The following is a 576,716-nucleotide window of genomic DNA, read 5'->3' on the forward strand; positions in this document are numbered from 1 at the left end:
GCTGTGTTGCTGAGCAAGTTTCCAGGGAGCTTAGACTCAGACAGACTAAGCAGAAAGGCCAGACTGTCCACGTCACTATATCAGGCCATGAAAGCTCTGTGGACAGCTGATGGTGGAGACAGTGCAGGATGCAAGAAAGCTGTTTCCTTCTGTGTTGCCGTCCACGGGGCAGTTAGTGACGAAGGCAAGGGCACTCAGAGAACAGATGTCTTAGGCCTGGGAGTAAGGTCCTCGACGGTGCTCCCTTCTAAGGTGACCCTCAAAGGAGGACCCCAGATGGCCAGAGCAAGTGGTGGGGAGCACTCAGAGGGCTCAGGGGAAAGCATCCATCCATATTTCAATCTCTGATCAATTGGAATCATTCTGGTGCACACAAACTATCAGCCAGACTTGTGTATGCAGATACTCCAGTGAGCAATTTCAATCACTTTCCCTCTCCCTCTCTCATTCCCTCCCTCCCTCCCTCCCTCGTTTCTCTCCCCCCTTTCTCTTTCCTCTGCCTTTCTCTCTCCCTCCTTGTAATATGAAGATGAAAGAAAGGGGAGGGCTCGTTCTGATAATTTGCGATCCCTCGTAAAGGATGAGGACATGCCAGGATTTGCAGACGAACAAAAGGGAAAGTTAGAAGAAGCCGAAAATTACTGCCTGCCTATTAAAAATCAGCCAGGCTGAAGTAGCCCCGACTAGCAGCTAGGGCCGTAGCTCCAGGGAAGTAGTACTTAAGGGGATTTGCAATTAAGAGAAGCTTGGAGCCTTGCCACAAATTGCTCTCCTTGCCTCTTTTATAAAAGAATCACCAAGCAGGGACTTAAATGGAAGATGCCAGCCATGCGAGGTGACAGGTGTCATTTTGGCAGGAGACACCAGGAAGACCAACTTACTTACCTGTCGCATCCACGCCGCAGCCACATTCTCAGCACTCCATCTCAGCTGCCACTGTCTTGGTGGCTGGCCAGGGACACTGTCCAAATTCCTGAGAGTCAGGCTCAGACTCCAGGGCCGCCCTCTCCCCCCACAGCCCACACTAGATAAACCTGGGCATATGCCGACAGGAGCCCCAGTCTCAGTGGGCATGTCCGCTCCAGGACTCCTGCTGACTACAGCTGTCTGGCGGGTGGAGGAGGCTGCCACCACCCATGCCAGCATTTCCAGAGACTTGGCAGCCCCGTCTGCCAGAAGCCAAATAAACCTTTGACGAAGGTTCGTTTCTGCATTCTAGAGCATTGACACACAGACCTGGGAAGGATAGTGTTTAGCTAAGGACTGAGGCAGTCAGGAGAAAGCGGTTGCTTCTGACAGTGGTTTTGTGAATCGGGATTAGCTAAGCACTCAGCTGCCACCCGAAAGGTTGGTGATTCACACCCACCTGGTGGCCTCACCGGACAAAGACCTGACCGTCCACGTGCAAGAGGTCACCGCCTTGAGAACTCAGTGAAGTGCCGTTCTACCTCGTCCCCTGGGCTCCCGGCACCCACAGCACCTGCTCTGCTAGGGAGCCCCAGGCTCCCTGGAATCTGGGGAAAGAATCACTGGGGAAAGCTTTCCCAAACAAAAGATTCTTATACTCCACCCTGGAAACTTTGATACCAAGAAGCCTGAGTGGAGTTTGTGGAGTGTTTTCTTTCAACCCTTCCAAAAGATGGGGATGTGGGCGGGCAGGCTGGAGAGTCAATGGAGGGACTTGGAGGCAATCTCTCCCCAGGAACTCCCTCATGGCTGCCTCTGCTGTCTTCACCAGCATTGCCCTGGCTGTGACACACTTCCCTCAGGCTCATGACAAAGTGATGGCCCGGTCCTGCACTTCCCCGCAACCATGTCACTGAGATCTGCAGGCCTTTCACTGGCTGACTATTAGAAGGAGATCACCTGGCCTTTCCTCCTCATCCATTCTACTCTAGAAGCTCTTCTGACAAACATCTCCACTGTCCGTGGATGGCGGCTGTGCGGGAGGTACTTCAAACCTGTCTGACCAGCGGGGATGGTGAGGATTCTACCACAGAGCCACCATGGCCCCTGCTGTGGCTTTAATAGCCCCATGGCTGGTGGCATAGTTGACCCAACGGTCAGCAGTTTGAAACCACTAGCCACTCGGCAAAAGAAAGACAGGCTTTCTATTCCCCAGGGTTACAGTTGCAGAAACCCATGGGGCAGCTCTACCTGCCCTGCCCTGTAGGCTCACTATGAATTGTCATTGGCAATGACTCGAAGGAAGTGATCTTGTTTTGTTTTTGCCAGGATACCACATGTGGTAGGATAGGTAGGTTTATCATGCCAACCTGGCCAATAGGAACATGTGGGATTAATCAGGTCTCAGTTTGATTAGTGGGCAAAGAGATAAATGGCTCTGTAAGGCCTGTCTCCCTCTCTCTTGTTCTCTGGTGATCTGAGTATGCTGCTGCTTTAGCTAGTTCTCTGCTTCAACCTGTGAGCGGCGTTACCTGTGGACCAGGCTAACCCATGAATCACGTCACTAGAGCTTGAGGGTTCCTTTGAGACCTGCTTTGCCACGCTGCTGGTGCATACATCACTTGAGCTTGAAGCAAGTGGATCCTGTCACCTTCCACTGCTTGAGTTCCATGTCCCATCTGGGCCTCTTTCGCTAAGCTCCCAAGCTACTGACTATTGGTGACCCACCCTGCTGCTTGCTGCCTGTGGGCAGACTCTGCCTGCCTTGCCCAAAGGAAGACTCTGCTGTCTTATTTCCTTGACCTTGGATCTGGCAGCCCACATAAGTTCAAAGACTTCCACTATGTTAACTGCTCAACAGAAGTGAGTTAAATTGGACCCTCTGTACTGCTGTGTGGACTAATTAGCTGTTATAGTCCTTCTTGCTATAGATTCTTCTTTCAATGTCTCAGTGAGAGGTTAATAGAGGTTCTAATTATATATATATATATATAATGATAAGGGTCCTGGTTTTGTTTCTCTAGAGAACCCTGATTGCCACAATTGGTACCACGAATGGTTCTGGAGAAACAAGATCATAAATATGGGCTTCTCAAATTGGTTCTTCAGCCTGATTCGGCCTGACAGCACTGAGAATGCTGCCTCTACCCTTAAAGGCATGAATACGTCTGGCACAATTACTAGAGACGGTGGTGTTCACCCATGGTGTGAAATAGGAAAGCTAATATCTCCAGTATCACCACCAATAGATGAAGTGGTGAGAGGAGAGGCTCTGGGAGATTGTGTGTTTGATATTTTCCAGCAGTTTTGTCAGGATGAGAAGTAGAGGGAAGCTGGTTTGTCCTCCTTACAATAGAAAATATGATCAAGGAAAGGGATAATCTCCTAACCTCAGAAGCACGTCTCAAGTGCCGAATAACAGACCTAAAAGCGTCTGCATGTGCTACAAAGGAAAGTCTTCTCTAGCAGTAGAGCAGACATTGCTGAAAGCCAACTCCAGGGTTTCATCATACAAGTAGCTGAATTACAGCATTAGCTGAATTGAAGGTTTAGAACAGGGTTTGATATTAAAATATGGACATTAATTGTAAAGAAATGGGACCCTGAAAGATGGGATGGGAACTTCTGTGTTGATGATCCAGAAGAGGAGGATATTGAGCCCCCAGAGTTCATTGAGTCACCCCAGTCAATAAATCCACCTCTCCCACCTGAGGGGATTACTCCATTGTCAGTAAATCAACTCACACTTGAGCAGATTAACTGAGATGCTAGGTGGGGCTGCATCTGGGGCATTGCCTGGGGAAATATGCCTTACGAGATAGTGCTGAGAGCATCTAGGAAACACCCCCACCACGCATTATTTCCTCTAGATCTATAACTAGAATTAAGTCTTAGAAAGTTCCTAAAGATAAGGTTCAGATGATGACTCAGGAAGAAGTGTGCTACACTCATAGAGATCTGCTTGAGTTTTCTAATACGTATAAGCAGAAGCCTGGGGAATATCCCTGGGAATGGTTACTAAGGGTGAAGGATACCTGTGCAAGGAATGTAACATTAGACCAGGCTGAGTTCCTTAATATGAGCCCCCTAAGCACAGATTCTTCTTTCAATGTCTCAGCAAGAGAGGTTAATAGAGGCTCTAATTGCTTATTTGATTGGCTCACTGAAGTATGGGCTGCCAGGTGGCCTCGATTAGACCAACTTGAGGTGCCTGACCTACCTTGGTACCCTGTAAAAGGCATCCAAAAGCTTAGGGAAATTGGTATGTTGGAATGGATCTATCAGAATAATCCCATAGACCCAAAAAAGTTGTGCTCTAAGGACATACCTTTCACCACAACTATAAGGAACAAGCTTGTGAAGGGGCCCCAGCATCTCTGAAGACTCCTGCGATTGTTAATTAATGTACACCAGGATTAACATTGGGACCTGCCCTAACTGAACTCTGCTGTTTGCCTATAATGGGGCTCATTGGGCCCCATGGTGGAAGCAGGTGTCAGCACTGAATCAATAGAGACTCGGCTGGCATGATTATAGCAATGGACAACAAGGTTTCCCTAGCAATCAAAACAACCATTAGTGTGGACTTATGGCATTGGCTACTTAGCCACTGTGTCCCTAGGAGTGAAATCTATGGGAAACCTACTACATAGTTGTGTTTTCTATACAGGCAGAAGAATGCTAGATCAGGTGAACAGCAGAATAGAGTCAACCAATTCCCAGACCTGAGCCAGTTTACAGACCCACAACCCCTTGAATGAGGGGGAGGCCAGGTCCCTTTGAAGGAGGACCCGGCTACATCGCTGAAGGTATATTCTGCTAGTCTTTCTTCTAGCCTTCCCCAAAGGAACCTGCGACCTTTCACAAGAGTGACTGTTCACTGGGCGAAAGGAAATGATCAAACTTTTAGAGAATTACTGGACACTGGCTCTGAACTGACACTAATTCCAGGAGACCAAAATGTTTTGAAGGGCATATGGAGGTCAAGTTATCAATGGAGTTTTAGCTTAGTTACACTTCTCCACGTGTCCAGTGGGCCCCCAAACCCATCCTGTCCTTAGTTCCAGGTTCCAGAATGCATCATTGGAATACACACACTTGGTAACCCCTACATTGGATCCCTGAAATGTGGAATAAGGGCTCTTACGATAGGAAAGGCCAGGTGGACACCACTGGAACTGCCATTGCCTGGAAAAATAAACCCAAAGCAGTACTGCACTCCTGGAGGGATTGCAGAGATCAGTGGCGCCATCAGAGACTTGAAAGATGCAGGGATGGTGATTCCTACCATATCCCCGTTTAACTCACCTATTTGACCCCGATAAAAACCCAGGTGGAGCTTGGAGAATGACAGTGGATTATTGTAAATTTAACCAGGTGGTGACTCCAATTGCAGCTGCCGTTCCAGATGTGATTTCGTTGCTTGAGCAAATTAATACTTCTCCTGGTACTTGGTGTGCAGCTATTGATCTGGCCAATGCCTTCTTCTCCATACCAGTCTCAAAGGACCACCAGAAGCAGTTTGCCTTCACCTGGCAGGGGCAACAATATACTTTCACAACTCTCCTCCAGGAGTACATCAACTCTTCCGCCTTGTGCCATAATTTAGTCAAGGGACCTTGACTGCCTGTCTCTTCTGCAAAATGTCACACTGGTCCATTATATTGATGAAAATATGCTGATTGGACCTGCTGAGGAGGATGGATCAAAGACTCCAGATTCATTGGCACAACATCTATATGCAAGAGCTTGGGAAATCAACCCAACAATGATTCAGGTACCCTCCACCTCGGTACAATGTCTAGAGGTCCAGTGGTGTGAGGCATGTTGAAACATTCCTACTAAAGTGAAGGATAAGCTATTGCATCTGGCCCCAAAAACAACTAAACAGGAAGCACATCACCTAGTGGGCCTCTTTGGATTTGGGAGGCAAAATATCCCTTATTTGAGTGTTCTACTTGGACCTATTTATCATGTGACAAGAAAGGCCTCCAATGCTGAGTGGGGCCCAGAACAAGAAAAGGCTCTGCAACAGGTCCAGGTGCCGTGCACGCTGCTTTGCACTGGGACCATAACTCCAGCTGACCCAGTGGTGTTAGAGGGGTCAGTCGTAGATAGAGATGCAGTGTGGAGTCTTTGGCAGGCTCTTATTGGTGAATCACAGTGTAGACCCTTGGGATTTGGACTAAAGTCCTGCCATTCCATGCAGACAACTACTCCCCTTTTGAAAAGCAGCTGTTGGCTTGTTACAGGACCTTAGTGAAGACTGAACGCCTCACCATGGGCCACCAAGTCACCATGAGGTCTGAGCTGCCCATCATGAACTGGGTATTGTCTGACCCACAGAGTCGTAAAGTTGGATGTGCGCAGCAACACTCCATTGTTAATGGAAGTGGTATATACGAGATGGGGCCAGAGCAGGACCTGAAGGGACAAGTAAGCTGCATGAAGTAGTCGCCCAAATGCCCACAGTCTCCACTCCTGTCCCAGTACCTTCCTTCTCCCAGTCAGCATCGATGGCCTCCTGGGAGCTCCTTATGAGAAGTTGATTGAAGAACAGAAAATTCTTACTTGGTTTGCGGATGGCTCTGCATGACATGTGGGCGCCACTTGTAAGTGGACAGCAGCAGCACTACAGCCCCTTTCTGGGATCGCCCTAAAGGACAGTGGTGAAGGGGAATCTTCCCAATGGGCAGAACTTCGAGCAGTGCACCTGGCCATTCAGTTTGTCTGGAAGGAAAAATGGCCAAATGTGAGATTGTGAGAATCAAGGGCTATGGCTAAAGGCTTGGCTGGATGGTCAGGGAATTGGAAGGACCATGATTGGAAAATTGGTGACAAGGAGGTGTGGGGAAGAGGTATGTGGATGGAGCTCTCTGAATGGGCCAAGAAAGTAAAGGTAATTGTGTCTCACGTGAAAGCTCACCAAAGGATTACCTCTGAAGAGGAGGACTTTAATAATCAATGGGATAAGATGACACGCGCTGTGGAGACTGATCTTCCTCTTTCCTCCGCCACCCCTGTTATCGCCCAATGGGCACATGAACAAAGTGGACATGGTGGCAGGGATGGGGGTTATGCATGGGCACAGCAACATGGACTTCCACTCACCAAGGCTGAATGGGCACTGCCACTGCTGAGTGCCCATTTGCCAGCACCAAACGCCAACACTGAGTCCCAGATATGGGACCATTCCTCGGGGAGATCAACCAGCAACCTGGTGGCAGGTTGATTACATAGGACCACTCCAATCATGGAGGGGCCCCCGTTTATTCTTACTGGAATAGACACCTACTCTGGATATGGATTTGCCTTCCCTGCACGCAACGCTTCTGCCAAAACTACCATTTGTGGACTTACAGAATGCTTCATCCACAGGCATGGCATCACACATAGCATTGCTTCAGATCAAGGCACTCACTTCACAGCAAATGCAGTGCGGCAATGGGCCCATTCCCATGGAAGCCACTGGTTGTACCATGTTCCTCACCATCCTGAAGCTGCTGGCTTGATAGAACAATGGAATGGGCCCCTAAAGACACAATTATGGAGCCAACTATGTGGCAACATCTTGCGGGGCTGGGGCAATGTTCTCCAGGAAGCTGTATATGCTCTCAACCAGCGGCCAATATGTGGCGCTATGTCTCCAATAGCCAGAATTCATGGGTCCAGGAATCCAGGGGTGGAAGCTGGAGTGGTGCCACTCACTATTACTCCTAGTGATCCCCTTGCAGCAGTTTTGCTTCCTGTCCCAGCAACCCTGTGTTCCTCAGGCCTGAAGCTAATAGTCCTGAAGGAAGGAACTCTCCCACCCGGAAACACAGCACGGATTCCACTGAACTGGCAGCTGAGAATGCCCCTGGCCATTTTGGGGTCCTCATGCCTTTGGATCAAAGGTCAGGAAGGGTGTCTCTGTACTGAATGGTGTTATTGATCCTGATAATCAAGGAGAAATTGGACTGGTGTTATATAATGGAGTTAAAGAAGAATATGTCTGGATATCAGGATATCCCATAGGCCGTCTCTTAGTACTAACATGCCCTGTGATTAAAGTAAATGGTAAACTACAGCAACCCAATCCTGACAGGATGTATAATGACCCAGACCCCTCAGGAATGAAGGTCTGGGTCACCCCACCAGGCAAAGAACCACAGCCAGCTGAGGTGCTTGCTGAGGTCAAAGGTAATACAGAATTAGTAGAAGAAGGTAGTTCTACCTATCAGATATGACCATGTGATCAATTGCAAAGGCGAGGTTTGTGATTGTCCCTATTTCTTCTTTATATGTGCTTATTGAATATCTTTCCTTTGTTCATGTACCATATACCAGGTACAACTAGATTCAGTGTGCTTTCATTTATATGTATGATAGATGCATGAGGTTAGGTGTAAGAGCGATTTCATTAATGTCTGGAAATTATATATGGCTAAAGAATTGTGTACAGGTGCCAAGCTGGCAAGGGGTTTACTGTGATAGGTAGGCTTTCTTTCTTTCTCGCTCTTTCTTTGATAGGTAGGTTTCTTATGCCAACCTGGCCAATAGGAACATGTGGGATTAATCGGGTCTTAGTCTGATTGGAGGGCAAAGAGTTAAGTGGCTCTGCAAGGCCTATGTCCTTGCTCTCTGGTGAGCTGAGCATGCGGCTGCTTTAGCTAGTTCACTGCCTCAACCTGTGAGCTCCATTACCCGTGGGCCAGGTCAATCTGTGGTTCGTGTTGCTAGAGCTTGAGGCTCCTTTGAGACCTGCTTTGCCACACGACTAGTGGGTCCTGTCTCCTTGCATTGCTTGAGTTCGATATCCCATCTGGGCCTGCTTCACTAAGCTCCCAAGCTACTGACTATTGGTGACTCACCCTGCTGCTTATTGCCTGTGGGCAGACTCTGCTTGCCTTGCCCAAGGGAAGACTTTGCTCTCTGCTTCCTTGACCTTGGACCCAGCAGCGCATATAAGTTGAAGGACTTCCAGTATATTATCTGTTCCATGGAAGTGAGTTGAACTGAGCCCTCTGTACTGGTGTTTGTATATATACATACATAAGTGTCCTGGTTTTGTTTCTCTAGAGAACACTGCCTAATACACAGGGTTAAAATGGAGATACCTGACACCTTCAGTCACCTTTTATCTCTGTTCCACCATGCCATCCACCTGAGGCTGGTTTTCCAGGGGAGTGTGTGTGTGTGTGTGTGTGTGTGTGTGTGTGTGTGTGTGACAGAGAGAGAGAGACAGGGTGAGAGCGAGCAGAAGCAGGGTTACCATAAGGGATGGAGCAAAGCACCGGCACATGCTTCATCCCTACGGGCACCCATGCTTTCCTGCCATCTTTCATGGGCATTTTGTCAGCCCCAGCCTAACTGGGAGTCGCGGTCTCCCTCTGGAGCACATCCATTTACCTCCCTGCCACCGATTTTTAATATCTCATAATAACCACAACATTACAATACGAAGCAGCTTCCACATACATCATGCTATTTCATCTTTGCGGGAAATCTGTGAGGCAGGCAGCTTGTACGTTTCCATTTCATAGATGAGGAAACAGGCTCAGAAAGCACAGTGACTTGCCCAAGGACATGTGACCGGCAAGCCTGAGGGGCAGGGGGCTCAGAGTGTAGTCTCTGGTGGGAGACCCTGTGTCCTTCCACTGAACCCCAGCAGCCTCAATGATGCTGGGGAGCAGCTCTCTACAAGTGGTCGGGCCCGCAGTGTAGCGGTGGGTGACACACTCATTGAGTAACCACACTATGTGAGACCTCACCTCCTCTTTCGTAGAACCACCCAGCCTTTGCCTTGTTGATGGGAGAATAGACTCATCAGGATTATTGTAACCCTTCTAAAGAGTCCCAACTCACCCCTCTTGTGGCCCGAGACCATGGAACGGATGGGGCAGACTCCGACAAACAGACGCTTCTCAGGCACAGCTAGGAAGAGGGAAGTTCAGGGTGAGGTAGGCTGCTGTGTCCTGCTCCATTCTATGGCGACTGTTGCTTCCCTTGAGCCCAGTTGAGGGGACAAGTGCCCACACACATTGGCACCAGCGCTCTCCCTCCACCACACCAGAGCCTGCACAGAAGCACAGACTCAGCTCCGCCCCCGGCCAGGCTCCACGAGACCCAGGTGGCAGACTGTGTCCTGGGGACAAGATCGTCCTTCTGACTGGTACTGCAGGCTGCTTCAGAGAGAGTACAACCTGCCCTCTCAGGAATTAGGGGTTCAAGATCCCAACCCACCTCTGTGACTAGTCTGGTCTGTCACCTCAGAGTAGTTGTGTAAACAAGCGCTCTGGTTTCCTCGCGTTGTGGACAAACTGAACAGCCTTTCAGGCCCAGCACCATCAGCCTGTGATGTCTTCATGGCCTCTTTCTGAAAAAAAAAAATTTTTTTAAAGACCACCATTAGCATTGATTGGACCAGCTCCGTGTGCCAAGTGCAATGTGTATATCATCTCATTTAATGTCCACATGACAAGATGCTTTTACTTGCCCTAATTAGTAGAAAGAGAAGATGCTCAGAAAGGTTAAGTAATTTTCTCAAGGTCATACTACTGTCAGGCAGCCGAGTGGGAACTCCAGAGCTGCTTAACCACCTAGCTAGACGTTTGTCCCATCAGCCTCTTCTCCCAGAGATTGTAGTGGCTGTGTTTTGCTTTTACTAACCAGCATTCATTTAGCCTTCTCTGGGGGGAAGATCTCCCACTTCCCTGTTGGGTTTCCTGGGTAATTCTCCTGTGGTTGACGTGGGCTTCGTGGTGTGTGTGTGTGTGTGTGTGTGTGTGTGTGTGTGTGTTGAGACTCAGATCTGTCTCATCATTTTATGGGAGCTGATTGTTAATGTCTTTCTCCCTTGGTGGGTTTTGAACTACCAACCTTATAGTTTGTAGCCGGTTACTTAACTGGGTGCTCCACCAGGGCCCCAGGCATGGGCTCCAGGATGCTCACATGACCCGATAAGATTTAGTGAGACACATAGAGATTGTTTCCAGACCTGTGGTGGACTCTCTTCTCTCTGTCACAGTAGATTTGATCCTGGTCAGAGGTGGTCCTGCAGTTGAGGCTGCTCACCTTGCCAACAGCTCTGCCTGAAAACAAGGCTGACATAGAAGACAGTGGGTGCACAGAAAGAAACGCCACCCAAGCTGCGGAGCCCAGGCCTTCTTGAAGTACTGCCTCTACCATCTGGAACGTTCAGTTACATGTACCAATCAAACCCCCTCTTGGTTTAGCTTATTTGAGTCGTGTGGTGTGTTACTTGTGATACAAAAAAGTCCTATTAGACACATGTTGTGTTAGTCTGAGCATTTTAGAGAAACAAATCCTTAGAAACTCATATTTATAAGAGAGAGTTTTAGATAAAGGGTAAGTGTACATCAAGAAAACATCCCTACCCAGTGCTGCCCAAGCCCACAAGTCTAACATTAGCCCATATGTCCAACACCAATCCACAAAGTCCTCCTCCATCTCACAAAACAGACGCAATGATGCCGACTACAGGAGGAAAGCCGAGTCAGTGAATGTGTAAGCATCTCAGCTCTGGCAGGGGTCTCCACACAGGTGCTCCAGCACCCAGGGCTGCATCAGGGTAGGTCCATGCGGCTTCTCCTCAGGGATGTCTTGCAGGAAGTGAGCCTTGCCCGCTGAAGCAGGGAACTGGCTAAGGCAGCTGCACCCTGGTCCAACCATCACAAAGCAAGAGACCCGAGAACTAGAAAGGCAAAGCTCATAGAGCCATTTATCCCTCTGCCCTTCAATTAACCCCACGTGTTTATCGGCCAGGTTGGAGCAATAAACTACCGCACACGTGAAAGCATCCGCGGAGCCTCTAATTAGCATGTGGCTTCAGCAGACCTCTGTCTGGGTTTGGAAGACTGTCAGATCAAAGCGCTAAAGACCATGGCTGAGAAGAACAGGGAGGGATTGTCTCCCAGCAGAGAACAGGCTCCCAGTGGTGGAGATGCCTTGTACAGCTCTAAGGGAGAGCCTGTTGGGTGCCTCTCCTTGTTTCTCTCTGTGGCTGGCAATGCGGGGTGGGCCTCACATTCCAGTCTCTGTCTTCATGTTCACACTGCCACCGTTCCTCGGTGTCCTTTTCTGTCCTTCCTCGATGATTCAGGCGCCACTCATTGGACGAGGAGCAACTCTATTCCAATACAACTTCCTGTCCTTCCATGACATCTTCAAAGACACTCCTCCCCCAAAAAATGTCACACTCAAGGCACCAAGAATTTGATACATCTTTTCTTGATCTTACATCAACTTGAGTTTTATTAAAGTGTAGGGGGAGAGTCGAACCTGTCCATCAGAGTAGAGCCTGAAGACGCCTCCTTGGGGGTAGGACCTTCTTATCAGAAGAAACTGGGAACGTCCCTCTCTCTTTCTGCCACATTGCCTTCTTGCTCGGGGGACTCTGCCCCAAGGGGTGGCCTCGTGGACAGCTGACTCTGAGAGATGTCCCTGCCCTGCCATGTTTCCACCGACCTTGGCGTCATGAGATGCTGCATCCTTTGATCTTCCTGCATCCCTTCTGCATCAGCAGCCTGCAGCAATGTGAGTCTGCAGAGGGCCCTGGCTTGCATCAAACTTGCAGATTTGAGTTGCACTGGGCTGAGCTGCCTTCTTTTGATAGAAGGTTACTTGTTGGTATGACGCTCTTTCTTATACACATAGACGTCTCACTGGGTTTGTTTCTGTAGACAATCTGGCCTAACACAGGGTCTCTCCCACCAAGCTACTGTTCCAAAAAGCCATGGACTGTGAGACACAAGCTAAATGAAGAAATTATTTATTAATAAATGTAAATTATAAACAAGTCCAACCATCTACAAAATAAATGATACAAAATAAAGCACTACATTGATGGTCATCAGTCGGTCTGCATCTGTATTGTGTGTATGCATGTGCTTATAAAGCTGATCAGGCACTCAAGATGACGGCTGCTGGTGGCACAAGTCAGCACCATTCCTTGGGGCTGGGCTGCCACCGGAGGAAAGCTTTTAACAGACAGGTTGTGGTCTGGGTCTGTCTCTGAAAGCAAAATGTGCCTTCAGCTCCAGTTCCTGATACGTGGCCTCTCCGTGACCCAGCACACCCTCTGTTTTAAGGGTACAGTGGTCCCAAAGAGCTGAGCCTTGTTGGCTTGAAGGGTATGTGTGGGAGTGGGGGTTGGGGGGTAACCTGGTGCTTTTCTTCCATTCTTTGAATATTACTTTTGTGCATCCCTCAGAAATCGTTGCTTTTCATGACAAAGCCAATGAACTTCACGATGTGACCTTTGAGGTCATTGCTGTTTTGGGGGATTCCCATCTTGCCTGGATCAATATACCCCACAGAAGAACAGACGGTGGGCTGGCCCAAAGAAATATCCCACTCCTGGTGGGTTTTAAAAGCAGATTTCCTGGGATAGTGGCCTGCTCTGAAAAAGTCCTAGCTGGAGGGTCTCTTCATCATTGACCCCAAATGGAATCATCAAGCACTTGAGTATCAGTGACCTCCCAGTGGCCAGGACATGGAAGAGATCTTCCGCCTGGTGAAGGCCTGGGGACGTTTGTAGAGGGCCCTGGAGAAGTCTGCTTGACAAACTGGATACCTGACTCCTGACAATTGAGCCAAGCCCAACTGCTCCCAAATGATACTTTGCTGAAGGTCAACCAGCAGGCCCTCCACTGCACACCTGTGGTGTCATCCTCCAGAGAAGAACCACAGGTGAGAGCCTCCGCTAGCATTTCACAGATGATTGTTCACAGAAGGTGAAAAAAGAAAGAGATGGAGAGATTCAGAGAGTACACTAAACATTTTGTTTTCGTAACCTTGGCTAAAGCTTGTCGGACTTGGCTAGTTGTTAACTGATTGTAACATCTGGACCGCTTGCTGGGGTACCTGTCTCTCCTTCTGGGACCGTGTCTTCAGTGGGAAAGGAAACGCCCTTCTTTCTTACTCGAAACTTTGTGCAGATGCTCACAGTGGTACAAGAAGCTTCTCCTCGAGGGGCACACATTGTCTTCTGGAATTGCTTGGTAGCAAACTCAATAGTCTCTTGAGACAGCAAAGATCATTGTTGGTGGTGGTTGAGCATCAGTGATCTGTTTAACTCCCGTCGTGTGTGTGTGTGTGTGTGTGTGTGAATCGTGATTTGAAGAAAACCCTTCTGGTGGCAAAGGGACTTGACCAGTTCTGCAGGATTCCCATCCCTAGATCGAGTTTGCATGATTATTTGACTTATGTTTTCAGGAGGTGACTATCCGCTGATATTTCTAGATATCGATTGGGAGGTTATTGACTGAGTCCACAGATTGCATTTTGAAATCATTGTAATTATTTTCTCTCCTGAAGTGCTCAATGTAGAAGATATAATAAAAATAAACATATTTTGAAATAAAATGAATCCATTGCCATTGTTGAACCCTGACTCGTGTGGCTCTATGTGTGTGTGTGGGGGCGCGCAATTGTGCTCCATGGGGTCTTGGGTGGCTGCTTTTTTAGAACTAGATTGCCAGACCTTTCTTCTGAGGTGTGTCTGGGTGGCTTTGTTTTCCAGTCTTGTGATTAGAAGCATGCAGTCTTAAACACTGATACACACACACACACACACACACACACGTATGCGCACTCACTGCCCAGTCTATTCCAACTCGCACAGACACGACAGAGTTTCCCAGGCTGTAAATCTGTATGAGAATAGAAAGTTTCATCTTTTTCCTACAAAGTACCTTGTGGGTTTGAATTGCTGACTTGTAGTTTGAGCAGCCGAACATATCCTCCACTATCCCCCCAGCGCTCTTTATGCACTCACTCTTGCACACACTCTATCTATCTATCTATCTATCTATCCATCCATCCATCCATCCATCCATCCATCTATCTATCCATCCAATACTCAACACCTCGATATTTCCTTAATGGGGCCAAACCTGGGCCCTCTTTGCCACTTGCTCTTCATCAGCTAGCAGTGTTCTTTTCTGCCAGAGACCCTCCCTCCCTAGTGCCCACAGCCCCCTGAACTCTCACTTAGCCTGCCAGGTACAGAAACCACCTCCTCTGGGAACCTGCCCCCAGGATCCCAGACAACGTGAGTCACTTCCCCCTCGTGCGTTCCCACTGCGCTGTGTACACACCTCAGTTAGGACTGCTATTCCATCGAGTGGTCATTATTCATTTGTGGGGGAGACCAGCCCTCGTGGGGTCATAGGCGTGACTGTTCGGTAAAGATCTATAAAGATTATAGTAAAGTCACAGAAGATAGGAGGGAAAGGAGGGAGAGTAACATGACGGAGCCAGGCACATTTCATGGTAGCATGCTCACCTCAGCCCTTCTTGGTGGTCCACGTGGAGGTGCAGGAGGAAAGGGCAGGGGTCTGGCCATAGGGTCTGCTTGCTCTGGATGGCTGAAGCCTTCAAGGAGATAGCTTAACAATCATTTACCGTTAGTTTCAAGCAGTGCCTTGGTCTGACAGATATTTGGGGGAGAAAAGCTGGGGAAAGTCTTTCTATATCCCACATTCCTTTATGGTTTTCACAGCCCCTACACAGGCTGTGGGTCCCTCAAGAGAGGAACCTGCTCCTTCCCATTGTTCCCCTACCTGCCCTATGCCAACACGGGCAGGGGAGAGTGGGGCGACTGTGTGGTGGGATGAAAGTTGGCCAGGAAGCGATGGGCTGAGGCAGTGAATCCCCTAGATTCCAGGGCAGCCAGCAGGGCAGAGGGCGGTGCTGAGAGAGAGCCCACCGAGCTGCCCCCTTGGGCTGTGCCCACTTGGCCCTCTCAGTGGGGGGGGGGGTCAAAGGCACCAGTCGCTGTGTGCCACACCGCCAGACTGGGAGCCCTGCTGATGGGACAAACACCAGCCTCACGGTCACCATTGATGTGGCCGTGGATGAGAGAAGCAGGCATTTCCAGCCCAGCGCAGGGGCTCTGGGGTTGACACGCAGTATAGATTTGCTGACCCGAGAGGAGTCAAGGACAGGGTAGACAGGTCATCCCTCCCTTTCCGGCGGCGGGGAGTGCAGGGGACACCCAGGGGCCGGCGCGAATGACATACACGCGGGCTTAATTTCTCATTTGCAATCAAGGCCATGTCCCCCGCGCCACCCCCACTCCCCCATCACTAGTCCCAGCAACTCGGAGCCTTTCTCGGGCGCTTTTCACAGGCCACATTGCCGAGAGAAGGGGAAATTATCTGAGATAATAGTGCTGATTATGGGACGGCAAGGCTGGGAAGAGCTGCGGGCGCCGCCGACAGCTGAGCAGTAATCGGAGAGCGGGGCTGCGCCCGGCCGGGTGCCAGGGGGCCCGGGTTGTGGGGGTCTGAGCCCAACACCCCACCCCGCCCCTGCTCTGCCTGGACTGCACATGGTGGGGGGGGGACGTTTCCCCTTTGACCTGAGTGATTGCCCAGCTCCGGAGGCAGCCCTAGTCCCTACTCTTCTTTGTTTGGAAGAACACGGGAAAACAAAAACAGTTCCACCGTGCAGAGAATCCCAAGGGGTGTGTGTGCGCGCGCTTGTGTTTGGGCGGATGCGTCATCGAGCTGATTCACAGGGACCCTATAGGACACGGTAGAACTGCAGCAGGAGTAGAAAGCCTCGCCTTTTGGCTGCGGAGCTAATGATGGTTTCCAACTGGTGACCAGGCCGTTGGCAGCCCCATGGCAGAACCACTGCGCACACCAGGGCGTTTGTGTTCAGGGGTGGGGCATGGAATAGCCGGAGAATGTGAGGTGACAGGCCGGGGTAAGGCAATGGCATCTTGGGATCCCACCTACTCCCTCCTAAGCAGCAGCACCGAGAGAGCGCCGGGTGCAGGCCTCCTGCACCTGGATGGGAGCAGGTTAAAAGGCTTTCTGCGCTCCAGGCATCTGGAACCGGACCGGGATCTGAGTGATTTCCAATCTCTGCTAAAAGGGATTCAAAGGAAAATTAACTCTGGTTGCAATTTGAGGGACCTAAAAAAAGACTGATCACAGAGGGGCGTTGTTAAAACATGAAATTGTTACAACAGGAGGTTACAAACCCTCTTTTCTTTAACACTTTACAGAATAACAGCACTGTGTTATTCTGGGAAGATGTGAGGGGTCCTCCTAAGAGGGAGCCCCAGCAACCTGCTGCCCCCTGAGCCGCCCAATTTGACTTAATCAGACCATCTATGTATCCAGGCCTTCCTCTGGGCCTGGCACTTGACCACGGACACGTTTGAAGCAGTCACGTTCCATATGCGGTTTCATTTCATCTTTGCTTCAAGCCGGAGGGCTGCAGAGGGGGGAACCAAACCTAGCGCTGGCCAGTTGCTTCTGACTCAGTGTAACCCTATGGGGGTTTCTGGGCTGTAATGTTTGTGGCAGCACTTTGCCAGGCCTTTCTTCTGCGGTGGCACAGGGTGGCTTTGAACCACTAGACCTGGTGGTGTAGTGGTTACAAGGTCAGCAGTTCAAAGCCATCAGCTACTCTATGGGAGCAAGACGAGGCTTTTTACTCCCCTAAAGATTACAGTGTTGGAAACCCACAGAGGCAGTTCGACCCTGTCCTATAGGGTCGCTATGAGTCAGAATCAGCTTGATGGCAGTGAGTTTGACTTTTGAACTTTAGTTGATAAGTCCAGTGTAAACTACTCAGGTGCCTTCATCCTGATGCCAGTACAAGGGAGTCTGTTGACTTTGCTCAGGTCCCCAACTCACAGCACGCGGGGCTGCAGTCTGAACCCACATCTGGCTGCTTTCAAAGGACACATGCTCTCTTGCCAGAGTGAGGCAGCAGAGAGGTAAAGACGTGCGGTCTGCTAGGTCATTCCTATCCAGCCAGGGATGAGACTGCCTGCTCCTCACACCTTGCCCTCGACAGAACAGCATCCTGGTGAAGGAGGAGTCTGGGATGCATCCTCCACAACTTCCTTTCCAGGTGGCCGCAGAGCCCTCAGCTGGGACTGTGGACATAACAGAGTGGACTCTCGGCTCCCAGTGGTCAGGATGCTGGGCCCTGGGACTTCAGAGACTGTGGTATTGGCAGGAGCCACCTGTGATCAAGTATTCCTTTTTTCTGGCTTGGAAACTTGCCTCCACATGGCCAAGGGCTTCCTGATAGTGCAGCAGTGCAGGCCAGTCCATCCCGGGAGCGGATGGAGTGGCTGTCGGACCCCAAAGGCCAAGGAGGTTGGAAGTACAGAGCTCTACTCCTGGCCCTGGGAGCGGTCTCAGGGGCGGCCAGGACCCAGCACACAGCCCGGGCACTGAACCTGCACATCCGAGAGGCAGACAGAGCAAGAAGCTCACTTCCCAGAGCCCTCCCCTCCTCCCAACCCCCACCACCCCCACAGGAACAGAGACTGAAATTCTCAGGCCATGGGCCCAGAAACACAGCTGCAGATGAGCAAGGAAACCAGGGCCACTGACCCAGCCTTTCAGGGGGAAATCTTACCCCTACCACCTGCTGGTTTCTTGCCCTTCCCCACACGTAACCCTTTCTCCCCAGTGCCCTCCGATAGATGACAATGGGACCAGTACCTACCTCCAACAGCAGCTGTTACTGTGGTTGAGTCAGTTCTGACCCATAGTAACCCCACGTGCAACAGAACCAAGGACTGCCCGGCCCTGCCCCAGCCTCCAATGATCCCCATACTGGAGCCCCTGAGGCAGCCACCTCGCTGATCCTTCTCATCTAAGGTCTTTCCAGAGGAGTTAGGAAGAGGACATGGAATGAGGCCCTCTGACGTGCTCGGGGGAACCGCCTGCCACGTAAGAAACATCATGTAAGTGTGGCGTGGGAGAAAGACCAGGCTTTCCACTCCCATAAAGAGTTGTCATCTTGAAAACCCACAGGGCAGTTCTACCCTGTCCTATAGGGCCCCTGTGAGCGGAGACCAACTCGGTGGCAATCCGTTTGCAGTTTGAAAGTGTGCCATAGTGGGTTATGCGTTGGACTGCTGACCACAAGGATGGCAGTTCAAAGTCCCTGGCCACTCTAGGGGAGAAAAAATGAAACTTTCTACTCCCATAAAGTTTGTTTTAGCCTTGGAGTCCTACAAGGACGAGTCGACTCGGATCTAGAGGGTCGCTGTGAGTCGGAATTGACTTGCTGGCACTGAGTTGGGTTTGGAGGGGTTAACTGTGATCTGTTGTTGTTGTTATTATTAGTGCTCCCACTCCACTTGCAAAAACAACTACGTGGGAAGGAAAAAGGCAGGGCCAGGAGAAACAACGAAACCGTGTCTTCTCCTTTGTAATGGGAGCCCTTTGCCACCAGCCTGGCCCAGAAGCCTGCCCAGGCTCTTCTGGAGTGCTGAACCTGACCCGCCTTAAGAAAGCGCCCTGCACAGGCTGCAGGGGGCGAGTGGGGGGACTGGGTCACCCCCATGCTGGTTTGCCTGATGTTCACTTGAAGTCTCCTCTCCCAGGAGCTTCCTGGTTTGTGGGCCAAGCAGGATGGTGGGTTGCCTTATGTCAACATTCACCTCTGCGGAGGTAACACTGGGGCCCAGAGTCGATCACATCTGTGGGTGCTTAGCATATTTGGGGGGCAGGAAAAGTGGCCTTCTTGCCTGCCTCCAGCCTTTCTCCTTCCTCTTTCCCTCCCTCCCTCCTGCCTTCCCTCTCCTCAGTGGCACATCCCCCAGTGAGCACGGTAAGCACTCATCTGTAGTGAACAGTTTCACCTGCACGGTTGAGAACATGGGCAGCAAACGCTCCACAACTGATTAGCCAGGAGACACAAGCAAGCCCACACCTGCTTCGCTTCCTAGACCCTCCCTCCTGGTCAGGGATCACAGATCTGAAGAGATGCTTTGCTTCTGTCGGAGAGGGCTGGGAGCTTGGAAGAGAGACCTATTTGAGCCATGCCCAGAGACAGAATAAGCCTGTACACCCTTCTGTCTGTCCTTCTTTCTGCCCATATTGTAATTATCAACTTCTCTTGAACGCTCCTCTTTTTTTTTTTTTTAACGCTCTTCTTTTCCACCCCCGGGTAACAAGCCCACCTAGCACACACATCTGTGGAGGAATACACCTGTGTCTGCCCTCAGGGATGGGGAAACACCTGTCTCACTACCAGGCTCCAGGGGCCTGGAAGGGCAAACGTCCCCACCCCACAAAAGTCCCCACTCCCTCTGGGTGTCTCTGGAGACAAAATATTATTGGTCCCCTGAAGGCCTCTGGCAGAAAAATGGGGGGTACTGCGTCCTCCCCTTCCTTCCAATGTGGGTTTAAAGAGCTGTTCGTTTCATGCGACCTTTCCTGGCAAATTGAACAGACTGCTCCTGGCCTTCGAGAAGTCTCTGTGTGTTTATTTAAGCCTGAGCATGGAGGCTGGAGAGCAGGCGTGGGGTCTGGTGTGGGAAGGACAGACCCAAACGGACATGTGTGTGCGTGTGTGCACAGCACAGGGCTGATTGACACGAACTGGGAACAAAGCTCCTGGATTCAATCAGTCTCCCCGCACCCTGGCAAACAGTTCTGAAAGGCAATTAAGTGAGAGTGGAAGTGGTACCACAGCCGGGAGGGGAGAAGGGTGGAAGGGCAGGGTGCTCAGAGCCAGCCCCTAACAGATGAGGCCTGAGGCCTTGGTGAGAACCTTTCTCTATCACTTGTGATGGGGATGGGGATTGGGGGGGGGGCGCATCACACCTGGGGCTCACAGCACCTTGTTGTACCCGTGCAGGTGCCAGAGCTGGGTCTGCAAAGCTGGGGTGTGGGGTGTGGGGGCTCTCTTCCTTTGTGGTCAGTGCCCGCCCAGAGGGGCTGGCCTCCAGCAGGACCCGGGGCCTTGTCTCCCATCGTGGAGCAAGGAAGGTTTCCTGAAGGATGTTCCCGGGATCGGAAGCAGTGCCTTCAGATGCTTGTGCACAGACCTCCTTGTTGGGCTTCTAGCACCTTTTGTGAGTTACAGCGAGTGCCAGGGACCCGCTCTGGGCTGTCGAGCACATGGTGCCTCCTGGGCACCGGGTCTCTGCTGCCCTCATTCTAGAAAGGAAGCCGGCACCGGCTGCCTTCCAGGGAGTCAGTATTGCCACCCAAACTCCAAATGGACCATTCCTCAGCAAGGGTGGGGGCGGGGCTGACTCAGCGCTGGCCCATCCTCGCAGGCAGGAGAGTCAAGTCTTAAGAGTGGGAAGCCATTGGACTTGAAGGACGCTATAAATCCAAGGGCCCAGCTCTGTCCGATCAGCAGATATGCCACACCTTGTGTGTCTTTCTCCATTAAAATGTGAGCTTCACAAGAGCAGGGATAGGACCCCTCTCCGATGCTGTCGAGCAGTGCTGCGTACACAGGAGTTGTCGGGTGCCTTCTCGTCCTCTTCGACAGCGACGTCCTGTGACAGAGCAGAACTGTCCCCATAGGGCATTTCAGGCTGTATTCTTTACGGTGGAACCCTGGGAACGTAGGCCTGAAGTGTTGGGCTGCTAACCTCCAGGCCAGCGGTTGGAAACCACTCGCAGCTCCAAGAGAGTGCAATGAGACTTTCTACTCCTGTAAAGAGTTAGTCTCCCCAGCCAGGGGTGGGGTGGGGTGGTGGGGTACCTGGTCGCGGCCTCAGCTGAGTTAGCCGTGACGGTGTCATTTACCCTTGTGGGAGCGCAGAAGAGGTCCAGGGGTTGGTTAAGGTGTGTGCATGCCTGTCCCTCCCTTCTCCATCCCCCTCTCAAAAAAAAAAAAAAAAAAGAAGAGTTACAGTCTCTAAGCCCACAGGGCCATTCTACCCCACCCTATAGCGTCGCTATGAAACAACATGGACCTGATGGCAGGGAGCTTGTTTAATTTTTATGGAAGCAGACTGCTAGGTCTTTTCTCTTGTGACACCATGTGCTTTTAAACCCCCCACCTTTTGATCAGCAGCCTAGTGCTTAGTGGTTCCGCCACCTTACTAAATACCCAGTGAAAATTGTTGAAAGCATGAGATTATGAATAAAGAGGCAGGATGCCCAATCGAGCCCCAGTTGACACATCATGGTGTTACAGATTGATTTGTGTGTCTCCTCAGCCTATGAAGGAGGGGAAGGAGGGGGAGGAGGAGAAGAGGGAGGAGGAGGAGGTAGAGGAGGAGGAAGAATAAGAAGAAATGTATGTTGAATCCTGAACCCTGAAGATACTTCAACAACGGTTGCTGCAGTCCATTGACAGGGCGCTGCTAGAGATTCAAGCTGGATGCAGAAGAGGGCTGGAATGAGGGATTTCATTGCTCATGTCAGATGGCTCTTGGCAGAGAATATCAGAAAGATGCTTACTTGTGTTTTATTCACTCTTTAAAGGCATTCGACTTTGTGGATCATAACAAACTATGGGTAGCCTCGAGAAGAATGGGGATTTCAGAATGCTTCATTGCACTTGCATAGAACCTGTACATAGACCAAGAGGCAGTCTTTGATCAGAACAAGGGAATGCCACGTGGCTTAAAATCAGGTGTGCATTAGAGTTGTACAGGCTGGGGAGAAGGCTTCCTGACCACCTCGAACATGCAGATAGCACCGTTGCGTTTGCTGAAAGAGAAGGAGGACTTGAAGCTCTTGCTGTTGAAGCTGAAGGACCGTGGCCTTCAGGATAGACTGCAACTTAAAGAAAGCGCAATTCTCACAACCGGACCAAGAGGCACCATCGTGATAAACAGAGGAAAGATCATGCAGGGCTTCATCTTGCTTGGATCGATAATCCATGTTTATGGAAGCCACTGTTAAGAAATGTAATGACACGTCACATCGGGAGAATCCGTGGTACAAGACCTCCGTCATGTGTTAAAGAGCAAGTAGGCACCCTGAGAACTAAGGTGCACTTGCCTCAGGCCATGGGATTTTCCTTGGCACGCAAAAGTTGGAAATCGAGGAAGGAAGACCACAGGAGAGTCTATGCATTTGAATCCTGGTGCAGGTGAAGCATTTCGGATGTGCACGACCTGCCAGAAGAACCAGCCAGCCTGTCTGGGCAGAAGGACAGCTAGAATGCTCCTTCGAAGGGAGGGCGGCAAGACGTTCTTTCACGTACTTTGGACATGCTATCAAGGGAGACCAGTCCTGGAAAAGGACATCGCGCTTGGTAAAGTACAGGGGCAGCAAAAAGGAGATAACAGCAGTGGCTGCAACGGTGCCTCCCACGGAATAATGCTTGTCAGGCTGGCACAGAGCCCAGCGGTCTTTTGTTCTGCTGTACCAGGGTCGCCATGAGTGGGAACCGGCTCCACGGGACCCAGCGACACCCCCTAGTACCCATTGACCTGACTTTGTGTGGAATCGGGATCTTGGGAGGTATTTTCCATTGAATTCATGGGAAGTCATTATAGAGTAGAGAGGATCTTACCTGATCTGAGCGGTGTCCTTGAAGCAAAGGGCAGAAGAGACAGACCACTGGATAGCCGCTGGAAGATGGAGTCATCAGGCAAGACTGGTGGGGCTGCCTGAAGCCGAGAGAGAAGGAAGTCAGTGCCCCTGGAGACGCTGGAGGAGCCTGGCTTGGAGGGCGGAGGGGTTTGGGCTTGCATGTCTGCTCTTACGTGAACAAGCCATGCCGTCTGTGGATTCCGTCGCTCACCGTAAGGATCATCGCCTAACCTGCCATTTCTGGGAAGGCGTGGTTCCCAAGCACCGTGACTTCCTGGATGCTTTTCTGCTCATTTGCCTCACCTCCTTCCTCATCCCCGTCAGCGGCAGTCCTGATACAGCCCCTCTCTGCCGGCGGCCCCTCTCTGCCGGCGACGTGACTGATTCCGCATGAGGATGGAGGAAAACGTCTCACCAGCTAACCTCTAAGTTGTTGGTTTTAACAGAAATTGCCTGCACTGTATATCTGTCTCACATGGAAGGGGAGGGAGCCTCTACATGACTTTAGCTATAGATCTCACAATTATTCTCTCTCTCTCTAATTTGGATGTTAATGTATTAGCTACAGCTTTGCTTCTAGGCTAGAAATTGTTTTTTCCTCCCCCGCCCCTCCCTGCCCTGAAATTGTACATCCAGACAGAGTAGTGTTCATTAAAGTAAGATTAGGAGAGGATAATATGTGAGAGGTATGTAATCTTTTGCAAATGGTTAGTAAATTGGAACTACCCCAATTACAATCTTGTTCATCACACAGGGCTGAATTACTCTGCCAGGGACTGGAGTCTCAGCCGCAACTCGGCTCCGCTCACATTTCATAAATATTGTATACACATGATATTCTCAGCCATCTGCTGTGCTGGTCGCCAAGCACATCTCTGACTTTCTGGTTGACTGCAGAGAGAGGCGAGAGCCGGGCGGCCATCCTGCCTGCCGGCCCCAGAACTGGAGCCGAGCTAGGCCGGCCCTCCACAAGGGTTTTGCGGACACCATGGGCCTAGGGCTTAGTGCCTCTAGTTTGTGCCAGTCCTGGTGGCACCCTTCTTGGCAGTATCCCCACCCCCTATGCCTCCAAGAGTCCCTTGAGTCTCATCAGAGTCCCACCAAGCAGTGACCTGGGAGGAGTGCCGTGGGACTGTGCTGGGCGGGAGACATTGCTTCTGGAATGGCAAAGTGATGGGGTGACTCAGGACTGCACCTCTGAGTCCAAGAGCTTAGAGTAGTGCACCCCACGTTCTCAGAGATGCTGGCCCATCACTTCCAGGCACTTCTCTCTGTCTGGCCAGAGCTATGCTTCCTTTCCTTAAAACCCATTTCTTTCAAAGAGACAGTGAAATACAGCGATTCAGAGGGAGGATTTTGGCATCAGAGTGCCTGGGTTTAAACCCTGCCCTGCTGTGTACCAGTTGTGTGATCATGTAATCTAATCAGGCTGTGCCTAGGTTTTCCCATCTATACAATAGGTATACTACTACTACTACTACTACTACTACTACTACTACTACTACTACTACTACTACTACTACTACAGGAACCCTGGCGGCATAGTGAGTTAGACATTGTGCTGCAAACTGCAGGGTAAGCAGTTCAAAACCACTGGCTACTCCATGGGAGAAAGCTGAGGCTCTCTACTTCCATAAAGAGTTACAGTCTCAGAAACCAACAGGGGAAGTTCTACCCAGTGCTAAAGGGTCAGAATGGCCTTGATGGCAGTGAAAGAGGCTGTTACTAATAATACCCATCCCTAGAGTGATGCCCTGAAAGCATTGTGTGGATTAGTCATTGTCCTGTTAGCCATAAGGTTGGTGGTTCAAACCTACCAGCCACTCCAGCAAGAGTAGAGGGGTTGGGGTGTAGGGAATGAGACTCTGCTCCTGTAAAAATTCCGTCTTAGGAACCCTGTAGAAGTTCACTATGAGTAGGCATCAACGTGATGGCAATGGGTTTGGGTTTTTAGTTTGTCCCATAAGGGTAATGAATGAACCAGATAACAGTTCCCCACAGACAAGTAAAACCATTCCACTGTCTTGCTCTATACCTGCCTTTATAAAAAGATCACTGAGGTTAAGGGTTCTACAGCAAAGTGTGGTGAAGAAAGCAGATGGTGCCCGGCTATCAAGTGGAATAGCATCTGGGGTCTTAAAGACTTGTATCAAACAAGCAGCCATCAAAGTGAGTCAAAAATCCACATGGAAGAAGCCTACCAGCCTGTGTGATCCAAAGATGACAATAACAAAATCCAAATATGATGGAGGGGAAAGTATTGGAGCTTAAATTGTGAACACCCAATTTGTAGAAAGTTATGGAGGAAGTGGGAGCCCAAATCCATCTTCAGGGTATCTAGTCAAATTCAGCCTCTGGTATACTCCTTTGGCCACAGTCCAGTGATACGAATAACTTTGCTATCAGACAGAGATTATAGTAAATGTGACTATAGGGGATGGAACTAGGGTACAATAAGATTCCTAGATGATTGATCTTCCTCTCTATCCAACTTGAGTTTGCGCTTGGTTTAAATATTTCTCACTTATTCTATAACAGAAAAATTCTCTCTGGCCTATTTAATATTGCTGATAATCTTTTCTTTCTTACGCTTTATATTTATCCTTATTATTGTTATTTTCTTATTTTGTTTTGTTCTATTTTAGGCATCCCAGTTTATGAAGCACAGAAGGAGTGTATGTACAGAGATAATACTGATTCAATGATGGGGGGAAGGTGTGGGGAATTGGGGAGCAAAGAATGAATGCAGGACGGGGAGGGAACACTAGAACTGATTGTGAGGATGCATATACAACTTTGTTAAAAGCGACTTCGTCATGGTTTTAAATGTAAGATCTGTGAAGTTTCTATCAATAAGACTATGACAACAACCAACAACAGAAACCACTGTCATTGAGTCCATTCCAACTCGTCTCTCTCTCACGGCCATCGGGTCAATGCCATTCATAGTGACCCCATTGGACCCACTAGAACTACCCCTGTGGGTGTCCAACACTAACTCTTCCCCCGTCCCCTTTTTTATCAACAGTTTTATTGGCACATAATTTACATATTATACAACTGAATAGTTCAACCATTCAATCATATCCAGGGGAATTGTACAATCAACATTACATCTATCTTAGAGCCCCTCCCCCTTGGCTAATTTGCCTTTAAAATGAGTTGTGTAATCACGATCAATTCTAGTGCTTCCTCTCCACTTCACCCTCTTCATTATTTACTCCCCCATCCCTTTCCCCTCCCTATCACCCACTCCCTAACCCCGCACTCCCTATAACACCGTGTATCAGCTATCTCAGCTATCGTCATTACACACCCACGCCTCCTGTGATTCACAGCTGGGAAACCCAACAGAAGACAAAGAAAAACAAATCACACTAAGGTGGTAAGGAGAAGATCACCTTAGTGTAAAGAGAAAAATACAAATAACACACAGGAGGGAGAAGACCCCCATTAACATTCAAGAAGCCAGGGGGGCAGTTTCTGTCTGGAACATCTAAGAGATACTTGCCCCCAGAACAAATGCAGGTCATTTCTATAGGGAGGTCAAGTGACCAAGTATCAAGTTAGATCCAGCATAATCAAGATTACAATGGTCTCTGCCTGATAGTACAACTGTTCAGGACTGTTGCCTTTGTTCTGACTAGAGGCAGCAGCTTGGTCTGACTAGATACTCTGCACACGGGTTTGGGGCTCCCCCATCCTCCATAGATTTCTACAAATTTTGTGTTCATAAATTTTTACCTCTGATACTTTTCACCAAATTCGAATTTTGTCATTGTAATTTTGAGATCACACAACCTGGCGTGCTTCTTCTGTGTGGATTTGGTTGACTCCTCGCTTGTTTCACTACAAGCCTTTGAGACCCCGCAACTGTTCCGTTTGATAGCCAGGCACCATCTACTTTCTTTGCCACACTGTGCTGTAGCACCCTTTTCTTCCGTGGTCATTTCATGAAGGTGAGTATCAAGCCGGGTCATGATATAGGAACTAATTGTTCTTACATTGGAGCTAGGATTCAGTGTGAGCCCCAAACTCATGCTTTCTTTTTTTAATTGGCTGGAACTTGGGAATTAGTACATATGTCATATCGCTCCATTGGTCAGTCAATGGTGAGTCTTTATGGGAGTAGAAAGTGTCATCTTTCTCCTGTGGAGCATCTGGTGGTTTCAAACTGCTGACCTTTTGCTTGGCAGCCTAACATGTAACCCTCTACACCACCAGGGCTCTTTAGCACTCAGTAAGTGCTCCGTAAAAGTTAGGTACAGTGTTATCACAAAGGCATTGTGGGTCTATTCCTGTGGACCTCAGCATCCTTCACCAAAGGTGCGCTAGATGCAAGCTGGAAGAGGGTTGATGTTCCATGCAAATGCTCAGCAGGAAGAACTCGGGCAAAGAAAGGGTTGCCTCCGCTCTGAGTCTTCAACCATGTACTCGGCTTCCTGTTTGAGAGAGCCTTAAATCCCCTCCTCACCTTCTTGGAAGCAGGTAGAGGAGGAAGCTTCAAATGGTTGATGCAAAAACTCCATTATCTTTTAGCGCCATTTCCCTGTGAACGTTCTGAAACCCTGCCGTATTATTGTGCCCATTGTACAGATGAGGAAGGGGAGGCTCAAGCCTCATGGAAGGCAGTTTTCGTCATGCTGCCTTGTGGCAAACCTCGGTTTGCCATTGCTTTAGGATAAAATCTGAAACCCTTAGTGTGACGGATGTTGTGTTGTTGAGTTGGTGCTGCCCCATAGCGACCCCGTGTGATAGTACCGTGCTGCCCTGGGGGGTTTCCACCCTGCAATGCTCATGGGAGCTGATCTCCGGGACATTTTTCTGCTGCAGTCACTTGGCACCTGTAGTTAGCAGCTTATCACTTGATTGTCATGTCTCCGGGGAGAGGGCCCACAAATTCCCCATAATTCCTTGTTCAACCCTAGCAGTCTCATATCACGTGGACCTCTTCTTTATCCTCTGAAACACCAGGGCCTTCACACGTGCTGGTCCTTCCTTCTGGGTTTGACCTGTCCCGCCTTTGATACCTAATGGATTTCTCATCCTTCCTCCGGTCACAGTGTGCACTTTCCAAGGGAGCTCAGCCTTGAATTCCATCCCACCCCACCCCGCTGCTCCAGACTCCAAACCCAAAGCCCACTGCAATCGAGTCGATTCAGACTCATGGCGACCCTATTGGACGGGACAGCACTGTCGCTGTGGGTTTCCCAGAGTGACTATTTGCGGGTTTGGAACTGCTGACCGTGCAGTTAGCACCCCATGCATAACTCCAGTACCACGAGGACTCGCCCAGCCCCAGACTCGGTCAGGACTTAGTACACGCTCACATAGCAGCCTGGAGGAGCCTTCATAGTAGCCTTACCACTGTAGTCACGTCCCTGACTGTGGTTGCTGATTGCCTTACCAGGGGGCGGGCTCTGGGAGAGGCTGGACGGTGGAGTGGAAGCAGAGCCAGCCCAAAGCTCAGGTCTCTCTCGTGCTACTTTTACCCTGTGGCTCAGCAGGGGACTCTGCTCCACCTTGTCACTCAGGGATCCCGGGCCGGGACAGCTTCATGCTCTGGAGCACACGGCCTCCCTGATGGCTGCTGCAGGGGACTCGAGGAGCCGGAGAATCATATGTGGGCTGGGAGAGTGTCGCCTCAGTTTCACTGAGCCACACATCCCTCTGCTCAGTGTCATTGGCCAGACCAGTCACACACTTGGCCAAATACAAGGAGTCTGGGAAATGGGACACTTGGTCTGCTCCAGGGACCCGGCCCAACGTGTTCCCTTAGGGATTCTCTATCCCCAGCATCTTGTTTAGCACAGAGTGAAGACTGGGTTCTTTGAGTTCATTCTGACTCATGGTGACCCCACGTGTATCAGAGTAGACCTGCCTCCCGGGGGTTCTCAGCGGCTGGGTTTTGGGAAGTTGATCACCAGACTTTTCTTCCGACTTCCTTTTGGGTGAACTTGACCTACTGAGTTCCTTTTGGGTAAACTTGACTTAGTTAACAGCCAAGAGCTTTAATATCGGCATCACCCAGGAACCCCACAGTACTTAGTAGGAAGATCAAAATGATTCTGTGGTGAGTGGGCCTGTCAGGGTAAAATTGGTCAAGATCACACAGTGACTACACAGGGTGGACCTGGCCTTTGACCACCCTCCTTCCAATTTCACAAGCTTCGGCCCTCACACAGCACCCTGCTGTCCCCCCAGGTTGTGATATACTCTTTCCCGAGGATGTGGAGAACAGAACATCATGCATGTAGACACTTAATAGATTTATTTTTCCAGATGAAGGTCACGAAAGTTGCATGTCCTCCAATCAGCCTTGCAATCAGTCATTCAGCTGCTCACACAAGACAAGTGGCAATTCAATGAGAGCTCACTTAAGTGCCTACAGTGTGCCAGGGTGCCCAAAAGCCTGGTGAGGGGAGCACTCTGGTTCCTGATTTACACAGGTCAGTGATGCTCAGAAGCAAAGTCGACACAGGAAATAAGCCTCCGGTGATTTATCTCTATACATAATAGAGGGATGGGACCAAACAGAGTGCACTGGAGAGATGACTATAGGAGATCAAAATGGTAAACCTGACTTGACCAGTTCAAACCTTGTCAGGTGACCACCCCCTCATATACATTGGGTGCGATTTGGTTTTCAACATTTCCTGTGTGGTTTTTTCCCCCTTCATTTCTTCTTCTTATTGGGCTTTAGCTCTGATCTATTTTGTCATTGGGGGGGGTAACCCTTTTGAATTTTCGTTATGCATTTTTCTGTTTTCCGGCATGTGAAATCCGGGATTGATGAACCTATAGAGATCAGCAAGCAGAACAAGGGCTCCTGGGGGTCCAGTGGGGGAGGGGAGGGGTGAAAAGGACATGCTATCAAGGGGGTCAAGGAGAAAGAGAATGCTTTGAAACTGATTGTGGTAGCGTTGTAGCATGCTGCTTCATGTGATGGAATGATATGATATCTGTACTAGCTCCCAAGAAAAAGACTGCATTTCTTAGGATGATGAAGAAGACGTAAAGCCTAGATGTGCATACAGGTTTTCTGCCCGTGAGTCCAGTACCTTCCTCCCAGTAGCAGCCGGTTCTCCCACGTCAGTGTGCCCCAGGTTCAAGTCAGGGGTTGACTCAGTCCCTGACTCGCGGCGATCCCGTGAACAATAGAACGCAGTGCTGCTCCGTTCCGTGATCCATTGTTGACATAAACTCACAGCGACCATAGGCCAGGGTGCAATTGCCCGTGAGTTTGCAAGACTAACTCTTTAAGGGACTAGGAAGCCTGGTCTTTCTCCCATGGCGTGGCTGGCGGTTTCCATGGAGCCTTAGCGTTTTCATTGACTGCTTTTCTGAACTGAACCGCTAGCCCTTTGGCCCTCGTTGTCTTAGTCTGGAAGCTTAAACCTGTGCAGCATCATAGATTCTATTGATGGCTGCGTGCTGGCTACATAGGAGGTGTGCTGGCCACCAGTCGAACCCAGCTTTCCCACCTGGGAAGTGAAGGCTGTATTCCTGGACCCCCACTGCCTCACGTCACCTAGCATCAAGCCGAACCAAACCATGTCACTGCCGTCTAGTCGGCTGACTCGCAGCAACTCTGGAGGGCAGAGGAGGTCTGCTCCACGGGGTTGGTCCCGGCAGGGCAGACAGCCTCATCCATCTTCCCTGGGAGTGGCTGCTGGGTCTGAACTGGGAGCGGGCCACCTCGTGGGTGGTGAGGAGCACTCCAGGTTAACTTGACTTAGGTGTCTCACGGGGGCGGGTGGCGGGGGGGGGGGGGCGGGAAACAGGAGCAGCAGCATCTGGGCAGCTGAGACTCCCAGATTGCCTGCAATGGAAGTCTGCAAACTGAGGTGGGTGGGCTGCAGGGGGTGGGCTGCAGGGGCCCTGAGCCATCTGCAGACAGATCTGACATTCCACGAACTAAACCAGAGCTACGATAGATGCCACTGAAGTCTTTTCCTCTCTGGGAAGTGCTACAGACCCCAAACGGTATTGCAATAAACCCCCAGGCCATCGGGAAGGTACTGAGTGACGGGGTGTGTTCAGCTTATGGGGGGTGGGGCTGTGGGGACTCCAGATGCCTGGAGGCTTGACCCTAATGCACGCACAGCTTAATGGTGGAGACAAAACACACACTTGACACAATGAGATTAGAACAAAAATTATCAGGATACAACCCAGGGCTCATTGACATGAGGCTGTTACGGGATTTGCAACAGACTCGCAGAGGGGGTCCCCCTCTCCCAGGAGACGCTGGGATTCCTGGAGTCTTTACAATAACCAGTAACTAGTCTACTTGTTGGAGTCCCTGAGGCGGGTAGACAAAAGGTGGTTGGTTTGAATCCACCCAGAAATGCTTTGGAAGATGACCTGGAGGTCTGCTTCCAAAAGCAAATCTCCATTTGCTCTGCTCAGACGCACGGGGATTACCAGGTAACTGGGGGTGGGGTGTGTGTTTACATTTTTTGTTGTTGTTTGTCTTTTAAATGTGTTTTTTGGGTTAACATTTGTGCAGTCCTTATTCATTTAGGTCCTAAATTTTCGGAGGAGGCTGGGTGGCATCGTGGATTACATGCTGGGTTGCTAACCACCAGGTCAACAGTTCATACCCATCAGGCCCTCTGCAGCAGAAAGACTGGGCTTTCTACTGCCATGATGATTTACAGTCTCGGAAACCCACAGGGGTAGGTCTACCCTGTCCTAGAAGCTCATCTGAGTCAAACACGGAGGCTGTGTTCTTGAGGAGATGGACGGGAGCTGGTGCAAGCACTGACTTAACACAGCACATCCACCCTAGGCTAGGTGGTGTGCGTGTTGGCAGAAGAGTAGGTGAGGTATGAAAACCCCCAAATGCACTGCCGTTGAGTGGATTCTGACTCATGGCAACTCCAGAGGACGAGTAGAGCAGTAGGGTTTCTGTGCCAGAGTCTGATGGACATGCTAATGGTGATGGAATGCATAGAAGTATTTCAAATAACTGGCATTTTCGTGTTTCAGGTTGGTTGTGGGGAGTGGCCAGAACCCCGTGCACATTAGCAGAATTATTCAGGATCTGGGACTCTTGGAGCTTCCACTGCCTCATGGTGACTGACTAGTCCAGGCGTCCTCAAACTATGGCCCGTGGGCCACACACGGCCTGCCGAGGACATTGATCCAGCCCGCTGTGTGTTTTGGCCCCATTTGTTTTTGTACTTCAAAATAAGATATGTGCAGTGTGCATAGGAATTTTCTCATAGTTTTTTTTTAAACTATAGTCCATCCCTCCAACGGGTCTGAGGGACAGTGAACTGGCCCCCTGTTTAAAAAGTTTGAGGCCCCCTGGACTAGTCCATCCAACATCTTTATGTGAGCCAGAAACAAGGCACCTTTTCCTCTGCACGGGTGTCAGGCCTCAAAGCCTGGGTTGTGGAGGGTAGGCTGGGTTCCTGCCCCCACTTGCTCCTTGATTTGACACCCTTGTCAGGTGGGTTACATGTCCTTCCTCCTAGAACACATGGAGTAGAGGGGTTTGCACTGGGCTGCTAACTGCAAAGTCAGCAGTTCCAACAACCGACGGCTTCGTAATTATTGGCAGCTTCAGAAACCCGCATGGCAGTTCTACTCTGCTTCAAAGGGCCGCTAAGAGTCAACATTGACTCCATGAGCTTGGTGTTGAGGTTTTGCACACATGTAAGGAGCGCTGGTGAGGAGGTTGGGTTGTTAACCGCAAGGCCGGAGGTTTGAATCCACCAGTTGCTCCAAGGGAGAAAGATGAGGCAGCTTGCTCTAGTTGAAATTTACTTGTGAAGACCCTATAAAGGGTCACTCTGAGTTGAACGAGTCCTGGTGGCACAGTGGTGATGCGTGGGGCTGCCAACCACAAGGTGGGCATTGAGAAACCACCGTCCATTCTCAGGGAGAGACCAGGCTTTCTACTCTCATGAAGAATTACAGTCTTGGTGGGCCGAAGCATTAGAACTGATTGTGCATACACAACTGAGTTAGTTTATTGTGCCAACCTGGCTGATAAACACATGCGGGTTAATTGAAGGGTGGAGGGATAAATGGCTCAGTGAGCTCGCCTTTCTACTTCTCGGGTCTCTTGCTTTCTGATGGGCAGACCAGGGTGCAGCTGCCTAAGCCAGTTCCCTGCTTTAGCTGGCAAGGCTCACTTCCTGTAAGACATCCCATGGACTTACCCCGATGCAGCCCTGGGTGCTGGGGCACCCCTGTGGAGACCCCTGCCAGCGCTGAGATGCTTACATGTTCACTGATTTGGCTTTCCTCCTGCAGTCAGCATCATTGCGTCTGTTTTGTGAGATGGAAGAGGACTTTGTGGATTGGTGTTGGACATATGGGTTAATGTTGGACTTGTGGGTTTGGGCAGCACTGGGTTTTGATGTTTTCTTGATGTGCACTTAACCTTTCTATAAAACTCTGTCTTATACATGATTTTCTGTGGATTTGTTTCTCTAAACTACCCAGACTAACACAACAACTCATTTTTTTAAAACAATTTATTGGGGTTCATACAATTCTTATCACAGTTCATACATATACATACATCAATTGTATAAAGCACATCTGTACAGTCTTTGCCCTAATCATTTTTTTCTCCTCTTTTCTTTTTTTACATTTTATTAGGGACTCATACAACTCTTACCACAATCCATACATATACATACATCAATTGTATAAAGCACATCCATACATTCCCTGCCCCAATCATTCTCAAGGCATTTGCTCTCCACTTAAGCCCCTTGCATCAGGTCCTCTTTTTTTTTCCCCCCTCCCTCCCCATTCCCCCCTCCCTCATATGCCCTTGGTAATTTATACATCGTTATTTTGTCATATCTTGCCCTATCCGGAGTCTCCCTTCCCCCCTTCTCTGCTGTCCCTCTCCCAGGGAAGAGGTCACATGTGGATCCTTGTAATCAGTTCCCCTTTTCCAACCCACTCACCCTCCACTCTCCCAGCATCGTCCCTCACACCCTTGGTCCTGAAGGTATCATCCACCCTGGATTCCCTGTACCTCCAGCCCTCATATGTACCAGTGTACAGCCTCTGTCCTATCCAGCCCTGCAAGGTAGAATTCGGATCATGGTAGTTGGGGGGAGGAAGCATCCAGGATCACAGCAACTCATTTTAAAGGCGATTTAACCATGAAGGGGGAAAATGTTCTAAAATTTATTGTGGTAGTAATTGTACAACCCTTCTTGCTATGATTGAACGATTGAACTATTGAATTGAATGAAATGTGGATTAGGTACCAATAAAATGTGTGTGTGAATGTGTGTGTAAATGTGTGTGCGTGTGTATACATATATTCTTGAAAACTCACAGGAGCAGCCCTACCCTGCCTTATCCTATAGGGTCACTATGAGTTGGCATAACTCAATGGCAATGAGTTTGGTTTGGAGTTTTATGAGTTGAAAGTGCCTCTGGTGGTGTAGTGGGCTATGCATTGGGCTGCTAATCACAATGTCAGCAGTTCAAAACCACTAGCCACTCAGCTGGAGAAAGATGAGGCTTTTTACTCTTTAAGGATTTATATTCTTAGAAATACACAGGAGCAGTTTGACTCTATCCTATATAGAGTCACTGTGGTAGTTACATAATCTGTTGTCAATTTGAGACTATTAAGAGTGAAGGGGTGGAGTTGAGCCTATCATTCAGGTTGCAGCTTGATGACCTCATTTAGAGGCGCTAAGGAGATAAATAGCTCACTGGAGGCAGGACACATGCTCACTCCTTGCAGGGCATTCCTGTTGACAAGGCACATGGAGCTATGCTGATGGAACCAGAGCCTTGGAGCTGGAAGGACCGTGTGGAGACCCTCACCAGTGCTGAGATGCTTCCACCGCCAGTGGATCCACAAGACTTTCCACCCATTGGCCTGTGATCTTCCTGTACTCAGCGTCATTGCATATATTGTGTGAGTCTGAAGATGAATTTGCAGACTGACACTGGACATATGGGCTAATATCAGACTTATGAGCTTGGTCTGCACTGGCCGAAGGTATTTTCTCAACATACAATTGCTCTTGTGTATAAAGCTCTTTTTTATACACTTATGTGTCTGTGAATTTGTTTCTCTAGTCTACCCAGACTGACACAGGCCCTTTCAGTTGGAATCAACCCATGGCAGTGGTTTTTTTTTTTGTTTGTACACACACACACACACACACACACACACACACACACACACACACACCCCTTCACCCTTTCCTTGCCCCAGTGAGTTCACTTCCATGACAGAGATTAGACACTTCTATGATTTCAGGCCTCTTCACGTCCTCCTTCCCAGTTGAGTTTCTCATTCAATCTCTTCCGAGAGAGCCAGCTGGCTGGCACACATCATGAGTCAATTCTCCACTCACAGCAAGGTGATGTAGCAGAGTAGAATTGACCCGTGGGGTTTTCCGGAGTGTCATCTCTCTGGGAGGAGTTTGCCAGGCCTTTCTTCTGCTGGGATGCTGCATAAGTTCATACTTTATGGTCGTTCTACTGGGGCTCCTTTCGCAGCTGTGAATAAACTGGAAACAAGAAATGAAAAGCAAACGAGCCCTTAGCATGGAGCTGACTCTGACCACTGTGACCCTGCGGGATGGAGTGGAGCTGTCACACAGGTTTCTGCGTGGGAATCCACTCCTGGCAGTGGGTTTGAGTTTGTTCGTTTTCAAATCTTTATGGGAGCAGATGGCCACATCTTCCTCTTGTGAAGCATCTGGTGGGTTGCAGACCCCCGACCTTGGGCTTCATCATCAAGCATTTAAACACAGCACCACCAGGACTCCTTCCAGACAACTCCCTGCGTGGGGTCGATCCAACTCAGACCTATCCTACAGGCTAGATGAGAACTTCCCCTGGGGGGTTCTCAGACTGTAATTTTCTTTACAGGAATAGAAAGCCTTATCTGGGTCCTCCGGAGCAGCTGGTGGCTTCGAACTGCTGACCTTGCAATTAGCAGCCCAACCCACCCACCTCTGCGCCTCCCCACACCCCCGTCCCCCAGGGCTCCTTAGAAGAGAACAAATCCCACAAGGTCAGGGAAAAGTGGAGCAGACCAGTTGTTGCTCTGGGTTGCGAGTGAGCCCCAAGTCAAGGGCAGACAAGACCCCAGAGTCTGGCCATCCTCCATACCCCCACCATCAGACTGAGAACAGGGAATACAAAATCTTTATTACAAAAAAAAAAAAAAACCAAACAAAAAACAAACGCCGCAGCCCGGACAGAGTGCGCACCCGTGAGTGGGGTGAGTGGAGCGCGCCACACTGAAATCAATACTGCCCAGGACAAGCATTATCCCATGTGGTAACACCTCAAGCCTCTGCCTAGAAAATTTGATTGGATCTTCAGAAAAACCTATTAGTGTGTTGTCAGGACCTTCTGGTGATAACTGACCAGCCCTCTCCAATCGATGCCCCTCACTCGTGCAGCTCCTGATTTTTTAACAGCATAATTGTTTTTTTAATAACGGGCTGGCTCACCCACTCCAGCCAGGCGGAGTCCAAGTCAGACGCCTAACTTAAAATATAGAGACACGGGGCTCCAGCCACTTCTTCCTAACTGCACAATTACTTCACGGGGCACCAGGGATGGAAGAGCAGGGACCGCAGGGGGCGGGCATGGGATGGGGAGGGCACCCCCCTCACCCCGCTCTTTTTCTTGTCTCCACCCCTTCCAGCCGATCAAAGTTGTTGCAGCAAGTCACAGAAGGAATGACTGGACGGACGCCATTCTTCACACAAAAGAGCCTTTATTATTCTAACGGAAAAGGACACACACTGGACAATCCCCTGAAAGCAAGGACAGGGTAAAGCCACAGTGGATTCGTCATCGATTGTTACAGCTTTGTAATTTTCCATGCAAGAGCAGGCAGAGGCATTTTGTGGGTTTTGGTTTTTGTCTGTCTGTTTGTTTTAACGCGATCTCCCCAACAGTGGTATTTCTGCTCAGCATTAGGCCGCTGGATCTGAGATGCCCGGAGCACTTTACAAACAAATAACATGAAACAATTTGGGGATAGAGGGCAGGACCCAGGGAGGAAGTGATTTGCCCAAGGTCACAGACTGTATCAGAAGCACAGCTGGAAACAGTGCTCATGAATAACAGGCTCCTGGAGTTTAGGTTCATCACCACCGGCCCAGCCCTCTCCCACCCAAACCCAAACAAAACCCAGAAGCCGGAGACCAGCAGCAGGGCAGGGAAGTCACCTGCCCTCCAGAGCCCAGGGTGTCCACCCTGACAATTTGCTGTACAGACTGGAGACTGGCGTGCAGGTCAGATGTCTCTACAAAGTGCTGTGGCGGAGACCAGGGAAGCCAATTGCTAATGGAAGTGGAAAGAATTCTGAGTATACTGCGTCCTCAGATTCTCAGAAAGTGCCAGCCTTCTGCGGGGTGGGTTCACATCGCCCTGGACTCTGCCCACCTGGCAGGCCGGGCCTTTTCCAAGCCCGGCTCCTTCCAGAACCTCTTCTAGGTGTTGAGGGTTTGGGGTGCAGGGTTCAGAGGAGGAGAGGGGAGAGAGGAAGAGAGGAGAGGAAAGATCTGCACTGTTTGAAGATCTTTTTCAGGCCGAGGGGAAGGACCTCCTCTGATGGAGGCCCGGGCTCCCACTCGAAGTGCCCTGGTGGCGCAGAGGTAAAGTGCTGAGCATTTGGAACCCACCAGCTGCTCCGTGGGAGAAAGGGGAGACCGATGGCTTCTGTAAAGACTCAGTCTGGGACACCCCCCACCCCTCGGAGCAGTTCCACTGCCCTCTAGGACCATCACGAGTCACACAGAGGGGTTTGGTCTTGGCTCTCCCTTACTGGAGTCCCTGGTGAGGCAAACTTCATGCACTTGGCTGCTAACTGAGAGGTGGTTCAAGTCCACCCAGTGGTACCTTTCAAGAGAGGCCAGGCAGGCTACTTCCTCGACAGCAGTCACTGCAAAGCCCAGTGGAACACTCTTCTGCTCTGACTCTCATGGGTTGCCATGTGCAGGGGGCTCGACAGTGACTGGTACTGGGGTCCCGTACTAACTACATCAAGGAGATGCCAAACCCCCGAGAAGTAGACTTGACAGACCATCATCGGTGTCATTTACGGATGGTTATGTCGTTAGAGATCAGTTAAAACACTAAAATTTGGGGGGTTAACAATTTTCATCTCTGCATCTTTGAGCGCCACTGTTTGTCTTTCTAGGTCTCACGTCTGTGCACAGGGCGCCGCACTGTTGTTGGAAGTGTCGGAGATGATGCTGGCAGGGGCCACATCAACAAATAAAAATAAATGAACCAAGCAGACCATGTTAGAGAAGCTAGAACATCTACTGCTTAGAAGGGAAACAGGGAGAGAGGCTTCCTTACCATGCACGCTATTTCCAGGAATGAGACGGACACATGGCAAAGGCAATCCGACCATACATGAAAAACAAAAGCCCAACTCTTTTCTTATGACTCCGTAATTTATCGAGCACAGGGCCAGCTGCCCTGTACTGACCACACTAGGCTTCTGAGATGGGGAGATACGAGTGGGGAGTCTCGGCTCTCCAGGAATTTAACTCTTTGATGGAGGGAGACAGACAGGGAAAGCCTAGGGCCACTCTGATCTGTGACACGGACACCAGCAGAGGTGAGCCCTGGGGTGGAGAGGTTCTCCAGCAGGCAAGACACTCCCTCAATTGTCAAAGGCACAGAGGTGTGGAAGGTGGTGCGGGGTGGCTCTGCGGTCCTGGTGCTGGGAAGCACCTGGATTCCATTTTGCAGTCAACATTCAACCAGGAGCGGTGTCGAAGCCGGGGAAGACACAATGGCTCTTCAGTTTAGGCATGCAGGAGAGAGAATGAGGACTCCCTGGGGACAGGTGGCTATCATCCTTTTTGTAGTGACTATGATCCAGTAGGTCAGCAGTTCGAAACCAACGGCCACTCCACGCTCCTTGAGAGAAAGGGGCTTTGGCTACTCTTGTGAACAGCTCGAGGTTCAGAAACCCACAGGGGCAGATCTAACCTGTCCGACAGGGCGGCTAGGAGTCGGTCGGGGTGGACTCAGTGGCATTGACTGCGAACTTGGTAATCCTCTGAGCAAAGGCAAAGTGCCTGGGGCAGACATGAAGATGGGGCCAGGGTTTGCGGGGCATTCAGGGACCCATGATCAGAATGGTTAACAAATTAGAAGTGGGTGATGAGGGAGAGGGCAGAATCGAGAATGACACCAGTGTTCTAGTTGGAAGGCGGTTTGGCCATGCCAGAACAGGGGATGCTATAAGGAGCAAGCAGGTCAGAAGGAAGCTTTGCATTCCACAGTACCTTAGTAGGGGTCTAGATAGGAGGTTCCATTAAATTCCCTGAAAAGTTGCCAGGAAAGCCCAGTAAAATCCTGGAAGCGGTGGGCACACGGGGAGTCATGGGTGGATGATAATACTCGAGTGGGAACCTTTTCATGCTGGCTCAAAACAAGGGACGTCCAACACTGAGCTGAAATGAGTGTTTGACAGCGGACGTTCGGTTGGGGCTTTTCAAACGCATCCTCTAGCACGACATAGTCGAGATTAAAAAGGCACGCTGGCTTAATACACGTGACTAAGGAAATGGCTGGGCCCATCGAGGAGCTAGAGTCCCAAACCGCGGCCCGGCACGCACTCGGTATGCATGGGAAGTAAGCAGCCCCAAAGCTTAGCAACTGCATCTCTTTCTCCACCTTCCATATTGGCGAAGGGAAGACAAACGAGGGCACTGGGGCTTGGGGACAGCCTGAGTGAACCACACATGTCCATAAATAAGCCAGGAGCCCCTCCAAACATGCGGCTCCTTCACTCACACAAAAGCCAAGCCTGGCAGCCCTCTTGCTGAGCCGTGTTCACAGCTGGATGCTGACTGCATTGTGAGGCCTCCATCAAACTTTCAGTGGTGAAACTCAGGGCGCGGAAAGGCAGCTCAGTCCAAATGGTCCCTTTGCATTTTCTATCTTTTGTGGCTGCCTCGCTGTGCTCTATGGGTTGTGTTGTCAACCAGCTCCTGGCTTGCCTTTGAGAATTCCAGATTATTGAAAATGAGTACAGCTTCAGACTGGCAGGATGATTGTTAAAAACAGCCCTGGCATTAATCATAGCTTAAGAGCTTTTGGAAAATGATTCTAATTCAGAAGGGGTGGCTTACAAAGAGGCTTGTCGAAAGTGAAGTAGACATCACATTCTGAAAGGCACAAAGCCATTGTGGTACGCACACCTGGCTTTAGAAATCCAGCTGGCAGAGGTGTGTGTGTGGGGGGGGTGTTTATGTTGGGGCGGGGGGGGGCACAGCTTTCCCTGCCTGCTCTCCTAGGCTGAGACCACCGCTGGTTTTCCGTAGGGTGCCTCCCCCACTTTCTCCCTTCGCCTGATCTGGGGACCTGGGGTATGAAAATGCTTCAGGGAGCAGCACGTCTTCCTGGCAATCCCGGAAATCAGGACGAGGTAGCCGGGAGCCTTGTTTTCTGTCAACAGTTGGAATGCCTGAACCCGGTACTAAAATCAGCTGTGTGCACAGAGGCAGCTGCATGGGCAAACACATGGTCAGCATTTGCTAGGAGCCAGGCAGGGCAATGAGCTAATGCTTCTGCCTTTTGCCTGCCTGGCACAACAAGGAGAATGATCTTTGCCATCAGCATTCTCCCCATCATGGACTCATTGCACGATTTAGCATGATTAATGGTTTCCATTTAGGAGAAGCTGAGGAGGAAAACTGTGGGGGGTGGCGGCGACTTGGGGGGGGTATGTGTGCGCCGCTTGCAACAGGAGTGGAAGGAAGCAAGCATGCTGGCTGGGCCCGCTGGCCGGTGCCCTCTACCTCGGTCTCCCAGCGCAACTCGGGACACACAGTGGGGTGGGCGAGAAATAGCGCGTGGCTTTGGACCTGCGTTGGCACAAAGTCTGGGCGCTGCCCCCTCGGGACAGGCTGTGTACTGCGTCACTCTTGCAGCTGGCCACGTGTTTTCACCCCGAGAACCCATTCCCTCTTGACCTGCCAAAGGGGTTTCCCTTCTTGGAGGGTGGTAACTAAGGGCCGGGCCTGAGAGTCCGGACCAGGTGACGAGACTCTGGCTAGCTGAAGCTAGGGAGCGGGGTTAACTACGCCCCTCACTGCCAGTGCCAGCATGGGGTCGCCGCACCGGGAAGGAACCCACCCTTCTGCCAGGATGGCCCTTGGTGGCCTTCAAACAGAGCCGCCTCTGTCTCTGGTGCACCCAGGCCGATGAGCACTCATCCGCTGGCTGTTCCCGGAGCGCGTAGCATCCTTTACTGGCTGCGTTTCCCATCTCACAGCTGCTGGGGGTATGTGGTGAGACAAAGGCGCCAGAGCCAGAAGCTTGTGGGTGCTGATAGAAATCAACCGGGAAAACAGACTATTCAAAATGGCCAGCAGATATATATATGGGGGGGGGGGGAGGGTGTGTGTGTGTGTGTCTATTTTTAGCATCAGCCATTGTAACCAAAGGCAGAAAAGGAGAAAATCGGCGATCGTCGCTGCATCGAACGCGGCTCAGGGTCCTTCTGGATGCCTTGGTGTCTGCAAAGAAATCTATTACTTTCAATCAACTGTCTTAAGCATCTCCTGGGCTACATTGCCGGCCGTGTTAACAATCAAGCCATCAAGAACCGCCGATTGCTGCAGACTTTCCCCAGCAGCTGGGCTTTGGCAGGGAAGTAGAAGAGAGCCGAGGAGGACATTTCAGTCGACTGTGACGGCCTTTCCCCTTCCTTGTCCAAATGGTAAAAGATTCATGCTCCTAATTGCAACACGGTGCTGCCCGCATCACTTTATTCTGCGTGAGGTTAGAGAAAATAGGCCTAGAGATAGGAAGAGAGAAGAGGGGGGTGGGGGGGGGAAGAGAGAGAGAGGGAGAGTAATTTCGTCACTAGCTAACAGAGACTGATCAATGCATTAGACGGCCTTCCATAGCAGTACTTTTAAACCATGGCCGCAGCGTCCAGCCAAACAGCTTTGGTGGATCAGCTAGCTAGACTCCAGACTGCCAGCATCCGTTGTTGCAAGTTTAAATAATGAAATATACAACTACAGAGAAAACAAACAAAAAAAAGTAATAAAGGCACACATTTCAATATTCAGCAACCATTAAGGGATTTAAATATTTGCTCGCTATTAAAGGCTTGCATTAGGCTCTTCCAACATCAGCTCTGGAAGACTGAAATATCAATTACGGATCAATTTTCCCCCTAAGTAAACACTAATGCAGGATAAACAGTATTAGAAGAAGCAATGGTAACATTGCTGACTTCAGGATGGACTTCCTGCTGGTAACAGCAAGTTTAAGCCTGGTGATTAATTAACTTGAGAAGATAGCACTTAAAACAGATTTAAGGGGATCACGTCTGAGATATGGAAGTTTAGAGGGCAGCTTAAGTTGTGGGCTTGCCCCCGAGTGGCCCGTGGCTCACATCTCCAAGAATTCGGAAGGAGCGAAATAGGGGTGTGTGTGTGTGTGTGTGTGTGTGTGTGTGTGTGTGTGAACACTCAGACTTGAAGTCAGGTTCCTTGCTGGAAATGATGCCTCACGTGTCTCGGTTAGGCCTGCGTTGCAGTCCCGGCACTGAACACGTGGGGCATAGACTGTTACGTCCTCTTGGGGTTGAAAACGGAAACAATGTAGCAAACCAATGTAGCCCTGGGTGCAGGAAAGCCTAGACTGCAGGCAGGCAGAGAAGGTGCTTGTTCTCAGTCTTTGGGACGCCTATGGGACCTTACACCTAATACCATCTTCCTGCAAAGTGTAATGCTGGGTGTGTGGGTTGGTGGTTTCAGGTGACACCGAATGTGGTGGTGTTACTCGATCTACTTTTCAGCGTCTTGAGATGAACTGGGGTGAGGCCACGGGTACGGCGGGAGGTTTCCATTCTGAAGACTTGTGGGTGCTCAGTGCTTAGCCATTGTGAGGTCCTGCCTGACCACGCTCCAAAATGTCATTCCCCAGAGGGCAGAGGGGAATGCTCTTGAGAAGAAATGTGACCATTAGTGATGACCAGGGCAACTGACCAGCTCAAGTTGAAGGCCGATCTGAAAGCTACCAGTACTGAGGATGGCCTTCTACATGTCAAGGTCTGGGACATGGGAGGGGGGGTGGCTCGGCCAGCAGCCAGCGGCTTGGCTGTTCTGCCTGCCAGCTACTTCCTGTCAAGGGCCAAGAAGAATACACAACACTGGCTTCCAGACTGTGATCTGGGGTCCCCAGCCATTTGCGTGACTGCCAAGAGCAACACCGTCTCTCCCCACCCCTCCCACGTCCTTCCCCTGAGGAGTGGGTCAGGATAGCCACTTCAGCAGTCCCTACTTCATCATGGCAATTCGCCCAGACGTGCCTGTGAACACCAGTCTCTCTCTGGTGCTGAGCAACTTATGCCGGCTCCTGGTGATGAGGGAGCGTGTGGAAAGGCACGGAGGTGTTGGTCTGAGGGGGGGGATTAGAAAAGGAAACAAAAGGTCTTCATTGCCCAGGGTCTGTGACCCCGTCCAAGGGCAAGTGCACGGTGCCTTTAAGGTATGGGGCTGACAGAATCCAGGAGGAGACCCTTCTCTGTGCAGTTCAGTCCTCAGCAAAGAAAGATATTTCAAGCAGAGGACACGGGAAGACCACACCAGTGAACACCCTTGTCACCCCAGGGTTCCCATCGAAGCATTTGGAGACCAGGCAAGCCATGTGTGCTACCTCTCGTCTCCCCGGCACCAATTAGAACCGGGCACCTTATCAAGCTCCAATGGCAGTGCTTCAGGTGCCTTCTCATTTGCATACCCCCCAGAAGTCCAGAGAGCACCTGTGCAGCCCCCTCCCCGACTTCTGCCTCCGTCCAGGGTCCCCCCTCTGTAGGTTAAAGCGGAAAGTGGGCTCCCAAGGTACAGTCGAGGAAAGCAGGGGTGGGGACACTACCATGGTGTGTGTCACATGACCCCCGGGATAGGGATGGACAAGGAGGAGAAAGGGGCCACACGCCATGCGAAGGCACGGTTCACAGGGGCCTGGTGTGTAGCAGAATATATACTTACTGCGACATCTGTCACTTAGCACTGTCTCATAAGGGCATGTATTAACTGATGCCCAATCCCCCCCCCCCCGCACCCTGTTAGCCTCCCGAGTGAGTCCACCTTAACGACCCCATGTCCCGCACAGTGCTAGGCATAGGCGGGTGCACCATGACAGCTGATCGGACACACCAAGCTTTAGAGTCGGACTGCGAGGCCGGGAGGAAGTGGCTGATGTGGCATTCAGAGCTGATGGCTTTACCCGAGCTTACCTCGTCCCTCACTGCCCAGCTCACCCTATTCTCTGACCAAGGGACGGCAGTGGGGCCCAATCTCAGAGGGGTGTGTGGGGGTGAAGGGACACGTGGTGGGGAGGCCGGTCTGATAGGATCTGAGTTTGTATGAGGTCAGTCGCCACGAAGTATAAACACATTGTTCTCTTCCGCCTGCAAAGGCAAGAGGGGGACACAGCAGACTGGATCCTGCCATCCACCCGGGTGTCAGCGTCTCCGCAGCCTAAACAGTGAGCAAAAGCAGCCCCCTGCCGCCTGCCCAGCCGTCCTCCGTGGAAAACGCTGTCGTGTTGTGAAGAGAGACCGAACTTTAAATGGAGAAGGCAGAATGGATTGAGACACAAAATCCCAAAGTAAGAGACAGGAAACACAAGGGAGTTGGTGAGTGGGTGGGGAGTGAAAGAGGGGGAGCGGAGGGCAGGAGATCGATCCCGGAGACGGGCGTTGCGGCATCGCGCACACCTGCAGATTGCTGGGGAGGAGCCCGGCCCCAGCCCAGCACATGGCCCACCTGGCTGCTGAAAGGGGAGGAGAGAAGGTGGGCAGGAAGGAAGACCAGAGGAGAGAAGGCATCCATTGGCTGGCATCTACAGCCAGCAGTCTTAGGGAGGAAGCTGAGACCTCCGGCCCGCCCTCTTCTCTCGCGCTGACGTGTCCACAAGAAGTCCAGAATGAGAGTAAAGGATCACTTTGTAACATTAATTTTTTTATTAAGAAGACAGATATTTTATAGTACTTCTTTTTTTTCTTTTTTTTTGTAAAAATGGTATACATGAACCAATACAAAATGCGAATGGGAACACATGGGTATGAAGTTTCTCACACTGTAACATTGTGTACGCCTTAGAAACAGAACTGGCCTATAGGGAGAGAAATCGGAAGGCGACGACATCGGTGTGACTAAAGAACAAGCTTATTTGGCATCAATTATACATCCTTCATTATTGTATCGGCCTCTAAACACACACACGAAAACCAAGTTTGCTCTTTCTGCACTCTAAGAAAAGCGACCCACCTGTACAAAGGAATACTCAACAATACGGTTCCAACAGTGCACTGGATACTTAGGAAAAAAAAAATACATAAACCAATATACAACTAAAATCCATTAATTTCCGGTCTTTGTTTTATCATTATAATTATTATTATTATCATTATTATTATTTCCAATGTGTGGGGCCTACACTTTGCAATCTACCTGAGACGGAAAACACCAATCAAAGCACATGGACCTGAGACATGTCAACATTTGAAGCCATAGAGTTACATCAGGAACACTGCACTACTGTACACTTTTAAAAACAGAAAGCGTGGGAAGCGTCCAAGATGAGATGCCAATTTGGTGAGCGATGGTAGGTTTTGTTGCTTAGTGTTTTCTCTCTCCTAAAAATAACAACTTGGCAAAGAGAAAAAAAAAAACAAAACCCGAAAAGAACAAAGACAAGAAAAGCCATTCAACGACATGCTAAATGGGTCTCACCCATCGGTGTGGTCAGACTATGGTGCTACGGGCTCGAAATAGAGCTGCACATTATAAAAGTCCATTGAAAAAGGGGTGTGGGTGTGGCTTTTTGTCTTGGGTAAGTGCCTAGGGGCAGGAGAGGGGCCAACAGAAACACTGCTCGAGAATGGATTTTGTTTCACATACTGGTCCGTTCCCAAAAGGCCCCCATTTGATATTGCCATGGTTCTACCAAAGATTAAAATTAAAGACAAGGAAAGTAAACACGCTTTCAAATAACAAAGAGTTGACACTTTCCCCCCCCTTAAATAAATCAGCATAAGTTTTCCACAGAATGTAACAATAGTAAAAATGCACCTTGCAAAATCCAAAATTACTCACTGAAAATGTTATATAATATATATTTATATATATATAGAGATCTATCTTTTTTTATTTTTTATTTTGATGCCTTCTTTCCATAGGGACTGTTAGCTGGAGTCTGGAGCCTTACCACCCATGTGGTAAGAGTTTCAGTTTTCTGTCTGTTTGATTTTTCGTTTGTGTTTGGTCCTTCAGGACTGCTTCTCGATTTCCTAGACGGTCCAATGAAAATCCCCACGTTTTGATAAAAAAGGTACCTGGCAACCGGGCTCCTCTACCTTTCCCCCAGGCTCCCCCTCTAAGATACGTTCAAGGTAACTTATTTTTAGTAGCTAAGCGCTATGGGTGCCATCATGTGAGGATCGGTAATTTTTTGGCAGATGGTTCTTAAGGCTGAGGAAAGAGGCCAAGGCTAGTGTATGAAAGGTAAAAAGATAAAAACACTCACATCCGAGTTTTGATTAAGAAACTGAAAATCAATCCCTACATGCTGTTTTCCCCACCTCAAGCTCCAAGCTCCCGAGAACCGAGGTGGACGACAGACCAGTGTGAGAACAATACTGGCCCTTCTTCTGTACCTCCTGCCTTTCTCAAACCAAATCTGAAGGAATGAAAGTTTCACAGAGATTCAAGTTGGAAATCCCAGCATGACAAATATCTGTAATATACAGTACATGCCACATCCTACTGTCTTCGTAACTAAGGAACAACGAAACGAAACAAAAACAGAACCCCCGGGCCGGTCCCTCTCCGTCACTCGCACACCACGCGGACTTGCTTTCCCTACAAATCAGTGAGAAGTAAGGCCGATTGGGAAAGGCGGATGGAATCATCGAGAACAGAAATAACCAGAGCAGAACTATCTCTTCCCCACCCCTCCTCCCCCTTCCCGTGGCAACTCAAATTTGTCCACGTCTAGAAAAGAAACAGGCCGCACCTGCCGGGTCTGTTCAGGGCATTGAAAAAGGAGGAGCCCTTTACGCCCCAAGCCTTTCTGGGTAGTGTGGGGTATCTCTACTGAGCCGTCTACAGACACGGAATTAAAGACAGATTCAACCTCACTGTGACACACCTGACTTGCAGATAACCCTGTACAGTAATGTAGTTCCACAGCAAACAGAACATTTTCTGAATCACAGTCTAATTTTCTAGTCTTCACTGCTCTAAGTATTGGAAACATGGGCAGCAGCAAAGAGTTGTCATTGTTTGTTCACCCAAATCTTTACAACAACAGAGAAGAAAGCGGCATGGATACACTAAATTCTGAACTATGAAATCTAAACTGTGCTGGTTCTCCTTTTCCCAAACTGAATTTTGAACAGAGAGCAGTTACTGGAAGAATCAACAACAGAACGTCAAAATGGAACAACGGGGGGAAAAAAAAAGGAAAAGAAAGTGGGGTCAGGGGAGAAGGTTCTAAGGAATTCCAGCAGGTAAATTCCAATATGGGAGATTTTAGAAACAATTCCAAAAACAAACCCAAACCCCAAAAAAACCCCACTTTTTTTTGTTGTTTTCTTTTTTAGAAAAATAAATGTGCACAAAGGGAAAGAAAAAGGAATGCAACGAACAACAAAAAACAAGGCACAGAATTTTCTGCAATCTATCTAAAAAAAAAACCAAACAAACAACCCAAGAAACAAAAACTCAAGTATCCAAGTTTGACTTGGTAAGAAAAAATGTAGCTAAAAAACAAACAAACAAAAAGCCCCCAAACCAACCAACCAACCAACAAAAAAGAGGTGTCAAACAGCAGAGTGTACTTTTCAGAGAACATTGTTTTTCTTCTTGTAACACAGCAAATCCCGAGTCTTCCCAGTCTCGCACCTCTCCACCCATTCATAAAAAAACACACGAGTTTCTCGCCAGTTCCAACAGCACTGTCTCTTTATCACCTAAATAGGGCCGGCTGGACACCTCATGGGAACAAAAAGGCTGATCTAGATGAAGTACTCTTTCTTTTCTTCCGAGTTGTTCTGTCCTCCTTCTGCATTGATTATAGCTGTGTCTGCGTCTGCTGCGTCATCGGCTCCTTTGGCTTCATGAGTGAAGTATGTACCTGAAAGATGAAGGGTACAGCACCGTGACTCTGACGGCCGCTGGGCACAGTGGTACAGAGAGGGCAACTCGCTTTATGGCCATCAGCAGCCGAAGTGGTGTGCAGGCAGCAGAGGGGAAAAAAACAATTGGAAGAAGAGAGGGAGGGTAGGGGAGACAAATGGGGATCCGGGGGTTCCAAAGGCACCACTCCAACGGCACCGCTGCGATGTAATTCGGCAGATGAGGCCTTGGAGCAGGGATGATGGCCGGAGGAGGTCGGCGGAAGAAGACATGAGTGGGCGTTCAAGAGGCAGGAGGCTGGAGAGCTGCTGACTAACCATGCACACCCAGCACCCAGGGCCAGCTAGGAGCACGCACGGGGCGAAGGACCAAAAGCAAGGAAGAGCAATTAGCCAATAAGGGAATGGGGGACCCCGTGATGTTTCTACCGCCACCTCCCAGTGGCCTGCTTGACCCAGAGGCTCCTGTCCTTGTGGTGAGGAAGGCCTTGACTGGGCACAGGCCCGGCCACTTTCCTACAACCTTCCCTCCCTTTCAGGGTGGACTTCCAGACTGAGGCTGGGGTGTCCAGATTGCTGAGAAGGCGGTGAGGCGAGGGGTGTCTGCCTCAATGGATGGGTAAAGGTTCCCTCTGGCAATGTCGTGCTGGCCTGGACCCAGATTCAAGGATTTGCTGACGGGCATAGGCACGTACGTGGTCATGAGGAGAAACAGCGCTGCAGTGCTGGCTACCTCTCGTCTCCGGGCCCCCGCAGTGTAACCCGATGGACCCCCTCTCTTCCCAGCACTGACTGTGCGCTTAAGAGAGTCTTAAGTGAAAAGTCTGAACCAGAAGGCTGATCGATTTGCTATCTTTTCAGGTTTTCAAAGTGACAGGGCTGAGGAGGCCGGCCGGCAGGAGCTTGGCTCCTCAATCCCTCTTTCCCCGGGAGCCCTGCACACGACCTCCCTGCAGATCCCCTGTAGCTGCTGCCCTGGCTTCCGCCCTGACCTCTGGCCTCACCTTTCTGGCTCTTTCAAGTGTCACCCAGGAAGGATGGGTGTCTCAGTCCAAATGGACTGCCACCTGAGCAGGGGCAGAGGGAAAAATGCTGATAGCTCCCGGACTGGGCCTCCTGGAGCCAGCTGCCGAGAAGCCTGGGCCTCCTGTGCGCTCAAGAAAGCTCCCTCCAGCCCAAGGGCTGACACCGACCGGGATCCCAGTGCCTACAAGGAGTACTATGCAGAGGTGCCCCAAGCCCAGCGCTTGAGGAAAATCGTGGAGGAAGACAAGGGCGGACAAAGGAGAGGAAGAATAAATTACCAAAAGGGGGAGAGGATGGGAGCAGCATGGGGCAGAGAGGAGGAGGGCAGGGAGATGATTGCCCACCCAGACGGCACGGCTGGTAAGAGTGATGATTAATGGCAATTTAAATCAATTGCACTGATCATTTTAAAAATACATATTTATGTGGCTTTTAAGCCCCAAGATTTTCTTTAACCTGGGCACATCAAACTAAGGAGGCACTCCGGATGCTGGGGCCAGGTGCCATGGTATCTGGGGCTGGGGGCCTAGGGCCCCCCCCTCTTTCCTCTTTCCCACTATGATTTTTTTTTGAGGTTTCTCACGCCAACATACGCATCAGTCCCTATTGGATCATTGTTCGACCCTGTCCCCAATTTCGGACTATAGAATAAGAAATCTACAAAGCTGTACATTTAAAGAAAATCCAAATCAAGGAATGCTACTCATCAACTCTTGGTGCTCATCAGCAGCTGCTAAGGGGGTGGGGTGGGGGATGGGGAGTGTGGAGAGAGAGTGTCCCCCCACCCCCTTCCTCTCTCTCAACTACAGTAATCAAACCAGCTGGGCAGCCACATTACCCCAACAGCCCCTTCAAGGACACTGTGCCACGCCCTCCAGGGCAGGGGCTGTGGCGACACGGAGCACCAGGCTTACCTTTATGTCTGGCAAAATAGCGGCCCAGGATGATGAGTAAGCACAGCATGGCAAACACCACCACCGCCACGACGCCGCCAATCACCGCGTGGTCCACTGCCCGGATGGAGCCTTCCTCGCCTGCGCGGGAGTCTGTTGGAATCAGAAGAGGACTCGGGATGTAGTGCTTCATTGCAAGACACCAGAAGGTCTGGTGACAGTGCCTCTGGGGTAGGGAGTGGGGGGAGGGCGGTCAGAGGGTCGCCTACTTTGTTAATGGAGGAGTTGGAGAGAATAATCGGGATGGATCAAGTTGCACGGAGGGAGGGAAAAGACCGACCTGTCCACTGTGGAATTGGTCTGCTCTCCCCACAAGACAACTTCATTCCCAGGGGCCCGTGGAACAAGCTCCGGGATGCGGGGTGGGGGGGGGAGGGGGAGGGAAGGGGAGAAACTGCCTATCTTGTCTTGACCTTGCCCAAGCACGGGCTCTGTCAGACCCCAATGAAGGAGGTAGACCTCGCAACCGAAGGGCTCTCCCGAAAGCACCTGGCTATAGGTGTCCTGAGCCTTAATCCCTTCCATGCATCGGAATCCCTCAGGGGCCCATCCTCCCTGCCCTATCAGGTCACTCTTAGTCAGCATCGACTTGATGGCAGTGGGTTGGGTTTTGGATACACAGAGAATTTGAAGAGGTCCCAAAGTCACAGCTGTCCAGAGATAAAACAAGGGTTATGACAGGAAAGGCAAGTGACAGTCGCTACATTTAGGATGCGTGAGGGCATGGGCCTCCATCCAAAACCTCAGAAGCTTATTTCAGAAAGGACAGCCAGGACGGACGGTGTCTTGCCACAGGCGGCTTTCATTTTATTTATCTAACACCTCCCGGGGCAATTAATTTTCTCTCATAAGCATCACTCCCTCTGGATGTCTTCTTCCGCCTGCGGGATGACATGTCTGGCTCGGGAACAACTCCGGAATGAACCCCGGATGAGCTATGGCGATGTAGAATGGATGTATGGCAGTGTAAACAATTTTAATTTAGGGATGTGGCTGCATCACCCCCTTGCTGAAATCCTAATGGCACCCCGAGATTTATCATGTCGTAAAACACAATTATTCTCCCGTTGATTAATACATTAACATTTTGGAGTGGAAGCTAAACCATTGTCTTTTTTTTTATTGAGTCAAGCACGACACCTCCATTAAAATGATTTACTAGCTGTACCTTACAATTTAAGCACGGCAGCAACAGAAACGGTAAAAATCTTTTAACTTTACATGATTTGTGAAGTCATATGTGAAGGATTTACCATTTAAATCTTTCAGTACAAGAAGCACATGGTCTATAAATCTGTCCCCCTTGCAGTGGCTGGACGCCTAAGAGAAATGCTTTCCACCAGGAAGACGGAGAGTGCAGATTCAAGTCAATTTTTAAGAAAGATTTATCTCTGTCTCCCTCCGAAGAACAGAGCAAATCTCTGAAGCCTCCACCTCTAATAATATTTGAAGTTTATCGATCAAGTGTACAGATCCGTGACAGCTAAAGGTAATGGTGCTCTTTTGAGCCGAAGCCTGATACAACGCTTTCAGCGGGAGCGCCTGATTTACACTTTTCTATCGATATTTCCAATTCGGCTCTGAGATTAAGCACTGAAGGATGTGGGGAAAGACCTCGTGACTGAAGGTTCCATGCAAAGTGCTTTAATTAAAAGGCTAAATTTTTTTTTAAAAAAAAAGAGGGATGGAGGGAGGGAAAATATTTAGTATTTCATTCAGTCATCTTTGATAGGGCTACCAAACCCCAACTCAAACCCAATCTAAACAGAAACGCCACATCCGCAGCCGGCTGGCCGCCCAGGACAACAGGATGATGGGAGTTTAATTGGAGGATGGAGATGGGCCGGAGGCAGCGCGCACGGCAGCCAATTAGCCTGCTGCATGATGAGCCAGCCCCTCCAGCAACATGTGTAATGAGCTCCACGTGAGACGTGGTGGCGAAGAAGCGCCCTCCTCGGCCCAAAGGGCTGCCGATGCTACAGCCTTCGCGGTCAACAAGGCGCAACTCGGCCAGGGACATGGTTTCAAGACAACAGCGCTTGCTGACGGGGAGCCTCCCTGTGCACAGGTGCTGCTGCAGAACCGGAGGTTCTTGTAGGTTCTGTCCCCAAAGGCAAGGGCACGGATCCCAACCTGCTCTCGGGGCGCAGACCAAATAAGGGGTCTTGTGAAAGGGAAGAGCTCTCCAGGTGCCTTGAGCCCCAGGCCTACTGCCCATTATGCTGTCTCTCAAGGAGCCTCCTGCTAGAGCCCAGTGAGGAACGGGTCAGGGGCAAGGCGGGATACAGGGCAGACAAGGCCTGTCCCAGGAAGACAGCGCAGAGAGAAGCTTCCTGTTGCCAGACTCTGCCCCTTCATGCCGGGGTGCAGGAGCAGTTAGAAGCCCCTCAAGAGCACGCCCGCGCAAGGGAAAAGTTCTGTGCGCCAAACAAACAAAAACACCCACCAACAGCAACACAGGCCCCACGGTCCTCACTGGGTGTGCATGTGTGGGATCCAGCTCTTGGGTCAAAACGAGTCACCTGGCCTTTGCTTCCCTCGAGTGACGAGTGAAATAGGTGCAGATCCACCCCCACCCCCCCTGCCCTGCTGCATTCGGGCTAAATGAAATGTCTGGGTTTTCGTTACCTCCCCTGTCCTCAAGGGCACACAGGCTTCAGAGATACTTATTTATAAGGGCAATCTCTCCAGCTATCTTCCAATACTCAATTTGATCAGGTTTACTACCACCAGTTCATCACCGAGACGGTTCCCCAGCCTTCAATGGCTGCGGACGGGCACAGGGAACAGAGCCAGTTATGAGCTCCTGGCTGCCTCGCCCCAGCCCACTCCCACCTCCTGGCTTTACTGCGGGGCGTTGTCAGAGCTAGGCCAGACACATGGCCTTTTACGCTCTGGTCCCACGGGTGGACTAGCCCTAGGGTCGGGGGCATGGGTGAAAGTGGGTGACTCCACAGGGCAAGACTGGCTAACAGCCCGCAACATCGCCGCACGGCCCTGCGCTGAGGGAGGGCAGAAACCAGAAACAGACGACAGAGGAGCGTGGCTTCAACAAGGTGCATTGGCCACTTGGCTGATTCCACGCATCCGGCAGGATCTGACTCATTTCTTGAGGAACTAACCGTCCTACCTGAAAAACGTGAGAGGGTGAGAGGCAGCTGGTGCTCTCAAGGCCCGACCCTCCCCTCCTTCCCCACCCCCTTTTTGACACCTTAATTAATACTGGATTCAGACTGAGAGGGAAACCAGAGCTGAATTCCACAGTGGTTGCAGCTCCGACTTGAAGGATAACATGTGTACAATGCACTTCTAAACATGCGCTGTCTTCAGGCCAATGGGTGGCTCTTGGGTGCAGAAGGTCAAGTTTGCTTGGTCCCTGAGAAGACGCTTGTGCCTTCCGCTAACCTTTGTCCGGTCCTGCTCCAGTGAGCGCCATGCTTCTGCTGGCCGGGTAGGTTCTCAGAGCACAAAGGTTCTCCCAGTCAAGAACGAGGCAAGTTGGGTACCCCAGTGCAACTGGAGTTCGGAGCCTCAGCAAGTGATCTCACATGTGAACGACCGCAGGGAACCCGCCGGCTGGTCACCTGAGGAGTCTGGTGTTTAGGTGCAAGGTGCAGGTGCCGGGAGGCACACATCACAACTCAGGACCATGCTACCAAGCATCCTGTGGGCACTTCAGCTCTGTCTGTGGCTCTGAGGGGGGAACCGAAGTTTCTTTAAGGGCAGATGCATCGTGGGCTGTTTGGTATTTGGGAGTTGGCTTTCCTTTTCGCAAAAAGCTGGTGCCATTTGGCTCCAGGTGAGAGTTTACAGGCTGCTCGCAGAATGTTCAGTTGCCTACTACTGCCTGGCAACAGCTTCAAGCAGCCTCGGCTCCAAAGAATGTCTTAGAAATGTCAAGGGCAAAGTTCCCCAGTCACTGTTCCTCCTGGCCATAAGCATGCGGAATTCTCAAGGCAGTAGTCCCCCAGGGCCTGAGAGAAAGGCTATGGCTGGTGGAGGCCGGGTCCGCTTCTGCCTCCCTCTAGGACACCCCTCTACGCATGCTCCCGCCCCGTCCTTAAAGCAGGCTGTGCAATAGGACCTGGTTTCTATGGCAGCTTTACCTGCTGGCCTGGGGTGTGCAACACACACTGCCACGAGGAGGGCCTCACCATGGCTCTGTGATCAGCCCAGAGGGCTCTGCTGCCAAAGGCAGGGATCCACCGATATCCAGGGAATGGCCCATGCATCCCACATGAGCAAGCGCCTAGCAAATCGGGGCTTTGGCAGAGGACGTCGCTGAATGGAAACCCCACTGTACTTGCTGCCTGCCCATTTTGAAACTTGGGGCGGCAGAGAGTCTGGGGTCAGGCTTTCCCCGCATCTGGGAGGCAGTCGCCGTGAGAGGGGTAGCACCAGGTACGGCCTGTGCGCCCAGGTGCCTTTTCTGGAACAGCTGCAAAAAGCCCCCAGCTCAGCCTTGACAGCACGTGGCGCCAAACCTGGGCAGATACAGCCTCTAAACGCGCGTGTTTACACTTTCCATACGTTACAGGCTCCCTTAGGTCTCAACTGAATAATTAATATGGCAAACGTGGGGGTGGGGAGTTCCAGGGCAACGTTGCTGTGGCCTCCGCTCTGGCTCACAGCAATCTCGTGTACAACAAAACGAAGCACTGCCCGGCCTGCACCATTGCCACACCTACTGCTGCTTCAGTCTATCGATACAGCCACTGGGTCGAGCCATCCTGTTGGGGGCTTCCTCGTTTTTGCTGCCCCTCTACTTTAGCAAGCATGATGCCCTTCTCCAGGGACTGCTCCCTCCGGACAGATTTGTTTGTCATTCTGGCCGTCTGTGGGATTTCCGATAATCTTTGCAACATCATCATTCAGGTTTATCGGTTCTCCGGCTGGTCTTCCTTGTCCGCTGGATGGACAGCGGGCTTGCAAACACCACGGCTTGGGTCAGGCACACCGTAGCCTTCCCGTAGTGGCAACCTTGCTTTTTAAACCTTGCAAGCGTTCGTTCTTTGGCAGCAGACTTGTCCGATGAATACGTCGTTTGATTGCTCATCTGATGCTTCTGCGAACCTCGACGGTGGATCTTAGTACAATGGAAGCCTGGACAACTTCAGTCTTTTCTCCGTGTACCATGCTGCTGTTTACTTATTCGTCCAGGCATGAAAAGTTCATGATGAGAGGCGATACATACTGGTCTTCATCAGTAAATGCTCCCTTGTTCCCTCTGCTTTCAGCAAGCCAAGTTGGGTCCTCTGCCTATCACGGACCGCCCGCGAGTCTCCCTCTAACCTGGATACCACGCTCTGCGTCGGACAGCCCAGCTTCTCAGATCATCTGCTCAGTGTACAGATGAAAGGTGGTGAAGGGATACAAACCAGGGGCACAACTTTCCTGATTTTAAAGCATGCACGATCCCCTGGCTCTGTTCGAATGCCGCCCTGTGTCTGCTTATCGGGAAAGTCACACGCTCAATTGTCTCCCGGAGACAAAGTTGGACTTGTTGAACTTTTGCAACCTTTTGGCCACACGGTTTAGTGTGAGCCTCTTTCCTGGACTGAGCTCTTAGGACAGGTGTTTATAATGGAGAAGCTGCCATCAGCTTCCTAGGGCCATAGGGATGAGGCTGTCTGGGAGCAGGCTTGATGACTAGGACGTCAGTTGCTACTTCTTGCACTGAAGACATGAAGTCAGCCAGGGGATTTTCAAAATCACAGGCAAAAAGGGAAAACCTGAACTCAAAAAAAAAAAAATCAGGAAAACTGGCACCATCTGACAAATGTAGCTAGGCATTCTCATCACCCATTGTGGCTCCCATCCATGGCGACAAAAGTAAGTGCGCATTTTAAACAGCACAACTTTATTACTGAAGGGGAACCGACTGAATGGCACGCGCTGACAAAATGCCACATTATTTGCTAATCCTAATATGTTATTCTTCTTTAAGATTTGCTTTTCTCAGCACCAATTCAATTATAGATGCTACAAATCCTTCTGACATTTAATTCCCTCTTGTCAGAGAGTAGTAAATGTATACAGTACATGCACGGCGTTCCCATTAAGATGTTAATATATATTGGAGCACACTGGCCTCTATACAACATCACCTTTCTTTTCTCTCTTGGGGCGGGGGGTGGGGGGCAGAAATGGAGGGCAAGAAAATCGGACCCCCTCCCCGCCCCCCCCCCCCCCCGGTAGCTGGCTCTGCCCTTCAGCTACATTTCATTCTAGCAACGTCACTGTGGCTACACTAACGATTCAAAGGGCTATGTTAAGCTACTTCAAAGGAAAACAGTGGTGCTCATCATCGCCGGGGCACCCAGAGCTCGATAAGCGGTCGGGCAAATTAGAAGTACTGTGCACAGATTCTGGTCTCCGTCTGTCGGGCCTCCGGTCTCCTCCAGACTGCACCTGCCCGCAGCCCTCCAAACGGACTCAGAGGAAAGCAAGGCGAGTTCAGGCTCTCATCTCCTGCCCCGCCCAGTGGAAAGGGCTAGAAGCTGGCCTCAACACCTCTGTGCGCCTTCAGGAACGTCCATCAGTCCCTGAGTCCAGCATAGACATAAGCAGGGCTGCTCAGAAGGATCAATGCACGGTGGAATTTGAAAGGGCCTCTCTGGCTCAGGACTCAGTACACCAGAGGTGCTCCAGAGACGTTTGCCAAATTGAAATTCACACAGTGAAAGGCTGGTGGCACTGTGGGTTAGGCATTGGAGCCTTTAATCTAAAGGCTGGTGGCTCAAACCCACCAGGCGCTTGTATGGGGAACAGATGAGGTAGTCTGCTTCCTTAAAGCTCTCCAGCCTCGGAAGCCCTAGTAGGGCGAGATGAGCTGTAACCAACACACTGGCAGGTGTTGGCTTTTAGTCTTGTCACTGGTCCAGCCTTTTGGGGGCGTGGGGTTGTACTGCACCCTCGACCCTGTTCACAGGCGGTAGGATGACCAATGGACGTGAGCTGAGTGGAAGTCATCAAGCCCTTCCGTTGACCTAGAATCCACACACAGTAGGATTAAAGGCCCTAAGGCCTTTCCTGTGGCCCTGCTGTGGCTCATGGGAGTGATGCCGCTGAAGGGCAGCCTCGTCCAAGTTATCATTCAGGTGTATAATTTGCATCACTTTATAAACAGGACCTGAGAACAGGTACTTTCGTTCTGTTTTAACGTAGAATTTGTCCCGTTCTGCCCCACTTCTCAAGTTACTAGATTTCCTTGATTAACCCAACAGGGGAAATGGCTTTGGGGCAACAGGAAGCAAAGCCTGCCGGCATATTTCCCATCGAGGGCACGTTTCTGAATCACACTAATCATGTGATAACCAGAACGGAAGGGGAGGCTGAGGACGACACCAGAGTTTTCCTTGGAGGACAGGGTTAAAGAGTATTTCCAAACAAACATTTCCCACTAGAACCTCTCTCTGGAGAAAGATGCTTCAGTGGACCTCAGGCATTTGGGGGCGGGGGCGGGTGAGGAGGATGGATTAATGAACATGGTGAAGTCACCCCAAAGCAGTGTCCAACCTGCAGACCTGGCCTCGTCACTTTGCTGGACTGTTGTCTACCTCCCTTTTTGGTTTGGAGAAGTTACTCTTTGATGGTCTCCTTCCTCCCCTGGGGGTGTGTGTGGGGGGGGTGCTCACATGTTGGATTATGTGAAGGATTAGCAGCACAAGGCCACATTGCCGGGACTCACCAAGCAGCTGGTGGTAGGCCCCCGCCAGTGCGGTCTGTTACCACATAGACACCAAGGTTTTCAACGAGGCTAAATCTACAAGTGTTAACCCTTGGCAGGCCATCCCTTTCCTGGGGCTCTGAGGACCATCTCAGAGGGAAACTGATCCCGTAATCTAGGACAGTCAAGGGGGGTGGGAGGGATAAAGCCATTGGGGGTTAGGTCTTTTCCTGGAAAGTCAAACTCACTGGCATCGAGTCGATACCAACCCACCTTGGCCTTGTAGGGCGGGGTCGAACTGCCCCTGTGGATTTCAGAGGCTGTGACCTGTTATGGGGGCTGAAAGCCTCATCTTTCTCCCTCAGGGCAGCGGGTGGTTTGGAACTGCGGATGTTGCAGTTAACAGTCCAATGGCTGCCCACTGTGCCACCAGGGCTTCTGAAGGGCTTGGTTTAACGCTGGAGAAAGCCCTTCCATGTCCCCAGCACGTGGCTCTACGTCTGACTGACTCCACAGAGAGGGTTTCCGTTGCTACCTGGCCAGAAAGCAGCCCGAGATGATGGGTTTGAAAAGGGACAAGAGGAAAAGGGGTTTCCAAGGAAGAAGCTCCTGGAACAAGGAGATTCATGATCTCACTGGTGACAGATGACTACGCTAAACCCAAGCTCCCTGTTTCCTTTACCACCAGGGAGACCCGTGCCCTCTCATTCCGATTCCTGCCTCTTCGGTCACTTCATCTCATGAGCCCATGGCCTCGCTTGTAACTTCCGTCACACCCACACGATGGGGTTCTCTCGACAGCCCCATGGCTGGCCCTTTCTTGTCACTTGGGTCTTTCTCTCTGAGTGGCCCCTCCCCGAGCTTTTCTAAGGAAACTTTCTGGCCTCCTGCCAGTCCCTGTCACTCACCTTCCCCTTGGCTAGTTTTCCTTTTTCACCATAGTTATCACTGTGTGAAATGATCTCGTGTTTGCTCTTGTCATGCTAGTGGGGTGGTGGGTGGGTGTCCTGACGCCTGGGATCCACAGCTGGCTCTGTTCCTGCTGCAGCCCAAGAGTCTAAGCCCTGAGTGGCGCGCGGAGAGCAGCAGCAGTGCAGAAACCTTTGTTGGGTGATTACAGATCAAACCCAAAGCCAAACTCACGGTCAATTCCAACTCAGAGCGACCCGTAGGATAGGGTGGATCTGCCCCCATGGGTTTCCTGGACTAGCTATGGGAGTAGACAGCCTTGTCTTCGGCCAGCTGAGATAATTCACATGCACGTATAAGCTTTCTCACCTTCAAAGCCCTCCGCAAACACAAGCTAAACAATACTCTCCTTTAGATGTCGAGCCCAACATGTGAGCTACTTTTTCCCTCTTACAAAAAAAGTCATGATTGTTATCCTTCTACCATGGAAATGAAACTGGTTTACCAGCTCTAGGCCACACGATCTGGGAAGGCCAGACGGTAAAGTGCAGTGTATTGCACACACATCAAGCCAGTCTAGCCAGGGGTGTCGGGCTCTCAGCCCGGAACTAGCAACGCGGATCCCAAAGCTGCTACGACCTACGTAGTCGGTGTTTGGAGCTCATGCTTCTTCTGGGAGACTGGTTGGTTTCCCCAAATCCCTTCTCAACAGGCCGTTTTCAGAGTCTGCCCGCCACCGAGGGCTTCTGCCAATGGTGCAGGGGCTGCTTTAGTCTAGAGCATGTTCTGGTTTGCAGCCCGAGTGGTAAAAGCATGTCTGAAATGGGTCGTTGGTGGACGGGAGGGGCTGACTGTGCTGGGGAGGCTCCTCCTGGGCGGGGCTGGTGGTGGTCATTGTGTATTTACCACCGCGATGCACACCACAGGTCCCAAGGGCAAGTAGGGCGGTGGCTAGGGAAATTAAGTAACAGCAAGTTTTGAAACAAGAGGGGAGGCTAGACAGGCTTGACTCGATCAGATTGCACATGGGTGGCAAGAAGCACCGGCAGCTGAGTCACCGAGAAAACAATTCAAAACTCTCGAGGATTCCTCATCAATAAAGTGAACGCCCCCAAGGTCAACGAGAGGGTTCAGAGGAGAACTGGGTCAGCTTCCCAGGTGAAATCACTGAACTACACACGCAGGGTCCCCCAGGCAGATTAAAGCGGGGGATCAGCTGGGTGGCTCCCATGGCCGGGTGAGGACGGGGTGCCACCTGTCGCCCAGGGAGCACTGGAGAATGGGGGCAGAGGAGGGAGGAGGTGGGTGGAGAACAAATCACCCTCACCGTGAGGGGGCTGCGGTAGAAAGCATTTATCCCTACTGTGGGGTGGGGTGTGGCGCCTGCCCAGATGCGGCAGGGTCTGGGCGGAGATATTATTCATTACCTCGGTTTAGCATTAACTGTGCAGCACCTAGCCTAATTTATTGATGGACCGTTTAAGGCGGGTGTTAACCTGTTTGTCTTGTATTATAATTGAATTCGGTCTCTAGGCTACAGAAATTTGAGGAGTTCATCCTTTCTCAATCAATATGCTCCCCTTCAGTGACCCATTTCAAGACAGCTTCATAAAAAATAATGTATTTTGTTTTAATAAATTTAAGCACTATGACAGCTGCTCAATTTTTATTGGTTGTTTCTCTCTCTCTCTCTCCCCCCACCCCCTCCCTTCCCTTCAGATGTCTCTTTGCGGCAGAGTGAAGCCAAGCTCACAATCAATAGTAATTGATTAATCAGCATCCCCTTTGAACAAAGGTGCTAATCAGTTTTTGATTAGTTCATCAAACCAGATGCAAAGGCACCCCAGTCCCAGCCCGACAGGTCATCAGTGTTCTACATGACGTACGGCTCCCGGAGCAGAACACGACTGCGCTGCTCCCGGAGGGAGTGGGGCCGAGGGTGGACACCCTAATTATTAATTTAAGTGAAGTTTGAGGAACACAAACAGGTTGGTGGTTCATTGCTCCTCACGTGGAGGGAGCTGGTGGAATTGCAGCCAAGACACCTCTGAGATGCTCAGGGTCGAGACCCGGGTCATCTGTCCCTCACTGACGGTCCTGGGGGAAGGAGTGGATGGCCGATGAAGTCCTACTTCCCTCAAGGAGAGAGAACGGTTCTTTGCCTCGCTGGGTGATGCTTGTCTGGCTCACAGGCCGAGAGGGACTAGGCCAGGGAAACCTGGTCCTTGGATAAGATCAATGTGCTAGAGTTGCTTTATTTGGGGTCAGAATCAGAACTGAGCTCATCTACAGCCAGAAGCCCAGAGATTGCTCATTGCCAATGTTATCATTTCAGTAGGGAAGGAGGCTTTTATTTTAAAAGAAAACCTAGGCCCTCCCCCCTCTTTTCTTCCCTTTTTGGGGCAACTTTTCTAAATCCGATGCAAACAACATGGAGGTAAAATGGGCTCTCGTTCCCTTGATAGGCTGGCTTTCTTTCAAGCTACTTTCTATTGGAAGTCACTTATTACTGGACAGCCGTGGGACCCCCACCCTGGGTCACTAGGGGCCGGCTTTGCCGGCAGTGGCCTTGGAGCGGTTTCCCATTTCTTTCTCCTTCCCATTTATTAGAGGGAGGGGGGCGGCGTTGGACCACTCATGACTCGTCTACGGGAACGCGTCTTCATCCCCATGATGGCTTACGGAGTGCTTGCTAAGTACAGGCATATGGCAGTGAACAAAGCCGCGCTCTCAACGCCGGAAAGACTGGGGAGTCGGGCGTCTTAATCTTACCCTGGGTAGGACCTAGTGTTAAGGACCAGCCCTAGCAACCAAAGACTTCAGGAAGGGTCCCCTAGAGAACCCTGCTTTCCCACTGGCTAGTCTGAGTGCCTGCGATGCTCTGCCTTAGCGTCTCCGCCACAGCCACCAGGAAGGGCCCTCCTTGCTGATGCATGAGCAAGTGGCCGACGGGACATGCGTGACACTGAAGCTGGTTGGTCGTGCAGTCCCACACGTCATGGGAGCTCAAATAATTGTTTGGCTCGGGCCTCTTTAAGTCTCCTCCCTCCCTCCTTTTTAGGATATGCTTCTTATTCTGGATTAGTAACACCTAAATCCTGGAATCAAGCATGAAACCTACTTTTGCAAGAACTCAGTGTGCTGTGAAAAAGGTCTGAGGTGGATAATTAGTTTACATCACGGTGTGTGACAAAACAACTGCCCCGCCACCCCCCTCCTGCCAGGCCCTCCCCACCCTCGACTTCTAAAAGAACCATTACATGGCTTTTCTGTCTTAGTCCCAGGAGTAGGTGGTCAATATTTGAATTTTAAAAAAAAGATCTCGTCACATAATCCAACATCCTGAAGCTGCTCTGTGATGCACCAACGGTGCTGGTGAATCCTGACAGACTTCGGGCACAGGACTTATTTTAAGCCATGGGGCTCAACGTGACTTTGCTACACCGCCGGGGGTCACGTGCCCCCACTGCATCGACAGTGTCAACCCCAATCTGGGATTCAAATGCCAAATACAATTGGGGAGAAAGATGGGCAGGTGGGGAGGAAGAAAGAGCATTGTTTTTGTTTTTTTAAAGCCGTGTTCTTTCATTTCAAAATCCGTATTAGCTAGGTGATTGCTCAGCAAACCAAATGGGCATGAGTAGAAGCGGGCAGGGCACCCACAGGTTGGACATCGCCGCGCCTTACCTAATGACTAGCCCTTACCTGAGCGGTCCTCACTGTCCAGCTCTTCTGCGGAATTGGGCAACTGAGTAAGGCCTTACAAGTAAAAACAAATGGTTTTTTTTCTTTCCGTTCCTCAAGGGACATAAACAAAACACTTAAGAACTGAGGATGAGTATTTCTTAAAAATGAAACAAAAACATGAGCCAAATCTCTTGCTATCTCTCTCTCTCTCTCTTGGATAGCTTGAATGTCTTCATCCACAAGTACATTCCTCCAATCAGCTGATTTTACTACAGATATACAATCGAGGCAGAAAGATTCCTCAGTCTCCATTGTTCAAAGTACATGAAACATGAAGGTGAATGCTTAAAAGTCACTCATTCATAACAGCATGCAAAAAGCAAAAAATAAATGACTAAATAAAGCCCGATTGTTAGTTGTCGGTGTTCTGAGATATCTCTGTAATGCAAATGTATTTAGATGTTACATACCGACGTATGTAGGTTTTTATTTCACATTTTACTATAAATTGAAATCCTTTGCCAATACTGACAAATACAGCTCATTATCAATTTACGCTGATCTTGGATCGCATATTTCAAAATAGTGCAGCGTCTGTTAGCTGCATATTTCAGGTTACGCCTTCATCAGAAAATCTGATTCGCAAAGAGATTTCATTGAAAGAGAGAATGTCATAAATCAATGGTATCCCTGGAAAATAGAGTTAAAATACAAATACAACCCTCAAAGCTGAAAAAGCAGTTAGGTCAGGAGATAATCAAGGGTGGGGGGCATGCAATGCCTGCACCCCCATTCCCACCAGCGCTGGCCAGTGGGACTCAACGAACTTCAATTTGAATGACGAGGTGACCAGGGACTTACGAGGAGCGACGGCTTCCCTGTCCTCCTGCTTTATATGCAGGGTGCGCCTTTCCAGAGCGACGCTGACTTCACCACACGAAACGGGAGATCGCCCAGGAGGCCCCAAGTCAACTTGACCTTGACTTTCCAGCTCAAGTCCTACCCGAGTGCCCCAGGTCCTGGGGAGTTGGCCAGACCTGGACCTAATACTTCTCTCGTGGGATGTGCCTCTCTCATACCTATTGAACGGCAAGATCTCTGAACGGGTTAGGGAAGGGGCTTGGGGGAGGCCTGTCATATTTATTTTTACATCTTCCCCTTCTCCCGTGGTCAAGCACAAAGCAAGTCCTCCGTAAAGAGTGGCTGCCGAGTTAGTGATTTGGGACGAATGCTCAGTGAAGGACCAACCAGAGCGTACATCTACCAAAGGCTCTGCACGCAAATTATATCAGGCTGAGCCCTCTATGAAAAAAAATAAAGTCACCACAACTTCAGATTGATCATACGTAAATAGGGACTAAACATTTGGGTTTTGTCAGGTGCTTTGTAAAGAACCAACTCAGTATCGATGACAGGTTGCTTCCAGAAGCCGCGGCGCTGCAGTGGGCTTCGGGGTGCCTGCTAACTGCACGGCCAGCAGTTTGACACTCCACGGGGGAGAGGTGAGGCTTTGCGCTCCTCGACAGTCTCCCCTGTCCTATAGGGTTGCTGTGCGGCAGCGGCGACTCGAGGGTTGTGAGGTGAACGCAGGTTGCTACAGTGAAAGAAGGAGTTGGACGTTCTCCAGCGTACCCTCAGGGGCCAATACCCGAGGGCAGGGCCCATTAGAAATGGGGGATTTCATGCCCCCACGTGTTCTCAAAACAGGGTGTAACGCAATGAATTGTGGAGGCAACTGAGTAAGGGTGAGGCCCATTTGCCCCGAGGTCTGATTGGTTGAAAGTGTCCTTCTTTCCAATTGGCCTTCCTCATTGTGAAAAGACTGATGAATACAATTATTTGAATAAATTGTTATAAATGGGTTACATGAAGCCCTTCTCTGTAGTTAATTGTGAATTTGCAGTTCTCAGAGGGCTAATCCCTCACGTCTGTGAGTCCCAGTGAATATCAAAGCACTCTAGATCCCTGCTTGGCACCCACTGAACCGTAGGAAACGGGGGTGTTTCAGGTAGGCAGGTGGAAGGCTGAAGGGCTGTTTCCTTGGGGGAAGGCATTTAAGAAAGCTAAGGGAAAAAATACAGAAAAATATGTCTATGAAATATCATCGATATGCAAAGGTTCCCGTGAAAAAGCAGCAGACAGGTGACGTACACCTGCTTAAAGGAAAAGCTGTCAAAACCGACCAAATCACCCGCATCCACTGCGTGGATTACGAGCATTCTAAAGTGGGAAGCCATGGAGGTGGGCGGGGTTACACTTGTGTTCACACTCCTGCGGTCCTTTCTGAGTCGACCGTGTCCGCTGCCGTAGTACATAAACAACATTGGGGAGAGTTTCCTGGAGGCCCTGGGTGCGCAAGCGAGGGCAAGCGAAATGTACCTCCGAAAACGGCTTTGGCTTAAGCTATTATTATTATTTTTAATTGCATGTCAAAAATTACACTGCTAATTGTTTTCTGAACGAGATAGGCAGAGATGCATTTTATGATACCGTGAGCATTCTTCAAAGGGGAATTTCAGAATTTAGCAGCACGAGGGAAAGTTTCTTGGTTTTTCCTTGTAAACTTACAGGTCGCCCACAAAAGTCTTTTCTCATCACCTCTAATAAAAATGGACCTGTTGAAATTTCTTCAGACTTCGCCACACAAATGAAAGTTTGCTTTTCACCCGCATGGGGCTTTAAAAACAATTAACAAAACCCTGACGGGCAGACATGGTAATGTAATAGCTGCCCTGTAACTGTCCCTCCTGCAGAGACATGTGGCTCACGGCTCCGTGAGGTTACCATGTGCTGTAACACATGCTCAGCTTTCCCAGGCAGCCAATCTGGCTTCTAGAAGCCAGTGCAGCATCTTTAAAGGGAGGCAAAGAACAATTCCAAAGGTTAGAAGCCATGAGAAATCCTAGAGGTAGGTAAGAAAATTTAAGGACAAGCCAAATCTAAATGCTGATGGATTCAGTTAATCAAGGTACCACTTTGAAAGAAAATTTTTTGGGGAAAAAACAAAAACATCATCAACTAAAACCTCTAAGAAAAAGCAAAACAAAACTTTAGCCCACTGGTCCTAATCCCATTCCCAGTACGGCAAAAAAAAAAAAAAAAAAGAAAGTAGGTGGTAGTCTCTCTCTTACCTACACAGCACTCATCTGATCACTTGGCCGTGTTATGGAAACTGTTACTTCCATCACCAGCCATAAGAGTTCAGACGCCCCGGGAGTTTTAATCTAAAAGCTCAGTCATCCTGTTCTTCCTGCTTTGTCAGCTTTTGTGGAGAGTTTTCCCCTTCTTCCCATTAGCAGCAGTCCGTTCACACTGTTATACAGTAGCACATGGTTTCCAGACTGCATATCAAGGCTGAAACACAATCTTCGGGTCCTGCAGCCATTCACAAACCGCTTTAGCTTTGCTCTCGTGTAGAACACACAATGTCTGCAGGGTCCCTAGACCGCATGACAGCCTCTGAATGCCATTGTTATGGACGTATACAGAGCGGATGGGCAGAAAGGGACACACACAGAACGTGGACATAGCGGTTGTAATAATGCGCACTGCTGGCTAGTTTTTTGATTAAATGGGCCTCACAATGACCCCCCCCACACCCCAATTGAATACAAAGCCAAGGAGATTGTGGGTCCTCATAGTATGGCTTGCACTCTCTATAAACCAGAGCAGGGGAAGGCAGTCACTTAAAGGCAGTGGTCTACGGAAGGCAGGACCAGGCCTCTAGCGCAGGCCAGACACTGGAAGTGGGGAAGGAAAAAAAAAAAAGGTCTTCCTTAGAGGGGCTCCCAGCTTTGGTCCCACCACTGGCCTACTGAGTCAAAACGAGCTAGGGAAGGGGTTCGGGCTCTACAATTTCATGAGCTAGCCAGCCTCTAATGGATCCAGAGGGAGAAAAAGAAAGAGAGCAAGTAGATTTGAAAATAATAAAAAAGCAGCGGGGTGGGAGGGAGGGAGAGGGGGAGAAAAAAAGGGAGGGGGAGAGAGAGGGAGAGAGAGAGAGAGAGAGAGAGAGAGAGAGAGAGAGAGAGAGAGAGAGAGAGAGAGAGAGAGAGAGAGACCTCAAACCCCGAGGAAGCCAGCTGACCACAGTGCAGCAAAAGCACAAGCACTAGTCCAGAACATGGGCACATGCTGCCATCCAGACCCTCATGTGGGGGAGGAGGGTGAGAGGAGGGAGGGGCACACAGGTCAGAAAAGCAGAGAGAACAAGGCACGAGACACTTACAGGGAAGCGCCCACATTTCAACAAACAGAAACCATCACACGCACCCACACATCACTGATCGTAGGAAGGCCGCCACCATTCGTGCTGTAGGTCACTCATGCATCTCTGCTGCCAATGGCGGGTGTGGGACCAGGAGTTGGCAGAGTGTTTGGTGCCCCGCCCCGCCCCCTGCATTGCTTCAACATGCACGCACAGCACAGGGTTCTTCCTGTACAGGCTTCCGAGGATGAGCTCCCGAAACACGTATGCTCAAGAGCCTGATTCAGAGGAGGTCACTCTCAGAAGCCCGTTCCAACCCTCGCCGTTTTCTGTACTTGTCATCCGTTCCTTTAAAAAATAGACACATAGGGTGGCTCATGGTTGTGGTGGTTGTTTGGAGACAATCCATTTGATTTTGGGTCATGCCCATGCACTTCACTCATCCCGTGCATGCTTATTCCAATCAGGTCTTGGTCAGAACATACGGTCAACATACACAAACAACTGTGTACCTCATACATACTCTAGCAACACAAGCTTGAATAAAATATTTCAATGCGTCTTCAAAGGGAAAGTTTGTTTTGAATCATCAAATGCTTTTTCTTTTCTCTTCCCTTTTAAAGAAAAGGGAAGCATGGAAGGAAATTTGGTAGGAAAGAACAGTTTTTAGGCCAGAGGGAGGGTCGTGCGACCGGCAGGCCTAATCAGTCTTGTCATTTAGGTTGCCAAGTTATCAACTCACTCAACATTTTTTCTTTTGAGGTTCAGACCACCGTGACAGACACCTCAAAATGGTTCTGGAAGGAATTCATGCCAGGTGGGTGCAGCATAGGGAGAGTTAAGTTTTTCTTTCTCTTAGCCATTTGAATAAAATGAGTTGGACGGCTTCCTCTCTTTCAAACTCTGGTCCCCTGTTTTGTCATTCCCACCATATTCTACTACCTTTTCTATCCTGACAATTGATCTGGGACACCCTGCTCCCCCCCCGCCCCGATCTCTGCCAAGTCAAATTCTACGCATTACTTTGGTGTTCATTAAAGCTCTTTGCTGTAGGCTAGAGAACGGCTGTTTAAAATAGCGGGAGGATGTTAGGGAGATTTCAGGCAAGAGAATGTACTTATAAACACATAGGCAGGGATCAACCCGGGTCATCTATTCTGCCTGCCTATGCGGCGAAGCAGTCAGTTCAAACGAGGATGCGTGTCTATGTGGATGAGGGGCTTCAAAAATTTCAGGGAAATTTCCCCTAACTTTTCAATTCCATTTCCCCCCAAAAAACATTTTGGAGCTCCTTCAGATATACTGGCGTGTGTACACCAGTGCATGCTATCCGACTGCCTTTCACATAGATGCCTAACAGTAAAAGCCTACTGAGGCACCGCTGGCTACAACATTGTTCCCAAACTCACAAGGCAATGGTTGCTTTTCTCACCACAGGCCATTCTTGTTTCCTGGCTCCGGAATGCTCCAAAGTCCCATCCCAAGTGTTTATTATATCACAAAGAGATGAGCTTCGTTTCCTCAGAGAGAACAGCGTAAAACCAAAAACAAAACCTAGAGCTACTCTCACCTGCATCACCAGGTTAGGAAGGGCTCCTAAGCGAACTTCTGTTTCTAAAGACAGGATAACTTTCCTACGTGGATAACACCTCACCCAACTCGGAAGACCCACATCCATCTGAGTCACATACGTGCATGGCGCTCACTGAAGGGACCTGCAAAACAGGACTCTGGAGTCTTAGGAGCTGAGTGAGCAGTTATTTCTTCAGGGATCGCAAGCAGGCAGGAGATCTTACGGCAGCCATGTGCCTGTAAGTTAATTCCAGGGCACCCAGAACTTAAAGTATCTTCCGAAACAGAAGTGGACAAGACCTCTTAGACTACATTCAAATAACCTTAAAGCTCTGAGAATAATCAATGGAAGTCAGGAAGTGCTCAATTAATGACGAAATCTACAAATAACTAAGCTTAATGGAGTGTACTGCCCAAGATGGAGCAAGCCCCGTGGAGCATTCCCTTAGAAAGCAGGAGTTTTATACCTAATTGATTTCACACGATTGCCGAGGTACCTGGCCCGATAGCTTGTTTTATATACTTTTCCCTTTGTGCCAATGGCAGCAAGGGGGGAGGAGGTGGGAGTGGGATAGGGAGGGGAATCCTGCTCTGGTATCTAAGTTTGTTTGGGGTTTCCTAAATTCTTCACGGGAAAACCCAAAGATGGGGAAGTCCTGCTAAGCATCAAGGCCTGGTCTTCAAGGACAGCTTACACCTGCAGCCAGATTTTGCTTAGAGATTTCCAGGGGCTAAGTCCTAATGTGCTGGTCTATTTAGTGAAGGCAGGGGGTGCTACGGGGAGAATCTCCTCTGACAGTGGAATTAACACTACAGGGTGGGTGATCACCTCGTGTCACTGAAATGATGGATTCTATAACCTCCCCGCACAACATGTAGATGTGATTTAAGTAGGCCCTTTACAGAATAATTCCCTGGGACTCAATTATGAAAATTAAGCTCGTTTTTATTTTTTAAAGCGAATCTATCTTTTGCTAAGTACCGTATCGCTGGGGTTAGACTCCAGCGAAGTAGTGCAATAACAGACAGATGAAACATGGTCCTAATGTTCTGATTGGAGAGGCGGAGAAGAGTTGATGGGCTTCTCCCAGTCCAGAAAGTCAATGGGAGACTGGGAGGTGGCAAGGGTCCTTCCCAATGCTCATGAATGAGCTCTGTTCGCTGGGTTTTTATCACCTTTTGGTGAGAGCCTTTAACGGACGTTTTCCTATTTTGTCTACATGCCGCCCACATGCACATGGCTTTCTGAAGTTAATGCCGCTAAGATGCATACGGCATCTTTCTTGGTTTGGATCTGTTCTCTGCCAAGTCTTAGCAGATAGGAACAGGGACATCTAGAGATTAAAATGGCAATCAATGGGCTGTCGGGGGAAACACAATTAGGAACGAAGTACAAGGCTTGACTTCACGAAGCAGGAGCGATGAGCTTCACGGCTACCCCCTGGTGAACTCATTCCAGGTGCCTTCCTCCCTGGGCCACCCTCATCTCCTTTACCAAGCCACACACAGGACGACCCTTCCACGGCAGACGTGGGGAGCGAGCCTCCAAAGGAAGGCATGTAATTCTGATCTCTGGTGTGGGGACACGCAGCTGTTTGGGGAGGCTGGGGTTCAACAGTGGGTGGAGTTATGGACATGAGGAGGCCCCAGGAACTCCTGTCCTTCCAGCCAATGGGGAGAAGACCTGGCTCTCAGGTGGAAGTCACTGGCTCCAGAACTCACAACAGAAATGACAAGACTTGACATCCTTTCAAGCCTGAAAAATTGTATTTCTGAGATCAGTCTGCTCGAAACACGGTTTCCCTTGAAGACGACATTTCTCTTTTCCCCAGGCTTGCCTTGCTGCTCAGCCGCGCTGAGAAAGTAGATAAACAGGAATGTGATACCAACCGTGAACTGCTGGCTCTGTCGTCGCCGTTGTGTCTACAGACGGGAACAGAGGATTGGAGGAAGGGAAGAAACAGGAGGAACGGCATGCAAAAAAAGGGAAAATGGAAAAAAAATGGAACAGATAATATATGAGCAAGCTTTCAAAGAACACCGCGTGACAAGCAATAATAAATGAAAAGCAAAAAGCATTTGAAGTGAGTTGCACTGTTTTAAAGACATGCCTTGAGCTCCAAGCTGCGAGCCAATGAGGAAAACAGTAAATTCTGTGGTTCTGGGAGAGACGGGGCACTGGCCAGGACACATATATTTGCTAGTCAATAGTTGGGGGCGGAGGTGGGGGGCATGCAAAGTGATGAGAATCCCCAGTGCAAACTCAGTGACTGGTCGACAGCTCTTAAAGGCACCCAGGCTCAGGCCAGCGACAGAAAAAAAGCTCAGCTGGAAGGCTGCTTAAACAATGGATTCACACATTCAAACATTGCCTTCATTCGAACCCAACCAACCCGCCTGGGTACTGGCCCGTCGGGCACCACTGGGCCCGTCAGCCTCGCATGCTTCTGCTCAGATGTCCGCAGTGTACACGAGGGTTTGGGTTTTCTTCCACTCCGTGTGCCGCTTCAGCAGCGTTGGGCTGGGAAGTTCAGTGAACTGGGAGTCCGCGGGAAGGAATACGTTGAAAGGATGGATGCTGCAGATTAGTTTACACACACACACACACACACACACACACACACACACACACACACACCACCCCAAACCCACCCATTCTTCACTCTACAGCTTACTGTGTTCCAGTCTGAGAGCAGAAGTCTTCTCTGAAAGCAGGCCGGTCTGCAGAATGACACTGAAGAGCCATGTGGCATTTCCGAAAATGTCACTCTCCCTTGCCTGCCAATTCAGCACCACGGTCACTGCGCAGGGCTGCCGGGAGCCCTGCCTTCTAGGCTGCAGCAGGGCAGCGCGGAGCTTGTTTTTCACTTTGTTCTTTCCACTCACTAGAGGCACTTGCTGCGGAAGAATTGTGGTTTATACCCTTTCTTCTTCTATTTCTGATCCGTCAAGCTTTCTCTTTCGTCTGCCAGGCTTCTAGACCCGGCCTGCGGTCGTGTCTCTTCACAGGAAATGCCTCACGGGGCTCAGGCAAGCCACTCAAGGTCTTCTGCCTTTCTCTCTTTTTTGGCTAGAGGGGAAATGGGATCGTTATCTAGCAAAACGCACAATGACATTCTTTTTCCAGTCATTTCATACCACTTCTGCCGGCCAACTGCCTTCCCATAGCAACCCAGCCGACACGGCTTTCTTTTCTGGCTCTAGTGTGCTTCCTGGCCGCTTCAGACCAGAGAGAAAGTACGACTGAGCCCGAAGTGAATCATCTCTGGTCATGAGCTGGTGTCCGAAGTGGGATTCTGGGCTACCAACACAAGCAGTAACCTGCCTCCTCGTTTCCAAATCACACAGCTATCAAGCCGGTCGTTCATTGTATACGTCCTGGAGACCCCAGGAGATTCTTTCGTACTTGACACAGGCAATGTTTAAATGTGCTGAACACTAAGTATACGTTTGTTTAGGAGAAAAAAAATTCATATGAGCCCAGTGCTTCTGATTTATACGCGTGACACGTGAATTCACACTGGTGTTCCTCCTCCATTGGCATGCTTTCCCTAAGAGCCTAGACCATTTAAAACCCGGGCCCTTCTGAGGGGCCAGAACTAACCACAGGTCTGAGGGGCTACTGCAGCTGAGTAGAACTTAGAGCTGAGTTTGTTTGTTGTTTTGTTTTTTGGGTGGGGGTGCAGGGGAACTAAAGAAAACTCTGATAGGGAAAGAAAAACCCCGTAACACACTTTGCATAAGAACACCATACTTACAAGTCGAGTCTGCGTGCATAAACAGCAGGGAAAACAATACAGAAAAATTGTACCGTGGAAACACACTCCACCCCAGACTCGTGTGACATCAGCGGCACGTCCCCTTGGTCGAAATATCCAAGTTCAGCGTGAGTTTGAGGTGCTCTGAGTTCGGGGGCAAGGTCAAATGCTCCTTGGACTAGAGCACTTACACACATGTTCACACATTTTATGGTGAGACGGAGGCTTTCGAAAACTTGAAGAAAAAAAAAGCAGCAGACGTGCTGGCCATTAGCGCTGTAGGGGCTTCTTTAATAAGGCTGGGTTTTTCACCAGGTAAATAATTCAAAAATGAAAGGAAGGAAGGTGGAATAAAACCTAAGGATTACCATCCTCAAAAACAAGCAAACAAAAATATCTCGGAGCACTAAGCCCGATTTGACGGGCTTCCTGTGATTAAATAGTCTGTCCGCCAAGTGACCAAGTGAAGCTAGGAGTCAGCTCTGAAGGGGCACCAGGACCCCAGAGCAGGAAATCGCACAGTGCAGCTGGCTTTGCCGCCGGCACAGGGAATCCATCAACCGAAGCCAAAGGGGGAGGCAAAGAGGGGCTTGGAGACAAGGAGACGGTCTGACACAGTTCAAAGCAAACGCGTGACCAAGGGAAAAACGGCAGTCACAGGATCAGCACCTGGGACAGAGCCTGCCGCAGGGACACAGGTTGGCTGTGTGTTTGGAACCAGAGTGAGGCTGGATCCGAGGAACGTGGCTCTGGTTCTCTAAGAGCAACTGGTCTGCTATCTGAACAGAGGTTATTTTGAGGAAAAGACTTAACAGAAAACCTCTTTAGAAGTGACTTTGCGTTCTCCACAGGAGAACACTAGGCAGACCAATTCTCCTTCCTAATTGCATTCTGGCTTCACACAGAAACCAGTGACTGAAGTGAGTGCGGCTCTGTGAAGCAGGCTTTATCGGTGTCTTAATCATGAGACTAGATACATGCACAAGCCCACCGCTGTGAATCAACACGTGGAGTGGTCCCGGCATTGTTTGACGATGAGCTATGAGGCTATGCAAAAAGGCCAATGCAAACCTCCAGTGTGCTTAGCACGCTGCACTGAGCTTGAAAACTGAGGCTCTAATTGCTCCAATACAGGGTTTTGTGTCTTGGTTTGGTTCCTCCCCCCCCGGCCCCCTGTCTTTTCAGGCTCATTTTGTTGTTGCTGCTTAAAAAAAAAAAAATCCTTCAGTTCTGCCCAGAGAGGGAAAAAAAAATAGGTCACAAGGAGTTGAGTTGGACTTCACGGTGGTGGTAGGTTATGAAATGAAAACGGTCTCGCTGAGCTATTGTCTCTATTTCAATTTTAATTACAATGGGGACAAATTTATGGGGCGTTTATTTTATATGGTCAACAGAAAACAATCCCGTTCTTGCAGACCCAGTAAGTGTGCCCAGTGTTAGCAGTCCCCCTCTCGCTGGTTTATGAGCACAATCAAGCTAGGTAACCAAGGAAAAGCTCTGCTGTTTGAAAGATGCACATCTCACTCCATGTATCGACGTCTCCTCTTCATCTCCCTGGCCGTCCTAGCCGTTTATGAGGTCCTGGCATGAGTGAATTAAGCCTCGTATCCACTTCGCGCCATAGTGCAAGATCTTTTCAAAATGAAAAAAAAGCTCTGGCGATGGGAGACCCTAGCCATTTAACCAAGTCGCCAAAAAAAAGAAAGAAAAGAAAGGGGGGGAGGGGATGCTTACTGCATGTGAGGCGGCAGGGCAATATTTAGTTGAAACAGTCATGTGGAAGCTCCACTGTGGCACATTCTAATCCTTTCACATGGCTCCTCTCCAACTTAGAATTGTTCATCGAGTGTGACAGACTGGGGGTTTCAAACTAATCCATAAATTAGTCCACGGTCTCAAACACAACGGGTGCCATAAATGAAAATGAAAATCCTGGAACAAAATTAAATTCACAACCTTAAATACTTTTTTTTCTTCCCCAATTGATCTGTGGTGCTCCTGGCTTTTCGTAACGCACAGATTCATTAGGCGGCTGCATTTAGGGGTGTGTGAGAGTAGGGTGTACATTAAAAAATGCAGAGCATAATAGCCCACAGAACCCAATCTGCTCGAAAGCAGAGCTTAATTGTCAAGAATTTAAATTCTCCCGTCTTGATTGTCACTAGCTTAAATGAAAGCATAGTAAGCAGTTCAGACATATTTTAATACACTTTTCTCCAGTTTATTTTCTTAACTAAAGTCAATAAGGAGCCAATGGGTTTTCTTAATTGAATTCTCCTTCAGCCTGTGCTATAGAGCTGTTTTAAATCTAGACACCAGGGCAGGCATGGAATCCCCCCGACAATTTTATTTTCCTAATTGTGCCGAGCTGGCCGATATATATTAAATATCGGTCTTCTTTCCCCCTCCCCCATTCTTTCTTGCCATCCCTTTTTGACTTGGAATCTACTAAAAGCCAAGAGGAAGGCCAGAAAACGAGTCCTGAAGATGTACTTTCTGCTGGTTTCCTGGTTCATTCCCTTCCTGTTCACGTTGGGCTTTAATTAAGCTTCCCTGTCTTACGATGGGAGCATGGGAGCGGCAGGGCGGGACACAGCAGACAACTTGCCCCAGAACAGCAGGACGGGAGTTGATTCCACCCCCACCCCCCACACCCCTTTCCTTTAGAAAGCAATTTTGGAAATTGCTCACTAGTGCTGCGTGCTCCTGAGATCCCTTCCATTTGCAAACCAGATGTTCTGCCAAATAATCAGAATCGGATGGTAGTTTCATTAAAAAAGCAAAACCACCCTTATATCATGCTGTTTGTGAGGGCTAGTAGGGTGGGGGAAGGGGCGGAGAAGGCGAGGCTGTGGCCAGGAGGGTGGGGTGGTGGTGAGGGAGAGGCCCAGCAGGCTCAGTGCAGCCACGGGGCGTGAGATACTGGAAGAGGCAGGGCTCTTGTGCCAAGTCCTTCAGGTCCCTACACCAGCAATGACAATCGCTTCACGTCTCAATTTCCAGTCCCGGGGAAACTCGTTTTCCTACTAGTACTGATGTGCATTATTTACAGATTGTTACTAGGGAAACTCGTCAAGTCCTTATCACCAGGATTATTTTAAGACAAGGCACATAAAAAAGATGGAGATTATGAGAGAAGCATTAGAAAGAAAAGAAAAAAAAATCTCACTTGCTTTGCCCTCTCATTCTGGTCAGTCGCTGCAGCACTCTGCCTCCTCCTGCCTCCCCCCGACACCAATATGGATGTAAAGTGGCTGGTTTCGATGGTATTCCTAACAGATGTACAGGCCCAGGCAACATAAAAATGTAGACAGGCACACACAGACAGCGCGAAAAATTGGGTATGGGCATGTACACTGTGGGGCAAAAACTTTATAAAAAGGAAACCAACAAATCTGACAGTGAGTCGATTCTGATTCCTAAGGGCCCGACTAGAGTTTCTCAGGCTGCCATCTCGAAATGGGATTGAAGACGGAAAACCCACAGAATGGCCGGTTGCCTTGAACTGCCGGCCTTTCTCGTGAGCAGCCCCGCGAGTACCCAGGCTCGTGGGTCATGGCTCAAACCACAGTCACTGCCCGAGTCCATTCTGACTCAGGGCAACGCTCTCTCTGATGTGCCCTAGCAATGCTCTCGTCACCAGGCACACTGGCACAGACCAGTCCGCGTCTGTTAGGTGGTGAACACATGATGAAGGACAGAAACAGTGGAATGAAACAGAGGCCAACATCGGCTTCACGTCTGCCCAGGACAAAGAAACGCACAGAGATAGAAGACGGATGCTCGGAATAAAGTTGGGCCTTCGTGCTACCAAAAGGGCACCGGACCCTCTCCTCCACCTTCCACAGGCCCTGCCCCAATCGCAGGGGATTGCCTACTGGACCCCAGAGGACAACTTACTTCCCCACCCAGCTTGGAAGGGGTTCAAGGACTGCTTGTCTCTACCGAGTGCTACACATGGGTTGAATTCACGCCTGCACGCAGACACGGTTTTACCACCTCCTTGCATCGTGCAAGAATCCGCAGCACCAAGTCGGCCTCGTTAAGCCATGGCCCTGGGAACAGAGCAAAGCTCGCCAGCACAGCCTGTAGTCTCTACTCAGCACAAGTGCACTTCCGTTCATCTCAGACATGGGACAAGAAGAGCTCTGGGGCTGAGTTTCCCAACCTTGGCATATTCCGCAAACATTATTAACGGATAAGGGCTGTACGAGGCGTGTGTGTATGCCCTAAACCACATTACACGCACGCGCGTGCACACACACCCCTTATGAAATTTAGACTGTGCAAGCTAAATGCTAACATGAGGCTAGGGGTGGGACTCACTTCCTCCCAGGTAGACCGGGCTCGGAGAGCGCAGGCATCAGGAAGCAGCAGCTGGCTGTTTTCCAAGAAACAACACACGTTTTTTTAAATTTGAAATGCACTTCAGAAAAAGAGAAAAACTCATTTAGAAATGACCCACTTCATTCTTTTAAATGCACTTCAGAATTTCGCCCTATAGCTGTTCGTTTCTCATTCGAAGGTGGGTGTATTTTTTAATTTACGGCCATCATGTATGCAGGGTGATTTGCACAGTGAACTCCTCCCGGGGGGAGTGCTGCTGCGAAGGCACTTGACACCGAGCACCCAGTGCCTTCTGTGGGTCTCTCCTTGCACCTAACTCCACCGAAGCCCCTGCGCCTGCTGAGTCGATTCCAACTCGGCGCAGTGACCCCGTTGGACAGAGCAGATGACTGACTCCCTGGGGTTTCCAGGGCTGCAGCTTCATGGAGGCAGGATGTGGACTCTTTCTCCTCTGGAGCGGCAGGTGGGCTCAAACCACTGGCCTTCTGGTTTGCAGCCAAGTGCATGTGAACTACTGCACTGCCAGGGCTTGCCGGTCACAGCCTGGTAGAGGCAGTGTGGTATCTGTATTGACCAGGGAGGGAAACACCACGTATTTCTGGAGAGGATTAGAGGGCAAAAGTTTGCTCCAATTGGCAGACAGGCACCAGAGTTATTGCCAATCACAGAAATAGGCCGGTTTATAAACGTGTCCTGTAAAGGCTGTAAATAGCCTCAGGAGCCCTCCTCAGGGTGAGTCTGAGCTGGAATGGACTCAACAGCCATGGGTTTGGTTTAGCAATCTTCAAAGTCCTAATTTCAAAAGGGGTTATATCCGAAACGTGCCCACACCACAAGACCCTGGGACCGCTGGGTGCGGAGAGGCCTCTACAGGAGGCACCTTAGCCCGGCAGGGGCTGGCTGGCCTTGCACTGTCCCAGAGGGCTCCAGGGCCACTTTGCGGTGTACACTTTGCTCTTCCGAGTTCCAGCATACATCTTCATGAGTGAAACCACATGGACAAATGAGTCTGATTCAGAAACAAGCAACAAAATGACAACAAAGCAGAAGGGGTGGGGACTTGTCAGAAGCAATAGCTGAAACAAATACTATATGGGCAAGACACCTGCACAGTGAAGTTCTACGTGGCTCTCATCCCTATTCTGTTCTCTAAGGCGATTCATGGCAAGGGCCTCGGTGGCGTAGTGGGCTACATGTTGGGGTGCTAACTGCCAAGGTCGGCAGTTCGAAACCATCAGTTGCTCCATGGGAGAAAGATGAGGCTGTCTACTCCCATAAAGAGTGACAGTGTCGGGAACCCACAGGGAAAATTCTACTCTGTCCTGTGGGGTCACTGAGAGTCAGAATCGATGCGATAGCAGTGAGTGTATTTATGTTAAGGAGGTCACTCACACTGGTCACGTGATAAATTCTCATCAAGTATTCCTTTCAGTCGGCTGAGAGCCTGCACCAATTCATCCCTCGATAAAGCGACCCTGAGATGCATGCACATCAAGAGACAGGCCCGGCAGGGCACTTGGGCGGCCTCGCCCCTCCATGGCGCCTGTCATCCTGAGGGACAAAGTGGAGTCAGACTGGGCTTCCTGCTCCTCTCTTCCACGGTTCTACAGAAGGAAACTTTAGCTTGTCCTGAAGTGGGGTGACTCCGAACCGAATGACAGCCTGTCTCCCTGACAAGGGACACAATTGGAGGATCTTAGTTATGGAAGGTAAGAAGGAACATTTGAATACTTCCTTTCAGGGAAATCAGAAATCAACTCTACCCTTTTCCAGTGGAAACGTATTTTTTTCTATCACACTGGCAGTTTTCTTGGAATGCACCTCTGACCTGGGGAACGGGCTTCCACAACAGGCATTTGACGGGGAGAAAAGCAATAGGGTGACGATGGCCTTTTATGTATTTATTTTAGGCTTTCTGTGATTGTCATTGGACTGGGCTTTTGAAGCTTTTAAGGCTAATGGTGCTGTAATGTACAAACCATGCAGAGAGAGGAGGGATGGAGATTAGCTACCCATTTGTCAAGACCGGGCTGGGAAGACATGTTGTTTCGTGGGGCTGGGGGACACCAATCTGAATTGACGGGGGACCCTGGACCGTCAGACATGGGGAGCAGAATCATTTGGTTCGATCACCTTTTATTTCATGTGTCAGGACAAAGACGTGAGTGTTAAATTCCACATGTGTATTTGCTGGCCAAGAGAAATGCCTACGTACACGTCTGCTTGGGACAGCAATGGATTCTACAGGGGGTTTGGGTGGCCAGTTTCACTTAACGGCCCAGGGGTGTGCCAGGGACACTCTGGGCACTCATGAACACAAACATGTCTTGCATGGAGTCAAATGCGTAACATCGAGAGGCTAGAGTGAACCTCTGAGATTTAGAGAGAGAGAGAGAGAGAGAGAGAGAGAGAGAGAGAGAGAGAGAGAGAGGCGCAAGCTCCTACTGCAGGCAGTAGCTCTGTGGTGGAAAGAAACACAGCACTCTTGTTTTCCTAATTTCCTCCTTGGTGGCGCCGCTGCGGTCAGAGCTGTGTTAACAGTGAGGTGTGCCTGTTTGCGGACGGACGGACGGACGGAAGGTCAGCTTTAGTCTGGAGTGAAGCGTTAAGCGCCGGGGACTGAAGGGGCTGAGACTGAGTGTGAGGGGGAGGAGTTCAGGGAGTGTTCTCAGAAGGAAGGAAGGAAGGAAGTCTAGCTAGTGAGAGGCCAGCCGCCAATGTCAAGTGCTCTTCTGTAGTATAGAGAATGGGGTGTTTGGGCGCTGAGAGAAGGAGGCCTCCTTGGCCTTTAACCGTCGACCTGCAGTCTTATGAAACGAGAGGCCACCAAGGCTGGCACAGACCCTTCTGCAAAGACCGAACCGACAGCCAGGGGTTCCCTTGAAGGGTTCATGGAACGGGGAATAAGGCGAGGTGAATTCGCGCAGACGTTAAAAGGGCTCGTCCCGGGGAACTTTATGAAAACGTGGTCACAGTTTCCAATGTGGAGAAGCGGTAAAGAACAGCGAGGAGTCAAACAGACAAAATGGAACGAGCCTTTGCGCATTTAGTACGAAGAGTGGGTCTCTGAGGAAACTGGGGTGAGAAGGCTCACCTTTGCTGAGGGGATTAAGGACGCGGGAAGAGGGACGCACCTCGGAGCTCAAGCAGCGGATGGCTGGCACGAACGAAGAACAGGGACAGAAACACACACGGCAAGACTTGAGGAAACAGCTTGGGCAGAGGTGGGGTTGAGGGTGAGGCACAAAACCCACCTGACGGACCTTCAGAAGATCTTAAGCGAAGCGCAGGCACGGGGGGGGGGGGGGGGAGGGAGGGCTCTGCAAAACCCTCCCAGGGGTTTAAGGAAAGGCTCCTGGGGCTCCAGTGCAGTGGTGGGGAACTGAGGCCAACGGCGGCTCAACAGTATCCTCTCACACGGCGTGAAAGCAGGGAGGCCTCCTGTCGCAGGCTTTCGATGGCTGTCACCTCCATCTCGCCGGCTCCCGTGAGAGCGGGAAATGACTTACTGCTTTGAAGCGGCATTTGTAAGAAGGCCAGCCATCAGACTGAGGACAAGGGCCCTGGTTCCAGGAGACCTTGCAGTCTCATCAGGAAGAAGTGGAAATCTTACCTTTTCAAGAGACTCCTCCCCTGCCCCCTTTCCCTCGTGCAGTAGCACCGCCTGCGCGTAGGTGCCTGCGGATGAGGGTGGGGAAGGTCTGGAGTCTGGTACATGTGGTACTCAGTCTTGGGCGCTCCTATTTGGGCAGGGAGGGGAAACGCCGTGGCTCGCAAAGCATCAGGCACGGAGAGAGCTGCTGGGTGCCAGGGAAGGGACGGACGGCACGTCACCTCCCACGGTGACGTTTGGAAATAAGAGAGATCAAGATTTCAATAACGCCATGAGGTTACAACTACTCAGGCCGCAGCTCCCATCCCTGACATGCTTCCCCGTGTGCAGGGGAGGGAGCCCGGGTGCTCACCTTGGAAGAGAGAGCAACTCTGTGACTAGCCAGGCTGCACGGAGCAGGAGGGACAAGGATAGGTCATGTCATACGGCAACCAAGTGAGCATGATACAAGGTGTGCAAGGTTCTTTACAGAGATCAAGATGAAGCTAAGCGCGGAGCAGGCCCAAAGCCAGGACAGTCACTTACCATTTTATCAATTGTGGCGGAGTCTCAGCTCCTGGCCTGTTCTCTAGCAGCCACACCGAGATTTCCCCTAGCCTCTGACCTTGGGTCGCGATGCTCAAGAAAGAAACAATCTTGCGAGAAGACTACAAAAGACCTATGAAAACACTTGCGTGTTCCAAGATTTTCTAGCACCCTTAAGATCCAACTCAAGAACAGAACATAGCTAACGCCTTCCAAGTTCCAAAATTAAGGGACTGTGAAATGCCGAGGCCCGTGAGGGAGACGGTAGCCTTCTTTTGACACATACCAGAGAGACAATACACATTCAGGACATTTTGAATGGTAATGAAGGTACCATACCTGTGATGATGGTAAGGATGGTGGTGGTGGTGGTGGTGGTGGTGGTGGTGGTGGTGGTGGTGGGAGGAGGGATAGTTGTGGGGGGATCTGGATAAAAAAAAAAAAAGGAAAATCAAACCCACAATGCTGAACACAACAATGGTCAGTAATGACAAAACAAGGGCATGAAGACACTGGGATGCTTGTGGAGCGGCATCCCCCTTTGAAACCCAACGCTTTGTTTCTGGGTTGGCTTGCCTCCGTCTACTTTCCTCCTGCCAAGATTTGGGGCTTGTGGATTTTACCCCAATGCCTAAGTGGGAAGAGCTAAGGAAAGAAGAAGACGGGTTTTTGATTAATGAAGTGAACTAGAGACGACGAGGTGTGAAGACAAGGGGGTTTGGGTGGGGAGGTGGGGACATCCAATGTATGCCACCCCACCCGTCACCCCCTGGATTTCAAAGGGGATGTAGAGCTGCTTTGCACCTAGAGGGGGCAATGGCGGTCCTGAGGCTTTCTCCTGGTGCTGGGGAGGAAGGCCGGGGGTCGGGGCTGCGCTATTTAGAGGGCTCAGCTCCGCCAAGGCTGCGGCGCACTCCTGCTCACTTGCTCTCTGTGACTGTTAACTTCATTATTCTCCATCAATACATCTCAGCAGGAAGTAAAACTTCTTCTACACTGGTAATAAATACAAAGAAGGCAGAATGTCACCACTAAATATCAAGTCCCAGGCATGTGAGATTTTACTGAGATTTTGTTTTTTAAGTCAATAAATTTTACAACTTCTAAATATTAATGCGATGCTGCCGTTGCCCGTCTGAGAAGCGTGACCTAAGCGGGAGGCGGCGATGAAGCGCAGAGCGCGTTGCTCGCCTTGTAGACCGGAGAAGGAAATGTCAGCCGGGCCTGACCCTGCAAGCCGGGCGGTCGAGGAGGAGCCTGCAGACCCGGGGTTTGAGAGGGGCACACCCGCCGATCATCTAGAAATGACTCGAGGCATGAGGAAGGGCAAATATGAAAGGGGTTGGGGGATATCCCAAGCCTAAATGATCAAACTGAATGTGTTAGATTATCAGCGAGACTTTGAACTAAGCAATCATTCTGCTATAATAGAGGATAAGACAACTTGAAGGCTTTTGATTTTAAATTTTATCTAAAGCACGTCAACTTTGTCTCCCTGACACATCTGGTGTCCCTTTTATCTCCAAGTTGAGCTCTCAGACGGTCTAATTAATACATCAGAACTTTAATTACATATTGCACCTTCATTGGGTTTGGTACAACTTCCTGAGAGTTTGGGACAAACATGACCCTGGTGCTTGGCTGGCAAGGTCAGCTGAAAAGGGTCTCTACAACAGACCAGTAATCCAAGGTTTTCAATTTCCTCAAAAAGTGGCTTCTTTCATCCAAGCCCTGGTACAAATGTGATAGGGGGCGGTTCACTGACAAGTGTCTCTGCTTTATTGGGGAGAAGGAAGCTTTGTTCGTCTACATTGGGGACAAAGTAGTTTAAATTGTTTAAAGTAGCCTCACAGGATCCCTTTTATTTAAAAACAATCTCACAATCCTGCAAGAAGTAGAAATGATTCAAAGCCGAATGAATGGGATGAGAACTATTTGTATTTCAGGTGTGTCTTAAGCCTGTCTCCTTGGACAGGCTGCATGGGGGTCTGAGGTGGGCAAGTATTCTGTGAGCCGGCCACTCACTTGGATGCGAACCGCACTGTAGGCATCGGGGCAGGTAGAGACGAACCAGGTGAACCAAGTGCTAGAGGTAGCCTGCTCATTCTCAGATACCGCATCTAGAGAGGACCCTGTTGCCCAGCCTGGGGACCATGAATGTGGTTCTTCTGTGATAGTTTAATGATGACATTTATCAACAAAAACACTGGTCTACCTGTAAGACTTTGGACCAGAATGCTATTTCCGTCCCCCAAGCTTTTAAAGTACTGACACAAAATGGGCAATGTTTACGAGACGGTAAGTAGATCTGAAGTGGAGTTGAGAATCGGGTTAAGAACCTCAGTGTGGACCACGCTAACAAGGGCGTGGACTTCAGAGAAAGAGACCCATTCTGCCTGGGGATGGAGGAGAAGCAGAGGAATTGTAAAGACAGGTCTTTGCCTCACTGTGTGCTTAGGAGTCAGAAAGCATCATGGCCCTGCTCACATCTTTGGTTGCTTTGGGAGTGCGGGCACATTCCGTCATCTGTGAGACGGGATGGCAATGCTTAATTCCTGCTGTCACTGTGGACACCAGATGAGACTGGACCTGCGAAAGACTCACCAAGAGGCTTGGAACAAAGTGGCGCTCAGTAAATGGTAGCAAGTATCTAGTTATTATCTAGAATTATGCAAATATATCCGTCCATCCAATCCGTAAGATGTTGCCCATCTTGAGTGGGAGCGGCAGGCACCATCCACCTGGGATGGTTTCTCTCCATCACTCAGTTTTCTTTGGCTGAAGAACCCATGTCAATTCAATATAATGAACTGATGGAAACCTGTCAGTGCTCTGGAACATCTGGGGTTTGTAAGGAAAAAGCTGGACTGGAAGGTTTGCAAACCTGGGCCCCTGCAGTGCAGGGGATGCCCAGTAGGCAGGAACCATACCCAAAGTGAAGCAAGCACAGGTAGATGGAAGAGAGAGGTACTGAGCTCCCATCTCCCTCATGGCAGCAGATGGTAACTAGTTGAGGGACCAAGAAGGCTTGGACTGCACAGTGCCAACCACAGACGGGCACGTGGCACCTCTCTCACGTCCTGAGGGAAGCTGTGCCCCTTGAAGTCATTCCCTTTGCTGTGATTTCCCTGGCAACTGCGGAGAATTAATGCGATTACCTGCAGACCACGGACCACATGAGCAGTGTGTGAAGACAACACCTTAGAAGTCGACCAATAAGGTGATTAGACATGAGCCTTTCATTTGGCATTAGGCTAGGAAAAGACCCAGGGTGTGGACTGAGGATTATATTTTAATATCCATGTAGACATGGGCAAAGCATGTTCCTATTTTATTAGAAAGACTGCCAACCCCTGTTTTCTCTGGAAGGAAAGGGGTCTTGGTTCTAAGACACTGTGGTGCACATATCCCAGATAGAATTGTGTACCTGTGCAGGTGTGTCTGTATATACTAATTATGCTGTTACCAGGGAAAAAGAGCCCCTCTTACACACATCCACACAGGCACGCAGGCATACACTCCAATTCACATATTTACAGGACAGTGATGTCTCGACGTCATTCTGTGTCATGTATGTTTACGACCGTGGTTCTGGTTTAAGCAACCCTCGGGAAGCGTTAGCTGGGCAGGAGAGACTCACTAGGCCGTCCTGCATCTCGAGAGGCAATGAAAGCAGTCCTCGGTCGAATGGGGACTATTCACCAGACACAAAGGTGGCCAGCTAGAAACAGGGAAGAAGCTTAAAATGCCACACACACTGTCAATACTCGATAAATACTTGCTGGTGAGAGAGTGGGACTCAGGGTCATATACTTCAATAATGCTGTAAGAAGATAACTTAATTAAAAAAACAGAAAGGAAACAAGGGAACCAAACACCCAAACCTGCTCCTGCCAGTCCTTTCTGGTTCCTGGCAGCCCCCCCTTGTTAGAGTAGAACTTCCCCAGAGGGGTTTCCTGGCTATCAAAAAATAAAGTTAAAATCTTTTTTAAAATTTTTTAAAAAGGAGAAAGTAAGCAAGCATTTAGTGCAAGCAGCCGCTCCAGGTGCTTTCTGTAACTGCCAGGGATTTTATGTGTCTCCATTTTTTCCAACTATTTACACTAGGAATTCTGTTTTTACATTTCCCCCCAACTATGTACTGGCTTAAAACTTCTTCTGGAATTTAAAAGCTTCCTGCTGAAATGGGGAGGGTTCAGTTCATCAGAGCAAGCAAGAAAAAGGCGATCCCAGATTTCATAGGAAAATCCGTCTGGGAAGAAAGCTTCTGAGCGGAAAAAGCCATTCATGGCGAAGGATGCATTTTTTCCAATCATGACTTGGAACATCGCTCCTTGGCGTGTGCCTCACACAGCTTTGCTGCTCAGCAGGGCCAGGGACTGTGACCTGGTGGGAAGCCCCCCGAGAGCGGAAGGCGTGGAGAAGACTCACAGCTCTCCCAGGCCAAGACGCCGGGGTCCGCCTCTGGCCGGCTTTCTTTTAATTCTTGAAGGAAATAACAAAGCCCAATGCTACCACGTCGATTTGGACTGGCAGCAAGCTTGTCTGGCAGAGTAGAACTGCCCCATGGGGGTTTCCCAAGGCTGTAAATCTTTACGGAAGCAGGCTGTCACATCTTTCACCCGAAATGGGATCGGATGGGTGGTGGGTTCGAACCACCGGCCACTTGGTTCCTAACTGGGCGCTTAACCACTGGGTCACCAGGGCTCCTTTCTCGGGAAGCTTCGGAGGGCTCACGAGCAGCCGGAGCGCAGGCGGGAGCCTAGCAGGAGGCAGCTTCTTCTTGGCACGTACCGTATACATACAGCATATAATCCGAGTGCGCTGACCCCACCATGTTCGACGCTTCGCAGCGGTACGTGCCGTTGTCTGTTTTGTTTAGGTTATTGATGGACAGGTTGGGCCCGGACAGCACGGCGTGTTGAGGCATTTCATCATCGACTCTCACCCAAGATATCATCACAGGCCTGCGGGGGAAGGGGAAGAAAGGCAGGCTTCATTCTCATTTCCCATTAAAAGGTCTGCGTCCGGCTTCACACTCACTCATTACAGGAACTGCATGCAGGGTGACACAATTAAAGAAAGACTACCGGGGAGATTACAGACTCACAGAACTACAACCCTGAAGTTCTCTGAAAATCTGCGTGGCATGTGATTCATTTTAATTTTATTATTAGTATTATTTTAAAGAAAACATGAGCAGGTGTAGGGGACACGTTCAGCAGATCACAAGCTGGGGTCTCACGGTTTCCAATCCATCTGCAGACAAATCGGCAAATAAACCGACGTCCCTGTGTTTTCGGCCCTGCTGGGTGATTTCACACCAATCCAGACAGACAGGACAGGGTGCACCCATTGTTAATCGTCTCATTAATTGGGGGGGGGGGGGAGAAATCGCGTGTCTGGCTAATGATACATGCTTTAAATCTATTGGTAACTACCACATGAAGACACCTGCTCAGAAGCCACTTGTGATAATTTAATGTATGCTGAGCTCCACAGAGATGAAGGGCATTTAACTTTTGAGCGGCTCTAGCTGTTGGCTTCTGCTATTTGGAAAACTGCCCCTGGCTCTGGAAACATACCATCCTTTCTCACCCCTCAGCCCCTACCTATAACCTGCTCTCCCTAATACAAAACACGAGTCGCGCTCGCAGACACCCTGGCCCCGCGCCTGTCTTTCCTCTACAGGGCTGGCTCTCTGGGCCCATTGCTAGTGGCCTCTCCCCCTTGTGTGTGCACCTGCTCAGAACAGAAGTCAGCACAGCCTGCGGAGGAGAGTCTCAAGGTACTCGCTGCTAAGTGTGTCTTCACGTGGCTTCCTTAAGTCGTGAGCACTTGGCTCATCAGAGACGAGTTTGCTTTAGTGGGGTGAAGGAGCATCTGCATCCACTAGCAAAAGCAAATTCTACAAGATGCTCTGAGCCTGGCCCTGTCCTCCCCACCCCACCCCCATAAACAAAAAAACCCCCAAATACAACAAAACCACGCACGTGCAAAACTACTTGCTAAAGCATGGGTTTGCGATCCTTGTTCTCCAGCAGCCTGGGGAAGACAGAAGAACCCCCCTCCCCCCGGCTGGTGGCAGAGCTTTGCTCTGAGAGCGGGGGCATCAGGCACGGGAGCCGCTCAGTTCCAACCTCCCTTCAGTTCCCACCGCGACCTCGAGGAGCAGCGATCCCACAGAAGTACCGGGCTTCGCGGCCAAGGGATGCTCAGGTTTGCCCCGTCGAGCAGCACTGCCCATTTTCAAACGGGACGTGAAGTTACAATTTTCCTTTAATTACACATGGGTTTGTCATCGCAAGCCGGTAAATTATTTAAAACTCAGTGCCGCATATGTCCTCCTCACAGGCAACGGCAAGCAGGCCTGCCTGGCAGCCTGCGCGGACGCCCGCTGCTTGACAGCTGAAACAATCAGTGGGGGTAAGTGCTGAGAATATTCACAACATTTAATGGCAAGCTGAATTACCATTTTTATAGTATGCAATTTCTTGAGAAAATAAATAGGTAATGTGCTAGGAGGGACAGCGGCGGAGGAAAGGCGCGCGCGCTCGCGCTCGCTCGCTCGACCACACGCCCGGCCCTATCTGAGAGGAGCAAACAAAATCCCCTCTGGCATCCACGTCCCGCAGGAAACGTGTAATTTGCTGCCCCTGTGGCACATTCAATTGAACACAGTACCTTCTTCAGGGGGGAAAAAATAAAACACAGAAACAAAATATAGGTTAGCAAGCCACAGCGTGTGAACGTGGCTGCTGCGGTGGCCGAATACAGGTATTGCAAGTGGCACAAGACGCCTCCGAGGGGGCGGGGCGGGGGGTGGAGCTACCTGGGCACTGGACTGTGAGGGGGGGCCGAGGAGGTGCTCATTAGGGTAGAATTAAAACAGCTTACAACGAAAAAGAACCTTTCGCCGTACTCAGAAGAGAACACGGCTAGGCGGAGGCTCAAAGCTTTCCAGCGCAAATGACCTCGGAAGATCGGAGGAGCAAAACTGCGCACCTCCTAAAGGTCGTTTTGAAACAATCCAGGTGGTCGGTACTCACAAAGCTGAAAGTGCTGCCTTCGAGTTGATTCCAACTCACAGCGACCCTACAGGGCAGAGAACTGCTCCGTGAGTCACTATAGTGTCTCTATACTGTCACTAGACTGTCACTATAGTGACAGTGAGTCTCACTGTCATGACCGCTGGCGCTGGCAGCCTGCTCTTGCTCCCTTGGAGAAGCCGGTGGGTTTGAACCATCAACAGTATGGTGAGCAGCCCGGTGCTTAACCCATACCACCACCAGGCACCCTTAGAGTTCGTTTGCCCGAAAAACCAAAGCCACAGCCATTGAGTTGATTCCCACGCACGGGGACTATCTAGGACAGCGTAGAAGTGTCCCTGTGGATTATTCCTGAGGCTGGCTGTCAATCATCACAGAGGCAGAAAGCCTCCGCCCCCTCCCCCCACTCCCCACCCCCGGCATGGCTGGTGGTTTCAGATGGCTGACCTTGCTGTGGGCAGCCCAACTTGTAACCCTTTCAGATTGACACAAAGCCTAGTTCCGGGGCAGGAAGCTCGAGAGAGGGAGGGCCGGACGTGAGGGGAGAGAGCTGTAGCAGCCAGGCTCCCTGTGGGCTCACTTGTTTCTGACACAGCTGTAATGGGGGCAATTCTTTGCAAAGATGTTGGGCGAAGTTTTGTTATGAGGCCCTGAATTACTTCTGAGAAAACTATGCTGATGATGTTGTTAACAACACCAAAAGGGGAAAAAACAAATCACACTACAGGGACAGCAGAGGGAACTCAATGGTATTATTTTTTTTTTGGGGGGGGGGGTTGGGTACCACTGAAAGCGTGAGAACTTTCAATCCCAACAATGATTTGTTTTTCCATTTCATGATCCATGGACTGTGTCCCTGCCCCTAGTTTAAAACACCTCACCCTAACACAAAAGATCACGAGGCCTCGCACGGACGAAGCAAAATCAATATTGTGGTTCAATACATGATTGTTTTTTTTGGGGGGGGGGTGGTTCTACACTAGTGTTACATGTTAGAGAAGGGACAGTTGTCCACCGGTTCTGAATCAGAATGACCCCATGTGAGTCAGGGTAGAACCAAGCTCCACAGAGTTTCCCATAGCTGATGTTTCTGGAAGTAGCCAGGACTCTCTTCTGAGGTGCCATGGGGTCAGCTTGAACTTCAAGCCATCTGTCGAGCAGGCCAGCACATTAACCATTCCCATCCCCCAAGGGGCTGACACACACACACACACACACACACACACACACACACGAGGGGGTACAAACTGCTAGATACATGAGGGGTGGGGCTACCAATAGTGAGACATTTTCATTATATTTGAACCCCATTTTCCCATGCACTTTGGAAGTCTCTTCATACAGTCTCTCTAGATCACTCCAGATCAACAGGGCCCAGTGAAGTTGCTCTTTTACACTGTTTAATTAAAGACATTCATCTGATGGGTTTTTCTTTTTCTCTTCCACAAGGGCACATAGCCCATGAGAAAAATTCTTGGACCATGTCTTACGACGTCAGGATTTCTAGCGGTAAGCGCCCTCCCTTTGAGGGCCCAATACACGGCCCTGAAAAGGCGGCGAATTCCCGGGCCGGCCCCATGCACAGCAGCTCAACTGTGGTCAGCTTCAGCACCAACACGGAAGTTTGGAGACACAGCAGCACAGTGTGCGCACACACAAAAAACTTATTTGGATGACACTTTCCTTGTGGGAGGGTAGAACGGTCTGGCAATTGTGCTGATAGCAATGCAGAAGAATTAGCAGAGATTTCAAGCTGAGCTGGCACTCCCCCGCTCTTCCCCCACCCCCAGGCCCCACCATGAAGAACCACAGTCACCCTTTCAAGGCAGTCTCCATCTTTTGCCGAGGGGGGCAGGTGATGGGCCAGTGACTTGCGAAGGCACCTCCCTGGGTTGTGACACTTATGCGCATGACCGACCATCTGCCATCAGAACTTACTGGGGCTTCCCGATGGCTTCGCACGTCAACTTCAGGGCATCCCCTTCCCGGGTGAGGCCTTGCAGTGGGTATGTCATCTGAATGTGCACTTGCGGCTTATCTGTGTGACAATGACACAGAGGATCATGGTTAGCAAACGACACCGTCGGGCGACATCACACTTGTACGCTGCCACAAACCCCACAGCACCAGCACCGAATCGAATCTCCCTCCAGCCGCAGGCCTTCGGTGACCCTCTGATTAGTTGGTAATCCTGGCATTTGCTCAAATCAAATTGACTAATAACTCCGAGTGAACTGCGGGGAGATAAGAGATTCATAAGGCAACTGCGCCGCATCAAACATTTCCTGTGAAATACATTTTGTTACATCGAAGTTTATCGCCAAACCCACTCAAGCTAAAGGAAACTCATTTGCCTTCATGCTGAGGTGAAGCCTCAGATATGTGTGGTGCTCAGAATGGATACATTTTATCATATATCATATTTTACTATGTGACAATACGCGGTGACACTGCATGTTAATAAGTTTGCCTCTCCTGTGGGGGGTTTCCAACGGGAGCGGCGCCATCTCTGAAATCCACTCAATTGGCTTTCAGAATAACAGATGGGCGTCTTTGGTGGCGGCGGACGAAGCCGCTGGACGTCTCCATATAAACAGGAGGAGGAGGAAGGAAGTGGGCCTTTCACTAAGGACCTTCCTCTACAGGCACCAGCCTTGGTTGAAACAAGCCCCGTTTCAGAGGTGAAACCACCGGAACCCAGAGCGTGACGTGGCTTGTCCGGACAAGAGCTGCCTCATGAGGTCCAGATGTGTGTGTGTGTGTGTGTGGGGGGGGGGGGAGCCAAAGGAAAACCCCGTTTCACAGGTGCTTTCTTCCTTCTTTGCTTTGAAAAGACTTAGGTGACGTAGGTGAAGGCTTGCCAATCATCGTTTTTCTACATTCGATAATTCATACGTATTGTTTCAATTCATTCGCAGCATCCCCCTCAATGCTGCATCACCCACGCCGCCGCCTCCCTGCATCCCCAGGCTCCACGCCTCCTCCTTTCCTAGCCCTGTGATTTTCAGTGGGTGGTCCAGGTTCTCACATGGAGGGGAGCTGAGTTCCAGACCTGAAGGGCCATCGTCTTGGGCGGGGGTTGGGGGGGTGGGGCTCTACCAATCTCCTGGTCCCTTTGGAGGATGCTCTCTTCCATTTTCCTCCAGCGGACCCAGGATCATGGCGTAGGATCTCTTGCCGGGCAGTTAATAATGGTAGGCAGGCGGCACCTAGTTCTGGTCTCAGGTGAGAGTTCACAGTGCCTTTCACCACTAAGGCAAGTAGAAGTTCCTAATGGAGTGAAGGATTTAGGCAAGCGATGGTGGTCTTTCTATTTCCACCAGCAAATGAAAACCGTGTGAGTGTATGAGGGTAAAGGCATGAGAAATAAATGTCAGGAAGTGTGTAGATTGCAAGGCGAAGAACTGCAAATGACATAATACACATACAAACCCCCACTTACAAAAAAATACCCCCAAACAAACCACTGCTCAGAATTAGAAAGCTTTCCTTTTGCTTTGTTGGGCTGGACCAACAACCGTTAAGTTCCTAAATCAGTTTCGCATTTAATTCTGAGGCTCTGTAAATGTATATTTTTGGAGATGTACCAAAGAGTAATAAATGTGAGAGAGCAAGACATCAGTTGGCTGGAAGGTCAAAACCATTTCCATAGCTTGAACTTCCTCAGACAGTCACACCACCTAAACAAGGACCCCGCGGCCTTTTACACGCAGCGGTTGGCTCATTCACATTCATCCTATGGAACAAGGGAGTGGAGAGAAACATAAAGGGCTCCGCCTGTACACAGCTAAGCAAGCTGCCCAAGGAAGCCCATTGTAGGGACGACTGCTTTCAGATGCATTTTTAGAGTATGCCCTAGCCGAGCTCGCTCTGTCCCACACACAACCCCAAAGGTCACCTGGCATGCCAAACCTTTTCGGAGGGGCTCCTGGGACACCAGTCGGCATGGCACACTGTGACTTGGTTGTGCTTTCTGAGTAAGCCAAGTCCTTGCCAGAGAGCATAAAGGTAACAAGCCCAGAAGCTCCAGCCGATACTTCCAAGTTACATGGTTCTGGCCTTGGACTTGTTGGCCAAAAAATGCATGAAAGTAAGAAGGTATCGATTTTTCTGGAGCTGGGAACAGGGTGGGGAAGGCAATCACCAGAAGGGTAGAAATACTTAGAAAGGATATACATGATGACCTTGAACTAGTGCTCGGTGCTAGGCTGAGGGCAATGGCTCTTGGGCATCCTCTGCCCAACTAGAGACTACATGAATTATGCACTGGAGACATATGTGGGCTAGTTAATTTCAGTGGATTAACACACACTCAGATAGCTTATTAGACCTTATATTAAACATATGCTCATGCACGTGCACACACACACACCCAAGATAGGAAACAAACAAACAAACAAACAAAGGTCATGACACCAAACAACACAACACCTACTATCTAGCCGCGCCAGGAGCAGCATTGGGCTCGAGCAGCATTTTGGACATTCCCGGCCAAGGGACCACTCTCAATCTTACCCAAGAGCCTTGCTGGCCGACAATACATTTAGAGTTCCAACTTTGACTGAAATGCAGCATTTGCTTATAAGTTAATCTCGGATCCTTGGAAGGGCTACATTTTCCATGCACTGCTGACTTCAGCCCCTTAATTAGGGAGAAGTTGAATGCTTGCTGGTCGGTTGTGGAAGGTTTTTATTTTTTAAAATTTTTCCCTTCGTATAATTTACAAGCAAACAGAAAGGGTCTATTTTTCAGCACAGTGCACTGAGGATTTTACATGCTCAGCTACCATTAATAATACAGAGTGTGGAAAATCTAATCTACCTTCCCTCATTAATACCACCAAGTTTGTTTTAGTTAAACACCTTATTTTTTAATGTAATGTTCTGAACGAGCTGTTTACCAGTTGTCAATTACTCACATAATTTCGGAAGAAGGAGCTAAGGGCTCGCGATACCTGGACTCCATATAGAATTCACATCTTAAGCCCCAGAAAACACACCTTCAATTTTGATAACTGATTTCCCCAATTTACTCTTGAGGTTTCTGGAGAAACATCTACCATCTACTTATGGCTACAGCTGCCATGGCTGCCTTAATAGCGGGCTGAAAAGTAAACGAGCATCTTGCTTGCATTCTTCAGAAGTCCCCTCTGCTGGCACATACAGCGTTTACAGGCATATTATCTGACCACGGGCAGCCGAGCCATCTCCACAGCCAACCGAGGAACCAGGCAGAAGGTCTCCAAGCCAAGATGCCTCCCCCTGCGATGGAAATTTAAGAACAAATCCTGCTCTCCCCCTCTCTTGGCCCTGGAAAATGGAACCGAAAAGTTCCCGCCAAGTGGGGTAGAGGAGCAGGGGTTCCCCTGGAACCTCCTTTTCAGAGGGACCCCACGCTTTCTGGGAAGATCTTCACTGTAATCTGAGCACCTCAGAATCCGGTGCCATCCAGACGGCTGGCTGACTCACTCAGAGACTTTTCATTTATATTTTAATTATATTCATAAATCACATGTTATAACCCACCAAATCTTTCCGGAATAAGAACCAGGCTCCAAGATGGATTTATTTTTAAGTAATGAGGTAAGGCCGCGTACATTTCTGGACGATCATTTGTAGGCCGCGGTGGGTGGTGTGCGGAACAAGGCAAAACGCCAGATGACACTTTTGGCCCAGACATAATAACGGCCCTGAAATCTATCGCTCAGAATGGCTTAATGTCATTATAAAATGGATTTCTAGATAAAAATAAGGAAACTAGCTTGATCTGTGCACTTGTGGAATATGACAGTGACAGCAATGGCATCGCCAACAGCCAACCAAATAGGCCGTGGGGTCTGAGGTCTCCGCCACACACTGCCCTCTCTTTAAGAACCAAGCACAGGCAAAACCTGGTCATCTGTCAGAGTTAAACACAGGGTTAAACAGCAGGTTTCAGGTCACACTACGGTAGCAATCAATTAAGAAATAATAGCAAGACATTCTGATTTGGTGAGGCTGTCTCAAAATGTACTTTGCGCTCCATATAATGAGGAGAAACTGTGTGTGTGTGTGTGTGTGTGTGAACATATACACTCTTAAAGAGGTTAGAAAGGTTTGTTTGCCGGCAGCTTACAATTGATTTCATGCCAGTCTGACCCTGCACCATATTCTACGATCTTTTCACAAGATGAAACTCCACACTTTGTAAACTGGATTTCAATTTCATATGTAAATGAAGTCAGTCTCCTGCTTTCTAGATTACAACACGACAGTTATCGGGTCTTTAACACTTTTTATTAAAAAAAGGCACTTTGCTGCACGCAGCTTCCTTGTGACTTGGATATCACCCTTTCTACGCACCAGTGACAGGAGCTGGGACAGGACCCCCCCTCCTTACCTACCTGCCCCAAACCTGGCCAGAGACCCCTGACCCCAGTGGCTCCATCCACCTTCCCTTTCTCCTCAGGAAGCAGGAGCTCCTTGATGTGCCATCTGGTACCCAAGCTCAGGGGCAGGGGGGCAAAATCTCTTCTTGGACTGCTTCTTGGGTTCTTCACTTTGGTGTCAAGCGATACTTTGAGAGGCTGGTTTGAGCAGGAGTCCATGCCTATGGAGCGAGCATTGATGGCTTCAGATCGCTCCCTTGGAGGGAGGCCTCCAGGGCTGTGCTGGGGGAGACAGTGTGGGCCAGCGACTCAAAGGTCACCCTGAGATGCGGTGAGTAGGAGGGCAGCTGAGTTTGAGGCGGGATTCCATCTCTGCACTCGGTTGTCTTGGCTGTTGGGAGAAGAGGGCTTTGCCGCTGAAGGAGAATGGTGACTGGGGCAAGTTAGGGACGAGGACTTGGAGAGGACATCTTCCAGAGATTTGCTTCCTGTTGTCACAGTGCACTCATGAAGACTTTGCACCGCCCTTTAGTTTGTTTGCAAGGGGAGGGCCTCCTCTGCTCCATCTGCTGCAGGAACGGCCACACTTACTCTGCACTGCTGGAGGGGGGCTCAGTTATGACGAGAGGCACGAGTCAAATCTGGGGGGGGGGGCTGATGGGGCACCAGAGGGCAAGTGAAGCGCAATTTCCTCTTGTTGCGATTTGCAAGCAGCCTCGTGGATATTAAAATCATTGTTTACCGCACAGAATCACCACCCCCCCCCCCCCCGCGACAGGGCAGCATGAAGTGATGCTCCCACTGGTTCTTAAAGGGGTGCACGCTCACTCACAGGGTAGTCTTCCACAGCTGTCAGAAACCTTCCCAGCGGAAAGCTAGCTTTTCCTCTGCAAAAAACACCCAGAGGAAAAGTCCTTACAGAACAGCAGTTTTGTAAGAAATGGGTTTTGTTCTTTGTTTGGTAACGCTGGTGCCTAGAACAGTGCCTGACCCAGAGCAGGTGTTCAACACACACCGAATGAATGAATGAATGCATGCATGTGAAAATGGACGGATGTTAGGGCACTGCTAAGTCTGCTGATGAAAAAATCAGACCGTGAATCGACGTAGGTCCTCAAAGCAAAGTCAGTGTCTTTCGTTCGGATAGTCGATCCAGTTTCTCATGTTTGAGGCTCGGCCTCGCTGTGCTGGTTTCCATTGCATTGATTTAGCATTTCTGGTGGTACCGTAGGAGAAATGATCAAGGATGGGTGGGGCCTGACCATCCTTCTTCAGAGGCCAGCTTTAGAACCATGTAACCTCTCACGGCTTCCAAATCCGACCTTGAGTGCCAACCAGTGAACAGATACACGCAAGACTAGCTACGCTGCCATGTGCCAGACTAAGAGCCACACGGACACATCTTCTGCAAATCTGTCAGGTCAGAGCGTGAGACGTGGAAAGACCCTCCTGAGTAAAACAGGTCTCTTTCTATCAGAGGGCCTGGAGAAGCCCTACAGGAAGGAAACCTCTCAGGGTTATTCATGTCCAGCTCACGATGGATTTGGCCTAACACGCATTCTTGGTATTCTGCATGTTGGTTCTTGAGCTGCCTGCTGTCTTGGCATTACAGCACGATGCAAGGCATCTTACAGCTTTATTGGACAGCAATATCAAAATACAAAATTGCTTCTCTACCTAGCCCCCACCTATGCCGATAGACTTGTCAAGGCACCATCTCCATCTGTCTAACAATTTGCACCATGTCAAAGCAGTAGTCAGAGCATCCGCCAGGGACTTGACCGGCACTTCTTTTTCCGTGTCCTTGAAGCTTTAGGAACAAAGTGAAGTCTGAAAGGGCAAGCTCCGGACTGTGAGGGTGGACATGGTAAGTCTTTCCCCATTGGAATTCCATAGGCTAGAGCTCTTGATACTCCCAAAGAATTAGCAGGCGGTGCACTGTTGTGATGGGAAACTTTTTGTTATGATGGGGCAATTTTCCTGACCCCACCCATGCATGCAAATGGCCCTAAAACGCTGTCCTAGTAAAACCCCTGTCCCTCTGTGATCAACTAGTGTCCTTTGAGAACATCGGTCCATATCGTCTCCTAGGGCATTCACCCCAAGTCTCCACAACACCTGCCTTAAATCGGAACTGGCCCAGCATATCCCCTCAGAAGCTACTGCTTTGATGGGAAGGTTTTATGGGTTTGTTTGGGTTTTTTTTTTTTCGAGGGGGCGGGTGTAATTGGCACCTTGAGACTGAGGCTGCTGAACCTGCCTGCAGCCTCAACAATTGCAGAGACATGTTCCAAGAGGTTTGCTTTGGGAGAAATCCGTGCATGGATGAATAGGAGCTTGAGGGGCAGTACTTTCTGACCCCCCTGAAGCTCAATTCACAGAACGAAGCCGGGAGAAGTGGAGTCTGTGAGAAAGCCGGCAGGAGATGAGAGAAATGGGCCAAACCAAAAATGCAGGCTCGGCTCCTATGCTTTGAAGAATGCCACCCGGCCCTGGAGCAGAACCGATGGGGGAGAAGATGTAACATGGGGGCCGCTCCTGGAGATGAAGTCTGTCCTTCCCTCCAAACAGGAGAGATTTTCTGATTTCCAGGGAAAACCTCTTTCCCCATAGGGCACTATTGAGAACAGAAAAACGTTTATTTGGGCCCAGAGAGAGAATGGGTTTTGATCATCTCCCCAATGCCCAAATTCTTCCCCTACCCCAATCGAGGGAATGAATGGAAAAAGAGGTCTAGCTTCCTCTGGATCTCGGATGGACAGGAATATGGATTAATCCAACACCTGGTGTCATGGCGTCAATGCAACTCGTTTAGAAAAAGATGCCCTCTTTCAGGAGGGAGGGTCAGTCAGCTGATAGCCAGGGCAGCGGAGGCACCCACACCGCTTCTCGGGCGTCTGTTTTCATTGTCTCTTTGCAAAGTTCATCTCTTACTTCCCCCACCCCACCCCCTTTTAACCTTCTAAATACGCACATGCACAAAGGCTCCACGACATGGGGGTTTTCTGGCAAAGATGGTTTAAAGAGCAAAGCGATGCATCGCTGCAGTGATGGGCAGGGGAGAGAGAGAGGCAGCAGTCATCCGAGAGCTTCGGATTGGGCTGTGCATGCAGGAAGTAAGCACCACCCCCCCGGCCCCCAGGCCCCCCTCAGTCTGCAACAAGGCCAGCTGAATGCCACACTGAGGGTCAGCGCTCTCCTTTGAAGGCCCGGCTCACGCCACCATGTGCTGCCACCTTGATGCTATTTGGACAGTCTGCTTTTAACGCTCTGACAGTGAACTGTTCTCCGTTAAGCAGGCTTTTTATTTGACAAGAGCGCATTTCCTCAGATCTGAAGCTCCAGTCACTGGGCTACCATTGTGTCACACTCGGCTATGGTCAGCCGGCTTGTAAGCGTGGGCACCACTACATAAACAGACGTTGGGAAGGGAAAGAGTTGGGGGGGGGGGGGGCAACTGCACAGGAAGATTTTTAGGGCCACGTAGCTTAGAACATGAAAACGCCAAACAGCGGTCTGCATACCATCCGAGGAGAGGGAGCTTTGCCTTCCAGCTCGCTGGCGGAATGGTTTTCTGTTGTGAACATTTAGCTGTGCGCTGTGGCTGTACTCTTGCTGCGCCCCCAACGAGAGCGAGCGAACTGAGGGCCCTACTGTATGTTCTGTTTCCCGCAACGCTCCTATGAGAAAACCTTATTAATGAGCTTGCAAACGAGCACCCAACAGGGAAATGTCACAAACAAGAGCGGCTAATGCCCCAGAAAATCAAATAACTGAACACTTGGCTGATTGTGATGTCTTTCATATTTATAATAAAAAAGGGGGGGAAGGGTGAGGCTGTAATTCACTGATTCTGAAGGGTCAACACCTTGCTGAACAAAACAACTCATTTATTTATGTTCCGAACTCTCCAGATGATAAATTACATTGATGTTAATCACTTCAATGCATACTCCACAATTAATATCGGCACTCACCAAAAAAACTTCAGGATTATTAAAAAGTATGACAGCACACGCATCTGGCTGATTTTTCACATAACTGGGCATTGCAATTTCTCTTGGTACCACAAATAGAAGGCCTAACCAACAAGTACTGCACATTTCTGTGTTCAATTAATTAGGACTTGAATCCACGAGACAAAAAGCAGTGCCAAGTGGCAGCCCAGGCCTGGTCTCCTACGCAGTCTGGTAGAGCTTTCCCGTACAAGGAGAGGGGCCCTGGGCTGCTCCTGGCTGCACAGCCTCCTCCTCGCCTCCCGTGTCGGGCTTAAAGGAAGAGACTTAATGGCACACGAAGCAGGTTTTCCTTGTTTCGCTTCCCTTTCTTTTACAAATTATTTTCAGAGGATATACCCTAATTCACATAGAATTCAGATCCATTATCTGCTTGTTTTATCCTGTTCATATCACGGTTAATGTCCACTTGTCTTAGATGGGGTAGAGAGAGGTTTCTATAAGCTTTCATTTAGCAAAAATGGGCTACAGTTAAACCATGTAAGCATACTTAATCCCAATCCCTCACAGTATTGTCACCACCACCCCAAAAAACAAACAAAAACCCCCAAACCAAACCCACTGCCAGAGTCAATTCTGATTCATGGCAACGCTACAGGACAAAGCAGAACTGCCCTTGTGGGCTTCTGAGACTAATTTTTTACATAGTTGAAAGCCTCCTCTTTCTTCCAGTTATTCGCCCGGAGCACACCAAGTCCAAGGTCCACAAGGACCTCAGGATTTCCTGATTAAAATGTTCATTAGGTAGCAAAGGAATGATATTTTTAAAAAGTTACCTATCCAAGAGGAAGGTTTTCATGTCAAAAGACTTTGGTGGTTATCAGGGTGAGAGGAAAGGTGGCGGGGGACAGGAGGCAGGGAGAGGCAACAGGCTGGAGCAGGAGCCGGCAAGTTCATGAGATGGAAGAGCCGATCCTGCCGAGCCGATCCAACAGAAAGAGTACGCAACAGCTTTACACAAAATGAAATCACCACTATCTGAATAGTAGTTTTATTTCGTTTTCAATTTTACTTCAGAGCCACCTGCCCTTACTGAAAAGGGCCGCCTACCTCTGGCTCTTGAGCCAGTTTACTGGCCCGGGGCTACAGGTCCATGTCCACTCACAGCCAACCTAAAGCACGGGGCAGAGGGGCCCCCGTCGGTTTCAAGGCTCTGTGTGGGAGCAGAGAGCCCTGCCCTGTCTCCTGTGGTTTTGAACTCACGACGCCTTGTGGATCACAGCCCAAGCCATAACCACTACGCCACCAGGGCTGCTGGGCCAGAGGCATTCACTTAGGTGAGAGGCAAGATAATATCCTACGAGAGAGAAGGAACAAAAAGAGTTGGAGGGCGGAGGGGGTGGGCGAGTCCAGCTCTTGGGAGGTTGGATACGTTGTTCACGTTACTGAATACAGTACGATGCTCTGAAGTGTAAACCCCCACCTAATTATTCACAATGAAGCTTTTAAAAAGTCATACGCTTGCTTACATGTGCATTACACTGGATGAGTATACTGTACAAAGCCCAGTATTTCATAGACGTCACTACATAGATTTTTTTGTTTGGTTGGTTAAAGAATAAATGTGTAGTGAGTATGTGACTTCATCCTTCTTTTTTAAGGTCTATGGCCTCTTAAAGGGGTCAATGAACCCCCCAAATGTTAAGAACTACTAACTTCTAGGGGTTTTGCGTCAAATTGCCAAAGATAGGTCTAATGTGTCTCCTCACAGGAGAGCCAAAATAAATCAGCATCCAAGCAGACAAGCTGCTGAGCAAATGATTCCAAGAGGCTTATGCGCATGCCAGCCTCAGCCCTTCCCCTTGGCCCTCACCACGTGGGGCTGTCTGTCTGCTGTTTGGGAGGAACAGAGCTGCAGGCCCCAACGACAGGGTGCTTGAAGCATAAAGCTCATGAAGCTACTGGAATTCAAAGAAAGCAAAGAAGTAGGAAATGGATATTTCAATCCAGACCCTGACTCCCTACTCCGATCCACCTTACCAGTTGAAACCAGCTGCTGTCCTGTCAATTCTGACTCGGGGCAATCCCATGAGTCACCATGGAACTGGTTCCATCGGATTTCCAATGACTGATGTTTCAGAATTAAGATTCCCAGGTCTTTCTTTCCAGGGGCCTCTAGGCGGACTCCAGCCTCCAGTCTTCGGCTTAGTGAGCTGTCTGCCCACTTGGGGACGCCTCAGGACAAACACCGCGCTGGCTTCATGGCACTCCCCAATTCTTCACCTTCCCTGCGGGTGGGGGTGGGGTGGGGGCTGGGCCCTTAAAGTGTAATCCAAAGAATGGGACATCAAGGCTGATGTGCTGGTGCGACTTGAACTGGAGGCGAGGCGAGTCCCCCATGAAGCGGTGGCGTGCTGGAGTGGACCATGCTCCCGATAGAAGGGACCCCTCGTCAGGCAGGGACTGAGTCACTTTCCCACCGTGATGCGCTAGGGTGCTTAGTGAGATGGGCGTCAAAGAGGTTCACGCCTGGGACTTTCTTCCTGCTCCAGGAAGGGCAGATCTCACTGTAATCAGCAGGCAGACAGGGGTCACTGTCCACTTGGACAAGGGGCAGGAGGGCTAACACTGGAACGTTCTGCATTTGGGAGTGAGTGTCCTTTTTGTAAGGGGGCGGGACTGTATGCCATTTAGAACAGACCCTGGAAAGCTACTCAAAAGAATTTTGGGGTGGGAACTGGAAGGCTATCTGCACAGGTCTCACACAAAGGAACTAATGTATTATTAAAGCTAATGGGCCCCTACAAGGAAAGTTAATGGATATTAAGTTTGCTTAAATGAATTACATATTAACAAAGTCACAAGAAATCTACTATCTGCCAATTTAGATAATATCTGAGCATTTCTGTTTTCCCATTAAAGGGACATTACACCACAATAGTTTTAGTGATATGAAAATTATAAGCATGATGCTCATAATGAAGCTACATAATGAAGTAGATGAAATGAATTAACAAGAAAAACCTGCATTATGTAATGTTAAATTGAGCCAAGCTCACATAGTAAGAAAAGGTTGGGATGGGATGGCCCTTAGAAATCCCCCCTCCCCAGGCCCCCCGCTTCTGCTGAGGGAATTTGAACACACAATCAGGATGGCAATGGGTTGACTGGTGGTCCCCCTTGGACAGGTCCAGTGAGGATCCCTGGAACCCGTGCATGTGACGATCTTTGGAAGAGGGCCTGTGACTTTAGGAGTCTGGAGGGGAGACCAGCGAGCGTGGAGTACCCTAAATCCAAGGCTGGGGGTTCTTAGAGATACCGAAAATGGAAGCACAGCGAGGAGGGGGAGGAAGGAGGTGGGGAGGGAGAATGAGAGATTAGAGGGCGGAGAGGAGGCAGGGGAAGACTTGTGGAAGAGGCAGGGACTGGTGTGAAGCAGGACTCACTCAGCAATGCCTGGAGCTCCCAGAAACTGAAGGAGGCAGGGAATGAAATCTCTCTCTCCTGGCCCGCTTGAGGGAGCACAGGCCTGCTGTTCCCTGGTGTTAGGGTCTGGGGAATTCTGAGAGAACAGAGTTCTGCTGCTGGGAGCGGCCAGGTTGGTGGTCCTTGTATGGCAGCCCTTGGAATCCAACACAAGGCTTCACAGAGGCCAGCACACACTCGAGAGTCACCATCCCACAGTGTCACAGTCCACCCTCAAATATCAGCAGGGCTTTCTCAGGGGCCAAGCTCCAGAGGCCTTTTGACCAGCAGGGAGACTCTCACCACTCAGCCCTAACTGTGGCCCGGGGACAGCTTTGTGCAGAAAAACGATGTCTTGCCTCCCAGGCAGGAGGAATCCAGAAGGTTTAGCTCATAAGAGCCATCAAGACTGGGGCCCCGATCCCAAAGAGTCTCACTTTTCAGTTCATTGCCCTCATGGAAGTTCAAAACATGCAATTTACAAGAATTTGCTGATGTCCAATAGCAGTAAAAACCCCTCTGTAAGAAAATCCAGGACTCGAATGAGGTTAAGAAGGAGTGGAGCTGCCCTAGACTCTGATGTTAGCAGAGACACGATGACGGTCGAGATTCACAAATGGAGTCATAGGAGGACTGACTGGAGTCCTCTTAAACCTTTTACGCTTCGGTTACCCCAAATGTTTTCAAAATCCTTATGGGCACCCTGCAGTCTGACACTATTTCAGGACAGGACCCCCTTGTTTAAGCCAAATTCTTTCATTACTTTTCTACCAGGGCCAGGAACCAACTCCGCCTATGCTCTAGAAAAGGCTGTGCCTCCAACCAACGGCTTCCCCAGGGTCCTGAGGCAGTGGTTGCCCTCTGCCCTCAGAAGGTACTTGGGTACTCACACTGTACTTCCAGGTACCGCTGGGTCTGCAAGTTTCCGGTGACTGCGGGGTGCTCCACCTGGCAGATCACGGGGACCCCGTCATCTTCCTTGTGCACCTTCAGCATCAGCTGGCTGGTCACGGTGTACATGTCTGACCACTCTTCCACCTCCGACTTGCCTGGCAGACAGAAAGCACACCAAGAAACCAGGGCTGAGTGAATGCCCATCCCGGCTCTCCGCCTCCTGCCCCTCCCCACCATGCTGCTGTTCTCACAGTCTGGAAGACGACGGAAGGTGTGGATAGAGGACTCACAGAATACTCATCATTCCTTTAACTTGCTGATGTTTTTACTTCACGGGACAGCACTTGGTTGCCCCCCCACCCCCTCCACATATCAGCTCATCTCAATGCCACTGAGCCAATGCAGACTCAGCAATCCTGCTGCCCTGTGAGTTTCCAAGACTAACTCTTCCTGGGAGTTGAAAGCCCCACCTTTCTCCCTCACAGGCTGGTGGTTTTGAACTGCTGGCCTTGTGGTTAACAGCTCAACTTGTTAACCACTATACCACCAGGGCTCTTTAAATAACGCATAGCTATCTAACCATATTACACATGCCATTTATCTCTTAAAGACCTCCTACACGCACAGCAATAGGGGAGGAAGAGGAGGAAAAGTGCTTTTGACGCCTCCCCCACAAATTCAAAGGCCATCCAGTCAATTCTGACTCGTGGAGACTCTAGAGGGCAGGGTAGATTTGCCCCTCTGGGTTTCTGAGACTGTAACTTTTCATGGCAGTAGAAAGTCTCTTCTTTCTCCCGTCGAGCAGCTGGTGGTTTTGAACTGCTGGCCTTGTGGTTAGTAGCCTAACATTCTGCTTACCAGGGCTTTTGTTGAGCCACCTGAAATGGAAGCCTCTATGAGCCTGTCATGTACTTAAAAAAACCCAGGCCATCATCGAAGCCCAAGCAATTCAGTCATCAGTAAAGAGCTAAAGGAGCCTTGTGACAAGGATGGAGAGAATGGAACTCCGTAATGGATGCTGAAACAGGGTGATGGTTGGAAGAGCACAGACATGGGGGGTGGGGGGGCAGAGGGTGAGAGCAAAGTAAAACATCGGGCTCCGGGCCAGAAGGGAGACACTTCCAAGAACACGCAGCAAGGGAGGGCGGTGGCTTCTGGCTGCAATGAATCATGAATCGGCCACGGCAGCCCTTTTCCCGAACTCGGCACTTGCTGGGACAGGACGGACCATTCGCTTTCTCTTACTGGTTGGTCCTTAACGAGACATGTTTAAAGGCTCAGTTCACTGAGACAGAAAACCAGGGAGGAAATGAGAAGAAAGGCCTTTCTTTCCAAAACCATTCCTAGGAAATGGGAGCCGGAAGCTGAGCGAGCGGTGTGGTGTGAAATGTAAGCGGGCACACACAAAACCAACGCATGTCCTTCGGCTTAGAGCTCTCCTGCCCCCTTTCCAAAGGGCCTTCTTCTTCTCCCACCGAGCCCAGGCCCTGGCCTAGGTTTTACTGAAGCTTTCACAATTTTCTTTCCCAAAACCCTCATCCAACCCACCCAACCACGCACGGTACCCAAGATGATTTCAGCTCATGGCGACCCTATGTAGGCTTTCCGAAGTCAAACACGGCCTCATGGCCTCATCCTGCTCCTGTGGAGGAGCTGCTGGCTTTGAACTGCTGACCTTAGGGTGAGCAAACCAATGCTCACCTGAGGACAATGCCACCAGGGCTCCTTAAGAATCCTATTAGGCTCTAATAATAGTATCCCCAATTGGAGGTAATTGGGGTACACAGGTCAAGTTATTAGACGACAGTGTAGGCAGGATTCAAACCCAGCAGTCTGATGTTACATAAAACGAGTCTGTTTAATTTAGACTGTTTCTGTCCAGCAACCAGAGCAGCCCTTGCCCATTGTGTGTTACATACGGGGCAGCCTGGCAAGTGGGGTGGGGAAGGAAGAACCCTGAATGCTAACTCACAGGAGGAACTTAAGGCAAGGAAGGGCCAAAGAGGGTACAGGCTGTGTTCTTTGTCCGAGGGAGCAGCGAAGGCAGCACGTTTGGGATTGGCCAGCGGCCTCACTGGAGAGGGCCTGCAACAGAGGCTGGTGCCCTGTGCTCCCTTCCATGATCAGAACTGTGCCAGAGGACAGGCCAGGGGGCAGAGAACGCTGGTCCCTGCAAATCCACAATGAAGAGCTCCATCTTCGTGCATGAGCACCGACCCACGCGGACAAAGCACGGGCTCAACACGCCCCTCACAGGCACACCTGGGATTTCCCAAGTGCAAGACTGTTAGGAAACGTTTGCACGTGCACGACGTGTGACTCTGGGGTTCCTGTTCGCCTGGGCTAACTCTTAGGATGGGACGAACGTAAGCACAACTGTAACAACCGACGTGGGTAGAACCTGAGCGAAGAGGGCTCCTCTTGCAGCATGTCTGGACTTGGACCGTCCCAGTCTACAGGCCAGGTTCTGTGCGGACATCCGAGTAAAACTCAAGTGCCAGGTTATCGCCAAACCACAGGCCGGGGAGCGACATTAGGCTGCGAGAACACTGTGGTGCTTTGGTGCTAGACGTGATGGAGCACTTGGTTATAAAGTCTAACTAAAGCAGCGGTTCTCAAGCTGTGGGTCTCCACCCGAGTCACCTGATTCCTAACAGTCGCGGAATGACAGTGATGAAGTAGCAGTGAAAATCATCGTCTGGTTGGGGGTCACCACACACGAGGCACTGTGTGAGAGGGTCGCGGCGTGAGGGAGGGCGAGCACCTCTGCTCTGAAGGAATGCCTTCCTCTCAGGGGCATGTTAGGTGATCGTCTTTAGTTTCCAGAAAGGGATCTCACACCACGGAGTTGACTCCAACTCACCGAGGTGCCCGGACGGTTTCGTTGGCTTTGTAAGTACACACAGGGGGCACACGGTCGCATCTTCCTCCCTCAGGTGGGACTGAATGGCCAACCCTCTGCCTAGCAACTCAATGCTTAACCCAAGGCACCCCGGGATCCCCGTCACCAAGGTACAGTCACGCTGAAATCAATGGTTGACTAGGCGAACCGGCACACCTTTAAGCTCCTTGTTCCCCTTGAACCATCGGATGGTCGTGGCGGGCTTGCTGGCCATGGCAGTGCAGTTGACTTCGATCTCCTCGCCTTCCACTGCAGTGTCCTTCTGGATGTCAATCATCAGATTGCGGGGTGGGACTGCGATACAAATCATACAAATGCACTTTGAAACACAGCACCCGTTTCTGGACACATGTTCTTTCATTCATCACAAAGCACAGTTTCCCAAAAGGGGACCAATGGTGCGCGTGAAAAACAGAACTCCAATGTCATCCTCAGAACAAGGGGACTCTGCAACATCACCTAGTTCAGAATCTCTATCCCACTCCTGAGCTCCTGGTGTCCTAGCTGAGCCACAAACCCAAGGAACATCAACCAGGCAGTGGATAGAAAAGGACACGCTGTCGAAATTATTTTCTTTACCTGGAAGCCTTGAAGGCAACATTTCACCTTGAACTCAACCCTGACCTGAGATGTCAATCTTGATATGAAAGATTCCAAAGTCAACCAGCGAATACAAAACACCTGGGATCCTGAAAAGGCTCACTCACCAGAAACAAACCCCGAAATACGGTGCCCTCACAGGCTCATTTTACTTAATTGAAATTACTCATTGGTCCAGAATATGAATGCAACCTTCATGGCGAAGAAAATGTAGTAATAATATCAGGAAACACCAATTCATTTTCAGAGATTTCTATATGCTGAAGTCCAGTGCTCCAAATTTTGAATAAAAGGTGTAAAGGGGCTTCCAAAGTGTCTTCAACCACTATTATCCCTTAGAATTAAAAGTTCAATCAAAATATTGCAAAGTAAAAGTGGGTGAAGGGAGATGTCGGACAGCGTAAGACATGACAAAATAATAACAATGATTTATAAATTATCAAGGGTTCATGAGGGACGGGGAAGCGGGGAGGGGGGGGAAAAACTGAGGAGCTGATACCAAGGGCTCAAGTAGAAAGTAAATGTTTTGCGAATGATGAGGGCAACAAATGTACAAATGTGCTTGACACAATGGATGGATGGATTGTGATTGGCGTTGTATGAGTCCCCCGATAAAATGATTTTAAAAAATATTGCACAGATCTGTGCTAACACCATCAGAGTAAAAGAACTTGGGATCGGAATGCCGACTATCCTATTGAGAGTCGGCAGTGGGACGAGGAGGAGGCTGAGCCTGTGGCAGCGTTTACGAAACAGAGTTGACAGTGAAACATGACAGAAGGTACAACTTTACCTTAAGACCCGAGCCTCCTGAAATAAAAATCATTAAGAATACTGAAGTCGGTACAGTGAATATGGGAACAGGTGCCCTGCCCACCGTGAATAAGCCAAGACAGAAGTGAGACTTATGATTAATAAGTTTCTCAATTCAGAAGAGAAACAAGAAATTAAATATGTATAAACATGCCATCCTTATGATAAAGTTGAATAATAAATCTCTGATACTGCTTCAATAAATTAGGGACTTAAAACCACGTATTTGGAATTTCCAACTGTTCTACTCCGATGTGGAAAATTCTGCTCGCAGGGAGACTTTTACACTGCATTGGAGCAGTTGACAATTCCTTTGGCGTAAGGGAGGCAAGGATAAATGGCTCGGTGCATATGCTTATCAGGCAGATAATGGGTGTGGGGACGGGAAGGATGTGACCATCAGAGCAAAAGCAGGCCTCGCCTTGTTCCGGTGTGGAAGGAAAACAACACGTTTGCTCCACTGGATGCGGCCCTAAATGTTGCTATGGCCCAAATGAGTAGTTAAACATGGTAACGGACTACCCCAGCTTCCATCTGAAGAAAGAAATAAGCAAAACAAGACGTAATTTAGCCATCCAATTTGGAGCTACACATCTGCCAGCATCGGAAGGGACACAGAAAGACGGTGACCAAGTAAGCAGGATGGCTTCAGCCACGATTTCCTTGCAGTCGTTTCTCCCTGTTAGATGACAACCAAGCATAGTACAGATTTCCGTCACAGGGTCTGGAGCTCGGACAGGGCTAACAAACACTGCTGCATCCTGAGGGTAGGATAACGGGATGCTGGGGGAAATGGCATTGTGAGAGCAAGCGCCAGAGGTAACCTCTGTCCACGCCCAAAGGAAGAAAACCTTGGGGGAAACAGAAACGGAGTAAGAGGAGAGAAAAAGGGAAGAGATTTAGGAATGTCCTCCCAACAAACTTAGGGATGAAAGCCAACCAGGAAGAACTCTTTTTTAAAGTCCAGGCAAAAGTAAAAATGGTTTCTGTGTGCCGCTGAGCACATTTGTAGATATGTTGCCATCGTCCTTTTCAAAACATTTTAGGTCTACTTGAGTTCTTGGTATCAGCTCCTGGGTAAAAATGATTTCCAAAGCCCATCTGTAGACAATTAGACATCCCCTTACAGAAGGGTCACAAGGAAGAGAAGAGCCAGTCAGGGTGCAGTATAGCACCGTTAAAACATACAACTTTCCTCTAGTTCTTTAATGCTCCCTCCCCCTCTCCTCCACTATCATGACCCAATTCTACCTTATAAATCCGGCTAGACCAGAGCAAGTACATGGGTACAGGAAAGAGCTGCAGGCACAGGGAATCCAGGATAGATAAACCCCTCAGGACCAATAATGAGAGTAGTGATACCAGGAGGGGAAGGGGAAGGTGGGTAGAGAAAGGGGGAACCAATCACAATGATCTACCTATAACCCCCTCCCTGAGGGACGGACAACAAAAAAGTGGGTGAAGGGAGACATTGGTCAGTGTTAAGACATGGAAAAATAGTAACTTATAAATTATCGAGGGTTTGGGTGGGAGGGAGGGGGAGAGGGTGGTGGGGAGGGAGGGGAGAAATGAAGAGCTGATACCAGGGCTCAAGTAGAAAGAAAATGTTTTGAAAATGATGATGGCAACAAATGTACAAATGTGCTTGACACAATGGATGCATGTATGTATTGTGATAAGAGCTGTATATGATTAAAAAAAAGAAAATTGGGAAAATATATCCAGCAATGTATCTAATGGGACAGTGGTGGGAAGAGGTGGCTCTCACAAAGAGGGGGAACACCGGAAGCGCCTGCCCTCTACAAAGCGCTCTTTCCAGAAAGTCAGCACAGGGCGTGGCAGGTCACCCAGAACCCGAACGCGGGGTCATCCAATAGATTCTGACTCCGAGTACCCAATAGCAGATCACAGCATGCCTGGACTGCTTCAGGAGAATGCACTGATGGTTAGGCTGGTAATCCGGGGATCTACTTCATGGGGCAGACTAGGCGTTACACATTTCCAGTACACATCCCTTTCATGTGTCAATGGAAGTTGCCCTCAAATTGAGTCTCTTGTCAGGTTATTTGTTTTTATCTGTGCTCTTGGGTATCTATCTTTTGTTCTGCCCCTTGCCCAAGCTATGTCGTCTCACCTGAAGACACCTGAACTCTTCTCATCTTCTCATTACAGGGTTGCCCTCGCCCCACAGGCTCCTCATCTGCAGTAGGATTTCTTCATAGAGGGGTGTCTATCGTCTCCTTTTGGTTAGGGAGGGAGAAAGGCGAGGCTTTCTACCCCTGTAAAAGGAACCTCACAGGCAGTTCTAGCTTGTCTTCGAGGGTCACTAAGATTCAGAATCACCTCGGTGGCAGGGAGTTGGTTTTTCATTTGCTTGTTTTGGTTAGAGAGATGGTGTGTTCTTTCCACATGACCCACAATGCTGGCTGGTTCAGAGTATGGGAATGTAAAGGTGTGGAAAAAGACAGGACAAACCAATGTCCCCTTCAGATTTGGTTTGGGGCTTGAGAGCTTGGCTGGCGGCAAATGCAACTTTATCTGGATGACCTACAGTTGGGTCAAATTCCATGTTAACCCCCCTCTCCTACAACAGACAGACTCAAACAGTCTTCAACCCTTCCGAGGATTGTCCTGGTCTAGGATTATTTTTCTTTCTTTTTTGGGGGAATTATTTTTCTTAAGATTCGACATGATCTTCAACTCTGTGGTCAAAGTAAGCTTGTAGAAAACTTCAAAAGTTTTCAAAAGTATGCCTAGCGTAAAACATGAAAGGATTTATATACTGTTGAGACGAGCATCCTGAGAGATAGCTGTGTATTTGCTTTTTAAAGTCCATACGTACTTAGTTTTCTCAGATTATACCTAATAATTCTGCTTTTTGACAAAGATTAGAAAAATGTGGTAGCAATTGTACAATACTGCATGTGGTGTCTGGATTAGCTCCTAATAAAATGGTTTGGAAAAATACAAAATGAAAAGATAAAACTTAAAATAGAAGAAATGGACAAGTACAGTTGGAGTTGTTTGATGTTCAAATATTTAATATCGGATAATATGAGTCATAATGGAATACTGATATCAGTTACAAAAGTACATGATTTTTAGAGTCCCCCGTCCCCCCAAAGCTTTGGAAAATATAATGGAAGTGATTTAAGAGTCTGTCGCTCTGAAAACGAAAGGGAGGGGGCAGCTGGACACCCACACAAAAATCATTATTTTAGTCTATTAAAGTCTACTCCGATTTCCCCTTGACTTTATAATACCGCTCTGATATGAGAGAGGTTAGTAAAGTATAAAAATCTATTATTTTTTTAAAAAATGAAGTAAAACTGTTGCTAACCAGAAAGTACACTTATACATGGTCCACTAAACAGACAGATTTAGTAAAAAGCCTGCAGCCATTAATGAAAATAACCAAAGACCTAGCTAAGGAGGCGCATATAGATGAAAACCTGAATGAATCTCACACAGAGGAGGGTGCTAGAAAACAACAAAGAAATGTCAAGGTTCTTCTCCACTAACCTCAAATCTATAAGAGTGCTAATTATAAACACTACGCCTACAACATTAAACAGAAAGAAAAAAAAAAACCTGGCAAGATGAGTCACCTTAATTAAACAAAGGAGGAGACGTTAAGCTGATCAGCACGCGCAATCTCACTCTAAGACCCTTTAAAATAATTAAGTTCCCGGTTCCTGGAATCTTAAGAGTGAACACTAATCTTTGGAGGACAGGCCTATAATATTAGCTACTATTATCGGTAACTGTATTAATCCTAACACGGTGTGCCCTTGCACCTCTATGACTAGTCGTATAAGGCGCGTCCTACATCATGCTCTAGGGACATACACGGACTCGTCCCAAGTGGGAGGCGTGGATGAAGTGCTGACAGCTCACCCTTGACGTGCATACAAAGTACCCTGCGGGGGCGCTCAGGCTCCACTGGGATAAGAGACGAGACCTAACAGCAGCGACAGAGTGGCACCCCAAATATGAAAAAACACCATCTCTACAGAATCCTGCGAACAACTAATAGACACACACACATACACACTAAAACACGCATCTTCAACCGATCAGGAAGTTGGGCAGACGGGGAAGTACACATGCAGTCCTTTTCTGCGAGCCGTAGATAGCAACCAAGGTGCTAATACATCATTCCGCATGCACTGCCGCACCTGAAATCGCTGCACCCTATGAGAAAGGCTTGAATATGTGAGTATGGGTGGAAATTGTCAGATTTTGGAGCATGAAAGACTCAAACACTGATGACAACAATTTCACCCTGTCAAGGAATCCTTGAGCAAATTCAATGGGAAGAATATTCAATGAGTGCATAATATCTGCAAAAAAGAACATCTCCCGGTATCACTTTCAAGTATATTTAAGTTAATGCTTCTACAAAATACAGGCAACGAACCTATTACTTCTGGAGTCATCAGACCTCTAAAAGGATCATGGGCTGAATGCCGCTCAGGGTCTTGTGCTAACAGGCCTCCCTCCCAGGCCCGGGACACATTCAGGGTCAAAGATGCCCAGTCCAGTGAGTCCTGGAATAGGTACATGAGACCACACAAAATGACAGCCAGGGCCAGCGAGGCTCCTGAAAATAAAAGATGTGTACATTGGGGAGGAGTCGGGGAGGGTGGTGATGGGGGGGTGTGATAAAAAAATCTAGCAAAGACTGCATTCAGGATTTAATTGAAAACAAACTCAACTAGAAGGTCTAAAGGGTGTGAGCTGGAAGAGTCAGCCTGTTTTGAATTTTGCTTCTTGAATGTCACTGGGCGCGGTGTCTTGGTTCTACTTTCTCTCTCCTCTCCCTTTTAAAATAAATACGTTTAAAGGTATGTTGTCCATGATTCTGAGAATCCAAAGCACTACCTCCATCCGCCATTTGCCCACTGACATTCAGGTAATCATGGGTGGTTTGGCTTGTGGAACCCAACGGATGGGCAATTTGAAGTCTACGGAGAGAATGGCTTAGCACCAGATGCCAGGAGTGCTCTCAAAGCTTCTACAGAGGCTGCAGAGGCAGTGGGGAATGCTGGCCCGTGGAGGCCATCCATCTACCAAACACAAGGACAGCGTTCTGGAGCAACCGCCAGTGCATGCCATGTCTGTTCTAACGTGGACTATGACGGTGATCAGAGGCAGACATGGGCACCCGAGTACCGTATTCTGACAACACAGGCCACAGGAGCAATGACGGGATAGACTCTGGACACATCTGCCTGAGAGCAGTATTCCTCCGAGCAAGAGCTTCGGGGACATGTTTTAGCTTAATGAATAAGAACATGTGCTCCCTTTTAGGGTTGCTGTGTTTGACTAAAGCAATGAGCTGGTCGCTCAATACGGACATGCATAAATACATATATGCCCATCCCCACCACATAAAATGTCCTTCGTAGCTATCTTTCCTCTTTAATCTTATCATTACACGGGAGAGCTGCAGTCTGCTGCCTCAAATAGACTTTGATTCATCATCTTCCCGAAGGTGTAAATCAGAGATCTTCCCTCACGCTGTAGTAGATGTCCTTGAGAACTCAGTTTCAAAAATCCCCGTCAGCTAGTCTTGTATACTGGAGTCCGTGTGTCTGTAAAAGGTGGCTCATTCAGCCCACCTTCCACACATGGATGTCTGCTGACTGTATCAAAACATCAGCATAGAAACCTGGCTCCTGGGATGTTGCTGAAATCGCAATCTGGTGATCGCAAATGGAGACACTCAACTTACCGAGGTAGACCCCGCCGCCTGTCAACAGCCTCCTTTCTCTAGGAGCCCTGAACTCTCGTGTGCCCAGCGGTGGTGAATGGTGGTAGGTATGTGTTCTCAGGGTGGGGTTTTTATAGCACCAAATAGCGTCTAAGCAATCAAGACAGCAGGGGATCAGCCAAACGGAAGGGAGAGCAACAAGATTTAAATGGGGGTGCAGCTCAGAAGGAAAAATCACTGGGTGGGTTTCCTAGCTCATGGCCACAGGGTGCAGATGTGGTAGGTGGCCCAACACCCGCCCCACCCCACCCCCAACCCCCACACAGGTATTTCAGGTAGTGAGTGATTCATTCATTCATTGGAGGGCTTGAAATATTCTGGATCTTTGCTTCTGAAGCTTCGAGCAGGTGGAATCAATAAAGACGGCAGATTGCCATTTGTTAAGAGCATTTGGCAAAATAGGCTACGCATTTTTACAGTTCAGCAAGATGGGCAGCAATGCGCCCCCAACAAGTTTGTACAGTAGACATGTCCCCCACTAACCTCCTCCTCGCTACAGAATTCAGGCACATGGGGGAAGCGGCCAGGCCCCCTGGGTTTCCCAGCGCATTTCTTACCCAGCACTGTGATGGTGGTGTAACTTTCCTGTGGGGGGTCCGTGTAGAGCTGGCAGAAGTATCGTCCCTCATCGGAAATGGAGACATTTGTCAACGACACTTTGAGCTCACTGCTAGAAAAATTCAGCAACTGAAATCTGCTGTCCTTCAAAGCTGTGGAAACAAAACACAGAGGCAGAGACTGTTGAGAGGGACGGGCAGGAGAGAAACTGCACACGTGTCCGAGACAGAGGCAGAGGTGGGGACATTTATGAGGCCCTTCTGCACCTGTTGGCTGCTTCTGGGTACTTCTCCAAGGACTATTTGGGGTTTCTACAAGGATGGTGTTGAAGACAAAATTATCAGGACCAGTGGCCATAGAGGTGGCACTGACTCACGGTGACCCCCGTGAACCGGAGCGGAACTCCGCCCCAGAGAGTCTGACGGAGCGCCAAGCCTTTCTCCCGAGGCGCCTGAGGGTAGCCCTGGGTTTGGAGGGAGCAGCTGGGCACATTCACCTTTGGCACTGCCTAGGAGCGGACTGCTGAGAGCTCCACAGATAGCTCTGCCCCAAAGCAACTGTGTACACAGGGCTGCAGGTGCACACCCACACCACTGCTGCTCGGCGACCCTCCTCCCCACTCCTGCACAAACACAGTGATGGCCATGAACTTTCAACATGTCTTCGTGCATCGCTTCAGGGTCCACCAGATAGGCTACATGAAAGCAGGCAGGAAGGGTCAGTAGAAACCCCCGATGGAGGGCACCCGGCTCTTCTTAGTTCTGGGCACTGGGAACTCAGGGATCAGCACCTACTGGCTATCAGGGTCTTCACCCTGCTCTAGTGCTCTTTTCTGAAATGACTGTGAGGGCTAGGGATCGTGCCGACTAGACATGCCTGCGTAAGGAGAGGGGCGGAACCTACTCCATCAATCGGGTTGCAGCCTGATGACACCCCCTTGGCATGGGGCCTGCTGTAGGAGAGAGAGACACCGAGTCGAGTCAAATCCACTTTGGCCCGCCGCCTTCTGCTGGAGCGGAATCTTGCGTCTGGCTCGTGGATCTCCTTGATGTTGTCTGCCGACCCCAGGAGCTTTAGTGGACTACACATGGTGGAGTCGTTTGTCCGACTCTGGATTCGTTTACCTCTGTATCTGCCAGTCTATGCCCTCCCCACCCCCACACAGTGGAGACTTTCTGTTTCTTCATCTTTCTGCTTTCTGTTCATCAGTTTTCCCAAGTCAGAAAAGCCTCACTTGAACGGGACTGGATTTACCTGTTTCAACAACTGAGTAAGCCACTTCTGGCTACAAACCTCTTTCTGTACACACACACACACACAAGCGTCTCTGGAGAAGCGAACCTAACCCAGCCACATCCAGCTTCACAGGAGGGCGCTGCTTAGCCATAAAGCAGGGCATCAGAATCAACGGAGAAGCAAAGGCTGTGGGCTCCGGACTGCTTCTAAATACTCACTCTTAAAAAGTCCTTACGGGACTTTTGGCATAAACAAACTTCAGATTAGAAAAAGCAGCTATCTTCTCTCCTGCATCCTCTACAACATAAATCCCCAAACTCCTTTTCCAGAAAAAAATGACTCAGCAGTCCCCCCGCATCTCCATCTTTCACAATTAAAAACTTTTATACTATAGCCCATAATACAGGATCAAGTACAGGTGTCCGCTTGCTTTTGCAGCTTCTCCTGTGCCCCGTGGCCCCTGTTCCAGGCCTCACCAGTGGGTGATGCTGCCCAATTTGGGAAACAACGCTCTGTGTGGTTCAGTAGGTTTATCAACTCTTCCCCAGGCCCGGCATGCTCTGAGGTGTTGGGAAGAAAGGTGACAAGAGGATGGGAGGGTAAAGACTTTATTCCTGCTCTTGCCAAGTCTCAGTGCTCATTCGGAACTACTCATGACATACAGCTTAGTTGGATCACTGGTGTGTTGCTGTTACATGTGGGCGGATTTTAGCATCCAGCCATCAAACACTTCCACCTACCAAAAGAGATGACATCTGAGAGATCTGGTATTTGCCTCTCTCAGCACAGACTGCCTTGGAAATCTGATTCTTCAGACCAAACAGATTCCCTTTCCTAATGCTTTATGTTCTTCAACTTACGCCAGTTGGGTTGCTTGTGTTGGCGATGGATTAGGGACGCAATTGCAATTTGCCTTGAGCGACTACAATCAATTCCTATTGCCATGTAAGATGGTCTCACTTTGAAAAGGGACCGTTCAAGGTTTCGTTTAAGTAGAAAGGTTATGACTGCAAGCCTCTTCTTTCCTGGGAAGCAGTGACTAAAGTTTAAGCCTCTAAAGTTAAATGAAATGGGAGGCCTGAGCAAGCTCTTTCTCGAGCCAACACGGGGGTGGGCAGGAGGGAGCTGGCCACCTCATGCCGCAGGGGTGGAAACTTACGCCTGAAGTCCCTGAAATAAATGGTCTGCCTGTTGGGGTTCAGCAGCTGAATCACGGAGTCGTCACTCTTATTCACTTGGCAGCTGATGGTCGCAACTTCTCCCTCAATCACGGTGACATCCTTTGTAAACAAATTCTGTCCATCACCTTAAAAGAAAGAGGGGGGAAAAAGGGTCAGGGGAAAATTCTGGGTCATGATAAGGCTACGTAAAAATGAGAACCAGAATGCATACGATGAGATAGTCCCAGGGGTCGATCCTTAGCGTGGTTCTAATACCTCTGTCTCCACAATCCACATCGTGAGTTTGATCATCTGAGGTGGCTTTAGGAATCAGACACAGCACAGCGGGGAAAGGGCATGTTCACAAAAGTTTAATGCCCAGGTGCCAGCCTCTAGTAGTAAGTCATGTTTGAATAAGTGGTGCAGCTATGGTGTGCTGCTGAGTCACTTCCAACCCCCCGGAAGCCCGTGGGACACAGTGAAACCGCTTCCTCCCTACGGGTTTCCTAGAGGCTGGTCGGTTCGAACTATAGACATTTTGGTTAGCAGCTGGGTGCTTACCCACTGGGGAGGCATGGGAAAGACTGAGCTTTTATGAGGTGCTCATGTTCTCAAAGATGGAGCCAACAAGCAATCTCAGCCCATCTGCCCTTGAACTACAAAGCTTGGTCACCTCCCAGAAAACTCCAGGGCCCACTTACTGGAGGAGCTGAGCATCGTCCTCCATCCCCCACCTCGCCACCAGGGGATGCTCACATGCCCAATGCAGGGGCAGGTGAGTGTTGCCCTGTGAGGTCAGGAGCGGAGAACTGACTATCACTGCTTGGGATTTTAACAAAAGTCTCGCGATGTAGAGCTTGTTACTTGGTTCTCACAAACCTCACCTTGGTGAGTCTCCCAAAGACCCAGGCAACCCTGGGCCAGAGACACCACCGCCCTCAACCAGTTAGACTTAGAGGCGCTCTTTCACACGCTTCAGGAGGTCAAGGCTTCAGGGCCACTGAACAGGGCTCATCCTCAGAGTGGCTCCAGCTTGGTGCCTCGAAGATTTGAGACAGCAGCTGGCAGGCAGCCTCCTCCGTGTCCTCAATGACCCACAGTACAGGCAGGAGGAGAGGAGCGCTCAGTTCAGATGCAAGAGGTGAGGCCGCCTGACGATGCATGTGGCATCGAAGGGAGCCTAAAGAACATGTCAGTGTCCTACTCTGAGCAGCTCGCATTCAGGGTGAATACTGATATCTCAGTCCCGTTTAAAGAACAAAATGCGTGCAAGAGGCAATCGGTGGAATGGCCAGCCAGGAAGAACAAAGAAGAAAGCTCTCTTCCTGGTTATGTCATCTCAGGTCAACAAATCTCCCAGAGCTGGTTTCCCACCTGGAGAATGGGGACAGCAATTGAAGGGATCTCGTGGAGCTGGTGGGGGCATTGGAGATTACAAACGCTAAGCATAGCACTGTGGAATAAAGGGGAGCTGCCGTCAGAACTGCTTCACTAGATGTCAAGTCCAAACCTTTATTAAGCAGCTCTGGTGTGTCACAGAGTTCCCAGAGGGGCACAGACAACATTTGAGCTTGACCTCCACTGGAACCCAGTCAGGGGTCTAGTGGAAGGCAGGCAGGCTGGTGACCTGCTTCTGGTAGGACAGCGCCCGAGAAAACATGAGGTGCAGTTCCGCACAGTGCACCTGGGGAGGGCGGGAGGCGGCTGTAGACGCAACAGCTCCCAACAAGAATGCAAACACAGATTAGGTATCAGAACTCGTGTGGGAAACAAGAACAAAAGCTCCCTGCCCCTTAAAAAGAGAGAGAGAGAGAGAGAGAGAGAGAGAGAGAGAGAGAGAGAGAGAGAGAGAGAGAGAGAGAGAGAGAGAAAAGTCACTCCCACTGCCATCCAGTGGATGCCAACTCCTCGTGACCATCAAGGGGAGAGTAGTGCTCACAGGGCTGTCCATTGTTTTGCCTCGTCTTCCTCTGGCAGCGTGGCTGGCGGTTCCAAACCATAGACCTTTCCGTTAGCCGTCCAAGCTTAGCCCACGGGGTCACCAGGGGTCATCACTGTCCTAATGCTCAAGAGACTCTCCCAAGCAGTTGTTATTCTGCAAGTCACAGTGGCTCCTTCACTCCCCTTAAGGAAATTTTGCTACACTAAGACACAAAGGTCAAAGATAAATCCTACGCTGAGAAGAGGTTAAAAAAAAAAAAAGAGCGAGAGGCAGTATAAACAAGAGATGCAATTAGACTAGATGAAGGATTTCCACCTGCTATCGTATTTCTGCTGAAGGATCCTTTTTTGGCAGGACCCAGCGAGGAAGTGAGAGAAGGGGGCGTCTAAGATGGCTGTAAGCCAAATCCACCTACAAACAGACCAGCCCCTGGCAGAGGATTGGATGAGCGGCAACTACAGGGATAAGGAGGGAATTATCAGAGCTAGAGAGAAACCAAAGTTCCTGGTACTTGAGGAGCAAACCGGAATGAAACCCGACCTTAAATCTCTGATGGGGCATTAACCCGGGATTGAGCACACAGGCCCGCGGGGCTTGCAGCGAATGAAAGGGTACATTTTCCCCAGCTTGATCCAGCAGTGGAGGCTCAGAGCCGCTGGTCAGTGTTACAGAGGAACCATAAGGGCAAAGGGATCAGAAACAACAATAACAAAATCAAGGGGATACAGATTTTGCCCTTCGTGGGCAAACACAGAAGTTAGAAGCCAGGGGGGAGAGAGAAAGAGAGGGGAGAGGGAGGGAGGGAGGGGGGGGAGAGAGAGAGAGAGAGAGAGAGAGAGAGAGAGAGAGAGAGAGAGAGAGAGAGAGAAAAAGGACTAGTTTATTCCCAGATTTGAGAATCAAAAATGAAGAAGGAAATGCCTGCCAATCAAGCATGGTGGTGGTGCTCCCCCTGACAAAACTATGTACCAACCCTCCCCACCCCTCCAAAACAACAACACCAGACAATATCCGTATTTTCTTAGGGTCACCCAATGTAATCAGAAAATTAAGATACAAATAAGCTGCACGGTGGTTCACACGATCACTGTCTGCAGTCATCAGACTTGCCCCCAGTAGACTGGACCAGCCAGAGGCACAGCGCTGTGGGGCTGTGGAAGGGTTAGCTTCTGTCTGATGCAGGGGTGGGGACGGCTGGCCATCAATTCGAGCTAACACCGCGTGCTTCACTAGAGACAAGCACTTCCACTGTTGCTTGATGGTGTCAAGTGGGTACAACAGAATAACCCTAAGCCCAATCCACCATCCTCACGGCTATTCTAAGTAGGAGCCCATTGCTGCAGCCACCACGTGGCATCCTCCTATGCAGGGCTCTTTCTCCCAGAGAGTCTGACAAGGTGCATTACGCCAGAGCCCCAGGTGATTGCAATGGTCACGCAAGTTTGGACACCTGTCGTCTAAAGGAAGCTTATTAGAAACACATGTAAGAACCTTCCAATTGTGAAAAGTACAAGAGGGCGGCTGCTCCTGGTGACAGGTATCAGTTACCAGTGAACACAATCCAAGGGCTTACAGATCCTGGCTACTCTCACAACTACGGAAGGGCTTGACACCCCCTTGCAAAACAATTGTGGTCTCGTGCGGGTAGTTCCGCGGGCTGTAGCCAAGCACTTTCAATTTAGCTCTTTACTCAGAGTAGCACGTGATATTCACATTAAGACGGTAACGCATTTATGAAGGGGAGGCTTTGAAGCTGACCAGGATTTGTAGTTTAGGCAGCGAATATGTTCAAATGGCAAGTAAAAACTAAAGTGAGATACCATCTCCCCTCTGTAGAAATGGCAATGATGAAACAAAGCGAAAAATAAAATAAAACGTAACAAATGCTGGTGAGGCTGTGGGCAGATTCAAATTTGCACACATTTCTGGTGGGCCTGTAAAAGGCACCACCACTATGGGAAACAGCATGGCGTTTCATGAATTTTTTAAATTAAAACAAACCAGCAATAGCAATGCTTAGGACCCGACAAGCCCATGGCTCGCTGAGTATCTATCAGAAGCATCTAAGAACAGTGACATGAATAAACACTGGGCAACTATTCTCACTGCAGGATCAGTCGCAGCAGCAGCAAGACGGCGGAGACAAGCCGTTTGGTCTGGAAAGTTCTATCATGCAATCCCCTCCGACGGTTCTATCCCAGGACCACGTTTCCCGGCTGCCGCCCCTTTTTCATTTCCAACTTTTGCTTCCCAATCGGCAACACTGATCGATGCATCTTGACGGCATGTGTGTTCGATTTCAGAGTGCGTACGATGATAAAAACGCTCATCTTTGGCCTTCGTGAATGGCGAGTACCAGGCATCTTGGCAGGGTTTAAGCTGGCAGAGGGACAGGGGCCGATCACGGTGACTCAGGGCGGCTCTCGACCGTTCTGTTAGCCCACGCATACAACACAGAGCATCCCTCTTTATGTTCTCATTCCCACCATGGCACACTGCATGACTGTCCGGCTCAGAACGGCCAAACCAGTGCATTTCATCTCTCTAATGCCCAGGACTGCGATCTTCATGCATCCCACCTCATATGTGACAATTTCCAAATCTCCCTAGATTCAAACATTCTACATCCCATGACTCCTGGATGTTTAGAGCTGTTTCTTCTCCTTTTGAGTCATGCCATACCAACACGCCAAAGTCCCGAAAACTTGCCTCCGTCTACATCATCAAAGCCGAACTCTACTTGGAGAGAACAGCTTTTCCTGCAGCCAAGTGCGGACGGTTTTCCCCAAATGGGGGGCCCATCTTCCAGCTCTATGTTAGTGGATCTTCTGTGGATATTATATGCGGTTTCCATTGGCCAGGGTTTTTAGGAGCAGCTCCCCAGACCCACCGTCCTAGTCTGTTTCAGTCAGGAAGCTCAGGCGAGCCCTGCCTGCCAGGCTGACCGCGCTGGCATTTGAAACCCGAGCGGCACAGGCTGTGACATCCCAGTAGCACACAAGCCACCACAGTAAGACACACTGGCAATTTAGTGGTGAGAAGTAGGGCCAATGACCCCACGGAGTCCTTCTTCAGGAAGTCATTCGGGCAAAACTTTCCTGCCATCTGCAAATGTTTTGTCCTTGCTGTGCTCTGGCACAAACATCATGCGTCTCGGCCCCATGGTGGCATCACTGTCATTGCTGGATTATTCTTTTAGGTTGCCAAGGCAACCAAAAACCCAGCACCTCAGAAAATGACAATTCCTCGACGTATTAACATGGTTACAATACCAGTGCTACAGAATTATAAGTGATAATGAAATAGTTCCCTGAAAGACATCAAAGGTCTTGGCTGATAGCAATGGCCCAAGGATGTCACTCTCTAAAAATCACCAGTGAACTGCACAGGTCAGCTGGACGGCGGTGAGATTCAACCGAACCCCATGCTTGGATGAGCCCTAGGACGGCTGCAGTGGAATAATAATGACCTATTTATTTGAGGCAAAAAAAGACCGTGAATGACAGCGATGAAAATATGATATGTATGTCAGTATTCTTAACTGCCTGGAGCCTTTATGTAAAAATAATTTTTGCTCACATCCTCAAATATTTCTTCCAAACAGAAAGCTGCACTGTGACTTGATAAATTTCCCCTTGAAATAGATCCAACAATTAGGTTGTTAACAAAACACAATTTGATGTGCAGGAAAGGGATACAAACAGGAGACCTCAGTGTCTCTCTTAAATTATCCATTTAAAGAACCTTCCTGGATTTTCTACAACTCAATTAGCAGATACACTGTCAAGGCAGAAATAGCACATGTTCTGGGCAAGAGAAATCAAATAGGTACAATATCCTGTAGCCATTAAATGAGGCCGGTAACTGCCAGGTAATTTATTTTAAGGGTAGAACAATGTCTGGCATGTATGGACAGTTTTGACTGCTAATTGGAATATATGGGTGAAATTTCGAGGACAGGAAAGAAATTGGGGTTTTCCTTGTACCAATCATCATATTCCCTGTGACGTTCCCATTTCGGAGAAGAAGGGCCTAGCATCTGAGAGCACCATTCACTCATGAGCGTGTCTTTCGTAGTAAACTAGAAGTTGCTAGGCCAGTCATTCCAAGAGAGAAAAAGCATATTATCTTTAAACAATAAATCAAATTTACTTCTATGACTAGTAATGGCCATTATAAGGAGCCCTGGTGGCACCGTGGGGAAAACACTGGACTGCTGGCTCCAAGGTCAGCGGTTCAAACCCTTCCGCCACTCTGGGGAGGACGAGGAGGCTGTCTCTGCCTCCATCGTGACTTACAGTCTCAGAAGCCCTATGAGTCAGAACTGACTTCATGACACTTCAGGGATGGACTGGGATAGGGCTGGGGTGCAGTTGCTTCATAAATTGTGTCAATTCAATGACACATGTACAAGTGTTCTTTCTAAATGACTCATTTTGTTATAAACTCCATCTCAATGGCACAACGGTGTGGCATCTACACTGTAAAGACTGGAATCTGCCCCACTCAACAATATGGTTGCCCAAAGGTGGGAGTGTGGGAGCACATCTTCAAGCAAGAGCCTGGAATGCAAAACAATCGCTCCACAGGGAGCAGAGGAGGGGACCTGATAGCTGCTTTCAGCTGCCCTTCCCTCTAGGACCTCTGCGGCTTTCCATAGTCCATCCTCAGGACTGAGCAGCAGACACTCAGACAGACGGAGAATTTGCCTAATGTGATTCAGCTAAGTGGCTGAGCCGTAGCTGAACCCAGTTCTGTCAGATTCTATAGCCCATACAGGTGGCATTTTTTACCAGCAAACATCAGGATTTGTGGCCAAGGCTCTACTGGCTCAGCCTGGGAAAATGGACTTGTCTTTCTAGAGTTATTCCACTTGGAGCAACTTGTGGTTGTGTGTGTGTTTTTAATTTCCGTAATTTATCCAGAACGCATGCACACACTTCAAGATGAGAGAGAACCTGTCCTGACTGTGAACGACCTTGTTTACTATGGCTTCATCCTTTGGACTCTCAGCCCACTTTGCCCCTGGAGAACGTCTTCACCACTGCACGGCAGGCACGGCCCCGCAGCCTGGCTGTTAATATGTTAATAAACAGAGCACTTCATTGACACCATGGGAGTCTCTCAAGAAAAGGGTGAGTCATAGTTAAAACGGAATTTGGTGGATACTTGGGCCATTAAGTAAACTCTTCCAGACACCCGAGGAAACACCAAGGAGTCTGCACTGGATAGACAGTTTGCCCAGACAAAGAGCAAATAAAGGCCCCTGACCTAGTCCTGCAGTAGAAAATTCCTATTAGTGAAACGTCTTTTGGCTTGTTGGCTCTTTCCCATCAGCTCAATGGAGGGCTGGGCCGACCATGACACCTCCACAGGCGGGCAAAGTGAAAAACCCAACCCAGCCCCAACCAAAGTGTTTAAACAGAAATCAATCAAAGGTCAACCCACGTGCCATTACTTTTTCAAAAAGCGACGACTGTTCTGGAAGGGAGCCCTGGTGTCACGGTGGTTATGCGCCCAGCTGCGACCCCAAAGGTAGGCAGTTCTAAACCTCTCAGCTGCTCCACAGAGGCAAGAGGTGGCGCTCGCATTCAACACGCAAGAGGTTTGTTGTCTGACTTTTAAAAATAGTTCTTGAAATTTCTCACAAATTAAAGGCTTTTGATTTATGGTAACTCTTGCCATTCAGGAGGTAACTAAGTTTGGACTTCTCAAAGCAGCAAAAAAAAAAAAAAGTGGGGGGCCAGGCGGGGGTGTTTTTAGAAACCTTATTTGGTATTGGTGTGTGAGCCCTCTCTGGCTTGAAGCTGTCAAATGGTGAAACCTGGATGAGGAATTGGAACGCTTGTAGTTCACCCATCTGCCAGCCCCCAGGAGGAAAGATCTAGTGACCAGCCAGCTCCTAGAAAGATTCGAGGCTAGACAACCCTGTTGGGGTTTGGGGGGGGGGGGCAGTCCCGTTCTGTCACCTGGGCACACGATGAATCAAAAATCAACCCAAAGGCACTAACAAAAACAACAACTTCTATCCAAAGGAGCCTGGCAGTGGCGAAGCGCGCAGAAGCAGGTCCACAGCTGACCAGCAGCTCCGCAGGAGAAATGCCTGGCTGTTGGCCCCCCTCGGCTTCCAGCTTAGGAAACCCCGTGGGACAGTTCTACTGGGTCAGACAGGGCAATCTGGAGGCAGAATTGACTGCAGATCACATACCACCACCACCCTTCCCTACAGAAACCATCACCAGCACCAACAGCACGAGTCCGGCTCAGCATTCTGAGAGTTAGCACAGAGTCGAATAGGTTTCAGGGGAGGAAAAAAATTAAGATTCTGTTGAAACCCACAGGGAAAAATCTTTCTACCAGCAGCCGTCCCCCAAGTCGACGTAAACAAAGTGTTCACTACAAATCATTAACAAAGCTATTAAGATTTGATTTCTATCGAAGCAATTATTGTCAGCATATTTTGTACATTTCCTTTAAAAGACTCAATCCTATCTTTTCAATTCATTAAACTGTTCCCTGCATTTACAGAGTTTTATATCAAATCAGAAACCTATTTGAATTAATAAGAATTACAGTAAAAGTAATTTGAAAATAAATTATTTGAAGTTCAAGCCACGAGAGCTTTTGATGAGAGAATTTAGTCCCATTAAAACATTATGGTCACATTTTCAGTCATCCAGTGTGCAAACTAGACGCAGTGAGCATGAGAAGCGGTGTCCAAAAAGATGGGTCCATCAACCTTGCATTAAGGTTAATGGGGAGGGTTCAGCATCACCAATCGATTCTGTTCTATCCAAGAGAGGCAATAAGTCAAGCTCTGTGAATACCGGGACGTCTATTTAAAGTGAAACGCCTTCTCTCTGTTTGCTGTTGACAGGGCCTCTCTCAACCTTTTGGATCTCACCCATGCTTTGCTTTCTCCAAAGGGGAAGTGGAGTGTGCTGACTGCGCTGAGGACTGGCTACCTGGTGAGTCTCTGAGATCAGCAGCTCAGAGATTTACAAAGAAGAAGAAGAAATGTTCCACAACAAAAGTGAGCAGGCAAGAGTGTGTGAGCAAAACATTTCCTCTGCGGCCCCTTCCTTCTGCATAGATCCTTTATGGAAGCCAAGATTGGATGGACTGAGAGAAACCATTATATCAAGCGTCCCATTTCACTGATAGAGAAACTGAGCAAGGGACAGGCTTCCAACAACATGGGAAGTGAGCGACCGAGCAAGATAAAGGCTAATTTCCTGACTGAGGCATCAAGCTATTTCTATTCTGAGTTATTTCTAAATAACACTTATTGATTTGTTTCTCATTACAAAAAGGCTTCGGGTTTTTTTGTTTGTTTTGTTTTTAAAGGTTGGTTTTACATGTAGTATTTGTAACTGTGTGTCCCATTGCATGGAGATGGTCGGAATTCCATCAGACCCTCCTGTAATGTAGTTAATTAAGCGTTATGTCACTTGAGCTTCTGGAAGGAGACAATAGAGAAATAAACATGTGTGCGTATGTATGTATGTATACATATATATGGATATATAATTTAATTTCATCTAATCTCCTTTTGTAAATTGGCAAAAGGTGAGGCAAGTTTGTGAACGGCAAGTTAAAGAGTAATCTTCCTCGGGGCTGGTTCTTTCTTCAATTAAAATTGTTGATTTCCCCTGAATACAAAACAAAAAAATATCATCTGACACAACATTAAGTTATTCATGAATATTCTGCATACACATTCCTGTTTAGTTGACTAATGGCAAATTAACGCTCTCTATTTTAGCTTAAACACATACTATAGGTATGTTTGATTAGCATTGAATACCAAAAGCTGATTACTATGCATGTTTTGATTATGTAATTACATAATAGGGTATAATGGCTCCTTTGGAGTCATTATGATCTATATGGCAAATATGCTTCAGTTTTGCTATAGTTTAAATACATGTTGAGATGACAGCTCATAACAAGGTTCCACTCTTCCATCTTATCAGCTAAATGGGCATTGCCCCATTCATCTGAACATCTCCTTGACACCAATTAAGCCCTATTGTGTCAAGCCATGCACACGTTTAAGAAATTCCCTTTGTTTGCATGGCATTCAAAAAAGCCAAGGCTCGTGAAAACCGTGTTAGTTAAGCAAAGGGCCTGGGTGGAAAAATAAATAAATAAAGGCTGAAATTCCATCCTTCACCCACCCTTTGAAAGCTCTGCAGGAAATCACATCCAGTTCATTAATCACTGCTCAGGCGACCACAAGGGGGTTAAAGATGGAATTTCACCTTTAACTCCAAAATGCACATGAAGGGAGCACAGCCAAGAATATTGAGGCCTCCGAAGGTGGTGCCCACAGTACACTCAGCCCAGAGTCCAGCTTTCTCCCACCAGCCCTTCCGTCCTGAAGATCCTCTGGGAAGCCCAGCTCTGAGCTAGCACAGCGAGATGTCTCCGTCAGAGTCGCCCCCGACCAGGTTTCTGATGGACCAGCAACATGTACCCAGAGAATGTGTTTTTTCTCTTCCTTAATAATTCTACTCTCAACTGAAGAAGTAGGTGAAGCCCTTTCTTAGCTCCAGAAATTCTCCATCCTTAAAACCAACCAAACCAAGCTCACTGCCATCCAGTCAGTGCTGACTCGCTCGTACTGAGCCCTGGGGGCTCGGAGACTGAACTGTTGGCGGGAGTAGAAAGCCTAATCTTTCTCCCAGCAGCCCTGCACCCGCTTCAGAACTGGTGACCATGCAGGACTGCAGTCCAGCTCCAAACCACTGCCCCACCAGGGCACATTTCTTTATCCTTCCCCTCTCTCAATGGCAAGAAGACACGGTTGCGGGTTCTGCTGATCTCTTCCGAGAGAATAATCCCTTACCTCCTGCTCCAAAGGTGACCCGGAGTCTTAACTTTGAAGACGAATGGGCATGACACGATTCTTACCAGGTGGCCATTGATTTGCAACATTAAGGCTAAAGGATGGAGGTCAGGCTCGGTCCAAGTTATATTTACATACGGGATGAGGATTTCCTTTTGTGAAAGCAAACATTGATTAGATGTACGAAAACTACGTTCCGGGAAGATGAGGACAAAAGAAAGTTGTTATGCTGCCAGTGCAATTTCGATTTCTACCATCACGTTAGCTGCTTCCTCGAAAAGACACCGGGCCCGACAGGACCCTAATCACAGCCCGAGCACAGCAAGGACCACATAATTATGTGGATTAAGGTCTGAGCAGTCTGATCCCATTAAACAGAGAGGTGCAATCCCCCGTATAGAATGTGTGAGGGAGTGATACTTATCCAACCAAACCTGAAGATCTGAATTAGCTTTTCCATTAAAATTCACTTATCAAAGAAGCGCAGAGAGGTAAGAGAAACAGGAATGTAAAAATAAACCATACAAGATAATAGCGAGTGACCAGTGGATCGTTTTGCTCTTCGCACAGAAAGGAGGAAACAAATGCAGACTCCTTTTCAAACTACCCAGATTGCATGGTCTTCCTGCTCATCAAAGAGACAGCATCTTTTTTGGGGGGACAGAAGACAAGCTAACCCTGAAGAAAATCTCCCTCCAGTGCGCAGGTTTCACTGAGAGAGAGAAGGCGGGCGGTGGGGGGGGGGGGGGGAGAAAGAGAGGGCGGGGCAGAGAGAGAGAAATAAAGAAAACCAAAGTAGACAAACCACCATTTTCTCTACCTGTGAGATGGGCACAGTCACCTTGTGGAAGAGTCGTTTTAAGCCTGCTAATGTCTGCTTAGAGGTCCTTGGGAGAAGGGGGCTCTTACAAAATATAAATTTAAAAATAACCGTTGTGATCCAACTTGGACTTTGCAGAAGAACTGTGCAGGCAGAGCAAGTGGTTTCTTCTCAGTGGATTGGAATCTGCGGCGCTTCGCTGATGGCGGGAGAAGAATAAAGGAACAGCTTTGGATTGAGCTGCTTCAGTAGCGATGCAAAGCTGGGTGGTGTCCCAGCATTTCAAAATATATGAACTTTCTTTCAAACATAATGGAGCTGTGCTGCAGCCAGCCAACTGTTGATCTTCTCTAGCAATCATTTTGCTAATCAACTGACAATATGGTAAGACGGTCCCTGGGACATGTTTCATGATGTTTTACAGCGTGGAAACTGGTGGTGCAAAACTCTGCCACACATGAGCGTGAGCTACTGAGAAAAACAAATCCACTTCCTAAAGAGATTAACTGCTTAGCTAGCAACTTACAGCAGGTGGGGGCCATGGGCCCTGAAGCTAGATGCCTCACTCACCGCCATGGAGTCATTTCTCCTCCTAGGGACCTCGAGGCAGCAGAACTGCTCCTGTGGGTTTCTGAAACTATAAATCTTTACGAGAGTAGACAGTCCCAACTTTCTCTCATGGTGGTTTTGAACTGCTGACCTTGTGGTTAACAGCCCAATATGTAACTCACTGTGTCAACAGGGCCCCTTGAAGCTAGATGAAGCCTAGGATAATGGGAACTGACTAATTCGCTTATAAAACCGTCCCCATTTCCCAAACCACAACCTATTCGCAACTGTAACAAAAGGTTGACATGATTAAAACTCAAAATACATATCACACGATTTGAAAACCACAAAGGATGATAGAGGTGCTCGCTCTACTGGTAATATAAAGATTCAAGGGAACTGTACTTCTTTCTTGTCCCAGAAGGGACCCTAGTAGCCAAAATCACTCTCTAAGAACAAATCATGTTGCCTTTGTGTCAATTAAGTGAGAAGAAATAATTAGGATGACAAAGCTCCAAGAATGACAGATCCCACTAGAGCCCCACAGATTTAGTGAACACTTCCCAATTCCCTTAGGCTCTAAGGGCACCAAAGATTCCGTGGCTTGATTATTTTTTTCCTTTTGCATGGCATTGTTTAGAATGCTTGCCCTTACGAGCTGCTCCTTCAAAAATTGCCTTAAGTGAGAGTTCTTCAGCACCCCAATTTCAAGATTCAATGAGAATGACACATGCGCATTTGAACATTTTGTTAAATATCTTGCTTATAAGTAACTAATTTAACATCATTTCCCCATTGATTAGAGGTAGCATGATAACAAACTTAGGCCACTTATTGGTTAAACTCAGTAAAAGCTGTTTTTTTGTAATGTAATCTGTCTAGGATATTTAAATCACAAAGTTATAATATGTAACAGTAATTTCTATACATAGAGGAGGCAGGAGAATTAACTGCTATTCTCTACATTCTGGATGCAAGAGACAGACTTAAGGTGACCTTATAAAGATTTTCCAGGCTGGAAATCTTTAAGGAAACAGACAGGCTAGTCTTGCAATCCTGCAGTAGCTGGTGAGCTTGAACCTCTGACCTAGTAGGCTAGCAGTCCAATACTTACCACCTCACAGCAACGCTTGTTTTTCACATTCATACTGTTGGTTATAGGATATACATATAGATTTTATACTATTGTTTGAAGGATACGTATATTAACAATTTACTATAGTAACAAGGTAGTGGAAAGGATATCAAGTTCATGATCCTAAGAGAATAGATACTAACTAATGAATCTATTGAATCGCCTTTCTAGGTTCAAAAATAAAGTAGACTTTGAAGCTGAACAATCTGTTGTCAACAAGCCTTAATATGTAAAACTGATTCAATTGGCTCCAGAACCACACCCTCCACACCGGAGTTCATACTTAGAGGGGAGATGCCTGCGTTCTGCCGGGTGAGCCCGAACCGCAAGGCGGCTCCCCTCCCAACTTCAGGCGCGTACAGTACCTGCTTCAAGGGCATTCATTAGTTCTGACAGCCTATGTGATTAAAATTTGGCCGTGATAGCAGTCTCTCTGTATTTCCTCGTCCGTTTTTCCTGCCAACAAGAGCCACTGAAAATCTTCCAAATGTAAAGCTTATAGCTGGCAGGACAAGCAAGTCAGGCTATCAGTCGGAACACATCAGCTAAGGACTCAGAGTGAATGTCAACTTGAACCGACATTACAACAGAACCAGAAATGGGGCTTGGAAACAGAGGGGCGATAGATGTTTCACATTCTTAGTCTGGAGAGTATTCAGAGTGTGTGTAATATGGTTAGTTCAAGAAACAGCTGTAAACCCATGATAATCATCATGCCGAATAATACTGCAACATCCAGCTTACTCCCATTTCCTACCAGGAAGCCAAGTGGCTTTGGGCTATTCTATGAAAGGACCATTTCTTAGCTGGAAATTGGGTTCCGTGACTAAGGCCCCTGTTGACGAGTTATTCACTCTATCACCTGTCTGTCATAAAGCGAGCAGTGTTTTTTAAACCTCTGGCCTCGAGTTGCTGGTCCTAGGCGAGAGTGGGCAGTGGGCAGAAACACCGTAGAGTCAGCAGGCTCCCTTAAGCCACAGTTTGACAAAGGGATTGAGATGGAGAGAAGTTGGCGGCCAAGGACGAGTCCACATTCTTCTCTCTTGCTTGCTGATCCCTCGGTGCAAAGCTTCTGTTGGCTAGGTCTGCACAGTCGCTATAAAAATAACTTGATTAGCCCCATCCAAGGGTGGGTTATCACTTATTTGCCACACTGAGATGAGGGCATTGCCTGGGCCTCCTTGTTCACCAGTGAGAGGGCGGCCAGGGGACTGTGAAGACCCAAGACTTTGAGGCTCAGGGTTGTGTTGCTGATGCCACCAGTTTACTGGGGGTGAGGCTGGGGAGACTCTCTGAAGCCTCGAACACGTTTCTATATTTTAAAATGAGTGTCATCTCTCCTAGAGTATTCATGAGGAGGAGCTAGTGAGGAAATGTAGGTGACAGTATTACTTAAACTAAACGCTCCTCAGAAGCATTTGGCTCATGTGGTAGTTACATAATCTCCTATCAACTTGAGGGTATTGAGAGTGAAGGGTTGTTTAGCCTGCCAATGGGGTCGCAGCTCAATTACTTCATTTGATAAATAGTTCACTGGAGGCCAGTCGCACTCTCTCTGCCTTCTCTTTCGTGTTGTTGAGACACTCAGAGAACTGGAGGAGCCACGTGGAGATCTGCATGAGCACTGAGATGCTTCCACCTCCACCATATCCAGATTTTTCACCCACCAGCCTGTGATCTTCCTGCATCCGGCATCACTGCATGGGCTGCGTGATCTAAAGAGGAGTCTACGGACTGGTATTGGGCATATGGGCTAGTACTGGAATTATGGACTTGATCTAGACTGGGCTGGGGTCTACAATGCTTTTTTTATCTAAAGCTCTTTCTTATACATATATGACTGTCCCTGGATTTGTTTCTCTAGTCAGCCCGGACTAACAGAGCTCATTTAGCTTGGGCAGGTCATCAGACAAGATCAAGAGCTAGAAAGGGGCATCCCGTTGGGGAACGCAAAGGGTCAGAGAAAGTAAAGAGAAGCCACAAGGTGTGCAGGACACAATGGTAGTGGACACAATGGCCACAACAACGGGTTCTAACAAACTGTCCTACTTAATGTTACCGGTGTCAGCTTCGACCGGCCGTGAGTCCCAGGATTTGGGGGGTGTCCTCCAGTTTGTGACATTATGTGATGACCTACCGTTTTGTGTTGTAAACCATGACCCCTCTGTTAGTGAGGCAGGGTTAGTGTGGGGTGTATAGAGTCAGTCTCCCATGTCCTGCCCTTACTCTGATAAAGGAGTGTTCCTTAGGGGTATCCAAAAAGCTTCGTGGAAAAAATGCCATTATCTTTCACTCCCATTTGTTCACGAACTTTCTGACGCCTCTCCATATCCGAGTGCTCTGGGAAGGCTCTGCCGTGCCCTGGATCCTGCATCCACGTCGTCCTCATCTGACTCTAGTTGTTGGGACTTGAGCTAGCCATCAGTCACCTGACCTTCCAGTTCTGTAAGCAAACAGCCTGTCATCCAACTGCTGATTGCGAGTAATCCGCTCCTGTAACCACTCGCATCAGACGAGGCCTCCAGTCTGACAGCTGATCTGATCGGGTATTTGGCTGTCTCTACAACCACATGAATCATTTTGTTGACATAAACGGCTCTTTCTATATAACACACACCCACCCACACACAGAAGCTTCAAATCGGTTTTTGGGAAATTCCATGAATTTTAATTCCATTTTTTCGAAAAAATTTTTGAAGCCCCTATGTATGTGCACACGTACGTGTGTGTGCTTCCTGGGCTTTGCTTCTCAAGAGAACCTGGCCCAACACAGTGACGGTCATGAAGATGTCAGAGAACCCAGCAGCTTTTGTGTTATGCACCAAGCCAGCATGAACTGGAGCCAGCTCGATGGCAACAAACAGCAGCCCAGGTGTCTCGCCTTCTCTATCAGCATGCTCACAATCTACACGGCCTCCGTCTTTACTACCGGTACCTTCCTATGATCTTCCATGATCCTCTGGAACGTTTGCCATTTCAGAGGGTAGTTAGTATTCTTTTCATTCTAACTAAAAAAGCACGAAGTAAATGAAATCATCTTCAAGTATATTTATATTACAAAACAAAACCTTAAGTATGAAAAATACATGGCGAACGGCAGAGGATAGGACATTTAAAATTGAGTTCTATCTGGAACATTAAAAACAAGACTTGGTATCCAGGTATTGCTTCCATTAAAGAGACCAGTTGCAACAGAATTCACACCGACTCAGGGCAGCTTCACATGCATCAGAGGAGCCCTGGTGGCAGAGTGGTTAAGTGTTGAGCAGCTACCCACAAGGTCAACAGTTCCAAACCACCAGCTGCTCCTCGGGAGAAAGGTGAGGCTTTCTACTCAGGGGAAGAGTTACAGTCTTGGAAACTCAGAGGGGCAGCTCCATCCTGTCCTATGGGGGTCCTTCATGAGTCAGACTAGGCTCAAGGGAAATTAGTGTGTGAGAACTGTAGGGCTGGAGAGATGGACTTGAATGGCTGCTTTTTTAGAACTCGATCACCTGGTCTCTCTTCCCAGGCCTCTGGTAACCTTGACCTGTCCCCGTTTGCACTGTGCAGGGACTCTCGATTCGAATATGCAGGGTCATAGTTCACAGAGACATCTCCAGGTCCTAAGGACATAAAGGTTATGTCTATCAGGCTGATAATATGACCCATCATTCTTGATCGGGAACCCCTAAATAGTCAACAGCTCAGATACCCAGCATGCCTGGGGAACATAGCATGCCATGAAAGTGAGTTTCCTATATAATTGGATTTCTCTTTAAATGCCAAATTAAAGTGAAATGAAATGAAACAAAAGCCATTTCTGCAAGGCTGGCTGGCAAGCTGGTTTTCTTTATCCTAAGTGTCAGTACAGGGAGGGCCCATGAGTTCCTGACAAGTGTGTAGGGCTGGCTGGCCCCTTGCTACACAATCTCGGCCTGTTAGGTCTGGGTATGTCCTCTACCGCTCCTCTCCCAGCCGGGCTGGCACTCGTACAGATAATTCCTTCCCTTATTCCTAAGAGCAAGCGCTTGGGGACAGCTACCAGTGTGGAGACTGTTCCTGCTTACTAATGAGTTCCTGGGTGTGTCTACGACGCTTGAGGCGCTAGAGACCTAACCTTCCTTCAACAGTGTGTACCGTAGCATGACGGGGATACCTCCCCCTCCTTCTCTTGACATTGGAGTAAAGGAAGTGCACAACATTTATTAACAATGTTTGCTTTATTTTGTCATTCTGTGTTGACAAGAACAGATAATGGTAGGTAAAACATACTCCTGAAGGTAGAAACCAAATCAACAATTGGTGGACACTAGTTTGCCATTGACATGAATTTCTTTTATTTCTTGTCATCAAACCCAACTCATATATTACTAATATCATATATAGGCATGCCCCCCAAACAAACAAACAAAAACCTTGACTCTGACCTACAGGTGGTTTCCAAGTCTGTAAATGTTTATGGGAGCAGACAGCCTCATCTTTCCTCCCTGGAGCAGCAGCTAGTGGGTGTAAACCACCAGCCTGGTCATTAGAAGTCCAATGACTAAACTACTGTGCTATCAAGGTCTCAATCTTTTAACACCAAAAATCAAACTCACTGCCATTGAGGTGAGTCTGACTCACAGCTACCTTTAGGGCAGGCTAGCAGGATCCCTGTGGGTTTTAGGACTGGAACTCTGAATGGGAGTAGAAAGCCTCCTCTTTCTTCCATCTGTTGACCTTGCAGTTAGCAGCTCAAGGAACAACCCCGGAGGCAACCAGGGCTCCCCAATCTTTTAAAAAGACAGGGCAGAAAAACAAAAGGAAGCAAAAATGGGGTTGGGTGGGATTCCTATCTGTCCTGTAGAACTCAGCTCCAGGTCATCCCCTTCCTCGGTTTGTGACTTAAGGTTTCTCACACGTTATGCTCCCCTCAGTCTCAGCACTCATTACCGATTTCCCCGCGATCATTTGTTCATAGGGTCGTTCCTGCCACTGAACTGTGATCTACGCTCCAGTGCTACTCTGCCACCTACAGACTAGACATTGGGGAAGTCACTGGGGTTCTCACATGTGAAAAATGGGTATCGCAACACCTCCCGCCCCAGGTTATTTTGAGAACTGGACAGGATAATCCATGCATTTGTGATGCATGGCACATAGATTATATGTAGAAAACAGACATCAATATTATTTTAGTATTGTTTTAATTATCCTTAGCTCTTAAGAACAGTCACGCCGTCTATTTCATCTTGGAATTCCCATCGCATAATACAGTGCCAGCTTATAGGTGAGGTGTTCAATAAACGCTTGCTAAATGAACTTACGCAACGAAGAGCCATTTAAGACCTTCACGGCACTCACTGTCAGGGACACTATGCCATGTATCACCCAAACATATTACCAAGTTGTACCTGGGCCACACATCAAATAACACTGTGAACTAAAAACTGTAAAGGGCATTTATAGTTTTGCTATAGAAATGATTAAAGATGCTAACGTTGTCTTTTATTTTTATTTCCTTTTCCATGTCCCAAACATTTTTTCACCAGGATCTGTCTCTCTCTCTCTCTCTGTGTGTGTGTGTGTGTATGTGTGTGTTGGGAAGAGTGGGCGAAAGTGTTCCCTAGAACAGTGCCCAATGGGGGTGGGGGGAAGCTAGGCTTCAATGAGTTTCTAGCACTGCAAGAGAGAGAGAGAGATAGGCAGTGCGCACACAATGTCACAAGTAAGTGATTAAGTCCACTGAGCAGGGCTGAGGGGCTCAGATGTGAGAGAGGGGTAAGCAAAGGAGGGAAGTGATCCAAGGACCACTGAGCCCCATCCAGAACAAAAGGAACAGTCCAGGGGGCTCTGCAGAGCAGCAGGAAGCCCCGCTTTCTGGAAAGGTCATTAGGTCCAGATACTGAAGGACACTGTATGCCAGGCTAGGGAATTTGCACTTTATCTTGTAATTAATAGGGAGCCATTAAGTGATTTTAATCCAGGGAGTGATTCGATCACACCTGTGTTTCAAAAGATAACTCTGATGTTGAGAGCAGAGACTGGAGGTAGGCAAAGGCTGGAGCCGGGAAGATCAGTTAAGAGACTTCTGCCACCAAGTACTCATGAGCTGATAAGAGCCAGGTAAAGGAATATGGAGACAGAAAGCGGAGCTGAGGTTGTAAGGAATAGTGTCGGGGGGGGGCTGGCGAATAGCTTGGGGTGAGGCGCAGAGACTTTGATACAGTTTTTAACTCAGCAAAGGATTCCTTAAAAGGACCCGGGGTTGGCTCATCTCCCTCTGCTGTTCACCACTGAGACAGATGGCTAGTGGTTAACAGCACTCGTTTGCACCAAAACCACCGCCAGGAAGCCATACTGTTTTCCCCCTAACAAACTCACTGCCACCCGGTCAATGCCGACTCTGAGCAGCCCTATCAGACAGGCGAGAACTGCCCCTGTGGGGTTCAGAGACTGTAACTTGTCATGGAAGTAGAAAGCCTTGTCTATTTCCCTTGGAGAGAATGGTAGTTTCGAACTGCTGACCTTGCAGTTAGCAGCCCAATATGGAAACCCACTGTGCCACGTGGGCCCCTTTAAATGAAGTCACAGTTTAACCCCCAAAGATCATCAATCCTGAATATTTTATCTGAACAAACAAACAAAGAACAACAAAAATGGCAAAACCAAACCAAATGAAACAAAAAATGAGAAGGTTGGGGTGGGGGCAGAGAAATTAAGAAAATGCCAACAAAACAAGTAAAACCCACACCCAGCCCCACCCCGACACAAAGCTCAGGAGTACTGACACCGTGTGCACAACGCGGTGGCTGATGCCTGGCCACTGTGTCTGGAAACTGGAGAGGGGATGGATGGTCTGGCTGCACATACTGCCTCCCCACATAAAAGAGCGGGACAATAATATAGTCAACAGAACGAGAACTTAAGAGTCTTTCTGCCAGTTTCGTAGCCCAGGCGACACAAGTGAAAAATCTTCTCCAAGCCAAGTAGCCGCCTGTGACCAAAGCAAATAGATTATCCTGCAGTTAGCTGCAAAACCCCGCCAGTTCCAGTCGGGCTGTGTACACACTTACGGTGGTGTTTGTCGGTGTACCCTAGTTAATTCTTGCTTATTTGGCTTTACAGTTACTGTGTGTTTTGTGCTTGTGGGCGCTGAGCCAGTGAAGACAAAAACAACAAATAGGGAAATAAAGCAAATGGCCCAAAATGAAAACCGGAAAGAGGCTGCCGGGGTTTGTTACTGAAGTGATGAAGTTCAAGTATCTGATTCAAGGGAACACACACACAAAACTAAAACCTAGACGGCCCATTACAGCAAGCTACCCCGTGTCTACCAGATGAAATTGTTGCGAGGAAAAAAATGTAATGGCAGAAACAGAAGCTTAAGAGAAATAGTAAGAGACATAAGCTTTAGGCAGAAAGAACGGGCACCGTAACGGGAGAGGGAGAGGGAGAGGGAGAGGGAGAGGGAGAGGGAGAGGGAGAGGGAGAGGGAGAGGGAGAGGGAGAGGGAGAGGGAGAGAGAGAGAGAGAGAGAAGAGAGAGAGAGAGAGAGAGAGAGAGAATGAGAGCGAACGAACAATGGGTTCCCTTTCAAACAGCCTTCTAATGAACATCCATGGACCTGCTTGGACCACTGGCCGTCTTCTGGGCTGCTGGCGTAGATCTGCCTCGCCATCCATCCCAATGCAGGGTAACAACATCCTTAGCTACTCAAAGGGAGGAAATACACTTACCTTGAAAGAGCCAATTGCAGCCAATTCCCCTTATGCTGAAACAGCCATAGAATTTCTACTCCCATCTGAGTTTCTAAGTCAGCCTAACTGAACGGCTGTCTGTTTGAGTCCACCAGGAGGTAGCTTGGAAGAAAGGCTTGGTGATTGTGAGTGACAAAATCTCCTGTCAACTTGAGGGAAGGGGTGGAGTCTAGCCTGCCAATCAGGTCATAGCCAATGAGGCCTCTGTGTGGGCATGGCCTTCTCCTGAGGATTCTGGGAATGCCTCTCTTCCTCCCTAGAGGCAGGACACACTCTCTCTCTGTAACACAGTCCTGTTGTCAAGCTACATGGAGCCTTAAGGAGACCAGCACCAGGACTGAGATGCTTCTAGTACCACTGGATCCAACAGTGACCTGTGATCTTCCGGCACTCAGCATCATAGCCAGTGCTGCATGAATCTAAAGAGAAACTTATGGGCTAATACTGGATATATGGGCTAATATCAAACTTATGGACTTGATCTGGACTGGGCTGGGATGTTTTCTTTATTTTCAATTTGCTCTTTGATATAAAGCTCTCTCTTACATACATAGGAGTGTCTCTGGATTTGTTTCTCTAGTCAACCCTGTCTAACACAGTGACCTACTGTACAAAAAGTCAGCTATTGAAAACTAGAGGGAGCAATGCCTCTCACCTACCCATCCTCTCTCTCTCTTTCATATCAGGAATTGGCATCAAATTGAGGTTGCTGTTTTGTTTTACTGAGAAATATGTTTATAAAATACATTTCTCGGCTAGGGGGTGGGTGGCAGAGGGAGCAGTGAGCGAATGGTCACAGCCGTGTTCTAAGTTCTGCTCTTCCATCTCCTTAAAATATAGTCATTGCAATCGGTTCGGACTTCATTCCTCTGCCCATTTGTTCTTGTATGAAAGCTTTCAGCTTGCCCTACCTCAGGAGCACCCAGATGGCCTTTCCGGCAATGGGAGCAGATCTCAGAGCACTTTTCTGCTGGGTTACTAAACTGCAGCCTCCGAGAGAAAATAATGTTCTGAATTTTGGTCTCTTAAAAATGTCGTTAGGTTTATGGGCAGTCATGCTTGTCACATTTAGAGTGTGAATTACGTACTTCATGGAAGCACACGGAAACCCCACCATTGTGCACAGCCATACTTTCTGCAGAAAAAAGCACCAACAATTGACACATTTTATTATGACTACTTTCCATGTATAAGATGCCAGGGGGAAAAAAAATCAACCATGCCAACATCCTAAGGTAGTGTTTTGGGGTTTTTTTCCTTTTAAAAAAAATTCTGTTTTTTTTTTAACTAAAGAAAGAAGGGGGGGGGGGAAAGAAACCCTCAAATGGGCTACTTGCTGTTCAATTCACTTTTTAGATTTGTCAGTTTTTGAGTGACTGTCAGCACCAGGGACTCTTTGTAGCACCTTGTACTTGGGATATAATAAAAACATGAAATGATTAAAAATACTGTGAGTGTAACTGCAGAAAGGACTATATATTCTGGGCCCCAAGGAAGACTGTTTCTTTGCAGAATCAGACAGACTCCATTTATGTTATTAAATTGTAGCACTACTCACTGTCCAGGCTGGAAGCTTCCCAACATGTCAGAAGCACTAAATAGGTCTGTGGCACACACGAGAAAGTTAACCTTTAGAATGCTGGTCTCCTCCAGCCTTGTAAGTCAGAGGAACAAAATACAATACATGCAGTTCCGTGGCATCATTCACGGGTCAAAAATGACAGTTTACCTGTCTTAAAAAAATGGTTCTTTTTAACCACAAATTCACCTATGAATCAAAAAGAAGTATGAGGTCTGCCGGCTGAGAAGCAAAAGGAATTCCTGGAGCAAGTGGAGGGTCCAGTGACGACAGCAGTAAGAGCAGTGAGAGCACCGACTAAAAGCTGCTCCTTGGGGCCCTCGCTCTGTTCCTTGCACCGTGTTGGCGTTTTGCATACATGAGTGGTCCCAAATGCTGGCATGCATCAGAATCACTTGCAGGGCTTCTTTCTGCCCTCTCCCCACACCCCACCTCCACCTCCATCCCCAAGTTTCAATTTTAGCCAGGGTGGAATGGGGCCTGGTGGCACTGTTGGGTAAATGTTAAACCGGCCATGGGCTTGGCTTCTGGTTTTCGAGTGAGGCCCAAGAGTTTTCACTTCTGGCAAGTTCCTAAAGGTGGCTTGGTGGTGCCGTCAGGTAAGCACTGGAGTCCAAACACCGGGACAAGGGAACGATAAGTGAACCAAAATCAATGATGAGGAGGGTGTAGGAGGCCTGGTAGGGCTTGATCAAGGGCAACGGAACCAAGAGGAATTACTGAAACCCAAATGAAGGCTGAGCATGATAGTGGGATAAGAGGAAAGTAAAAGGAAATAGAGGAAAGAACTAGGAGGCAAAGGGCATTTTTAGAGGTCTAACTACAGGCATGTACATATGTAAGTATATTTATAAATGAAGATGGGGAAATATATTTATAGGTTTAGTATTAAGATAGCAGATGGACATTGGGCCTCCAGTCAAGTACTCCCTCAATGCAAGAACTTTGTTCTATTAACCTGACAGTCCATGATGCTCACCTTCCCGACATGATCACTGAAGACAAAGAGGGTGCATAAGCAAAAGTGGCGAAGAAAGATGATGGTGCCCGGCTATCAAAAGATAATAGCACCTGAGGTCTTAAAGCTTGAAGATAAACAAGCAGCCATCTAGCTGAGAAGCAACAAAGTCCACACGGAAGAAGCACACCAACCTGTGTGATCATGAGGTGTCGATAGAATCAGGTATCAGGCATCAAAGAACAAAAAAATCATATCTTTGTGAATGAGGGGGACTGCGGAGTAGATACCCAAAGTCCATCTGCAGGCAACTGGACACCCCCTTTCAGAAGGTTCATGAAGAAGAGACATGACAGTCAGGATGCAGTGCAGCACCAGTGAAACATACAACTTTCCTCTAGTTCTTTGATGCTTCCTCCCCCCACCCCGCCCCACTATCATGACCCCAATTCTACCTTACAAATCTGGTTAGACCAGAGCCTACACACGGGTACAGATAAGAGCTGGAAACACAGGGGATCCTGGACAGATAAACCCCTCAGGGCCAATAATGAGAGTAGCAATACCAGGAAGGTAAGGGGAAGTTGGGTGGAGAAAGGGAGAACCGATCACAATGATCTACATATAACCTCCTCTCTGGGGGACGGACAACAGAAAGTGGGTGAGGAGAGACGTTGGACAGTGTAAAAGACATAACAAAATAATAATTTATAAATTATCAAGGGTTCATGAGGGAGGGAGGGAGGTGAAAAATGAGGAACTGATACCAGGGGCTCAAGTAGAAAGCAAATATTTTGAGAATGCAACAAATGTACAAATGTGCTTGACACAATGGATGGATGGATGGATTGTCATGAGTTGTACAAACCCCAATAAAATGATGGAAAAAAAAGATTGGCACCTCAAACCCACGAGTCCCTCCTCAAGAGAAAGATGTAAAAGCTTCCCAGCCTTTGAAACCTCACCAAGGGCTGTGACCGGTTGTAATTGACTCAATGTCAGTGGGTTTTGCAGTCAGGTACACATAATTGTACTGAATCCTTTACCACCCACTAAAGTACTAACATGTTTATTTTATAGATGAGCAAACTGAGAGAGAGAGAGAGAGATACTCTACCACTTAACTACCTATAAAATTTGGGCATGCTATTCCTTCCACCCAGTGCAAGGACGATTCTCCTGCCCACTTTCCTGGGGACTAGATCCTGTCCTTTCCATCTGCATATGCCTCTCCCCCTCCCCACACAGTCCCACCCCCGCCCATCGAATTTAACCAAATGTTAATCCATGCCCCCCTTTTTCTAATGCCCATTACTAGGACCATATCAGCTCAGATTTATGATCTGCCAGCGGTGTTGTGATTAGATGTCATCCTTGTCTTTCTATTACTCCGATATTGATAGATAAAATTCTGTGGTGATGCATCGCCTGCCCTTTCAAAGGTTACTGCCAGCAGATGCTGGGAATCAATACAGTCCGTATCTGTCACAGCCACAAGAAAAGCATGGTAAACAGGGCTCCATGCAAGTCTGTGAACAGGTCAGAGAGAGAACTCCGAGTCAGCTTGTCACCATCTGGTTTCCCTACCAACTCCAGAACCCGTTTTTGCTGGACCTCAGTGGTCTGCTGAACCCGAGCCCTGTAATATACTGGTGCCGAGGAGCTCGGGATCCCATGCCATCTCTGGTGGCCCTACTTGTGGATACCGGGAGCCAAGGCCGAGAAGCAAAAGCTGTCATTTTATTATGGCATGCTACCACAGTCAGAAAGATACTTGAGTTCTTGGAAGGTAAGTACTAAAACCAGACCCAACCAAGGAGATACAGTAAGCTCATCTGTGTGTGGGTGTTTATTTCTTTTTCATTTCTCTAATGATCCTTCAATTAGCAAGAGTCCTCCTTTCGGGGGGGTAAAGGCACAATGTGCATTACGCAGGCCCAGATAGTAGTTATACTCTTAAAAACTCCAAACCCACTGCCGACCAGCGGCCCCATTCAGAGTAACCATGTAGAAGGTAGATGTGCCCCTCGGGGCTTCCTAGAGGTCATACGCATAACCCGTTCTGTCACCAGGGCTCTTTGATATGGGTACCCTGTGTTTTATTTTGCCTTTAAGGAACATTCAAGTTTCTTTTTAACTTGATTCATTTTCCCCCAGGGGAAGAGCTGCTCTGTCTATTGGAGGGTGGAAGCTAGGGAAGCAGGGCTAGGGGGTCTTACCTGCCCATTAGGAGACGCCACCATGATGATTCAGTAGAGCCCCAGGGGAACTAAAGGAATGAACAGTTCCTTCAAAGGCAGCAGTAGGAATGCTGGCGCCCAAAGATCTCCTGGAGCCTTCGGCATTGTTGTTGCCCCTCTCAGCGCTGGCTCCACACTTTCCCCGCTCGGTCCTCCTTGGCTCTACCTCACATTTGCTTCAGTCCCACCTCAAGCTCAGGTGCCTTAGCTTTCTCCATCAGCTGGCTCTCTGTGGCCCTCCTGTTTGTGCTTGGGCTCGCCAGTCTCACTCTCCAACAGCCTCCTAGGATCTCTGTGCATCAGCACATCCCAACAGCCTAAGAACCGATTCGGTTTCCTGATCTGTAACCTCATTTTGTGTCAGGCAGCTCCCAATGTGGAGGGCCTCTATTTCTGTGCCCAGCAGCCTGGGTGACCTAAGCCATGCCTTGGTTTGCAGAGTAACGCTTGCAACTAGAGTTGAGGATAAGGTCGTAGGCCAATGTGGCCACACAAGAATGACAGACACTGACAGAGGAGGGGCTGTGATTGTTTGCCAGCTTGCCATCGAATTTCAGAAAAATCGATTTGCAAATACTTTTAGTGAGGCTCTACCATTACTAGCTTACTCAGGATTTGCAACGTCCAGTTCACCACCCACTTGCTACATAGGCCCAGGGCTTCTCTCAATGCCAGAGATTTGCAAGCCATGATGGAGGAATGAAGGAATGTCAACATCCTGAAGGTACACCTATTCGGACACACCCGTGTTTCCTACATAGAAACAGCAGAGATGCTATTCAGACCAGCCTGAAAAGTGGTGCATAAAAAATGCAGCCAAATGTGTAATTACTTACACTGTAGGGAAGGTACGGCTAGCTTTCCTGAGCTCTCCGAGGATGGTCACATCACTTAAAGCATGGAGATCCAGTCACTGCAGAGGGGTCCCGGGACTGCCACCGCACCACTTTCATTCTCATTAGAAAAAGCATGTACACTCACGACTGAACACGTAAAACAGGAGGATAAAATGGAAAATATGCAACCCTATCACGCCGAGTTCACTGTCACGGACATCTTAGCCTATTTCCTTTCAGTTCCACATGTGTGTAATGTCAAACTCTACCTGTCACTCAATATGATAGGCCCTTTTGTGTTATCATAAAAATTCACAACTTTCATTGCTGTGTTACGGTTCATCATATGGGTATACCACAAGTCATTTAACCACCTTCTTTATTATCTATCTATCTGGCTGTTAACTTCAAGGTCAGCAGTTCAAAACCAGCAGGCAGCTCCAAGGGAGAAAAATGAGGGCTTCTACTCCTGTAAAGAGTTACGGCCTGGGAAACCCAATGGGGCAGTTCTATCAGCATTGACTCGATGGCAGGGCATTTTCGTTATATGTTTAGATTGTTTCTAAGTTTTGTTACTAAAAAATATATATTGGCAATGAAAACTCCTGCATAAGTATTTGTTCTGTTCTCACTATATTTTTGAGAACCTTCTAACATTCTAAAATTCAATGTACCTCCAATAAAATTTTACTATTCAATTTTTAAAATATAGAAATATTTGTAGACATCCTTTATCTTGCCTTTTCTTTTTGGGTTGCAAAATGAAGAGCCATGATTTCGATCCCAAAGGATTTGACAGACCCCTTCACCCCCACCCCAAACACTCTATAGAAGCAGACAACAACAAAAGATTCAGAGCATTTAAAATCTAAGAGGATGAAATCAATTTCAGAAATTAAATTGTTAGTGTGTCCTCTCTGTAGAAAGCATTGACCCCACTTTAAATGTTCCATTAAAAACGGGTTTATTCACATTACAAAGTATTATTAGGGAGCTTTTCCTGGTCTCCCACAACTGGGTTAAGTGCCCCTTCCTATGTGCATCCATCAGCACTGCGGTTGAATCCTGGCACTTGTTGAAAATGAACCGAAGTGACTACCTATGAAGAGGCTTCAAAAGTACATGGGGGGGGAAATGAATTAAGCGATAACAGAATTTCTCCATGCACTTTCTGAAGGCCCCCTCCTATTTCCTCTGGACCAGGAACTGCACCGAGTTCTGCAAAGGAAGGGCCCATGTTTGTTGTCTTCACCATTATATCCTTAAAGTTTGTGCCCCAAGAACCAGCCCTCATGGCATAGTGGTTACAAGATGAGCTGCTAACAGCCAGGTCAGCAGTTCAAAACCACCAACCACTACGTGAGAGAAAGATGAGGCTTCCTGCTCCCGTGAAGAGTTACAGTCTTGGAAACCCACAGGCGCAGGTCTACTCTGTTCTACAGGGTCGCTAAAAGTTGGAATCGATGGCTGTAATTTGGTGATTTGTGTGTGTGTGTGTGTGTGTGTGTGTCTGTAACAGCAAATATTTGTGGAATGGATTTTTAAAAAATAAACAAATTTTTATTTTATCTTTAATATTCCTTTGTTTCCTGTTCTTAAAATGATATTTTTCCCTTTAACTTTTAAACTTAGTTATACGTTAAGACTTACGTTGAATTTGCAAAGGTAGGATAGAGTGTTCCCATAAGTGTTTTTACCTGGCTTCCTTAATTCTGCAGAGAATTAATTGGTCAGGTATTTTGTAGAATGTCCCTTGACTGGGCTCTTCCCGATATGTCTTTGTGATTAGATTGAGGTTATGGAAATGGAAGGTATGAATGACAGAGGTGATATGCTCCCTCATCATATTGGGCATCCATGTTATCAATATGTCTTAGGACTGATGGTGTTCCCCTTGACCACTTAAGTTGAGATGCCTGCTAGATTTCCACTGGGAAATGGCTACTTTCCCCATGCCAGATTCTATGTTAGAGGTGGAGGCGCCAACGTCAGCCCACACTTAAGGGAAGGGGAATCAACCTTAACCTACTAGAGGGTGACGCTTCAAAGAATTTGAGGGTCAATGTTGGAACTACCAGAGTAATTAGCAAGTGTTTGGGAGCAGAAGTTTGTGGTTGGGCAACTATTCTCTCTCTCCTTAACCTTAGGGACATTATTTTTGGCTTTTCATTGGTACATCTTGCCTCCAGCAATGGTTACTCTGGTGTTTGGATGCTGATATTTTCCTCCCTCTCAATCGCTTGTGTTGATTAATTAGAATTCTTCCGAAAGGAAGAGCTCGTTCCTCTTGTCCTTATACTTATTTTTTTCATTCATTTATATTAATATGGAATCATGCATATTTTATTTGGGGTGAGTATAATTTAAAATTCCCACTGCCCTCAAGTTGGTTCTGGTTCATAACAACCCTGTATAGGGTCTCTGAGGCTATAAATCTTTATGGACGCACATAACCTCAATTTTCTCTCTGGGAGCAGCTGGTAGGTTTGAACCTCCAACCTTATAGGTTAGCAATCCAATGTTTACGGGGCAGTGCCACCGGGTCTTCTAATTAGTACCAGTGCTACTAATATTATTCATATGGTTCCAGCATTGGACACTGTGAGCTCTGTCATATCCAGCATAAAAGAATTAGGACTCCAAGTGAAGGTACCGGGAACCAAGGCAACTAGGAAAATAATGAAACCGGTAGAAAAAAAGAGTCAATCGAACAACGTTGTAAGAATGGGTTTTAGAAAGAAAGGGGAGGGGACTCTCTCACTCATTCTCTCACTAATTCACTCACCCACTCTCATTAATTCACTCTCTCTCACTCATCCACTTACTCACTCACTCACTCAGTCTCTCTCTCTCACTCTCACTCACTCACTCACCCACTCACCCACTCACTCTCTCTCTCTCACTCACTCATTCACTCACTCACTCAAAAAAAAAGAAAGAAAGGGGAGGGAGGGAAATAAGTACATTGTCTCAAAATGAGAACAGCAAACGAGCTGGCAATCTGCTCTATGACCCTGTCTCAATCTATCGCTTCTAATCCCAGTGTGACAGTTTACATCCGTGCAACATAAGGCAGCTGGGTGGTGAGAGCACTGTAATAAGAGGAGCAAGACGGGATAGAGAGTCAAATTCTAACAGACTCGGATGGTCCCTACAGACAGCTGCCTCAACTCCGTATGTTTAAATACCGCTCAATTAGGATCAACACTCATTTTTTATTAATGCTCTTCTGAGACAATGGCTCTTTTATCTGCGTTTTATCTTCCAGCTACATTAAGACCAAGGACACTCACAGAAGATCTAAAGGAGGAGAGACCCTGATGAATTGGGAGTTTAAAATACAAATGGAACTTCCTTTGTCAGTCTCCACTTGTTTTATTAACATCTGAAGGCTGGTTTACAGCAGCTTACCAGGCAGGAGAGGGCAGTTTGTCCAATCACGTAACACACGCAATTACAAAGAAGCAAGCACGCAGCCACGTCTCCTTCCTACAGGTGAGTGGATGGTATATTCAGCTCTGAAATTCTCACAGCTGCTCTGCCATCTACAGGGGGTAAGTCAGCAATCCGGTATTGCTACCCGGGTTCCAGCTCACACACTTGGCTTTAGGCCACCCAAAAAGGGGTCCCTCAGCCTTTGCAAACAGCGGGTGCCTGCAGACAAGTTCTCTCAATAATAGATTTGTCTTCGTATCTTTAAAATAAAACCCACATACACTGCCATAAGTCGACGCGATTCTATAGTCTCCTCCAATCACTGCTGATTCATAGTGGCCCCCTGTGGGTTTCCGAAACTGTTAACTGTTGACGGGAATAGAAAAGGCCAGTCTTTCTCCGGAGAAGCTGCTGGTTTTGAACTGCCGACCACATGGCTTGCATGTAGTCCAACTCATAACCACCACACCACGAAGGTTCCAATAGTCTCTTTAGGATGCCTTTATTTGAAGAAAAGCAAAAAGAATAAATAAAAGGCCCAATTCAAACAGTGGCTTTCAAGGGAATCTGTTGGGTCAGTTCCCTTCAAGGCCCAGAGGTGAGCCCAGAAGAGTATGACAACTGGTGGGGAGATGCCAAAAGGGTACTCTTGATAGATTTCCTTATGAAGACACGGGATGACCACTCAGGTTTCTTAGGAAGAATTTTTAAGAAAATCGAAAAATGCATTGCTGAGAAAAAGGGTAGGCGGAGTTGCACCAGGCATTTTGAGACACCCCTCCATCCACCCCCACTGTTCAACACAGCAACACACCCGTTGCATCTTTGAGAGTGCTGTCTTCCAGGATTCTCACGGGAGAACTGTGTAATCTTGCCCCTCCAGACTTCCCTGGCTCCCGAAATGCCACGCACATTTAAAAGGCACACAATCTGGGTCCTTTTGAGGATGCCCCAAGCTGCCATTCCAATGTGGTGTCGATCTAAGAGCCCAGAATTCTTTGAGGAAGGCTGAGAGATGGAAACACTGCATTCCCAAGTGGATATGATGGGAAACAACCGCTTCACATTTTGATTTTTTCGTTTAGTTACGGATCCTTGTGATTCTGTAACAACACTTTCTGAGTTACGTTATTATGGTGGCCAAGGTCCAGTGTACCCTGTCTCAAGACCACAGGAAAACATTCTCCACAAAGGAAGGTCCCAGAGACCGGTGATCCCATCAAGAGAGAGAAAGGTCCTGCACAGGATACCTGTAGTACATTAGTCATCGGCTCTGATCATGGGGTCCGATGGCTCTGTGACCCTGAGCAAGTTATTTATCCCGAGCCTCCACTTTCTCATCTATGAGAATGGAAATCCTAGTCACTGCAGAGGACTGATGTAAGGATTACATTGACAGAGAGGATGTGCGTGCATGCGGGGGGTGGGGGGGTGGGCGTGGGGGGTGTTGGCTTCAAAAAGTTCATGGAAAAATACAATTAAGAGATCATAGATTTTGTCCACAGACTTTTTGAAGCCTTTATGTTTGTACCTAGTGACTGACATTAGCGAGGTCTGATACACCTCAGCTATTCCTATACTGATGACGATTTCTCTTGGTGTTCTAATTTCAACACCCACAAATGAGGACAAGCTGTGAGTGGTATGGGAAATTCCCACACCCACTGCCATCAGGCAATTCCGACTCCTACAGGCCCTAAAGCAGGGTTTCTGAGATAGTAACTCTTTACAGGAGCAGAGAGCCTCATCTTTCTTCAGAAGAGTGGCTGGGTTTGAACTGCTCACCTTGTGGTTAGCAGTCTAATTACCCAACCGGCCTCTGTGGCTCTTAGGGAGGGACATAGCGTCTATTTTCTGAGTCTATTACTGACAGCAATGTCATGGGGGTCATGGATGGTCACAAAGTCCTATCTTTTTGGAAAGAAATATGCATATGCACATAAGCACATCAGAAATGAAAAGTCGGTAAGCATTTAGTAAAATCAAAAGGCAGAGAGCCCGTCAATGCAAGGTGCAGGTTTATCTGCAAAAGGTTAACACATTCTGCTTCTTTCTGTTATGTTTCCTGAAGCACGCAATCCTGGGCTAGTTCTCACCTTCACCAGTGCCGCACGCGACCTCTTTAAAGTACTGAAAAGCAAGAAGCTTACTTTGAAGACTAACATGCACCTGACCTGAATGATGGTATTTTCCGGAGCCTCACAGTATGGGAAAGTTGGATAATTAATAAGACCTAAGAAGAAGTGATGCATTGGAATTATGGTGCGAGTGAAGAATACGGCGGCCAAAAGAACAAACAAGCAAAGCGCTCTTGGAAGAAATACAACCGAGTGCTCCTTAGAAACAAGGCTGCTGAGACTTTACCTCACAGACTCTGGGCGTGTTGTCAGGAGAGACCAGTCCCTGGAGAAGGACATCGTGGTCGGTTAAGTGGACGGGCAGCAAGAAAGAGGAAGGGCCTTGGCACGCCAGGTCCACCGTGGCTGTAAACCACGGACTCCAACGTAAGAACAACTGTGAGGACGATGACAGAGCTGGGCGGCGCTTCATTCCGCGCTAATGCGTAAGGCAGCTGTGAGTCGGAACACACTTAACGGCACCTAATAAACATGTACGTCGGTCAATAGGGCAGGGCCTCCTTACTATTTGGTTCCAGGACCACATTCTGTAGCCATGAGGAAACTGACTACAAATGAAATTATCAGGCCTCACCCCAGAGCTACTGAATCGGAAACTCCAGGGGGACCCCCTTCTCTGTTTTAATAAGCACCCAAGGTGATTCTGATCCCTCGTGAAGGTGGAGAGGCGTGCGGGCAGTAAAAGATGAAAGGCGCATTTTTCCTAGAAGGGCAACCTCGTACCCACCAGCATTGTAGCGAGTTTCAGAGGGGCTGGACCAGACATCTTCATCGAGTGAGTCCATTACTGTACTTAAAAGAAGCGTTAGTCAGCCCTTCCTTAACTATTCTTTAGGGTGAATTTGACAGATGCTATTCGTCGTTAACAGCAAAAACTTCAACCGTAATTAATATTTGCAACTCCCAATTTTTGTAGAATACTATGACTTTCAGTGCTTGGGACGCAGCACAAAGTGCACTAAGCCACCACGATCAGCGTCCTGTGGAGCATCTTTATGAACAGCCAACCAGTGAGTCACCTTGCATTGTCTCAGCCAGTGAAGACCCAGAGAGGGCAGTGGCCCCACAGCCCGTCATCAGCTAGCCTCGGCCTCGGGAAGCAGTCCAAGATGCACCCTGGGTGTTGTCGTCTCTAGTTACCACCTCAAAGTCTCCTCTGTGCAAATCAATGACTAGCGCTCTTTCTTCCACCACCAGCTAATTTATAGTCACGCGTGTACGCATTTCCTGGGTTCTTTTATCATCCATAACTTTGTTCTGTCAGTAATATCTGTCATGCTTTGCAGCTCAGTAAGCTCTTTCAAACCCAAGACATCTGTATTTCTAAGTGGAATCCGAGATGAATTTTGATAAACATGTATTCTGTATCTTAATAAAAAAGGGATTTCCCCCTCCTCAACTACCTGCATATATAAATGTTTGAAAAGTTTCCGAAACCTGCCTTTGTGTTAGGTGAACTTTCAATGTCAAAATATTATTAAAAATAACACAAAACTGCTGGAAATTGTTTTAACCAGGATGTGATAAATAATAAATCAGAATACAAGTTACTCTGCGATTATAGGTTTCCTCATTCTTTAGGCTTCTTGCCTGTTACACATCAGTGGATCGACAGCCCTTTAGTTTAACAATTATGCACAGAGGCAATCTTGTTAGGACTTGATAAAACACTGTCGCTGTCTGCGTCCCTGCCATGGAAACATGCTAGAGTAGAAGCTGTAATGTGCCAGGCTCCCATGCAGCGCAGCAAAGTACCCAAGCAAGAAAGTCCAAGGCCAAGTTCCAAAGGACTGAGTAGGAGTCTGGGCGCTTGAGGGGAAACACAGGTCACCTAAACCCTGTATGACGTGGTTTGTCAGCTTCTAAGGTCCATAACGAGAGCTCACACTCATGGCTTGATCTTGTCTGGCTGGCCAGTCCCACGCCCCCTCTGGGATGCAGATGTATTTCAGGTGTTGAGCCTTTTCCACAAGCTTCATTTTAAGCAGTGTACTCTCAGCCGAGGCCGGGGCGCTATCTCCTTGAGGGATATTTACTTACATATTCAGTTCAAATTTACAGTGCCTTGCTTGCGAAGGAAATGCCACTTAGAATGCCGTACCATTGTGGGAGATAAATCAAACAGCCGCTTCTTATTTTAGCACACACTGGAAATCACACGTTTCGGAAGCGGCATGTAGGTTATCTGTACAACAGAAACATGGCCCGCCCCTCTCGGAGCCTCTCCCTGGCTACTCCACACACTGACCTCAAATTGCTTTCTTCTGCAAAAGTCTTCCGACTGAAGAAGCCAAATCACTCCTTTGGTGCCTGTAAAGGAGGAGATTTGAAGGCACCACAGCTGAACGGGAAAGTCTAACCTTTAGGAAGGACACAGCGAAATGAAGTAGGATTCAGGAACCACTGTCCCCTTACAGGGCTCAGCATCTAGAATCCTGCCACCACCACTGGGCTGAATTCCAAGCTCCAGGGGAACAAACTACGTCAATAAGGGCCGGCTTGCTAGCAAGAAGGACACTTCTGAGAATATCTTTAGCGGGCACCCAACTCAGAGACGCCGTGGTGGGTCCACACTGCTGCTCCCTTGTGCTGAGAGGGATGGCATGGAATCTTCCTGAGTCTTCGCTCACACTTGCTTTTCCAGCAGTGTGGTTGGGTTGGTGCTGAATCATTCTCACCACCGGCTTCCACTGCTGACCAAACAGTCATGCGGCAGCTGGACTGAATGAGAGGCTGGTGGCCGGAGTGATCAGCTGTAGAGAACTACCTACCATTCTTCGGAGATGTGCCATTTCCTGAGGACACCGTCTTGACTTGTTGGCTTGTACTTCTCTGATTTGGCTTGGGACAGAGGGCTATGTGTTTCCGCTTCGACGGTGGAGAAGTTGCTGGACGGAGTTGGAGCCTTATTCTTAGATCACTTGGTTTTCAGGCAAAATGAGCACACAGAAACAACGCCAAATCTCAGAACCCAATAAACCAAAACCAGAACAAGGACGTTGCCCTACATGAGTTTCCTGAAGCTTCCTCCCCAAACTCAACTCCCTGCCTGCAGTCCATTCTGACTCTCAGGAGGGTCTTTCAAAATTGGTTGCTGTGGTTGTGTTGATGCCGACTCACAGTGACCCCTGGTGTCACCGCGTGGAACTGCTCCACTGGGCTTTCTTAGCAGTAGTGTTTTCAGCAGATCCCCACGCCCTTCTCCCAAGGTTGCACGGGTGGGTTTGCATCTCCAGCCTGCAGGCTAATAGTCCAGCACCCACTGTTTGCGCTCAATGAGTCTTAGAGTCGTCGAAGCCAGCTACCAGGCCTTGGGTTCCATCCTCAGCAGAAAGCCCCTAGGACTGCGAGGACAGGTCCCCCAGGCCCGGCTCAGGGCTCCACCGAGGGGAACCGGAGCAGGCCCAGCACTGCTCCACTTATTGTCTGCAGATTTTCCTCTTTGCTTCCTTGATGAAACTGTCAGTCTTCATAATGGTGTCAGCAATCACAGGGATTGGCCTCGAAGCGGCTTTAAAGGCATCAGATAAAGAGAACACCTGGCCCTGCCGTGCCTGAGCCCCTCTTTAGAGTCCGTTACCAGTGATAAGATAGGGCATTCTGACTTGTACAGGGGATGAGAAATTTGACTCGGCAAGTCAGGTGGCCACCACCTCGACAGAACAAGTGGGATCACGGAGCTGCCCTCCCTTCAGTTCCACAGACAGGTAGAACTGGGCACCGCAATCTGGCCTCGTTCCGGTCGACTGATCGGACCAGCGGGAGGTGAAAATACTTGAGTGTCAGAAAGGACAGGCAGGGGTTTGATTTTGTTGTTGCTTTAAATATTGACTACCTAGAGTTCAGAGCATTTCTGAATCCTCCCATGGCTTGAGGCCGGAGTCCCTGGACTGTCTGGAGAGTCCCATGCATACCAGGACTCACACAGATCCACCCTGATGCAAACACCCCGCTCTTTTGAGACCTTGGATTAGAGCGTGGTTTCGCTTTGTCCTATAGGGTCACTGTGAGCTGGAATCACCTTCTGGGTCAGCGATAGCATGAGAACTCCCTAAATCTCTGAACAGAGAATGCCTCCCCTCCCCCACCCGAGTGCCCAACCGCCACCAGCAATAGGCCACAGGCAGGAATCGGCCCAGGGCTTCTTCCCAGGGCTTCGCTACACCCGCTGCTCACCCAAGCCAAGTGGGCGAATTATCCAAGTGCAGCACGCTTCAATGCTTTCTTTGTAGGCTTCCCACTTCCGTTATCCAGGCCTCCTAAATTGCAAACTATTCAAGGGCAAAGTGAGGTTTATGCTCCCAATTAGTTATTCTTGAAAACTAGGAGCTGCACTACACATTAAAAAAGGAAAACTGCTTAGTACGTACTCTGTGGGGGCCGCCAAGCGGCAGGTGATTGCACACACCATATGTGAGCCAACATCTAAAGGCACCAGGGGGAGTTGAGGGCAGAGCTGGGGCCGCAACTCTGACTCCAAGCACCGAAGCCAAGAAATTCAGAGTCGGAATTGCCAGGCAGTGAGCGATTTCATATAGAACAAATCCTAGACCAAAGCCCTCGGCCGAGAGCATCTGCCACCAGCCCAGGGTGGCACCCCCGCCCCCACCGGAAAGTGGAAGCACCTGTGGCCAGGCCTATTTGAGCACATTCGGAGACGCGCTCCCAGAAGAAAGTTAGATCCCTCTGGGTTTTATGAGGCTTTGAAGGAACAACTTCTTTATTTTAATGTTTTAGAAAGAAAGTTGATGGCAGCGAAATAGGTCATTTGTCACGCAGTTGCTTGCTGTATTTTTCCTGCAGGAAATTATATTATGCCTTCTGCAAGGAAGGTTTAGGCGGTGAAGAGGATTTGTGTAAAAGGTACAGTAGTCAACTCCCACTATTTCCTTCTCTTCAAATAGATCCCAAAAGGGACATGCATTTAAGTAGCTCAGCAGGCCAGTAAGACCCAAATGACAGCGCTCTTTCCAATTTATACTTCTGAAAGAGAATAAGCAGACACCCAACGACAAAAGCCTTTAGTCTAGATTTCCTATCAGACACTTTGATGAATAGTAGCCCAAAGGGCAACATATTTATAAGTTTTAAGTCTCTCCTGCAACACACACTGTCCTGATTTATCCCTATGATAGAGGCAGTTCTGAGAGCGACTTTACCATATTTATTGTTTTACGGAGGGGGGAAAATGCTGATTGAGCCCTCAATCTGCCACTGTTGGAGTTATAAATGTTGGTGAGAGACCAATGCTGATGTCTATAAATATTAATCTACTTGCCATAAGTTCTCGGTGCCCCCTCCCCTTTTCTTCCCGAACATATCCCCCCACCCCCACAGTCTTTCTGCCTCTACAGGACGCAGCCATTACTGGCTCAAACCTTAGGAGGAATGGAAAGGGAGGCCTCCTTGCAGCCCATTACTGCCTGGGAAGTTGTTGGCCCCACCAAGCTCCAATTCAATGTTTATTTAAAAGGAAGCTTTGCAGGCGTTGGCGATCCCCCTCCTGCCAACTGACAAACAGGCGCGCTTACCTGCTCCCACCTCCTCTCAAAACGACACCTTCAGAACAGAGGGCGGAGGTTATTAACGCTCCTGTATTTAAAACCTAGTCCTCCTCACTTTGACCTTAGGATTCAGAAAACACACCCAGAGTCTCTCTGAAATCCAGTCCACCTGATTTAACACATAGTTAATAAATCATCTCGGGGGTGGGGTGGGAGTGGGGGAGAGGATACACCTCAAGCCACTGCATACTTCAGCTGACTGCGAAAAGCTCGGAGTTTATTCATTAGCAAGTAGGGAAAACATCTGAACACAGCCACCAGATTGTGTTTGTCTGCGGCGTCAAAGTGAACTGTTCATTAGCATTTGTGAGAAACGATCAAGTCACCAAAGGGTATTAAGCCAACCTGGATGAGGTACAGAGAGAGGCACAGGGACTGATGGGTACATCCACCCCCCTGGACTGAACACCAGAGGGAAGCCCTTGGTACATCTTCATCTTCACCCAGCTGAACATTCGGTTAGAAAAGGATGCCGGGCCAGGAAGAAAAGGGCTAAGATATGCTATTAAATAACTAAAACCACTGCCAAATAAGGAAATTGAGGTTCTGCTGAGAAGATTCGAGGCTAAATAGGATCAACTGCTTATTCCATAGTGCGGTGTGAAGCCCATTCTCATGAGAAGCAAACCAAGGTCATAATCCTTTCTATTCAAAGATGCCCTTCTTGGAGCTTACACTACAATAGAAAGAGACTACGGGCAGTTTCCAGAGGTCCTGCTGGTACCACTCTTGGCCAAATTTGAAAGATGCTTGGTATAAGCATTATACGTATGTGCTGGTTGGATTGGCTGCCAAAAAATTCCACTGAGATGTGGTAGTCCATGTGGATATGCAACTGTAATTACTCAATAGATTTTGTACGCGTCCAACATTAATCTATACCACCTGTCCCAGACTGAGAGTAGGCGGGTACTTCTTCCTAACCACTCTTGCAGAGAATCTGTTCCTTCTTGTAGTAAATTCTGAAGGCTCTCTGGAAGGTCTTAAACGCTGGTTTAACATCACATCTTAGGGTTCATTATAGATTTTTTCTAAAGGAACTTGCACAGACGATTGCTATACAATTTGTTAAAGGCAAAAGAAAGCAGTCCAAAGATGCATTATTAAAATCCTGACCTGAGATACAAGCAAGAACCTCACACCTGCATTTTAATTGTAGTCGGTGCTGCTCTCATTTCTATTAAGCCTCCTAGCTAAAGGATTAGATTCAGCTGCAACAATTCTCCAAATTGTGTGTCCTAGCTCAGAAATCAGCTAACAGTGTACTCTTTTTAAAATTTTATTACAGCTCGCTTACTAGAATGAACGGTTTTTGCTTTAAAAAATTATCAAATAGTTTACTAGGGTTTCATATTGGTTGAGGACCATTCAAATTACATAGCAGCACTGGTGGTGTATCGGTTGCAAGCTGGGCTGCTAATTCCAAGGTCAGCAGTTTGAAACCACCCGGTGCTCTGCGAGGGGCACAGTCAAGGGTTTTCTGCTCCTGTACAGGGTGACAGTCTCAGAAACCTCAAGGGGCAGTTCTACCCTGCCCTAGAGGGTCACTATGAATCAGCATGGGCTTGATGGCAGTGAGTTTGGTTTATTTAAACAAGACATTGAAAAAAAAATAGCAGCATGCAACTATATATCCAAAAACTCTGCTGCGCTTCTTGAAGCTTAAATTTTGGATGAGATCCAGTATTAGCAACATGAAGTAGGCAGATTCAATGATGTCCTCAAATAGTTCACTCACTGTTTTCCAGGACAAAAAGGAGACACAACCCAAGACAACTTCTATGACCACACCCTTGAGAAGAGTTATTTTGCTTGAAGTTTTTCTTTGTTTTCAGCCTTGTAAGGTAAATTTCTTGAAGAAAAAGACAGCTGGCAAAGTTCTCTGCTTTCTGCTGGGAAGGCCGATGGCGAGAGGAGGACTTTAACTTCCGCTCATTGGTAAGCAGATCAGAGGCAGACTTGCACTGTCAGGGCAGGTAGGGTCAATACCGGGCTAGAAAGATAAACCACAGCTACATCAGGCCTGTTTCCTAGAAAGCCGCTCAGCTGTCTGCTCAGGAACACACAGTAGATAGCCTAGCAAGATACTAACAACTGCATTTCTGACATGAAGGCTCAATGACAAAAACGGTTTCATTCTATGAAATCACCTTTTTTATAAGAACACTAGAATGCCTGAGTGACTACCTATAGACTAGGTATTCAAACAAACATAGCAAAATGAAACACTAACCTTGAGGAAACTGTCCCTGTGGGTTTCCCAGGCTGAAACCCTTTACCAGAGTAGAAAGCCTCGTCTTGCTTCCTCCAGCGATTGGTGGTTTCAAACTACTGGCTTTGTAGTTTGAAGCCCAACTCAAAACCAGTAAGCCAACAGGGGTGAGGTTTACTCATTTGCTCTCACATTAACTTCAAAAATCTCTCTTAAACGGTCCTCATTAACTGAACATGTTAGTCAATATTGTGCTAAATTTAAAAATAGCTTCTTTAACTAGAAATGAGAAACAAGAAACCATACTGGATATCAGCTTGATAATTAAATGAGTTCACCAGTGTTTCAGAGATAGAGGGGGAAATGAAACTCACTCATCTTTGTTACCAGAAGCATCATGATTTTTATCACATATTGAACTAAAGAACTAGGCACCTTAAATGCCAGATACAAAAATAAATTGTGTTTGGTTTTTAATTAAGTCTTTATCTTTGTGTTAAAAAAATTTTTGGCCTGGGGCTTTAGATTGTCATTTTACACAGAAGTAAATGGTGAATGCCTTTCGACATGCAAAGCCGTTAGATGTAATTATGCAATGGGTGAAGCATGTATCACACTATAAATGCCATTTGGTATTACAGTTATAAACTCATCAACATTTATCAAAACAGGGCCCGGAGAAAGAATGAGATGGCCACAGTGAGCGACAAATTCAACACCATCTCTGAAAGTACACTGCAAAGGAGCGTCACCGGGGGACTGGCACAGCCACACCAAGGGGGAGTGGTGGTCTTCCTATCCATGTAGTGGAATTTGCGTTCTCTCTAGAAAACTTGCCCAATCACCCTTCCTCCCGATGGCGTTTCAAGGTCTGTTTCTCTTCGTGCCCATCACACCCTGAGGAGCCAGTGCTTCCACCCGCTGACATGCGGTGTGTGAAACTCTGGCCAACGTCTGCAGGGAGAGGAGCAGGTGAATTCATCTAGATGAGCTTTAGGGCTTGATGTCAAGTGCTTTTTCAACTGCAAACCTTTGTGCCTCTTAGTTAGTAATCTCTTAATGGGGTTCTGCTCAAATGGAAACCCACAGACTATCCCTGCCAGGTTCCCTGTAGACAATAGGGTTGGCTTCCTGTTTCTTGCGCGGCGTCACGAATGGTACAGGTGCTGAAGCACAGGCATGGGGCTCCGCGCGCGCGTGCGCACACCCTGCGTTAACGGTTCTCCTTTCTGAGTGTGGTTTCAGGATCCCCATCAATCTGCTAGCTATCACCCAGGGAGATTTGCCCCTTGAAAAACAAAATGGCTGGGCTGGGGGAGGAGAGAGAGAAAGTCTACCTCTCCTCCCCCATTTCAGTTTCATACAACTTGTTAATACAACACCTTGACAATGGTCCTGCGGAACAATGTCATCAGCCATGTTTTTTTCAGAACCACGCCTGCCCTTTGGAGTGCTTATAAACTGGCCGAGTAAAAGAAACCAACAAAATCCTGGGAATAATAGCAGCCAACTCCCGAACCTGGAATAAAGGCAGCTAGAGGAAGCGGTCTGCATGGTCAGCAGTCAGCACACTGTTCCGTACAGGCTGCGTGTTTCAGGTTCTCACAAATGGCAGTCCTTGTTGGGTGAGGTAGCTGGCCAGACAGACCCTTGTGTCTCTCTGGGCCCCTGACTGTGCCTGGACTCATCTGACAAGTTCCCCTCTCTCTACCTTCCCCATGAACGAACTGCACCTGCTCGCCTGCTTCTTCCCTGTCAGCCGAGGTATCTTAGGTTTCAATGTGTTTTATTTTGATTCAAGATTCAATTTCAGGCATGTGGAATGGTCATCTCAAGAGCCTGGGCGTGCTCAGCTGCTAACATGACGTAAGTGGCATGAATCCACCTGGCAGGTCCCAAGGGAGAAAGGGCTGGCGATCTTTTCCGGTGCACACTGCAGCTTAGCAACCATACTTGTACGGGTCAGTTCTACTCGATCCTCTACGGCCGCTACTGGTTACCAACAATCACAAATGGCCAGCAACCATTTTCTTAACTAGCATAAGGGGTAAAGAACGATTGAGACAACTACTTGGGGAAACCTCAGTCTTTTAATTCCACCAAAATCTTTTCCCATATTGTGTCACTTCCCGGCATCGGATCCCCTGAGAGCCTCAGGCTGCCTCACCAGCCTCAGTGTAACTGCAGGGCACACTCATCTCTACACACAATCTAAGTGCCCCACTCCCCTTCCATCACGTCCTCCTCGCCTCTGCTGCTTGGTTAACTCCACATCCTGTCCAGATCTCAGCTCGGGGATCTCAGCCATTTCCTGCAGGAGAACTCATTGACTCCAGTCTCTCTTGAGGAGAGTCCACACCACCCCGTACTTGTCCAACTTAGAGTTTGAAGCTCTTGCGTTGCTCTACAATGTAATCTCTAAGAACACAGTGCTTTATTGTCCCCTATCAATGAAACCTACCAGTTGACATGGCGTGTGATCGAGAACGTATACATGGCTCTTTGCCAGTAAAGGGACATGAATTCAAGATCTAACTATTTGTACTTTTATCCCAGTTTTGTATTTTCCAAGTAACTTAGTAAAGAACAAATGAAACATAACTGAAAATAAAGGTGTTTTATTAGGGATTTGAGAGAGGGCAGCAGGGAAAGAACCAGAATGCATTTTTGTTAAGGATTCATTCTAACTACGCGAGGAGGACCCAGTGAGCCTTAATATGGAGACAAATAATACATTAGAGGATAATGGTGCATGTTCTATTTAAGGTTATACACTTCTTGTTTTCCACTAACAAAGATGTATTTTTCCTTTAAATTCAAACAGATCCCATTAGCAGCAATTTTCAATTTATCAGTCTTCTCAAGTAACCACAGAACATCCAGGAAACACAGAAAAGTATCTATTCTATGACTAAGGTGAGCAGAGCTTAGTTATTTCTATTACTTGTATTTAATTTCAAGCTTGCCAGCTCAGAGCTTCCGAAAGAAGGAAGGAGAAAACAGGTTATTTAAAATTGATGTTTTTTATCATTACCCATCATTAAAAAATGATGCTGTTGTATCATTCCAGAAGTAGCAGGCAGTGAATATTTAATGCTTATGCTAGTATTTATTAATTTTGCATTTCTACAATTTTTTACAGAATGGCTGTTTTAAGTGACTGTGATTTATATATATGAATATGTGTGTGTGTGTGCTTTTTTACAGACTCTGGCATTTAATTTCCACCTGGCAAGCACTGGTATTTATGCTTAAAAAGCTACTCAGTAGCACCTATACATCGAGGCGCTGTGTAAAACAATGGGCATCATCAGGATGGGGAGAGCAACAAGTCACATCTGGGCCATTTGTAACAAGAGATGAGAGAGGAAAAGGCAAGGAAGAAGCTGCTACTCACACATCTCTGTAGAATACATTAGACCCATAACGCTCAAATCAACAGGGAGAGCGAGGTGGAGCAGGATAAGGAAATTCACCCAGCAACACATACAGACATCATCACAAAGAAAATATCGCATAGCCACGCTTCACTTACTGACATGGTTGGCTTCCAGAGCCCAGGCCACTCTTCAAGATCTGACGTTGTGCAAAACTGGAGGTTGACCACATCAGGTCAGAAAATGGAGAAGTACTACATCAGTACGTAACTGCCAAGTCACATGATTACATAGCCATTAAACATACCCACCAAGAACCATGGCCCAGCCAAGCAGAAAGATGACTTTTACCATCTCAGCCAACATTACCCTCCCCTTGCGCCGCGTCATTCGTTACTGCTGGAGCTAACTGGCTGATGCACACAATAGTCTGACAGTAGATTCCTGCCCCCCCGCCCCTCCCCCCCCGTTGATGTAAATGTGAAATGTCAGGTAACGCGAGAGTTGATAAATGAGAAATAGGTGTTTATACATCTTACATATCCAAGATTCGGAGGTAACACTATATGTGTTAGTTTTATGCTGATTAGCTTATCATTATATCATCAACGCCTGGAGGACAAGAACTGTCTTTTATATATATATTGCTGTCCTTGTGTGCTGTTGAATTGATTCTGACTCACAATGACTCCATAGGATGGAATAGAGCTGTCCCACAGGACTGTGTAGGCTTAACCTTTATGGGAGCAAATTGCCTGGTTTTGCCTCCCTGGAGGGGCTGCTGGGCTCACGCTGGGAGACTTCTGGTTAGTTGGCATCGGGGTGCTTGCCCATTGTGGCCCAACCTCCTCGCCTCTCCTTGGATGCTTCCTTAATTCCCATGTACGGAGAAACACCTTAGCTCACTCTGTTTTGACTGACAAGTATCTCTCTCTTTAATAATTAGCTCTTGATTGGAATGCTGCAAAAAGGTCTGTGGGTACAAATCAACCTTGTTTTTATTTCTTTAACTGTGTATGTTCAAATCCTCTATACACGAAGGCAGCACTGTGATTCTGAGCACCCGAGAAGCCCCATCCTCCTGTCCTCGTCCCCGGTTCCCATCTCACACTAACGCATCCCATCGTTCTGCAGAAGCGGACAATGCAAAAGTTTATCTATGCGGAACACTGATAAAGACTGCATTGTTCTCAACAAGGCTGCTGCTGGTAAACTGCTAGCCTAAGGGCAAAAAGTCCAGACTCGGGGAGGCTTGTCAGCAAGGGAACATCTCACAGCTGGTAGCCAAGAGCCAGCCTTCGTGGACAGGGACGTATCGCAATGACCCACCACAACGTCTGCCATCCAATGCCCTCATTTTTGTTGTGACAAGTTTCTGTTTTCACCTCAGCATTACGATGCAGCGCTGATACCCTGAAAGTTCCCCAACAGCCCCAGCTCTAAAGTTGTTAGAGGGTTGATGAAAACATAGCCAAGATAAACAGGCAGCCATCTAGCTGAGAAGCAACAAAGCCCACATGGAAGAAGCACACCAGCCTGTGAGATCACCAGGCATCGAAGGGATCAGGTATCAGGCATCAAAGACCCAAAATATCATAGCATTGTGAATGAGGGGGAGTACAGAGTGGGGACCTAGGGTCCATCTGTGGTCAGTTGGACTTCCCTTTACAGAAGGGCCGCGGGGAGGAGATGAGCCAGTCAGGGTGCAGGGTAGCAATGATGAAACCCACAATTTTCCTCTAGTTCTTGAATGCTTCCATCCCAATTCTACCTTATAAATCCGGCTGGACCGGAGGATGTACGCTGGTACAGATAGGAACTAGAAACACAGGAATCCAGGAGAGATGAACCTCCCAGGACCAGTGGTAAGAGTGGCCATACTGGGAAGGTGGAGGGAAGGTGAGGGAGAAAGGGGGAACAGATTACAAGGATCTACATATAACCTCCTCCCTGGAGGATGGACAGTAGAGAAGTGGGTGAAGGGAGACATTGGAAGGTGTAGGATATGACAAAATAATAATTTATAAATTATCAAGAGTTCATTGGGGGAGGTGGGGCGGAGAGGGAGGGCTCAAGTAGAAAGCAAATGTTTTGAGAATGAGGAGGGAAACACATGCACAAAAATGCTTGACACAATGGATGGATGGATGGATTGTGATAGAGTTGTACAAGCCCCCAATAAAATGATTGAAAAAAAAAAAAAAGAAAGCAGAGCCAGACACAATATCCCAGAAACGATGCTGAACAGGGAGTATCATTTCGCCTTCCATCTAGCGATGGCCTGTGCAGAGCACGCGCATTGTTTGCAACAATAACAATTCTCCGAGCCACCATGACTACGAGGACCACTGCACTGAGTGTCAAGACGGAAGCACATCTTAATTAGTAAGGGTGCTAGTGAATCACCAAGGAGTAAAACAACATGATTACTCGAGTGGCAGAAGGACTGGAGGGAAACGGAGAAGTTGCCTATATTGTTGGCACACCAAATCTCCATGCGTGGTTCCCAGGAAGGTGGCTTCTAGGTTCCCATGGAAGGGAGCCTGTCTGATGACACAGACCGTCCATTTATTCTGGAGGAACCGCTGCATGGCACAGGCAATTCAGCTCTACAGAGCGACCTTCCTTATTGCTTGCAAACGCACAGGGTTCATTCCCATCCATGTTTATTTCATCCCAGACGTACTTCCAGTCGCTATCTCGCTACCTATCCCAGTCATTCTGCCTCCACAGCCCCCTTCATCTGCTTCAGGGCTGTCTACTTCTTTAGGCTCCCTCCCAACTGGCCTCTCTGGGCTGCCCTGAAGCCTTTCCTGATTATGTTACGTAATACAAGTCAGCTGTTCTCTTTGAATTCTATGTGCGCGCTTGTAAATAAAGTGGGCGATGGTATTAAAAATAACTGCATCATGAGCTTAAATGAGAGAAAAGAATTAACTGCCATATAGTAATCATTCCACAGATATTTGTCAAAGAAGTTGAATGTGTCCTCTGGGAACTCAGAAGCTAAATCAGGTTAAGTATGCATATGCAGGCATAAAGGAAAGGCTACAATAGAGTATGTCTGTTTAAGAGAGGATTGGTAGGAGTGAGGGTTGGAGAAGGAGGTCCTTACTCCCCTTGCTGCCATTACTGTGGATGGCTCTGAATGTCAGAGAAAGACACACCATCTAGAGATGCTGAAAAGGGACAAACACATCCCAGCCCAGTCTAGCTCAAGTCCATACATTCGATATTACCCCATATGTCGATACTAGTCCATAAATTCCTCTGTAGACTCATGTAGCCATGTAACCTCAGTGATATTATCACTGAATATGGGAAGATCACAGGCTAGTGGGTGGAAAGTCTTGTGGATCCAGTGGTGGTGGAAGCATCTCAGCGCTGGTGTGGGTCTCCATGTGGCTCCTCCAGCTCCAGGGCTCTGGCTCTATCAGTGTAGCTCCATGCGGCTTGTCAATAGGAATGTCTCGCAGGGAGTATGTGGATCTGGCCTCCAGTGAGCTATTTCTGGGAGGTCAGCAAGCTGTGACCTGATGGACAGGCTAGACTCCACCCCTTCCCCCTTAATATTCTCAAGTTGAAACCAGATTATATAACTACCACAGGTGATGAACTCAACTTGTTGGATGGTGGCTCACACTACATTTTTGAAGTATGATCAGGCCTAAAGATGTAGATTTGGGAGTCACCCAAAACAAGATGACAGTTGATTGAGTGAGACTCTGGAATGCAGACAAATTCCGAGGGCCTGGCAAGCTAGCCAGTAGCATCTCCTTTAAACCCATCTCTTCCTGGGCCCTTTGTGGACAGACTCATGAACAACGCAGCACAACAATACGGGAAAACTAGGCTCATAAGCATTACTTCTAATTATGGCTTTATTAAGTTGATATCCCAAGCATGGAATATGGGTTGGGTTGATTGATGCCAACCAATAGGAAATTGTAGTGAGACACCGTTAACATGCTTGACTCCCCTCCCTCCAGTAAAGCATTCTACAAAGACCAACCGCCAAACAGGACAACTTAGGGCTAGAAAGGAAGGTGGCTTAATTGCTGCTGCTTCGTCTTCTTTTTTTTAAAATGAAAAGCAGCTCAGGACCTTGAACCCTGAGTCCTGTGATAACTAACCCAGAGGGAATTTTGCTCTTTCCTTTGTTCTGCAAATTCCAAAACCAAAGCAATGACTAAACTCACTGCCTTTGCATTGATTCAGAGACAGAGTTCTGGCAGCATCTTGCTCACTGGAGCTAAATTCTGACTTAGAGCGACCCTCCAGGGCAGGGGTTCCTTCCCCCCCTTCCTCAAACCACGACTCTTTCATACAAGTCCTCATGTGATGGTGACCCCCCAACCCTAACATTATTTTCACTGCTACTTCATAACTGTAAGTTTGCTACTGTTATGAATCGTGATGTAAATAACTGATATGCAGGATGTATTTTCATTGTTACAAACTGAACATGATTAAAGCATAGTGATTAATCACAAAACAATATGTCACTATAAACTGTGAACCACTTATGTGTTTTCCCATGGTCTTAGGCAACCCCTGTGAAAAGGGTCGTTTGACCCCCAAGGGGGTCGTGACCCACAGGTTGAGAACTGCTGCTATAGGGCAAGGTAGCACTATGCCTGTAGGATTCCAAGGCAAGACCCATCTCCCTCCTAAGAGCAGCTGGTGTTTTGAGTTCCAACTTTGCAGGAACAGCCCAACTCTTAACTACCACCACAGCCCTTCTGCTGGTGTCGCGGGTTACAGGGTGCTAACCACAGGGTCAGTGGTTCGAATAACCTGCTGGTCCATGGAGAAAGATGGGGCCTTTCTACTCCAGTAGTTACCTTCTCGGAAGCCCCAGGGCCAGTTCTCCTCTGTCCTTGCGGGGTGCCTGTGAGTCTGCACCTTAGGGAAGAGTGAACTCTTTCCTGTTCTTCTGGAGAAGAGGAAGACTGGAGGTCCAGGGTAACTCTTACAACTCTCCAGATTTTGTTGTGTTGCCCAGTACCGGTAATGAAATACTTCCTCAACAGTAAACAATATCTAAACGAAAGCCCTTCAGCAAGGATGCAGGGGGGAGAAGGGCAATTTATGAAAACACATGTAATTTTTCACACCATATCCCAATATATTAAGTACATATTTTGCCATGGGCACCAAATTCAGAGCTTAATTAGACCAAGACTCCTTCCTACATCTGAAATATTTAGCTACTACCCAGCTCATCAGGCCGCAGCGTTCCCTGTCCCCAAATGAAATTACGACAAGCCCGTACCCTAGGAGGGGTGCGTGACTTGCATACTGCACGGCTGTACAAAGCTAAAACCCTTTTCATAAAAGTACAAGAGACTTGGCTGCACTGTGTGCTAACATCAGCCACTGGATTTAATCCAGTTAAACACAAGCCTCAATTAGTTAGGCATTTGCGTCCCAGTTAAGGAAGGGAATCTTCAGCTAATACTCTCTACAGATGATCTTATTTCTGTGTTTTCAAAGATGGTAATGCCGGGGAAGAAGCGCAAACAGGGTGGTGTGTGGAGCGGACTCATCAGCAGTGAGAGAGACCCCTGCAACCTTGACCACCTTTCCCGTGACATTGTCAGAAGACCAGAAACTCGTCGGGTATGGCCAGTCTCCCCACTCCTCCAGCCCTGGGTTTAGGGACTAGATGCAAACATGGCCACGCACGTAAAATGAATGGAATGTCTCCCTCTGCCCCGCAAATAAAATCCAAGCAGCATTCTTTCTAGAGGGGTTTTAAAAATAAGCTTTGGACTGCTTGCATCTCCAATTTGCTTTATTTGGCACAGTGATGAAAAATGCTGGAATTTTTATGTAAGGTAGCCACCAGATAAGGAAGCAGGGAAAAGAAAGGGAACAGGGGATTAATTATCAGCCCTACAGAATGAACTTTACCCTGATAAGGTATATAGTCCCTGTAGGCACAGAAGATGAAAAAATTAAAGCATGCATGCCCGGTAACAGGCAGACTGTTTTCATAACTGTACACAAATGAAAGCGGGCCTCATGAAGCAGCTCCGGCTCAGATCTCCACAGATCCAAGGCGTCTCTCCATCATCAGAATGAAATAGGGCAGCTGGGTCTGAGTGGGTGGCAGAGCTAGCTGCTGACCAGGCTGGCAGACAAGAGGATGTCAAAAAGGGACATTTTCTATTAAGATATGGCTTTATCAACGAGTTCACTTATTTACCTAGGGATGTGGTCTCTTGCTGATTAATGATGAGGAATTTGACCACGACAAGTCACTTCGCCTTAATGCATCCTGTTCACAAACAGGCAGCAAAGAACTGCACATCTCCCAAGACCGTTTGTCAAGTTCAGCTTCTCAACGGAATAGGAATAAGAGCTCACTAATGACAACCATGAGAGCCAGGGCCCCTCTGGCCTTGACCTAATGTTAGCAATAGATGGATTGGACTCCCACTAGATTGCGGAAGCCCACCCAAACACAGGCAGAATCCCTGTCCCTCATTCATGGAGAAGAAACCCAGAAAGGAAAGCGCAGACTGGGTCTTTGGGCCTGAGCCTTCCTACAAACCATGGGTCTTGGAAGACGCCACGGCGCAGTTGTGCCAAACCATCTTAATCACTGCCACTGAGTTGATGCCAACTCATAGCAACCCTACAGGGCAGGGCAGAACTGGCCCTGTGTGTTTCCAAGAAGACTGCCATTCTTTACAGGAGTAGAAAAATCCAGTCTTTCTCCCAGGGAGTTGCTGGTGATTGTGAACTGCTGGCCACCCAGCGTACAGCTGAATGCATAACCACTGCACTACCAGGGAACCGTCTTAAACCTAGAAACACTGCTCCAGATTCTCCAAGGTAGGGGAGGTCCAAGAACTCCCAATAGAAGTAATCAAAATCTGAAGAGGCGTAACTGTTACTTTGACCTTTAAGACTCCCCTTCTTTAGGATGAATAGAGCAGAGTTCATTCATTTCTGTCTTCTTTAAGTGGTTAAAAACAAAGAGCAAAATTCTCTGTGCTGTTTAGCAAAGAATCTATTGTACACTTCAATGTTTTTCACTTAGAAAAGAAAAACAACTGATCATGTAACATCGTTTTTTTGGATATTCTGGAGAAAATTGGGGTTGAATACAGGACTCCCTTCTCCCTGTGTACTCCAACCTTTGTCTGCTGGGGGGAGGGGTGTCTTTGAGATAAAAGGAATAGTAGGTAAATGCTGTTCTCACGCCTTGGAAGGACTTTTAAAAAGGGAAGCAGAGGCATTTCCAAATAATTCGCAAATCTCTTCCCTTTACAAATGAGGTCTATCAAAGAACTGGAAAGTTGTTGAATTTTTGCAAACCACTGCTACCCAGTTCAAGATTCTGAATGGCCAGTACCAGTTTCATCTGCCAACTAATGAAACTTGTTCTTCACGGAAACCATTTAGTTCTAGGAAAGTTTACAATGAGCCTGCTAAAAAAAGATGGATCTTCAGGTCCATGGCAAATATGCAGTACAAGGCACACCTTCCGTAGAAACACATGAGCTGTCTATAACGACAGCAGTTTTCAATGAAAGAAAGCTTAGTTCCTAATACGAAAAAGAATTTACTCTTCAGCTAAACAACTGACGTGCAAAAAGGAAAGGTAAAAGTCATAATACTGCATTTAATAGCTTACTGAAGAGAGAGGTAAAGCACGATGCCACTGACATTTAATCAGGGAATTAAACAGCTGGCTTATTTTTCGGGTGTATTTCTATTTACAACGGGCTCTGGACTCCCTTTACAAAAAACAAACCATGGATCAAACACAGGCAAGCAAGCCATGCATCTTCCGGGTTCCCTGCAACTCTGTGGATTTACCTTAAATTCAGTAAATTCCTTTCCTTATTGGCATTATGGGGTGAGCTCTTAATAATACTAAGAACCATATGCTAAGGATTGTTGTTTATCATGCGCCAGCATGAAAGTGGTGTTTAGAAATGTCCTCCCCTGCTGTCCTCACAGTAATCCTATGGATTAACACAGCAACTCACCTTACTTTGCAGATGAGGAAACTGAGAGGTGAAATCATTTACATGAGAAAACAGTCAAATAAGAGCCTAGGCCAGGATTCTGATCCAAGTTCAACTACTTGATGGCATGAACTCCCAGGATATTACCTCATATGCCTTTTAAAAAATGCCATGAGCTACATGCACTGTTGTTGTGTGACTCCGAGTCATTTCCAAGTCATGTACAACAGAACAGTGCTGCACCCTCACAATTGTTCCTCTGTTTGAGTCCACTGTTGCAGCCACTGGGTCAATCCATCTCGCTGCAGACCTCCCTTGGTGCATCTCTCCTGCTAGCAGCTCCAAAGTCTTGGCATGCTTGCCTCTAAGGAGCATTCTGGCTGTACTGCTCCCAAGACGAATAAATCTGCTGGGTTTTTTGGCAGTCCGTGGTACTTTCAGGATTCTTCATGGACACCATAGTTCAAATGCATCGATTTTTCTTCCATCTTCCTTGCTCAATGTCCAATTTCAAACACGTACGGGGCAAATGAAAACACCACGGCTTGTCCAGGGGCATCTAGGTCCTCCAAGTAACGTCTTTGCTCCTGGGCACTTTAAGGAGGCCGTATGCAGCAGACTTAGCTATGCAATATGTCGTCTGTCTCTTGACTGCTGCTTCCAGGAGCATTGATTATGGATTTAAGAAAGATGAAATAAATCCTTGACAACTTCAACCTTTTCTTAGTTTACCATCATGTGACCTGTTGGTCTGTTTGTGAGGGTTTTAGTTTTCTTTACACTGAATTCTAATCCATTCTGAAGGCTGCAATCTTTGATCTTAATCAGCAAACACTTCAAGTCTTCCTCACTTTCAGCACTGCTGCGTACCCATTGCTAGTTCTTATTAAGCCCTCCTTCGATCCATTCTTCTTCATATAAGCCAACTTCTCGGGTTATTTGCTCAGCATATAGATGGAATGCGTAAGGTGAGAGGATAGCACCCTAAGGTATACTTTTCTTGGATTCTAAACCAAGCAGAGTTCCCTTGTTTGGCTCACACAACTGCCTCTCAATCTATGTACCCCTTGTTCTGCGGGAACACAATGAAGGGTTCTGGCATTCCCATTATTCTCAAAGCCATCCACACTCAGGAGGAAATGTAAATGGCCCAGCACAGCACACCACCTCAGTATTCTTATGCAAACTGCTACGGAGGATAGGAAAGTCAGCCAGCTGGCTAAGCCCCACCATGTGCTTCCTTACAGCCCAGAATGCCCTTGGCCTTCTTTCCCTCATTCACTTTTAGGAAACTGTTGCTGCTCTGTCCCCTGGGAAACTGCTGGAAGGGCCACAGGTTCTCCTAGGCTGTGGTGCCAGCTGACAGAGGAGCTGGCTAACCGTCCGTGGAGACTGGACTTGGGGTTTCTAAGCAATGCATCTTCCTACACCAGTGTCTTCAAGAGGTGACAAGAGCAGAGACTGGAAGGGTTCTGACCGAGGGGACAGTCTTGACAATTATTTACAGGGGAGAGAGGGGTCAATCAATGGGGGCATAGTGATATTAAAATGGAAAGGAAAGCTAAAGGGGGTGAAGGAAGAAAGAAATCTCAAGCTAATGGTAGCAGAGTCTCCCGTGGAAGGCGCTTAGTAAACACCAGCCTTTAACACCCACCAAGGCAAATGGCCCCATGAATCCATCTCTTGCCCCTCTGTGGGCTGAATTATACTCCGCACGATCTACTAAAGACAGCCGTGAACGGCTTTTATAGCCCTGATACATGGCTTTGTAGTTTAGGTTGCTTTATGAGAACAAAACAAGTGGCCGTGAATCATAACATTTTATGGGTCTGCTGCTTCATATAGTTTTCCAAAATTAAGCCTCTAAATTACACTCCGCCCTCATTGGGAAGGCAGTCCCAGAACGAAGAATGCACTTCCGAGGCTAGGCAGAAGATGTGATGTTCTGTGTGAGCCAGAGATGATGAGACTGATGGGAGCCCAGGGAGAAAGGACGCGGCGGGATGGGAGGCGGTGCCAGGAGACACTGGCTACTCTCAGCGGGCAGCCGTTCCTTTCCACTGGACTGCATGCCCCATGAAGAGATCAGAGCCAGAGGCCAGCCATTTTCAAGGTACAGAAAGCAGGGAGGGGGGGGTTCATTCCTATGCAAAGCCAAAGAGGGAATAAAGGAAGTTCTAGGTAAATCAATACGAGTGTACCAAGTGTGTGTCCCAGAGAACGGGGGCTTTCCGCACCCTTAACGGAGTTACAGGGGCAGCCCTCCCCTGTCCTGAAGGGTTGCTATGAGCCGGCATGGACGAGGAGGCATGAGTTGGGCTTGCAGTTGCTGAATGTTTGTGTAAGTCCCCGGGCCAAGGAAGATTCTGCGAGGAGGACAGGGGTGAAAGGCAACAGAAGTACATTCGGTAACCTACCCAGCTCTGCAGTGAGAGTAAGAACCTTCAACTGAGGGGACAGGCAAGCACACGTACCAGTGAACAGGTGTGAACAGGCAGGCAAGCGGGGCTACACTCACAAATGTGTATGGATTTGACAGAGGGTACGTATTCACGCGTGATACAATTATATCCATTAATATAGGAGAGAAAAGTTAGGGGAAAAAAAACTTCCTAGCAATAACCAACCCACTGTGGGGGAATGCGTCTTTGGGCCTGAGGGCTCAAGACCATAGTTTCAGGCGACCTTTCGGTCAAGTGCGGCCCACGGCCCACATAGGGCATAGTCGACCCTGCCCTTCAGTGAGCAGTGCCTGGGGCCTTCAGAGTTCGCGGACCCTCTGACATGCAATGTGTAGTCTCTCCCCCGTCCAGATAGACGAACAGGCAAATAGAAGCACTTAGTTTCACAGGCTAATGGACCACGGCTCTGAGACCATAGTGTTAGACGGTGCCTGGCTACCAATAATACCTGTTTTAAAAGAGGAGGCAAATATGGAACAAAACTCAAAACCGCAAAAAGAGAGCTGGCTTATTGGTCTGACAGAGACCACTATCACCCTTCAAGCATGAAACTGAACCCATTCCCAGACTCAACTTTCAGCCAACAATAAGCAGGCCAATAAAAAGGCCAATCACGTCAACGAAGTATATTCTCCTTAGGACTGTCAGTCCCTTAACCAAAGGAAGGGCTAAGCAGGACAGAGGGCTAGAAACGGAACCACAGGGAGGAAGGGGAATAATGGATGCTCTTTCACTGGGGGGATGGCAGTCAACCTCACAAAATAAAATGTGTACTAACCGTGGGTGGAAAACAGCAAACAAAGACCCCATGGAAATGTAAAAGGCAGCATACTAAAGGAAATAAGATAAAGGCCATTGCCCTTGAGGTCCGTACCATAAAGCAGAAAGGTTGACAGTCAAGGAGAACAGTGAGAGGCAGCACAGAATTCAACACTCATTTTCCTGGAAGCTGCGACCTTCACCTGAGACATTTTGGGCAAGGTAAGACCCACAGAGAAGACTAGGCAAGGGCTGGACACGGCACCGAATGGACATTCCCATAGCCCCCACCATGTGGCTATCAAGGCCTGCCCTTCTCCACCTCCCCAACCTACCTTAAAGTCTGACAGCAGGTCCCCCACACACCTTATCTCCGTTGTCTAACCCTCAGATGCGCTCAATAAATATTTCGTGGATTGGACTGAAGGAAACGAAAAAATGGGAAGAATACGTGAAGGAAATTGGGTCTTGGAGTCGCTCCTAAAGGATGACAGAACTATTGAGGCTGAAAGAGGCATTCCAGGCAGGGAGTCCTGCAAAAGTCAAGGTGGAAGCTTACAAGCCGATTGGTGCGTGTGCCACGGACAAGGAGCTAAGGCAAGGGCAGACCGTGGTGGGGCAGATCAGCATTGGTAGTTTGAAGACTTGTCTGCTTCTAGAAATGAGTCGATTATTTTATAGCGTTGAGATGATTGATTATTATATTACTAATAGCCAAGAGAGATGTGATTCTCATAATGCTACGGGTGCTTGATGTTGCCAATTGCTGGGAGAAATCATTTTTGTTCCCAGGACAAGAGGCGGGGATGACAGGCTAGCCAGGTTTTACCAACAGTCTTCCCTCCCTCCATTTCTCTTCAATAGATTTTAATGTCAGTTTCACTGCTCCAGTTTACCAATTATTTAAAGGTTATAGTCAGTCAGACAAGGTTTGTTTTAAAAGAGAAAAGAAAAACACAGAGGAAGAGAGTCTTAAAAAAAAACCCCAAACAAGAATAAAGCACATGCATGCAAGTTGTGATTCTGTCACAGCCCCACTCTGAATGCTCCGTGTCTTCTTCACCACGTGCTCCTCTCCAGCAAACACCAAACACTCTCACATCCAAGGAAGAAAAGGGCAAAGAAAAGAGTATTGCTAATGTTTCCAACCTATGGTGGGACGGGCACTGAAGTCCAAAGTTACGCAGTGCTCCTTGCTCTGGACGTGTGCAGATGCCTCTTCACAGGAGGTGAGCTCAGTAGCTAACACTCTCCCATTTTCATTCTGTCTAAGTGGTTACCAAAGGATTTTCTAAGTTCGTTCCTATTAAATGAACTGACCAGTCTTTACTGCCTAAACGGCCTCTCTCCAAGAAGACAAAGGCTCCACCTGGTTCAGGGGCTCAATCCAATGAAGCATTCACCCCTCAGCCTCTGACAGCTCATCCTCAATGCTTCCTGACAGTATGAAGGATTGCTAAGTTCTTACGCTCTCACCGGTGGTTCTTAAATACTCACCAATGAGCCAAATGTTGATCAGTCAATGCCAAGGAATCAGAAATCAAATTGCCAGCCACCTGATTTATACAGTCCAAAGAACACAGCTTTAACTTCAAGGTTTAAAATCAGCTCCAACAATGGAAAACCTACAAAAAACGTCTCTGTATATACATCAAGGGTGAAAAGAACAGTGGGCGCAGTTTGTAATTTAAAGAAGAAGGGTTCGTATTTTAGTTTATAATGTTCATTCTGTATGAGAAATTGCTCTAAGTACTTTTAGATACATCCTCTCATATGACCTTCAACAAAGACCCAATGACGTAGGCGTACTCTTGTCTCCATTTTACAAAGGAGGAATGGAGGCCCGATCAAGGCGAGATGTCGGCATTCTCTGACAGTGTATGTGTTGAGGGTGATGTGCTATGGGCAAAGAAGACAGCCTAGAAAGATGGAGGAAAATCAGCACCCACCAGGTAACAGGTCTTTTCACCAAGACCTAAAACCAAATCCACTGCATTGAGTGGAGTGTGGCCCACGGTGGTCCCATAGGGCAGTGTAGAATCCCTAGGATCCTTAAAATTGGACATCTTTAAGGGAGCAGAGAGCCTCATCGTCTCCTCCAGAGATCCTGGGAGATCTGGACCTGGACCACTGGCCTTATGGTTAGCACCCCACTATTTAACCCACAGTGGCCCCAGGGCTTGTTAGCGTCCATAGGGGGAGGTGGGGGCTCACCTCAGGACATAGACTCTGGAGTCAGTAGCATTGACTTGACTACATGTTCTTGAGCAGATACCTCCATTTCTCTCTTCTCTCATATTCAAAACTTGGGTTCCTACCCAAGTTTGCTGAGCCCCCATCACCTATGGCAGCCCTCGAGTACGTGCCACCTGGGTGGCAGGCAGGACTTGGCCTTTCCACACCAGGAATGCTCCACACTTGGCCTACAGCCAGAAACCTTGACACTCCATATCGCCTTTATGGAAATGACACTCGGTAACTTCTCTGAGTGTCCCGATCTTTCCCCTCTCTAAAATTACTGTAGCCACGGTGGTTGTGAGGAGAAGATAAAGCAATGGAGAGAAAAACAGCGCAGACATCATGAACCCCCAGACACATGTAAATTATAAACAAAGAAAAAAACCAATCAGGTCAATTCTGAGGGCATAAACATCCACACATCAGTTCTCCGTTCTTCAGTTGTTCTTCTCAAAGAGGCTGTGTGTTCAGACAGGTGTAACTAACTTTTCTTTTCTTTTTAAAATCATTTTATTGGGGGCTCGTACAACTCTTTATCGCAATCCATCCATCCACTGTGTCAAGCACATTTGTACATTTGTTGCCATTGTCATTCTCAAAACACTTGCTTTCTACTTGAGCCCTTGGTATCAGATTCTCATTTTCCCCCAACTCCCTGCCCCCCTTCCGCATGAACCCTTGAAAATTTATAAATTATTATTATTTTGTCATTTCTTATATAGCCAACTTAAAATTGTTACTGACCCTTTGCCATGGAAGCTTATGACGGGGGCTTTATAAAGTGCTTGGAAAATTTCATGATCCTTGAACTCTATTCCCCAACCCACTTGGAACTTTTTAAAGCCTCCCCCCCACCCGCCCCCCACAACCCTTGTGTTTACACTTAGGTCAGACACATGCCACACCACTGTAATAAATATTAAATAAGGGGTAAGCTGCTGCTAAATTTTCATCTTCTTTTGCTTTCCCCAGAGCAGAACACACCCACCCTGCACCATACCCCAAACAAATAAGCAGAAAGAGAGAATTTCATTTTCTGTAGGCCACGAAACACCTATTAGCCATTTCTTTTAAAGACCAAGGTATTCCACTAAGATACAAACCTCATTCTTGTCTGTATTTTTAAATGAATTTAAACGTAGTGACCTGGCCATGAAGCATTCTCACTAACAAGCTCTAAATAACAATATAAGAACATGTAAACCTCAGAAACACGTTTGCAGCCAGTACTGGTTCGGAAGCCAGGCTGGGGCGTCCAGGACATCTAGTTCAGGCAACACCTGGCAGCGTAGAGACCCTTCCCAGGAGCGCCCGTCTCCACAGAACTGCCTTTCCCCCCAATTAAGCAACAATTTTGCCAATCAGCTTTCCTGGTGACTGGGCCTCACAAGCGGCAGAGGGAAGGACAAGACGGGGGTGTCAGGAAGGTCGCAGAGCCTCCTGTCACATCACACTACTGATTAAAGAGGCGCGGAGAGAGCAGGAGAAAAAGTGCATTTCGAGAACAACAGAACCTTTCAGGGAAAGTACATTCCCCTAATTGAAAAGCGACCCGAAGCTGTTATTTTTATACCCCCAAATGCTGAATCATTCTTCAACCAGTTTCACAAAATCAATAAAAGGGCAGTCCCTCTCTCTCTCTCTCCTCACCCTCTTCCGACCACTCCCCGTTGGAACCGCTGGCCTCCCCTTTTCTGCCGGGCTTAGATGTGGGGCCAAGTGTCAGGGGAGACGTGGGGACACGCTGTGCTCTCTCCGTCAAAGGGTGGCATGCCGGGGGGGGGGGGGGGAAGCAGGGGCTGGTACCTCTGGCTCAAAATGTGCTGCTGAAGTTTATCCGCTGCTATTGGCCAGCACTGAGCATGAGGCTGCTGGAGACGGTCTCTCCCTCGCTTTATTCTGAGGTGCTCTCACTGTGTGAAGGAGTCCCGGTGTCGTAGTGGTTATGTGGTGGGCTGCGATCCGCATGGTCGGCAGTTGGAAACACCAGCAGCTCCGAGGGAGAAAAAGTGGGCTTTCTACTCCCAGAAAAGGGTGAGACTCAGAAAGCCACAGGCAGGTCGCTGAGTCAGCACGGACTTGATGGCTGTGCGTCTGGTCTGGAGGCACAGCGGGTACTCACTGGGCTGCTGGCGACAAGGCCTGTAGTTCGAAGCCACAAAAGGCAGAGCTGTCTACTCCTGAAAGTGATAGAGCATTCCGGATACCCACAGGGACAGATCTACATTTAGTTTGGCGACTACTGGACAGAAATATTGAAGGGAGAGAGGGAGGGGTGAGGAGGAGGGAGGCGAAAAAGGAAGAGAAAAAGGGCCAAAGAGAAAAGCCAGCCCAAGAGGCCACACTGGTCAGCCTGGGCATCTGACAGGCAGCACAGGGCATCCATTGGCCTTGCCGGCTGGTTATTTGGTAGGGTGAAGGCTGAGGTGGCCTTGAAAACCAAACTAGCAAGAGTGACTGAATGGCAAATTGTGACAAATCCCTTTGGGTCTCTGACACAAATGGAGATAGAAGTTCTTTCACATAGGTTTACCGAGGCTTCCGATAGCCCAGCTACTTGTCTAAGGTGCTAGGCCTCCAAACACAAGTGAGTCTAAAATCCCTGACTGCGTGGAGGTTACAGGCTGAAGCTGGAAGTCAGAGAACGAACAGACAACAAGCTCCACGTAATACGGCAGGGGATGGTCAGGACAACTTGGGCCAAAGTAGCGAGAGAAGGCGGGCGTGAGTTTAGACACAGTGGTCATCATGGCCTATGATACGAAATGACGTGTGAGCAGAATTCTGGAAGACGTGAGGGCGCTCCCAATGGCTATTGGGAAGCTGTTTCAGCCAACACACACACACACACACACACACACACACACACACACACACACACACACACCCTGAAGCAGACTGCCACCCCTTTCTCCTGTGGCGTGGCTGGTGACGTCTTACTGCTGACATTTTGGTTAACAGCTAAGGGTTTAACCACGGCATCACCAGGGCTCCTGGTAAGCGCCTTTCGGTTCTATGGAGTCAGGAAAACAAAGGCCCCGTGGGGAGCGTGGATTTAGTTTGTCCAGAAAGCAGCAGAGAAGCCAGCAAGTTCAGGAGCAGTCAGTGACAGCCGAGGAGCAACTAGCTCCTCTCCTTGGGGCTTAGAACCAAGTAAGATTTCTGGCCCAGTGTGCTTGGGGGAAAGTGACACGTGACAGCAAATGCCGATTTCCAGACTCACGGGGTTCGCGCATTAAGGAATAGCATGATGAGTGACTATATCCCCGACCTCTGTTTTTGCATCCTCTAGATTGACGCACAACCTGGTCTATGTTACAGTGGCACACATGAAACAAACAGACCAAAATTATACTTCACACACAACTCGAGATCCATCCCTGATGGCCCTGCCTCCGCTTCTCTCCCTCTCAGCTTTGTCTTCCAGCACACACACGCGCACACACAACGTCAGGCATAATACCTTCTCGGCTCAAAGAACCGGCTGCTCATGTTCTCTGACACTTGTCTCCGACTCAAGATTAAACAAAGGTTTTGTTGACTTCCCTGCAGTGGCTCCCAGTGTCTGAGAGAAGAGTCGGACAAGCACCACAGCTCCCCATCTGGACTGCCCTCTCGGACTTCGCCTGGGAGGCACGTGACTCAGCTTGCCTGCAGGCAGTCTAGTCTCCTCGTTCACGCAGGCCCTGCTCCCGCACACTACCCTCAAGTTAGGAGGGACACATGTGGATTTTACGTAAACAAGGTCTCTTCAGACTGATGGTTCTCAGGAAGAGTGGGGAAATCCAAAGGAGTTGGAAGAAGCCTGGAAATAAGAGCGGACACCGTTGGTCATTTCTGCGCAGCCCCCTTTGATAACAGGTTACTTTGAAGCCTGGGGATGGCACAGAGGGGCGTGTGTTCTAAAGAGCAGCCCGGTCCAGTAGAACGTCCATGATCCTGAAAGGTTCTACATGGTAGCTGTCCAGCACTGAAAACCATGTAAGTGAATGAGGAACGGAATTTTTCATTGTACTAAATGTTGATTAACTTCAACTTCAATAGCCACATGGGGGTTATGGGGGTTAATGACTTTTGTAGGAAAGTGCACAGGTCTCCAAAACACCAAGCTCACTGCCATCGAGTCGATTCTGACTCACAGCAACCTTACAGACCAGGGTGGAACTGCCCTCCTCTGGTTTTGGAGATTGTCAGTCTTCACGAGAGTAGAAAGCCTCCTCTTTATGGTGAGGAGCGGCCGAGGGTTTCGAAGATCAGCCCAGCCGGGGCTCCAGCACAGGTCTAGTACCTCCTGAAATTGCGTCTGTCTGCTCCCTGGGCAGCTGAGGACATGACAGGAGTTATCTCTGAGTGCCAGAGTTCCACACTCAAAGCCCCCCGCCCCCCCCTACTGGAAAGGCACCCATGGACAGCTGGAGGGATGGAAACGGTGGGGTCGGGGTTTGTCTGGGTCTCTAGGTACTGGTTGTGGGTCAGCTGGATGTTCTGAAGAGCAGAGACCTTCCCAGCGGAGCTGTGGCTCTGTAAGACACTCCTTTGTTCTTCTGAAAGGCAGAATCTCCTGGTGGCATAACGGGTTACAGGTGGGGAGGTTAACCATCAAGCTCAGCAGTTGGAAACCACCAGCAGGTTCTCAGAGGAAGTCGGGCCGTTCAACTCCATAGTCGCTGAGTTGGTTCGGAGCCGCCGAGACTGACAGTCTTGGGCACCCGCAGGGCCAGTTCTACGCTGCCCTTCCAGGGTCACGCTACATGGGAATCGGCTAGGCCAAAGGGAGTTGTGTTTAAAGGAGGGGGTTTCCGTTCTGTCGAGATGGCCTTTCCGGAGCTGCGTGTCCTCCTGGCTAGGGGGCACTGAAGGGTGAAGCCACGCGGCCAATTGCGCTCCTTGCCCCAACTCGTCCTTTCCCAATCCTGGAGGCCGGTGTGGGAGGGATGGGCTTCTCAAGCTCACTGGTGATTTTGAGTCGGAAATGAAAGCCTGTACACAGGAAAGGAAAGAAGACCCGGTTCTTTCGATCGGGGTGCTTTATGAAGAGTTTATTATCGGGGGGAATATCAAATGAGAAGCAGAAGCCGCACAGACGGCCCGACAAAAACCCAGCATTTGACAAAATAAAACAGGCAGCGAGGGGCCTGCGCTGTTGATGGCAGCGGAGATAAGGGAAATAAAAGGAGGAAATTAGAACAAATAAGATGGATGAAGTAATTAAGGGGTGGAAACAGAGTGGAGAGGAAGGAGGAATCTGAGCTTGGTGGCTCTGAAGAATTCACTACTTCCACCTGTGGTAGGACAGAGTTCAGCTTGTTTAAGAGTTTACACAAAAGCACAAAGAACCAATGTTTCAATATCTGCAGATCAAAGGGGGCCCGGAGTGGGTTAAGCATGTGCCAAGGAGTTGGCTCAGCACACCTGCCTTCGGCATACCGGAACATCTCTCACCCAGCCCCCCACTCGCGTTCTCCACCGCCTGCCTGCCTGCCGGGCAGCGCAGGGCCCAGTATGACCGGCCTTCTGGGACACGTGGGAAGCTTTCTCCTCTATGTGGAGGTGGCTCTGTGGAGAGGAGCAGGTAGATCCGGAGGGGAGAGGGGTGCTCACTGTCAGCCCTTCCTGGAGATCCTTAACTGGAAGGTGTGGGTTCCAAAAAAATAATAAGATTAATGCTTGGGGGGGGGATGAGGGGGAGATATTCTAATTGAACATACAGTAATTCTGAATTTTCTTCTTGTGTGACAGATAAGATGTAATCATTAGATTTCTTTCTCCAGAGGCTTTGTAGGGAAGAAGGAAGAAAAAGAAGAAGGGGGGAAAAAACCCCTTTGTGGAAGCAATATCTTCAGTGTCTGAAAGATGGTCTTTTTATATGAAACAAATTCTGCATTGGGTTACTAAAAGCATCACCTGCTTATCAATCTAAAAGCTGCATCTTTAAAGGTCACAAGTGAAGGAAAATCAGATAGCCTCATTCTAACTCCTAGCAAACGGGAGCTCATTTCTCACCAATCCACCCTGCAGCGCTCAGTAACATGACCTTTCACTTACAAAGAGAACAGCAGATTTCTGTCTCCCGTGTGCTATCCTTCCTTCCTCTTCAGGAATTAAATGCAGTTTTGATATTATCATTACACGCTCCCATAATATTCCACTGAAAGGACCTGTAAATTAGGCGTGACTTTACCCAAATGTCCAGCCAACGCTCTCTCACAGTCTCTCGGGCCTGGGAAGGAATATTAATTCATTTAAAAAAATAGTTTTGCACACAGGACTACTGAGCCAGAGGAATTCTTACAAATCCGGGGACCCTGAGCCGCGAGGAAAGAAAAAATAGCTGAAAGAGGCCCATCCTGCTGTATGTTGCTCTTTTAGATTCAGCCTGGCGGATCCCGTTGGGAAGAGCAGCCTCTGTCGGGATTTGAGCACGCTCCCGCCCTCACTGCCGTGGAGTCGGCTCTCACCCTACAGGGCAGGGTGAGTTGCCTGTGTGGGGTTTCCTAGACAAGTCTGTTCGGAAGTAGAAAGCCTCGTCTTTCTCCCTCAGAGCAGCTAGCGGTTTCGAAATATTGACCTCGAGGTTAGCAGCCCAGCATTTCCTACATGCACTGGGAATCTATGGGGAACACTCTGGTCTGAGGAGCCCAGAGGCCTCAGAGTCACGGTGACTGCTAGGAGGGAGCCTGTGCTCGGGTTCTCGTCACCCATTGCAACAGCTGGGGGGGGTCAGCGCCCCGGTGTCACAGCAACGACAAGGACTTCCCAGCTTGTCGGTGGCCGCCTCGCGCAAGTCTGAAGTCAGACGCGGGCCAGCACAGACGCGAGCTCCGAGCCAGAGTGCCGGACAGACTGCAGGCAGGCTTGTTTACACGACAGTGGCAGGCACTTGACAGGACAGAGCACGGACTTTTCCCAGGAACTTCTTTCCCATTCTTTCAATGCGGTTATCCCAAGCTCCTGGAGCTACATTTGAACTGATTCCCTTGATAATATGAAAGGGGGGAAATGACCAAAGCAGACAACAAAACGCTCTCAATCTCATCGCTACATGCCTCAGTTTCCCTAATATGCAGAGATGTACAGTGCACCCCTACCCCCAGCCAATTTGAATTCTATGTGGAAGCAGTACAAGTCAGATGCTTAAAACATGTTAAACACAGCGCGTGGGAAAGTAATACGTAATACTTCAGAGACGACAGTTTCTTCTGAACTAGTAATCATCTACATGTGTAAGGTACACCAACTATGGTGCACTGAGCACGCCATCACATTTGATCTCCCAGACACTGACATGGGCACGAGGGAAGGCAGACCTTAGAATGCCCACTCTGTGGAGGAAAATGAAGCCAAGGACTCATGAAAGATTACTCCGTGGGAGAGCTAGAACTCAAACTCCAGTCCCATGTTAGAACCCCGCGTTGTTTCCCCTATCCTGAAAACACATATACTGATACTTGGTCAGAACTACCCAAGGGCTTTAAAACGTTTCTAGAAAAAGTGGAACTAAGTGATAGTGGAATTCTATGACAAAATGCTTGACACCTCAAATTCTTTTCTTTCTGCTATGTTGAATCCATATGGATATTCTATACGGCTACGTTGGAAAATATTATGGTAAACTTATGGAAACTGTTATTAAACATAAACGCCAAAATGTTAAGTTATTATTTCTTGGCATGGCCTCCACCTAGGTCTGGACATGTCCAAAGGTGGGGTTTACATCTCTCTAACCCTTCCAACCGGCACAGAAGAATTCTACGCTCATTGATTTATACCCCATCAAGACGGCAGCTTCGGCATTCTTCATGGTGAATGTTCTTGGGACTTGGGAAAACAAAGAAATGTCCGGTAGGGCTAGATCAAGGCTGCAGGGTGGATGGGTCAAGCTTCCCAAGGACTCTCACAGGGCAGGCTTCGTTACCCTCAAGGATGTGCAGACACAGTGTCAGGATGGGCAGTCATTCCTCAGTTCCATTTTCCGGGAATTGGTCTCTGCAGTGGAATTTTCAATTTTCTTGAAACTTCTTCCTAATAAGCACCCATGATTGGCCTGTCATTTGAAGAAAAACAAAACAAAACAAAACAAACCCAGAGTGCCCTATAACACTCTACCCTTCTCTACCTCGAATTTAACTGCCCAATAGACCCCCTCCAAAGCCAATCTTTGGACTGAACCTTCTGCTGAAGGCACCATAATGAGACAAAGACAGGTGTAAGACTGAGAGAATTCACCTGCAACCATCCACTGATCGAAGAGCTGTCCAAACCTTCTTGTTTGGAACTAATACACACACACACACACACACACACACACACACACACACACACACAGGAACGCTAGTGGCAATGCTTTTTGACCAGGGCGGACTCTTCTTGGACTTGCATATCTAACAGTCTAGGATAATTATGGACTAGATCATTTTTAAAAGACGCTACATGCTTACTACCTTCACTGCTTTTAGAAAAGTAGAACACATGTTTACCAAATGCTGCCACAAAAGGAGTCATCCATTACACCACGGAAAGAGATAACATCAAAGACAGTAATTGACCGGAGACCCCAAATTACAGTGGTTTCTCTTTTGCTGATAAATTCTGTCCCATATCCCCCCCAAAACCAACCAAACTCAATGCCTTGAAGCGGATTCCAACCCATAGTGGTACTGTGGTGTTTCCCAGGTGGTTAGGCTTTGCGGGAGCGTGCATCTCATCTTTCTCCCGTGGCTGCCCGGTGAGCTCTAACTGCAGACCTTGAGGTTAGCAGCCAACTTAGAACCCCCCACCCCACCCTCTGCTCTACAAAGACCCCTTTCAAATTGTTTAGGAATATCAGGGTTCCTTTTTTTTAAATAATCATTTTATTGGGAACACTTACAGCTCTTAGGAAGTCCATACATCAGTTGTATCAAGTACATTTGTATGTATGTTGTCCTCATCATTTTCAAAACATTTTGTTTCTACTTCAGCCCTAGGTATCAACTCCTCTTTTTTTCCTCCCTCCCCCAACTCTCCCATCCTTGTGAACCCATGATAAATTATTATTTTCATGCTACACTACCTGCTGTCTCGCTTTACCCACATTTCTGTTTTTCATCCCCCTAGGGAGGGAGGGTACATGTCAATCATTGCAATTGGTTCCCTCTTTCTCCTCCCCTCCCCGGTGTTCCCCCTGCCCTTATGGTATTGCTATTCCTATTACTGATCCTGAGGGGTTTATCTGTCCTGGATTCCATGTGTCAATAGCTCTTATTTATACTAGTGTACATGCTCTAGCCTAGCCGGATTCCTATGGTAGAACTGGGGTCATGATAGTGGGGTGGGGGAAGCATTAAAGAACTAGAGAAATGGTGTGTGTTTCATCGGTGCTAACTTGTACCGACTGACTCATCTGTCCCTTCCTTGTGACCCTTCTGTGAAGGAATATCCAACTGTCCACAAAAGGGTTTTGGATCTCCATTCCAACCCCCTTTGTTCTCATTGATATGATAGTTTGTTGGGGGTCTTCTGGGATATCAGGGATTCTTATAACTTTTCCACATCAGCAAACAAACAAAAAACCCAACTTGTACTTAAAGTTTCTATCATAGTGTCTCCTCTCATCCAGAATCATTAATGTGAAGCAAACACCTGCAACCTAGACTGTCGTGTTCCGGAGCCAACACTGCTGAGTGTGAGACAACTAAAGTTGTTTAGCCTCATCATCACTTAATAATATTTATTATTATTATTATTATTATTGGCTATGATTAGTCCTGTTAATATATGGCTTACGCTAAGAAACAGCCCAGGATTTTGCAGCCTTCAATTAGTAGCAATCAACATACTCAATTTAAGACCCCGTTTCAAACAAACAGCAAACCTGCCTTCTGCTAACCCACGTGGCCAGTTATGCTTGAGACACACCCTTTGCGATCACGCTGTACAAGCAGGAGAGGTAAAGTAAAAAAAGAGAAACAACACATCTCAGCCTATTTGACAAGTACAGATTAGGGATCTGAGTAGTTGCTAAGAGGAGATGTTATTTTTTTAAAAATTTCGGCACCAGTTCAGGTACAGTCCCCACCAAACCCATTGCCACTGAATCAAATCCCACGAATAGTGATCCTATCGGATCTATAGGACACCGTGGAATTGCCCCTTTGGGTCTACAAGGCCGAGGATCTTTAGGGGAGCAGAACGTGTCATTGTTCTCCCTAAGAGTGACTCGTGGGATCAAACTGCTATCGTTACGGTTAGCAGCCCCATGCTTAACCTACTATACTACCACGGCTCTTTCAGATAGAGCACCAGGTGTTTACATGCTATAGGTAACAACCAGGACACATGTCTATCTGCAAAGAAACAGAGAGAGCTAGCCTCTAAATAAACAGCCTGCAGGTGGCCCTTACCGAATCAAAACCCAAACTCTCTGCCATCGAGTCAATTCTGACTCCTAGCAACCTGCGGGCCAGGCTAGCAGTGCTGCCGTTGGGGTCCGAGATGAGCACTGTGTCCAGGAGGAGAGAGCCACATCCTTCTCCCATAGGATGGATTCAAACTGCCAACGCTGTGGTTTGCTGCCCAACGCATAACCACCAGGGCTCCTACCAGTGCCCTCTAAAGGTTCCTCAGTGAATCTGGCTGTCCTCTGAAATCGCTGCATTTGCAAGAGACCCTTCAGCTCGTGCAGATGTGGCCTTGTCTACACTGCCTCCATCTCCTCACCAAGGACTCCTTCCTTCCCCTCTTATAATTGCATTGTAACCAGGTTGAAACTACACACTTGAAAGCAATTCCTCTGGAACACTACACCCAGTGGCTTGTCCTCATTTACCTTCATTAAAATTGGGGTGCCCACTATGATCCTGTCCCTTCTACTCTCCGTGGCTACCTTTTCTCATTTGTAAAAGCCCTCCCCATTCACCTTCTTCTTCCTATCCACTAAGTCTGGCTAATCCTCAGAGGGTCCCACATATACTTAGGGGAAACAGAGTGTCACATTACTTTTTAATTGAAACTGTATTTTTATCTGTGAAGAGAAACCTAACTTCGAATAATCTCAGCTCAGTAACACAACAATGCTTAGTAATTCAATGGCATTTGCTTAATAGGTATCTGACCTCAAATCTACTATCACTTCGGCTGCTAATTCAATATACTAATTGTACATAGAAGACTGAAATCTCCGACCCCACTAATCCACTTCCCATGCCTGTACTAAAAAGAGTGCTGGGCATTTTCACCTGGATCAATGAATGCTCGACATGTCCACAACAAAATCCAGCACATCGATCCACCCACCTGCCCCGTCCTGTCCGTCCATCATCGTGAAGGGCACCCTCCCACTCGCAGTGACGGCTGTCTTCTCCAGTCCTTTTGGCTCTCTTCTTGGCATCTGTTGCCCTGCCCTTGTACCTGTTACAGCCTCGTGGGCTTCCGCACCACCCCCCAGTGCTTCAGCCCTGGTGAAAGCTGCCCTTGCGCGGGCTACTGTGGTCTCCAGTCTTGACTCCCTCTCTTCTTTAATCCATGCGGCATCCTGGCGCACACACAGGAAGCAGGAAAGGAAGGAGGAGTTCATACTGCATGTATGAACTTTTCATCTCTTTGTTTATCTGTCTGGATCTATTTGTTAGCGCTCTGTTGCTATTTACCCTTCTGACAAGGCTTGCATGACTTCTTAGTTTCGCCTGGAGGACATCTGAAGGTCCTAACATGGCACCCAAATCGTGACATGAGCTCCTAGAATCCACCTGTCAATGTGATTTGTTCTAATTGTTCTCCTGCAGCGTGGGTCTAACTGGCCATTTGGTGAACACTCACCGTTTTCTGGGTGTGTATGATTTGGGGCTCCCTGCCACCTCATTCTGTATTACCCTGGCCCCTCTACTAGGAATACCTTCAACCATTATATCCGTCCTCATCAAAATCGCCCCTATTTGTTGATGAGGCCCAACTTTCAGGCCCCTCCTTCCTTTCACAAACCCATTCATTTTTGATTGGCAGTACTGGCACTTAGTTCTTCCTCCACTATAGTAACACAGCACCGTTGGAGTATTTCTTATGAAAAATCAATATATAGTGTTTCCATTATAATTAACTTTAACACATCTCTTTTTAGAGTGCAAACAGTATCTCCCATTTGAATTAGACACAGGGCCCAACACAGAATGGGTTTGTCTTAAGTATTTGATGAAGGAATGAATGAAGGTCAGTGAATTAAATTCCTTGCTTACTAATGCAGAAAAACAGCGCCCCTTACTGCCCTCTGGCCTGCGTCAGTGTGTAGCAGGATGCGGTGCTTTGGTAGAGCAAACTCCTTTTGTATCCAATACATAACATGGTTCAAGTGTTCCTACAGCACACACACACACACACACGCACGCATGCACGCACACACACACCGTGCTATGAAGCATTTGCCTTTGAAAAATAAATTAGCAAAAGGGCTTTTACTTCACTAGATATGGAATTGAGAATTAACTTCTCATAAAATGATTTCGCTTCAAGTTTATTAGAAAGCTCTCGGTTTTCCTGGTTGCCTTTTGGAAAATTTTTTGTTAGCTGTGATCAGGCGTGGTAGAAAGCAGAGCTGCACTGACAGAAGCATCTAGGATCAGAGAGACGTGATGCAATTAAAAGGTGGACAGACAGGTAGACAGATGTTCAGCTGCATGATCAGGAACAAGATTGTATAAAAAGGCTTCTTTGATCATTAGAGACACTGCTCTCATGAAGCCCTGGATACCTACTCGGTGCTTCTGCCGGCTCTCATCTCCGGCAGGTGTCTTACAGAGAACATCAGGCAAACACAAACAGATTCACTGGCAGCCAGTCAGAGCGGCTTGGCATTTCCTCCTGTTGATTAAGCCACAAATAAAATCATACATGTTGTGCTTCTGACACAGGCAGAGGCTGTGGTTCGTGAATCTTTACAGAGCACATCTTTCTGAAATATTTCAGCATCCCTTCCTCGGCGGAGATCAAGAAACTAATATATGTTCAATCGAGTGGCCCATGTGATCCAAATCACCCCCAAGGGCCTACAACATGACACAGACCGTAAGTGCCAAAATGAATTTAAGAGCCAACGTGAACTACGGGAAAGTAAAGTTGGAACTTGAAGGGGAGTGGTGACCCAATAGGCCGAGCAGGAGAGCTGACGGAGAGCTAACTCCTGGCTGTTTAGAAGACCCGAGAGCTGCCTTAAGGTGGACTGGACAGAAATGGCAGAGCCCAATGTCATTTCTATTTGCCTCTGCAAGGCCCTGCAGGCCCCTTAGAAGTAAACATGGCTTCTTGTTTCACTACTGCAAAGTTTAATATGAGAGTGATGTCTGACTGACACACCGACTGACCGGGGCGTGGGTGGGAATAGAGGATTCTCTTGGGAATTACCGTTGCTGTGAGGAACTCACCAAGTGCAGCCTCCAGGCTGCCTCTGCACCGTTCCCGGTGCCCTTCTGTTTGGAGCATACCAATTCAGCTCCCTCTCTTCACTTCTGCATCTCAGACACAGGCATTGGTGAAGCTCCTTATTCACCGCGCAGGGATTTTAGGAATATACGCATAAGAAAGATATCTCTGTATATGGCAACATCACAGATACGCATGTATACATACACACACGCATGTTCTGACAAGGGTTTGGTTTGCCTTGCTCTGGGATTCATCGCTTGATCTTTAATTCTTGTCATTTGAGCTGCGAGCCTGTCGTCTGGCCTGCTAATTGCCAGTTCATCGGCCCCAACAACTACGTAAGCCAAAAGAAGCCTCCAGCCTGATCCCTGACCCAAAGGTTTGGGACTTGCCAAATCAGTCACATGAGCCCTTTTCTTGAAATGTGGCTGCACTTCGCTTCTCTCGAGAACACAGCCTAAGACATTTGTACGAGTGCCGTCCTGAGAAAGGAGCATTCTAAGCTGGTGCTCAGTCTGGCCCGGCTTAAAAGGCACTGTTAACTGCACCCCCAGCAGTCGAGGGTTCTCCTGCCATGCAGCTGACGTCGACTCATAGTGCCCTGTGGGAACGAGGGCACTGCTCAGCAGCGGTATGAGGTGGCAGTAGAAATGAGCAAAATAGCTCTAGCAGTTGGTGAAGTATGTGTGAGAAACAAGGCTCGGGTGATCGCATGTTGGATGCTTTCCTGCAATTTTGACAGAATGAGAAGTGTAAGGAAGCTGGTCGGGTGGGCGGTGGTCCTGCTAGAAAGTGCAGTGGAAGAAACAGAGGAGCTCAGCTCAAATGCTGCATAAAAGACTTTAAATTTGCCACTTAGGCCCCGAGACAAAGCCTGATTGTAACAGAATTGGTATTGCCAGAGGCCCGTTGTAAGAGTGGTTGAGTTACCTAGTGGAGGAGGAGGGGCGGCTAACAGTACTTTCATGGACCCTAAGGGGCCAGCATGCCTGCTACTATGCACCTATAAGCCGTACTGGCCCCAGATGAAAAGATTAAGGGATAAGAGGAATTCCCCCAAGAACCGTGGGAAGGCCCATCGTATGTCTGGGAATGGGACACGGTGTGGGACAATGGTGTAAGGCACATAAAATCAGCCTGTCTATGGATAGGTACCCATTAAGCGCAGATCCTTCACTCGCAGTTTCCGCTTGAGGGTAGACAAGGAGCTAACCGTTTATTTGGTAGGGTCACTGCAGAGTGGCCTAAGTGGTGGCCCTCAATACGTCACGCTGAGGTGCCAGACGTTCCTAGCTCTATTGTAGAAGAAGGTGTCCCAAGACTAGGGAACGTGACATGTGAGGTACGATCGGCACTTCTGACCACAACAGAGGAGCAGCCCCGGCATCCTGACAGACGGTGGAGATGCTATTTTATGTGAGTTATATTTGTCTGTGGGAACTGAGTTAGGATACCTACCTCCAAAGGGGCTGATTGGACCCCATGGCATTACGGGCCAGGTTGTCGCTGAATCAATAAAGGCTTGGTGGGAGTGGTTACCATAGTGATCCGCAGAGTCAAAGCAGTCTGACTCATGTGGCCTACTTAGTCATGGTTTTCCCCAGCAGTGAAGCAGATGAAAAACCTACTCAATATTTACTTGCTCCGTTTAAGAAGAAGAATTCTAGGTCAGGTGAACAGCAGTCTAACTTGAATCCCCAGAATAGAGAATCACATCCCCTTAATCAATTCCAGGCTTGCGCCAGATTACAGACCCACACCCGCCGAAAGAAGGGGACCTGGTCTCTCTGAGAAGTCTCGAGACCTGCCTGAGGCCTATCTCACTGTGGGTCCAATGAGTCCTTGGACCCATGCTACAGGGACTCCCCCAATTCCACAAGGAATAATTGGAAACTATGTGGCACAGTGGCTGTTAGGTGGCAAAAGCCAAAGGGAAGTCATTAGAACTATTACTGCCTAAAAAGCAGAGATGCCAGATTCCTGGAGAGATTGGAGCAATTACTGCTACCATCAAGGTTTTGAAGGAAGGGATGGCGATTTTTACATCTTCATTCAAGTCACCTATGTGACCTGTATAAAAACAGAGGGATCTGAAAAATGACTGTGGATTATCATACATTTAACCAGGTGGTGACTCCAATTGCATTCACTGTTTCATACGTGGTCTCATTGCTTAAACAAATTAGTACATCTCCTGATACCTAGCTCAGGTAGCTCAGGATCTGGATCATGTCCACCCTCCTCCACCCCCTTTCTAATTCCTTTGAAACACCAGAAGCAGTTTGCCATTAGCTGGCAAAGTCAGCAATATACCTTCACTGTCCTATCTCAGAGGTATATCAAGTCTACAGCCTTATGTCATAATTAATTCCACATTGACCTTGATCTTCAAACATTTCTTCTAGAAGATCTCATGTATAGTATACTGTGCTAGAGGGTAGGGGATTAATCTGACAATAATCCAGATACCTTTCATTTCATTAAAATTTCTAGGAGTCCAGTGGTGTGGGCACGTCAAGATAGTCTTTCTAAGGAGGCACAGTGCCCAGATGTTCTTCACCCTGACACATAATCTTGCATTTCCCCTTCAACACCTATGGCTTCTGTATGATAAGCCAATGAAGCACGAGAAGGTCCGTGCCTGGGTTACACATGGTTCTGCATGATATAGAGGCACTACCCTGAATCGGACCTCTGCAGCGCTGCAGCCCCTTTCTGGGAGCTCCCAGAAGGGCAGTGGTGAAGGGGAACTTTGAGCAGTGCACCTTGCTTGGAAGGAGAAATGGCCAACTGTGTGATGGTTCAGGGGGGCTTCATGAAGCTCATGGAAAATGGAATCAAAAGAGAATGGAATTTCCACCCAAGCAGTTTGAAGCCTCTTTCTATTCTGATTCAGACTGGTGCCAATCGTTTGGCTAGATGGTCAGGGACTTCAGGGGAACATGACTGAAAAGTCAGTGACAAGAAAACCTGGTCACATGGGGAAGACACGTAGCTAGACATTTCTGAGTGAGCCCCAAAGTGAAGTTTGCATCTCCTGTGACTGCTCCCCAAAGAGTGACCTCAGCAGAGAAAGAGAGTAACAACCACGCGTGCCTGCTATGACCCTGTTCCTGGATATGATAAGCCAGTAAGCTGGTGAAAGGCTGCTCACAGAGGCCGCCTCCATCATGGAAGGGGCAACACTTTGTTCTTTCTGCGGTAGACACTCTGGACACAACTACCGCTGTGCCTTTCTTGCATGCAACTTTTCTGGCCTAACTACTCTTCATGGGCTCACATAAATCCTTACCAACCACCATGGTGTCTCACGAAGCAGTCTCAGACCAAGGGACTCACTTCCCAGCAAAAGTGAAGAGACAGTGGGCTCCTGCTCATGGAATTCACCGGCATTACTGTCTTCTCTGTCATCCCGTAGCAGCAGGCTTGACGGCACGTGGAAATGTTCTCCAGGAGGGTGAATGTGTTCTACAACAGCATCCAATAGATGGTGCTTTCTCTCCCATAGCAAGAATTCATGCGTCTAGGCGTCAAGGGGTGGAACTGAATGGGATACCGCTCACTATAACCTCTAGTGACCCACTCACATCATTGTGCTTCCAGTCCCCCGTGGTCCTATGCTCTTCGGGTCCATAAGCCTTAGTTCAAACTGGAGGAAGGCTTCCACGAGGGGTCACAACATTGATGATTACACGGAACTAAAAGGCAATGAATCCAACCGGCCATATGCAACAGACAAAGGAGAGGGCAACCATGCTGGCTGGTGTGATTGGTGGCATTTACAGTGAAAAGAAAGAAGACCATGTCTGGAATACAGGAGATCCCTTAGGGCATCTCACCATATTGTGATTAAAGTCAGGGGGAAACTACACACCAGCCCGATTCCAACACGAATACTAATGGCTCAGACACTTCAGGGATGAAGATTTGGGTCAACCCACCAGGCAAGGAACCATGGCCAGCGGTGGCACCTACTGATGGCAAAGGAATACAGAATGAATGGTGGTAGAAAATAGTTCTGAATACCAGTTACAATTATGTGACCAGTTGCAGAAAAGAGGATTATAATTGCTGAGTATTTCTTCCTTGTTCCATTACACATGGATGTGTGTGCACAGCAAATATATATTAAACATAAACAAATATTATAAAGTGTACATATATATGCAATACATTTTAGAAAAAATGCATGCTAGTTGTAACATGTTAGGTGCAAGAAGAGCTACTTATAACTTGGTATTTGTCTTGGTATTATGTAGTTTATAAATATACTTTAAAGCAGGTGCCGAGTTGACAAAGGGTGGACTCTGATGGCTAGTTATGTGCCAGCTTGGATAGTCCATGATTCTTGTTATTGTGTGATTATCCTCCATTTTGAGATATGATGAAATTATCCTGCATTTTATGTGTTGAGTCAAAATCAACCAGAAGGCATTTTTTTTTCCTTTTTTGTTTATGTTACAACAGCAGGATTAACGTGGGATGTATCCTCAAGAGTTTTGTAAGGGAGTAAAACTGAAGTCACACTCTTAGGAAAGTCCCACCCTCATTTTGACGTAGGGAGAACTCCCTTCGTATGTAACTTGCACCCAATATACGAAGAGATGCCCTTGCTGACTTACCCCTTCTCTGGGTCTTGTACCTGCCTTGACATCATCTGATCTCCACTTCTTAAGACTTGACCTAGGCATCTGCTGTCTGACCTGCCAATTCTGGGACTCACCAGCACTCATGAACCAACAGCCTGTCACCTTACCTGCTGACTGTGGATTTGCCAGCCTCTGCAATCACGTGAGTCCAGAGAAGCATCTGGCCGGAGACGTGACCCACAGATCTGGGACTTGCCAGGTGCACTTCGCTAGCTTTGCTTCTCTACAGAACCCAGCCGAAGACAACTGCAATGTTCTCTTAGAAACAAACTACATGGCCGTGATGGAATCATTCCTCATGGAAGCTATTGGCTAATTCTGGTTCTGGGGTTACAGTAAAGGGGGGAAGAAAGTGAAGCCGACGAGGAGAGAGAAAGAGAGAGATCTATCTCGTCAGCAGATCCTATTTTTGTGGCTTGGGGCAGAGGTGAACGCCCTAGTAATCACACTTCCAGAGACAGATGGCTCGCTTTAACAATGTCTCCTTCTAGGGTCACCACTCCATCTTGCGAAAGGCTTGAGCCCCACGTGCTCATGAATCATCGATCCTGTTACACTCACAATGGTACAGCTCTGAATATCTGATCACACTGCACCAGCATGGTGGGTCTTTGATGAGGAAATGGAAAGAAACGACACTGCAAGTCACAAATCAGAAAACCAGCAAAGGCACCACTCAATCTGCTTCCTTCTCTGTGACTTACAGTTAATAAAGCCCAGTCTCGACACGCTTTAATTGGCCGCTTGGTAAAGTCTATAGTCTGCCAAATATAGAAGTTCGCACCACTGGCCTGGAGCCACCTGCGGGGGTCTCTTGGTATCAGATTTCCATGAGCCGTCCTCTGCACCACCACCTGAAATCTCAGTCCGAACGCACCATCTGGGATGGGACCGAACACTGTCAGGTCGGGCGCTCTCAGAATCCTAGTAACGAGAGGATCACCATGACATCTGCCCACTGTAGCTGACAATGACCAACCAGAACGGTGAGCGCAAATTGGGTTCTCTTTCAAGATATCACTAACTCAAATTGCTTTTGTCATAGTTCTTTTCAAAAAAATACATATTTTTTCCATTTCGGGCTGGAAGGAAACATGCAAGAGTGGGCCTGACTGCCCGTGAAGTCCACTGCGATTGCCGTGCTAAGTGGGCCCAGACTGGGAAGACAAATGCAATCAGACAAATGCACTCTCCCTTACTCTCAAATGTGGTATTTAATACAGTTGAACACTGTATTTATTTCTGTCTTTGACAGGGCCAGAAATGGACAGTGACTTTATCTGCAGATGGGATAATCTCAAAAATACGTTTTCCTACCTACAAGAGAACACATTTCTTTGTGAGTTCATCAACTGTAGAGATTAGTGAACTACATGGTGGTGTGTGTGTGCCTGTGTGTGAGTGTGTTCTTCCCCTCAGCCATCATTAGATACCAGATTCCAGGAAACCTTACTAGATTCTAGAAGCGAGGACTGGAAATGAGCGAGAACGGCAAGCCTAATGGCCAACACGCATCCTGATGGACAGCCGTGTTAAAAGGCATTTCCCATTTGTTGGGAGGTATTTATGTAGTCAGTGGAATCTCAAAGTGGGACTGTTTTATTATTTTGAAATTCATTCCTATATTCCTGCAGAGGTTTTGCAGTTTGACCTATTTGTCTTAAGGTTGGACTGCATTATACATCCTTCAGAGCAGAAGCTCGACAGAGCTGGCCTTGAAAATCACCATCAACATTGTAATCAGTCTCTTTGATAGAGGTGACACGGAGCACTGGCACCTTATCCGCCATTTTCCCTTAAAATGGCAATCTCCTTCATTTGAAGACAAGCCGAGGCCCCTGCCTTGAATCTGCAATGTTTAAAAGTGGGAGAGATTCACCATTTGGTTCAATGTCCAAACATTAACAAAGTGCATTCAAGGAGTCTAAACCCGAAAAAGAGAAGGCAACGGAGTTTGTAGTAATCTCCCCATTAAGGCACCCGAAATTCCTTTCTGATTGAAAACTGTGCTTTCAGGTTAGCTGCTCTCAATGTATTATAAAAAGCAAATGCAACAGATTTTTCAGTTGATCCAAACTAAATTAGGCTACAAATTGAGAAGCAAAACATTTTAAAATGTCTACCTAAATAGATACATAAAAGTCCCAGTACTATGAGCTGCTCAGTGGTGGTCATGAATACCATTCCTGGAGACAGGTTATTGCAAGCGAAGAATTTCCAGAGGCCTCTTCTCATCTAAAGCATGGCACAAATCCCTACCCTCTTCATCATGAATGATGTCATAAATAGAAGAGAGAAACTATTTTCCTGGCTTTTAGGCTTTTAATACTCACACCCTCACTTTAAAAACTGACCCCATCATCTTTCCTTAGACAGGAATGACTTTTCTAGGAGGAGGGAAGGCCTAAGATGCCACTTTGAAAGGGACCAAATTATGGGATCAAAGAATTCAAAATATAATTTTACTTTAATATCTGCCTCTCCCCCTACCTCCCCTCTCCCCCCAATACCAAATGCTAGACGGACCTTATTTCAAAAGCACATGCTAATATATGCACATCACAGAAAACACAGACTGGCTAAATTCTGCCTTCAGATGATTTCTTGAAACAAGATTTTCATCAGTAATATCCCTCAACTCACTGACACAGGGAATGGCCATTATCTCCCACTGGAAACATCTCTTAACAGCCTACGTTTATTGTCACTAAAATGAGGAGGCAAAATACGAGGAAGGATGTGGTTCCTCTTGAAAGGATGGCTCTATTATGAGCCCTGGCCCCATAGAATCCATATTCACCCGCACCGAGCTCAATCGAAGGTGGTGTTCCGGACTCGGGAAGTTTGAAGAAGGACGTTTTCCTGACCACCTCGGAAACACGAGGGGCCTTTTCGTGAACAAAGCATTTTGCCTTCTCCAACCCCAACCCCACTCACCACCCCCAAATCAAATGTTTGCACTTCTTCTATTGTGCATGATTTCTTTTGCACTTGGGGGGGATTTCTATTGAACGATGGCAGAAGAATCCCTGGTCTAAAGCCAAATTCTGTATTGATGTTTTGGATGACTTGAGCATCAGCACTCCAGAGTGCAGGCGCAGATGAAAGATGCTGGTTATTATTCCTAAAGCTGACTCACCCTCGCAGAGGAGCCTACAGCTACTGAAAAAAAGCTTTATTTTTCAAAAGGGACATCGGGCAGTGTGAGTTGACCCTGGCAAGTGGAAGAGCCCGGCTTTAGTTTCTCGGCATAGCTGGATGACACCGCCCGGGGGTGAAATAACACGGCAGAAACGAGGATGGGGCATTGGGAAGCTTACTTCCAAGAGTATTAACAGGAGTTTCCAGCTGGACCAAATAGAGGTTCAATTCAGTGCTTTTACCAGTCGTACTGGTCGTCAAAAGTAAATTAACGAGGGTATGTGTGGATCCTGCCCTACCAGAGACCGCGACCCTGCATGGCACAGAGTGGATCCTGCCCTACCAGAGACCGCAACCCTGCATGGCACAGAACTCGCGAGTGATCTGAAACATGCAACCTCACATTGTTATCAGTTCAACCTGATGTGCAGGCCTTCGTGCTATACTGATGCAATAGGCCCCAGGCCCTCTCTGGGAGGCAGTCATACAGAATAGGGCATAAAAACTTGAGTTCTGCATTCGGGTGGAACGAGGGTCCGCTCCTGGATTCTCTATGTACTCCATGCGTGACCTTGACTAAGCTACTTAACCTGACCCTCACTTTCCTCATCGGAAAAGTCAAAAATTAAAACTTTGAAATATAAAAGGAGAGATAAAAAATAGTGCATACTCCATAACACTATACAGATTAAGTATCAAACTCATTCAAAATGCCCCCATTACATAACCCTAAGGGAGCAATGAGACTGTTCTATATCCTGTTACCATAAATGCATGGTACGATTCACAAACTGTACACCAAAAGAGGGGGGAAAAAGATTATTGTGTGGTGACTTAAAAGCCGTATTATTAATATCAAACACAAGTACAATTTTGCTGAAGATAATTCAAAAAGAGGTACAGAAGAACACCAGCTGGGAACGGGCTAGAAACTCAAGCCAGACTTGGAAGAGGACAGGGCCCAAGGGGTACCACTGCTGATGTCAATGGCTCTGTGTTGAAAGAAGAGAAGACCCAGACAGACGTTTACCTGTGTTTTACCGAGTAGGCATTGAACTGTGTCGATCATAGCAAATTATGGAAGAGAACATTGCGGGGAACAGAAATTCCAGAACACTTCATTGTGATCAGGGGGAACCTGTATGTACCTAAGCCAGGGGGTAAATATTTGAACAGAACAAGAGGCTACTGCGTGGTGTGTTAGTCTGGGTACATTAGAGAAACAAATCCACGGACACTCATATGTATAAGACAGAGTTTTATATAAAGGTTAAGTGCACATCAAGAAACATTCCAACCTAGTGCTGCCCAAAACCAAAAGGCCAATATCAACCCATATGTTCGACACCAATCCACACAGTCCTCCTCCATCTCACAAAACACACTAAGATGCCGACTACAGGAGGAAAGCTGAATCAGTGAGCATGTAAGCTTCTCAGCTCTGGCAGGGGGTCTCCACACGGCTGCTCTAGCACCCAGGGCTGCATCGGGGCTGGTCCATGGGGCTTCTCCTGGGGGATGTCTTGCAGGAAGTGAGCCTTGCCAGCTGAAGCAGGGAACTGGCTAAGGCAGCTGCACTCTGGTCCGACCATCACAAAGCAAGAGACCCGAGAACTACAAAGGCGAGGCTCACGGAGCCATTTATCCCGCTGTCCTTCAATTAACCCCACATGTGCTTATCGGCCGGGTTGGCACAATAAACGGCCTCACAGGGTAAAAATCAGGAAAGATGTGTGCCAGAGTTGAGCATCCTTTCACTAGGCTCATTCAGCCTGCGTGCTGAGCAAATAATCCAGGAACCTGGGCTGTTTGAAGAACGCAGCACAGAGTGGAGGACGGTTGATTAACACCCTGTGACAGGTGGCTGACACCACCGTGCTGACAGAGAGTGAAGAGTGTTGGGAACATACTTCAATGTAAAGAAAACAGAAACTCTCACAGCTGCACCAGTCAGCAGAAGCCTGAGACATGGAGACAAGGCTGAAGTAGGAAAGAACTTCCTTTCCCTGATAACCACCACCACCACCCATGAACACAAGTCAAGCGGGCAAACAATGCCCTGTGACGAGCAAATCTGTGCAAAGGGCCTCTGTCGGGAGCTCAAAAGCCAAAATGTCCCTTTGAAGACCAAAGTGAGCCTGACCCCACCCAGGGTATTTTCAGTCCCCTCATGGGCGTCAGAAAGCTAGACAATGCCTTTAAATCAGCGGTCCTGACCCCCCCACCCTTTGGAGGTTGAACGACCCTTTCACAGGGGTCACCTAAGACCACCGGGAAACTCCCATTTCTAATGGCCTTAGGGACCGAGACACTATGCAGATACGCCCACCTAGAGTACCCGGCGTGAAGACTCTTAGCCATGCTACACCATGCTCCAAGACAAAATTTCATTTATGTCATTAGAAATAAACATCTCGCCATACATAATTACATACTGTTTTCGTGATGAATCATTATGCTTTCATTACGGTCACTTTGTAACAATGAAAATACATCCTGCAGATCAGATGTTTACATGACGCTTCGTAACAGTAGCAAAATGGCAGTGATGAAGTAGCAACGAAAATCATGTTATGGTTGGGGTCATCACCCCATGAGGAAAGGGTCGCGGGATCAGGAAGGTTGAGAACCACTGCTTTCAATGATGGTGTTGGCCAAGTACATTACTATACCAAATGCATCCAGAAGAATGAAGAAATCTGCCTTCGAAGTATAGCCAGAGCGCTCCTGAGACACGAAGATGGTGAGACTCTGTCTCTATCAGGAGGTACCAGTCGCTAGAGAAGGATGCCATGCCTGGTAACCAGAGACCTCACAGGAGCGTCATGACAGTGGCTGCAGCAGCTGGCTCAAATGGGAATGACTGGGGGGATGGCCTAGGAGCAGGCAGAAGTTCACTCTGTTGTACCTAGGGTCCAGGAGTTAGAAGGAATTTGTTGGTTCCTAACAACAACACTCACGATGATTTTATATAGAGGTTTATATATAACATGGAGTGATCACACAGACACACTGTTTATCATAGCATCTAGTGATCATTCAAAAAGAAGATGCTCGTTACTGATGTTGTTTTTGCGGCCACGGCTGATGCTGTTGTTGTTATTCGCAAGCCAGACAGAATGCATGTAACCACGGTGACGACAGTAAAGTGGGCAACTGGCTGGCCCAGTTCTAAGACTGTCCGATGCAGGGGGGCGGAGTGTTGCAGGGGGGCTCCAGCTGGGAGCTAGCTGTGTACAAGTGGGCGAGAGGTGCCGTCTCTGTGCTGCTCCTAGGTGAGGCAGCAGACACATCACCGGTTGCAATTACAAGACGCCAGAAGAAAAAAGGGAAGAAAAAGAGCAGCTATTTCTGCTGCTAGACATGAAAACAACCCAACTGAGAAAAGTGCTTTGATGAGCAAAGTGTATGCTGCTGGGTGTGTGGGCTGGATTCTACCTCAGCCACCGAGAGGGAGGGAAGGAACAGTAACCCTGCAGGTTGAGACTCGAATGAGTACAGTGTCCATATGAAAGCCAGCCAGGTCCACCTTCTATGCCTAATAACCTTCCATTCTGAGCTTACTAGTGCAAAGGCTCAACATGCACAAGCTGGACCGACACCCCTCACCCAAGGATGCAAAGGACAGGGGACGGCCTCCCACAGCAGATTCCAGTACTTGTGGAAACGCCGAGATTCTTCTGACCGTGTTGTTGCTTAGGAGCCAGTAAGCCATTAGCTGCCGCACACCATACAATGTGTCGACACCCCCTGAGGGGGCGAGCCGGTGACAGGAAGGCACTTATCTGGTGGGAAAACTGTGTTCCCTCTCAACATGCAGGTCTGTTTTCCTTCCTGTGACACAGGACATTGGTCTGATGCGTATCTCATACTTTCCCAGTGTTTGTTCACATGCGCACTCATTTGCAAGATTGGGTAATTTGCAACGGGTCTCATAGGTCATTAGTGCAAATTAACAGCCTTCTGTAAAAGATAAAGCAAGACAAACCGATGCTTTGTCATAGTGCACCATTCAGCATCGTATTTCAGTGTAGGGTCTGACTCTGCACTTGTTCCTCTCCAGTAGAACCAAGTGGCTTTCGTGTCCCGTCTCCTCCCATGGAGGTCTGGGGCAGGGGTTGAAGGGCCAGGACATTGGTGACAAGTACTAACCCAGCTCTTTCCCAGGGTGCCTCAAAAAGCCTGTGGACGAAAAGGAAATAAAAAGATTGGGGCATTTTTCCATGAATGTGTGGAAGTCCCCTCACATCGCCAAGTCGAGATGGTATTTTTTAAATGTACAGCGGTGTGAGCGTCCCTTCCTGGCACTTGGTCACCGGAAACCGTTTACTGTTTCTATAGGAAACGAAGACACAGAGGCTGCCTTCCTACCCAGTCCCCGGGGTCCCTCTTATTAAGGCAAAAGGACTCAATGTATACAGCTGCAGCCTACAGCTTTCATTACGGATTCAGGGGATGCAAAGTGTTGGCTTCCATCGGAAGGTGACCAAATCTACAGGGATATTAGGTACAAACAGCCTGGTTAGAATAATAAACGCTGCATGTGCTTTATCATGTCAGACATGTGCAACATGGATTCATTTGTGATCTGTGTCTCAGATTAAAAAAAAAAACAACAACAGATCTGCGCCTGCCTTGAGATAAAGTTAAGTAAATAATGTTTGCCATCAACTCTAAATGAAGAATGACAGTTAAATTTTATAATCATCTTCGCAGCTTCAGGACTTACTTTATATTTTCTCAGGCTCATGACCCAAGGGTTGCCATAGCAACCAAGAAATCCTACCTTATCAAGCGCTTACATTTACATTCCTTGCAGCAGCTCCCCTTTATGAATTAAATCCATCATGGTCTTCTATTCTCAAAATAAAAAGTTCTTAGGATTATCTTGCAGAAACAAGGATCAAATGCTTTGATAGAAAGACACTAGGCAAAAGTTAATTCAATGGTGGTTTTCTTTAGGAAGAGACAGAACTGTGGCATAATAAACAGCTTCTGGGCAAACTTTGTGGCTTCAAAGAAAAACTTAAATAGAGACATCGCGCTAAAAATGACGCGTCCTCTCTACCTGTGTGTTTCCTCGCGGGATCATCCAAGACTGCAGCGTCGGGCCGCAGACAGGTACACGCACGTGCAGAGAATTAAAGCGGCCCATGAAACTCACAGCCACCGAGTGGATTCCGACTCACAGTCACTCCATAGGACAGAGTAGAACTGCCCCTATGGGTTTTTCCAAGACTGTAAATCTCTGTGGGAGTAGAAAGCCTCCTCTTTTTCCCTTGGAGCAGCTGGTGGTTTCAAACTGTGGACCTTTCAGTTCGCAGACCAACACATAGCTCCCATAGAGATGCGCAGGGGGCAACTGAATAAGCGTGAATCAAACGGCCAACCAGAAAACACATACATGTAAATGGGCAGCCCAAGTGAGGAAAACAAAACCAATGATGAGCGTATCCCCCTTTCCACCTGGCCTTTTGTCCAGTCCGAAGAGCAGTCAAGTTACCTGGCAGTATGAGGTTTGTCATTGACTCATATTTTAATCACCTGCTCTTGGCTTTTTGCTTAAGGCCACACATAACAATTACCCACACCCGGAGCCAAACACCCAACAGCCTGCCGTCTCTGATCAGGGTCGGAGAAGGGAGCGTGCCGACTCCAGTTAGCGTTGCGATCCCAGACCCGCTTCTTCCCGTGCAAGAAACAGCAACCTGGGGAGGAGTCCCACAAGCTCCCACGGTGAGGTGAGAACTCATTCCACCAAGGGAAGAGACTGACTTCTGAGAGATATCCTGGAATCCAAATCACCCGGGCCCTCCAGTCACTAAGTCACTGCTTGACAAGTGCTTAATGGAGATGATGTTGAGATGGGAAAAAAAAAAATTAGATTCTAGCCTCACCTGCCATCCAACCCCCAGAAGGCCAGAAGATTATCTAGACTCCCGCTTATGGGCTCCTTCCAGCTCAGACAAGTCTCTGATTATGTACACAGACCTCAATCCGGCTTGCATTATCAAAAAGAACGGTCCTGTCTCACTGGTTTCAACATGCATCCATCCCATCAGGTCTTTGAAAATGCCTCTCATTTCCCGTGTCTCCAGTCCTCTGCTTCCGCAAGTTAGCTTCTGCTTGTTTTCTTTTTGTCCTTTCGGTCTCTGATTCTTGTACGCACTTTGATTCTCAATCTTTTCTCTCCGCTCTGGCTTGGAGAGTCGCAACACAATGAGATAAAGGATAAATAGAGCATTGGCTGGCCGTAATGGAAGAGGGATTCTTCAAAGTTCTATTAAAACCTCGTTCCTTCCACCACCACTAGCTCCCGCCCTTTTGTATTTTCTGCAGCTAATAAGGAACTGGCATCCTGACTCGATTGTTTTCTTTTTTTGGATGGGCAACAGCCCACTTTGAACGCATTCAAAGAGGTGAACTCCCAAGGGCGCCTTCAGTGCTTCAGCAGTGACTGTCTTTGAGGTAGAGACAGACTGTCATTCATTTCAGGGTGTTCATTTCTCATTAAATTCTGTTCTGAGTGAAAGAAAAGAACACGACATACGAAACTTTCAGGAAGCACAAAGTCTAATTTGGGATGATACACAATCCCCACATGTTTTCTGTGTTTCAACCCACTTTCAGCAACAAGCATTCTCTAACTTCAAATGTTTATTTAAGGCATTATTTATGGGGGGAGTGGGTGTGCACACACATCCATCACCTACCAAGAGTAATGAGCATCCATTTACAGTGAGCAGTGCACCATTTTAAAGATTCCCCATAGTCACTGATACAGAACAGTAACTGAGAAAATGTTTCTCTGCTTTCCGGAACTCTGCACAAAAGCAAACGGAATGCAATCTGGTAGCTTTCTGTTTCTGAGTAATTAAGAACTAGGATTATTTTACATAAATTAGTGAGCACACAGCACTGTCACAGGATTATCCCCTACCCCCTACACTTAATTAATTTAGAGGTAAACTGAAGCTTTAATACAAGGGACATTTCTGGGAAGCGCTGATGAACATGAGTCCACTCTACTGTAATGAAATTCACAAAGACACATCAATAGCCAAATATATGGACATGCAAGCGTTTTAATTTAGTTAATGCACTTTTTATTCCTCACTGGGCCTCGGGAAGAAGCTGGCGTCCAGCTTATGGATGCATTGCTTAATTAGCCACCCTTCACTTTCAATACGAGGAGTATTCCGTTGTCCATCAAGACTTCACCGATGCAGGCACCCAGGATCGACTGGGTGAGTGAGTGAGTAGAGCGGTAAGAATGCCAAAGAAGAGCTGGCTTTGTGTGGCTGCATTAAATCTGCTGAAGATTCAGGCCAATCAAAGGCTCATTAAAAGACATCTATAACATCCATCTGGATCTTCTAAATGCTTTCCTTTGGGTTACTCTGAATTCCATTCCTGAGGGCAAAAGCAATGTCCATGTTGTAAAGACACTTCCTAGAGACAGACCTCCAACCCTATAAACAATATGCTGACCATGCTTGGCAGAGACTTCAAGCAGAAGCAAGCATTTATGAAAAATAACTGGAGCTTAAATACTGTTCGGCCACGTGAGTTTCCTTTGCCAAAGGTAACTTGGAAAGGTGAAGTGTCCCAAGTAGATGAATTCTGAACACTGGAATCAGTTACGACGCTCTGCTCCAGCATTTGGGGGTCAGCTAGGTCCCATGGAAGGGGCCCTGGTGACATCGTGGGCTATGTGCTGGGTCGCTTGCTGTGAGGTCATGGCCAGTCACTGGGGAAGAGACAGGTAAGGTTGGCTGCTCCCTTAAAGAGTAAATTCTAAGGAGTCTCCTCCTTTGTCCTTATAGAGTAACTGTGAGTCAGAAGTGACTCGATGGGAGTGAGTTACGTCCCAAGTATCCCAGCTCTTCCTGTCCAGTATTACACATCAATATTGAAGTCTGGGTAAGGTAATAGTTTAAATTAATGCGAATGAAACTGTTAATAAAAATCATTAGAATTAATACATGTAAATGAGCCTTATCCTTCCAAATCGTCACCTTGGAAGGTCATACGCTTATTGTGGTAATGTGCCACGGCACCACATACTTCAACCTCTTCCTTCCCTTCCAGAACGTCTCCATGTCCCGGGGACATGATGGCGTTTCATGGGTACACTGAGGCTTGTTTTTCTTTCTTCTTCTTCTTTTGGTTTTTAAATTAATGACTGCAGCATCTACCTTATTAACATAACTGGCTCTGAGTGAGTTCCGAATAAATCAAATTACCTTACAGGATAAAGATCTGCTTTGCAGAAACTATTTGAATAATAACTGAAAACAGGGGCAAAAGAAAGGCTTTGCTCACAGGTAGCTTCACCACAGTAAGCTCATCCTGCCTTCTAAAAGGATACTGCAAAAGACACAGAGTCTTTGTGTGGACTTGTACTAAGACTCAATGCACGTAAATAAAGAAAACCCACACATATGTTATGCACACATGCAAGGTTCTTAGACCAGGGGGCTTCAAGGAAGCACGTGGAAAGATGCCACTGACAGAGAATGGAATTCCCCAACCCCAACCCCACCCACCGTGCTCTTTTTGAAGCCTACCTCACAATCACAAAGGAAAGGTGTAAACCTCATAAAAGGAGGTTCCAACTTCCTGAAGCAAACCTTTCTATTATCTGCTGAAGAAATTTCACTCTGGGTTCTAGCAAACCTTATTGGGAAACCCAGTAATGGTTGAAGATCAGATACATGAGAGATTCAGACAGCTAGCAGGGGGCGAATGCTTCACATACACAAACATAGTCACCCACCATTCATCCCAGATCTGTGTTTCCCTCACTCACTGTATGAGGATGCACGTGAGCAGAAACTACCCTGTTCATTAAGAAAGAACCAGGCTCTGGGAGGTCCAAGTCGGCCAACGTGATCTACCTCGTCTACTCTTCACAGCTGGGTTTTCTTGGAGCAAGTGAGTGTCAAGCTTTCTTATGGTTTATCTCCAACTTTCTTTTCTCTTTTTCTTTTTTATCCCCAACTTTCAAAAACATAAATCTACCAATGCTAACACATCAACCTTTTGTGTTTTAATGAAATGTAATCCCTTCGTTCTTTCATTCACCAGTGAATCCAGTCAAGACCTAGTGTCACACATAAAGATGAAGAATGGCTCATCTCTCCTCACTTTACCTCCATGAGCGGTGAGGAGAGCATTCCAGCAGGCCACATGCTACTTTCAAAGGAAGAGGTGTGCCTCCACAAAACTTGCCAGGAACCTTTCAGCGAGGTGTAAACGGGATTCACAATTCAGCCCTAAATCAGAAATGCTCTGCAGAAACCTATAATTTGGGGTTTCAAGTTTATCACCATTTATTCTCACACCAGCTTTAAATCCTATCGCCGCTACCCATTCATTCTTCTAAGACATGGGAACATGTAAGTGAGAGTTCCGCTTATTCTTTCTCCAAACCAACGACAGAGTTTAAAAATGATATTCTTGGGGTTAAAGGAACATGTCATTTCCTTTAAAGTTGTCAGTCTTCTAAAATAAATAAATAAGAAGGTTAAAGATGAAAACCAAAAGGAGGTTTGCCAATGCTCCGTGTTAAACACGCAGACTAGCGTTAACCCTGGGCTTTCGGTCCATAACCCACCCTCTGTCAGAGGAAAAGAAAAGAGCGGGCTAACTGGCTAATGGAGAAGTGGAGGACAGGGGTGGGGTGGGGTGGGGGGGATGGGATGGGATGGATCATTAAAATATCAGCACTTTAAAATGGTTCGTTGTCTTTTGAGGGAAATTATGCCAGTTCAATTACTCAGAGAAGTTTAATAATGAATTTCAATCATTCCTCCCCCCCCCGCCGTTTCCCCCTTTTCCTTTTTGCCAATTGGGAACAAGATTTTTAATTCTTATAAATTATGTAGGATTGAAATGTAAAGTCCAGGAATGCCAACCCTAAGAGAAGCTAGGCGGTAAGACTTTGTGCCAGATATAGAATTGGCAACAACTGCACTAGAAACGTGGGTCGAATGGTGGGGTATGAGGTCTGGCCCCACCTTTGAGAAGGGTGACTTGAAGCAAGCCCCTCAGCCTCTGGAACCTCCATGTCCCACCTGTAACATGGAGATGAAATTAGTTCCCCTCTCCATTAACTGTAGCAGGGGCTGCTGAGCAGACTCTACAGTTGACGGAGAGGCTGGAGAACAACCCCTTATCCTCACATTGATACATCGTGGCCTGATGAAGGCTGGCATGGTCGGGAGCTATGGGGAGGTGTTCGCCGGGCGAAGCTTAGGATGAGGGTGGTGGTCAGTGTTGGTTAGGTTGCCGCTACGCGGGTTCCGATTCAGACTTCAGGTGATGGAACAGGGCTGTCCTGCCAGGTGCGTAGGCTGTGATCGTGACAAGAGTAGACAGCCAGGTCTCTGGCCTGTGATTCCAAACAGCCAAACGTTTGTCTAGCAGCCGAAAACTTAAAACACCGCACCACCAAGACCCCTGATGCGGGCTAGCTGCAGCCATCTGATTCAGCGCCTCTGTAAGTGAGGGGGGCCTGTACCACATGCCTAGATCACAGTGAGAGCAGCAAGTAAACACTCTCTCTCCCAGTGGAGGCTGGGGTTCGGGGGGATTTCAGTTCCTGACCTAGAAATCTACTCTTTAAAATGAAGGAAAGAGAAGAGTAATATTTGTAGGGAACACAAAAGTCTGCAGCATCTTATCATTTCACTGTGCTTTGAGCGTGCGTTCAGAACCATCTGATAACAAGGGATTCTATGAGTTACAGGCATTATCCGCTGGGAAACAAACAAGGGCCACTTTACATAGTTCAGCCAATTCCCGAGAGGACGTCCCTGTAAAACGGAGAGAGATGGCCTTATTATTGCCTCTTTTCCACGAAGGTCTGGAACTACAGAAAGGAGCGCTGGTGGCGGGGTGGCTAGGCACCGGGTGGCAACCATACACGCCCAGCAGTTCAAAGCCACCAGCTGCTCTGCAGGAGACTGGCAAGGCTTTCTCCTCCCGTAAAGAGTTGCCGTCTCAGAAACCCACAGGGGCAGTTCTACCCTGTCCTACAGGGTCGCTGTGAGTGAGAAGCAACTCGATGGCACTGAGTTGGGCTTTTTCCGTTAGTGTGGAACTACACCTAATGTCCTCTTTCACTCTATGGCGGGAAGGATACCATTTGACTTGGGGGGGGGGGGGAACACAGTAGTATTTAAGCTTATAATGAAAACAAAAGCAAAACACCTGAGCGACGACGACACCCTTGAAAGGTTTCATCTTCAAGGAAGAAAGCCTCCCAGGAAGCGAGCCCAGTATGCTGATGAGCATCTCCGTGGCTCCCAGTGGTAGGAAGGGCGCTGACTCTGTGTGGGCAAGACGCTTTCAGCATGTGTCCCCTCCACCTCTCAGCAGCCCCATGGGGCACGTAAGGGTCACTGTTATCTCGGTGTCATTGATGCCTGCGGTGTGATCAAGGTTGGATGACGGCGCCGGGGAAGCACAGCAAGTGCGCGGTGGTCGGCCAGGAGAACGAACAGCCCTGTCTGGGGAGAAGCCCAGCCAGAAGGCTTCTGCAATCAGCCAGGAGGGTGAGACTGTTCAGCCCCTGAGGGCGTGTTACGGAAAGAGCTACAACAAAAGGTCTCGCTGCTGTGGAGCCGGTTCAGGCTCAGGGTGACCTCGTGGGTTACACTTTGGGCTGCTAACTCCAAGGTCAGCAGTTCGATACCACCAGCCACTCTACGGGAGAAAGATGAGACTGTCTATTCCCATAAAGGTTTAGTCTCGAAAGCCCACAGGGGTGGCTCTACCCTGCCCTAGAGGGTCACTGAGTTGACCGCGCCACCAGGAGGGACACGTTGCTGGAAAATGACATCATGCTTGGCAAGGCAGACGTTCAGGGGAAAAAGAGCATTAGACCGTCATAGACGTGGATCGACACAGTGGTTACAATAGTGGGCTCAAACACAGCAACCTGGTAGAGTGGCACATGACAGGGCAACGTTTTGGTCTGTAACCCATACATTTAAGTAGCTTATGAGTTGTAGCCAACACAAAGGCACTTAAGAACCAGATTAAGGAATCACATGGGCAGAGAGGGGCCACTGAATCATCATGAGTTGAAATCAACTGGATGACAACTAATAAAAATAAATAAATGGAGAAAACATAAAACAAAATATCAAAATTTCCAAACTTTGAGGGGGCGTGTTGTCACAGGGATGCGATTTTCCTACTTTAAAGTCTTGATTCCTCGTTTAACTCCTTCCACGACTATTTACTGACTAGGTGTGCTGTGCCAGCACAAACACAGCACATTCCTGTCTTGCAAGAAGCTCCCAGGTGTGTGAAGGACAACAAGGCAAACACTATGAAGAGCTGCGACCTCTGCGTGAGACGCTCTCAGCGAGCAAGGCAAGGCGGCCATCGGGTCGCTGGAAGACACAGAATGATGTGTTTCCTGGACCAGTGACACAGGATGCAAATTTCGAAGGCTCTATTTTTGGGCCACTCCAAGTAAACATAGCCCAGACATCAAGCACCGTCACAAGACAGAGAAAACAGATTAATAACACCAGTAGATATAAGTGTGTTTTCTCCCCATCACCTTTAGCAAGCAGTTTTACACTGATGCGTCTCATGTTTTGAGCACATAAATACACTGCTGAAAGGTATTAATCCATTAATAGTGGCCTCAATATAGCTGAAATCACAGGACTGTGAGCTTACAGTGAATCATACTCAGAAGACACTTCAAAAAAGATCTACTCCCGCTTTATGCATTATCAATACTAGAGAAACCAGCTAGATCAAGGGAGCTATAATTAAAGCAGCAGCACTACCTTCTGCGGGGACTACGGAGCCAGTACTGACCCTGGCTCAGGCCCTCCTCCACCCAGAATAAAACAACACTCAAGGTGCTCGGTGCCTGCATGCAACCAAACTTGATTAATTTGATTGTTCTAGTACTTAACCAACATGTGATGATAATCAGCTAAATCAAGCTCTAAAAAAATGTTTATCGTACCGCACGAACCCTGGCTGTGCCTTGTTTCTGGGAAAGTAGCGGGGGCGACTTATGGCCATGGGAAACACAGGTTCGAATAGTCATACAATTTTGACAGGTTTCATCTTAAAACATCCAGAAACGGTGTAGGCAGAACACCAGATACTCTCCTTAGAAATCTAATCAAAGCGGGGAGAAATATTCTACAGATGATTTTCTTAGTTCCTTGGGGGGAATACACTAAAAGGAAAAAGCAATAATATTGGCAAGAATTTCTCATGTCACCTCAAAATGTTTCCGAACACAGATCCTGGACGGAAACCTAATTTCACATTAGGCAGTGACCATCTGTATCGGCTCGCACAGTAATATTTGCAGACAGTCGTGGGAAGGCCTGCTGGGGTTTTCCGGTAGTGATTGGCAAACCAGCAGCACATAGAATAGCAACCACAGTGTCCCGAGGTTGACACGCCGTCCAGAGGCCCCAAAAGGGGGGAGAAATGAAGGATCTGAATACTGTACAATAGCAAGCATTTATTTGTTGGTCAGATGTCTGTTTTGACTTCAGGGTACACAAGAATGTTTTCAAGTACTAAACCATGAAAGAGGCCAGAAGGAATTGAGTTAAATTCTCTACCGACGATTACACTCTTAATAAACAGCTTAGGCTACCCAAAAGGGGGGGGGGGGGAAGGACGATCAAGGAAGATAGTACAAGGGGGCACGCAAAGCGTCACAGGAAAAGTCACATGATCCTGACATTCTGTTTTCTCCGAGCTTTTGGAAGTCTGCTCGCATGACTATTGTAGTTGGTTGTGGGGTCGATTGTGGCTCAAGGTGCCCATGTGTGCAGAGTGCAGAACAGAACTTCTCTGTGGGGTTTTTCCAAAGCGCATTGTCTTTGAGGCACTTCTGGGTCGGTTCAAACTGCCAACCTTTCAGCTAGCAGTCCAGTGCTTGGCTACTTCCACCAGCCAGGGACTCTGAAGACGGGATTTAATCTGGGTGAAGGGGAAGGCGACACGCGAAGAGGGAAGTTGGCAATAAACGATGGAGCCAGGGGCAGACACTGGGACGTTTGCAAGAGTTGCAGCCATAGAGGCAAACAAATACTATTATACAGACAATTCTCAAATAGCAGTGACCTACCAGTAGATGCTTGGATAGACACGCAGGTTGAACAGGTGTGGGAAGGGGAAGGGGAGTGTGTCCATGAATACACACAGGTTCGTCAGAGTATTTGTACACCTGTATTTACTTTTGCTGAAAATCTATCCATGAACCTGGTACACCATACAGGAGGCAAAGTTAGGAAAACTTCTGAGACATAAGTGAACATCTAGAGGGGTTGAACCACTCGGCCTAGGGAGTCAGGACCATAGTGTCAGAGACACCAAAGTCAACTGGCATTACACAGTTCACAAAGATGATGATGTCCCACATCCTACTCTGGTAAATAGCAACTAGGGTCTCAGAAACTCATGAGTGGGCCTTAGGTGGAGAGCAAATGTTTTGAGAATGATGAGGGCAACGAATGTACAAATGTGCTTTACACAACTGGTGTATGTATGGATTGTGATAAGAGTTGTATGAGCCCCTAATAAAACGAATAAAAACAAACAACTCATGAGCAGCCATTTGAGGGGCAACTACTGGTCTCCCCCTGTGCAGACAAGAGGAAGAATGGTGAACTGAAAGATCCGTGTAAGCCATTCGTTCAATGAACAGACCGTGCAAACACCAGTGTCCACAGCCCCGAGACAAGAACAATTAGATGGGACCAATGGCTCTGAAAAAGAAGGTTCTAGACAGAATGGGAACAAAATGTAGAACAAAATTGAAGATCATAAAAGAGACCAGGCTTACTTGCTGGATAAAAACAGACGGAAACACCCCCCCTCCCCCCATCTGCCCAAGATGGTGGCTCTTCAGGTCTGGAATTGAATTCACCCCCAAGGTAGAATCATCAACTGCTGAAGATTAAAAGGGCAGCATTCGCCTAAGGGCAACATTTAGGGAGAGGAATGGAAACAGGAAACATAGGGAGGGAGCGGATAGGTAAGCCATTGTACATGGAGGATGAATGGATAAACAAAAGGATCTGCTCTGTAAACCTTCACCTAATTCACAAGAAAATGCTTTAAAAGAGAAAGAAAATCCTAACTTCTGAGATCAACTCTGGTATGGTGTTGATTAGGTAATTTAGTTAGGGAAAGCCCAAGGTCTAAGTGGTGAGGACCACTAACTGTCCACTAAAGCTCTCCTTCTCTGCAGCCTGATGGAGTTCACCAAGGTCATGGTCTGCAGCCCAATCTGGTGAGGGGCAGCTTGGGTCTCAAAAGCTCATGAGCAGCCATTGAAGGGACAACTAACTACTGGGCTTTCTAGCTGCTGGTCTACCATTCTGCATCTCCCAACGTCCTCACAGTTAAAACCAAAGACGGACATACTGCCATCAAGCCAATGCCGACTCACTGCGACCCTCTAGGGCAGGGTAGAACTGCCCGTGTGTTTCTGAGGCTGCGACGCTAGGTTATGATGAAGTCTCTCCAATGTCAGCATAAGGGACCTGTGCCCTGGCTCGCCTGGTGCCTAAAGACGAGATACGCGGACTCTTATTTCTCTTCAGCCCTTCTGCGAGGCTAAAATGGCATAACCAAAGTGGCTTCCAGAAGCCACACAGAGGTACTGCAGCGCTAACAGTAGTCTAAGCCAAATCCAGCCTCCCTAGAATGCCTAGCCTCAACTGTGCAGGCAAATACATGGCATTTCTAACTACGCAAGTGAATGCACACTTGAATTCTTCTGTTACACAGAGGGGTTTTCTAACCTCACTAATACACTCCCAGAGGACTGCTGAGATGGATGTATGAGTATTGATATGGATATCATAGATAATGTTCGGGGCTAACAGACTCACTGGCCAGTAAATCTTCAAGGTCAACCAACCAAGTCCCCTGGAGCAGTAATTCCCTGGGCGACCTCAGCGTAAACAACATGACCCCTCTCTGGACTGGACGTAAACATGGTGGAAGCTATTCCCCTCAGGAGTCTCTCATCAAAGCTCATGGACAAGCACAGTGTAAGGGCGACTGGGTGGACACCGGAGGACACAAGAGCTGTTAGGTACCATAAGGTAATTTTAAAAAGGAGCTCAGGTCCCTTTTAAAACAGTCACCTTTGCTGCACACCTCCTGTAAGCTATTTCTCCTATGACTGCAAAAGGCTCCCGTGCGCGCACACACAAATTCTCAACCTCCAGGACGTGTTGCATTATAATGGATATAAGGGAATCTCACCCATTTCTAAGGAATTCCGGCAGGGTTGCCAAGTGAGCCTTTGGGGTTCGGTGTCTGTGACGACGAGGAGCACTGAACCATCCCAGGGACAGCATTCACCCCCGTTATTCACTCATCCATTCATTACAGATTCCGCTTGTTGCTCTGAGGTGCCGTGCTGTTCGCCACCACTATGAAGGCAACAGAGAGCATGTAATTGTGGGGCTCGGGCGCTACTAGAGGTGGAATTGTACGAGCCAGCCTTTACGACAGTCACAGCCCCAAGGAAGGCCAACAATCACAAAAACACCCACCAAGCAATAATCCAGGAGCCGGGCCAGGAGAAATAAAAACTGTACAGATGATTTCCGCTCCTAGGCAAAGTGACCATAGAAAAACAACTTCTAAAGTGAAATCAATTTGGACCGTGACGGACTGGTATCTAGCACAAATGGTCACTTCGAGGGACAAACGGTCTCGTAAATTAAGGAAGGGAAATCATGAAATGTTGGGAATCCTAACCAAGTGCCCAGGATGTAAATTGTGATCGGATTCCGAGCTGACACGTTAAACAGTTTAATTTAGGTCCGCTCTCAGTAATGCGGGTCATATGCATGAGAAACAGATGCCCTGAATCATTTCAAAGTATGCTCCTGTCAGGAATGTCCTTTATGACACAAAAATCAATTTCCTACGCTTCTACTAACTGTTCAAGAAAACAAAAGGTGAGGGGAGGTGGGCTACTTTAATCAAACGTCTACCCACTGAGGTCAAATTAAATAGTACCTATTCGGCACTAAACACTGACGTCCAGTGTTGCCCGTGGTGCTCCTTGGACAGAAAAGAAGAAAGTGGGGAGGATGGGACGGGATGCATGCTGACTGTGGAGAAGCAAGCGGACACAGGCCCATCACGTGTCCTGGGGAAATGAGCGCAACACTGGAAAGTCGCTAGATGACACGGTGGGAATCCGAATCCGGTCCAAACGAGCCCAGAAAACAGCCAGGGAAGCTCAGGGACTGACTCATCCAAAGCCAAAAGCTGTCTCCTCTGACCCACCTCTCCTAAAATCCACAGGCACCCGTAAGAAGCTAGAGCTTATCTTCAAATATACTTAACGAAGGGTGGCAGTGTAGACAGGTTGGTCTGGAAATTCAGTTAGAATAGAGGTTTCATGTATGTTTGGCCAAACAAACAAGTGTAAGTATCAAGACAAAATGAAAATGAAGACACAACTCTCCCCGCCCACCACCGTTACCACCACCTCAAAAGCAACACCAATTAGAAATCCGTATTTGTCTTTCCCGGTGCATTTATCTTAGCCTATCTCAAAAAGTCCTTCTCTGGGGCTTTCAACAGCAACCAAAAGGCCGTTTTTGTTAGGCTGGGAACGTATGGACCAACACACTTCACTCAACCCGCTTCTCAACGATGCTGGTTTATAATGCAAAGCCACAGCCCACCCTGATACTCAATCATCACCAATCAGGAGCTCGCTTGGGAGTAACCGCCCTCGCAATAGGAGTGGTCACTTAAGGGCATAAGACGCATACATATATCTGAGGAAAATATACATTTTATTAGTTGATGACAATGAATGTTGTCAAGCACACTCTTGAGAGGAGGCATTGTTTTAAAAGTGTACCAGACTGGTAGATTTTAAAATGTACCTCATTGCTGTTTTGTTTTCTTTAACAAAAAATTTAATTCAAAAGTTATTGCGGTAAGTACACACATAACGTGTCACTTCGACATTCTCCACAGGAACAACTGAGCCGCACTGACTGGGTTCACTGTGTTGGGGACTCTCCCAAACCAAACCAAGTGGCTTCCACTCCCAGCACCCTCTGGGGCAGAGCACAACTGTTTCTAGACTGCGAGTCTCTAGGGAGCAGCAAGCCTCATCGCTGTGCCCCCAGGGCCTTTGCTGGGGTGAAGTCAGATTTGCAATGCTCGGTTATGCAGGGCTTTTCAAGTTGACTGTGTCCCCCGTTTTCTACCCCCCAGAACACACACAGACACCACCACCTCAATTCATCCTTATTGCTACTTAGGACCAGCAAGCCATTATCTCAGAATGTCTGGTCCCAACTTTGTTACTTACAAACACGTCCACAGCCACTTCTCTAAGGACAAAGAGTTCAGCATGGCAGAAGCGAATGACTTGGGGGCAAAGCGAGCATGTAAACGTGGACCAAAGCTTTGTGCACGCCTTAGCTTGTTGATACCTTTGCCTCTCTGGCAGCACATAGAGAAAGGGACGACAGAGGCCAGGGTGAGGGAAAGCTCGGTGTGGGCTCTGATCCTTCCACCTGGCATCTTCCCTTTGCAGAGCCAAGAGGAGCCGCAGGCATCAAAAGCCGTGTTCAGCAATGGGGGGAACCTTACTCAGATATGTGCGGCAACGAACCCAGTTGACACAAAGCATCATTTTGAGCTGAAATCCAGAGTCCTCTTATTTACGTCCTTCTAAACTCGAAAAAGAAAAAAAAATAGAAGAAACAAATCCAAACTCATTGCCATCAGTGGATGTCCCTTCTTTAGGGAGGTCCAAAGAGCCCTGCTGACACACAATAGCTGGCAGTTCCAACCCACAACGCTGGTCAGCGGGAGAGAGGGCCTGATGATCTGCTCAGGAAAGAGTAGAGTCTAGGGAGCACTAGGGGGCAGCTCCCCTCCATCTTAATGGGCAAGGCAAGTAGGAATTGGCGCTTGGACATTATCGCAACCGTAAGATGTGGCTCATTGACCTACGCTACAGAAAACCAAAGAAGAATCCAAGTACTTGAATTCTGGTGCTGGCGAAGAATCTTGAAAGTACCACGGACATGCCAAAAGATCAAACAAATCTGTCTGGGAAGAAGTCTCCCCAGAGTGCTCCTTAGGGCTGAACAGGAAGAGACTGCGTCTCCCGTACTTCGGACATGTGGTCAGGAGGAATTGTCCCCGGAGAAGGCCGTCATGCTTGGCAAAGTAGAGAGGCGGGGGAAAAGAGAGGTTCTTGGCAAGATGGATTGGCACAGTGGCTGCAGCCATGAACTCGAGCTAAGAACAGTGAGGAGACGAGCATGGGCCAGGCTGGACAGTGACTTCATGACTGATCACAAGGATGCTATGATGTCCACGCCCAGCAACCCCTCCAGAGTCGGCCGTAGCGGGCAGCAAGAGAAGCCAGGTCCCTAGTCCTGGGGGGCGCTCTATCTTTGTGAGGAAGATGGAACAGCAGGATGAAGCAACAGGCCACCCCGACTCCCGAGTCAGCAAAAGTCAATGAGTTGCAGATCCTGGGCATGGCAGTGTGAAACCGCCACGTGGGCATGTTAGGAAGCTGCTCTACAAGATTGCTTAAGCACATTCACAGTGCAAACCACCATGAAAGCGGGCCGCACACCAACACGGGACACACGCAAAACACCCACGGCTCCTGAGCTTCAGGAAGGGGCGGAACGGGGATCCGTACCCGCCAACAACGCGTGCAAACAAAACACAACTGAAAAAGCAAGATCAGAGGAGTATCCGTGTCTTTTACAATAACAATATATATTTTACTCTGGCAAATAAGCCGAGCCACGGAAAATTGATCTCCAATCGGCCCTGCAGCCATGCGGGCAGCATGCACAAATCCATCCGCGGGCGCGCCTCAAAGGGCCGGGCTGAATACACACCACCTGGAGCCGAGCAAGAGAAATTTAAGTGGGGCCCGTGGGTCTCTAAAGAGCCGTTTTTAACTGGCCCGTAAGCTAATAAGAGCAGTTATAAACTGTGAACAACCAGTGCCCTACCAGGAGGCACATCCATCACACTAACATGCGCCGGGAGTGGAGAGGGCGCATCCTCACGCGCTCTGCAGTTTCTATTAGAATGTTAATTGTTCATCCCCAAGAAAAGGAGACATAAGGAATGGCTTTTACCACCGTGTGTTAAGTTTATTTTTGTTCATCTGACCGGTTCCCAAGGGGCAGGAGGCTAATGACTGTTCTTCATCATCAACTGCAAAGGATATTTGCATCCATCCTGTAGCCACGACAGCTGTGTCACTAATTCCCGAACTGCCTCCACCACATGAACCAATCATCTGGCATGAAGCTGCAAGATGGAGTGCCCTGCAGCCATTATTCACCAAGCGCTTTCATTAACAAACTGCCCTTAATTACAGCGGTAATTGCAAAATTATTTCATAACAGCAATTATTTTTCTCAGCCAATCCGGGCTATTTAAGTAGGACATTGCCTCTGAAAATGGCATAAGGCCAAGTAATCTATGACCAAAGATATGTTTTAATTGTACGACCAACTTAGTTTCAAAATATTGCATCAGAGGGCTTTGGAATTATCGCATTACATCCTATTACACACCGTGCTCGCGGGAGCGCACACACACACCAAAACAATAAAGCTAGCCTTCCCTACTTCTTTAGATTCAATTAAAAGCAAAATGCATCCACAGCACTCACAGTGAAAACTTAACCAATACTACACTGTCTAGAAAAATGAGAATGAGTTTCTCTATCCGAACCACTATGTTGAGAAAATACGAACACATTACCCCATCCATTAGAAAGATAGGAATCAACGCCTGCCTCCTATCTCTTGTTACTCAAGAGGCTTTTGTTCTTCCCTATGTCTATATTTAGAAATCCAGATGTGATAAGGAGGGAGTGTGGGTACACCTGTCTAGCTGTTGCTCTCATCAACAAAATCACCAAGGAGTTTCTGGAAATCGTGCCTGATGTTCAAAATTACAGGTACAGACCGAAACACACCTATGCTCAAACTCTCCATGGTCCAACTTGAAAATTCATCCAAACATATCCTGAAGATGAAGGCAGGGCCCAATAGCCTATTTGAAGAACAGTGGGTTTCCAATGAAGTTACAGTGGGAGAAGTGTGATTTGGAGAAACTAGGGATGTCAGGGCAAATTCAAGTTAAAGCTGTTAATACTGCACAATCAGATTAGAACAAGACTTGAATATGATTCTAAGGGGTTTGGATGTTATCTGGTAGCTAGTCAGAACCAGAGGGATGCGACAGATTCAAGACAGCCTACGTTCAGACAAGGCAAATGCAGGGGCGAGGTTGAGAAATCCATAAACAATTTTGCAGGTAGAGCTCTACCTGGTGACTATTGGGCACACAGACAGTAGTACAGAAGGGAAAAAAGACTGATCTGGGGCTTCTAGTTAGTGAGGATGGGTAGGAGGTGAAGTAGGAAGTGCAGTGTGGCTGTGTAGCACATTTCCAAGTTCTAGGCATCTGCAGGGCATTAACCTGGAGACGTGAAGGAAGGCGTGGCTGCTTCCTTCCTTACTGTATGCCAGGAACGGTGCTAAACGCTGGAGATGCGTTAACTCAGATCCTCCTTTTGAAACTATCTTTTAAAAATGAGAAAGCGGAGGCCTGATGAGATTAAATGGCCCAAGGTCACTCTGTTAGCTGCCATCTTTCCTTTCATCCATGGTAACAGAGCCCCTGTTTTCAGCAGCCTGCAGTGAAGATAACGTTTCCATATTCCCACACGCCTTGCTCGCGACCTGGAAGTGAACGTGTTACTTGGGTTGGAAAACAAGCTGGTTCAGGCGGGAGAAGTTCTTCCTTAAAGGCCATCTTGGACCATGAAGCGACCTCCAGGCTAACAGTCACCAACTGCTGATGGGAAAACGGGAAGGAAAAGGATGCGGAGTTCCTGAAGCTTGGAACATCACACCTGCCCCAGAGTGCCCATCTCCAGACACCTATGGGGTAAAAAAGTAAACAAGCACATACGGTAACATTACTTTTCAAAAGAAATCCCTAAGTGACACAATCACATAGGTAGTGTGTGGTGCAGTCAGGATTTGAAGCTACCGCTTTCCCATTCTAAATCTGCAGCGCTAGTCTGCTCAGCATCCAGGTTGCGGCTACAGGTAGGTACAGGTTGGCCGACACACAGTTGGTTGCCTGAAATGTCAGACTTGTCTCTGGGTACATCTGATCTTCTGATTCCAAAACTGGCACCAGTTTTCTGCGACCAGCTCTAATTATTTTAGATACAGAACATAGATCACATACCAGCCTTCATTGTGCTCGTTCTTAAGAACATTTAAATGTAGTGTTAGCTAGCCCGAGATAGAACAGGTACACAGCTCAGTTCAAAGTACTTCGTGTTGTACTAAATATTTAGGTCAAGTTATACTTCGTATGGTGTCCTTTGATTCAAAGATACATGTAAACAGTACAAATTACATGAACGTGGAACTTTCCAAGTATCACTTCACCTTTACGAGGAACTGATTTGCTATCTTAAAAAGGGGGGCAGAAATGAGCATTACTGCACAATAAATAAGGAGCATCAATAGCACAGTAGGTTAGGTGCTTGGCTGGTAACCAGAAGGCCTGCTCTTCATGCCCATGACCGCTCTGCAAGAGAAAGAGGACATTCTCTGCTCCCATAAAGACTTACAGCCTCAGAAACCCACAGGAGAAGTTCCACTCTGTCCTACAGAGTGGCTGTGGGCCATCATCAACTGACTGGTATTGAGTTTGGTACAATAGAGATCCAAACGTTCTGAAACCCAAATGCGACGGTCAGATTTTGCGTTCTGGCTTGGCAATACCCAAATTCTAGTCTCTGTAGACTGCACAGCCACCCAGACCCCAAAGAAAAACCATCTAATCGAATCTGACTCACGCTAACCCTACATGCCAGAGAAGGACTGCCAAACATTTAAATCTTTTAAAGGCTACAGAGTGAGTGCCTGGTGGGTTCAAACCGCCGACCTTACGACTGGCAGCTCAGTGCTTAACCAACCAGCCACCAAAGGGTCATCTACAGCTTCCCTGGGAAATCCCTCAATACCTAATTATTTTTTAAATATTTCTTGCCTTTTTTGTTTTGTCCTATAATTCATGGGTCTGGATTCTTATATTTAAAACTAGGATGATAAATTAATAAACTAGTATAACGTAACAGCTAAAACTACAGTGCAACACCCTATCTAAGAAACGAGAGCTGATGGTGGTGTAATACAATTTTCTGATTCAGTTTCCCAAACAGCCCCGGGAGCAGGCCTGAAATCACCAAGAACCAAATTTTTATTTTCTGTTGGGGGGAGTTGTCAAATAGTGTTTACTGCATAACACCTTGGTAGATCTACTCCTCAAATGCAAAAATAGACTAAAATGTTCAGGGTCGTTCTAAAAGGAAAGTATTATCATTAGATGAATAATCTGCATGATGAAGAATGAACATATTAACAACTTTAATGAACCTTAATAGATTATTCTAACATCTCTAAAATGATCTACCAGAATTTTATCTTCCTAGTGAGTTCTCATTTGGGGGCCCTATAGTATATTTTGTACAGCAGGTCTACCAAAAAAATGTTCAAGTTACCTAGATGCTTGGTAAATAAGGAATATGAGAGAGTACCCCTCCCAAAATGAATTTGTTTCTTAAAGTGATGTATATACATTAAAAAAAATTATCACCTTCAAAGTACTCTCCATTACACTTACTACATTTGCCAAATCTGCGATTCCATTCTTGGAAACATTTTTCAAGCTCATGTGTTTGGATGGCTGACAGCAACTCCCTCGTTTTTTTCTTCACTTCCAATCGTTCATGTCCCTCTTTATTCCAGGAAACGGGAAGAAGTTGCATGAAACGAGGTCTGGTGAGTACGGGTGAGCGAGGCAAGAGTCATGCTGTTTTTCGCCAAAACCGGAGCAAGAGACGGCTGCGTGGGCAGGTGCATTGTCATGGGGGCAAAACCAGTCCTGTCTGCCACACACCAGGCCTTTGTTGTGGCACACTGTTGTGCAATCTTTTCAGAACCTCTAAATAGAAAGGTTGATTAACAGTCTGACCAAGTGGACTGAATCCAAATGCACTACCAGTGGACATTTTCACCCAGTCAGGAAGTTGATGGAAGTCCAGAACAAGGTTTGTCATGAATTGACATTTCACCTTTTTTGAAACGAGAAAACTACTCATACACTTGAGTTTTCCCCCATAGCGCTGTCCTTCCTTATAAGCTGTGTTCAACATCACAACAGTTTATGTGGCATTTTTCCCCAGCAGGAAACAGAATTTCACAGGCGTACAATGTTCTCTTAAATTGGCCATCACAAAAAAATGAGGTTCGAGCAAAACAGTTTTAATGAAAAAAAAAAATCACTGTGACCACAGAGATCCTTCCTAGGTGACACCATTGGGTGCACTAACTCGGAGCGAGCTGCTCGAGTCTGATATAGCAGGACAAACACATCCCATGCAAGTGCCTCCCAGTGGAGATTCTGTTTTTTTTTGGGGGGGGGAGGGGAGTACCATCTCACATTTAGCTCCTTGTTTGCTCGATTTTAATAAGGTAAAAATTTTTAGTTCTGTAAAGAGATGAGTTATCAATGAATTGGCATTAGAATGAAACTTCATAAAATATTATACAATTTCTGTCAAAATCTTTAATAATTTATAAGCTAAAATAAGTTACTATGTTGGATTGCCTGTGCAGGTGGGCGCTTACAGCTACTTCCCTCTGTTAGCTCGGAGGTTTGTCTTTGATTCCATGAAACGGATGACAAAATGCGTGTTCGTGCGTTCAGTTTTATATCTTCAGTGTCTGAGTGTCCTGGAATGGAGTGGTGGGACTCTGTCAAAGAAATGCTTAATTAAATTGAATATAAACTTAGTCTCCAATCAGATGACGTGAAATAATATGTGCTTTTGTGGCGACAAAGATTTTAAAATAAAAAGATTTATATAATCAAGGGCGCAGGGGGAATTCAACATGAAATGTTGGCTCCCTCCAAAGAGAAATATCTATCTTCTTGCTAAAATATTATTTTTGAAGTTCATTGTTCAACGAGAATTCCAAATCTAGTCTTGGCAGCAATGAGATGAGACGAATGGATTATTCTATCTAAAGCAGCCATGGCTGTATTTTTAAAAATTCACATAGTTCATACTTCTCACAACATTACAGCCACTAAGTGAATGTATTTCATTTTGATGATTTCATACACTGCATTAATAAGAAAAATTGAGGCATATTATCTTAAGATCTAAAATATTATGCAATTACAAGTTTTATACCAGCTCTCAAGTAATTCAGTTTTTCAAAGATAGTAAAGAAAAAAGAATCTGAGCTAGACAGATAGGCTCTCCCTTACCAATAAGAGAAAGTAATTCAACTTAGCAATTTGGTTTTCTCCCTGAAGAGTTGCGTGATTGGTGAGAAGCATGGTATTAATTCCATATTCTCTCGGCTGATGTGTGTCTTTAACATCCTCTGGAGTAAATATGCTAGCAGGAAGCACACAGTCCTTGGGGGGAAATGCATATTGTGGGACATTCTAGGCTCTCTGTAGCGACTGAAAACTAACATGATAAAACAACCTGCCAGAAATGTAGTGCTGTTCCGTTTACCGAATCTTCCCGGAGCACTTGAAAACATGCAAACCACATTCCAACGCATTCTTCACGTTTGACCCAGATCACACACAAGAACATCAGGAGAATAAAAGTCTTCACAGACTTTATTTGCAAATGTAAACGAACGGCCACCTCCATAAAGTCAAGGATGCCTCTTCTTCCAGGTCGCCCAGGCCCGAGCGGCTAGCAGCGAGAGCTTCCGGGGGCATCAGGCCCCGCTGGGAGGTGCCCTCGCCCACGGCCTGGCTACACCCAGACCACGGGTTTGTCTTCCTCGCCATGTTTCAACAGGGCTGCGCAGCTCTAGGCGAAGCTTTGCACAGGGTTACAGTACTGCTTGAGGGAACCCGAGGTTTGCAATCATCACCCACAAATGTACCATCTGCCGTGTCTTACTGCTTAATTAAACTAAAACTGGTAAGTTCTGAATTCTCACAGCTCATAAAAATAAAGGTCACCACAGAGCCCTGGCATCGTGCATCATCCACAGAACACACATTTGGTAAGATACATCTTGCCCATCCATCGCTCCAAGGGGAAAGACCCCCGCTGACGTCAGAGCACGGCGGGCCCTTCTCAACCTGACATCACGGCGGTGGCAGGGCAGGGGAGCGGCTGTCCCGTGTGACCATGAAGTGCCACTCGAGGCAGTTGTTCTGTGCCTCCCTCTTTCCAAAAATTCCTGCACACATTATAAAGGAGCGCGTTCCCAAAAAGTCCCCAGCACTCTATAATAAAAACCACCTGCGAATTCGTGTAATTGATCACTGATTCGCTCATTCCTCAACCACGTATCTAGGGCTTATAGATACAGGCCGCTGAGCTCAGTGCCTTGGAAGACGCAAAGATGATTCAGACGTGGCACTTATACATACAGCGGATAATGACCCCAACACCCCCCCACACAACGCACGTCAGAAAGACTGCGACCATAATCACAGTACCATTTATTCAACAAAACATCTACGGTTTCCTGATAAGTCTTTTATTTAGATTTACATGCTTCTTTCTGAGCATGCCATTTCTATCTTTCTAATCTTCCCCAAAGTATTCTGTGCTTTTCAGTTTTCACACATCAAAACGGCAGTTGGGGCACCCTTGAGTCAACTTGTGTTCCTTCCTTATAAATGCGCTCTGAGTCGGGGGAACAAAAAGAAGACTGAACAGGCAAATCCGAACGGCTGCAGGGTGGGCGGGTTACGGATTCCAAAGGAACTTCTCCTAGAGCAGCCCTGCTACCCTGCAAGAATGACCAGAGCCTTGTCTTGATACGAACCAAAAACCTCCTTAGGGCAATTTTCCTGACCTCTTTCTACCCAGGCAGTTTTTCATGTTCTTAAAACTTCTTCATAATGAGCCCCAGTAACTGTTCTGTGTCTTTTGAGAAAAATCCATCAAGATGATGCTTGTAGAATACCAAAATACACTCTCTGTAAACTTTTGAGCCGACCTCTTTGCTTGGAATTTCACTGGCCCAGAAGATCCCCTCACAGGTAGGTTACTGTTTTGACTGAACCTTTTTTTTTTTTTTTTAAAGCCTAAAAGAGACCAAGTCAAGTGTATTACTGAGAGGACTGGTCTTGGCCGAGACATGTTTAAACACATTTTGTTTGGGATCTCCCCGTGCATGTACAAAATAGACCGGAGCCCTGGTAGCCATGATATTTACCCTTGTATACATGCACACACACACACGTTTACTGAAATCTCATTAAATCCACGAATTTAAAGTGTACAACTCAGTGTTTTCTTTTTTTAGGAAAATTCTACTATCCCCACTGTTTAATTTTCAAACATTCTCAACATCCCAAACCATTGGCAGCTTATATTTTCACTGACACCCCTGTCCCTGTCCTATCAGGCCCAGCAGACGCTGATCTCCTGTCTCCATACATTATCCTATTTTAGATATTTGTTAGAAAGGGAATAAAAAAATGCATGCCTTTTTGACAAGTGTCTCTTTACTTAGTATGTTTTCAAGATTCATCCCTGTTATAGAATATACATTATTTTTTATTGCTTAATAATATTCTCTGTACATTCCACGCTTTGTTTCAAATACCTCAGTTGATAAATATCTATCATTAAATAAAGCATGGTGAACATGAAGTATGAATAACACTGCTGTGATCAACCATATCAATCAAGTATGCTTTTGGTTGAACATACATAAAAGGGGGTTTCAAAGTTTGTAGAAAAACAGAATAAAAAGATAGTAAGATTTTTTTCCATGATCTTTTGAAGCCACCTCCACCACATGTGTTCAATTCTTTTTACTACATACTTTATTCCTGGGTCATGGGGTAATTTAAGAAGCCCCAGTGTGCAATGGGTAAGGCACTGAACTGTCAAACCCACCAGCCACTAAAAAAATGTAGAGTCTTGAAAATCATCCGTGTGGTAGCTATGAGATGAAATTGACTAACTGAACATGAGTTTGATTTGGTGGTTGGTTTGAGTAGTTTGAACATATCCACATCCTCGTCGGCACTTACTACTATCCATCTTTCTTATTTAGCCATTCTACAGGGCTTTGAGAGGAGCTGTGGCCTCGTGGTTATGAGTTGGATGGTGATCCGCATGGTCAGCAGTTTGAAACCAGCAGCAGCTCCGTGGGACAAAGAATAGGCTTTCTAGTTCCATACACAGTTACAATAATAAAAGTTAGTTTCAGGAAACCCACAGGGGATTGCTAGGAGTCAGCATAGACCCAATGGCACTGAGTTTGGGTTATGTTTTTCAGTTTTGTCTCGTGAGTGAGCATGAACTGGTATCTCGCTGTAGCTTTGATTCGCACTTCTTCTAACAAACGTATAATTTTTATAAGGAGATGTACTTTATTTTGAGAAATTTTTCATCAATCTTTTGAAAATAGATGAAACATTATATTTAGTAACCTTCCAGCATCAACAAGTTACATTTCCCATCAGATCATTAATGCATTGTCTTACTTAAACTTCTTTTGGCCCCTGTAGGGACACTAACACAAATGTCCCAAAGTCCTAAGTGTGAAATGCCATAGCATAACATAAGTGGGAGGGGCAGTGAGGGACAGGGGAAATGATAGAAATTGACTTGGCATCCCGAATCTATTGGAAGTCAACTAGTAAGTAGACTTGGGAAGGTAGTAAATTCCTTGGAAGTGGCTGAGTTACAGAAAATGCCAAAAGATGGCAATGATGAAAAGAATGAAGCACACATTCGTTTTCTAGACACGGGGGTCTACAAGATGCAACATAGGCAAAAGCAGCAGCCTTTGACTGATTTGGCCGTCAGTGGTGAAGGAGTGTTGGAAGACAATTTGGAATTATTTGCTAGGACAATGGATGGATTATGGTGCCGTTGGTCCTTAAGAAGAGGGAGGAGGTGGAGAGTTGAAAACACAAACTAAACAGACATACACCTTAAGGCAAGTGAGATGATGAATATCGGGATTACTCTTTCCAGGGGAAGCGCCAACAGGGAGATCCAGTTGGATCCACAGTGGATCTGGTCTGGGACATGAGAGCTGGTATGTGAGTGACGGGGACACTAACGTGGAACCTGGAGCGGGCGGAGGTAAAGATGCTCCTGGAAAAAGAACGAAGTGCCTTCAGTTCACAAAGACAAGAGGACGCACCCTATTTTGCGATTAACTCCTTTGGCGCCCAATCATTTTGGTTTGAAGCGGTGGGAAATGTAATTCAGTGATACAGTTATGAGAGGCTGATGAATGAAAATCATTGATCCCCATCATCTCTACGCTTTTCCCTTTAGACTTCTCGGCACCGAGTCGGGGGTTAAACTCTTCTCTCCAGTGCAGGCTTTTCAATGCTCTAGCCTGTCTCTCCAAACAAAACAAATAAAAACAAGACAACTGAACAACATCGACAATAATAAATTTTATAAAAAATAGAAACGTTGATTGGGATGCCACGCTCGCCACGAGCATACCTTGCACGTGCTATAGACTCCTGGGTCCCCTCCATCACCCCGCTCTCTGGCTGGTGTGTCCGTGGAACGGTAGGTGCGTGGCAGCAGAAACAGACAAGAGATCTTCAAGAGGCAATTAAGGGTGAGGAATCTCCCTGCGCGACAGCTAGTACAGGTGTGACCTTTCTTTCTCTCCGACCCTGGGCCCCCCAGAGCTTCGCCCCAGTCCGTGGGCAAGACGCAGGTTGATAAATACGACCCTGATGAGCAAGTGATCACATGCATAAAAAACGAGGGATTGGGAGAACCCCGCCCCACGGCGGGAGAGGGAGGCTGCACTGCACCCCGCGCAGAGCTGCACCTGAAGCATGCTGCACTGAGCTGCACCCGGAGCTGCGCTGCACCCCGCGCTGCCTGCTTCCGGCAGGTGGCGCCAAACGCCGGGAGACGGCCCGGGAGGAGGCCGCGGGAGACGTGGGAGACACGGGCCCGGGAGCTGGCGATTTCTCTTAAGGCGGCAGCCTTTCTTCGCGGGTGTTGGCAAGCTCCGGGTTTCAGCAGCGGTAGCACGTCGTTATTTATGAGCGGCTTCTGCCCTCCTTTTAAGTGCCCGTCCTCCCGTTAACGGTGTGAGCAGCCCCGCTGCAGGGCCCGACCGTGCCCATCAGGCAAAAGGAAGGCTGGTTAGGGCACCTATCAAAGAGGGCTTTCAAAGGTAAAAGAGCATTTTGCAGCCACTAGGGTCTCTCAAGGTAAAGCCACCAGCCAGGAGCGACCCCTTTCTGGTTCCTCAATAACTGAGGTCACCTATCACAGGTGTCATCGTTTCGGCCAGGGCGCATCTCCTGGTGCCCCTGGTGATGGCTGGAACGGACACGAGTCATTAGGAGGGGTCTCTGCCACACTGGGGAGGAGGCGGGTGAGCTGGTCAAGTTGGAATAAAGGCGAGATGAAGAGAAAGGTGTCCTTAGGAAGGTTTACGCAGGCCAGCAAGCATTTAGAGATTCTTGTCCCGTGTTTTTTACACTATCATTGTCCAGATCCGATTTTTATAGCAAACAAACATTTCCTGCCAACCTCCTGAAATCCTGTCACCGGCAGCAGCCAAGACTGACTTCCATCCGGCACAATTACATAAGGCCAAGCAGTGCATTGCTCTCATTTTTGGAGCTTTGTTTTAAGCTCCCTCATTAATCTTTCAGTCTTTTCCCATCTCTGCCTGACTAGAACTGCCCTGAATTTATCCAAGCCTGCAGTCTGCCAGGCTCACTGGTGTCTACATCACCGAGGGCTGAATACACATTCTACTCCTGGGACTCTACCCTTCCATCAGAAAGGACCAATCACAGCTTAGGAGAGGTAAACCTCTTTTTAATTGTATTCTATGATACTAACAGGCATTCATTACACATGGACCTTAAAACAAGATTTGCTCTTGGCTGCTCATAATTGTATTTCTACAGCAGTTTAAACCGTTGGCACCTGCAATTGCTAGCAGGCCTGAGCTAAGAATTTCTATTATCCCAGTTTCAAGGGTTACATTTAAAATAAAACTCAGAGGGGCAAAACATTACATACACACATATTTACACAAATTAAATACTATGCACAAGTCAGTACCTTCTGTACACAAAGCTACATTAAACTCAATTAGCCCTAAGCAAAACTACAGGAAGCAGGCTTTCTCTGAACCGCGGAGTCAATCTGTATAACACAGAATACACAGGCAGCCAGGCTATATAGAGTTCTGCAGAACTGTCAATAAATGCTTTTAAAAATCATTATAATTACGGATTTCTGTAATTAATTAACATAATGCAAATTAACAGAAAGCAATCCAACCCAAGGAATTTATACACACGCCACCTCCGATTTCTCAGTTTCCATAAAGAACAGCTTTTTAAGCACATGTAAGGATTGGACTGCTAACCCCAAGGCCAGGTGTTCAAACCCATCAGCCGCTCCCCAAGAGAACGATGAGACTATTTGTTCTCCTAGAGATTTTCAGCCTTGGAAATTCTGTATAGGGGTATTGTGACTCACAATGGACTCAACAGGGTTTGGGTTGTTTTTAAGCACATTATGTGTTCCAAGCCTTTTCCAGAAAGATGACGTGGTTGTTGTGGTTGTTGTTGCTGCCGTGGTTGTCAAATGCCACTGAGTCAGCTACCCACAAAGGACATTCCCAAAGATGTCACAGAATGGTCACCAAACTAAAATTCAATGTCCTGCTTGTTATGGTTCCCTACTTGATTATGACCAAAATTAAATTATACAAATATTTCACTAAATATCTTCTCCAACCTTATAAATATTAATATGAACTCAATCTCCTATGTGCCCAGAATTTTAAAAACCATTTAAAAATCTTAGAAACTAATTTAAGATTTCCATCTAGAATACAAATTAGCAGGTCCTCTTGTGAGCTCTGTTTTCCTCGGCACCATATCTGCACAGTTAGTACTGAATGTCAGTCGGTAGCACTTAAAGATGATGAATATTAAAAGCATGCTTCTGCCTGCTAACATATTAGTGCTCGGCAACCATTGAATTTGTCATAAGCTGCATTTTCAGGGAACAAACTACTGCCTTTAAAACACCAAAGCATTCTGTAAACTCCCAAATTGTGAAAAGGGTACACAGAAGGTGAATTTTTACTATGAAACACATCAACTGAAGGGATTTCAGAAAATTTAAAAAATTTTTTTAATTTGTTAATGCATACCACCTGATAGTATGACTGGACTATACTTCCTACAGGATTAACTTAAAGACAGCATTGGAACAATGGCTTAGAACAATGCCAGCTACCTTTTATTGAATATTCATTACATGCCAGGCACTGACTTGGCACATAAGGTATGTGTACATGCGTTTCACATGCACATGTGTGCTTATTATGTACATGCCATATTCACATACATGCACTCATACTAAACTCTCCACCTCACGAATAAATAGGTTTGGAATCATCAGAGAGAAGGGTGGCCGAGGTCAGCAAGGAACGAGACAACCTCCTTGCTGGCCTCTGAGGGGTGGCATTTACTGTTCACTCTGTTGGGTCCAGAAATGCAAATACCTGCTCACTGCCATTGAGTTGATTCCAACTCGTGGTGATCCTACAGGGCAGGACAGAGCAGAACTAACTGCCTCTGTGGTTTTTCAAGACTGCAAATCCTTCGTGAAGTAGCAAGCATCATCTTTCTTCCACAGAGCGACGGTGGCTGCGAACTGACCTCGCAGATCAATGTGTAACAGTACACAGCCAGGGCTCTTTGCTAAATTTGCATTAAGATGTGACAAAATAACAATAATTTATAAATTATCAAAGGTTCCTAAGGGAGGAGAGAGTGGCGAGGGAGGGGGGAAACTGAGGAGCTGATGCCAAGGGCTCAAGTAGAAAGCAAATGTTTTGAGAATGACGATGACAACATATGTGCTTGACAAATTGGATGGATGCATGGATTGTGATAAGAGTTGTACGAGCCCCCAATAAAAAAAAAGAAAGCCTTCTCATATTACAATTCCTGTTTCCTTTATACAAATGACCTAGGTATCTTTAAACCTTAAACCAAAATAAGCCCCAGAAGTCTTCTGAAAACCAAACAATAGTTTAGCTTAACTAGCAAAGAATGTCTGCCCTGAGCGCTGTGCTCTTGTAAGGTCTATCCGTAAGGGGTCAAACTTCTAAGAGAAGCTCCAAAGATTCAACAGAAACCTCAGGGAGAGGCAGGTTGATTTCCTGGGCAAAGAACAACTCAGGAAAGACGGCACCTTGAAGAATAGAATCAATGTCACTCAAGGGGACACGCGGACACGGTGGCGCTAGCGGAGGTTTCGCTGTATACGTTCTCAACGGCAGCAAGATAATAAAATAAATGACCTTTAATGGGGGGGGCGAGGTGAGCAATATAAAATTACAGTCTTTTGGGGTAATCAGAAATGACTTGCTTGGATCACCTACTTTGCATACAGAAAAACAGCTGGGTTCCCTATGTCACATCTTTGCACAGCATAATACCCATAAGGCCTAGCTTAAAAGGCAGAGAAAGGGCGTGTCTAGGATCAGGCTCTGGACTCCAAGTTCCAATTACAACGCTACCTCCTGCCAGCGAATGGACTGAACCCCAGTGTTTGTATTTGTAAAATGGGTACAATAGTAGTGCCTGTTTCGAAAGGAGCCCAGTTAAGCACTAGGGTGCTGACTGGAAGATGAGCGGTTCATGCCCACCCAGCGGCTCCACTGAGGAACTACCTAGCGGTGAGATTAGAGCCTACAGAATCCCACAGGACCTTCTGTCCCATCACGAGCAGTCACTCTGAGTCCGACGGACAGCACTCAAGAGTGTACTGTATGGATGGTTGAGGAGACGAAAAAAAATGATGGATGCATTAAGACTTTAATAAAGATCAGCTACTGTCTTTCCTTGGGGTGTCAATTGGTATCACAGCATCTGTACAATGTTCCTTGAATGCAATGTGGTTCATTAACTTGTCCCTCTATTAAGAGATGTCGTAGGCTCAATCAGTCTTTTTTTCTGCTCAATTTTATACCATCAGCTCCAGAGTCCTCCAAATCATTCTAAATGATCTTTCTGTTTCCCTGAGCTTTGAGAGACACAAAATCTTTCTCTAAATTATATACCGAGATCTTTCTTTTTGAGTTGATTTTTCTCGCTGCTTAATCACTTCTGTTGACCCCTGGGTTTCCGACCAGATTGGCTAGGTCTCGCAGCTACGGCGACGACAGGAAGAACAATCTGCATTAACCTTGGGAGAGCCTAAAAATGAGGACTTATTTAGATCTTGTCTGAATTCTGCCTTCCCCAGCATTTACCAGCATGTTCATTACTGCATGCTAATCTCAACATTTCCTCCATGTCTTACCGCATGACAGATGTTTTGTCCAGATTTCGGAGGAAAATTCTCTCTCCCTTTCTTATAATGGGAGGAAAACAGTGCAATTACTTATAAAGTTATTGTTCGTAGACAAATTACATTCCCCAAGCCCAAGAGGGAGCTTTCAAAAGCTCATGGAAGAATGAAATTAAGATACAGGAATTTCCCACCAACTTTTCGAAGCTCCACCCACACTCTTTAATTCATATATAACAGGGGGCCAATTCACTGTCCCTCAGACACATTGGAGGGCCGGATTATAGTTTGAAACAAGATGATGAACAAATTCCTGTGCACACTGCACATATCTTATTTTGAAGTAAAAAACAAAAACGAGGCAAAAACACCTGGCTGGCTGGATAAAGGTCCTCGGCGGGCTGTAGTTTGAGGACCCCTGAGATATGCCCTCATCCCTTCAATGAGTAATTCTTTAGTCACAAATATGTCTTTCGTCACTTGTATGCGCCGGCATCAGCCCTTCCCTTGGTAGAGTATACACTTTACCAAGACAAGGCTAGCTACGTCTTCCGTTATCTCCGAATAAAACACAAACAGAACACAGTGAACCAAGAGGTCCCTGCGAAAGTTGCCAATGGCCTTAGGAAATGTGGCTGATGAACTATGCGGACCTACACGGGACAAAAGGAGTGGGATTTGGAACAATCCTCGTTCTCTATAACTGGGTGGTATGTTTATGATTCTGTTTCCGTAGATAATTTCTATAGGCAGCCTGTTTATTTTATGTGGATGGACAAACCGTAGAACATGCCAAATCAGCATTGTATTCACGGAAGACTTAAAATTCATCACTTCTACTTTCTTACACTATATTAAGCTGGCCTTCTGGTTTCCATGTATTAACAAATCATCAGGATAGTTTAGAAATCCTGCCTGGAGTGTCGTATGGCATATTAATGCCCGAGATCAGGTCTCTTCCAGATCTGAAAAATGTCCCTCCAATAGTTGTCACAGTAGATCCATTTCTTTAGCTCTGTTGTCCTCGATAATCCCTCTAATTTGTAGGTTGGATCTGTGTCTTTCTACATTTCTCTGGTGCCTTCTGGGCATTTGCCTAAAATTGATCCCCTACCCCTGGCTGGATTTTCTACGTAAACTCTTCTTTGCATTACTTATAATGAAGATTGATTTCACCTATTATAGTTTGAATTTCATTTTACCCTTAAATATATTTTTTTCAGTTATTAGATGCAATCTCTTTCTGTATCTGTGTTTACAAAGCAGAGCTTTTCTAGAAATCCCTTGTTTCTTAAACAAATCTGTTTCAGAGGATTTTGCTGCAGAGCCCCGCGACTTCTTCTTCCCTGTTGGGGCGACAGATTTTCATTTTAATTATTCATCTAAACATTGTGGTTTGGTTTCTGTTTTACATCCTTGAGCTTTGTTTGTTGACCTTGATATTCAATGTTGAGCATACCGAAGGACTCTGTTGTAAAATCCTTCACAACAGGTGAGTTTCACTTATGGATTTGATTCATCTCTCTGGTGCTTACTACATGGTGGCAAGGTGCTTAGCAGCCAATGGGAAGGGATCCATTCCGTTCTTCCCCACCCTCATGGAGCTGATAGTCTAGAGGGGGAGACCAGCAAAACCAAAATTCACACTAGTGACCAACAGAAAGAGCATCCTGGGGATACAATAGGTTAAGCAGTTGAATCTGCTAACCAAAAGGTAGACGGTTCAAATCCAAGAGCGGATGCATGGAGAAAATTGAGGCCATCTGCTTCTGTGAGGATTGACAGCCTCAGAAACCCTATCGAACAGTTCTACTCTGTCCTGAAAGGGCACCCCTTTAAGTTGGAATTAACTGAATGGTGTGCTCATAAGGGAGACGAAGAATGAAAGGTGGCAGGTACAGGTCCTGGGGTTCTTGGCTTCCACACAGCAGTGGAACCAAAGACCAATAGAGAACGTGGCTGGCAGCCAGTTCATTACGAATAGTGTCCACTTCGTGCCCTGCAGCTCATAAAGCTTGTTGCCATGGAAGAAGCCATTCCAAGTCAGAGAGGTCCTGTCGGACAGAGTACAGCGATGCCACAGGGTTTCCAAAGCTCAAACCTCTATGGAAGTGTAGACACACACATCTTTCTTTTGCCAAGTGGCTGGTGGGTTTGAACTGCCAACCTTCTGTTAGCAGCTGAGCGCTTGCTTCACCACAGCAGCGCCAGGGCTCTTTACATACCATAAAGAGGCCGAGTAAGTGAAAGAGGAGGCAAGTCACCAGCTATACATGAATGGCTGGATGGGAACTCATTGCCACTGAGTCGATCCTGACTCATTCAGACCCTATGTGATGGAACAGAACTGCCCCTTTGGGTTTCTGAGGCGGTAAATCTTTATGGGAGCAGAAAGCCTCATCTTTCTCCCTCGGAATGACTGGCGGATGTGAACTGCTGGCCTTGTGGTTAGCAACCTGCCTCGTAACCTATGAAGTCGCCGGACTCCAGAAGGGTAGAAGGAATGGAACCCAGATGGGAGTGGCTGATGAAGGGCTGGCGCTATCCGGTTTCAACCAGAAGGAAAAAAGTGGAAACTCCTGCCAGAAATCAGGATGGTCTGACCCTCGCTGTGGCTACTTCTGGGGATTTGTTTCTTTGGCAGACAATTTCATGGGCATTTTAAAGGAAATAAGGAAGACACCGTCCACAGCACTTCCCTTCACTCTGCTGTATTCTCGGGAGTCAAATAGTTCAATCTCAAATGAAAGTTCTTAGCATTACGGTCAGTTATTTTTGCTCTCTAAACAGTGTTTTCAGGCAAAGATTTCCTAGCTTCTCCAACTAAACAAAAGATCCTCTCCCACACAGAGACACATATTTCCATTCTAAAGCCCGGCAGGCAGAACTGTGAAGCTTGCCATCATAAGACTCATTTAATTTTAAATTAAATTAAGGGCCCAATAGGTAAGCACATTGTTCAGGTTATTCCAACTAATGTCCTCAAACTTACAATTTCAATGGTTCTCTATCCAATTGATGACTCCTACTATAATAAAGAATTCATGAACCATGGAACCAACTGACAAAAATAAAATAAATAAATAGTATTCACAGCTTGGAGGTAAGAATAAGCATTTGCACAGTCCAATTTCTAACTTACAAAGGGCAAATATCTGGGGGAAATTTTTATCGAGATATTACTAAGTCAACACTTGTAAGGAAAAAAAAAACAAGAAAAAGAACAAAACAAAAAACAACTATGGCACAAAAGCTGATTTTCTGATTCAAATCTTCAAAGTGAAGTAGGTTTCAAATTTCTGGCCACTCTCCGGTGGCACACAGGTAACTAAGCACATGGGCAAAACTAGCTAAGATGTCACTACTAAATGATACAGAGGACTTTTAATATATTTCTTTGCTTCAGCGTAGTTCTCCCCTCCCTGGATAGGACTGAGGGAGCGTTTGATAAATTCTGTTACTCAACAGATGTATAATTAATCAGACTGCCTCCATTTTTGTGAGGTTTTCTGAACAATGCTCAGTTGCCCGAGAGCAGGATTGGGAGGACAAACAAGCATACAGGCAAACCAGGAGCGGGCCTGGGCTGGGAATTATCCAAGAGCACCTTGCGAGGTAACCTGTGGGGGAAGTGCTGTCATGACTGACCCACCTGGGCTGGGTACAGCAGCAGGGGCCAGGAAAGGTATCTTCTCCTTCCTCCCTCACCTGCCCCTAGTGGAAAACAAAGGCAGAACCAAGCTAGAAAGAGGGAGGGGAAAGGAAAGAGCAGGTTGTGGCAAAAACAGGGGCCCGAGCAGCTCAGCGTTACACTGCTCTGCAGAGGCGAATGGAGTGTGAAATGCTGAAAGTGGAGCAGATCTATTAGGTGTGGCATGTGCACACACAGCTGACATGGAAGGAAGATGAAGGCCATTGGAGTTGGGGGATTTGGACAACTAAGAGATCTGAGTACTGAAATGAACGTCTTCTAAATGTATGTGGTCCTTACTAAACTAGGTGGGATACTAGTGTCCTTCCTGAATCCACGTCCTTTCTGGAACCGCTCAGGGCGACTTCATTAGGAACTAGAGTACATGCAGATATAATGAGCTGACAGACGGTCATCCTGGCAGAGGGCAGGCCCTGAATCCAATGACGCATAGCCTTACAAGAGAAAATACTCAAGACAGAGACACCGTGGGAAAGCAAACAGATCCGAGTGATGGAGCTATAGACCAAGAAACATCAGGATTGATTCCAACACCAGAAATTAGGAGAAAGGCATGGAACAGATTCTTCCCTAGGACCTTGAGGGAGAGGATGACCCACTGACACCTTAATTTAGGACTTCCACTGGTACAGTAGGAGCCCTAGTGGTGTCATGGTAACCCGTTGAGGTTGGATCCGCATGGTTGGCAGTTCAAAACCATGAGCAGTTCCTCAGGAGAAAGACTGGGCTTTCTACTCCAGTAAAGAGTTCTAGTCTTAGAAACCCACAGGGGGTTGCTAATGAGGCCGCATTAGCTAGATGGCAGTGAGTTTGGTTTGGATCTACCGGTGTAGTGGGTTATGTGTTGGGCTGCTAGCCTCAAGGTCAACAGTTCGAACCCACAAGCCACTCCACAAAATGAGGCTTGCGGCTTCCATAAATATTTACAGCCTCGAGAACCCACAGGGCAGTTCTGCTCTGTCCAAAGGGCCGCTGGGAGTCAGAATGGACTCAACGGCAGTTAAGTTTGAAGTTGGAGAGTCTGTGGAACTGTCAGAAAATAAATGTGTGGTTTTATGCTACCCGCGTTAAGGTCCTTTTATAGCAGCCCCCGCAACCTAACATACTCACTGAAGGTCTCCCGCAAGATCGCTGGTGAAAACTGTGACTTCGGAATTTTTATTGCGGAAGTGAAGTGTGGTGGGCACAGGGAGTGGGGATGCATGCAAAGTTGGATTCGTTGGGCATTTCTTTTCAAATGCTTGATAAACTGTCAGCTGGCCACATTTACGAATGGGGATGATTCCAGGGACTGGGGGGGGGGGGGTCATGTGCTGCTGTGGGGCTGCCAGCTATGCCCACCAGGATTTGAAATATCAGCCGGGTCACTATGGGAGGCAGGTTTTCAGCAGTGTCCAGACAAAGCCTGCCTCGGAAAGAGTAGTTCCTAATCCACTTCTCGAACACTGGCCAGGGAAAACCTTAGGAGTAGTAGTGGGGCGTTCCCAGATACCATGGGAGATTAGCCCTGGAGGTCAGAAGTCCCTCAAAATACACCTGCGGAGCGGAGTCAACCGTGGCGACATGGATGGACTTGTGGCAGGGGTCAGGATGAGACTAAACACCTGCGTGGACAACCATCAATAGCCAGGATGTATTCCACGTGAATTTGGGGTACTGGACATTTTCAGAGAAGCTTACTGGAAGGCACTAGAAATGAAACAGAGCCCATGACCATCGACACACTAGGCCTGGGCGAGCTTAAGTGGACTGGCACTGTCAATGCTGCGTCGGGCGGTCACACAGTCTACAGGGACCGAGTGACCAATTGAACACGAATGGTGTGACATTCGTTAAAAACACTTCAAGATCTATCCTGAAGCGTAAGGTTGTCAGTGATAGGATAATATCTATACGCCTACAAAGAACACCCAGTTTTATTCAAACTTAAACGCTCATCACTAATACCAAAGATGAGGAAATTGAAGGTTCTTATCAACTTCTGCAGTCTGAAATTGATCAAACATGCAATTAAGATGCATTGATAATTGCTGGTGATTGGAATGCTCCCGGTGGGAGGAAGGAGGAAGCGTCAGCAGTTGAAGATGTGGCCTGGAAGGCGGGGAGTGGGGGGTGGGGTTAGAATGTTGCTAGACCAATAACTTATTCATAGCCAATGCCCTTTTTTGTCAGCAGCATATATGCCTACTGGTCACCTGGAGCTTGCTGGGTGGGATAGACAGGAATGCCACAGACTGCGTCCGTCCGTGTGAAGAGAAGATGGAGCAACTCAACACCCTCAGTCAGAACGAGGCCACGGGCTGACCCCGAGAAGCCCATCAAATGACCATATGTGCAGGTTCAATTTGAAGCGGAAGAAAATGATTTTTTTTCCCGAGCTGAAGAAAATTAAAACGCTTTCACAAAAGCCACAATGTTGTTGGGATACAAAACCGGCACCCCGGGCAGCCGCAGTCAGGACTGTATTGTACTGGGCAAATCCATGCAAACGATCTCTTGAAAGTATTTTAGCCAAAAACAAAGGTTATTGCTTTGACGACTAAGGTTGTCTCTGACCCAAGACATTTTCAATCACCTCCTATGCATGTGGAAGCCGGACAGCGGATAAAGACGCCAGCAGAAGAAGCTATTCACTTGAATGATGGTGTTGGCAAATACTATTAACTACTGTCCCATGGGAGGAGAAAGACAGCCAGAACGTCCCTCCGAAATGAGGTCTGGATGCCATCTTGACCATTTTGGGTATGGCATCAGGAGGGCCAATCATAAGAGAAGGACATTGCGTGGTAAAGTAGAGGGTGAGTGAAGACGAGGGGCAGGCAGACCCGGGAGCCCATCTGCACTGTGAGGTTGAAGAGGACAGGGCAGAGCTCGTCCTGCGGTCGAAAGAGATGACAGTGACGTAGCAGAACACTTATGTGAATGGCACGGATTTAAGGTCATTGAGAAATCATGGGGAAAATTGGAAACAAATAAAAAGAGCGAAGTATCCTATTAAACCCCTTCTTCTCAACTAAGCAAGAGAGAGAATAAACAATAAAAGTCTAATTTCTTGGCCCTCCTTGGCCAAAACTACCACACCAGCTCAATGCGCGTTGACACTTGCCACCGTTCCATCCTCAGCACGCCTCACTTGTCTACAGACAAGTCGCACTGTGCTCAACGCACCTGTCCCAGACCAGTGCTTTGCTGCCCAACCATCTCTCCCTGACTGCCCCACCAGACTCTCAAAATCAACATGGCTAAAGCCAAACTTAAAATCTTTCTAATTCTTCCAGAGAGTTGACAAAGTCAGAGTCATCTTCAAAAATTCTTTCCCTTGACCCCTCCAACACCACCCGGTAAGCAAATCCCAAGTTTTGCAACTAATGGATAAATCCATACACACACCCCCAAACCAAAATAAAAACTGAGGGCCAACCAACCTTCCTGAAATGATCCGCATGGCTTGCAAATTAATTTCCTTCTCTTTGACAACTTCTTCTATGCTGCCATCTGGGCAATTTCTCTACTGACTAATCTGACCAGACCACTCACATCGTCACTTAAAACCTTCAATGGCTGCCTGGGCCTGCAGGTTGAATTCAAAACCACTTCAGTTCGAGTTACTCTCTTCTTTGAAGAGTAACAATACCTACCATGCCTCTCCTAGTTTGTTGGGAGAATATATATATGTATATATATATACACACACATACATGTAGGAGCACTTTCACAATTGCCCAACCTGTCCCCGGGTGGTTCTTGAAGCGTTTAGGGGGTCACCGTCCCATTGGAGAGTCTAACGAAAAGTTCTGGGGGGGTGTAAAATCTGGCACCCCATTCCAAAGTCCCCAGGGAGGTTCAATGGCAATCCAGATTAAGAATGACTCATAACTTAGGGTTCTGAACATGAGTCGGCACCAACTAGATGGCATTTCCAGCCGTACGAAACAGCAACTGCCTCTCCAGTGGGCAGTTTGCTTCGTCACGCAGATGTCTGAAACAGTCATCGCAGGGTCACTGGGCACAGAGTGAATATAGGCAGACAATTAGTACAGCAGTTAGCGGAGAGGACACGCAGTCATCACATCAGAGTGCAGCTGTCTCTACTCGTACAACTGTTTGAAAAGACCAGGCTGTTTTGAAAAACCATCGGCTGAATTCAGACCCCAAACTGGCCAGTGGGCCTTCCTCCCTAGCTGAATGAGACCGGGGCCAGGCCCCTTGCTTTCCACAGTTGATCGTGCGGAAGCGGGCACCCTGAAAGCTGCTCCGTTATTGAGGAGCCCGCTTCTTGCAGCTGCCTCCCTCACCATTTGGCTCCGGCTCTGTTTGTCTGTATGTCCTTCTACATGCTTGCCCACGTTTACACAGTCTATTTGCCTTCTCAGTTCCTGAGAAGGCAAGGAACCGTGTTGACTCTGCATGTTTGGACAGAACAGATCACAAAGCACTACAAGAAGTCATGTTTAAGGGCAGCAAATTCCAGTTCCTCACCGACACGTGGCTCTAAAATCCACAGCATAAAACACTGACCCCAGGTTGCTTCAGGAGACTATGAGCATCAGAGTTTGTGTCGCTGACCAGTGAAGGAAACCGCAATCAATCACAGGTGAGGCTGCGCCGCCAAAGTGAATTAGCACCGTGAACAGCTGTCAGTACTTTTACCAGCAAACCCGAGTTCCATCGGCTCCATCATCTACAAGGAAGCTCTGTGCACTATGAAGAAGACATGTGGAGCACAAACACTGAGCATGTTCTTATCATAAAACTGGCCTACAACCAATTCCGTCCTCTAAAAGTGAGCACTTAATTAGCTAGTCTTTGCTTTCCCTTGCAAAATGGAATTCGTTTGGCACATATATCTTAAGACATATTCCTTGGACATCTGAACTTATGTCTTTCTTTTCTCTTGATGTATTTCCAAGAAGCAGTCATTCAAAATCATTCTGCTGAGCCTTGTAAAAAATACCTGCATTTCCGTATCTCATCACGAGATGGCGATCTCATGCACTGGTAAGTCATAAAACTCATAAGCTTGTCCAATTTGTCACTTTAGAGGTGCAGTTCTCAGCCTGACTCTCAAGGATTGTTGAGGACTCCCAAGAGCTTATTTAAACATATTTATTGTATTAAAAGGTTCAGTGGGGAGGGAGGGAGACAATGAGGAGCTGATGCCAGGGGCTTAAGGGGAGAGTAAATGTTTTGAGAATGATGAGGACAATGAATGTACAAATGTGCTTGACACGATTGTTGTATGTATGGATTGTGATAAGAGTTGTATGAGCCCCCAATAAAATGATTTTTAAAAAATTCAACAGAAATGCTAAAGAACTATTAATCCACTAAACATGAATACTGAATCCAAGGTAGGCTGACAAAAATAAGGCACCTTTTAACGAAAATAACTATATTCCAAAGGAAAGGGCAAGAGAAGATTTTTATGACCTTTAACGTTTAGCTAATAGAGGACACCTAGAATCTCACATTTGTTTCTTCACTCAATCTACTGATGGTATCACTGCTTTGACTGACGCTTTTAAGGAAAACCCAGCCTTACGTAGATACGTAGTTAAAAGGGAGCGAGGGGGATCTTTTATTAGTCGTGTCAGATGAATTCTGGCTGTTGTTTGCTAGTATACCCAAACTCAACAAGTGGAGGTTGGTTTCTCAGCAGTGCAGTTGCCGGGCTGGGATCTGAAACCGTGCAATAAATGACCACACTGTCACAGCAAAACCTGAGCTCTGAATAGGGCGTGGATCTCTGCGTAATTTACCACTGGCCACTTGGAAAACGCCGGTTAACTGACTCACACAGGTCTTCCAAGTGCCGACGCATTTCATTAGTCAACAGTCACATGCATTAACATCTCTAGAATTTTCATCAGAAAGGTCTTCCAGGGAGTTGACGTCAAGGAGTCCAGGAAAAGAAAAGAATGTTTGGAAACTAATTGTGGCAGCAATTGTACCACACTGATTGACGTGATTCAACTATGGAGTGATATATGTATTAACTCCCAATTAATAATAAAATTTAAAAATAGACAAAAATAAGTTGTCAGACAGAGGAGGGCAAACATTTTCTGAAATAATTCTTTTGGCATGAAAGCTTTAATTTTCCCATTGCCAAATAACACTGGATGCGGGGCTCACTGTTTACTGCTGAGAAAGGTCTGCACACGACACACGTCTGAGGAGTCACAGGGAGCTCAGCTTCCCCGCATGTAAAAAGAAATGCTCCCTGGAACTCCCACCCAGGCCAGCGTGTCACTCAACTGCACACATGCTTTCCCTGATGATAATCATGGCGTGCTTGGGATCCAGCAGGAGTGCTTCATATCTACACAGGGCCCACGTTTCCTAAATCAGTCATTTTCAATACTTCATCAAAAACCTTCTTTTCTCCAGTGCATGCCAATGAAGAAGATATTGTATTCTAAGACCGTTTGGAGCTGCTGACAGCTTTGGGGCTTTAGACGCCAGCACTTTTACCCACCACCGCAGATGCACCATCAGTGCAAAAGGAGAAGCACACCTCAGCGTGATGGGAAGGAGATCCCCAGAGGTGCAGTCGTCAAAGAAACTAGGCTGTTCCCAAGAGGTCCGGGGTTCGAACCCACCACCAGCCGCTCCACAGGAGAAAGCTGTGGCAGTGGGCTTCGGTGGGGATGACAGCATTGGAAAGCCTGCGGGCTCTACACTTCTGTCCCAGGTGTCACAATGAACTCAACGGCATTATGGGTATTACGAGATCACTTTTGCTCTCAGGGATCCCCTGGAAGGATCCTCCAAGGCTCCACGAGCTACACTTCAAGAACCAGGCTTTAAAGTTTGTAGAAAATATATTATGATTTCAGATGTATTATTTAATCCTAAATACTTGGTGGGGTGCGTAGGTCAAGTATCATGATGACAACGTTTCACAGAGAGTGAGACTCCAGAAAATGGTCTCTTTAATGTGGCAGAAAACAGCAGAGGTCACTGAACCAGGATTGTGTACTGTTGCTCATTATGTATTCTTTCCACTCTGTCCCCATGCATAGAATCTGAAATGTTTATACAGCCGCATTTAGAAATTAACCTCGCTGAATGGTAACCGTAAGGGAAAAGAGCAAATGGAACGCCCAGCACTGTCCAGCCGATACTACCAACACCCTGGAGGAACAGGAACTGGGGTGCGTAGGAATTGACTCAATGGCAGTGGGCTTTAGTTAAGTTAGGAGACTTGGCAGTACGTGGGTTCAGCACTGAGCGCAAACTCACTGGGAGGGAGAGAGGCGAGGCTGTCTGCACCCATATCAAGATTTACAGTCTGGAACACTACAGGGAAGCAGCTCGGCTCCATCCCAGAGGGTCACAATGTGTTGAAATCGACTCAATGGCAATTGGTTAGGCTTGGGGTTACTTATCTTTCTGGCTAACACTTTAATTACACCTACTCTTTTGGTTCCTAACCTTAAAAAAATTTTTTTAATATCTTTAATTTGGGATAAAAACAGCACAGTAAGTCTCTCTTGACTTTTATTTTTGTAATTTAATCATTTTTAAAGGACATATTATCTGACTGGATCTCACAGCCATAATTAGCTTCATTTTACATTATCAAAGTTTTTTGTTCTTTTTTAAATGTATAAAATGTGTAAAAAAAAAAGTAGAACACTAAAAAGTTAAAATTTTACCTGGCATCTCAATAAAGACAAAAACTGGCTGTTCTGGTTCCCGCCGCGGGTGGGGGGGGGGGGGGGAGCAGGATCAGGGTCTGCTCTACGCACAGCAGCCACGAGGCCTTCCTTGAGGTTTAGAAGAAAAAATAGCACGCTGAAAATAGGGGGCTGGCTGAATCCACGTTCACACCAGGGCATACCCTGACAGTTGCTGCTAATTAGTGTGAGTTTGGGTTATTTTCACAGAAATAGACTGACTTCTCTCTCCTAGGTTGGCCTCAGTGTCTGCCTCTGGACTGTTTCTTAACCGATTGTCCTTTCCTCTCCACCCCCACCTGTGCCAGACAAGGGGTGCGGGGGCTCATGAGCTAGCACTCGGTTCCTATTCAGAACGCTGACTGTTGGCGTCTACCACAAAGCCTTGGTAGCTGCAACAGCTAACAAAAAAGGCTGGTCCTTTGAACCCAACAGCGGTTCCGGGGAGGGGAACAGACATGGTAGTCGGCTTCTGCTAAGAGATTCCCAAACCAAACTCATTGCTATTGGGTCAAGTCTAACGACCTTGAAAACGCAGAGCCATGGTGTTCTGTCCTAGGTCTCCATGAGTTGAAATCAACGGGTTTGGAGTCTGCCAACCCATCTGAGGCAGAGAAGACCTGCTCATTTGGTCCTGTAAAATATAAGAGCCTGGAAAATCCTATGGCGGCTTTTCTACCATGTCTTGTAGGCTGTGACTAGGAATTGACCCGAAGCCAACAACACCCCCAAGACCAAGGCTCTCTGAATCCTCCTTCATTCTCTTGGGCTTACTTTATCACCTCTGTGGATTTTATTCTCGGAGCAGCAACCTGTCCTTTGAAATTTGGGCTTTGGGCCACAATTGAATCCAATAAAGTGGTTATATTGTGTTATTATTTATCACTCAATGTTTGAATCTGCCAAACAGCGACTGGAATAAATATCAGCTGAGGCACCTAATTTTACCACAAAAACTGCATTAAAAATGTGCTGGGAAAGACTCGGTTTATACTTGAGCATATACAGTGATGGTATCCCCCATTTTAGAGATGACGAAGACTCTGAGATTTAAGTAACCCGTCCACTAAAGCAACTTGTATGCAGCTGACCCGCGTTTATCATCAAGTCTGTCCCAGCTTCATTGACTGCAAAGATGAGTCGAACCCTTGCCCTATTTTTCAGTGTTCTTGGGGTAGAAGGTTAGCTGTCCATCTGCAACTGGATCTTTGATGATCAGCAGTTGGTTAGCTCCCTACAAAAAGCGAAAAAGCAGAAAAAGAAACTGTACCACTGATTCAATTCTGTCTGTGGCCTCTTGGCTTTCATTTCACAAGGGCCCAGTCCCTGGGCTTCGTAAATACTTAAAATGCTGGATCAGCAGCTAAACGTTGGCAGTTTGAACCCACCTAGCCCACCCCAGAGGACAAGCAGGACAATGGGCAGCTGGAAGGTCACAGCCCTGAGAACCCTTTGGAGCAGAACCTGACCCCAACACACGTGGCATCTCCATGAGGCGAAGCAACCTGATGGGAACCAACCACCAACCACAAATCTTCATAGCAACAGCTCGCCAGGCCTTCCTTGTGTGGACCGCACTGTGGCACAACGTCTAACCGCCTGCCTTCAGGTGAGTATACCCACTCCTAACTCCCCACCACCGTGTCAGTTCTTCCTCACAGAGGCCCGACAGGTCAGGGTAGAACTGGCCCCGTGGGTTTCCAAGACGGTCATTCTTTATGAGAGTAGAGTCAAGCACAAAGCCTTGTGCCACTTGGGGACCTGTGGCTGGTGTAAACTCAGGTGGCCTCGATTCTGACTCATACAGAACTGCCCCAGAGGGCTGCCAAGGCTGTGCTCTCGAAGGAAGCAGACCGCCCCATCTTACTCCAGCGGAGGGAGAGTGAGGGCGCGTTTGAATCACCAACGTTACCTTCACAGCCGAGTGCTTCAGTCCCTGTGCCACTAGCTTCCTTTTCGCGTATTACCTGTGCTAATTTGATGAGCTGTAAATGTTAAAGTCTCACAAGTAACAGAAATGGCATGCTTTGTAGGTCTTCCTGGCTTGCCAACTTGCTAGTTGATTATTTCTCAACATGAACTCTCTTCTCCAGTAAAACTAGGTTGCTCGTGGCTTCTAACACAACACGTATATTCTTTGTTCTTTTCTTTTGTCTGCTGAGATCTTGCCCTCTTTTATAAAACAAACAAACAACAAAAACACCACCGAGTCACTGGACTGACGGCGACCCTTGCAGGACTTCTGGAGCGGTGAATCTTTTAGTGAGGTGGGGGGAGGGGGGTCGAATCACTGACCTTCAGTTAGTATTCGACTACCCAGGAAGGTTTAACCCAGTGTGCAAGCAGGGCTCCCCCAAAGGCTTCTCTCGGATTTGAGACCAGGCTTCTGGCTCCGTAGTCAACCTGCCTTGGGTTTTTATTCATGTTCCTTCTTAATGGTACTTAACCCTCCATGTGCATTTGCTATATATCCCCAACTGAGATGTAATTTGGTTTTGTGCATTCTTTGTGTTCCCCATAACCAATCACACTATTAACTAGACGCCCACAAATAGCTATTGAATTAAAACTCCATGAAGTTGTGATAATAATAATAATAATGTCATTGGGATACTGGTTTATTACAAGTCCATTTCTCAGGGACCTCATAATAGATTTCAAAAATATTATAAAAGGGTTGGTGCCTCTAGTAATAACTCATCTTAGGTGTGACCAAAGAGAAACAATTACCGTGACTCCAGTGGGGCTGAATTTTGCGGGCTTCCAGATTGGTTGCCGCAAACGTGGGTGGCATGCAGAGTGGCCGGAGTGGACTGGCCCACACTGGGATGTCAAACGCCTGTCTGAAAAAAAGCTCGGTTCTTCTCAAAGAGCGAATGAATGAATTGGGAGAAAGCTCAGAAGTTAGAAACGCTAGAAAGAGGAGGGTGAGAAACAGAAGAAGACAGGTGGAACTTGTACAGTGTCTCTGTGGCCGACACACGATTCGCGGCACGTGACATACATGAATTCATTTCATGAGAAAACTCTGGGAGGTAGAAGCCATTGTTTCAACAGCGTTTTACAGATGAGAAATTGAGTCACATGGAGAGTCAAGGAAGTTTTCCAAAGTCACCCAGCTAAATAAACCATAAAGCTGGGGGGTTAACCGGTTTAAATACATGCCTTACGTGGAATTGCTGCATTTATGTACACACCTGTGGATCAGTCAGTTAGTTGACGAAAAATTTAAAGAACGACTAAATATCTAGACACACACAAGTGCAGGCTCTGCATTCAACTAGGGGCTCAATATCTTTTTAAAGACGGCTGAAACTCGACAAGCTTAAGGACCACGTCACTTAGGTGTTGTCTAAGCTTCTAGTGACCGCTAGCAGACGGCTACAGCAAAGAGCCACAGGGCAGGCCCCTGTTCCCCAGTAAGGGTCAGAGCAGCCCCTGTGCTGCTGGCTCTGTGTCGCTGGACACTTGCATCTCAAACTGCACTCTCTACGCTCTCAGAATTCCCCGTGGTCTTGATTTCAGCCTGTTAAAGCAAGAAAGGACGCTGTAAGCGCTACGGTCTATATAGGACCCCGTGCATTGTGTTTTAAAGAACTGTGCTTCATCTTGTCATTTTTATTTTAAACCATCCAAAGCTGTTGCAATTAAGAAAGCAAACAAATTTAATCTTATTTTCATGAAGTTGTGTCCACACCTGCTTCATGGAGACTACCCGCCCGTGCCCTCCTCCTCACTAATTTTACCGAATCCATCATTTAATCTTCACTTTCAACATGTTTCTAATTATTAGAGAACTTCTGGCCACATAAGCAGCTATCTAATACAAAAGGGCAGGAGAGAGCATTAGATCAGAAGCTTAATTACCAGTTGGCAACTTTCAGCGAGTCTCTTAACTATCAACAAAGAGAACGTATCTCTTCAAATTGTAACATAGAATAAGTGTATTAAAGCTTTCCGGAAGAGAGTTTAAAGAAGAACCCTCTTTGATCAGCTACCTACCAAAAGAACAACTGAAATCCCGAAGACTTTGGTCAAAAAGAGAAAGAAGGGGATATATTGATACCACAAGGTATTCTGAGTCTTATCTATGATTCCAGAATGTCACCAGGCTACCTCGGAACAAATTTGAAGTCAGCCTCTTTATCAGGTCTAGCCTACCATACGCAGACAACACATCCACGCTGTCGTGAAGGGGCTCCAAGTGACCAGACTGCCACAACAGAGAGGGCAGGTTCCCGTGTGCATCTGGGTGCTGGCTAGCCTGATGCGAGGGTCTACTGAGCACACTTCGTCAACGGTCTGTGGAGCCTAGAGGTCACAGGAGATGCACACTCGTACGTACCAAAGATGTTAAATATATAAAAACCAAAAATCTCATCACATAGCCTTATCACATCCCTCTTCTTTCGTGGCCTCTGGGTCTCATGCATGACTGTCCTAGTTGTTATGATTCTGGTCATGAATGCAAGTGAAGAAATACTTCCATGAAGAAATATGAAGCGACTTCAAAAAGTGTATGGAAAAACTAACGGAAGGATCATGGAATTTGTCCACAGATGTTTTGAAGCTCTTTTGTATACATTTATGACAATTTCTTCTATCATAAGTCTCACAAAGAATGTTCTGACCAACAGCCAGAAAGGTTTTTCATGATGAGGTTTATGCAGTTGCCCTGCAGGGGGTGGGGCGTGGACTAAGTCATATCACAAAATATGTAGTATAATGCTATCTATTTAAAATCAAATTTCCCATAGTATGAGATTCACAGCACACAATAAATTTTCAATTCATGCAGATGGAATAAATATTGGTAGCATCTCTAAAATGTAATACACATCAAAAACAGCATTATTTGAATCCCCTTGCCCACTTAAGAACTGGTGACATAAAAATACTTTCCCCAAAACCTCAGACACCTCAAACAGAAAAATAAAGTGGCAAAAGTCGCAAGCTCTCTGCCTGACAGAGCGCTGTCTGTGTGCCCTGAACCGATGTTTTAAAGCTTTATATGTCTAGCTCAGAGATGAATCAATGCATTCACTAACAAGGTTTTTGTTGTTGTTGTTGTTGTTTGAATATTTTCTGGAGCCAGTCATGAGCAGAACAGGCTTACGTTCTGGTCGATTTAAAAGGTCTCCTGCTGCGCTATAATGAAGCAAAAACAAATAAATGTTAGTTAGCCACAGTAATGACAACCTACTAGGCTTAATCAGGAAGGTTTGAAAGCTTTGAATAGGCTAGTCCACCTGTAGGAAATTTATAGTTAAGGAGAACATAAAATAAACTAAATGATAACCTTTCTATAAACACTGCTCTCCAACCGTGCATGCAGTGAGAGACTAGATCTTTTTTTTTCTTCCAATCTTCCATGTGATCAAGATAACAAAGTTTATAAAGAAGCACTGCGGATTTTGCTCAGGAGATAGAATCTAAATCTAACTGTTGACCTAGAAATCACATATGAAATTATAAATTTGTCACATGAAAGCTTTAAGGAAACAAGCAACCGAAGTAGCTCACAGCCTTGGTTAATGGTGGCACCTGGAAGGCTGTGTATTTACTTGTGTGAGGGAGAGAATCGTGGGGAACCCTTTCTTCACTGATTTTGCACAAAAAATAAGTCGTAGAGCTTCGCTTTTACCTATGGAGTTCAAGACTAACATACACTGAAATGACTGTCGACTCTTATGTACGTAACTTGGGTCTCATGGCAATGCAAAATTGCCAATACAAACTTAGTGAATTGGGTTGCACATTATTATACAAACTGGATCAGAATACAATTTACTTTTTGCTTGTCAACATAAATGCTTTAACATCTAATCCAATGTTCTAGGCTGAAATTTTATGAATTCATGGGGAAAAAATGCATACCCAATATATAAGCTCTCCCGTTATACCCATCTACAAAGCAAAAATAAATTATGCCAGCCATTTGTCATAACTGTCATTGAAAAATAAGTAACAACTGAGGCTTTAGCTTACATGAACAACTGTGACTCCATGAAAATGCCTACACTTGCAAAGCCTTCCCATCAGGCTGCAACAAGAGATTAACTTTTCTTCCGAGAAATCAGATTAAAGTAATCATAGAGCACCCAGAAACTGAATTCCAATATAATGAACTGAAGAGTTGCTTGTGTATTCTAGCCCGAATCAGTCATAAGTAATACACGACGACTGAGCATCCCATTTCGAAGAGAAATAAGGAAATCCAAAAGTTGCCTGGGTCCTGAAGGAGACGTTGGGATGATGCAGAGACAGAGATGGAGTTACAGAGGGAGTGGAGAGGAGGCAATCAGGGCCCAAAGCCAGTGGCTGGAATAGAACGTAGACCCCAAAGGCCCCAGTGACAGAAATGGCCACATGACAAATGACAGGAATGGCTGCACTGAAAGGCCTTGCTTTACCAAGAACACCCTTTTCCATATCACTACCATAATATTATGTACCGCCAGGACTCCGTTTTGCTATCTGTTGCATGAGGCCTTTCCTGCTTTCCCTCAGCCCAAATTAATCTCTCCAGCTGATGTCTCCATAGGACTTTGTCCCCTTTCAAAGCCAAGTGTCCTATTCCCCACTTTACCACCGGTGTTTAATGCCAACTCTGAATCTCACACCAGATGATACGCTCGTTACAGGGAAGAAAATGCCCCTCCCTGTGTCACGTCCTCTGCTGAGGTCGGTAAATGACGCCTACGTGTGCAAGAAATATTTAAGACTTTTTAGAAAGTCAAAGCAACGCAGCAACTCTACTGCTAGAAATTTACGCTAAGGAAACATTCAGGAACACAAGAGTTTATGTGCATTGGATGTTCTTTACCGCATTATTCAGAATTATAATGATTGTAATGGTAATAATGAAAACAATTACCACGCACTGTGTTCTCGAAAGCACTTTATCTGAGTTGTGTTGTTGTTGCTGGGTAGCATCAAGTTGGTTCCAACGCACACGGGCTCCACAGAACAAAGCCGTGCCTGGTCCTGTGCATCCGCCCAACTGTGGCTAGGTTTGAGCCCACTGTTGCAAGCCCCTCTATCCATCCCTCCACCTCCTCTTTTTCTTTTTCTTTTAAATGACTGTCATCTTTGCCAGGCATGATGGCCTGCTCCAGAGACTGTTCCCATCTGATGCCATGTCCAAAGAATGTAAGGCAGAGTCTCGCCGTCCTGCCATCTGTGGAGCCTCCTGGCTGTACGCTGTCCTGCCATCTGTGGAGCCTCCTGGCTGTACATCTTTCTGGACAGAGTTGTCCCTTCTTCTGGTATTCCTGGCTATTCTTCGCCAGTTTCACAATTGAAGGCATCCGCTCTTCTTCTGTCTTTCGTTCTCCGTGCAGCTTGCCCGGGCACCCGGAGTGGTTATCTGTGTCACCTCACCGGATGTGCACAGCAGCTCTGCACGGTAGAGCTTACTGTCTACACACGGAGGAGCTACGGCACTTATACGAGGTCAGACGACGAGTAAAAGCCGAAGCCGGAATCTCTGAGTCCAGTGTCAGGGTGTGCACCCCATCTGACCCTCACTGCGACCCGTGGAGGTTAGGCACAGAGGTTACAAAACTTATCAGAGATCTCAAAGGACAAGACATGGCAGGGATCTGGGTAACTTACATTGTCTTTGCCTATTTATAAAGTAAGTGACTAGAAAATGACCTGAATAGTGAACAACAGGGTTTAAAGTGCTCGACACAATGGATGTTATGTGTGGATTGTGATAAGAGGTGTATAAGCCCCAATAAAATGATTCAATTATTTTTTTAAAATGACTTAAGGCAACATATGTACACATGTTATTGATACAATTGATGTATGGATTTGTACAAGAACTATAAGAGCCCTCAATAAAATTAGAAAAAAAAAAGCAACAAAATGTAAAAGGCAAAAAGCTGGGGACTGTCACTATCTCTATTTCTCCAAATTATTGTGTCGGGTGATGCAAGTTACTTATCCTCTACTTCTGTTATGTAAAGTTCAGATCTGTATCACACTGATTATAGAACAGATAAAACAGGAGAGAGACACAGGGTCTGAGCCTCGAGCCTAATGGTACCACCTATCTCTGTGATGGCAAAACCGCCACTCCCAGTGAGCCCTTAATTCCCAGGATGAGTTGCTTCTTATTCATAGTCTTATCAAATCTCAAGAAAGCAGGGAAGAGTCCTTTATCTTGGATAAAATGTGACAATTAAAACACAATGGAAAATGTTTACGTAAGAGCTGAAATAAATATAAAAGTGAACCAGTTGGAGAGCCCCCTAAAACCTTACCTGATTGCAGATGCTTGCTGTGCGAAATTCACTTCTCGGTCTCCTGAGCGCCCTGCGACACTGCCCACCTTCAACACCAAGACTGGGGTCCATTTCAACGCCAGTGTCAACCTGCCCAGCTGCTCGGACAATTCTCAGAGAAGCTGGATTTATGTGCAGAAGAAGGCGGTGCCAAGATTGGGGGCAGGCTTATTAACCGCCTGCAGTATGCAGATGACACAGCCCTGCTTGCTGAAAATGAGAGGGAATTCAAGCACTTGACGAAGATCACAGATTGTTGCCTTCAGTAGGGATTACGACTCAATGTAAGGAAGACCCAACTCCTCCCTACTGGACCAATAACATCATGATAAATGGAGACTAGGCTGAAGTCGTCAAAGACTTTTTCTTACTTGGATCCACAATCAACGCTCCTGGATGCAGCATTCAAGAGATCAAAAGGCGTACCGCATTAGGTAAATCTGCTGCGCAAGACCTCTTTAAAATCCTGAAGAGAAAGATGTGTTTCTTTGAGGACGAAGATGTGCCTGACCCAAGCCTGCATCAGATGCATGTGGAAGTTGGACACTGAATGAGAAGGCCAAAGAAGAATGGATACATGTAGACTGTGGTGCTGGCAAAGAGCACTGAAAATACCAAGGACCACACAGAAAGACAACACACACCGCCATCCGTGTTGAAAGCAGACAGACCACACTGCTCCTGAGAGGCGAGGACGGCAAGACATCCTCTTACATGCTTGGGACACGTTCTCAGGAGAGCCCAGCGTGGAGAAGGACATTACTGTTTTGCAAAGTGGAGGGGGTGGCGTAAAAGGAAGGCCCTCGAAAAAATGGACGGACACAGTGGGGGCATCAATGGTCTTGGACATAGGAAAACTGTGAGGATGGCACAGGACTGTGCAGTATTTCTTCTGTTGTTCATAGGGTTGACCAGAAAGCACCTGACAACATAAACCTATCAGCTCAAGTGCCGCAGCTCTGATAGCTCCAGCCGCCCCCCAAATTGGCCCCACAACCCCAGCCAGATTAGAAACAGGGAACCAGGATCACGTCTATGTAAACTACCTGTAGTCGAAGTCTCCAGTGACAATCTCAATCCCGAACGTCAATCTCCTGTCTCAGTGGGATGTTTCTCCTTGAATTAGCCATTTTTCTAAGCCAGGCCGACTAGGTTCAAGTATGAGTCATCTTTTACTGCTCCCGCTTCATGCTTCTCGACATCCCGTTTGTCAGTGATTCCTAATAGATGCGGGGCCACTGCATGGTGGGTTATGTCTGTGAGCGGGGGTAACATACCCCACAGAGCAAGTCACCCTTCCTCGTCTCTCGTCCCTGACAGACTCAACAAATGACCACAGCATCCTCTCACCGAACCCAGGCCTCCCCTCCTTTCCATCACGGCACTCTGCGTGTCACAACTGTTAGCTGGAGTTGAGATGTGAGCTGAAAGCCATCTCTGGTCCCTGGTCCAGACCTGGTTTCCCATGCCCTCGCCTGCCAGCCCAATGCAAACCCGCATTACCCCAAGCCTGGGTCACTGCAACAGCCCTCTAACCTCCAGCCACTCTCCATCCATCCTTTACCCGGTCTCTCTCCTGCTCAGGCATCCTCAGCGTTTCCTCATTGCCTGCCCACAGGTGAAATAAAATATCTGCCCTTTGTCACCGGGCCGTTCCGTTTACAGTGTGGCCCAAATCTTCCTCTGCAGGCCTGGCTTCTCACTGTCTTCCAACATTAAAGGCTTTCATATATTTTTCACTTTTAAAATTCAATCATCAAACCAAAATCTTAGGCAGAATTCCAATAAATCCAAAGGACATAGTCTTGGTTGAAACAGGCCTAGGTGACAGGGCTGCAGCAAGCTTGCCAGGCCCCCTTCAGTGTCCTCGGCAGGGCCGAGTCTCTTCTGCAGAACCTCCATGAAGGGCTGCCGCCATGCTGACCAAAGAAACAGACGCGAATCTAAATTAGACTCCTAACCGGCATTGATTTATAAGCTCTTCTGAGACTACAAAATAAACCAAGGATGGAACTAATCAAAAGAGTCCAAACACTTAAAACCAGAGCCCAGAAATACACACAGACATACCCCTCCCCGTCCATAAATTTAACATTATTTTCTTCTACTCTGAAAATGTCAGTGCTCAGCAAGGGACAGGCCAAGGTTAAGAGAATCTGACAGAAAGGACTGGCTGGAGTTGAAAGCCGAAGTCCTGTAAGTTTATCTACACAAGCAGCACAAGTTCTCCTGGCACATTCCCAACTCAGCCCATCGCCCTCCAGCTGCATAATAGCAATAATTTTTTTAAACACCCTCATTCTGTCCTACCACATCTCATAATGTGTAAAGCCCAGCTGGATGGTCTGTAGGATTTTGTCAAGCTGTCTTTAATCTTTAGCTGCACCTCCAGTCCCAACAACGGAGCTGGCATGTACTTACACTGCTTGTGTTTACATCCTGCCTGGTTCATTATTCGTTTCCAAGAAGCACTCTTGGTTGATATGGGCCACTGGCCGGGGTACCATTTGTTAGGGCTTAAGCATGGTACCCCCCCCCCTCTTCTTCCTTTTCCTTCCCAGATGGTCAAGGATGTCTTCCGTTAAATTACTGTTTTGATTCGATGTCTCAAACCTTCCCCATTAAAAAATGAAAATGTGCATGATCTGTTTCTTTGAAAACACAGACTAAAATGGAATCCTCTTTATCCATTACATTTTCCAGATGTCCTTCCTTTTTGTCCACAGTATGCCTAACAACGCAGTAAGTTATCTGCTGATTTTCCCCATTGAAACTGGACAACTGCTTATGGACCCTGATGTTCCCGTGAGTCCTATTCTTCTGAAAAGTCTCTCTTCCCAGGGATCATCCTGGGAGTGGAAGGGCTCCATGAGCTGACCCAGGGACGCAGGGACAGGGACACAGCCAAGGCTGGCACTTCTCCAATATCCATCCGCATCCAGGTGAGCATCATCCATGGCCACCCTATGGCTTTCCAAGTTGACTTACTTGGCCACCTACCACATAGCTTGGCTTCTTTCTATTCAAGAGACAGGTGTTTAGGCGCTACAATATGGATGTTAACATGAGAATAAACAAAGCAGAAGATTATTAATTGACCAGGGTAAAAATTTATAATATATCACAAAACCAACTCTAAATAAACACCTTGGAGTTGAAAGCATCTTTGTGAAGCTTCTTTACTATTGATGTGAAAAATGAAGAGCTGACCAACCTTCACTTGGGGGGGGGGGCTCTACAGGACAATGGGAGATGAACTGACCTTTGGATCCCTGCAGACGCCAATAGACTTCAGGAGGGCTTGCCCCCAGTTCATCAATTTCAAGGTATTTGTTTTGTTGTTAAATTGTTCCAGGATAGAATGCTAACTTTTACTCACAACGGATGTTAATAACTCGCTGGAGGCGATTCATTTTAGGTGGTCAGGCGATGTTTGTTGCTGTTCAAAACTACTGTCATCGAGCTGGCACCCACTCACAGCGCCCCTTCAGGATAGAGCAGAACTTGCGCAGTCCTGGGAGCAGACTGCCTCAAGGACTTGGGAGCAGCTGGTGGGTTGGAATGGCTGACCTGTGGTCTGCAGCCCAGAGCCAAACCCAGAACGCCACCTGGGCTCCTGCTGTTGCTAGCTGCCCCAGCCTATGCAGAGGGGAACTGCGCCGTAAGCTGACCAGGGCCGTGAAGTTCAGAAAGTAAATCCACGAGGCCTGTCTTCTAGGCCTTTGGACTAGTAGCCAGATGCTTAACAGTGTGTGCCACCAAGTGATTCTAGGTGATGCATAATCCTACTTGGAAAGAAAAATTGGCGCCATTCATTCATTGTCGGAATAAACACAAACGCAAGAACTCATGAGTTCACTGAAGAAGACAATGCGAGACAGTAAGATGTGGGGCACCAAAACGAGTGTACAAAGATACATTCTCAGCCCACTTCCAATAAATACACTACTCAAGGAAGGAATGAGAGAGGGGGGGGGTTAATGTGAATGAAGCCATGCTCACTGTCATTACAGCTCCCCAGGATAGAGTGCTACGGACAACTGAAGCTTCGTTGACCCACTGGGCCAAAAGTCAAGGATGAACCTTAGCAAAGGGCGTGGGGCTCACTCCTAACGTCCTGAGGCACTAGCCACACACACTGCTTCTTGGCATCCATGTATCTCCCCCTCCTTCGCCATGTGCTCCCGCATTCCACAATGCAAGGAGACTGGCAGAACGCTGAGAGCAGGTGTGTGCAATATGTTGTCTCTCTCTCCCCTCTTGGAGTTATTAGCGCCTCCCATCACTCAGTTTGGCAGGTCCATTTTAATATTAGCTGCACACACAAGCTGCACCCTTGGGAAAGGAGGCCATTTCAGACTTTTCCTGGTAAACTATTGCTTAGAAAATGGAACATTTCTTTCGTGCCATTGTAAAATTAAAATTTACCTCTGGGTCTTTAAAAGACTAATAGTTCAGCTTCCCATTTTGGCCTGCAAAAAGATAAGAATCCCCTGACCCCAAAAGAAATATAAATATAAAAGGGCATTTTAAACCATTGCTTTACTATTATTATTATTATTAAAACCACAGCTGGGCTGCTGCAGTACAACGGAAGGCTTTTCCAACTGTACACAAATAGGCACAGTAAGAAACTTTGGAAAAGGCATGGCACTGCCCACGGAGAGGAAATGTGGAAGCGTGGTACCCGCATTTGCAGCCTGGGCACAGGGGTTTCCCATCTCAGCTATGTGCGTCCCAAGTAGGTTTCAGAATTATTCGCAATGCCAACTGGGCAGTATGACTCAGCTTCAACTAATAGCATTGTCCACTGCACGCCACCGCAAACTGCTTCAAAGAGAGAGGCTTTGGGCAGAGAAACGCATGTTAAAAAAAAAAGGTTAATATAATGCTCTACTTCCTTTTATACAATTTTATATATTTTGCGGGCTGGTACTTAAGGAATGTATTCCAAAAGCCAGATCATTCCTTTTTGGAAGCTAATTGCAGATTATTCAGTCGCCGGTAGCCTGGGAAATCAGTCTGCAAACTCAGGCTGTCCTGGAGGAGAGCAGATAAGGCACACCTCCACGAGCTTGCTGAGGGGCTGCTGCTGGGCCCGGCAGTCGCCACGCAGCTCACTCGACGCCGACCGAATGGAGGCGAGCTGAGTGCACAGATGACGATCAGAAGTTTTCTGAGTTTGGTAATAAAGATGGTACATTACTGGGCTGAAATCTGTCATTTGTTAATCAAATTTAATAGTAATTTCTTCCTGCAGACACAGGCACAAGACAAATTATCAATTTCTGTAAATCATAATTAGTTCAGAGGCAGATTCCAATTCTCCTAAAGATTAGCTCGGTGTAGTTTAAATTAAAGGCACTCAGTTACCATACAAATTATAGAAAGTCTTAGCCTTCGCTGACGTGCTTGAAATCTCGGGTTATGACCACTTGAAGATTTGCGGTAATAATCCCAAACGCTTTCACTTTGTTATATTCACCGATGCCAATTTCCGCTAAGTGCGCCGGCCAGAGACTGTGTGGGGAAGTACCCAACCCAGTGCGTGCGTGCGGCTGCGCTGCCCCCCCTGTGCGGCTGTGCTGCCACTGAGCCGCGGGCCCTTCCCGATCTTTAATTTTCTTTAAGAGTGGATAAGTGCCGAGAGCAAAACCGCTCGCCACTGCTCTTGAGGTGCTTATTTAAAAAGAAATAAAACTTGATTAATTTCAAGTGCTTTACAATTAAAAATATATGACAGGAGGGTCGTCTGGGCAATTTAACTACATCAGGAAGGGTCACAGGCCTATGAAGTTTGAGAAACCCTGAGCCAGACTCAGTCCATGTATTTACTGTCACTGGTAGCATATTAGATTATTAAAGGGGACATGCTAATGTGACATTTTACTATTACAAAGGAAACTCGGCACTAAAATTAGAGCATAAATCAGGCAGATATGCTTCCAGACATGCAATCAGCTCCGTCTTCCACTCATCTTTTCCGCACCAAGGCGTTATATTAAATTTCACTCTGTATTTATCTGTTAACTGTATGTGCTACTCCTTCCCAAGTTCAACGTGAGTAACAAAAATTTAGGTGCATTCCAGAGGAACGGATTAAGTTTAATGCAGATAAAGCAAGGAGATTAAGGGTGTCAGAAAAATATACTTTAAGAAATCAAGCCTGAAATATAAACCCATTAGTTTTGAATATTTATCCAGATTACATTTCATATGCAAGATTCTCTTCAACACAGCTCGCTTCTTCATTGCGGAAAAATGTCTACACCTATAAACTCATGAGATTTGTCTTTGAAACACAGCATGACTGCCCAACTGATTCTGTTCCCCAAACAATGGCTAGTTTCGGGGTGCAGATGGCAGAGGACATGCAGTAAATCGCCGTTGTGAAATAATCATTAGCATTGTACAAAGAACTCCCGGCTGCCTCTGCTGACTAATGCGAGTCCCGTTCAAGCCCACACTTCCAGTCTGAGAAGTCGCCAAATGAAATGAGCACTTTCGTTCCAAAGGCAGATTCGGTTGGTATTTTTGCCCGGAAGGAAAGGGAAACTATTTCAGACTCTCTTACTGATCCCAAAGAGCCTAGGCTTTGTCAGGGAAGAACGCCGCTCCAGGGTTTGGCAGGAAGATGACCTTGGTCAATTCAACAGCCTTCTCCCCCCTCTTCCCTCCAATCCAGGCCACTGTTCTCTCTTCCCCCATCGCCAGAGGGATTAATGATTCCCACGCCATTCAGACTGTAGCTGTCCGTAGGAAGCACTGTGGGGCTGGGCAGTTTAGTGACTCAGCATCGATAATACAAGGCCAAAGTTATGGACCTGAAACCCATGGGGGCCCATCAGCTTCCATGTGCCTCCCTGCCACGTCGTCTAGAACAGTAGCCACCCTGTTGTAAAGTCCCGCGCGTGGTCGAGTGGAGAATTGGACCTGACCGGTGAGGACGCCAGTCTCTTCTCAAAAGGGAAGGAGAAAAGTAGGATGCTGCGGGGGGGAGAATCTGAACAGGCCCCTGTGTTATTTTCCAAGCACTACTTACTGATCACGACCTTCTTCTTAAAAGTCAACCAATTCAGTCCATATGTATTTAAGCATCAAATAGGAGTAACCAAGAGATTAAGAAAATGGCTAGTTAATTATTCTGAATTTATCCTATGCTAAGTTGCACAAAGAAAAAATAAACTAAATCTATATAAAATTAAACAATGCTTATGAATTAAACACTATATTTCATGTCTTAAAAGAACCCCGTGCATTAGCAATTAGCATTTTCTTTGTTTTGGATTCATTGAATTTATATCATCCTTCAACACTGTTTAGCTAAAGCAAACAAAAACAAGAAAATCACATTATTCTTCCTAAGCCATATAAAAGTGATCTGGAAAGTCACGTTTAAAATCGCTATCATGGATTAGCTTAAGGCAATTATTTCACTTGCTGCATTCTTTTACAAGAAGTTAAGGGGGGTGGGAGGGGGGAGAGCAAGCTTCTTGCCTAACAAGAAAAATGAAATCCCATTAGTTGTGTCTCCAGTGTATATTAACATTCCTTTTGTTTAGAAAGGTTAATATCCCCCAAATAAAGGAGCATACAGTGCCTGTTAAAATAATTACATCATGACATTTTAGAAAGGTTGGCAGATAGACGTGGTTGCTAGCAAGAAACAAACAAAAGTACAAGCAAGTACTTTTTAAATTATCCATGGCTTCAAAAAATGGAAAGCCCTGGAAATTCCACCATGTTTGCAATTTCCTGCCAGCTTGTCTGGCCTCTGGTATTTGGCGTTTCTCCCTCTTCTTCAATAGCTTTCTGCCATAGGAACTCAGGAAGATGTGCCTTCATGCTCTAAATCAGATGATCTGTTCTCTGAGAAGGAAACTGCAAGTCTGACAACTGAAGAAATTGCACAACAGACTGGTTGACGGCATGAGGCACCCGCATCAAACCTCACTATTTCACGGCCACTTGGAGACCCAAACTACAGTGTTTGGTGTCACTGAAACGGGCGTTTTGCTGTGGGTTTTTTGTTTGTCTGTCTGTTTTTTCCTCTCCAGAGAGAGCTCATCTAAGGACCCAATGTCAGTAAGATGGAAACCAGGAAGCAATGAAAGACTTAATGGTCACCCGCAGGTGAACTAAAGACAAGGCTTCCAAGTTTATGCAAACGAGGCGAAAAGAAGCAATTCACGTGAGTGAAACAAATTATTAATCTTTCAAACTTATGGATGTCGCAAACCGTTTTTTTAATCAAAAAACATAGGCACGAGAGCAATATAAAACCTAACCGGCTCCCATTTCTCATTCTCTGGGACACAAAAAGCCCTTCCAGGATGGCATCGGGCACCCTGCTCTTCTATTGCTCCCAGAAATAATGAATGGGACAGCAGAGCAAAGACGAGGAGGAGACAAAAGCCTTCTACATCACCACTTAAACCATAGGCAAGCTTCTGCAACCTCTGGACAGCAGCTCAGGGGACCTAATTGAACAAGAGCTTTAAGTGGCTTATTAATATTCCCCAAAGCCATAGAACACTTTACATCAGCATTTCCCAATAACACACTGTGCCTCTGCAGTGACGAAAAAGCTACCGCCTAGAGTCAAAAATAAATAAATAAAGGAATCTTAAAAAAGCACGTTAAAAAGCCCCCACGTTAAACAAATCCAAGTTAAAATAACCCAAATAGTGTAAATCTTCACATGGGAATTCAGTGTAACATCTCACCTGACAGTCTTATAATAAACCTGTAAGGAAAGCTTTTGACAAAGTAGGGTACTGATCCCTTCAGCACAGGGCTTTTCAGCTTCCTGGTTCCCACTTCATGCCAACACAGTGCTCCGCATTTAGGAAGCAAACTTTCCCCTGGATGGGTGGATGGGTGGATGGGTGGGTGGGTGGATGGATGGATAGGTGGATGGATGGATGATTTTAAGAAACAGTCTTCCATATCAGTGTCTACTATAGTAAAATTCTTAAATGGTCATAGACTGCCAAATGTTAGTTGCAGTGTACACATTATATACACTGCACACACACACGTTCCCCTCTCCTACATTCGAGCTAAATGTTCACAGGAAAAAAGTATTTTCAAGTGAGCAAAATAAAATCCTCCTTCATCCATACTCAAAGAATATGTTTCCAAACATATAGAGGACGATGAATAAGCAGTATTGATTCAGTGCTGACGCTGTCCTAAATATTTTACACGTACCTGTGGAGCCTTTTGGAGCAAATACTACTGTCATTCCCATGCTGCAGTTGAGGACACTGAGGTGGGAAGCAAAGTTTCATTCAGCTAGGGCCCGCGCGTTAAACCTCCGCTACACTATACTGTCCACGAGCCCTGGTGGCGTAGTGGTGATGCGCTGGGCTACGATCTGCAAGGTCAGCAGTTTGAAACCACCATCCGGTTCCATTCCTCTGAAGAAAGTTGGGGTTTTCTACTCCACTCCAGTAAAAGTTACAGTCTCACAAGCCCACGGGGGCAGTTCTACCCTGTCCTATAGGAGCATGCGTCAACATCAACTCAGTGGCCCTGGGGATACTGTCCCTGAAAGTGCTGGTGGCAGAGTGGACTGTGAGCTGGGCTCACTGCAAGCTTGAACCCCTCAGCAGCTCTGAAGGAGACCGAGAGCCTTTCTGCTCCTCACAGGTTTATAGCCTTGGAGACCCACAGGGGCAGTTCTACTCTGTCCTAGAACGTTGTGATGGGTCGGTCAGTGTCAGTGCATTTGGTTATGTTGGTTATATTGTCCCTAAAGAGAACTGGTGACGCTCTCAGGTGAGTGTTGGGTTGTAACTACAAGGTCAATGGTTCAAATCCACCAGTCTCCCTCAGTGGGAGGAGGACGAAGCTATCTGTTCCCTACTTAGTTAGGGCCACCGTGAGTTGCAATCAACTAGATGGCAGTGGGTTTGGATTTGGTATGTGGTTTATAACAGCAGAGTTCAACAGAACGTTCTGTTGTGATGGAAACGTTCTATATCTGTACTGTGGACGCTACTAGCCACATATCACCACTGAATATTTGAAATATGGTGATACTACCAGAGAAGCCAACTTTAACTTTACTGAATTGTAATTAACTAAATTTAAATTTAATAGTCCTATATTGGAACTAAAATTTAATTCATTCCATAAATAATTCGTTCAACTAATAGAAAACAAACTCTTCAAGCCAGCCTGTGTGAAACCAACCCTTAACAATGCTCAGTATAGGGCCTCACATGGGACAAAATCCTTAACAACTCACTCAACTGGTCACTTCTACAGTCATTGGAATAAAGCGATGCTTCAAAGAGTACCTCCACATGAGCCAATAAAACGACCTGACCTAACAGAGGATTATAACTCACAAACAGTGCCTGTGTCTCCTTGTGTTTGTGTGTGTAGATAGAGGGCAAGGGCAGGAACAGCAGGAAGCATTCCCATTTTCAGTCCTACTAAGCAGTCTTCAGGAGCCTTTCACAAGATTCTTTCAACGAATACTGTTGGGCATCTACTGAAGGGTCATAACCCACTGCCATGGACTTAATTCCAACTCACAACACCCTGCATAGGATATCTGAGGCTGTAAATCTTTATAGAAGCAAACAGCCTCATCTTTCTCCTGCAGAGCAGCTGGTGGGTTTGAACCACTGACCTTGCAGTGAGCATGTCACTCTGCCACCAGGGTTTCATACTTACATACCACATCAACAGTCACTGCCATTCCAATACACAGGGACATATAGGCCTGTCCCTTGTGGTTGCCAAAGCTGCATGTTTTACAGGAGCAGGAGAGCCTCATCTTTCTGCTGAGGGGTGGCTGGTGATTTCAAACTGCTTGTCTTGTGGTTAGCAGACCGATGTATAACCCACGGCGCCTCCAGGGCGCCTTGCTCCTTCCTAACCAGTCAGAACAGAGGATCCCCTTTCTAAGTACTGCGAGGCATGTGGTGGGAATGGTGGAAGGCATGGCTGAGTAAGTAGGCTGTGGCCACGTGGATGGTCACACTCAGCGAATGCTGTGCAGGAGGTCTGGCGCCATGCTAGCTAGATCGGCTGATTTATTATTTTGAATCATAAACGGTACAGGAAAAGCCTCGTGTCGGGCGCACACTAAATAATTGATAACTATTTATTAGCTGTTTTAGGAATATTAATCAGGCAGCAGTATCAAAAGTAACCTGGAAGCCAGGCAGACTACAGCATGTCTGAAGAAACAGTGAAGAGGTTCTTAGGATGACGCCAGCAGGCAGGAGCCCTGGTGATGCAGTGGGCTACACTCTGTTGGGCCGTTACCCAAAAGGTCAGCAGGTCAAAACCGCCAGCTGCTGCCCAGTTTGAGAAAGACGAGTCTCTCCTCCCGGAAAGAATTACATTGCTGGGAGCCCACGAGGACAGATCTTCTTTGTCCTTTAGGGTTGTTGTGAACCGTGGAACTTAGTTGGGTTTGGGGAGGAGGCAGGGTAGCTTGCATCTTCTACGGAGGAGACTGGCCTATGTACCTCAAGGACAGCAGTCACCCACCTGTTAGATAGCAGTCACCCACCTGCTATGATGCTGAGTGGGTTTCAGCAGACCGAGGCAGACTGGGAAGAAAGGCCTGGTGGTCTGTTTTGACAAATCAGCCCATGCAGATGCCATAGATCACAAAGGTCTAATCCCACTGAGCTTGGGTTGCCATGTCTGGGGACTGACCCTGCAGGTGCCAAGAACACCAAGAGTGTGAAGGAGAAATTGTTTAAAACTAGTGAACCAAGAGAAAGGACCATAAAGCACACTATCTTGCACTGAAGACCTACTGTGTGGCCATCAGCCTGACAGTCGTTTTTCTAAATTAGTCCTCACGATTCTATAAATCACAAAGAATCATTCCTATTTTCAAACTAAGGGACTATGGCACAGGGAAGTTGTAACTCTCAGAAGGTGACCCCAGCTATCCAAGCCTAGGTCTGTTCACGGGCACAGATCCAACAAGCTCTTTCCACCCACACAGCCTGTTTCTCAGGAGTTGGCAACTGACTGGGGGAAGTGGCATGAAAAAGAGCGGGGCGCTCAAGTACTACTAGACTTCAGAGCCTTGATGGGGCACGATCTGAAAGGCTAGCCCACAGTTTCTAATAACCTACGACATGTCAGGGTCTGACCGAAGGGCCCGGAGACATGAACGGCGATCTACAGGGCTGGCTTGTGAGGGAACTGCAGATAACCAGATAATTACAACCTATGGCGGGAAGGCATGGGGGGCACGGGGAATAAGCAAGTTTATGTGCATATGAAGTTTCCCTGGAAGCTTTAATACTGTAATAACTAGAAGTTTTAAATAATCGTGAAATTAAAGATAACCACCTCAGTGTCTCCAGAGTGTTCCTTGATATCATTAAAAAGAAGGACTCTCAACAAATTAGTAATCATTAGCTTAATTAGAAGATTATGCATTCCTTTATTCATTACCAATACATTGCAGAGAGAATTTCCCTAAACATCTCTAATGCATCCACCTATAATCACTAAGGAGCCTGGCAGACACTGTGGTTACAGCACACCCCAGTGACTCTGGGAGAAAGAGGCTGACTGTGTCCATAAAGATGCAGCCGTGGGAGCCCTCGGGGCAGTCCTACTGTCCGCTGGGGTCAATGTGAGTGCGAATCCACTGGTGGCAAAGGGCTGTCAGGTGTGCCCATTCCTCTCCATGCAAACAAACACATCTCCATGTATTGGGGGGAGCTTTCATGTGCTTGAATGACATCAAGGCTGAGCATACACCACCTTCAGCTTTGCCAATCTAGAACGCAGAGATAGGGAACTGACTCAAAACGTCTTCTCCAGAGAATGCAAGTTAGAAGCAAACTACCCAGAATTAATAAACTAAACAGATTTAGTTCCGCTTTGACACACACAAACTTAGAAATCGCGGTGATGATTGAACGATTCTCTCAAACTCTATGTGTTTCTATTATGCTCTAAGATCGGTCATTTTTTCCCCTATAACCCACGTGGGATACATTATTATTAACCTCATTTTATAAAATAAGAACGGAGAGCAGGAAGGTCAAACAACTTGACCTAAATCATCTGTGATTTTGGCAGAGCTGTCAAGTGAATATAAAAGTATTGACAATTTTGATCCATCTAATATCAGCAAAAGCAAAATGAGAGGTGGAAGGACACACTGCCTGCACCACGGCAGGTGCCATTCAGGGAAGTTCTCCATCGATTCGCAGCAGCCAACACAGGGCCTGGCCTTGGATAACCACACAAATGGGGAAAAGCACATGAGTCTAATGACATCAGCGATGCATTCAACTTCCTTAGAAAGGTGTGTGTGTGTGTTGTGTTTTGTTGTGCTGTGTTGTGTTTTGCCACCCTCTCACTTTTCAATAAGACTCCAAGACAGTCCAAGGTTTTGTTTGTTTGTCTGTTTGTTTGATGCCCCGACAGAGGAAACAGTGGTCATTCAAAGCTCACTGTGATCGCTGGCTGGTGGTGTAGAGAAATCGCATTACTATCTGCATCTACTGTTTTTAACCTAATGCAGCAAAGCCATGTTAGTGTTTGTGTAATGCATGGTAGTCAGTATAAAACCCAGGGCAGTGCAATGCACTACCGTTCAAAAAAACAAGAAGAAACTTCTTGGAGCTAAATTAGCATTTTAACAGTTTAAGAAATCCTTTTTAAAAAAACAAAAAAAAAAAAGGAAAGGTACTCTTCTTTAGAAATGCAACCAACCCTTATATTCCACAATTCTTCGGAGATGGTATTATAAAAATACACTAAGTGTATTCCAGCCATGTTATAACATAGTAATGCAAATGCTTTTTGTAATCCCCTTCTTGGCATTTTAATATTGGCCTGTAAAAACCAAGTAGCTTCTAGAGGAACCTTGCAAATAATACTACTATGAAGCAAATTTAAGCATATGCTCTTTTCCTCCCCCTCCTGGCCCCAAATCTCAAAGGTGACAATGCAGAAGGAATGCTCCAGGGCCTTCCAGGGCTGAGGCTTGATTTGCTGGCAGAACCCGTGCTCCTGCAAAGGTGTTGCTTCTGCTCTGCCCCATCCTGCATCGTATTCCAGTTTCAGGCAATAGAAACAGACTTGCATGTAATTTGACAACTTTTCTCTATTAATACCGTAGAAATAAACAAAAGGAAAAGGATTTTCCCTTAAGAAGACCTTTCAGCGCTGGGCTCACTTATTCATGGTTCCGTGTTTGCCGAGTTCCTATTGTACTGACTTGGGGTGGAGGACACTGCGTTTTATGTCCCTGCAAATTTCCCTGGCACAACGTCTTAGGAACTCGCATCAGCCACAAAGACACGCCAAAGGGCTTGAATGCAGGGGGTAATATCACAGATTTTAAATCCCTCTTGATTTTCACTCCCTAGAGACTATCAGTCACTGGTCTAGGGCATGCTGAACCACTAACCACTAACCATCTAACCACTGTTCCCTGCTCCACACGACGACGACAGTGAGATCATCCCTCTGAAAATTAGTAAGATATGTTGAGTGTAGTGTCCGGTACAATGTAAGTGCTCAGCAAATGACAGCAATCTGTAGACTAACATATTTATTAATTGAAGATATAGATAAGAGATTACACAGATGAGATTAGATAGATAGATAAAAACAGTTGTCCAGTCCCTGCTGACTCATAGTGACCCAGAGGACAGGGCAGAACTGCTCCTGTGAGTTTCTGAGACTGTCCTGCTTGGCCAGAGAGGAAAGCTCTTTCTCCCAAGGAGAGCTGGCTGGTGGTTTTAAAGGCCACCTTGCAGCTCACAGCCTAATGTACAATCGGTAAACCACCACATAATATACACGCACAGGCATTAACAGTTTTATTGAGAATATATTTATGTAGAGCTTAGCATGTAGCTCTCTCAAGTTAGGAACTGACAACACAAATAAAAACACAACAGAGGCATTCCTGGAGCATACAATGTAGTACTGGTGCTGTGAGCAGTCAGTGAGTCTGTCCCCACACCACGGCAACTCATGGTAACCTCATGCGCAACAAGATCGAACCACTGTGCGCCACACAGTTTCCTGTGGCTGATTTTTAAGATACAGATCAACAGGTCTTTCTTTCTTGCTGGTCTAAGTCTAGAAACTATGACCTCCATTCAACGCCATAGCAACACACCAGCCTTCCCTGACAGATGATGGGTGGCTACACTGGAAGTGTAGGTACTAGCTGGGACCCAGCTCGGGTCTCCTGCAAAGGTGGTGTGAATTCCACGACTGAGGGATAGGAAGCAATTCATTGCTCATACTGTGTTAAATGCCACGAAATCGTATTACTTTCCCTAACAGCTTTATTGAGGTGTAACGGCACACAACAGTTGAAGAATGCTATTTGGTAAGCTCTAACATATGAAGGGGCATCAAAAAGTTCCTGGAAAATGTCCACGACTTTTTCCATTTGATGTTTCCACAAACTTTTTGAAGCTCCTGCAAATGTGCATCCCTGTAACATTGCAATCAAGATAATAAATAAATCCATGACCCTCACAAACTCCTGGAGCACCACATCTCTCAAGCCACTATGGATTGGCTTTCGCTCACTACACAGGCGACCCTTCAGCCGCATGGGTCTGAACTGGGCAGGCCCAAGTACACGCAGGTGTTTGTGCGGGCGCAGTGAACGTGAATGTGTTCACGTATCTGCTTATAACAGCGTGTGGTGATACACAGCCACGTGAGCAGGCTGTCTCCCCAGTACTTGCCCATGAACCTCTCCTTTCCAGCCCCGCTAACTGGAACAACGCACTGCTCACACCGAGATGATTTAGCACCATGTCGCGTTATCAAGCGTACGCTTGCTACTCTGGAGCTTCCTACAACAGGGACAGGTAAGGGGGCGGCGAGGAATCTGCATTCATACAAGCAAGCCCATGGGCTCACTCACATCCATGTTGTTCAAAGACCAACTGCAAAGAGATGGATTCTTCACTGCACCAGATGTTGGCGTCCCGAACCCCCCTGCCTGCCATTGTCCGCGAGTTAACTGTCGTTTATTTTGTATTCCCTAGAATTTTATGTCAACGGAGAATACCGCTGTGTGTGTGAGAGGGGGGGGGGAGATGATACAGTATTCTTTCTGCCTGGCTTATTTCAATCAGCATAATCATTTTGATTTCCATTCATGTCATGCCAGTAGTGTGCCAGCCCACGGGCTAACAGGATCGCCTCATCTAGTCCACTGTACACAAACCTGTACCTTTTGCATCACATATCATCTTCTTCGTCTCTATAAACTCTGGGAAGGGCAAATAAATCTGTAGTTAACCATTTTTCTAAGCATTTTGTTTCCCAAGGGCAGCATGCTAAGTGTCATCTCCCTATCACTCATGGTTTCCCAGGCCCACCGAGTGTTTCCTCCCCACCCCTATACTCACTGTCAGGACGTAAAGAGAAATATTTTGTGCTTCTCCCATCAAGCAAACGAAACCGAGATGAGTAATCTTGAATCAGCCACCAAGGCAGACTCTCAGGATAGCTCTGTATACATACATAATCTCTTTAACCGTAACTACAAAATGAGAGGGACATCTGGGCGGCTTGTCAGAATATGGTGAGCGCTTTTTGAGAAACTATTCTATAGATCTTCTAAGGTCTGAAAGATTGTTCCTATGAAGGCTGACAATTTTCCAGCTGAGGGGCCAAGTACACTGCTCAAAGGCGCGAGCCCCCGGTGGAGGACCAATGCAGATGGCAAGACAAATGAACCCTTTCATCAGATTAGTAGGTTGCTTTCTGGATATATCAATCAGATTAAGAGTTCTCTTCCATTTCCACATCAAACTCCTTCTAATTCTAAGGAGTAGAATCATCGAGATGTGATGACACAGTTCAAGCACCAAGTCCAATGGCTGGCACATAGTAGGTGATTTGATAAAGCGCAGCGATTAGAGTGACGTCCCTGACAGAAGGCCAGCCCCAAGACAAACCGCTGACAGGGTCATAGCATAAGCCAAACTTCCTTAGAGAAACGGACCCTTCTCTTGATGGCTGTGAATTCCACACCTCCAGTCAGTCATTTAAGGAAATGATCCATTTTTTCCTCTCTAATCAGAACCAAATTGGCTAACCAACAGATATTTACTGGGTATCTACCGCAGTCACCAGGTGGGCTCAGCTTTGAACCTATTCAGCAGTGTTGTGGAAGAACGTTTTGGTAATCTGCTTCTGAAAGGACGTCACAAGCGTTGCGGTGTGGTTCTTCTGTCTAAGACACAGAGTCACCTGCAGTCAGCATGGACTGGATGGAAATGGGGTTCTTTCGCTGTTCTGTTTTGCTTTTACTAGGAGCCTGTCACTGAAAATGATTTTTTTTAAAAAGATAAATAACATGGTCCTGGCTCGAAATCTTTGTTGAATGCTCTAAATTTATTTAGCTTGAATGTACGAGAATGACAGACGCACACAACACTCACATACGCACTTTCTTTTGTTCTAAATACAATTTCTGTCCTAGAGGGGCCAAGTCTGAGATCTGTGAAAACCAGGCCTATGTTAAATTTAACATTACCTAAGCATTCCCCAGTGTGCATCTATTACCCTCACGATATTCCTTGATATTCCTAGGGACCTGTCACTCAAACGTACTTAAAGAGCCTCGTATAACAACCACAGTAATAATTACACTCCTTCCTGTGGCAGGCATTGCTTTGACCAATTCTAGTCAACTGACTGATAACATGAATCCCATTCTGGACGAAACCAAACTCAGTGCCGTAGAGTACGTTCCAGCTCATAGCAACCCTGTTTGACTGTGCAGAACTGCCCCGTGGGTTCCCAAGACAGCAACGCTTTACGGGACTGAAAGGCCTCTTCTTTCTCCCGTGAAGCGCCTGGCAGCTTCAAACTGCCGGCCTTGGGGTTAGCAGCCCAACATGTAAACTCACTACGCCACCAGGGCTCCTCTTAATCACATGCAGAAGGATCTAAGTCTTTCTTGGAAAATAAAACAATATACTTGCTCCGTTGACATCAGCTTAACCTCGGTATCTAAAGTTGACCTGGAGGGTGTACTGGCGGGTGACTCGGCAGTCAGAGCACACACGGTCCAGCCACAGCACACGCGAGCCACCCGAAACCAACAGCTTGCATTTTTCTGCTGACTTTGTGGTTGCTTCCTAACCAAAACTATACAGTGAAATTAAATTATATGGCCGATGCAAGCTTTATGTTCTTCAGCCCAGATGAAATGGAGCATTTACCAAGTTGTGCTAACACTGCTTACATGAATCTTAGTGGTTACAGGACCTGGGCATGAGCAGCAACAACCCAGTAACTTGGGGGTGGGGTGCGGGTGCGGGGGGGGGGGGGGGCGTGGAAACCATACACACACACATTCCAGATGAAATCCTAGAATTAAATGCTGACACCCGAAAGGCATGCAGGTTAAGCGGCTGCAAGCAGATGGAAATATTTCAAAGCGAGATACATTTCCTGTTGAAAATTCCTTGCATTCCATGACTAAATCCTAAAGGCCACACACAGCACTGCACTCTCCGATTGTGCTGATACACAGAAAGGGGACTGTGCTGCCACGGTGGGGCTGTCAGCAGAACCCGCGACAGAACACGGTTGCCGTCTGCAGGCTTTCAGAGACAGAGCGCGGGCTGTAGCCCTGAGCCCTTTGCAAGGACGGTCCTGCTTCCCAGGCTTCCTGGCCTTCTGCAGCCAGCCTGGTCACAAATCCAACAGGAATCCTTGTGGCTGTTTTGTTTTGGACTTTTTAAAGAGAATTTAATTCAACAATAAAATGAAGCCACCGGGATTTCGAATGGGGATCACGAATATTTACTGAATACCAATGGACTATAAGTTCCAACATCTCAAACTACATTTTAATCTACGGTCTGCAGCCTGACAAAGAATCTCCTAGAAGCCTCTAGAATGTCTCACATAGCTGAGAAAGTCCTCTGTCTTGGACCCGAAATAATCCTCTCCACCCCCCAAAAAGAGGTATAAATGCAATGTGGAGTAAGAAAGCACCTCTACAGAAAGTAAAACAAGCACTCGTGCAGCATCCAGCACGAATCGCCATCAATATCTAATGCCTGTCTGTTCAATCTCATTAACAAATAATCCTTTTTTAACGACAACTACTGACAGGTTTGCAGACATGCAAAGCTGAGTACCTGGCAAGTGTCTTGCCGGCGAAGAGGCAATAGGATTGTAATGAAGTAGCAGGCAGTGTTGCAGATAATCTACAGCCCATCAAGGAAATCAGAACATATAACTCAGGTACTACCTATGGCTTCCCAGCTCCCACGTGCAAGATTTTAAAATCCCCAGAGTCCATGCCACCTGCAGCCTCAGGACATTTTGAATGACCGTTGTTTTGCTGAAGTTGACCCTGCATGGCGTCTACATGCCATTATTTATGATTGCTTATGCTTCTTCCCCATATTTTGCATCTGATTGAGCAAGCAGCAATTCTAAGAACAAAATGTATTTCAGGAACAATTCATACTGTGCCTTCGATTGCATGCATACACACTCAAAAGCCTGCACCAGTATCACGCACTCAAACTTTCTCCTGTCATATTCTGGACAATTTTCAACTCTCCTGGCTGAGTTTGGGGACAGACAATTTGTCTCATTTAAATAATGTTGTAATATTATTCAAAATCAAGTCCAAACGATGGCTTGTCACAAACTCCTCACAGGTTAAGGATGCCTGCACCTGTGGAATACGGCCAAGGCAGAATTGCCTAGGAAGCACTTGGCCTAAAATGAACTGAAGTGCCCAAACACAGTCAAACGCCTTTGCCCTACCTTGTACCACTGAGAACTAACTAGATTAGCCACTTAGAATCCTGACTCTCAAACAAATATATCTCGATATCAGAAAACCGACAGTTTCGTAGGTTAACTTTTAAGCCTGACAAAGTTTTCCTCTCTTCTAGCGTATCTCCAAGAGAATGAAATAGTGAAGTATGATTCCCATGGGCCTCAAAGGCCATTGAGACTTCTGTCAACAAAAACAATTTTAATTAATAGATAAACTTGCAGTTTGGGTGGCATGGAATTTCCTTGAAACGGTCTTAGGGGGAAAGCTCGAGAACAATAGCACCAACACAACAGTAAAAATTGTTGTTTTCTCTATGACACGGTCTCCCCTAACAGCCGATCCTGGCAAAGACAGATGACCCAGTCTTTATTGAACAATGAATGACGAAACACCAAGTAAGAGACAAGAAACTACTTAATGCTTCTTCACAAATGAACATCAAAAGTGCTAGGAGGTCCCTTATAGAGTACTTCTATGCGTATAACCCCCCAAACCGTACCCTCTCATGGCTTAAGCGTGTACCAGGACCATGGCTCGTGTAAATCCAAATCGGTAGCTAATTCTACTAGACCTAGACGGGCAGACAACGTCTGGTACTCAGAGAATGGACTTTACTGATCTTGCATTCAACCATCAAGCACCTGCTTGGTGCTAAGTGACAGGAACAGTGTTGGCATGCCCTTAAGTGTTAAAAGATCTAGCCACAATGAAGCACAAGTCCCCAGTAACAGAAAAAAACCGCCTAACTCTTGGAGGCCAGATCAACCTTCCATTAAGGGACAATCCCACACGCCTCCGGGCTCAGGTTCTTTTTGCCTCTCATCACTAGATTCCAAGCTCCCTGGGCTCCGCAGAGCCAATGCTGGCGTCAGTCCCACGACCAGCAGGGTATGGCATAACAAGTGCCAAAGTACCGCAAGCATTCAAGCACCAGTGACCTTAAATAGAGGTCATTATCACCATCCCCTACCGGTTTTTGACAGTTGGCTGCTGTTCCGAATGTCAGAATCCTCTAAATTCTACTGAATCGTTCAACTTTTGGACCAAGGTTAATTAGGGGTACTCCTGAGTACTGTTTTTTGGGTGTTGTTTTTTTGTTTTTTTTTACTTTTTCCCAAAATTAAAGAAAACAGTTCCTTCTTATCCTGGAGGAAGAGCTGAGGTTAGGAAGGCTTCAGGGAACATGGACAGTGATAGATCTGTTTATTTGCCGAGGCTGTTGTAGGGTAATTTTCCTTTTTAAGCAGCAATCTGGATGACTAAGTTAAGAATAATGGAAAGAATAAGATGAATGCATGCAAAAGCACAATGGGGAGGTTAAAGATAAACAGAAATTTGTTTTCTTAGATTCAAGGTCCACCGAGCACTGCATCAGTTCAACTAGGAAGGCTGAAGAATGAACCTCATTCCCTAATGGGAAAGGCTAAGATTCTTGGAGGGTTGCCGTGTTCTCATTGGGGCTTGTGTGGGTAACTTCGGGATTGCTTGTTCTAACTTTGAATGTACCTGTGGTCCTTACCAATGAAACCTAAGAATCGATCCATTCTTCTTCTGGCAATGAGTGTCTCAGGCTGAAGAGCTGCATCGAGGCCAAGTGTCCCTTTCCAACTTGTTGCTGGTAATTAAAATGATGCTCACCAACAAGTCTCCTGTACACTTGAAACTCTCCAGTTAGCATTCTCTTGTGTACATCTTGTATTCCTTTATTTCATTTTTTCAAAAGATCGATTCATTAGGGGCTCAGACAACGCATCTCATAATTCATACATCCATCCATTGTGTCAAGCACATTTGTTGCCATCATCATTCTCAAAACATTTGTTTTCTATTTGAGCCCTTGGTCTCAGCTCCTCCTTGTTTCCCTTCCCTCCCCGCTGTCCCCTCCCTCGCTTACATCAAGTCTTTCCTCATATTCCCAATGGAAACACCTGGACTTGGTCTAGGAGAAGCATACATTTATCATGGCCGTAAATGTCACCATTTAAACAGTCCCCATGCATTTTCTGTAGCAGGGAAAAAATATGAAGCACTAACAATAAACAACAACCAAAAAATGCCTTGTTTTCCAGAGGGGCCAGTCTCACGCTGCTAACACTGTGCTCCTGACACTGTGCTCCCAATACCCCGTGTTCTACACTCGTGACCTTGACATCATGCCCTCTCCATGCTTATTTCCAACTCTCTACCCTTGAACACTCCACATAGCATCACAAACCCACCGATTGATACATTGCATACACAATGGGAAAACAGGAAAAGTTCTAAAATAGTTAAGCCCGAACCTCTAACATCAATGACAGCACATACTTCATTGAACAACCTTTTTGTTTAGTATTCCCTTTAACTATCTCTGGCTTTCAATTTGGAGAGGAGAAGAAAAGGTAATGGTACACATTAAATTATTTATCAGATTTTAGCTGTAGCTATTTGTAGGTGTTTACAAAATAAACCGGGCAAGCTTGAGTAAACATGAGTCTCCTTCCCTCTGTCAAACATGCTAATGGGAACTGAGCATATTCTCCACATGCCGGCTGCTGAGCCTCTTTCTCTCCCGGGTCCACGCGGGTCCTGCCCCACTGGTGGAATTGTCTTTCAGCCACATATTCACAGAGTCCGTCCCCGCACCTGGTTCTCCCAGCTGTGTTTGTTAATGGACTGCCAACAGCCCTACTTATTGGGTGGACAGATATTTGTTTTCAATAGTGTAGAAGGTTGGAGGTTCAAATCCAGAGTGCCAGCTCTAGGGGATAGCTTTCTCTCGGCTGGGAAGGAAGCGCCTCATCTTTCAGTTTCTGTCCCTGATTATCATGTGACATTGCACCTTTTTTCCCTTTGCTACTTGTTTGTTGACTTGCTTTCTTAATCAGTTCTTTTAAATCTCAAAAGGGATGGGTTTTTATTAAACATACACCCTAACCGCACATCACCTCATTAAACATAACGAAGAAACACCATTACTAAGTAGGATTCTAATAAATGGAGGCACAATGGCAGCTGTAAAGGGTCTCATCTTACTTGGATCCACAATCTAGGCCCATAGATTCAGTACCATGATGAAAATAGGTAATGGGCTTATTCAGGAGTCTGTGAGGCTGCAGTTCTCAACCTGTGGGTCACGACCCCCTTGGGAGGGTCAGTAACAAACTCACAACTATGAAGTAGCAACAAAAGTAATTTTAAGGTTGGGGTCACCACAACATGGGGAATTGTATATATTCAAGGGTCGGGGTATTAGAAAGGTTGAGAACCACTGCTGTAGGGTTTTGCCTTACAGGCGGTTTTGCCGCCATGAGGTACTACGCTGGGTCACACCCTTCCTAGGGATACCCCTGCCGGGGGACCAGTTCTAGAGAAAGACCATCATGCTTGGTAGAGTGCTTGTGAAAAAGAGGAAGATCCTCAACAAGATCAGTGGACACAGTGAGAACATGGAGTCACTGTGAACTCAACAGACTCCATGGTACCTAACAACCACAACTGTGGGGGAAGCCAGTCCCCAACAACAATCTCGGGTTTGATAGGCGCAATTGTACGGTTAAAATAGATAAAGATCATAGTACAGTCGTAGAGTGATAGAGAAATAGGAGAGTGAGTAAAATGAAGGGGAGTTAGGCGCATTTCATGGTAGCATGCTCACCTCCCGGACAGCCATGATCTCACCAGCCAGCTCTGCACACAGCGCGGGCAGAGAGGGCGGGGTGTCTCATGCTCCACCGACTGAGCTAGCCGGGCTAATGGCAAACATTTTGAATCACAGGCGTGGAGGCTAAAGACCCCGGATGCCCATCTACTATTGGGGAAGGTATGAGAGGGGTTGGGTGCCGAGGCGGGAAGAGATGGAGCAATAGGAAAGTCTGCTTCTACAGGGAGACAGAATCCACCATGTGCTCCCTTTAAGGAGCACGGCTTTAAGGGGAGTCTGTTGAAAAGACAGTTGACGCAGAAACATGTACATGGACTATATCTCTACCTTTCCAAAGTGGAATACTACCATGGAATACTACCATGGAATACTAGCTTTCCAGATTCCCTCCGTACTAGGTCAGGGACGAAGTCCCTCAGAGTTGGTTTCCCACACACAGCAACCTAGATGTTAGGATTTACAGTATACATTAGGGGGCTGTGGGGGTGGGGGTTATTCAATCCATTACATCAAGCAAATCAAAGAAAACGTGAGTCAAAAAAGAAAGTGGGGTGTTGTTACTACTAAAATTAAGAAGATGGTTTTGAAGGGATCTGAATGTAGGTATATGTATAGTGTGCATGTACAGTGTTATATATAGTGTATGTGTGTGTAAAACTAAAGCAGGTATAGGCTGAATAGCTGAAAAGTTTGGGGGGAAATACAGTGAAAGGGCTGTGTATCTAGATTGTTTCATGATGTTTTTACAGTTCAATTTAGTGAGACATAAATTGGAAATCACAGAGATTATATTGTGTGTATGGGTCGTACAAGAAAGATGATAGAAAACTCTAATCAGTGGAGAAAATGAAGCAGTCTTACGTCACAATGTTAGCAAACAACAAAAGAAATACACAGGCATGTATTAAAATAAAAGTAGAAGGCATGCATTAATAATTTGCTATGGATTTTCTACATAATCAGTTACAAGTATCAAACCAAACTTGTGAAAGAAAACAAATTGACTTCTGTCACAACTTTTTTAATCACCTTTAATATATTAAAGCAGAGGCATTCTGGGTACAACAACAATTCTGAAAGCATATGGGGGAGGGCATATGTTTGAATAACTTCAGACGATCACACTGAAAATTCTAAAGTGTCCACGTTGTTCCTCTTGCTTAAGCTGAGGATCAATTTTCGGGATCAGGATGAAAGCATTTAGAAATGGAGAGGGATAGCTACAGGAAGATTTTACTCAAGTTCCCCACAGCCGTCACTGGTGACCGAGGCCCCGCTGTCCAATGAGGGGGCCTTTATGCGAGCACAGAGCAGGATTGAAATAGAGCACCGCGGCCACTGAAATCCCAGGATCCGCCCACCTGCTGGGTGGTAGCACTTCTGTCCAGATGACAGGGTCCCCTTTGCCAGGGCACATTTATTTCTGTCACTGGGGCCACATGCTATTCTGCCGCTCTGCACAGATCACCCTAGTATTTCTCTCTCCTGTGCTGGCTCTGATCGTGCAATGCATACACGCACTTTGAAGCATCAGAAGCAAACATCACATTTCTCTGCAGTAGGAAAACAGGTGAACAAAAAGACTCACTAAGCAAATTGCCTGTCTCAGGGATCCTTGATAGGAAAAGTCAGGAACCTACTTAAATATTTATTTTTAATTCCTCTGGCTAAGATTCTGACATGCAAAAATACAAAATGCTTAGCTTTTTTGTGTCAAGTGGTGTCCAAAGCAACAGGCGGTGCATTTTACATGCAGGTCATCTGTAGCGTGTTTTGTAAGGTAGGACAGGGGGCTGGCTTTCCAGTACCCTTGAGTTCACGCCCCTTGGGATATGTCACACAGTCCCTTTCTCAAAGCAGAGTCTCTAATTGGTCCTTTTCTTCCACTCATCCTAGCAGCGGGCGAAGAAGTAGGTCTTTTTGTTACTGAGGTCATATGATGTATCAAGCGGCACTGAAGGAGAGAAGGGAAATAGCATACCAAGAATAGACTGGTATTCAACTTTCTTAGAACCATAAATTTCTCCAAAATAAGTCAAAGTAATTTACAAAAAGAAAAGAGGGGGTGGGGGAGCTACCCTAAGATAGCGAATAAAGAGTAACCAGGCTAAATCGGGAAGACATCACTTGACTTACTCTGGGTGACAGTGAATCAGTGGGCAAAGAACCGTAAGTAGATTTACATCACCTCCAGGGTCCCTGGTGGTGCAAATGATTAAGCACTCACCTTACTAGAGGAAAGATTTGGTGGGTTTGAAGCCACACAAAGCTGCCTAGGAGCACAGGCTTGGACCATCTGCTTCCACCAGGTCTTGAGAACCCTACGGAGCCATGCTGTGCTGTGCACAATCGTTACGAGTCCGAGTAGAGCCGACAGCAGCTCCCAGCCACAGCTATTGAACTTCACCGCCCAGACGGCTTTCCTATATGGTTTCCCCGGGAACTCACACTGTGAAACAGGCTAAAAGAGAGGAGGACGTCTGAGCCATTTCATGTGCAGTCACTCCTTGCCCCTTCCTGCAGGGATCCGAGCATCCTGGCAACTGGCCTTAGTGTGTCTCTTAGACCTGGGGGGGTAGGGGGGACATGCAATGTTACCCATACACACCCAAGAATATCAGCGTTTCAATCATTCACATACATCAGAACAATCAAGGCTTACATTTTCCATATGGCGGGAGGGGGTCGCGTGGGGGAGGGGGTTGCAAAAAAAGAGGTGCTAACCACACAGAACATTGTGTCTTAGGCAGCATACAGTACCCCCATCAAACTAGTCTTTCCAAAGCTTCTCCTTTTTATTTTCTTAAGCTCATGTAAAAACACTAAATCAATAGCTCTAACATACTTTCACTTTTTAGAAATTTTATTGTGAATCAGGTGAAGGTTTGCAGAGCGATGCTGTTTTCCATTCAACAATTCACACACCTTTGTCTCATGTCACTGATTGCAATTCCACAATGTAGGACCCCTCCCTTGACTGAGACTAGTTTCCACGCTTCCTCCTTTCCTAACACAGCCAGCCTTCCGAACCTTCTCCTTGGGCTATTGGTGCCTTTTTAACATCTCAAATGGCTGACAGCTCTAAGGAGGGCATGCCTCTCTTCACGTACTGTCTGTTGCCCCGGTCCTGGCAGAGTGCTCAGAAGCAGGGCTGCTCCACCCTGCCTGTCCTCCACGGTTGCTAGGAGGGGTCCTAACAGGGTCACTGAGCTGGGATCCGCTGGGTGGCAGGGAGCTGCAGATGGGTACTGTTGGTGTGTTAGACTTGAAAGTGAGCTACAGGGAGTTAGTTCTGAACTAGGCCTATCCAATTTTTTTCAAGTGGTCATTTTTCTTTCTGTTTTTTTTTTTTTTGCAAATTATAAAAAGAATGCATTTTCATTATAGAACATTTAGAAACAGAAAATCAAAATGAAGTAAATACAAATCACCTGAGTTCCACTGGCCAGTCATCCACACTGTCAACATTTTTGTGTAACTCCTGCCAGTCTTTTACCCTAAGCACTCTCAAGACATTTAAATATATTTTTATTTTTAAACCCAGTTGAAAGGGACTCATCAGCTGATTTATGGTTTCAATTCCTGTGGTATAATAAGTTTGAGTCATCATGTCTCTGCAAACTCCTGGAGGCTGGACATGCAAATTGTCTCTAGATGTTGACATTTCTTGTGTCCAAGTTTAAGTGAACAGAATATAAGAAAATCTTCCACTTTCCAAAAGTTGTAATTATATATATATATATATATACATAATTATATATATATATATATATATATAGAGAGAGAGAGAGAGAGAATGTGTTTTACAACTTAAGATTGGATTTATTAACCTTTTAGGGCTTTGATATTGAATGATTGAAGGTCTAGGTATGATAATTATTTTATTTAGTTATCTGTGCATGTTCACAATTACACGGTGCACTACAGAGTGCATTTAATTTAGCAATGTGCTTTGCTCTCTTTCCTCTCCCATTTCGCGTAGGATCTGACTCATGCTCTCCCCGTGGATCTAAGATCTGCATTAGCGCTAGAGTCGCGTTTTTAGCGGTATTTTCCTTAGCGAATTACCTTTCCTTCCAGGTTGTTTGAGACACAGCACATTTTAAAATTATGTGTGACATCGCACCCGTTCACTAAATAGTAAGAGAGCTTTCCTTATTTCCTGCTGACACATTAATTTTGATCTTCACAGCAAAGGCACTTTTGGTATAATTTTCTTTCTGTTTCTCACAAGGGCTTGTTTACAAAAATACTTGGTATTTAAAAATGTGACATCATAGCCAAATTACTAAATTTATATTAAATTTCCCTCTTAAAAAAATATTCTGCGAAGGGACTTCTTTAAGCATCATAAACAAGCATTTTGCAGGCCATCGTAAATGTTTGAAGTAAGGTATTTGAGATTGGTGTGCACCAAGAGAACCTTTGTAAGAATTTGGAATCTATATAATGACTTATCACTGAGTGAATGTTTATTTCGTGAAAAATTCTCTGCAGAGCATCTAGTCATACTGAGCCACACGCAGATCCTCTCTAGCCACAGGCAAGAGTCTCCCACAGCCTGACGGCAGGCAGAGACCACTGTAACCTCAAGGATGCTGGATTGAACTCCGTACTTGGCCGGCTGACCACTCTGCAGCAGGATCTGAAATTGTGCTGGATGCAAGTATCCCTTGCTGGTTCTGCGGCAGAAATTCCTTCCCCGGCCTACTGAACCTTGATGGGGGTCTCCTCCTCCTTACACATTATTCGTGTTTTTGTCTTTATACTATCATGCTGTCTTTTTCCCTTACCACCTGAGTGCCATTTTTTTATTCTTGTCGGGTTTCCCAGCTGTGAAGCACATGGGGAGTGGGTGCATGCTGATAATAACTGATACAAGGGGATATAGGGCATGCGGGGAGGTGGGGGGAGGAGGGAGGGCTAGAACGGATCGTGACTGCACAACTCATTTTAAAGGTGATTTAACCGTGGGGGGGGGGGTGCTCTAAAACTGATGTGGTAATGATGGTACAATTCTCCTGGATCTGATTGAACCATTGAACCATTGAGTTTTATGATATGTAAATGTGCCAATAAAACTGTTTGAGGAAAAATATTCCAAGACTAAGGGCACACGTACAGACAGCAGGCACTCTGGGAGACGTTTCCGTTAGCAGCCCCGTGCCTAACACAAGGGAAGTCAAGGCGCTTTCGTTAAGGAACACCAGAACGTCTCTACCAAACCCAATCTCACCGCAAACTCCCACTACAGGAAAGGTAATTTTGGAGGTCCAAGCATGACACTTCCTAAAATATGATCTTTTTAAATCTTTGGGCAAGCCTTAAAAACACTCAAAAGAGGATCGTTTTGTTTTTAAGGGCACGTGGATTCTACAAACTGGCTCTTCTGCTTCTCGGAGCAGCTAATATCAACTGGACAGACAAGGTTTTATCATCCTATTTGCCATAAGAAGCAGGGGAGAAGATGTGTAAGTTAACTTCACGAAACACAGTCACAAGTTTACATTAAAATTAATATTTCGAAACTGGGGAGAAAAGTACCTCGCCAGATTTCAGAAAAGGAACAGTTAACAACTTCAAGGGGAACTTAAAATACACCATCGGAACCCGTATAAAATCTGGAATGATTTTATTCCCCATATCGCCATCCCAGGATCTCTGTCACATAAGGATATTTGCAACCAGACAGCATTAACCAAGAAATAAAACTCAGCCGCCCCAGTCACATGAGATTTCTGATTTCATTAATATCCTTACAAATTTCACCCTGTCTAAGAGCATCGATTAGGAAGAAAAAGCAGCCCTGTTTCTGATGAGGCTTCCGACTCTAATATTAGCTGAAAGGAGAGGCACAAGCAAAATCGGCTCTACAACGCAATACGTTCCCCTGAACTGCTGTCGCAGGAAAAAGGAGACAGAGCGCCGACTCCAGCTACTTCCATTTTCTTTGCAACAAATCTGTCACTTAAGACTAAGATGTTAAGATATGACTTATCCTTGCGCAAGCCATCTTCTTATAAATGCAGATCTCCCAACAGGCTTCACAGCCTGCGCTCTCCCCACAAGTGGCTCCCGATTCAAGCAGATAATTTTATAATCTTTAATCCAGTAGAACCGAGTGAGTTCTTGGCACTTCAAAGGGAATTGTGGGAACTAAAACTCGTTCTCCGAGGAACATAACGAGGACTCAAGCTCACCCATGAGTGAAGTGTTCCTTACATTCCCACAGAGTCTCCAAGAGCAGACAGAGACGGAGAGGGAGAGGGAGACGGGGAGAGAGAGAGAGAGAGAGAGAGAGAGAGAGAGAGAGAGAGAGAGAGAGAGAGAGAGAGAGAGAGAGAGATCGCAGCAGATAGGGTTCTGAAGCCATAACTACAAACAGCACAAGTTACGTGAGAAAGATTTCATTTCATGAAAGCCTACCCTTCCTTAGGGGGCTTTACCTCAACTTGGGTTTTCTAGTTGGACGCCTTGGATTCGGTATTCTGAAGCCTGAAGGAAGCGTCAGACTGGCCCACCAGTCGGTAGGATGTCACCACAAGTTCGCCATGAGAGAGCTCAGTATTAATTACTAGATACGTAGCCTACATTTAAAAATCACGAGGAGCCAAAACAAAAACCATTAATGAAGAGTTTGGCTTCCTCCCAATATGGAGAGCAGGAACCAGCCTGACCCTCCTCCTGCAATAACAACAACAAAAGGATGAAATAGAAGAAACAGTGGGTTCCGGGACACTAGACATCAGCATCAGGCCAGGAAGTACGTGATCCCTGAGACAGGAAACAAAGGAGGCAAAACCTGCTGTCGCCGCCAGCTGACTGTCTTGGGAGCGTTTTCAGGATGACGCGGCCTGTGCAGCAGTCAAGGGGGTGGGGTACAGAAAATCTTCGGAACTGAAACGCTGGAAGAAGGCTGGAAGGAAGACCAGGTAGTTTGGGTTGCAGCCCCGAAGGCTGAGGAAGAGAAAGCAGCCCAGAGAGGCCTGAACATCTACAGAGAGTCCGTCTCAAGTACCCCCCAGAGTAGTGATAGTGCATGCACGATCAGACACACAACACATGCATGCAGACGCAGTGAGGAAACTGCCCGGCTTGGAGGAAACAACTCTGAAATGATGACAGGGAACAGGGCTCAACACTCACACAGGGCTGGGAATAGCGCGGGTTTCCACCAGAAGAATGGGACCCCCCATTCCTGGGCACTGAGCAGCGGACTTAGAAGAGCATGCCTGCGTAACAGGAATACTTTCATCTTGAGACGCAATACTGCTGTGGTTTCACCTAGCACGTGCAAAAACGCAGAGGAAAAACGTTCAAACAATTATGAAAATACAGAGCTGCACCTGGAACAATGCTTAGGCCTATCTAACTCGACATTAGATCCACCTGGAGGTTTAGTGGGTACACACATGGCTGGAACAGGACGGTCAGCAGAACACACCCACCAGCTTCTCTGCTGAAGAAGGGCAAGGCTTTCTGCTCCCACCAAGATTTGCATTTGCTGTATAGTCTGCTATTCTCTGTACAGCACCGATGAAACATACAACTTTCCTCTAGTTCTTTAATGCTTCCTCCACCCGTCCCCCCACTATCATGGACCACCAACTCTACCTTACGAATCCAGCTAGACCAGAGCATGTACACTGGTACAGATAAGAGCTGGAAACACAGGGAATCCAGGACAGATAAACCCCTCAGGACCAATATTGAGAGTAGCGATTCCAGGAGGGGAAGGGGACGGTAGGGGGAGAGAGAGGGCACCAATCCCAATGATCTACATATAACCCCTCCCAGGGAAATGGACAACAGAAATGTAGGTGAAGGGAGACATCAGTCAGTACAAGACATGAAAAAAGAAATTTATAAATTATCAAGGGTTCATGAGGGAGGGAGGGGAAAAAATGAGGAACTGATACCAAGGGCTCAAGTTGAAAGAAAATGTTTTCAAAATGATGATGGCAACAAATGTACAAATGTGCTTGACACAATGGATGGATGTATGGATGTGATGAGAGCTGTGAGCCCCCAAACAAAATGAATTAAAAATAAAACTAAAAGATTTATATTCTCAAAACCCACAGGGGCAGTTCTACTCTGTCTTACAGAGTAGCATGGATCCAATGGCAGTGATACCTATGTATGTGCATCTACATGTACACACAGACACATCCAGCTTGTAAACTGAAATGTTACAAGCTTTGTCTGCTCCTCTGTCAAAGCTAGCAGGCGTGTAAGAAATGTGGCCCACCTTGAGAAGCAAAATCAATCAAAACTGATCTTGACCAATACATGCGATGGACGTTACAAGGAACGAGGAAAAGTTAAGGTAGTTGTGTTCCGTGTGTTTAAAATGTTAGAGACATTTTATACACACACAGATACACTTTAAATGGACGTCCGTGCTAACAGCACATGCGGCATTTTGGAAAATGAGCTAGATGATGAAGCAATATAAACAAGAAACAACGAGACGAGGAAAAACGAAAGGCTATAAAAGCAAAAGAGCAGCATTAATCATCTGTATGAGGACCCCCCCCCCCCGCCCTGAAAAAACAAACAAACAAAAACCCACCCACTGGATTAAGCCAATGCTGACTCATGGTGACACGATGCAGGGGTTTCTAGAGCAGATCTTTATGAGAACAGCCAGCTTCATCCTTCTCCTGAGGAGCAGTTGGTGCACTTGAACCACCAACTTTGCTATTTACCCAGCAGCACCACCAGACTTCCTGTATGAAACCAGATGGTCATCATTAAGCTGAGGGATCCCCCTAGCCCGGAGATGTTCAACAAATCCTATGCCCAACAAACACGAAAACTGTCACACCCAACCATGTTAAATATTGCCCCAAACCAGCGGAGAAACGAGAACCTTCAAGGCAATGGGAGACAAGTGCCCCCTTACGTTCACAGGGAAACACAGAAGATTTCTCATTCGAAACTGCAAGTAGGAAGATACTGAAACAACATCGTTTAAGCAGTTGGGGGGCGGGGGGAAGGTGAGGGGAGAAGGTAACAGTCAACCTAGAGTTAAATACTCAGTAAAAGTCTCTACCGGATAAAAACGGCAACATGAAGACTTCTCAGATATGCGGAAGTTGGATGAATTCATCGCTGACAATTTGAATTTAAAGAAATACTAAAGAATATCACAAAGTAGAAGGAAACTGTTATCAGATGATAATGAGGCTACAGGTAGGCGTGAAGCATGTTGAAAATGCTAGCTACAAGGGTAAGCATGCAAGACTTTCCTATTGCTTCAATGTTTCACAGTAAAATGGACTATACACACCCATACAAAAACAGTAACACTGTGAGGCTCAGGTATGTGACAGTCAAATAGATGACAAAGATAGCGGATAAGCTAGGAGAGGAAAATAAACACTGATATAAAAAAATGCTTATATATTAAGTGATATATGGTCACCTACAAGGAGACTTTAATAAGTTAACCATGTAATTAGACTCTAAAACAAGCATTAAAATAAAAAAATTATACCTTGAAAGGGAAAAAGTGGACTGAATAAAAAGCAAATAACAAGATTATTTAACTCAACTTCATCAATAATCATATTAAAGGCAAATGGTTGGAAAAGTTGATGGCAACATACATACAATTGTGCTTGATACAATTGAATGATGGATTGTTAAAGAGATTTTTAAGGGCCTCCCAAAAATGATTAATAAAATAGATAAATAAAAGCAAATGGCCTAAGTACCACTCTTAAAACGCCGTGTTTACCAGGTTGGATGCTTACCCAGAGCACCACCAAGACTCTCTAGTTTAAAAGTCAAGAGCCTGGGATGATTTCTTTAAGCGCCTATCACGTCTCGTTAGTGTGCCCCAATCCTGCCCAGGAAGAGGCCATTCGGTAAGGAGAGTGTAGGAATGCCGTGTTAAAGTTTACTTTTGTATCTTAAAATATATAATAACTTGTAAAGTATAATTCGCTGGTACAAATGTCCATTAGTAGGCTCCACACAACGAGCTCTTCCTAAGAGCTCAGTGGCAGAAAGCCTTGCAGGCCACATGGGTCCATGTGTTTTCTTTCATCAGGTAAGCATTATGCAAGTCAAAGGTTCACCTTTCTCTGTCTTTGCGAACAAAGTGCTCAAAACCAAATTTAGTGCCAATTTCTAAAAATAAATCTATCCCAGGTACTGAGCAGGATCCACTCTCTCTCTTCCTAATTGGTTTCTGACCTTTCCGACAGTGACTCTCCTTGCACTGCATGATGGGAAACTCCTTTGGATTCCGTTTGGTGGAGCTGGGTTCACGGCTGACGGAATACCAGGAATCCACCATGAGTCTTTGGTCCAACTGATAAAATGTATGACCCAGCTCAGAGAAGTGGAGGACCTGCTCAGAGGCTCCACTTCTGCACCCTATGTTGCAAATAGCCGTGATCACTCTGCCTTCCTCTTCAGAATAGTGCTGAGATGTGAAAACTTGCCAACCTAAAAGCACAAAACTAAGCAAAGATAAAAATAAAATGAGGCTCAAGGTTTCTCAAAATGTACATGGCTCAGGCGTTTAGAAACCAAGATTTGAACTGAGGATGGAGCTGTTTCCAAATTATCTCACTCTGAATGTCTCTCCTGTTATCAGTATCAAATAGACCCAAAGCTGCAGGGCCCCATGCAGACCTGTCCTCTGCTCTAAGAGGGAAGCACTGACGTGACCCCAGCGACAGATTTCAGAGCTCAAAATGCAGGAACAAGCACAAGGAAACACGTGTACGCTCAAGTGCATGTGGATGAAAGAACGCATGCCCCAAACCAGTCCTAGATCCGCAGAAGTGTTAAAGATGGGTCCGAAGAATTGTGAATTCAGGTATGCACCTGTTCCTGCTTTGATTGGCAATTAACACTTCTGCATACGAGGAAAGAAAGGGAACAAGGGTACAAGGACACAAATTGCTCTGATATTTTATCAAATGTGGAGTTGCCCTTAAGCAAATCTACTCCAGCATCAAGCATTCTGCTCAAAGCAGTGAAGATTTCTCCCTCTGGCCTCAGGCAGAGCCAGAGTTGTGCGGTTCACCTGGATTTCAGCATTCCAAGTGGTCCAAGAGAACCGCAGCCTGGAGTGCACAGGGGTGGAGTAACTGCAGTCTTGCCTAGTGGATGTGACGAGTGGAGTCTTTTTTTCTTTAAAGAGATTCTGATAGTAAATTTGGGTTGGTGGCTCATAAAGAATATGGTCATTCAAGAAGGTGATTCTTGAGAGAAAATTGGAGATACCATTTAAATATATATAAGGATATAATATATAATATGTATATAATATATAATATGTATATATATATATAATCAATGGTCCCCATATGCCTCTTCAAAATCACTTGTGGGGCTTGTTAAAAATGCATCGCCAAGGTCTACCTCTCAGCAACTGTATCCGCGTGCCTGGTGCTCCCCAGTCTGTGACCTCCATTGGCTGACCTTTCTCCCTTTAGCCCTGACATACTACAACCCAGAGGGAGATCCAGGGGGCAGGAGAGGGGCTTCGGACTTTGTACAATCTGCCTGCGAAACGGAGAACTGCACAGGGAAAAGCTAGGGAATCTGGCTTGGCATGACCACTGGATTTAATAAAAGCAGTATTTGTCTTTATTAACCAAAACCAAACGCACTGCCATGGCGTCTACACTGACTCCGTGATCCCACAGGCAGGGTACCGCTGCCCCTGCGGGCTCCCAGGACACTCACTCTTGACAGGGGTAGAAAGCCCCGTCTTGCTCTTACAGAGCTCTCAATCTAATGCATAACCATGATACCCCCAGGCTCAGGGTCACGGAGCACTGGTGGCGCAGCGGGTTAAGGACTGAACGGCTAATCGAAAGGTTGGTGGTTTGAGACTCACATACCGCTCTGTGGGAGAGAGATGAAGCAGTCTGCTTCTCTAAAGATTTAAACCCCATGAAGCGCTTCTACCCACGCCCACAGTGTCACCGTGAGCAGGCATCAGCCCCAGGGTAGCGGGGTTGGTTTCTGGAATACATTAGGTGCAAAAAGTCCCTCAGATCCCTTGCTAGAGAGGCTGCTCTGGTTCCACCACCTATATCCAAGGCTCAGCTTAAAACACATGTGACGGTTCCTTTTGTATGACTCTCTGGTGCCTGGGCAAACACTAGGCTACTTGCCATGATGACATTGCTATATGTGATTACAATCAGTTGGCTTTCAAGTCAAGCGAATTAAAGTCTACAATGGGGATGAACCGCAAACAAACAGTTGAAAGTCTTACATGCAAAACAGGAAATTTCCCCGGGGGGTGTTTTCAAATGATAAGTAGACATTTTGCCCAAATTCGCTCATTCTTTATTCATTTCACTGCCTAACCTACAGGTTTTAGTACATAAGACTGCAGGCATCCCCAGCCTGTGGCCTTACATACAACTTTGGGTCTTGCTGGCCCCCACCATCCTGTGGGCCAACTACTTGAACTAAATCAATTAATCAATCTCTCTCTCACACATATATGTTCTACAAATTCATCAGTAGGGCTAAGACTATATGAAACACATATACTAACATGTATTAGTTTTTTACTAAGCCATCCATTAAGTGAATTCCAGCTCATACTTAACTGCCATCGAGTCAATTCCAACCACTCACCTTGCAGGACAGAGTATAACTGCCCCTATGGGTTTCCCAAGACTGTAAATCTCTCTAGGAGTGTACAGCTTCATCCATCTCCTGCAGGAGCCCTGGTAGTGTAGCGTTAACATGTTGGGCTGCAAGCCTGTCGGCAGTTCAAAACCACCAGCAGCTCCACAGGAGCCAGATTGGGCTTTCTACTCCAGTAAACATTTACAGTCTCTGAAACACTGACTTGATGGCAGTGAGTTTGGTCTTGGCTCTCTCCTGCAGCGCAGCTGGAGACTTTGAACTGCCGGTCTCCAGCAGTTAGCAGTTTAATACTTACCCAACAGCGCCACCTGGAGAATTCACACAGATGGTCAAAAAGAAACGGATGCCTTTGAACTACGGTGCTAGCAATATGGTACATGCCAGAACAGATGAACAAAATAAAAGGTACAAGGATGCTTCTTAGAAGCAAGGATGGTGAGACTTTGTCTCATGCACTTAGATCATAGAAGGAGGGACCATTCCTGAAAAAGGACATTGTGCTTGCTAAAGTCCAGAGTCCCAGACTATAGCTCTTTTAGGGCATAGGAAGCCTCTTCTTTCTCCTGCAGAGCAGCTGGTGGCTTTGAACTGCTCACTTTGGGGTCAGTAGCCCAGCACAAAGCTCACGGTGCCACCAAGGCGTCTCTTGGTACAGCAATACCCAAAAACCTAAACTCACTGCCATTGAGTGGATGCCGACTAAAGAACTGAGCAGAACGGGCCCCTGTGAGTTTCTGAGACTGCCTTTCTCAGGAGTGGCTGATGGTTTCAAACTGCTGACCCTGCAGTTAGCAGCCCAACACATAACACGTCAGGGAAGGGGTCAGTGATGAAAAGGAAGCCTGACAATGAGATAAAGTAACTGCAACAATTCGCTCAAGCATAGAGACAATTCTGACAGTGGAACAGGACTAGGCAATGGCTTGTTTTTCCTTAAAGAGAACCACTGGGAGTTGGAACCAACTCAACGGACCCTAAGGACGACACACATTATAGAGGGTGTAGCATACACATTAAAACTAAAATAATAATAAAAAGATTACCTACTGGCAGAGAGAGAGAGCAGCGGGGTGGAGTAGATAGGGACAGAAGATAGACTTTTCTGAATGCATATGGTTTGGCAGATTGACAAGTTATTTAAATATATAATTGTTACGCAAATAGGAAACATTAAATATCAAAACTATAAGATTAAGTAGGTGGGATCAACACACACCAGAGACACTATTTCAAGTGACAACCTAACAAAGCAGTTGGATGGTACCTTCCTTGAGAGAGATGTAATCTAAGAGGAGAAAGAACTGTCAGGAAAATAAAATCTTAAATTCTTTTCTGTAATCATATTGTTAGCAGCAGTGTTTTATTGTCATTCTGAGATTGTTGTATGTGTATAATGAGATAGAGCACATGAGTAATTATATTGGTGTCATTAGAAACCAGGATTTTTGGCAAGAACAAATAGAAATGCAAATGCATGATTTAAGTAAATGCAAGATGCTCAATTTTAAGCAAAAAAAATCATGTAGTCTTGAATTAGAATGGGAAGACTCATGGTGAATTCATCTTGCATATCTTTAAAGAGACAACAGCGTGCATTTCTTAGCTCTGTCCACTAAAAAAAGCTAAAAACAAGGGCCCACTGATAGCACTAAGCATCCCCTAGTGACCAGACTGAGGTTTCTACATCTATTCCCCACTAAAAGGAGCACGCTCGTAGGTAGGAGGAAGAGCTCATTTTAGATAGGAAGGGGAAGGAAACAAACAAAAACGCCTTATAAGATGAACTTGAAACAGCTTACGATGCCAGGAAAGAGGGAAGCTAACAAAGATTGTGATCTTAGGGGGTCATGTTTGACCAGAAGATGTGTTGCCAAGGTGGAGAAGCTAGCAGCCTTCATTCCCTGGCGGGTGGAGCGCTGGTACAGTGATGAATCAGCCTCAGCCGGGAACAGGGTGGCAGCTGCTCAAGACGTCGAACTGAGGACTGCCACGTGACCCGACCGTGCCGCCGGGGTACTGGCTCGTGTAACTTCTAGGGTCATCTGAAAATAAGCCTTGACTAACGCTCATTCACAAAGTTCTATGCTGCTGGACCAATAGATGTCATTTAGAGAGAGACATAAAAATAGCAACTAAATGGCAGTCTTGCGTTGCCAGTTATTTATTGGGCAAGAGGTTTGAACCAAAGTCCAATGACTTCCAAAGCCTTCATAGCTCTATACATATGACTATGACTATATATGTGAATAGCTATTGAGCTCAGAGTCCTAATCAAAGACCAATTCATTCTTATTGTGTGGCCCTAGTTCTGAGACTTGCACTCATAAAGAGATCACTGAAGATATGGCTGCTAGATGGTGAGGAAATCAGACATTGCCCAGCTAACAGGGGAAATAGCATCTATGGTTCTAAGAGCATGTCTTGAAACAAGGAACCATCTAAGGGAGGTGTCAGCTAAGACCACACAGAAGAAGCACAGCAGCTTGCGTGACCCAAGTATTGTAAACAATAAACTCCAAACAGGAAGAAGGAGCAGTTTGAGAGGTTAAATTCTGAACACCTGGTTTGCAGAAGGCCATGGATGGCAGAGGAGGCTGGGGAAACCCAAAATCCATTTGCTGGACACCCTCCACTGGACGCCCGGGGACATGAGTAGCCTGCCGCCAGACAGAGTGGACTTGAACATGGACCACGCTGTCCAGCTGAGTCAAAATGCAGCCTCAGCATTTGATCCCCCTTTGGACTCATTTTAAAGTTGTTCTGGTTTTTATTGTTTTCGGCTATCTTTTTGATTGAGGTTTCTTCCATTTTATTTTGTTAATGTGCTTGGGTTTGGTTTTGTCCTTGTTTCTCTTGCTATGAAATGCAGGCTAGGTAAGCGAATGGAGACAGTAACTGGAGTGACAGTTTCTTAGGGTGATGGCAGGGGAGGTTGGGGAGAAAATGGGGGAGCTAATCACAATGAGGACAAGAAAGAAGAAAATGTTCTAAGATTGATTGTGGTGATGACTGCATAACTCTTTTGAAAATGTGCTAATGATTTATTAAAATGTGTAAACCTCTGAATCGTATGATATGTAAATTATGTCAATAATTTAAATTTTTAAAATAATTAAATAGTAAGAGTAAAAATGAACATCAAAAATACGATACTGAGTTAAACAAGCCAGTTGCAAAAGGACAAAGCTATCATCTTACATGTATGAAGGATGTAAATAGGTAAATTATTGGTAGAAGTTAGGAGATGAGATTTTGGCGTAGGGGACAGCGAGTTAACAGTGGTGGGATGGTTTGGGAAAGAACAGCAAAAATGACTGCACAATTTTACCAAGAAGGTAGTCAGTGGCACTGGATTATATAAGGATAAATTTTTAAAATCACCACAATCTCATAGAAACCTTTACTAAACAAAGGCGTCCAAAGATGTGAACTTATTGGTGTTTTTTTTTTTTTTGGCATATCCATCATCTAGGTCGATACACTTCTGGGGGTGGGGGAGGGGTGTTCCATCTCCCTAAGCTTTCCCCAAAGAATTCTGAGGCTCTTAAACTTATGCCACACAAAAAATGGCAGTCATTCACACCCTCAAGAGACCCCCATCATGTCCCTGTGAAATGTTCTTAGGAGTTTCTGAACCAACGAGAAGCCTGAAGGGGCAAGATCCGAACTGTAGGTTGGCTGGGATGAGTCTTCCCAGTGAAGTCCTTGTAGGACAGCTCTCACTACACTCCAAGAATGAGCAGGTGTATTCGTGTGATGGGGAAAACGATAAGCGCAAATTTCCTGGCCTTTTTCTCACCGATGCATCTTCAATGTTCTAAAAACTTCTTCCTAATAAACTTCCATAATCGTCCTGTGTCTTTTAAGAGACTCTACCAATTACCCTTTCGGAATCCCCAAAAGAATTCCCATAGCTGCTGAGCTGAACTTTCTGCCTTGCATTCATCTCTGAGGTCTTCCTGACCTCCTTTAAAACACGTGACCCATAAAAGCGTGTCGCGTTGTGTGCAGCAGAGCCGGTCCCATAAACTCGCGGCAAAGCCTCAGTGGCTGGCTTAACAAAGTGTTCACCTGAGTTCTGTCAACATTTTGACATTAGCCTTGACCTCAAAATCGTCTTGTCCTGTTGCCACAGCAGAGCGTATCCTTTTCCTGAGTTACGGTGCCCAATGAGACCAAGGCAAACGTACTACTGAGAGAATGCACCTGCTGCCATCTGCAGATGGCAGAGACGTGTTTAAATATGTTCTTGCTTGAAGCAGACCCCTGAATGTCCAAGTGGAACCCTAAGATCAGTACTTTACGACTTACTCACACGTGTAAAAACTGTTGGGGGCCCTGTTTTGCAATGCATAGTTCATTAAAATTTTTTTTTAAAAAGATCGTTTACCTTGTTGTGCCTTTGTGCTATGCCTTAATGAAAGAAAGTTTCTCTTTCATCTCAAATAATAAAAATAATAACCATTTTTGCAGTCCTATTGTTTTCTTTGGTTTTTAAATTTAAATCGGAAATCTAAGCAAGGATCATCAAATGGTTATTAACATCACATCCACATAAAAGGCATGGTCGTGCTGCACCTACCCATGACACATTCTTGCCCTCTACCCACCTCTTATCTTTCAAGGAAATCAAACCTAAAGTTGATATTCTACTAGCTTAATTTACAGTAAACCCTGAGCCGAAGGGAAACATCCAACAGCATCGTGAGCATGTAGTAAGAAACACTAGGACTGTGGCAGTGTCTACACAGTAAACCGTCTGGATTCTTCAGCTAATAAAGTCCAAGAGAGAAAAACAGGAAATGGAAGGCGAATGATGAGCAAAAAGGGCCTTGACACATCCAACAGTTGTAATTCATAGTTTTTATTTACGTCTGGATTAAAACGAACAACAACAAAATACTTAGCCAATAGTAGTATAAGACAAAGAATCCTGGTGGCACTGTCTAGTAAGCACTGTCTACAAGCCGCTCAGTAAGTGAAAGATGTGGCTATCTATCTGTTCCCCTAAAGATTTACCGCCTCAGAAACCTCAGATAGGCCGGAATGGGTCGTAATCGACTGGAAGGTAGGGGTTAAGATAGACAGCTACAGAACTTGGACAGTGATTGGCTACTGCTGATACTAGCGATTGCTATGAAATTTGATATATGAAATGGTATTCTGAGTATCTTTCTTCTTAAAGATGAGAATGGGCAAGTGTCTTTCTGAGTTTTGTGCTACACTCTTTATGGATGAGATGATCTCGTGTCTCCAACTTGGCTGAAAGTGCTCCACAGGAGGGGTGATATTATGGAGGAAGTAACATGAGCCAGAAGTTGCTGTTAAAGGTGACGGTGAGATTACCAGGGTTCTCGCCTCCGTTTTTGCATGTTTGATATTTTTCAAGGTCAAACAATTGCCAAGAGGAAAAGACAAAAGGGTGGTGTAAACGTTTGGCTGTTGGGTCAGCGTGGGAGGAGCTCTGGCCAGGTGGAAAAGTTGTCTGTCTGGGTCTGGGTAATGGTTCCCCAGTGCTCGTTTCGTGGCGATGTACTCAGCTGTGCCTTTGTAGTCTGTGCATCTTCCTGATCTGACCCTTGACCCCAAAGTGGTTAAGATTAACATACAAAAAACCAGAGATTTCTATTCAGCAGTAAAAAAAGTAGGAAACATATTTGCTAGAATTATATTTATTACCGTAGTTTAAAATATATGGACATTTCCCCAAAGGGAAGAAAAATAGATTATGAAAGTTGTACTTTATATTTAACACGATCATGCGACACAGACTCAATAGAAGCGAGACACACTAGCACAGAGAATATGCTAACAATAATCATGGAATACACTTATAAAGTCCCTATCATGTTCATTGAGTTTAAGATTAGTTACAAAATCTTTTATTCTCTCAAATATGATGCAAATACCTATCGGCAGTAAGTGATGTTTAAAGGGAGGAGCACGTGGGAAGCACAAGTGCCAACAACTGCCCAACTTGAAGAAAGGAGCGTGACGTCACGGAACCATGCCTGTGGAAATGACTGAGTTGGCACGTGCTTGGCTGTGTATATTTTCAACAACCATAGAAAACTGTGTTAGCCTTTCAAAGCTACAAAAAAACAAAACCACTTTGGGTTAAAATGTTAAACTCTTATTTGCTGGTGTATTAGCCAATATATTGATTTATTGACATATTGGATCTGAATGATGTATCACCTACAAAATACACAACCTTGAATAAACACTTCAACCTTTCCTGCCTCCATTTCCACATCCTGTAAACGCAGTCGTGACATTATCACCTCTAGTTACTGTGGGGATTGAGGCAGAACTTCTAGCTGCATGCATGGCAGGTACTATCTGCTCATTAGAAGTTAATACAAACAGTTATATTGTCAACCATTGTAATTATTTTAAAAAAAAGATAGCTCTCTGTAATAGCGCCCCCCATTGAGTTTCAAAATATTTATCCAAATGCAATGTGATGAAAATAATTACAAACGCTAGAGTGTGCTCATACGTGTTGTTATTGAGGTGCTAGGTTCTGCTTTTAAAATAAACAAAACCCGCTTTACTTCAAATAAAGAGGGGAAAGACCAAAAGTAAATAGAGATATGGTACAATATAAGCTGATGGCTAAGAATTGAAAAGCTAGATATCAAAAAAAGCTAAAATCAAATCATAATTGCTGTCATGGTTTCAAGGTAAAAAATAAAGTAAAACCAATTCTAGGTTTAAGACTTCAAGGTCCACAGCAGATGTATGAGACGTTATGGAATGTCTATAAACCACTGGTTGAGAGTCAGGTCATGCAGCACAAACGCCCACGGGGAACCCACCTGAACCAAAGAGCCATGGAAAGTGCAATAGCAGGTGTCGGCAGCCGGCACCATTGCCCTGAGTGAGCAGCCATCCTACCAGTTGCGGGGATGCTGGCGCGAGCACCTGGGCACTCCGGCGGTCCTAGTCGCTCTCTGATTCTGCACAGCTTCTCAGAGCGCAGAGGACTTTTAGGGTACTTAAATATGTGGTATATTTTGACAACAGCGTGTTTCCTAAGTCATTTGTCACCAGCAAACTTTAGACAAGGTTAATGAAAGTTCTGTCACTTTAATGTCTAGCCGGCTTTAAATTACAAATGTCATACGCCGTGACTAAAGAAAGGGCACCGCAATAATACCATAAACCATCCTCTCCAGGGACATACAGGTAATTGCATAGCTCATTAAAAAACTGTTTTAATTATTAATTGACCGTGTCAGAGTTGTCCTTTGAAGTCAATTTTAATTTTTTTTTCCTTGCAAGCATTATGATTTCAAGCTGACCTACAGGACTTTGTGTACCACCTAAGCCGGCAGAGGTGGCTCGGAGGCTCACTGAGAAACTTGGGATTATTCCCAAGTCATTTTTGAACACTTTGCTTATGGCTGGAGGAAAGTGGTAGGCAAATTTCTGAAAGGTGCTAATCACCTCATAGTAAAAAAGGGGGGGGGCAGGACCCCCCAAAAATTAATAAACAAAAGTGTCCAGAAGTTAGAGAAAGCATTCATCTCTTTGCTCAATTATTCTACAAATAAACTGGTTACTATCATCAGAGCTAAGTCCAAAACAAAAATAAAAATTAAACTCACTGCCATTAAGTTGATCTGATTCATGGCGACCCTAGAGGACAGAGTATAATTGACCCAGTGGCTTCACAAGACGGTAAATCTTTTACGAGAGCAAAAAGCTTCGTCTTTCCCCGGCTGAGTGGTTGGTGGGTTCAAAGCGCTGACCAAAAGGTTAGTGGTCCGACACATGAGCCACTGCACCATCAGGGCTCATGTAGCTAAATCGATCCTAAGGTTTCACTATCCAAGGGCGAAACCGTTATTCCAACATGATTTCTTCTCCTGGATGAATCTGGACAAATGAAAGGGCATGATCATTCCTGAAAGAGATGCCGATGGCAAGCTAAAATGACTAATTCTGTATTTATAGAGAAACAGGCATCCATAAAGTCAGATGAAAGAGCTCCATGTGATTTACTAGCACACTGAACTTTCACTAAGAGAAAAGAATTCCTGAAAACCTGGATCTCATGAATTGATCGAGTCCTTCATTTCAACAAGAGCCTTCCCATCTTAAACGGTAATGATTCACTGTCTTAGGAAAGCAACAACAACTGTGGTGTGTCTGTGATCCAAACGAAACCTATTGGGTCTGGTCTCGTACATAAAGACCCTGCAGGGCAGCCAAGAGCGGACACTGTAAACCTCTACAAAAGCAGGCGGCTTCCGCTTTCTCCAGTGAGCCAACGAGTGGGTTTGAACTGCCCACCTTGTGTTTCTAAGCTCAAGGTTTTTTAACCTATTATACCACAACATCTCCTAAAATGCAGATGAGAGGAGTTCCAAAAGTTAGTGGGAAAACTTCATTATCTTTTAATTCCATTTCAATGGCGTTTTCCCCACAAACTTTCTGAAGCCAGACATCCATGGATAGCTAGGGAAACTTTCTGACGGAGAACCCACTTGTAAACACACAGCCTAAAAACTCCCGCCATAGTCACAAGGCTGTTGGGGTGACCTCTGACTAATCCCCATCATGACACGCCCTGACAGCTAGTGTGTCCACAGAGTTTGGGGGCCAGCACCTTAGAATTCAAACCCGGGAGCAATTCATGGACTCTGTTGTCCTTAATGACCACTCAGGGGGAGCACGCAGGGGAGGCGGACAGCATCTTCAGGACGGGCAAATTGTCTCCCACAATGTGAAAATGAGATCTGTCAATTCCACTGCATCACCTGCACCTTCAGAATTAACAAGCAACTACCAAGTTTTAACAGACACCGCCCTCATTGGCGGTCCACCACCTGAATCTCCTTCCGCACGCCAGGACAACACAGATCGCGAAGCAGCAGAGAAAAGTCCTACCAACATCCCCTGCCTCGTGCGAAAGTGGCAAAGCAAGGCTAAGAAATGGAAGGGAATACATATAGAAACACTAACTAACATAAAAATGCCGTCAGAAATGCAAGTCTTTAACACAAGGGTCACCAATTAAGGCTTACAAGCCAAGTCTGCTTTAGTCTGGTCCCTGGGCTAAGAATATTCTGTACATTTTTAAATGGTTGAGTTCTGTGTGTGCATGTGTTTAAAGAATAATAGCATCAACACACATGAAAATTATAGGAAATTCAAAATTCAGTGTCCATAAATACTTCTTGGTGTTATTTTGTTTGGGGTTTTTGTGCTATTCTTAGCTTTTGTTTTGGTTTTGGGTGCTGCTTTCTGATTTTTGGAGTACAGCCAGGCTTATTTGTTGACATCCTGTCTATGGCTTTGCAAAGTTGAGTAGTTGAAACGGGGAGCACATGGCCCACCCTGTCTTATCACGTTTCCTAGAGCCGGTCCTTTACAGAAAGAGTTTGCCAGCCTCCGCTACCCTAATATAGCCGAGGCCTAAAAGTCCTAACCTTTGAAGGTGTGCTAAGTGAGCTCGCCCAATGGGCACTTCTTCAAACAATCAAGACAGGGAATCATTTAAAGACTTCTCCAGAAGAGTGATTCCACAACGCACAATACCTCTTTTTAGCTAGAGGGTGCAGCATGAGGGTTTCCAAATTGATTTTAAAAAGTCCTGTCTCTGGTATACACATATAAGTGCAATACGATGTACAATATTCTAATTAAATTGAAGAATGGCTGCACAAGCCATGCTTCCATTAGCCAGGTCTTATTTGATTTAGCAGCAGTAATGAATGCTGAATCGGGTTAGGGTTGTTAAGCTTATCTGGCTTTGCCAATCTACTGAAATTAGGATAATAAAACTGAAGATATGTAATACTGAAGACATTTAAAAAGAAAACTCGTTTATCTTCCATTAAAATATCCACAAGACTGACAATAAGCGTATTACTCCTCCCCACAGAAAGGTTAGATTGAGGAAAGCAGCACATTAAAAAGAAATCCAGACCAGCACGGGGACCGTGGATACATTTGGTAAGATCAGATATAGCTTGGTTTTCATGTGACACCGACCTTTCACACATTTGTGAGGTGGAAAGGGAAAAGAAAGAAAACAGGCAAGACACAGACGCTCAAAATAGTCACTAGCTGACAAAGCGCTGCACTGGATTTGGGGCTTTGATACAGTGAAAGTCCCTACATCCGGTGGGAAGCAGTGGCGACCGAGTGGTCTGACGTGAACAGAGCCTGGGGGGGTATGGTCCCCTGTGCACTGGTTTGAGCCAACGAGGGGACTCTGTGATCACACCAACTTCACCTCTGTAGGCTGGAAATGCGATGATGGCTCACTTCTTTCTCCAGATTGGATGGTTTTATTGACATAAACACACCCATATAAACTCCATGCTGAAACTGTATTAATCATCATATATTTTAAGATACTATGCCTTTAATACTATTTGGTTTTGACACCAATTACTTTTATGAGGGAGTAATAAAACAGCAGTCTCTTCCTCCACCTACAGTATAGACTACACAGTAAAATCAACAGACACAGGCCAGATCAATGGGGGTGAAAACCGTCTAGCCGAAGTCAAAAGACATTGATTCCTTGGGCTCAAGAGCCCCAACCCATTCAAAACCAAGCAGCCAGGCTCTACACTCAAAACAAGAGCCATGCAGTTCCCCTACTTGGCCATTTCCCATAATTTGGAGGACATAAGAGGAATTTAATGAATAAGTTAGACGGATACCAAAAGGAGCAGAGTGAAGTGGGAGTCGAGGACGAGCACTGGGGGGCTGGGGGCTGGGGGGGTCGGGGGGGGCAGCACATGAAGTAGCACTGCAGTGCAAGATGAAGGTCTGATGGCAGCTGGATAGAAGTTAGACAAAATCATACTTACACTCACACTGATGTCGAATGCCAGCAATTCACATCTCGCACATGCCAGTCCTGATTATTCTCTTAAAAGTGCTACTCTGTGCTATCTTCAAAATATTAAACCATCCATCAATGTAAGTGATCCCATTAAACAATCTCTGGGTATGCCATCCAGCTGAATGAAAATGAAACGCTAATGATTATCCAAAATGGGAACCAAGTGATTTAGGAGGAACTACAAAAAGATTTTGAATTTATCCGAAGGCCATCTAAACACTTGTTTTCTATTTTGCCACCAAAATAAAGAAAGTGAAGAAGCACAACTAGTCCCCTCGCAACTTCTAAATACTAGGAAATAAGTCTTGAAACTCACTAGCTCACATCTTTTCAGTTTCAGCTTCAGTTCAGAAGGAGGTAGTGAGACTCTGGAACTGGCGCTAACCAAGCCAGGGCTAGATGGTTGTGCGTGCATTCTGAAAAGGTAACGCAGGCACTCGTTTTGGATAAAGAGGGTAGCCTGGAACAGCCTACCTCAAGCTTTGGTCTTGCAAGTGTGTGACAGTGCAGGCAAACTACAGAAATCAACCTTTAAGCAAAAGTAGGAGATCAATATTGGCTTTAAACTCAATGAGTGAGACTGTCACAAAAATACACACACACACACACACACACACACACCTCTCAGAAGCAGCCAGAGGCTCCCTTTGATACAGCAAATGGTTAAGTGCCCGACTGCGAACCAGAAGGTTGTGGGGACGAACTCACAGAGAGCCTCTGCGGGGGGAAACGCCTGGGGAGCTGTCCCACAGCGGAGAATGCTGCTGTGTGCTGTCACGTGGATTCCAGGCTTCTAACCGCAGTGCCAACTGACAAGACGACGCAAACGATATTCCCGAAGGGAAAGATCACAAACTCTAAGTATCATTCAGTGGACACCTCTTCAACCAGAGGAAGAAGAGTGGAGAAACAGGCTATTATATAAATGCTCAGAGTTCATGCAAAGTGTAGCCAAAGCGGCACAGACCTGGGTATGGGATGATGTGGTATGGGGGTCATGTCAACGGTTTTCCCAACCAAGCTTCCCAGCTCTGTCTGACATTTAGCCTTTTTGGGCTTCCGTTTTCTTATGGGTAAAATGGGAACCGTCCCCTTATTGGGTTGTGAGAAGGATTAAATAAGAAATCATATTCATACAAACTAATGCAAAGAGTAGTGACACAGCGCAAGCACGAGGGGACTTGTACAATTTTTCTTGGAGAAATGGGATCGAGAAATAATGGAATTTTTCTACAAACTTTTTGAAGTCCCTCATACATAACAAATTGTATTCCTTCCCCTTGCCACATGAGCACATACTGTTTCTCAAAGTGTGACACATGATATGATTTTAAGTGATAAGCAAATACAACGCCTAAAGAATTTAACTATTAAGCTTTTATTTAAATATGCATGAAAAGAAAACACACCTCAACAAACCTGTAATTACATAGCCAAGTCTGATTGAAGAGACCGGGTTAAAAAAATCAACATAAAGAATATTGCATAAATAATGACATTAGAGGTATAAAGATATGAGTCAAGGGAAGCATACAGAAAAAAGTCATTGTTCTGGGAGCATAAAATATATTAAAATGGGTTCCCATTACCAAGAAGTTTGTAGTCTAAAACCTGTGTACAAGAGTGAGCAAAAATGAAATTATTCCACATAAGAGTTCAGAGATATATGTGTGACATATTCAGGAAGAAGTTTGTTAAAAGTCCCTCTCCCTCTCTCTCTCTTCTTGGCTCTTTCAACATGTACCACATGTAAAAGCTCTTTAAAAATAAATGAGTTTAACAATTGTCATGCTGAGTTGCAACATAAGCTGATTTGGAAGTCCTTGCATGTTAGGAATTTATATGTAAAATCTTCTCTCTGAATTATCCAGGAAATCATTATTTTCACACCTTTATTTTCTCTATAGGAAATGAAGAAAACAAAGATTTCTGCTGGTTTAACAGCCAAATCACTCAGGACACTTGGAGCAAAACAAGAGCAATCTATTTCAACTGTAAGATCCAGAAACTAAATGGCTTTCGATTCCAGCGAGTCTCCTCCACAGAGACTGTGCATGCAGCAAGAAGAAGCTGAATTTGCATTTGAAAATAGAGCAAGACAGACCAAGTCTCCTTTTCAATAGAAATGAGTAGCAAAACAAGAGAGGGGCCAGAAACATAAAAGACTTTCTATGTTTTCCCAAGGGCAACTGTACACACCTGAAACCATACAACCATAGCAGCCGTGGCACCCACCGCTGTAGGTCCTTCTTAAAATGCACAGCATGTTAAAATAACAATATTCTACACAATCGATGTAAGCATGGAACGAGATGGGTGGTGTATGATTCCCTAATAAAATGATTTTTTAATAATAATTCTATTACCATGTCATAATCGACGTAGTGGCATAACCTCTTCTGGGTTAACCTCCCTTGAGTTCTCTTCCTGCATGATTCCAGTACAACATTCAAACAATCAACCCGCATTACATACATAACATTAGTTTAAAAATGAAAAAAGCCGCGGGAGACAGCGAAAGCCACACTGCCAGCGATCTGACAGCCAGGGAGCAGGCAGTCCTACAGCAGTGAGGTGCAAGAGCGAAAGGGGAACGTTCAGTACCGAAGGAAATATATAAAACAGGCTAAGTGGAAAGGCAGCTAGCTGGCACTGGCTCTGTCGAACACACACTAAGATACACTTCCACCGTTGGAACCGTACAAGGCGAGAGCATGCTAATGGCTAATTAGGATCTTGTATTAGCTAATGGGCAAGAAGAATGAAGCTCCGGCATATCACAAAATCACTTTGTCATATTGACGTTCATTCTAACCATCACTACCGCATTGATTTTCTAAGAAGCCTTACGATTCAGCTGCCTCCGAAGCACAGTGAGAGCCATGCCCACCTGCATCACTGTCAAAATACGGCCATGGATCGGAAAGAATGCAGAAAGGTGGCAGAATGAACACCTGAGCATTTTTTCTTCACAAGTTGCCTGAGAAATATACACAGTATGGGGGAAAACAAACTGTAAAAACAGGGTTTCTTAGATAGGAATTTTGGAGGTACCAAAAAGCATTGCTTCTGCAACCTTTAAGAGCACTACTTTCGTCGGAACGGCCGATTTTTATCCTGGATCTTTTGCTTTCTGCTTGTTCTAGTCAATCCATACCTTTAACCTTTCATACCTAGGGCCATCAGCAAAAGACTAAACACAAGAACGCACGGGAAACTCAGTCGACACAGAGGATTCCAAAACGAGTTTCGGGAAAAAAAACTGCCTCGGCTTGTCATGTGTGTGCAGAAACAGAGCCCAGGGTCACGGCCGCGGAGTCGGCCAAGCAACGTGATGAGCACTGCCGTCAATACGGTCATTCTACCTTGACTTTTGAATGTCAAAAATAATATGGACAGAATTGACTACGCAGTCTCCGAGGTACTGCCTTTAAAATTTTAACTTTATGGCCATTAAATATTGAACAGATAATTGGATTTATCCCCTTCAGTGCTTTATGGATGTACAAAGTACCTACCTTCTCCTGTTTTATTCAAATTAACGGCGCTCTTTTTAAAGTGCCTGTCCTGAGTGCACATGGTAGCTGACTCGTTAAAAGGACGCTCCATCTTCTGCTTACCAACTCTAGTCTCCACTCGCAGTGAGGGCAAAATCCACACGCCGACCCACTGGGCAGGTGAGGGAAAAGCCGTCCGCGACACCCTTCCGGCCTCCAACCGTCCCTCCCGCGACCCGAGTGCACGGTGTGATTTGGCAGTCGATCGCTGTTATCACCGAAAACCACAACACAGAATCCATTTATTTTCTTTTTTAATTAAAACATTTAGAAACGCTTCTTTGCAACTGGCTAGCTTATTGCTACACGTTCAGCTCCAGCCTGGAGCCCACAGGGATGCCAGTGCCTCCGGAGAGGGTGCCCCGAAGGAAGTCTCCGTGGTCTGAGACTGGGGGCACACAAATATGCCTGTGGAAACGCTGTGCAGTTCGCACTGGTGGTAAGGTGTTTGTATCAAATATGACCAGCACCCACAAAGGTACAATCTGAAAATAAAACTCTGGTGGAGGTCTTAGTGGAAAGGGGTTAATGGAAATAATGTTTTCATTTGAAAGAAAATAAATCCACAACTGGAATTCCATTGGCCCATGACCTCCCTCTACCCCAAGCCTTGTTCTAGCCATTTGCTGGTGTAATGGAAACCTTCTTTGAGAGTCTTTAGATTTCATTTCATGTTTTGGAGACAATGCAGCCAAAAGACATTTACCATCCATCTTTCTTAACATTCCTAATCTAAATAGAAGAGCCAGATTCAAGACTGTGCCTTTGATAGATCACTCACCTTCCATACAGTCGGGCTTAAAGACAGCCTGTCATTGCTCTCAGAACCCTTACAGAAAACATACATTCCTACTCATTTTAGCGTTTACCATCTTGCTGAACAGCATGTAATCATTTTTGTGTGTTTTCACTAAAGAACATAGTGGGGATTTTTTTTCAATTAAAATAAATTTTTTAAGAACATGGGAAAACCGACGGACACAGTCAATGCAGATGAGAGGGGCAAGGTGCTACAGAACGACATGCCAATGGATATAAAACTGTAGAAAGAGGCTCTGTTGCCCCACAGCCAAATGGTCTATTTATAGTACAGTGTTTTGCCTATATGTGTTTTTAATGTAGGCCACCATCTGTTACGTTTTCTTATGGTTGAAAAGGCAATAAAGGAATGTCTCCATCCAGTCGGCCAATGCCATCAACATAATGAAGGTAGGGGACATAGGAGCATCTTTTGACAATCACCCCAACTCCCCCATTATAGATGCACCCGACAGGGTGGTTTCTATTTGCAGTTTGCTTTGGGATGAGATGGGGGTCTCTCTAATAATGAAACTGACCAATTTTTCACTACTTAGAGGTAGAAGTTTTGAAAAAGGAATGGAAAGTGGGGGGAGGAGACAAATGCGCTCAGGTACAAATGAAGGCAGTACATTATTTAAATCAAGATTTTCCTCATCCGTTTGTCTGGAAACCAGTCCCAAATACAAGCAGATCGAACTCTGCATGGACTGCTCAAGTAGGCTGGGCAGAAGAGCTCACAAAGGCAGCCCCTTTTCATACCCATTTCAAATGTGTTTGACTCGCACGGGTCACAGCTGACCAACCAAGTTGGCCAATCTGCACCCCTCGCTCCCTCCACCTCTAGACACTCGTTCTGTTCGGCCTTTGAGGCACAAACTTCCTTTTCCCTTTCCTTGCACTGAGACTTTTCCTCTGTAAGAAGAGGATAACAGCGGACGCATTCAGATATTCAGATGGCTTGGAGCACCCTTAACAGGACCTCCTGCTGGAATGAAAGGTGCAATTGCAGAGTTTATTTCTGACTTTAACTCCACAAACCAAGGTCTGTCTTGGAATAGTATTCCACCTTCAGCTATCCTGCAGTTCATTAAATCATTCAGGATTAACTGTTATGAGTCTGTCACTCCGCAAATCCCAACCGTAATTTTGAATAAGAAGAGGCTTTAAGAATACTGCATGAGCAAAGTCCACAAATTCTAAATATTTACCAAAATATCAGTCTGTAAATTTCACCACAAAACCAAGTGGTTGAGTAACACTCATATCTCATGTCAGCTAGAGTGTATCTCAGCTGTTTGGATTAATATACTTGGAGCTTTTTTTTAAGGTGCTAAATCTGGAATTCAGCATACACACACACAGACACACACAATAAACTGACCAAAGATGTACCCAAAGCTAAACTAGAAGAGTGATGAGATCATGGGTCACTGGGAAGTTTATAAAGGAAGAAGAGCCAAACAAAACAAAACTCAGGATAGTGCCAATGCACCGGAGCAGGAACTTCCTTAATCATTATGACCCACAAAGGGGCTGGCACAGGCTCTGTCAGGAAGTATGTGGCATTTGCCCCATCATTTCTTATCTGCCGCGACACCGAAAAATTAAGGATAGTTGGACATTTTAAAAGTTGTTTTTGTTCCCTTTGAATTCCAGAGGACACTGGATTTTTTTTTAAATACACAAATAAAACTTAGAAGACTAAGGGGGTGATTTTAACCTTTCAGAGAGTAACTCTCGCTAGTCTTTAAATAAGGGGCCAACTTGCTGCAGTGCCACACCCTACGTGCGGCTTTGAATTTGGATGCATGGTAAGGCTCTGCATAATTTTTTTAAGTAGATAAACAAAGGTGGGAAGAAATAATCTAAAATTGAAAGCAAATTGAAGCCAATAAGCCCAAATGTTCTTCTAATTAATACTCTAATTAGAAGGAGGGAGGAGGGTAGCGAATAACCCAAGTTACAACCTTCTGGCTGGTGTGAAAGATCTCTTTAAGGTGTTAAAAAAAAAAAAAGCAAAGCTGTTGCTTAGAAGACATGCATGCGCTGGACAACGAGTAGAGGAGACCAAAGAAGACCCGATACCCCTGAATGACGGTGTGGGCAGAGACTAGAGAATGCCGCACAGGCTGCCAGAAGAACAGACACATCTGCCCTGAAAGCAGGCAGGGAGCTCCTTAGAAGCAAGGGCAATGAGACTTCCTCTCAGCTACTTCGGACACATGATCAGGAGGAGCCAGTAGTCCCTGGAGCAGGATTCCATGCTTGGGAGAGAAGAGGGTCAGCCCAAGAGACTCAACAGGATGGACTGACACAGTGGCTGCAGCGATGGTTTAAACATGGCACTGAGTGTGAGGGCGGTGCAGGGCCAGGCAGTATTTTGTTTCGTTGTCCATAAAAGTTGCTTTGTTGTCACTAGCAGCCAGAAGCTATTTGATGGCACTTAGCAAGGACCTCAACATTCTGGAGAGACCAGGAGGGAGTTTTCAGTAGGTTTGTTTAGAGTCACGGTGAGATAGTTTATTGTGCCAGCCTGGCCGATAAACAAGTGTGGGATAAATTAAAGGGCAGAGAGATAAATGGCTCGGTGAGCCTCACCTTTCTTGTCTCTCGCTCTTTTGCTTGTTCTGTGACTCAATTTGCAAGCTACACTATCTGTGGGACACCTAAACGTTGGGACCCTGAAACATGGGATGGGAACATATGGGCTGAAGAGGAGGATACTGAGCCCTTAGAAACAATTCACCCACCCAGTCAATAGATCCACCCCTCCCAGCTGAAAGTATTAATTCACAATCCACACCTGAGCAGATTAGCCAAACTATTCAAGTTGATATGCCAAGTGGGGCTGCAGCAGTAGCATTGCCTTACAAGATGTTGCTTTATTTCCGCTAGACCTGTCACTAAAATTAAGTCTCAGAAAGCTCCTAAAGGTGAGGTTGAGATGATTACCCAAGAAGAAGCATACTGTACTCATAAAGATCTGCTCCAGTTTTCAAATACGTACAAGCAGAAGCCTGGGGAATATCCCTGGGAATGGTTACTAATGGTTAGCCTAGATTGGACCAACTTGAAGTACCTGACCTACCTTGGTACACTGTAGAGGAAGGCATCCAAAAGCTTAGAGAAATTGGTACGTTGGAATGGATCTATCAGGGTATTCCCATAGACCCAATAATGGGGTGTGTCCTGAGGACATACCCTTTACCAAAACCATAAGGAACAAGTTTGTGAAGGGGCCCCAGCATCTCTTAAGACTCCTGTAATTACTATGTTATGTGCAGCAGGATTAACAGTGGGCACTGCCCTAAGCAAGCTCCGACATTTGCCCACAATGGGGCTGATTGGTCCCCGTGATGGTAGAGGGCAGGTGTCAGCACTGAATCAACAGAGACAGGGTAGGCGTGGTTATAACAGACAACAAGGTTTCAGTAATAATCAAAGCAACCTGTTTCGTGTGGAATTATGACATTGGCTACTTAGTCATGGTGTCCCTAGGAATGAAATAGATGGGAAACCTACTAAATATTTACGTGATTTATATAGGTGGAAGAATGGTAGATCAGGTGAACAGCAGAATAGACAGGATCGCTCAACCAATTCCCAGACCTGAGCCAGTTTACAGACCCACAACCCCTTGAATGAGGGGGAGGCCGGGTCCCTCTGAAGGAGGACCCTGCTACATCACCGAAGGTCACCCTACCAGGCAAAACACATGTGGGTGAAGCAATTCTAAAACAATTTTTAGATATAAGACTAAGAAGCAACCCTGGTGGGATGGTGCTTATGCTCTTAACTGCTAACAGAAAGGTTGGTGGTTTGAACCCAAGAGCTACACTCCATGGGAGACAGATGTGGCTGCTTCCATAAACACGACAGTCCTGCAAGCCCTATGAGGCACTTTTCTGTCCTACAATGTTGCTGTGAGTCGGGAATGGCCTCAACAACAGGAAGTTTATAGAGCTGAGTAAATTAGTGTATGTGGTAGAAGCCAAGAACAACAACTAGAAATACTAGGATAAACTTAGGATTTCTAAAATATATGTGAGGAGGGTGGTGGTGGTGGGGGTGTGTGTGTGTGTTTTCTGTCTTCTAAAAAGCCCTAAAAGTAAATGTGTGTGTGTGTGTGTGTTAATTCTGTCTTCTACAAAACCCTTATCTACTCTAGAAGTAACAGCCCTATCATCCTAATATTGGTTTGTAATACCATTTTGTATTTTTGAACCAGAATTCCTCAGATAAAAGACTGATAACAGGACTATGATGAAGGGGATGAGGAGGAAGAAGGAGGAGGAGACGACTACAATATCTTATTACAGAAGGAAGCAAGTTAATACTCAGGAAAAAGCACCAAGATAATTAAGAAAAGTGATAAATAATAAATTACTTAAAGGGGGGAGTCTGACTCAATGTAAATAGACAGACAAGACATGAGAAATACGGAGGAAGGAAGGAGTGAGAAGGGACAAATAAGAAGACTCCTTGTTTACAGGAGGAGAATGCTGACCACTCACCAGTAGATGTTAACCAGGACTGCTGCAGCTGGATAAGGCTCAGGGAAAAAAACGGACTCGGGTACAAATCATCAATGGATGCTAACCAGAGGAAAATTGTTTCATGAGAACAAGATATCTGTATGATCGTAAAGTGTCCCTCACAGATTTACTTATTAGTTGTAAAGGAAAATATAGCAACTACGCAGTAGAAACATCAGAGAACACCTTGACTAGCCCTTCAACAATATTATTAATGAAGCGCAGAAGTACAACGGGTGCCTCTAGATGCAATGCCCTCACTTAAGTCACCGCATGAAAGCATCCTCTCAAACTATGAGTGTTCCTACTCCCCATGAGGAAACGCCAGGCTATCCCACAGGAGGGAACTTTTACCTGGCGGGGGGGGGGGGGGGGGGGGGTGGGGAGAGGGGTTGAGACGGCACAGGCAATGCCCAAGCAATACTAAAGAATATCAATAACATAAAAGACAACGAAAATCTAAAGAATTTCTCCCCAGCAAAGGGGACTGAGAAGACATAAGTAAATACAATATATGATGTTGGACTGAATTTAATCTTGAACTGGAGGAAAAATAAATGCTTCAAGGGACAATATTAAATCAGCTGACCAAATACAGATATGAACAAGAGACTGAAGGATCGTATTGAAGTTAAATTTTTAGAAGTTAGTAATGTACCATCTGGGGCCCTTGTGACATAATGGTTCTACACTGGGCTGCTAACCATAAGATAAGCAGTTCAAAACCACCAGCAGTTCCGTCAAAGAGAGAGGAGGCTTTTGACTCCCACAAAGAGTCGCAGTCTTGGAAAACCCACAGGGGTGAATCTACCCTGCCCTGTCCAGAAGCTATGAATGGGAATCGACTGGATGGTAAGAAGTTTGATTTTTGTTTAAATGTACCATCGTTAGCTTAAGAAAATGTGCTTATTCTTTGGGTATGCCACTGGAGTATTTAGGGATGAGGAGATGATGTATGAAATTCAATCTCACGGTTCATGGGAAAAAATCGAGAAAGAACGATAAGGAGAAAGAGAAAAGGAGGGAGGAGATGTTCACACACAAATGATAAAAGCAATTGCAACAAAATGTCAATAATGAATGAATCTGTGTGCTGGGGCTGGATGCATTCTTTGTTCTTTTCTAGCAATTTCTCAGTATGTTTGAAACTATTCCTCCAAAAACAAGGTTAAACAAAGACCAGCATCTTCCTCACAGCCCCACCCAGTAAGTTTATATAAGACACACCGGTGTTTCCAACCTCATAACCTTAGTTTCGGGAAATACCCCCTAAATGTGGAGAAATGTCATGCTCAAAGGTGTTCGTTAGTGCATTTTTTAATTAAATGTTTTAAAATAAAAAATACTATATGTATTTCAACAAAACAATAACGAGAAGTTTAATTAAATCATGCCATGTATATTCAAGGGGCTGTTACGAGCTTTTAAACTGTGTTGACAAAAGTTTGTAATAATATGGGAGAACACAGGATCCAGTATTGAAAGAAAACAGTAGAATAAAAGATGATATATGCAGCATTACAACTATGTAAAAAAGACACGTAAAAAGGGGGGGGTCTATAAAGGGCTAGAAAGAAAACTTAAAGAAAATGCTAATGCTGGTCATTTGTCTCTGGGAAATGGTTTAGGGATGAATTTCTCCCTCTACTCTCTGCATTTCAAATTATGATGCTTACAGAATAACATTAAGATAAAAACAGGATTTATTTGTAAAATAATAACTAATTAAGTTCCAGTGGCTTAAAATCCTTCAGGAAGATCCATCGGGAACATGTGTTGTAAAAATAATAGATACGGTATTGTGTATACGCTTTCGTTTTAAATATGGACGTTCACCTCTTCAAATCTAACCTGAGCAGCTCTTAAAACTGCCGCCCCCCACAAATGGGAAATGAAATAAAGAAAAGAGAAATAATATTTAGACAGCCTTCAGAGGGCTGAAGGTTGTGAACCCACACGTTAACAAACTACTGACACTTCCCTTTTCTTCACTCGCAGGAAGATGAGCTTATCCCATTTTACGCAATCACAGCACCACCTCCCAGGAGAAGAAAAAGTGCAGTGCCTACATGGACAGAACCCCTAATATTGGCTTCCAGATGCGAGTTTTCCAGCTAAATGGAAGTTAGGAACATACTTGAAGGGGCTTTGAAAACTCTGTGGAATCATGGAATTAACAGACCATGGGACTTTTCCAGCCCTCAGTATTCCAGATTCCGTGCTATCCCAGTTAAGGGTCTTGCTATTCCAAAGGCAGAAACAGGCGCGCTTGAGTACTCTCATTAGCCTGTCCTTAGATCTGTCTCCACGCAGGGTTCGTGGTGGTGTTCGGTGAAAGAGCAGTGATAGAGCTGCACCCAGACACGGAGCAAATAAAAGAACTAGCAGGAGGGAAGAGAGGCGAGGGAGGGAGAGCGCCATAGATGGAGATGGGGGAGAGGAAGGAGAAAGGAGGATGGAGATGGATGGAGAATGAACCTGTGATTTTCAAAAGGAGGCGACAATGATTAGATGTAAATGTTTAGTTAATTAAAAGGTTGAAAGGAACACTAAAGCAGCAACAGCACTCGTTTTTCCAGTAACACACGAGTCTCCCAGAGCAGATGCCAAAAGGTCAGGCTTGGTGTGGGGAGGGGGGTGTATTCAGGGAACTGTGCATGACAGGACAAAAGGGGAACTTCCGTGATTAAACAGTTATTACAGCTCAGTTGCTGTGTAAGATATACACATTTGTAAGCATTTAATTATATTTATTTCTTAATGTACCTTGGTTTTAATCATCTTGAACTTCAACTGAATCTCATAAACTCAGCCAATGAAATAATTAAAATTCTTTTGCCAACTTGATTTGGATGAAAAAGTCAAACACTTCATTTAAAATTTATGTGAGGCACATTCATAAGAATACACTAATTTCTCATTCAGATTTCAAATTGAATCAATTTAATGACTGCCGACAGCAAAGCAATCGACATGCAAAAAAGAAAGAGTCATACAATTGATAATTACCCAAAGTTCCTGTCATGTTTTATGAATCAACATTTGTCTCCAAACTTGTGAGAGAAATCGATGCACATTAGTGTCTAGAATCGTATAACCTATCTGCACTAAGCTATAAAAAATATAACTAGACCTACAATTTAAAGAATGTATCAGTTTGAATGTACACAACGAAGAACTTTCTATAATTCCACATTCCTTTTCAAAGCAACACTGCTCTCAGAGCTGCCTAGTTTACTGGGATTTCTTCTTTGTATTCAGGCTCCTTTATCACGGAAATGGTTACAATGGTCTTTTAGACCAGAGTGATGAATAGTAAAGCCACCCAGTCCCATTCTAAAATATGAATGGCCTTGGAACCCAGGTCCCCAAACCAACTGCAACGGTTATGTCAGAGAATAAATAACTTAGCAAGGACACTGTCAAATTCTAAAATTAAGCAAGAAAAAGAAAGGGCAGGCGCTACAATAGGAGGAGTAGGCAAAAGAGAAGAGGCATGTGGACACCTCCCCTCTGAAATTTCACACCTCAGGAGTGAAAAGAAAAAGGGAAACTGGCCCCTGTCACTGGTCTCCCTGTTTTCCTTTAAAAGAAACCCTAACACAAAGGTTTGGTGTAGGGCTGAAGAAATGACTCCTCACCAATACACACCACTCACTGCCATTGAGCCATTCCACCTAGGAGAGACCCTGTAGGCCAGGGCAAGGTAGAACCAGGTGCGTGAGTTTCCAAGGCGGTGGAATGCCTCCCGTTTCTCCTCCAGTGAAGCTGAGGGTTGCAAACTGCTGTCCTTGCGGTTAGCAGCCCAATGTGTAAACACTAGGTGAACCGGGGCTAATGAATGACCAACAGACATAATGCTGAGTTAATCTCTCGGCAGTTTTCTCTTACTTCTCTGCCCTCAGCTCATGTTTACACATTTTTTAAAATCACCAGTTTTGTATATTCGGATTCAGCAAAGTCAAAACAAAATATAAATCCCCTGTCATCAAGTCCATTCAGACTCAGAACAGGCCTAGGGGACTGAGTGAGGCAGCTTCTTGGGAGTCTGGCCTGTACATCTTTTCAGAAGCGGAGTGCTTCACTTTGCTTGCTCAGAGTGGCTGGGTGGTTATCAGAGTTCCTTTCTGATAAATCAAAAAGTCAAGCCCACCACCATCACCTGAGTGAGTTCTGACTCCATATTGAGTTTCTGGGACTGTACACCAGCAGGGGCGGACCATGTCATCTGTCTCCTGCAGAGTGGCTGGTGGATTTGAACTACTGACCTTTCAGGAAGTACGCATACGAAGAGGCCATAAAGTCAAGACTGGTACTGTGGCTAGCTGGGCAGGATGAAGGAGCAATGTCCTGGAGATACATTCAGCAGGGAAGACTACTTCCAGTAATGTGAATGGAAGGACTGACTTGGCTCTCCTAAACATAGAGGTACCTGGGTAGCACAAAATCAAATTGGATTCTTCTGAAAATGGAGGGGAGGGGAAAAGCACTGTGAGAGAGAGCCTGCCCCAAACCAAAATTCATATTTGAGTAAAAACCAATTCGCATCTTGTTCAAGTGTCCTATTCGCACCGTGGCCCATCATGACCGCTCATTTAAAAGTGTAACCCTTCTTCCACTCGGCTTTCCCATATTTTTATCATCCTCAAAGTACTGTATGATTCGCTCATTTATTACGTTAATTGCTCATTTGTTACTCGCTCTCTTCTGTTCCTGACTGTAAGTTCCAGGGGAAAAAAGGATCTGTTTCACTTATTCATGTACCACAGAGGAGTGCCTGACACACCATCCAAACAATCCAAGGCCACTTCTGTAGAAGCAATTCAGACTCATCGTGGCCCTCCAACACAGAGCAGAGATGCCCCATAGAGGGTCCAAGACTGGTCGACTTTACAGAAACAGACCGCCCCATCAGCTGACTTGGACCCACCAATCTTTCAATAGCACACCCTGAATAAATGCATGTTAAATGAATGAGCCACCCATTAAGTTGAAATAATTTTTAAAGCCTCTCTTCAATCAGAAGAAGCATAAATTTGATGTAAATTATTTAAAGAGTCATAATAGGATAGTTAAAAATTATTATCTTTACCATAAAAAGCCCATTTACATTGATTAAACATCACATACACACACATTCATTTCTCTTAAATTTGAATCTAGTAATGGGCAAAGAGCCTAAATGATGATTCCCAAAATCAACAGCAAATGATTAATAAACATATGAGAAAAAAATAACCCCAGTAATATCAAAGAAACAAAGCCAGAGAAAAATCAGTATTTTTCCCTTCATGTAACCAGGTAAGAATGTTAAAATCTTAAAATAGAAATATCTAATACTGATAACAGTTCAGGAACAGAATGACAGCCACCCAATCATTCCAGAGAGTAATTTGTAAATGAGAATCTAGAGCTTTCACATGTTTAAACTACCTTTCATAGGCTACCTTTAACCCAGGCATTTCAACAGTAAAATCTGATCCCCAGAAAAACACACCTACATGTAGACAATGATGAAACCCAAAGTTGTTCATCAAAGCACTGTTTACAAGGGCAAACCTCTGGAAGAGATCTGGTGGGCTAGTTATGGAGAAGCCATTCAGTCATGTGTGTGACACATCCACAAAACTGACTGCATGGCCGTTAACATGAATGCGTGAGGGGATGTGTATAAAGATGGAAAACTTTATACGACTGTACGAGGTTCACAACAGGAAGCCCAGTTTCTGATGGAAACTATGTACATTAATTACTATGTACAGAGGCAGAAAATACTTTTAACAAGAAGAGGATTATTATCTCTGAGTATAAGAAGTATCGGTAAAGTCTACTCTGTAAATTATTCTTTTATGAGCTTTTGATTACTATTTAATTAAATAGCCACGGTCCTACCTTGTAGGTTTTCACACTATGGTGGCCTGAACGTGGCTGTGATGCTGGCAGCTAGGCCAAGAATAGTCCCAGTCCCAGCAGAGTTATCCATGGAGAGCATGTTTCTGGGCAGCCTCCAGACTCCCGGTAAAGAAAACAGAAGTCCTCACCACACGACCAAAAGACACCGTCGTGATAAGTGGAGACGAGCTGGAAGTTGTCAAGGATTTCATTTTACATGGATCCAAAATCAATGCTGATGGAAGGAAGCGTCAAACTACATATCATATTGGGCAACTCTTGAACAAGACCTCTTTAAAAGGATCAAAGAACAAAGATGATAGCGACGTGCACCTGACCGAAGTGCCTCACATGCATGTGGAAGTGGGGACACGCGATAGGCCGCCTGGCAAAGAATCAGTGCATCTGAACTGTGGAGCTGGTGGAGAGTGTTTAAAGTAACGTGGATTCTCAAAAGAACAAGCGAATCTGTCTCAGAAGTACAGCCATGCTGTCTCTTAAGAGCAACGATGGCAAGACATGGCTCATGTACCCTGGACATGTTGTCAGGAAGAGGCCAGCCCCTGGAGAAGGCCGTCATGCTCGGCAAAGTCCAGGGACAGCAGAAGAGAGGAAGGCCCTCAGAGACAGACCAGCGGTTCTCAACCTGCGGGGCGCGACCCCTTCAGGGGCTGAACGACCTTTTCACGGGGGTCACCATCGGAAAACACATAACTATTTCACAATATGTAACTACATATGGTTTTGTGATCAATCACTATGCTTTAATTATGTTCAATTTGTAACAATGAAAATCCATCCTGCATATCAGATATTTACATTATGATTCATAACAGTAGCAAAATTACAGTGATGAAGCAGCAACGAAAATAATGTATGGTCGGGGGTCAACACAACACGAGGAACCGTATGAAGGTCGCCGCATCAGGAAGGTTGAGAGCCGCTGAGAGAGACTGACACAGTGGCTGCGGCCAGGGGCCCAGACAGAACAACTGTGCCGATGGCATCCTGTTGGTACCGATTCTACAGTACCTAACAATACAAAAACCTTATTAAAAAAATAATGGAAGAAAGATTCATCGATGAGCCAGGATAAAAGATGCTTTTGATGTCATAAAAGCAAGAAGAAAAACAAATCGTGCAGAGCCGCGGGCTGGGGAAGAGGAACGACGCAAAAGAAGCACTGTGAGGTAGAACGTTCAGGAACTGCACACCGCGCGCGGCTCCCTCGAAACAAGCAATAGACCGCAGCTCGGAATAAGCTCAAGAGAGTCCTTTGACTCCAACGTTACATTCATGGGAGTCTGCTTTTAAAATTCAATAGGAAATTTGGGAGGGAATCTTTAGACAGGAAAGCTTCTAAATTTTATTTCCTAACCCATAAAACTGCGTAAGAAGGGCAACCCTGATGATAAAAGAAAATTCAAAGCCTTTTGGGTCATAGTATCGTCCTTCCTGATGAATATAAACTAAAATTATTGATAAAAAATAGACTTTTCATTAAATCAGCCATATATAGAGCCACTGATCACAGTGATAAATTGCCCACTAGGAAAAGGCTGAGTTTATACAAACACCTCTACCTTTACGTGCTGTCAAAAGGGAAATTTGCACAAGCTCTTGGGAAAACCCTTTTTTTATTTTCATTTGTGCAGGTAGTCAGGCTCTTGTAAAACGAACTCAAACATTTAAAACAACCATGGAGTCTGAGCTTACAGATAGAGATCTACAGACCAGAGTCTGCACATGATCTTGGAAACCGACAAGGCTGTGTCAATGGAAATATGAACATCCTTTGCAGTAGGCTGACAGCACTGCTTCATGAAGTCACGCCCGATCTCTATCTTATCCAAGTTTCAGGACTATCCACAGACTAGGCAAAAGAGAATATGAAGGGAGTAAGAAAATTCAAGCAAACCTATTACTTTTCTTTTAAGCTCAACTATATTTCTTAAGGCTAAACGTCAGAAGCCAGATGCTTGGATAGCAACACTTTCCTTCATAACCTTTTCTTTATATCTACCTCCAGAGGGAAAATCGTGTTTACAAGAACCACGAGACATGCGAAAAGCAATATCCAGGTATATATAAAAAAAATGCCAGGTTAAGTTTTAGTTAGAACTTTATTGCAAAGGTACTTTGTTGCCCAAGATGAAGAAATCTACTTCTCCTCCTTCTCCTCTGGCGTTCCATATTGGAAAACACGATTAAACGATTCTTTCAATGTCGTTGCATCATTCATAAAGAGCTTAAGGAGGACAATTTGCACGCAGGCTGAGCACAGGATAGAGGTGGCGCGTCCTGTGGAACCCAGTGTCAGAAACGCAGGTTCAATTTCAAGGACTAATCAAGTTTCTAAAATAGGGACCCTGTTCTTTTCCCTGTTGACTGCATAATTTTTGGTTTGTTTCACAGTGTTTATTGAGAACCTCCCTAAAAATGTAGAGTCTTAATTAAAATTTAAAAATGAGACAAAAGCAGAATGTCGAAGGAAACATGCGAGGTATATGGTGTCCATCAAAGGTCCTCCTCGGTTCGCAAGGTGGAACGTCTGGTGGGTGGAAGGGTTCTTATTTAAATGATGGCGGTTGAAGAGAGTGGAAACCAGTGGACTAGGAAGATTCGACATGATGTCGGGATCGACAAGCCAACCACATTTATGAAAAGCAAAGACCGGGAGGATAGTCAGACGAGACTTTCAGATTTCAATCTTCAGATATTAATATACATCGAGCAGCAGGTTGCCAAGCGTGTCTGTGCATCAAAATCACAGGGAGGCCTTTGAAACATTCCACTCCACAGACCAAGGAAACTGTCGTCGTGGGGGTGGGCGGAGAAACAGGGCAATGCACAAGCAGTTTCTGAAGCTCCCTAGGTTTAGGAACTTCTGAACTTAAATAAAGTGAGGAAACCAAAGAAACGTTCCCATCTCCTTTGAGATTTTCCACCAATATCATCTCAGGGAATTAAAAAAAAGGAACAGAACGCAGAAAAAGAAACAAGAAAACTCTTTCTAAACCAATAGCATAATCTATGTGTGCTTTTTGAAGAAAACCATTTACACAGCTCCTCAGTGCCTTTCCTAGAGCTGGCTCGACAAGGTGTGTGAGAAGGTCAGTGCAGAGGCACACGGCATATCTGCAGACATTAGTTTCTAATGCACGGCACCCGTCCTTTCACTCGGATGCTGATTTGGGTGAGAGAGCAGGAGGGAGAGGGTCTTATCACCAACTCAAAACGAACTCATGCAGATTCCAAGTTCACTACCGTAGCTTCCCAGTGACAAATTGGCAGCAATCAGAAATGTTTGGAGAATTCGAACATGTTACCTCGGTGTTTCTTCTAATACAGGAAATGACATTAATACCCTCTATGAAGTTCCAAAATGGAGTAGAGAAGAAACTCAACTCCTGAGCTCTGTAATTTCATTTAAAAGGAGAGGAAAGACTCGCTGTCACTCGTTTCTTTAGTCTTTATTTAGACATCGCCCCAAAGATGTCACCTATCATGTAGCACTGTCTTCTCTTCTAGCTCCTGCTAAAGGTCAAACGTGCTGGGCTGCCTTCCCAAAAGCCAGCGGTTGGAAACCATCCGCTTGCTCCAAGGAAGAAAGACGAGACCACGTCCTTCTGTACAGATCGCCAGCCTGGCAACCCCGCCGGGGCTCCTCTCTTCTGTCCTATAGAGTGGCCAAGGCGCTTTTGCTTTTGTTGTTTCTGTTTTGGGGCTGTGCTTCTTCCATCCCTTACATCATCGGGTTGGGGGAGGAGGGGTGGAAAAAAGGAAACTGGCTTAAGGCACGTGTCGTCTTCTGTGTGCTACTGGCTCACGACACTCCACGAGTTCCCCGTGTATACAGCACCACCTGTGTCCTTAGCTCAAATCGGCAGCAATCTTTCGTCCCTCGGAAACCGTACAGATGATTTCCATGCCATCCAAATGGGAGACTGTCCCAGATAGCAGATGACGGAGGGGCCCGAGGGACCTTCATGCTGACGTGCTTATGAGTGCGACAAAACGTGGCTCCAAAGACGTCTCTCAATTTGGCAGCGCTTCCACCTACATCCATGAGTAGTAAAGATGCGACTGCCACCGGTGGTGGAAGCTAAGGGCATTAGGCAGGAAGCATGTCCTTGTGCGTGCTCTAACATTAGAGAAAGACGTAAGAAATTCTCTTACGAGGAAGCCGGAAAAATCGGTGCATCAATTTATGGGCCACAAACAAGGGCTGCACTTCACTGCTGAGGCGCAGGACTGAAACCATAAATCTGGACTATCCTAATGCCCTCAGGTCGAGCTGCATAGCATTTTTCCCTCAGTGCTGGCTTTTTGGCATTTTGATGATTTCCACGACATTTATGATGGGTTGACCCGTCGACAAAGCATCACTTAGCTAACTCATTTTTTTTTAAGAGCGCAAGAAAGTGAAGGGAACATTTCCTTGCAGAACAGACATGCGGGAGATTAACTTAAAGCGGTGTTCCTTTCCGTCCTAAATTTCCTTCTGCCTCCATCCTGTAGAGAAGTCATGATACATCTGTGACAGAGTAACTCCCATGGCAACAGACTGACATCATAAACACCAGATTAAGACTTGGCTGCGACGCCAAAGGAGAGGATGGGCTGGGAAGGAAGAGGCTATAATTCAAACAAATCTCTTCCATAATAGCGCTGGGAATACGAAACATTACCAGCCAAGTAAATTGCTTTCTGTAGAAGTGTTCCTTTCTTGGAGTTTGCCCCAGTGTGACTGTCCCTCTGTAAGTCAGCACCTTAGCATTATTTTAATGTACTGTTCTGTGTTTAATAATCTCAGGTTTCAGACATTAGTCTGTTACCATGGGAATAACAACCACACAAATACAGGATTACGGCTATCAAGTCGGAGAAAAGAAATTATGAATAAGCCTCGTTATGTTCAATAATTAGCAGCTTCACGGAAAAAAACAAAACCATGAATTTAGGTTGATGTATTTATCTCAGTGTTTGAATACAACTCTGAGTGTTATTGCTTTAAAATGAGATTCTAACAAACTGCCAAAAAAAAAACCTCCTGACTAGCAGCTAGTACTCAGTGCTATAATTTAAAACTCATCCTGACCATCTCGCTCTCCTGTTTTCACTCAGCCTCTGCGGAAGACTGCTCACTAATGAGTGGTACACGCCACTCCAAGATGGACTTGGCCGCCTTGAACCTACACTGTCGAGAGAAAACACGTGGAAACACTGAACATTAGTGGCCCCTCTGCCTTATTAGCAGCAAAAGGGACAGCCCCGGGAACATGATGTTGTCTCCCCGAGCACAACAGAAAGTCTACAGATAGAGACGTATCATGATGGGTCAGAGTCTGAGGTCCCTGCCCCCCTCCCCTCCCCCCCCCCCCCGCAATCCAACAGGAGCTGAGCATGATGGGCACTATCCATGTCAGTTCTAAACTGACAAAATCACTTCCGGCAAATCCTTTGAGCTTTCTGTTTTCATCATGTGTGAAGTGGGAACAACCAAGCAGAATAGCCTAACTGGGGACATCACGGGACCCCTTGAGCCCAACATGTACTTTTTTTCCCCTTTTTCCATGACAATGAAGGACATTGCAAATCCAGGGTGTGCACAGGAAACACTGTGGAAGCTCTTCAGGCAGTCAGAATGTCTCCTCACAAGGCGGACAACCTAAGTAAATGTAGGGAGGATTTGCAAAATAGTTGATAGGAATCTAGAGATTAGAAAAGACTCCTAAAGAGGTGCATTTCTAAACTGAAGACTACATCGATATATGCAAGGAGATACCAGAGCAACGCCAAGGCCACAGCATGATGGCTCCCATGAGTCTTTGGGGAAATGGTAGCCCTTTTCCTGTGGAATCACCCTCCCAATGTTAACGCTCTCCATCTAAGTCAGGTGGCAAGCTCTGAATCCCAATCTACTCTAAACACAGATCAAGTGTTGGACTTTTTCTTAGCACTTTCAAATTTCCCAACTCCTCTTTTCCATGAGATTTCTGCATTCCATGGCACTGACACAACACATCATTGGAGGAAAGTAATTTTAGAACGTGCCATCCAAATTAACTGGTCGTGAATAGGCTCTGATTAAAATATAAAGAGCTTTTAAAATAATTTAAACTGATTCACTAGAACTAATTTGGAGATATTTTAATCTCAGAATGAGCAGTGAACTGTAGCCTCCTTTGGCCCCAGCCTCTCCTTTGGGGGGACATTTCCAGTTAGGTCTTTGGCCATTGGGTATGTGGTATCTGAGCCACACACTAGCCAACCCATGCTGCATTCCCCACGTCTTTTCTGATGTATGTCTTTCCAACTTAGGTACACTTCTCTTCCAGTGTCCAGACTAGACTTTACATTCTTGCCCTTCTCAGTGGCCATCACCCATCTGGTTATGAGGCCAGATAACTAGATAATTCTAAGGCAACAATGTGAAAAGTATTTAAAGAATTGCATGAGATCAAAAGACCTCAGCTTACTATCACCAGTCATTTGTTTGAATTCCATTTCAGATTAAACAAAGGAATATTTTCCCAACGATGTTTTAACAGTCATACAGATACCAAGACTACTTATGAACCAATAGCTGAGGAGCACGTAAGTAGGTTTTTCTCCTATGTCTTTGAAGTTCAAGAGGATGTTTGCTGCTTTTGAGAAATGCCTTCTTAGATCCACTACGGATTCCTTTGCAAAATCCTGTAGCACTTGATCTCCAGGATTCTCCGAATCTCAGCCAGCATCACTCATGTCAGGAGAAAGAGAGCCAGCCTCTATTGTCTTGAAGTCTAGACTCTGTGGGACTTATTCTTATATCATTATTGGGTTTGCTTTGCTGTTTAGTCTCTAGATAAAGCACGAGTGCTAGAAAGGAGAATTGAAGGATAGCTACATATTATAGAACACTATGGTATGCAGATATTCCCTGACTTAATCCTCCAACACCTGATATAGAGATTACAGCCACTTAACAAACGAGAATATTAAGTTAGAGAAAGAACATTCAACTGACGGATCACACGATTCAAAAGGGAAGAATGAAATTCACGCCTAATAAATCCAAAACCCAAGTTCCTTTTGCTATGTTCTCACTGAAACCCACTCTTCCTGAAAGCAGGAACAGTGTCTCTTTATTCTGTGTAATCTCGGTGACTACATATACAGAGTTCTTAATCAAATGCCATTGACAGTAAGGTAAGCTCAGCAAATTCTCTGGTGTCTTTTGTCAAGCCAACGACTTTGCTCTCTTTCAGACCATCGCCCCTTGTGAACTGTAACTTACTACCACAGCATCAGAGACGAGGAACGGAGCCACACGCATCCACCCATTCTGAAGTCGATGGATCCAAGCAAAAGAAGGCCACTTACCTAGAAGAAAAATAAGAGGAAACATCATTATTACACATGTGGACATCTACCCCTTAGAAATTTTACCTCCTGAAATATTAAGATAGACTTGGATTTTGTAATCAATATAGCCCAGGCACAATAATATGAAAGAGCTACGTCATCATCTCTTTCCATTTTACAAGACTATCTCTCATTCTTTATTTCTGAATATTTAAATTCCATTCTTTCCCCTCCCACAGTCAACTAGAGTAGTCTTTTTTCTACCCTGTTGAGATGGTCTCAATCAAACCGAATCCATAGTCAAAAACTGCTGAATTCTCTTCTCCAATATATTACACAGACAAGTTTATGTACAGGGAGCCCTGGTTGCCTAGTAGTTAAGAACTAGACTTTGATACAAAAAGTTGCCAGGTCGAAACTACCAGCCAAAAAAAAAAAAGTTAGAAACTTTCTCCTCCTTTAAATGGTTACTGTCTCAGAAACTCATGGGGCAGTTCTAGTCTGTCCTATAGAGTAGCTATGAGTCACATGAGTAAATAGATCATTGGAACAACAGGAAAAGTCCAGGAACTGACCCACATATACAGTTAGTATATTACCAAGGTAACATCACAACCAATGGGGAGAGGGGACACAATACTTTTGGGAAATGGTGCTGAAACAACTAGCTGGTCATTGGGGGGAAAAGAGGATTTAATTGCATTTATAGACCAAATTACAAACTAGAATGCACTATAACTAGATCACAGCTCTAACATAAAAATGAAACCATACAATTAGTTAAAGAAAATTTGGGTGGATTCTACTTTAAAATGAGAGGAGAAGACCAGTCCAGAATAAAGATGAATAAATTCATCTTCATAAAAATTCATTTAAAAAAGCCTTGTGTACAGAAAAAATTGCCATCAACTGAGATGCTTGGTAAAAATGCAACATAACAAAGGAATAATATGCTTACACATACAAAAAATCTCCTAAATCTCAAAGAAAAATAGCAGCAAGGCGGCAGAAAAATTGGTGAAAGATATGTACAGGGAATATGCAGAAGAATAAAGGAAAATGGCCTGAAACATATGAACGGATGCTCAAATTTACCCATAAGAGACATGCATTCATTTCTCATGATCCGATTGGCAAAAGCCCAACAATCTGGCAATCTACTCTTGGTGAGACTGGAGAAACAGCAACTCTCTGTACTGCTGGTAAGAAGGCAACATGGCACAAACTCCAAGAAAGGGAGATGGCAGTTCCTAGCAGAGACACAGAGGTAGAGTGAGTTACAAACCAGTACCAGGTTAAACGCACAACCCCATTAGCGAAATGATCGACTCATCAAACAATGGCACGAATCGAGTTGCAAAGAATAATGGGGATAGAAAAGCCCCCATTTGGCAACCACCACAGACAGGCACAGATTCTACAGTTGCAAAAGGGGGAAACAGTAACTGTTTTGTGGAAGAATTTGGCAGATACCACCTGAGCCAAATAATCAAAGTTAACATTACCAATAATGGGATAAATAGACATAGTAGACGACTTCCTAGTATGATTGGATGAGAAGTACTCCCATCACTTTCTTACCAACAAATGCATAACTCAACTTTAATTATGACGACGTAGGATTAAAAGAACCCCAAGTGAGTGCTCTTCTAAAGTATCAAGGTCCTCAGAGGCAAGACATGGTCTGAAAAGACTCAGAGACGAGAGGAGACTAAGATCACACAAGGAAACGGAATGTGTGATCATGGATTGGGTCCTAGAGAAGTAAAAGGTGACTGAGGAATAATCAACAAGATTTTAATAAAGGTGCGGGATTAGGTAATATTGAACTGATGTTAGTTTTCGGATTTGGATAGCTCTCCTGTGATCAGGACAGGAGCCCGGGTGACGCAACCAGGAGCACATTAGAACACCAACGGCAAGGTTGGCGTTCAAACATGTCCGCTGCTCCACAAAAGTAAGGCAAGTCTGTCTATCTTGACCATCTGTTTTAGTAAAGATAGACAACCTCACAAACCCAGATCCAGAGTAATGAGTATCAGTTATGTATTGCTCATGTGGGCCACGAGGAGTCAGAGCTGGCTGGCTGGCAGTTGTTGCTGTTGCAGTGGTGGTTACTATAGTTACAGAAGATGTGCTCAGACTTCGACGACCTAGATGGAAGGCACACCGAATGCTTTTCCAAGGTTTTCAAGCTTTCTTTGGTAATTCTGAATTTTAAAAAACTATATATATATACATATATATGTCATGCTTTTTTTTTCAAATATGGTGCTCAGATAATCAGACAGTAACACACACAAGAAAAAATATAGCATTAGATCCTTAACACTCATGGCATACACAAAAATTCGTGATAGGTTAAGCAAAAGTGAAATTCAAAATTCTCTTAACTTTTGGTGGAGAAGTGGGGGAGTAGGAAGTATTTTTATGATCTTGAAGTAGAGAGAAGCTTTGTAAAATACACCCAAAGAAAGTGCAAGTTATAAAGGGAAAGCTTGAGTTTGTCTATATTAAAATTAAAAACCTTTGTACAGCAAGAGTTAGTTCATTAAAGTAAACAAAAGGGGGCAGTGATTTGAAATGTGTACAACTAGGGCAAAGAAAAGTATTAAAACATAAAAAAATCTACATAGCAAAAAGAAAGAAAATCAGAGAAAGAATACAATCGGGCAACAAGCAGAGGAGAACGCGCAGGTGAGCTATAAGGAAGCGTCAGGGGAAAAGCCAGGGAGATGTGGATGGAGACAAGGAGAGCATCCTTTTCCATCATCAAATTGACCAAGAGTCACAGATAATCACTCCCTCAAATAGTGCCCGTGCGGACATCAAACAGCAGCAGCATCTGGAAGAAGGAAGCCTTCCTGGAAGAGGATGAAAGTACCAAGGCAACGTATGTATTAAAAGCCAAGTAAAATCTGACTCATGGGGAGTCAGGAGTGTCAAAGTAGAGCTGTGCTCACTAGGGTTGTAGGCTGATTTGTCAGAAGTAGATTGCCAGGTCTCTCCTGTGGCACCTTTGGGTGGGCTGGGACAGCTAACCTTTCTGCTAGCATCAGGCTCACTACCTGGGTGCACTACGGGACTTCCTTCTAATGGTCACCCTACAGAAATTCCTCCACACATGTAACAGTAGAAGTGGTATCCTGAAAGCCCTGGTACGAGTGATCGTTGTAGCACAGGGGATAAAAGTCACAATCTGCCAACCACCCCGAAGCCCATATCTTACACAGTGATATAGTCGCCAAATGGAATAATGTACACCATGGGCCTGAGCAACTTACAGAAAGATGAATAAATCTCTCAAATATATTTAGGTAGAAGATGAAAACAAAATTAGAATATGGCAGGTTGATAGGATTTATATCATTATGTTTAATATAGCAGAATCATGGGAAAATACTACACTATATAGGGACACAAACCTTCAAAAAAAATAAGTAAACTCAGGGTTGTAGTGTAACCTGGGAGAGGATAAAAAGAGGATACTTCAATAGAGGGTTTGCAAACATGGCAAAATATTAAGATGCGACAATTCCATAAGGTGAAAATGTGCCTGCTATCTTATTTTCTATAAACGTTTCCATTTCATTTGAAAAAGAATATGCATAATGAAATACGACCCTTTCCATTAAATGAGGAGCCCCTGGGTGCTGCAAATGGTGAATTCACTTATCTGCTAACCAAAAAGGATTGGTAGTTTGTGTTCACCCAAATATGTCTTAGATTAAAGGCCTAGTGACCTACTTTCCAAAATCAGTCATGGAAAATTCCATGGCACGCACAGGGTGATCATGAGTAGATAGTAACTCCAGGTAACTCTCAATCTCACTGCCATCAAGTCAGTGCTGACTCCTATTGACCCCGCTCCCCCGGGGGTTGTCAAGACTGAAACTGTTCTTTGCAGGAGTAGACAGCCCAATATTCTCCCCAAAAGCTGCTGATGGTTTTCAACTGCTAACCATGCGCATCGCAGCCCAACAAGTAGCCACTACGCCAGCATGGCTCCTTAAGGTAACTAGTATTCCATTTAAAAAAAAAAAACCTGTCCTTGAGTCAACCCTGACTCATAGTGACCCTCTACTGAGCACAGAACCGCTCTCTGGGGTTTCTGAAGCTGTAACTCTTTACAGGAGCAGAGAGCCTCATCCCTCTCTCAGAGTGGCTGATGGGTTCCCACTGCAGTGTCATGTGCCACTATTAAATGACTTCTTAATCGGACTTTGCTCTCGTTTGGCTGTTTTCACATCAACGCATAATTTCGACTATGTGTTGATATGAAACTAGAGATCTTCACCCTCATGACACAACTGCTGAAGCCAAAGTGGGGGAACAAGTAAATGTGGTGAGGAAAGCTGATGGTGCCCGGCTATCAAAAGAGATAGTGTCTGGAGTCTTAAAGGCTTGAAGATAAACAAGCGTCCATCTAGCTCAGAAGCAACAAAGCCCACATGGAAGAACACACCAGCCTGTGTGATCACGTGGTCCCGAAGGGATCAGTTATAAGGCAACAAAGAACAAAAATCATATCATTGGCTGCGCACCTCCATGATACGATCGCCAAAGACAAACGGGTACATAAGCAAATGTGGGGAAGAAAGCGGATGGTGCCCGGCTATCAAAAGAGATAGTGTCTGGGGTCTTAAAGGCTTGAAGGTGAACAAGTGGCCTTCTAGATCAGAAGCAACAAAACCCACATGGAAGAAGTACACCAGCCTGTGCGATCACGAGGTGCCAAAGGGACCAGATATAAGGCATCATCCAAAAAAATACATATATTATATATATATATATATATATATATATACACACCATAGTGAATGATGGGGGAAGTGCAGAGTGGAGACCCAAAGCCCATTTGTCGGCCACTGGAGATCCCCTCACAGAGGGGTTTAGGGGAGGAGATGAGTCAGTCAGGGTGCGATGTAGTACCGATGAAGAATACAGCTTTCCCCCAGATCCTGGATGCTTCCTCCCCACAACTACCATGATCCGAATTCTACTTTGCAAGTCGGGATAGAGCAGAGGTTGTTCACTGGTGCATATGGGGGCTGGAGGCACAGGGAATCCAGGGTGGATGATACCTTCAGGACCAGGGGTGTGAGGGGCAATACTGGGAGAGTAGAGGGTGAGTGGGTTGGAAAGGGGGAACCGATTACAAGGATCTACATGTGACCTCCTCCCTAGGAGACGGACAGCAGAGAAGGTGGGTAAGGGAGACTCCGGATAGGGCAAGATATGACAAAATAACAATGTATAAATTATCAAGGGCTCATGAGGGAGTGGGGAACGGGGAGGGAGGGGAAAAAAGAGGACCTGATACAAAGGGCTTAAGTGGAGAACAAATGCTTTGAAAATGAATGTACAGATGTGCTTTATACAATTGATGTATGTATATGCATGGATTGTGATAAGAGTTGTATGAGCCCCTAATAAAATGTTAAAAATAAAGAAATAAATAAAAAAAATTTAAAATTCCAAAAAAGAAAATAGAGATCTTTACACTTCTCTATTATCAACACAGGGCCAGCTTGTTGTTTCCTTAAAAATGAGATCAAGCCAGAGTACAGCTAGTTCGTACATTAACAGGTTTATTCCCAACAAAATGTGTTTCAGATCGTCTCCGCCCACAGTGGATGGCTGCAGACACATTCTCTCAGCAATGTACTTGTCTCAGTCTTCTTAGGGTCCTTCAAAAACAAGGTCCACTCAAAGCAGCAGCTTCCCAGAGGGTCCGATGGCGCGCTGAAATTCAAGGCCGCGAAGGTCAGTGGAGACGGTTACAGAGCAACTGCCCTTGGTGATCCCAAGTGCTGATCTTGGTAGAGGCTACTGTGACACCAGATAACCACGGGGCTTATAATGAAGATGTTCCAAGAAAACTGAAAAGAGTATTGAGGCGGAAAAGGCCAGGAAAGTTGTATCTTATAAGTTTTTCATCAGAATAATGCAATGCCCCGAGAATGTTATCAGAAAACCTTACCCCATCCACTCGATAGTCCTGATCTTGCCCTTTCAGACCTCTTTTTGCTCCCCAAGCTCAAAGGACAGTTAAAGGAACGTGCTTTGAGACCCTTGAAGACGCCAAACTGCCGTGTAGACATGAAGGAAATCGGAAAACAGAATTCTTTGGGGGTGGGTTCCAAACAACCCAAACCAAGCCCACTGCCCTCAAGACAGAAGAGACTCATAGCAACCAGGTACAGGTTTCCGAGGTTTTGGATATCTGTGTGGGAGTCGACAGCCGCAGCCTTCTCCCATGGAGCTGCTGTTGGATATGACTCACCGACCTCACAATTAGCAGTCCAATACTCACCGACAAGGCCATCGGGGCTCCCTGAGAAAGGCTAGATGGAAACACCACCTTCAGACGCACATAGACATAAAAGGGGGGCATAATACCTTCCCCTTTTGACATTTCTGTTTAATCAAGCTTTCTATAATTTCCTAGCGATGTTTTTTGACTTGCCTTCACATTTAACAGATACCTCCTCCCTTAATTCATGTATTCAGATGCCTCCTTAGGATTATTCGTTTTAAAAACTTTAGCCAAATTCTCTGGATTAGGCTAAACCCAAGAATGTACTTGGCATATTAAGATATTGTAGTGAGAGGTATGATTATTTTAAAAATAAACAGATCACATCTTAAATGATGCTTAAATAGCCCTAAAAATCATCTTTTCCATAATAAATGTCAGATTACACACTGCAATGTACTCTGTATGTTAAAAAACGATGCACAAATGTGAAATACCCTACAGTTGAGGGAGCATGATAAAAATTTAATCACCGAGTTTCAGGTAGATACAGAGAGGCAGTTTCCCGTATCACACTAAAATATTATGTGCTGCCGCCGCCGAGTGTCACCTCGGTAGCTATCATGATTCACCGCTTGGGAGGTCAATATACCCTAGCCGTCGACGTGCTACAAACGTTTGGGCGAAGGCTGAAGAGGGCCTAGCCACCGGTCTGCTGTACTATTCCAAGATTGTGAGCTTGCCTCGTTAATACTGTTGACAACGAGGCCGGAGGCACGACTCTGTTTCTCTCACATATTCATTTCATAAGAGGGGGAGAATTCTGTTCGTTGGCTCCCTAACCTTGGCCTCCTGCCTTTCAAGTGGAAGTCACTGGAGAGTTCACTGCAAACCCACCATCGCCGCAGGGAAAACGAACCCAAAGTTCACATACTGAACGTGGACCCAAAATATCTCGGTGCTGAAAGGCTGGAAGCCTCCATTTTCATTTAGTTTTGTTGAAATAACTAGCTACATACCCCTCCCTGCGCCAAGGATCTCAAAGCCGGAAAGCACCCAACAACCTTATGGTCTACATCACAAACGTTTCCAAAAGCCAAGCCAAGGGGGTTACTGCATCTCAAACATAACTTTGAAATAACGGGCTCTTATCTAATGCCAGAGCTTTCGGGGTTTTTTGTATACAGAATTAATATAAACCATTTTAAATGCCAAATACATCCCTAGTTATCAATGTTTAAAAAGTGTTCTCCTGGCTCTAAAGAGAGGGGAAATAACTTGCTTGTGGGCGCAGAGGCTGAATGACAAGTTTCAGCCCCAAGCAAATTTTCAGTCAAGCAGAGCCCTTAAGCACTCACAACTTTAAAAGGACGTGGTAAATGTTGGTGTTGGCAGCAGCTTACACAAAAGCCATACTGCTTCTGAGTCTTACATTTGAGTACTGGGAAGGGGAATGAAGCAAAGCTACCCCCTAAAATGAAACAAAAGCAAAGCAAAACCCTCAAATGTATTAGCTTTCCTTTTACCTGAAGAAAAATGTGTCAATTTTAGTTACTCCGACAACACATTTTTCATGAGCACAATAGATCATTTTCTTTACACTACACTCTTGGCTGTCCCTGATCGGCTGAAATCCCTGCACAGTTCAAGAGCTGGGACTAAAACCAAAAGAAAGAAATCAATGAAGGCCTGGATTTCTATTCCACAAGGCAGGCCAGCACTCTTCTAAGATGAGGCGCAGCCAAAAGCGGGGATGGGGGGGGGGGGGTTCTGCAACAGCGCTGGCCACGACTCCGGAACAGCATGATATGGGAGGCCTACGTTCCATCATAATCCCGGGACATCACAGACAGACCCCCTTGCACAGTGAACGGAGACCCCAGGTGGTGTGTGGGCTGCACTTTATGCTGCGACTCGCAAGGCAGCAGTGTGAATCCCCTCGATGCCCTGAAGGAGAAAGAGAAGTTTGCCTCTTCCTGTAAAGAGTTACGGTCTCGGAGACCCGCAAGGGCAGTTCAATTCTGTCCTGCCAGGTCGCTCCCTATGATTTGGAGTCAATTCGATGGCACTGAGTTTGTCTGTCTGTCTTTGGCGCAGTGAAAGCTACAAGAGCACGAACGACATAGGAGGTCTCCCAAGTTTCCCACCCCTGACAGGGTGCAGCCTATCATGTTTCTCATTGGAAAATATCCCGCGTTTGCCTTCGGTGGGAGGCATGGCCTTATCCAGGCCCTAGCTTTTGCAGGTTGTACTGTACTGGAGCAAACTCGACTGGCGGCAGCCGCCAGCATACTCTGTCGCGGATCGCCATGAAGAGTCCCCACAGCACCGACTCCCCGCACTGACTGACGATCGTCTACACGAAGAAAATACCCCGGGAAAGTCAAAATCCTGAAATAAGCGGACTCAACATTACTGTATCACACAGAAACTGAAGGGAGGGGAAGGTGTTGGCCAGAATATACTTATTACAACACAAAAGGTACTTTTGATCTTGTTCCAAAAGGATAATATTGGCAGGAACTTTCGGATTTTGTGCCGTCTGCTGCTACGGAAATGAAACAGATTTCCATTCTAACATGAAACAAACTGCCCACGAGCAGCAGGGCCACGCAGGGTCAGCCCCAACAGGTCGCACGGAGTCCAGGTGGCTATAGAAACAAAAATGTAAGCTGTCTTTTAATTACTGAGCAGTTTAAGGCCCCCAGCTGCTCTGCGGGAGAAAGGAAGAGGCTGCCTGTTCCCGTGAAGATGTACAGTCTCAGAAACCCTACCGAGCGGTTGTGCTCTGTCCTCCAGGCTTTGCTAGGAATTGGAATCTACTAGCTGTCAGCGGGTTTGGTTTGGGTTTGAACCCGGAGAGAAGGCAAAAAGGAGGCCACTTGAGCAGAAGACTTCCAACGCCGGGTCAAGAGGCAGAGAGATTCACCACCTAGGCAAGCATGTAGTAAATCAAAACTGAACTTCAACTTCTGCAAGAACCATGGTGGCAAATGGCACCAGGGTGGTCTGACCCCCTCCAGCTTCCCAAGGGCAAGGTCAGAATCACCATCAACATCAGCTCAAAGCTGACTCCCGTGAAGCAGAGGTCAATCAAGCCTCCTCTCGCCCATCTTTCCTACCAGGCTGACACCAGGTATCCCTCCCACAACACTCTACTGCTCACAGAATTCACAAACACCACCTACAATTATGGAATGTATTGGGAAAGTAACAGGTTACAATTCAGTCTCTGGAATGAGCCACAGTACAGATCTTCAGGCACGAACATTCCTGAGCCATGCCCAAAGGCAGGCAGGCCTCTCTGATCCTTGATCTCTCGGCCTGTGTGGCTAGCCTGACCCCATTCACACCAGCGTGATCTAGAAATGCCCAGAGGCGCCCTACTCTGCCAGTAAGTCTCGGTCTGAAATCATTTGGCTCTTTAGTTCCACGGGAGGACAAGCCTATCTCCATCAACACTCTGCCAGTGCAGCTGTGGCCCAAAGGCACTCCGTTTTCTCACTTCAGGTGTCAGGAAGCCCGACACGCCAACCCCGTCAGCCTCTGCTTCTCCCCATCTCTTGCTGGTTCCAGCATTCTAGCGGTCTCTGACCCCTGAGCCTCGGAGGTCTCAGCACAACGATCCCAGGTCCCAAGGCTGTGCTTAACCCTTAGCTCTTCTTTCCTGGTGGAAGAGGTTCACCTCTACCAATCTCTGGGTGAGTCATTTTAATACCAGTGAGATGGTAAAATTAATCAATGCCATCGCTAGGGTTCCACACACCTTGCATGCACAATCCCACCCACCGGGGTTCCGTGCACCTACTTGTATGTGTAGCAGGCTGTGCAATCTCCTCTAGGGGCCAGACGCCCACTCATTGTGTGAGGGTCACAAAGACTATGGCTGGGGTTGTGATAGGGTGCCGTGCGGCCAGCTCCCACTCACAGCGATGCTGTGCACAAAAGAATGAAACCCTGCCTGGCACCCCGCCACCGTCACAATGTTACAGCCCCTGTATCACCCATCTAGTTCAGGGCCTTTCTCTTGGTTCGCTGCCCCTCCACAGTACCTAGCACGATGTCCTTCTTCATGTCTCTCTCCTGTTAACATGTCCAAAGGACGAGACAGACTCTCACCATCCTTGTCTCTGAGGCCCATTCTGACTGTCCTTCTTCCAACACAGATGTTTGTTCCTTTAGCTGTCCATGGGACTTCAAGATTCTTCCCCCACACCATAGTTCAAATGTATCTATTTCTCCTCACTCTAACTTTCACATGCACCCGAGGCGATAAAAACATCATGACTTGGGGCCAGTGCAGTAACATCCTTTCTCTTGGGTCCTCAAGTTGACATCCTGACTCCACAACTAAACATTGTCACATTATGGCCAGAGGGGTCATTTTAAGTAATTCACTGCACCAACAGTGGTTTCCCAGAACTCAAAGACACAGCAACACCTCTCTGTAAACAAAGTAAACAAAGGTGGGTTCCATGTAGTATTTAGTCCTTGAAGCAACTTCCAGGTAGGGGTGATCCCCAAACAAGATGTTTTTAAGAAAATGCACTCACCACTTTATCCCCCCCCCCTTTTTTTCTTTTTTGTCTTTCTGTTCTGCCTTTCTTTTCTTTCCCTGTTCAACATTAGCACACCAAAGAAAGGATTGATGGAAAAAGACCTTCATTCACTCTACAGGCTGTATCAAGGCCTGGAACCCAAAGGATCGACAGACAAAGGGCAGTGAAAGGATAAGATTTTAATGAAGCGGTAGCCCAACTAAGTAACTAGGAAAAAGTATACCACCGGTGCTGAAATCTGGCCTGGGACAAAGAAAACTACAACAAAAAAGTCAGCATAAACCCATGGGGAATTGGAGAGCTTTAAGGACCTGGAACTCCATCACCCTCGACAGAATCTTTCTCTGGGAATGAATGCTTCCATGGGATTAAAAAAAAAAATCTGTTTGCCTGCTCCCAAATATATAGCATTAGGGCAGGGGTAAATTTCAAGCTGGCAAAAATCCAAATTCAACAGTTGCAGCTGTAGTAGCTGCCTTGTTTACAAAGCAATTCAGGAAGCTTTTAGAGGGCAGAGTGCACTAGACAGAAGGGGGTCTGTAAGCAAAACATGGATGGATCCCAATGCATTCAGAGCCGACAACACATCTGTTCCCAGGTCCCTCCTTGGAAACATGCCGCATACGAATCCAAGTCAACTTTTACTGCTCACAAGTTTTCAGGAAAGCATATCGACTTAAGCACTCAGATGAAAATTATTTGCTGTTAGTGCGCAGGCTATCGGGCTCTACTCAACATCCTCACCAAAGCACTGAAAACAAGATGTTTCAGGGATGTGCAGACACACTCGACTCTGGACGGGCCTTCTTTGCCCATTGATGATGCCACACTTAAGTAGCAGTCATTCTCTTAGCGTTAGAAAATCCTTTAAAAACTACGCCCCGTTAGCACCTCTCTGATAAAGTCCATGAGGGCATTTCAAATACTTTGTGGAAATTTTTCATGATCTGCCCATCTCCTTTTTTCAAAGACCTTTGGAAGCCCCCTTGCATGTCTTGCCCAATTATTTGGAGAAAGGTTACATCCCAGAATCCACTTCAGTGGTCCTTGTGACTTGTTCATGGGCAAAATATTCCAATACTCTAACTTGCTGCCATGTCTTTGTAGTCCTTTAAAATGCCGTCTCATTCCCATTTTTTCCCTTGTCTTGACACATTTAATTCAGAATTCCTGTCTAAGGGAAAAAAATTCAGTCAAGAGGAGGAAGAAAGCAGCATGATGAACCCAAATGAAAGCACAAGAGTGCTCGCGTCTGAATATTCTTCAAGTGCATCAGTGATGAGATGAGCAAAAAATAGATAGATTTAGAGAGGGGAAAATGAAGACACCCCCCCCGAAAAAAAGTGTTCCTAGATGTGTACAACAGGTCCAAGGGAAAATAACTAACAATGTCAAGAGCTAGAAGAAAAACAAAGGCTCTTTCGCAGAAGAGTTCGATGAGATGCTTCAAATATGATCTATTTTATACATTTGTACGCGGTGTTCACACACTCAAGACTACATACACTATCACACCAAGTCTTCCTTCTGCGGGATCTCTAGATGGGGACTATTGCATAGAGACACCGTAAAAGACGATCACAACCCACTTGCTCGCACAACCATAAAGATAGCCCTCCTGCACTCAAATAAAAAAGGCACCGCCCCTGACGATGACAAGCCACTGCAGAGCAAATGGGAGCAAATGTTAAACATAAAACCCTAACCATGCCTTTGTGCATGCCGCACCTGTGCAATAAATCAGCACAGAGCCCAGCTCTGCCATATCTCTCACTATGTAATTACGCATATTAATTACATGTTTAACTGCCACATATTAATAGCACATAGCCTAGAACTGCGATGTATCCATGTAAACCTCATCAAGGAAAACTAGGGTACCGTATTTGCATACAACTTGTAATGAAAACTATAACGACCCCACTAACAAGCTAGGGACAAGAATGCATATCTGTGACAAACTGTTTGTGTCAAGAAGAATAGAAAGTGATTGTCTTTCCTGAACATTATTTCAGGCCCATTTAACACAATCTGTACCACTCAATGAATGTGCAGTGCCCTACACACATCAAATCAGATTTGGATAATGTTCCTGACTCCAGATAAAATTTCATTACTATATTTAGTTATGGAATGATAGGAAATGCTGACATTTTCAAACTTAATAAAAACTAGAATATGCTAAGAATTGGGAAATCCTGGCTACAATCTGCCAAGTGCTATTTAAACAACAAAGCAGGCCTACTCATTGGCAGTTTCTGCCTTAATTTCACCCTTAAACAATTAAGAAAGCACAGGAGTCTCAGTTAAGAAAGTGGAAATCCTAGTTTAGAAGGGTCTCACAAAAGCAAGGTTAGTGAGCACTCATTTGCTGCCTGTGGTGTTTATAAGCTCGGGCTGGCAACAGGGAACTGTCTAAATTGCTAAAATTTCATCCATCCACCTGTGCCCAAATTTAAAAAAAAAAGTTTGGTTAATAATAATTGTTTAATTAAAAAAAAACAGACTGAGTAAAGGCGTTGAGTTAAAAATAAATAAATAACCTCAGACTGGAAATAGAGGCCTGTATTCTGAGTTGTTACTTTTAAAAAGCAGTGATTTACCAGACCAGAATCAATTTTTTTCCCTCGTCTTCTTTAAATCCTAAGTGACAGACTTCAAGATATTTTTAACATACATCCCAGAAGTACTCTAGTTTTCACTTAGCAATATTGCTTACGACTAAAGCAAGTTGATGTGAGAAGGCATGTTAACAGCTTTATGAAGCCGACTTAAGCAATTAAAAATATTAATACTGAAGCTGCTTTATAAACAGCTGAATAAAGCAAGCTCAAGTAAGGTAAAAGAATAATAGAAACTCTGCTTTTTAAAAAATTCACAATTCCAAGTCTCTATGAGGAAAAACAATGCAGTCTTCCAGCTGAGTCTACAGTGAAGGGCTGCAGCCCACAAGACAAATTTTAGCAACAAGACTTTACTTCTCACTTCCCCCAAGAGATAATGATTCACAAGAGGTCTACATGTCACAGACACAAAGACTATTTCCCTAGAGTTTAAAAAGCAACCTGGTGGTCAATCTCCTGTGATCCCTACTTAGAGGACACCACTCACCATTAGCAAACATAGCCTACGCCTGCTCAAATCCATACGCATTTTACAAGCACAAGGAACCTAGCCCATTAAATAGAGCTAATCAAGAGCAAGGCAGATAATGGGAGAATGCAATCATTTCCACAAGAAGTGGTATCATTTATCTTTTCCAAAATTTCATTCACACCTCAATTACTGTTCATCTGTCACCATCACTCTAAAAATCCGAAGCAAGTCATCAACTGAAAGATAAATTCTTCACCGAACTTCCCCTGTATTTACACATGAGAAAAGAAATTAAAAACTGCCATTTTGTTCAGCTATTAAATTAGTCACTCTTAAGGCTACCTCATTTACTTACCCAGACAGAGGGTGGAGAGTGGGGAGGGCGGGAGGTAGAGAAGATGGGCATCGACCAATAGGGAACAAACTTAAATGTTTGGAAGATCTACAAACGTTTGCTCAAAAGTACCATAGGCTGTCACATATCACTCAAGATCTTATTTTTTTAAAAAAAGTCTTCAGAAGATTATTAAGTTGTTGCTAAAAGCACAGAAGACAGTCCAGAATTTCTCGTTTCGACTCAAACCAATTTCCTCCGAATTTCCATCAGCAAAATCCTGTTACAGCTAATAATGCTATTAAATAACGATGGCAATCATGCTGAACATCAATTTCAGGGCAAGCTATTTGCTAGGCACTTGTCTAGGCACTCGCTTAATTCTCTCACAGCCACTCTTAAGTAAGGTAACAGAGATCTCTCCATTATTCACACAAGGAAACTGAGGCACAGATTACGTAACTTAATCATGACTTCACAGCTTGCTAATGATGCAAGTGGGACAGGATCGCAGGTAGTCTAGTGAAAGAACTCAACCCTTAACCACTAGACTAAAATTAGCCTCAAACTGATTTCCATTACCACGCTTCTGCTATTGTCCTTACAAAGACACACGGGAAGAATTTCCCTATGCACGAAATCTCTAATGCAAAGACCCCTCAAGAAATACACACACACCTATCAAAAAATAGTAGTACCCGGGTTCCGCTTCATACATGTACAGGCTTCCTCCAAACAAACCACGTTTAAACAAGTCTCTGGGTTCAGTGGATGGATCTCATGGGTGATCTTGGTGAGACATAATCTGAGTCTTATTAGGATGCCATCAGGGTGCCGGCACTTGTAGCTTGTAATAAAATTTCTAGATCAGGGCTAATACCAAATTTTTAACAAAACTCAAGTGTTCGTCTTCTCAAATCATTAAACTTCTGCAACACTCTACAGAACTGCCCAACAGAAAATAACATGTTGGGGGCTGAATAAGCATTTCAGGGAAGATCGGGAAGGTCTGGAAGATAAGCCAAGAGAGGGAAACCTGTCAATCTTGATAAATGAAGAAACAAAGTCAGAAATCCAGAAACTGGTGGAAGAGGAGCGACTCTAGAAGCAAGATGGATGCAAGAGGCACCGACGCTGAAGTCTAACCGAAGTTAGACGGTTCCCATTTAAAGGGAACGCGGGGGCCTCAGCAAGCTTTCGGCTGCCAGAAAGTGCGCGAAGACCAGCTAGCTCAACAGCGGATTTTCCCATCGGCCTTCAAGCAAGATTGATGCCAGTGAAGATGACTTTCAGGCACGGGGCAGGCCTGGAGCATGAGTCGTGCCCCTTTCAATACAGTGGCTACGAAGAGCGAGACGTGATCCAACAGTGGCTTCTGGGGGGTATCTGCTGCACCTTAACATTCAAGGTAGTGAGGCAGCACAGAAGGTTCTGGAGAGTGCTTGGGGGACTCCCAGGGGAAAAGCTTGATAACTTTTCCCAAAGGACACGGGGCAATTGTGGGGCTTATTGGGAAATTTTAAAGCATTGGAAATAGCGGTGAGGAGGGAAAGAACAGAAAATATGCACCACACAGTTTCCCCATCACCACAATGTGCCCGGCCACTTTGAGGAAGCCTGGGCTGTGCCCTGAGAACTGTTTGGGAGATCGTACTCCATCCACCCTGGAGAATGGTTCCTTCAGATTTCTCTTTGTCCCAAACCCAAAGGACATTTCAAAGGAACCTGATCTGAATCTGTAGAGGACGCCAAAGGTGCCGTTTTGACATGGGGAGGGAGTGGCACCAGAGAGGAGGAAACACTGTCTTCAGAAGCCTGCTGTCCTCAAGTGCCATTGAGTTGGCACGGATTCCGAGTGTCCCCCCCGCCCTACAGCAGGACGAGCCACCCCCCTGCACTGCACCAGCCTCACAACTGTTCTCTGCTTGAGCCCACTGTTGCAGCCACTGTCAAACCATCGCCTCTGGGCTGCCCCTTTACGCCCTCAAACATGATATATCCTTTTCCTGAGGGGCAGGGACCTGCAGAAGAGATATGGCAAGAAACAACAGCTCCGCATTTGGATATCTGTATTTGACCAATGTTACCAGGATACTTTCGTTGCGACTCTTTCTGACTCACTCTCATATATACACACATGGTTTAACATGTCAAAGGCCACACGTTCTGCAACACACGAAGGCCACTTCTACAGCTGGGAGCTTAACATGTTTTTAACCTCAGTTACATTAACCTGATGGACCTTTATTTTCCTGAAAGTATGTGGTTAGGGAACAGGAAAACAGAAACAAACAAACTAAATAAATAGATAAGTGAATAAATAAATAATCCCGCTTCTACTATGTAATGAAGATCAATTTTGTGATTTGTCATTAATGCAAATTTTTCATTACTTGAGGGAATCCTGCTAATCTTAATATTCATCTGTTGTCTCCACAGTTAATTGGGAGGCAAATACTAACACAACATCCGTTTATACAATTAAGCAATTCACAATATTTGAGTCTATTCCTATACATAAGATTCCATTCCTTAAAGGTCTCTGGAAGATTCTACAACGCATACACAAAGGAAACAGTCTGCGGTAGAGAATGCCAAGTGGTAATGCTTATCAAAGACAAGGATGTCATGAAATCTATGAAGTGATGCTAAAGACTGAAACCACACACACATACACAACCACTGAGCAATGAGCATCTGGCTAAGCCAGACCACGGGAGAACCAGAAGGGGAAAATCTACAAAGATGAAGGCAAGCTAACTAACATTTAACGTTGGGGGAATGGTGTGGCATTCCGTCATCTAACTACGTCAGAAAAACTGCACTGTAAAAACCACCAACAAGTAATACTTGGCTCCTTCTAAGAATTTGCAGAGCTTAATATAACATAATATTCCTAGTTTTGAGCGTCATTCGCCACAATAAAGCCCAATCAAATCTCTTGATCTCTAGTTACTATGAAATTCTGGTTCCTGCTTTGAGTGCATTCGATTTGGTGATCTTTTCTAGGCATCACTTATCCCCTAATAAAGAGGACCTCCTGGACGCAATCTGCATTTTCAAAAGAATAACTTCATACTCAGGTGAAGAAGAACTAGAATATTTGTTGGCAGAGCGGCCTATGGAAGGAAAAAGCTGTATCAGAAACATTAGGCTCATATCCCAAGTGAATGACACATTCAGAAGCTGCACTGACTTTGGACAAATCTCTAAACCTGCCTCAGAAAGCTGTCACGCCGAAACGGAGTTTTACTTTCTACTTCCTGGTGTCCTAGTGGCACCAGGAAGCAGGGATGGTGGTTCAAAGCCACCAGTCACTTCCACTAGAGAAGATGAGGCTGTTTTCCCGCTAGGGACTTAGTCTCAGAAATTAAATATAGACTTACTCTGAATCAGATGACAGTAGGTTTGAGTTTTGTTTTGTTGGGGTTTTTTGTTTGTTTTTGCTACTATTATGAAAAGCAAGTAAGATAACTCATGTAAGAGCAAGTTTTAATCTGTAAATGGCTAATCAAATGTTGGTTATCACTATACTCATAATCCTCCCTCCTCTCCATGGGACAATTAATTGTACTAAGCATTTAGTCATTCATATAAACAATATTGATTAAGTATCTATCTGTTGCATCTGTTAGATGCTTGTTGGCAGTGGCTTAAAACTAAAAAAAATAAATAAATTACTTGTTTTGAAGTCTGCTCGAGTTGGGACTTGGCACAGGTCATAAGATTATGGCTTGTCTCTGTCTGACCGCTGTGCCATCAGGCTGGAAATCAGCAAAAGGAAGAGGAAGAAAACAAGAGCAAACAATTGGAGGATGAATACTCTCTACTGCAAAAGGAGTGCGTACTGGCTCAGATCAGAGAGGAAATTAGGAAATTTCTAGAAACCAACAAGAATGAGCATACAACGTACCAAAACTTATGGGACAAAAAAAAAGGCAGTTATCCAAGGAAGTTTCATAGCAATGCATGCACACCTGAGAAAGAGAGACTCATGATCAATATGCTGGCACACAATTTACAACAACTAGAGCAGAGTCAGCAGGACAATCCTACTAATAGCAAAAGAAAAGAAATCATAAAAATCAGGGCTGAGATTCGAGAGAAAATAAGAACTCTATGGGAAAAAATTAATGCTGCTAAAAGTTGGTTCTTTGAAAGGATAAACAGAATCGACAGGCCACTGGCAAACATAACCAAAGAAAGGAGGGAACAAATTTCAACAGCAAAAATAAGGGTTGAAAGAGGAGACATTAGAACAAACCCAAATGAAATCAAAAGGAAAATTACACAGGACTACGAAGGATTATACTCCAATGAATTCAAGAATTTGGAAGACATGGACAAATTCTTGGAAAACCAATCCCTCCCTCGATGGACGTCCTCGATTATCCTCGATGGACGTCAAGAATTTCAACAGACCCATAAGAATAGAAGAAATAGATAAGGTTATCAAGGGATTACCAACAACAACAAAAAATCCCCTGGACCAGATAGATGGCTTTACTGGAGAATTCTACCAACCATTTAGGGAAGAACTAACACCAATCCTATTCAAACTCTTCCAGAACAGAAAAACACAGCAAACTCCCAAACTCCTTCTATGAAGCTAGTATAACTCTGATACCAAAACCAGGCAAGGATCCCACAAGAATCGAGAACTACAGACCAATATCCCTATTGAACGTTGATGCTCCACTAGCTTCCAAAATGAAAAAAACTAATTTCCCACTGAGGAGGTGGGCAAAGGACCTGAACAGAAGTTTCACAGGGGCAGAAATCCGAATGGCCCAAAAACATATAAGAAAATGTTCCCGATCTTTAGCCATCAAGAGAAATGCAAATTAAAACAACAATGAGGTACTACCTAACACCCTCAAATATAGCCCAATTCAAAAAATCAGAAAGCAACATGTGTTGGAGGGGCTGTGGAGAGACAGGAACTCTCATCCACTGCGGGTGGACCTGTAACTATGTACAGTCACTATGGAAATCGATCTGGCAATATCTAAAACAGATGGAAAGGAGTTACCATACGACCCAGCAATCCCCTTACTGGGCATATACCCAGAAGAGGCAAGAAACAAACCAAGGCCAGACATCTGTGCTCCAATGTTCATTGCAGCAGTTCACAATTGCAAGGAGCTGAAAACAACCCAAATTCCCATCAACCGATGATTTGATTACAAAGTTGTGGTATATACAATGGAGTACTATGCATCACTAAAAAGCAGTGATGAAGGTATGAAACACATCGTTGCATGGGAAGAACTGGAGGAACTCATGCTAAGCGAAAAAGGACAAGTACAACATGAGTCCGCTGAGGGAAAGAGGGACCAGACTTCAACCCAGTGCTCCAAGATGTGAATGCAACATGCCGGCGTGGAGTAGGGAACCAGTGGAGAGGTCTGGGGGACCGATCCCAATCCCAACTACTAAGTGAACACCTGCCCCTTCCCCCGTAAAAACTTCTTTCAAAGGACAGCATTGAATCTGCAGCTCCAGGAGAGGGAAATATCTAATTGGAGCACACGGGAGCAGATAAAGGGGTAGGAGGAGAGAGTGGAACACATCCTGGCCCATCAGGCCATGAGGATGATGTTCCCAATTAGAGCAGCTAGTCCACAGAGAGGACCACATGGCTGGCCCCATTATGAGACATGACACCCCTCACTGACCCATAGCCCTACAGGGGACAAAGCAGAGACACAGTGTGGGAATTGCACCCCATCTGAAGCCACCACATCGAGGCAAAACATTAGGGAGGTGCAACAGAACAGCAAGGGAATGGAGCGGCGAGGTCCCCAATGAATGCTGAAGGTGGGCTTTGGGGGCAGGGTGTGGTGCCCCAACAGACTGGACTGGAAAACAATCTTAAAGGCCAACAAACAATCCTTGAACTAACTACAAGCTTTTCTTTCTTGTGTTTTGTTTTGTTTTTCGTTATTGGTTTGTTGTTGTTTTGTTGTATATTGTTGCTTGGTTTTGCTCTGTCTTGCTTTTGTGCATGTTATTATCTCCACTGGTCTGTCTAAATAAGATAGGCTGGATGAACAATCTGGAGGAGAAAACAACGGACCGACAGTTTCAAGAGGACATGGGAGGGGGGTGGGGAGAAAGGTAGTGGTGTTAACAAACCCAAGGACAAGGAAACAACAAGTGATCCAAATTGGTGGTGAGGAGGGTGTAGGAGGCCTGGCAGGGCGGGATCAAGGGTAATGTAGCCAAGCGGAATTGCTAAAACCCTGGTGGGGACTGAGAATGATAGTGTACCAGGAGGAAAGTCAAAGAAAATAGAGAAAAGAGCTGGGAGGCAAAGGGCATTTAGAGACATCTAGATAAAGACGTGTAAATATGCAAATATATTTATATATGAGGATGAAGATGTAGATCTATGTGCATATATTTATAGGTTTAGTATTAAGGTAGAAGGACGTTGGGCCTCCACTCAAGTACTTGCTCAATGGAAGAATACTTTCTTCTATTATATTGGTGTGATGCTCACCCTCCCGACACAACCGCTGAAGACAAGGCGGGTGAATAAGCAAATGGGGTGAAGAAACCTAATGGTGCCCGGCTAGCGCCTGCGATCTTTAAAGTTTGAAGGTAAACAAGTAGCCATCTAACTCAGAAGCAACAAAGCCCACATGGAAAACACACCAGCCTGTGTGATCATGAGGTGCCACAGGGATCACTTATTAGGCATCAAAGAACAAAAAAATCATATCATTGTGTGCTCACCTCCATGATGTACACTGGTACAGATAGGAACTGGAAACACAGGGAATCCAGGGCAGATGATCCCTTCGGGACCAGCGGTATGAGTGGTGATACTGGGAACATAGAGAGAGGGTGGGTTGGAAAGGGGCAACCAACTACAAGGATCTTCATGTGACCTCCTCCCTGGGGGATGGACAACAGAAAAGTGGGTGAAGGGATATGTCGAACAGGGCAAGATATGACAAAATAATAATTTATAAATTATCAAGGATTCATGAGGGAGGAGCAAGCGGGGAGGGTAAAAATGAGGACCTAATACCAGGGGCTTAAGTGGTGAGCAAATGTTTTGAGAATGATGAGGGGAACAAATGTACAAAAGTGCTTGACACAATTGATGTATGTATGGATTGTGATAAGAGTTGTATGAGCCCCTAATAAAATGATTTTTAAAAAAGATTACGGTTTGTTTGTTTTGGCTTATTTCTTTGTTTTAAATCACCCTAAGAGGTGTTTAGTAAACTGATATATTAGTGATGGAAACAGAACAATGGAAACCCTAAGAAAGAGTTCAATGACAAGGGTAGGCTTCAGAGAAGAAGCTGTGTTAAAGAAACATGGACCAGCAGGATCTTAAGGTTGAGTTATCTTATATCCTCCTCTCCTTTTGTGGCCATGTAAAAGGCGCCCCTCCCCGCCCCCCCTAAACACAAACAATGGTGAGACTGCAAGGAGGGGCTTTTCAAAGACCTTCCCTGTGTTGTCATCCAGTTTCTCACCTGCCTCTTTGGCATGCAGCTGAAATACTGAGGCGACACAGCACACCTACCAACGGTGCCAAGTCACACCATTAATCTACAACTTCACTGCAGACACTGACAGAAAATTTTAGCTCCAGGTCATGCAGTTATGAAGAGATAATCAAAGACACATTTTTGTGAAAAGCAAGAACCGCATTCAAAGCTGTGCATCTTTGGCCAATTGTCCGCTGCTTTTCTGTATTAAATCTCCAGAGTGAAGAAATATGAAACAATATATTTCTATTTTTTTGCCCATCAGAATCACTAAACCCTGATATGAAGCGAACTGCTCAGATTGTAAACATGGAATGAATAAATCTGCTGGGGAACAGTAAACTCAAGTAGCACAAATCACATCTAGTATTCTTGTAGACTCTCCTTATCAGTATTTAAGCAGCAGAGACAGAGCCAACAAGTGCAGATAAAGCACACCGCACTATTTAAATTCATCTGGCGTTCTGGCGCACTAGTATTCTGTCCTACACAAACATAGAGGGCTTACTTTCAAATTCAACATACAGCCACACTACGAACTTGCAGAGTGCACTGAGAGACACTGCGGCCACTGATTCCCCTTCTTTCAGGCTGGGGCATTACAAAGGATTACAGAGAAACCCAGAAGGAAAAATAATTGTTTTTAAATCAAAACTTGTGGATCTGGTACTCAATAGTCTAAAACCTCAGGCAAAAAACAAGATGTGACCAGATCAGAAACGAATGAAATTAAGAAACCGTGCTGGCTAATTTTATGACTTTTTCCAAACTACTCAAATAATTACAGTTGAACTTGAATCTTACCAAGTACAGAGTATTCTGAGTAATGTGACAATAGAGATGACAAGGTGGGAGGGCAGGAAGGGGTGTTTCCAAAACCATGCAGGAAAAGCTGTACTAGTGAATTGAGGGGGTTGAGGTAGCTATTAAATGTCACCAAGAGATTTAAAATACTAGCTACATAAGTGTGAGTGAAAGCACACCATACCAGACCCACTCCCGATGAGTGGATTTCCAATCCATAGCAATCTTTCAAGCCAAGGAAGAGCTGCCCCCGTGGGCTTCCACTACCGCCCATCTTTATGGGAAGCACACTGCCACATCTTTCTCCCGTGGAGAGGCGCCGAACGTGTGCAAACTGCTGACGTTTCAGTTAGCTGCTGAGTGCTTTACCCAGTGGGCCAGCAAGCCTCTCCAGAGGAACCTAAGTATTACGAAATATGAAGGATAAAATGCATTTCAATATATGCCTTTCTTTCACCATTCAGGGGAGCAGAGATTTCAATTCACTGGAACGCTGGCTGGAGACTACACAATTTCCCCCAGTCGCTCATTACACTGCATTATCACCTTGACAGTCAATTCCTAAAAAGTTAAATGCAAATCAAAACAGTTTTAATTGGATCGTGTATTCTATGACTACAGGAGCTCACTGTTCATAGGAAACTTGTGGTGAACCTTTACACGGTAATTCACTGCTGTACTCAAGTAATTCCGTCACCCCCAATAAACGCACTTTAGTATATCAAGTCTTCTTAGAGCTGACAACACCTGTCTGGAAAGATGCTGTATGCATATGTACAGATGTCAAATTATGGGGTTCCTCGGGAGCGTGAGGAGTTCACCAGCTCGGCTGTTAACGACAAGGTTGGAGAGTCCAGGCCACCCAAAGGGACCTGGGGAGAAAGGTCTGTAGGTAGACCTACTTCCCCTTCCGAGAAAAATCAGTCCTTGAGAGCCCGATGAGGCCGAATTCCGCTGTGGTCCATGGGATCCCCGTGGACTTGGAATAGACCTGGGAGCAACTCGTTTGGGTTTTATGTCAATCTCGGGGTCACTGAACACCAGTTCTAGCAGAAACGGCGTCCTGGGTGCTGTGAACCATTCATGTGATCGGCTGCTAACCAAAAAGTTGGAAGATCGAGCCCCCACCCTCCTCCAGAGGTTCTTCAGAAGGAAGGCTTATGGGTGCTCTACTTCCAAAAATCCAACCACTGAAAACCCTACGACGCAGAGGGCCGCCGGGATTCTGAACTGACTGGGTGGCAACGAGCAACCTCCAACGGTGCTCCGTGCGGGTGTGAATCATTAATATCTAGTTCGGAAGAGCGGTGGTAGAGGAATTGAGCACAGCATGAAGGAAAATGTGCCTTTCCTCCACTCCTACCTCTTGCATTAGTAAAATAAAAAATTTTTTAAGTCTTTCTCCAACAAAGTAAGACCTTGCAAAGAGACGAAAGCTGAAACGTTTGCCTTAGCCATCCTGGAATGCAGAGGTCACCTGCGGCTCAATAGTTCTGCTCTGTATATTTTGATAATTCACAGAAGAAAATGAAATGCCTTTAATAATAAAGCCCGGGGACATAAGGGGAGAGGAGTACTCAAGTGGCTTAGATTATTACCCGTACTTAACAAGAACGGACAGTCCACTAGTCGCCTGCTGCATATGATCTACTTACAGTCAAGATAAGCTATATTTAGAAAAACCCTATAGTACACGAGAACTGAGAGAGAAATATCAAACCACTACCCTGCCAGGCTTCCAAAAACTTCTATTAGCCTCGGGAAAGCAGGAGCCATTGGGGGTTTGCTTCAGTTAAGATTCAGAGCAGAACCTGAACCAGAAATACTCTTCCACATGATATACTTGGGGTGGGGGGGGGCCTACCACAAATTGCAGTCAGCATACCACTTTAAACTATTGAGATCACGGTTTGTTTTGCTTCTGTCAAGGAGTCTCTCACCCGTACCCCAAAGTTGATCACTACCTGCTAAAATAAATGTAGCACGTTAAAAAAACCAACAAAACACCATCTCCGTCAAACCCGAGCCAAGAGTCAGGCCTTGACAATAGGACCGACGAGATTAGAGCTTAATTTAAACGGTGACTGCAACAGAACGTCTCAAATGTGAGCCTCTACAGGAGTGCTTAAAGCACCTCCAGACAAATATTTACATAAACTATACAGCATCATAATCGACTAAAGATAAAAGATTCAGGAACCCATTAAAACATCATTTAGAACACAAACATTCCGGAAGGGAAAAGGAGACAGCACAGCTTGCGGGGTCCTAAAATTGATTGCTCAATGAAGATGCTTTTGAAGGCAAGATCATGACGCAGCGAAAATGCAAATGAGTAAGCAAAACCCAAAAGGGGTCTCTGTCTGTGCTAGACTGCAAATGACCGCCCGTCCACTTCCCGCCCGTCCACTCCCCGCCCGTCCACTTCCCGCCCGTCCACTTCCCGCCCGTCCACTCCCCACCCGTCCACTCCCCGGCCGCTCTGAAGTGTTAGAATGTCTCAAAACGTCTTCACTTTGTCCTCAGTACACACATTTTGGTTCCCGGGTGGTTTTCAACGGGTTGCCTCTTTCCTCATAAGCTGCCCCACTGATTCCATTTCCTGCCCACTTTCCTTTTTCATATGTGTTTCATCCCTCGTGCTCTGAAACACTTAGGTCATTTTAAGAAATGTGTCTATCCTCTGCCCCATTCCCACAACACTCGGGGGAATTTGTTGGTGGCGTCCCTGCCTTTAAGAAGCACCCCTTACACAAATGCACAGTGAAACCTGGGAAGCCCAGGAGCCAATGTGACTGCCCTATTTTTCTGGGTCTCCAGTGTTCTGTGGAGTACATCCAATCTTACTGTTTCTTATCACCATCCGTGTGTGGTAACTTTATCATTCATTTCAGTGGGAAATATTAAAGTTCTTCTGTTCACAGGTTTTGCTGTTATTCTTCGGAATTTTTCATCTCAAGCGGTTCAAAATAATTATTTCAAATTACCACCATCAGCTATTTCCAGTTTGTAGGGCTCTCCCAGTTAATGCAAGCTAAGTTTTCAAGTTCATAAAGCCAATACCCCATCTGGTCTTTTCAAGCAGGAAATTAACAAAACGCTCTGGAGAATTAAGAATTCTTAGACCATGAACCTGACAACGAGCCCCTGAGATTCACTCATCTGATTAGCTCACTGGGTGGACGTGAAGGCAGACCGGACCAGACATGCAAAGATCCAGGGCTGAGAACACACGCTGGCATCAGGAAGTGGTTTGCATCTGAACCAAAAGTCAGTCGGTTGGCTTGTCTACAGATATTACTCAAGGCATCGTATTTTTTTCTTTTGGTTGTTTTTGGTCCATGGCCATCTTCATCTCCAATGTACCCAAGTTCTGAATGATGTATTTTGCTACCTGAATAATGAGTTGATTTTCTTGACCAACGGATTCCGTTTGAGAGACACCATGACCTGGTCTAGAATCTCACACTTCCCGGGTGTTACGTCAAGGTGCTCACGCGGCTATTGCTCAAGCACGTGTGGGAATCAGAATTACCTGAGGAACTTTTTTCAATGTGTGTGGCCAGGGTTCTGCAACACAACGGCTGACCTAGACTCTCCGCTGCAAATCCCCTGAAGGAAACAGGCATATTTTCTAAGTTCCTCAGCTCCTTAAGCTCCTCTGATCCACACCGCTGGTTAAGAACCACTGACTTAGAATTCAGCAGCTGGAATGCAGCCAGGGAAGTTGTGGACACACAGGGGATCACCACAGAGACAACAGGAGACAACAGCAGACAACTCGGGCTGGACTTCCTCCTAAAGACCCTGAACATCCTCCTGCCCTTCTGTTGATGAAAGCTGCCAGCTAGCCTCAGGGCGCGTGGCAAAGGAGACGTCCAATAGCCCTGGCACTCCTTTGGAATAGTCAACAGGTTGCTGGTGGGTGGGTGGGTGGGGAGGGGGGGGGTTCTGGACCTTCAAAGCTGCCATTATACTACTAGAGGTGGCATCCCAGGGTGTCACAGGTGTATTGACAACTGACTCGGTCTGCTTTGTTTACAGTTTCCTGCCCAACAAATTGCATGTTTCTGCAGATGTCTAACAAATTCAGGACCTGTAATTCCTCAGCTGCCACCAACCTGCTGTTTCCACCCTCCTCATCCATTGGTTCCGATGGTGTCCAAAGACACATTCACCAGCATTAGGAAAGGTCATTAAAAAGCTCTCACCGCCATCTGTACCCAGATGGAAAGGTCTCCAGCCAAAACCAGAGAGGTCCCCCATCAAGGAGACCCAAAGGACCTGACTCCACACAGCGCCACAGTTGGCTTCGTAATTACTGTTTGTGGGCCCTGAATTATTTACATTTGAGCTGTAAATCTTAATGACCCATGCCATGTTCATCTTGGCTTACTGAGGGCAAGTAAAGCCAAGGCACTTTCATTTACCTGATTCAGTGCTGCTCCAGGGATGGGGGCCAAGGAACAGAGCATCTTCCTCACTCGTCTGACATGAGTTCCTGGAACAAGTCATCCTCGCTTGGACCCTGGTCTAGGCCATTTGCTATATACACTCAGCATTTAATTCCCGACGGGTTCCAGACTCTTTATTATCCAATGGTGCATTTTCTATGCAAACGACTCACTTGGGAACAATTGCTTTTTTCTTTTTCCTGAATTCTCTGTTCTTAGACCTCTGCATCACACACACACACACACACACACACACACACACCCCTACCTGCCTGTCAAATCAAGTGACAATGACTTTTTTTAATGTGGCCATAATGTGTTACCGATATGTAATTCGGTGACGTCAGCTTCCAGAGCAACGGATTTGAAGATCACAATGCACTTTTATCCAAAATTTGGCAAGATTTTCTTTACTACAACACAATCCGCAGGATGAGGGGGTTGACTGCTCAGGGAAGCCTGATTCTGCCTGGAGAAACCGATTCTGCCTGGAGGACTTTCTGAAAGCTTCTACCCAATGAATGGAGGAAGAAAAGAGTCTCTCCCTCACAGCTACTTGACAGAACCAGAGAGCTCGATCCTAAATACGGACATGCCCAGCCCTTGGAAAAGGTGCATTTGGAATTCCGGGCCTCAAAACATGAAGGCCTCGCTTCTCAGCCACACCTCTTCACAGGAGCGGCAGTTCTTCACACGGCGCCCGCCTGCCCTTCAGAACTCAAAGCAGACGTGCTCGCCAGCGGTGCCAAACTGTTAGACTCATCAAGTTTATGAACACTGCATGCAAAATGCAAACATTGCCTTCCACTCCGGCAAACATTGGCAGAGGAAACTTTCTTTCCAATGTTAACAGCAGGGAGCTTAAATAAAAGTTCAGTTTCTGGGAGGGTGGGGCGGGGGTGGGGGGGAAGAGGGGGAGTAAAAGCTAATTCTAAAAATATGTCATCAGCAGCAGCATACCATTGCCAGAGAAAATTGTACATGTTTCCCTCAAATGCGGTTCACTCAAACGAACCTGACAGCTTCAGAGATCACTTAAAAGGAGGAAGATTTGTTGCATGAGGCCTGCCAGATACAAAAGGGATCACGTCTCAACAGATAAGACTTGATGGATTCCCCTTCTTAAATATTTCTGTACAACGATTATTTGAAATCAACATTAGCGCTGTCACACACACATACACACACGTATGCCCTCCGGGTATTGTTCCAGCCCATGCAAGGGAATCCTTCCTAGAATCTGGCAATTAACTTGAAAATCTTGCTCCTGTCATTAGCTAGCCTAGAAAATAAATTAAAGGACATCAGGGCATACAAGGAAAATAACACAGCTAAACGTAAGATAAGCAGGTTTTCCCTTGTCCACAAGTGTGTCCAGACAGAGTAAACAATTTTAACTGGGTTACAAATTATAGGTGTCAATGCCTTCTCTCAAACCCAGCAAATGCTTGAAAACGGCTGCGCTCCGGCAGGCTATTTCCTAAAAGGGGCCCATTCAGGACCGTTTCCCGTTTAAACATAATGCTCAAGCTGCTGGGAAGCATGTAAAAATCAGGTGTGAATATGCTCGTTTGACCCGAAGCCACCGCTCTCAAACATCTGATTAAAAGGAAAAGCAGGCAGGCATTACAACTCCCGGGAAAGCCACAAAAATAAAAGGTTCCATCTTCAAGAAGATGATCTCCAATTACAGCACTGTGCTGGGCTTGAAGAAATGCCCCACGCAGCAGTGAGCTGCAACATACCAATCAAAAAGCTTTTCCATCTCCACGGGGACAACATGGCAGCGAAGCTATCAACCCCGTTGTAGCAACTGAACACACATCTATTTGCTTTCTCATCCTCTTCGCCAGAACCCAGAGCTCTGCATCCTGCTCTGAGCTTGAAGAGACCTCGCTGCACCTAAAACTCGTTCAGGCAGCCTGGGTAGTTCGCTTTGCCCTTCAGAAAGATGAGAGGGAAACTATAAGCTGATCTTTCATAGTAAATATTTAATGTGTTTTAACACATCAGCTCTTTAGATTTAATTCCAGGCTTAATGCACCTGTCAGGAAAAGAAGCGCCACAGCTTTACTGCAACCACACATGGCTACCCTGACATTCAGAGACAGATTTTCAAAAGATTCTGCCCTCCAGAAAATCCCAAGCAACGTTCAGATTGACCGACTGTTTTAAAAACATGTCCTTGGGAAAGCATCTTCTTCTACGGCAGCACACCATCAGGAAAGAAAGGAAGCTATTGGATTCACTAAAACTTGAACCTGGAAAATACAGCAAGCTGCGGTTCTTATGTTGGTTTGTTTCAATGCTTGTGTGTTTTTAACATCACAGGGAAACGAGCTGAGCCTTAAGTGACAAGTGGGTGAAACTTTTGACTTATGTCGTCATCAGCCTCTAGTATTAGATGGGGACACCCGAGGACACTCTGAATGGCGCGTTGAGGCTGAATATCCTACATCACCAGTCAATGGTACGTGTTCATACGCAACTGAAACCCTGGAAGCAGCTCTCCTCGCTCCTTCCTATCGGGTCACGCTGTGGGGTCATAACCGACTCAAGCAACGGGCTTCATTTTGATTGGATACGGATTGTACCTGCACCAGCATAAACTTGAAATATGCATCACTTACAAAGGGGTAGTGGTACACAGAACTTGCTTCCATTCAAGGCCTCACAAGCTTTTGAACTTGATTTTCTCATTGCTCTGCGGTACCAACGGGAAGTAAGACGTCGTGAGCATTTCTGAATTTGAAAACCACACAGCCATCAACCCCTTTCTCTGCATTTGAAGGAAAATGCGGCAAGTTATCCTTAGTGCGGTTCCTAGCAAGTTTTCTCAAGAATGTGACGGCGACCTCACGTGGAACATTATTAACTAACATTGATTTAAGAAGAGGGAACTCTTGAAGATTTTACTCATCTGAAATGCAGAACACATACATATTTTACCAAAAGGTTTACTATGCATATTAATCTTTTATGCATTTTACTCCTCCAAGCGTGAAAAGAAACAAGTTGAAGTAATAGAGGTTGCCAGGTGTTGGTGGCACCCGATCCACTGTAATGACAGCCATGACTTAAGGTTTTGTCTCGCTCGACTCGACCCATGAATTGCAGATCTTCAGGTTGCCAGAGCAACTCTCTATCCTGACAGGTAAGCTTCAGGAAGCATCCTGGTCATCGGTCCCATCTTGTTCTCTTTGCATCAATGCACTCCAAACCCCCTGTTGTATTGGAGCCCCCGGGGATGGATCCCCTTACGAGTTACCCTAGCGCACTGTCCAGTCACAGCGATTAATCATCCCTGCGTCTCGAGCTGACATATCGAGGTGGGGAAACGACATCCTAAATGAGCAGAGCTGATTACCTGGGAAAGCAATTCTTCAAGATAGCACAGCTAACTAATAGCTCCATCTGCTACATATAAACACATTCCAAAGCCCCAGAAGTAATGTCAGAATACAACTAACAGAGTTGGGTCCCGGATGCCAGATTTCAGGGTGTCATCACAAGTGGGTGAACAGCACAAGAAAGCACCTGAGCTCTGCTTCCTCACTGAGCTGCTGTACCACGTGAAGACTGCAGGTCACCCAGAACACAGCTTCTAGGAGCTCTTGGTTGGTATTCTCAGAGTAATTTTTTTCTTCTCTGATATATAAGGGGGCTTCCAAAAAGTTCATGGGGGAAAAAAAGAAATGGAAGATAATGGAATTTCCCCACAAATTTTTTAAACCCTGCCACCTCACATCTAAAATTAAAAAAAAAAAAAGAAAGGACTTCAAGATGAAGCTCCGGAACTCTGCACAATGATGGGGTGTGGCGGGCATGAGTGCTCCACACTCTTCTATAACAAAGACTCAATGATCTCACTATCGCTAAGAGCCTTCCCTATTGTCACCGAACCAGAGAGCCTTATCCAGCACTCAAGATTTTGCAGCTTGTTTTAGAGTGACTGAGTGAAAATAGAACCTTTAAAGAATCAGTGACAATGCATCACAGTGCTACAAATTAAACGCAAAAAGGCTGTGGTTAGGATTCATCGATAAGCTCAGCAGACAGTTAGATATCACTTGGCTCTGAGAAGCTGTACCAAGTTATTGTTAGAGATGAAACTCTAAATGGCTCCCTGGAATTATTATTTTTTAATCTAAATAATCTGCTCTTTCTTAAGTCACCATTACAGACTCAGCCTGCCCTTTTATGGTTGCTAAATCTTTGATAATAGAAATCAAATCTTAGCACCTCCGTGTTGGGTGCTGCTTCGGGAGGCTGCAAGTGTTCTGTTTTCCTGACCAACGTATTGGCATTTTACAGTAGCTGCATTTAACACTACTTTTGTATCAAATGGGAACCGGCTCGAGTTCTTTCCACATTAGCTGTGATTTTAATAACATGCCAAGCAAAACAGGCCAGCCTAATAAGTTTCTCTGCACCCACTTCAACAACAGATAAGCACCTCATTTTCATACAGTTTCCACTTGTTGCTAGGTAACCGCACCACAACGAGACATCTCTCGGCATTATGCAGAATGGATCCTCTTCACCCAAATTTGATGTGCTTTGGGCATTAAATACTGCTATTTTAGCCACATCGACTAGACGGAACTGAGGCTATCACTCAGAGGGTTGAAACTGGTTCAGAGGGTAACGTATATCTTTGGGGGAGTTGATGCTGCTAGGGGGAACTTCCAGGAGCAGAGATTCTAAGAAGATCAGACTATGATAATGTACCTCTGTTCCCCTGCAGTAAGCCTACCAGAACTATCCAATGAATGAGTTGATAGGCTGACACTTCACATAAAAATAAAGTAAACCCTCTCAAAAGATGTCCACACTGTGCCCTCTTAACAGTAGACAATGTCAATTAAAAACTTCCTTACTGCTTTTTCCATGGCCATGAAGGGAAGTCTGTAAGCAGGGGTCTGTGTGGCGTTGGGTTCCACCTGCGGGTTTCAAAAAGAAACCCTTTAACTAGGCGCTTCTAGGCCAAGGCAGGAACCCCATCTGTCAGCCAAACAAACCAGGTTTCTGCTGGAGAAAGGGAAGGCTCTGCGGGAACAGATGCAGCCCGACCTAAGACACTGAAGGACTCAGGCGACAAGGAGGCAGGAGGGCTACCTGCAGGAAAGGCAGCAGACACTGACATTTTAAAAGGAAAAGAAATCTTTGCAAGCAGCACTAGGCTTCTCCCAAGCAGGAGTTTTCGTTTGAGTTTCAGGAATATTTCATCCAGCATGATTAGTGGAGGCGAGGGGGAAAATGTTCCATCACCTTAATACAGCTGCAATAGTCGCCCTCATTAAAAAAAAAAAAAAAAAAAAACCACCAAACCTACTGACACTGAGTTGATTCCATCTGATAGTGACCCCCACCCCACATAGGTCTCTAAGAGGAGCTCTGGAGGTACAGTGGGGTATATGCTGGGCTGCTAACCACAGGGACAGCAGTTCGAAACCAACAGCTGCTCTGACCGGAAAAGATGAGGCTTTCTACTCTCATAGAGTTAAAGTTTCAGAAACCCACAGGAGCAGCTCTAGCTAGCCTGTCCTATCCGCACTAAGAGTCAGAATGGGCTGGAGGGCAGTGAGTCTATGTATACACACACCCCTTGGGCTTAGCCACCCAATGCTTACTCAACAGTCCACCAAGGCTCCTGAGTGTCTCTCTCGCTCGGGGTGAACTCGAAGGGAAACTAATCCTATCTCAGCAGAGTCTGACCCTCAGCCTCTTTAAACCCAGCCTGTGTCGCCTATGTTTCTGATGGCACCCAGAAGCAGGGGCCCTTCTTCTTTACAGAGGCAAGGCCAGCAAGGGTTCACAACGCAAACTCTCTCCACAGCCTACCAAACAAAGCAGACCCTTCCCCTTTCATTCATGCCCCTGAACTAGATGAAGCAAGAGTCCAAAGAGTTTGCCTCCAGACATGCCCCCCACCACACCCCCCATACCCCACCCCTCACCCCGCGCTGTACTTGGTCTGGAAGCACCTATGATAGAAGAATTCTCTTTTGGCTCTGGTTCAGTTAGGGCAAGGGTTTGGCTGCTCCTGGTCTGCTTTCATCCATAATGTTCTCCATCCCTGGCTCCCTCTGCCTCTCTCCACAGCCTGGATGGTATGGGCGATCTTCTTTCTGTTTGTGGGCAATTTTTGTTGGAATGGCAGGGCTGGGTCACTACCATGTAGTGAGATTGAAAAAAAAAGCGCCTGATGGAGAAAGCAAGCCAGCAGAAGGCCAAGCAGGGAAACATGAGTGTGTCTCACAGGGCAGTTATGCACACAAATGTCTCTTCCCTTCTCCATGGAAGCCACGGAAGAGGCAACCATGGAATCGCTGTTGTTGTTGTTGATGTCACCTCTATTTGTGTTGTACACAAGAACATCACTTGGCTCAGTTCTAGTCACTTAAAACAATAAAGCAATCACCTGGTTCAGAACGTTTTAAATGACCAGCCAGCCAGGTAAAGAGGCATCGACTCAAATTAAGCATATTCCTACACTAAGGTCCAGCAACACCATTTCTTGGTGTGGACCCTAAAAAAAGGAAGCCTGGTGGTGCAGAGGTTACACATTGAGTTACTAACCACACGGTTGGCAGTTCAAAACCACCAGTTCCTCCTTGGCAGAAAGACGCGGCTTTCTACCCCCGTAAAGAGTTATAGTCTCAGGAACCCACAGACGGTTCGACGGGATGACAGTGGGTTTGGTTTTGGTACAAAATTGTCAGCATCACCAATAGAACTACCTTAACGCCACATGGCAGAAAATACATTAAATGGAAAAGTAATAATAAAATAATTCTTCAGGGTAATTGGTCAGAGGAGAAAACACATAAATGGAACTCCTTTATATAAAGTAAATCCAGTAAGAGAGGCAAGAGTCCTTGCATCTGGTGAATATTTTTAAGAGTTTGGAATTGTGCCTAGAAGTCATCAGATTTGTTGCTAGTGAACCCCATCTGTCACCGCTTGCATCTGAACTATATATAGCCCTTAGCCCCCGAATCAATATGTTATGTGTTCATGTAATCTACTATCCAGTCTAGAAGCCTTGCAATTGCCTCTAAGCTCCTCAATTCTTATTTTCACTCTTCCTTGCTTTGTTATAATTCTTAATATACAACTGACAGAATGTAGAAATGTCATCTTAAAGCCCTTCCTCACTAAGCTTCAGCTGTAGAGGGGAAAATGAGAGGCATTAGGAGTGTGTAGGAGTGTGTGTGTGTGTGTACACGAAGAAAACAGATACAATTATAAGTCATTGTACTAAGTTGCAACAGGGATTACTGCACCAAAGGATTTCATGGGAACATCAAAAAGTCTTGGACATTTCATAACATCTCACCTAGAGGACCTAAAGGAGAGCATCTACACCATTTCAGTGTCCTGGACACCTGTCCTACCTAGGTCAAGGAGGAGGACAGTAGGCCTTCAGTCTTCACCACTTACTCCATTCCAAAAAATGTAAGCCAATTCTGACTCATGGCAACATTAGAGGACAGGGTGGGATTCTGAGGCTGTAGCATTTTACAGCAATAAAAAGCCCCACCTGTCTCTTACAGAGAGGCTGCTGGTTTCAAACTGCTGACTGAGTGGACTGCAGCCCAATGGAAACCCCGATACTACCAGGCCTCCTCTGTTCAGTCCATTTAGCATCACATGTATTTCTTAAATTCTTAATTATCTTGTTTTCCAGCCCATAGCAAAGTCAGAAGAGCAGATTTAAAAGAGGGAAAACAAAAATCAAAGCAAAGGATGAGATAAGAAAAACCATTTTGAAACATTTCTGAGAACTCAAAAAGCACAGCAACCCCTCCTGGCATAGCACGGCTGCCCCATGAATCGCCTTGAAGCAAACCAAAGGAGGTTCTGGGTGCTGCCAATGGTTAAGCAATGGCCTACTAGCCAACAAGGTTGGTGGTTCAAACTGACCCAGGGGCCCCTTGAAAATCATACTTAGAGATTTGCTTCCCAAAGATAGCCCTTACAGAGAGAGACTCTTCTCTGAACACTTGGGGTGATGAATCAGAATTCAGTCAACAGGAACTACCAACAAGCAAAACATATTCATTAGTACCCTAAAGGATTCCATTGCCACTCTGTTTTGTTTGCAAAAGCAAAATGGAATTTAGCGTATTAAATGAAGAACAAGTTTTTAAAAGGCAGGGGGAATGGTTTGGTAATTTATGAGCAATTTCCACCAAGCAGCTTGTGCCAGTGTTAAATTGGTTGCTGAGTTCACAATAGTAGTCTTCAGGACAAGGATGCCGGGAGGGCGTCTCCTGCTCCACCCCCCATGCCCAGAGCAGTGCCTGGTACTCAATAACCACTAACAAAAGGATGGATGTCACATGTGTGGTGAATGAGGGTGGAGCTGAAGAAATAGATGCCTCAGGTGGCCAGGAAAAAATGGACTCAGGGTTGCTTCAAACTCTTCAATCCTGTGGCTCAAATAAGATATCAAAAAACCTGATCCCCAGGATAAGCTTTGGGAAAGTAACTTATAAAAAATATCATTAATGAAAGGTTACTATGAAAACAAGGCAACATTAAACAACTGTAAGGAGCAAAGAGGAAAAGAAAAATGGACGTCTTTAACAGTGTAGCTTACTCCTAGGCCCGTATGGTACACGATTCCCCCAGTGCCGTTAGCTAAAGGCCCTATAGAGATCTTTTAAAGTGTGATGTTTAGCTATCCTGACAGGCTTTGTTTCCTTCAGATTTACCTCAACACTTTTTTTTTCTTCTGAAGCCTTTCTTCCTATAATATGTTTCAAAAATAAATTCCATCAACATTAAATCACATCTTCGTGAATTATAAACCCATCAAGCACGGGGAATTAGCCTTAAGCAGCCAACATCAAAGCAGTGGAGTGCTGCCATCAGTGAGAACCACCTACCTGATTTATAGCTCTGTCCCTTGCATTCAGAATCCGCTAAGCAGAAAACAAAGGGGTTATCAAATTTCAGTAATTAATGTGAGTAAACAGGAGTTGAGCTAACAAAAGCAATTATTTGCAATTTTAGGGCCATTATCTCCACATTTCATGTTTTTTCTTTGTTGTTTTTGGGTTTATTTTGTTTTTATTTGTTTTCTGGGTGGGGGGGGCCTGTTTTCAATGGAAAGCAGAGATTAAAATAAATGCCTCAGGACCAGAGAATTTGGTCATTCCATTCAAAAGTTACCATCTACCTGGGTAGCACCATTGACAGCTAATTTAATACTCTTCTCCAGATAAAATAAATTACTCTGACTCCAGTTTACGAAGAATAAAGGACTCCCTAGTATTTTAACTCATTTTTGATGGGAGAAAAATCATTTCAAAGTTCTGAATTAGAACCAGCAGGGAAGGTAGGAGACAGCACATGTTTGTTTCTGACGGCATCGTTACACTTTGCTGGCGTTGGTGGAAACATTTTACTTCCATAGGCTCTTTGGGTTTGGGGCCACTTCGCTTGGAGTCCTGACTCAGAATGCGATTCCCCCACCTTAATTACATTAGAAGGAGCAGGAAGGGGAGGAACAGCAACTTCCTTTCTCAAAGACACAAAGAAGTACCAGAGAATTAGAGAGTAAACTGATGAGGCCTGTAAGCAAATCCACAATGTCTAATCCTGAAGAAGCAAAATAAGGATTGGTTGCATTAGCATTTGACGTGTCAGTATAAAATGGCATGGCGGCATGGCCTCTACGTCGGGCGCCCTGGCGCTCGGAGGGCCAAAGATGAGGCTGTGTGGCCCCACAAAGGTTTGTAGGCTTGGAAACACCCTATACAAGGCAGTGAGTTTGATTTGGGGGGTTGGCCAATAGGTCATCCTTGGCCCATCCTTCTTTGTCCCAGCCCACATCCAACCCCGAAGCCAGCTTGCAGGTTTTACTTCTAACTGTTGAGTTTCTCGCACTTTTTTTCACCTCCTCCCCACTCTTCAAGCCACTGGCACCATTGGCAAGGACAGTGGCCTCCTCACTACCTGTGATCACCTACGCCCTCCACGTTGGAGCCATGCTGGTCTGTTCCCAAAACAGTATGTTCTTGCTACCTGCTCACTACTCGCTGAAAATCCTTCAAAGGTCTCCCAATACTCACAGAATTATGGTCCAAATCCTGCACACAGCCTGCTGCTCCCCTTACTTGGAAAACCTCTTCTTACCCTTTTGAAACCGTGTTGCTCATTCCTTGGCCTACAGCAGCGTCTGGCACTCCATAAATGCTCCTGAAGGGATGGATGGGTGGGAAGTGCAAGAAATGTACGCGTCAAGATATGGGGGGTGGGGGAGGTGGGGACAGGACACACCAGACTCAGGGTTTCTCCAAAATTTACGATCCTATGGCCCAATGGAAAACTTTAAATCCAGGTCACAAACAGTCCAATGGTCACTGCCTGGGTGAAGGTGTCTGACCTTCCTGACCAGATCTAGTAATTTTAGTAGATGGATTTGTTGCCCTCTACATTTCTCCCCTCGCGACATTGGTGTCACTTCATAATTATGCATTTGTGTGATTATTGGATCACTGGCTAGACTGTTCCTGTAAAGGCAGGAACCAAGCTCACTATTGTCCACCTCGGACCTGGCTCATCCTTAATAAACATGTCTTGACTTAATGAATCTCTGCATTATAATTATCCACTCCGGAGCTGTGTCTTCCTGAGTGAACTGATAGATCGGGGATTCTGCCTTTATTCCTCCCTCTTGGCATCGTCAGCATGTAGCCTAGGGCCAGCACATGATAGACTCTTAATCAATAGTTGTTTAATGAACACCTGAAAATAGTAAACAGATTTTTTGTAATATAAAATTCAGTAGTCCCCTTCAGCTATTATCCAGCATAGAAACCTATCTCTTGGAATGATTAAGAATTCCCAGATTTGTATTGCTCAGGAGAAGCAATTATCCAAACTTCCTGCAATGTTGTTTTAGAAGGGATTTGTGGAAATGAGTAAGGTGGCTTTGATAGCCTAAGGGTAATACACATCCACCTACTTGAACCTGCTCCCTTCAGGCAAATGCAACATGCCCAGCTCACGCATGACAAACGAAAATCCATCTACACAATGTATTATTTACACAGAAGCCTTGCTGTTCAGAAGGACAGAGAGATTAACTCCTGTGTACTTTCCTCTCCTGAGTTCTCGCGGTATAATTATTCAAATGCTCAAGTCCCGGTCTCCTGGCCAAAACCAGGTGAGCAAAGAGCGTGCTAGCATTTACATACCAAGCCACATAAGGGAAACCAAAGACACTTTGTCCAGGTCCTTTTAACAGGATTTTGGAAGCCCAGCCAGGGCTTACAAAAAACCAGGAGCCTTGCGCTGGTGTTTGGAGGGGACTGACCCACAGACTCGGGCGCAGGACATGGGCCGGGACACTTTGTCTGCCCATGGCGGTGCTTTCCTGCTTCTTCTGCAAAGCCACGTAGAAAAGGTTTCAGCAACCGCCACCCACCTCTCCCCGTGGTACAGACACATGCAAAGTGCATTAGGAAAACCGCCAATAACTGAACCGCTTTTTGCAGTCGCTCTCTTCGAGAAAGTGGCTCGCTCCCACTCGGGCCAGCGAAGTGCAGAGCCCTCGGAATCGGGTTCCAGACGGAGCTCCGAGTCAGTAAGCCACCTCCACTCTCATGCAGCAGGACTAAGTCACCCCAAGGGCAAGCTGTGTGCATTAAGTGACCGTTGCTTCTGCTAGAGTTTTACCGACAACGGCAGGCCGTACGTAGCCAGTGTAGCTCAAGGTAACCCACGCCCCAGGCAGGCACCGTGGGAAGCAGACGTCACCGGTTCCAGTTACACAGGCTCCTCGGTGACACCGAAAGAGCACAGATTAACACGCCACGCAGGTTTCCCAGGGCCTATCAGGTAACATTCCAAACATAACCCCCACTTCCCACTCGTAGGATAAACCTGTCATTACGCCGAGTCTTGGAGCTTGTAAAGTGGGAGCGCGAAGGGGAGTCTTGGCCGCACAAGGCCCCGTGCAAACCCGTCGCTGGTTCAGCGTTGCTCAGAGGACATCCCGGGATGCCTTCCACGCTGTCCTCCTGTCAGCTGTGGACAGGAGGGCGAGGGGATTCTCCACTCCGAAAATGCTGCGTTATTTTAATAGGATTCGGTACTAGACTGACAATGTTTAAAGTAGCCCCTGAATTTAGGAGCCTGCCAGCATTTTAAATAAGTAATGTTAGTGCCGAGATGTGTTACGTGCATGTAAATGACTGGCAAGGAGTCAAGAAGCCTCCTCGGGCTTTCTCAAACACAACACCCGGGCTATCAAATGGGCGTTCGTGAACTCGGGAGAGCCTCACACCGGGGTCTGTGTCTAGGATTGGACACGTGTTTCAGTACCCGAGTTTCTCTGCACTTTTCATCTGGAGACTCCTCTTTCGTTTCTGAAAGCATGTTCCAGTTTGACAAGGCACAAGTTGGCTGCGAGGTTCAACTCCACTTCCAACAAAGGCATCGCGTCTTTTAGTTCCTAATCCCTTATTGCTCTAGCTTGCCTCATCACACCGCCCTCCGCACCCCCACAGATGAAGCGGTACCTGGGAGAGGAACGACCACACGCGCAGCACTGGGCTAAGAGCCCAGCGATTTCTGTTCCACTACTCTGACCTCCCACCTCCGCTGAGGAGCCAAGGTTGGATCCCAGAACCATCATTCTCTGTGCTCGCTTCGGTGAGGTTTCACCCTCAGCCTGGCGTTCTCATCTACAGAGTGGGGAGACACGAGGCAGTTCCTCACAGGAATCTGGTACGGATTAAATGGTAGAACCCACGGGCAGCACCCACATGCAGGGTGGGCTGACCGCAAGCACCCAGCAAGTACTCTGCCAGTTGGTCACCACTGGCAATTTTTGTTTGTTTTCAAATCTCCCTTCCTAGGCCCTTGAATCGCCACTGAGGCAACCCTTGGAAACAGAATACACTGGCATGATTGAATGCATCCCTCCCCAGAATGTGTCAACACGGCCAGGCCAGGAGTCCCAGAATTGTGTGGTCAGCCTCCCTTCTGTGATTTAATCACCCCTCCTTTTGAGATAGGTGGCCTACTAAATGCAAACCTCGAGGGAGGCCGGATTAGAGTGAGCCGTATCTCCAGTCATAGCCTTTTCACAGTGTGGCTCAAGTCCCAACCTCACGCAACTCACATTTTTTATATCACAATATAGAAATGAAGAGTCACACACACTCCCTCAATACAAGAGCACCTTGCTTATCTAAACGGTCATTCCATGGTACTCACCTTCCCGACATGATCACTGAAGACAGATGTGTGCATAAGCAAACGTGGTGAAGAAGCTGATGGTGCCCGGCTATAAAAAATACATAGCATCTGGGGTCTTAAAAGCTTGAAAGCAAACAAGCGGCCATCTAGCTCGGAAGCAACAAAGCCCACAGAGAAGAAGCACACAGCCTAAGTGAATACAAGGTGTTGAACAGACCAGGTAGCAGACACCAAAGAACAAAAACCATCATTGTGTGACCACCTTCCAAACGCTGAAGACCAATGTGTGCATAGTAAGTGTGGTGAAGAAGGCTGATGGTGCCCGGCTATTGAGAGATATAGTGTCTGGGGACTTAAAGGCTTGAAAGTAAACAAGTGGCCATCTAGCCCAGAAGCAACAAAGCCCATATGGAAGCAGCACACCAACATGTGTGATCATGAAGGGCCGAGGGGACCAGGTTTCAAACAACAAAGGCGAGAGGAAAAAATCATATCACCGTGAATGAGGGGAGTGCGTGATGGGGACCCAATGCCCATCTGTAGACAGCTGACATCCCTTGCAGAGGGGTAGTGGGGAGGAGATGAGTCACTCAGGGTTCAGTGTAGCAACAATGAAACTCAAAACCTTCCTCTAGTTCTTGAACGCTTCCTCCCCCGCCAATTATCATGATCCCAATTCTACCTTGCGGACCTGGTTAGTCCAGAGGATGCACAGAGGTGCAGTAGGGATCTGGAAACACAGGGAATCTAGGACAGATGAACCCCTCAGGACCAGCGGTGAGAGTGGTGACACCAGGAGGGAAGGGGGTGTAGAAAGGGAGAACCGATCTCGGGGATCTACATGTAACCCCCTCTCTGAGGGATGGGCAACAGGAAGGTGGGTGGGGGGAGACGCCAGGCAGTGTAAGATAAGATAAAATAATAATTTATAAATTATTAAGGGTTCATGAGGGAGGGGAGAATGGGGAGGGAGGGGGAGGGAAAAAAGGAAAATGAGCTGATTCCAGGAACCCAAGTGGAAGGCGAATTTTGAGAATGGTGAGGGCAACGAATGTATAAGGGTGCTTTACTCAACTGATGTATGTGTGGATTGTGATAAGAGTTGTATGAGCCCCAATAAAATGATTTATTAAAAAAAAAGAAGAAGAGAGAAGCAAGCCGCGAAAAGGGCCCTGACCACCTCCAAAATAAAAGAGCTCAGTGGGTAGCACATCCTCTGAACCCAGGGACCCTGTGCTGAGCGCCTCCCTGACCAGGGCACACTGATGTCAAGACACAAAGCAAAGTCTCCAAGGAACACCGAGCCCAGAGATGTCAGCAGGGAACAAAGACCATCCTGCAAAGGCACTAGTGCCAGTGACCTAAATTCAGAATTCTTGCCCCCTAGCTGAGAACTTATTTGTTTGTTAAAGCCACCCATTTAAGTAAGGGTATTTCCGTCATAGCAGCGTGAGGCAACTAAGATGACATTTGCACCAGAAGGCTAGAGTGCTGCTCCAACAGACACCTGCAATGCAGAAGAGCTCTGGGAGGAGGCTCTGGGTTGAGACAGGAAGTTATAAGGCGGCTGGTGATAAAAGCCTGGATTGCCTTGAAGAACCGTAGGCAGAACCGGTGAGGGCATAGAAGGCGAGCCACAGAAAAGAAGCTCTATCATCGGAGACGAGACACATGGCACCACAAAAGAATATTGGCGGCAATGTGGAATTAAAGGTAAACTCGGTGAGACCTTAACTGACGGAAGGCAAGTGTGAAGCTTGGTCATCTGGTTCATGAGATTTCTAAGCAAGATTTCAAAGGAGCTACACCGTTTCTCCTTGGTGCTCACAGGAAAATATGGAGTTTGAAATGAAGCATGCATACTAAAAACAGAATTAGAGGTTTGGAAAAAAATATCTGTTGCACAAAATATCTGCTGCATGTATCCAAGACTGTTCTCCAAGGACAGGGCTACACAAGCGTTTCTTTAAAAGAGTGAGCCCGTGAATAGCAATAATCACCTGCCACGCAAAAAAACTCACCGACTTAGACTAAAGTGGACAGAGAAAGAACAAAATGAGAGAATTCTGTCAGCCTCTTATAATTTAGGATACAGGAGAAAGGAGCGACAGCTCTAGTCCTCCAAGAAAAATTAAGGACCATTCCCTGGTGCTCAGACATGAGCACCACTGTTGGAAGGAGCTGCCTTGGTCTCCAAGGTGGGTCCTGGATTTCAGAAGGTGGTATTTATAGCCTCCTCGGTTTCCAAGGGTGAGATCTTCACCAACTCAGCTCGAGAGTGTACAGATGCCATCCAGGTGTGCTGTGTACTCTGAGTTACTGCCCAAAGCTGAGATGACAGGGTCACCTGCCCAACCAGCCTAACAAAAGGCCTCCTGGGGCTACAGCTGTGGGGTTGACTCTCAAATGAACTTGGAGAAAGAGAACCCGCTAAGTAAGTCAAGGGAGCAGAGTGGGCCTGCAGGGCAGAGCTGAAGCCCAAAGCAGAGAGACCTCCACCCAGACTCCAAGTGGCATGAGCAACACCCAAAGTCAATGAGGCATGAAAAACCAGTCTTCATCAGAAGACCCCTTCGGAGGACTGGATGTGAGAGGGAGCAGGTAAGTAGACAGCCTGGTATCCTCATTTGCAGTGACCAGCTGGGTTTTGACGGGGCTTTGATGGTGGAGGCACAATAAAGAAGAGATAGGCTGAGTTTGGCAGGAGGGCAGGGTCACTGAGCAGATCTCAGAGAGCGGAGAATTTCTGTTGCTGTGCTGGGTTTGGGACTTGATCGGTGTCTGCTATTCCTTCTTTTTCTCCAATTTTTCCCATTTATGTCTGCCTTGAGTCCACTACATTGGTGAACTTTGGAAACAGAAAACTTGTAGTCTAATTGCACATGCAGGATGGGCTATGCCTAACATCTCACCCACATTTGATTTAGATGACTCAAAAGCTGAGATTTTTCTACTTGCAATCAATACAAGACTTGGAGAATGCATGGCTTCTCCTTACAAAGGACTAATGCACTTTAGCTGTGGCAAAGGCATACAATGGAGGGCAAAGGATGGCATGTCATGGACGGAATTAAGTCCCCCACAGGTGTCCGCTTGGCTAGGTCATGGTTCCGAGTATTCTGTGTGGTCAGCCTACATTTTGTGATCTGATATAATTACCCCCTAATGTTTAACGTTTCATCATCACATCTCCATGTGAAGGAGACAGGATTGGAGTCACAGTCTCTTGAGTCACAGTCCCACCTTACCCCTGTATGCAAGCCCCATCTACACTTGAGCCCCATCTTCATCTTACAAGAGCTACATGGAGAGAGAAGCACGCAGGAAAAGGGACATGAACACCACCGAGAAAAGATTGCTGGAAGCAGAGTGTACCCTTCGGCACAGGAGGTCCCCGTACCGACCATTCCCTGGACCCAAAGGAGGACTGAAGCTAAGACACATGGAGAGCTCCTAGGAACACCTGGTGAATAGAGACTAAAGGGAAATAAGGACCTTGCTCCAGACTGGGGGAAAAAAACAGGCTTTCCCCTACAGCTCGTGCCCTAAATTCAGACTCCAAGCTTTCTACAGCATGAGAGAATTTCTGACTGTTAGGCGCCGATTTCTGCTCTTTCTGCTGGAGCAGCACTGGATGAGTATTAGCCTATCCACCGTAGGAGAGCACAGGGCTTGGGGATGTTTGGTTGCTTCTTCTCTGAAGTTGAGTTCGCACACAGTACCAGTTCTCTGAGGGTTACTATGAAATGCTTCACTTCTTCACTTAGCTGCTATCAAACTAAATGACGACACAGGGACGTTAAAAATTAACCAATAGCTTAGATGGGGAGGCATAAACAGAAGGTCTGCAGCGGGGCCCAGAGAGTTAAAGTCAACACAGGTCAAATCCATCCGTAAAGCTCAGCGTGGTCTGCACATTTTTCAATGGTTGAAAAACAAATCAAAGTAAGCATAGTATCTCATGATTCGTAAAAATCATATAAACCGTGTGTTCCGGTGTCATAACAAAGCTTTATTGGAGTACAACTGTGTGGATATAGTAAACATCTGCCCCTTTCCAGAAAGGGTCTGGAACTTTTTTTCCTTCTGATTTTGGAAACGCTTAGCAGATGGTGAGAATTTAAGAAACTTTTAAAACCCCTGGGAAACTATGTATGACACTACTTGAATATTGCTTCAAGAATTCTCTGCAACAGAACTTACAATCATCTGCATTGTGGTCGCGATAGGCTGGGCCTTGACAAGAGTCGCTATTTTATTCTTCTAACTCAACGAGTCACTCCGGCTCCTTCAAACAAATTAGCAACAGAGATGGGCTGAAATTGACTGGATTTGAGACACAGGTTTACCTCTATCCTTAACATAAAGAAACATTCCATTCACGCGTATCCTATGCAAGTCCTTTAAAGCTTTCAGATTTTCAGAGACACTTTTCTGAAAGCATTCCTGAGCCCATGATTCTCCTTCTTGGGGGAGTTCCTTTGCTCCGTTGCTCCCATGTAGCAGCTGTAGCTCTCATACTGGCCCCGCCCGGTTCACTGGGTCATCTTTTTGGAGGACCAACGGGCGTTTTCTTCTTGACGGTGCATCTCGATTCCACGTCTCGAGGGCCTGTGCCCCGTACATTGGCTCTCTGGGACTTAGGTGGTAACAGGGAGAATACATGTCCTGGGTTTAGCGCGGTTCTGAATTCAGGTCTTGAATCTCATTCTCGGTGGGCCCAGTCACTTTCTCTGTCCCATGAGTTGGCAATCCATGCAAATCCATCCTCGGTTGAACCCCCAATGGTATGGGTGCATTGCCTTTATGCATAATGATTTAGTCATTAACTTTCTTCTGGGGGCGAGTGTTGGCGTATTTCTGAATGCCCTCTTACTGCTGCCATGGGCACTAGATACAATAATACTGTCCTCAGCTTTTGTTGGGGGCGGGAGGAGGCTTCTTTAAATGGCCAGTAAGACGAGTCTGACTTGGACTCGGTTCACTTTCTCCCAATCCGCTTCAGTGCTTTGAGGAACACTGGCAATAAAGAGAACGGTGACCCCCAAGACCACTCACTCACTGACTTTAAGTCAGGCGTCTCTCAGAGCAAGCTGCTGAGCAGTACCAAGAACCGCACATCCTAAAATGTCACGAAAACCTGGCAAAATACTGAATGTGAAGAAAAATGACATCTTTGGGTGGAATGTTTCTTCTCACGTTGATATAAACTATAAAGTAATAGTAAAAAGTGCAAACCTGCCACAGAGGCGGAATGGAGGGAGAGTCCTATCACTATTAATACAAAGCCTTGGTAGTTCTGTCAGGTAATCCTTAGATTGCTAACCTTGAGGTTGGTGGTTCAAATCCACTAGCCACGCTGTGGGAAAACAATGAAGCTCCAGTAAAGATTGACAAGTCTCGAAAACCAGATGTAAGGTCGCTATGAGTCAGAATTAACTGATTCATACTGTTGTTTGTTAATCACTATTACTGAGTACATAATTCTGTGCTGACAGTCTCAGAAGGAAAGCGTATCTCTTCTTTCTTGTTTTGATGGAAAGAGGAGGAAGGTGCGTCTAAGAAAGACAAGACAGTAAGATCTAGCCCAAACTCTCTCTGGGCTTAAGGAACCAGCATTTTAAAATGCTACCTCCAGGTTGCACTGCCAGGAACTGACAGCTATTTCCATCGTGTTTATTCTGAATGTTTCTACAAAAACAAACAGCCAGGCTTGAGTACAGAATCCAGTCCTGGTCTTATGGCAAAGATGTGGGTAACCAGCAACGCCATCCAAGTCGCTCGGGGGTCTACCAAAGCGATGGGTGGGTCACCAACCCCCAGTGTGGCGAAACGGTGACCCCGCAACTCCTCATCAGCTGCAAGGGCAGCCCCGCGGTTGGCATGCAGGACTTCAGAAATGAGCATGCGTCTACTCAGCTTTCTTTCCTTCAGAACCATTTTCTTATCACAGACTTTTTTGTTTGTTTCTATAAAAATGAGACCTGTAACCAGAAGGTACAGCCTACGTTTCATTATCAGGGTGGAGGAAGAGGGAGTGTTTGAGGGCGTCTTTCCTTATTTTCAATCAAAAGAGGTGTTTAATCAAGAAAGGGAAAGGAAACCAAGACAATCACAGCTAGCAATACGTGGCTCGGAGGCTCCCCGTGAAAGGAAGCAGAACTAGGGGAGCACTGAGAGATGTCTGATTGCTGAGCGAGTATATTTTAGCATACTAGTTGTCATAGCAAGTCAGTGGAATTTGAGAGCACATTTTCTGTTCTGACATCTGGCCCATAACAAAATTACTATTGATCTGTTGTGAGCTTCCAGCAAAACAGTATAACCCAGTCTCAGAACAAAGAATCATCCACTAAGTAACAGGCAAGCATCAACCCGTATTTGTGCCGTTAGCCCCAACATCACATTTTTGCTGGGGTTCTGTTTGGTCCGTTTGGGGGTGAGTGTCCTATGCCTGAGACTAAGGATGTGTAGACTCCCCTCCACCCTCCAAAAAAGATTTCCTCAGTACAGGATGAATTCTGCCTGCCAGTAGCCTGGTGGCGGCAGCAGCAGAATGCTGACAGCTACCTTGAGCACACGCTTCAGTCTGCGGCTGGTTCTGGAAACTGACAGGACAAGCATTATTTTCCAACAGATGTTCTACAGGCGGTGGAAGGAAACGAAACAAATCAGGCGGTCAGAACTGCTCATGGAAGTTTGAGAGGAGCAGCAGAAAAACAAACAAAAAGGAGGTGGTGGGGAGAGGACCACTGGCCGGAGAGCCCATGATTTTCACGGCTCCAAAAGCTAAGCACTACTCACAAAGGCCACGGCTTCCATTAAAGTGATCGTTTACAATTCTGAGCTGTATTTCCCCACCATACGAATAAACAATTAAACAAAGCACCACCACCACCAACTCCTCTCTCTCCCTCTTTTTCTCTCCCCCCCTCCAGAACTGGTCTTGACTCAGAAATCCTAGGAGACAGTGCAAGAGTGCCCAGGGGCTATTTCCAAGACCGAAGGCCTCGTGGAAGCAGAATGCCACAGCTTTCTCTCCAGGACTAGCTAGCTACTTGGTTCAAACCACTGAACTGCCTGTTAGCAGCCGAGCCCTGCACCGCTGCACCTCCTGAGGTCTCAACTACTAAAAACTCAGACCCGCTGCCATCGATTCCATTCCAACGCAGAACAATCCTATAGAGCAGTGGTTCTCAACCTTCTGAATGCCGCGGCCCTTTCATACAGTTCCTTCATACTGTGGTGACCCCAACCATAAAATTATTTTCATTGCTAGTTCATAACTGTAATTTTGCTGCTGATGAATTTGGTGACCCCTTTGAAGGATCATTTGACCTCCAAAGGGGTCGCGACCCACAGGTTGAGAACCTCTGCTATAGAGAGTTCCGAGGCTATAAATCTTGGCGGGAGCAGACACCCACCTCCTTTCATGTGCTGGTGAGTTGGGACTGCTGTCCTTCCAATTAGAGACCCCACTCGGAAGTCACTATTAATAAACGATCAGCGAACCTTAAGTTTCCATATGGATGGTTGTGTCCAAAATCCCAAGCACTTTTTGTAGCAAGGCTTGGCCGAAGACAGACTATTTGTTAACCAGGCAGGGAACTACCTAATTTCAGACCTTTGCCATATGCATCTCCAAATATATCACTGCCTCCCTTCCAGAACAAAGCTGTTTTAACCGAGCAGCTATCTGATGGATTCTTTTGCCTGCATCAGTCAAAAGAAGACACACAATATAGATCAAGTGCATGTGCACTCTAGACGCCATTGATTTGTTGCATGTGTGGTTAAATCCCGTCAAGCCGTCTTAAAGGTGAAGCATTATCAGAGAGCCCACTCTGGGAGGAGGGCAGTGAGTCAGCTCAGTGGGTCTCCTACCTGTGACACATAGCATTTGTAATCCTTTCCTCGGACGAAAAGGGCTTTTCAGGCAGACAATGTAATGAGTCCTCAACACTACTTCCAACAAGGGCTCTTGGGGAAATGATTTTATAAGTGAAAGCTAGCCAGATGTTCATTAGCCACAAAGAGAAAACTGACCGTGAGGTATGGACAGGGTAGGATGAAGGGAACTGTCTTAAAGGCATAGGGAATTCTTATTCCTATAGGTCAGAGCCGTGGTGTTTTACCATACACCCTGACAAATACTCGTCTCAGATGGTTTGAGATAGCTTTGACTGGAGCAGAGAGGTGGGTTACATAGCCAGCCTTATACCACAAAAACCCAGAGTCTTTGCTGAGGTGCTGATTCCAACTCATGGGGACACCATGTTCCAGGCAGTTACAACTTATTTCCTCACTGGACTCTCTAGGCTATTGATTAGCACGTGGGAGAGGCTTGACCCCACAGCCTTTAGGCTAGCGGCCATTGTTAGGTTCCAGGGACAATTCCTACCCTTGGCAACCCCGAGTGAAAAAGGAGAACTGGCCCCTAGGTTTTCAAGCCTGTTACCTTGACAGGCAGATATCAGCAAGTCTTTCTCTGGCGGAGCGGCTGGGTGGGTTCGAACCTCCCACCTTTCGGTTAGCAGCCACGAGCCTAGCCACGAGCCCACCAGGGCTCCCTTTTAGTCCAATGAAGTGAAAACCATTTGGGCCACACTCTACCCTCCAACTGTTTTTATTTCTTGGAACATCTTTTCCTTCTAATTCTTGTGCACTGCCCTCGTTGGCCTGTGAATCACTGATTTGTGTACATGGAATACACTGAAGCACTGCACATTTCTGCCCAGGCCTCAAAGGACATGGTCTGCTGACAGGCTCCAGCTTAAAAGGGCTAATTATTTAACTAAGGTTTTGCAGAGATGTCCGCGTGCTGACCTCAGCAATATTAAAGTCACTCGATTATTATGCAAAGGCATGAATGTACACCCATTTCAGAGTTATCTATGGGAAACTGTCAGATCAACTTGTGACAAAGCACAGGCAAGTGGGCTTCTGAGAGAAAGAATCCATAACACTCCAGTAGCACAGAAGGCCTTTTAATAATGTCTGCACGAGCCACTGCTCATTGTCTCTGCTTTATTTTATCCCAGCGAAACAAGAGCAGGGTTCAGAATTTCTACAAAGCAAATCAGACTTTTAGGAAATTCTGTTATGACTTTATCTGCTCATAAATCTTTCTAAAATATTTTTCCTGAATTAGCAGTTCCACAAATCCAGACGCACAGGGCAGAAACTACCAGGAAGCTAGTAAACATCTCCGAAGGGCTTGCCAGAAAAGGCCTTACCTCTGGTGGTCTACCCCTTTGCACTCAGGAATCACCTGGCTGTCCTGTGATTCCTCCTGGGCTTGAAGCTCTTGGGGTCAGGTGTCCTAGCTGTCTTGTTAACCATTACTTCCCCAAAACTCCCCTGCTGTCTGTCATGCAATCGGTGCTCAATCAATATATGCTGAAATCTTGAATGAAGAAATCAATCAAATGCCAAAGAAAAGAATGACATCTACCCAGAAAAAAACCTGGAGGAATTAATAGGTTGGTTTCCGACTCTGAGACATGAGACTGTTCTCTCCTCGCTGGTGAGTAGCCCCATGGGAAGCCACACATGAACACACCCAATGGAGTGTGGGGAAGCCCAAGGAAGGAGCTGGTCCAAGGAATGAGGAGATCACAGGGCCACCAACTAATAAAAATCTCACGCGCCCAGGTTCTTGCCCCTTTCCTTCAGAGCCTCTGAGAAATCTGAATAGTTAACAGCTCTTCTGATTTGCATTCGTCAAGTACAACTACATCCAGTCTCATCCAGGGTTTCACCAAAGATGGCTATCAGAAATACGGGTGTGACACCTTTTCACTAATTTTTGGCAAAGAATAAAAAAAGCAAAGCAAATACTGTTGTTGTCGATCATCATCGAGTCAGTTGAGTCACGGCAAACTGATTTTAACAAAGCAAAATGGTGTCCGGTCCTGCATCATCTTCATGATTGGTGGGTAGGGTTGAATTCACTGTGGTCGTTGCTGTGTCCTGGTTCCAATCTAAAGGGCTCACCTTCCCCCACTGTATCCTGTTGTCATCTGTTAGGTTTGCGTTGGCTAATTTTCCTAAGTAGACTGCCAGGCCTTTCTTCCGAGTCTGCCTTACTCTAGAAGATTACGACCCATCTGCCATGAGTGACCCTTCTGGTACTTGACTTATCAGTAGTATGGCTTCTCGCATCACACCCACATAACAAACCACCACAGTACGACGATCTGGCCGACGGGTGGTAAGCCACAAATCTGTGAGGTCCTGCTTCCTCTTGCCTGTCCCTACGTCTCAGAGTCTCTTCCATCGCATGAGAAGGTTAACATATGCTGTACCTTAGAGGAAGACTAAGGCACACCAGTGGGGAAAAAAGTTCGTTGTCCTCTGGTGGACTTGAAAGTCTGACCATTCAAATAAAAAGTGGAAAAAAACTTTAAAAGACATCAAACATTGCCATCAGGCAAACATAAGATTCAAAAGAAAAATCTCGAATGCGGTTTCATTTCTCCCGAGACATCTCATAATGATAACTGCGATTCCTAAATGAAACTGCAAAGACATTTTAGAAGAGATGAAGGTTCGTTTTCACCGTGACGTAAAGCTTTTTGAGGGAGGAAACTGCTCGTTATGCCATCGACATTGTGAATGTGACTGAAATGCACAGAAAAGGAAACACGTGGATGTGCATTCATGCCCACCACCTGAATGCCAGGGGCTGACCCTGTCAGAATGGAAGCTGCCCACTGCACGCAAGAGCGGTTGTCCAGGGTGCCTCAGCCAGTCCCCCTCTCCTTACTGTGCAATCCCCAAGATGCTGCCAAACCCTAGACCAGCGAATTCTCAGAGCCCCGAGACGAAGTTCAATGAGCAGCAGGTAATGGTGGTGTGGTGGTTACATGTTGGGGTGGCAACTGCAAGATCAGCAGTTTGAAACCTCCAGCTGATCCACAGGAGCAAGATGAGGCTGTCTACTCCCCTACAGATACACAGTCTCAGCAACTCACAGGGGCAGGTCCACCCTGTCCTGTGGGGTCGCTATGAGTCTCAAGAGACGTGGTGGCAGAGAGTTTGGCTTGGTGCATAGGAAGAAAAAGGAGGCCTGGTGGCACTGCTGGGCAAGCATCGGGCTGCTAAGCCCAAGGTCAGCAATTCAAACCCACTGGCTGCTCTGCAGGGGATCGATGAGGCTGTCTGCTCCCGGAAAGATTTCCCATCTCAGAAACCCTATGCAGTATTGCTGTGGGTCGGAATGGACTCCATTGGAGAGGGCATGGACCTCGGAAGACAGATAAATCCATAAACACAGTGACAGCTACTCCCACTACAAGCTGATCAGAAGCATGCGCATTCAGTGCTGCACAATCCTGAGAACTGGGCATCATACTAAAACCAATGACTGAATCATGGCGACCCCATGACACCAGACGGGACATGTGCACCAGAGGGTTTTCTGTGGCTGCTTGCTTTCTTGGTTTTTGTTTGTTTTTAAGTGGACTGTCAAGCCTTTCTTCTGAGGGGTCTCTGGGGTGGACACAAACCTCCAACCTCTCAGTAAACAAATGAGCGCATTAGCCATTACCACCACCCAGAGATTCCTGAGAAGATCCTAAAGGCCCCAAATCCTAAGACGCATTAAAACATGAATCCTGTGTTCATGGAATTCAGTCCTGCAGAGCCAGGAGAACAAATAAAATTTGTCATGCAAAAAGTGTGTGGGGGAAAAATAGAAGTAAAAGATAATGGAACCCCTCAGAGACCAGGGGAACAGAACAGGGGGGACCCTGGCTCTCCCCCCTCCCCACTCCCTCACTAGCCCCTGTGCCATGGCCTGGATCTCGGGGAGAGGTGGGGGCAGTGTGAAGGAGGGGGAGCCAAAGTGTGTGTCTGGGTCTGGTTACTGTCCTCCCCGGGTGACTGTTCTAGGGTGGCCTCAGGACAGGCAGGGGCCACACCAGCTCTGCACTCCAGTCAAGGTGACCCCTGCAGTCGTGGCTGCGGAGAGGGTGGTGCTGTGTGATGCTCAGGCATCTCCCCATCCCAAAGGCGACATGATGGGATCAAGCTGGGGTCCTTGCTCTGCCCTCCGGCAGGGAGGGGAGCCATGCTAAGACGCCAACCTCAGGGACTTGGGTTGGGTTCTTTTAATACTGAGAGCAGAGGACAGCATGGGGGCATTGTCAATAAACCAATTCTGAGTCTCAAGAAAAAAGATAATGGAATTCCCCCCAAAAAAAAAACTTTATGAAGCCCCTGTTAAAAGTGCCAGCCCCATGGAAAGTGTTAGCAGCCAGGCAGTAAGGGCAAAGTGTGAGGAGAAGAGGCCAGAGGAAACAGTGAACACAGGAGAGAGTATGAAACCCCTCTGAGGGGCAGAGACATGTGGGGGCACTGTCAGAATAGAGTGATGAGGAACTGACTTTGGAATTGCGGGGTTCATGAGTAGGCTGGCAAGGAAGCAGCACACGCCCAGGCCCAGGCCCAGAAGCATTTGACACGGAACTCCAACCCAAGCAAGCTCGCTGCCATGGAGTCGAGTCAGATACACAGCGACCCTATAGGACAGACGAGAACTGCCCTTGTGGGTTTCCCACACTGTAACTCTTCACCGGAGTAGGAAGTCTCGTCTTTCTCCTTTGTCGCAGCTAGTGGTTTCGAACTGCTGGCCTTACAGTTAACAGCCCAACTCAAAACTATTACGCTGCAAGGGCTCCTGTTTGACACGGGAATAAAATAAATAAATAGCACTCACTGCCATCAACTCATTGCAACCCTACAGGATAGAGTAGAAATGTCCCTTTCTATGGGAGTGGAATGCCCCATCTTTCTCCCCGCCCATGAGGGGAACTTAAAATAAGACTTTCAGAGTCAAGGGTGCCACACAGAAGGGGCAGTAACAAGCAAGGATTAGTCCCTGGGGGTTAAGACCAAGGACCAGTAAGTGTAAACTTCAGAGGATCATAAATACCAGCATAATCGCATAAAAAAATAATAACTCGAAGCAGAAACTATCCGAAAAGGCAAAGGCCAATCTCAAAGCCTTTGAGGATTGTGCCACTTATGTTGGGTCATTGCTTACAATTGACCAATCCCAAATATCAACACCTCCCCTTAGCAGGCTGCTTCCCCCACCCCCAATCCCTCCCCCCAAAAAGTGAACAAGAGAAAGTTCTCATTTATAACGCAAGACAATAGACGGAATAGCACCATCTCTCCATCAGTGCAGGTACATTAGCCAAATCTGAGTCCTTCCTCCCAGTGGAAGACCTAATGTAGCCTTAAAAATAGAAACCTACCGCAAGCAATGATTTATGACAGATCAGCAATAATGTATATTTATTTCCTTGAGTTTATGGCTCTTATAACTGATAGAGGAAAGAAATGAAAACATTCCCAAACAGCCATTTTGCGCGTGTGTCAGACTAATATGTTAATATCCCCCAACAAACAGCCTGCCTCCTTTTGTCACTCTTCAGATCATAGCAACTCACACAAAAGACCATTTGCTTTTGCGGAGGCAAGAGTCTCCGGGCGTTAATAAGGCTAAGTGCAGCTGTTTAGTCCACCGGCCCTGCGGACAAGATACATGATTTAACACCTTTTACTTAACAAGGTTCCCAGCCAAGAGTCCTTTCATCAGCATGTGTATCAACTTCCTTGCATATTCTAATGGCAACAGTACCAGATGACGGCTTTATAAGTAGATACAAGAGGGCATCATTTCTCTTCTAAGCATATGTCAAGGCGTACATGTGAAGAAAACGGTGCCTCTTTGCTCAGACTATACACCAGTACCTCGATTCTTGAAATTTAAGTTTAAGATTTAATTATGCTGACATTAAAATCAAGTAGACACAAACATTCTTTGGCTCTGAGCCAAAGGCTCCCATGGATTACTAAATAGGTGAATGGAGGAGAAAGGATCCCCTATGTCAATGTACATGCAAAGACCTCGCCCATTATCCAGCTTCCCCCAAAGCCAAGCAACCTGCACTCTGGCCATGGTCTCCGCAACCACTTCTATGTATAAATTATGCATCAAAAATACATTGGTGACGTTTCTGATAACTAATGGGAGATTGAGCCCAAGGCCCTAAAGCTGAGCAGCTTCCACCTGAGCTGCAAGCCAGGGGTCGGCAGCTCTGATTGCAGCTACGCCTCTCCCTTCTGCAACTCCCCATTTCTGGAAAACCACGGGCAGCCTTCGAGCCACGTCTCACATCTGGACCTACCATGTGACGGCGGCCTGCCGCCTGCACACAGCTTCCAGATGAAGGGGGCTTCTCGTGTGGTCATACAGGGCTTTGGTGTCCTCGGGAGACACTGGGTCTCGGTGTCTAAAGAATTTCTAATTATAATTATGGACACCCCCCCCCAAAAAAAGAAAATATGAAAGCCGTTAGTTCCATCTCTGTACACCTACTACGTGCCAAGCATTCTGCTAAGCTTGTAGATGCAAAGATTAAACAGCCAAATCATCAGGTGTTCACCGTGCCCAAACTTCGGAATATTGGGGTCAAGGGACACAAATCCAGATAAATTATAACCAGGCGTGCTATAAATTGTGAGATGCTACAGAAGAAATAGTATGCTCCCAAAAATGTTTCCCTATCAAGCTAAGGTCAGATACAAAGGGGGGCTGACCGGGCCAGAGAGACATATATTATACTTATTGTATCATTTATGATCTGTCTAGTGAATCACTATCTGAAACCCAAATGAAGAGTCTGTAGCCAACGTGAGCACCAGGACCACACCTCCAGATGAAATTAAAGAAACAGCACTGCACACCATACTGACACCGGGAGAGAGCTGAGAAAATGAAGATGAGTAGAGGGGCATCCCCGAACCAAAGGTAACCAGAAACTAGCTACTCAGTGTGGGAAAGGTTTTTTAAAAATTGCTTAAATTATGATTATTTGGGAAAAGTCATACCACAGGAAATCCATAAAGAGTTAATAAGGCCTTCTACAAATTTAAGAGAAAAATATCTCTATAAAAACGTACATGTAATAAGGCTACAGATCATTGGTTAGCTGCCAGGAAAATGATGGAATATGGTATAGTTTACTTATTTCTTTTTAATGGCTCCAACATTCCACCTGAAAAATTGGTCCCGGAGCTGTATAATTGGGGATAAAAATTAAATGACAGTTTCCATTTGTCATGATGAAAGCTGATCACTTGTGTGTGGGTTTTGTTTTTTTGCTTTCATTTATCCATGCTGACTAAAGTGGCTTCCAAATTCTACCAAGCCAATCTTTTTCCTAACAGTGAAAATAATGCTGTTACTAAAATAAAGGTAAAAATGGAATGAGCTATTGGCAGCTGAACATACACTTCGTCCTGACCCCGCAGTTCTCCGGTCTCTGCCTCCAGGTGAACAGGCAGTCGGGGCCAGACAGGAACTTTTGGGGCCTCATGAGTGCAATCTGAGAATACACCAGGATGCCCATTTTATTTTTTATGAGTACTTTGAAATGAGACTACTAATAGTTCCCGTTATTGTTTTGGTTTTCTTTATCTCCCTCAGGGTAAAACATCTGCTTTGAGAACAAAAAGGCCAGGATGTGGATGAGGGGCCCCGGAACTTACTGCCATGAAGTCGAATCAGACTCATAGGACATCGCTCAGCTGCCTGTGGACTCGGGACAAAGCAGAAAGCCTCATCTCTCTCCCACAGAGCAGCTGGTGGTTCTGAACTGCTGGCCTTGCAGTTAGCAGCCTAACTGTTAACCACAATGCCGCGAGGGAAACTTCAGGAGAGGTGAGGTGTAAGGCAGAGAAGGAGACCAAGAGGAGATTACGGTGTCAGGGGCAGTTCATCTTGGAACATGAAAGCGTATGTGCAACTTGTGCTCACCTGGATCACAGAAGTTATTTAGAAAGGGGAAGGTAATGCCCCTGAAAATATATTTTTAAAGGCTTAAAAAGAGATTTCTGTCAAACTGTGCTGAAGGGTCGACTCCCTTTTTATCTGAAGTGAGGGTTGATGGGAGTTTGATTGGATTTTTCTCTGAAACCGATGCTCAAGTGTTTCGAAACTAGAGCTGAACAAAGCAATCTATCAAAGGAGTGAAGTGCACTGGCTGTGGGTCATGACTACACACACACACACACACACACACACAACCTGCCCTCGCCAGTTGTGTAAAGTCAGGCAAACCATTCAACCTGTTGGTGCCTCCATTTCTCATGGATGCCATGGAGAGTGTTAGAGAGGGCAGCGTATTAAGGCAATTGGTATGTGTCATGGCAGCCTAGCGTGCTACACCTGCTAACCTCCAGGTCAGCAGTTCGAAATCTCTGAGGGAGAAAGAGAATGCTTTCTGCACTTGTAAAGATTTACAATCCCCAGACCCACAGGGTCAGTTCTACTCTGTCCTACAGGGTCACATGAGTCGTAATCGACTCGATGGCAGTGAGTTTGAGTGAGTTGAAAGTACAAAACATACTGACCAGCACATGAGTGCTGATGTTGGTGGACATAGGTATTGGCCCCCAAGTCATGACCCAACAAAACAAAATGCTGCTCGGTCCTGTGCTACCTCATGAGTAGCTGGAAACAGGCCATTGTGACCATTCTTCTCTCTCTTTTTGAGATTTTTAAAATAACATTTACTTCTGAGACTAAAAGTACGGTTTTCCTTGTCTTGAAAACAGACAAGAGTATAAAAAATTTTTTAAATACCCCTAATCCTCCAGAAAACATAATCTCTATTAATAGTACTTCTGTTTTCTTTCCCAGTACCTGGAAATATAACTATTATTGTATGTGAGATTCCCAAATATGCATTTTATTCCATAATGTAATGGATTGTATGCCACCTTCTATTTTATGCCTTTAATCAATGTGATGTTACTAGAGCTTTAGGAGGAACTCTGGTGGTGTGGTGGCTTCCACATACGACTGGTAACCGCAATGGCAGCAAATCAAACCCACCAGGTTATGTGTTGGGCTGGAAACCAAAAGTCAGCAGTTCAAAGCTGCCAGTCAGCTCCTCAGAGAAACATCAGGCTTTCTAATACCGAAAAGGACGGGAGAAGTTCTACCCTGCCCTTTGGTTCTCTGTGGGCCGGCACTGACTTGATGACCATCTTCCTCTACTAGAGCAGTTCCACCTGTCCTATGGGGGCCATGAGACCCCCCAATGACTCGATGGTAGCTGTGTAGTTGGTTGTTGGTAGAGTACTATATTGCTTCATTTCTTTTTTTCTTCCCTCCCCACCCAAACAATTAGAGTACTCCAGTCCAGTTTCCTCTAACGTCTCACTGTGAAGTAGGCGAAGGTCTACAGAGCAGCTCATGAGTTTTACATTCAACAGTTCATCTACATTTTGGTTCAACTCATGCGCTGCAATCTATTACTTACCCTGCTTCACCCCTGTGTTTCCTGTTCCATCACGCCGCTCAAAGGACTGCACTGAACACTGTGCTTTGTATGAAGTTCCCATTCTTCACAGTGTTTACCCAACGACAACATAGTGCTATATATAAATTATATACACATATACAATTGTTTGCTTGGATATAAAATTTATAAATAAAATATTTCTCTTACTTCTTATCAGAATACATTGTCCCCAATTTACAAAGCGAGGGGCTAGAACACAGAAAAATAACAACTTACCTAAGGCCTCCTAACTAGTAGGTTATGACAGTGAGCTTTCAAGCCCTTGTGGGTCTGGCTCCAAAGCCAGTCTTGCTAGCACCTCACCCTGCCCTGCATTTCTTTGTAATTCATCAGCTACTTGCCAGGGATGAGGTCAGGCAACTGAAAGCTCGCATTTGGAACTGCTGCCAAAAGATGTGAAACTAGAAATAGCCACTGAGTGTTTTTCAGAGGAGAGGAGCTTCCAAAAGGCCATTCCCCTTTATAGATTAAAGAGGAGAGCAGAGAACTGGGCCCCGCGGAGGTTAAATGGCTCACCCAAAGTCAAAAAAGATGAAGTTATTCTAAAAATTATAGTGTAAATCTGTATAAAAATGGCAGTGTTTTCATGAAAATGTCATGTATAAATCTCAAACCCCAAATGTGGTCAATACATGTAACCTAAACAGGACCACAAGATCCCAAAAGAGTAAGCCGGCACACCCATTCAAACCAAAAAGTGGCCAAGAGCAGGACAGTAATCCTTCATGGGTCACATTAGGAAGAGAGGCTGAGGGGAGAAAAGGGAACATTTTAAATTAGAGAGAGAAAAAAATCATATTCTGCCTCAACTCCTTCAGCAAGTCTAAGCTGAAATCCCTGGAAGCTCTCAGAAGATCCAACAAGCATGGAACACAACCTCTAACTGATGAGCAAGAACACAGTGAAATACCACACAGACACAAACAACGCCAGGGGAGCGGACTCCGGTGCACGGACAACAACCTAGTCCTTTAAATGTGCTTTATGCAATTGATGTATGTATATGCATTGATTGTAATAAGAGTTGTATGAGCCCCTAATAAAATGTTTAAAAAAATCTAGAGTGAAAACAGAGTAAGTAACTTTTAGTAGTATTGAGAAATACATTAAGTAGGAATCCCTAGCATGATGTCTAAACAAAAACATACATTTGGTGCCATCTCTTGGGTGAAATTGTGGATAGGAGACCACAGGAAGGAGAACAGAACTCAGGGAGCCCGTGAGGGGTGAACTATTGGGGTGGGGAGTGATGAATGGTTTAAACGGTTGAATACAAAGCTGATGGTGTGAAATGCAACCCTCCATCTAATTTACAATGAAAAATTAAACTATTACTTTTTTGAAAGACTCTTTGTTACAAAAGTGGGACAACACATAGGTCTTAGAAAATGACAAATCTCCCGTTTATTAATTATTTGACCTTGGATAGGTCATTTAATCTCTGTACTTAAACCAATGTCTTCACTAGTCTTTTCCAGATTAAATAAAAAGAAACAGATTTTCTGGGTTGGTGACCAATTAATTGTGTCTCAGCTGTACAATCACCCTTTGTATTAGTCTGGTTACATTAGAGAAACAAATCCACAGAAACTCATGTATAAGTGAGTTTCATATAAAGGTTAAGTGCACATCAAGAAAACATCCCAACCCAGTGCTGCCCAACATTAACCCATTAACCCATATGTCGGACACTAATCCACAAAGTCCTCCTCCATCTCACAAAACACACACTATGATGTCAACTGCAGGAGGAAAGCTAAGTCGGTGAATATGTAAGCATCTCCGTGCTGGCAGGGGTCTTCACAGGGCTGCTCCAGCACCCAAGGCTGCATCGGGGCAGGTCCACGGGGCTTCTCCTCAGGGATGTCTCACAGGAAGTGAGCCTTGCCAGCTGAAGCAGGGAACTAGCTAAGGCAGCTGCACCCTGGTCTGACCATCACAAAGCAAGAAACCCAAGAACTAGAAAGGTGAGGCTCAAGGAGCCATTTATCACTCCACTCTTCAATTAACCTGGCATGAGTTTATCGGCCAGGTTGGCACAATAAACTACCTACCTCATCCTTTTTGATGGTTGTATAGAAATAGATCTGGGCCCTTTAAAATGTTTTTTCTTGGTCAGCGCACAGTAGGGGGTGCTGGATGGATGCTGCACAATGGGGTTTCTTCAGCATCCGGCTTCTACAGTGCCCATGGCTTCCTGTGCTGCAGCACAACGAGTTGGCTGGCCAGCAGTTTCTTGCACCTAACACCTCAGGCAATTTTGTCTGCAATGAGACACCTTGTTGTGAACATTTCTCCCCAGCCCTGGTGGTGTGGTGGTTTATGTGTTGTTCAAAACCACCAGAAGCTCCTCAGCTTTGTACCCCATAGGGGGTTCACTATGAGTCAGCAATGTACTAAATGGCACTGAGTTTGGCTTTTGGTTATCCTAAAGGATGGGTGTCAAGCAAGATTCAAGCAACTCAGCACCTCCTCTGCCTTTCAGGGAGCCCTGGATGTCACCTCTCCAGTGGCGGGGAAAGGAACTGTGACAATGGAGTGACTGCTCCTTACACCTGCTCTTCCTGTTTTCCTTAGAATTCACTTTACTTCTTACTAGGCAACCCCTTGTTACTCTGGTTCTGAGTCTTTATAACAAACTCTCCCTATTCAAACTGTCCTGTGGTCTCTGTATGCTGATTGGACCATGTCAATATGCTCCCTAAAACTCACTGTCAATGATGACTCAGAGCGACCCCCTGTGGGTTTCTGAGAATGTTAACTGTTTATGGGACTAGAAAGTCTAGTCTTTCTCCCGAGAAGCTGCTGGTGGTTTCAAACTGCCCATCATGAGGATCACAGGCCTACTCATAACCAGGACACCACCAGTGCTCCTCCACAATTACCAGTGGGGTACCCCCCAAAAAGAGAATAAAGGGGCATCCCCTTGGAAGGTTCTCTCTGATCATAGTGAATATTTTCATTAATAGATTTGCTCAAACCTTGCTTTTTGTGATGGCTAATTGAACAGCACAGCACTCGACTGAAAAATTCTGTTTCCTGCTCGAGAAAAATGCTGCAGAAACTGTTGTGATACTGACCACAGCATACAAGGACAGCGCTAGGGGAGAGACTCAAAGAAGTAGGAGTGGTTTTCTCATTTCAAAAACGGTGAAACATTGATTGATTGATGACAAACCATGTTCTGAATGTCCCTCAGCTTCCCCACTCAAATGTTGACTCAGTGTATTTGGAGTTCATTCTACCAGGTGAGACTGTTAATCAAGCTTCCTATTTAGAGGTTCTGAAAGATTGCATAAATTGACGTATGTATATGTATGGATTGTGGTAAGAGTTGTATGCGTCCCTAATAAAATGTAAAAGAAGAAAAGAGAAAAAAATGATTAGGGCAAAGACTGTACAGATGTGCTTTATACAATTGATGTATATTATGAACTGTGAAAAGAATTGTATGAGCCCCAATAAATTGTTAAAATACATATATAAAAAAAAAGAGTGTGTAACAAAAAAGGCCTGATTTGTTGCAGACAGGAGACTGGTTTTGCCACCACGACAATGCACCTGCTCACGCAGCCATCTCAATGCGCCAGCATTTGGCAACGAGCAGCTTTCTCTCTTGTCCCACGCACCTGACTCACCTGACCTCGCTCAGTGCAACTGCTTTTTGTTTCTACGAATGAAGAGGGGCATGAGTGGATAGCAATTTGATAACATAGAAGAGGTGTCAGTCATCCAAACAGATGAGTTTGAAAAATGTTTCCATGAATGAAATCACAGATTTGACAAATGTATTAAGTGTAATAAAGAGGACTTTGAAGGTGATAAGGTTGTTTTTTGTTTAAAAAGAAAATTAAATACGTAGCTTTGAGGATAAAATTCTGGGGTTTTTTTGGGGGGAGGGGTAGTCCCCTTGTATGTCACTCCTTAAAACAGTGCACGATACAGTTAGTGTGCTAGAAACATCACTCATCAACATAAGAACCACAAGAGCGACTGAGCTGCTCTCCTCCTCATTCTTAAGGGCATTTCCCCCTCCCTTCGCTTCCTCATTCCATCATGGAAAGAATATGAACCTATTTACACCCTATAAATCCCTAACTGATGTGAATGGAGCGATGAGTTAGTTAGAAAATGAGGGCGATCACAACCGTTTTCTGCCCAAAAATCTTATTAGGGAAAAAATAAACAGCCCTACTCACAATTGGTCCCTTTATTTAGCATGCAGTTTACAAAGATTCTTTGCAGGACGTCCTTGATAGACCTAAAGACAATGTTGCAAAGTATGAAAGAGCTTCTTTTCATGGCAAGGCTATCCCCCACCCCCCCAAAAAATATCTAAAGAACCAAATGCATTAGTAAGTGAGAAATTTTAAAGCAGTATAATTTTCATTTTCTCATTTCCTAAACTTTATTTCTTAGAATTATTTTTTAAATCGTTAAAAATAAAAAAAATTAAAAACATGAATCCTGCATTTACCTATCAAAGAATAACCAAGGAATGTGCACGGTGATTAGAAGAACAGGAGAGAATCTTTCCCGAGGAGAGAAAGAAAAAGAACAGGTGTATTAGCAATATGACAGAGTCAACCTGTATTTCCTGATCCTGTGAATGTACCCAGCCTAATTCTTGAGTAAAGGAGTAGAAAAAGACATTATTCAAGGTGTCTTGTATTGTTGGCACATCCTGTGAAATGAAATTACTACAAAAATACAGAAGATCTCAAATCTATTACGTTTCTGTCTTTAAATTCTTCATTTCAAATCCACGGAAGTCTTCTTCCTCTGGAAGGAAAGCTATCACCTTCGACACAATCCCATGTCACCTGTATTTTTACCTGTGTCTAAAAGTCTCACCTAATTACCAATTTAACAAAGAGCAGACACCACGGGACGGGGGAGGGGCAGGGCAGGGAAAGTGCCATCATTTTGTAGGCAAGCAGCTGGTCCAATTTCAAGAGCTAGCCCCCTTCTTGAAACACCCCAAAATAGATACTGCAAGCCACCAGCAGGACCCCAATATAAAGCAAAGCTCCTCATTAAAACTTGGAATGGAACCTGCCAGGTATGCCTGCAGGGATTCTCAACAATAGCAGTTTATACTCCATGCCTTTTCCGACCTAGATTAAATTACTGACAAAATGGACAGACTATCCAAAACTGTGAGCAATACATTTTGCCAATGAAAATAATGATTGCGCTTGGTATAGCACATAGGCTTTTCGCTCAGCTTGTCAGCATTTTCAGGTAAGGGGCTCCATGGTCTTACCAGCCAACCTTTCCCCTGCCAAAACCAATAAGCTATCTTCATTTCTTAAACCCCCCAGGGCTGTGAATTACTACCCATTTTACACGTAAGGTCAGTGCTGCAAATCTGCGTTTCCCCCCTGGAAGAGTCATAATCAGAAGCAGCCCCTTCCTAGCAAGTCTACGAAGACTCCGACGGCGGAAATTCGGGAATATGGGAGCTTCTCAGAATTACCACCGTCAGTTGTTCACATTTGCATGCATACAAGTTGCACCTACTGCTTAGGATGGCAGAGTGCGCTTCCCAGCAATGCCATCACTTAATGCTCTTGGTGTTTTGTACGAAAACATGTATTTCCCTATGCCAAGGTGTAGCACAGCAGTATGTCAAAATGGGTTAAGTTTTATGGTCCCAAGGATTCCAGTGAAATAAAAAATCTCATTATATATAACAGTGAAAACACACACACGTATCTTAAGTATGTCTCTTGTTGGGATTTTATTTTTTTTTATTTGCTTGTTTTATGCCAGGAAAACCAAGATAATACCAAATCTCTTTAGCGCATATAAAACTATTCAGGCAAAAACAAACAGCACGCTCCCCTCCCCTTCTCCCTCCCTACCCTACCCCCATTCATTCATCTGTTCGTTTACTGGGAGAATAAGTCCCCCACTGTAAGAACCATGTTTATAACTTACATGGTTGTCAAGCACCTTTCACACAAACCCCCCTCACCCACTCTCTGTCCTTCCACAAACTCACTGCCATCAAGCCAATCCTGACTCGTGAAAACCCTCCATGCAGGGTAGAACCTCCCCTGTGGACTCCACGCCTGTAACTGTTCACCAGAGTAGAACTCGTTCTCCCAAAGAGTGGCTGGTGGTTTTGAACTGATGACCTTGCAGTTAGCAAGTTGGAAATTGGGCAGCCACTGACCTAGCAAGTTCAATCACTAAAAAGAAAGTCCTTGACCCTAAGGAGGGGTCTGGCAGATGCTAGTTTGAAAAGACAGCTACCAGCCTTCAACCGAGGATACCAACAGGTACATTCTTCTTCTAAATTACTGACCCCAAAGGGTGCCATCTTCTGTCTCTTTCTTTCCACCTGCATTCAAGTTTGGGCTTCTAGGCACGGGCACTCCTGCTTCCCTTTCTACCTGCAAACCTCCCACAGTCCTGAACTTCATTCATAGCTTTTCTTCCGAGTTCTAAATCTATGTGTCTGCCCTAGTAATATGGTAGGAGGAAACCTGCTAAATGCATCCTTGATGCTCATGTAATCTTTCCAGTTATTGAATGTTTCATTGAATTTTACACTATACAACTTCAAATGCAGAAAGCAGCCAATTCATTTTGTTAACTGTTGTTCAGTATAGATAGCCAGTTCCATAACTATACACTTTGATTTGCTACATGAGAAAACGTATTTTTCATTACATCCCTTATCCTCCTAATGACATTTCCAAACAGGATTTTAAGAACTGTGAAGCAGAAATAAAATTATGCTCAAGTTCCAAATTGATCTCATGGAATGGAAAATGGCTATCATTGCCAGTGAGTACTAACAGGACTCAAAGCCAGCAAGTTTCTAGTTCAGAAACACTTCTCAAATAATGATCCACTTCCAAATGTCCCTTCCACTGCCAATCACAACAATCTGGGAGAGAAGTGAAGAGACCATGGTGAGCTACCATCCCCCCACCCCAATTCCTTTATACCTACTGTACCCAGACTCCTTTGCTGTAATGAATCAAGACCAACATTTACGTCTTTGGGATTTACACAAAAACCTAACGGAGCCTTGAAATTGCTTCTGTAAAGCATGTTCTGTGGCGACTTTTAAACAGCTTTAAGAATAATTTGGAAATAAAAATACTGCTGGAGCAAGTTCTATTTCTCTCTCTCTCTCTCTCTCTCTCCCTCTCTCTCCTCTCTCTCCTCTCTCCTCTCTCTCTCCCTTTCTCCTGGAGACAGAAGGGAGGGAAATGCCTAAACTTCATAATCCACAGGCCAATTACGGCCCACTGTCATCTTGGTTGTATTAATTATCCACTATCAAGGCCTTAGAGAAGCGTAGCAGCCACTTATTTCACATCACAGTTCTTCCACTATGGAAAGGACGGTGACTTATTTCTAGGCCTTTCTGCATCTACACAGGTATGTACAAACTTGCACAGAGCAAGAGGTTCACCACTTGTGGCCATTTGGAAATGCCAGGGACTCAAGTCACAGGCTAATCTCCCCAGGCACTCAGTCTTCATATGCTCCCACAGCAGGAGACTCAACATAAAGAAGGAGCCAAGCCCTAAAGGTCAGTGTGTTGCATGAAGCAAAAACATTACAAGATTATTAAAGTGTATCAGCGCAACTATCCACCCTCCCCCCCCCTGCCGCACACACCCACAACCCCCATTTTCAGGTATAGGCTACTCATTCCTTTCCGTTTAAGAAAAAGAAACATCCCAAACTGAAAACCTGTTCTTGGAACTGAGACTCCATAGTGGTGGAAATACAAAGAAGCATTTCTTCTAGGCCAGTGATCCTCAACCTTCCTAATGCCCTGAACCTTCATACAGTTCATGTTGTGGTGACCCCCCCAAACCATAAAATTATTTTGTTGCTACATCATAACTGAAATTTTGCAACCATTATGAATCGCCTTGTAAATATCTGATATGCAGGATATATTTTCATTATTACAAATTGAACATAATTAAAGCATAAAGATTAATCACAAAAACAATATGTAATTATATATTATGAAATATTTATTTTTAATTACAAATAAATGAAATTTTGTCTTGAAGCATGGTATAGCATGAGTAACAACAGTAAACTAAATTGCTACATTTTGTGACAGTATACCCAAAAAGCCAACATCAGTGCAAAGGCTGAGCTAGAAGAGCGTGTCTCAGTTCCTAAGACCATCGGAAGTGTGGGTCGCGCCCCACAGTTTGAGAACCACTGGTCTAGGCTGCTAAACCTCAAGTCCAGCAGTTCAAAACTACCAGCCCACTGCTAAGGAGAAAGATGCAGCTTTCTATTCCTGTAAGGGATTACAGACTTGGAAACCCACAGTGGAAGTTCTACCCTGTCCTAAAGGGTCACTGTGAGTCAGAATTGACTCAATGGCTGTGGGTTCAGTTTGGTTTTGATAACCTAGGCGTCCACAGGGCCCCCTAACTAGGCTGGGCTTCTTTCTGAGCGGCAGAGAAACCATCAGAGAAATAAATGTGCATAGAAACTCGGTGAGTGAATTACAATTATAGGCTGGAAACATTACAAATTCCACCCCCAATGAATGGCACAACAAACCCTGGCTGCGTAATAGTTTTGAAGGAGGCTGCTAATGGCAGGGTCAGGAGTTCTAAACCACCAACCATTTCTTGAGAGAAAGAATGACAGTATCAGGGGAAGTTCTACTCTGTCCTGTGGGGTAGCTGTGATTCGACATAATGGCACTGAGTTTGAATTCTGAGAAAGAATGGCACTGTAGGGTAAGCGCTGGACTGCTCAACACAAAGTCGATGGTTCAAACCCACCAGCCATTCCATGGAATGAGGATGAGGCTGTTATATCCTCAGAAACTCTATACAGAATCAGAATGCACTGGAGGGTCCTAGGGGTTGTTTGTTTGTCTGCTTTCTTTTGTTGTTGCTTATGATTCTCTTGAGAAGAGACAGAAGCCATGGTGTCATGTCATGGTGGGCCACACACTGATCTGCTACCTTAGCAGTATGAAGCCAACAGCTGTTCCTCATGAGAAAAATGAGGCTTTTTGATTCGGTGAAAACTTGGAGCCTTGGAAACCCATAGGTGCTGTTCTACCATGTCCTGTGAGTCAACGTGGACGGGCTGGCACTGAGTTTGAGAAGAAAGGGCAGAAGAGTGGTCAGGGCTGAAGAGAACAAAAGTTCCCAAAATAGCCCAGGGGCTAAGAATGAAGGGTCCAAATTGCCAGCAACTGATAGGAAGACAAAGTCCAGTTCTTATTTAAAACTTGTAAGATTTGAGATCAGGGATGGGTAGGGAGACAGGAATTATCTCCAATGACCAAGAGTTCAGGAACGGAATACATTGAAAATCCCTGGTTTTGACGCTCTCTGTCATTGTGGTCCAAGTTTTCCTGGTTGTGTGAACTGGATTTCTGTTCCAGTCCCCTTGGGCAGAACCGATAAAATCCATCTGAATCTCAGCTCACCGACCGCACTTTAACCCTAGAACTTAAGGTGAAAGGCGAGTGCTTTATCTCCTCAAACAAGTGACTTCTCCCCAGATCAGGAGTATTTTTAATGAAACGAGACTTAAGGATTTTGTTGACGTAGGCATTAAATGTTGTCATTTAATACCAACAGTGTATTTGATTTGTTCAGAGTTATGAAATGGCATTCAGACCAGAGAGTTATATTGAGGTCTACCACATTATAGGGATGGATTTCCATAGGGAAGTAAACTGATCTGTCTCAAAATAAAATGTGTTTGCATGAACACTTGGGGGAAACAGACAGCCTGCAAACATAGATGGAGAGAAAAAAGAAGACCCGCACAAAACTCAACTTGGAGGGATAGTAGAAGAAAAGACAATTTCTGGGCTCTGTGCATATAACATTTAACTATACACTTTTCTTTATCTTTAGAAAAATAAACGGTAAAGCTCATATTCGTGAGAAAGATTACTTCTGGGAAATTTCTATTACACTGGAGGCTCCAAAATAATTTTTAAGGGGGAGGAGGGAGTGATTGACATGGAGATGGGAAAAAAGAAAAAATATTCAGGAAGCATCCTCACTTTCTTCAAGGGAAAAGCCTAATGTTAACACTGTTATCCTAAAGATTTGTGGCTCAAACCCACCCAACAGTCCCATGGAAGAAAAGTCCTGGTGGTTGGCTTCCATAAATATTATTGTCAAGAAAACTTGATGAGGCTGTTTGACTCTGTAACAGAGGGGCACCAAGAGTCAACATCTATTCCAGAGCGAGGTTTCTAGCAAGTTGCATGGCAAAACTGATTGTTTTTAGATAAGTAATTTGTTGTTAGGTGTCAGCGGGTTGTCACTGACTTATAGTGACCCTATGGTACTGCATGGTCTTGCGCCATCCCCACAATGGTTAAGTTGGGACCCACTGTTACCCATCCATCCTCCTCTGCGCTGTGGCTCGATTTTACCAAGCATAGTGTCCTTTCCCAGGAACTGGTGTCTCCTAATGGCACATCCAAAGTCGATGAAAAGGAGTCTCTCCATGCTCACTTCTAAGGCGCATCCAGGCCGTACTTCCTCATTCTTCTGGCAGTTCATGGTACTTTCAATATTCTTCCTCAAGACCAAAATTCAAATGTATCGGTTCTTCTGCTGTTGTGCTTGTACATCATCCAGCTGTGACATAGATATGAGGTGACTGAAAATACTCAAGGCTCGTATCAGCTGCGCCTTGGTCCTCAAAGTGACATCTTTGTTCTGTAACCTTTAAGAGGTCTTACGCAGCAGATTTGCCCAATGCAGTATGTTATTTCTTTTCTTGACTGCATGTGATTAATTAGCTCGATTTATGAAAAAAGAAAAATCACATTGCTTGTCCAGTTACTCTGGTTGCGATGTAGACGCACTGGCTCACAGACAGAGAAGTGCTCAATTCCTGGGCGTGTGCCTTGCACTTGCACTGTTTGTCCCAGGCGTGGGTGTGAATTGTACCAAGTAGCCCACTTTTTTGTACCACAAATCCAAGTCAAGAGGCAAACCTTCATGACACAGAACAAGTGTTTCCCCAGCTCAAGGGTTTTAAAAACGCCACTTTAAACCCAGCATTCCTTAGTGCTGGTCTAAGGAACTGCGTTAAACAGACACTGGCCCATGGCTTGAATGGATCAAAGTGTAGGCTATGTAGCTTCCTTGACCTCCAGATGAGGTACTACATCCAGCTGTTTGGGGGACTTTGTTGTTTTTTAGCTGATTACATATGAGGGGAGTTTCAAAAAGTTCATGGAACAATTCCATTATCTTCCGATGCCATTTTTCCCATCAACTTTTTGGGGTTCCTCTCAAATTTAAAAAAGGAGTCAATTTTGACTCATGGCCACAACTTATAGTTTTGAGGTGAGACTAAACATGGGGGCGAAGTTCCTTTATTCGATACTTGTTCTAGAATGGTCTTTAAAACCAAACAGACCTTGGTTCTCTGGATGTAGGAGTTCTAGGCAATTAAGTAGACTCAAAGGAAGGCCTGAAGGAAGTGTTCTCCGCAAAAATAAACAAACAAACAAATAACTTCAATGCTGTGATGAGTCTTTGTTTACAACTGATCTTAATTCTATCTCCTTCACTTGAGAAAGCTGCAAGGTCTTTGGCACCTAGCTAAAAATAGCAGCAGTAAAGCGGGTGACAAAGATGAATGGTTCCCAGAGACACAATTCAAAGCCGGAGGAATTTAAGAAAAACTTCAGTCCTGGTGGCAAAAAAAAGGTCCTTTCTTGCCAGGTAAATCGGGGTGGAAGGAAGTGAGCTGCTTCGCTCCGGGAAGCCGTACATTGTGCCAGGCAGGCGTTGCACGGACAAGTGTCTCCTGCTCACTATCTTTACAAATAAAAAGATTTCCAAGCGGTTCCGAAGCTGGTTTTGCCACAGAGCCACCAAAAGGAGCTTCTGATAACCACGTCCAGGAGAAAATCCTACATTGTTCTCACTTTGTAGCGCGTGGCAAGCTCCTGGGAGAATGGTAACCGTTTGCCAAGCATGGGACATCCCAGGAGGAGCTGCGGCTTACCCCTGACTAGAGCCACCTGCCCACTGTCAGGGCCCTACTTCTCCTTCGTTAGCAGAAACAACGTTGGGTCAAGACTTCGGGTCCGGTAGGCAAGTCGGCAGATAGATCATTCCTCCAGACAGAACTTCATGCTCAAAGACAGGCCTCTTCAGGGTGTTCTGGCTATGTGTCTGTCCATCTGTTTTTGTAACTTAAGAAACAAAACTTGTACCCCATCTTCTCCCATGTTAGGGAGCAACCACTGGACTACCTTCCAACTTCGCTGCTGGCTCATAAAAGCAGTAGCTCTGCTGCCTCCTTAGAGGTACCCCAAAATTGTGCAAGGGGCCTCCCCACCTTCCCTGGACTTGGAATGATCTCACCAGCGGGGGAGACTGGAGGGAGCCAAGCCTCCACATCGGGAAACCAGCTCTTTCTGGTTTCTCCTTCCCAAGTTCTTGTCAGTAATATAGCAAATCCTTCTTGGGTCTTGCCGGCTACTTGGTTTTGGGTTTCCTTCCTGTTTTTAACCCATTATAAGATCAAAATGAAGCTCAAAACAAGTGCCTACATCCAAAACAAAAACAAACAAAACCCAACAGCCACCACTGAAAAGGTCAACCATTTCCCTATGCTTTGGGGCGGGGTGCATTCTGGAGTGGGGGGTGGGGCAGTATACGCTCTGGAGGGAGAGGAGACCATATAAAGGGGAAAATAAGCAAATAAAGGGCGTGGTGGAGAAGCCCCATGCACAGCTCTAGGTAATAAAACATTAAGAACTCAAACTGGGAGCAAAGCCCCCTGGAACACTCAATGACAAAGTCAGGTGTGGGAAAGGCCCCCAGAGTCAGCTCTCGCAATAAAAATCTTTGAAAATTCCAGAAAATCCAAGCAAGTTCTGACCAGCACAGCTCACACCAGAAGAGCATCTTCCCTGTGGGAAATGGTGGTACTCTAATGCATCTTCCCTGCAAAGTCAAAAGCCGCAGCCTTTCCAATGCGCCTCTCTCCATCGGGGGAAGACCTGATAGTCTAGTCGGCAGTGAGCCCAACATGAAGGAGTGGCTCCCAGACCCCTGGCACATTAGCATTTCTCACCATCCTCTGCAACTTCTTATTCAAAGACCAAGCTGACGGCGCAGGCATGCTCGGCATTCTTATTTGGAAATGCCACTCTGCAGCGGGATCCAAAGGCGAGCCAGGGTTCAGGAAGCACCCTCTCTCTAAGAAGTGGAGCTGGGCTTCTTTCTGCCTTTCATGTTGGGCATGCCACAACTGGCAAGGTGATCCAGCTCCCGGACAGCACAGAGAATGGCAGTCGTCCAGGAGGGCGGTGAGTTCCCAGTGCATGGACGTGCCGTTTGAAATCAATGACCAGCAAAAGCGCTATCGTCTCAACAGCTTCAGGGTAGAGTCAACCCAGTGGAGGGGAACAAACGTGGGCCCTTGAAGAGAACCCCCTGAATGCTGTGTTATTTCCATTATCATCATTAATATAGATGAAAAGGAAGAAAGAGGCAGACTGGGCTAATTGCATGCTCAGCAAACCCAGCAGTGTTTAAGTATGTGACGACTTGCCCATTCTGCAAGACCTTGAAAGAAACACTAATAAAAAACCTTACCTGCATCTCAATGAAAATAAGGAGGTGACTTTTTTGCTCTACTTAAGGGAAAAATAAGTACACTTTTATTTTAATTACAAAGTCACAATTCCTATATACATGTCCACTGCCATCCAGTCAATATCTTTGTATGTCTTTACTGCGACAGAGCGCCTCATCTCTCTCCGGCAAGTGGCTTGAACCGCCGACCATCCAGTTAGTTGTCCAGATGCTTCTCCCACAGTGCCATAGATTGGCTAAAACTTGATTTTAAATAACTTTATCTGAAGTAACAGGAATAAGAGTAAAATGTTTAAGTAAAAAGACCATTGGGATAGTCTCATTAAATTATCGTTACAGGCTTAGCACTTGTGTATACAGATAAGGCAGAGGACTTGGAATGATATGGTAGAAAAAGGACTGGGCAGGACATACAAAACCTTGGGCTTTCTCCTGGCTCTTCAACCAGCTGTGTGACTCTGGATAAATCACTCAAATCCTTATAAAATGGAGACAGTAATCCCTGTCTGCCACATAAGGGTTTTGCAAGGATCAAATAAAATAATGCATGTCGTGTGTTTTATAAACCTCAAAAACACCGCGTCAGTTTAATATTTCGGTTATGTTAATGTTAAGATTGGGTACACGGGACCCGTGTTTCCAGAACAACTAAAGGACTTTCATAATTCCATCCAAACCTACCCTCTTCCCATGCTGTTCACTGAGCTTGAAATACTTTGCCAGTTGCCAAACTACCAGCTGGCAGGGACCTCAGTCTTAGCCACCTTGGAATTCCTCACAGGAAGCATAATGTCAAGAAGCTCTGGTGTGGCTGTGAGCTAGGCACTACGCTGCTAACAGCAAAGTCAGCAGTTCAGATCCACCGGCAGCACTCTGGGGAGAAAGAGGATGCTTTCTGCACCTGTAAAGATTCAGTCTTTGGAACCCACAGGGGTGGGTCTGTTCTGTCCCATAAGTGTCTGAATCGACTGGATGGCAGAGTTTGGCTTTGAAATGGGCAGAACACCCTAAGAGCCAGGTGCTATTTGAAGGAGTATCAGATGATTCCACTGTTCTCTTCGACGTCTCTGTGAGGTAGGGTTACAGAAGAGGAAACCAAGGAGCGCAGAGCTAAAAGCACTCGCAAAGGCCACAGAATCGCATAGATGGCACGTCAGGATGCAAACCTTCATCTTTCCAGTGTTCCTGTCACTCTGCACGCTCGAGGTGCTCCAGGAGTAGAATTTGGAAAAGCAGCAGTTTTATTTTATTATAAAGATGCTATTTAAATAAGTATTTTCATGTAAACGAAGATTTCAAACTTGACCTAAACTCCATGGGCTTAGCCAGGACTGGAGCGAGGGGCCTGGGGAGAGTGGGGAGCGGGGCCGGGGGTGTTGCGGGGGAGTCCCTGGATTTGTAGATAAATGTGTTCTTAGTTGGCCAGCCCAAAATGGGGCTGGAAATTCAAAGTGAGGGGCAATACAGAAAATCGGAACCTTCTGCTTTTCCAGGAAATCCCTAAATAATTCAGTTCCCGTTTATTGAAATAATGAAGCAATTGCAACTTTATTTAAAGAGCATTTACATGAATCTAAATGACTCGGCTGCCAAGAAAAGTGGAACCGACGTTAAAGCCTTCCCCCAAACCTCCTCTCTGAGAAGAAAAGCAGCCTAAGGAGTTTCAGCCCGCTAGGTAATTGTTTTGTAAAATTAAAAGCCACAGAAAATTGGAGTTTAGAATGGAAAATGTCATCTCAACCGTAACACTAATAAAAACAGCTAATGAATAAGTGCATTCTGGCAAGAATATATAAAAATTGCAAAGCCTGGTCTGGACAGTACAGAATACAGAAGGAATCCATGTGAGTAAACATCAAATGAAAGATTATCCTTATTTGTGAAGAATCCATTCCAGCAAGAAATTGAACTGGAGACCTTTTGCATCCAAGAGCAGCAGGGCTACCTGTGGCGCCCACAGAAAATGTCTGTGGGCGTGCTCGGCTCTCTTCCCATCAGTCTCGGCTGCGAAGGCAATAAGCTCTTGTCCCAGGCGCACTGGACACCTGCTCAAGGGAGCTGCCCCCCAAACATCCAAGCCTGCTTCATTTGCAAAGGCGCAAACACACTTCTATGTGGAGAGGAACAACACACGGAAAATGCTACGGGCCGCAAAGCCATGAGCTGTGCGTTCCCACAACAGGGTACAAGTGCCCTGGTGGCTTAGTGGTTCTGCGTTGGGCTGCTGGCAGTAAGGTCAGCAGTTCAAAACCGCGAGGCTCTCCTTGAGAGAGAGATGAGGTGTTCTATTCCTAAGAAGAGTTCCTACTCACAGGGAAAAAACCTACAGGGGCACTTCCGCCCTTTGGATCACTAAGAGTCGGATTGGCTCAATGGCAGAATTTGGTGTACGGTAAGAGCAAAGGCAGGCAGTGAGTGACAAGTGGAATCCAGTCTCACCTTTGTTCGCTTGCGTTTTCTTCAAACCTTTAAAGAGAGTAATCTTCTATACAAGGCTCAATTTCCTCATCAGTGAAATGGGAATCAACAGAGGCCACTGGAATTGCCAGGATTCAATGAGACAATGAATATCAGCAGCTTGTTCTAGCCCAGGGCTCCCTTGGCAGGAAGTCTGTGGGCATCAATGTAACGTGTGCTTGCTGTTACTTGACAGCATGATTATTATGTTACACCTTGTTCCTCTTCGGTGCATGCATTTCACTTGGCCAATCTATTCTAGAAGTCCTGGTATTCACCCACAAAGTCTTGTGTCCCCTGTTTGCACTAAGCATTGATTTCCTTTACGGGGGCTCAGTAAGCACATACCTCTCTAGGATGCCTGGGTTTCTGGCCTAAAATCTAATGCATACAACTGATAACATTCCATCAAACATTTTCTTGAACACTTCCACTAGAATTAACTAAAAGATTAGCCTAGATCTCAAATCCTATTGCTATTTCCACTTATATATTGGCAGATTAAGGCATAAATACAAAGATCTAATACAGTTTTTAAAAATTCACCCAAACCTTGCAGTTAGAGCAGATACAAAAACAAACAAACAAAACCCTCAACCGACTGCTAGCAAGTCTATTCCAACTCATTGAGATCCTAAAGGACGGGGCAGAATCGGCCCTGTGGGGTTTCCAAGGCTGTCAATCTTTATGGAAGCAGACTGCCACCTCTTTCTCCCATGGAGTGGCTGGTGGGTTCAAACCGCAGACCTTTGGGTCAGCAGCTGAGCACTTGCTTTTACCACCCTTTTTACTTGGTCTTCGCATATGACGCATAGCAAGGCTCCACAATTCAGTTAATCACTCATCATGTAAACAAAGAAAGCTCTCCAGAGCCAAAGAGCAGCATGGGCATGGATCCACTATGCATAAGGGTTTTTCTGAGCAGGAACAATGCAATCTATTCAGTGGCGAAGAGTACACCGCGCCAATTAAATATGTTGGGTTCCATAATTATAACTGCGATAATGAATGGAAAGGAGTGTTACTACTGCACAATGCACGCCTGTATTCCACTCGGTGGTTTGTCTCTGGGCTGGTCCCTTTAGATTCTCCTCTGATTAGATTTCCCTGAAGATTACTCTTTACTCTCAATTCATTCAGGGGGCCTGGAGGCACAATAGTCAAGTGCTCGGTGGCTAACGGAAAGGTCGGGCTCAAACTCGCCTCCTGCTCTGCAGAAGAGACCTAGAACAGCCCAGGAAACCCAGTGGGCAGCTCTGCTCTGTCACCCAGAGCCACCATGCATAGGAAATTGACTGCACAACACACAACAAGAGCATCAACATACTGGGTACTCTCTCCACCCAACAAGACCGACCGTCCAACAAAAATTCTACTGAACATGTAGCTAGACATGTGTGTGCACGTGTATATGTGTATATATTCTCTTGCTGTCATTTTGTCCTTTTAAAAATAAAATCTGTAGCTACAATGTCAGAAATAAATTCCCCTGAGAGAACTCACACAACAATGAATAAAGTTTCATTCAGAAAGTTCTCTCCAGAAAAGAAATCCAAAGGTTCCGTGTTCGCTTTCTGACCGCCCCCACCCCTCACCGCTCCTGCAGACAGAGAGAGAGCACTCGGTAGCTCAGGGCAGGATTAATAGGGTCTTCCTTTCCTCCCGACTGTCCAGTCCACAGTGGTGCTGGCCATTTGTCTCCCTACCACGAGTGAACCTGAAGGAGCTAAATTAGAAAGGCTTCCCGCACACAAAGTTAATTCAAAATGGCTTAGTCACTGGTTACAACCATCTCAGCCATCTGAAGAATTTCATTCTGGACCCTGTGTGCACATGGTTTCTCTTATCCTCATACTTATGCTTCAGTGGGTTCAATAAATTTGAGAAATAAATTACCTCCCAGGACTTCACCATACCATTCAGACTTCCTGGCCTCTCCATACTGAGGCTGGACTATTTCTATGGGTAGACGTATAATTTGTTTAACCTCCTATTAAACCCTCTACTGATTCCCCACAAACAGGATGTGGATTTGGGAACTGGAAACGTTCTTAGGTGCTTTCAGACCTGCAAAGCAGCACCTGGACACCAGGCCCTTTGCTTCTTGCAGGAAGCAGGGAGGCGCGCAGAGATTCCATTTGAGAGAAAAGCCGCCCGCCGGTGCTCAGGCTTCTCTTAGGCTTCTCTTAGGCTTCTCAATCTTATCTCCTGGCAGCAAATGCTGCCGCCCGGTCCGTCCGCACAAGTGTGAGGGAAACCACACACGCGCCCTCCTTTCGATTTAGCTCTACACCGAGCACGAACCGCTTGCCTTTTTGCCACAGGTATGAAGTTTGCCACAACCGTAAACAGCTCTTAGGATCAGTCCCCAGGCCAGCCTGTCCAGGGGCAGGAAGTGTCACACAATATGATATTTGCAAAGAGCCCCAAACAACACAACTCGATTACACACAGCTTTACCAGCTAGCTTGGCAAAATCCTAGCCCCCAAGTCGTCAAGCGCTGTAAGGGTACGTCTGACAGCTGTGATGACTGATGGCCAAGAAACCTTTCACCTTTGGGGGGGGGGGTGGCGGCATGACTCAGCAGGAGACGAGGCCCCCGGTGGGTTAAGAATTGGGCTGTTGTCTACAAGCTCAGCAGTTCGAACCCACCAGCCACTCCGAGGGAGAAAGAGGCCTTGCGCTCCTGTCAATGGTTTACAGGCTGCCCGGCTCTGTCCTGTTATGTTGCTGAGTCGAAGTGGTTTTGATGGCAGTGAGTCTGGCTGTGAGAGGTGGGGGTGCTCTGGGTGCTGCTGTCGGCCCGTGCGCCTCAAGAATAGCTTTCAGACTAAGGCAAGACTGGGAAGAAAGACAGGGTGATCCACCACCAGTGAAAACCCAATCGTGCAGTTCATGGGGGTCTCGGGAATCCAGGGCTGACTTGCTGGGAGCTAACCGGCACCCCTCTCTACTGGCCTTAGGGCAGCCAAATACTGTTGTCAGTCTTTCTGTAAAGGTAGCAAGACGTGAAAGCAGACTTGTCAATAACAATAGTAAAAACAGTGAAATCGCTTCTTAATTCATATTGTCCAACACTCTTCTTCCTTTCTCCCACCTCTCGACTCAAAGTGACACTTTAAGACAGGGTACAACTGCCCCTATGAGTTTCTGAGACGCTAACTCTTTACTGGAGTAGAACGCCCTACATGTAACCACGACATCACATCTGTTATTCTCCCCATTTTCAACTCGGGAGGGGGGGGCGTGGAGGGGCTTCATTGAAATTTCCAGAGCAAAGTAGTTTGCCACTGAACCATTGTTACCTGTCTTGCTGTGTGGCATTAGTTACCATCCCCTCAGCTGAAGAGCACTCTTGCCACCTCCTCCCTAATCCCCATGTCCACCCACCTCCTCCTCCTGCCTTCCCACCTTCTGAGCTTGGCTTTGGGGCAAATGCTGCCAGTTGGTCTTCCTATATGGCTAATTGTTTTGAGGAGTCTGCTCCTCCTGAGCACTGCTGTTCTCTCTTTCCACACCTGCTTGTTGTTTGGCTACACGCTGACCCCGGGGGCTCAGTTAGGGCAGTGATGGAGGAAGGAGGTCTCAGGGACAGTCTCAGAGGTACTAGCAGTCTCTTAACAGTCTGGTCGTTTGTATCATTTTGAATTTTGTTCTACATTTTGCTTCCATTCTCCCCAAGCCCTTCTGCCCTTCTTAGGTCCCTTCATCTCAGCTCTTTGTGACTGAACTGCCCTGGGTCTGGCTCAGGGACTGAAGGTAACAACCACCTTTTATCGGACACATGTTAGGGTAAAAATATATATATATATATTATATATATAAACAAACCAATGTATTGACAATTGATCATTGGCTCTCTCTGATTTTTCTTTTACTAAAATCCTTATGCAATCACAGCCTGGTTCCTTTCAAGTACAGATTAAATTTATTTCGGGCTCTGAGCCTATGAACCCATGCTAATTTGCATGGCTAAGTAGAAAGACACCCAAAACAATTAGACAAGAGATCTTTACTAGCAAGAGCTCATTAGAAATTCCAGGTTAGTCTGCTACTCTGAAGTAAACTTCAAAGTAGGCACTCATTCATTCTTTCAGAAAACACTTAGGGAACCCCTGTTAGGCACAGGTTCTTATGTTACATGTGTCCCCACCCCTCAAGAGAGAGATTGAAGCTCTATCCCCTGTCCCTACAAATAGGACCCGACAAACACCATGCTTTTCTCTCACGCTCATAAGATCAGACTGAAGCGGGCGGGTCTGACACCCAATGACCTGCAGGCATGGAGACGCAGGGAGGGCGGCTCAAGACGTTGGTGGGAATTTTCATTATCTTCTCATCCCATTTTTCCATGAAAATGCTGACGCTCCCTCATACGGGGCAAAAATGGACACGAGGGGATGTCAAGAAACCCAAAGGCAAGCACAAGACTCCTGGCAAGGAAAGGCCTTCACCAGATCCAGTGCTCTGGGGCAGACTTCCAGCTGCCGCCTGTGAGACAGTCCATTCCTGTCCTGTTAGAGTCACGGCTCGCGCTGGGGCGGGCGGGGGTGGGGTGCTGGTGGTTGGAGACGGTGGTGACAGCGGTGATGGTGGTGGTGGAGGTGGTGACGGTGGGGGTGGTGGTGGTGGAGGTGGTGACGGTGGGGGTGGTGGAGGTGGTGGTAGAGGTGGTGGTGGTGGTGATGGTGGGGGTGGTGGAGGTGGTGACGGTGGGGGTGATGGAGGTGGTGGAGGTGGTGACGGTGGGGGTGATGGAGGTGGTGGAGGTGGAGGTGGTGACAGCGGTGGTGGTGGTGGTGGTGGTGGTAGAGGTGGTGATGGTGGTGGTGGAGGTGGTGACGGTGGGGGTGGTGGTGGTGGTGGTGGTGGTGGTGGTGGTGATGGAGGTGGTGGAGGTGGTGACGGTGGGGGTGATGGAGGTGGTGGAGGTGGAGGTGGTGACAGCGGTGGTGGTGGTGGTGGTGGTGGTGGAGGTGGAGGTGGAGGTGGTAGTGGTGGTGGAGGTGGTGGTGGAGGTGGTGACGGTGGGGGTGGTGGAGGTGGAGGTGGAGACGGTGGGGGTGGGGGTGATGTGTGTGTGAACGCAGCCTGAGAGAAGGAAATGGGGGTCCTGTGCTGGGGGGTATGCAGCTGAGAGAACAAACCCAAGGTCTACAGTACAGCCCTGGCCTCTCCATAAGCTAGTACTGACAGCTCAGGAGGGCGCTAAAACAGGAAGACACATCACTCAAGACAAAAGTGGACAGGACACATCTCACAGAGAACAACAGTTGTACAGGTAAAGCAGAGGCTCTCAGGGAAGTCTTCACCTTTGCCTTGGAATGCGGGGAGTGGGCAATACCTCAGAGCATGGATATGGGGGAAATAACTGCAAATTTTTTTTCCTCCTGAAGGGTAAACAGCTGCAAATGGTGGATGATGACAATTTGGGAGAAGGGATTCACACCGGGGAGGCTGGTGAGCCTAGCAAGCCAAAGAGTTTAGCTTTTAAAACTCTGGAGCTATGGAGTCAGGTAGTGATTAGACTCCAGGAAGACAAGCCCATTTGGACGGCAAGAGACATGTGGGGCTGTCTGGGCTACCACCACAGGGGGATAAGTCTGTGACTCAGGAGCGTGCCACGAAAGGTCTGCATGTGAAATACTTTGCTACATAGGTGTCTCGAGGGAACGAGGTGAAGATGTTGGCACAGGCTCGGACCCAGCAGGGCAGGAGCTGGGCGGGCAGGATGTACAGTTCTAAGAAGAATGATAGCGGAACCAGAAGCCCTGGTGACCCAGTGGGTTACAAGTTGGGCTGTTCACCACACAGTGAGCAGCTCAAAACCTCCTGCCTCTCCGTGGGAGAAGGATGAGGCTTCCCACTCCCGCCAAGAGCTGCGGGCTCGGAAACACACACAGGTGTTTAGTTCTACCCTGTCCTAAAAGGTCACTAAGTGTCCAAAGTGACTTGATGGTAGTGAGTTTTTTAAGGCATTTTTAAAAAGAGGAATTCACTCAGGTATGGATAATTATAAATTAAAAAAAAACAAGTTCATCATGGATTGGAATGTAATTAAAGGAAATGCTATGAAGAATTAAGGGGATGTGCCCAAATCCTCCAAATCCCCTAAGAAAACTAGTAAATAAACAGGGTGTACATCCTCTGAGAGTTCATTTTGAAAAAAAAACATTCCAACAAAAACGGCTTAACTATGTAAGAGAAGAATAATCCCAGGGGCGTGGGCACCTCTGAGTGTCACTTCGGAGTCTCTAGATACTTAAATACCTATACATTTATGCATAGACTTTTTGAAATGAAATATTTCACATATAGAAAAGAAGATAGCAGATATAACTTTTCAGCCGGCTAGCCATATGCACCACCCAAGGATGCCTGGCACACACGCCGTGCCAGGGTGTGGGGCACACGCACACGCGTACCACAGCCACCCCAGAAGAAGGCACAAAGCAGCAGTGTCACGCGTGAAATGGGGAGAACTTTTTCAGGGAACAATGCCAATTATGCCAAGCCCAGTGTCGGGCGGGCAAGCAAAGAGGGTAATGCCCGGGTCCACAGTGAAGTGCAGAATCCTCGTTTCCACACGGTAGCAGTTCGACTGCTAGGCAGGCCTGCCTTGATGGCTTCAGTTGAGCAAACCAGTGGCTTAAAAGCAGCCAAATCCAACCCCTTGGACGCCAAGTCTGACTCCTGGGGACACAGATCACCCCACAGGGGTTCCCCAGGCTGTCGGTGAGGAAACCGACTGCTCCTCTTTCCTCCGCAGGGCAATGCTGGCTTCCAACCCACCTGCCGACCTTCCAGTGTACGGCTCGGGTTTGTGGAATGACAGCAGAGGAAGGCAACCGGGAATGTGGAAAGGAAAAGGCTTGCTATCAACAGCCAGCGGCTAACTGGGAGCGCCGCGGGTTATCGGAAAGTCCTCCCCTCGCAGGAGGACGCTCCTCGGCTGAACCAGTCCATCTCGGTTTGCAGGCCACCGTGACCTGTGCTCAGCAAGGTGTACCGACATCATCAGTGGCCGCTGCTGACAAGTGCCGCATCTCATCTCCAACAGAATTCAAACAGATAACACCAGAGCAGAGCCCCGTGAACCTATTAAATATTCCTCAAGTAATTTATTTTTGATGCGGAGGAGGTAGAGGAAGGAAAGAAAAGGAAGTTAGAAACCATCATTGTGTTGAAAAGTATCTGGGTATCAACAAGGTAAGGGTTATAATCACAAGACCTAATTATTCTGTCCCAGCAAAGCCATGGAATCCATTGCCCTGATTCTAAGGCACACACACACACACACACACACACACACACACACACACAAAATCAATGCCATTGAGTCAATTCTGAGTCAGAATAACCCTATAGAACAGGGTACAACTGGTCCTGTGGGTATCCCAGGCTGTCAATCTTGACTGGGGCAGAAGGTCTCATTTCTGTCACGCAAAGTGGCTGCTGGGCTGGAACTGCTCACCTTGCAGGTAGCAGCTCCATGCCTAACCACTACGCTACCAGGGCTACTGGCTCTAAGGCCAGGAAGGTTTCAGAAAGAGCCCCTCCAGTTTGGGGGCCAGTTAATATAGCCAGCAGCTAACCAAAACACACTGCCACCCAGTCGACTGCACCCAGAGAGAGATGATGGCAAAGCAAGCTGTCTTCCTCCCGTAGCCAGCAAACTGATGGTCCTTTGTGAAAGAGACACAATGGGGGAAAGGTGAGGGGAGGAAGGGGGAGTCAAAAGGAGGGCACAGGTGTGCACTGGGCAAGCACTTGGTGACGAGGAGGGAAGACAAGCATGACACGTAAGCTCATCTCAGGGTCCTCTTTTCCCCTCTTAACATCTGATTAAAACAACGATTCTTCCAGGAAAATGTACACAAACGATTACATGGAACTCCAGGAGCCCAAGAACACGACACACAGACACAGACACAGAGACTTGAGTGCACGCGTGCGCGCGCACACACTGGGCTAATAACCGCAAGGTCCGCAGTTTGAAACCACCAGCCGAGCTGGAGGAGGAAAATGAGGCTTTCTACGCCCATCAGAGCTAACGGTCTCAGAAGCCCGCGCAGTGCTCCGTGGCGGAGAGCTGGAAGTGGCCTGATGGCAGCAAGAGATGCACTGGAACCCACTGGAGAGCAGTGAGTTTGGTTTTGATTGTCGGATTATCCTCTCCCAATGTCAACATCTGCACCAATGTTTATATTTTCCAGTTCAAGGAATTCAGTGGCATGCCAATAACCTTAGCCAATTCCTTTTTTAAAAACTGTCCATTCAAAACAAAAATCACTGTCCACGTTTCACCTACACAGCGGCCAACCAAAGAACTTCAGAAAGAGGGGTGTGTGTGTGTGTGTGTGTGTGTCTGTGTGTGTGTGTGTAACATTCTCCTTTGTAAGAATCCAAGTATCTGAAATTTTGCTGCCACTGGGTACTCTGGGAAAGGTTATGTTGTCATAATGGGAAAATTATCATGACCTACTGGGGCTTCTACTTCCTTGCCCATCAATTAAAATCATCAGCAAATTCCAACTTGCTTTTATGAAGCACCCGTTAATCAGTTGCTGTTGAATCGATTCTGAGTCCGGGTGAGTGTGTGTGGGTGTGGGTGTCTCCGGGTGTGTGTATGTGTGACTCTGGGTGAGTAGGTGTGTGTGTGTGTGTGTGTGTCTGTCTGTCTCCGGGTGAGTGTGTGCGTGTGTGTGTGTGTGTGTCAGAGTAGAGCTGTGCTCCAGAGGGTTTCTGATGGTTGATTTTTTAAAACACATTTTATTGGGGGCTTATACAGTTCTTATCACAATCCATACATCTATCCATTGTGTCAAGCACATTTGTACATGTTGCCATCATTTTCAAGACATTTTCTTTCTACCTGAGCCCTTGGTATGAGCTCCTTTTTCCCCCTCCCTCCTAACTTTCTTCCTCCCTCATGAAACCTTGATAATTCATACTTTTTTTCATGTCTTGCACTAACTGATGTCTCCCTTCACACAGTTTTCTGTGGGGGTTATATGTAGATCATTAAGATCGGCTGATTTTTTTTTTAGCAGATTGCCAGAACATTTCTTCTGAGGTGTCTCTTGAACCCACAGCGTTTCAGTTAGCAGCCCTTGCTAGGAGGCCAGTATGTTAACTGTTCCCCAAGACGTCCTCGTAAGGAACAGGCACCGGTTTCAATGTTCTCAGCAGTCACACGAGACCTAGAACACAAACAAACGCACTGCCAGGGGTTGAGTCTGCTAAACAGCGACCCTCTAAGATATTTTACTGCTGGAATATTACATTTGTCTGGTCATCTCCCCATCCACCCCTGAAGCTTGAACACAAAAAGCTTTGAAGAAAGAAACAAAGCAACAAAAAGTCAAGTTGCCCAAAGAAACAGACCCTCAATTTCCTGGCTCCCAGGTGCCAGTGAATTCTCGCCCCATTTTGGCCCAATTGTTTCTTGCACGAAATGCTCTATTATCCAAGATGAATCACCTTCCAGTGCAGACTTTCTGCGGTCTTGTCGGCTCAAGTCTGCTGACAAAACTCCAGGCAATCTGCACCTCTTCCCTCTTCCTTTGTATGGAATCAATTAGCAATATTAAATATTTAACACATTAGTCTTATTTCACTGAACAAAACCATTCACAAGCAGTCTCGGCAGTGGCAATGCAAGATAGGAAATGGACCGGAGGTGTAGAAAATTGAATGAAGGGGAAGTATGTTTTAGGTGAATGTGTATTTTTAAATATATGTACGTAATATATATAAATCTATTCACAATGCTTTCAAAGATGGATTGCTTGTTTCTTTCCTTCTACTGACAGGTCCTGAATCTTTCTGGAGAACATTAAATTAAAGCGCATAATGGGTTTATGTAGCGTAGTGCACATTGGAGACGTTAGTCACGTCCCTTAAGCATTTTTCTCATTTTCTAAGCCTGACTTAAGCCCCAGTTCCCCATTGACGAGGGAAGTCCACAAACCACATCTGCAGTGTGCCGTGCCACTTTTTGCACTTGGCGTTGTCAACGGGAGGCGAGCCCTGCACTCACCGCCATCACAGCGTATTGCACTTCCAGCCCAGGCTACAGGAAGCCATGTCAAGCTGATAGGGTCATTCAACTGGGACGGGTTGTTTTGTTTCTCCCTCTCCCCACTTCAAAGCACACTGCGGCATTAAGGGGCAGGGAGAAAAATGGTGGTGGGGGGGGGGACCCACAGCTGCCTGGCAGAATCCTGACTGAACAGACGCTGAACAGGGCAACAATTTCTACTTGAGCATACAGGTCCAGTTCACGAGTGACAAGAGCTAGAAGCGTACAACTGACAGTGCTCAGTCACTTTAGGAGGATGTCCAGCACATCCAAAACCAGCATCAGCGTCCTCCATCAGTCTTCCTAATCTGGTACCAGGCGTGGGAGTGATCCGCAGGAGACACTCCTGTCTGTTGAGCTCCTGGTGTCGGGGTGTCAGGCTGACCGGCATGAAGGCTACTGAAGAGATGCCCAAACTGTACCACTGCTCACAGTGGTATCTGGGCAAACTGGATGCTAATGAGGAGCCTGAAAGGAAACAGGTTGCCATGTGGTTCGGTGTCATTCGCATAACACAAACTCCTGCATCTTTTATTTTTACTGTGAGGGTAATTCCAGCCCTTGATCTCTGCCTGGGCTCACCACGATCTCACCAGACCACGAACAAAGCTTCTGATGGGCGCCAAAGAGGAAAGTACGACCACTGTCACAGCTTCCCTAGGACGCTCTCTGCATGGGTTTGGGGCAGTCTCACCGTCGGTAGGATCACGTTCTCATCAGCAATTTTTGCGTGGTTCTGGACATCTACAGAGCCCAGGTGGCGTGGAGGGGGACGCGCTGGGCTGCTAATCAAGAGGTCGGCTTTTTTTAAGCCACCAGCCACTCCTTGGGAGAAAGATGGCACCTTCTGCTCCCGTAAAGAGTGACAGTCTTGGAAACTCACAGGAGGCAGTTCGACCCTGTCCTATAGGGTCACTAAGAGTCAGAATTAACTCCATGGCAGTGAGGCTGAGGGACAACTGTGTTCTGTGTGACAGGAGAGGGGATTTTACAACAACTCAGCTCAACAGAGAGGAGATACTCATATTTCATGTCTTGGCACATGAAGCCCACAGCTTCTCCATAGGGCCCTGATAGAAGGAACCTCAGTTAGCATGTTCTCAGTAGCTAATATGGAGGGAGTCTTTGACCAAGTGCTTTGTATTGTGCTAAGCTTTTTCTAGCTATGCACAGAGCTTTACACCTAGACCGTGAAACGTATTCTCATATATAGCATTATATGTACATAATACCTATGCCAACTGACATATAAACCATGAGGTAGGTCTTACTATAAACTGCCCTATAAAAAGCAAATTAGCAAAACCAGCTGTAACGGGACAACATAAGCATCCCTTATTACAGGCCAACTACTTGGGTCTCTGGTGAGGTTTTTCAGGAAAGAGACAATGCACTGGGAATATAAAATAGCAAGAGGTTAAGATGCTGTACAGGTCTTCCAACCAACAGGCGGGCACCAACACTGAGGGGTGCCTCCACCTTTTCTAGGCGGGAAATGCCAGGGATTACTTCGGTTAAGTTCCTTTTCCCCAAGGGCCAGGAGAAAAGGTAAGATTTGAGCCCCGAAAGGCTCCCTCTAGCACTGCCTTCTTCACTCTTCCATTCTTTTAGTGTTAGCCTGTCTCTCCCCAGCCCATCACTTCTGAACAAAGGGCTTCTCCAGCCTTTTACAGGAATGAGAAGCTGAAAAGCAGGGGGAGACGTTTTCAACCACCCTTAGAAAGCATTTGCCTAGGTTTTCTTGCTGCCCTGATGAGCACGTTAGCCTTAACTCTAGCAATAGGCTTCTGCTGGACTGGATGCCAAGTGATTTATTGCCTTCCAGTTCAGCGGGGACAGGCAAACCTGATTTCTACAGACCCAATCCATAATGGTTACGGGACACCAGCAACACAGCCGTGGTTTTCAGGGAATGTTCGCTTGGCCATGCAGGTACATGATGATTTATATACGACTTACTCGATAGCAAAATATTAGGGGGCCAAGAAGCTACGGAAAAGCCCTCCAAATCATCGCCCCTCCCCATCCATCGCACCCCCGAATCCAGCCTGGGGTTACTTGCAGCGCCCTAAGTCAGCTGTGGTCCCAGGTCCAGCAGAGTGAATGAAGGCGGAACTAGTTTGACATTTCCTGCTGACTGTGATTAGAGCATCTTTTAATGAAGCTCACTTCAAATCATTTCAAATCCATTTGCTCACGTCAACATCAATGTACTCAGCATTATCTACCAATTAGTAAACCGGAAAATATTCTTTAGATAATCTAAAATCTCAGTAAAATATTCAGCATGCCATTCATTTACTATAAACTGCCCCTGTAAAAAAACAAATTAGCAAAACCAGCTGTCACAGGACAACATAAACATCCATTAATACAGCCCAACTACTTCGGTCTCTGGAGAGGTTTTTTCCAAGGAAAGCGAAAACACACCGGGAATGTAAACCAGCGAGAACTCTGCATGCCTTCCATGTCTTCAACCAGCAGGCTAGCCCCAAAAGCCAGGTGTGCATCCGCCTTCCCTGTGTGGGTCAGAGCCTACTGAGAGGGGGCAGGCAGGGAGGGGTTAAAGAAAGCACTCTGGACAAGTCTTTCAATAAGGATCTCAAGTCCTTGTGCTGCAAAAAGTCCCCAAGGCCAAACGCGTCCTAACATATGTCATGCCTCATAAAGATCAGAAATGCCAAAGAGCATGCGAGCTGACCGAATATGAATATGCAAGAGAGCCATCAATTCAACTGCAGGCCCGGGGACTGGCACGGCCCTCTGCTGCACCGTGCCGACAGCACCTCCCAAACTTACAGGAAGCCCGCGAGGACATCGCTTACCAGCCAACACTGACTGTCCTTTCCACGAATCAGCCTGACAGAATTCTATCATTTAAACACGACAATATTTCAATAGCCGCCTTCCTTCCACTTAGGACCCTTTCAGTATTTTTCATTTTAATGCACTGGTTATAAATAAACTGCGCCAGCACCTGTTAAGAGGGATTTAAAAATTTTTTTAAAAAACACACACTTTTATATTATGAGAGACCGGGTGAGAGCTTGTTCTCCGATGAACACTTTCATGATATGCAGACGACGTCTGGAGTGGAGAAGCAGGATTCTTCAACAATGATTTCGATTTAAGAATCTAAATTAGGCTTCAGTCACTGATGACTACTTTGACCTTCTAAACGATATGGAACACTTCAGAGCGGGGACCCAGCACAAAGGCTGCCAATCATGGGGTGGAATCCGCTCCAATACGCAGACCCAACTGACTGAAGGTGGAAAGGCTTGAGGGTACAAGCCCACTCTTCCCTTAGAGGGGCCAGAATCCCCACCTGATGGACGGAAGCACCGGGGCCAGTACAAAAGGTGCCCACTAACAGTTCCGTCAAGTGTTTCCTGAAGGCCCAGGGGGCCACCCAACTGTGAAGAAGTCTGATTTCCAGGGCATTTCCATTCTGAAGCTTGCTGGGCATATAGAAATAGACACTCAAACAGAGGCGGCTAGTCCCCAAGCCTCCTCTCTCCTCGCCCCTAAGGCTGAGTTAAACATGAAAAAGGGAGGCCATCCACACCACTTCAATATTACAATATTCTGAAAGAAGGAGGGGGCTTTCTCCTGACTGCAGAGCAAGCCAAGACAAAACCGCAAGGACCTTCCCATCAAAGGAAAAGAACCTCAAGGGAAACTAAAAAAAAAAAGGAAACAGAACCATCACAATCCGGTCACATCCACATCTTCTCCAGAGAGAAGGTACAACCCATCTTAGTCTCCTTTTGACATTAATTATTAAGAAACGCTTTTCATCGTGATCATAGCCATTAATATATTAAAAGTGAATACACTTCTAGAAGTAGGTCACAACCTGCGTGCTACAGTCAACCTCTGGTGGCCTGGTTAAAGCACTCAGCTGCTAACCGGAAAGGTCCGTGGTTCGAACCCACTAGCCACTCGGCTGGAGGAAGAAGAGGCCGTCGGCTTCCATGAAGACTTAAGAGGCTGGGGAGCCCTGCGGGGCAGTTCTGCTTCCTGTAGAGGGTCTCTATGCGCCTGAGTCTACTTGATGGCAGTGGGGCATTAAGCCTGTGGCTTGCATATACAAAGAGCCTTCATCAATAGAAAGGCACTCTACAAAAAGAAGCAGGCCTTTTGACAAAAGCCATCCTGAGAGGGGAAAAGAGAATCAGTCAGAGGGCTGCTGCTGAGAGAGAGCCCACCAGTCCTTGCTGGCTTTGAAGATAAGGAGCCAAAAGCCAGGGGATGCAGGCAGTCCTCAGTTACGGGGGGGAGGGGGGAACACACAAATTCGAGGGCATAGATACCCACCCCCACCGCCCCCTGAGTCCCAAGCAGCCCTCCAGACACCGTGATATTAGAGCACAGCAAATCCTTTCCCAAACTGTAAAATAACTAATGTGCACTCTTTGAAGCCACAAATAAAAACGTCCTGTTTGAGGAAGCTTCCAAAAGTTTGTGGGGAAACTTCATTATCTTTGGAATTCCATTTTTTTCCTACAAACTTTTTGAAGCCTGCTCCCACACGGCAGCCATGAGACAGGTTAAGTTTGTACTTGGAGAATAACTTACACTTGGACAAAGTTTTCATTTGCTGCTTCCAACATTGGTCAGAATTCCATTTCCTTCGAACAATTCGCCCGCATTTTGTCCAGCAGACCCGCGTTCCCTCTGAGAGCTCAAAACCACATGGAAAATGACAAAGACGACAGGCTGCAAGCACCACGATGCCAGCCTGTATCCCCGGGCCGCGCTCCGTGGGCCGAGACAGGCGCTCCGGGAAGACAGGGGCATGAAGACAGGCAGACTTGGAGCTCCCAGAACAGGTGATTTGCCAAACCCAGAAGGAAAGAACAGACACAACTTCATGAACAGGAGATTGGCTTCACTCGTGAAGACCCTAAAAGAAAGGCTACAGTTTCTAAAGAAAGCAACAAACCATTTAGTCTCATTTGATAGAGCAAATGCCTCTGATATTTTCGGGGGGGGGGGGGCTTGTTGGGAGGGGGTGCTGTGTGAGTGGTATGTGGTCTTGCTTTGTTTGGTCATTTGCTGGCTTATATTTTTCAGAGGAAAGGGGCTGCTGGGGCGGCTACGGGATGGGGGCATCTTATTATGATTGTTAGTGTGAGGTCTGAGGCTTCTTACAGCGGACAGCAGGCAGGTTCTCCGAATTTCCATTATTTCCAGGGTCAGTAAATGAACATAAAAGGCAACAGGAAAAACCAGAATGGGGCATGATACGTACGATACAAGATATACATTCCACCCTATTAGGGGCCCACTTAAGAATGAAACCATTCTGACTGAGCAAGCTCTTAAGGAAGCTCCAGGTTCCACTTCCACAATTATACTTATGTCGAAGTACATACAAGCGCTTCCTTCTCAAACAAGCTGCTTCAGCCGCACCACTCCACAGTAACAAGAGTGCACACGTAAACAGTGCTGACGATGTCCCGGGCCTTGCTCTCATAGTTCTGACGGGGTTAAGTCACTTTAATACAGCAATCCTATCAAGGGAGATACGATTATTCTCCTCATTTTCTAATTGCAGAGACGTCAAATGACTTGCCTGAGGTCACACAGAAAGAAGGGGGCAGACAGGAGGCCTGACTCCTGTAACACATAAATAAATGGTGGAAACCCGTGCCTTTTGGATCACATGAAATTGTAAATTATGTCTACAGAGTTGTGGTTACACATTGGGCTGCTAACCGCAAGGTCCGCAGTTTGAAACCACCAGCTGCTGGAAGGGAGAAAGACGGAGCTTTCTACTCCCATAAAGAGTTACCATCTTGAAAACCCACAGGGACAGTTCTACCCGGTCCTACAGGGTCACAATGAGTTGGCATCAACTCGATGGCAGTTGAGCGTGTTGCTTTTCTTTTTAATTAATCCATGAGCAAGTAGAACCTCTAAATGTAATGACAAGGCAGGTGTCATCCTCAACTTCTGGGATTTTTTTTTCTTTCCCGTTCTGAAACCTTGGATGAGTCATTAATCTCTCTAAGCCTCAGCAGTCTAACCAGCAAAATAATGAAAATGATGAGTCCTTCACATGATATTGTGAGATATGATACAACGCATGTTAAAATACTTTATAAACGATGATGGCTTAGGCAAACGATGCAACTTTTCAGAATGCCGTCCGCTCCTTGTTAGACCTCTCGACAGTTCCGTTAATTAGATGTGTTAAGGGGGGGAAAATTTTAAAACGAAATAAAGAACCAAATACCAGCGTCGTCTGAAATTGTCTTCAAATAATGCTGATTAAAGGAACCATTTGCAAAGAAACAGCATTATTGGTAGGGCACTGTGTCAGAGAGCCCATTTAGCTAGCCTAATTTATTCTACTGGAAAAAAAAAACCCACACAAACCTTTCTGATACTATTAGAAAATAAGCTATCATCCATTAAAACTCCAGGAATGGGTGGGGGTGGTGAGGGGGGGGCATAAGAAATGCTATAGATTTGTCCAAACGTCAAGTAATATTTCTTACCATTCATTATAAAGCACTGAAACGTCAAGCGTGAAGCATGCCTGCATGGGACGGACACTAAAATGCCCTGCTCCTATGCGGTCCATACATGTATAAGCTCCTACTGCTCCAAGGACAGACCTGCTCTGTGGAGTGATCATGAACAGGGTGGGGGAGGCCCTGTCCTGGGGGCATTAACAATAAAAGGCAACAATGAACAGAGAGTGGCTGTTGGACCGCCCTGTGGAAGAACAACACCTATGAGCGCTCACTTCATCTCGGTGCCACAACAATCAGACCAAGTTGGAGATATTGATCTGGTTTTTCACATGAGCAAACTCGGGACACACGAGCCCATCAATCACTTTAAGAAGTCAAGGACCCCGACTCAAAGCAGACCCCACCATCAACAGGGCAAACCCTGTGGAAAAGCCCAACTTTTCTAGCTCCAGAGGAGAGTTCATCAATACTTCACATGACCTAAGGCAGGGCGAGCTGTCGGTTTGGGAAGACATTTCTAACCTTGACAATCCATGCCTGTTTCGCATGCTTATAGTTTGGATACTTGAAAAAAAAACAACGTATTCTTTCTCAAGTCTTCCACTGAAATTGACACGCTGTAACTGGGAACCAAACACAACCAGTACTGTTGTGTGGGGACACGTTAGCACTCTGCCTGCTGGAAGAGACAGACAGACAGACAGACAGAGGCAGTCAGCTAAGGCCCGTGGGGTTCTTGCAGAGGAGCGAGATGAACCAGGAGAAACGAGCACACTACATTTCAGAGGGTAACCGGAGACCCCCTCAAGGATGTGAATTTTGAGCCCGATTCCCTAAGAGAGGCTAAGGGCTCGTCTAGTAGCCAAACGTTTGAGCCCTGGAAGTGGCTGTGGAGGGGAGAGTAGGTCTTCAAAATGGTACAAAGTGACATGTTCTAAGACCTGGAGGTAGGCTCGGAAGCAGACTGCTCAGCCTGTGGGAGACCAGTCACTGGTCCTCAAACAGTACCATCCATTGGGATCACTTGCCAGGCCGGGCCACCTGTTCCCCAAAGACTGCTGCCTTGAAAACCCGTGAGGCTCTTCCAGGAACACACAGCGGGTCCATGAGTCAGGATCCACACTTACTGGCAACTGACAACAACACAATCGCCTGGAGGGCTTACTCCACTCAGATTGATAGGCCTCGCTCCCATCAGTTTCTGAATCAGCCTGCTAGGGTGGGGACGGAGAATCTGAATTCCAAACAAGTCCTTGTGTGATACGGAACTGGGCATTTCCTGGGGGTCCTATGAGGGACAGAGAGCAGCAGTGGAAAGTTCCTGGGCCAAATTCTCCCCTTTCGTGCAGAAACCTGGTTTGAGTGGTGCTCCTGCACCTCCTTGGGTAGCTCTGGCCTGACTGTCAGGAAGCTTGGCTGTTCTGTTAAGGGCTGGCTCAGCAGGAGTTGACAGCTAACCACAGGCTGGAGAACGCATGCTAGCTTACTGGAGGAGGATGGAGGGCTTTAAGAAGAAGATGGCCCTCCACTCTCCCAGCATCGTCCCTCACACCCAGTGGGTTGGAAAGGGGGAACTGATTACAAGGATCCACATGTGACCTCTTCCCTGGGAGAGGGACAGCAGAGAAGGGGGGAAGGGAGACTCCGGATAGAGCAAGATATGACAAAATAACGATGTATAAATTACCAAGGGCATATGAGGGAGGGGGGAAAGGGGAGGGAGGGGGAAAAAAAAGAGGACCTGATGCAAGGGGCTTAAGTGGAGAGCAAATGCCTTGAGAATGATTGGGGCAGGGAATGTATGGATGTGCTTTATACAATTGATGTATGTATATGTATGGATTGTGGTAAGAGTTGTATGAGTCCCTAATAAAATGTAAAAGAAGAGAAAAAAATGATTAGGGCAAAGACTGTACAGATGTGCTTTATACAATTGATGTATGTATATGTATGAACTGTGAAAAGAATTGTATGAGCCCCAATAAATTGTTAAAATAAAAAAAAGAGAAGAAGATGGCCACTGAGCTTTGCCTAGGGTGTCCATCTGCAGAGAGACTGCAGGAGAAGGAAAGATAGTAATAAAACAGAAACAGATTTGGTTTCGACGCATAGGGTTCATTTGCAGGAAGCACTTAAGTAGAGTGGCAGCCACACACTCAAGGGAAAAGCAAGAAGCCGGGCACCCTGGGATGCACGCTATGCGGTGCAGAGACTGGGAGCCAAATCAACCAGGTAAGAACAATCAGCAGAAAACACCTATAGATTTGGCCACACCAGGATCGCAGAGTACAAGCTCAAGAATGACTCCAGCGTTCCAGAAAGCAGAGCTTGTATAAAAATAAAGGAGGAACTAGGCATTCGTGTGAAGGTGAGGAGAAACCGTGTGATGTTCGCTGTGTGTGTGTCACCGATCAAAAGGCCATGATCCAAGAGCTTGGTAGACACGGCGCCCACAGAACAAAACCATCAAGTGTAACAGTGGAATGTCCGTATGGGTTCTGGAGTCATAAGGCCTTTTGAAGAAAGTTGAACCTCTACGGGTCAATGGATTCTCAGAAGGAATGGTGTCTATAAACAATGCCTATTTGAAGTCATTGGAAACACCTTACACACACACACACACACACAATATAGACACATGCCTGGTTTTTACTAATCGATGTACAAACTAGTCTTTAAAAGTCAGACGCTAACTGAACATGACATTCTTCAAAGTCCCCCGGTTTGCCAATACTGAAGGGTGAATTTATTATTCACTACCACATTAGCGTCACTCTCGTACCTCTCACCAGGTTCCTGGAGCACACCATATGGACGCAAATCACGCTTAGCCCATCTGTGGGCTCGCATGCACAAAACCTAAGCATTCCTTCCTTGCCGTAGGAGGCGCCTGTATTTCTATTGCTCGCTTTAAGATAAAGGGACATGTCACACAGCCATCCTGGGTTTAGGAAAGAATATGGTGCCCACCCCGTTAAAGCAACTGGAAGCTAATTGTGTCTGGTAATTAATAGCCTAGCAAGCTTTGGTTTTACATTTCAGACAAGCCAGTGAGCTCTGCTTGTCACACCTACTCCTTTAAAGACATACTGATCAAACATTTACTTAAAGTAAAAATATAACCAGGAACAAAATCATTAAGATGAGAGCAGCTGCCAGCAGAATTCTCAGCATAGCACGAGCTTTAGCGTCTGCGTCCGGCTTTGAGGGCCAGTTTAATCATTTGCTAACTGAATTTCCTTTGGTGATTCACTTCATTTGACCGAGACTCGGTTTCCTCATCCGTAATCTGAGGTTTTAAATGTACCTCCCTCAAAGGATAGACACACAGTTCAATTAACTAGAATTTACCCAGATGGTCCATTGGTTTTTGACAAAGGTGCAGGTGCAATCCAGAGGAAAAAAGATAATTTGATCAACAAATAGTTCTGAAACAAATAAGCATTCACAGCAGAAACTCCAATTGACACATAATACCTTACTTAAAGGACAACTCGAAATCAGCCACACAGTTACATGTGAAATAAAAAGGATAGATTGGATAGAAGAAAACCTAAGTGAACATCTTCACAACCTTGGGTTGGGCAGTGAATTATCAGTTATCTGGACAAAAACATGACTCATAAAGTTTAAAACTGACAAAATGAACGTTATCAAAACTAACAGTCTTATTCTGTGACAGGTATCATGAAGAGACTAGAAAGACGAGTTACATGTTTTCAAAGGGATTATATCCAGCATTCTCAATATTCAACATAGGAAACACCCTCAAAACTCAACCAGAAAAAATATATATATATTTTAAAAGAGGGGGAGGCAAAAGAGTTGGGTAGATTTTGGAGGCGTGTGATTTCTTAATATGACTCTTCTACCCAAGCCTCTATAGCTCTCAACAAAGGACTGCATGGGACTATGCAAATAGGGTGTTGAGCTAACAGAGGGGGGATTGGTCAGTTTTCATGACTACACCTGGCTAAAAGGATGAGCCATCTCTGAGCCGGGGAGGAAGGAGAACCCTCAAGGAAGTCAGAAGCCCCTCCCTGCTCAAGAGCTCTCTCTGAAGGGGCGGGGACTCAATGCACCAGGGACTAAGGCACGGAGAGTCAGAGTAGATGTGCTCTCCTCTCTGGCCCGGGACTACGGCCCAGGGGGACATAATGACAGGTGGGCTGACTTCTTGGTCCAGAGAGGCAAAGTCCAAGGGTCCATGTGACTGAAAGACTGGGAACAAGAAAGAGCCTTGGCTACCATTTGGCTGAGGGGCTAAGAACCAGTGAGAAACTTGGCTGCTGGCTGAAGAGACCAATAATATGTGTCAATCCTGACTGGTGGTAGCCTATTAATTTCCCTACTAAGTGTGTGTATTGTCGATGAATTCTGTGTTGCTGTTGCAACGCGATATTAAACCCGGCATATTATGTTGAGTGGTTGGGGTTTGAGTCGGTTGGTGTCAGAACAAGTAATGGCGGATGGAGCACAGAGGCATGTCTGACTCTTGCCTTGTGGCGATTGGGAAGGCAGAGGTCAGATAGGTCAAGCTCCACGCCCTTCATTGCACAGGCACTTGCCCAAAGAAGATCCACACACGTCAGAGAAATCCATGGGCCGATGTTCAACATGATTAGTCACTGGGGACGTGCAAACTAAAACCACAATGGAATACTACTGCACACCTACTGGAGAGTTAAAGACACGTGCCGAAACGATGAGCTGCTGAGAGCCACATGCAGAGCAACTGGGATGCTCCCGCATGGCTGGCAGGAACGCCAGATGGCACCGCCCATGTGGGAAACACTTCAACAGTTTCTACAAAATTGAAACAAGTCCTTACTCTTGTGGTTCATCCATGGTGCCGCCCAGCAGCCCCATGTGATCTGTACAGATGGAGCAAGGTAGGCTTTAGCCTAGAGAGCTATTGGGTGGGTTTGAAAAGCCAACCTTTTGATAAGCAGTCTAGAACTTAACCACTGAGCCACCAGGGTTCCTTGTTTTCACTAAGTGACCTAGCAAAGAAATGAATACGCATACACCCACAAACAAGTCATTTACACAAATGTTCACTATCACATTACTCACATTACCAAACACTGGAGACAGCCTCCGTGTTCTTGTTTAAATGCCAGTCAATGGTGAATGAATAGCCTGTAGATAGCCTTATAATGGAACACTACCCAGCAATACAAAGGAATGAACGACTGAGATGGATGAATACAGTGACACATTTCAAACACAATTGTTAGTGAAAGAAGACATATGCGGACATGGACTACATCCAGATCGTTCCATTTATGTGGCAAAACCCGAAACAAAATCTGAAACACACTGACTTCAATGTAAATCCCGGTACAAACCACAAGAAGAAAAAAAAATCATTGGCCATGGAAGGGACTCCACTGAATGGCAGCTCTGCGTGCTCCCGAGCAGCACTGTGCTCTCTAGGATTTTCAAGGTTATGACCTTTCACAAAATCACCAGGCCTTTCAGCTCCCAGTCAAGCACTTAACCACTGGCGCCACCCAGGACTCCTGAATGGTGTTTTCCTCATGATCTGCTGGAGCTGACGCCCAGGAGTTCTGCGTGCAAAGCAGACACAGATAACTACGACATTGTGGAAATCAGGTACCTCTTGTGTACAACCACTCACAAAGCATGCTTCCATCCTCTTTCCAAGGGCTAAGAATCGGGCTACGTTCAAAACAAGGAGTTACTGATGCCACTTTATGTTAACAAGGCAGCATGGAAGAAAACAAGCACAATAGGTCTCTTTTTAGATTGTATTCAAATAAACAGGTCCATAAAATATGCTCAACATGTCAGCAGTGTGGCTGAAGTTCTCCCTCGCGATGTAGCCTCCCTACCAGAGACAGTCACTGGATGGAAAGGACAAGTGTCCCAGCAAGCATCAGACAGCGAGACTCTGCTTCGTGCTCTGTGCGAACATGCTAAGCTTACACACTGAAAGCCCTGGCCCATGTGCATTTTCTTCCTAATCCTATTTGCATTAATGACTCCTTTCCAAAAACACAAACTGATAGATCCAGGAAAGCCTCTTCTCTCTCCAGTACACTGCTGTCGTTGGTATCCAGCAGACCTGAACAAAAAAGGGAGGGAGGGAGAGAGAAGAAATGTACCTTCAGCATGATAGAGGTGAGCAAGCAGAAGACCACGTGCCCGTATTCCCTGGGATACGGAGTTTATAGCATGTTAAAGTAGGAGAATGCAGCCTTCAGATCACCAAAAATACATTAACAAAACAATTACTGTCCAAAACAGATTCATCAAAGCAGTCAGTGGCACGTAAATAATACAAGGGAAACAGGTTGCTCTTTCCTTTGGAATGAAAAAGACGTGGCTGGAGAAAAATGGACAGGTGAGAGGGCAAAGCAGGTGAGAGAGAGACCAGCTAAACAAGAAATTTTTAAAAGCTTTTAAAAAGCCAGTAACAGGTATAAAGACATGCATATAAACGCCTCCTCCAACATCTAAGCTCCTGGACAAACACAAATAGTAAAGGTTTCTACAAAATCCAATGAAGTTAACATATAGCACCCATTTCAGCCATTTTCTTAGACACTTTAAAATTATAAATATATATACTCCCTCTTAACTGCAAAATATTCGTTATAGACACTTCAAGTAACAGCCAAATATAAATCAGAAAGTAAACATCTTTCATAAGCCCACTCTCTAGAGGTAAACATTAATAGTTTTGTGTTTATGCTTCAGATTTTAAAAGATGGTCCTCATTATCATTCTTTATAGATTACTTATTATATAAAATAGTTGCAAATTTGTATGAGAAAATAGGGTTATTTCACAAAAACAGGATTCTGAAATGTGTGGTATTTCTCCTGTCCCCCCCCCCCCCTTTTTTATCTTGGAAATTGTTTTCTGTCAGGGAACATGGATCTACATCACCCTTTTTAATGGCTACGAAGTATTCCATTATGCGGACAGATCATAATTTATTTAAATCATCCTCACTGATGGATATTTGGGTTGCTTCCAATTTTTTTGCTGTTAAAGACAATGCATCCAATACTTTCTTCTATGTATGCACTTGTGCAAATGCTTTCTGCAGGTTAAAATCCTTGCTGCTGGTTTTTGTTTGACGTCAAAGAATACACTAAACTTTTATAATTATTAGTATTCACTTATCATTAACTCATTCTAATGGAATGCACAGCGAAAAGTGGTAGCTGTTCTAACTGCCTAATTATGTTTATTTTAAATAAGAATTTACTCAATCGTTTAATAGTTCTATCCCCACACAGATGAAGCTTAACTCCTCTAAAGACTGCCTCGGAAACCCACAGGGAGCAGCTCTCTGTCGCATGAGGCTGCTAGGAGTTGGAATTGACGCTATGCCAGTTGGTTTTGCAGTTCCAAGATATTTTATGAAATGACCCATTCCTGCCCCCGTCTCAGCTCAAGTGACTGACACCTCCAATTATCCTCTTCCCAAATCTCCTTCACAGGTATGAAGGAGGCCAGCTCAAATCCCAAAGGCATTTTGTTAAGGGACGGACGTCAAATCCAAAAGGGGACATAACGCATGGCTCTATTTACATGGTATCATAGACAAGGTGGAAGTGTAAGGAGAGAGCATCGAGCCTCGGCCGCCAAGGGCGGGAGGTAACGGGGAGAAGACCAACTGAAGAGGGACAGCTTAGGGGAAATGGACAGGGCGGAAATGAACTTTTTTGTATCATGACTCTGACAGTGCATGTGACTGTTTTTTTCAAAAGCATAGAACTGCACATACCATAGAGTGAACTGTGCTATACATAAGTTAAATTTTAAAAACAAAAATCTAAAACCCAACACCCATCCACCCTTAATTCTTTCCTCCTAAATACTGCATCCAAAATTCAAATTCAAAAACGTCATGACATTCAGAGCCTGCTTTCCAGTAAATCACCCAGGACACATTTCATGGCAAACAAAATACTTGCTGAGAAATATAGTTACCAGGGCAACCGTGACTGACCTTTTATGTTTTATTTATCAATTGCATTGCTGAATTATTCTGGTTCTTGGAAACAAAGGGGAAAATGTATTATAAACAATGATAATTAATTAAGGGTCCCCTGCTCCTCACTAAATCACTCCTGCCAAATCTGTATTTATCCAACACACACACTATTATCTGAGTCTTAGTCGTTGTGTAGACTATGACTGTGGATGGCCGATCCAACAGAGGCATTCACAGAGTACCTATATTAAACCTGACAGCTAGACAAAGTATTAATAGGAGTATCAATTCTCCATAGGCAATCGTGAAAGACGTGGAAACAGTTTGCTATTGCACCATGATAAACATTGGGAGCAAATAAATTATTTTTTAAAAAACAAAGAACAAACTCATTATTGGCACATTGATCTGATCCCAACTCAGGAACCGTAGAAGATACCGTGGGTCTGCCCCATGGGGTAGGTACTCTCGAAATACAAAACAAATGAAAGTTAGAATGAACAAATGCATGAATAAATGAATCCAATCATTTACAAACATAAAAATGTCAAAACATTTTAACACTTAACATCTAACTTTTACAAGCTCCAAATAATACTCCTCCCACCTAACCAGGAACTAACTCTACTTGGGGAAAAAATATAGAAACCTGTGATTTATAGCATCGTGAAGATGACTATACCTCCTGGTACCTGCTGGTCGGGGAGGGGGAAGCTGGAAGAGAAAGAAATGGGTATAAAATGCCCAGTGTCCAGAAAGGAATTTAAGAGCATGGAGCATTTATGAATGCCTGGGACTTACTGACAATCCACAAAACAACAAAACCAACGCACTGTCATAGTTGATTCCAATTCATAGGGAACCTGCCTCGGGTTTCTGAGGCCGTAAATGTTAACAGGAGCAGACAGCCTCCTCTTTTTCCCAAGGAGCTGCTGCTGGGACTTGAAACGCTGACCTTTGGGTTAGCAGTCCAACTCTTACTCAAGGACAGCCCACACAAAGAAGGTGGACAGGGAAACGAGAAGAGAGGTCTGACCTGCAGTACATAAGAGTTGGTGTGAGTCCCAGTCTCTGACGATGACTACGTGAATTGTCATTTTTTCTGAAACGCCACTTAACGGAGGAGACACGTCGACTTGATCTCTAAAAGTTCCTTTCAGCTCTAAATTCCCGTGGTATTCTGACCTGCCTTTCCTCTGGAAGCGATGGTATCAAGGGCATCTTAGTGTCAACGCAGCTATCCGGGAAAGAGCCACACTAGATCTGCCTGCAGCTCCGGCAGGACTGTCAGCAACCATGGGAACTGGGGGCATTCCAGTGTGAGGTTCCCAAGCTCCGCTGGGTTCTCTGTGCGATCTTGAGTTCCCACAGGGACTGTGTCAACCCTGCCCATCTCCCCCTGTTCCGTCGTGCCAGCAGCAGGCACAACACGGGTGCCTGTTTTCGGAGGTCCTCCTTCCTCGGGCTAACCACCCCCAAGCACAACTTGACGCCATCACATCCAGCCTCCATCGGAGAAGGGAAAAAGGTCTCTTCCTGCGCCCCGACAGGGGCCAGGCTCCGTCCGTGAGGACTCTCACGGACTACTCTGTACTCCCTCTTATTTTTTCAGCATAAACACAATTTTCAACACTCCTAATGTAACACAAAGACATAATTTTACAATTCTCTCAGCTCTGCATTGGCTTGTTCGGATTTCCTTCTCCCTACCTTTCCCAGCCACGGCTCTTGAGACAGGTATTGACACACCCACCACGCCCGGTCTCCGCTGCCCCTCTCTTGCTCGCCACAGCACTGAAACCGCTACATAACAGCCCTCCGTGGCCCCTTCGCTTACATTTGACCTCCCCGCAGCACTTGACCCGGTTGCTTAATTAACCTTCCACGGTCCCCTGGGTTTTCCTTCCAACCTGACAGCTCATCCTCCTCTCATTGGCTTTTCTGCGTCTGTCTACCCTTCCGTATCGGTGCTCACTGAGATTCCACCCTGCGTGCCTGCGCCTCCTCTTCCCCAGTCTTCTTGCTTCATTTGCGACTGCCTTAGCACCCACACCTGCCCACCTGGTCTCACTGCCATCGAGTCGATGTCACTCACAGCATCCCTATTGGGCAGATTTGAACTGCTGCCCCTGTGGGTTTCCAAGACTGTAACTCTTTCCCAGAGCAGAAAGCCCTCTCTTTCTCTCACAGAATGGCTGGTGGTTTTGAACTGCTGACCTTGAGGTTAGCAGCCCAACGCATAACCACTACACCACCAGGGCACCTCCAACCGGTATGGGTAGATCAAGTTAAAGGTTGTTGTGCAGTTCTGGAGTCTATGCATTGCTGTGTCATTAATGGTCTTTAAAATGCAATGGAAAACAAAACAAAACCGGGACCACACATGGAAAATATGGTCTCCACTGGGACATCTATTCCTTATGTTAGTATCTGAAAGTTAACGCCTATGTCTTTCTGCTTCCTCTCCGTTTTGTTAGCTATTAGGTTTCAAATCACTCTTGTGGGCCAAGCAGTGAACATGCAATAATTATTTCCGTTTCTTTCTCCTTCTCTATCATCTTTAAATCCACAATATCTCAATCCAATTGATGTCAGTAAATCCCACCCGCACCAACTTTTCTCTAAAACTCTTAAAACTATTTGAATGAGGTGTTGAGCAGCTGTCAGTTATGGATTTGAAAATAAAAAAGAGCCAGAAAATTGTACGTTCAGTATAAAAAGATTAGGTGAAGCAATTCAGAATGTTTAAGAACTTTAAATCAAGTTAAAAGCAGTTACTACGGCCAGACCTCATGAAGCTCTGCTTAAGAGCTGCATTAACCTGGCAGTCAAAACTATTTAAAATGAATAATGTTGGGTGTTTTTTTTTCACATTTCACTCACTTTCAGCACCACCAAAAAAGGGGGGCAGGGGGACGATACCAATGTGAACTGGCATACGACAGACAGTACAGTCCTGTAACCACAGCCTTCAAGACTTAGCCTCCTAAGGACAAACCTAGAACTATTCATCCGGGCACGAAATTAGTTATCGCCCTCTAAAGTCAAAAGGGATAATTCTTCAAATGAACAAAGTACAATTAAGATATTTCAGGAGTTTTCAAAGATGAAAAGCAAGAGAAGGGAGAAAAAAGGGCCCAAATTCAGGTACCCACAACGGCTGAATCCGAGAATCAATGCAAACCTGCTCCATCTGCAGGGAGTGACAATACCCTAGCTCATCTTCTCTTCCAACCTCCTCTCACCACTTCATGGTAGTGATGAGCAGGCGCATTGGCTCTCTTTATTCCCTTTTCAGTCTAGCGCTGTGTGATCCAAGATGGTTGCAAATGGTGTGCGTCTGTTCAAACTGCAATTAATAAAATAAAATTAAATCTTAAATTCCGTTCTTCACCACGCGCTCCGTCAGTTTGTCATCCAGTGCTGTCTGGTGCTGTTACTGTGCTGAAAGTATGTCAAGTGCTCAACAGCCAGGTGTGACTAGCGGCTAATGCACTGCACAGCACAGATTAAAAATATTTCCATCGTCACTGAAAGTATCACTGGACCTCAGGGGAGAGGCATGGCTAAAAAACAGTGCTAGGCTAGTCAGCTCGAGTTTTAGGGCCCAACTGCTAAGTGGAGCTACCTCCTACTCACCCTCTCTATAAGTCACCTTCTAAAGCTAATAGGCAAACACGTCACAAGGATGTATCTTTTACATGGAAGAGTTAAGGGAATGAGACTACGCCTCAGTGTGTTGTCAGATGAGGTCCGAGCTACACTCTCCCTACTCAAGTGTAAAGCGAAATGTTCCCACACATCCATTTAATTCCTGACCCCCTGCTAACCAATATGCACTAAAGAACCAGGCACAAGCTTTCTGTGCTTTGCACAGCAGGTTGAAAACCATCGTGGCTCAGAGTAAGCTACCTGGAGAAGAGGGATTACCACGGCACTGCCCTAGACTCCTCCTGCCATCTGAAAACTACTCCCTGCACCGCACTAGTAGTTCTCTGGTGATGGTTCGTAAAGATGCACACTTGCAGGAAAGCCTCTCTCATCGAGCCTCCCTCCATGCCAAAGCCTGCCAAGGCTGTCGCTCAAGATGCGAAATACAAGGAGAGTTGTGAGGTTCACTGACGTGTGTTTTTATTCAATCCTCCAACCTCAAGAATCTTAATTACGCAGCACTGTAAGGATTAGGGCAGGCAGCTCAGGCTCTCTGTAGTTCCCTCTGCCACGGTAAAGCAGTTGGGTGTACTGCAGGGCTGCAATGAGGATGGGACTGATGTTTAAATTTTTTTTTTTAATTAAAATCCTGTAATCTGGTTCTGACGATGCCGCGTCCTGAGCGGCTGGCCACATCACTTAAGTCTAATTCATTCGCTTACATAACCTCTTCTCCAGAGTTCACGCCCTTCCTGGGCAATCCCCGCTTCTCCCCTTTCAGAGACTGCTCAGCACCTTAATCAACACACTCACCACCTACTCTGTCAGTTGGTCATAATCCTGCCTTACATGTTGCTACGGTGCTGGAAGATCCATCACTAGTCTTTCAACTACCAGGAGGGAGGCCGACAATAAAGAGGTTACAGCAGAGCTTCCTGACGAGGGCAGACTAGAAACAGCTAATGAGCTTAAGGCCTAATGAGCTACATCCAAAAATGACTCATTTGAAATCGTAGGGGTCACACAGGAAGACTGGAAGTGGTGGAAGAGGGCAAGAAGCACCGGCCGGGTAACGTTTCACTGCGTTATACAGAAGAAGGCCATCAACCCTGTCACTCAATGGCAACTGACAACAATAACAATCCCACATTAACCCTGCCCATCGCTTAGTGACTAGTCTCTCCTTCTACAACATTATCCCCACTTCTCTGATTGCTCCTGGGGTTGACCACTTGCTCCTCATCCTTCCCCCTACAAACACACCTTTCCTAAGGCTCAACGTCTTTGTACCACGCCATCAAAGTCCTGCATTCGTACCTAGTACCATGTTTGGCACACGCTGGACATTTCAATAAAATGTGTCACGCAGGTAACTGAACGGATCCATAATGCAAAGCTTCAGCGTTCACCTCTCCCCAGGTGGCTTTCAAATCTCGACTTCTACTCTCCACTTGCCTCAACTATACGTCTCCACTTCCTGCTGTCGAGTGAACACGCCTACCTCGATGTCCCAATGGTAGCTCAACGTTCACATATCTAAAACCAAGCCCATTGCACCCCTTACTGGAGCAGTCACATGACTTGTTGTCTGCTCACTGCAATAGCTCTTCCCATAGCCGCTCAAGTCCAAAAATCAAAGCACACTTTCATTTGTATACTTTCTTTCCCCTCGGTCAGTCACCAACTCCTGTCAAGTCGACCTCCATCCTCTCCTTTCTCCGCCACTCTGGTTCAAGTTTGCATTGAGCATTACCGATCTCTCACTTTCTCGTCACCAAATTCAGTCAGATGCATCAATGTGATCTCCCATTAAAAAACTCCAAAACCTCTGCCATGGCATCAGCTCCGACTCACAGTGACTATGTAAGGTTTTCCAAGACTATAACTCTGTGTGGAAGCAGACAGCCCTCCTTCTTCACGAAAGTATCTGGTGGGTTTGAATTACCGACCATGCAGTTAGCAGTGTAACGCCTAGCCCATTCTTCTATTCTACTGGTCAAAAAACCTCCACGGATCCCAACTGCCTCCCAAATCTAGTCTAAACCTTCCTTTCAAAGACTTGCCACAACATGACCCCATTTGACATAGCTTTGCTCCTTGTACGGCTTTTTGTCGCACGTTCACCCTCAACCTGGAACAGCACCCCTTCTCACAGCACCCTCAGTGCTTTCAAGACCTCACTGAATTGCTACTTTTGGAAAGCCTTCCAGCACCTCAACTCCTCCGTGTCCCTTGGATGGGAAAAGCAGGCCACCTACTGTGCTCGGAAACCTCATTTCCATAAGCCAGGTCTCTGCTACAGCCCCAGCCACACCTTGCCGGACCTCCATGGAGCAGGTGAAGCGCGGAATGGTCAGATCGATGAGCACTCCCGCTTGCTGCCTAAGGCTTTCTTTAGTCTTAGCACCGATTTGCTCTCCTCCTTAAGCTGTTTGGTACCTGAGGACTCGTTCTGCTGAGGCCACCTTTCTGTTGTTTGTTCTTTAAGGATGAAACATATTCTCGAAGGGAATCTTTTGGGGAGACCCAATAGTTAAACCTGGAGTTTCTCTTGTTGGAGTGGCAGAGTGCTCTGGGAGCTGGCGTCAGATAAATGTTATACAATGAATTTAACTTTGATCCGTTATTCCATTATAACTAGATTACGGATTCATTTTTCCCCCCACTCTATCCTTTTCTTGTTCCTTTAGTTCATGAAAAGTTCAGGTCAAAATCTTGAAGGTGATAACCTCATTTAGGATTTTTTTAAATCCTAAAACCTTGAAAAATATTCTATTAAAATTATAATCAGAGGTAAATTGATATGAAAATGGGAGATCATTTTTGGCTTAAAAGGGTGAAGAAAAAGTCTGCTACTACCTTAGCCTGAAATTAGAACTCTTCTAGACTTGATGCATGCCGCTGCATGGGTGGAATGTAATACCTAGGAATAATAACATTTCAGGGGGAGAAAACTGAATGGGTAGTTATTTAAAGAATCATCAACTTGTTTTTCATGCAAAAGACCAGAATAATGAAATAAGTAATTCTGCCCGACAGGACCTAGACGCAATTGTTTTTAAATAGGATGCTTGAAGCATTAACCACCTAATTCTAGAAGAAACTGATTAATCTTTTCTTCTTATTAGATAACACCATTCATATACTATACATTAACATACTGACAAAAATTTTATTTCAAGCCTATAATTTTTCTGGCTAAATCGCCATCAAATCAGTATTTACTTGACAGTAGGTCACACTGATAAAGATATATTTACAGAGAGCTCAGATCTAAAGAAAGGTAAGGTTAAATGGCTCACACTGGAAGGATTTCCGAAAATGCCCGCCAGGTGAAGGAATGTGGCACGTGGTGGACATCAAGGAAGACATGTCAGGCCTCTCAAAAGCTCAACTAATTGAAATGACCGATGCAAATGCCTGAGAAACGCAAGCTCTGTAACCTATGACAACCTAGAGGCTAGATCGCTACAAGAGAAGCATCCATAAAACACTCCCTACAACACTCCATAATTCAAAGCATTCCAAGTACCAAACACAGACTAGGCTGGAGACATGCCGTAGGCAGGGGGAAGAGAAGTTTAAATAGATAGCTGTGGATATGAAGGGAACACTTTAGAAATAAGCCACAAAAAAAAACAAGGTGTGATGGGTCCTCCTCCCCCTCCCAATTCCAGCAGGGCGTGAGAGTTATTGAGTAAGCATCCTTCATGACAGTGAGGAGGGGAGGGAAAAAAAAGAGCTTTCTCCCTGTCTCCCCTCAAAAAAATAAATAAATGCCTCTACAAGGGCACAGATAGATCAGTGTCACAGATTTTACATTTAAAGGTATTACAGCAATAAAGTCTGGTTAGGGTGTCTTCCACCTCTATATTCACAGCAAAGAACAAACTCCAAACTTGTCCTAAATTAAAAAGTCATGTTAGCAAACACACCCTCCCTGCCAGCACTGAACATCTCTGCCATCTTCCGCGTAGGAAGGAAAAAAAAAATCTTCTTTCTCTTTAAAACTAGATCAGTCATAGATGAGTAACTTTACGCACTTGATTTTGCCCACGTCCTACATAGTACAGACCAGCAAGGGGAGGCATGCCAACAGTGCAAGCACTGCTACAGACTGACTGCCTTACCCCTCATTTGGCTATTAGTATTATTACTATTATCCTAACACAGCACCAAGCCATGTCTCGTGTTTGTTCCGATTACTGTGATCTATTTTTTGATCCCGCAGCCACTGCCTCCCCGTACATCTCTATTGCTGTAGAAGGAAATGGTTACCCTGAGGTTTAAATGTCCCCATGTTCACCATCTCTCTTCTGAGCACGTACCTCAGTTTTAAGACCAGGGCCTCCCATAAGAGCTCGGGTGAGGAGGGGCTGATAGCCTCAGACGCAAGTCTCTTGGTTCGTTGCTTCAACCCTAAAAAAAGTGCCTCAGCCCCGGTCTGGCCACAACACTGACTCAAAGTGCAGCCATCCCAGGGCGGTAGCAGTGATCAAATACATGACAAGAGGTTGTCTTATCAGGGCAGGACATCTAAATCCCTCCAATGATTGCCTAACAGCAGAGTGTGAACCAACACTGCCAGTCAGTCCTGCAGACTACAAGAGTCAGACAGGCTGGGAGCTCCCTGACCATTAGGAGAGAACAAACAAGCTCTGCTAAGAAGTAGAGGTCTGAGAGCTGATAAAACCGCCACAAAATTAAATTCAGGAACACTGCGACCTAGTGCAAATTCTATGCCCCAACGACCAGTTTTCCTAACAAGTGGAAAGTGCACAGCATATACACGTGTATATATACGTATATCCAGGTTAGAAAGCAGATTGCATAACGAGGAAAATGGTGAGTGAATAAACAACTTTGAAGATCTTTTTGGTGCTCGTCTTCACGATGGAAATTAGCATATATCACCACGCTCTGCTTTTTAGGCTAGCCAGAAGGGTTCGGAATGATTTCATGGGCAGCAGACACCTAATTCCTGATGTTTCACTGCTGCAGCACATTGCTATGAAGCACATCCTCCATGGAGGGCTACAAAGATGAGCTAGACAGAGGATTTTCAGAGAGGCCCAGAGACGTGCATGCATGAGCACATGTCCACACGCAGTCGGGGAAACCTATTTGGCTAGAGGAACTATAAGGAAAGTTCAAAGGAAAATATCGTGCACAGGCTGTGACATATGTTACATAGACCGAGAGAGGAGCACTGGGCTTGGGCCTTATGAATATGTACAGAATTGAAAGGCGGCCGGAGGTACAGACATTTCTGCTAACCAGGAAACAACCTGGACAAAGACGACAGTCAGGGGATAACCAGGGGACAGTTCAGAGAAGGATGTCTGACAAGCAGGAAGGCCACATTTCAGCAAGTCCCTGAGGGAAGCACAGGAACCCCTACCCTCAAGGCAATTCCAACTCATAGGATCTGATGTAGGATTTTCAAGGCTATCAAATATCTACTGGCTATCAATATCTACAAGGCTATCAATATCTTCTTTCTCTTGCAAAGCAAGTGTTGGGCTTGAACTGCCGAACTTGAGGTTAGCTATCGAGTAAAGGACTACAAAGGGTGCCTAACCAGCCTAAGAGATCATGGGAGTTTCCCTGAGACTCGGTACTTGAGCTGGGCCTCAGAAACGGACAGGAGTCAGGGTGTTTCAGGAGGAGGGGTAGCACGTAAGCAGCAGAAAGACTGGAGAAGCAAGAACAGTGTGTGGAACTGACAAGAGATGAGTGAGAGAAGCAGCCAGGGCAATGAGGGGCACTGCACACCAGGCTCAAGAGGATATGCATCATCACGAAACCGTTAACAATTTTTTTTAAGGCGAAACAAATTGTTTTAGATGCAGCGTTACAGCTATCCTTCAGGGGGTGAGACTAGAGGTACAGTACCAATCCGAAGACAGGGCTCTATCAGTGTTAAGTCTGCTTAACGGGGTAGGGCGAAGGAGGATGAAGATGAAATGAACAGGAGTGGATACAAGAAACAGCCAGAACTTGATAAGAGAAGAAAAGGGACTAGCCGAGCGTTTTCTCAAGTGATTTCCCGATTCATTTTGCCCCTTGGGTAGATGGCAGATGTCATCCTGATATATAACTACAGGAATGTGGGGGACAAAAAAACGATACCATATTCCATGTGAGAAAGAGTGGATTTCAGGAAAAGATAGTTGGGTATTTACAACTATGAGTTTTCTAGAAAGATAGACCTGGTACCATGTGCATCTCTTGAACAAAATACTCGGCTTCCACAAATGAACTGACACTTAGCAGCCACGCAGAGGGTGACAGTAGGAATTAAGTGAGACCATGTGTTGAAGACAATAAATGATGAGAGTTGCTGTTTTGTCATTTACATTACGTGAGCCACCCAAGGGGACCAGCCAAAAGGAAATGTCCAATAGGCGGTTTTAGGGTATGGTCTGGGGTCTGGAGGCAAAGGGAGCCTCGGATGGATGTGTTGCAGTAAACAGGTCATACACCTCATTAGGAGAGGTGGGACAATGGGGCACTGGGGCTTGCGACAGTGGCTAATGTTAATGAATGAGAAAAGAGGAAAGTGCAGCAGTTTCAACATCAGAAGCCACGTTATTAAATATCAGAGATGCCTTATAAGATGTAAATGAGGATAGTCCCTTATACTCTTGCAACTTGTTGAAGAAAAAAAAATTATATACAGAAAGCATCCTACTGCCTGACTACAAATATAATCTCAAAAGAAAATGGAAGCTAACTGAGGAGAGAGAGAAATCGCCATCTGAAGGAAAAGTGGAGGGATAACCGTTAAAACATATAAGGGCCCAGGAGTTGCCAAAAAATCAAAATAATTTAAAAATTTAAAAAGGAGACGGTAACGATTATACTTTAGGCTGCTAACTGCAAGGTGAGCAGTTTGAGAAAGATGAGGTTCTACTCCCGTGAAGAGTTCAAGTCTCAGAAGCGTATAGGAGCCGTTCCATCCTGCCCTACAGAGCTCCTGAGGGTCGGAATTGACTCACGGCCAGGAGTTTGAGAACCCACTGCCAGCCCGTCATTTCCAACCCACAGCAGCTCTAGACAGGGTTTCCGAGGTTTGGTACACCTGTACACATTATCAGAGCAGAGCCTCACCTCTCCCCACTGGAACAGGTTGGTGAGTTTCAACTGCGAATCGCACCCTCGGGGCTTCTACATACTAAGTAACACAGGCTTGTGGGTAAGTGTAAAGAACAGAACTGCTCAACTGAATTAGGAATGTGTCCGCATGCGTTTGTTATTTCTTCAATGCAGCAAGCAGAAAGGCAGAGGGGAAACGAATGATGTTGACTATTACGGGAAGGTAGCTAAGCACGGCAAAGTGGTAACTCTCTACCTAGTTTTGACTTCTCGGCCATGCTAATGAGCCCAACCAAGGGTCCTCAAACTATGGCCCGCCGAGGACATTGATCCTGCCTGCAGGGTGTTTTTGCCACCGCTGCCTGTCCTGCTTAGCAGCGGACTCGTCCCGGGCCCGCAGTGCACATGTGTGAAATGTGAAGTCTCCAACCAGACCTAGACTAACTGATGCACACTTGCATTGCTTGTTACAGCTAGCAGTGACAAATATGGAACCGGACACTGACCATCTTATTAGCAAAAAGCAGGCCCATAGTTCCCATTGAAATATTGGTAAGGTTGTTGATTTAACTTTACTTGTTCTTCATTTTAAATATTGAATTTGTTCCCACTTGGGTTTTTAACTTCAAAATAAGATATGTGCAGTGTGCACAGGAATTTGCTCATAGTTTTTTTTAAAAAAAACTATAGTCCGGCCCTCCAATGGTCTGAGGGACAGTGAACTGGTCCCTTGTTTTAAGAAGTTTGAGGACCCCTGCTCCAAACCAACTTGAAGGCACCGAACAACAAAGGTGATCGACATACTCAAAGAAGTACAACTGAATCAAGGAAGATTGGGGGGTGGGGGTGGGAAAGAGGAACAAACGATTCTAACCGGACATGTAAACATGCAAAAGCACATGCTCAGGGGCGTCGTCTGGAGCCTGGGCACACAGGACTGCCTACCAGCAGGACAAAGCAAACAGCAACCAACCCCTAAGCGTCCCTCCATAGTTTGTGGCCTCCTGTAGTCTTGGTGAAACACGTCTGGATCTATTTCGTACAAGACATTGATGCTGCTGGGAACAGGGGTTCTTACCAGGGAAGCGGCAAGATAGAAATAAGGAACAGCAGGACAGCAAGCACTCTGGGGTGTAAAGACTGGAATGGAAGGTATCAGCATAAACTCATAATGCAAACAAACAGGAATTCTTAAGTACATTATGTAAATGTGTAAATAAACATAGGTATGCACACAGAGAGACTTTGAAAGTCTGTAGGTACTGAGCCAATTCCAACTTCTAAAAAGAACCGCCTTATAGGCTTTCCACGGCTGCACATCTTTGCAGGAGCAGCCTGCACATCTTTCGCCCTGGGAAGGGCTGGTGGCTTCAAAGTGCTCACCTTCCTGTTAGCCCCCGTGCAGGGGAAGGAGGAATTGCCAATAGGGCTCCAGTTCATAGGGGCACAGCTGTAGTCCAAACAAACCGTGTTGGAACCTGTCTCTGCCATCAGTAAAGGCTGCAGACTCCTTCTCTCAGTAACACACTTCTCTGAGTCTCGCTGGGTGCCTTGGGAAATGAAAAGGGCGCCCTGGTGGCCATGTATGGTTGCTGTGAATCAGAATCCACTCAAGGGCGAAACAAAAATTCACTTCCATTCAGTTGGGAAAATGGTCTAGCCCAGACTGATTTTAAAAAAAACAAAACCCAACTATGGGCCCATAATGCTTTAAGAGATGAAAAAGGAGGGAAGGGTGTAAGGCGAGCGCTTCTTTTTTTACGAAATACCTCTAGTCAATGTTTGACTCTCAGCAGCCCTGTAGGACAGAGTAGAGCTGCCCCCAAAGGGTTTCTGAGGCTGTCCCTCTCTGAGAGGGCAGCCAGCCCCCTCGTCCTCCCACAGCATGGTGGGCGGGCTCCGACTGCTGACCTTGACCGCAAGATGAGCAGCCCACTTTGTCACCACAGTGGCAGTGAGTTCAAATAGGACAAAACGTCCCATCAAAGCAGTGGCTTCTGAGGGCATCTGTCTGGCCACTTAAATTAAAGGCAGGGGTCAGCGCAGACGGTTATGATACAAAAGGGTAATCTTGATAAGATTTTCTTGAGAACACAAGACTATCGGGGTGGGGGCGGGAGGACAACTTATTAGGAAGACGTTTTAGTCACACTGAGAACTGCACGGGTGAGAAAAGGGCCAGAAGAGTGGTGCGGAGGAATGTCTTTCCCATCAGGACAGCGCACCTGTTCATTCTTCGAGGACGGCAAGAAGGGCTGTGCGCTGAGACGTCCGTTGGGAAAATGACCCCGACCGCCCTACACCCCCAAGCTGGCCCCATGGGTTTCTTGATGTGCTCAGAGTACAGTAGAGAAACAGGGCTGCAGGCCGTCTCTGCGTGCACACCCAACTGCCTTGAAACAGCTTCTTAAGGTTGCTGTGACTGTGTAGCAATACTTCTTGACTTACCCAAATACACATATTTCCTAGCACAGTCTGCTGGAAAATGTCTATAGTGACCGGTCAGAAGTAATTTAAATGGCTCTTTGGTATCTAAATATCAAGCTGCCACTAAAAGGCACCAGAAATCCTTAAAAAACCAGCTGATTCCTGTTCTGGGGCAAGGAAAATACAAGATATGCTTAAACATCTTCTGGTGACATAAAATAAGAAAGTGCTTAAAAATTTTTAATAGGACCATGTCAAAAGGATACAGGAGCCGGTCTGGAGAGGTTCTCAGTGGCCAACGTTGATAATGGACTATAACACACTGATTTTTTTTTTTAATCTGTGAATCCGTAATGATTTTCTTTTAAGTGAATAGATTAAAAAGGTGAGAAGGGGGTAAGGCAAGCTCTTCTTCTTTGTTAGAATACCTCCACTCAATGTCAAGGAATGACAATAAGCAAAGCACAATTTTATCACCACCGACATAACATGTAGTTCAGGCAAGGGCCAGCAGTTCTGCTAAGGAACATTTGAAGCCTTCGAGAACAGGTTCTTCAGTCTCAAAACAGCCCAATTATTTACTGGTTACAAAGGGATGCAAAAAGGGAGACATCAGTTAAGTATCACTCAAACTAATCGGCTAAAGTTACACCCGTGACCCAGGGATCAGGCTTACCATCACCCACCACAGGGCAGACCATGCTCCTCCTGATGCTGCCACAAGAAGATGGAGACATCAAGAATGCAGTGTTCTTGCCCAAAACAGTCCATCTGAATCAAACCCCGAGAAAATAGGAAACAATCTGTAGAACTGTGAGACAGTCTACACACAACAGGTCTGGACGCCTCCAAATGTCAATGCCAAGAAGGAATCTCTTCCCCCTTTAAAGTGCAGGGCAGGGAATCAGTGCTAAACGAAGGGAAAACTGGAGTCCTGAGAGCCAGGAGCCAAGTGGAATGTGCTCTCTGACAGATTCTGGAGCAGGGCGAACAAAGACACAGATAGAAAGGACGGTTAATGAGACGACAGGGGAAATTTGAATATGCGCTGGATGTCAGATAACATTGTTGGATCCATGTTCCGTTTCTTAAAATGTGATGAAGGCATGGAGATTGCACTGGGGAATGTCCTCACTCTTACGGAAGTACAATGGCATCATGTCTGCAGCTGGCTTTCACACAGTGAAAACAGAAAAACATAGCCACTGTCCTAGTGACTCTATGCTGGGTAAAGCCAGCCTCACCTTTCTCCCTCTCAACAGCTGGTGGGTTTGAACTGCTGACCTTGCGGTTAGCAGCCCAATGCCTAACCCAAAATGCCACTAGGGCTTCAATAGTTGAGGTGGCGGGTGGAAGATAAGTGATTAAATGTGTAGAGCACTTAACATAAAACAACTCGGCAAAGCTAACAGTTGACTGTTCTCAAATGTATACAAGTTCAACGTTCCTATGGTTTTAAAATGTTACAAAATAAAAATTTTAGGGAAAAGTAATAGACTGTAAACTTCTGGGGCACAAGGATTACACTGCCCGATTATGACTATACCGATCACAGTGCCAACTTTGGAATGCTTAATTTTCTACCAAGATCTCTGTCTTTTTGGAGTAGTTTAAGAACCATCGCTTCCATAACAAGTAATAAGACGAAAGGCAGGAAGCGGAGTACAATAGTCTTCTCTGCGCTTACAGGCCCACTGAGCTGAGATGGTCATCACTGTTGGTTTCTCCAAGGCGACTGGATGGTGACATTTACTCCCCAGATTTTTTCCCAAGTGGGTTCTTCTTGGCCCTCTTCTTCAGTTTCTCCTTACGAGTGAATGTGTGCTGGACTCGTCCTTTCAGCAGACTCCTACACAGCTTAGGGTGTTACACGGGACTAGCTGTAGTAGCAGCCAGAGATAGGACACCAACTGGAAGGCAATGGGGGGAGGAGCCTGGTGGCACAATGGATTGGGTGCTACAGTGGTTATGGGCTGCTAACAAGGAGGTCAGCAGTTCAGAATCATCAGTTGCTCCACAGGAGAATGAGGTTTGCTCCCCCTGTAATAACTCAGTGTCGGAAATCCACTGGGGCGATTCTGCCCTTTCATGAAGGGTCACAATGAGTCAACATGGGCTCAATGGCAGTTAAGATTTTTTGAGTACTTAGGGCTTAATAAAAGTTCTATATACAAGGGGGCCTCCCAAAGTTTGTAGGGAGATGGAATTACACTACACTGGTATCTCTACTTACTACTCCTTTCTCAGCAGGTTCACGTAGATGGCCTCACTTCAGGTTGGACACCATGTTTTCCTTTTCTTTCCAATCCTCGGGAAAGCCCCCAGTGTCACTGCGGCGTCACTGGGTGGGGATGTCTCCTCGCCAACCTGACCCAGCGCTGGGGAGCTGGGCTTGGGGGATGGGGCATGGGCAGCCAGAAACTTCTGTGATTACTAACAGAGCGAGAGTTTGCAGGAGATGGCGGCCTGCGGCAGTGATGAGCGCTCTCGGGATACCCGCACGGAAAAGTGAGGTTACATGTCATTTAGACTAATCTCGCCTTGAACCTTTTAAGAGATAAAACCATTTGGGGAGTAATTTAGTCCTAAATTAACTCGGTTTTTATCCTCCCTATCTTTGAAGTTTTCATTGTGTAAGTAAGGGTTTCTGCAAGAGAAAGGAAGCAATGTTCTTTTTCTCTCCCGTCTGGGTGGCCTGGCTTATCACAGGCACCTTCAGCCATGCCCCAAACACAGATGGACGGCATTCTGATGCACAACCTTCCACCCACCCCCAGGATGCCCCAAAAATACCACTCCGTAATAATGGAGTTTTTATATCATTGTATTATCACACTGCATATGCTTCTGCTAACAAGAACTGAACCCTGCAGGGGAAGGATGCTGGACAAAGAAAAAAATGAGAGAAGGGTCGCAGCAGATCTACCAGATAACAACTGGGAAAAAATCCCTGACACAACTAATGGAGCAGCTGGGTGGGAAAAACAGATCAAACTCAATGCTATCAAGCAAAACGTGGCCAAATTGTGAGACCTGCCGTGCTATCAGGTGGTAGTGGGTGTGGGTTTGCTGTGGTTAGCGATGACTCTCACACTCAAAAATGTGTAACATGTTATCTATAAAGACCTGGGTTTTAAGCGCCTCCAGTTGCCCAGGTAAATACTTTTTAGTAAATGGATGAACCAAACACTACTAATTCGGTCACCCTCAGATCGTTTTCAGAGATGCTGGCCTGGCTTACGCCAAGTCAGCCGCTCCACGCTAGAGCCTCTGACTTTGCCCCCTCAGGAAAACTTCTAAAGGTTTCCATGTTGTGTGTGTGTCTGAAAGTCGTACATTGCCGGTTTGTAATTTGCTAAGTCAATTACACTTGTTTTATGCAGCAGTAAGCTCCACACAAGGATCACCAAATAGGCACAATACATCATTAGCACTTTACACTCTAAATTTCTTTTTTAATAGAACAATGGCCCTACTAGCTACAGATTTTCGGCCTAGTGTGATGTACTCGTGCATGCACCTGTTAATGCAGAGAAAGAAACATCTGTGTTGAGGTACATGTTAGGTCAGCATGTGTCCCTTAAACTGGAAGATGCAAGCGGAATCACGAGGCCCACACCTATAAACCAAGATAGCCAGTTAAGGGGGAAAGCGGGTAGAAAGCACGTCTCTGCAATGGCGGCCAGCTGTAGCCTGCGGGGAAAACGCCTTTCTTCCTCGGGTGCACTGGAGAATCATCAGCCTTCCAGTCCCCTCAGGATTGGGCTGAAAAGTAATAAGAAATGAGGGCAATTACAGAGGAAATGAGAGCAACCTAGAGACAAAACTGTGGAAGTTGACTTCGGTTCAAGGTTTCTGAATCATGCTGCGCAAAGAACGAGAGCTGTGGTCGGAAACGCAGGTGCTGACTAGCAGCGGCTGGCTACACTTCGACCAGCAAAAACCCAGTTAGGAGAGGTGGTCCAGGGTCCCAGAAAGCGTTGTGAAGAGACAAGCCCCTTTTTTATTTCAGTTCAAGAATGAGCCAAGAAGGGGGTAAAAGGACTCCAAACGTTGGGGGCCTTAGCAATCAGTAGGATGGCGATGTCATTCACAATGATGGAGACTTGAACAGTGGTTACCTGTGGCAGAAAGGTGAAAGTATCAGTTTTTGACATGTTCATTTCTAGGCTAATCTTAGCCAAGTGGGGCCAGGATACAGACAAAAGGAGACAGGGCGCTGGGGAACCCTTTGTTTTCCTATGGGAAAGTGGGAAATGTCAAAGCAGGAAGACTCCCACGCGGGCCCCCCCTTCCCCTCCCACTAGGAATCACACTTCCTTGTGCCAACTTGACACTCATTCAGGGTGGGCAGCTAAGGAAGTCCACGACTGCCATCCAGGTCCACTCCTAAAGCTACCTTGATGTCAACTTTGTACATAAATTCCAAGTTCGGAACCATTCATGTCTAATGTCCATTAGTCAAATGTTTGTTTGTCTTAGTACATACTACATAGTGTACATTTCTGTACATGAGAAGCATTGAAGAAACACTTCCAGATACACTCGAACATTTTTAACAATGCACTATTATTTGCAACACTGTTTTGATGTGCACTGAAAACTGGCATATATCTGTTCCTTCTTAAGAACCACTGTATGCTCCTCAAATTCCTAATACAATAGGCTTGGAGGGGAGGGGGGAGCGTGTGTTCATTAACTATGGATTGGACGTAAACCAGGGCTTTCTTAACTCAGGGACTGCCTGCATGCTAGGCATTTTTGAAAGTCCATGTCACTGGGATGTCAACTTCAAACACTGAGTAGCATTTAAATATATATCATGGCACTTTCATTCAAGTCTATTTAACATTTCTGAAATATCTAGATCAAAATGTTGGGTCAAATGACTATATTCCAATGAAACATCTACTCAAAGGGAAATTTCCCCCATCCCCTATCTCCCTTAAGATAATCACTGTATCCAGACACCTGTCAGTCATAACAGATTTTTCTCAGTGCTTGCTTGCTTCTCAACCTCACCTCCACGGTTCTTTTGCTGCGCGCTTGTATAAATCCTTCCGTCTGCCTTGTTCCTAACCCTAGTTCAAGGCCAACTGCATGGCAGCTTTCGAGAACCAGCACTGGAAGACCTTCAAAGAGACACTGCCCATTAACCACAACAGCAGCTGTGGGTTGGAGCCTGCAATTTCAATCTCTGAAAAAGAAACTGTGGCTTCTGAAATTTAAACAAGGAGGTGCCACTTGTAATTACAAACATTCCAGTGGGTTCCTCCTTCACTGATGGTTTCCAAACAAAGGCGTTTTATTCAATTTCCTCCGAGGAGCTTCTCCCCCCCCCCTTTCCGCACCCCTCCCCCCAAACTATGAATGTAGGCACTCCTTTGTGCTTTCCCTGTGAAGGCTAGCTCAGTGGAGAGGTGCCGGAGGCGGGTTTTCACCTGGCTGGGCTCAGGACCCTCAAAACCATCTCATGTGTAAATTACTTGTTTGACTGGAAACCTCCCCCCCCCAAAAAAAAAAAACTTCAGATTTATTGCCCACATTAAATAACATTTGAGAAAACGCTTCTTTAAATGCACATAAAAAATTTTTTTAAATAAAAACCATCACGTGTCACGAATGTTGGGATTTGAAGTCAACCTATTTTCAGAGAGACCAAACAGACAAGAGTTCAGAGACTAACATCGGAGCAATCCAATAATTCTACCTGAAATGAAAGATGCGTGTTTTCAATCAAGGGAGTAAACTTTTGAGAAGCAACAGAAGCATTCTTTTCTGTCTCTACACCCCTCATCCCATCCCTCAAAAAAACAGCTCCCCCCCCCATACTTACAGCTTGTTGTACGGATTCCTCACATCCAGAAAGCACTCACTTCAATGATAGAATATGGCGGGAATTAGTGCGTCGCCAAGTTAGAAATGGGAAGAGAGTTTTCAGCAATACAGTCACAAAAGGCAAAGGCATTCATGCCATGAAGCCATTTAAGATAAAAATAAGAGCGAAGGATCTCACGTCAATAAGTCTTGCCTACAGAAGTCCTCAGATAGAGGGTATTCATTATGGGAACAAGTGGAAATGGCCAGTGTCGCCAAGGGTGCTTTCCAGAGCACACCACAGTTGAGGGATTAGCTACAATTACTGCATATTTACGCAACAGTAAAACTCATCTTATCCGAGCCAAACAAAACCTTGCTCAAAATAAACCAGCCACACTCAGAGGTCTCCTCCGTGCAGACAGAAATCCTTGCTATACTTGGCTCCTTTCTTCCTTTGCTTTTTACCCACTGCGGCCACGACCCCTCCTCCCTCTACCTTTAATCAGTAAAGCCAGGGTGGGCCAAAAGTCAGTACAGGGGGTTGAAAGGATGAACATTCAAAGTTCCCTTCTGAGTGGGCAGAGGGGGAGCCATAAAAACATATTCATTCTAAAGTAATTTAGGATGAAATTACAGGATGCCCAAATTTGTTGAGAATAGTCTGGTAGAAGAGGAAGCAGGAAGGAGGCAGATTGACCATCCGCTGGCTGATAGTGAAAGTAAGTAATGTGCACACAGGGGTTAATTATGGTACTCTTTCTATCTTTGTATAGATCTGGAAATTTCTACAGTAATATGAAAAAACAGAGCAATCTGATGAATGCTAAATAAAACAAAACAGCATCTTACCCAAAAAAATTTTAAAGAGAAAGAAAATAATTTTCTGCTACATGATAAAGAAGGAGGGCTTGGTAAGAAAAGATGTGTTCTTGCTCCTGACTGAAAGTCCTTTTTTTTTTTTGGCCTCAGCTACATGGAACCGATGTAGCTATGAATAGGAATCCTTGAAAAGACAGTTGAAAATCTTCAAATCTAAAACCTGGATCTTCTGAGCATCGTTTTCCCATCTGACTTTCCCCAGCAGCACAAAGGCGGAGGCGCTCCCTTCGGGAGGCGTTTTTGGACGACAATGGTGGTGAGGCTGCCAAATGGAGTCCACCGGGTTCTGAACCGTTTGTCCACATCGAAGACCACCTGTACCGAGAACTGGTTCTTCCTTCCCAGAGCGTACTCTTCTGATCTTTGGGGTGATTAGCTAGCGCTCCAAGCAATCTTGCTTCCTTCAGAAGATGAAGATGTCTTTCGCGCAGGCCTAGCCCCTGGCTGGGGCATCCCACAGGGTGGTACCCTGGCTGGACAGCAAGGGACCTGCGCCCAGTCCAGAGCCTGTAGGCTCAGTTCAACTATAAGCAAGGAATGTGCTTTCCTTTCTGAGCTATAGCTGCCTCGCTTCAAAATAATGGGATTTAACCAGATGATTCCTATCCTCTCCAGCTCAAGCATTTCCTGATTCTAAGAATCTGAGGTGTCTTTGAGGTATAATGGATTAAGTATTGGGCTGCTAATGGGGAAGCCACTGAGTAAAACCCACCAGAAGCTCCTCAGGACAAAGACGAGGCCATCTGTTACCATAAAGACAGACAACCTCGGAAACCCTATATAATGTCCTCATGACTCGATGGCAGTAGGTTTTGGGTTTGGTATAAGAATCTCTAATTCCTCAGTTGGGTTTGTTAAGAACGTGTTTTATTGCTAAATGTTGGTATTTTTTGTGGCTGTGAATATGAATTTGGGGTAAAGGTGAAGTTTTGTATGCTTTGCACATACATGTAAATGCATATACACATATCTGTATGAGTACACACCCAAGCTGGTACCATTAGGAACTTAAATGGGACTAATTGCTTCCAACTCAAAGCGGCAAATTTCCAGTTCCGCAACAGATGTCGCTGTGTAATTCCTCCTTTCTGGGCTGGTTTTTCAGTAAGAAATGCCCAGTGTACTGGTCAGTACTAGTCTTCCCAAGAAAGAAAGGCAGCATTTGGATTCTTCAGATTCTGTTCTTATTAATCTTCTTGGTAGGCTGGAAAATCACCATTCAAATCATAGGATCAATCAGTTTGGCCCAATTTAACAAATTCTCCCACATGAAAACCAGTTTCTTTGTTAAACACGAATTATTTTTTTTCTTAATGTAAATTGGAAGTGGCTGACGCACTAAATATGTCACATACCGAAACCCGGAGAGAAAGGAGAGGGTTTTCTATTCATAGCAACATTATCAATTTTTTAAAGGAGGAAAATCATTTCACCACAGAGGCCAAGGTATAATAAAAATGCACGTATGTACAAAGCTGGAGAGTACCAGCTGTGGGCAAAAGTCACGGAATACCCATCGCGCCATTCCTGGTGAGGAAAATCTTGGATTCTTATTTGTTCTGCATTTTTAAAAAAATCAATAGTTAGGTTAACATTATAATTCCAAGACGTCTTACCAATCTGACACTCCCTTATCAGCCAATTCTTGATACAGGTCATAGAAAAATGACATCTCTCTCTCCCTTCAACCAATATATCCTCCAACGACCATCAATCTCAACAGGTAGCTGAGCACTTTCTTCGGGTGAAATTCAGAGCTGGGAGAAAGGATTCCAAAAATCGCTCAGTTTACCTTCTGGGACTTTTCGAAGGGGGTCAATTCCACTGACAAGAATATGAAGTCAGCAGGTGAGGGAGGAAGCGAGAAAGTGACCTGCCTGCCGGCTTTCTCTGTCCCACTCCCCTTTACCAGGAGGGCCATGGGGAAAACTAGATAAAGCATGTACAACATCCATATGAATAAAGCTCTTTGTTCCAGAGAACTGCCTGCTCCTTTATTCCCCCTTTTTTCCGTATTTGTTCATTTCAAAAGATTGCTCAATGGGTCTCTTGTTTCTCCAAAATGTCCCAGGCAAATAATGCAAGCTTGTCTCGTCACACGAGTCACTAAATGAAGCCTTGTGCGTCTCCAATGACACACTGTAAATATAAAGTGGCATTAATGAGGGATATTTTATCAAAGCTATCACAGGCAAGTGCAAGTCCCTCCTGCGGCTATTCAATTTGATGCAGGGAAAGGCAACAATAGCCAGGGCGGCACTTGGGTACAGTCCCCATCCTGGCATACAAGCCCCGGCAGGCCAGGACAAGCACTACTGGGCCCTGGGCTTCCGTCGTGACCATCACCAAACCTCCACCCAGCAGGCATCCTCTCTCATCCTGAAAAAAGGTAAGAGGAATAAGCAACTACACGTTCATTTGGATTAAAAATAACATCATGCATGCACCTAAAACATGGTGGGGGGGGGATGCGTAGTGTGGAGAAAATCTCGCAAGCCCATTTTAGCTGTAAATCATAAACATCGATTTCATCCAAACGCCAAGGGAGAAGGGCGGGTAGAAATTTTCCTCCAGGGAGGGGAGGGTGCAGTTACAGGGAAGACAGAACCAGAACCCAGGGAGGATGTAATTGAAGCACTCTGGCGTGTACACACACACACACACACACACACACACATACACACACACACACACACCTAATGAAGTTAGACGGCAGCACCAACAGGTTTCCTTGAACCTGGGGATTGGGACTGGAGGCCGCTAAGAAAGCGTAATACAAAGAAAGGGCTGTGGAAGCCAAGTCCGGGATGCCCACCCAAAATTTAGCCCCCGAGTTCCAAACCTGGGACTAAGCCAGAGTCCTCCCGCTCAAACTCAGCCTCTCTTCATTATGCATTAAAAAAAATTAAGAAAGTCATCTTACCCCCTCACTACAAATCAAACCCAATTACTTTCTAATTTGAACACAATCTGATAACCAGCGTACAAACAGGGTGTACACAAGAGCAAGAAGCTGCTTCCATGGTAACTGGCAACAGAATGTTCATGTAGCTTTGACATGCACGGTTGAGTTCCAGACCGCTCCTTTCCAAGTCAGCATCGAGCCCTCGCCAGGAAAGCAACTTCTTACCGAGGGGTAGTTCCCAATCTAGTGCTGTGGCCACCCCGTGCCTTCACGAAGCCGGCATGACCGGGAGGCTCGAGCTGATGCTAGGCTGCAGCCCAGTGGCACTGCTGGGCTCCCATTTTTGGTCTACAGGCTGGATCCCCGACCTGAGCTTCCCCCCCCCCTTTTTTTTTACAGCCAATACAAGTCTATTGTTGCTTCTATTATGCGCCAGTTACGGAGCTTTTACTCACGCTCCCGTCTGACACTGGCGCTCTTTACAATGCAGCAGCACAAGGGATCTCTTTCGGGAACATTGTATTGAACCCATCCAGCCAGAGACATCACCTGAAATGAAGTTGTAACCACACCGGCATCGGCTGCACCCAATTAGCTCCTAACTCATAAATTAAGAATTCACCGAGGAAAAACACATAAACAACATCCGGAGACAGACAGTGGCGTGGATGAAGAAATGCTCAGCGCTGGCATGAAAGCGGCTGCCACATTCCCACCCTTCTACAGCCCCGAATTTCCCCATCGCAGCTCCTCCGCAAACCTGTTTCGGGTATAAATACCCAACCCAGCAAATCCCCCCCCCGCACCCCGCCCCGGACCCCAAAGCTGGCACCCCTCTACATCCGTATTTCCTACAGCGTGTCTTCTGCGGTGTTTACATAACTGTGTGTCCTCTAGCGTGTAAACAAAAGACACAGCCCAAGCGGAGACGCGCCCCCGGAGCAGCCCGGGGGGCCCCAGCGCTGCGCCCGCCCGGCCGGGGGCTCCGCAGGTGGGGGCTGAGCTCTCGGTCTCCTCCGCCACTTGTTGCTCCCGGGTCCTGCAGCTCCCGAGCTGCAAGGAGGGGCTCTGTGGGCGCAGAGCCCGACTGCATCCCCTCCTGCACCTCCCCCCGCCCCTGCAGCTCCGTGCCACTCCGTCCCGGCTCCCCGCCCCGAGCCCGCAGCAGGCGGCCGCGGCGCAGGGCCGCCGCGCGGCTGCCGAGCGTGGAGCGGTGGCGGGAAGGGGAGGCAGGGTGCAGCACAGCCGGCCCCTCGGCTCGGGGAGAGCTCCGGCTCCCTTTTGTTAGCAAAAGCAAACACTGCCCTCTTCTTTCCCAACCGCGCCAACGCGCCCGGCACGCGGGCAGCCACCATGCTCCTACCGGGTGCTCCGCGTCTTCTGGGAACGCGCCGGGCGTGCACAGCCGCCCCTGGGCAAATTCCCAAGACCGGTTCCCACCCGGGGTTGCCCCGCGGCCCACGGCCGCAGAGGCCGCGGGCGCTCCTTCCATCACCCGCGATACGCAAAAAAAAAAAAAAAGAGGACGGGAAGCCAGGAAATCTGGTGCTCCCACTCCCCGCGGAGGACACGGTGGGGCAGGCGGGCTGCGGGCTGCGGGCTCCCGGCTCCTTCCCGCAGAGGCGGCGGCAGCGGCACCACCACCACCGCCCCCGCCGCCCCGCGGGGCCCGGCCGGGAGAACTTTCCCCGCCTGGAGCCCGGCCAGGCAGACCCGCAGCAGCCGAGGGGAGGGGGCGGAGGGGCTGCGGTCCCGAGCTGGAGGGAAACACGAGAGAGGCGTGCAGTTCGGGGGAGAGGCAGGAAGGCAGCGCGCGGAGAGCGGAGGGGAGATCAGACAAGTCTGGGGATGTCCTGTGCACCGGTGGGGAGGAATCTCGCTGAAGGCGGCTGGGAGTCAGCCATGGGCAAGCTTCGGGGGAGAGAAAATTGGGGGGGCTCGATGCGAGACAGGGGGGCCCTAGGAGACGGGAGGATATGCAAGTTACGGGGACAGCAGCGAGTTTAGGAAGGTCCGGAAGATTTGGGGGGCCGTCTCCTAGACATCCCTTCCCCCCTCCCCATTCTCCAGCCCTTCGGTCCCCATTTTCACCCCACTCGGCACCCCGCGCGAAGCCGTGGAGAAAAGGTGTGGGTGCAGCCATCCCTAAGGGCTCTAATTCCTATCCTGCTGGGCAAGGAAGACGAGAATCCCGGATTCCCTCAGTCTCTTCCATCTCACCCCTGAGTTTCCTCTCCACACTCCCTCCGCTTCGGATTTAGGAAGTGGGGGAAGGTTGTCATGGAAACGTTCCCCCTCCATGGCTACGGCTACTGGGGTGCCTTCAGAGGTTTTAGGGGGCCGACCAGCCGATTCCCACACCTACCTGTGGGGATCAGTGCCGCGGCGGAGAGGAGCAACAGCAGAAGCCGGAGCCGGAGCCCGGGAGGCGCCACCGCCGCCGCCACCGCCGCTGCCGCCGCACACTGGGATCCGCTCGGCAGCACAGCACTCGCCATGTCGGGCACCTGCCTCAGACTGGCGGCCGCGGCTTCCTCCAGAGCCCGAGCGGGCAACTAATGAGATGCTAATGACATGCGCTGGAGGCGGAGTCCGGGCAGACCAATCACAGCGTCTCCAGCCCAACCCCGCTCTCCGTGGACTCGCCCCCTCCCCCACCTCGCCCCCTGGCGCCGGCGTTCGGCGGCGCGCCCGCGCCACCTAGGGGCGGGGCTAGGGGGTGGGGCGTATGCAAATATGTTTATGTTAAAATTCGTTTTCTCTTCCTCCGGATCACGGAAAAAGTGTTCCCCTAGGGCGCTTGGCGAGTGGAGGCTCGGGTTCCTGGGGGCGGGTCTAACTTCCTGTACACCTTTATTAGGAATGTTTATAGCAATCGCTATATCAGACCGATGGCTGGAATCTCCCTAGGCGGCTCCTCTGGCCCGTACACCAAGTGCATCTGGCCTGGAAGCCAGGCATTGCAAATTTCCGTCACTCACCTTGCACCGAAGGAATAGATCTTTGGGAAACTGGGGCCGTTCGGCTGTGGAGAGTGAGAATGCAGGTCCCCGGATTGACAAAACAATCTGGGAGAAGTGCATGCGTGCTTTGCACGTCCGGCGGCGCGGGAGAGCCAGCTCAACAACCTAGCGGTGGACGTGGGCATAGTTCGGAGAACGGAACGTGGAGTCTAAGGCTGGTGTCTTTGCGGTAGATGATCAGTAAAGGTCGACGGAGGAGGGTCAGCTCAGACTCCCCCCACTTGCTGATGGTCTCCTCTCTGCTTTAATACATATATATAATATGTAGAACATATCTTTAATTTTTTTTTATTAGACGCACAAGACAAACTTCCACTCGATCCAGGGTAGAGGGCAGAGGGGTGAAGGTAAGGTCTACCATGTTCCTCCTTCCAGGCTCAAACCCAATGTCCCCTTCTCTACGCCCCCAACACTTGGCATTTTCTAAGGTGACTGGGAACCAACAGGTGCTCTGAGCATTTCTGTCCAGGAGAGGCTCTCCCAGCTGAAGCGACTTGCTTCTTCGGACTCGCTGCCCCCTCCCGAAATTGCCTTTGCTTTCTTTTCAACCAGGCAGCCGGCTCTCTTGTTTGTTTGCTTTTTAATTACTTATTTTCTTCCCTTCTAGAAGATCGTGTGCGCTCTGACCCTCTGTTGCTCAAGCATCAAATTGAAGGACGAGCCACATTAAGTGTAAAGGTTTATAATAATTTAAGTATTCATAGAATGCAGAACAATAAGATGTAGGAAATACAATTTGCATAATAAATATCAATATCACAACAGCTAAAACAAACTATGACAAATTATCTGTAGCTAAATGACCAAGAGATCGCGGAATGTAAATGGCTAAGCCTGAGCTATAGACTACAGGAGCTGCATCAATTGACTTCCCTGGCCCTCTGTCCTCTGGCTAGGAAAAAACAACAACAACAACACATAAATAAATAAATAATGCATATCAAAAAGAAAGTCAAGATGCTGCCAACCCACCAAATGAGTTACACTTAAAAACAACCTATATTATCCATTATGCATACACTAATTCTGAGACTCCCCTGTCCTCACAGCCCTGGATGTAATTACAGGCTCCCATGCATGACTAGCAGGCAGCCCTCCAGAACTCCGTGCAGGAGCTCCAGCAGGAGACAAGACCCTTCTTCCCCAGCGTCACCACCACAGGGCTCAGTCTGCAGAGCGCAGGGTTGTGTTATCCCCCTTTCAGACGTAGTTAGCTGCCTAGATCTGGCCCCGCGGAGGTCCTCACCAAATCTGCGGTGAATTTTGAGGCCATGTGTGCACCGTAGGGAAAGGAACCCTGGCGGTGTGGTGGGTTAAGGTTGGGCTGCTTACTGTCAGGGTGGAGCTTCAAAACCACCATCTTCTCAGTAGAGATAAAGCAGTCTGCTTCCAGAATTTCTTAGGAACCTTAGGGAGCAGTTCTGATCTGTCCTTTAGGGTGGGTAGGAGTCAGATCCCCTCAGCAGCAGTAGGTTTGGAGGTGAGTATGCTATAAGGAGTCTAAGTGGCTGGTGGTTATGTATTGGGCTGCTAACCTTGTTGGGCTGCTAACTCCAAGGTCGACAGTTCGAAACCACCGATCGTTCTGTAGGAGAAAAATGAGGCTTTCTACACCTGAAAGAGTTACATTCTGGGAAACCCACCAAAGCAGTTCTACCCAGGATCACTAAGTCAGAACTGACTCAATGGCCGTGAGTTTGAGTTTGTATGTCATACGGGATCTTGTGAACTAGAGTGTAGAGTCCTGTGAGTAGGTGCCAGTAAACCTAACACATAGTATTATTAATACCTGCTCTTAGTATCACCACAGCATGCCTCAGAGTCCCTTAGTGATGCACACGGTTAAAGCTCTTGGTGGCTCACAGAAAGGTTGAGGGTTCAAGTGCATCCAGAGATGCTTCCGAAGAAAGGCCTGGTGATCTACTCCTGAAAAATCAGCCCTGAAAACCCTGCTCTGGCAGGCCTAGGGTTGCCACAAACACCCTCTATGGCAGTGTTCTCAACCGTCCTAATGCCAAGACCCTGGAATACAGTTCCTCATGTTGTGGTGACCCCCCAACCATAACATTATTTTTGTTGCTACTTCATCACTGTACTTTTGCTACTGTTATGAATTATCATATAAATATCTGATAGGCTGGATGTATTTCCATTGTTACAAAGTGAACATAATTAGAGCATAGTTAAATATACATAAATGAAATTTTGTCATGAAGCATGGTGTAGCATGGGTAACAGTCTTCAGGCCAGGTACTCGTTTGTGGGCATAGCTGCATGTAGGCGGACCCACCTGGAGAAGGATAGAGGAGTGGTGTCTCGGTTCCTAAGACTATCAGAAATATGTGTTTTCCGATGGTCTTAGGTGACCCCTATGAAAGGGTCGTTTGACCCCAAAGGGGTTGCGACCCACAGGTTGAGAAGGGCTGCTCTATGTCAACTGGCAGAGTAGTTTTGCATGCACCATCTCATATCCTCCTTGAAAGGATCTCCAAGCTTAAGTATCATTATTGTCTGCTATTGTCTAGTTTTTAAACATGGTTAGGAAGATTGAGCAATTGCCCTAAGGTCACCAATTTGGAAGTTGCCGACAGTTGACGCAATTATCCACTGTGCTATACTGTACCTCAATAAATATTTGTCGAGTGAATGAATAAATTTCACATTACAATGCATGAATTAATAAGCAAAGGACAGCTACGTTTTTTTCACATAGGTTTGAAAATATGCCAGCAGCCCAGAACATTCTTTTAAAATAAGATAAAATCACTCCATTGTGGTTTCTTCCTAAAGAAAACCATTCATCTTGAGGCTGCCTCGCCTAGCCCATCTCGCCAGGCCCTAACCCTCCCACACTGGGAACACAGTGCGGGGACATTGGAAGATGTGCAATGTTTTCATCTCCCTTCATTCTCTTGGCACATCAAGAGGACACCTACTCATATTTCCAATTGGCAAAGAATATGGGACATTTCTATAAGAAATGCGCACGCCGGATGGCTTCCCTCACCCAAGGAATGCAAATAGCTTTGGAAATCTACACACACACACACAAACACACAAAATGCCACCTGTGCCCCAAGATTAAAGAGCCCGCGCATCCAAGGTACAGAAACTGAGTCACGGGACACCGTTAGCCCTCGGACTCCGTGGAAAAGCCATGGAGCTGGGAATTTCAGATTAAGCTGTTGCTGCTCTATCCACTAGCCACCCTCCTCTCCCACTCCCAGCTCTTTCACACTCAGGATCTCGCCAAGCGATTTAGCATATGGGATCTGTGAAGAACGTCTCAAATTCCCGCAGCCGCTGAACACAAGTTATGACTACTACGCTAGCTTCCGCGGAGTATAGCTCGTCATTTTCTGCTTCGTGGGCTGGAACTCCTCGCCAACGGTGACAAGTTCCAGCATCCCCATCCCCCCCCCAGCCCCCCACTCCCCACTCTCCACTCTTGCTACATGGATGTAACCAATTTTAAAAACCAGATGGTGTTTTTGCCATTTATAACTGATAATCAATTGTTTTGTGAATTTAATTTTTTTCAAGGAAGAACTGAAATACTTATCAGAATTACAATCTGGATGCTACTTGTGTTGGAATAAAATTGCCAAAAATACCAAGAACCCAGCTCTACACACACACACACACACACACACACACACACTGAAGAGGCGGCACCTTGTATTATTTGCCTTCACCAACAGAGTTGAGAAATCTTAGAAAACACATGACAATACGCATTAAAGAAGATTCGTGTTTGGGGGGAAATGCATCCAAGAAAATGGATGAGAACTAGTAACATCCTGCTTTTTTTTCCAATGCTAATCATTTCAGTGGCCATGTATAAAAAGCAACAAAGACAAGTTATCAGAGAAGAGCAAGCAGCGTCAAGAGGACTTCAAAACGTTGGTGGGAAAATGCAATGACAAGAGGTCATTTTTCCGTGAAATTTTTGAAGCCCCTTTATTTAGTTACTATTTTTTAATCATTTTATTGGGGGCTCATACAACTCTTATCACAATCCATACATACATCAATTGTGTCAAGCACATCGCTATATTCATTGCCCTCATCATTCTCAAAACATTTGCTCTCCACTTAAGCCCTTGGCATCAGCTCCTCATTTTCCCCCCTCCCTCCCTGCTCCCCCCTCCCTGAAGCCCCTTTATATTTGAAGACAGGTTTTCCCCTGCTACTGGTTTATTGGGTAAGAAAGTGGTTTAATCCCTAAGTTTCAGCTTCCATTGTCAAAAGACATATTAAAATTATAGTAAATGTTATTTATAGAAAAGTACTATATCAATGAAAGTAAGTTAACAGGATATTAGAATATTAGACTGGATAGCCTTGATTTCTTACACCCCCCCCCCCCAGTTGATTGCTCTTATATGCTTAGATTAAAACAAAGAAGCTCATCTTTGATGGTCTCTGTCACTATATGAAATATAAAGCCAGTTAAATCCATGTTCCTAAATGAATAATTAAATGCTTTACCCACAGGTCTAGTCTTCTAAAATTATACCGTTGACAGTAAACTTTTAAATATCAAGAGGTGACTCTCAGTTTGAAGGAAGGGGAATTGCTGATGTAGGTGGCAGAAAACTACACATAAACGAGGTCGAGGGGCGGTCCCAATTCCCATGGAAAGGAATTTTGCCATCGGGACCTAAGTCAGTGTTTGTGCCACTGAGGTGTCAAGGAATAGAGCTAGGTGCACCTGGCTGATTCAAATATAGACTCGACGTATGATGCTTAGAAAACCTGTGAAGAGCTCCCCAATGAAGCAGTCACTATTAAATGCTATAATGCGGAGAAAAACGAGAAAGTGCATCTACTCTCAAGGACCACAGGGTGTATCGGGGGAGATGGAGCAAACTCAGACCTGAACTCACAGCCATCCAATCCATCGTGGCTCAGACATCTTATGGGAGAGAACAGAACTCCCTGCATGAGTTTCCGATACTTCAAATCTCAGACGTAGACAGTCTTAGCTTTCTCCAGGAAGACCCAAAACATAAAAACCAAACTCACTGCCATCGAGTCAATGCTGACTCCTGGAGGCCCTTTTAGGACAGGGTCAAACTGCCCCTGTGAGTTGTCCAGACTATAACTCTCTGCAGGAGCAGAATGCCCTATCTTTCTTTCTCGGAGCTCTGGACCTTGCTATTAGCAGCCCAACACATAACTACTGCATTATAAATGCTTTTTTAATTTGTTAACCGAAAAGGGAGGCATCTAGCTATACCTAGAGGGGCAGGAACGAACGTATGAATGTGTTTTTGGTTTTGGGTTTTTTTATGTACATCTTTATATGTCTGTACTTAAATCTCTACGACTACCCTTTGCCTCCTAGTTCTTTCCTCTGTTTCTTTGTACTTTCCTCTTGTCCCACTATCATGTTCTGCCTTCATTTGGATTTTAGGAATTCCTCTCAGTTACATTGCCCTTGATCCAGCCCTGCCAGGCCTCCCACACCCTCCTTGAGACTGATTTTGGATCACTTGTTATTCCCTTGTCCCTGGGCTTGTTAACACCCTCTTCCTTTCCCATGCCATCCCTACCCTCATGCCCCCCCAGAACCGTATGGATGTTTTTGTATCCGATAGGCAAGATCACATAAGACACATTCTTCAGCTGGGTCTTCCGTGTTGAGGAAGACCCCATGAAGTAGACAAGGATTCTTTTAGGGGAGAAGGGAGGTAAGAATTGAAGGAGGGTGGGTCATTTAAAGAGTTTGGGAGAAAATAAATTCAGTGTACGTTTGGGAAATGACAAATAGAACGATTGGATCCCAAACTGCCAGAAGTCCAGTGGCAAGAAAAGAAAAATACCTAAAAATATCGATTCATATTCTTATCTCCCTAAGGAAGGCCTGAGTGATGTACTGAGGAGTTTGGATTATTTAGTATGCGAAATGGAAAAACGTTGAAGGTAATTCTGGTCAGATTGAATTCTAGAGATTATTCGGCAAGTGACATAGCAGAAGTCTCCGGATGGGTCTTGGCATTTGAGTGTTTGTTGGTATCATTCACCCAGACCTCTGCAGGGGATATGGAACAGGTGTGCTTGAGGGTCTATGGTTTCTTTGGAGAATATGCAATAAGAAGAAAAGGATAGTTTCTCTTGGAGATAAGTTGGTGTGAGGGGTCTATGAAACATCCATCCAGGCAATTGATCCTATGAAATGCTGATCTAGGGAAGAGATTAAACGTGGAGTCATCAACATGCAAGACAAGTTCAAGCCCTGGACTTAGCTGGGTAGGGCCACCTAAAGAAAGCAAGTGTTTTGAAAAGCTTAAAATAAACAGAGAGGTAAGTACACGTACCACCATGGCCACACCTTATTTTTTAAGGGGAAGATAGAGTTTGAGAAAGAAGATCATAGAGCTAGAGAAAGAACCAAAGAAAAGGAAGCTTAAGAAACAGAGTCACTGCCATACGTGGATACCAACTCATAGAGATGCTAGCGGGCAGGGTAGAACTGCCCCTGTAAGGTCTCAAGACTAGAACTCTTTATGGGACTAGAAAGCCCAGTCTTTCTCCTGATAGGGGCTCCATGTAGTTTTGAACTGCTGACCTTGCAGATCGAACCTCAACTCCCCACCAGGGCTCCTATTAAGAAACTGAAGGGGTAATTATTAACGATGCCAATAGCTACTGAGAGATCAATATTGAGAGTGAACATTAGATGAAAATTCTAGCCTCACACTTGCTGTAAACAGTTTGATTAAAGTTTGACGAAACAAGGAGAGGGGTGTGTGCTAATTTTGCTTATCTTGCCAGTAGAGCAGGACGATGTGATTTGCTAGTGATTTTCTAATACCAAAGAAATAGCTTTAGAGTTTTTCAATTTGGCATTCAATTTCATTGACACTGACAGACAGCCTTGGGTGGGATAGAGGGATCGTTGCATCTGAGGTAAGTCAACTAATTATCGCATATAGACCTTAGTTTTTCTTTCCAAACTAAAATGTGATTGGTCATGATCCTGAAAAAGTTTTCTCTCACACTTTAAAAGTCATTTCCCCCTGATATGATATCATAATTGTCAGATCTGGCTTTGTGATAACTCCAGAGCAGTATAGCACAGCTTCCCGGGCAGTAGGATTTCCGCAAGATCCATTAAAAACTGATATTGATATCTATAGATGTTCATAAAGCTGCAAATATAAAATAGCCATATTATGAATATGAGATTATATCATTCACACTGCTAAAAGATGACAATGGTAATATAACTTTTCGTAACCATAGGTTGTAAACAGGACAGGTTCGGAATAGAAATGGTTTGGATCATCTCTTCTGCAGCCTCCAAGGTGGAAACCTTTCTGGGAGAATGGCCTCTAATGCCTGCCCTTGAGCTCTCATGAGGACCCTGCCCACCTTCCTTTTCACACTCAAATTTGACCCTCCATTTGCTCCAGTGCATCTTGAATCGGCTATTACAATTTTGCTTCCTCTTTCTGGTAATTCCTGCCTGACCATTTGGCTACTTAAAGAGTTTGTTGTTTTTTGCACCAAAGTGCCCATGTTTATTTATTCTTCAAACTCCATACATTTAAATCAAGCCATTGTCTGACTAATGACAAACACCAAGCCTTCAATTTCCAAAGCACTTCATGGAGTTTAGCAATGCAGCTCACATTGAAGTCATTGTCTTCCCAAATCCCATGTAACTCTTTGAAAACTCAGGGGCTTGTCAGAAGGCTTCTAGGAGAGGAATCATCCTCTCACTCTTTTGCAGAGGTAAGTCCTTTTTCCCCTTCCTCCCTTCCCTTCCCTGAGAGTTCTCTCAGTCCTCTAAGGATGCCTTTCTTCCAGCTAGCAGGATCCCCCACATAGAACTTTGAATATCTTCTTTTACCTGTCCCCAGACTGTGAAGAACTAAAGTTCAGTTTGTTTAAAGATCGTGTTTTGAAAAAAGCAAGGCTTAATTTCAGTCTTTCATGTTCACTGACAGCATTGTCACTTGCTAAGCTATCTCTCCAAGACTTTCGTTACAGTACTAATATCTCTCTATATATTTTATTTATGTGGCTTGGTCTGTGATGAATAACGCATTTATGCAAAACTCTCAGTATATCTACACGATGCCAATACACAGAACAGGCATACTCTCCCACGTTGCAGTTAATAAAACGTGGTAAATAGCCTATAGTTTCATAGGCAATTAGTGCAGTTCATGACTTCAATTACAAAAAAGCCCTTATGATTTCTAATCATTGTTATTTATCTTTCATCTGAAGCGTTCCTCCTGTCTGCATCAGCTTTGGCCTAGAAAGAGCACTGTCAGTGGGCAAGGTACACAGCTACTGTTCTCCACATGGGATGAGAAAGAAAAATTGAGGATCAGGAGCCTAGAGCTAAAAACCCTTCTTCATGGGACTTTGGGTTGATCCTCCTCCGCTATGCCCCCCACTCCCATCCTCTCTTCAGGGTCCACAACCGGGTGTCTCCATTCACACAGTCAAGCTGAGGAGTGGGTTGTGCTTGCTACTGTGAAGGAGAGAGTCTCATAAAGTCAGTTCAAACAGAAAAGGTGAGCAACTCCACATTGGTGAGGGCTCTGGCAGATCCATCTCCTAAAGAGGCCTTTAAGAAGCATGAAAATCCAAACACCAGAAGTCTCGGATTCATTTCATCTCATTCTATTCTTGTTTGTCCTGAGGGGACTCCGCCCTCCTCCCATCCCCATCCCTGGCCGTTTGCCCAGCCCTCCGTTGCCAAACACTGACATTCTAGAATCTAGATCTAGACCAAGGGGTCTGGGTCCTGTTCCTGAAGGATCATCCCTCCTGGACGCTAACACTTGATATCCAGAGAACCCAGGGACATCAGAATTCATATTCAAACGGCTCAGCTTGCCATAACAACACATTCCTTCTCCTCAAACTCCCAGGGCATCCATCACACTCTGTGTTGGGGTAACCGTCCTATGCTGGTAAATTACATGTTGTCAGCATCTACTGCAAGTGTTAATTGCTGACTAGTCAACTCCAAGTCATGCGTTTATATCTAACAGAGCCCACTATTTTGATGGCTTCCCTCTCCCTCATTTCTGTTGACCCTGTACCTCACCAAAAATGATGTCCTTTTCTAGGGATTGGTCTTTTCTGATGACCTGTTCAAGGTAAGTAAGCGGCAGCCTTCCATCCTCTTTGCGGAAGCACACTCTAGTTCTGTTTCTTCTAGAACTGGGTTGCTCATTCTCAGGACAGCCCATGGCCTTTACTAATTCTCTCATCTTTCCTCTTAGAATTTCTGATTAACAACTTACAAAATGTTCACGTCCACCCCCTCTGGGTTTGCCTTGTAGCTAACTTATCCAGGGACTTTAACTGAAGTGTTTTGTTATGAAGATGAAAAAGGGAAAGGAAAGAAAAAGGGGGGGGAGAAGCCCCCTCACAGCCCTTCCCCCTTCTCCATGGAATGTGCTAATAAAACAAGGCCTTTGGGTTTTGAAGGAACCCTACTGAGGATCTAAATGCAGGGCATCAAGCTGGGTCCCTTCTTCATTAGCTGATGTTTTTCTCAATTGGCAGGGCTTTACAGAAAACCGGACTTTTCTCAAAACCCAGGATGAAGGCGTGTGGGGACTAGGAAGGTGAGCCAGTGAGTGCCTCCGACCGCCATGGGCTGTGACTTTTAAAGCCAGTTCCTAGGAACTCAGCCTTTTTATCGTCAAATGTTCAAAATTAATTTGCCGAGCCATACAGATGGACTGTCTGTCCTCCCTACAACTGTCTTTAAAACCACTGAAGTTTGCACTGTGCTTTCCCGTACAGAAACAGAGGGGTGGTGATTGCTAACGTTGCCTTCTTTTTGTACTACTCCATTGATGTATTTATTTTGAATAATTGAGAAAAGAGATACGTTTCACCAAAGACACGAGGGCCGCAGCCAAGGCATAACCATCAAGCAGACACTACCAGCTCTGTTCAGTGATCTGGGGTCTGCGGAGAGTCCAGACTTCCTGACTCTCAGAGGCAGGCTAAAAATCACCCAAACGGAACAGCTTTGCTGAATCGGGTTTCAATGGCCGATTCCATATTTTCATCATTTTCAAAAGATTGCTCCTTTACCCGGAAAGGCAAAGCAAATAAACACACGCAGACGAAACAGACCATTTTCTTCCTAGAAGGACATAACCTCGAATAGAGCTTAGTGGCCTCACGCCCCGCATGCTTGCCACCATCTGTGACATCCATTCCCCAGACCCAGAATCCCTGAGAGGACACTGAGACGTTGTTCACTGCGTACGAGCCCAACCCTGAGTGATAGTTTGTGAATTCTAGCCTCTACACATGTGCTTCGAATCCCATTTCAGAGGGAATTATCTGTTATGCTAATGAGGCAAGGAGGAGGAGGAGATGTTTTGAGTTCACACCTGACTGGAGGACATGTCTCAAGCTAGCACCCGTTTCCTTGGGGGTTTGGGCTGCGGATGCCAAGACCACACCTCCACCAAGGTCATCCTTGGGTCCACCCCTCCCAACAGAGTGTGCACAGAAGCAAGTGAAATCTACTTCCACTCTTGGACCTTTCTGCTCTCTTGCTCTGGCTCCTGCATCTATCTAACTGCCTTGCTTCAATCTGACCTCTGGTTCTTGGGACTTGAGTTTCGGCCTATCATCTGTCCTGATTTCATCATGAGCATCTGCAGCCTTGTGGGTGACGAGGAGCCTCCAGAGCAGCGATTCTCAACCGTGGGTTGCCATCCCTTTGGAGGTCACAGGTGTCGCCTAAGATCATTGGAAAAACACCTATTTCCGATGGTCTTAGGAACCAAGACACCATTCCTGTGTCCCCAGGCAGCTCTGCCCACACCAGATACGCCCACATACAGGTACCCAGCGTGATAACATCATCGCGCCAACCCTGTCACATACACCCCATAAAAATACAGGTGTATGTGATGGGGTTGGCGCCATAATGTACTTATGGGGACCAGTCACATATGTGTAGAGAGCAGTTACTGTGTAAATATCATATATTTACATGACGATTCCTCACAGTGATGAAATAGAAACAAAAATAATTTTATGGTTTGGGGGTCACCACAACATGAGGAACTGTATTAAAGGGTGGCGGCATTAGGAAGGTTGAGACCGCTGCTTCAGAGGGAAGGCCAGTGCGCGGAGGCATGAGCACTGAGGCAAGAGAGAGGCTGTGGGCCTGGAGCAGGCACTTATGGACCCCAAGCTGGCCCCAAGCAGGCCCTGAGGGGCACGCCAAGGTGCGCGTGGTCGCCCCCACCTTCCGACCTGCCTCTGACCAGGCAAAACCCTTCCCACTGCCAGGATATTTCAAGCCTCCTGCTGGGGAAGCGTGGGTGATGGTTTTGTTTGACCCCACTGGCTGGGTTAAGCCCACCTGGGTGAGGTCATGAACCTGGGCCTAGTTTGGACTGCCCAGGTGTTACCTCCCACCTGGCTCCAGGGCTTGAGTGTGAGCATGCTCAGTATGGGGTCTTTTCGACTTCCTTTATGTGTGTGTGGGGGACAACCCCCCCTGCCCCCCTAAATCTAGCTACCTAACAGCGTGGTGCAGCGCTTTTGAAAAATCAGACATTCGGGACATCTTTAACATTCGTCCCTCCTTGGGAGGAACAAGCCTTCCACGACTCTTTCTAAGAAAGACCCTTTTTGCAGACACACAGAGACCCCAACAGTCGGACTAGGCTGACTAATGTCAGAGCTCTTCCCTAATAGGCAGGCTTTTTGTTCTGGGGTCTCAACGGGACGTTTTCTTCAATCTCTACTTACACGGCAAGTTGCATGGACTCATGCACCCCGAGTGTACCCGGTAGGGCTGGGTCTCGCCGGGTTTCGTGGCTGCAGCTTTTCAAAAGCAGATCACCAGGCCTCTCTGCAGATGATCAGTTGAGTGCTTAATCACCTGAGCCACTCAGAGACTTTTAGGTCTCTTACACCCCCCACTTCCCCACCCTCAGAAAACACTTCTGTCGCTGAGGTTATGCCTTTCAGTTAAAGCTCCTCTTGACTGAAGGATCATTTCTTTGCTTGACTGAAGGATCATTTCTTTGAAGGTTAGTGACTCACTCAGTTGTTAGTAAGCTTACCTATTAAGTGCAAAAGTCAGACCCAAACCAAACTCACTGCTATCAAGTGAGAGCGACCCTATAGGACAGGGTAGAACTGCTGCTGTGCGTTTCCAGGACTGGAACTGCTGATGAGAGCAGAAACCCTGCCTATCCTGGGCTTATGCAGAGAGCCTCCCGAAGGCGGCCAGCGGAAAGGGAGCGCCGTAAAATACCCAGAGCCCAGACTGTGCTGGGTCACTTTACCTGGAGCTCTTCTTTGGCTTTCTCTACTGAGGAGCTCCTCACCCCAAAAGCCCTTTCTGTCAGAAGGATGTGAAATAGGTTTGTTTTGATTTTAAAAATGTTCAGGGGACATTATTTGAATGTTTCCTGAGGGGATCCCAATTGTCAAACTACTTCACCAGATAAAAGAAATAACAAAGAAAAGCTCTGTATTCAAATGGCATATTGCTGCTTTTCCTTGGCCAGTTTGAAATGCCTTTTGACAAAAGCATCCACAGTTTAATCAGAGCTGAGAAGAACAGAATGGGGGAGAGAAGCATCGATATTTCCCTGAAGGCTAAGACAGTTTCCCCTAATATCTCTCTCCATGAAACTCAAATGTTGAATGGACCTGCCTTCGTCTTCTTTTGAAATTGCTTTCCTGGGTATTTTTGAATTAATCAGTCAAGCAAATATTTATTGACCAATGTTAGACACTGAGAAAGACACAAGGCTCTAAAAGGGATGATCTTGATCGCCAAGACTTTCTAAGTGAGGTAAAGAACTAAGACCTGGGCGAAGAGGTAACAGACAAGGTTGTTTATGAGAAGCATCTGTGGTATAGAGGAAAAATCTAGGCAAACAGATAAAAACCTTGTAAAGGCATTCCTATTGCAAGTGGCTTTGTGGGTCTGTTGATGCCCTGATGCAACGTAATTGGGGCCCTGGTGGTTCTCACCTTCCATCCAGGACACCTGGGGTTGATTCCTAGCCAATGCACCTCCTGCATAGTCACGGCCTATCTATCATTGGGGGTTTGTGTGTTGCTATAAGGTGGGCCAGGTTTCAGCAGACCTTCGAGACTGGTAGACGAAGAAGAAAGACTGGCCTGCTACTTTTACAATGAAAACCCTGCAGTCCACAATGGTCGGGTCCACTGCCAATCGTGGGGGTGGTACAGGACCGAGCTGCATTTGATTGCACTGTGCTTGGGGTCCCCATAAGTTGAGGGCAAGCAACAACATTTACTTGACTATCAATGCCAGTAAATTTCAGAAAGCATGTCTGCATATAAAGTACACACCAGATCCCTACTATTGCTACTACCTTGCTATTTTGAGTTGTTGATTCAGGAGTGGGGATTGGGGAGGTGGGGGTGGGCTCTGAGTGCTAAATGGGCTCATGCATTCACTTCCTATATCGAGGGACTGTCTCCGTTCCTGCCCTCTTGTCATTTCTTTCCTGGCATTTCAAAAACTGGAAAGACATGAATGTTTCTTGAATGTTCGCTACGAGCCATTTACTTTATATAAGGCATCTCATTGAATTCTTGTATCAATTAACTACTGTTCCATTTTGGTTATGATTCTGTGACTAAGAAAACTACACCTTGGAAAGGTTAGGGACTTCGGGCAGACCTGAATACCAAGCCCAGACTCTATATTCGTCCTATTGCCTGCAAAGCTTTGCTTTGTCTCCTTGGTCTTCAGCCCTTCTTGTGTGTGACAAGTGTGACCCAGCCTGGTGTGAACTGTGACCAGCTTTATCACGCACAAGTGCATGTGTGGAGTTGGCACCCCAGTCAGTTCCACAAGTCCCATTCTACCTCAAGTCAAACGCAAGCCCTGATGCGATATAAAGCAAACACAAAGCTAATGCCCTGGAAGCAGAGCGTGAATCTGAGATTGGTTTGGGTCTGTGGGTCACTGTGAGGCGCAACCTCTTATACTCCCCCCAATCCTCCTAGGGGAGCAGTTCCCTAGACCCACATTGAGCTGCTCTGCCGGGCCACCAGCGGATGCACACATATCTGACAATGACAGCGTGCGCTTGATGGTTAATGTTTGCACCAAGGAGACTTTTGAATGGGGGGGTGGAGTGGGGGTAGGGTGAGGTAGGGGAAGGAAGGAGTTACACTTGTCTGTTTCCTCTTCCTCTCTTTGATAGCTGCCCTGGCCTTTGAAGTTGAATAAACACACAGCCTGGTGGGAGGGGATGCCAGCTGCCCAGCCACCGCTGGCAGAGGACTGAAGAACTGAGGCCTTCCCTCCCCAGCTTGGGAGGTGGACCGTATTGCGGCACTTCTTCCCTGGGGTATTCCCCTTTGGGACCTGCCAAACAGCAACCCCAACCGCAGACGCCTCAAGCAGCAGCACCTCCAGACCAGGGCTCTCTGGCTGCCCCCCTGGTCTTCTCAGCTGTCTGCTCCGCCTTCACATCACTCTCTGTGACTCGGAGAAAAGAGCAAGAAGGTCTTTTTCTTTTATGTTTGGCTTCATTCTCCTCTTTCTCTCTGGGTCATCTCATTTCCAGATCTGATTGCGTTTTCCAGGGCTAGCCTCTGTATGGTTTCGTTCCTCTGTCTCACACTCTCTCGCTCCCACCTCATCAAGGCCCGCTCATAGCACCCCTAGAGGACAGGGTAGAACTGCCCCCCTGTGAGTTTCTGAGACAGGAGTAGAAAACCCCAATCTTTCTCCCACAAAGAGGCTGGCGATGTGCAGCTGCCGACCTGACAGCAGCCCAAACCGTCACCCACTACGCCACCAAGGCTCCCTTCCATCTTTATGAAACGGAAAACATCGACCTGGCCTGTGCACTGCTCAGGTGCGTGGTGCCCTGTGCCAGGGCTTGTGTGATCTAACACTTCCACGGGTACCCAAGAAGTGAGCCACAGCAGCTGCAAGGAGGGAGTAACAGCCAAGTAGAGGGCAACAAGTAGAGTTCTCCCAGCTTGTCCTGAAAGGAAAAAAAAAATTTTTCCCCTCCAGGAATAGCTTCCTACTGAAGCACATATTCCTAATGCTCAGAGCATCTCAAAGATGGAAATCCACTATCGCTGAGCTGATTCTGATACAGTGCTTCTGAGACTCTAAATCTATTGGGGGAAGAGACAGCCTCATCTTTCTCCCACAAGGAGTGGGTGGGTTTGAACGATGGATGCTGCAGTTAGCAGCCCCAATAGATAACCTGCTCCATCAGGCTTCTTTTCTCAAAGCTATAATCGCCCCAAGCATGTTCATCTAGATAACGTACTTTATCCCGTAAGTTCCTCATGAAGCAGCCTCTACAGAGTGTGTCTAAGACAGTGCACTCGAAGGTCGGACCGGTAGGTTGGTGGACCCCGTTGCAGTACTTCTTCCTTGCGGAACTCCACTTTGGGAGCTGCCAAACTGAAAACTCCAACCGGATTAAGCAACAGTAAAGGCCCAATCTTCCAATAACTAGCTGTGCTCTTTTGCACAACCCACTGTAAGTTCTCTCAGCCGCATTTTCTCATTCCTCCCATTGAAAAACAAGGGGCAGCCCTTCCTGGTGGTGTTGTGAGGATTAACTGAGACAGTTCAGGAGAAGCCCTTTACAGCAGATCTGGCCTTTGTTGGTGTTCCACGGACACGGCGTCATTGTCCTGGGTCTACAGAGGACATGCCAAGAGGAGGAGACTTTCCTCAGCACCGCCAAGCTGCTGGACGCAGAGCTTGAGCCCTGAGTTCTAAGGCCTCTAGCGGGCCAGGCCTGGATTTCTTTCTGGGCAATTTCAGCCCATCGGAGCTTCTAGCTGTGACGTAGGAGATGCTGGTGCCTCAGTTAATGAAGCCTCCGGGAATGGAGCGCTTTTATGCCACAGTTAAGAAGCAAACAAACAAATAAGCAAAGACAGACAATGCCTTCATAAAGCACTGGAAGAAAAGCTGCGTGTATGCGCAGCTGCCCACGATAAAAGCACCTCTGAGCACAGCTGCTTGTAGGCCCTTCCCGGTGGCATTTGCCTCCTCCGAGGCAAACCTGTAAGGACAAGAAGATGCCTGGATCCCACTTCAGTGACGAGCATCAGGTGTTCTTTCTCCCTACCTTCCCTTTTCAAAGTAAGCGAGGACCCACTGCCACTCGTTGATTCTTGCTGGTAGATGGGCTTCAGGGTGAAGGCACCTCAGTAAGCCGAGTGGTTTCCCCCGTGTTTGTATTTTAAGTCATTGCTCTTTAATTATGGGAGCCACCGCGTTTTCTTCGCTTCCAGAAGTCTCAAGCCTACTCTGGCAGGCAGAGAACTGAACTGAGACGTGAGAAGGATGAACTGTGAATTGTCAAACACTTCCCTCCAGGTCTGTGGCTTGCTGAGTGGGGTGGGCAGAAGAAGGTTGTAGATTGAATTCTGTGTTGTCAGAATCGACTCAATGGCAGTAAATCTATATACATAATATATATCAATATTAGTATTAGTACTAATATATTAATATATATTAAATTCTAGTACCTGTAAACGTATTAGATATTAATTTATGGAACTTGTGAACATGATTGTTTGGAAGTGGAGTCTCTAAGGTTGTTACCAGTTAGCAGGCAGTGGGGTCCTAATACTGTCTGGAATGGGAGCTTGTAAGAGGGGAAAAGGGACACACTCAGAAGGAAGATAGCTACTTAAAAAGGCACGTATAAGCCAAGGAACATCAGACAACCCCCACTCAAGCTATCAGAAGCTGGAAGAGACCGAGGGGGACCTTGTCCAAGAACCGGTGGCAGTACACGGTCCTTTAAAGCTCTGAATTTGGACCCCCAGCCTCCATTATGATGAGGCAGTAACTTTATGTTATTTGAAGTCTCTAGTTGATGGTATTTAATATAGCAACCCTAGGAAATGACTATAGATGGGATCAGGGTGGAATTCCCAGAATCCTCACTTACTCCCCCAACTCAAGTTCCACAAAGAAACATACAAAGTAAATTTTAAAAGGGCTCCAGTTCAGATGTGCACGGGTTTATTCCAAACAAAACATGTGCGAACATGTCTCTACAATCTGCGGATGGCTACAGACAAGTTCTCTCAGTAACACACGTCTCAGGCTTGTTATGGTACTTTCCCCAAATAATGATCCAATCAAAATAGGGACTTCTGAGGGGATCTGCTTGGTCAGTTAAACCCAAGGCAAAGAGATCAGCTCAGAAAGTTATGGAGAAAGATGACTGCTATCCCAAGGTTATGGAACTGGTGGTCCTTGGACTTTGGTTCAGCTCCTTTGCCTTAAAGTTGCCCAATGAATGGTGGTCCAGGACTACCAGATATCTACTAACTTAATGCCCTCTTTGCTTTATTACCATTACATGTAGAGTAATAGAGATAGTATTGCCGTTATCAATGAATGTTGAAAGTTTTTCCCTATCACCAAAGGGGGGAAAAAGTATGGAGATTGTATTTTGAGATTCCAATGGCATAATTTTGATAGATTTTTCTCAAAGGACAAAGGATGGTAATAAAGATTTATTAGGAGGAATTACTGAAACACAAATGAAGGCTGATCATGATAGTGGGATAAGAGGACAGTAAAAGGAAATAGAGGGAAGAATGAGGATGCAAAGGGCATTTACAGAGGTCTAAATAAAGGTATGTATGTATGTAAATATATATATATATTTATGAGGATGTGGAAATAGATCTATGTGCACATATTTAGGTTTAGTATGTTAAAATCATTTTATTAGGGGCTCATACAACTCTTTTCACAATCCATACATACATCAATTGTGTAAAGCACATTAGTACATTTATTGCCCTCATCGTTCTCAAAACATTTGCCCTCCACCTAAGCCCCTGGCATCAGCTCCTCATTTTTACCTCTCCTTCCCCCTCCCCCCTCCCTCATGAACCCTTGATAATTTATAAATTATTATTTTGTCACATCTTGCCCTGTCCAACGTCTCCCTTTACCCACTTTTCTGTTGTCCACCCCCCAGGAAGGAGGTCACATGTAGATCCCTGTAATCAGTTCCCCCTTTCCAATCCATCTTCCCTCCACCCTCCCAGTATCACCACTCTCACCACTGGTCCTGAAGGGATCATCTGCCCTGGATTCCCTGTGTTCCTATCTGTACCAGTGTCCATCCTCTGATGGCCACTTGTTTTTAGGTTTAGTATTAAGGTAGCAGATGGACATTGGGCCTCCACTCAAGTACTCCCTCAATGCAAGAATACTTTGTTCTATTAAACTGGCATTCCATGATGCTCACTTTCCTGACATGATCACTGAAGACAAATGGGTGCATAAACGAATGTGGTGAATAAAGCGGATGGTGCCCAGCTCTCAAAAGATATAGCATCTGGGGTCTTAAAGGCTTGAAGTTAAACAAGCATCCATCTCGCTCAGAAGCAACAAAGCCCACAGGGAAGAAGCACACCAGCTTGTGTGATCACGAGGTGTGGAAGGAATCAGGTATCAGGCATCAAAGAACAAAAAATCAAATCATTGTGAATGAGGGGGAGTGCAGATTGGGGACCCAAGACCCATCTGTAGGCAACTGGATCCCCTTATAGAAGGTTTGCTAGGAGAAGACAAGCCATTCAGGGTGCAGTGTAGCAACGATGAAACATACAACTTTCCTCTAGTTCCTAAATGCTTCCTGTCCCAGCCCCACCCCCACCCCCATCATGATCCCAATTCTACCTTACAAATCTGGCTAGACCAGAGGATGTACACTGGTACAGATAGGAACTGGAAACACAGGGAATCCAGGACACATGATCCCTTCAGGACCGGTGGTGAGAGTGGTGATACCGGGAGGGTGGAGGGAGAGTGGGGTGGAAAGGGGAAACCGATTACAAGGATCTACACATAATTTCCTCCTTGGAGGATGGACAACAGAAAAGTGGGTGAAGGGAGATGTCGGACAGTATATGACAAAATAATAATAATTTATAAATCATCAAGGGTTTATGAGGGAGGAGGAGTGGGGAGAGAGGAGGGAAAATGAGGAGCTGATACCAAGGGCTCAAGCAGAAAGCAAATGTTTTGCGAATGATGATGGCAACAAATGTACAAATGTGCTGGACACAATGGATGGGTATATGGATTGTGATAAGAGTTTTATGAGCCCCCAATAAAAAAAAAGATTAGGAAGAGGTTTTAAAAACATTGAAAAATGCATTGGTAGAAAAAGGCTAGGAAAATTGCACTGAGAATGACCATGTTGTGCCATCTTGAAGTGGTGTCAATCAAAAAGTGCAGACTTATCTGCAGAAGGGTTAGATGGACAGAAACACCTCCTTTAGAAGATCATAGACCTCCCTGTGAACTGCCATCAAGTCAGTTTTGACTCATAGTGATCAATATGGATTTCTAAGGCTATAAATATTTATCGGAGTGAATAGCCTCAACTTCCTCCCAGAGGGCAGCCAGTGAGTTTGACCCACTTACCTTGTGGTTAGTGATCCAATTGCTTACTCAAATGTGCCACCCATAAGATCCAAAGCACAAGTTGCTCCCCAGGAAAAAAGACGAAGCTTTCTTCTCCCATAAAGAGCTATGGTCCCAGAAATTTAGAGGACAATTCTACCCTGTTCTAAAGGTCCCTATGAATCAGAATCAACTCGATGGCAGTGTGTTTATATATTATACTATAGACCTAGATTGATGTAGTGGTTACAAGTTGGGCTACCAACGGAAAGGTCAACAGTTTGAAACCACCATCCAGCTCTGCAGGAGAAAGACAAGGCTTTCTACTCCTGTAAAGAGCTGCAGTCTACAATTTAGCCAACCGTCCTCCTCCTTGTGGGGGCCGGTGTGCAATGGCTGCAAACAGAAAGCCCCCTCAGTAGTATATGCAGCCTATTGACATGTAGAGGCTGCCCTAAGGGACCTTGGAGACAACCCTTTGCTGCTTTTCCATGACTCTGGCCTGGCTAATTTCTGCTCCCGGTAACCTAGGCTCCAAAATGGGATGCGAGGTGCTTTTGCGAAAACCCAGGGCACAGTGGCTAGAGTCCACATTAGCCAGGTCATCATGTCCATCAGCACCAAGCTTCAAAACAAGGAACCTGTGATTGAGGTCTTATGCAGGGCCAAGTTCAAATGTCCTGGGCATCAGAAGATCCACATCTCTAAGAAGTGGGGCTTCACCGATTTTAATGTGGATGAATTTGAGGACATGGTAGCTGAGAAGTGCCTCATCCCAGAGGGCTGTGGAGTCAAATAGATCCCTCACCATGGCCCCATGGACAAGAGAGCCCTGTCTTACATGTGCCCACCAAATAAAAATTGAACTTCCTGAAAAATAAAAATTATTATTATTATAAAAAGAGTTGCCGTCTGGGAAACCCACAAGGGCAGTTCTACCCTGCCCTACAGGGTTGCCATGAGTCAGAATCAACTCAATGGAAGTGAGTTTGGCTTGGGGTCTTATAGGCCGAGATGGAAGAAACGTCAAGAAACAATAGCTTCACATTTTGATGTTTTCTATTTAGTAAGGGTTCCTATCATTTTGTAGCAATACTTTTTGATGTACTCTCGCACAATACAAGTGCCTTTTTTGCCTTGCAAAAAGAGTTTCAGGACAATTCTTCAAATTTCACCCAACCAGATTGCTCTCCTTATATCTCTTTTATAGCAATTCTAGAACTGTCCTCGTTCCAGGGCCCTTCTCTGTCCCCTCCCTTCCCTTTCTTACTTGATTACCGATTAGGGACCTTTCTCAATTTTAGCATATCAATATGAGCAAATTGCTTACCTTTCTGAGTCTCAGGTTCTCCGATTTTGAAATAAAAATGACATCTCTCTCATTGAGAACAGTGAGAATGGTAGGCAATGCTGTACATCAGTCTCCGAGGATAGAGTTGGCACTTGGTAAACCCCGGGAAACGCTGATGCATTCATTCCATTTCTCAGTCTGTCATTTGGATGGACATGTATGTCCATTAAATGCCATTAAAATAAACATTTGTATACGTATACTATAAGCCAGACAGTAAGGGGGCCCCTGGAGATGTAACCAGGAGCTAGACGTGGTTCTTCTCCAGATGAGACAGGAGTTGAGGACAGTACTCCAAATGTCTATCAGACGGACCCACCCAGACCTTCTGGCTTGGGATCTGGGAAGGAAACTTTTATTAAAATCCCCCCAGATGTTCAGATGCACAGCCAGTGATGTGCTGCAGAATCATTCTGCGCGTTAAAGCTCACCCACCCTAATCCAAGGACAACACTTCCTAAAACACTGAGCCAAAGCCCGGCCCGGGCAGACAGTGTAGTTAGGTTGTCCATGGCCTTTTGGTTATGACAGTCAGTATCTGTGTTCCTTTCCTAGGACTGCCCTAATGAAGAACCACTGCCTGGGGGATTAAAACCGCAGCGATTTATTCTCTCCTGATTCCAGAGGCTTGAGGTCCAACGCCTTCCTAGTTTCTGGTGGCAATCTTTGGCATGCCTTGGCTTGTAGGTCCATTAGCCAGTACCTGCCTCCATCTTCATCTGTGTGTGCCTGGAGCCACCTACCCTTTTCTTAGAAGAACAGAGGGTCTCCGTGAGTCAGAAGTGACTCAATAACAGTGAGTTTGTTTGTTTTGGAGTCATTACGTTTTAGACCCACATTAATCTGGGATGACTTCACCGTGACTAAGTAACATCTGCCATTTTCAAGTTAGTCTGCGCGTACAAATTCTGGGTGGACATGAATTTTTTGGAGGGTATATTAGTCTGGGTACATTAGAGAAATAAATCCATAGAAACTTCTATGTATAAGAGTCTTATGTAAAGGGTAAGTGCATATCAAGAAAACATCCCAACCCAGTGCTGCCCAAGCCCGCAAGTCCAACACTAACCCATATGTCCAACACCAATCCACAAAGTCCTCCTCCATCTCACAAAACAGACGCAATGATGCTGACTGCAGGAGGAAAGCTGAGTCAGTGAATACGTAAGCATCTCAGCACTGGCAAGGGTCTCCACACGGCTGCTCCAGCACCCAGGGCTGCATCGGGGTAGGTCCATGTAGGTTCTCCTTGGGGATGTCTTACAGGAAGTGAGCCTTGCAAGCAGAAGCAGGGAACTGGCTAAGGCAGCTGCACCCTGGTTTGATCATCAGAACGCAAGAGACCTGAGAACTAGAAAGGTGAGGCTGACTGAACCATTTCTCTCTCTGCCCTTCAATTAACCCCACATGTGTTTATTGGCCAGGTTGGCAAAATAAACTTTATCTCAGAAGGGGACACTATTCATTCTAGCATAGTGTTTAATATTGTTTTGTTCATAAGCCTTTGTCATTTTGCATCCTGGCACATAGCACTCCACTGTCTGCACCAGTATATTTCTAGATCTGCCAATGATGCTTACGACTGAGAAGTTTGTTTCTTTGCCCTTAGTGGTTATGGCTACAGACTTGACAATGTTGTTTGAGTTAGGGTCACCGTTTCTCTCTGGCTGTTGTTGAGTTTGCTCCAACTCATGACAACCTTTCACAGAACAGAACAAAATATTGACCAGTCTGGTGACATCTTCCTGGTGGTTGCGATGCTCAAGTTCCCTTGTCGTCCCTGTGGAGTTTGAGTGCCTTCTCTCAGAGTGAGCCCATCTCCCAGCATGATACCGGACATCATTTTCTGGTGATCCAATGGGTTTTCATTGATGGATTTTTGGAAGTTGGTTACCGGGCTTCCTTTCATAGTCTGTCTTAGCCAGAAGCTCCAGTGAAACTTGTCCCTCCGGGGAGATTCTGCTGGTGTTTGGAATACCAGCGGTATAGTTCCCAGCATCATAGAAACACACGAGTCACCATCATACAACAAATGGACAGGTGGTGGAGAGCTGTCCCTAGTTTCTTTGACTTCCCTCTTCAGCCTTTCTCACAGAGGCCAGCTTCTTTGCTTCCTATTAATTCAAGTAACAAACTGTGGTCACTTGAAACTCAAGCTTCCCATCCACATCAGGACAGTTACTGGTCGACAAGAAGCTATCTCTGGGTGGCAGAGGCCTTTGGAGTACTAAGTTCATACCAAGCACTGTAATTATGATAATGATTTACCCCTCAAAAAAAAAACCCTCAATAGTGCAACCATTTCTTCAGAGATTCGTCCAATTTAGCTCTGAATCAATACCAAGTGTTATCCAAAAGTCAGGTTCTGCCGTAAGACACTAGACCTATGACTGATCAATAGGCAGATAGACAGGCTGCTCTCTTATAATTCTAAACTCCCAGTTTAAATATATATATATACACACACACATCCATATATACCTATATGTGTATACATACATACATACATACACACACAGGAGAGAGAGAGACAGAGAGAAAGGGAGAGCAAGAAGATGAAGAAGGAAAAGTCGGGAAGAAAAAGGTTAAAGTCTCTAGATTGGATGGAATGAACTGAAGTGTTTTCAAATGGATTTGAGAAACTGAACAGTTCCCAGGCGGAAAGATAAAATGTGAAGCTGCAGTCAGTCTGGCTTTCTGGCTCGCCTAACCTTTTTACTGCCGGCTAATGAGGAATCAGCTATAATTTAGACACAGTATTCTTTTCACAGATTATATTGAGGTTGTGGGGAGGGGGCGGGGAAGGGGAAGGGAGGGAGACTCACTTTATAAGCTTGCATCATCTCTCTCCAGCAGGGGGACCAGCCTGCCCTCCCCAAGAGGCCCATCAGGGGAACCTTGCCCTCTGTGTGTTGTTGTGACGAATTTGAAGTCAAGAGGGTGCTTGAATTGGATTTATTACAATTGGAAGGAAAGAAATTGTCATCTTTATGAGCCAACGACATGGAGCCTTATAATAAGACAATGAAGGATCCTTTCAAATTTAAAGCAAATTAGATTACTGGGGTCAGATCCTTCAGAAGAGACATCCTGGCTTCCAAGTGTTGCTCATATATTTGACACCTTTTTTCTTCTTCTTCCAGCTTTTGCAATAACACTTAAGTGTTTTAAAAGGTACATTTAATACTCTTACGGAGTGAAACCCAATACCAACCCAATACCCAACCAAACCTGCTGCCATCGAGTTGATGCTGACTCACAACCTGTTTCCCCCCTATCCCCAGCCCCCCCCCCCCCAACCCCAATGGGAAGAGCAGAACTTCTGTTTTGGGGATTTTCTGTGATTGTAACACTTTATGGGAACTGACAGCCTCAACATTTTCCCCAGGAGTGGTTGGTAGGTTTGAACTACTGTCCCTGTGGTTAGCAGCCCAAAGTGCAACCCACTACACTACCAGGACTCCCTTATGAAGGGAAAGGGCCCTAAGAAAGTCAAATGACAAATGGATGGAAAAAAGAGGAATCTTCCCAAAGACTTCACCGATGTATGTTCTAAGCCAGGACTCACCATTATTTATTTCCAGACCTGCAGGGAACCTCGTCAGGCCATCTGGTCTGCTATCAAGTCTGCAAGCAGGGGTATGTGCATGCTGTACCGGAAAGGGTGTCTCGTTTTCAAATTTCTCATGAAAGGAGATTTCCTGACTCTTGGAGTTCCTTGTTCTGGTATTCCATCTCTGGGCAAGACCAATACATTCTGCCTTATGCTTTATCCAACTCAATTTAAGATCTTGTCTGTAGCTGCCTCTTCTTCTTTATCTCTCGTCCTACAAAAACAGCCATCACCAACACGATTCCATCCTGGGAGATTGCCTCTAAGTAAGCTTGACTCTCAGCCAGGTATCTCTTCCATAATATCAGTTCTTCAAGGAATGTGTGGATTGGCATCTGTATACAAGACGTGCAGCGTACGTCCCTTTTGCTACAGATTGTTATGTCTGTTCTTCACCGAAGGCGGCAGCAAAGCGTCCTTCATTTCTAAGTCTAGTTTGCTATCCCTGCCCCCGTTCTTGGCCATGATCTCAGTCTCCGTGGGGATTAATCGGCTTCTTTTCTGCTTTCCATTTATTGTATCTGTCAGGAAATGGGAAAAGTCATATAAAAAAGATTCTGGTTCTAATCTAGCCCTGATCTGTGACTCATCCAAAACCAGAGACAAACCATCGTCAAGTTCATTCTGACTCATAGCACCCTATTGAAGACTAAAATAAGGAGGCTCAGTCCAGTTCTGGCCCCAGAATTAATAAGATTTGGGAACTCAAAGATGAAATAAACGAGATGAACTTTTCCAGCTTCAGGGTTAGAACCGTGGGTGGTTGGAAGCTCAGAGCATTTTTTTCTTGTAGCTCTGCAAATCTGGGAGTGTAAACAACAATATATACCTTCTATCCAACGCCCTCAACACACTTTATTGACATATTGATAACAATATCCCCATCGCAGAAGCAGAGTGAGAGACAATAATTAGGAATTGCACCAAACAGTTATCTACCACGGTGACCAGAATCAGTTTGAAGACGCTTCCAAATGGTCTATTTGCTTTTCAACCAGTTCCTCCCCAAGGGACTTCCCTCGCTCCCTTCACCGGCATCTCCCTTGAAACACAAACGGGCAAAGACCCACAGGCAGCTCTGGAATAGTAATTTCTCTGCTCCTAAGAAAGGTCTCTCTGGAGATCCTTCATGCCAAGTGGAGGTTTAGATGATACAAACATTTAAGTGCATATTGATTGCAGTCAGATACTGTACCCTGACCTGCATCGCAAACTCTGGACTGTATTTCTCTGGAAGACCAGCTTCTGATGTATTAACCTTCCATCAGCTCCCCATGGACCAGAGCACAGGCCAAAATCAGAGGCTTAGATGGGGTCAAAGTTTTACCTATTAAGCTGTGCAGCCGCTTGACCTTGAGCACCAAATGTTGCATTAACTTCAGATTACTGTAGATTCTCTAAAGAACCCAAATAATTGGGCTGCCATCCTACTTAAGTCACGCTTGTTTTGCCACTTGCCATTCTTCTTTTTAGAAAGATGATTACGTTTTTTTTTAAAAAGCCACCTCAAGTACATCTCCCTCTCTGCCAAGTTGTGAGGGAAGGATTTCCTCACATCCAACTCTCATGGCGGGAATGTAGTGATCACTAAGGAGTGTGGACTCTACAGACATAGGAAGAAAGCGTTTATCAGGATGGAGCGGGGTGAAGGCATCACGGAATCATAAATCTTTGAGCTGCACAAAACATTAAAAAATCATCTGGTTCAGCCTTCGGTATTCAGACAAGAAAAGAGGATTTGAATTTCCATTTTCTGTGAGGGAAACTGAGATCCCAATGAGGTAACGTGTGAAGTGATTTACTCAAGGTCACACTGCTTGTGAATGTCAGAAGTGGAACTCGGCCCAGGTGTCCTGCTTCAAGTCCAGCACAGGCAAACGAGAGCAAAACTCATCCACAGAAGGGCTATAAATGTCTGTTCCTTCATCAGAAACAAACTACCTTTAGGCCAGATGGCTGGAGTTATAAAATTAATATTAACTTTTTTCCGAAAAGCTCTTTTAAAACGGAGAAGGGGGTGGATGTGCAGCGGAATGGAGAGCTCTGTCCAAGAAACAGGAGCAGCGCATGGTGCATGCTGTTGTCAAGGACAAGCTGGCAGGGACCTACAGGAAGCTTCATGGACTTCAGACCAAATTACTATAGTGATTTCAATCAGCAGATGGAATTCCACAAACAATAACATTTACAAGGTAATCTCCATTCTAAGTAATTACCATTTCCCAAGAGCCAATTGGTGGGAAAGGGGGATAGCCTGCCCAGGAGAGAGGTACCAGCTGTTGAGTGTCTTCCCCACCTCCAATTCACTTTTGCTTCCACACGCACGCGCAACGCATCCTCGTGTCTATGTACACACACGTATGCACAACTGAACGCATGGCACTTCAAAAGACTGCAGGCTAGCTCATCTGTAGGCTCTTAATCATCGTGTGTAAGTTGCAGACTTTCTCTATCAATAGTCAAAAGCAAAACAGTGCTGGGCAGCGGTGTTCTGGTATCAAAGAACAAAGTTGAAACTCCCATACAATTATGTTTGATCACAGTAGAAGGTGAAATCATTAGATATTAGCGAGGTGCAGTGGAATAAAAATGATGTGTTAGCGGGGGTTCATTACACTGTATTTTCAGCGCCAGGAAGATCAATGCGTTCATGCATCATGAATTAGGCTCCAGCTTTCGCCTTCCCTGCTCTCCGGAAACCCAACATGATCTATCACCAGCCATACATCACCGTTTCAGGATTGCACATTAACGAGAAAGCTGCAGTTTCCGCTTGTCAAGCTGACCAGCTGCCTCTTTCATGGCAAAAGGGGGGATATTTCTGGTTCGGGATTGTACTTTTAAAACAAAAAGGGGCAAAAGAGGTCAGTGTCCGCTGGGCAGCCCCACCTTCTGATCCTCGCGACTTGTCCTAATGCTTCAATGGATGAGCCAGTGGGTTTCTCTCGATCACAGACCCTCCAGGAGCCAGGAACCAGGCACTTGCTGCCCCGGCTTTAGATGGTGGATAAGGACATAATCCACGTGCCATGCCTAGGGTCTCCAGGGGACAGAGCTCTGTCCCTCAGGGTGTACTTAACACCAGTAGCTATATTTAGACGTCTCCGAGGGAGAACCATATGTTAAATGTCTCCCTCTTGTCTGCCCACTACCCATTTACCATCGCCCTCCACCACCTCCCCCCAACACACACCTTTCTTCCCTTTCACCACCCAGCAGTTAGCCACGAAGGCTTTCCCTTCATTTATTCACAGCCCACCTCTCCTCCCCCCTGCCTGACCCCACACCTGCTAGTGCGGGCCCTCTTCCCTGCTGGTGCTCAGATACCCGCAGACAGTTCTGATCGCTGCTTTTAATCGGCGTTTAGCCAGTCTGTCCATATTTAGTTCTTTTAATCTTTCCTCATCATTCAATCCCTCCAGCCCCTTCATCATCTTTTTTTTTTTTTTTGGTGTGTTGCTCTTTCCTGAGTTTTATCCAATTTGTCTACATCATCCTTCTGGCTGTGACATGCCCACTGGCCCTGAACTTGATCACCACAGGAAGACTGACTGCGGGGCTTCTACATACCCGTCTCTTCTCCTCTAGCCCATACTCAGGGCTGTGCCTCACCAGCAGATGTTCGGGTTGAAGTTTGGCTGGGAAAGACCTGTTTCCAGGTCTGTGTGTAACTCATTGCAGGGGCATAGTAAATGAAATGGAAAAGGAACGTCTTACGGACCCCAGTGGGCCGACCCGCAGCCGATGGTGGGGATTTGTGCCAGGCCACGGAGTTCGTCCTTCCTTTGCACACGGCATTGACAAGAGTCTGCTTCCTAGCAGCCACCAACAACTGTGCTAGAACGTAAGAAGGCCGGTTAGGTTCTCACCTCTCATTCTCCAGACAAGGACAGAGACCTTGGCTTCTCGTACCTAAATGCTCTCGTCCTAAATGTTCCTCTCGTCCCCCATTTATAGCCAACAGGGCTGGGCCAGCAGCGAGCATCACAGCTCATCACAGGATGGTTGCGATCACCTGTGGAAACCAGCCGCCCTCAGATCCCTCAGGACGAGACAGCGCTCCTGGAAAGGGGCTGCCGGTGCCACCTGTGAATACGCGTCCGAGCTGGTGCCAGGCCTTGGAAGGTGTCCATCTGGGAGGGGACAGCGTGATAAGGAAGCTTGCCCTCAGCGGCAGAAATTCTGAACCACAGACGTTGTTTATGTAAAGACCAGTGACTGACAGAAAATGGAGTTGAGAGTGGGCACGCAGCCAGATCTCAGATCCAGATGGCTTATTGCATTCTGTGTAAGAGAGTAGGATGGAGACTGGTTGATGGAGGACAAGGTTTCTTGTGCTTTAAAAAAAAGTTCTTATTGCTAGGTGCCGTTGAGTCGAGACCCCATGCACAACCGAATGACACTGTGCCGGTCCTTCAGCGTGCTCACCAATGTTCTGGTGTGTGCCCATTGTTTTAACGGCTGTGTCAATCCATCTTATCAGGGTCTTCCTCTTTTGGGCTGCCCTTCTCTTTTACCAAGCATCATGGCCTTTTCCAGGGACTGATCTCTCCTGACAACACGCCCAAAGTATATATGACAAAGTCTCGCCATTCTTGATTCTAAGCCTAAGGACCATTCTGGCTGTACTTCTTCCAAGACAGATCTGTTTGTTCTTTTGGCAGTCCATGGGACTGTCAATATTCTGCACCAACACCATAATTTAAATGCATCGGTTCTTCCTCGATCTTCCTTATTACATACCCAACTTTCACATGCATGTGGGATGACTGAAAATAGCGTGGCTTGGGTCAGGCACACCTTAGTCTTCAAAGAAACCTCCTTGCTCTGTGGATAGGTACAACAAAAAGTCCCGCCTTGGGGAGAAGCTCCTTACTTAGTAGGAGTTGGGGGTTCATTCTGCTTTATTTGTTTGTTTGTTTGTTACAGAATTCCTTCTTTTGCATTCAGGTTCTTCTCAATTCCACGTCAGTAGAAAGAACATCTTGGAAAACATCATGTAAAATGGCATTGCTAGGCTACCTGCCCACTTTCCTGCAGACATTTCTTTGCCTCTTCTTTTTTTCCCCCTCCAATTCTCCCACCACCATAGAAGCTCCACGAGGGCAGGGATTTCCCGAAAACAGCCATAGCAGTGAGAGACGTCAGCCTTATGTCTGGCTGTAGACCAACCGGTCTCTTGGCTTGCGGTTACTTTTTCTCCCCCAGAAGCATAGAGTGTGCAGACCCTAGCACAGATGCCCAGGTCTAGTGAACACACGGGTTGGCCAGGTTTAAGGCAGCCGGCTTCTCCAGGATCTTGAATTCAAGCCCTGCTGAGTTCAGGGTTGGGAGGTTGAGCTGGGAAAACCTGCCCCCTTCATTTTGTTTCTCCTTCACAGATTGAAATGCGAGAAAACATAAGAAAGTAGAAATGGAAAATGTATAGAAAGTAGGAATTAAAAGACTTAATTCTCCTTCCTCACCCCTCCCTCCCCTACAGGCTGCGTCAAACCCGTTCAACCTGTTTTGCTTTTAAAAGCCTGTATACCCAAGAGATCTCTGTTGCGGGCTCTTTCCTCCATGAAAGCACAGCTGTTGGGCTGCCAGGTAGCGCCCTGGTTTTCCGAATGGCTGAAAACACAGAGGATCCAGGGGGAAGGGTTTGGACTCTCTCTCTGAAAGGGTATCAGAGGATCCCAGTACTCCTGCTTCACTCACATGGCTACGGGAGTCCAGATGACGGCACGCTCTTTGTGCTATCTATGAAAACCGAAAATCCAGGAATCCTCAAACACAGATACTGATTATTAAAATCAACTTTATTTTATAGCTACTCTGTCTTTGGCATTGCTTTTCTGGAGGGCAGGAAACTATATTGCTTAGTCCACTCTGTATAGGAGACCCTACAACAGTGACTGGCATGTAGTTGGTGCTCAATAAATACCTGTCAACATGGATGAATATGTTTATTCCTGTATTATCTAGTCCCTTCAGACTAGTAGCACTTGACTCTGAATACACACTAGTTACCCAAGCCCCATCTCAAACGACTTGAATTGGAGTCTCTGTGGGGTACAGTCACTGCCATTTTGCTAGGCTAGGTGTGGCAGTTACATAATCTGATGTCAACTTGAGACTATTAAGAGTGAAGAGGTGGCATTTAGCTTGTCCATCAGGTCACAGCTGGCTGACCTGATATGGAGGCTCGACAGAGATAAATAGCTTACTGGAGGGGAGACACATTTATCTCTGCTTCATCTTCCTGCTGACAAGACACATGGAGCCAAGATGATAGAGCCAGAGCCCTGGAGCTGGAGGAGCCCACATGGAGACTCACGCCAGCACAGAGATGCTCCCATTGCCACTGGATCCACAAGACTTTCAACCCACTGGCCTGTGATCTTCCTGCATTCAGCATTATTGCATGGCCATGCGAGTCTGAAGAGGAATTTATAGACTGGTATCAGACATATGGGTTAATATCAGACTTCAGGACTTGATCTGGACTGGGCTGGGACGTTTGCTCAATATACAATTACTCTTCGATATAAAGCTCTCTCTCACACACATCTAAGTGTCTATGAATTTGTTTCTCTAGTCTACCTGGACTAATACACTGGGTATGAGTGAGCCATCTCAGGAGCACCACAGGAAGAAGCCCATTATCATCATCATCATCATCAAGAAGAGCCACCAGCGGAGCACTTGAGAGATTTTGCCTGGAGTAACAGAAGCAGCAGAGGCGCCAGAGGCCATGGCACCGAGACCATGAGATGGACCAGAAGAACTGTGTTGAGGCCATGAAGCAGAGAGGTGGCCTTCCTAGCACAGAATGAGCAAACCTGGTTCTTCAGGTGGAGGCTGGCTTGTAGAATGGGTGGATGCCGCTGGGCATGGACAATCACCGAAAGAGCCCTGCCAGAGCGGGGCTGAGGGCCAGGCATGCTGGCACGGCTGAGGGGTGCTGCAGCAGACAAAAGGCAGTCTGCTTAAACTTTCCTGATCCTAATTGATGCAATGTGAACCTTGCCTCGCTCATGGCCATTGAGTGGCTGCCGACTCATAACAACCCCAGAGGACAGGACAGAACTTCCCCCTGTGGGTTTCAGAGACTGTCGCTCGTTATGGGACCAGAAAGCACAGTCTTTCTATGTTAACTGCCTTAGTACACAGAGCTCACTGTGAGTTCTGTGTGCTCATTACAGTGGAAGTCGTGGGGGGGGGGTATGTCTGACCTCTGCCTTATAGGAATGATTCAGCCTTGGACAGACGTTGAGCTGGACTCTCTTTTTCCCTTGTGTGGTTGGAGGAGGTCCAATGCGGCCCTCACGCTGTTTCCTCGTGCCCTCTGCCACTGAGTCATTGCTACTCACAGTGCATCTATGGCACAGGGTAGAGCTGCCCCCGCAGGGCTGCCAGGGCTGCCAAGGCTATGCATCTTTCAGAAGCAGACTGCCACATCTTCTGCTTATCGAGGAGTCCATGGATTTGAACTTCCAAACTGTTGGTTAATAGCCAAGCTGTTTAACCACTGCACTACCAGGGCTCCTTTTGCCTGACAACTAAAAGGTTCTCAATGAACGAGGAAGGAGGAATCTGCCTGCAAAAGGTGGGGGTGGGGGCCAGGGGGTGGGGGTGAAGGTGGAGGGGAGGAAGATCATTAGTTTTGAGGAGCTTGGAAGGGCAAATTTAGTTAGTAGCGACATTTTTTTTCATGTTGGCAATAATAATGATCTTTTTGCTGCTTCTGCTACTAAGAAAGACGAGTCTTAAGATCTTTTTAATGATCAACCCCTACCAACCACCCTTTTCCCTACCTAGACCACATTGGACACAATTGCATTTTCTGTTCTCAATCTCAAACTGGTAAGAGAGCAAGTATTAAGAAGTTCTTGCAATCTAATTTGCTGTGTAAACTTTTACTGAAAGCACAATGGCATATTGTTTTGAAAAAATCTAGCCTCCAAATGAACACACATCTTCCTAAAAGTTAGTAGGAGGGATAAAGTGTGGAAATCATTCTTTCTGCAGGAAGGGCCAGGGCCTAAGGAGGGTCACTGCAGGTTAGAATAATCAGCTCATTTAGTCTGCTTCTTCTCCAAAGTTCTCCTCCAAGGACCCTATTAGGGATTGAATATCTACCGGAACCCTAGTCTCTAGACCCTGGTGGCACAATGGTTAAGTGCTCGGCTGCTCATCAAAGAGTGGGTGATTTGAGCCCACGCAGTCGTCCCATCGGAGATAAGACCTTATCATTTGCTCGGGTAAAGATGCCAGCTCAGGAAACCCCATGGGGCAGGCCTATTCTGTCCTCACAGGTCGCTGTGTTGGAATGGACTAGATGGTGAATGGTAGCAACAACATACCTGTTGCTACATCTTGCTTAGGATGAAGGTTTTCTTTGCAATGTTAATAAGGTCCCATCCGTGTAGGATGTGTTTGGCGCTTCATCACTTCTGCCCTATCAGGAGCAGCAGAGACACAGAGGTACACGAGACCAAGCAGGAGAAGACAACTGTTCAGTATAGTTCATCACAGACCTGGGCAATGCTGGGCTACAGAAGTGGAGCTAAAGACCGCCCCTCAGAGTGCACCCAGAGAGAAGCTTTCCTCCAAGGTAACTCCAAGTAGACTTGAACCTCCAGCCTTTTGGTTAGCTGCCAAGCGCTACAACTGTTTGTGCCCCACAGCCTCATTTGTAGGGGAAAAAGCTTTTCTAATCTGTTGATGCTTCCTAGGAAATGAAAAAAATTGTGTCACACACAAACAGAAAACAAAACAAAACAGGCACACAACCCTCCTGCTCTAGCAAACCAAACAAAGCACCTTGTTGGTTTTCATTCTTCTAAGGTGCTATGGGTTGATCGCTTCGCTCTGGGATAAAACCAAGTTGCTCGTAATGTTTTGCTGGAGTCTCTCAGGGTAAGTTTTCACCTTGAATGATCTCTGATAGAGTAGATGCATCCCAAGTGGTAGGCCACGTTTAATGTGGCTCTCACTCCACTCTCCTTGTCACTAGAGAATTAAAAACAAAACAAAAAAACAACCCAGAACTTTAGCCAAGCAGGTCCTGTTTGTGTGTAAATTCTCCATTTCACCTTGCGCCTGTCTGGATCGTTCATAGTTGTCCTTACTGCTATAGCTGGAGCACCCACTTTGGAATGGCCTCCTTCTCGCCGGGCTTTTATACTCATTGCAAACAAGACAAAACCAACCTCTCCGTCTCTCCGGCAGCAGTTTCTTAAAGTTTTCCCTCTAAGTACAGAATCTCCATTAACAGTTTTTCTGTGCCTCTAGCTACTTCTGTGCATAATAGCAACTGTCCAGAACCATGTAGTGTATGGATCATTTGCATATTCATTCTATGAATTCTCGGTGGAGCTATCCGTAACCTCAGAGTATTATCTTTTTTATAGACCTTAACTTTATTCTGCATCCCTGAACTAATGGGAGACACTGGGGGGAGTTTTATGATCCCTGGCCTTTTAAAAGTTTTTTATTTTCGGGTAAGAAAAGAATAACCCTTTGTTTTCATAATATCTGGAAGTGTTTTCCCACCACATAAAACTCATTGACTTTCTGTTACACCTGATGCTGCTGCGTCTCGAGGTGTGCTTTACTGAACAGCTCCATGTTCACATCCCTGTGAACACAGAGGCATTTCTGTGCAGCAAGAACACAGAATTAAAGGACTGTGTCAATTAGCTTTCCTTTTTAATTCCGTTTGGAACAAGCAACTCAAAACATTCCAACAGAGGTCTTGAGCCTCCCTGAAGTGGAAGACTCTGTATTCTTCCAGTACGAGAACTATGTTTATAGAGAGACACTTTTCTGTGCTGGAGCTAATTGGACGAGGATAAATTAATGAAGCCTCTTCTCTGGACCCTTTGAGATGAGTTTGGTGGAGGTGGGGCTAAGTAGGCTAGTATTGGCTAGGGTAGGCAAACCCCCCAAAGACAGTGGCTCAGAAGACGAAGGTTGTCATTCATTCACTTTATGCTTCAGTGAGGATGTTGAAAGACTTAGTGTGTGGCATTTCAGAGGTTATAAGGCTTCTTCCATGCCATGGCCGACCCCTCTCTAGATCATTAGATTCCCCGTGTTCACTTTGAAGGGAGGAAAGGAATCAGGGATTATAGGAGAGGAGATTTAATGGAACAAGCCTGTCAGCACTGGGTAATTTCTCTTCCTCTTGCATTTCATGGGCCAGAACTCAGTCCCACAGGGATGCCTCGCTCAAAGGGAGAACAGGAAATGTAGACTACTCATCGGTCTGGGAGGAAAGGGAAATGAGCTTTGATGAGCATTTAAGTGTCTCTGCTGCAGGCAGAGGCAGACTTTTGGCTTTTCCGTCTTCCCTCGGGTTGTCCTGCATGGAAGACCTCCTCTCCTATAATCCCGCAGAGGCAAGGAGCCGCCATTTAAACCACACCGCAGTCCTCATGAAAGTGCGAGCAGCTGTGGGTTGAGGAGCTGTGATGTGTCATCTGTGATGTGGTAGGCACTGTGTCAGGTGGCCGAGGCTGCGGAAAGTCGCGTTCTTGAATGGAAGGACTTAAGAACAACTTAGTGAAAATGAAAAGGTGCTCTCCTCCGAAAATATTAGTGAGGTTATCTAAGAAGAATCAACAGGGATGGTGTGTTAGGCTGGGTTCCCTCGAGAAGCAAAGCCAGCGAGGCTTATATATATATATATATATATATATATATATATATATATATATATATATATATATATATATATATATATATATATATATATAAAGAGATTTATATAAAGAAAATGGCTCACACAGTTGTAGAATCAGTGAAGTCCAAGTCCAGGCGTGTATCAAGACTGTGGGTCAGCTGTCAGGCTGGAGACTTCTCTTGACTCATGGAACTGCAGGAGGCTGATGAACTCAAGACTGTCAGGCAGGCAATAGGCTAGTGACTGGAGGAGTGAATGGATCGAAGGTCGGCAGATCAAATGACAGGCCACTAAAACTCCCTAGCATAAGCAGGCGATATGGCCTGACATTGGCTCAACCCCAAAGAACTGTAGGTGAAGGAATGCAGGATCCAGACCCAGCAAGAAGCAAGCATGCTTTCCATGACTATTTGTAGAGAAAGGAGGCCACGGCCCTGAAGAAACCTCCTCTCTTTTGAATCAGGGCTGTGACTGTGACCAGAGACCGGGGGCTGTACTCCACCCTGACCTTCTTACAACTGCTTGGCTATTCACAGCAGATCCCATCGTGGAGTTGATTACATTGTATTAGACCACATCATGGGGATGGCTAGGCTTCAATTGGCAAGTCACTGACAGTCCTGGCCCTGTCAAGTTCACACAACCCAACTATCATTGCAGAATACACCCCCCTCTTGAAACCACGTCATTTGGGCCGCCTCTTCCTACTCTGTCCTCCGCCCCCCGGGGTCCCATGTATCAAGTGTGTAATGAACCCACTCTGCTTTCTCAATCCCTTCTCCTTCACATTCTGGCAAGGTGGATGTGTCTGTTTTGCCCAAAATGCAACAAACATGCTTTCTTTTAGCTCCATTGTGGTGCACGTGGCTCCGTTTTCCTTCTTGCAGTGTGGTCTTCCTTCTCTCCGTGCTTGGCCGGTTCTTTCGTATTTAGGCCTCAACTAGATGTCATTTCTATTCTGAAACCTGCCCTGACCGCACTTACCTCTCCATCTTTGATTTGAGTGCTCCTTTGTGTTTGCACTGGACTCTCAATGCTCCCTGCTGCGCACCTTACTGTAGGCACCCCGGTGGTGTGGTGATCACGAATTGGGCTGCTCATTGGACTGAAGTTCAAAACCACCAGCCACTCCATGAAAGAAAGACAAGGCCTTTTCTACTCCCATAAAGAGTTATAGCTTGGGAAACTCACAGGGGCAGTTCTACCCTGTCCTACCGGGTTGCTGTAAGTCAGCACTGTCTCCAGGGCAGTGAGTGTTTTCTTGTGGAGTCCTTCTCTCTGTGTTTTTGTCTTTTTACCTGTATAGACTCTCCAAGGACAGTCTCCCTTCCTCATTTTTAATGTCTGGAATGTAGTAGCTACTCAGTTAAAATGTGATGCGCAACAGGGACCAGGTTCTCCCAGTACTGGCTTCCCACTACACTTCTGAATTTATTTCCATAGGGAAATCCATAAACTCCCTATCCCCGATTATCAGGGGGTGGAGGGGAGTGTTGTAGTTATGTTTATTAGTGTGGAGACTCCACCAGCACAGAGCTATTTGGCATAAGGACTTATTTCTGGGAGCCTAATCCAAAATTCCCATATCCGCACATACCACGCATTGGAAGACCACGAGAAGCCATGGAAAGCCAATCCTTCTCCACGGGTCACGGTTTCCTCCCCACAACTCCAGGTTCTCCCAAACATGACTGGAAAACCCAAACTGCGCCTGGAACAGAGGAGCCTGTCTGTGGACACGTGGGAGTGGGAGCTGGAGCCTGAGCTGAGCATTGCTGCTCTCACACCATATAATTTGGCAGAGACTAGCATTCCTAGACCTGTCAGGCTGGGGGTGGTCCAGGTGGCACGTCCTCTGTGGAACACTGAGAAAAGTTTGCATTGATGAATCCTGAGAGGTGGTCTAAGCAATAACTGCGGAAGCCTGGGATACTGGATTCATTTGTCCGGGCATGCATGCATTCATTCATTCAACAGGTATTTATTGGGATCGAACACAGAGACTGAGGGTGTAGAGTGAGTGAGTCAGGAAAAGTCCCTGCTTTCTTTTAATGAGGTGCCCTGGTGGCATAGTGGTTATGAGTTTGGCTGCTAGCAGCATCCCCAAGGGCAGCAGTTTGAAACCAACAGCCCCTCCTTGGGAGAAGGATGGGGGCTTTCTACACCCCTGAAGAGTTACAAGTCTCAGAAACTCACAGGGCAGATCTACCCTGCCCTGTGGCTTTGAGTTGGCATTGACTTGATGGCAGTGAGTTTTGTTTTATATTTTTCTTTTAATGAGGGCAGAAACTAAGCAAATGTATAGGGAAAATGTATAAAATTATTTCATGCAGTGATAAGTGCCTGTTCAATATTCACAAAATCAAAACCAAACCAGTTGCTCTAGAGTCACTTCAGACTCATGGTGAACCCAAGGGTGTGAGAGTAGAATTGACACCTGAGATAGTTAAAGTGTATTGTGCCAACCTGGTGGATAAGCACATGTGGAGTTAATTGAAGGATGGAGAGATAAATGGCTCGGTGAGACTTGACTTTCGAGTTCTCGAGTCTCCTACTTTCTGATGGTCGGACCAGCGTGCAGCTGCCTTAGCCAGTTCCCTGCTTCAGCCGGCAAGGCTCACTTCCTGCAAGACATTCCTGAGGAGAAGCCACATGGACTTACCCACATAGCCTGGGTGCTGGAGCAGCCGTGTGGAGACCCTTGCCAGTGCTGAGATGCTTACGCATTTACTGACTCGGCTTTCCTCCTGCAGTCGGCATCATTGCGTCTATTTTGTGAGATGGAAGAGGACTTTGTGGATTGGTGTTGGACATTTGGGTTAATGTTGGACTTGTGGGCTTGTGCAGCACTGGGTTGGGATGTTTTCTTGATGTGCATTTACCCTTTATATAAAACTCTCTTATACATGAGTTTCTATAGATTTGTTTCTCTATGTACCCAGACTAACACAACACCCAGTGGTTTTTCCATTGCTAATATGTTAGCAGGTCAATCTCTTTTCTTCTGCGTGGCGGTCTTGAATCTTCCATCTTTCCCTTAACAGCTAAGCACTTCATTATTTGCACCCCTTGGGGTCCCCTCAATTGCATGGGGAGCCTGATTTGGGTGTTCTTCCGATGGAGGACTTGAGTTTTTCATCCTGAAAAAAGGGTTGATAAGTCCCCTGACTCTCTCAGAACACCTAGAATGCTGTCACAGTCCACATCAATAGACTTCCTCCCCTCCTGCTCCTAGCGAACAACAGCTTGCTCTCCAAGGCCCGTGTCAACACATCGCTCATCCTTCCAGAATCTGTAAGCAAAGAGTCAGGTTATCTAAAACAGCTGGAGCAGAACTGAGAATCATGTGTGCCCCGTCTGCCAGGACTTACCTGACTTCCGGACTTTGCACCCTTCTTTTCCCTCTGATGCCACAACCTGGCTGCCAGAGCTGCCCGCTCAGCTCTGTGTCCCAAGCTCTAAGATCAACGGGAAGAATTCAAGTTACCGCTGTCCACAGTGTGGGTCTGGTCTTATCACTCTGGCTACTTACTTGTTGTCCCTAACTTGGGACCTCTGTTCTACAAGTGAATCATCTAATATATGCCTCTGCCCCTAATTCCCTGCCTTGGTTCTTCACTAGGGTACTTTACATTTTCAGAGTCTGAGGATATGCCCAGCTCAGACAAATACCCTGTCCTTCACCCTTAGGGACTCTGTCTTGCCCTTTTGCCTGCTTCCTGCAAAAAAAACCCTTTCCCAGTGTTGAGTTCCTGCTTGCCTGGACTTCTGAGTAACAGCTTGTATTTTACTTGCTTCTCAAGTACACCTTCGTACCCACCCATCAGATGGCCCCTAATATATCCCACTGAAGTCCTAAAGAGAGTGTCTCGCCACCACTCCCAAGTGGTCTGTTCACTGCCTCTCTCAAATTCTATGTGCCTCTCACTGGATTGATCTTTCTAGTCTCCCCTTGGTGCTTGCCCCACCTGAGTACCTGAGTGGAGGAGTCTGATTCTAGATCTCAGAAGCCCTGCTGCCTTTCCTGTCCTGATGTAGTTAATCAGTCCCTTCCCAGCTGCGTTCTAAGACATGAATCTGCTTTCCCCTTGGGATATACCATCTTCCTTCCATCTTTGTAAGTTCCCCTGGCAGTCTCAGTTGGATAATCAAGAGGACCCACAGCATCAGAAAGCTGGGCTACAGAAGGGCTGCTGGAATCCCCTTCGTTGTAGTTGGGGGGAAAAAAGTGACAGAAAAACCTCAACAGAAGGCTGGGGCAGCTGTAAGTGAGACATGCCAGCCTTACTAAGTAGGGATCAAATCCCTGTGGTCTGGGGACAGATGCCCCATAAACCCATGTGCAGCCTAATTGATATGGGACAGTTAGTTCTGCCACTGGAAGGTTATCTAGCCTGTACTGGAACCAAGGGGACCCAGGGGGCGCTCTCCCCTCAGAAGCTTGCTCCCAGCTCAGGAGAAGAGCCTTGAAATCCTATTGCTAGGAGGCCGAATGGAGGTGAGGGCAGTGGGTTTGCTGGAACCTCACATTTGCCTCATCCTTAGCGTCCCTCATGCTGCGCAACTCAGCCGAGCACCTTTTCTATGGGGCGTGTGCCCGATCTTAGCTTTAGCGATCCGATTTCTTGTTTGCTCTGGGGAAGCCTCCAGGCGTGGTGCCTCAATTTATCTGCTTCCAGCTTTCTTCGCCCCGCCCTCCCAGCCTCTGATGTGTTCCCCTGACTCATTCCTTTTTATTCATTCCAGGGCTCTACTTACAGGCTCAAGCCGCTAAACTGCTCCAGAGTTTATAGTCTAGGACAAAAGACAAGCCAGTACACAAGGAGTTGGGATCAAGGTTCTGCAGGGAAACCTGGAGGTGTTCGGGCAAGGGCCCACGGCTGGATCTGGGGCTGCATCTGCAGGGGAGCTTTGAAGCCCTTGGCAGGAAGCAAGATGAAGGAACCCTGGGCCTGGCACGGTGTGACCGTGGAGCGAGGCATGCTGTCCAGGCTGAGGAACCGCGTGGGCACTGGCCCTTCAGCGCTCCCGGGCTTAGCATGGCTCACCTTGCCCAACGGAACTGGCTGCCCTGATGGAGACCTCTCTCGGCCTTACATCACCCAGACGTGTGCCTACTGCCCGGCCTTCCTAGGAGGCATGCTTTCCTGGAGGAGCCGTGGTGGCGTAGTGGTTCCTTGTGCTGATAACCGCAAGGTCAGCATTTCGAAACCACCAGGCACTCCTCGGGAGAAAGACGAGGCTTTCTACTCTAATAGAGTTACCGTTTTGGGAACCGATAAGGGTAGCTCTCGACCTTGCCCTGTAGGGTCACTGTGAGTTGGACTTGACTCAATGGCAGTGAGTTTTAAAAAGTGTGTGTGTGTGTGTGTAGATCACTTTCTGGACTTGGGGTCTGGAAGGTTGGAGGAAGAACTGTGGGTAGCAACATGACAAACTTTATCTTTTTATTCTCCCACTGAAAAACAAGCTTCCCCAACGCGCTGGCGTACTTACGCTTGTCAACCCTGACTCTGAGGGCCCCCACTTCCCTCCACCACACCCCTCGGAGGTGAGGTTCTGCGGGAGCATGGTTCCCAGCTCAAAGCGAGCACACCATGAACGCCACTGATTAGATTAGGTTTGATCTGGGTCAATGTAAGTAGGTGCGGGAGGAGAAACAGAAGAGAGAAATCAAAGCATGATGACTGTAAGGGGAGCAGTGATGTAATTTTAACCTGAAAATTATCTGTAAATAGACTGCACAGTTTATTCAAACCTCGGTCTTTCATAACCTAATTATATGCAAATGCCCCTGTGGTCTTCCTTGCCATCTTGTATTCCTGGATAGAGTATTTTGGAGAATCAAAGTAAAAAGGAAAGCAAAACAAAAATCAAGACAATGGGTTTAGAACGGTTGGATCTGAAAGCAACAGCAGCCATTTAATGCAAAAGGATGCCTCCCTCACTTTTTCAACATTCCAGAATATTCCAGTCAGGCGACAGGCACTGTTTTCCTCCAGTCAAGGAAAAATCCACTTGGTAGAAGTTGTTATTTCTCCTGTTGCTCTGAGTTCGGCCTTTTGAAACCTCTCGGAATAAATCGGTTTCTTTCACTATCTGATGTCTATTCAGATGTTTGAAGATGGCCCTTGGGCCTTCCCAAGGTCAACCACGCTTTGTGTCCCTTTCCCACTGTTCTGGGAGTGCTATCCTACAGACTGGGTTGTTCTGTTACAGCCCAGGGACGAAGGGCAGGCGTGCTGAGGGCCCCAGGATGGCAGCTAGGCTTGTCACCACGCTTACACTGTCCTCAGAGCCCCAGTTCCACCATAGCCCTATCTGCTCATTAAGAACCGGTCTCTCTCCTTGGGCCTCTACTCAAGCACTCCCTCAATGCACCAATACTTTCTTCTATTAAATTGGCACTCTACGATGCTCACCCTCCCGACGCAATTGCTGAAGCCAAAGCAGGTGAACAAGTAAATGTGGTGAAGAAAGCTGATGGTGCCCGGTTATCAAAAGAGATAGTGTCTGGGGTCTTAAAGGCTTGAAAATAAACAAGCGGCCATCTAGCTCAGAAGCAACAAAGCCCACATGGAAGAACACACCAGCCTGTGTGATCATGTGGTCCCAAAGGGATCAGTTATCAGGCATCAAAGAACAAAAAAATCATATAATTGGGTACACACCTCCATGAAACAATCGCTGAGGACAAACGGGTGCATAAGCAAATGTTGCGAAGAAAGCTGATGGTGCCCGGCTATCAAAAGAGATAATGTCTGGGGTCTTAAAGGATTGAAGGTGAACAAGTGGCCATCTAGCTCAGAAGCAACAAAGCCCACACGGAAGAAGCACACCAGCCTGTGCGATCACGAGGTGCCAATGGGATCAGGTATAAGGCATCATCCAAAAATAAAAAAAATACCATAGTGAACGTAGGGGGAAGTGCAGAGTGGAGACCCAGGGCCCATTTGTCGGCCACTAAAGATCCCCTTGCAAAGGGGTCTAGGGAAGGAGATGAGTCAGTCAGGGTACAATGTAGTACCGATGAAGAATACAGCTTTCCCCCAGATCCTGGATGCTTCCTCCCCCCCAAGTACCATCATCCGAATTCTACCTTGCAAGACTGGATCGAGCAGAGGTTGTACACTGGTGCAAATAGGAGCTGGAGGCACAGGGAATCCAGGGTGGATGATACCTTCAGGACCAGGGGTGTGAGGGGCGATACTGGGAGGGTAGAGGGTGAGTGGGTTGGAGGGGGGGCACCGATTACAAGGATCTATATGTGACCTCCTCCCTGGGGGACAGACAACAGAGAAGGGGGGGGAAGGGAGACGCCGGATAGGGCAAGATATGACAAAATAATAATCTAAAATTATCAAGGGCTCATGAGGGAGGGGGGAGCAGGCAGGGAGGGGAAAAAAAAAGAGGACCTGATGCAAAGGGCTTAAGTGGAGAGCAAATGCTTTGAAAATGATTAGGGCAAAGAATGTACAGATGTGTCTTATACAATTTATGTATGTATGTGTATGGATTGTGATAAGAGTTGTATGAGCCCCTAATAAAATGTAAAAAAACAAACAAACAGAAAAAACCAGGTCTCTCTTAGAGTCGCCCTGCTCCTGTGCCTGGGGCACCCCCACAATCCTGCCACACTTCCCTGCTGAGGACCAGTGTCTTGGACGAGGATCCTGTCTTACCTCAAACGGTCTTCTGAGGAACACAGCCAACCCTCTGTCCCTGTGGACGAGTCCCCAGGATTTGATGCCAAGTGTGCTGGTCTGCCTTCACTTTGGCCCCTTGCCCTGCTGCCAGACTCCACTGCTCCTTTGTGGCCTTGTGTTCGACATCCACGTTCTGTATGACCTCTGAGTCCCTGTTTCTTGGCTTATAAATTGAATCCATTTGAGTACATTAGTGGTTATGAAATCGGATGGGGTAGACTTAGGGGCATACAAGTACCTAGAACTTGGACTACAAGGAGGCAAGGGAAGTACTCAGGGTGAGGAGGTAACCCCTCCCACGCTGCCCTGTGTGCACTTTTATAACCCTGAGAATGAATATCCCAGACACCTCATTTGCCTCACTCAGCCGTGTCCCTCTCAGGAGCCCCTGGGTGACATAAAGAATCAAGAACTAAACTGTGAGCAGGACTGTTGATGGGTGGAGCCCACAGAGATACCCTCAGAAGGTAAGCCTGCAGATCCGCTCCCTAAAGGTCCCAGGCTTGAAAACCTCGGCTCTGCACACCTGGGCCATCACGAGGAGGAGGAATCAACTGGCTGACGCTAACAAGAAGCCGTCTCTCCTGCCTAGTACTCTGGCCACAGCAAAGGTGGTTGTCTATGTTGTCTAGGAAGAGAATGCTGGTATTTAAAAGGAAGGTGAAACCAGGAGAGATTAATAAGTGCAACCAGGGTAGAGACTCACAGGACTGAATAATCCTGAATTCTCCCATTCAGATGTGGCACCATGACCCTGAGGCTCTTAGCTATCCTTCCTCTACCCTGAGGACTCGGTGAGTCACTTGAAATGCCCTATTCTATCCTCAGGGGCTATTTCAGTTCCAGTGCAGTCTCGCCAGTCATCCTTCAAACCAGGATCTTGTTCCAACCAACTTAACTTCTCTTTGCAGAAATCTCTCTGTTAACCAAGTTTCCAAGTCTGCCGGCACTTTGTCACCATGCTCCAGCTACCTGTATACCTTTTACAGGATGTTATTTGAGCAGTTTGTGATTATTGTGCGGTGTGGCCCATTCGTATTCATTCATTCAACAAGCATGCATTGAGCACCTGATCTGTGCCTTGCCATGTGTTGGTTATTTGCCTAAAGTACAAAGACCCATATGGTATAATGTACGCCTGGAGTAGCTTATGGGAGACCAGGATTTGCTCCGGTTGTTAACAAATGTTATGCAAAAACAGAACAAAGCAAAAGTGAAACAAAACAAAACGAAAAACCTTCCCTGGTAAATTCATTTAGGAAGACCTGCGCTAAAAGAAAGAGTTTCTTTATGACAAGACGTCTCATTGTGCATCTCTGAAAGGAGAGCTCCGTATAAAGTGATCCTCAGACATACGTGATCACTCAGTTCCTGTTTAACATGGAATAGTCCAGAAGATACTTTGAGAGACGATGCCATAGGGCATAGGACACTAAATCAGGAGTCACCCTTAGTGCTAGATATGAGAACTCTATTTTTAAAAGAAGTCATTTTATTGGGGGTTCTTGCAGCTGTTACAACAGTCCATACACCGATTGCATCAGGCATGTTTGCACATATGTTGCCGTCATTCTTTTCTAGACGTTTAGTTTCTATTGAGCCCTTGGGATCAGCTCCTCTTTTCCCTCCACCCCCTCCTCAAAACCCCTTGATAGATTATACATTACTTTCATATCTCACACCAACCACTCTCTCCCTTCCCCCATGTTTGCTGTTGTTCTTCTCCCTGGAGAGGGGTGTATGGTTATGTGTCGATCATTGTGATCGGTTCCCCCTTTCTCCCTTCCTCTCTCCCCAACCCCCTCCCCTTCTGGTATTGCTGTTCTCACTCCTGTTCCTGGATTCCGTGTGTTGTGAGCTCCCATCGATGTGAGAACTCTATTAACATATTAAGATTGGTTGCCAAAAAGAAAATAAAACAAAAAAACCAAATGGATTACATTATCTTTTAGATCTGAGTCATCACGAGCTTACAGCCACTTGAACTTCCCTGCATCGGGTCGTTTTTCTATAGGAATTTTTAAATTTCATAAATTTAACTTTACAGGTTTCAGCCTGTATTACAGACTATTGAGATCTTTTCTAAAATCTGAATTTTGTCTCCATATCAGCTGCATGTACCAGTTAGGTGTCATCTATAACTTATAAAAGTTAACTTTTTTTGGTCTTCACGCCACTGATGACAACATGGAATGAAACAGATCCCCTTGGAGAGTCCCCTTGGTATTGACATTGATCTTTTAATCAGCACTATTTGGGTTAATCATTCTACAAATCCACCTAACTGTGCCAATATAGTTCACAACTCTGCAGCCGGCTCAAAGGATAACAGGAAGATGTTGAGAAATACTTCATGGAAATCCATATTCCCTTGGTCTACCAGTCTGGTGATGCTTTTAATAGTAAGAAATGATCAGAAAGTAGGCTAATTTGTCACAAATAAGTGTCTGAGTAGGTCTCATGACTTGTTTTATATTTACAATTCTAGAAGTAAGCTGAAGCTCATTATAGAAGGTAGGAAAAATACAAAAAAAGGCCTAGTTTTAAATAGAAATTTAAAAACATCCAGTTTCTAACCACCCAGCAATAATATGCTCAGTTAACCTTTGCTGTGTTCTCTTCTAATCTTTTATTGTGGACATGCAGGAATTTATTTAAGAATATCTACTGAGAGTAGCCTAGGTTTCAAACATTGTTCTAGGTGTGGTAGTTATGTCAACTTGATTTTTTGTGGAAGTGTATGGGTGGAGTCCAACCTGTCAATTGGATCACAGTCCAACAGGCCTCCTTGGGGGTGTGGTCTTTTATAAGAAGATGCTGGGAAACTTTCTTTATTTCTCTCTCTCTCTCTCTCTCTCTCTCTCTCTCTCTCTCTCTCTCTCTCTCTCTGTGTGTGTGTGTGTCTTGCTCTCACTCTCACTCTCGCTCTTGCTCTCTTTCTGCTTGTTGGAATTCTGCTAGCTCCAGGGGCAGCCCCATGTGGGCCACTTGGCTATGAGAGCTGCCAGTGCCCTGCTCTGTTCCTACTGACCGTGGATCCACATGACTCTGTATCCACCAGCCTGTGATCTTCCTGCATCTCGGTTCATCTTTTTGCATCACTGGCCTGCAGCTAAGTGAGTCTGAAGAAGGACTTAAAAATGGCATCATACTTATGGACTTGGCTTGGACTGGACTGGGATGCCTTCTTGATATAAAATTGCTCATTGATGTAAGCCTTTTCCTACAAATATGTGAGTATCATTGATTTTGTTTCTCTAGGCAACCCAACCTAACACTTTAGGCATTGCATTAAACATAGGAGCAAAAAGATTAAAAAAAAAAAAAGACAGACTACCTTCTTGGAACATGCATTCTAGAGAGGCTTATGAATGAATCAATAAATGAATGAATATTTTAAGCACAATTCTTATTTTAAAAATCCTTGAAAACTTTCCTGATTTTCTCTTTCAACTTGACATTTTATCAGAAGGACTATACTTGGAATAGCTTTGTGCTAATAATCCAGATTCGCTTCTGGTGATGTCTGTTTTCCTCGTGAAGGGCAGCCTCTTTAACAGCGTAACCTAGAATTTTGTGAGGGGGTGCTATGAATGAAGCTCACAAGCTGGGGTTTCCTCAATGCAGCTTTTACCTATCTTGGAAAAGTGGAGCAAATGTGCTTCTCTCTAGTCCATTGGCACCGCTTACGCCCTTCACCATCGCTCCAAGACTGCAAGCCTGTGGTTCCACTGTCCCATCTGTCTGGTAGGCAATTTTTTTAGACTTGAAGACTTGAGTTCATTTGCATGTACTCTTGTACTACCCCCTCACCTATCATGAGTTTCAATCTGTTCTTATTTGAGTTTATTCTACCCTTGCCAGGTTGAAGATGAAACTCTCTGATAGAGGAGGTGGAAGGAATTGACAAGTACTTCTCTGTCTCTGTATTGTCTACTCCATTGTATCGCCGGCTTCCAGCAGCACCTCTTTCCCGTAATGACCTTGAAGGGCAAGGCTACAAAGCTTTAGAGAAGTCTGGAGGCAAAACTCTTAATTTTTCATGAATCTCAGAACTTTTCTTCTTCCTTTTAAAATCCCTCTGTGAGCACACCACCCTTTGGAATTTTCCGACTCCCTGGTTTTACAAACAAGGAAAGGGAAACATACTTGCAGAAGAGAGCATTGCATAAACCAGAGCCCGCGTGAGAATCGCAGGAATTGTTTGAGCCAAACAGTATTTGAGCAGCAGAAAAATATCTCCCGAGAAACCGTTCAGTAGGGGAGACAAAGAACCTTGGGGAAAATGTAATTGAGCACCCCTTTCATAAGGAGAGGACCGGCAGTCTCACTGAATGGGTCTCCAACTGGACGTAGCAAGTTTTCCCTGGCTGCAGACACCCCTCTGGGCCATTCCGGTCTGTTCTGCTTGAAGCCATGGCACCATCCCACCACCTTTGTCTTCAGCTCTGGGTTCTGCCCACAGGAAGCCAAACAGCTGGTTCTTCTCCATACCTGCCCCCTCCCACCCGCCCCAGCCCTGCTTTCTTCATTACCTGAAGCTCCTCCTCAGGGGAACAGCCAACAGTTCTCTGTGACTGGCTATTGTCAGTCATGCTGGGGCTTCTCAGTAGCGTCTTGTTAACCTTAAAAGATGATTATTTCAGGGGTGTTGTTGTTGCTTTTAATTAATTAATTGGAGTCTCCATCACCACCTGCAGACAGAAGTAGATGATTTAAGAGATGAGCAAGTAGGAATTCCATGACCTTCAAACAGATATCCTCCAAATCAGGGGACACAGTTGCATTGCCACCCGACTTGTCTGTCTTCATGTCCTGGCTCTAGCCCCAGCTCTTTGTATTAGATAAGAGGTTTCCTGTTACCTTCTAAAGGGCTGGGCTAACCAGACAAGCACAGCAGGCGCCTACAACACCATTTCTCTGTAAACATGTTTTGCAAATGCTGTGCTGGGTTACAGACCTGGGCAGATGCCATTTTGGCATGGAAAGGGTCCTCTTTGAGGGCAAAGGGGGAGGTAGGCACATAAAACATAAAAACCCAGTCACTTTGGTCTGCTTACAAGTATAAATAGATAGAGCTTTTTTCTGTACGTACATTTTCTAAACCCGAGAACAGGAAACATAACAATCTCGCTTATAAATAATGAAAATATAAATTTTTCTTGTGACTTTATAGCCAGGAGAGCGAGAGGAAGGACAAGAAAGGAGAAAAGATGGGGGCGGGGGGAACAAAAGAAGGAGGGCTAGGAACTAGTGTGAGAGGAGGAGATGGGACCTGAGAGGCAAACTGGGCAGGGCCTCCCTGGGGCGCTGTGTCCTGGATCTTCTCTCCGGGGATTATGTCCATATGCTTGGTAAAGCGTAATGCTAAAGGGGCTGTCTACACTCGACAGCAACAGTAAAAGGAGGGTGTACCTGCACTGGGAAGTAAACCCCACACTTAACTGCTGTACATAGCAGCCACCAAACGGCTGTCAGCTTGTCAGACTTCGATGGCTTGCCTGTAGCTACGCTGCTGGGAGCTATGGCATTGATCACCAGGGTCAACCACGATGGGTCGGTTTCCAAGAAGCATCGGGATGAAGAAAAGCATGACAACCAATCTACGTCCAGTATGTAGCCAGTGAAGACCTTATGGGTCACAATTGAATCTTGGTCAATTCACTTGCTTTGGACCCATCACAAGGTGTACGACTCAATTGCTCGGGGAGAACATCACTTTGGTGAAGAAGAAGGACAGCGAGTGAGGTCATGGGAGTTCTTTGCCGAGACGGATGGACACAACAGCTACAAGGATGGCACAAACACAGAGGCAGCGAGGAAGACAACCTGGAGCGGAGTCATGCTTTGTTCTGTTGTACACAAGGCCGCCACGAGTCAAGAGTTGAGTTGGTGGCAGCTCAGAATGAGAGCAGCAGCAGCAGTGGTGGTGGCCGCAGTGGCCGCAATATGCCACTTGTACCAGTACAAGTGTTTCCATCCGGTCCTAGAGGGCCCTAGGCCTGTGTGACCTGTCCATTATTTGTCTGGATACCCTTTGGAGCCCTTCTCTTATCCCAGTGGATCACAACTGGCCACAAATCCTCTTCTGCATCTCCTGCCAGTGTGCTTTGGACCCATCTCTTCCCTGGACCAATGGCAGAATTTTTAGGCTGGCCCCCAACTCTTCACTCGAAAGCACACAGCTGTCTCCTTGTAGTTCGTCTGCTTTAGCTATTTCTGCTCCTCTTTGCTCCCACACATATGCATGCAAATGCAGGATTTTCAGGAGGTGCAATTCTCTTCTAACGTAAAACTGTTCTGTGAATGGCTCTTGCAAAACGCCTCCGCAGAACGTCTGTGAGGGTCTTTCCAGCTGTTGTGCAAGGGTCTTCGTCGTCTTCCGTGGATTTAGACAAGAAAGGAGGTACTTTGGGGCAAAGAGCTCCTTCCGTCACAGCCTGCTTCTCTGAGGCTGCAGCCTGTGTCCAACCGTCAAAGGATGCTCAGCCCCTGCCACCGTGACTGCAGATTGTTTTGTCTTAATTATGCATTTCCTACTTCAATATGCCCTTATCATTCAGTACCTTCCCTGGACTCGTGATTCCTCTACTGTTGATTTTCCCAGGCCTACCATTCCTCCTCAACTGGATCTGCTTTCCAGGACCCAAGAGGCTGGCTTCCTGACCACTTACGAATTCTGGCCAAGTTGCCCTTGCCTCAAATCTCCACCCAGATCCTCAGGAAACTCTGAGGCCTAGTTCATACCAGTACTTTCAGGTTCCAGGACTTTCCCAGTACCCACCTGGACCACCTTATTGAAACAATTTGTTCTGGCAGTATGTCTTCTACTTCCTTTCTGTAACTTTGAACTTGCAGTTGGTCCAGTATCCCCTTTAAGGATAGGTGCTTGAAATGAGTGAACACAACAGACAAAACCATTCTCTTTCTCCCTGCCCTTTCTTTCACCAACACGGACGGCCACATGCTTCCCAGTATAGTTCACAGAGGTCTTCCTTTGCCTGCTGAGGTCCAAGACCTCTCTACACATTGGAGATAAACCAAAGCCACGTGCCTGCCACTGCTCCTATGAATTGGTCCTATGCCAATTCATAGCAACCAGTGAGCTTCTGAGACTGTAACTCTTTATTTATTTTTAATTTAACTTTTTTTCTTTACTGTAACTCTTTATGGGAGTAAAAAGCCCTGTCCTTCTCCGGAGGCTAGGGTGACTGCTTTTTAGGGTTCTAAAGGGGTAATCCTGACAGTTTTTTTCTTGAAGAACACAGAACAATAATCAGGGCTCATTATGAAGAAATTTGAATAAAATTGAAGACTGAATTAGTGAGAAAAAAGCCAGAAAAGTTGCCCCAAAGAATTTTTTTTCCCCATCAGAATAACACACTTCTCATTCTTTGAGGGTTGCGAAGGCTGTGCCAGCAGAACTGTTCTTCAAGGCTGCCCATCTGCTGTTTGGACATGTTGGCAGCATGGAGACCCTGCCTTCACAAGTGTATGGATCTCAGTGGAGGTTAATGCTGAGACGTTAATGCTCAATGAGGTTCATGCTACGCATCCTGATATTTTTGCTTAATGAAGGTGACTATATTCTGTAGTAATACCTTTAGACTTACCATTGAATTTGCATGTATATAAATCCTCCCTAGAGATCTGGTTCAGACGCAGATTCCGCTTCAGCCGGCCTGTGGTAGAATCCGGTTCGCCTCCATGCGATGCTGAGCTCACTGGTTCTACAAGGCTGGGGATCATACTTGGCATAGTAGGGACTTCTTCCCATTCCTGCTTCCTCTTCTCTGCCTGAATTGCACCATTTGTGAATGAAATCCTGGTGCGGCGGCTTTCCCTCTCCGCCCATATGTAATGCTGGCCTATGGCCTCTTTAGCTCACATGTTGCCTCTTTGATGAAATCTTCCCCAACTCTCTTGTGGAAGTTCTGCCTGTGAGCTTCCCTCATGCTTCAATCCAGTTCAGCTGAATTCAGCTGGACTCAATGCAAACCCATTCCCTGGACATCTTCCATGTGTCAGGCAGGGACCGAGCAGAGGATGGTGCCATGAATGAACGTGAAAGACTTGGTTACAAACGAGGGAGAGTAGCCCTCAGGAGGAAATGAGCACGCTTATATTGGCCAGGATGCAGTCAGCTGCCATTAAGTCGGTCTTTGACCCATGGTGCCCCTACGCTCCGTAGGAGTGGAGCCTTAGGATCCCCAGAACCTTCAATGACTGATTTTCCTGAAGTAGATCCCCAAGCCTTTCTTCCTACTTTGGCTCTGTCTGGAAGCTCTGCTGAAACCAACTCAACATCACAACAAACAACATACCAGCCTCCTTTGCAGGGGGATTAACTGGGGATTGAATCCAAGTCTCCCACACGAGAGTGCAAATTCAACACCCGGCCACCACTGCTCCCTGAGCCATGTTATGTGTCCACTCTCTGTAGAGGCAGAGAGATAGCACGGTATGATGTCCTCTCGAGTTAGACCTTCTACGGGTGTCACCGAGCCCCAAACTTACTAGTTCTCTATCTTTTCTGTCTCTTCCCACCCCAGCCCCCAAGCTCTGTATCTCGAACAAATGAATGAACTACTGCTTGCTTCACGTTTCTCATTTTAAAGACCGGAATAAAAAAAATACAATAAAAAATTTTAAACGATGGGAATCATAGTAGTGCCCATTCCACGGGGTTGTTATATCATCATTACAAGCATTAAATGAGTTACCATTTATAGAATAGCATGCTATAAGTAGTGAAACACGACTAATACAGGGTAGTTAAAGGATGCATTTGTTAAAGGGATACATATTCTGGAGGTGTTCGTCAGGAAAAGTCTTGGGTAAGGGAGACAGATTAGGGAGCTACGGACATTGTCAGGACGCAAGAGTGGAAGGTGTTTTCGAGGGAGAATGGCAGCTGCAGTGGGAGTGAGGGAGAGGGAACCATGTGGAATCCCCAGGGGATAACAATGCTTAGGGTGTGAACAGAAGAGGTTGTCATGAAGGATTGGCCCCGGCAGTGAAGATGACCAGTGAAAGTAGAGTCAGAAGTCAGAGAAGTTCAAGAAGGCAGGAGTGGTCTCCAGTGGCCAATGAGGACTAAAGAGGAGCCATTTGTGCATGTGGCTGATGAAGCGTGTTTCAGGCTAACTGCTCTTATCATCACTGTTTCTATCGGTCCTCTCCCACTGAGCCATGTGTCCTCCGTGTAAGGGGTCAAGGTTACGAGTCAGCTGGGTAAACCCAGGGGCTGGCAGCTGGAATCTCTCTGCCCGCAGCACAGCAGGGTTTTCCGAGGGTTGTTGGAATATTCTTTTCAGTGTCATTCTCTCCAATGACTCCTGTCCCTTCGCAGTCACTGCACCCTGCTAAGCTACTGCGTGGTGGCAGGACAAGCCTGGTGCAGCTTCTCAATCCCTGTCCTGTTTCTTCTTGGGAGCCCCTAATGAAGAGGGAGGGCAGGGCGGCACTTCATTGTGCATTCTCTTTCTGCTGCTGTTGTTGGTGGTGGTTTTTACGTTGTTGTAAAATTCATAGGTAACAAACACGTTTGCCATTGTAACTATCTAGAAACATCCGATTCAGTGACATTAATTACATTCACTATGTTGTGTAACCATTACCACTATCCACTTTCACACATTTTTTCATCACCCCTAATAAGAACGCAGTGTCCCTTAAGTAATAACCCCATTCCTTCCTTTCCCAGGCTTCTGGTAAACGCTAATAACGTTTGTGTCTTTGCATGGGGTTTTTCATGTATGCAGGGCTGTACAGGAGTAGCCCTCTCATGTCTGACTTGTATTCCATGTGGCATGATGCTTTTAAAGTTCACCCAGGTCATAGCAGGTGTCAGGACTGCATTTTTCTTTAGGGATGAATCATCTTCCATAGGGAGAAGAAAGACCTGGTCATCTCCTCCCATGAAAGTGGCAAAGAGGAAACTCTGTGGGGCAGCTCTCTTCCTGCTGTGGCTTCTCTTTAAACGCCAAAGAAGCCAGCAGCAGCAACATTCCATTGTGTAGATAGACCCCCTGTTGCTCATCCATTCATTTGATGATGGACACTTGGCTTCTTCCCACCCTGTGCGTATTCTGAATGATGCCGCCCCAGCATTTGTGGCACTGGGCATCTTTCAACCGGAGACTGGGTCCTTGAGAAGTTGAGATTAAGTTACGGTAGGTCTGAGGTGGGAGTAGCTGGCTGGTGAAAAATCTCAGGAACGAGCTGGCTGGTGAAAAATCTCAGGAACGATGGTCTTCTTAGAGATCAAAGCATCACCAGACAGTGATGGCAGCCCTAGCTTTTAGCCTAACGAACACTAGCCAAGTCCCACAGTTTGTGTGCTGGATCCGACTCTGCCTCCACAGGCTCTGGTGACAGCTGCCTTCACTCTCAGGAGACGAGCTGACCACATGTTAGGGGTGCGCAGGGAGATCGTTCTCTGCTGTTGAACAGATTGGGCCAGCTGACCTTTGATAACTCTTCCAGCATCAAGATTCTGGACAAACACTGAAAGCAGCCATGAGACCTTCTCTAGGTGGGCTCGGGAGGCGGGGTGGCAGAATGAGACTCAGTGTCTGTCCTGCAGACTTGGTGCTTGGGCTTCTGCAAGGTTGTAGGATTAATTGAGAAGGGCGGGGAGGAGGCCTAGTGATTTGGAGAAAGGAGGGGCGGGGCCATTGTACTGCAGAGCCCCCTGATGAGAAATCATAATCCTCTAGCTCCACTGTGGACCACATAAGGGGAGGAAGGCAAGAGGGATAGTAAGCTGAGACAGTCAGGTGGGTGGAGGTGTTTTGGAGTAGCGGGTAGAGGGGAACTCTGACTCATTCTGGTGTTGACAAATAGGCTGGATTCCTTTAACTCGGCCGGACTTTGCCCTTTCAGGATGTACAGCCAGCGTCAGCACACTGCTAATGGGGCTTTGAGAGTCTCTTTTGATGAGCGTGTCCCAGAAAGCAGGTATTAGCCATTTCTGCTGGGGAGGCAATGAAGGCATTTGCAGCTGAAATCCGCTTTCCTGGTTGCCCTAATAAAGCAGAGACCTTCAAAGCCCCATTAGCAGTGTGCTGACTCCAGCTTTGCATCTGTGCTAGTCCTGTTCAGGAGGAGGGCGCTCATACCCTGAGTCCCAAGGAACTACCTGCCTTCTGACCAAAGCCAGCTTCTTTCCATCAGGGGACTGCGAGCTCCTTGTGGAGAGAAGTGCTTCCTCCCCTCCCTCTACTGTAATGTCTGGGGCCAAGCAGACTCACACAGATGTTTATGGAATTACTAATGTGTTTGGATGCTGTGGACGGTTGCTAGCACAATGCTGACCCTTGGAAATGCATGCGTGTGTATGTGTGTTATGTTATATGTTGGTGTGCATATATGTACACATATACACAGACATACTCATATAACACATGCATATAGAAGGGGGTACCCCCCCAAAACCGAAATTCCACTGGGCAAAGCGGAGCTTTCATAGTACGCATTTTTCCTGCTAAGCAACTCTCTCTGAGTTAGTGCACCCAGTGGCATTGCCTAGGAAGGTTCTCTCAGGTCACAGTGATTTTATTTTTTGTAAAAGCAGGTTTCCTCAAATTTCATTTTTTGTGATGGCCGATATAAGAGAACAGCATGTACCTGTGAAATTTTGTTTCCTGCTGCAAAAACTGTTGTGATGTTGAACACAGCTTACAAGGACAGCGCTATGGGAAAAACTCAAGTGTACGAGTGGTTTTCTCGTTTCAGAAAAGGTGAAATGTCGATTGATGACAAACCTCCTCTGGATGTCTGCCAACTTCCTGAATGGATGAAAATGTCAACTTGTAGTGCATTTGGAGTTTGTTCCACCAGGTCAGACTGTTAATCAAGCTTTCTATTTAGAGGTTCTGAAAAGACAGTGTAACAGTGTGTGAGAAAAAAAGGCCTGAGATGTGGCAGAGAGGGCCTGGTTTGGGCACCACAACAATGCACCTGCCCATGCTGCCCTCTCAGTGCTCCAGTTATGGGCAAAAACAGCATGCCTTGTATATGTGTAAATACAATGTGTAAATACATTTATATATAATGATGGGAATAGATCTATGTACATGTACTTATAAAGTATTACAGCAGCAGATGGACAGTGGGCCTCCACTCAAGTACTCCCTCAATGCAAGAACACTTTGTCCTACTAACCCAGCACTCTGTGAAGCTCACCTTCCCTGCCAGGATCGCTGAAGACAAAATGGGTGCATAAGCAAATGTGGTGAAGAAGGCTGATGGTGCCTGGCTATCAAAAGATATAGCATCTGGGGTATTAAAGGCTTGAAAATAAACAAGTGGCTGTCTAGCTGAGAAGCAACAAAGCCCACATGGAAGAACCACCAGCTTGTGCGATCACGAGGTGTCAATGGGATCAGGTATCAGGCATCAAAAACCCAAAACAAACCGAAACAAAAGTTATATTGATGTGAATGAGAGGGGGGGGGGGCAGAGCGGAGAACCAAAGCCCATCAGTAGTCAATGGGGCATCCCCTGTCAGAAGGGCCACAAGGAAGAGAAGAGCCAGTCAGGGTGCAGTATAACATCGACAGAACACACAACTGTCCTCTAGGCCTTTATTGCCCCCCACTATCATGACCCCAATTCTATCTTAAAATCTGGCTAGACCAGAACATGTACACTGGTACAGATAAGAGTTCAAAACGCAAGGAACCCAGGACAGATAAACCCCTTAGGATCAATAATGGGAGTAGCAATACCAGGAGGATAAGGGGAAGGTATGGGGAAAAAGGGGGACCAATCACAATGATCTACATATAACCCCTCCTAGGGGAATGGACAACAGAAAACTGGGTGAAGGGAGACAGTGGTCAGTGTAAGATATGAAAAAAATATGAATTATCAAAGATTCATGGGGGAAGGAGGAGGGTAGAGAGGGAAAATGAGGAATTGATACCAAGGGCTCAAGTGGAAAGAACATGTTTTGAAAAGGATGATGGCAACATATGTACAGATGTGCTTGACACAATGGAGATATGGATGGATTGTGATGAGCTGTATGAGCCCCCAATAAAATGATTAAAACAGAACAGCGTGCCTCTCTTGTCCCACGCACCTTACTTGCCTGACCTTACTCCTTGCAACTTCTTTTTGTTTCCATGAATGAAGAAGGACATGAAAGGACAGCAATTGGGCATCGGAGAAGAGGTGAAGAAAAAACAAGGGAGGTGCTGCCATCCATCCAAACAGATGAGTTTGAAAATGTTTCCAAAAATGGAAACGCAGCTTTGACAAATGTATTAAGTGTAATGGAAAGTCTTTTGAAAGTGAAAAGGTTGTTTTATAAAAATAATTAAATACATAGCTTTGAAAAAAAATCCAGGTTTTTTTGGGGGGGTGGGTTAACCCCCCATATGCATATGTGGACATGTGTGCACACACAATACATGACAGTTGTGTGTATTCATATGTATATGATACAGACAGACATATAAGGGGGCTTCAAAAAGCTCATGGAAAAGTAGAATAAAAAGATCATGAAATTTTCCCTCAAACATTTTGAAGCTCTCTTCTGTAGGTAAATAGGAGTATGTGTATGTCTACACATATATGGACAGAGCATAGACACATTACATATGTATGTATTTATGTGTACACATTTCTATTTGCTGCGGCAATGCTTAAGCATTTGGCTGGTAACCAAAAGGTGGGTGACTGGAACCCACTCAATCACTCTAGGGGAGAATGACCAGCTGATCAGCTCCTGGAGAGACTGGGAACCAAGCCCACTGTCACATACACATACACCCTTGGTGACTCTCAGAAACCCTACCGGGACTAACAGCGTCCCTGCTCTCCTTTGGAGTGACGGTGGGTCTGAACACTGACGCTGCAGCCAGCAGCCCAGCGCTTAGCCCACAGTGCCACCAGGGCTCCTCCTGTCGAGATGACTGCCTTGAAAACTCAGTGGGACACTTCTCTGCCACAGGGATTGCTATGAATGGAAACTTGACTCCACAGCATATGCATAGGTGTCTATGTGCCTACAGTATATGTGTGTGTGTGTATAAAATGTGGAGCCCATGAGGGATGTGAACAGTTATGTGCTCAACTACTTACTGAAAGTGGCCATTCAAACAAGTCCAGAGGCACCTCACTAGAAACACCTACTGCTGAAAGGTCCCAGGGTTGCCAGGAGCAGCCCCCGGACTTGCCCCAGGCTTGCCCCCAGTAGCTGGAGATGCCCAGCGAGCAGTTGTTTTCCATGGAGGTGATGGCTGTAGGATAGGCAGGCCTACAAAGTGTTGGAGAAGGGAGAGTGGGAAGGGAAAATAGCTTTTACCCTCCATTCCCTGCCTGCCTGTAGCCACTGAACTTCTTTCTAAGAAAGCAGCTTCACAACCCCCATGTCTCCCCCGAGAGAGCCAGACAACTCTTCAGTTCAGTCCAGAAGGTGTGGAAAGGGAGACGCCTTCGTGTCTAGGGTCACTATGAATGTTGGGATCTGCTTGGTGGCAGTAGGTTCTTTATGAGTGATGCGTGATAAGAAGAAACACTAGACCTGGGACTAGGAGAGATGACTTCTATCTACTTAACCAAAGTATGCCCTTGGAGGGGTCACTGCCCTCATCCAGCCCTCAGCTCCCCCAACAGTGCCAGGTCCCAAGAACTCATCAGAAGCGGCGATGGTCTCCACTTTGTAGGCGGTGAGGTAGCGGAGCTTCTCAGGAGTTCAATGTCTTGTGTCCTGCAGAGGAGAAGCCAGAATTCCGTTCCACGTTAGCCTGCCTTCCACGTTCACACGTACTGTCCCTAGCCTCCTCCTGTTTTTTGTTTTTTCTCTCTGATCACAGGGCCCTGCAAGACCACCATTCTGAAGGGCAGTGTTGTGCAGACAGGTGGTTCTCTTCGCCTGCCCTCCATCATACGACTGAGAGATGGCTCCTGCCCATATTTCATCAACTTCCTCCTCCATGATCACCCCCATTCTGGGGGTGGCATACCAACACTGTGGCACAGTGGATGATGGGATTTTGCTAGTCATCCGTTCCTCTCCGGCAAGGAATGGCATCCTTGGGTGGGCGTGCCCTCCCCACACCCCATCGCATCTTTTTGAATGCAAGTTGGTTCAGACGGGGATCTTGTGAGAGGCTCTGCAGAGGAAAGTAAATAGGAAATAAGGAACTGGAATAAGCTGGAGACATAAAGAAATCCCCAACCCACCAGAACCGTCACCCTGTGTGTTTCTCTGGATTGTTTGTTTGACGCAGAAAGTGCCTGGGCTGGTGGAGGTCTTCTGGGAGCCGGTGGTGTGTGACTGGGGCCCTTCGCCCTGCCACTCTGCCATTTGAATATTTCCAGGCCGGATTTAGTCACTGCACATCGTCGAGAGTCCTCTAATCAGAGAAATTAACTCTCATCAGACACAGGAATTAATCTTTGTTAGTGTTGTTGTCAGTCTTGCTGTGCTTTCCTCAGTGCTAGACTCAGAGAGGGATGGCTGGGCGGAGCTGCCACCTCCCCTGCCAATGGCCTAAGTGGAGAAATGTGGGACCTCCCCTCAGATGGAGGCCAACCCCTACTCTCCCGGAGTGGGGAGGTCGGTGGGGTCCCCAAGGAGTCCTGCTCCAGGGTGCAGCATTTTTCTGTGCTTTGTGCAAGACTCTCAAAATTGAGGGACTGGAAAATGTGAATAAGGCAATAAGGTGGGAAGGAGGCCAAATAAAATGATAACCCACTAGGAATTTTAGATTATGGCACATGATTTGGGCGGCGGGGGTGTTCTTTAATGGTTCATTAGTTGGATAAAAATACTGATGTGAAGCCTTTTTAAAAATAGGTTTTTTTGTGTGTGTGCATGTGTGGTAAGAATACATGTGAGAAAACATTTGCCATTTCAACATTCTTCATCGGTACCATCAGCGACACGAATGGTCTTGATCCGGACCTACCTCTTGAGCACATCCTCCCTTTGGAGGCATGTGTATATGTGTGTGTGTGTGTGTGTGTGTGTGTGCAGGAGGGTCTGGGGGGGGCATGGGCTCTGTAAGCACAGATCCTGAGTTGCATTTATGAAAGGCTCGGGGGCAACTTGGACTTTCCAAGAAGCAGAACTGCAGCCATGGAGAAAGTAGACAGCATAGAGCACCCGAGGCCGCTGAGCAAATAAACGTGAATGTGAACCCCACCTTCGGCAATATACCATTCATTCTCTCTCCTTGGCTCATGAACATGACTCATGGGGAATTGTCTGTTAGCATCACAGTCATTTCCTGGTCCACAGCGTTGCTTGTGTTCGGGTCATGCTCCCGCATCCTCAAGCTGGTCGTCCTCAGCACTCACTCACAGGTTATCCTTGAAAAGCACAGCGTGCTCTTGTGTCGGAGCCTTTTCTCGTGACGAGAGCAGGTAGGGGAGCCTGTGCCCGTGAACGAGGGGCAGAAAGAAAGGGACTAGAGCTGGACTAGAAGTACTAGAAGGACGAACCTCCATCTTGTTTTTTCCCGAAACCTTGGGATCATCACATCCCTCTCACGTCCTCAGTTTCCCCGCCTATAAGGGGTAGTTCTGGCCCGGAGAGTCAACAAAGTGGTTTCCCTAATCCTTGGTGACTTTATGAGTCATCACTGGGGAGGTGGAGCAAGGAACGGCCTTAGTTACCTATGGGGAAAACGAGGAGCAGGGCCTCTCTTTATAATTTAGGACACAGGGACCAGAATTTATGCCACTTCCATAGCCACATGTCAGCGCCGCCGGAGTGCCCCACCTGGGTAGGCCTCTCTGTTCACTCTCTCCATTTCTTGGATGATTGCTTTCTCTGCTACGGGGATTTCAAAAAAAAAAAAAAAAAAGGAGGTGAAAAACCTTCCAAGACAAGTCACTTTCTCATTGGCCTGTGACATGCTACATGACCCATCTATATTATGAATGCGACCATGGATGCTGCCAATGTTGATTCATACCTTGGTGACCTCATGGATCACTGACAGCCATGCCACCTGGCAGACTGCCTGGAATTCACCGGGGCCTGTCAGAAGCCCCAGCTGCCCCTCCGTTGTGCAGGCTTACCACTGTCCCCCGGCAGTTACCCTTGGGTTTCAGGCCTCCTCTTGTCAGTCGAAGGAACAATCACGTCCTCAAATCGAAAGTCAGGAATTCTTAGAGGAGCAGAGCTGCTCCCGGCCGCCCGGGCGGGAGGTGCCTCACAGAAGCACAATGAGATAACGAAGTCTCTTTCAGACACCTTTTCATATTCCAAAGCCCTAGGTAGACCATAAACAATGCGCTGCCAGCCAGGCTGAGTTCTTGCTATCTTGTTGACTGAAGCATTCATTCTGAGGCTTCCCGGGCATTCTATTATGGGGGACAGGAGGACTTGGGCCACCTCTGCATAGTGTGGATTAATCTGCGGCTGCACGATACCTTTACTTCATGGTCTTTGTCTCATCAGGGGTCGTCAGGGAGGATGAGTGGCTCTCTCTGGTTTTGGACACTTGCTTTTTAATCTTTCTTGCTGCCTTTGATTTTTTTACTTTTGGCTCCAGGGAAGGCGACTAGTCATGGATCAAGCCTTGTGCCTGGTTTTGCATGCTGTGTGCTGGAGGAGAATAACGCTGGACAAGCGTTGAGGGCCAAGGTTACCAGAGCCCCAGTCTTGGCCTTCATGCTGAAATGAGCTCACCTGGCCCAACTGAAAACACAGCTACAAACACACAGCCTGATACATATCATCCACCACCACCACCCACCATCTACCCTCCGCCCCGCCTCCCCCCACCGCCGCCACCACCATGACCACCACTACCCTGAAACTCTTCCCACAAACCCAAGTTGAGGGAGAAACAAAAGAACAAGGGGCTGAATACTACAGGCCAATGGCATTTTCTGACACTGCTCATTAATACAGACTATTTGATACCAGAAAATGTCATTGCTTCCTAAATTGATCCCTACTTAGGTCCAGGGAATGGAGGAGCCCTGGTGACATAGGGGTAACCAGTTAGGTTACTAACACAAGGTCAACAGTTTGAAACCAGCAGCCACTCTGAGGGAGAAAGACTAAGCTCTCTAAAGAGCGACTGTCTCAGAAACCCACAGGGACAGCTCTACCCTGTCCTATAGGGTCGCTACGAGTCTGAATGGACTTGCTGGCAGTGAGTGAGTGAGTCCTGGGTCTGAAAAGAAACTGCTACATTTTAAAAATACAACAGATAATGGGGTTAAAATAAATTGAAAATAGACTCTACTTATTTGTTTCTTTCCTACTTGGGGTGGGGTGGTGGTGATAATGGACTTTATTATTATTTAACTTTTAATCCAAATTGGGTGAAGGTTTACAGAGTACCACTTTTCACTGAAGAATCCATGCACATTTGTTTCATCTCATGGACAGCAATCTTCACAATGAAACATCCCTTATCCCATTTCTTCCCTGTGCTTTATATCCCCCACCCCGACTCTTTTCCAAACTCTTTGGGTTCTCGGGTCAATGCTGCCCTTTTGATCTTAAATGGTTGATCATTCTAAGATGTGCACGACTCCCTAGTGCTATTGTTCCCTGCATAAACTTGTCTATTGTTTGGCTGAAAATTGAGCCATGGGGTAAATTCATTTCCTGACCTGCCGGGTGACTGAGGGTCACACACAGCCTTGGGGATTCCATCAGTCTTGATCTCTTCCACAGTGCTCTACATAGAGACTTAGGAGAGTCTGGACAGGCTGCTAGAGAGGAAAAAGCAGTGGCTGCGGAGTCAGACAGGAATTGATTGGCGTTTCCACCACTTCAATGACCCTGTTTAGAAAATGTTGAAGTGAGGATGCTAATAGCACCTTCATTATTGTCGTGAGGCGTAGTGTATATGTAAAGTGCCTGGCACTTAGTAGGTCTTCAATAAGTGGAAAAGTTATATCTAGGCTAACCGTATCCGTTTCCCAGTCCTTCTGCAGCAGAGGACTACAGATTGGGGTGGTTTCTGAGGACGGAAACGTATTGTTTTGCAGTTCTGGGGACGAGGGATCCAAGAGCACGTGTCAGCAGTACGGATTCCTTCTGAAGACTGTTGGGGAATCTCTCCCGTGCCTCTCTGCCTCCTTGCTTCTGGTGACAGCTGATGATGCCTGGCTTTTTTTGGTTTACAGATGTGTCGCTCTAAATCTCTGTTCTAGTCTTCATATGCCTGTCCTCCTTCTGTGTGTTGTCATCTGTGTCCCTTCTCTTTTCTAAGAACAGGACTCCTATTGGATTCGAACCCTTTTGGCTCCAGTAGGACCTCTTGATAGCCATGGGCACTTTCAAAGACCCTATTCCAAATAAGGGCATCTTTACCAGCTCCTGTATCTTGGGCAGAGGAGCTGGGTTGGCCTAGTGGGTTACGAGTTGGCATGTGATCTGCAAGATCAGAAGTTTGAAACCACCAGCTGCTCCTCCGGAGAAAGACGTGACTTTCCATTCCTGTAAACAGAGTCTCAGGAACTCTGTGGTGGCGGGGAGGGGGCGGGCTGGTTCTGCCTTGTCCTAGAGGGTATCTATGAGTCAGCATCAACTCCACGGCAGTGAGGTTTTGTTTTTTTTGTCTTCTGATGTCTGGGGCTGCTAACCACGAGTCAGCGGCTGAAACCCACCGCCAGCTCTTGTGGGGCGAGAGATGAGGCTTTCTCTTCCTGAAAAGTGTCAGTCTCAGAAACCCACAGGGCAATTTAACTCTTAACTAGATGGTCACTGAGCCAGAATCAGCTTGATAACTGTGAGTTTGGCTCCTTTTTAAGAGACAGAACTTCAACATATCTTTTTGGAGGGACTTAGCCCACGGAGTCACTGTAAGTTGGATTCAACTCAATAGTAACTAACAACAGTTCAATGTATAACACTGACATCGTGTCCACAGGAAAAAAAAATAGGACTCCAGGCTCCCATTGTTGTCCAGATTCACCAGGAATCCAGAATCCAGCATTAGTAAAATATTTGGTCTGTGAGAAGAAAAATGGCCCAGGATATGTATTCTGATGTGACAGGGATATGGGTGACCGGCTCTCAGTCTGTAAGAAAACTAACGCTTGGTGTCTCCTTAGGTAGGAAGGTAGTGTGGTGGCTTGGCTCCTTCCCCAAGGGATTTGCCTGACTTTGAAGAGAAAGCGTGGGCCAAAATTCCCTTATCAAACTCCTTGGTGCCAGATGCGTTTCCGACTTCAGAATTATTTTAGATTTTAGAAGAAAACTGTCCAAATATTGCATATTGTATAATACCTTCAGCAGAGTCTAGGGCAACAACATGTAAGCAAACAAACAGGCAAACAAAAACAACCATTAATATTCACCCCTAATGGGATCAGTGAAGTTGGCCAAGAAACTCAAGTCAGGTTAGGTCAGGCCTTCTCATCCAAGGGCAGATCTTTCTGTATTAAAAGCCATTTGGATTTCAAGAGCACAGATTGTTTATTTACAGCTATGAGAGAGATGAGGATAAACATAGTAGCAGCTGCATTCACCGAGTGTTTTCCTGGGGTCAGGAATTCGAAGTGCTTTACCTATCGCTTCCGGTTCATTCGCTAACCTCTGCTCTGTGCGGTTGGTAGGTTTATCTCTATTGGGGGGATGAGGACATTAAGGCTTAGAGCTGTTAAGAAGATCGAGAACCCTAAGATCCAGTCCCAGTGGCCGTCAAGTCAACCTGCGCTCACAGCAACTCGATTCAGGACACCGCATGTGGGCGAGAGAAGAACTCTGCTCCGTAGGGTTTCCAGTGCTAATTGTTTGGAAGTAGATCAGCAGGTCTTTTCTTCTGAGGTGTCTCTAGGTCAGTGGTTCTCAACCTTGCTCATGCTGCGACCCTTTCATACAGTTCCTCGTGTCGTGGTGACCCCTCAACCACAACATTATTTTCATCGCTACGTCATCACTGTCATTTTGCTACTCTTATGAGTTGGGCGATTTCTGTGAAAGGGTCGTTTGACCCCCAAAGGAACCAAGACCCACAGGTTGAGAATCGCTGCTGTAGGTGAATGTGAACTTCCAAGCAGCCAAACACACTAAGTTTGCCCAACCTAGGGACTCTGTACAAATAAGTGACAACCTTAAGGTAAGGTCCACCTGACGAACAGAGATGAACGTTCTGTTCTGCGTCGCAGAGGCTGCTTCACCCCGAGAAGTCGGCCTGAGGATGGTAGGATATTTTCAAGGCTCTTAAAACCCAGTGACTTCAGCCTGATTAGTAGGTTCTTCAACTAGCCAGCAGCAGAGAGAGGTGAAGGGAGCAGAGGGAAATGGGGGTGTGGATGACATCAACGTGACCACTTCAATACAGGCAGGCAAGTTGCCTTGGTGCAGGCCCAGCCTGGTCAGCCTCCGATGCTGGCCCCACCTCGCACCCCTTTCGGAAGCGTTTCCCTCCAAAGAACCCCGGGGTGAAGGGGTTACTTCCTCGTCGGGCAGTTTGAAACCACCAGCTGCTAGGGAGACAGACTGGGCTCTCCATTCCCGTCAGCAGTAAGGGTCTTGGAAACCCCCAAGGAGTCACTATGCGTCAGCATGGATTCCCCGGCAGTGAGTTTGGTCTTTCAGTCTTTCAGTAGCAAGTCACAGTCCTAGAGACTCAGCTGTCCAGAAAGGAAATGTGAGAGGGCCCAGACTTCCACCAGGCCTCGTCTCTGTGTGTGACTTCTGTGGTGTGGGTAGAGTACTACTGAGAAAAGTAAAAACAAAATAAACAAAAAACACCATCAACAACCCAACCCAGTAATGAGCCTTAACATGGGAGGAAATGGCCATCCTAAAAATAACACCAGGCCCCGTGGAGTAATGACATCATTAGCCAACTCCAGCCCTGAGGGATTCTGAGCACTTTTGACTAGACATTTTATTTTAGCACGAGATGTATCAAGCAGACCGATTATGCTTGTCAGCCCAAGCAAGGGTCGCAAGGCACGAATTAAGTGAAAGGCGCATGTGAAGGGCCGTGACACTTCCTTTAATCACATTTTACATAATTGGGAGCGTTGCTATTTCTGACTCTTGGGCTGGGCAGTCTTCATGACCGCAACAAAACAGAGCCGGGAAGCGCAGAAGTTCTATCATTTGGAGAGGACCTGACATTTCAACTTCATTCTAAGATTTGGGCAAGACAAGGGGCCTGGGGAACAGGATTAACCAAAAGCTGCTAGGAATGATGGGAAGTAGGTGCAATGGAGAGGCCTTCCTCCCTAGATTATTCTTGTCTGCTTTTTTTTTTTAAAGCTGACAAGTGAGCACACGTTTTCTTCTAAGCTGTCATTAAGGCCCTCTCCTTGTCCAAATTCTTAAGAGATGGCCAGGCCTCGAGCTCTCTGAGGGCAGGACTGGACTTCACCATCCCTTCTTTCTTCCTCATTGGATCTGGCGCCTATTGGGACTCTTAATAGGAATGTGCTGAATTCATGGTGAATATGTTTTATAAATGGGGAGATGCTAATTTGTGTGTCTCTGTTCACTTCCAAGTAGGTATTAATATGTCCTAATTCCAAGAATCCTCTACTTCACGAAACATGATGACTGATAAAAACAGAGGGTCAGCAAAAATAAGGGAAACCCTCGATGAGGCGGACTGCCACATCGCCCCAGCGAGGGACTCGAACGTGGGAATGATCGTCAAGCCCGGGAAGGATGAGAGACTGATTAGTTCTTACAAGTCAGGCTGCCATGAGTTGAATCATTGACTACCAGTAACAAAAACAACCTACCGAACGGAAGGGATGCCAGACTTCTCCAAAAAGACAGACTTCTCCAAAATCCCTGGGTATCACCTGCCTTTACCCAGGAACCGACTGACTAAATGACATTGAACCTGAGAAGTGTTCGAAGACAAAGCAGCCTACGACGAAAACTTGCCCTAAAGGGCTCTTCTTTAGGTGGCTCCATTCCACAGGCCGCCCAGCTTGGGTGGCCTTGGACTTCTCCTGGCTTCCCTCTCCGGAGGACCGGGGGAGGGGAGGTGTGCCCGCTCTGTGCATAGTCACACACTTGCCTTTTCCTGGAACATCCTGTTGGTGCCAGCCGTCTCCTTCCCTCCCCCACCCTTCTCTCTGCCCTCCTTTCCCACTTGCAGTCCTCGCTCAGCCTTCCCTTCTCTTTGCTCTGCCCCCCGGGGCCTGTCATAATTAGAAAAGGAGGCAGGAGGGGAGCCACCCTCTCCCACCAGGGCCTTAGAGGGAGCAGGGACTGCGTGCTGGGGGCCCTGGGCTGCAAAAGGTCGCAGTGTCTTTCCAAGCCCTGGTGCACACCCTGTGCTGAGTCAGGAAGACACTGAAACTGGGAACGCGGAGCTCTGTGTGTGGATAGACACAGAGTATGAGTATGTGTGTGTGTGTGTTTGCATCTGCGTGTAAAGACATGTTTAGCTATGGGTTGATGGTATCCTGTGCTACTGAGCAAGGAACAATGGAGAACAGGCTTTCAATCTGGAAACTTTAATCCATGTCAATTTGGGGCATACCCATCCTCTAGGGAACACCTTTGTGCTAGTTAGCGCCTCTTCCGGCTCTCTCTGCCACCAGACCCTCTACTCTACTTTCCTAAAGGAGTGGGTGGTGGGCACCGTTCCAAATCGTTTCTCCCTTGCCCCAAACACCAGGTGCTGGCACGAACACAAGTATGTTCATGCGCAGCCTAGTCTCCGAGCGATGCAGTCTTTTCCAGCTTCAGCCGAACCACAGTCCTGCTCACTGCTGGCATTTCCTGGGTACTGCTGAGGGGATCATTAATCTGTCTCCTTGCTATTTTTCTGGCCAGCCCAGGGGCTGACTCGGGCCTATAAATCAGCTCTGTACAGAGTGGGATAATCAAGACAGGGATACCGGACCAGGGGAAAAAGCCATTCAGAAAGGGTACAGATCTGAGGCGTGGAGCCCAGAGGCGGGTGGCGGGAGAAGGGAGTGAGCTCTGGGCAAATGACACTGAGAGAAAATGGCACCAACCTGGTGGGTGGGTCCAGATTTGGGACAAAGTGGATCTTGAATCTGGTCTTTAAGATGTTTTTCCAAGCTCTTCGCTTCAGCTAATCTCTCTGGGCTACAACTAGGCCATCTGTTAAGGTGAGGCCCTTTGCTCAGCATCATGCATTGCTGGGAACTGGAGCACGTGCAGAGACAAAACACGCGTCCACGCACAGTATTCTAACCCTACATGTTTGCTCATGCCAGTTCATCAGTACGTTGGTGAAGATTACGATACAGCACTTTTACATTTCTTCTCCCTTCCTCCTGTCCTCCTCCTTCCCCTTCTGTCTGCCCTTCCTGACCCCCATGGCTTCCAAATTCTGATTTTTTGGGGTTTGAGAGCCAGTTCGCTTTGTGTTTTTCTTTTATAATAGTGGCATTAGTCTTTATGAGATTGACTCACGCTGCTGAGTATAACATCTTTCAAATCCATCCCCATCAAGAGGTGCCTGGCAGTCTTATCATTTTGGGGGGATGTGTAATCTCCCACTGTGTGCATGTACCAGAGTGGATTTATCCATTCCTCCACAGATGGGCATTTTGGTTGTTCCCATAGTTTTGCTATTGTGGATAGTGCTGTGTTAAATATGGCGTACATATATCTATTCATATTTTGTTCTTTATCTTTTCAGCATGCAGAAATAGAGAAATTGCTGGGTTATAGTGTGTTTCTATTCACATTTCTTTAAGTGGCTGTATAATTCTACAATCCCACCAGCAATGTAAGAGGGTTCCAGTCTCTCCACATCCTCTCCAGAATTTGTTATTTTTTATTTAAAATTTTTGTTATATCAGCCCGGTCTGAGGCAATATGTCATAATTATTTGAATTTGCATTTCTCCTACCGCTAATGATGACAGGCATTTCTTCACATGATCCTGGGTCACCTGGATGTCACCATTGGTGAATTTTCTATCCAAGTTGTTTGCCCATTTTTAAATTGGATTATTCATGTTTTCTTAGGGAGGTGTTGTAGTTTTCTATAGATTTTAAAGATATATCATTTTGTGATAAATCACCTTTATGTGATATATCATTGCCAATTTCCCCCAGTATGTGGGTTCTCTTTTTTTCCCCAGTATGTGGATACTCTTTTGATGAAGTATTTTGATATTCATAAAAGCCATATTTTTAGGAAGTCTCTGTCCTCTACTTTGTCTTCTGTAGTGTGGATGTTTTTCATTAGGTTTGGTAGTGTGTGTATAGTACCTTAAGGGCCCTTAATTTTGTTCCTGTTTTTTCATTGATGATTGTGTTAGGCTGGGTTCCCTAAAGAAGAAAAACCGGTGATATCTGTTATGTATGTACAAAGAAAGAGGTTTATGGGAGGAGATGAGCTAGTTAGGTTGCAGTGTAGCAACAATGAAACATACAACTTTTCTCTAATTCTTAAATGCTTCCTCTCCCCACTATCATGATTCCAATTTTACCTTATAAATCCGGCTAAACCAGAAACACAGGGAATCCAGGACAGATGACCCCTTCAGGACCAGAGGTGAGAGTGGGGATACCGGAGGGTGGAGGGAAGGTGGGGTAGAAAGGGGGACCAGATTGCAAGGATCTACATATAACCTCCTCCCTGGGGGACAGACAACAGAAGAGAAGGTGAAGAGAGGAAGACGTCAGTGTAAGACATGAAAATAATAATAATTTATAAATTATCAAGGGTTCATGAGGGAGGGAGGGGAAAATATGATGAGGAGCTGATGCCACGGGCTTAAGTGGAGAGCAAATTTTTTTATAATGATGAGGGCAGTTAATGTACAAATGTGCTTGACACGATGGATACATGTATGGATTGTGATAAGAGTTGTATGAGCCCCCACTAAAATTATTTTTTGACAAAAACGAAACAAAAAACTCCTTTGGTAAAGTTAAAAAAAAAGAGGTTTATATCAAGGAATGGGTCGCACAGTTGTAGAAGTGGGTCAGTCTGGTTGGGTTCAAGACTGTGGGTTGGACGTAAACTGGAGGCTTCTCCTGACTCAGGTAACTGCAGGGGCTGATGAATAGGAACCAGGAAGATGAAGCTGGAAGATGTCAGGCTGGTGGATGCAGAGATGAATGTATATGAGGTCAAACATATGAATACCAAGGTCAGTAGGGTTCTTCTGGCTCCTGGAATTGGTAGACAATATAGCAGGAGGTTGATAGGATACAGGATCAGGATCTAGCCGTAGAAATGAGCTAGCTGTCATGAGAAGTCCCTCACTTGTATCAATACTCTGACCAGATTGAGAAGGTGGTACTTCACTCTATCCTTTCCCCAATTGCTCGGCTGCTTCACGGAAGATTCCATGGTGGAGTTAACCATACACCATGCTGAATCCTGGCCCGCCATATTGACATAAGACCTACCAATCACACTGATCTTTATAGTTCTAAGATTTATTTTATGGCTTCAATCCATCTTGAGTTTGTTTTTTTTATACAGTGTGAGATACGAATCTTGGTTCTTTCTTTTGCATATGGATATCCAATTCTTCTACACCCGTTTGTAGAAAGGATGGTCTCTTTTTCCCGTTTACTGTGCTTTAATTATTGATAAAAATTCAAGTGTCTGTAGATGGCTTTGATTTCTTTTTGATGTCTAGTCGCTCTGGCTCAGACTTCCAGGACTATAAGATATAAGAGTGGCAATAAAGGGCACCCCTATCTGGTTCAGACAGGTGATACTTTCCATTTTCCTCCATTGAGTGAAATTCTGGCTGTTTGTTTTATATGTATGACCTTTATTATGTTGAGAAGTTTCCCTTATGTTCATGTTTTATTGACTGTTTTTCATTGAAAAAATGGATGTTGGATTTCATCTGTATCAACTGATAACAAACATACGTTTCTTTTCTTTTGTTTGTCTTTTTAAAAATCATTTTATTAGGGGCTCATACAACTCTTATCACACTCCACACATACATCAATTGTATCAAGTACATTTGTACATTCATTGCCCTCATCATTCTCAAAACATTTGCTCTCCACTTAATCCCCTGGCATCAGCTCCTCATTTCCCCTCTCCCTCCCCTTGCCCCTCCCTCATGATACCTTGATAATTTATAAATTATTATGTTGTCATATCTTGCCCTGTCCGACATCTCCCTTCACCCACTTTTCTGCTGTCCATCCCCCAGGGAGGAGGTCACATGTAGATCCTTGTAATCAGTTTCCCCTTTCCACGGCACCCTTCCTCTACCCTCCCTGTACAGCCACTCTCACCACTGGTCATGGATGACATTGCTTGTTTTTCTAATGTTGAATCATCCTTGCACATCTGGCATCAATTCCACTTGATCATGATGTATTAAAAATGTTTTGTTGAAAGTCTTTGTGTAAAATTAATGGTAACTTTTCTCTACATGTCGGGTGGAATACCCAAGGAAAACCATGTGGTGCTGAACTTTTTGTTGGGAGCTTTTAGATGACATGTTGTTTTTTTTCTTGTGTTATAGATCTGTTAAGGTGTTCTACATCAATCGTTGTAAATTTAGGTAAAGAATGTGCTTCTAGAAAAGTGCCAACTTCCTAATCTGTTGCCATATTGCTCTTCAAAAATTTAATTGGTTCTGTTATGACATCATCCACTTAATGTCTAATTCGTAATAGATGTATATCCTTTTCCATTAAGTTTGCCAGTGAGTTATCAATTTTTAAAATCCTTCCAAATATCCAACTTCTTGCCTTATTGATTTTTTTCAACTGTGTTTGTTTTCTGATCCATTTAACTTATACTCTCATTTTTTATTTCTGGAGGATAAAGGGCTGTTATGCTTCTCTTGTTCTAATTGTTGCAGGTGTTTGATTAAAGTATCGATGTAGGTTCTTTCTTCTTTTTGTATATGCACACTTATTGCTATAAATTTCCTTCTGAGTACTGTGTTTGCTGTAACCGAAGGTCTGGGTATGTTATGGCTTTTGTTCTCATTTGTTTAAAGAATTTTAAATTTCTCTCTTTATTTCTTCAATAATTTAAGTGTTTTGTTTAAAGTAAGGTGTTGTCCATTTCCCATGAAATTAATTTTTATTTATCTTCCTATTATTGTTTTTTAGTTGTATAGAATTGTGACCTGAAAAGATGGTTTGTAACATCTTGATTTTTTTTTTCTGATGCATGCTTTTGTAGGCTACAGGACCTGTTCTGGAGTATGTTCCATAAGTAATAGAAAAGAACATATATTGCGGTGTTGGGTGAAGTGTTTTGTCTCTGTCTTTGAGATGATGTTGATTAATTGTTTGGTTTAGTTATTCTATATCTTTACTCATTAGTGTTGTATTGTTATTTCCTATTATTATTGTAGTATTGTCTATGCATCTCAACTGTGGAATCATCATGTATTTTGAGACTCTCTGTGTGCATAGAGGTTTATTATGGCTATGTCTTCTTGTTAAATGATGGCTTTACTCATTATATAATGGCCTCTCCACCCACCCACCCACCCCAATGCCCGCTTTCTTGTTGGCTTTTACTTTGATGTCTATTATCAGACATTAGTACTGACGCTTCTACTCTTTTTACCATTAGGTTTTTTCCCCATACTTTGGTTTTTAGTCTGTTTTTGCTTTGTGTCTAAAGTGTGTTTCTTGCAAGCAGCATTATTAGTGACTCTTATTTTCTTACCCATTCTGCTCATCTCTGTCTCTTAACTAGTGCATTTAACCCATTTACTTTCAGTTTTGCTATTTATATATATGTGGTAGTTGCTTAATTTCACGTCAACTTGACATATAGAAGTGTAGGAGTGGAGTCCAGCCTGCCAATCAGATCACAGCCTGATGGTACCTTCTTGTGGGTGTGGCCTTCTCATAAGAGTCCTGGGACCCTCCCCTTCTCTCTCTACCTTCACATTCATGCCAGCGAGCCATGCTGAGACCTGCCAGAGCTCTGCAATGATGAACTGCGCCATTGGATCCACATGATCTTGCACCCACCAGCCTGTGATCTTACTGCATACTGCATCATTGCATGCGGCCGTGTGAGTCTGAAGTGTGACTTGTGGGCTAGTATAGGAGGTAAGGACTTGAGCTGGTCTGGGATGGGATGTTTTCCTGATACATAACTACTTTTTAATATAAAGCTCTTTCTTACACATATAAGTGTCACTGAATATTTTTCACTAGTCCATCTGGCTTAACACAAAGAATGATTTTTATTGCTGTCATTTTGCTTTTAATTTATTTATTTTAAAATTAATTTCTTTTTCATTTTGCTTTTTAATAGTTTATTTGCTCACTGAAATTTTCTGTGATAAGTCTATTTTGTTTGTGGGTTTTCTTGTTTGTTTGTTTTTTTAATTTTCTTGTTTTTGTCTTATTGTTTTGTAGATTTTTATGATTTTGCTTTAAATTTTTTTTAAGGTTTTATCATTTTCTTTGAGGTCAATTAACTTTTCCTTTCCAAGTTTAAGGCAGTTTGTTTTCTTTTCTTCTCCATTTTATATCTACTCTATTCCCTCAATTACTTCATTGCTACCTTCATTTTGGAATGTAATCTTTGGTTTCCTATTTTGAATGCTGTAGATTTGCTTCACTTTGCACATTACTTGAGTAATTTGATTTCTCGACTGCAGCACTCCAGCCAACTGGGAGCTACCTCAGAGGCATGGATTAACTGTTCAAGACACAAGATTGGGTCATGAGAGAAGGGGAAAGAGGCTCAAGAAAGAGAAGACCCCTCTAGAGTTTCTCTGCTTTCCGGTTTTATTAACATGCCAAAGGATTCCTCCGTTGAAGCTCTTACAAAGTTTCAAATGCGGGAAATATACTATGGCACAGCAATTTCAGGCCCTGGCTGTTCTCAAACTATCAAAGCAGTCTGGCGCAAAAACACATTTCCTGAACACATTCTGACTCGAGGGAGGATTTCCTTTCGTTTGCAACAAGGAATCACCTTTTCACTTAGTGTTTTCAGTAAGTTCCTTGCACATTCAAACAGTCACACATTCAAGGTTTAATCAAAGTCTTTGCATCTCAGTAACTCCCCCAGAGGGAACAGGACCATGTTTTCCTGCTCTTGAGGTTGTCTTATATAGTGATAGTTGGTAGTTGTGTGCTATTGTTGTTGGTTCTCCACCCAAAGAGCTGCCTTTCGTATTTCTTGTAAGGTTGGTCTTTATCGGTATTTTTTTCCCCAAGTTGCTCTCAGAACTCTTTTCTTTGATGTTAGAAAGCTTGACTATGATGTGTCATAGTGATTTTCTTTAGGGTCATTTCCATTTAACAAATGCATAAGACAGGGTCTGGGATCTAGAAAATGCATTTCTCATGGAAAGGGAACCAATGTGTAGGCTGAATCTTTTTCAACTCTAGGGCTGTGAGAGTTAATGAACTTCAGAATCTTTAATGATAATTTCTCCCATGTGGGTTCAATCAAGTTTGGCCTTATCTAGTGCAGGTTTGCCCTTCTGCCATATATACGTGTGAGGTGTGCCACTGTTTTTTGTGGGATTAGATTAAGTCTTGGGGTTTCAAAGGGTATGGGAACCAAGCGATCAACTTACCTTTTCATCTCTCCCGATGCCGCGAATTGGACAGCTGGGGAAAGGGTGGCCCCGGTGGTGCCTTGCCAGACCCACTCAGAATCAGCAGCCTTTTCTGGGCTTCTTTTGTAATCTTCCTCCTTCTGAAATGTTGGACTGATTGCTATGTCTGGTTCAGGCTTGTATTCTACTGAGGAGGTTCATAACTAGGTTTTGTACCATTATCTCTTGTTTTGATTGAGATCTTTGCTTGGCAAAGTTGGTTATAGATCATCTGGCTACATGCTCATGGTTTTTCTGGACAAAGACCTACAGTTCTTTAGGGATCGAGTGTTGCTGATCCTTTCTCAAGTCTTTAGATACCATCCATTAACTCTAGTCAAAGACCTCAATTCTCTTTTTGCTAAGATCTCTTTGAACTCCACACTTCTGGGAAAAGCCAATTGTCATATAGTGGCAGGAAGCATTCACATTTCTCTCATGCCTTTGCACCATTGCACGCCCCAAAACTAGAAGGGGGAGGGACTTCCCTAATGGGACCCATCACCGAGGGTCTAGACTCCCATTGAGCACTCTCAGCCTCCTATGCTTGGCTGTTCCCTTTTGGAACAACGTCTGCTCTGAGGCGTGGGGTTGTTTTGAGAGGCAGCACAGAAGGGTCTGCTCTGAGGCGTGGGGTTGTTTTGAGAGGCAGCACAGAAGGGTCTGCTCTGAGGCGTGGGGTTGTTTGGAGAGGCAGCACAGAAGGAGCTTGGGCTTCAATTCACTGATAAATTATGTATCCTAAGGGGTGTTCCTTTAATCCTCGGAGACTCATTAGATAGGTGGGTGGGTAGGTGGGTAGGTAGATAGATAGATGATAGATAGATATCAGGGAGCTTCAAATTTCATGGAACGTGTAATAGGAAGATAATGGAATTTTTCAATGAATTCGTAAGCAATAAAAATGATTGCTATAAAATCATAAAAAACCTTTATTCAAATATCAAAATGTCAAGCAATTGTTTCTTGACATATCCTCCACCTCTGGAACCCATTCCTGAAGAGTTCCGTGCTCTTCAATGTCCACGAAGTCAGAGGGATAGTTTTGGAATCATCAAAGGACTAAAATTGTGTGAATTTTAAATATTATTTGCATGTGGGAACAAATATTAGTCAGAAGGACAACATCAGGGTTGTCGGGTAGACTACCTAAAGTTCCCCAAAGATGTTCTCCTAGGCCACCCCTTGATATCTTCAAAGAATGAGTAAATACATTGTGAAAACTTGCTCTCAGGATCATTCCTGTCTTTTTCCCACCAATGTAATTTTCTTAAACTTTTCCAAAAAGGTCTCATGATTGTCCTGTGCTCTTCAAGAAAAAAGATTAAAAATATCAAGATTATCCCTTTGGAATCTCCACCTCCAAAAACAGTTGCCACATCCTTCTGCATTGACCTCTATGCTTTGAATTGAATTGGATCAGCAGATCCCCTCAGAAATAATTGTTTTGATTGGCTCTATTTTTGAAAGCATCCTAAAGAGACAAGACAAAAGTATTACCCAAAAAAGTCATCTACAATCATCTTCTGATCACAAAATGCATCTTTACATGTAGTTTGTTTGGAATAAACCCATGCATGCAGAAACTGGAATCCCAGTAGCAATTGCGGTGATTATAACTCATGTACAACTTTATACACAACAGAACAAAACGTCACCCAGTCCCGCATCCTCCTCCTGATTGCCAACACGTCCAAGCTCCTTGCTGTTGCCATTTGGCCAATTTGTCAACCTCATCTTCGCTGACCCTTTCCGACTGAACCACACACACTGGTCTCCTTCTCTGGTTGATCTTTCTTAACATCGTGTCCAAAACATGTGAGTCAGTCAGTGTTCTATCGTGATCCACGGCCAACTTCTGGATGGACATCATCAGGTCTTTCTTTGTAATTTGTTTGAAGATGGAAACTGCTGAAATCTCTCCACTATGAGTAACCCTGTTGGTGTTTGAAATATTGGCCGCGTGACTTCCAACATCACAGCAACATGCAAACCACCATAGTTTGGCAAACTGACAGGTGATTTGTGGGTGGGCTCTAGCCACATCCTTAAAATGGGATAATAACACTTGTCTTGCAGTGTGTGTGTGTAAGGAGCACATAATATATAAAAGAGTTTCAAAAACGGTCATGGAAAACAAAAATAAAATATTATGAGACTTTCCTCTGAACTTTTAAAGGCAACCTTGTACTTCTTAGAATATAGGTGTATTCAATGAACAATCATTATTTCTATTATTGGATATTGGAGGTGAAGACTGAAGGAGAGAGGGATGATGGGAAGAAATGTACTCCTTAGATCAGTGAAACTATGGGTGTACACAGGTGTGTGTGAGGCTCTGTCCAGCCAGATGGATGAGTTTTCTCTAAGGATGAATATATGGGTATGTAGTAATGTGTGAGAGTATGTGCATGTGTGTGCATCTGTGAGTGACTGTAAGTGTGCATGTGTAACTGTGCTGTGTGAGTGTGCTAATATATCTGCAAGTTAGGGTATTTAGAGCCCCTCCCTCTCCAAAGGGACTTCCCTGTTTTTCCTTTCTCTAGTTGGCATACCCTTCTCTCCTTACATCGCCTGTGAAGTCTTACTCATTTATCAAGATTCAGCTCATCTGCCCTCACCTTTGAAGCCGCCCTGATCTGCTTGTCTCGCTCTAACCCCGGGAGCACCTTGTGGAAGGGTCAAAGGTATGGGCTCTCGGCTCAGAAGTCAAAGAAAGGTTTGAAACTCTGCTCTTGAACTTATAATCGAGGGACCTGTAGAAAACGTCACTTCTTTACCTGGAACATGTAAATAATCATTGTGTTTACCTCATAAGGTGAATAAGAAATATAAGTAATATAATGCATGGTTCCGGATCCATAATACAGTAAGTGCTCAGCTCATATCAGGTGCTATAATAGTCCTCTCCACATCGTGCTAGATCATAATGGTCCACTGATGTGCTGGTTTCCTTTATTGTGTGGACTCCTTGAAAGCAGGGGCATTTCCTCTAGTCCCTGTCCAATAACCCGACACCCAGTAACAATTTAGTAATACAAAGTAAAAGCAAACTGTTACACATCTCTTCTCTGTCTTACTTCCTCTCAAGTCCCATCCTAGATCTCTCCAAGCCCCAGTCTGTTAACTACCAGAAGGCAGACTTGGTGGCGTGAACACAGGCTCATTCCCATACAAAAGACATCCTTAATTAACACAAAAAGATCCAAAGCTGTATCTATACTTAGCATGCATTTGGCTCTCACATTGATTACATCACCAAGGCTATTTTTTCCCTGTAGTTGTCTTCAATGGACTCGATTGAAACACTAGAAAGCCCTTTATGGCCTATCAATGGATGGGGGCAAGACCTCTGGTAGGACAACACTCTACTGTTATTGCTCCACAGAAAGTGCCCTTAGCCATGCTGGTCTATTCATACCCCAAACATGCAACATCAAACCAAACCGTGCTCCGAAAGAAAAAAAAATACAATTCACAATAGAGGACTAACCACTAATCAATGAACTATTGTATAGGATATAGGTTACCAGGTTTCTTAGCTTGTTACTCTGTCTTTGTTTTCTCTTTTCCTCCATTCACCAAGCAGATTGGCAGATGAACTGGAACTGGAGGCCCTAGCTCACCCAAGTTTCTCAGGCAGACGTCACTGGGTCCCTAACAGAGGTCTAGCCACGGGGTGCAATCATCTGATGAATATTGGAACTAAGTTGTGCTAGACAACCAAGACGCCTGGTAGTCAGAACATCTCCTATAATTTTCTTATGAATTAGCCCATAAGCCAACACTTCCACTCTGGGGCCCTACTGTGTAACTTTCCCTCTGCCTGGTGTAGCCAAGTCCCTTGTAGCTTAGACGGCTACCTTGAAATTCTTCAACAGTCCCATTACTGAGCAGGATGCTTGGCTGAGTGTGTGTGTGTACGTAAGTATGAAAGAAAGAATGAGAGGTTTAGGTTTGAATGTACGTAATATGAATGCCTACCGAAAAGTTTTTAGTAAACAATTGAGTAGCTGGAGCTGAAAGTCAGGGTTAAAGATCTCAATAGGGGCATCAAGATATGTAAGAGAGTCTTTAAAGTTTAAGATGAGTCTGCAGAGTGTGATGTTTGACTGCTGTTACTGAGCATTTTTATTCAGGGTTCTATAGAAAAATTCTGATCAAAAGTGGGGAAATGCAGAACAGAATGTCAAATGATCATAGACATCTGACTTTCTGGATCTATGGAGGCTGGATACCACCCCTTAAAATATTTTCCTACGATAATTTTTAAACCTGAAAAAATATCTCCGGAAGTCTTTTTGAAATCCAAGTTTAGCATAACTTGTTAACAAATACCAGTTATTCCTTTGAATACTGTGTCCTTTTAAGAATGATCCTAACGGAGCAAACTGACAGCGGCCACTCTGACACTTAGAGAGGAGCCTCTCTAAGTGTTGAAGGAGGGGGAGCGAGTCAGAAAAGGAGACTGAAGATGTTGTGCCGCAAGAGGAATGCAATCAATGCCACTGAATTGCACATGCAGAAAAAAGCATCGAATTGGCATGCATTTTGCTGCGCATATTCTCAACAAAAACAATAGAAACAACAAACAACAAAACATTTATATGAGAGACAACGGACAAGTCCACAATTATTTGAAAACAAATGAGAAGGTAAAGAGGTAGGGAAACTACAGAGTACTGGAAATGGAACAGGAAGAGCACACATGGATTAAGTCGCCAGTGAATTCCCTGCGACCATAGGCCAGGTTTATGAATAGTCTTGCTATCATGCAGAATGCATTGAAAAGTGGATTATTACAGGTGGAGTTAGGTTAAAATTTAACTCTTATTTTTTCTCCCTTTTGATTCATTTAAAACGTGTCCTAGTTTTGAATATTTTCTGGTTTCTTTTCTGTTGAGGTTTTTCTTTGTTATTGTTTGTTTTTACATTTTTCTGTATATGAAATCGATAGAGACAGTAACTGGATTAATAGTTCCTTGGGGGTGTGGCAGGGGAAGTTGGAGGGAAATGGGAAGCTAATTTACTGTGGCGATGATTGTACAACTCTTCTTCATGTGACTCAACTACTGAAGTGTATGCTATGTTTATTGGAAGTAGATTCCAGTAAAACTGTTAAAAAAAATAACACAATTAAAGAGAATGTTGACCCGTTGTGCAAAATGTAACTCAAGTCAATGAACATACGCATAGAAAGTGTCCAAATGGGAGCCAATTTGTTGTGTTCACTGAAAACGCAGTAAAATATTAAGTTTTAAAAAAATCAGTAAGAAGGAGTTGAGGCCAGAGCTCTGAAGATCCCTAAAATGTCTGGGATGGACCGTGGAAAATTCGTTTCCCAGGAGTATTAGAAAGAGACCCTAAGGAGAGTGGTGTCCCTGAAACTAAGGGGGCAAGGCATTTCAAGAAAGAGACATGGAAAGTGAGAGAAGGGCTAACAAGTATCCACTGGATCCAGTAACAGACCAGTGACTCTTCTTGGGAAGAACTCTTGCAGTGGTCTTGGCTTGGGCCCAGAGCCAAGTGGCGTCTGCTGAGGAGTAAAGGGGAGGCAGAGGGGAGGTCCGTGGGGACACTGGCGTGAAGCGTAGACATAGTGGCCACAGAGGCAATGCCGGCCCCAGGGAGGGCAGGTCTGACTGGTTAGTGTTTACTGGAGGGGCAGAGTACGCCTGATTCCTGGGGGGAAGTAGACAGTGAAGGCTGAATACAGGCGTTAGCAAGGGCACACGTGATGCAGTCTTGATCGGATGGAGCATGCGCTATGGAGCCCCGTTGATGACATGCGCGTTCTATTGGAGAGGGTATCCCCTTTCCTTTTAGTCAGGGTCTAGCAACAAGCGAATGGAGGAGGAGAATTACTAGAGGTGCGTCAGGTGAGAGAGGTGGCCGACAAGCTAACTAACACTGGGCAGAGAGCATCCACCCAGACAAATTAGAGTTGCTTGAACTTGAAATATCTAAAATAATGAAGCTCTCAAAGTGGCATTTAGGGGCTCTGACCTACATTTGAGTGACCCATTATGGGACAGGAGGGATTGTCCAGTGACCCTGAACTGCTTCCTCATGGTCTCTGTCTAACGGGAGATGTAAATCTTGCCTGGAGAGTGGGGCCTCCTGGGGTGTGCTGGCAGGGGGCTTCCCCTTGGGGACCGACGGCAAGGCTCCTTGAGGGGGGCCTTTCTCTGCCCACCGCCATTTTTCTTCATTATTTCTACCATGTCACTCGCCACGTTGTCAGTTTCCTCTCAGAAGTGCGATAAATGGCACCTCTCATGTGGTGTCCTTAGGGGACACCTGTTATTTATTTCGATGATGGGCAAGATGCCACAGCTAATTAAGAAAAATTGTGGTCTGGCCCCAACCAATGTGCAGTTTCTTGTCAGCTCGGCCCTAGTCCTTCACCCAACATAGCAGCCCTTTCTGCCCCCGGGAGTTTACAGGGGGCAGGAGACCAGGAAGCGTGAGATGACTCCCCGCTTCTGCCCCTACGCCATGTGTCACACGCTTCTTGTTACAACACATGGGGAGTCAGTCGTGGGCTTACACCGGCTGCCTCTTCCAAACCTCAGGCCTCTGGCGAGGTCAGTCAAGTTCGTCTCTTTCGTCTACTCAAAGAAACTTGCAATTGCAGCCAGCTGAGTATTTTTCCCGCATGCCTTGACCACCTCTCTGGTCGGCGCTGGCTGCGTGGGCACAATAAGCTAGGTAGCAGAAACCATACTTCGCTGTGCGGAATTGCCTGACTCAGCCAATTCAGAGTTTTCTCCAAGAGTCAATTTTGCTGACCCTGCCCATATATGCTCCTATTCCCCACCCCTTGAATTCTCCAGGTTTGGGGGCCCACTGAAAGGCGGCGAGAAATTGTGTGAATGTAACTGCACAATGATTTTGCCTGTGGCAACCAGCGACTGCTTTTTGGGGGTGAAAAGATTGGGAAAGGACTGAAATGGAAAGAGGAAGAATTACATGGGGGCTGGTAGATATCAAGAGTCCTGGTGTGGCTCCCATGATTAAATGCTCACTACTAACTGAAAGATGGAAGGTTACAGAGCACTCAGATCTCAGAAGAGAAAGAGGCTTGGTGATTTATTCACGGAAAAGTAGCCATTGAACACCCTATGAATTTAGGGGGTAGTCCTGGTGGCTTAGTGGTTATGTGGTAGGCTGTTAACTGCAAGGTCGGCAGTTCAAAACCACCCGCTGCTCCGAGGGAGCAAGACTAGGCTTTCTTCACCTATAAAGAGTTACAACCTCGGAAACCCCCAGGGGCCATTCTACCCAGTCTTACTGGGTTGCTCTGAGTGGGCATCATCAAGATGGCAGGGAGTTGGTTTGGGTTGGAGTGGACCTTAGTGGGAAGGCACAATTTGGACTGAAACAGTGAGAAGGATTTAAGAGCCAGAGGAACCGAACCAGTGACACGGCGTGTATGCGCAGAAGTTACCCAATTAGTGTCCGTTTTGCTGTGTCTAGGCTCAGTAGCCACCAGAGAAAGAGAGGGGCAATTGAAATGATAAAAACAAAAGAAAACTGAAGGCTCTGGGGAGCAGAGCGCCACTCTGACACTTACCGACTCCCAGTGAGTTGAGCCGATCAACAATGGGCTCCTTTGGTTTCGTTTGGTTTTGATTGATCTTAGAACAGGTACAGAGGGACATGGAGAAAGATTTCTCTGATTATTTATTTATTTATTTATTTATTTTTAGCCAAGGAGAAGTGGGGAGTCATCCATTAGAGAGGGTGTGAGCAGAAGTCTCCCAAAGATAGGAGATGGCCCCAGTGTGTGAGTCTGGGTCCTTTAGAGAAACAAATCCACAGAAACTCATGTATAAGAGAGAGTTTTATAGAAAGGTTAAGTGCACATCAAGAAAACATCCCAACCCAGTGCTGCCCAAGCCCACAAGTCCAACATTAGCCCATATGTCCGACACCAATCCACAAAGTCCTCTTCCATCTCACAAAACACACACTATGATGCCGACTGCAGGAGCAATGCCAAACCAGTGAACATGTAAGCATCTCAGCACTGGCAGGGGTCTCCACATGGCTGCTCCAGCACCCAGGGCTGGTAGGTCCATGCAGCTTCTCCTCAGGGATGTCTTGCAGGAAGTGAGCCTTTGCCAACTGAAGCAGGGAACTGACCAAGACAGCTGCACCCTGGTCCGACTACCAGAAAGCAAGAGACCCAAGAACTAGCAAGGGCGAGGCTCACTAAGCCATTTATCTCCCCGTCCTTCAATTAACTCCACATGTGTTTATCGGCCAGGTTGGCACAATAAACTTTAACTATATCACCCGGGTAATTTCTGCACTCTCTGGCCATGAGGGATTTTGGAACTTTTGAAGTAACTTTCTTTTAACTTTGGGTGTTCAGGTCATCTCTGGGCCTTGTGCATGCATCTCATTATAACCCGTCATTGCCATTGAGTAAGTGCCGACTCAGAGTGACCCTACAGAACAGGGCTGAACTGCCCTTGTGGGATTTGGAGAAGAACTCTTTTCAGCTGTAGAAAGGCCCATTTGTCTCCCATGGAGCTGCTGGTGATTCTGAACTGCTGACTTTGGGGTTAGCAGCCCAACATGTAACCACATCGCCACCGGGGCTTCAAGTCATCTTGTCCCAGCCCTGGTGACAGAGGCAGAGCTGCTGGGATTGAGAGCAGGGGGAAGGGAGGAAGTCATGACGGGGTGGAAACACATGTGGCTGGAGGCAGAGTCGGAGTTCAGCAAGAAGACATCAGATCAGCCTTGTGTCCCAAGTGAGAGTCCAGCGAAACCAGAGTCCAGTACCAGGGACCATGAGATCAGGCTCCTTGGGAAGCCTTCACCCTCTCTCTCATTGCTGTGGCATGTGGCCCTTCCTGCTAGGCAGGCTGTGGGAGCATTGCTAGAGAAGAAATTATATTGTGACTTCAGGACAGGCTGTTTTCTCACTCTGGGCCGCAGCACAGGCCCCACGCCTCTGTCTCTTCTTTGATTTCACATTGTACCTGCTGCAACACTAGGTCCAGGGGACAGAAGGCCTTTGTGTGTAGCCGCCCTCCAGCTCGCTGCCTGGTGCCATTCCCTGTCCCCATCGGGCCCTGACATGCTCTCCTCCGCAGACCCCCGCAGACCAGAGAGATGTGATCTGGGCCTGGCATTCCAAGGTCCCTATGGCTTCAGGAATTGCAAATATCTCTGATTAGAACCAGCAGGGCTAATCTGAGGCCGAGTTCCTGCGACACGAAAGAAAATAACAGTTTGCCGGGTTTCTGGTACTCCCCACGCCCAAGAAAGGAAACATTCCCCGCGAGAGAGGGAATAGAGAAGAACCGGGAAAGGAAAATTATCCGTATGGACGCAGGAGCTGGCGCTCCATTCTGCCCAGGGGAAGGCAGCCATAGCACTCTCTCTGCCCTCCAACCAGCGCCCAGGCTCACCGCCAAATGGCGTTCTGTGCAGCGGCAGCTTTGAGAAATCGCTGGGAGACCCCAGGCTTGGTCTTACTCGTTGAAAGCTGGACTGTGAAGAAGGTGGGCCGCAGAGGAACGGATGCATTTGGGTTATGGCGGGAACGAAGAACCCTGAAAGCACCCTGGATTGCCAGGGAACAAACTAATCTGGTTGGGGAGGACAGCCGGAGCGTTCCTTAGAATGAAGGTGGCAGGCCTTCATCTCCTGCGCCTCAGGCACACTAGGAGGAGCGATCAGTCTCTGGGGCACATCATGCTTGCTCAAGTGGAGGGTCACTGAAAATAAGGAAGACCCTCAAGGAGATGCAGCGACCCAGTGGCCACAATAATGGACGCACACATAAGGACAGGTATGAGCAGGGTGCAGAACTGGGCAGCGTGTTTTTTTTTTTAAAATTAACAGAAGGACTTTGTTTTTCTGAGTCTTGAAATTTGACAGATTCAAGTGTGTAGTTTCTCATGTTTTTTAAAAAATATTTTATTAGGGGCTCATATAACTCTTATCACAATCCATACATATACATACATCAATTGTATAAAGCACATCTGTACATTCTTTTCCCTAATCATTTTCAAAGCATTTGCTCTCCACTTAAGCCCTTTGCATCAGGTCCTCTTTTTTTCCCCCTCCCTCCCCGCTCCCCCCTCCCTCATGAGCTCTTGATAATTTATAGATTGTTATTTTTTCATATCTTGCCCTATCCAGAGTTTCCCTTTCCCCCCTTCTCTGCCGTCCATCTCCCAGGGAGGAGGTCACATGTGGATCCTTGTAATCAGTTCCCTCTTTCCAACCCACTCACCCTCCACTCTCCCAGCCTCGCCCCTCACACCCCTGGTCCTGAAAGTATCGTCCACCCTGGATTCCCTGTGCCTCCAGCTCCCATATGCACCAGTGTACAACCTCTGTGTTTTTGTTGTTGTAATAGAGTGGCAATGGGTTGAAACTGACTCTACGACACCTGTTAATGGCAACAGTAATATTCTTATATTTTAGATGCACGAAATCAGAGTTGCTCCCACTGAGTCCTCATGAGCCTGGGTCCTGCCATCTTGGATCAGGAGTATTCTAACCAGGGAAAATATGATCAGTTAGCAATGGGATGGGAACAGCAAAAGAGTAAGGCTGTTTGTCAGCAAGTTGTTGACCACTCATGGTGACCCTGTGGGTCAGAGTAGTACTGCTTTACAGGATTTTAGTGGCTGTTGATTTTCACAAGTAGTTCTCCGGCCTTTCTTCCAAGGCACCTTTGGGTGCACTTGAACCTTTAATCTTTTGGTTAGCAGCCCTTTTATTGCCGGGCCTTGTATAGCTCAACCTTTTAAAGCCTTCAGCCATTAAGTCCAATGAACGTTACTGTTACTTATTATTTTTAAAGCCCTTTTGCCTTGAGCCAGGTCTCATTAGGTTGCTCTTAGGGTGTGCGAGGCTGGAAAACAGGGGTGGGGTGGCGGAGAGGCGGGGCGGGGAGTAGACTGATGAAGGAGCATAGATTCAGAAGCTTGATACTTATATAAAACTGTAGCAATCTGAAGCTGTTCGTGGGTAGACTTGAGATTGTGCCTATCACCGTGGTGAGCTTGTACGACTGAATTAACACAGAGTTGAGGATGGGGGTGGGTGGGAGGGAAGAATGACAGTCTCTTTTCAGCCCCCTCTGAGTAACACTGAGCCCTTAAGCGTCCCCAGGTTGCCGAATCTGGCTGCTGGTGTAACTGCAGCTTTGCTTGCTTCTATCATAGCCTGCGGTTTGGGGGTTACCTGCCCCCCCACCCCCAACCCCCTCCCCGCCTGTTACGATCCCACTCAAACTCATAGGCAGTTCCTACAATGGCTTTCCCTAGCAGAGACTGAAATCACAGGCAGAATGAGTATTTATGTCTGTGAAACAGTACACAGGAATATTCCACATTCCTCTATATCATTTTACCCTTTGCACCCAGGTGGTGTGGATACGGGGTCCAGTTTGGCGGAGAATTTTTTCTGAATTCCCATAATTCTGGAAATGCTTATGCATGTTTGAGAGTCTCCATTCCGACTCCTAATTACTTTGCTCTTAACGAAATCTGTATTCTTTTTTCATTTCAGAAAAACAAGGCCAAAAAAGATGATATTTGAAATGGGTGATATTCGAGTTGGTGCCCTGGCGGTGCTGTCAGGTAAGGGTTGCATTGGGAATCCCGGGGTTGGTGGATCTCAGTAGCTTTCCAGGAGAAAGAGGCGACTCTGCTCCCATAAAGATTTCTAACCTCAGGGACACTGTAAGTAGGAACTCATGGGAGTGTGTTTCATTTGGGCTTTGCTTTGGGTGAGGGTTCACTGAGCAGATGGTATTTATTCTTCCATTCACTCAGCAAGCATTTATGTCAGATTCTTAATACCAACGACTATGCAGGCATTGAGCTTACAAAGATGAGGTCGCTGGTGTCAGGGGAAAGACAACTTTTTTGAAGTTACAGGAGACAGACGCAGCGATAATTAACTTTGGTAGAAGACTGAAGAGAGAAAGGGTAAATAACAACATCTGAAATATTTTCTGCCTTGAGAGTCAGTCTGCTGCCATTCTGAGTCGAGACTGAGTTTCTGTCTAAGAAGTGTGCCGTGTCCTCCAGGTCTGGAGGACTAACTCAATGTCACTCAACCTTTACTTCTAAAATGCTCACCCTATTCCTGCTGCTCAAAATGCCTCCGTGTTGTCCTTTTCAACCAAATGACAGTGTTTACCATGTCCGCGTGCCCGGTGCTTCACACATTGCTTTGGATCTGAGAGAATTCCTAACACGAATAAGTAGAATAACCTGAGTTTATATCCCAATATGGCTAATTCTTAAATAAGTCTTCTGATTATAGCACATCTTGCTTTGGTACGTGTTTGGGGGTGAAATTAACCGCAAGGTCAGCACTTTGAAAGCACCAGGCTCCCGGTGGGAGAAAGGTCAGGCTTTTCCTCCCATAAAGAGTTTCTGTCTCAGGAGCCCGCGGGGGCAGGTTTTCTCTATCTTACAGGGTCATCATGAGTCAGAATCGATTTGATGGAAGTGAGATTTTAGAATAGGATGGGCATGAATAATGTCTTGAAAAAGTGGAAAGCAAATGTTTTGAGAATGATGATGGCAACAAATGTACAAATGTGCTTGATACATGGATGTATATATAGATTGCGATAAGAGTTGTATGGGCCCCCTATAAAATGTTTGAAAAAAAGCAAACAAACGAGAGTAAGATATATCATTAAAATGCTTATGTTGACTACCTGTTGAATTGATAATATTTTAGATGCACTGAAAATAAAATATATTATAAAAAATTTTAAAAAGAAGATGTCTTATTGTGAATTGAGTGAAGGTTTACAGAGCAGATCAGCTTTTTTTTCTCCCAAAAGATGAAATGTATTACTTTTATTTTTGAGGCATCAACAAGCTAATTTATTCCACCAGCAATGGGGACTCCATACAAGTTTTTATCCCCACATTTTGTTAGATATATTTCTTTAAAAAAATCATTTTATTGGGGGCTCGTACAACTCTTATCACAATCCATACATACATCAATTGTGCAAAGCACATTTGAACATTCGTTGCCCTCATCATTCTCAAAAACACTTGCTTTCCACTTGGGCTCTTGGAATCAGCTTCTCATTTTTCTTTTTTTCCCTCCCTCCCCTCTACCCCCTCCCTGAAGAACCCTTGATAATTTTAAAATTATTGTTATTTTATCATATCTTACACTGACCGACATCTCCCTTCACCCACTTTACTGTTGTCCATCCCCCAGAGAGGAGGCTATATGTAGATCCTTGTAAACGGTTCCCCCTTTCTACCCCACCTCCCCTCCACTCTCCAGGTATCACCACCCTCACCAGTGGTCCTGAAGGGATCATCTGTCCTGGATTCCCTGTGTTTCCAGTTCCTATCTGTAGCAGTGTACATGCTCTGGTCTAGCCAGATTTGTAAGGTAGAATTGGGATCATGATAGTGGGGAGGAGGGGGGAGGAAAGAACTAGAGGAAAGTTGTATGTTTCATCATTGCTACCCTGCACCCTGACTGGCTTGTCTCCTCCCTTGCGACCCTTCCGTAAGGGGGTGCCCAGTTGCCGCAGCTCAGCTTTTTAACCAACAACTCATACACATTTTATTTCATCTCCTTGATTCCAATAGCTACCATGCAACATCACTAATATCACTCCCCCCGGTACCGCTTGCTTCCGTTTCTCCCTCTGCTCTAACCCTTATGAACTTTGTTGTTGGGCCAATGCTTAAATGGTTGATTACTCTTGGGTATCTCACTGGTAATATTGATCCCGTTATAGACTTGCCTGAAATTGAGCCTTTGAGGTAAATTCATTTCTAGACCTGAGGGGTAAGTAATGCCCATAATCTCAGTACTTCCAGTCCCTGTCTGACCACTAAGCCTGCTCTCGGGGTTTGTTCCACATTGTCTCACACTGTATTCAGGCCAGACTTTCGAAGGTGACCCCTGTCAGAGTACTTGGTAGTGGTAGTTGGGCACCATCTAGTTCCAGCCTCAGGCTGCGGAGACAGATGTTCACAGAGTCCATGAGTTCGTTGGATGAATTATTTCCATGTGGCTTTGAATGCTGTCACTATTCTTTCCTCTTGACAGAGAGAAACCAATGACTGTGCCTGTAGATAATTTAAAAAATCTCTTTTAATCTTTATAACAATCTAATGAATCAGATAATGATTTATGTATTCTGGAAATATTACAGATTTACCTCATTTAAGAGTAATGAAAACGTGGGATCCTTCCACAGTGTTTTAACATTTTACATACATACATTGTACCATCCCATCCAATGAATTACTTAACTATTCAGTTAGATGACACCAACACTAATGATCTCAAATAGACTATCTATACAAGTATCATTTACATAATAGTTAACTCTTCTTTATCACAGCACTCATCTCAGTACTTCATGTATATTAACTATAGGGAGACACCATTATGATGATTATTTTAATATGGGGAAACTGAGGTTCAGGAGAGTGAAGTAAAAAGAGTAAAAACTCAACAAAAGAAAACAGTGAAGAAAGTTTCCCTGGATTACAGATCTACTAAACAGCAGAACTAGAATTCAAATTGAGGCAATTATCACATCTTCCTTATTCAATCTGTATGTGGAGCAAAAAATCTGAGAAGCTGTTTGCTTGAAGAAGAACATGGCCTCAGCATAAGAGGAAAACTCATGAGTCACCCACAATAGGCAGGTGACACACCTTGTTTGCCAAAAACCAAGAGAACTTGAAGCACTTCCTTATGAAGACCTAAGACTTCAGTCTTCACTGTGGATTACAACTCAAGGTAAACACACACACACATACACACACACATCCTCACAACAGGCCCAATGCTCAGCACCATGATAAATGGAGCAGCAATTGAGGTTGTAAAAGAGTGCAAAGGCTAAACGCATTACTTGGATGAATAATCAACACCCATAGAAGCAACACTTGAGAAGTCAAATGACACAGTACACTGGGCAAATCTGCTGCAAAATGTCACTTTGAACACTAAGGTGCACTGGACACAAACCATGGTATTTTCAGTTGCCTGATTTACATTCAGAAACTGAACAATGACTAAGAAGCACTGAAGAATAGTTGATGTGCTATTGTTGAAGGTGTGCTAGACTTCTCAAAGAAGGAACAGATCTGTCTCAGTGGAAGTATGGCCGGAATGATGCTTAGCTGGGAGGATAGTGAATTTAGCACTTCGGACATGTTATGTGGTGGGACATCGTGCTTGGCAAAGGAGAGGGCCCGTGAAAGAAAGGAAGACCTTAGTGAGATGGCCTATTGACACCGTGGCCGTGACAATGGATGCCAATATAGGCGAGATTGTGAGGATGGTGCAGAGCCCGGAAGCATTTAATTCTGTTGTACAAGGTGGTTTCAAAGCATTTGTAAAAAATTACCTCATCTTTTGTTTCATTTTTTTTCATAAATTTTTTTAAAGACTTCTCATACTATGAGTCAGAACCAACTCAATACCATCTAACAACAATAACAAGAACAACAATCTCTCTTAGGTTTGACTTCCAGGGGCAAGATGTGTTATAAGTCTTAAAAGGATCATCAGGTGACTTCTTCAAGAAAAAAAAAAAAGGAGATTAAGTATAAGGTTGTATTCGCACATGGGGTTTTGGAAGAACAGATTTCAGTAGGACTGGTTGTGAGTGCAAAGGCTAAACTCATACAGATAAATATTAAAATTAATTGGGAACTAGATTGTACAGCGCCTCCTATGCTATGCTAGGAAACTATCACATTGCAATGACAACAGTGAGACTCACAAAAGGGTCTTCAGACTGAAGGATCTGAAGGAGGGAATTGCATCACAAGATTGGATCTCTGGGAAAAATACTGTGTGTCTGCATGGAGATGAAAGAGAGGAGGAAGAAGCTAACTGCTATCAGGGGGGGCTCTGCCACGAGGCAAATAAAGAGTGATGCGATTCCAAGCCAAGTCAGTAGCAAGAACAACAGAGAAGATGATAGAGTTGAGAGCGACTCAAGCATAAATGGACCAGACTTGGTAACTGGATTAGAAGAGAAAGAGAGGCAGAAGATGTGATTATTTCATAAATTTCTGTCTTGGCTAACTTGGGAGATGGTGATATTATTAACTGAGAGAAGGAATACAGTGGCAAACAGTTTTTATGGGGGAGATAATCAATTTAGTTTTGGAAACCTTGATCTTGAAGTGCTTTGGGGAAATTGAGTTGTAGTCCATGCTATAGGTATTTAGAAGTAGTAGGTGTTTCTTATAAATCAATATATGAAAGCACATTTTATAGAATAAAATGGACAGAGAAAACAAAAACACATTTTAAAGGAAGAAATATAAGTGAAAAACAAAGAGAAAAGTAAATAAGGTTGAAATAAGGAGAAACATAAATGGGCACAATTAAAAACAATGCCATTATCAATTATCTTTAACAATCTGGAGATGCTGGTACTCTCTTTCATTGTGGGTAGAGCATACAGTGGGCCAATCCACTTTCAAGAGTATCTGAAAAGATATATACGAACAATTATAAGGCTCTTTTTGGTACGTTTAGATTCACAATGATGCACATTGTTGTGTTTTTTATGGGAGTAAAAAATTATGAAATGAGATTAATGTCCAAAATTGGAAGAGACAGATAACAAAATCATACCAGGGAATGCCTTGCATTAGAATGATGCTGTAGAATTATATTTAATGATCTTGAAGGACAACCATATAAAGGGTTATCAACCCATATGTAAAGTAAGGTCAACTAGACATTTATACCCCAAATTCAACATATGTGTACAGAAACATGTTGTGATATCAGCTGAAAATCAGATAATCAATAATGATTATCTCTGAAATTTGGAATTTCTTGCAATTTGTATTATTTTTGCTAACATATACTTTCCAGTTTTTCTAGAGGAATCATACATTAACTATGTAATCTTCCGAAGTAACTTAAAATTTGAAGTACTGAGTGATCAACATTACTTTTACAAAATAAGTGGACTTGAAATTTAGGAGGAGGTGATTACTGACATTGAGAGTAAAGCAAATCAACCAGGAAAAACTAGTGGAACTTGAAAGGAAAACTTGGATCTTGGAGAACAATAACCTTTATGAAGTCAATGACAAGAAGCCAGTGAAGAAGACTGTGTTAGGTCAGGTTGACTAGAGAAACAAATCTCATATGTGTGTAAGAGCGAGCTTTATATCAAGAAGTAGTTACATATCAGGAAAACATCCCAACCCAGCCCAACTCAAGTCCTTACGTCCTTCGTCAGACTCTCACAGTCACAAGCAATGATGCTGAATGCAGCAATATTGCAGGCTGGTGGCTGAAAACTCTTGTGGATCCAATTGGACATGTCTCCAGGGCTCTGGGTCAGCCATCAGGAAGGTGAAGACAGAGAGAGAGAAGGAGGTTCACAGGGCCCTCTTTAATGAGAAGACCACACCCCAAAGGAGGTACCATCATACTATGACCTGATGGACAGGCTAGACTCCAACAGGACACTTTTATATATGAAGCTGACATTAAATTATATAACTACCAAAAAGATTGAGAAAAAATAGTTGAAGAAACGATGGTAGAACAAGAGCAAGTAGTATCCTTAAAGATAGATGTGATCTCTTGTGGCATGTACTACAAGGAGGTCTGATAAGATGAAGAAGGTGGCAGAGCGATTGCTGGGCAAAACCATGAGCAGGTCTGCAAGATCTTACTGATTTCACTTTAAAGGGCGCTCAGAAGGCAGATGACACTGGATTGGGTGGTGAATGCTCATTGAGGAACTGGAGGAAGAGACTACTCTTTCAGGGAGCATGGTGGACAAGAAGTTGAAAAGACGGTAGTTCTTTGGGGGACACAGACCTGGATCATTGGACTTTCTAGTATGAGGAGATTTGAGTGTAGGTTTAGATTAAGTTCAAGGAGCCATTGCCAGAGACAAAATTAAGGATATGAAGACAAGCGAGACTAATTAATTAGACAAGATTGGGTGGAAGGGGTGGCTTTGGGCTGATAGGAGATTCTGAAAGAGAGGACCATCTCTGTGGCAGTTACATAATATCTTGTCAAATTGTGAAGGGGTGGAGTCTAGCCTATCAATCAGGTTGCAGCTTGATGACCTCATTTGGAGGTGCTAAGGAGATAAATAGCTGACTGGAAACCAGGTACACACACTCCGTATGAGATATTCCTGTTGACAAGCTACATGGAGGTATGCTGATAAAGCTGGAGCCCTGGAGCTGGAGGAGCCACGTGGGGACCACGCCAGTACTGAGATGCTTCCACCACCACTGGATCCACAAGACTTTCCACCCACTGGCCTGTGCTCTTCCTGCGTTTGGTGTCATTGCATGGCTGCTTGAGTCTAAAGGGGGAATTTATGGACTAGTATTGACATATGGGGTACTATCAGACTTATGGACTTGACCTGGACTGGGCTGGGATGTTTTCTTAATGTACAATTGCTCTTTCATATAAAGTGCTCTTACACACATGAGTGTCTATGAATTTGTTTCTCTAGTCAACACAGACTGACACACTCTCTTTTTGCGGAGTAAGATTGAAGGTCTCATGCAACTCATATATTCTTTTCATGACTGAAGTACTTAACTTCCCAGCTGCTGGCATTCCCTCCTTTTGGGGAATGACCTCAGTTAAAGAGAGATGCCTCATGTAAGGACATGCTCCACCCACTGGCAGCTGATGTCCAATGATCGGATGGGGAGGAGAGACGTGGGATGTGAAGGTCCAGCTCCCTGATGCTAACCTAGACTATTCTGAAGGGTCATTCCAACTTCAGAGATCTCTGAGGAGTGGTTGAAATTTTGTTGTGACTCTACCACAGCCTAATGTCTCTCTCTGACCAAACCTATTCCCCACCAACCCCTTCTCCACATGGGTGTTGATCCTGAGACCCATCCTAAAATTTTTTCCTGACTGTTCAGCAACTTCTCAGAGTCTACTTCCTGGGGAAGTCCCAATCTATGACAAAGATATGGGCTTCGATGGAAACACATGTGTATATTTGTTTGGGAAAGAAGAATTTCATACTTGTTATGTTTGATTTTTTTCCCCCTAAAGTTTGAGACAGGGTCATTTTTCAAAAGTAAGAGATTCATACTATTTATTGCAAAGTTCTGTGTTAAAGAAGAAATTAGAAATAAATGTACAGCAAAACAAAAATGACAGCAAATTGTGATACAACATTTGGACAGGATATGTGATAATTAAGAAAATGTTTAGCAGGAATGAGGAAACTTAAATCTAGAGAGAGACTGGAAATGGCTTGGCTTAGCCACCACGAGAACAGGAAAGGGAGTTTATTAGAGACTTATAAAAGACTTATAAAAGGATGCCAAGCAGTCTGATGACTAGTTGTATAATGATTTCCAGTCAGTCAGCTACATGATGATTGTCCATAAATATGACATAGACACAAGAAGAAAAAAAGCTATATTACTACAGTGTAAAGAATATTGAAAGTACTATGCATTGCCAACAACAACAACAAAAATATGTCTTAGAAGACATACAACCAGAATGCTCCTTAGAAGAGAGAATAGCATGTCTTAGTCTCATATACTGTAGACAATCTACCAGGAGAGACCAGTTCCTGGAAAAGAAGCTCATCATTGGCACAGTAGATGGAGGAAGACCCTCAGAGAGAGGGAGTGACACAGCAGCTGCAATGACAGACTCACACATGACCTTTAGGGGATGGTGCAGGACCAGATAGTGTTTAGTTCTCTTGTCCACAGGCTTGCTATGAGTTGGAATGGACTCAATGGCACAACAAAAGAAGAGCAACTCAGGTGGAGAGAGAGAGAGTGCAGATCTCCTGGGCTCTGGAGTCAAGGTCTTGATTTCAAATCCTGACACTGTCACTTACGAATGGAGGGCAAGGCTAGTGTCACTTTTTGTGGTCCTCCATTCAAAAGGGCCCCACGCTTGGTTAAAAAGTGCTGTTGATGTCTTGCAAGTCTTCATCATCTTATCTTTGATTTTGTGATTTGGAAGGACACTGTACGAAGTCCTAGTGCATACCTGATTACACCTTGGGCTGCTAACTTCAGTGTCTACCATTCAAAACCACCAGCCCTTCTTTGCCTGAAAGATACGGCTTGGCAGCCTCAGACACCCCAAGGAGGCACTTCTACTCTGCCTGATCGCGTTACCATGGCTCAGCATTGACCTGCTGTCAGTGAGTTTGCTTTGGGGAGTAAAGTGCGATGGAACAATGAAGTAGGAGAATGAGTAGAGGAGACAGCACATGCACAGGACCTCCCAGGTCTGCTGCTTCGTGTGCGTGCAACATTCCAATCTATGCATAGCATCCCAAGCTGGGCAGCTTCTGGAGCATGTTGAATTTACACTCACTTTGAGTCTTGCTCAACTCCAAGGCATTATGGATTTACCAGAACTCTTCCTTGCTGTTCCAGATCAACATGTCTGTGACCGAGGAAGGAAATGGGTGCAAGGATTCATGTTTTTTGTTGGAACTAGAATTGACTTCGTATACAGACAGACCACAATGGATGTCTAGCAAACAGAAACTACCAAGGAATCTTGCCATGCCCCTTCTTCCTCACGTGACTTTCCTGATGGGCCAACGATTTATCCTGCAAATGAGAATATAAATGATAACAGACAAGATATAGTATCTAGGGTCTTAAAGCCTTGAAGTTTAACAAGTGCCCGTCTATCAGAGAAGCAACAAACCCACATGGAAGAAGCACACCAGCCTGTGCGATCATGAGGTGTTGATGAGATCCGGTAACAGACATGAGAAGACCACAAACAGACAAACAAACAAAGAAACAAACGTATTGTTGAGAACGAGGGGGGTTGGAGCTGAGACCCCAAACCATCTATAGACAAAAGGACATCCCCTCACAGAAGGGTCACAAGGAAGGGATGAGTAGCCAGGACACAATATAGCACCGATGAAAAACACAATATTCCTCTGGTTCCTTGAGGCTTCCTCACCCTTCCACTAATGTGACTCCTGTCCTGCCGTTCACTGTGGGCTAGCCTGGGCATGTTCACAAGTACAGTTAAGAGCTCACAACATTCGGAATCCAGGTCAGATAAATCCCTCAGCAACCGAAATGGGAGTAGCGATACCAGGAGGGTAGGGGGAAGGTGGACAGAGGAGGGGAAAAAGGGGAAGCCAATCGCAATGATCAACACATAATACACAACACACTCTGGGGAAAACATGGGGGAAGGGAGACAGTTGGTATACAATATGAAAATAATAATTTATAATTTATCAAGGAGTCACAAGGGTGGAAGGGTAAAAAGAGGAGATGATACCAAGGGCTCAAATGCAAAGTAAAGGTTTAGAAAATAATGATGGCAAACATATGTACAAATATGTTTGAGACAACTGATGTATGGATTGTTATAAGAGCTGGACGAGCCCCCAATAAAATGATCTTTAAAAAAACCAGAGATAGGATGGTCCCGTGGCTTTTTTCCCATCACGTTCTTCTTTCTTGTCAATAAGCTGAAGGTAAGAACCATTTGGATCGGTCTGTGTGCCTTGTCTCTGCTATGCTGGTTAGATTGTGTGTGTGTAAGAAATACCAGTGATCCTGAATGCAAGCTAAATGCTCTCACAGGGAGGCTTCAAAAAGTTCATGGAAAAAGCTTATTATGAAACAGCTATGCACAGATTTCAATTTTTTCCCCACTGAAATAAACTCATGCTAACTTGTTATAACACGTCAAAACATGATCTAGCCTGAGTCACTAATAAAGAAAAGGCATTCATTTGAAAAGACCCACCCTGTCAGAGCAACACAGATTCTGCTAAAATTGAACCAAGAGTAAACATCAAAGGTTTGGTGAAACTTGGGTAGAAAAGTGGTGAAGTCAGTGATACTTGATGGAAACTATATGGAGGCACTTTAAGAAGGGACAAAAGACAATGTTGAAGATGAAGCCCATCATGGCAGATCATCCACATCACTGTTCAAGGGAAAAAAATAATCTTGTTCATGCTCTCATGAAGACTACCAATTAACCGTAGAACTATTAGTCAACACCACAGACGTCTCAATTGGCTCAGCTTCTGCAATTCTGTCTGTAAAGTGAAGATTGAATAACCTGTCTGGTGAGTGTACAAACCATTGTGCCCAGACTAGCTGCAGCCAAGGGCAGAGCTTTCGGCGGAACTTTTAAACAAGTAGGATCAAGACCCTGCAGCATGTCTGTTTTTAAATCATGTTGTTGGGGGCTCATACAACTCTTATCACAACCCATACATCCATCCATGTGTCAAGCACCTTTATACATTTGTTGCCCTCATCATTCTCAAAACATTTTCTTTCTACTTGAACCCTTGGTATCAGTTTCTCATCCCCACCCCTCTCATGAACCCTTGATAATTTATAAATTATTATTCTTTTTATGTCTTACACTGACTGATGTCACCCTTTACCCACTTTTCTGTTGTCCATTCCCCTGGAAGGAGGTTATAGGTAGATCATTGTGATTGGTCTCCCCCTTTCTCCCCCCCACCTTCCCCTTCCCCTCCTGGTATCCCTACCCTCATTATTGGTCCTGAGGTGTTTATCTGTCCTGGATTTCCTTTGTTTCCAGCTCTTATCTGTACGCATGCACATGCTCTGGTCTAGTCAGATTTGTAAGGTAGAATTGGGATCATGATAGTAGGGGGAGGGATGGGGGAGGAGACATTAAAGAACTAGAGGAAAGTTGTATATTTCATTGATGCTACAATGCACCCTGACCGGCTCATCTTCTCCCTGCGACCCTTCTGTAAGGGATGTCCAACTGCCTACAGATGGGCTTTGGCTCTCCACTCCACACTCCCCCTCATTCTCAATGATATGATTTTTTGTTCTGGGCCTTTGATGCCTGATACCTGATTCTATCGACACCTCATGATCTCACACAGGCTGGTGTGCTTTTTCCATGTGGGCTTTTTGCTTCTCAGGTAGATGGCTGCTTGTTTACCTTCAAGCCTTTAAGACCCCAGATGCTATGACTTTTGATAGCCAGGCACCATCAGTTTTCTTCACCACTGTGTTTCTTTGAAGAATTATAACAGGAGATGAAATGTGGCTTTACTAGTATGACCCTGAAGACAAAGTCTAATCAAAGTCGTGACTGCCAAAAGGTGAAAGTGGACCAGACAAAATGGACCAGCCAGAGTAAAGATCACAGGGATGCTCAGGACATTCTGTTTGCCCACTTTTTAGAGGGTTAACAACAGAGAATATCTTCTTATTGTGAGGGTGTTTTGAGAAAATTCACTGATACTTGAGCAGAAAAATGCCCCAAAACATTTTGCTAGAAAATTCTGCTCCACCATGACAACAGTCCTGCTCATTCCTCTCATTAACAAGGACAAATTAAAAAAGTGTTTCAGTAGACGTCATCCACTTGACAGTCCTGATTTCACCGCTTGTAGCTTCATTTTGTTTCTAATCTTAAAAATTCTTTAAAAGACACTCATTTTTCTTCAGTTAGTAGTGGAAGAGAAGAACGGTTCAATTCTCTAGACCCTTAGTTCTTTAGAGATGAACTGAAGAGCCGGTACATACCATCGCCTATGAAAGTGACAAGCTCGATGCACTTATGCGGAGAAGTAAAGTTTACGTTTTTAATTGTTCATGTTTTAATGCCATTTTCCAACAGCCTTTCTGAAGTCCCCTTATACATTTATATTTATAAGTGGCATCTGCTAAAGTAAAGCTGAGTAGTAACACGCAGAGCAATAATTGTGCATGTGAATTTCCTTACTTAGAACGATAATTATCCCTGTAGTGCCGGCTAACGGATAAAATCTTTGTAGAGGAAAACTTCTTTCCCTAGAGTCCATTCTGGTGGGCTCATAGCGACCCTTTGGGACAGGGTAGAGCTGCCCGAGCGGGTTCCCCAGACTGTAACTCTTCAGAGGAGTAGAAAGTGCCATCTGTCTCCCGTGTTAGAGGAAATCACCTTAAACAGCAGCACCTTTAATGGGACTTTTCCCCACTAGCTTTTGGGGGCCCATGTTTTCTTTTTGTACTGGGCCCTGAAAATTATGACACTAAAATATATATAAGCGAGAACAATCAAGAAGTAATTGTATATTAGAAAAACATCCCAACCAGGTCCAAATCAAGTCCACAAATCTGATCCTACTAGTCTAAAAGACCCTATTCAGACTCATGCAGCCACATGAAATGATGCAGAATTCAGGAAGATTCCAGGCCAGTGGATCCAAGGTCAGTGGAAAACATCAGAGGGCTCCAGCAGCTCTCTGAGTCAAGGGAAAACAGGAAGGTGAAGGGGGGTGGGGTAGGTGGAGAGAGAGAGAGAGAGAGAGAGAGAGAGAGAGAGAGAGAGAGAGAGAGAGAGAGAGAGAGAGAGAGAGAGACTGGCCTCCAGTGCTATATATCTCAGCTGCCCCTCCAAGGGCAGTCATCAGGCTGTGGCCTGATTGACAGGCTAAACTCCACCCGTACACTTTTCTATTTCTTCAAGTTGACATGAAATTATGTAACTACCACCACATGCATAAAAGGCCTTTAATCGGACGCAGCACAAACAATGCTCTGCGTTTGTACGTCTGTTAGGGAAATGGCCACCGCGGTTGACCCTGGAGGTAAGGGAGAAAAGTCTGAAAGGCTGGTGGGGAGAGTACAGAAGGAGCATGGGCGAGTGGAGGTCTTGAAGGCGGTGGCAAGCAGATCTAGTGGAACTTTTGCTGGTGGAAAGATAAGATGTCCAATTCAGAGTGGACTCCAAATGCGAGGGTTTGGCAGGGGAACAGTCCTGGGTGATGACAAGATCTAGGGTGTTACCATGGAAGTGGGTCACCCTTAAATGGAATGAAGGTTACGCTTGTTGAAGTAAAGGAAATCGAGAAATAAAGAGGTTAAGTTATTAGATGAGTCATCCACTGGAAGACTAAAAACCCATTTGGGATGATGACAGAGATTCAAATGGGAAGAAGACTTATGAGCTTGAGGTCAAAGGTCTGCAGGAATCTGTGCAAGTGACTGAGGTCAGGAAAGGGCTGTTGTGGGACTGGGAAAGGGGGACCATAATCGGCTGGTGTAAGCCTCAGAAGCGGAGGGGGAGCTGAATGGAGCTATTTGTTCCTATGTGAAGCTGGCCTCCAAAGAGGCTGAGAACCAGAGTAGCTGGAAATGAAGATGGGAGGAATTGGAGGCAGAGATTCACTCCCACAGGCAAGGAGGGTGAGGCCAGGGGCTGACATGGAAAACATGAAGGCCGACTGCGGAGGTAATGGGATCCTAGACACAGATGTCAGCCAAAGGCCAGGGAAGAGCAAAGTGGAGCACTCTGCAAGGAGAAAGAAATGTGAGAAATCCGCATGGAGCGATCCCGTCCCTGGGTGAGGCCCATCACACAGCAAGAGCTCCCAGCGGCCCTATGCCTTGTGGCTCCTGGAGCAGTTACCCTAAAGGGGCCTTGGAGCCCACGAAGTTCATCTTCCCTGTGTCCCCAGAGGACAGGCACTGGCATGAAGTTCTCTGAACTTCAGTACCTCCTCCCACACCCCAACTTTTGCCCCAAGTATGATAAGCCAGTGATAAGAAAAACATACTTCGACACATCCCTTGACATATCTAAATCGAATGAAATCTGTTTTGAAGCTTGAGGTTGCCCACGGCAGCGTGCTCGTAGGGAGTGACCACATTTGGTCCAACAAACCCGCCATCACAACAGAACTCTTGGGTTTCTCGGTTCTCAGAAGATGCAGGGGCTGGGGATGGTCCTCAGTCTGTGGTGGTGTCATCTCAGGGCCATTCTCCTCTCTCCCACGGCCACAGGAACATTCTCATCCTCTCTGTGCATTTTCAGTGCAGGAGAACTTCCCCAGGGCACACAGGTATCCATGCATCTTCCCACCTGGGCGCTGCCTCTCAGAGCCACGACCTTCACTCCAGGGTCTGTCTGGCTGCACACAGCAGGCCTCTTCCCCTCTTCCCCCTCCTGAGACCATCTTCGCCTCTGGGACCAGAAGCGCTCCGATCCTTTCTGTTTAAACCTTGAACGACAAAGCCACCAGACGCCACCCCTATGTGATCACTCGACTGTTGCCGAGTTTTTGTCATGAAAAACCCAAGTGTAATTAACTGAGTGAAGAAACTCAGGCTGCAGAGCCCCAGCCGCCCGGGGAAGGGATGGATGGATGGAAGGACGGGGAGAAAGGGGGGAAATTCCTTCCCTGCCTTTGTGTTGAGCCTACTGGGGAGAAAAACAAGACATAGGTAATTTCTGAGTCAGTTATTCTGCTCCATTAAAGTCTCAATAAATTGCCCTGCTGTATGCAAATGCTATGGATGTAAGCTCAGTCTTCAGCAAGTTTGGGAATCACCCAGGAGGGGCATAATAAAGCCCCGAAACCAGGTAGATGTCGCACCAGCCTGTCATGATGGCCGGGAGAAGGTGGCTGAGCCTGAAATGGGTGCTGACCGGGCCTCAGGCCTGAAATGCCCCCGAGGACCCAAGTTCAGCGTGTGCCCAGTGACCTTCAGTTTCCTGCAGTTACCCAGAAAATGACATTAAGCCCAATTGCGCCATGTGTTCAGGCATACAAATGGAAATCAGAAAGCATTTGCCTGAGGTTGGGGGTGATAAAGAGAATGTATTTCTGAGCCAAATACAATAAGCAAAGTGCACAAACCTTCTCAGGATTACTTATTAGCCAAGGGAAAAGGGAGTTGGGGGAGGGCGACGGGGTAAGGAAACAGGCTCGGGAAGCCCGCAGCCACGGGCTGTGAGCAGCATGGGTCCCGGTGCTTCATGTTCCTTCTGGGGAATGAGAGGGAAAGTTGGACCACTCTGTGTGTGTTGTTATTCTTCTTCTTTTTAAAAAAAATAAGAAAACAACCCTCTTGGGCCTCCCACTCCCAGTTAACACTCACCACACCACCTGGTGTACAGCGAGCACACGGCCTGGGCAGGCAAGGAAGAGGCTCAGAAACCACAGTGCTCTTCCCTGCATGGCTGGCTTTCCCTTCGTTCATTTCCAGGAGTGGGAGCGGGCCCAGGGTTTTTATTTACTGTAGCAATTCGTGTGTGTGTGTGTGTGTGTGTGTGTGTGTGTGTGTGTGTGTGTGTCTTACAACCCTGGCAAGGGGCATTAGTAAGGAAATCAATATTTGTTTTTAATGTGAAATTTACAGGAAGGGCCTGGGGGAGGAGAGGGAAGTTGAGGCAGATAACTGGAATGCCCAGGGAAGAAAGGGGGGCTTCTTGGAGACGGGCCAGCCGCACAGGATTGCCAGCCTCGGCCTGGAGGTGGGGTGAGCTGCCCCCAGCAGAGAGGCCGCTCCCCTGTGTCAGGCACACAGCCTGAGCCCTTGTTTAACTGCGGCTGGGTCTGGGAGGGTTGGGTGGCACTGAGACTATGGGGCTGGGGCTTGGGGGCAGTTAGAGAAAAGCAGACTTGGTCTGGTATGTGGACTGGGTGGGCCTAAACTTAAAGGTGACCGCCTTTTAGAATCGAAGGGATAAAGTCAGATTGGGCTTGACACTTGGTCTCGGCAGCAGGCTCCACTAGGTAGCGGAGGCTCGTGGTGTCTGGTAGGAGGGCGGACTTTGCTTCTGAACTCACTGCCATCGAGTCAATGCTGACTCCTGGTGACCCTAGCTGCCCCTCTGGGTTTCCCAGACCGGGACTCTTTATGGGATCAGAAAGCCTCGTCTTTCCCCAGGGGAGTTGGCCGGTGGTTTTGAATGCCACCAGGGCTCCCTAGCCTCCTTGCTCAGGAACCACATGCTACCTCGCTACCTGGGCGACTGCAGAGCTTTGGTGGCAAATAAACCTCCCACCAGGAGCCCCGGGGACATAGTGGTTATGGGTTGACTGCTAACCCCAAAGTCAGCAGTTCAAAATCACCAGCCACTCTGAGGGAGAAGGCCAAGGTTACTTTTACTCCTGTAAAGCGTTGTAGTGCTGGAAACCCGGAGGGGCAGTTTTACCCTGCCCTACAGGGTCATTCTGAGTCGGAATCGACTCGAAGGCAGTGAGAAGGGATTGGAATCTTGGCCGTGTGGCCAGGTGGGCAGGACCAGGCTGGAGGAGCCCGGACGCCAGCAGGAAAGCAAAGCAGCAGTCTGGGCCATCGTGAGAGGGGCCCGTGGGAGACCCATGAGCGTGTGAGGGACCTTAGCCACCAGATGCTGAGGTTGCGACGGAAACTTCCAGTCCCGCGTCCCGGCCCAGGTGGGGAGCCCTTGTGCGACCATGCTGAGGTCAGCTTCCGCTCAGAGACCACAGGGGTCCCGGCTTGCAGATGAGACCTCAGGCTGTCTAATGGAGGAACTAAAATCTGGCAGGGACTGGCTGGGCCCAGGGAGAGAGAGCGAGAGGGTGGTAAAGAAAGGCTGCTGTTGAGGCCACTGCAATTCAGAGGAGAACTGTGCTCTGTCAGGGCCGTGGTGACTGATTGTTCTGGTTTGCCAGGACTTTCTTCCAAGGTGCCCTGGAGTGAACTCCAACCTTTAACCTTTCAGTTAGCAGCTGTCTGAGCCACTCGGGGTCTGCATGCTAAAGGAGTGCCCTCTTTTTCATCTTCTCGCCAAGGAGAGGAGACTAGACACGCTTCTTTCCGGTTCCAAGTCTTTCGACAGTCAGGAGCTCATTTCTTTTTCTCTTCCTTTCCCTCTCTCAAGCCTTTCTTCCCCAAGCACTCCGAGACACCACGACTCGGTTTCCCCCGTCTATCAACAGGGTGAATCATAATGGCCCTCCTCCGTGCCACGGGGTGGGTGTTTGGGAGCTTGCCATGAAGTAGCAGACGCCCAGCACTGTGTAAGCTGCAAGTTTTTCCGAAGCCGCGGGGAGAAATGTGTTTATCCTTAGTTGATGGAGGGGCTAGACGTGCTGGGGTCTGGTGAGCGGCCCCTACTTGCAGGCATGATGCAACCCCACCCACACGGCCTTGCCTAGACCTCACACCGCCCTCCCCCCTGCAGCCCCCAGCTCCTTATGCCCTGGATTCTCTCCCCTGCCTCTGTCTTCTGTTTTCCCTTCTACCCCTGCCCCTCAGGGGAACGCACTGCGGACACAGCAGCTGGTCTTCAGCAAAGTGCCTGCTTTTTTGACCTAATTATCTCCGTGGGGCTGCCTGGGGTACAGGAGGTCAGGGGATGGATGGGGGTCTCGCCACAAACCCCCAGGCCCCGAGCGAGTAGGAGTTCCCTCTGGCAGCCTCTGGCTGGCCCCACCAGATGGAGAATTTCAAATCCCTGTTGGCCAGGAGGGGAAAATAAGTGTAAGCTAAGAATAAAGATGTAGGAGCACAGAGTCTCGGTCTGGACACGATCAGTGTGTTAAACGCCTTGCCGTCGAAGCGATGCTGACTCATAGTGACCCTGGGGGGCAGCGTGGAACTGCCCCCTGGGAGTTTCAGAGATGGTAACTGTTTAGGGGAGTAGAAAGCAGAGTGGAACTGCAGACCTAGCAGGCCGCAGCGGCTACCACCCCAGGGCTCCCTCCAGGCCCCATAGTGCTCTGCACTACAGGAGGTTTGGCAGCATCTGGGACCTCTGCCCACTTGATACCAACAGCACTCCTTCCCTCCCCGGCCACGCTCAGGGGGGAATCACTGGTCCACAGGATGGTAGACTCGGGTGTGATGGACAGCGGATTAAACGGCATCGTTGTCGTGTAAATCTATGGGTCTCTTTTTAAAAAGTTGCTTTTGATGTATTGTGCGTGCAAGCGTGCACACAGGCACAATAATGAATGTAGTAAATGATTGGAAGTGTTTGCCCTGATTAAATGTGAATTTGTTCTTCCAACGTGATTGATAGACTAAGGAACAATTTGATCACAACACAGGGTTTTGCATATGTTTATGTGCGATTTTCTCTTCTGGAAACATGGGGTGCACACTGCAAACTGAGACCCGCAGAGCCTAGCCTCATGAGAACACACACAGCATGCACACTATGCACGCGCACACACACCCACACCCACACACACCATTATGCATACACTCAGGCCTCTATGGTGTTGGAAGGGGCGTGGAGCTTAAACTAACATCCTCCTTCTGGGCACAACTGAGGCCTGTCCTCTTACCAGCCTTCCCTCTTTCTTTGTCCGTTAGATGGGGAAGGAGACAGAGTTGATCTGGAGCCAGGGAGGGCGAGCTCAGTTGTTTGAGGACAGAGAGTGTCTCTGGATTGCTAGGTGAGTGAAGCAGGGATGGCAGGAGGAGGAGGAGGAGGAGGAGGGGGAGGAGGACACGATAAGCGGTTATGTCAAGTCAACCTGAGCAGGGTTTTCTCACAGGGAGGGCAGCGGTGGAGTGGACTATTCAGAAGGCCTGTCTTTCTCCTCCCGGATGTATTCCTGTGGGGTTGTTGAGAGGATGACGGCACTGGGTAGAGCTTTGATTTACAGCTCCTCACCATTGTCTCCTGGGATTCCGTGATCCAATGAAGGCCGTTTTGCTAGTTGGGACCAGGAAGAAGGGAGCCTGGAATTGGGGTACAGGAGGACTCATTTGGAAGGTACGAGAGGTCGGTCCGAAGAGGAAGAGACTTGCAGAGGAAAGGGCGAGTGTGGAAGCCCAGTCATAAGATGACAAGGCCAACGTGTGTGCCAGGTAAGGAAGAGAAAAGACAAGACAGGGTGACAGGGGTGCTAGGGGAGACGAGCCAGCAGGATTTGCACATTGATCATATTTGAGAGTGTTCTAGGAGACACAAGACCCCATATTCAAAGACTTTATAGACGCCCCTGAATTAAGCCTTAAACAGCACAAAATCAAGTCAGAGACCCTCATGTCCATGCAGGAAGATAGGACTATGAGGCCATAATGGGGTCCAAAGAATTCGTGGTCCCCCTCCCCAACTGGTGAATTACAGATGACTGGAAATCATCACAAATCCCTGATTGGCAGCTCATCAATGATCTCAGGTGGGACTACAGAATTGAGAACAGGGCTGTGATTGGGATCCGCACAGCAGTGCTGATTAATATGGCTTGTAGAATTGGTCCTAGGGCCTTTGACTACCTGCCCACGTGGGGGTCCCTGAGGTATGACTCATGACCACGTGACCTCGCACCCCAAACGACAGATGACACACATCCATCCATGTCAAGGGAATGCCTAGGCAAGTCCCCTGAGGGCCAGGCTGCTTCTTTCTGGGCTGGCCTGGGGAGTTGTAATCTCCTTTCAAGCATACCCTGCCTGAGGGGCAAAGATCTTCACTTTGCTGGTTAATGGCCCAAAGGAACTCAAATTCAAAGGAAGACTGCACAAATGCCAAGACTCACAATGGAGTCAGGGCTCCCACTGTGAACGGCAGCCTTCCACCAACACAAAGCACCGGCTTTGGCATGTAAGCGTTCCTACGGGATTAAGGTTGGACCAGATGAAGAAGCAATGGTAGAACGAGGGGAGGACAAACACTGTTACAAACATGGATGACTAAAAAGACTGTCAACTGTGGGGAAAGATGGTGTGTCTGGTTTTATGCTGTGCTATTTTTAAGATGGCGCATGCTATAATCTGCTTGATGATAGGTTTTATGTAGCAATCATCATTTTACCTCAAGAAGCATGTAGCACACAGCACCGGGCACAGGGGAGGCGCGGAATGCCGATGTGTTGGCTGTAGTGGAGAGGAACCTGGTACTAAATACAGGTCCCCACACTGGCCAGGCATTATTAATACAGTCAGGAGCTTCCAACGTTTGTGGGAAAATTCCGTTTCTTCATGAACTTTCAGAAGCCTCCTTGTCTGTCTCCTTGAGGGACGTTTTGGAGTGGGTATTGGAGTTAGTGATGGTGGCATATTTTGGAAAAGAATGGTGATGAAGAGGGTCACAACATGAAAAATGTCATCAATATCATTGAATGGTCCATGTGGAGATTGCTGTCTTGGCAAATGTTTTGGTGTGTGTATTTTCACCACACTGTATTTTTTCATGCATGTAATCGATTCTCAACCTTCTGGCTAAGATCAAAGGTGGTATCTTTGTTCAAGTATGATCTCAGTCTGGGTTCTCCAGAGGAGTAAAATCAGTGAAACAAACGCATACATGTGGAGATTTATAGGAAATGACTGACAACTATGGGCTAGCAAATCCCAAATCCGCGGGTCAGGTGGCAGTCTGAAGGCCTCTGCTGGCTCACAGGGTTGCAGGAGCCAGGGAATCCAAAATATGCAGGTCAGGTGACAGGCCGGAAACTTCTGTGGGCTTTTGACCAAACAACACACACACACACACACACACACACACACGGGGTGGGGGTGGGGAGAGGAGAGAGAGAGAGACATTTACCAGAACATTTACTGTCATACTAAAAATAGGCCACATCACCAAGAAAACTCCCTTTTCAACTGATGGGCGGATCATAGCATAAAAAATTATTTCATTATATTACTTTTTGGGGAACGAGCCCAATGCAGTATCTGTCAATCCTAGTCTAGCCAAGGTGACACATAGCCCGAGCCCCTGCATTAACCATTGTAGAGTGAACATTCCCACGTTGAGGTATTGGGGGGACAATCCAGTCCCAGTGGCCATCTGCTAGAGACCCGTTGGGGTGGAGCGTGTGATACCATGCAGCCAACCAGGAGAGACGTGTTATAGTTTATCATGTTGCTAATGTCTACAGCCCCAGCAGGATGCAAACAGCGACAGTGACACAGTGAATGTCACACAGTACGTGACAGTGGAACAGCCACGTAGCTATCCAGAGGCAGCTGAAGACAGTCCATGGGCTGGAGCCTGAGTTATGGGAGGCATCACACGTCATGGCAGAGAGTGGGAGACAGCCAGTCAGGGGAAAGAGAGAGCCAGGGGGAGATGGTGTGACGAAGGCGGGTGAGTGACTGACGGGACACCATGGTGAGAAGTTTCCCTGAAGGGCAGAGCCAGTGCTGTCCAATTCGATAGAGGATCAGGGGGAAAGATGCGGACCAAATAGATGTCTGTAGATCTGACCTGGTGCCACGGGAGGAGCTGGGCGCTTCAGAGCCTGCAGTTCTAATGGGCAGCGGTGAGGCTAGGCTGTTGCTGATGTTGCCGAATCAGTAGGCTACGCATTAGAGTTTCGACTGTGAGCACGTCATTTTCAGAAGGCTGTGGGTAACAGTGAGAGCTCCACATCCATTTGCAGAGCTCCCACTTGGACGGAGCGTCCATTGAATTCCTTCCGACCATTAACTAGAGATGAGAACAGCCTTGCCTCGGGCAGCCTCAGTGCCTCCCTCCACTGCTCTGCAGCCAGCCCAGCTGGGTGTGTCTGCGCGTGTCCTTGCTGGAGATCACTGTACTAGGGGTTGAATAGTCAGACCTGACTGCTTTGGGGAAGCCTGGTAGCATAACGGTTACGAGTTAGGCTACAATCTGCAAGGTCTCAAGTTCTAAACCGCTAGTTGCTTCTCAAGAGAAAGACGTTCTACTCCTGTAAACTGTTTGTCTCGGAAACTCCCAGGGACCTTTCTACCTGTCCTCCAGGGCCACTATGTTCGTCCAGCTCATCAAGCCTCTTCCTCCTTGGCACTGCCCCTCTGCTTTACCAAGCATGAGGGCCCTTTCCTGGGACGGCTCTCTCCTGATGTCCAGAGTAGATGAAGTGACATCTCAGCATCCTGCTTCTACAGAATAGTCTGCCGTGCTTTTCCCAAGACAGATTTGTGGGTTCTTCTGGAAGCCCGTGATATTTTCAATATTCTTCTCCAGCACCGGAATCCAAAGGCATCAATTCTTCTGTAGCTTTCCGTATTCAGTGTCGTCCAGCTTCCACACGCATGTGCGGCAATGACACTAGTTAGGGCTTTCAGGGGAATCCCTGAGTAGTGCAAACCGTTCACCTCTCCGGCTGCTAACTGAAAGTGGGGGAAGTTTGAATTGACCCGAGGCACCCCAGAAGAACGGGCTGACAGTCAACTTTAGAATGATCGTTGTCTTTGAAAAGACCACCGAGCACAGGTCTGTTCCCAGATACACGGGTCGCCCTGATTCACAGTCAATTTGACTGTAACTATTGGGGTGCTAGCAGTATGGCCATGAGACTGTCCCTGCACCCGGGCTCCCTTCTCTCACCAGCGAGGCATCCACAAGGTGGTTGGAAGGATCACTCTGTTGTAGATCCAGTGTGTCATGTCACTAAACACACACGGTCCACACAAAGGAAGCACTCAGCTATTGTTAGATGGTTCTCAGACTACCCGGAGATGTCTCCATCTCTCATGGGCAAGAAGAGCTACGTTAAATTGTTAAGCAAGGATGCTTAGCCGGCGTGAGGTGGAAGGAGTGTCAAACTTCCTTCTTTTGGAGGCAGATCCTGTTCTGTGTCTTTCCCTTCTCCTTTCCCCTTTTAACACGAATTAACTACTGCTCATGGGGTGGACACTGAGCTGTGCTCACAGCTCTCTCTCTCTCTCTCTCTCTCTCTCTCTCTCTCTCTCGCTCTCGCTCTCGCTCTCGCTCTCGCTCAAGTTTAGTGCCAGGAGGAGGGGGCTGGGAGTGGAGAGAGCGAACAGTACCAAGATGAATAAAGCATCGATTCTGTCCTTGAAGTGCCCACGGTCGGTCCAGGCTAGTGGAAAAGGCACTATGTAGACGGGTAATTAAAATAAAATGTGATAAGCAGCAAAACAGACTATAAACAGAACGTGGTGGCTGCAGAGAAAGGAGAGAAAGGAAACCCTGGGAATGCTGGGAAAGGCTTCCGACACCAGGAGGTGCTCCTCATGGATGCTGAAGGATAAACTGACATTCTCCAGGTGTGGATCCAGGGAAGAGCGTGCTGGGGGCTCTCCCAGGATGCCGACCTGATGGCAGCAGCGGCGTGGCCTGTGGAGGGCCCGGAGAAGCACCGCAGGGGAGGTGTCACAGGGAGTAGAAAATGAAGCTGAAAAATAAGTTGGGATCAAATGATAAAGACTTAAACATTGTTTGTTTCTGTGTAGCAAGCCAAGAGCAGTGGCCTTTATTTTGGGGGCCGTAAGGAACTAGCAGAAGTCTTTTGGCTGGAGAGTTTTTGTTTTTCTTCCTCAATAGCTTTATTGACATAAAGCTCACCTGCCCTACCAGGCACCCATTTCTGGAGTACAATTCCTTGGTTTTTTAAGGGTGCTAACTGAGTTGTACAGTCATTGATCGACACATTTAATTTTGGAACATTTTCACTACCCCCAAAAGGAACTCTGCAAAGTCGTCCCGATAGCACCGTGGGTTATTTGTGGGTTATTTGTAACTGCAAGTTCAGCAATTCAAACCCACCCACTGCCCCCGAGGAAAAAAATGTCTGCTCTTGTGAAGGGCTCCCTACAGTGGCAGAGGCCCAAAGGGCAGTTCTGTTCTGCCCTCTGGAGTCACTGTGAATCGGAGGTGACTGGGTAGCAGGGAGAGGGACCCTTCAGCAGGAACTCCGACCTACTTCCTTCAGCAGCCCCAGCTGTTGGGCCCATGAATCTACATTACGTTTCAGTCACGTTGATGATTTCGTATAAACCAGTGGTTCTCAACCTTCCTCACGCCGTGAGGCTCCTCATGCTGTGGTGACCCCACAACCATAAAATTATTTTCGTTGCTACTTCATACTTGTCATTTGCTGCTCTTGTGAATGGGGCGCCCTTTGGGAAAGGGTCGTTTGACGCCCACGGAATAATTTATTATGTGGCCTTTTGTGGATGCTTGCTTTCACCTAACCTAATCCTCTCCTGGTGTTTCCATGTTGAAACATGTACCAATACTTAGTTCTTTCTTTAAATGCCAAGTGTATTAGGGCTTCACTTCCGAGGACCCCAGCATACACAACGCTATAGAAGGCTGAGCGGGGCCCCAAATCCATTGGTAGGGTCCTCACATAGACAAAGCTTCTATTGAATTCTTTCTGATCATTAACCAAGTACAGAGATAATCTTGCCCTCAGGCAGAGTGCATTGGAAAGTGGATTACCTCCATCTGCCTCACGCCAGTGCAGGGAAGGGCAGTCACTGTGAGGGGCTAACATGGGTGTGTCCTTGATGGAGGTCCTACAGGGGGGGGGCAGTACTGGAGAAGTCATGAGCCATCCCTATCAGTCTCACCCTGACTGCCTTGAATGCCCAGGACCAATTTTGTAAGCCCTTCTATTTAACAAGGTATGTGTCCCAATAGTGGTCCTGTTCTTGTTTCTGTGGTCCCACCTATACTTATGATGTATTGATCTGCCACCAATCATGTTTTCTTGGACAGTTTCCTTTGCCCTCTAACGCACCCCCCCCTTTTGTTTTGTATCCAAACAAACCATTTGGCCTCATACTAATGCCTCTCCGCCACACTCACCCCCCACCCAATTTGGATGATGTGTCTGGGCCTTCGTGTTGCCTTTGTCTCCATTTAGACATGAGACCTGTTCTCCTTAACTTATGTTTGAGATGGGGCTGTACCCTAACACACCAATAAGATTCCCCCGTAGAGATGGATGACACTGGCTCTCCCCTCCGTCACTTGGTGGACATGGGGAGGCTGTTTTTCCCTTTTGGTGATTGTGAATAATGCTGCTGGGAGCATTCATCGTCAAGTTTTAACATGGGTCTATGTGTTTATTGCTCTTGGGTATTTATCTAGGAATTAACATTCTGGTCCCATGGTGACTCATGTTTAACCATCTAAGGAACTTCCCAACTCCTCCCCCCCCAAAGGAGCTGGGCCATTGGACATCCCCCCAGCAGTGCACAGGGTTCCCACTTCCCTACATCCTTGCCAACAGCTGTTATTTTGTGTTGGGTTGGTTTTTCAGGTGGGCTATGGGGGCGGCACTTTGAAGGGTAGACAAGAGTTGGGAGAACCCAGTGAAGAGTTTGTTGCAATGGCTCCTGAGAGGTGGTGGGCACAGTGGGCTGCTGATCTAGCCAATATTGTGACTGACACTATGCTTACATATATAGTCACTCACAGTATTGGCCTGATACATGGATTTCTGGACCCAATCTCTTATCAATGTACAAAGGGGGGAAGTGAGTGCTCTACTGTCATAAGCATGCCCACTCTCCCTTTAGTGCCCCTTTAAAGGTCCTGGGAAAGGATTTAACCCAAGAAGAGATAGGTTCCTTTCTGGCGTTTGTTGTTGATGTTTTCCCAAGTCAGGTGATGGTTGGGAATAAATGCCGTTATGGGATGGGGGAGGAAGGAACCACATTTACCCTCCTTGGGAAGGACTCAAAAATAGAGAGGAGTAGGATCCAACATCCCTTCTGATGGAATCAAGTCGAATACATGAAATTCCCTGGGCTAATTTAGGAGACAGAGTCCTAGTGGGCTGGAGTTGTAGTGGGTTATGCATTGGGCTCCTAACCACAAGGTCACTAGTTCGAAACCATCTGTGTCTCCTCAGGAGACAGATGGAGTTTTCTGCTCCTGCAAAGAGTCACAGATGATCCCCTCAGGACCAGTGGTGTGAGTAGCGATACTGGGAGGGTAGAGGGAGGGTGGGTTGGAAAGGGGGAACCTATTTCAAGGATCTACATGTGACCTCCTCCCTGGGGGACATACAACAGAAAAGTGGGGGAAGGAGACGTGGGACAGAGCAAAATATGACGAAACAATAATTTATAAATTATCAAGGGTTCATGAAGGAGAGGGGAGCTGGGAGGGAGGGGAAAAAATGAGGACCTGATGCCAGGGGCTTGAGTGGAGAGCAAAAGTTTTGAAAATGATGAGGGCAATGAATGTACAGATGTGCTTTACACAATTGATGTATGTATGGATTGTGATAAGAGTTGTATGAGCCCCTAATAAAATGTTTTTTTTAAAGAGTTACAGAGTTGGAAACCCAAAGGGGCATTTCTTCCCTGCCCTATGGGGTCGCGGAGTCAAAATCTATGTGATGGCAGTGAGTGAGAGCACAAATAATACCCCACACGGACACCATCTTCAAATATACTAATTAAGTTCAGCTAATGAAGGTGTGTTCTGTCCTCAAAGTTTGAAGAATATCCCATTTTGATTTACATTTGTGTGTAATAGGTTTTTTTAATTTTAAATTTTATTTGGAGCTCTTATAGCAATCCATACATCAACTGTATCAAGTATATTTGTACATAGGTTGCCATCATCATTTTCTAAATGGTTACTTTCTATTTGAGCCCTTGGTATCAGCTCCTCTTTTTTCCCTCCCACCCCACCCTCCCACCCCTGTGACCCCTTGATGAATGATAAGTTATTATTATTTCCATATTTTTCACTGGCCACTGCCTCCCTTCACCCACGTTTCTGTTTTTTGTCCCCCAGGGGTGGGATGGGAGGGGCAGGGGTTATTCTTTGATCATTGCAATCTTCTCCTTTCCTCATCTCCTTCCCCCACATGCCCTCTACCCTCCGGGTATCACTACTCCCATTTCTGTACCTGAAGGGTTTATCCGACCTGGAATCTGTGTGTCCTGAGCTATTATCTGTACCAGTGTACATGCTCTGGTCTAGCCAGAACTGAAAGGCAGGGCTGGGGTCATGATAGTGTGGTGGTGAGGAATCCTCAAAGATCTAGAGGGATATTATGTGTTCCATGAGTGCTATACTGTGCCCTGGTTGACTCATTCCGTCCTTGTGGCCCTTCTGTGAGGGGATGTCCTATTATCAACAAATGGGTTTGGGGGGGTCTCTGCTCCACCCCACCTCATTCTCATCTATTTACATTCTTGCACCCCTCCAGACGCTGGGTTGGGCTCAGCTTTTGTGTGCAGTGGTTTTGTCTCTCTATGAAGACCAAGACTCCCCTACTGATTCATCCCTCCCTCCACAGCAGCGGAGGGAGGGGAAACCCTTAGCAGGACCACCAAGACTTACCTGAGCACTTATTCATTCAGTAGGTATTTATTGATCTCCTACCATGGGCTGATAGAGCCTCTCGGTGGTGTGTAGAATTAACAATTTCTACAAGGTTGAACATTTAAGTTTCCCCAGAGGCGCCTCAGAAGAAAGGTCTGGCAACCTGCTTCTGAAACATCAGCCCTGGAACATCCTACGGCACACAGTCCGATTCTGCCCCTCATGGGGCCACCATGAGCAGGGATCTACGTGAGGGCAAGTGGTATCATGCGCTGAGCTCTGCGTGCTCTGGAGAAGACAAACCAGGCCCCTAGCCTTGAATCGCTTGCCGTTCCCGTTCGAATCAGGCCCCTGGCTTCTTTGACTCGCTTGCCGTTCAGGAGTACAAGTGTGCGTGTGAGCACCTTCAGCCTTTGGTGACAGTGTAGTCACTTGCTTTTGATTTTGTCACACCTGCACCCTTGTTGAAGAGCATACCTTCTTGTCAGCATCAAAGGATTGCGGGTAAAGAGCAGCTTTGCACACCTGAAACCATATGGAGGCCTGAGTGTGTGACTGAGCGGCTGAGCCTTCTGGAGACCTAGAAGACCATCCTAAAACCGCCTCTCCTCAATCTCCACCCCTCCCTGCCTCTCCTTCCACCAACGACCCAGCCAGCTACGGGACAAAGGGCGAGGAAATAGTGGGTCAGCAAACCCCCAAGTTTATAAAAATAAAGCACACAGCGATGCAATAAAGTGTGTAAGACAAAGACTTCTCCTCAGAGCCGGGCGCTGGAAAGTGCAGGGGATCACAAAAAAACAAGGAAGCGATGATTCTCTCCCAATTATTGTGCACTCTCAGCTGTATTTTGTTGACCTCGCTGATTTCAATCAGCTCGCAGCACATCCAGCCTTCACCTGCTATGAATCAAAACCTGGAGGGCTCTCTGTTCTCCGTGCTCAGAAAAAACCTCTTTGATAAGGTTGTTATGGATGCAAGGCAGAGCGGGTTGGGCTGGGTGCTGTTCTGAGGCTGGCGTCACACATTTATGATGCAAGCCAGTGAAGAGGCAAGGGCTCCGGGTGCAGGGTCTGGAGAGGGGCCAACGCAGGGGGGCTGGTGGGGGGTCCGAGGGCAAAGGAGGAGGAACTGGACGCTGGAAAAGGGAGTAGCTGGGCCTTGTCTGTTTCACTGTTGGAACAAAGGGGCCATGGGGGGTGGAGGGGGGTGGAGAAGGAGCTGGGAGAAGGTGACAGCAGGTCTCATTTCAGGCACCTCGGCAGGCGAAGTTAAGCTCAGGACTTCCGCCATTTTTCTTTGGTGGGCTGAATGCCTTTGAGCAGTGGTTCTCAACCTTCCTACTGCCGTGGCCCTTTGAGTACAGTTCCTCATGTTGTGGTGACCCCCTGTGGTAGTCACCTAATCGGGTGTCAATTTAAGGATAAGGAGTGTAGGGGTGGAGTCTAGGCTGTCAATCTGGAAGTAGCCAATGAGACTTCTTTGGGCATGGCCTTCTTCTGAGGATTCTGGGAAATCTGGGACTTCCTCCTTGGAGGCTGAAGACACCTCTCTCTCCCCACTACTCCCTGGGAGACATTGCAGAAGACAAGCCACGTGGACGCAACCAGACCTCAGAAGCCAGAGAAGCCACAGAAAGACCCCTGCCAGTGCTGAGATGTTCTGATGCCACTGGACCCAAAGATTTTCTACCCACTGGCCTGTGATCTTCTGCATTCGGTGTCATTGCATGCATTTTGTGAGTCTGAAGAGGACTTTATAGATTGATATCAGAAATACGGGCTAATATCAGACTTATGGACTTGATCTGGACTGGGCTGGGATGTTTTCTCAATGTTCAATTCCCCTTGTATATAAACCCCCTTTTTTTAAAAGTCTCTTTCTTATACACATGTGTGTCCATGGATTTTGTTTCTCTAGTCTACCCAGACTAACACACCCCAACCATAAAATTATTTTCGTTGCTGCTTCATCACTGTCATTTTGCTACTATTATGGATCAGACGACCCCTGTGAAAGGGCCTTTAAAACCCCAAAGGGGTTGCAACCCACAGGTTGAGAACAGCTGCCTTTGAGGGAGATGAGTTGGCCCATGAGTTTGAGCACCCTAAGGCTCTTCCGCCACACACAATCTCCATGAAGGCAGACCATTGTCTGCTTTGCCACTGCTCTATCCTGATGACTACCAAAGTGTCTGATACGCAGCGCCAGTTACCATGGAGATGGCTTGGGTTTGTGGCAGCCTCATATGCATGGGAGCAGAGCTGGGCTACACCGGGAATTTCCATGGCTGACTTGGGGTGGGGAAGGGGATGGGGTAGAGGTGTGTAAATCACCAAGCCTTTCTTCCAAGGCGTCTCTGGTTGGACTTGAACCTTTCGAGTGTGTTGACTTTGCACTTCCCAGAGACTCTCAGCTCCTCAATACAGATATGGGAAATGATGTCTTGCTATGCACCCTCTCTGTTTTATGATGGTGCTGATTTTTTTTTTTTGAGCCATCCTGGTGTCAATGCTCAGCGTTCAATGCCAGCTTTTAGGTCTGGTGGGTTTAGGGACTATTCTTGGCTCCAGGCTGCTATAGTGACTGCTGTGGAGGGTGGGCTGGGGAGGAGGGCAGTGAGTCTGGGAGACAGATGGTGGAGGAGAATCAGGTGGTTCAATTAGCTTGTACTAAAAAATACAGATGCTCATATACATATCACCCACCCCAAAACCCTCTCCTGTTACCAAGGGAAAGAACAGAGATGCCTCTCGCCTTTCTTTCTCTCACAATTAAACCCCAAACTTGGTTTATGTTTACCTCTTTTTTTCTTCAAGGGTACCCTTAACATGTATTTAGCCCCACTAGGATGCAGGCTACTTATTTCCCTCTGGATTTAACCTCTGATGCATCAGGTTCTTCATGTGCCAGAGGAGGTTCATAATATTTCCTTCAACCGGTGGTGGAGAAGAATGCAGGAGTCACCGCAACCCTGGAGGTGATCTTCAAAGACTGACCTTGACCATCACCCCCACCATTGCGAGGCCCACTCAGACTCCAGATCGCCACTTCGTCTTGATACAAATAGGAGGCTCACCCTTTGTGACCAGGCCTGAGGCATAAATTGCTATTTCTGGTGGCCTGCACGTTGGCATTCCTGAGCTGGGCTGGCACCCTTTCTCTGATGACCGGGACACCCCTCTCAAGGCCCATACTAAACAGGTGCTGCCTTTAGGCTTTGCTGAGCTGCCGGGCTCATGGTGTAGGTGCACCGTCATTTCTTCTCTACCTCTCTCAGGGTCTCTTCTGCAGCTGGAGCTACACTGTCTTCCTCGGCCACTTCCTGCATGTCGGGGGGCTATGTAGTTCAAATTAGAAATTGGGTGGTTTGATCTGATGAAGGATTTGGGTGCTCTGTCCAGGTGGAAAGGTCCATGTAGGAGCCTACTGGAGAGGCCGCAGAGAGAGGTGATAGTGCACAGGGCAGGGGTTCAGAGTTGGTTCTGCATTCCATTCTCCCTGGACCTCTCGGAGCTGGACTGGCATTAGATATGTTGTGAGATCACATGGAGCATTAACTTCCTAGTCTAGAAAACAGCAGTGATGTTTCAGTCAACAAAAAGCTATTGATCACCCAGGGTGGAGTCCCCGAGTGGTGCAAATGGTTAGGGTTCTCAGTCGCTTACCAAAGGTTGAAAGTTCAAGTCTACCAAGGGGTACCTCAAAAGAAAGGCTTGGTGATCTACTTCCCAAAAAGCAACCATTGAAAACCCCACAGAGCACAGTGCTACCAGAGACGCATAAGGTTGCTATGAGCTGTAACTGATTTGCTATCAGCACATAGTTTAAGGATTAGGCGCTGCTAATCATGATATCTACAGGATAGAGTTGTCAGGATTAGATGAGATTGTAAATGAATTGCACAGTGAATGGAATATGCGCATGCAGAGCATGAACCAAGTGTTAACTGCCGTTTTACACGTATCCCTCACTTCTTAGCCATCTCATTATCTGCCAGCTCCCACGGATGAAGACAGTGGAGATCTGGCGTCTAGGTATTTTGTGCGTTCGCGACATGCATCTGGCATTCAACATCGAAGTGCAGGGCACGGTGGATACTGGCTGTGATGGTGAAGGCATGTGTCAACTTGGCTGCGCCACGATTCTCAGTTGCATGGAAATGATGTCAGGCTGCAATACGGCAGTTATGTAGTCATGTTCCGTTGTGTGAGCGGATGTAATCATTCTCCATTTTCCAACAACTCTGATCTTCACCTAGCAAGCTGGCCTTTGGAAGCTCGCTGTTGATAAGCGAGGAGAGGTTGTATTCCATATGACTTAGATAACAGCATGGTGGAACTCACAGGGCCTACTTTTGGCTTTGTAAAATTAAAGGCACTATTTGGAATTAGAATTATCTAGAAAAATAAAAGCTGTAGGGTCAATGGGTCTGCCCGTGACTTACTTCTTTTGGACACTTTTAAGGTCCTCGGTGAGTGCTCGTGTCTTCCTGGGTTTCACCCCTGATATACCCCTAATCCCACGCCACTGAGCCATCATCCCCTTGGCACACATTATGGTAACTGCAGCAATAATGACAGCACCTTGTAATGTGCTCTACTAAAATCACAGTTTTCAAAATACTTCCAAGCGGCAGTACCTCGCTTGCTCCAGCGTGCTTGCTGGGAGGTGGATAAAGGTGATGCTACGCAATCCCCACTCACTCAATCACGTGCTCTTCTACGACTTGCGAGGATACTGGTCTATCCTGGGTCATTGCCAATAGTAGACTCTTTCATTAGTCTGAATACACTAGGTGACCCCCAGGGGGGCAGGCAGAGGGTCGTAGACAGTGGATAACTTTAGGGATCAAACATAACAAGGATTCAATTCCACATCTACCACTCAAGAAGGGCAAGGCAGAGCAGATTGCTAGCCTTGGCTTTCTCTGGAGAAAATGGGGCAATAACAACACATCCCAGAGAGCTGTGTGGGAGTGAAGGGCCCTGGGGGGGGGGGCAACAGTTAGGTTGCTCACCGAAAGCTCAGAAGTAGGCCCCGCAGGCATATCTTGGGAGAAAGGTGTGACAGCCTGCTTCTGTAAGGATTAACCCCCAGATCCAGACCTGCTGACACTGAGTCAAGGTGGACTCATGTCCACTTGTATGGGGGTCCCGAGATGGGGCGCTTCCTCCCGAAGAAGGCTGGTGGGTTTGACCCATCGACCTTGGGGTTTGCAGCTTGGCTTCTGACCCACAGCACCACAGCCGTGTGTGTGTGTGTGTGTGTGTGTGTGCACGCGTGTGCGTTTACTCTGCCCTGCAGGGTCCGTATGAGTTGGACTCATGGCCAGGCCACAGATTTGGTGTGGGTGTGAGGAATTCACAAGCATCTAGAGACACCTGAGGCACATGTCCGTGGCTCACATCTCCCATCTCTTCTCTCTCTCCGCTCTCCTGCAACACTGCCTTCCTTGCACCGTGTTCCCAAAGCTCCCTGGGGCTGATCATCGCTCTCTTCCATCCCCATGCTGCCTGGAGTGGTTGTGGAGTGTGTGTGTGTGTGTGTGTGTGTGTGCTCTTGAAGCGGGTGGTGACAGACAACACGGAGCCCAGCTCCTTCTCTGATCCGTCCTGTGGGAGGACCAAGGGCAGCAGCCCCGCGTGGCTCACATAATACCGTAAGTAAAACACAAACAAAGCAGAGGTTGTTCTGCTTGTCAGCCTCCGAGACCATATGGAGCTGAGACATGATTGTATTACCTCTGCTAGACTGCAGTGGAGCTAAACAGAAAAGCCATAATAAACTATTCCGGGGAGGTCCCTGAGCTCCACACAGAACACAAACAGATAAACAAGAGGGTGACTGTGGTGTTTGGTTTCTTTCTTTTTTTTTTTTAAGAAAGAGTATACCACAGAAACTAAGGGAGGGAGAGAGGAAGGGAAAATGGAGGCAGGAGAAAAAGCGAAGAAGAAAGCAAAAGGCGAAGACACGGGAGAGCGAGCGCGCAGTGGCACAATGCCGCCTCAATGGGTCTACGCCGGTGGGGTCTTGCTTCTGAAAGGACTGCAACTCTCAGGTGTGGTCTCGGGAGAAAGACGGAGCTTCCTAGTCTCCCATGAAGAGTAACAGTCTTGGAAACCCAGAGCGGCGGTTCTTCCCTGTCCTATACGCTCGCCATGAGGCAGAATTGCCTTAATGGCAACGAGTTGTGTTACGTTGGGGTGGGTGGTAAAATGGGATCGTGTTTTGGTATTTCCATAGAAGCTACCTAGATTTGGCGGGAACTGGGTGTATTGCAGAGAGGCTGGGCAGGGGGGGCATTTAGGAAAAGTGGGAGTCACTTGAAATTCTCTCTATACTCACCCTCTCTGCTCCCCCCTTGGGTCATGCACCTGACTTCAGTCCAAACAGACTGACTTCAGTCCAAACAGACTTCAGTCCAAACAGACTTCAATCCTGACCTCAGTCCAAACAGACTGATCAGACTTGGATCACTGGGCCACTCTGAGAACCTCCTCTCATTTCAACAGGCCAGCGTGTCAGTGTGCCTGCCATGTAGAGGGGTGGGGTGGGTAGAGAGATGGGGCCCTGACTCAGGTAAAGGGGATATTGCCCTGTGGTTGGGTAGGCTATATGTCCACTGGGATTCTTCCCAGGACTCAGGGAACACTGGAGAAAGTAAATAAATCAGGAAGGGGGAAAAAAAAATCACAGCCACCAGATGTTGCTTCCGAGCAAAACCTATAGTCGGAAAGAATTCTCAAAGTGACAACAAATTCATAGGAAAGTGTCTGAGAGGTTAAAAAAAAAATCCCCATTCGCATGCTGTGTATTCCAGGCGTGAAGAGCAAATCCCAACACTTGGGAAGCGGCATCTCTGTGAAAAGGTGTGCAGACATCGAGTTCCGCCGAAGCAAGAAGCAAGGCAGCCACCGACGACGTGCACGCCTGCTCACGTAGCTGCGGTCCTTGTGAGAATGCTCTTCTGAAAGTGTCCAGGCAGTGCCAGGGCCCAGGGTGTGCCCCCCACCCCACCCCTCAACTGTGAGGACAAACTTGGATTCAAATCTCAGATCTGACACTTCTCGGCTGTCTGGCCTTGGGGTCTCCACTTCAAGACGATCCGTACAGCAGAGCCTCAGGTCACAGTCATGGACCTGCCTCAAGAGCTGGATTCCAGACTGGAAAGGAAGGGCCGAGGCCTGGGGGTGGGGTGGGGGTGGGGAAGGAACTGATGGATTATCTGATGATTGCTAGATAATTGATCAGTTAGAGCACTTGGGGGTAAAGGGTCACAATTGATTCACGCAAAACAAATGAAAACAAAACAAAACAAAAAACCCCCAGGCAATTATAAACTCCAGGGGTGGGTGTGGGTGCGGAATGTACAAGAAATGAAGCATGATTGGGTAAACTACCTGGTTTAGCCGTGAACAATGTGTTCATAGTCATAATGATGTAATCATGTATTTTAAAAAATATAACCTCAAATTGTGATATTAGACTAGCGATGCCGGGGTGAGATAATGGGCAGAAGGGAGCAGGGTATTAGAAAGCTTAATCTTCAACTGCTATAAAGGGATTGTCTAAATTGTCTAATAGAAACGGTCTAAAACTAGTAACTCAAAAGTTGAAAGTGCCTGAGTTTAGTGGCTGGGTCCAGAGCCACCAAAGTGGCCATTAGGAGCATCCTCACAGGGTCCAGGGGAGGCTAGAAGGAGTCACCTCTGGTGAAGGCAGTCTTTCCCGTATCCCGGCTCCCCCAGAGAGGGGTGCTATGGGACAGTGTCTCTACAGGGCTGGCAATTCTCAGCTGGAGCCTCTGGATGCAATGGACTGGCCCAAAGACATGTGTTAGGTTGTCTTTTTTGAAAGAGACCACTCGCTGGTCCCAGCCAGGAGCCATAGGGCACCTCTGATTTTCAAAGGCCGGAACCGGGACCTGGAGGACCACACAAGGACAGAAGCTCAGTCAGAGCTGAGGACACCTGGGCAGGAACTTCAGAGAACAGCCCATGTGTGGGGGCAGTTTCCAACAACACCCCAACCTTCTTATCCCCCATCAAGGACATGAGAGTGAAGCCTACCCTGTACTGACCACTGGTATGCCCTGCCTTTACATGTATGACTACCTACCATGCAAACCTTTCCCATCCTTCTCTCCCAGTCCTTTTACAGTTCAATATTGACAAATGTTTATCTGGGACTTACCTGTGGGCTAAGCATTGGGGTGCTAATAGCAGGCATGGTCAGTGGTTCAAACTACTAGCCGTCCCTTGGGAGAAAGACCAGGCTGTCTGCTCCCATAAAGACTTACCATCTTGGAAACCTGAATTGCTAGGAGTTGGACAGGACTCAATGGCAGGGGGTTGGTTTTTGGTCTAGTTTCTACAGGGAGCGCTGGTGTTCTAGTGGGTTGGGCATGAAGGTGCTAACCACAAGGTCAGCAGCTCAAACCCACCAGTCACTCTAGGGGAGGAAGATGAGGCTGCCTACCCCTGTAATGACTTAAAGTCTCAGAAACCCAAAGAGGCAGTTCTACTTTGATAGCACCAACTTGATAGCAGTGAGGTTGGTTTGAGACATGACTGCTTGGTTTCCTGAGATGCAAACATGCATAAGACAAGAGCTCCTGCAAGAGGGTCAAATCTAGGGTGAACCAGATATGAAACAATGTTTGGCTCAAACATGGAGTGATGCACCCCAAGTTTCTAGTGACTTCCCTACATGCCCTGCATGCTGTACACGTTTGGAATCACGCCCTCCCTTTCTGAGACGCGGAATCTCATCCCAGCCATGGACTTCTAAGACTCCCCATGGCCACATTTCCAGCTCTTGCTCTTCCTCAGGGTCTCCTGGCCACACTCTGGGTCAAGTATACTATGGCGACCACACATTCTATATTAAAAACAGGACATACCAATCACCGACACCAGAGCCATTGCTATGGCATCAATTGTGACTCAGCGACCCAAAGAGACAGTGCAGAACTGCTTCTTAGATTGTCTGAGACTGTGCATCTTTCTGAGAATAGACAACTTCATCTTCCTCCCTCAGAGTGGATGGTGTGTCTGAACTGACAACCTTGCAGTTAACACCCCAATATTTAAGCCACTGTGCCTCCAGGGCCCCTGACACCAGAACATAGTACCAAATAAAAGGAGGGTGATGAAAATGTTATGCACCCTCCCTCAAGCCTCCCTCCATGTAATGCACTAATAAAACAAACCCAAACTCAATGCTGATCCTATAGGACAGGGTAGAACTCTCTGAGTTACGAGACTGTAACTGCTGATGGGAGAGGAGAGCCCTGTCTGTCTCATGTACACTAATGGTGGAGGCAAATGCCAGTGGAAACCGCTGAGAGTTCAACGTTGAAAGAGGTGTGCTAGTACCTCTGTGGGCTGCAGCGGGGAGAAGGTGTAGGCAGGGAACTGCTATTGTTTGATGTGAGTCTTTTAGTATTTAATTTTTAAAAACTATGTGCACAAATTACTTTCATAAAAGGAAAAATTAATTTACAAAGCTAATGCATGTACAGTGCTTAGCATAGTGCTTGGCGCGGTGCCTAATCAATGCCATCATCGTAGAACGGCAATGGCTGATGGAAGTCCATTTGTCCATTCCTTTGCCTTTTGCCAGCATAATGCCTAAACTCCCCCGGAGACTAGCCACACTGCAGGGTCGATGAACTATTGCCAAAGTTCTGCTTGCATTAGCTAGTCCCATGACAATGGTCAGGACATCCTCTCATAGCCCATAACGACCCCTGTAAAATCCACTGCTGTCTCGTGGATTCTAAGTCATAGAGACCTCATAGGACAGAACAGAACTGCCCCATAGTGTTTCCATGGTTCTAAGCTCTCTTGCTTTTAACACTTTAATATGAATTAGGTGGAGTTTATAGAGCAGATTTTCGTTTTGCCTTCAACAATTCATGCACATTGTAATTAAGCTCATCTATTGCCACCTCTTTAACATCCCACTGCTGATCCCACGTCCTCCCTCAGTTTCCTGTTTCCTAACCCACTGAACGTTGTCCTTGGGTAAAGGCTGCCCTTTTGATCTTCAATGCTTGGTTATTCCAATGGAGTGGAGACTTCAATTTCAGAACTGAAGGGAAAGGGACCTGACCAGTACGCTGCAGCCCATGGGTTGTTGCTTTGGGCAGATTGGTTTCTTAATTGACTGAGCTCTGTTACAATGAGCATAGGGATTTGGTGCTAGGGGAAATTTTACTGTAGCATTTCTTACAAAGGCAGATCCTTGCCTATCAGATTAATACCTGTCATATTAATGCAAGGGGGGCACTAAGACACTAAGTTTATGGTGGTTCTGGGTCCCCTTTCGTTGGACGCCTACCAAGCTAGGCGACCCTCCTAAAGTCCAATGACCGCCATGTCCACAGTCTTGGGGTGGCCATCTTTTGCTTCCTCTCCCACCAGGGAGTTTCAGTCCTAAGTCCAAGGGCTAAAGGTAGTTTTGAGGCAGGGTCCCGTTTGCTCAGTCGGACTTCCATGTAGAGTCTTTCTGGTGTGGCCATTAGGAATGGCACGTTCCCTGTTAGGCTGGTGTCTAAAGTCCGAGCTTAGTCCATGATGTCGTTAGCTGAGGGTTGGGTAGAAATTTACTCAAAGTTTCTTCTTGGGAACCTAGAACCAGGTTTATTCTCCTCTTAGGTTCCCTGTAATTATTGTCTGGCACCCCTTCCTAACGGGAGATTGCTCCTCTCCACTTACCCACCATATCCACCAACAGAAGAATCAGTGCCTCCTCTGAAATGCCGATGCCCCCTCCCCCTGGTATTAAGTGATTTTTCCAGTAAGGCTCTCCCCTCATTCCCGTGGATGGCCTGTTGGCTTGTCCCAGCCTGGTCTCAATGTTGCAGAGCATCAAGCGGATGGCCTTCTTTCTTTCCCCCCTTCTTGAAGGAGTGACCCCAGCCGACGTGAGGTCTCCTCTTTCACGGTGGTCCATATAACGTGCACTTAAGTGGGGGTGATGTACGGTTCATGGCTGGTAGGCAGTCGTTCTACCCCTTTGTTTGGGAATTGGCCGATAAGATTTGTTGAATTGGTGTTTCTCCCTAAAGTGCGTTTTGACTTTTGTCACTCTTCCTTCTCTGGAAGGTGCGAGATGAATGCTTGTACCGAATACGGCTTTTGTTGTCGTTCATTTAAACTTTCAATTGTGAATTAGTTTTCTACTTCAGTTCATCATTTTTGCACTCAGCAATTTAAATAACGAATCACATCTCCCAATAGCTTGCCATGCTCCCTCTCTGCTCTTGCCTCTTTGCTGTATTATGTTCTCCTTGATTAGACTCTAGTTAACATCTGTCTACCCTCTTCCCCACTGCTTCCTTCCCAGTCCCTCCCATTCTTGGTAACCTTCCAAGTCTGTTCCTTTTGAGATGAAAAACCTGTTTCTTGATTCTTTGCTTTTATAACAGTGGCTTCATATAATATTGGCCCTTTTGTAATCGGCTAACGTCACTCAGCATCATTCCCTGCCATTGAGTTGATGCTGACTCAGGGCAGAACTGTTCTTCTGAGTTTCTGAGACTGACTCTTTCTGGGAGTAGAAAGCCCCATCCTTCTCCTGTGGAGCGGCTGGTGGTTTTGAACTGCTGCGCTTGAGGACTGCAGCCGAAACCCTAACCATTATGTCTTCCAATCCATCCGTGTCATGAGACATTCCGCCATGATTTTTCAGCTGTGTGTGGGAGTCTATTGTGTGTGCCAAAGTTTCTTCATCTCTTCTTCCACTGATGGGCATGTCGGTCCTTTCCATCTTCTTGCTGTTGTGAGTAGTGCTGCGATGAACGTGGGTGTGCACATATTCGTTTGTGCTACTGTTCTTATGTATTTAGGGTGTATATCAAGTAGAGGCCTCGCTGGGACATTTGGTATTACTACCCGCAGCTGTTTGAGCAAGTGTTGTTCCACTTTCCCTGGTGGTTAGATAGGGTTACAGACTCACCTGCTGTGTACAAGGATCTTGAATCTCTCCATATCCTCCCATACCTTTATTATTTTCATTTTTTTTCCAACGTTGCGCTCAATGTTACTTTGGCGTTTGGATTTGCATTTCTGATTGCAGGCATTTTTTCATGTGGGTGTTGTCTGCCTGGATGTCTTCTTTGGTGAACGGTCGGTTCATATCTTCTGCTCAGTTTTCAGTGGTATTATTCATCTTTTTCTTGGTGAGGTTTTGCAATTTTCTATCAATTACAGAGGTTAGTCCCTTGTCTGATGTATCATTGCCATTTTCCCCGCCTACTCTGTGGGTTCTTCTTTCCCTTCTTTGATGAAGTGTTTTCCTACAGAAGTGTCTGTTTTTATGAGGTGTCTGTCGTCTGTTTTATCTTCTGCTGTATGGTGGTTTTCATTATGTTGGGAGCCTGGGTGTGCGGGGTTTTAGGGCCCCGATGTTTCTCCCAAGGAGCCCTGGTGGTAGGGTTGTATGTGTGGGGCTGCTAACCTCAGCAGTTCAGAGCCACCAGCTGCGTTTTAGAAGATGAGGCTTTCTCTGCTCCCATGAAGAGTTACAGACTCAGAAACCCCCCAAGGGCAGTTCAGTTCTCCCCTGTCCTATCGGCTCACCGTGAGTTGGAATCTACTTAATGCCAGTGAGGGTTTGTTGTTGTGGTGGTGGATCTTTAAGTTTATCTCGATTTTTTTACTCATGGTCTTTATAGTTCTAGGACTTACATTTAGGTCTCGGATACATCTTGAGTTAACTTTAATATGGAATGAGGTATGGGGCCTGTTTCATTCCTCTGCAGATGGAAATACAATTTTGCCAACACCAGGTGTTGGAGAGACTGTCTGTTTTCCAGTTAATGTATTTTGTCCCGTCATAAAAAATCAGTGGTCTGTGGGTACATGAATTTATTTCTGGTTCGCTATTCTGTTCCATTAATCTACCTATCTGTCTGCACTCTTCCCAGAATTTTTTACTGTGACTGTGAAGTAGATTTTGAGGTCAAATGAGAGGCCTCCCACTTTGTTTGTAAGCATGAGCTTTTACGATCCTCCCCGCTCCCAGCCTGGTATCATCAACTTAGGATGCAGAATATTGTCTTTGTGAACCACGTATTCCAGTTATCCTTGGTGCTCCCTGAGATATGGAAGCATGTTCAAGACACGGAAGCCTTTCTCCTCTGGAGAGCTGATGCTGAGTCTGACCCATTAACTTGCACTTAGCAGCTACGCCACTGCGTTGCCAAGACTCCTTGTAAAGAGGATGATACAGACTGGCCGGGACAATCCTGGATGCAATCGCCACAACGGGAAAGTTGCTCTAGCAACACTCGTTCTATTTTGTTTTGTTTTGAATGTCGAATGGTAACCTACTCCAAAGATCCACAACCTGATCTCTGAGTACTCTATAACCTTTTATGATCAAAGGAACTTTGTGGGGGTGATTCTGATTTTTAAATGGAGAGGGTGTGCTGGTGGCCCAGTGTAGTCACCACGGTCCTTATAATAAGGATTCAGAGGGAGCCAAAGCCAGCAGAAGGCAGCATGCACACGCAGGGACAAGAGTGACCTGCGCTGCAGACGGAAGAAGGGGCACACACACTCAGGGACACAGGGCACCACTGACACCTGCAAAAGACAAGGAAGCGTTTCTCCTCTCGGAGCCTCAGGAGGAAGCAGCCCAGCCGAGTCGTTGCCTTTAGTCCATTGGAACTGATTTTAGATTTCTCATTTCCAGAACCCTGAGAGAAGACAGCTGTGTTATCGGAAGCCACCAAAGTTGTGATAATTTGTTACAGCAGCAACAGGCAAAACCAATACAGCCCTTAACAAACAAACAAACGAACAAAATTTCTCTTTCTCTTTACCCTCCACCTTCCCAAACAACATATGCTAAAGTCTGATAACCAGGGTCTACCTGGGAAAGGAGAGCGTTTCTTGGTCCCTGAGTGTTGTGACTTGTGTCACCTTTCATAGAAGTTTCACATCTTGGACAAAGGGTTCCAAGAAGAGCGTCCCCGAGGCGTAGCCTGGCTTTTGTTCATACTTGCCTTTTCAGTGCTAAATGTACGCGCATTCAATTATTGCTGAAAGAACGAATGAGCAAGGAGCTAAATACATAAATTAATAAATAACGGAGGAGGGACCCCAGATTCAAAGAAACATTCCATCACCCCTCATTAGTCAAAGATATTTAAGACTCCTAACTGTTGAGAAAGTCTTCTTGCTGCCTAATTGAAATCCCCCAAGCTGAATTTTAAATTCTGTCTTTTAAAAATTTTATCCTCCATGGATTTAGTGAACATCTGGCCATCAACCAACATCTATTAAGTCACTCTTAGTTTTCTTATTTTCACGTGAAATCATCCCAACTCCTTTAGCTATTCATACCTGTGGTCTCCCCCCACCCCCCTTTGTTTTTTTGCCAGGGTCAGTTTCCATGTGGGCTCTCCAGCCAATGAGATGGGAATATGGTGGGGGATGGGTGGTGTTGTCTTGTTCTCTAACTTTTGCACACCTTTAACATTGATGGCTAACGGCGAGGCTGGAGGCTGGAGGCTCCCCAGAGATCTACCTCAGAAGCAAGGCCTGGTGCTCTAGTTCTACAAAATCAGCCACTGGAGACCCCGTGAAGCACAGGTCCAGCCTGGCACACCCAGGCTCCCTGTGAATGGAAGCTGGCTTAATAGCAACGGACTGCCGCCACCGGCCCCACTGTTTTAAGAAACAGGTGGATCTCCATCTTTGCGGTCAGCAATGTGCGTAGAGCGCAAAGAACCATGTGAGCCAAGCCGGGCTGCGTCTTCCTCAGTGGTCCACCTCAACCCTGTGAAGGCAGCGCAGGTACAGACAGAGGTTTTACCTTCTGGAAAACCCAGGTTCCAAGCTGGGTGCTCCCAGTTCCTTTATCTGTGATCTTGACCCTGCCACCAAACCTCTGTCAGCTTTCGGATCAGAACCGGGGACACGGAGAGCCTCGTGGCGTGTCTGTGAGACTAAATGAGTTAATCTACATGGCTCTTTCCATTGTGCCAGGTCCTTACTGGGTGCTTGTCTAAGGGGAACGGGTTCTGCGAAGGCATTGGGAAATGGCGCGACTCAACTTGCTCTCCTTCTGTGTCAGGTTCATTAATGCGGGGACCAAGTGCAGACAAAGTCATCTGGGTAAGGGATGCTAGAATTCCTTCACTTCTCCCACACGCATGTCTTTTGTTCCCGGACTCTCTCTTTCTGTGTTGTGCAGCACCAAATCCACGGGCTCCACGTTGCAGGGCAGCGTGAAAAGGGGTTCTGGAGCGGCTCTGAGAGGAGGGGACTGGGAGTGGTCTTAGAAGATGAATAGGTGCTCTCGAGGTAGAGGTAATGGCGTCCCACGGAAAAGAAACAGAACGCACACAGGCACAGAAGGTGAAGCAGCGTGACAGCTTCAGAGAAATGGAGGAGGGGACTCTTCAGAGTAATTGATCATAGTTCCAGGTCTCCGCGTTTTAAATATATGCTGGGATTGTACTTCCTGGCCTCCTTGGAGTGGTGTCGGACTGTGTGACCACATGACAACGAGTCACGTGGCAGAAGCCACCCGTGTCACAGGCAGGCGGGCAATTTTGTTACTGACTTGAGCCCTAGAGAGCTCTCTTTTCACCTAGCATACTGACAGTATTTGTGAGGGGCTGCTTTGTTCGTCCACATCCGGAGTATGGAGCTAGACAGCAGAGTCTTTGCTCTGTCTTCTGTGTGCATTGCATTGGTCACGGACCCAAACATGGTTTTGTTTCGGGTCAGTAACACTTTGAGTTAGTTTGTTATTGAAGCAGGACCTAGCCTAACCTGATGGATAAGATGAATGCAACGTGGAAAAATAATAATAATGTGTGGCTCATCTTCTTCCCTTCCTCACCTAAGACCTCTCTAAACACACAGGAGTGGTAGAATTAATAAACTTCGAGGAGCGTTTCCAATGGGAAGCATAAAAAATTCGGTCCGTCAAATGTGTGGAAAGTGGAGGTCCCCTGTAACTCTTTGCCTTGGGGCAGTGTCTGGGTACATTAGAGAAACAAATCCACAGAAACTCATGTATAAGAGAGAGTTTTTTTATATAAAGGGTAAGTGCACATCAAGAAAACATCCCAACCCAGTGCTGCCCAAGCCCATAAGTCCAACATTAGCCCATATGTCCGACACCAATCCACAAAGTCCTCCTCCATCTCACAAAACACACACAATGACACCGACTGCAGGAGGAAAGCCGAATCAGTAAGCGTGTAAGCATCTCAGCGCGTCTGTCTCCACATGGGTGCTCCAGCACCCAGGGCGCATCAGTGTAGGTCCATGTGGCATCTCAGGGATGTCTTGCAGGAAGTGAGCCTTGCCAGCTGAAGCGGGGAACTGGCTAAGGCAGCTGCACCTTGGTCCAACCATCACAAAGCAAGAGACCTGAGAACTACAAAAGCAAGGCTCATCATGCCATTTATCTTTCTGCCCTTCAATTAACCCCACATGTGTTTATCAGCCAGGTTGGCACAATAAACTTTAACTATCTCAGGAAGAAAGGCCTTGTTCAATATGGCCACCTTGGTTCCCCTGAACACCACTGCTTCTCTGAGTTAATGCTCAGCGGTAGAAATGAGGGCCCTTAGGGCCGGAGCAGAAGAGGACTCTGACCACCATGACTCTTCCTTGGTTCCATCCTCTGTTCCATGTGGCATGGGACTGTCACGTACTCCATCTCTCTGACACGTCACAGCAACCCGCAGAGGTGTGTGCGATGCTCAGTGCCGGTTTGCAAAGGGAGAAGGAAGAGGGCAGAAAGGTTACCTTGTGAAAGATCTCACAATTGGTAAATCCTGGAGAAAGGATTTGTGGTCTGATGATAGCAGCTCATGAATCCTTTCGGCTCAGCACCTCCCTTCCTCCCCCTATGTTTGCTTTGTTGGGAGTAGTTCAGCCAGCTTTTCTCTTTGTCCAGAAACAGAGAGTTTTTGATTCACCGTAGGGATCGCTTCAAGGACAAAGTATGGAAAATGATAACCCGTGAGGAGATTTTCTTCAGCCACTTACTCTTCCCTCATCAGAAGGACAATGAGGAACGTCACAGTGGCCATCCAAAGTCTTTTATTTAGATGCGAACGTCCATTGCTTGGCGCCTATGTAAACACAGACTTTAGCTTTGACTGGCGCTTCTTGTCTGCTCTAGAGCCTCTGCTCATGGAACAATGCTGAACTGGAAGGTCCTCGCTGCATGCTTCTTTGGGCGGGAACTTGATCATCCTTTAGGGGCCAACTCAAGTGCCACCTTTTCCCCAAATCTTCGCCGTTTACCCGGAAGAGCCATGCTCCCAGGGCACACATTTCTTATATGGGTCCTAAGACAGTCTGCTTCTTAGTACGGCCAGTTCTGGGCATATCTGACTTATCACTGAAGCATGAGCTCTTCAGTCACAGAGAGCCTCACTTTGTCTTCATTTATTTTGCATCTGCAGAGTACTGAGAAATCTGCCTCCCACGAGTGAGCCTTTCCGACATGTTCTTTAGACATAACTATTCAATAGAATGTGTTGAAGAGTTGAAAGGCCCGTGGTCTGGTGGGAGTTCTGTCATTGCTTGAACCCTATGTGTCCTAGATCTTGTAGCTTTGGGTACATTACATTGTTTCCCTGGGCCTCAGTTGTCTCTTTTGTAAAATATGAATGTTGGATAACATAAGTTAATTCTTAACCTTGGATATAGAGTCAATGTATATCTATGTGTAACTTCTACCGAGATGGTAAAAAGTGTTGGTCAGATTCTTAAAGGTGTCATGGGATTCAAAAAGTTTATAAATATCTTACTAAATTTAGAAATTTCTTAGAAACTTATAAGTTTCTGTAAAGCTATAACATCCTAAGGATCCTTTTTTTTTAAACCCATAAACCAATGGACCAGAACAGAAAGCACAAGAAGCCCCATACTTAGATGGTCATTTGATTTTTGCCCAAGTTTTCAAAGCTTAGGGAGCACATCTTTCAATAAGCTTTACTGAAAAACTAGACATTCACACGGGAAAATGACTTTGCTCCTTCCCTCATGTCATACACAAAAATCAATATAAGATAAATTATAGATTAAAATGTTAAAACCCTAACATCCTGAACCCCTCATTAGTTATCAAGGATATGCAAACTAAAGCCATAAGGAGTCATCACTGTACATCGTTAGAATGAGTAAAATTCGAAGAAAGGATGACACCATCAAATGATGGCCAAGATAGGGAAGACGTGTAATTCTTACATACAGTTGGTGACCATTTACAGCAACTTTGGGGAAAGATCTGGTCGTCTTTAAATAAAACTAAGTGTACACCTATCTTACTGTTGTTAGATGGTGTCAGGTGAGTTATAACTCACAGGGACGTGGTGTACAACAAAATGAGACAGCCCAGTCCTGCTCCATCCTCACAATTATTGCTGTGTCTGAGCCCATGGCTGCAGCCACTGTGTCAGTCTATCTCATTGAGAGTCGCTTTCTTTTTTCGCGGACTGTCTACTTTACCAAGCATGATGTCTTTACATCCACCTTAAAAAGCAAAAACTCACAGCCATCTAGTTCAGTTCTGACTCCCGGCAGCCCTATAGGACAGAGTAGAACGATTCCCTAGGATTTCTGAGTCTGTAAATATTTATGAGAGCAGACAGCCTCACCTTTCTCCCAAGGAATGCGTGGTGGATTTGAACTGATGACCTTGCACTTAGAAGCCCAATGGATAGGCCACTACACCAGCAGGGCTCTTTACATCTACTATAAGATATAACAACTTGAGGCATCTATCTAAGAAAAATAAAAAGACATATATTCACAACATAATTTGACTAAACATTTTCAAAGCAGCTTTATTCATTATCGCTCCAACTTTGAAACAACTGAGGTGTCCATCAATAGTACAATTAACGACTACAGAGAAATACTAGTTATCAGTAAAAAGGCAACTAGACAGGCATCAATGTGTCTGACTCTCAAAAAATGTAGCGGGGGGAAAAAGCCTTACACAAAAAAGCACATAAAATATTCATATAGTCTGGAAGAGGTAAAAGAAGTAGACTGTGGGAAGAGGAATCTATAACAGTGATCACCTCTGAGGGACAAGGAAAAACAAACACAAAACCAAACCCACAGCCATTGACTTGATTCAAACTCGTAATGATCCTGTAGGGCTAAATAGGACTGCCCTCTCGGTATTCCGAGAATTTAAAGCTTCATGGGAGCAGAAAGCCTCTTCATTCTACTTTGGAGGAACTGGTGAATTTGACCCACTGACTTTTGGTTAGCACTCAATCATAACCTATTACGACACCAGGGCTCCTTGTTAGATGGCACTGAGGGGTGAGAACAAGGATGAATTATGAGGAAATTTTCTGGGATGATAATTGTGGTCTGTGTCTGGAGAAAGGTTGGGTTACTCGGGTGTAGACATGTATCAAAGCCTATGGAGTGGTACTTTTAAGATTTATGCATTTCCTTGTATGTAAAATTTACTTGCAAAAAGGGCAAACCAATAAATCAAAAGAAAAATAGTATCAGAAGCAAACATTCCGGTGACATGATGTTGAGGTATTCTAGTCTGCAGTGTACTATGCAATGCACCAAAAACATCAGATAGATTGATGGAAAACGGAAAAGTGGCTAAATGAGAGCTGAACTAGTTAATTGTAATGTGTCAACCTGGTTAGACTTATGGTTCCAGTAGTTTGCCAAATCCTGGTTTACTTGCTGCCATGTAATTCCATGTGATTAGATCAGTTGGCCTTGGCAGAGAGATGATTTTTCATAATGTGTTGGTATTGTTCACTCACTGCCCTTGAGTCGATTCCAAATCATAGCGTACCTATGGGAAAGGGCAGAACTGCCCCTGTGGGTTTCTGAGACTGTAACTCTTTATGGGACTAGAAAGCCTCCTCTTCCTCCTGACGGGTGGCTGGTGGCTTTGAATTGCTGATCTTTCAGTTAGCATCCCTTCAGTTCCGACTCATATCCACTCTATGTACAAGAAAACAAAATACTTCCCCACACCCTGTGCCATCCTCACAATTGTTCTTATGTTAGAACCACGTAAGTTGTAGACACTGTCAATCCATCTTGTCAAAGGCCTTCCTCTGTCACAATGTAATGGATTGTAATCTAATCTAATGCAAACATCCACAACAATGAACTCAAACATACCAATGTTGATCATGAGGATGGTACCCAACCAGGCAGTATTTCATTCTGTTATAGCTAAGGTTACCAGGAGTCAGAGCCATTTGACAGCAACTACCAACAACAAATTCAATGTAATTATCGCCTACGTGATATATTCTATACTATAATCACTATCTATAAACCCACTGCCGCCAAGCTGACTCAGGCTCACGATGACCCCACATTATGCAATGTAATGTAATGTAATGTAATGTAGAAGTCGTATCACTTTAGAGTGGATCCTAAACCTAATCACTTCTGAATAGACACCAGAATAGACAGAGATATGCACAAGATGGGCTTCCTACTCCTGTAAAGAATTACAGCCTCAGAAACCCACAGGGGCAGATATTAGAGAGAATCTCACAGAAGCAATCAACGTGGCTGAGATGCTGATTAGACCATTCAGCTCTCAGATCTATCTCCATCAGAGCTGCTTGCATGTGGAGTTTTTGTTACGGCAGCATTAGGTAACTAAGACAAGCAAGTACAGCCAAATGTCTACTGTAGAATCTAAATGGCAGGTCATTTATTATACAAGTCTCCCTATTTTTATTTTGTTTGAAACTTTTCACGATAAAATGTTGGAGGGAAAAAAATCTGCCAATAAAAAAAAAACCAATCAACCAATGTATCAATAAGTAATCAACTAAGATGAAGTATTTTCCAGACTTTACTGATTTGATTTCTCCCTGTGCCATTGTTTACTTTACAATTATCTTCCAATTGAACTGACTCTTAACACTTGTGGCCTACCTTACCCTCATCCTCAGTAATTCTAACTGTGAAATCCCAAGTGTAATGTGTTAATTATATTTTTATAGTACAGACAACATGGATTCATATAAGCTTCTAAATCGGAACTTAAAAGTCATGTAAAATAATTTTATTTATCCCCCAGGTATATGTCTCATACTTTGGGGGTCCAGCGTTGTGTGCCATGCTGGGGGCAGGGTGGGGGTGGGAGCGGAGGACAGGAATTAAAAGAGGAGCATATGGTCCGGGACTTCAAAAGACCAAAGCAATGGTCCCCCAAGTCTCAGAATAAGTCTGGAAGAGCCTGTGTCCTGAGGTAGGGCAGCAGGCTAGCCTCTTCCCATTCTGGGCTGGACACAAGTGGCCCGGCAATGTTGACAGCAGTCACCGCCCATGGGCGACCAGGACAGAAATCACTGGTGACACACGGGTCAGTGGCTTGTCAACTTGCTCAAGACAAGTGAAGGAGAGGCTCTTTGATGCCTCCCGAGCTTGCTTCAATTGGATACACCCTAGGATTTGAAGCAAGAGAAGGACAACATCCAAGCACAGCCACACATACACAACCACCGCATCACAGGCCCGCCCGGCCCCCACAGCTTGCAGCTCTCCACCCAGTTTCCCCCCTCCCCGCTCCACCAAATCCCCATTCCACCTTCTCTCAATTGTCAATTAAAATAAACAGCCTTGTATTCCACGGCCTGGCTCCAATCTATCTTGGCCCGGTGGATACGTACAGATTGGTGGCAGTGCCTGAAAGTCCTTGCTCAACCCTTTTAATATCTGAACAAAGCAATCAAACCCGATAAGATCTAGTGAAGGCAAGATCACTCTCCTGTCCCGGGGATGGAAGCTTATTAGTCTGTGGCCCACATCATCAGAGTTATTGTGCCATGTTAAATTTATTGGTACTATCTCACCTCATTAAATACTTAAATAGACCTGACAGGACAGAAAAACGGGCTTTTTAATTTTTTTCCCCTATCCAAAGGGAGTCGGTGTTTCCCTTGTCCCCGTTCACCTCCGCGGCAGCTGCTGGCAAAGAAGTAGAGAAGCCGGGGCAGGGAACGGGAGCTTCACGTTGGCTGTTTAGGAGCGCCCCAGGATCCTCTTTCCCCATCCTGGTATGGTCTAGAAATGTGAAAGACATCTGTGAAGTGTGCACCTTTCGCTGGGAATGGGGGTGAAGCAGAGGCAGGGGGACACTGCGCTGCAGCTTGCTTTTTGCTGAGTCACCCAAGTCTGCCTTCACATTTCCTGAGAGGAGCCTTGTCAATCATTGAGTGCTGACAGCCGCCAGAAAGAAAGGTCAGGGTGACTGAGGAGAGAGGAAGGACGGATAGGTACTCACGTGGCAAGCGTGTGTGTGTGTGTGTGTGTGCCTGTGAGCACGTGTGTAGTGAGGAGCAGGCAGCAAAGCCATGAGCTGCAGTCCATTCCCTAGCACATCACCTTGGCACTGAGGGCTGGAATCTAGGCCAAATTAGAGGTCCCAGATGCAGAACTTGAGAGCTACCCTGGAGAGCTCTGGTAAGTGAGGAAGGAGGAGATGTGGGTGGTGGCATTTGGTCCTCTCCCTTTTCCTAGTCTCCCTCATGGCAGTGCCGCAAGTGTGTGTGTGTGTGTGTGTGTGTGTGCGTGTGCGTGTGTGTGTGCGTGTGTGTGTGTGCATGTGCGTGTTTCGGTGTGTTGGTGGGCAGAGTAGAGAAACTTCACAATTCTTTAAGGAGTTTCATCCAGAGGTGGGTGATAGTCCCTCATTTATCAAGCCAATTTCCTTCTCTGCCAAGGTGATTTGGGGCCCATTCTTCCCGCATCCCCTTCTCCTCCTCATATCTCTACCTGCAGAGAAGTCTCTTTCCTCTAGCTCTTGCGCTCTCCCAGCCCAGCTCCTCGTTTGCACCTTGTTAATAAGGTGGGCAAGGGGCCAGGAAGCAGCTCCCAGGTGTCTTCCGTTCCTAATGTCCTAAATGGCCATGACACTGCACTTAATCTCCGTTTTAGTGCAACTGCTGGTGGGACATCAGCAGGCTGAGACCCAAGGCCGGTGACAGTATCTTCAACAGCAGCCACCAGCCTTCCTGTAATTAGATGCCTCTTGGTGCTCGCCATCCCCCGCGCCAGAGCTCCATGGACTTATGTAACTGTCCCCTGCTCTGTGCACAAGACTCTTTACAAGCTCGGAGCCGCCCAGCGTTAAAACAGCTATAATCCCTTGCCCCCGCTGGGGGAGGGGGGGCAGGCTAGGACCGGATGGGTTAGCTACGTTATCACCTCAGGATCGCGTAGAGCAGGTGAACCCCAGCATTTATGCAGGCACTTAGAAGGCTGACATTTGCTCTTCATAGTTTATGAGCGGTTTGATCAGTAGACTTAGAGAGGGCGGGTCGCTAGGAGTCACTGGTTAGGGTTCGCATAAAAAAATTAAAAAATAAATAGGAGGAGGGGGTGAAGATGGCCGACAGGGACACCCGCATACTCTGAGAGCTCCTCCAAACAAAGCGGGATTGGCGACCAGGTAGCTGAATAGTAAGAGTCTGGTGAGTGAAATATCCCCCTGGGTCAGCACCCCAGTCCTACCCCACGTATTTGTCCGGAGCAGGGGTCTAGGTGAAAGAGGACCGGACTAGTGGGACATCTCTGGCCACTAAGCTGCCCTGAGCTCACTGGCGACCGGCTTAGGCTCCATCCCCAAACCCGGCGCCTAGCCCAGAGCCACTTGCCTGCCCTGCCTACTCCAGCGGCCCACTCCCCACTCCCTATCGCGGATCCCCACTGGGAGAGAAGCTTTCCTCTCCCGCAGTTCCCCTCTCCCCACAGGGCAGCGATCTGCCCTCGGGCCCACGTCCCTCCCTCCATTCATCCAAGCTCAGGGGAGCGGACCCGCGGGTTGTCTGGCGACCCCCACGGGGGACCATCCACCCGCACCGCTGCCGCGGACCTCGCCACCTGCCCTCCGTGCGCTGGCCTCCCACCCCCGCCCGCCCCCGCCAGCCCCTGGCAGCCTAGCGCCAGCTCCACTCCTGGCCGGGACCCTGCGCTGAGCACTTCCCGCCAACAGGAGCCATAGCCCAACCCGCGCCTGTCCCGGACCCTGAGCTTCCGCGGAGCGCCGCGCCCCGCGCTGCTGAGTCTGCCCACCAAGGGCCCCCCCCTGCGCAAGGCACAAGAGTAGGTGCCCTCCC

The 576,716-nt window shown here is 46.4% G+C and overlaps 1 protein-coding gene and 1 non-coding gene across 3 annotated transcripts; one reads left to right on the top strand and one right to left on the bottom strand.

Moving 5' to 3' along the window:
- Positions 1-45,136: 45,136 nt before the first annotated feature.
- Positions 45,137-440,134, bottom strand: CADM1 (cell adhesion molecule 1). 2 transcript variants are annotated; one of them, XM_075546628.1, is made up of 11 exons: positions 439,961-440,134; positions 115,378-115,524; positions 112,982-113,134; positions 105,392-105,529; positions 102,330-102,488; positions 89,590-89,689; positions 85,397-85,569; positions 80,942-81,028; positions 70,250-70,282; positions 50,277-50,408; positions 45,137-48,335 (listed from the first exon to the last, which is right to left on the bottom strand). In XM_075546628.1, the coding sequence occupies exons 1-11, from the start codon at positions 440,091-440,093 to the stop codon at positions 48,217-48,219; spliced, it is 1,374 nt and encodes a 457-aa protein (XP_075402743.1). In that variant the 5' UTR covers positions 440,094-440,134; the 3' UTR covers positions 45,137-48,216. The 2 variants fall into 2 exon arrangements, with proteins under 2 accessions (XP_075402743.1, XP_075402744.1); XM_075546629.1 differs by lacking the exon at positions 70,250-70,282 and having other exon boundaries at positions 439,961-440,133.
- A 20,252-nt stretch (positions 440,135-460,386) lies between these two features.
- Positions 460,387-460,523, top strand: LOC142447598 (small nucleolar RNA SNORA70). The gene has a single exon (XR_012784270.1). It is a non-coding gene; the product is annotated as a small nucleolar RNA SNORA70 (small nucleolar RNA).
- The last annotated feature ends 116,193 nt before the right edge of the window (positions 460,524-576,716 follow it).

The sequence above is a fragment of the Tenrec ecaudatus genome, chromosome 4 (genome assembly GCF_050624435.1).
Source record: "Tenrec ecaudatus isolate mTenEca1 chromosome 4, mTenEca1.hap1, whole genome shotgun sequence".
NCBI classification, from domain to species: domain Eukaryota; kingdom Metazoa; phylum Chordata; class Mammalia; order Afrosoricida; family Tenrecidae; genus Tenrec; species Tenrec ecaudatus.

Excerpts from the sequence above, each read along its gene's own strand:
- CADM1 (XM_075546628.1), bottom strand. The coding sequence starts at position 440,093 with ATGGCGAGTGCTGTGCTGCCGAGCGGATCCCAGTGTGCGGCGGCAGCG. Across the intron at positions 115,525-439,960 it reads CGCGGCACTGATCCCCACAG|GTGATGGACAGAATTTGTTT; the intron begins GTAGGTGTGGGA and ends CTTTCTTTTAAG. Across the intron at positions 105,530-112,981 it reads CACCACCATCACAGTGCTGG|TCCCACCCCGCAATCTGATG; the intron begins GTAAGAAATGCG and ends TTTGTATCGCAG.